The following is a 576,716-nucleotide window of genomic DNA, read 5'->3' on the forward strand; positions in this document are numbered from 1 at the left end:
AGGGTTGTGATTGGTTCAAGATTAATGGAATGGAATTCTCTTGTCAAAAGGTGGTTGAGGCAGAGCCCTTGAATACCTTTAAGGCAGAGTTAGATAGATCCTTGATAAGCAAGTGGGTGAAAGGCTATCGGGGCTAGGCAGGGATATGAGGTTAAAATCAGATCAACCACGATCTTATTGAATGGCAGAGCAGGTTTGAGGGGCTGAGTGGCCTATTCTTGCTCCTAATTCGTACGTATGTTCGTACATACGTATGTTAGTCTTCCCATTGTTTAATCAAACTTTGGTGTTGAGGAAATGCATGTATAACAGATGGTCAATCTGTTACCACTAGCTTTTCATTTCCACAAAGAATTAAAGTTAGCTTTCTTGTCTTTTTCTGCAGGCAGCACTGCTAACCGTGCTAACCAAGATATTTTGGTAAAGACAGAGCACAGATGGTGATGGGGTATAAACCTCTGCTTTTGGAGACTTGGATCTAAATTCAACCAGGGGATGGGTGGCAAAAGGTCACATTTTCTGACAGCTGTTGAGATTCACAGGTGAGTTGAGTTTCAGCGAGCTCTGTCCCAGTGGACATAATACCACAGCTAAAATCTGCCCACAAAAATCAATGACTTACTAAATGAACAAGCCAGACAACCCCGCAGAGAAATCATGCAACTTCCTGCATAAACTTAACAGCTGCTACTATCAACTGACTGCCACAGGGACAAAAGAGATTTGAATAAAAGCAGCCTACTTTGTATCTGTGTTAGTGATGATAATCTTGTTTGTCCTTCGAGGTGAAGGTGACCATGTTCATCATCTGGGTTGTTTGATAGGGTTCTGATGGATACATAGGTGAGTATGAAGGCCGATCTGTGCATGGAAGGTTCTTTTGCAAATATTGTAGGACAGGATACCAGGGATGATTGAATTTTGGGTGAATTGCTGGGATTTCCTCTCCTTGTGTTTTCTCTCTGCCTCTGGTATCTGCTTGCTTTCGAAGGAGGCTGTACTGTTTTTTTATCTGATTGCACCAGGTACAGCGATCCTGAGCGAGCTTCTCCCAGGACTTAAAGTTGCTAACAAAACTCCCAAGTGAAGACTTCACAGTGTCCTTTTGGAGCTTCCTTTGACTGCCATGAGAGCGCACCCAGACTCAAGCTCCCCATTGAAGTTTCTTTTTGATAAGTGAGCATCAGGCATTCTGGCTACATGACCAGCCCATTTCAGTTGTGGCTGCCTCACATAGTTTGCATGCTTGGCATGCCAGCTTGGGTGAGCACCTCAGTGTCTGGTATTTTGTCCTGATGTTCTGGAGCTTTGCAAGGCAGCTCAAGTGAAAGTGGTTGAGTTTCTTGTCATGACGCTGGTACACTGCCTAAGTCTTCAATGTGTATAGCAGAGTGGGCAGGACTATTGCTCTATCGACTTGAAGTTTGCTAGGCAGACTTGATCCTTTTCATTCCCAGGCTGATATTTGAACTCTGCCAAAGGCCACACTTGTTTGGCAATTTTTATATGTGTCTCGGCATCAATATAGACAGCTCAAGAGAGTGCGCTGCCAAGATTGTAGAGTAAAGAGTTGATATCAGGGGCACCTGATACTGATGTAACTATGATGTAATATGACATGATTAAGAGACTGTGATCTGGTAGAAAGCAGAAGTGCAACCTCATGTAGAGTACTGAGATATATATAGATTTGTAAATAAACAAGCATGGTCTTTACAAATAACAGACTGTGGTAGCATTCTTAGGGTAAGAGGCAAACCCTAAAGAAACCCCATCTAGACCCTGAATGCAAGGCAAAACATGGTGGCAGCTGATGGTTTCTGTTGACTGTTCATGTGCATCATTCGAAACATGGTAGCAGCGGACAGTTGTAACGACCCAGAGAAACTGCAAGAGAAGGCTACAGACCTGAAAGAACTACAAATCCTTGGAAAAGGGCAAGAATAAAAAAGGTTGATGACTCACCTGAGAATGGAGCATTGTGGATGCTGCAGATACAAGCAGACACACAGAACCGGAGTCCAGACAGCAGTGAGTACAGATCACAATCTATAAGCCAAACTACTGAAGCAGCAACAGGCCCAGAGCTTAGAGTAAGCATGGAGTCTACATTGCCATTCCTAGAACTGTTCCAAAGCACGGAAGGCTCACAAAAGTCTCAACACTGTGACAATTGGAGGAAGCAATTGCCCCAATACAGAACAGCTGTAGGTTTGCATAAGAAAGGCCAGAGTGTTCAGGTGATCTACACAGTAGGGGGCATAGCACACAATGTCACTGCAACACAAGGGCACCGATGAAGCTTTGAGTTCATATGAGGAAGTTCTCCAGGCATTTGATTTGTGATAATTCAGTGAGCAAAATTTAATAAGAGGAGGCAAAAAACAGGCGAGTCCATGGGCTCATTTATAAATAACCTGTACAGGCTCACATTTAATTACAACTACAGGATCCTCAGCGATTAATTAATATGTGATTGTATAATGGTTGGGATCTTAGTTAAAACCCTATCAGCTCTTTTGCAAATGAGGGAAGAATTAACTCTCACGGAGGCAATACAAATAGCATGACAGACTAAGCTTAGGAAGCTAAACAGAGCAGTCATGTGGGAAGTCATGTTCCTTGGAAAAAAAAATGAGTGAAGCCATTCAATGTCAGACAAAAAAGAGAAAGCGCAGTGAAACCCACAAAATCAGGAAAAGGCATACCAACCGTCATCTTGAAATGACTCGAAACGTCACCTGTACTCTTCTCCGCCGATGCTGCCAGACCTGCTGAGTTTTTCCAGGTATTTTTTATTTTTTATCTTGAAATGCTCTCAGTGTGGTGGGAAAGCCTGACACAAGCAGGAAGAATACCCAGCAGGTGGAGCTGAGTGCCACAACTGTGGGAAGTTAGGACTTTTTTAAATAGTCTGCAGATCCAAAGTTCCTATAACTTACAGGAAGAAAGAGATAACAATGAAACCAAACAAAATCTAAGTGGAAGAGCCACAGGAAAAAACAGCAAATACCTTGCTTAGGAGAAGTTAACAAACAAAAATACATTACTGGAGCATTAAATTAGAAGTTGATGGTCATCCCATGGAATTCAAGCTAGATACTGGTGCAGGTGTTTCAGTATTATCTGATGAAGTGAAATGGCTTAAAAACAATCACATTACAGTCATCCTCCATCCAGTTGCAAGGTCCAGGAGGGATGTCACTAAAAGTAATAGGCAAACATTTGGCAAGATTAAGATACAAAGATAAAGAAATTGTGGAACCCCTGTATGTGATTAAGAACAGGAGTCATCACTATTGAACAGAAAAGCATGTTTAGAGCTGAGGTTAATTTACAAGGTTGAGAAAATTGCTAATGAGCAGTCTAGTGAGATACTCAGGAATTAATTTCCATCCCAGTTTAGGAAAGCTGAAAACAGAATATCATGTAATCCTAAGGGCGGATGCTAAGCCTATGTGTCTTCACGGCAAGGAAGGTCCCCCACCCACTCTTAGACAAAGTCAAGAGTGAGATTGAACACATGATACAACAAGGATCATCTCTGCAGTAAGCATACCAATGAAGTCATGTTCTGGAATAGTCACGGTACCAAAATCTAATGGTTCAATCAAAATCTTTGTGGACTTGACTCAATTAAACAAGTCAGTAGAGCATGAGATAGACCCATTGGCATCACTGGATGAAAGTCTTGCCAAATTAGCAAAAAGCACCCTCTTCACAAAACAGGAGGCAAACAGTGGGTTTTGGCAGTTGGCTCTGGACAAAGAATCCAGATTGTTAACGACCTTTATCATCCCATTTGGTCTTAATTGTTTTCACAGGTTACCATTCAGAATTGCTTTGACATCTGAGTTATTCCAAAGAATGATGACTCAGACCGGGAAGGCATGGAATATACCATAAAGGCGACATTCTCATTCATCTAGGGAAGAACATGACTGCCGAGTGAGAGCAGTCCTCAAAGTCCTACAAGAAGCAGGTTTGATATTAAACAACAAATGTGAATTTGCAAAGTCTATGATAAAATTCTTAGGGCACATTCTGCAAGCTTCGGGAATAACTGTGACCTGCAGAAAGCCAAGGTCATTAGAGAGTGCCCACAGCCTAAAAACAGCACAGAATTACAAAGATCCCTTGGGATGGTCATCAAATAGATAAGTTCCTACCAAGCTTGGTGGAAATCAATGAGCCCTTCCGACAGCTGTTGAGACAAGGTCAACTGTGGTGCTGGAACATGGACGAGCAAAATGCTTTTGACACGATCAAAAATCTCTTAATTTCACCAGAAATTTTAACACACTGAGATCCACATATGCTGCTAGACCTGCTGAGTTTTTCCAGCATTTTCTGTTTTTGTGTAGGAAATTGTGAAGTATTTTCTCAGGGACCTTGGTCTTTGCCTGGAGTTCTCTCAGATCGAGCATCTTCCCATCGATGTGATATCTGATTTCAGTGCCAGAATCACCATCATGGAAGCCATCGGAGAGCATGATGGAGAAAAACATGCTGAAGTGGATTGGTGCTAGCTTGCAGCCCTGTTTCACTGCATTAGAGACATAACGCCAGCCATCATTTAGGACACATGTGAGCATGCTGTGATAGAACTATCAAATCTTTATAATTACATAGGATATACAGCGCAGAATCAGGCCAGACAGCCCAACCAGTCTATGCTAGCATTTACGCTCCACTCAAGCCTCCTCCTGTCTTTACTTATCTAATTTTATCAGTATGACCCTCTACCTCCCTTCTTCCTCCTTACCTATACCTAGCATCACTCAGGAATTTATCAGGGCAGCTGAGTTTCTCCATTACTTTCCAGAGGACCTCATGGCTGACTGTGCCAAAGGCCTTGATCAGATCAACATTCTGCTGGAGCTGTCTAACTGCAGACAATATATCAGTGGTTACTTGACCTTTTCTGAAACTGCACCAGCTCTCTGGCAGTAGCTCCTGGTCGAGGTGTTACACTACATGATTAAGAAAGATCCTGCCAAAGGGTTTGCTAATAATGGAGAGGAGTGAGATTCCTCTATGATTGTTGCAAGATTGGTGAGTTCCTTTCTGTTTGTACAGGTGGACAATGGAGGCATCTTTGTATTGTTGTGGGATGGTTTCTTGCTCCCACACAGACTAAAAGATTCCAGTGTGCTCCTTGACTAGGCATTGACCTCCAGCTTGTAGACCTCAGCTGGGATAGCATTAGCTCCTGGAGTTTTGCCCCAAGACAGGAGTTTGATTGAGTTTTCTGTTTCTAACAGTATGAGAGGGTCCTCAAGAAAGCAGCTGATGGCAACCTGTGGCAGCCTCTTGATGGTTTTTTCATTGATGGATGAAGGCCAATTAAAGATGTGAGTAAAGCACTCTGCACATCTTTTTAGAATATGGGCTTTCTCTGTGAGCAGTGTTGACCCATCAGCACCGAGGATTAGTGATGAACCAGCACACTGAGGCCTGTAGACAGACTTCAAATCATCGTAGAACATCTTCCAGTCTTTGTGGTCAGCATATGGATGAACTCCATCTGCTTTCTGATTTAGTCAAGTGTATTGTATCTATCTGTATTTGCATTGCACAGCCCTGTGGATGTTTTGGTAGGCAACATGCTTGGATAGTGATGACTTTGTCATTGAGGTAAACCTGTAGAGACCAAATTTCTCCTCCAATGGTTATTGGATCACCTCATTGTATTCATCGAACAAATCTTGATGCTTATGAGAGGCAGGGCTAAGGTCCTTCAGAGCAGTGAAGTACACTATATCCCTGAAAGTCTCCTAGTCATCCTCAATGCAATAAGTGCCCATTTTTATTATTCGTCCATGGGATTTGGGCTTCGTTGACTTGGCCAGCATTTATTGCCCATCCCAAACTGCCCTTGTGAAGGTTGTGCAAGCTGCCTTCTTGAACTGCTGTAGTCCAGGTGATGTAGGAACACCCACATGTAGGAACAGTGCTGTTAGGGAGGGAGGTCCAGGTTTTTGACCCAGTGACAGTGAAGGAATGGCGATATAATTCCGAGTCAAAAAGGTGTGTGACTTGGAGGGGAACTTGAAAGTGGTGGTGTTGCCATACATCTGCTGCCCTTGTCCTTCTAGGTGGAAGAGGTGGTGGTTTTGGAAGGTGCTGTCTAAGGAGCCTTGGTGAATTCCTGCAGTGCATCTTGTACATGGAACACTGCTGCTACTGTGCGTCGTTGTTGGGGGAGAGAATGTTGAAGGTGGTGAATGGGGAGCCAACCAAGCAGCTGCTTTGCGCTGGATGGTATCGAGCTTCTTGAGTACTGTGGGAGCTGCACTCATTCAGGCAAGTGGGGAGTATTCCATCACACTCCTGACTTGTGCCTTGTAGAAGGTGGACAGCCTTTGAGGAGTCAGTAGGTGAGTTACTCACTGCAGAATTCGAACATACCAACATACATATGAATTAGAAGCAGGAGTAGGCCAATTGGCCCCTCGAGCCTGCTCCACTATTTAATAAGATCATGGCTGACCTGATTGCAATCCAAACCTCATATTCCTGCCTACTCCCGATAACCTTTCACCCCCTGGTTAATCAAGAATCCATCTAGCTCTGCCTTAAAAATATTCAAAGACTGCTTCCACCGCCTTTGAGGAAGACAGTTCCAAAGACTCACTACCTCTGAGAGAAAAAAAATTCTCCTCATCTCTGCCTTAAATGAGCGACCCCTTTTTTAAACAGTGACCCTTAGTCCCAGCCTCTGACCTGCTCTTGTAGCCACAGAATTTATATGGCTAGTCCAGTTCAGTTTCTGATCAATGTTAATAACCCTGAGGATGTTGATAATGGGGAATTTAGCAACGGTAATGCCATTGAATGTCAAGGAGAGATGATTGGACTCTCTCTTGTTAGAGGTGGTCATTGCCTGGCACTTGTATGGCACAAATGTTACTTGCCATTTTTCAACCCAAGTCTGAATATTGTCCAGGTCTTACTGCACATGGAGACAACTGCTTCAGTGTCTGAGGAGTCGCGAATGCTGCTGAACATTGTGCAACGATCAGTGAACATCCCCACTTCTGACATCCTGATGGAGGGAAGGTTATTGGTGAAACAGGTGAAGATGGTTTAGGCCTAGGATACTACCCAGAGGAACTCCTGCTGCAATGCCCAAGGACTGAGATGATTGACCTCCAGAACCACAACTATCTTCATTTGTGCTAGGTATGACTCCAACCAGTGGAGAGTTTTCCCCTGATTCCTTTTGCTAGGGCTCCTTGAGTCAAATGCTGAGTGTCTTGACATTAGTCAAATGCTACCTTGATGTCAAGGACAGTCACTCTCACCTCATCTCTTGAGTTCAGCTCTTTTGTCCATGTTTGAACCAAGGCTGTAATGAGGTCAGGAGCTGAGTGGACCTGGCAGAACCCAAACTGAGAGTCAGTGAGCAGGTTATTTCTGAGTAAGTGATGCTTGATAGCACTGTCTACGACACTTTCTATCACATTGCTGATTTTCACTGTATACAGCCAACTCTCGAGTTTCTCAGAGAGATTCCTTCGTGTCTGCCTGTTTGAGCCTTGAGACATTGACGTGCTTCTGAACCTTCAAACTCTGGGGGCATCTTGTGGGATAGATCTTGACATTTAACTTTGAATGATAAGATGGTGGTCAGTCCAGCAGTTAGCCCACATATGGCTTTCATTACACACACCATCCTGCCTATCCCTCTGCCTGGTGATGATATAGTTGATTAGATGGCAATGCATAGAATGGGGGTGTATCCAAGACGCCTTATTGTGATTAGGGAGGTGAAAAACTGTGTTAGTGATTAAGAGCTCAGCACACATCTTCAACAAGAGGGGACCATTGCAGTTACAACTGTCAACTCTATTCTTTTTTGATGACTCCTCTTCCCACTCCTGATGATCTGTACCAACTCTTTCACTGAAGTCACCAAGGATGATTAGCTTGTCTGACTTTGGCACAGTAGCAGTCAAGGAATGGGGGTCATCATAGAATTTATCCTTGACTTCATCAGGGTTAGTCATGGAGGGTGGCAGCGGAGGTAGCTAGATAAACACTGATGAGAGTTGCTTGCTCATTGCCAGGCAGAGGGAGTTTAAGCACCATCGGATCATCATTAACATCCTTGGGAAGGCAAGTCAACTTACTGGTGAGGAGGTCCATGACAACAAAGCCTAAACCAGTTTTGCATCATTCTTCTTTTTCACAGCCATTCCAAAAGAATGTGTAACCTGCACTGATTTCCTTGAGCTGACCTTCCTCAGGTAGGTGAGACTGGTGTCATTTTTACTTTTCTTTAAGAAGTTGACTTATGACCACATCGATGGCATCCCTGTCAGCTACAGCTTGCCAGCCAGGGAGGTGAAGCAAGCAATGTTTTTTGCACCTTTTCTAGCCTCTTCCTCATACCAGGGAGGTGAACAGTGTGGTCCTGAAAAGGGCTGCTCAGTCACTCGGGGCTGCCGAGTTCCACTTCTGCTTCCTTGCAGTGAAAAATGACTCGCTGGCCTGAGCAGCCTGTTTGCAGATTTGCGGCTACAGCTCCCAGTGAATCCACACCCGCTGCCACGACGCTTGCCCATCACCTCAGGACTTGCGACAGATAGATGCTGGATGGCAGTTGATAGATGATGAACATGACTTGCATGTGAATAGGGAGGGAGATCATCAGCCTCACTCTCTCATTCTGAACTACCTTGGTCCAATGGCAAGATGAGTCCAGACAACTCGAGATAAATCCAGATGTAGTGGACGACCAGGACATCGTCTGTGTCTTTGCGCTCTCCACATGATGCTGAACCGTCTTCAAGAGCGTTGGACCTTAGATTGGTCTCAACCACCCAGTCCACCAGCATCAGTCTTCGCATGCAGGGTAGACAAATCCCTAAGTAACCCAGGGTAGGAGCCCCGACAGCCACCCTCGCCTGGTTTAGCCCACCCGTTGAAGTGATTTACCAGGGTGTGGCTGCTAACGCACGCTAACAACTATATGGTGCCACACGTGAGAGCTGGGTGAAGGTGAGGGCCAATACAGGATGAGCGACTGAAAAGAATGCAGCGAGCCTACCTGTGAGAGGTGCTACACCTCCCTTACACCCCTTACGTGCCAAAACATAGGCCAGGATTTTCTGGCCCCGTCGTGGTGGGACCCGCCACAGGAGAGTCGGTGGCCCAGCCAAAAGTCCATTGACCCTCGGCGGGACTGGATAATCCCAGCGGAGGGCAGGGCCAGAAAATCCCACCCATAGGCTGGTGCATGAGCCTTAATGAATGGACCACTACTAGCACTATATTACCAGAGATTGGCCATGTGCTCACCACAACAGGAGAAAAAAACCTAGATGCATCTCTCCCAAACACAAGCTATCACTGTTCATACAATCAGTGAAAATTAATATGTTATCAATAGAAAAAAGCAGGGGTTAGGTTGAATATTTTAACTATTGCGTCACCACCCATGACATTATTGATGATGAGTCTTATGGGTTCTCACTTTTAAAAAATAAAAATAATAACAATTCTTGTAGCTCTGGTACTAACAACAGATACGTTTAAAATGAGTATGATTGCCTTGTTATATACAATTGGATTTTTGTTAAGGAAGGATTTATATTCCTCACAAACTGGATGAGATTTTCCTCTTTGGCAACTCTGCCACCGCAAGTGTGGTGAGACAGAGATTATTCCACTTGGCAGACTCAACAAACCAATTCCCAGTACCCAAGTGGTGCTGGAAAATTGGAATAACATGAATTATAAACTCCTAAACCCAGCTGATCCTTTTCAGAGCCTAATATTGCAGAGAGTGAGCGAAGCAGTGATTTCCCTTCAGTAACTGCCTGACAACAGGGGCCCCAGATGGGTGCTCAGGCTACACAGTCCTAGGGAGGAAGTATCTGAAAAGGCCAACTGCAAGGACACACTGGTGTTCCATTTTGTTCCATTGGATCTCTGCCAAATTTGCACTGCACATATATTTTTGTCTTTTAAAAAATAATAAAATGGGAGTTGCAGCTGGGCACAGAAGTTCATATAAGGGTATTGTAAGAGTTTAGTATTTATTTTAAGGACAATAATGCATCAGTTTTCAGTTACTTTTTAGTTTTTTCAGGAACCTTTGATAATTTTTCAGCAGCCTTTCCATGCCCCCACCCCTGTCCATCCCAAACTTCTACAGTGGGATTTCCCTGGATAACTGAGACATCTTGGAGAAATCAAAGGAGGATCCATGGAGAGATATTAAGTCGGTGTTGCTGCACCAATGTTGTTCTAATCTCTTCGGCTGGTCCCCTGACACCCGTATCTGTGGACAACTGGCCATACTTTACTCTGGCATGTGTTTAATGTGTGCAGAGACTCCAATTCCCAAAAGATGCCAATGACGCCACAATGAATGCCTGGCTAGCTATAATGATAGATGGTTCTTCAATAGCATCCCATTCACAATACATCATGTGTGAAAGGAGGCATGCCAGGGCGAGAACAGTCAGCACAGGCTGACTGGCTTCATTGGCCGACGTGCCATCAGTTATATTTGCTTGTCCTGGCACACCTACCTAGGAGGAGTTCTCTTCACAGAGAATCATGGACATGGGATAGGCAGGAAAGTAGAGTTATGATCAAAGATCAGCAATGATCTTACTGAATGGAGAAGCAAGCCCAGTAGCCATATGACCTGCTCGCACTCCAATTGCTTATGCTCTTATGATTCAGCAGAGCTCAATCCTGAATTGTGCCATCTGTTGCAAGAATACATGCAGCTAATGTGCACTTAGGTTTGGCATGGCCAATAACAGCAATATTTAGCATCACCTTGGATTTCTTTCTTCCATGTACTTATCTAGTTTCCCATGAACTGAATCTATGCCAGCCACCTCAATCACTCCATGCAGTAACAAGTTCCACATTCTACTAACTCTCCTGAAGGCGCTTCTCCTGAATTCCTTATTGCATTTACTAGTGCTTATCCTGTACTTATAGCCCCCAGCTTTGGACTCCCCAACAAGTGGAAACATTTTCTCCATATTTATTCTGTTAAACTCCTTTCATAATTTTAGGACCTCCATCAGATTACCTCTTAGCTTTTCACTTGCTGTTTCCTAGAGAAAAGAGCCCCAGCCTGTTCAATCTTTCCTGATAAATGTAACCTATAAGTTTTGAACTCCTCCAGTTTCTTTTACAATGAAGCACCCAGAAGATATTCTACCAAATAAAATAGTGATTGTTTTTTCCACAGCTCTTTAAATTTCATGCATAAGCAAGTTTCCAGTTGGACAAATAGGCTACACATTTCCAAACTTACAACAGGACTTGTGTGATATTAGCAAATTACCATTCTGGCAGTTCTTAACTATTCAGGACTGAATTGCACTAGTAAGTAGATACTGGTGTCAATTCCTTCTAATCTCTTAGCCCAAGCTTCATAAAGAAATGCATAAAGGCATGTGACAGGAACACTAACTATACTTTCATTCGCTGGGTTCATCAGTTCATCTAATGCATATTTCCAAGCTGTCCAAATCATAAAATCTAGGAATGATAGAATGGTTATAGTGCACATGGAGGCTATAAAGTCTTGCCTGTGCTGGCCCTTTGAATGAGCAATTCACCTGGTGCTACTCCCCTGAATTTTCCCCACCTCCCTACTAAGGTTTCCTTCTTGGATAACAATCCAATTCCCTTATAAAAGCCTCAATTGACCCTGCCTTCACCATATTCTGAGACAGTGCATTCCAGATCCTAATCACTCACTGTGTGAAAAGGTTTTTCCTCATGTCACCTTTGCTTCTTTTGCCAATTACCTTAAATCTGAAGGTACACCCACATTAAGGAGGTCCAGGATTTTGACTCAGTGACAATGAAGAAACGGTGATATAATTTCAAGTCAGGATGGTGAGTGGCTTGAAGGAGAACTTGCAGGTGATGTGTTCCCATGTGTCTGCTACCCTTGCTCTTCAAAGTGGTAGAAGTTGCAGATTTGGAAGGTGTTGTCGAAGTAACCATGGTGAGTTGCTGCAGTGCGCCTTGTAGATAGTATGCACTGCTGCCACTATGTGTTGGAGGTGGAGAGAGTGAATGTTTAAGGTGGCGGATGGGGTGCTAATCAAGCGGGCTGCTTTGTCCTGGATGGTGTCAAGCTTCTTGAGTGTTGTTGGAGCTGCACTCATCCAGGCAAGTGGAGAATATTCCATCACACTCCTAGATTGTGCCCTGTAGATGGTGGACATGCTTTGAGGAGTCAGGAGGTGAGTTACTCATCACAGGATTCCTAGCACCTGACCTGCTGTCATAGGCACAGTATTTTTATGGCTAGTCCAGTTCACCTTATGGTCAACGGTAACCCCCAGAAAGTTGATAGGGAGGGATTCAGTGATGGTAATGCCATTGAATGTCAAGGGGAGATGGGTAGATTTTCTCTTATTGGAGATGGTCATTATCTGGTACCTGTGTAGTTTGAATGTTACTTGCCACTTGTCAGCCCAAGCCTGAATGTTGTCCAGGCCTTGCTGCATTTGGACATGGACTGTTTCAGTATCTGAGGCGTCATGAATGGTGCTGAACATTGTGCAATCATCAGTGAACATCCCCACTTCTGACCTTATGATGGAAGGAAGGTCAGTGATGAAGCAGCTGAGATGGTTTGGGCCTAGGAGAGAACCTGAAGGAACTCCTGCAGTGATGTCCCGGGACTGAGATGATTGACCTCCAACAACCACAACCATCTTCCTTTGAACTCGGTATGACTCCAGCCAGTGGAGAGTTTTCCCCTGATTCTCACTGACTCTTTTTTTCCATGGTTGCACCAAGGCTGTAATGTAATCAGGAGCTAAGAGGCCCTGACAGAACCCAAACTGAGTGTCAGTAAGCAAATTATTGCTGAGTAAGTACCACTTGATAGCTCTGCGATGACCCCTTCCATCACTTTGCTGATAATTGAGAGTAGACTGATGGGGCGGTAATTGGCCAGGTTGGATTTATCCTGCTTTTTGTGGACAGGACATACCTGGGCAATTTTCCACATGCCAGATAGATGCCAGTGTTGTAGCTGTACTGGAACAGCTTGGCTAAGGACACAACTAGATCTGGGGTACAAGTATTCAGTACTATTGCAGAATTTTGTCAGGGCTCATAGCCTTTTCAGTGTCTTCAGCTGTTTCTTGATATCACCTTCTGGGAGCAGAAACAGCCGGACCTGCGAGGAACACCTCTACTTGGGCAGTGGATAAATAGAGGGCGAGGCTCAGGGCCTTCACTCACCTTCCGGGAACGGAGACAGCTGGACCTGCGAGGAACAACTCTACTCGGGCAATGGGCTGAGTTTGAAAAAAAAACCCAGGAATGACATCACAGGAAAACTGTAAGTTCATTGGTTGATGAGAAGCTGCTGTTTAAATAGCTTAAAACTAGGAAAATGTATCATTTATAAAGAAGTAGCTACTTGGATTTCAGTAAGGAACACTAGCAATAAGGAAGTAAAGTTAAATCAAAATGAACCAAAGTAAGATAAAGTTAGCGTAAGTATAGTAAAGTTAAGTCACTAGTAATTTATTCTACTCATTCTACATACTCTAAGTATAATAAATAGTTTTTAGAGTTACGGGATGGCAGGTCAGCTCGGCCAAGTGGAGCGTACTTCCTGCGGTATGTGTGAAGTCGTGGACACACCATGTGTCCCTAACAAACACATCTGTAGGAAGTGCCACCAGCTGCACAAGCCTGAGCCCCGGGTTTTGGAACTTGAGCGGCGGCTAGAGTCACTGTTTTGCATCCGCGAGGCAGAGAGCTATATGGATAGCACATTTAGAGAGATGGTCACACTGCAGGTCAGAAGCATGCAGCCAGAAGGGATGACTGCCAGGCAGTCTAAGAGAACCAGGCAGGTAGTGCAGGAGTCCCCTGAGTCTATCCTGCTTGCTAATCAGTTTTCCATTTTGGACGCTGATGAGGGCGATGGTTTCTCAGGGGAGTGCAGCCAGAGCCAAACCTGTGGCACCATGGGTGGCTCAGATGTGCAGGGCAGGAGGAAGAAAAATGGAAAGGCAATAGTGATAGGGGATTCCATAATCAGGGAATCAGACAGGCGTTTCTGTGGCAGTCAACGTGACTCTAGGATGGTGTGTTGCCTCCCTGGTGCCAGGGTCAAGGATGTCACAGAGAGGTTGCAGGACATCCTTCAGGGGAAGAGGATCAGCCAGAAGCCATGATCCACATTGGTACCAATGACAAAGGTAGGAAGAGAGATGAGGTCCTGAAAACATATATTTCAGGAGGTTAGGAAGGAAATTAAAAAAGCAGGACCTCAAGAGCCATAATCTCAGGATTACTTCCACTGCCACGTGCTAGTGAGCATAGGAATAGGAGGATAGATCAATTAAATACTTTGTCTAGGAGGGAGGGCATCAAGTTTCTGAGGCATTGGGACCGGTTCTGGGGCAGATGGGACCTGTACAAGCTGGACAGGTTACATCTTAACAGGACTGGGATTGATATGCTCGCAGGTAGATTTGCTAGTGCTGTTGCGGTGGGTTTAAACTAGCTTGTCAGGGGGATGGGAACCTGAGGAATGGCCCAAATTGGAAGAAAGTAAAGTTGGTAACAGCAAGTGGTAGTGAGCCTAGAAGGCAGGAGAAACAAAGCAGAGCACTGAGTATGCTTCGAATGCAGAATAATGTCAAAAAGACAAAGTTAAGGGCATCAACTGCACTACCCTAATCTACACACCTGGTCACCTCCTCAAAAAATTCAATCAAATTTGTTAGGCATGACCTCCCTCTGACAAAGCCACGCTGACTACTCCTGATCAAACCTTGCCTCTCCAAGTGGAGATAGATTCTTTCCTTCAGAATTTTCTCCAATAGTTTCCCTACCACTGACGTGAGACTCACTGGCTTGTGGTTCCCTGGCTTATCTCTACAACCCTTCTTAAATAGCGGAACCACATTAGCTGTCCTCTGGCACCTCTCCCGTGGCCAGAGAGGAATTAAAAATTTGGGTCAGAGCCCCTGCTTGACAAAGGAGAGTCAATGGACATAGTATACTTGGATTTTCAGAAGGCTTTTGATAAAGTCCCCCACAGGAAGTTGATTAGCTAAATAAAAGCACATGAGATAGGAGATAATACACATGCATGGATTAAGGATTGGCTAACAGGCAGAAAACAGAGATTAGGAATAAACGGGTCATTCTTGTGTTGGAGGCTGCGACTAATGGGGTACCGCAAGGATCACTTGGGCCCCAGCTGTTCACAATATACATCAATGATTTGGATGTGGGGACCAAATGTAATCCAAGTTCATGGATGATACAAAGCTAGGCAGGAATGTGTGTTGTGAGGAAGATGTAAAGCAGCTAAAGGACGATTTGCACAGACTTAGTGAGTGTGCAAGAACATGGCAGATGGAATATAAATTGGAAAAATGTGAGGTTATCCACTTTGGTAGAAGGAACAGTTGTGCAGAGTATTTCCTAAATGATAAGAGATTAGAAAGTGCAGATGTAAGAAGGGACCAGGGTGTCCTTGTCCATAAGTCACTGAAGGCTAACATGCAGGTGCAGCAGGCAATTAGGAAGGCTGATGGAATGTTAGCCTTTATCGCAAGAGGGTTTGAGTACAGGAATACTGATGTCTTGCTTCAATTGTATAGAAGCTTGGTTAGACCACACCTGGAGTACTGTGTGCAGTTTTGGTCCCCTGACCTCAGAAAGGATATCATTGCCATAGAGGGAGTGCAACAAAGGTTCACCAGACTTATTTCGGGGATGGCGGGACTGTCTTATGAAGAGAGACTGGGGAAACTGGGCCTGTATTCTCTAGAGTTTCAAAGAATGAGAGGTGATCTAATTGAAACCTACAAAATACTTAAAGGAATAGACAGGGTAGATGCAGGTAGGATGTTTCCCCTGGCTGGGGAGTCCAGGACCAGGGGTCACAATTTCAAAATAAGGGGGAAGCTACTTAGGACTGAGATGAGGAGAAATTTCTTCACTCAGAGGGTTGTGAATCTTTGGAATTCTCTACCCCAGAGGGCCGTGGAAGCTCAGTCATTGAGTATGTTTAAGGTAGAGATTGATAGATTTCTGATTAACAATAAAGTAAAGGGTTATGGGAATAGAGTGAGTAACAGGCATTGATGTATTCGATCAGCCATGATCGTATTGAATGACGGAGCAGGCTTGACAGGCTGAATGGCCTTCTCCTGTTCCTATGTTCCTATGATATTATATGGAGTGAATTGAATTGGCTGAAGACTGACATCTGTGATGCTGTGAACCTCAGAGGGAGGCCAAAATGGATCATCTACTTGGCGTTTCTGGCTGAAGATGGTTGCAAATGCTTCAGACTTGTCTTTGCACTGATGTGTTGGGTTCCACCATCATTGAGGATGGGGATATTTGTGGCATCTCCTCCTCTAGTTAGTTGTTTAATTGTCCACCATGACTCACGACTGGATGTGGCAGGACTGCAGAGCTTTGATCTGATTTGTTGGCCAAGGGGTTGCTTAGCTTCATCACAAGTTGCTTCCATTGTTTGGCAAGCAAGTAGTCCTGTGTTGTAGCTTCGCCAGGTTGACACCTCATTTTTAGATATGCCTGGTGTTGTTCCTGGCATGCCGTCCTGCACTCTTCACCTGACCTTCTACAGGGCTTCTTCAGGTTTCTCTCCAGTGTCACTGACAGAGCTTGTAAACATACTATTAAACTGACTCAGCTACACAATGCAGTCTCATCTGAGGATGTACAGGTAACTGCAGAGAGTAAGTCACACAAAGTTGAGTGTGATGGTTCCATAGATGCCTTCCACAGTTTACAGGTTCATGAGTGTTGCCAAATTACAGTCCACAAGTTGGTTCATAGCATCTGCTTTAAGAGTTGACAGAGCTTGTGGGTAAAAGCTTAGAAAAATGGGTAAATCACACCCCTTTCCAAAAATAAACAGAAGCTATAAAAATATAGCAAATAATTCTAACATGGTTGTTTTTTGTCTTGAGTGTGTCTGTTGCAAAACATTGTCACAGGGAACATAAAACTAGACTCAGTGAAGTAATGGGGAAATGGTGATCTAGTGGTAATGTCACTGGATTAGTAATCTGGAGACCCAGGCAAATACCCTGGGGTCATGGGTTCAAATCCCACCATGACAGCTACTAAAGTCATAAAATTATGGAATTGAAAGCTACTCTTAGTAATGGTGCTAATCATGAAACTATTGTTGATTGTCATAAAAACTTATCTGGTTCACTCATGTCCTTTAGGGAAGGAAATCTGCTATCCTTACCTGGTCTGGCCTGAATCTGACTCCAGACCCACAGCAATGTGGTTGACTCTTAACTGCCCTCTGAACTACCAAGCCACTCAGTGCAAGGGCAATTAGGGATGGGCCACATCCCATGAAAGAATAAAGAAAAAAATTTAGGGTTACAGACCCAAGCTGTGTTTAAACCTTTTGTTTTCCTTGACAAGAACGCTTTCAGAGCACATGCCTTTGATGCAGATATAACCTTCATAATATTTGAAGATAAAATCAAAATGAATTTGCATAGCATGTCATGTTCCATCCTATCATGCAGTGGCCTCATGCAATGACTATATGTGTATCTCTCTGTTGCAGATAGGAATCAACTGTTACTGCATCTGCATTGAAAGCAGCTTTCGTAGATTAAATTGGATGAAAGTCGGTTTTATTACCATCAAGGATTTGTGCTGATAAAGTAAGAGGAAATTACTTGTGTGATGTTTAAAACAACACAATCCTAATTAAGACATTATTGACTTTAGAGGACTAAGATCCTTACTGCTCAGATGTAAAAGAAATTGGGTAGCTGGAACCCAGTGGCTATTTACAAAACATCTATTAAAGATGTTAGGGTCCAATCAGGTTTTTATAATAAGTTTAAAAAAAAAGGTTTGAGTTACATTTTTAAAAGCAGAATATGTAGGTCAACAGAAAAGCTCATAAGAATGAAGTTACCAATGCCATAGAAAATAATGGAAATCAATACAAATCACATTTTTATTAATAGTTTAGAAACTTGTCTGTCTTCAACATCATGATGTAAATTAGGACTATTTCAAAGTTTCATGTAAATAAAATGAAGTAAAAAATTCAGATTGGCTAATGTTGGCAACATAACATCTAGGCTAGAATTGTTACCGCAATATGTTCTACCAGTAAAAATCTGTCACATGAGAAGATACTTTCAAAATCAATTATAAGCAGTGCTGTCCTCCTGCCTTTCTACTAGGAATGCAGTATGAGCCAACTTCTAGTACTATGGCTGCTGGTTACTGTGCATTAGCAGCCTGACCTTAATTCCCTGGCAGCATGTGGCACAGTGACAGAGCTGACAGATCTTTCAAGCCTGCCACTTGAGCTGACCCAGATACTGGGTGTTTGGTGCTGAGCTTGGCTGGAATAGGAGATTGATGCCTTGACACACAAATAGAAAGCAAGAGGAATACTTTCAACAACAAAAATAATGGTCTCAGGATGAATGAGGGAGCAATCACTGCAAGTAAAACAAAAGAAGCGGACAACTTGTTTAATGATGGCTACCAATGTTATTTAATATGAGTGCAGAATTTAACATAATATAAAATGATGACATAATTGCAATCTTTATCAAATAGTAAGGCTCTACAGTGCCGAAGGAAAATCTGTTGAAAAAGGTAAGAAAAATAAAGGTCTTAAAATGCCTTGAAATTCTTTAGTAACAGTTCTTATCTAAAGGTGGAGTGATGGTGGCAATCACGCTTCAAGAAGGTTTCCCTGAGTTGTCGTCATAATTTTCAACGACGACACACCTGCAAAAACAACAGAGCTGAAAAGCAATGTCACATTTTACTAAAACCACTGCATCCTCCACAATCCTGTGAATGTCCTCAGGGTAAAGCATCAGAAGCACACTAACACTGGTTTGAAGATGACACGCATTTGTTCTGGATGTGTGGATATAGATTATTTTTTTGCACCTTTGTAGTGGTTTATTTGCCTGTCAGCATTATTTTCAGCCATGCAATCATGTCACGTATGCCCTAGTACAAGTAGCCTTGTGTGCTGCATCCTTAGAGTAATGGAACAAACTGCATCCCTGATGCGATGCCTGCTGTTTGCTTCTGCGCCAAACTCCACCCACTCAAGTCGAATCCTGCAGAATATTTTCTGGAATAAAGCTATCACTTTCTGTCAGGCAGTGGCAGCCTTTGGGACTGGTTATTTATTGCACAATAGTACAAAACAGTAATGCTGTTAAAATAAAATTTTAAAAAAACACAAGTGCTGGAGCAAAGCTGAAATTAATTTGTACTTTCAGGAAATGAATGTGTCCAGTTTCACTAATGGATTTTAAAAATACTATAATTGTGTTAATGCTGCGGCTAGGGTTTCCCTACATAACAACAATCAACATCATAGTGACTGTGCTGCAGTCATGCATCTGTGAAGTGCTTTGAACTGTTTCTGAGACCTTTTATTTCTTTCTTCCCTTTTTTTTTGTGCTTCTTGACAGACTTCAACAGCTGTACGGTGGGTGCAGTCATTGTGTTGAGCCTATGTGCTCCTCTTACTTGTGGCTAAAACCTGCTAAATAATGTTTAAGTAAATCCATTTACTTTACTCAATCTCATTGCTCTCCTTAAAAAAAGGCAAACAAGTAACAAATCATTCATCCTGACCTTTATGGGAATCAAATTCTTTGTTTTTGGTACCTTCTACCTTCTAATAGCAAAAACTTCCAGCACATGGCTACAGACCTATACTGCAAAATCTCATGTTAAAAGCTTGTCTATCTCCAAGCATTGAATTTTTCTTTCCTCTTCTTAACTCTGACTCCAGAAAACAAGAGTAGTGTTGTCCACATGAACTGAAGCGTCTACAATGGGTGGGAATATTTGTTGCCCATCTCAAACAAAATAATAAATTGAGTAACATCACTGATTGTCATGGATGATCTGCTTTGAATGAAATGAAGTCATTGTATTAGTTTGAAGTAGATTATAAATGGTGACATTCCACAAACTAGCTCATCAGGCTTTAATGCACGCCTTTGTTATCTGCAGCCTGTAGCCTTTCCAAAAAAAAAGTCTTGTGAATTCACTCCACTAAGTAAAATACACACTTAAACTCAATCCCAAAATTACACAGAATCTATTTTGTGACTCCACATTGTGGATCCAAGTACTGTTCCAGCAATCTGAGCACAAAAATGGTAGGCTGACACACTCCGCTGCATTATTGAAGGAATGCTGCACGATTCGAGGTACTGTCATTCAGACGAGGTGCCCTCTCAGGAGGACGTGAAAGATCCCATGGCACTATTTCAGAGAAGCACAGAGGGATTATCCTCAGTGTCCGGACCAATACTTTCCTTCAATCAACATCACAAAAAGAAATTCTTGTGTCATAATTATATTACTGTTTGTGGAATCTTGCTATGCACAAATTTGCTATTGCATTTCATCTGTGACCATGCTTCAAAAAAAGCAATTTGGGGAGCTTTGAGTTCATGAAAGACTCTATATAAATGTAAGTCTTTCTTTTTGGTCCAGTAGTTTATTCAATGGTGGACATTTATCTGGGGGATGGTGATCAGCCAGAGATCGTGGTCCACATTGGTGCCAATGACTTAGGTAGGGAGGGGGATGTGGTCCTGCGATCAGAATTTAGGGAGCTAGGTCAAACATTAGTAAGCAAGACCTCAAATGTAGTAACCACCGGATTACTCCCAGTGCCATGTGCCAGTGAGTACAGAAATAGGAAGATAAGGCAGATGAATGCGTGGCAGGAGAGATGGTGCAGGAGTGTGGGCTTTAGATTCCCGGGACACTGGGAGTGGCTCTTGGGAAGATGGCACCTCTACAAGCCAGATGGGTTACACCTGAACAGAGCCTGGACTGAGTTCCTAGCGGGGCATTTTGCTAGTGCTGTTGTAGGGGGCTTTAAACTAACCTGGCAGGGGTGTGGGAACCAGGAGAGAGCGTGATAGAGGAATACCAGGGTGCACAAAATACTGGGAGAGACAGATAGCACTAGTATAGAGAATAGTAAGTTAATAGGTCGAGTCGGAGTAAGGGAGAAAGTTATGAAGTCTAAACCAGGGTTACTATACATTTATATGAATGCATGCAGTATAGTAAATAAGATTGGGTGCAGATTACCATGCGGAAATATGATGTTCTGGCAATAACAGACTTTGTTCAAGGAAGGGCAGGACTGGGTGTTAAATATTCCTACAAGTTGTACAAAGTAAAATAGGAAAGGAGAGGTGGTGGTATTGGTTAACGAGAGCATTGCAGTGCTGAAGAAAGAGGATGTCCCAGATGGTTCAAGAAACAATTTTACTAGAGCTAAGGGACAAAAAGGTTGCAATTACATTGCTTAGTGTAGTCTATAGACCACCAGCTAGTAGGAAAGATGTAGAGGAACAAATCAGCAGGAAAATTACAGAGATGCAGGCATTAGAGTAGCTATAATTGGGGACTTCAATTACCCGAATGTTGACTGGGGCGGTGGTAGTGTAAAGGGCAGAGAGGGGCAAGAGTTCCTAGGTTGTGTTCAGGAGAATTTTCTACAGCAGTATGTATCCAATCCAACAAGAAAGCATGCATTATTGGACCTGGTTCTTGGAAATGAGGTGGGCCAAATAGACCAAGTGTCAGTGGGTGAAAATTTAGCAGACAGTGATCATTGTACTTAAGGTTTAGGATGATGGTAGAAAAGGATAATCCCGAGTAAGAATAATTAACTGGGGGAGAGCCGACTTCAATGGGGCAAGAGTGGAGCTGGGCCGGATAGACTGGAACCAAAGATTGGCAGGAAAAACTGTAGCAGAACAATCAGCTACCTTCAAAGAAGAAATGATTCAGGTGCAGTCAAGGTATATTCCCTCAAAAGGGAAAGGTAGGGCAAACAAATCCAGAGTCCCCTGGATGAAAAGGAAGATACAAATTAAGAAATAGAAGAAAAAGTGCGCTTATGACAGGTGTTAGGTAGAAAATACAATTGAGAACTAAGCGGAATACAGAAGGTTCAGAGGGGAGGTGAAAAAGCAAATAAGAGAAGGAAAGAGGTATTATGAGAGAAGTCTAGCAGCCAACAAAAAGGAGAATCCCAAAGTTGTCTTTGGCACGTAAGTAGTAAGAGGGTAGTAAAAGGAGGAGTGGGGCCAATTAGGGACCAAAAAGGGCATTTACACATGGAGGCAGGGGGCATGGTGGAGGTGTTAAATAAATACTTTGCATCTGTCTTTAGCAAGGAGGCAGATGCCACCGAGGCAATGATGACAGAGGAGGAAATTCTGTCACTAGAAGGGTTCAAAATTGATAAGGAGGAAGTGTTGGATAAACCGTCGGTAATTAAAGTTGACAAGGCACCGGGACCAGATGAGATGCTTCCAAGGATATTGAAGGGAGGGTGGAAATTGCAGGGGCACTGGCCATAATTTTTCAGTTTTCCCTAGTCTCAGTGGAGGTGCCAGAGGACTGGAGAATTGCAAACATTACGCCCTTGTTCAAAAAAGGTTGTAAGGATAAGTCCAGCAATTACAGACCAGTCAGTTTAACTTCAGTGGTGGGGAAACTTCTGATTGAAAATTGTTCAGGATAGAATTAGTAGTCACATGGAAAAATGTGGGTTATTTAAAAGGAGCCAGTATGGATTTATAAAGGGGGAATCAGATTTAACTAACTTGCTGGAGTTTTTTGAAGAGGTAACAGAGGGTTGGTGAGGGTAATGCTGTTGATGGTGATGGACATTCAAAAGGCATTCGGTACAGTTCCACGAAACAGAGTTGTGCGAAAAGTTAAAGCTCATGGAATAAAAGGGACAGTAGCAACATGGATACAAAATTGGCTGAAAAATAGGAAGCAGAGAGTAATGGTCAGTGGGTGTTTTTCAGGCTGGAGGAAGAGTTGTAGTGGAGTTCCCATGGGGTTGGTATTGGGACCCTTAGTTTTCCTGGTATATATTAATGATCAAGATCTTGGTGTGCAGGGGACAATTTCAAAGTTTGCAAATGATATGAAGCTTGGAAGTAAACTGCGAGGAGGACAGTGTAGAACTTCAAAAGGACATAGACAAGTTGGTGGAGTGGGCAGATAGGTGGCAGATGAAGTTCAATGCTGAGAAGTGTGAGGTGATTCATTTTGGTAGGAAGAACATGGAGAGGCAATATAAAATAAGGCGTACAATTCTTAAGGGTGTGCAGGAACAGAGAGACCTGGATGTATATGTGCATAGATCATTGAAGGTGTCAGGGCAGGTGGAGAGAGCAATTAATAAAGCATTCAGTATCCTGGGCTTTTTTAATAGGGGCATTGAGTGCAAGAGCAGGGAGGTTATGCTGAGCTTATATAAGACATTAGTTAGACCTCAGCTGGAGTATTGTGTACAGTTCTGGGTGCCACACTATAGGAAGGATGTGAACACATTGGAAAGAGTGCAGAAGGGGTTTAGAAGATTGGTTCCAGGGATGAGAAACTTGGGTTATGAAGATAGATTGGAGTGGTTGGGACTGTTCTCCCTTGAGAGGAGAAGACTAAGGGAAGATTTGAAAGAGATGTTCAAAATCATGGGGAAGAATTTTCTCCTGGTCGGGCGGGCTGGGTGGGAGCGGGTGTGGGCAGGCATGTAGCCGATCGCCGCCCACGATCGGCTGTGCGTCGCCATTTTGTGTGGGTGGACCAATTAAGGCCTGCCCAATGTGACACGTATCCAGAAGCGCTCAGCGCTACCTGTGCGAGTGGGGGGAGGAGGGAGCATTGGGGCCTGCGCTCTTTGGCGCATGCACGTGAAAGAGTGCAGAAATCTCCCTGAGGCACGGAGCTGCCTCAAGCAGATTAATTTGTTTGTGAAAAATTGAAAAAATGAATAGAAGTCATTCAGATATGTTCCCTCATGTGACAGGACAGTGTAGAACTTCAAAAGGACATAAACTAGTTGGTGGAGTGGGCAGATAGGTGGCAGATGAAGTTCAATGCGTAGAAGTGTGAGGTGATTCATTTTGGTAAGAAGAACATGGAGAGGCAATATAAAATAAGGGGTACAATTCTTAAGGGTGTGCAGGAGCAGAGAGACCTGGGTGTACAGTGTCACATGAGCTGGGACATGTCTATGAATTTTAATAAAAATTTTTATTAAAGTTATAAACCCTTCATGAAAGCTCATCCCGCCCGTGGATGAAGTTCCATTAAAAATGCAAAGGCCGTCTGGGCTCTTGGCCTGCCCACCAACCTTAAGGTTGGACAGGCAGCCCTGACAAGTACTTCAACTAGTTGATAAATGGCCTTAATAGGCCTTTGACAGTTCGGCGGGCACGCAGCCGACTCTGAAGGTCGGAATGATGAACGTTGTTGTCAGGACGCACGGCCAATGTCACCGCGTATCATTTTACGCGTCAGCATGCGGGACCTGCCCCCGCACGCCGACCCGAAGATTCTGCCCATGAAAGGGCTAGATAGAGTAGATAGGCAGAAATTGTTTTTGCTCGTCAAAGGATCGAGAACAAGATGGCACAGATTTAAAGTGATTTGCAAAAGAAGCAAATGTGATGTAAGAAAACCTTTTTTACACAGCGAGTGGTCCAAGTCTGGAATGCACTGCCTGGAAGTGTGGTAGAGGCAGGTTCAATCGAGGCATTTAAAAGGGCATTAGATGGTTATTTGAATAGAAGCAATGTGCAAGGGTACGGGGAAAATGCAGGAGAATGAACCTAAGTCATGATGCTCATTTGGAGAGCCGGTGCAGACACGATGGGCCGAATGGCCTCCTTCTGCGCCGTAACAATTCTGTGATTCTGTGATATCATAACCTGGGCTATAGAAAGTCAGGCTGAGCTCAATGAAAAGTGCATAAGATCAACCAAAATTAAACCACTGGATATCATGGAAGCACTTTTCAAAAAATATATTTACAGTCTTTTACAAAGAATTGAAAAATAAGACCATCAAAATAACCACGAAAAATCTAATGAAATATTTATACAGATTCCGAGTTAACAGAATACAACAAATTCTGGTGAGAAAAAAGGTGTTTTGAAATTATACTGCTCCCTGATGTTCTGTGGAAGTTCAGCCAGTCTTTCCCCGTAACTCCAGCAGGATAATGATGCAACCTCCAAGGCAAACAGCAGAAATGGTCGTCCATCTACACCATTTCTCTGGGGTTCCTGCAAGACACTGGATGACCCCCCTGTAGAACTTCAGGGCCACTGTTTCTGAATCAAACAAAAATAAATAATAGAATGCATAAACCCCACCCCCCCAAAAGAGAAAAACACAATTATAAAAACACTGTACATGATCTGAAAAAGTCAGAAAAATGGCATCTCTTCAGAATTTTTCTTTTTAGACAACGTTTGCTAATCTACAACCTTCTTTGGTCCTAAATGTGATTTTTTTAATTATTATGTACAACTGAAAATAAATGAGTTGTCTGTGATTCTCTGTCAGTGAAATAGAAAAATATAGTGCATTTTCAATGTGTACTGAGTTCACTACAGACAGACCTGTGTAAAAAAATGACAGTATAAATAAATTACAACTTTTACATAGAAGCGTTCACATCCCACAACACAAGAAGATGAGAGTAGAACTCTGATCTGAGCCGTGGGGTCTCTCATAAGACAATCAAAATCTAATTAAACAGCTCCACTCTTTGGAATCCTCTGACAGTCAGTGCTGACCAAGTTGCCATCATTTCTGCTATAGAAATGCAGATGAAAAAAATCCAATGAATAGAGGATTGGTCAGGTTGTACCAATTACAGAAATCTGGGTATGAACTTTGCCCCACGTTCCTCTGAGAAAAGAGATTTTGATCAGAGTTCAATAAACTTGTTTGCTTCAACCATCTTTAGATCATTCTGTGGATTTGCAGACTGAAGTCGCCCTGTCTAGGGACCTTTGGATAGGACCATATTTATTCCATGCTCTGCATCACCATAGCTCATTCGAAACATAATTACCTCATATCAAACACCATGGTTCCTCAGTTTCCTTTGTTGAAATGTTATGTTTTACATTCCATATTTCTGTCTAGTCTAAGGCTGGACAAATCAGGTTAGTATAGAAGAGATGCCTGCCTTTACCATTCAGTTGATAGTTAACTGCAGTCTCTCACTGTGTTTGCTTTGTTCCTAATTTTATTGTTAAAAATGTTTTCATCATCAATATATTCACTAAGGTGGCATGCTATAGTATGAGGCCTGAACTAATTATATTGTACTGAAAGAAAAATCTGTTTCAAAGGGTATTAACTCCTACTTTTTCCATAATCCAGCCTCTAAATGTTTAGGTTGTTGTTGAATAATATCTTAAAGGGCAATGAAAGCCTTAGGAACTGGCAAATTTCTTCTTGAAGTATATGGGAATGACTGACCCTAAGAGTAATAAATGGAAGTTCTTGAGGATACTAAAATGTACCAAAAAGGAAAAGCATATTAAATTTAAACTAAAATGGCCATTGCCTATATGTTGTACAATTGGCATAACTGTTTTAAAATCATCAAATAGATAAAATAAATTGGGTAGATAGAGATGGGTCAATGATTAATTAAGAACCCAGGGCAGAGCTAACCTTCTTTGGCTTCTACCCAATATTGCAGGTCAGTAATGAGAAGATGGCTGAATGAACACCATTCAGCAAGCGCAAATCTCGAAAACAATTTAACTGATTAACGAGAACCTGGTGGGTCCGTTTGACAAATATAGTCTACGTAAATTGATATGTACACTTTTAAAAAGCCTAGTAGACAAAAAGGAGGTTAGAACGCTCAATGTTTTTTTTTTGTTTTGCTTTTGTGTAAAGTTCTAAATGTTTCAGGTAGTAGTTTCTTCATAATGTGCATGTTCCAGCCACTCTCATTGTGTACTGTTATACATCCTTTTTGTTCTTTAGGTGACTTAGAGGAACATTGTTACACATCTTCCCTTGAATCTCTGATCCACAACAGGAAGGGACTAAGAAGAATGTTGGTACTGACAGTACTTAGCAGCAGATGGTGTCTTTTTCTCCAAATTTTAGGAATGTCTTTTCCCTTTGCACGAAGGGAGAAATGATCTATTACACTTGGATCCCGGTGCCATGCAAGTGCAGCATCTGGGCTCTCATAGTCTGAATGCTGCTCATGATTTTCTTCTGGTGGCCGACTAATGTAATTCCCAAACTCAGCACATCCCTGTATAACAGAAAGGCATAGTGATTAAAAATGCAAGGTTAACTCAATACAGTTAAGTTAAAACTACATTTGCGAAACAGCTGTAATATTCAAGGCCACAAGAAAGTAGGAATGAGACGCGTTCATTCATTGCATCAGGCTTGTCCAGCCAACCGGGTCCTCTCAGGTCCTTACTGACCACAGTGCTCACACTCGTGCCAATTTAAAATTTCCCCAGTGCCTACTGATTCAGCTATCTCCTTCAGAAAATTTGCCACACTAGGTGGCAGATCTATGAAGAAGTTACTCCTTCAGTTACATTTAACTCATGGCTTAATTTTGCCTGATTGTGATGCACCACAGACTCTGCATTTTCATTCTTCCAAAGACCTTCAAAAATTTTATTGATTCCTTTTATTATTTTACACTCTTGCCATAATCTATTCTTTTTCAATAAGAGCACGTTTATTATTTCGATTTATCTGTACAGCACTTTGCCTTTACAGCTGCTACTTTGAATTGCCACAGCACTGCCCAAGTGCTTTATCAGCTGTTAACTCCATCAGTTTGTACTCATATTTGCAATTTTTACCCCTAATGTGCATTGCCTTACATTTCTCAACATTGAATACTTCTTGCCACTTAGTTTTCAGTCGTTACGTGCCTGTAGGTCACTTTGAATTTCACCTCTTTACTCTACTCATCCTGCTTTTCCAGACAAACTGGTAATATCTCTAAATATAAGATTTTAATTACAATGCTCTCACTGAGGTCACTTATACGTATTATGAACAGCAGTTCATTATGAACAGTCAATCCCTGCAGCGTTCCAAAGGTCACAGCTGCCCAATCAGAAATGTCGCTATTAATAACTGCTCCCATTTTCCATTATGCATACAATTCATTATCAAATTTACAACATCCTTGCTTTTATTTGAGCCATAAGATCTTCAGTAGACTTCATCAAATGCCTGTTGAAAGTCAAGATGTGGAAGGGTAAATTTTCCATTTGTCGTTCCTTGCATATCTGTGCGCACATCAGGAGATTGCACAGCCACCGCCCATGTTTCACCCACAACCCCTGATTTAATGAATGGAAAATGATGAGCTGTGGGAGCATAACTTCTCTCTATGTTCTCCCAATGAGCACAATTTTGCATTGTGAGTCCTGAAGCAGACAATTTATCCTACAATGTCTTCCTCATAACTATTATCAATGTGTTCGTCATGACCTGCCTACATTAACTTGGAGTTACTATCTTTACTCTTTCTAAATAAACTATAGCTGCTTCCTTTAGAATAGGCTATCATACTTTTCCTTCAGGTTTTGATTTTGCACGATCTTGTTTCTGACCTTTTTAAGTCAAGAGTACAACTGGTTGTTTCCTCATTCATTCATCACTGCCTCCCTCCCGATTCCATATCCAATAAACAATTAATATTTTCTACCATAGCTCCCTCTACTTTTACCCTCGTTTCTATTAGTAGTTTTACATTCATTCCATTTGGTCCAGGTATCTTATGAAAATTTAAGTACTCAATTTGCAAATGACCACTCATGTCTGGTGACTATTTTCATTGTGAACACAGATGAATTTCATGCCAGCTCCTTGACTACAAGAGCTTTTGGAGTTATAACTGTTACAGAATGTATTGAACATTTTCTTCCATACTGCTCATATCCTCTTCTATGTCCTTGTCTAAACTGCAACAATATAGATCTGTCCGTGATAGATCAGTGGGAAAATGTACCTTGCAGTTGGCACTGAGCAGAATAAATAGGCCTAGGGGATGCCAGGCTCACTCCTTTATCTGTGTTTAGTTTGCAGACAAGTGCAGTGCTACCAAATGGCTTCGGTGTCACAAAGTTGGGGAAGAGATCATTTGATTAATATTTCCACTAGAGATTATTAGCTAGCAATCTCTTCTGGAAGGATTCAGATTGGCTTTAGTGGCCAAACAGCTTTTTGACACTCATAAGCTGTGTACTTGAATTTGGGCAAGATATAAAAGAACTCCTGATGCTTGTGGAGGAATTGGGAAACAACTAGACGGAAAGGAAAATTGGAAGAAGAAGAAAGGCACAAAGAAATGGAGGAGATTACGATGAATCATAACATCAATCCAATGGATGTGAACTGGGCAAACGTATTATAAAGTTTCTGTGTGAGAAAACAGCAAAGGACACTGATTTAAATTTCTTTTGAAATACAAACCATTGATGTATGTTAAAGAGTTTAACACATGGGAGAGGGATACACCTGGCACCTACAAAATAGTCAGCCTAACATCAGTGGTGGAAGTATTTTCTTTTTAATTCATTCATGGAACGTGGACGTCACTGGCACTTGACCAGCCATAATTGCCCTTTGAGAAGCTGATGGCGAGCAGCCTTCTTGCCAGCTCAGTGGCTATTGAGCCATTTCAGAGGGAAATAATAGTCAACCATATTGCTATGGTCGGTATGGAGTCACATATAAGCCAGATAAAGTAAGGATAGCAGATTTCCTTCCCTAAAGGACATTAGTGAACCAAATGGGTTTCTATGACAATTTAGTAGTTAGATGGTGACCATTAGAGATCCTACCCTTTTAATCCAGGTTTTCTTAATAAAATTCCCCAGTTGTTCTAGTGGTATTTGAACCCTATCTCTGGATTATTAATCCAAGCATCTAGATTACTATTCCATTATGTAACCACAATTCTATCATTCATTTTAAACACAATAATCAGGGACAAAATGCATTTGGAAAGGCATGAATAAATGAAACTAGGCACAGATTTGTTAAAGGCAAATCGTGTTTGACTAATCAAGCTCTTTAATGAAGTAACAGAGAGGGTTGATTAGGGCAGTATGATTGATATTGCATATAATGCCACATCATAAACTTGTTGGTAATGTTGAAGCTCATGGGATTAAAGGGATACTGACACCTTGGATACAAAATAAGAAACATAAAGCAGAGAGTGCAGAAAGTGTGATTTTCAGGCTGGAGGCTGCAGTGGTGTTCCCCAGGGGTTGAGATTGGGACCACAGCTCTTTTTGATATACATTAAAGATCTGGACTTGGATATACAGGGCGTAATTTCAAAGTTTACAATGGTATGAAACTTGGAAATGTGGAAAACCATGAAGAGGAGTTAGTAACAGAACCTGACAAGGACATAGAAGAGGATGTGAGCTGTACAGAAGAAAATGTTCAATACATTCTGTAACAGAGGTTAGTGAACAGACTTCAGGAGAACAGATTACAAAAATGGGTAGATATGTGACAGAGAATGGTGATGTGATACATTTTGATAGGAAGACTGAAGAGAGATAATATGAACTAAATGATACAATTTTATACTAGATGCAGGAACGGAGAGACTTGAGGGTGTCTATACACAAATCTTTGAAGATTTTCAAAACAGGATTGGTTTTGATAGAGTAAATAAGGAGAAACTGGCAAAAGTGTTAGTAACTCGAGGATGCAAATTTAAGGTGATTGGCAAAAGAACCAGAGGCGACATGAGAAACTTATTTTTTTTACACAGTGAGTTGTTGTGATCTGGAATACATTGCCTGAAAGGGTGGAGGAAGTTCAATGGTAACATTCAAAAATTCAATAAATACTTCAAGAGGAAAGATTTGCAGGCCTATGGAGAAGGGGAGGGGAATTAACTGGATAGCTCTACAAAAGATTCAGCAAAGATATGATGGGCCTCATTCCATGCTGTGTCATTCTATGAACATACTTTAATGGAACCTTACAGAATTTCTATTAGTGAAGAGCAAAGAGAAAAGTTAGGGAAAGGTGAACCTGATCGCTATATGACAAGTATATGTTTTATCTCTAAAATCATATTCAATGTAAAGTATTAGTTCTTTAATAGGTATTAAGGGCCAGATTTTCACTCCAGAAATGGACAGCGTGAGCTAGGAAATTTCCTGGCTTGCCGCACCCTCCTCAGGAAATAGTGCCCCGCCAGACTAAATTTTTGTTTTGGAGTGGTGGGTGTGGGTGCAAGGAGTTGGGCTCACTACTCCTGGACACAGATCGGAGACGGCTACAGGGGCAGCTGACTGCTGAGGCAAGCTGCTTAAAAGGCCTGCCTTGGTTCTCTGGGATGTTGTCCTAGTTGTTTGGTTAAATATTAGGCCCACTAGCCCTCACTGCTCACACCCCATCAGGCTTCCCCACTCATAACCCATGCCAACTTAATGCTAACCCATGTCTCTCCCATCCACCATCCTTTGCCCTTATCCCCTCCATGCCAACTCAACAAGTATCCACCATGCACAGACCTCAGGAACCATGCTGATACGAAATAAAGTAAAGGTCTAAATATCTATTATAGCATTACCTTTATTATTCACTCCCACTCATGAAAGCTCATTCAAAACTTTGACAGCTCCTCAAGTACTTAATCCTTTCTAAAACAAACCATTTTTAAAATTCATTCACGGAATGTAGGCTTCACTGGCTGGGCCAGCATTTATTGCCCATCCCTGGTTGCCCTTGAGAAGGTGGTGGTGAGCTTCCTTCTTGAACTGCTGCAGTCCATGTGGTGTAGGTACACCTACAGAGGTGTTAGGGAGAGAGTTCCAGGATTTTGACCCAGCGACAGTGAAGGAATGGCAATATATTTCTAAGTCAGGATGGTGAGTGACTTGGAGGGGAACTTACAGGTGGTGGTGTTCCCATCTATCTGCTGCACTTATCCTTCTAGGTGATAGTGGTCTTGGGTTTGGAAGGTGGTGCCTAAGGAGCCTGGGTGGATGAATTCCTGCAGTGCATCTTGTAGGTGGTACACACTGCTGCTAATGTGCATTGGTGACGGAGGGAGTGAATATTTGTGGATGTGGTGCCAATCAAGTGGGCTGCTTTTTCCTAGATGGTGTCAAGCTTCTTGAGTGTTGTGGGAGCTACACTCATCCAGGCAAATGGGGAGTGTTCCAGCACACTCCTGACTTGTGCCTTGTAGATGGTGGACAGGCTTTGAGGAGTCAAGAGGTGAGTTACTCGCCACAGGATTCCTGGCCGCTGCCACAGTATTTATATGGCTAGTCCAGTTCAGTTTCTGGTCAATGGTAACCCGCAGGGCGTTGACAGTAGGGGATGCAGTGATGGTAATGCCATAGAACGTCAAGGGGCAATGGTTAGATTCTCTCTTGTTGGAGATGGTCATTGCCTGATACTTATGTGGTGTGAATGTTACTTGCCACTTGTCAGCCAAGCTTGGATATTGTCCAGATCTTGCTGCATTTGGACATGAGCTGCTTCTGTGTCTGAGGAGTTGCGAATGGTGCTGAACATTGCGCAATCATCAGCAAACATTCCCACTTCTGACCTTATGATGGAAGGAAGGTCATTGATGAAGCAGCTGAAGATGGTTGGGCTGAGGACACTACCCTGAGGAGCTGAGATGACTGACCTCCAGTTACCACAACCATCTTCCTTTGCGCTAGGTATGACTCCAACCAGTGGAGTGTTCTCCTCTTGATTCCCATTGACTCCTGTTTTGCTAGGGCTCCTTGATTCTACACTCGGTCAAATGCAGCTATATGTCAAGGGCAGTCACTTTTACCTCACCTCGGGAGTTCAGCTCTTTTGTCCATGTTTGAAACAAGCTGTAATGAGGTCAAGAGCTGAGTGGCTCTGGTGGAACCCAAACTGGGTGTCAGTGAGCAGGTTATTACTAAGCAAGTGCCATTTGATAGCACTGTTGATGACCCCTTCCATTACTTTACTGATGATCAAAAGTAGACTGATGGGGTGGTAATTGGCTGGGTTGGATTTGTCCTGATTTTTGTGTGCAGGGCATACCAGAGCAATTCTCCACATTGCCAAGTAGATGCCAGTGTTGTAGCTGTACTGGAACAGCTTGGTTAGTTCTGGAGCACAAGTCTTCAGTCCTATTGCCAGAATATTGTCAGGGCCCATAGCCTTTGCAGTATCCAGTGCCTTCAGCAGTTTCTTGATATCAAGTGGAGTGAATCGAATTGGCTGAAGACTGGCATCTATGATGCTGGGGACATCTGGAGGAGGCTGAGATTGATCATTCACTCAGCACTCCTGGATGAAATTTTATCAAATTTGGCTTCATTTTTGTTCCTTTATAGTACAAAGAGCAATAGTGCATCATAAACATCTGTCTGTTTCAGTTTAATTTTTATTTCAAAGTGTTAAACTCACTCAATGGTCATCCTAGCGACAGATTCCAGTGTGCTATACCCTGCAGCTGTGAAGTTATCCTTGTATCGCTCCATCTTGATGGCCTCTAGCCAGTCACCTACACAGCGGAAGGATGTGAAGTCAGGAGTGTTCTGATCTAGAAGAGGATTGATTGGTCTGTATGGGGTGAGAGAAAATAATAACCATAAACACAGCTAAAATTTAACCATTTATCAAGTAGTTCACACTTAACATGTCAGCACATTACAAATAGACTAATTTATGTAATTATGAATATTAAAATGTGGGTCAAACATTAAAACCCTCCAAAATACAGCCCCCTGATGGATCTATCAAGATAGATCTATGGCTAGGTATGCGAGTGACCTATAGTGACTGGGATGGTCTCAATTTCAATCCTTGATCTATGTGAAGGAAGCTGATGTCAGTAGGAAGGCTACAATCAGCCACTGCCAGGGTTCTTGCTCCTGAGCACTACCCAGTAATCTGCGCTGCAGAATGGCTGGCTGTTGTGAGGACAAGATTGGACTCAACTTTGGAGCCCTCCAGCTTCATTCCCTGCTGGATACGCATTAGCGACCATAAGAAGAGTGACTGCTTGAGAGGTGCTGGAATCACACACACAATATGAAAAGGAGGGAAAAACAGAGGATACAAAATCCTTCAGAATACATATAATCCCACATTGACAGGGCTAACAATTTTCATCTCAATAAATGAATCAATGCTGCTTTTTAAAAAAGTGCCACACCATGTTATGACTTTGTAAAACAAAACTAGATGCATTCTTGAAAAATCTGTTTATGAAACCAACCAACATTAGTCAGCATAAATTTGCATACTAATTGTTTTTACTGACACCACAGTTAAAATTATGATCATTAGATATGTTAGCAGTGGTCTTCTCAACATGTAAATCCCAATTTTAACCTAATTCCTCTCCCTCCTCATCACCCCCACAGGTCAGACACCAACAGACTGTAAAATCAAATGAGGTGTTAAAAGGCCATCCATAGAACCATAGAAAAGCTACAGCACAGAAGGACGCCATTCAGCCTATCTTATCCATGCTAGCCTGAGGACACCCAGGTGCCCTTTCTAATCCCACCTTCCTGCACCCGGCCCATAGCCCTGCAGCTTACAGCACTTGAGGTGCAGATCCAGGTACTTAAGAGTTTAGAGTTTCTGCCTCTATCACCAACTTGGGCAGCGAATTCCAGACACCCACTACCCTCTGCGTAAAAAGTTCTTCCTCATGTCCCCCCTCCACCGTCTGCCACTTATCCTGAATCTATGTCCACAAAACCTGGCCCTATATTTTTATCCAATTTAGTATACTCCATGATTAACTTTGGCTTCTGTGTTTCTTTATAGTAAGCTTTTGTATACTATTACTAGTTTGCACTCTACACTCCGACCTGAACCTTTCCCATTCCCACTGATCAGATTACGGAAAAAAAAAATCAAGGTTGTAAACTTGCAGTGCTTCTGAAGGATGAGTCTTCTAGGCTCATGGGAAGTCCCACTGTAACAGAGCTTCTAGCACCCTGGAAATGTTTTATTACTCAACAATACTGAGGCAGCGTTGTCACTTTATAAATGTGGCAGGCTCCTCATTCGAGTACGCAAAGGGCTTAATGTCTTTTTGAAGCCCCAGATACGTTAACAATGGTTCCAGTCAATGGGCGGAATTTGCCGTGCCCACTGGCGTCGGACATGATCGGTGGCATGAGCAGACAATATGATCGGTTTTACGGTGCCGTGAAACGAGTTTGCGATTGCCTGCTCAGCCCGCCAACAGCAGGCCATGTTTCCCATCATCGCACGTTGGGAACGTCATTGTAATACACCAGCATATCATTATCAGGCCAGCCTGCTGTAATCAACCCCTCACACTGGATCGTCCATTCACCTCGGCAAGAAAGCATGTCAACATGTTTCACAACAGCACATAAAAGGTGTACACTTGGTGGCCTGCACTTTGAGGGGAACTTGGAGGTGAGTACACAGTAATGTTGTGCAGCTCTCGCCAGGGTCACCTGTTGGACTTCCAGATTCAGGGGTGTTGGGGGGCCAGGGTTAAGGGCAGCCCTACCGTTGAATATAGCACACAGGCATTCGGGATGGGGGTAGGGTGGGCGAGGGAAGTGGCCATGCTTTAGGGAAACCTGTAGACAGTGACCTCTGCAACTGAGACAGTTCAAGCGCAGCCACATTCATGGGGAGAATTTTCCCCAACTCGGGCGGGTCGAGCGGGAGCAGGCGTGGGCGGGCACGGACCCGATCGTGGGCCATTTTACGCGGGCGGACCAATTAAGGCTCGCCCAGTGTATTTCTCGACTCCCGAGGATAGTGGGAGTGAGCGGGCAGTGGCGGGCGTGCACAGACCTCCTGGAGGAGGTGGCAGCATGGCGGGAGGTCCTGCTTCTGAGAGACGGGAGGTGGTGGTCTCCCCGCCTGACCAAACGCATGTGGGAGGAGGCGGCCGAGAGTTTGAGCTCCCATGATGTGGTGCAACGCACATGGGTCCAGTGCCAAAAAAGGTGGCAGCATGGCGGGAAGTCCTGCTTCTGAGAGACGGGAGGCGGTGGTCTCCCCGCCTGACCAAATGCATGTGGGAGGAGGCGGCCGAGAGTTTGAGCTCCCATGATGTGGTGCGACGCACATGGGTCCAGTGCCAAAAAAGGTTCAGCATTCTACATTCATAAAACAAGTGCAACAGGATCTCATTTCTAGGCTACTAAGTTACTGAGGAAAAAAATCACTTGAACATGCCACCTGACAATGAAAAGTTAATAGTATTTTTAACATTTTCAATAGTACTCCATCAGCTTCCGCTTCTTCTTTTGTTGCTATCATCTACACACAAGTGTATTATTAGGTCTAAGCTTTAGTTTGGGGTTTGGCAATGGCCATAAGCTTGCATGCCACTTCCTGAGGTATTCTGTGATAGCTAAGCTAATATCTTGGTAATTATTAGGCATAACAGTTTCTCTGCTCCGCTAGGTACTTGGATTCCAGTAGAATAAATTAATGTTCAAGTTTTCCTCACCTACTGCAGGTACCCAGGGGAACCTTCAAGCTGTTTGGATTACGGATCATTTTGTCTAGGATCCCAACTATTTGATCGAACTTGGGTCTCTCATTGCGTTCCTGTTGCCAGCAGTCGAGCATCAGCTGGTGAAGGCCAGGTGGACAATCCATGGGAGCAGGGAGACGATAACCCTCCTCAATAGCCTTTATAACCTAAACGGAGAAGAAATGTAAAGGAGCGAATTGATATATTGGTAAATCAAACCCTTCCCACATTCTAATAGAATTTACCCATAGTGTAATGATAAATCACACTGCATTTACATGTTGCTGTACATAACATATGTGAATCCTGACAGGTTGAGCATAAGAACTTTCTGCTTCTTTTTGGAAAGAATTCTTGTGCCATCCTTACTTTGTTGGCTGATAGCAGCAGATAGTGATTTAAAATAGCAGGCTGAGTGATCGGACTGAGATCACTATTATTCCATCAATGAGATCACATTGCCTCTTGGATATCTTCTTTTTAAGTACTGCATTCATTCTGAGAATGGTTATGGACGCAGTCATACTAAAATCAACCTGGTGAGTAAAACTGGCCCTGTGTCAATAGGAAGGTGGCCTGCCCAACTGACCTTGAAGTTACCTAACGTTTTTGTCAGGCCAATCTAGCAATAGAGTTTGTAAGGGAGGTGTCAGAGAATGAAGCTTCCCACTTCATCAGCTCTGACTAGGGAATGGAAATGTATTTTCTGCTGCTGCTTTGCTAAGCATCTGTCTTCACCTTTCTGACAGTCTGAGTTACCTTTAACACCAAGAGCTATCACACCAGGTGATGTTATGTTTAAATTAGGATCCCTATGGAGCAACACTCAAACAGCAAACCATGCCCATCTTCCTTAATTGTTTTAGTTCCTCAGCCACTTCAAATTAAGGTCCACTGGAGAGCACTTTTTAAAAAAGTTTATGCGGCTGCAGAATTATTATGGCACAAGGTGTCCAAAAAAATATTATACAGCTGAATATGTTGAGGGAGGTTTTGTTGCAGGTGCAGTGAGTACATACTAGAATGCAATTCCTGAAGCGATACTCACGTTATATGCAGGAGGCTGATTAAACTCTAACATAACCACTGCACCATTCCATATTTGAGAGAAATCTCTGTAGCCCCCACCAAACATCAGCTCCTTCAAATCTTGGCCCCATCAAACTGGGTTTCTCTGTGCTCTGTGCTGCTTTACCACATACTATTAGAACTCTAATTCAACCAGATTATGAGTTTCAGGTGTCTGGAATCCTGAATGAAACACATTTAGACACTTTGACATATAATTAGGACAGGCTTGGAGCTGCCTAGAATCAACAACCAGGGGCCACATTTTCAAGTGAATGGCTCAGAAATAGGCTGGATATATTCAGCCCTTTAGAAAATAAAATTTTGCTATGCCCAGTAAGGCCAGTGATGGAAAAGGTTGGGGCTCCTAAGTCAGGCATTTCTGCTTTTCTGTCTATGTCTGGAAACTGGGATGTTAAGTGAGATGAGGATTCCTTGCTTCCAGAAGACTGCAAAAAAAACACTTCCTCAGAGAGTAGTAGAGGCAGGGTCATTGAATATTTTTAAGGCAGAGGTAGATACATTCTTGACGAACAAAGGAATCAAAGAATATTCGGGTTAGGCAGGATAGTGCCCTTGAGGCCACCATCAGATCAGCCATGATCTTATTGAATAGTGGAGCAGGTACAAGGGGCTAAATGGCCTACTCCAGCTCCTAATTCATATGTTTGTATGTAAGTGGGCTCTCGCTGGAGGGAGGATAGGCCAGGGAAGTTTTAGTATTGCTTTACTTTGAAAGAGGGCTCTGAATGGGTTCTGTGCAGGAAGCCTGGGCAACCTCTTTAGATAGGTGAGAGTGACTGCCTTTAACATCAAGGCAGCTTTTGACTGAGTGTGACATCAAGGAGCCCTAGCAAAATTGAAGTCAATGGGATTTGTGGGGGAAACTCTCCACTGGTTGGAGTCATACCTGGCGCAAAGGAAGATGGTTGTGGTCGTTGGAGGCCAATCATCTCAGTCCCAGGACATCGCTGCAGGAGTTCCTCATGATAATGTCCTAAGCCCAACCACCTTCAGCTGATTCATCAATGACCTTTCCTCCATCATAAGGTCAGAAGTGGGGATGTTCACTGATGATTGCACCATGTTCAGCATAATTTGCAACTCCTCAGGTACTGAAGCTATCTGTGCCCAGGGGAAGGCCCATAGGTGGCCTCACCATTGCCTGATTGGCACGTGCTTCAGTGTGACTTCCAGAAAATAGGCAGCACGTGTCTCTCGTCGGCTCTCCAGCTAGCAGTTGAGATCCCCGACACCTCCACAAAATTTTGCCCTGTATCACTGTCCCTTCGCTCTCTCTGGATCAAAATTCTGGAACTCCCTTTCTAACAGCACTACAACACATGCACGACAGTGGTTCAAGAAGGTGGCTTACCACCACCTTTTCAAAGGCAATTAGGGATGGACAACAAATGCTGGCCTTGCTAGCAATGCCCACATCCCATGGGGCAGGTGGATGCCTAAGGTGTTCTATTATGGGCCACCAGGAGCCCATGCAAGTTAGATGCTCTATCCATTTACTCTGCATACTTTGGCAGGGTTAGGACTGGAGAGCACTAATCAACATATTTCTGGTGTATCTGCAGAGTTTGTATTCCGTGTATTTTCAGGTCCCGGGAGTTTGGGAGGATAATACACAAAATACCTAATGTGATGGCAGCTCTCAAGATCCACATAAATCTGGATCTGTAGAGTCTTCTGGCTTTTGGAGGTCAGCAGTGTTACAGCCATGAGCGGTGATAGCGAGAGAATTCTGTGCCTGCTGTTAATGACACTCTCTTAAGGTAGAGCTGCTTACTATGCTACATAAAGGCTTCTCCACTTGATTTTTGTCAATATTTCAGAACATGTCTTTGATGTCTGTTATTTCAATCAACAAAGCTAACAAATCATGAAACGACTTGCATTTACAATGAGAAATAATTCAATTATTTTGAGAGTGTGAGCTGCATAGAATTAATTGCTATTTTTTTCTTTAGCAAAGACTAATTGGGGGCCTGACATATGGTTGGAATCTATTTACACAAGTGAATACATTGATTAAAAATCATCTTGATAGAAGTACATCTCTCCTCCCCAGATGATTCTTTCTTAAGCTTCTAGCATTCAGTTTCTATAACAATTATCCTGCGTTGGAATTGCAGATTGTCAACCGGTGGTTCAATAAGAACCCGATTTCAGTGCACACATACCAGCGCAGTGCTAATTGATTCATCATTTATGAAGAGTAACTTACATCCTGATTGGACATATCCCAGTAAGGTCGCTCTCCATAGGACATTACTTCCCACATTACTATGCCATAGCTCCACACGTCGCTAGCTGATGTAAACTTGCGGTACTGTATGGCTTCAGGTGCAGTCCACCGTACTGGAATTTTACCACCCTGTGAGAATAAAGAACATGCCATGAAAGTTCAATTTTATAACTGCTTTGAATTAGTGACCTTACAATGCCACCATTAGCTGGATTATTGCATTTAGGTACAATTGGGTATTCATAGATGGAAATGCATAACTGAGCTCAAATCCAGAATTCAAATTGTGTTTTTGGCATTACTTCCAAGGGATTCAATGAGGCAAGGTACACACAAAGTAATTTGCTTTATTTCACCACACTTTAGCCCCTACATTCCAGGGATGTTTTGAGTTGAAACATATCTTGAGAACTTCCACCAGCCCAGTGGTGAAAACAAGAAATCAACCCCCGTTCCAGGGACTTGGGTAATTAAGTGATAAGTGTTGGTGCCTATGCTTTTTCTGACACCTGCCTCACTGAGGCAGGCAGTATTTATATTGTGACACATTGCAGCAGTCCACGTCCAGCAGGCTCTGGGAAGGATGGGAAAAAATAATTAAAAAGCTGCTTCTGACTTCTGCGGTTTACAACAATAATGAAATAGTACTGGATCTGATCAACAATTTTAACAGTTCCTACGATCTTATGGCCCTAGTGACATGGGATATCAGGGATTCACAAGTTTTCTTTGTATCCTTGCTCAAGGTGAAGAAAATGTGCCATGAGATGTATTTCCTCATTGACGAGACATTGGGCGGAATCGTTCCAGATTTGCACCAAGTGCGGTAGAGTGTGGAAAAATAGTTGTTTTACCTGCCAGCCGCAATGGCAGTTTTTCACACCGTATTGTCCCATTTCTGGCTCATTACTTATGCAGCCACAGGAAATGCACCAGCTCGCTGGCGGGCAGCCTCTGGTTTGCTTGCCACGCTGTTACCTCACTGCTTCCTCATGCAGGGCACCATATTTAAACTGCAGTCACATGCACACTTCTCAATGCTTGCAGCCCAGGACTGCTCCAGTGAAGACATGGCCCCAAAAGCCAAGAAGAGTGCAGCACCACCCCCCCGATTCAGTGACACATCTCTGGGAAGCCTTCGAGACACTGTGGAGGCCTGCTGTCATGTCCTCTACCCCAGCTCTGGTCACAGGAGGACCATCAGTCTCACCAGTCTGGCTTGGGAGGCAGTGGCAGTGGTGATTAGTGCCAATGCTGCACACAAAAGTTTGGTCATTCAGTGCAGAAAGCTGATGGATGATCTCATCCATGCCTCCAGGGTAAGGCAACCATCTTATCACTCTAAACTCACACACTCACAAGGCCATTCACTGGCATCTCACTCACTGCCAGCTCAAGGGACATCATCACTCATCCTCTCACTCATATCTCCAACTGGCCCCATCTCCTCTGCAGACTGCCTCCTCAGCCCTCACCATCTTGAGGCACAGGTCAACACGTGATCCCACACACACCTCGGGATACCCCGCTTCCCCAGTACAGCCCTTGCCCTGCAGCCTCTTCACTTGCCCGAGGTCACTGCTTCCCCTTCCCCAAGCAAGCACTAGCCCTGCAGTCATTGAAAAGCTACCCCCACCTTACAGCTGACCTGGTAGGTAGAGACCTGCCCGTGAGTCCCCCTAAAAGTGATGTGGTGCTGTCTGCGAAGCCTGGCGCTGATGACTGCGAGTGCTGCCCGAAGCAAGAAAGGCAAACAAACCTCGAAGTCCCGAGCGAAGTGCAGCTCATCAGGCACGCGTTGCTTATGTAGGGTTGTGAAATGCCGACGTGCCCGGATGATCCAATATTGGAGGTATGATTCTGGCAAGCGGGGCTTCTAATGAGAAGCTGAAGTATTGTAATTAGGTTCTCGGCGTGCGTCCAGCATTGACAGGTAGAGGTGACAGTCGAAAACTGGTTTCATGATGGCATGAAACTGATTTTTGGCCTTATCACCATATTTCTCCCTGGCCACCATGACGCCTGATGCTAACAGGGCCGGAAAATTCCGGCCATTATCACAAACCTGCAGATTAACGGGTAGGTGTAATATGATCCTGTAACCGAGAATACCAGATTTGTAACATGGTTAAAAAGGAACGGGACCCTGGCGAGTCCAGGTTTTGCCTCAAATTCCAGCTCTCTCCCATGGGCAGTCAGCTGCTTCATTGCCCTGCCCAACCTGAGGAATTTTTTTGGGAATAGTGAGCATGCACTGTTGGTGGAGAATTTCACATGCAAGAGATTGAGGAATGGATGCTCACAGACAACATGCCTGCAATTTCTCCACACCTATGAGCAGTGAGTATGGTTTTCAGTACCAGCCTGTACTTGGTAGATCAGCCTTTTAGATTTGGATGTTCCCCTTTACTGATCTTAACATGTTATAGATCCCCACTCCAGTATGACTGGAGCAGGAGACTGAAAACTATCCATTATTTTCATTTCTGAAAAACTACTTCGCTTTTCATAAGCTTCATAATCGTTCTATCCAGCCTATCTCTTCTTATTTAGTTTTCAACACTGTCTACTTACATCCTTTAGGTGTCTGTATGGCTCAGATGGTAGCATTCTCACTTCTGATCATCAAGTTGTGGGTTCAAGACCCACTCTATTTTCTCCTTTAGTAAGGATTTCATTATTTTTCCTATCACCAATGTTAACTGACTGGCCTATAGTTACCTGGCCATGTTTCTTTCCCTTTTTAAATATGGTATAATAATAGCTATCTGCTAGTTCTGTGGCACTAAACCTTCTTCTAATGCTTTATTAAATATGCATGATAGTGCCTCCCAATTTTTCCTAGATTCCTTTAAAAAGTGTGGATGTAATCTATCCAGACCAGAAGTTTTATCCTCCAAGTTAGATTGGTTTATTTAATATCCTTTCTAATCTCATCTTCTGATATCATGTCCATCTGATCTATTGCCCTGATAAATACTGAAACAAAATAATTCTAATATTTCTGCCATTTCTTTACCACTGCCTGTGGTTTAATCCTTTATCACCCTATTCCCATCCCGACTTTCAATTTCTTATTTATGTGCCTGTGGAATATATGTTTGATGCTCCTCGATAATTTAATTTTGTTAGTTCCTTTTTGCCTTCCCAATTATTTTTTTGACTTCTCTCCAAATCTCTCCATATTCTCCCTTGTCATGCTCTCGCCTGCCATCCATGTACTTAGTGTATGCCTCAAGCTTTCCCCTATGTATTTATTCAGAAGACTCTATGATCATTACTGGGGTATAAATAGGAAGTTATGATTGCCTGGGCACGTAAAAAATCTTGCTAAAGGAAGTTTAAGCCCATCATAATTTATTGAGAAGGTGGATTATGTAACATATGGCACATGTTCTGAACTGAAATACAATGAGTGAACGCAATTACATTGTATGTGTATACACGTAAAGAGCAACAGATAACTAGAGGTAAGTTATAAGCCAGTGATACATCAAGTGATTCTGATAACAGGACAAGCAGGGCAATTTGGGAATGTCATTTTTAAAAATTCATTCATGGGATGTGGGCTTTGCTGGCTGGGCCAGCATTTATTGCCCATCCCTAATTGCCCTTGAGAAGGTGGTAGTGAGCTGCCTCCTTGAACCACTGCGGTCCATGTGGTGTAGGTACACCCACAGTGCTGTTAGGAAGGGAGTTCCAGGATTTTGACCCAGCAATACTGGAGGAATGGTGATATATTTCCAAGTCAGGATGGTGAGTGACTTGGAGGGGAACTTCCAGGTGGTGGTGTTCCCATCTATCTGCAGCCCTTGTCCTTCTAGATGATCGTGGTCGTGGGTTTGGAAGGTGCCGCCTAAGGAGCCTTGGTGAATTCCTGCAGTGCATCTTGTAGATACTTGCTGCTCCTGTGTGTCGAAGGTGGTGGGAGTGAATGTTTGTGCATGTGGTGCCAATCAAGCTTTGTCCTGGGTGGTGTCAAGCTTCTTGAGTATTGTGGGAGCTGCATTCGTCCAGGCAAGTGGAGAGTATTCCATCACACTCCTGATGTGTGCCTTGTAGATGGTGGACAGGCTTTGGGGAGTCAGGAGGTGAGTTCCACTTCACAGGATTCCTAGCTTCTGACCTGCTCTTGTGGCCACAGTAATATTTATGGCTAGTCCAGTTCAGTTTCTGCTCAATGGTAACCCCCAGGATGTTGATAGTAGGGGATTCACTGATGGCAATGCCATTGAATGTCAAGGGGCAATGGTTAGATACTCTCTTCTTGGTGATGGTCATTGCCTGGCACTTGTGTGGCACACGTGTTTCTTGCCACTTGTCAGCCATCATGGATATTGTCTAGGTTTTGCTGCATTTGGACATTGACTGCTTCGCTATCTGAGGAGTTGCAAATGGTGCTGAACATTTCATCGCACATTTACAGTCACAAGCAGAGGCCTAACTTGTGCACAGTATTTAGTTCCTGTCTACAATTAGAAAGATGCAATTTAAAGAAAAACCCCACTGGCAACAAAAGGTGCAACCTCTTTTTTTTATTCATTCACAGGATGTGGGCTTCGCTGGCTGGGCCAACATTTACTGCCCATCCCTAATTGCCCTTGAGAAGGTGGTGGTGAGCTGCCTTCTTGAACCACTACGGTCCATGTGGTGTAGGTACACACACAGTGCTGTTAGGAACGGAGTTCCAGAACTTTGACCCAGTGGCAGTGGAGGGATGGTAATATATTTCCAAGTCAGGATGGTGAGAGACTTGGAAGGGAACTTCCAGGTGGTGGTGTTCCCATCTATCTGCTGCCCTTGTCCTTCTAGATGGTAGTGGTCGTGGGTTTGGAAGGTGCTGTCGAAGGAGCCTTGGTGAATTCTTGCAGCGCATCTTGTAGATGGTACACATTGTTGTTACTGTGCACCAGTGGTGGAGGGAGTGAATGTTTGTGGATGTGGTGCCAATCAAGTGGGCTGCTTTGTCCTGGGTGGGGCCAAGCTTCTTGAGTGTTGTGGGAGCTGCACTCTTCCAGGCAAGTGGAGGGCATTCCATTACACTCCTGACTTGTGCCTTGTAGGCAGTGGACAGGCTTTGGGGAGTCCGGTGTTGAGTTACTCATCACATGACTCCTAGCCTCTGACCTGCTCTTGTAGCCACAGTATTTATATGGCTAGTCCAGTTCAGTTTCTGGTCAATGGTAACCCCCAGGATGTTGGTACTGCGGGATTCGGTAATAGTAATGTCATTGAACATCAAGGGGCGATGGTTGGATTCTCTCTTGTTGGAGATAGTCATTGGCTGACACTTGTGTGGCACGAATGTTACTTGCCACTTGTCAGCCCAAGCCTGGATATTGTCCAGGTCTTGCTGCATTTGGACATGGACTGCTTCAGTATCTGAGGAGTCATGAATGGTGCTGAACATTGTGCAATCATCAGCGAACATCCCCACTTCTGACCTTATGATGGAAGGAAGGTCATTAATGAAGCAGCTGAAGATGGTTGGGCCTAGGACACAACCCTGAGGAACTCCTGCAGTGATGTCCTGGAGCTGAGATGACTGACCTCCAACAACCACAATCATCTTCCTTTGTGCTAGGTATGGCTGGGTATGACTTTGGTTTTCTGCCACTATAAACTAAGAGCAGCAAAAGTAAATTCAACACCTGCCAAAGAGTACCCACCTCATGAAGCTTTCCTGTTCCTGTTCCACACTACAATAGAAGCAATTTCTAAAATAATTACATTATCATTGCTTCACTAATTGTCCAAGGCTAGCTTTTAAAAAAAGGTCTTAAGTGTGGCATGAAGTGAGAGAAACAAACTGCTTTGAAACAGACTCCTACATATTTCATCCTTTTCAGTGCATAGCTGGTTAAGACCTACAAAATCAATTTGCTTTTAGATGCTACCTTTAATACAGAAATCATTGCAAGGCAACTTACAGAGTGTAGCTGTGGAAGGGTTTGGAGAGATAACCAAAAGCCTGGTCTAAAACTAGGTTCTGAGGAGCATTTCAAAGATGGGAGAGACATAGTAAGCAGAGTGATTTAGGGGTGAAAATCCCAGAAGTAGTGGTATTACAAGATGGCTGATGACTCTGCAATCAAAGGAAGAATGAAGTGTGTGGACATGCGTGAGTGAGAGGGACTAAAGGGCATGGACTTGGATGTAAGACAGGAGCTAATGAAAGCTAACGAAAATTGAAGTGATGGTTCAATGGGACTGAATATGAGATAGGAATTTTCAATGAGTTGGTGTTGTGAAGAGTGGAATTCTAGACATCGAAGAAGTTGAGTTTACAGATAACAAAGGTATGGTTCAGAATTTCTGCTGCACTGGAGGTGAAATTATGATGGTGGTAGCAGGTGATATTGACAGAAGAAAGTAAATGGTCTTGGTGACCGATGTCAGTATGATTTTGAACATAGTGTCCATGGTGCTGTGGGCTGGTTTACACTCCACTTGTTTTAATATCCATTGTCTTAAGGGTTAAAAAATGGTCCTTATATCAGTCCTTGGCAGCTTCCCCACAGCTCAGCAACTAATTGGTATTTTTGATTAATCATAAACTGTGTGAGCTGCAATAGAGCAAAGTTTTGCCAAGTGTGAGTCAGAGAATAAACTTTAAGAGATGGGAGTATGGTGAAGGTAATAATGCTTTCTCAACCATAATGAATGATGGGTTGGAATTCACTCACTGTCGTGGTGTAGACAGCCTCTGGGTCATCTTCCACAATTCTTGAGAGACCAAAATCAGAAACTTTGCAGACGAGATTGCTATTGACCAGAATGTTACGAGCTGCCAGGTCCCTGTGCACATAACCCATATCGGCGAGGTACCTCATCCCAGCTGCAATCCCACGTAGCATTCCCACTAGCTGAATCACCGTGAACTGTCCATCATGTTTCTAATGAGATAAAAGCAAAGACCATCTGTAACCTCTGAAGGACAAATTTTGTGCAACACATTATTAATGCATCAAGCCTTGACCTCGTTCCTGTCTGATTAGCAATTAATGAATACAGTCATGCATTTAAATGAAAAAAAAGCTATCCAAATTGGTAAATCTTTGCAGTACTTGCAATCTCAGGTTTATCAGCTTAATAGCACTCGATGCAACTTTGAGTCCCAAAACCTTTACTTCAAGCCCCATTCCAGAATTTGAGCACAAGTCAGGCTGGCACTTCATAGTACTGAGATATTGCTCTTTGGATAAGGCATTAAAGTAAAGTCAGCTTTTGTTAGCCTCTCTCCTGTTGTTCAGGCTGAGCACCATTACACTGAGTGATTTTTAAAATTCTATTTTTCTCTATATACTGTACCCAGACAATCCTTTATGCTCAAGAACAGTCAGGGGGGAGTCTGTACAAGTAATTTACTGTGATTATTGATGTTCAAACTCTGCCCAGCCCATGACCAACACTGCAGCCAAGACTACAGAGTGCATGCTGAGTAAAAAGTGACAGGGTGGAATCTTCCAGTCCTGCCAGCAGTGGGAATCGTGGTGGCTGGGGGCACGTAATTTGGCAGGAGACAAAAGAAATGTTTCCCGGTGCTGGGATAAGCTTTGAATTTTGTTCTCCCGACGCTCAGGGTGGGTTAAAGGCAGGTCAAGCTTCCCAACGAACAACACCGGGAACTGTATTTGCATGCATTAGCATCTCACGATGATCATTACAGGTCACCTCACTGGAATTAAGTTTGCGCTCCAAGTTAAGTTCCCCGCACGTGAGAGTTTAGAACATTCCGTTTTATGGCTGTATAGAATTGGTGTGCATCTGGAGAGCTTCACCGCTTCCATGCCTGTGAGGCCATTAGATGCTGCTTTCTCCTTCTTGCAGACCACGCATAACTTCACTCATATTGAGTGCCGGTAGAAAATGCTGCACCAAAACTGGACACGGGAGGCAGGCTAAGCGAGGAAGGTTGCAGGGGGGAAGTGGGGGGGGGGGCATGGGGAAGGGAAAGTGTCTGGGGAAGGCGCGGGGGGAGAATGTCTTAGAGATTGGTGTCAACGGTGGGGGTCCTGGTGGGTGAACTGAGGGTACTAGTGATAGGATGGAACAGCCACAGTCAGAGTGGGGGAGTGGGATGCATTAGGGTTGTAGTTCAGGGTGAGGGTTTGGTAGATCAAGCTCTCATGGGTGGTATAATGGAGGGGGAACTTGACAGGTGGCTCAGATAATGGGAGGGCACAGGGTCAAGGTGGGCATGGGGATGGTGACAGGTGTCGGCTCTGAGGGCAGGGAAGGCATGTGGAAGTGGATGGTAATAAGGTCTAGGGTAACAGCAGGAGGGTCAAGGGTGACAAAGGGGAGAGGAATGGTGATATTGAGTGGGTCAAAGGTGATGTGGGGGAAGTTGGGTGACAGGAGAAGGGTAGAAGATGGTGGACTGAGTCTGGAAGATGACATGCACCATTTTTCAAATCTGACTTTGACAATGCAGTTAGTCGATAAGTGAGATCCCCAAAAGTGGGAGGAGGATCTTTTTGAGTGGGTGGAGTTCAAGGTCAGAACAAGTGGCTGACTAAAGGGACACCTTAATAATTATGAGGCAACTGGATATCAACCATGCTTGGCTGTGTTCTCCTCTCTATGTTGATGCCCACACGGCAGCAGGGTTGTTCCCAACTCAGGGGTCTCATAACATCCAGATCCCAGCAAGGTGTGGAGCCGCCACTCATTCTGTACCATTTGCCATCAGCTGCAGTTAGAGACCGGGATGGAGTGGGGGAGGGAGGTGGATGCCTCCAAGGGGCGCGGTTGGTGGAGGGCAGCCAACTCATGACTCCAAACCTTCATCCTCCAGGGTGAATGGAAATGGCTGACAAGGGCTCATGTGTTTGGTCTTTCTAAACTGCCAAGGCAATGGTCTCTCTATAGAGTCTCGAGGGTACAGGAGGCAAGTGCAATAGTGTCAGAGGGAGGCTTCTTGCACACGGCTCTCATCACCATGGTCAAAGGACAATGTCTCCATGCATAGTCATGTATGAATGGGAGGAACACCCACCTCTGGTCCTCCGGGATTCGCTTCGCCTGGAAGGGGTGGGGTGGGGATGCCATGTTTATATAGAGGCCAGGTGAAGGGCTTCGCACTGGCCTGTGGGCTTTGAGATGGAGGGAAACCTGGAAAGGAAATGCTCACTAAATCTATCAGTTCAATTCGTTCACAGATCCGCTGAGGTGTCGATGATGCAGGCTGCACACAACCCTGCCTGGGTAATGGCTCTCATTCAGATGAGGAGAAGGAGCACCCATTGCAGGTCGGCCTAGGGCCAGGAGGAGCAAGAGCCTGAGCAACAGGAGGCAGTGGGGCTGCAAGGAGGTCAAGATGCAAGCGACCAGGGTCCACTGCAATGATGAATATTGGCTGAACCATGGGGGTATCACAGGCCATGCTCTCATCTGGAAATGAGCAAAAGGCAATGCGGGAGGTGCCCTTGTGTCTCCTGCGATGTGGTTGCTCACATCTGCCAGCTTCTCCATTACGAGTTGCGGCCGCAATGTCTCTGGAGGAGTAATGCGCAGCTCCTGGCCTGGAGCAAGTGAATGGCTGTCCGGGTGCTCTTTAAATATGGTGCCAGGACCTTGGACCCCATGAGGTAACAGTGGGGCTGGTGAATTCCTATCTGCCCCATCATGAGATTTGCCGAGTTCCTCGTGGGTGCATAATTAATGAGCTGAACAGCAGAAGATCACGTGTGTTCAACCATCCCACCACCCAGCAGGAATCATTCCCACTCACCACGGACTGAGGCTCGAGAACGGAAGATTCTGTGTATTATTTATTGAAGCATGGTACTGTATGACTGATGTGCCTTAATGTCAGCTCTGATATTTACTAATGGTCCATACATTTAGGTTATATCTATGCTTGTCACAGCAGAAGAGCCTGTACCTGAGCAGGAGGTTGAGCTAAGTTACTGATGAGAGGAACTGCGACTTGAGTGCATTGATGTTGGAGCTTGGAAATGAGAGAGACTGGCTGAGTTACTAAAGGAGACACTGGTATTTGAGGGATAGAACAAGACAGGACAGACTGAGTGCATGAAGAAGAAGCTACTATATTTAAACATGAAACATATTGTCATTGATACAGGAGCTGTTAGTTTCGGCTATGACAAGCCGCCACCGATGGAAAAGTTGCTCTTTAAGTGAAGGATAGGGTACGTCATTGCTGGTGTGATAATTATGGTTTTATTTAGTGTGTAATATACCTTTAAGAATAATGCTTGTTAAGGAAGATCACATGATCTTTAGTACCCAACAGGAGAGTAGTGCGGGCTACCTCTGTAGTTAGTAGTATAGAGGCAGAGTTTGAAGTGAAAGCACATATGAAGTTGCTGCTGAATACCTTTGTAAATAAACTTAGAGTTTCCACCTAAGAAGTGTCTGCTGATCAACTCTATCAATAGTACCAAATCATTCACCTCTCACAACAAACTGGCGACGAGGATCCACAGGGTCCAACAAACTGGCGATGAGGATAAAGCAAGGTTAAACAGAAGAAATCAAGTTGTAATGAAATCGGCACTGTACCTCGCCCAGTAATTGAAAGTAGAAGTTCTGTTCGAATTGAAGAAGTGATTCCCACTCAGAATGCTGCAATTCTGAAGAATTGACCCTTTTGATCCAGCCACGAACAATTGGTCTCATTACATTCTTTTCCCAAGTGAACGAGATTACGGGAGAAGGGAAGAGGCGAGCGAGCCTCTTAAGTATATGTGGGAATAAAGCCTACGGCTTGATTCGTAGTTTGAAGGCACCCAATGCCCCAGATTCAAAGAATTTTGATGAATTGGTGGATCTCGTGAAGGGTCATTATCAAGCAAAGCCCTCAGTAACGATGCAAAGGTTCAAGTTTAACTCGAGAAATAGAGCCCCGGGGGAGACAATTTCTTGGTATGTGGCAAGTTTGAAGCAGTTAATGGAACAATGTGAGTTTGGGACATCTCTAAACGACATGCTCAGAGATCGTTTAGTGTGCGGTGTGAATGAGGACATGATTCAGAAGAGATTATTATCCAAAGCAAATTTGGATTTTAAGAAGGTGTTAGAGATAGCACTGGCCATGAAGAGCGCAGTAAGAGATTCAAAAGCCGTACAGGGCGTTGGGCAGGAAACCACAGCCGAAAAGAGCATGAAACTGCAAGACCCAGCTGAGAAGCGGAAAACACCAGCGTGAGCTGGGAAATTGGAAAAAATGGGCTGGATTTTCCCTTTGGCGTCCGTGCGTAAAATGACGCGTGGTGATGTCGGGCAAGCGTCTCAACATCACTGCGCGCCATCGCGATATTTCGCTGGGCGGGCGCACGATGATATTTGACACGCACCTGCCATTAATTAACGGGCCAGTTAAGGACGCCGATTTTTTGGCGCCCGTGCAATCTTCAGCTCGGCGCAAGGGCACAGCGGGCAGGCACGTAGGACACATTTGTATTAACCTCATTCACGGGTGGGATAAGAGAGCTCACTGAGGTCGTGAGCATCCACAGTCAAGTATTTATTTCTGAAAGTTTTTGAAACTTGCCTGTGTAATCCACAGTACTTCAAAGCGCAAACCAGCTGCTTTTTCTGGACTCTCAACCTTCAGGTCAGCACTCTGCAGTGAGGAATCTTTTCTGGGCCTGCAGGTCTCAGGAAGCCTTCCCTTAGCCTGGGAATGGGAGCTGAACTGTCCACTGGAGGCAGCTCCTCTGAGGAGGAAGGGAGGGCTAGAAGGGGGAGGAGGCCAGGAGTACACATTCAGCCTCCAGGGGAGCCACCTTTGGGAGGACAGGCGCAGGCACAAGGGGCGCAGGGCCAAGAGGTAGTCCAAGGCGGAAGGGGCCGCAGAAGACGCCACTATCCTGCTGCCAGGGTTTACAGGCGGCGAAGCAGCTACCTTAATATGTCTGAGGTGCAGTGCCGAAGGAGGCCCGCTCTCTCAAGGGAGACAGTCAACTATATCTGTCAGATGATAGGGCCTGAGATCCCCCCTAACTGTGTGGGTGGACACCCCATGTCAGTGGCTCTGAAGGTCACAGCTGCCCTCAACTTCTATGTCTCTGGCTCTTTCCAGGGCTCGGTGGGTGATCTTTGCGGTGTCTCCCAATCAGCTGTCCACACTTGTGTCAAGCAGGTTACAGACGTTCTGTTCAGATGTGCATTGACCTTCATCCACTGCCGTTGGGACCAGGCAAGCCAGACACAGCGAGCCAGAGGCTTCTCAGCCATTGCTGGCTTCCCCCGCGTCCAGGGTGCAATAGACGGCACACGTGTGGCCATCGAGGCGCCAGCTGGTGAGCCCGGTACCTTCATCAACAGGAAGGTCTTCCACTCCATGAACGTGCAGATAGTGTGTGATCACAGGATGCTGATTCTACAAGTCTGTGCAGGGTACTCAGGCAGCTCCCACAACTCCTACATCCTCAGACGCTCGCAGATGCCGGGGCTCTTCAGTGCTCCAGCCCGGCTGGATGGATGGCTGCTGGGTGACAAGGGCTATCCCCTCAGAAGACGGCTCATGACGCCTCTCTGCCATCCAAGAAGAGAAGCTGAGCAGCGGTACAACAGGAGCCACATCTCCACAAGGGCTGTGGTGGAGTGAACCATCGGTCTTCTCAAGATGCGCTTCCGATGCCTGGACCGCTCAGGGGGCGCACTCCAGTACCCCCCAGATCGAGTGTCCCTGATAGTGGTTGCAGGCTGTGCTCCCCACAATCTTGTGCTGGAAAGGGGAGCGGCAGTGGACGATGAAGATGTCGACGCAGTGGCTGCGGCTAAACACGATGAGTCCAGCAGTGAGTCCAAGGATGAGCACATACAGGGAAATGCTGAGGGGGTAGACGCATACTCCAGGGAGGCAGGGACATCTGGGTGGCTTTAATTCAAGGAACTTTCAGCTAACACACCACAGATGGATCACCAGAACAAGCGTGGGCTGTAGGCTCGATACTCGACACCTAAGTGCAAAATCTGCCAGGTTAGGAACAGTCACTAAGGGCCTTGTTAATAAAGCTGAATGTTCAACAAAGCAATCATTACAGTTTTGGAAACCATACACATGCAGAAGAAAAGAGGCACCCTCAACCATGGTGACATATCTGAATTTATTCTGTCGAGCAAACCAATTTATTCCAGAAAAAAGAGAATAGTGTTACCAACAAAGCAAATCATAAGGACCTCATCTCGGGCCAACACAAAAACACCAGTAAAAAGCCCATGGTGTGCCCTCGCTGGGACTGGTATCTGAGACAGCCTGCTGACTCTGCTGTCCTGTTGGCCTCGATGGCCTTGGCAGTCGTCCTCTGGCCCATGGAGCCTGTGCTGGCCCCGCCTGGGAGGGAGCTGCCAGTTCCGCAGCTGGCATCTCCCCAGTCGTCGCAGCCTCACCGGATGATACGGTCACTGGGAGAGGGGCAGGGGAGCTATTGCCCTCATCCAGAGCGCCCTGAGAGGGGCCCACAGAGACGACAGGCAGCTGCTGCGGTTGCTTTGGACTTCCCTGCTCACCATGGATGGATGGGCACCGAGCTGGGAAAGTTGATGCCCAAACCATCTCCCACACCAGCACTGCCCAGTTGAGGTCAGTGCCGATGTGAGGGCTTGCTGGTCAGAGCGCATCTCCATGAAGCCCTGACGAGTCTCCTGGAGGAGCCTCTCCACGAGAGTCGCCACTCTCTCCATGGAGGACGCATGACGCTCGGACATGTGGCTCCTTACTTCGGCAATCGTCTGCGTAGACTCCTCCGCTACGGAGACGAAGTCAAGCATAGCCTCATGTATCTCCCCCAGATGCTCCCATACACCTGACTACATTTCCTGCACCAACTCAGCTTGGGCAGTATCTGCTTGCCCACCCAGCAAAGGCCAAATGCCGTCAAATGCAGTCCCTACACTCAGACTTGCGGGGTGGTGGAGGGGGAGGGGGAGGGGGGCAGGTGGCAGCAGAGGGTAAGCCGACCTGCTGGGTTGATAAGGTGCCGCACAAAAGATTAACACACGGCATAAGATCACACGGAGTTAGGGATAATATATTAGTTGGGATAGAGGATTGGCTAACCAATAGAAAGCAGAGAGTTGGGATAAATGGGTCTTTTTCTGGATGGCAAGGTGTAACTAGTGGGGTGCCACGGGGTTCGGTCCTTGGGCCCCAACTATTTACAATCTATATTAATTACTTGAATTCAGGGATAGAAGGTACGATAGTTAAATTTGCAGGTGATACCAAAATAGGTGGGAAAGTAAATTGCAAGGAAGAAATACAAAATTTAGAAATGGATAAGGGCAGGTTAGGTGAATGGGCCAAAATTTGGCAGTTGGAGTTTAACGTGGATAAGTGTGGTTATCCATTTTGGTCGGAAGAATAAAAAGGCGACATTATTTAAATGGAGAGAAACTTCAGAATGCTTCAGTGCAGAGGGATCTGGGTGTCTTTGTGCATGAATTGCTGAAAGCTACTATGCAGGTACAGCAGGTAAGGAAGGCAAATGGAATTTTGGCATTTATTGCAAAAGGAATAGAGTATAAAAATAGGGAAGTGTTGTTGCAACAAGGCATTGGTGAGACCGCACCTGGAGTACTGTGCACAGTTTTGGTCCGTTTACTTGAGGAAGGATTTAGTTGCATTGGAGGCGGTTCAGAGGAGGTTCACGAGATTGATTCCAGAGATGCGGGGCTTGTCTTATGAGGAGAGATTGAGCAGTTTAGGCCTATACTTGCTAGACAGATTTGTCATTGCCCACTCAAAATGGATGGACATATATGAGGTGAAGTCACCAATGTCTTCTGCTACAATTGAGAAGCTACGTCAAAGTTTTGCCATCAACAGACTACCAGAAGTAGTCGTTTCTGATAACGGCACGGCATTTACGAGTGCTGAGTTTCAACGATTTATCAGTCTCAATGGTATCACTCATGTAAAAACTTCGCCATAGCACCCTTCCTCAAATGGACTGGCTGAAATGGTGGTTCGAACATTCAAGGCAGGCATAAAGAAGCTAACTGGAGATTCCTTAGCAACCAACCTAGCATGCTTTCTTTTCCATTATAGAACCACCTCTCACACAACAACAGGTGTAACACCTGTGGAGTTATTGATGAAATGCCGTCTCAGGTCGAGACTGAGCTGAATGATGCCGAATTTAGATGGGAAAGCAGAAAGGAATCAGGGAAGCCAGAAAACTAGACATGACTGGCATAGTCATGAGAGGAAATTTACCGTGAGAGAGACAGTATACGTGAAGAACTTTGGAGAAACCAAAGTGGTTACCGAGTGAAATAAGTGCAATGACTGGACCTCTGTCTTACAACGTGGAGGTGGAGGGCCGAGTCATGCGGAAACACGTGGATCACCTAAGGAAAACAGAAACAAATCACAAGAATTGATTCCACCAGCATTCATGACTGGGTCAGCGTTTCCTGTTGAGATTACTCAATCCAGGACAGACATGCCTGATGTTCCTGTAAGAGTTTAGGATACAGATCTGCAGGTGCCCACCAAAGCACCTGATTTTCAGGCAACTACGGAAATGGAGATTCCTGACAAATTATTTGAAGTTGTAGAGCTGAGACGTTCTACACGCATAAGGAAACCTCCAGAAAGACTGAACTTGTAAATTACTTACCAGTGTAAATATTTTGCTGTCTTCAGAAAATTGTACTGGTAAATATAAAATGTATATCCGAGTAAAGGGGGAGGGGTGTGTGGTAATTATGGTTTCATTTAGCGTGCAATATATCTTTAAGAATAATACTTGTTAAAGAAGATCACATGATCTTTAGTACCCAATAGAAGAGTAGCTACCTCTGTAACTAGTAATTAGTTGTGTAGAGATAGAGTTTGAAGTAAAGGCACAGGCGTAGTTGCTGCTGAATGCCTTTGTAAATAAGCATAAAGTTTCCACATAAGAAGTGCCTGCTGATCAACTCTATCAATAATAACAACTCATCCACCTCTCACAACAAACTGGCGACAAAGATCCACAGGATCCAACAGCTGCAAAAGATTAAATTTAGGATTGAGAGAGGATATTCTATTCCTGCTTCTTTGAGCACTGAGCAGTATGAGTCCTGCACCATACACTGGTCTGAAGCAGGATATCTCAGGAGATTGGTGTTGGCTTGATATCTTCAAAAGGATGGTTAATTTAAAATGGGGCACCTGGGGTGCAAAGCACTGAAAAAACATATGAAGCATGATGGTGATAAAAGATACATTTGCATGGTTGGCTTTAGCATCAATTTGTTTGTGTAACTTATTTTCTGGACACATGTCCACGAATGTTAATGAATGATATACAAATAATACAACATTGCAACAGTGATGTAATCATCATTTCCTCTAACACTAGGTAGAAAAAGAGCAAATGGTTTATAACTTGCTCATGGCTCTTTTTGCCACGGTGATTTTTCTTTCACTTTTCAAAGAGGTGACTCAGCCAAGAAATTTGGGGAGTCAAATGGAAGAGCAGTGAGGATCTTTGAATTTAACACAAGAAAAAACTCTGAGCATTTGCTTTGATAAGGACCTACCATGAGGAAGTTTCTTGTCAATTGTAGGCTCAAGTTTTTGAGTGATTTAAAAGTAAAGTATCATTTTTGTTTGCTCTGTTTAAGAACATTTTTACTGTCCTAGCTGAGTAGTTGAAGAGGATTATGTACATCAAAATGGATTTTGGAAAAACTTTGGAAATCAGCTACTTCTAGATGTGTTGCTACTGTGGCCTGAAACCAGTTAATACCTCCCTTCTCCTGACTTTCTCTTCATCAATTCACATAAATATCAGGGAAAGGCTTGTATCTTTTAAACAGGTCTAAAAACAACATTCAAATTCACATTCTAATATAACTAGCTAAAATTTGTAGAAAATTGTACCAATTTAGTTGGAGCATTGTTTTTGCATTCTAACAAAAAATTATGAAAATTTTAAAAATTAATTTACCTTAGCCCATTCTAATCACGAACTATTATATTCTTCCAGAAGATGCAAAATCCTTGATCATTTTCCATCACATGTCTTTGCAACAATATGTAGAATTCTGATTGTTTTGTCACTTACCCGGAGGAATGCATCCAGTGCGCCATTCTCCATGTATTCGATTACAATCATAATTGGTTTACCTGCACAAATAAAGTGAGCTTACTGTAAATGACAAGTTCCTCCGGGTGGCTGCTGTAGCTTTCTCATTTGATAAATTTGATAGTTTTCAAGATGCTTGGTGCAGCTTGCAGCTGCTGCTTGGAACCAACTATAGTTCCAGGATGTTAATTAAGTAGCACTTAAAGATGCAAGTAATTGGTGGATGCAATCACACAAGAAACCTGAAGGGTTTATGATAATGATTGATACTGGATGTCCTGTATTTCTGCTATTCAGGTTGAGCAAACCCTCATCCCCATCTCAATAGCAGAAAAAATACCATCACTGATGCAGACTTGAAAAATCAGACTGACATAATCTTGCATGCATTTCGTTGTACCGGATTGGGTAAAAGCGCCGATGGCCCAGACTCTGTTTGGGGTTGGAATGTGGAGGTAGTAGTGACCCTTTAAAAAGTGCCAGATCACATCAGATTTTTGTTTTGTATTGATACCAATTTACAAATTCACAAGTATGTAACCATTTGGTTGGTGAAATTCAAGCAGGCACTATGGGAAAGGAAGAGCAGTTCTTCATTGCTGGTAAGATTGTGAAAAAGGGTGGAAGCAGTGGGTTAATTTAATATTGCATTGTTTATTTTTAAGCTGACCAATGTTGAACACATGGTGAAAGTGTCATACTAAGCAGCAGTACAAGGAGGGATCTTATTTTAGAAAATAAGTTAAGTGGGGATTAAGAACAATATTTGTTGGGATTAATGTTGCTGCCCTTACAGAAGTGAAAGATCTGTGATAGACTTTTCTTTTTATCAGCACCTGGCCCTCATACTATTGTTAATTCTGGCATGTTCCATTCCAGGTTGTTGGTTGTGATAATGTATTCCCAACCCTGGTTGTTGGTTCAATCAGTGTGTACTCACCCGAGACTACAGGTTCTATTAGTATGTCCCCATCCCAGGCTGTTGGTTTTATTGCTGTACCTCCACTGCTACTAGTTTCTCAGTTTCCAATGGTCATATATCATTCTCATCAGAACTGGGAGGAAGTGGAAACCGGAAGCCGATATATGTAATAATATCAAATCTAGCCGCCATTATCAAAAGGAAGAATGTGCTTCACCATCCCAAGGACACATCAGAAAATTACCTGGATCAACCTAAGCTGCTTTTGTAGCTACATTTACCAATAAATAGTAGGTTTAGTTAATCTACCTGATTTGCCATGATTTCTGCACTTTACGTTTACAAAAATGTGTCTTGATTTGTAAAGCTTCAGATTGAGTAATTACTCAAAAAGAAGTGTATGGTATATTGACCATCAGTTTTCTCTTTTACACTTGCTTTTGATCCAAGTTACAAAGAGGTGGGTAGTTTTGTTATGTTTGGGAACACAATGGGGGATGGGGATCAGCTCACCTGCAGATTTTCTCATTGTGAGAAAGCACCGACTACTCAAGTATTTTAAGCCAATTTTGCCCAAGAATGTAATTTTTGTACTGTAAAATTTACATTGGGCTTTTTTATTAGTTACTGCATACTGCGTTTCATTTAAAGTGACATTTTTAAAAACGTGTGAGGAACATTTTTGATTTTGAAAATAGCTGCACTTTATATTGATTGAGCAAAAGTAACATAAATTTTATAAATGCCTTATGCATCTTGTTGTAATTCTGTCAATGCCACCTCTTTGATAGGAAGTTAACAGTCTAATTTTCAAACCTTAATTCTAAACAACACTAAATTCCTGAATTTTGTGGAAGAAGTTCTGTGTGGAGCAGCGGAATGGCGCACTGACCCCAGGCTGAATGATATGAGTCTCCTTTCTCTGCTGCCTATAAGGAGTCCGTGTGAAATGAGTTTGTGTCGTCTTAATTCAGTTTCCACTGAACATAAGCTCACCAGAGGAAACTGAACTTGGCAATCACCTAAAGAAGAAAACACTAGGGGCCGTATTTTCCCATTTGGGGCAGGAATTGGGAGACAGGACCAATCCTGGCTCACATTCCTGCTTCCATTGCCAGCCTGCTGCGGGACGGGATTTTCACGGGGCCACGAAAGGCCTTAATGACCGTAGACTAAGGTCTGTCTTCCAGTGGCCCGGCTGGTGGTGGGGGGTGGGTGGAGGTTGCCAGGAATGAAGGTGGGACACCATTGGCAGCCATTGCAAGTGGCTGCTTTCTGTACATGATCTTAAATAAAAAAATGAGAGGATCTTCATCTTCAAAGTGGCCAGGCCAAATGGAGAGCTGGGACCTGGGAAAGCTTGGTTTGTAAAATTTTATTACTGCTGAGTAGTTTTTTTGTCAAAACATGCACCTTTTTTTCCATCAAATAAAACTATTACAGCACTGCCGCCCTTGTTCTCACCAGGTTGGAGCTGGTCAACTTCACAAACCTCCTAACGGCCACCTCCGTCCCACCATTGTGCACCCCCCCCACCACCACCCCTCCCCGGCTCCCCCACACACCCCCAGCATGAAAACCTCAGGAAGTCAGAAGGCAAGCACTTAACAAGCTCCCTAATGACCGCAACACACCCAATTATCAAAGCGTTTGCTTTCCTGCCTGCTCCCCATGCTTCCCCCATCCCTGGGAAAGTCAGCAGAGCCTGGAGCCGAGGTGGCAGGCTGCCGCTGCCGTCATTTTTGCTGCCCAGCCTCCATTCTGACCCAATTCAGGGCGGGAAATTTGGGCCAAGATGACTGATGATTGAAATAAAAAATGTCATACTGCTGCAGTAAAGGTTGCTCTTCTGAATTCGAGGGAGGTGGACTGGGTCTAACCATGGTTCACCTGACCTGGGACTGAGGCTGGCTGAAAGAGGACGATGTGAAAAGGGTACAAAAACGACCCTAAAAATTCAACTTTACGTGAATGAATCCAGGGATGAGGGGTTACAGTTACCTGGATAGACTGGAGTAGCTGGAGTGTCCTGCTGAGACATGGCAAGGCTCAGGGGAGATTTGATAGGGGTGCTTAAAATCATCAAGCATTTAGATAAAATAAAAATAAACTGTTTCCAGTAGCTGGAGGGTCAAGAACAAGAGGGCACAGATTTAAGTTGACTGGCAAAAGAACCAGAGGTGACATGCAGAAAAACGTTTTTATGCAATATGTAATTAGAATTTGGAATGCATTGCCTGATAGCGTGGTGGAAACAATTTCAATAGTAGCTTTCAAGAGGGAATTGATTAAATACTTAAAGGAGAAAAAAAAAATAGGAATATGGGAAAACAGTTGCAGAGGGGGTTTAACTGGATTGCTCTTTAAGAGATCTGGTGCAGTCGAGGGGCCTAGAGGACTCATTCTATGCTGTGATTGTCTATGATTCATACCCCTGGTAACGACTCCTTCCAAATGAACCACATTGGGGTGGTCAAACTGTCCCATGATGCTTGCTTCGCAGAGAAAGTCCCTTCGCTGTTTTTCAGTGAAACCCACTTTCAATGTTTTAATTGCGACTGGCACGTCCCTTTTGCCAGGCAACTTCAGACGGCCACTGCACACCTCTCCAAACTCGCCTGTGGAAAAGAGAGGGACATTTCAATCAGAGTGGAGATATGTGAGAATAGATGCGTTTCCTTTCATGAAGTGATTGCTTTCCAGGTCATCTGGATGCTCCCTTTAGTAACTGAAGAATTTATGTTTAAACTTATGTCCTCTCAAAAGTTAATTTACAGTAAATGGTGCTGAACTTTTTTTATTGGGGTAAAATCAGAGATAAAAATGAAGTAATGGTGAAGTAACATATACAGGAATATGACCAATGATCTCAATTCCGCTTATTCTTGAAGATTTAAAATGTTTTTTTTCACATCAACAATATATATACTTTGAGAAAAACATGACTTAACTATGACCATTCGATGAAACTAAAACATGTTCAAAAGAAGGTTACATAGATTTAATTGATTATGGGCGGACACAAAATTATACTTCTTCAACTGTGCAGAGAGCATTTTTATTTGTTCAAAAGATGTGAGTATCATTGGCAGGGCCAACATTTATTGCCCATCTTTAACTGCCCTTGAGAAGGTGGGGCTGAGCCACCTTCTTGAAATGCTGCAGTCTATGTGGTGCAGAGATACCTAGCGGGTTGTTAGGGAGGGAGTTCCAGTGAAGGAACAGTGATATATTTCCAAGTCAGGATGGTGTGTGGCTTAGAGGGGAACTTGCAGGTGGTTGTGTTCCCATGTATCTGATGCTCTTGTCCTTCTAGGTGGTAGAGTTTGCATGTTTGGAAGGTGCTGTCGAAGGAACCTTGGTGAGTTGCTGCCATGCATCTTGTAGATGGTGCACGCTGCTGCTACTGTGTGTCGGTGGTGGAGGGAATGATTGTTGTAAGATGTGTGTTGTTCAGTGGGTCTCATGAAGTGGTTCTGAGTCTTGTACAGTTTAACAGTAAGTGTTTATTAACTACTAGAAAATATATACATATATACGTATAAGGACTAAGCTCGGAGTGGTCTCCATGCTTGCCTCTACACACAAATTTGTCCAGTACAAGACTGCCCTCTAGGCTCGGGTTACGTGTTCCTTTACATCACAGTGTGGGCGGTACTGTACTCAGTCCCATGTTAACCCTTTCTATGCCAGACCCTTATACTACACCAATCAAGCAGACCGCTTTGTTTAGGATGGTGTCAAGCTTCTTGAGTGTTATTGAATCTACATTCATCCAGGCAAGTGGGGAGTATTCCATCACACTCCTAACTTGTGCCTTGTAGATGGTGGGCAGGCTTTGCTGAAAAATTCCCAGCCACTGACATGCTTTTGTAGTCACACTGGGCAGAATTTTGCCCTTGGCGTGCAGGATCGGCGAGGGCGGTCGGGAAGCGCACCGCCATTTCACGCTGGTGGGCCAATTAAGGCCTGCCCAGTGTGATACGCGAGCGGCTGTGCTGAGTGCTGCCTGTGTGGGCGGGGGGAGGAGGGCGAGCAGGCCTAGCATGAACTTTGCGCATGTGCACATAAGGGCGTTAAATAATCTCCCCGAGGTATGGAGCTGCCTCAGGCAGATGAGAATATATTGAAAAGATTATTAAACAGCAGAAAAATTTAATGAAACAGTCACATGGGCAGGGACATGTTTTAATTAAAAATTAAACTTTTTATTTCATTTGTATTTGATTTTGGAAACCTCTTCCCCCCACGGATGAGGTTTCCAAATTTTCACCTGCCCGTCAACCATTAGGTTTGACGGGCAGTGAAAAATTAAGCACAATTGATTATTTAATGGCCTAGATAGGCCTTTAAATTGTCGGCAGGCGCGCTGCCAGCTCTGGCATGCGGCTGCCGACCGAACCATCGTGCGACTGCACGTTGACGTCTGCACGCTTGACCGATGTCAACGCGCGTCATTTCACGCTCGGTCGGGTTGGCTGAGCTAAAAATTCTACCCACTGTTCCAGTTCAGTTTCTGGTCAATGGCAAACCCCAGGGTGTTGATGGTGGGGATTCAGTGATGATAATGCCATTGAATGTCAAGGGGAGATGGTTAGATTCTCCATTATAGAAGATGGTCATGGCCTGCCACCTGTATGGCATAAATGTCAATCGTTACTTTTCAGCACAGTAAATAAGAAAATCTGAGCATTCACTTTGTTTCTATTCTTTTACAAGCTTAATGTTAAGGGTTATAAGTGTGATAATGAGTTATGTTATTCTGAAAACAAAAATAAATTGTAACCTCATAGAGCCCAACTTATAAAACTGACTCAGGTTTTAAATGTCGAACTACTTCTGCAGGGGTATATTGTTTACAATTTGTGAATATATGCATTCAAAGCCTGATCATATAGGGCTGGATTTTACAGGGCAATCCCCCTTCCCCTGGCTAAAAAGTCACCCACGATCTCAACGGCTGCCCCACAGTAACACTAGGAGCAGCATTAATTGCCTTAAGGTGAGACTTCCACCCCTATCTTCGGAGAAAGTCCCACCTCAGTGTGCTGCCGGTCAATCGGATGGCCAAGTGCTAAGTAGTCTCAACAGTACCAGCTGGGAATGGTGGTCACTGCTGGACCTGCTGGCAGTCCCAGAAGCCAAGGTGCCTAGGTAAAGCTGGGGTCAGAGGTCTGAGCGAATGGTGGGGGGGGGGGAGGGGGGAGGTTGCTGGGTTCCAGAGGCTGGAGGAGAGGGTTAAAAGGGTGGATGACCTTGAGGGGCTTGGGGCTTGTCTCAGATGGATCGAGGGAGCCCGCAAAGGAGCTTGCCCCGCACCCCCCAATCCCCAGGTGAGTAGGAGGCAGGAAGGCCACCACTGAATTTTACGTCCCCGCCCCTACTTGCCTTCAAACATGTTGGTGGGGGGGGGGGGGAGTGTAAAATGCAGTCCATGGGAAAATGGGGGCACCGTTTAACTTTTGAAACAGGTCTGAAGCTGGTGCTGAGAGGTGCATTTTCAGGCTCAGGCCTCAATTATATACTGCTGGGCAGCTGCGGGTTCCAACTGGGTGCTGCTCACTAGTTAGGGAAAGGAGGGACTTCACCTCCATGCTCAGCCAGTCAACAGCCTTGGAGGGAGGAGGAGATTACAGGGGGTGGGTGGGGGGGGTGGAGCATTGCGCGGGTAGGCAATGGGTGGTTGTTTATTTTTAATGGGCCCAGAAGCAGCATTTCTGCTGTTTCTGGTCCCATAAAAATAAAAAAATTCTTAGGCTGTTGATTGACCAACCTTCAGCAATCAATTTAAAAATCATTATTTAGGCTGCTCAAAGTCTGAGACAAACGAACAGAATGCACTGCTTGTTCATCTGCGGGACCAGGTGAAAACTGTATCAGGCAGATCTTGGAGAAGCTGAAGTGCCTGACTCTATCCCGATTGTCAACTGTTGCTCGATTGTTTGCTCATGTGAGAAACGGGTAGCCGACAGCTAAAAAACTGGGCCCTGAGCTTATTTTGGGTCACACCTCATTGGAAGATAAATAATTTTTAATTATTTACATATTTAAATTTGCTCACAATGGAAATCAGACATGTTACACCTGAATTCACAATCCATGCCAAAGTTATAACAAATGGCCACATCCGTCCTTCCGCAGGGAATCTGTCCTTGACATTTAAAACCAAAAAGTTGTCATTGCCCTTCAAATGGAGACCTGAATAGAATCCTAACCCAGCCGTAACAAAATTCTGTTTTTGGGAGATTTTGGCAAGATTCTCCCCTGGGTTTCAGGGCCCCAGTGTTAGGACCAAATGGGAGTTCTGGGTCATACTTGCCAGCAGCAAGACCAATGCACAATCCTCCTGGAGGCAGCCGCCTACTTGGCTGCCTCCACACTCAGTGTCAGGCAGGCTCTTGATGCTGTCAGCCCAGGCAGAGGAACTGAGGAGAAAGCCCTCTGGGAGAATCGTTGAGCCCACAGGGGTGGACCTCCCTTTCTGTGGCCCTGTCAAAGCGGCATAGAGCCTCTAGCTCCGATGGACCTCTAACCTGCCACAGGGAGGCCACCTTCATTGAGCTGATGGCCTTCAATCGTGGTGGAGGGGAGGGGGATGGAGTAAGCGTTCCGCTGCCAGCAAAATTCTGGAGCACTCGAAAAATCACCCCTAACTGGGGTCTTAAGTATTTAAATTGTCTGCCTGTTTCGTGGAGCGGGCACCCCGTCCATGTCCTTGCCACAGAAAACTTCCCCAGTCCCGAGGTGGCTCCTCACTATTTTCCCAGCCCCCACTGCCTCCAACCCTGTCTGCACGGGGCTGGAAAAAAAATCTGTCCCTTTTTCCCTTTACTACCAAGTTTAAATATTTCAGATATTCTTGAAGTTTACCATGACATACTTTAATGTGGGGAATCTCAACCAATAGTAATTATTACCATCCAGTCTCCACTTCACAAGGAAATTAGGATAAAGAAAGGAAAGTTATGTGCAATGCAGTGTTTTCACTCTATTGGTTATTCGAAGTGAGGAATAAAAGTTACTTGGGAAGACCATTGAGTTGCACAGTACAAATTAGATGCGTTTTAGCAAAAGATAAAGGTATTGTAGCATAAGTAGATACAGTTAAGATCTGACAAAAAGGGATAGGCTTGTTAAGTTTCATGGTCCTTTTCCTGTTCCTAATTTTTCTTTAATAATGCACATTAGAATTCTTATAAGGCGCACACTAGAAGACCAGACCTTCATCACATTTCTTGATGTCTATTGAATCATAATTCAAATGTCAACGGATTGGAAGATATTTTACTGGGCTCTCACACTCTGGGACAAACTGCTGTCACCCAAGATGCACGGCTTTCAATATTACTTAAGTGGAATAGTTCAATCACCCGCCAGTAACAGACTCACCTGCTCCAATCACTCTTTCAATCTTAATGCAGGAAGCGTCTAATTCCTTGGCAAATTGATGGACAGCCCGGTTAGGGTCCTCGTAGGTTTCTGGATCGATGTACGTTCTTGAACCTGGTAATTTAACTGTAGTAAAGTGAGGGAAGATTGATTGTGATGAATTACTATGTGCATGCATGGGAACATCACTACACATATCTCTCGATCTGTGCTGATTCAGTCCATTCTGTGGCGAAGAATGACTGAAAAGTGATCCTGTAAACAATGCACTAAAATCAGATTTACTGACTGGCCACATTATCAGTAACCTGAGAATGTGTGCCAGTTAGAGATGCTTCCTGGCCATTTTCTTCTATCCAAGCTGAGTTTTTAAAAATAGTTATGATTTTGAAACTGCCATCTAATTCAAGTTGTTGTGTGCATTTTTTTTAATAGCTGGGGGCGATTGCTGTTTCAAACTGTTGTAACATGGGACAAAATCAAAACTCAGGTTAGACCAGGGAAAATGGCTGAATGGCAGCATTAGGTTTTACACTAATGATGCTATAGCTTAGGTAGTCCGTCAGTAAAACTAGGGCTAATCCATCCTGGACACTGTAAATCTTTCCACAGAAATTTCTGGAAATGTGCAGCAGGTCCATCAACTGTTGGAAACATTCCAAGTTAGCATTTTGCTCGGTATAACCTTTCAACAGAACTGAAAACAGGAAACCTGACCAGGATGGCCATTGCAAATCATCCAGCAGTCTTCTATTTAGCAATAGTAACTGATATGTCTCTGTGCTTGACCCTCAATTCTTGCTTTACAGAGGAATTCACTTATCTTCCTTTTTGGTTTTGATAAGGATCTCAAACTGAAACTTGCTTTTCAGATTTCCAGCATTCACATTTTTGTCTATCGCTTCTCTCAGTTTCTTTGGCAGCACTTATATAAATCAATATTTCTTCATATTCACATTAAAGGCCAAAGGACTTTTAGCAGTCATGTTCACCTTTTTCCTCCAGCATGTTTTCAAAACATGCTTTTTGTCTAGAGAGAATAAATGAACAGTTGGCAGCTGGAGTTAACACACTATTTCAGTCCTGAAGAGCACGGAGAGTGATTGAATACCTCAAAATGAACGCCATTTAATTCTAACTTAAAAGCCCTGAAAATAGTAAATAAAATCAGTATTTATTCATGGTAGAGAATGAAGGAAACTACATCAGTAGCTCAGTAAATTTATACGTGAATGGCTGCAACATGGGCACCAGGAAAGTCCCACATTCATCCCTCTGGTTCAGTGCTAATCCTGGCTATTGCATCAGTAGGGGTACTATGATTCTCCTCAGTGTCTCTGGGGTAAGGAGGGGAAAATTGGCTATGCTTTCTGGTCATAATGACTACCCAGTGACTTCTGCTCAATGTGTGGATCCACTATCACATGAGGACTGGATCAAGCTCAGCTGTGACTTCCTGTCACCACCCCCAGCAACCTTGCAAACAGTGGAACAGTCTGCTGACAGTTAGCATAAAGCCTGCAATAGGATGAGGGGATTAAAAAGGTGCATTTATTAAAGATGTGCCCATAAGGGAAAAGCTATTGCTTCACTATACAGAGGCAGACACAGAAACTGGTCGGAATTTATAAATATATCCAGAACTTAATTATATTCAGCTTTACGTACTTGTGGACTGAATTTGAATTCATTACCTTTTAAAGAAAAACATCTGATATGATGATAATTGCAGAAATTGGCACTAGGGTTGGTGTGTTTCTAGAATTAATAGAAACCAGGAATATGAAAAGCCTCGGATGAGACCTACTGCGAATTTTAACTACTTCAGTACCAGAAGCACTGTGGTAGTTAGATTTGTAAATTTGTATTGTTACAATTGAATTAACTCCAAACACATTGCTTCATGTTATGGCCCAACTACACGAGATTTATGACACAAATAAAAATCCATTTTTGATGTAGGTGCCAGTTTACAGAATTACAGTGGTTTGAAGCCAACTGATTCTTCCTGTTCACATTTATTTTTTTCTATTCAAGTTGTCCCAGAATCGAATATGAATGTCTTATCACAAGTGTTCTGGCAATATAAATGATAAACTGGGTCTTAAAGTGAAACTTATTAATGGGATCCATCTGCCGTCAATTTGCTGAGCATTCTTCATGTAAACAGATACCAATTAACTATTGGTGAGAAAGCCAATCTCTTCTAAACGCAGTCTGATTAATATGACACCCATACATTTTATTTGTCTGTGCTAGTCATTCGTGTATATCTATGTTTTGAAGAGCTTATTTCTTACTCCCACCATCATCACCCACCTCAAAGCTGCCCAGCCTTGTACACGACAGCCCCTCTTGCTTAATTAATGATTTGCTTAAGGTGGTTAGCATTGTGGGCCATGGAGACATCATTAGGCTGCAGTTACTGCAGGTAAATATCAAGGGAAATACAGCCAAAATTTCTAAACTGATGGCTGATGTACTGTGGGGTCTGAGTCATAGCTGTCAGTACACGAGTAGCTCTCGTGAGGTTTCGCTACTGGTGACTGATGCACTCTAAAATTAACAATATGGATCAGATTTCAATTGTGATTGACACCATATACACACATACAGACACTCATACAAACACACAAGCACATATACACACGTACATACTGGCCTATGTGTGCCTATAAAGGCGCAGGGACACACACAGTTATTTATATACATACACATTCATGCAAAGTGAGGGTGCAATTTTTATAATTCATATCTAGGCCAATGGTATAAAATCATCTTGAAATTGGATTTTCTAAGCGTAAAATTATTAAATGGTTCTATTATTAGAACATAAATGAGTGGTATAATTAAAATGCCTGTTTTGGAAATACTTACTAAGATATAAGTGTGCAAATTATCATTGGAAGTATTGGTGTAAATTGGAGATATTTGACATACAGGGCTGCACTTTCATCCTCGAGGCGGCTAGCAGGAGTCGGAAAATTTCCTTGCTTCATACACCTGCTTGGGAAAATGTGGCTCCGGACACGCAATCTTTATGGCTGGGAGCAGGGTGTGGGCTGAAGTTGGGTCTGCTGATCCTGGAAACACTTCAGAGGCAGAGCCAATCACGATATAGGAGGCTGGCTTTTCACAACTCAGGGTGGAATCGTCCCAGATTTGCACTAAGTGCGGTAGCGGGCGGGAAAAACTTTGTTTTACCCACCGGCTACAATGGTGGCTTTTCACGCCGTATCATCCCTAACCTGCTGCATTAATTATGCATTCCTGGGAAACATGTTGTCTCCATGGCAGGCAGCCTCCGATTCACCTGCCAAGCCATCACCTCTTGATTCATCACACCAGGTAACACATTTAAAGTACAAACGTGCTCAGTGCTTCCAGCCCAGGACTGCAGCAAAGAAGACATGGCCCCAGAAGACAAGAAGACTGCAGCCCTTTTGGATGCCATGGAGGCTCGCTGTGATGTCCTCTACCCATGCTCTGGCCGCAGGAGAGGCAGCAACGTTACCTCTCTGGCTTGGCAGTGGTGATCAGTGCCAATGCTGCAAAGAAACGGTTGGCCAGCCAATGCAGATGGAGGATGAATGATCTCATCCATGTGGCCAGGGTAAGGCAACCACACTCAAGCCCATCACACATTCACTGGCATCTCACTCACTGCCAGCTCAAGGGACATCACCACCCATTCTCACGTACACACCCTCACACGTCCATCTGGCCTTATCTCCTCTGGAGACTGCCTCCTCAGCCCTCACCATCTTGAGGCTACTTGCACAGATCAACATGTGGGATACCCTGGGATACCCTCCTTCCTCAGTACAGCTGTCAGCATGCAGCCTCTTCCCTTGCCTGAGGCCACTTCTCCATTGCCCCCAAGCAAGTCCTAGCCCAGCAGCCATTGAAAAGCCACCCACATATGGCTAATCTGATAGGTAGAGACCTACCCATGGGGTCCCCTAAAAGTGGTGGTGCTGTCTGTGAAGCCTGGCGCTGATCACTGTGAGTGCTGACTGAAGCAAGGTAGGCAAACAAACCTTGAAGACCCGAGAAAAGTGCAGGCTGCCAAGTGCACACCTTATATGTGATGTTGTGAAATACGCTGGCGTGTTTTCCCGCCGACAATCCAGCGAGAGTTGGGTTGAGTTGGGTTTGAGGTTGGATGAGTCCAGCTGGCTGGCCTTATAATGATATGCTGACGTACTACAATGAGGTTCCCGACGTTCGGTGGTCGGGAATGTGGCCCGCCATCGACGGGCTGAGTGAATGATCACAAACTAGCTTCACGACATTGTGAAAATGATTTTTGGCCTTCTCTCCATATTGTCCGCTCACGCCATTGAACACGCAAGCGGGCACAGAAAATCCCGGCCTCAGGCTCTATATAAAGGGCCGCGCTGGAAGTCACTCAGTGACAGGAAGTTGTGAAGGAATCACAGTGCATCTTATGGTCAGTCCCTTAAGATGACTGGATGCTGACTTATGAAGGTGAAGAATTTAACCATTGTGATGCAAGAAAGTCTCGAAGACACCTTTAGATCTCTCTCTTGTGGTGGATGGGCCATCTCCTGGAAGAAGTGAGGCAGCAATGGTACCAAAGGCACTCATCCAGTGACAGCTAGACAGCCATTTGTTTCTAAGGGTGCATCTATATCCTCAAATGTTGCTTAGGAGGAGCGCTGTTGTTTTAGGTTCTCCCTGTTGACTATGGCATCATGTACTGAACCAGCTCTAGGTACCCGGGCATGCCTCTCATTTCCCCCATTGTGTCCCTCATCCCCATGCTTGTTCTCCTCAGTTACCTCTTCATCTAAGGCAGATGGCTTCACCTCCTCCTTCACCTCTTCCTCCGATGGGAGTCCTCTTCACTGGGCTCTGGATTTTGCATATGTACACCCCTTTGCTGCATCATGCTATGCAGCATGCCCCAGGCCACCACTATCCTAAACACCCTTGTAGCGTTCCTCCTGAGCGGTCAAAGAATCGGAAATGCATTTTTAAAAGGCCAATGGCCAACTTGATGGGTGCCCTGGTTTGAAGGTGACTGCTGTTATAAAGCTGTTCTGGCACTGTCTCTACTTGATGCAATGGAGTAAGCGGCTCTTATCGCCCAGTAGCAGCCATGGACCTGGGGTATAGGCTCGAAAAGGTTTGGCTCCCTCAGGATGAAAGGGTCATGGCAGCTTCCAGGGAGTCAGACCCAGACATGGAGGAAAACCTTATTGTGGTTGCACACAAGCTGCCGTTGATAGAGTGAAAAGATTTTCTATTCATATATCTGTGTGCCTCCTGTGATGGTGCTTTGATGGTGATGTGTGTGCAATCTATCACACCTTGCACTTGTGGAAAGCCAGCTCTATTGTCGTGAACTCTATAGCTCTTTGGCTCCAAGACTCCACATCTGTTGGAAAAATAGTGTCCTCCCCAGCCAGTGAAGAGGGCATTGGTCACTGATATTATGCGCTTGTGGATGGCTCATTGCAAGATGCCACAGAAGTCTGCACCAGGGTCCTGGAAGGAGCTGGCTACATAAACATTTAGGGCTACGGTAACTTTCACCACAATTGACAGGGCCTGGGCACCTGTTGTTCGAGGTGTAAAGTCTCCAACATGGCGCAGTATCTCTGACTATTTCTTGAGCCATTCTGAGCCTTTGTCTACACTGTTCTTGGGTCTTTTTGAGGAAGCTATACCTGTTCCAGTAGACCCTTCGCTCAGGGTAATATCTCAGGCTCCTCCTCCTTGCTAATTTGACTGGGAGCTCTGCCATCCCAGGCCCAGGTACAATGGTGCTAGCTGCATGCTGCTACCTCTGCCTTTCCTGTACATGACATATGTGAGTGCCCTGCGCCCATTTTTACGAACATACAAATTAGGAGCATGAGTAGGCTATTCAGCTCTTTGAGCCCACTGCACCATTCAATGAGAACGTAGCTGATCTGATTGTAACCTCAAATCCACATTCCCACCTAACCCCGAAAACCTTTTACCCTTTGCTTATCAAGAATCTATCTAACTTTTTTTTTTATTCATCCACGGGATGTGGGCTTCGCTGGCTGGGTCAGAATTTATTGCCCATCCCTAGTTGCCCTTGAGAAGGTGGTGGTGAGTTGCCTTCTTGAACCGTAGCAGTCCATGTGGTGTAGGTACATTCACAGTGCTATTCGGAAGGGAGTTCCGGGATTTTGACCCAGCGACAGTGAAGGAACGGCGATATATTTCCAAGTCAGGATGGTAAGTGACTTGGAGGGGAACTTCCAGCTGGCGGAGTTCCCATCTATCTGCTGCTCTTGTCATTCTAGATGGTAGTGGTCGTGGATTTGGAAGGTGCTGTCTAAGGAGCCTTGGTGAATTTCTGCAGTGCATCTTGTAGATGGTACACACTACTGCTACTGAGCGTCAGTGGTGGAGGGATTGAACGTTTGTGGATGTTGTGCCAATCAAGTGGGATGCTTTGTCCTGGACGGTGTCCAGCTTCTTCAGTGTTGTAGGAGCTGCACTCATCCAGGCAAGTGGAGAGTATTCCATCATACTCCTGACTTGTGCCTTGTAGATGGTGGACAGGCTTTGGGGAGTCAAGAGGTGAGTTATTCGTCACACTATTGCTAGACTCTGATCTGCTCTTGTAGCCACAGTATTTATATGGCTAGTCCAGTTCAGTTTGGGGTCAATGGTAACCCCCAGGATGTTGATAGTGGGGGATTCAGCCATTGAACATCAAGGGGTTATGAATGGATTCTCTCTTGTTGGAGATGGTCATTTCCTGACAGTTGTGTGGCATGAATGTTACTTGCTACTTGTCAGCCCAAGCCTGGATATTGTCCAGGTCCAGCTGCATTTGGAAATAGACTGCTTTAGTGTCTGAGGAGTTGTGAATGGTGCTGAACATTGGGCAATCATCAGTGAACATCCCCACTTCTGACCTTATGATGAAAGGAAGGTCATTGATGAAGATGGTTGGGCCTAGGACACTACCCTGAGGAACTCCTGCACTGATGTTCTGGAGTTGAGATGACTGACCTCCAACAACTACAACCATCTTCCTTTGTGCTGGGTATGACTCCAACCAGCAGAGAGTTTTCCCCCGATTCCCAATGACTCCAGTTTTGCTAGGGCTCCTTGATGTCACACTCGGTCAAGTGCAGCTTTGATGTTAAGAGCAGTCACTCTCACCTCACCTCGTGATTTCAGCTCTTTTGTCCATGTTTGAACCAAGGCTGTAATGAGGACAGGAACTGAGTGGCCCTGGCAAAACCCAAACTGGGTAGCAGTGAGCAGGTTATTGCTAAGCAAGTGCCGCTTGATAGCACTGTTGATGACCCTTTCCATTACTTTACTGATGATGGAGAGTAGACTGATGGGGCAGTAATTGGCCAGGTTGGATTTGTCCTGCCTGGGCAATTTTCCACATAGCCTGGTAGATGCCAGTGTTGTAGCTGTACTGGAACAGCTTGGCTAGGGGTGCGGCAAGTTCTGGAGCACAAGTCTTCAGTACTATTGCTGGAATGTTGTGAGGGCCTATAGCCTTTGCAGTATCCAGTGCCTTCAGCTATTTCTTGATATCACGTGGGGTGAATCAAATTGGCTGAAGACTGGCATCTGTGATGCTGGGGACCTCTGGAGGAGGCCGAGATGGATCATCTGCTCGGCACTTCTGGCTGAAGATTGTTGCGAACGCTTCAGCCTTATCTTTTGCACTGCTGTGCTGGGCTCCTCCATCATTGAGGATGGGGATATTTGTGGAGCCTCCTCCTCCAGTGAGTTGTTTAATTGTTCAACACCATTCATGACTGGATATGGCAGGACTGCAGAGCTTGGATCTGATCCGTTGGTTGTGGGATCACTTAGCTCTGTCTCTCACTTGCCGCTAATGCTGTTTGGCATGCAAGTAGCCCTGTTTTATAGCTTCACCAGGTTGACACCTCATTTTTAGGTATGCCTGGTGCTGCTCCTGGCATGCCCTCCTGCACTCTTCATTGAACCAGCGTTGATCCCTTGGCTTGATGGTAATCGTAGAGTGGGGGATATGCTGGGCCATGAGCTTACAGATTGTGTTCAAATACAATTCTGCTGCCCACAGGGCCTCATGGATGCCCAGTTGCTAGATCTGTTCAAAGTCCTTCGTGTTTAGCACTGTGGTAGTGCCACAAAACACGCTGGAGGATATCCTCAATGTGAAGACGAGACTTTATCTCCACAATGACTGTGCGGTGGTCACTCCTAATGATACTGTCATGGACAGATGCATCTGCAGCAGGCAGGTTGGTGAGGATGAGGTCAAGTATGTTTCCCTCTCTTATTGGTTCCTTCACAGACCCAGTCTAGAAGCTATGTCATTTAGGACTCAGCCAGCTCAGTCAGTAGTGGTGCTACTGAGCCACTCTTGGTGATGGACATTGAAGTCCCCCACCCAGGGAACATTTTGTGCCGATCGCGGGCGGTGGGCAGTTTCCCAGCCGCTCCCGGGCCTGCCCACCGCGCTTGCCCGACAACCTGAAAACCTTGCCCCTGATCTTAGTCTCCAACCTGTTTTACCTCTTACTATTGTTTAACATCTTCACTCGTGTGAAGTACCATGGGATGTTGTAGTTCTAAAGTACAAACAGCTGCAGAAGTTCCTTTTATACTCCTCCCATGATTTGTCTTAATTCTAATCCTGAAAAAGCACAAGCTTCATTACACCAGTGTGACATGTTCATTTCTAACGACAGCTATTCTTATACAAGTCTGCTATCTCATCAGTCTAGGTTATATTCTATCTTAGACATAAAGGTGAGAGAGAGACACCTTTTGTATGCTTACAGAATTCTGACTGCCATTCAACATCAAGTGAATCAGATTAATTGACCTGTTCAGTTGCTGCTGTAAAAAGTCCACATTTCTGTAATGGTAAGCATAAACCCTTTGAAAACTAATGTGTAACACAGATTGGTAAGTGTGACTCAAACTGATAAACAGTACAATGCAATTTACAAAGCTGGGGATGTAAATTCTGTGGCAAATCTTCCGATCATCCACAGTAGCTTCAGTCGGAGATTGGCAAAAACCCTGGAGAAATGGTATAAATGGTCAGTTATGTTATAGCTCTAGTTTCCACTGATCTTCTCCTGAAGTTATGGTGAGCAATAAAGAGAACACACAAAGTAATTCCAAGCATTAATGTTTATAGAAGGATTGTTTTGAAGAATGAATGCAGTAGAGAAATGAAAAATCTGACTTGTGCCCAAAACAGGCATAAGATTGGCAGAGTGGTGGCTTTAGGCACCTGACCGTGGTAACCTGAGGTCTGAGCCAAAGTTGGCTTTCAGCCTCATTTAAAAGTTTCTACCACCAAATGGGCATCCTACTGCAGTTAGCTGGCCTGGGACAGTAGGAAATCAGCGGGCTCCCATGCTGAGCTATTGGGAGGATGGCTTTGAGGGAGGGCGGAACTAGGAATGGGGGTGTGGGAGTAGTGGTGTACAGGGGCCCAATACTTTTAAAATGGGATGAAATATCTTGTGGGATGAGGAAGGACATTCTTACTTCTCCAGGATTCACAAAAGCAAATTCTGAAATTTCCCAGGGCTCTTTTTTGTTTAGCCTTTAAAAGGTCCCTTTAAGTAGTAATGCTTAGACCCCTCCATGCCTGATACAACTAGGTGGAACATTAAGGGAGCAAGCTCTGCCCATTTGCATTGAATTGCTTTGGGGACCCTCCAACCAACCCAGGGCTTCGATTTGCATCTTGAAGTAGCATAACAGCTATTTTAGGCAGGTGCTCCAGATGACTAAAATTCACCTGAACCATTATGGCATCCAATGCTATTTCAGCATAGCTTGGCCACAGCAGAATGTAACACAATATTCGGAGGTAACAGCAGCAGAAAACCTGCAGCCATGAATTGAAATTCTCCTCCACTGATTTTAAACAAAATAAATGAAAAGAACAATTGTAAATGCTGGGAGACTGAAATAAAAACACTAATGCTGAAAGCAGCAGGTCCTTCAGCATCTGTTTAAGAGAACAGGCAGGTTAAAGGTCTCGGTGTAGACACTTCACCAGTTCCAATGGAAGATCTGTACTTAGAATGTTATGTTGTCTGTTTTTCTTCAAAGTGCTTTTGGATCTCCTTCCATTTCTAGCATATTTGGTCTGTACAGATTTCTGGAACTATACAACTTTAAATATTTGGCAGCTGTGCTGCTTACATATTGAAACTAATCAGCTACTCAGCACAAAGTGTCAAAAACAGGTACATAAAATAAAGCCATTCATTATTGCATTCTTTATGGTTGCATGTCTTCACTTTGTGTACCTTTTAAACTGACTGCAGCAATTTCAATTTAATGGTTTCTTAGACTTGGGCTTTGGTGGAATGATGCAGGATAATCAATAAAAACAAAGCGAGAAGCATAGCACATAACTCATTAGAAACCTTGTTTCTGCATTAAATTATTGCCATGTTTAGTATTGCAAAGTTTAAAGTGGGAGAAAGGAAGGACAAAATATAATTCAACAAGACAGAGCTGCAGCGAATGAAAAAATATTTGGGGAAAGAAAGGCCCAAGTGCTTCTAAGAGCTGAAGGGTTAGTTAGTATACTTACAATGGAAATAGAGCTCTTCATCCCCCTCTTGCTCAGCTTTGCTGTAGCCACAGTGTCTGAATAAGAAAATGAGACAATTCATTAATGTTAATACATCTTTGATATACACCAGCTTCAGTTGCTGAGTACAGATGCCAGCACCTGCTACGGGACCAACAGATCAAACTTACTGTTCAGCATAAGATTCTCAGATCCAGCGTCCAGTGTGCACTTGTTATTCAATCACTCTTGGACATGGCATCTCTGACTTTAATAATCTTTATTAATGCACAAGTGTATATTACACTATTTTTGTTGTTCATGTTCATGCATATCTTGTACACTAGAATAAATATTTTGTGCCTGTATTGTACTCTATTGTAAAGTATGGATATTTTGCCCATGTGCTAAATCTACTGGATGGATATTCTGGGGTGAAATTCAACTCTGGCAGCGACACAAAATGGTTGGTAACAGATCAGCTGCGCATTGTATACTTTGTCCAATTTGTCCCTACATTGAAATCAATGAGAGAAATTCAGGCACATTGTAAAATGAGGGACTGATTTGCTACCATCCATTTTATGCTCTCATATAAGTTTAATTTCACCCATGAGCATTATTGTACAGTCTGATATGTTGTGTACTATTGTGTATTGCAAACTATTATATGATATTGTACAATCTGATGCTTGATGCTTGTACCTTGATTTGAGCTATTGTAGAGTAAGGATATCTTTTGCCTGCATTGTATGCTGTTATGTAGCATGAGTGTTCTATACTGTGCACTAATGTACAAGTTGGAAACTTATTATGCGGGGTGATAGTGTTTATGCTTATACAGGATATGGCAAGATTTAAACTTTCTGATTCGCAAAAGTCAGTTTGTGTTGCTTTATTATATGTTATTACATAGAATTATACTATACAGTAGAGTGAAGCGTGGAAAAGAACAGACCTGGGAGAGCTGGGTTCAAGTTACAAAATCAGAGAAAAATAATCTAAACTTGCCAAAATACAAATCTTGGAAGTTTGCAGGCAGTAGATTAAATATATCATTTTATGAACAGGTAATGACACTGTACAATATCATTATATATATATATAAAGTATGAATAGTTGATGAGTTCGTATCTAAATCCTCACTGTTTATCTTAATGGAGCCAATAATGCAAAGGTTGGAAATGTTGAGAGTTCTCACAGTAATGCATAATTTCCAAGCAAATAAAATGCTATATCTACCCAGTGCACCTGTGGGATACACAGTGGCATATTAGAAAAAGCAGATGATATTTTTCTAAGGCAGTATTTCTGACACACATCATCCTTACTCTGCCTGTGCCTTTATGTCACCCAGTCATTTGCCTGCGTTATTAACCTGCAAAGCATCAGATACAGTGCAAGACAATTACCATAAGCAAGAAAAGTACAATAACAACTTACATTTCTATCGCTCTCCTCGCGTAAGGAAAACATCTCAGAATGCTTCACACGGTGGAAGAAAGATGAACATCAAGCAGGAGAGAAAGGGAAACAGTAGTTTAGGGGTGAGGGCTAAAAGCATGGTGGAACAGAAAGGTTTTTAGGAGGCATTTTAAAGAAAGGGAAAGAGTGCCAAGACAGAAGGTTTTAGAGATGATGGAACAGAGGGCAGTGGCAGGTGGTGCTGTGGGAGCTGAGGAGAGTGGGCTCTGCTGTATCAAATTTAAGCTGAAGGAAACTTCAACTCCTGCAGATGTTATTACTAGCTGATTGTGTTGATGCTGGAAGCAAAGAGGTAAAAAAGAAAAGAAAGACTTGCATTTATTTAGTGCCTTTCATGACCTCAGGACATCCCAAAGCATTTTACAGCCAATGAAGTACTTCTGAAGTAGAGCTGAACGCTTGTGGAGATTGACGCTATATCTGTAGATAATATCACCAAAGAATAACATATCAATGGCATAAATAACAAAGAGGTGGGAGTCAAGAATGGGGTCCTGAGGTATACTTGTGGTAATTGTACAGACATGAAAGAAGAAATTATTGGAAGAAATGAAACTTCTGTCTTATAATAGCTTGAGTTGTACCATGGGAGAGAGCCATGCCAAGGAAATGAATTGCAGAGAAAAGACATTGGAGGATATTACATATATCATATGCAACAAAAAACCATGGAACGAATTAAGTATGTGTATTGGGTTAGTTGATGGTTTAATTCTTACATTTATAACCATATGAAGACTATGAACATCTCTATTTGCACTGGCTATGCATTATTCTAGTTAGCTGATTTGACTTCCTGCTATTGCAGCATGATTGGTAAAAGTTTAAGGCCTTCAGAGCGGGCTGTCATCATCTACCCAGCAATCAGACATATTGCAATCATCTCCTCTCCCACAATAGGATTTACTTTAATTGTACACAGCACGATCACGTACCCCTCGATCGTGTGCCCCACGTCTGCATGTTCCTTAGTTCCATACCTTCGTCCAATAATGAAGCCAAACACCATGAAGACCAGGATGATGGTCCCTGCTACGGCAACCACAGCAATGATAATGACTGGGTTCTGTTCAGTGGAAGCAGCTGTAGCTAGGAACAGAATGGGAAACATTTCAAATCAGGATGGCTGAGATCACAGCAGGATAATATTTCACAAAATACTGGGAGTAAAAGAAATCTCCAGGTGCACAAAAGAAGTTAACATAACTCAGTGTAATCAATGTAGCTTTTCTTGGAAAAGAGATCAGCTTCTGTATTGTCTGACAGTCTAGTTTTAGAATCTATTATTCTGTTCATGAGGACGCAACAGGTGTGCATCTGATTTTCCACAATTTACATGCATCCTGAATAGATGCTTAAACCTGTGATATTATTGAAATGTTTGGTCAAGAAAGTAAGAACTTCCTGTTTGCAAATAATTTTATAATCTATTGACAAATCTGAAGAATCCCCCACCTCCTGCTTGAAATTCTCTCGTATAATCCTGTATTTCAACTGATCAGTTTAGCAGCTATTGAAAGGACTGAAGTGGACTTGCAGCCTTAAGGGTGTAACACAGACAGAGTTTTGCTGTTAATGTAATCAGAAATTTCTTAGTTGCAAATTAAAATGAGCCTGGCCAAATATGTCTTTAAGAGGAGTGTACAGAGGCAGAAAACTGATACTATTAGTGAATAATGAGGTGTCAAATTGACCCATTTAAATCATAAATATTTTAGCATCCACAGGCAAAGGATGGAGCAAAACTCCTTCTATTAGATTACTCACATTTATCTTTAATTAATTACTGTCAATGTGATTTGTTATGTTTCTCATTCCATAGTCAAAACACTCAATGTAGGCTGCCAGAAGTACAAACTAAGGGTAAATATTGTAAATGAAGATTGAAGCGATATAAATTGATGTTGCACAGAGTTCAATTTATACAAGATCTATGGATTTGATTATGCCTTCTATCTTTAGTGTATAGAGAGAAAAAGGTTATCAAAACACCAGCGTATCAAAGAGCGAGTGGTGACTACTTTGGCCAAATGATCAAGAACAGCTAATAAACATTCGCGAAGGAACCTTCATCCACTGGTCTGAATGGACCAAAATTGCATGGATGAAATAAGAATTACCTTTATTAGATACAGAACAATACCACAGTAAAAGAAAACGAGGGATGTGTGGATTCTGACTTAATGAAATTCTAGATCCAAATAGACCATGGTGAAATACTGCTATTCTGGGAGAGTGGTTAACACGTGGAAAAATTTTGCTGTGCTGACAACCTTGGAGATCTGTGCAGCTTTGACAGCTAAACAGCAGGCATTTGTTTATTTGAACCCAAATGAATCATCATTTGAGGCCTGAATATTTGCGGGCATGGAGAGAGTCTTTGCCTTAGCCAAAATGGCACCAATACCTCGATTTTGGAAGTCCTGCTACCGAACCCGTCACATATCAATTTCATTGGGGGTGTGTGAGTGGGGGCAAGGGGGGCGGGGGGGCACGGTGAATGGCGGCGAGTTGTAATTTTCACAATTGTGGTTCACAGAGGTAGCTGCACATAAGAAAGTGCAGCTGCCATCAAACAAATCCGATTTTCATTAGTGGGATGCCCAAAATACGACTTGTGGGCTTTACACTTTTCAGAAAGAGGTCTAAACTTACCAGAGTTCTTTGGAGAGGTAGGGTACTATTTTGGAGAGGTAAGGTGCCTTCTGGGGTTGTTAAAATCAGACATGAATATGCACAACAAGTAGGTAAACTCATTGGAACTGTCAACCTGTCAAGGCATTTAAATCTGGTCTTTAAATGTTAAAATAAAAAAAACATCCTGTAGTTAATAAAAGTCAGTGCTTATTATTTCACCTGCTCTGTTAACCTAATTATAAGATTTGTGCTGCATGACTGATTTCACAACCTATCATTATCACAGCGGGGTGCCTGTCAGTTCACAGTTTGGGTGAAATTTTCTGCGCCTGCTGGCGGTGGGCATGATTGGTGACAAGGCAGACAATATGGCGCGATCGGTTTCACGATGACCGGAATGCAGGTCGCGAGTATCCACTCAGCTGCTGACGGTGGGCTGCATTCAGTCATTGGGAACCTCATTGTAATACATCAGCACATCATTATGAGGCCATCCTGTCAGACTCTTGCACGCCCGCTGGATCGTCCATCCAAGGGATAGCACGCCGACGTGTTTCACAACAGCACAGAGGCAACGTGCATTTGGCAGCCTGCATTTTGGGTGAACTGGAGGTGAGTGCACAGCAACGATATGCAGAGCTTGTCAGTATTGCCTATTGCTTTGCAGACTTCAGGGGCATCGTAAAGTCGGGTTAAGTTCTGCCTTGCCTATGGGATGACCTTTGAGGGTGAGGGGGAGTGGAGGGACAAATGCAGCTTTGCCGTTGAGGCGACTTATGAAGGGGGGGGGTGGGGCAGGTGCAGCCCTGCCTCTGAGGCAACTGGTGATGGAGTGGGGGGTCAAGGGCAGCCCTGCCATTGAATATGGCGCGCAAGCATTCAGGGTGGGGGACGGGAGTGGGTGAGGGAAGTGGCCACGCATTCGAGAAACCTGTAGAAAGTGACCATTCCTTTGCAAATGAGACAGCTCAGGCGTAGCCACATTGGTATGATTGGAGTTGGGCTCCTACCTTATCTGCCCACTCAAGCAATGCAGAGGCATCAAAGTGCCACCAAGTTCTCCAGAGCTCCCCCCTCCACCCCCCAATCACAGACTGCAAATTCTTGAGCACTTAAGTGGACTGCAGAGCAGTTGGACTGCGCACATTGTACAATCTCCTCGCTAAAGCAGTCACTGCTGGAGGTGCTCACAGCCCCTTGCAACGTCAGCATCCTGGTTTGGACCAGTCTCTCTCATGGCTCAAGCTAACAGGGCAGCCATGCAGTGCACTAATCTCTGGCCAGCACTCTCCAGGAAGTGTTAAGTGGTCATCACACTTAACCAGGATAAGTTCTTAGTACAGCCATGCTAACCACGTGTCTCTCTCTTTCATCCTGCAGGAAAAGTATATCAGGATCATGGAGCCTGTGAACGAGCTGTATCCCTGAGGCCTACAGAGCGCGAAGAAGATGGAGGAGAAAGCAACTGAGGCTCGTGGCTGTCCAGAGGCAGGAGCAGCAGCCTCAGGAAGAAGGGGCAGCTGGGGCTCCCGCACATGCCACCCAAGAGTCACAGTGAACCATCGCAGGCCGGCGCCTAGCAATATCCAGTTTCTATAAACGCCGCCTTTCATTCCTGACCGAGAACCAGTGTCGCCGAAGACTGCAAGTGTCTAGGGAACTGGTTGCTCACATCTGCTCGTTACTGCAGGATTTGGCACCGCAGGAACATGGAGGGCATCCACTGCCAGTGGCTGTGAAAGTGACCGTGGCGCTCAATTTTTATGCCAGTGGCTCCTTTCAGGGCTCCACAGGTGACCTCTGTGGGATCTCTCAAGCCTCCACCAAAAAATACATCCATGAGGTCACAGAGGCCATCTTTGAGAGGGCACACAACTTTGTGCAATTCGCCTGGGACCAGGACAGCCAGGATGCAAGAACGATTGGATTCACCCAGATCTCGGGTTCCCCACATGTGCAGGGTGCGATTGACTGCACTCACGTGGCGTTTAGATCTCCTTCGCAACACAGGGTGAACTACATCAACCGTAAGGGGTTCCATTCGCTGAATGTGCAGCTGGTATGTGACCACCAGAAACGCATTCTGCAGGTCTGCGCAGTTTCCAGGGACTGTGCACGACGCCTGCATCCTCAGTTGGTCACAGATCCTTGAAGTCTTCCAGGATCCACAGAGGCTGCAGGGTTGGCTCCTTGGGGACAAAGGCTACCTGCAGAGGCCGTGGCTGATGACACCCATGCGGAGGCCTCAGACTGCAGCAGAGCGATGGTATAATGAGGCTCATGCAGCAGCTCGCACCTTGGCGGAGCAGACCATCGGGATGCTGAAGATGAAGTTCCAGTGCCTGGACTGGTCTGGTGGAGCCACGCAAGAGGGTGTCACGAATCTTCGTTGCCTGCTGTGCCCTGCATAACCTGGCGTTCCAACAGGGAGACGAGCTGACTGAGGAGGAGATGGAGGATCTGCGTATCTCCTCTGATGAAGACGACGCTGATGGGGATGAGGCTGAGGAGGTCCTCAGAGGTGACGATGATAGGGATGAGGCCCTTGCACTGGCTAGATGAGGCAGGCGTGGTCAGGAGGCCCTCAGAGGTGCTAGATTTGTAGAGGATGATGACGACATGCGGTGAGGTGACCCCATAGATCCTCACATTGCACCTGTGAATGTTTGATTCCAGTCTGGCTTATGGCAAACCACATGACCTCTGTGAGAATGCTCTGTCATGGAGAGGCGGCAGAGGCCCTAATAGTCATTCCACTGCAGGGGGATGATGACGATATACATTGACGATACTCCATAAATCTTCACACAGCTTCTGAGAATGTCTGACTCCTGTGTGGCCAAGGGCAGCTCGCTTGCGCTCTGTGATCAGGGTCATATCATAGAGATGCAGCCATGAAACTTTAGAAGCATCTGATGCTTTGTCTGCCTTCAGCACCTTAGCCCTTCAGGAGTTGGAGCACAGCTTCACCAGTCACAGATGCTGAAGAGATGGAGGCCAGCCCCTCCTTATAGGTGCTGAGAGCACACAGAGAGAATGAGAGAACTCTGTGGTGCCTGCCCCCTACATTCTGGCAGCAATGACAAGCACCATCAAGGTGCGCAGGCATCAGTAATGTCTCCAGGGAGTGTGAGGCCGGACCATCACTTTAGTCTGAAGGCTGCACAGAGCACAGGGAAGATGCCCTGGACTGAGCCTGACATTAACACCCGTGCCCAGGCTGTGCAACTAATTCTCCTTAACTGTCCTAACCCTGCTGCTACGTCTTGGTGCTCCCCAGACATCCACAGTGGAGGTGGAGGCAGCCTGCTGACTGTGACGCCCTGTCTGTGATAACTTTGGCAGGCGTCTCCTGGAGGGCTAAGGCTTAGAGGGCCCCAGCCTGCTTTCAGGGTCCTGCTATCTGGCAGTGGTACTCTCCTCAGCCTGTGGAGCTAGAGCTGCTGAGGTCACAGGAAGAGGGTAGTCGGATGGGTCGGACACTCTCGGAGTCACCTGGATGGATGGTCCTGAAGTGTGCACCTGTGGATCCTCCTCTCAAGGGTGCCCGGGAGCCCCAGGCTGAATCCTTGAGAAGCAGGGGTAGCTGGAGTGAGACCAAGCTGCCCAGCACCCCTCTTGCATACAAATTGTTGGAGGCCAACTAAGGCATCAGCGCTGGAGTTGAGCCTGTGCAGCTGTGCAGGACCAAGGTCTCCATGGTGGCCACTATCCTACCAGTGTTGACATCGGTGCATTGACATGCCAGTGCTATAGCCTCAGACTGAAGGCAGACCGACTCCTTCATCGTGCCTTGAAATCTGAGGAATGCAGCGGACATCCCTTCCTGATGTTCCCAAACTTGCCTTTGCAGCTCCAGCAACTGTGACGTGACCGAGTCCAGAGGCTCGTCATCTGACTTCGACTCAGCATATTTCTGGTCTCCAGCAGTCCTCCAAGTGTCGGGCACCTGGGAAGTCCCTACCGCCGCCTGCAGTGGATCAGACAGTGTGATGTGCTCACCAGATTGTGATCCCAGGGTTACTCTAAAGCTAGGTCCCATCGAGGTGTGTGTGTCTCTGCTCTAGTGGAGGGTGTGGGTGAGCACTGTGACGGGACTTTAGGGAGGGTGCCTTCAGATTCCTCTTCAGAGGTTGATTGGAGGCTTGATTGGAGACTCTGGGTCATGGGCTCCGTCAGCTGTTTGGCAGATGTGCCTGTGAAAGCAAGGAGAGATAATTAGTGCACGGCAGTGGCCTGTGAAAGAGGACACATCACTCAATGCATGATTGTCTGATGGATATTGCACTGCTGGGTCCTCACTTTGTAGAGCAGCGCCGACCTCACCGTCAGCACAGGACCAGTCCAGATCCTCGCCGGCCAGCTGGATGGCTCTGTTTTCAAAGTCCGTGAGGAGCTTGACTTCAAGCATTCCTCCACCGGTCTGCAACCTCCCTCTCTTGTTGTGTGCCAGCTTGTCCTGCATGGACAGAGATGGAGAAAGTGTAAGCAGGATGCCTACTGGGCCAGATGATAAATGTGCCTGGCCTGTGTGGGTGGTGAGTGGTCCCATGGACAGGATGAGGACAATGATGGTGAGTATGAGAGAGTGAATGGTGATGTCCCATGAACTGGCAGTGAGTGAGGTCATTGTGGATGTGTGCTGGGTTTGTGAGTATGTGAGTTGAGAGTGATGAAAAGAGTGGCTTACCCTGGCAGAACAGAGATCATCATTCATCTTCTTGTGGCACTGGGTGGCTGTCCTCTTCTCAAGGGAGTTGGTGCTGACCACCGCTGCCACCGCCTCCCAAGCCGAATTGGTCACGTTGCTGCCCATCCTGCGGTCAGAGCAGGGGTACAGGAGATCCTGGTGGGCCTCCATGGCATCCAGCAGTTGCTCGAGAGTCCCACCATTAAACCAGTCTTTTTGTCTTTGAGGGCCGTGTCTCCCGGGCAACGGTGGTGAGCTGGAAGCAATGATTGCTGTGCTTGCGGCAGGCCTTTAAACGTGGTGCCAGTCGTGATGCAACCGTGGGGTGATGGCGGGTGGGTGAATGAGGAGCCTGCCTGCCATGGAAACAGCGCGAGTCCCAGGAGTGCATAAATAATGAGGTGGGCTCGGGACAATAGGGCGTGAAAACCTGCCATCTCTGTCGGCGGGCAGCATGCCCGCTACTGCACTTAGTGCAAATTTGGAAACATTCCGCCTTTTGAGAGCTTGTGAGGGCTGAGAGCTAGAGGGCTGTTTATTATTTGATCCTTTTTCTCCTGGGTCCCTGGGGCACAGAGGCCACACAGCCCGACTCCGCACCCAGCACCCTCTGTGGCTGCCTCCGCAACGCTTCTGGGATCAGCCTGCGCAACTGCTGTTAACAATTGCCCTGGAACGAAAATAAGAACATTCGGGAAACTTTCTCCTGAGCTGGAAGCGCAGAGTCTTCCGGCTCAGGAGCAAAAATCCAGGCCTAAATCTTTTAGTGGCAAATTCACTTAACTGAAGTCAATTTAGATAACAGGACAACAGTTCCATTTCTACGGTGCTTCCAGAAGTCTTTCTTCACACCCACACAGCGATAATAAAGATATATTCAAAAAATGTATGCATATTTTATTAATGCGCTTATAATTGTGGGCAGAAGCAAGATTATTTGGTCTTTTGCTGATTTTCTCCACTGAAACTAGGTCAAACTGCAATTCGCAAATAATTCCTGCAGTAGCTAAACTTGGGTGTTTCTACAAGTCAGTCCATCTGGTGCCAGCTAACCACTTAATTGTGGAAATCTAGCTAGAGGACCTAAAGATTCAGTCACAGACAATATGATTACTTACTGCCTTTAACTGCTCGCCATCGATACTGAATGCTTAAATTCCCAGTCCTCGCTTAGTTTGATTGCAAGGCGAAGAATGAGTGCCAGGGAGTAATGAAGTACTGCACTTATCATAAGCAGAGCAATTACAACAATGTTATCTAATTAAGAAAATCTAAGCTGATTGGAAAGCTAATAATATGCCCATGTGTAAGTGCAATGAAATACTAGAAAAGAGGACATCAATGAATTCTTAAAGGCTTCCTGGAAAGTGTCAGTCCCAAATGGGCTGACCCCAACACTACAGGTGAAGGTTGAGCTTGAGGCAAGATTAGAAAATTACTGAGTTAATCTACTTATGTTGGTGGCAGATGAAGGGTGCCCATAGGAAATAAATAACGTTAAGGGAAATGATAGCTTAGTTAGGTAGGAGTCAATTACATTAGTTTGGAAACCTTAATTAAACAATGTTTAACCATTCCTTTTCTTGCTCTCATTGTACAGTTGTGACGTTGTTGTGAATATCAAATCAATCACCAAAAGAGTCCTGCCATTTAAAAATGGGCGTTAAAAAATCCATAGGAAGATGAGGAAACCAGTCAAGGAGATTACATAAAATGATAAATGTGATGGCGTAATTCTGAGGCACACAATAGATGTTCTACTTTTAAACTGCTCTGAAACCATTCCTGCCCATTGAAAAATGTAACTGCATTTGTGAAATAAATGCAAGTTAATAAGTACCAAGAGAATAATCACATTGGCTCAATTGTTGAAAAGTGTTTTAAAATCCCAATGAGACAATAGCCTTAAAATCACTCCCTCGTATCTGATGGTATTTTGTTTACATTAACTATTGTGAAAGCTTAAAGGCATTATTGTTTGATTGACAGTCATTATGTGTAGTTATCAGAAAAACATTGAAGTATTACTGGAGGAACAGCATCTCATCTTCCGACTAGGCACTTTACAGCCTTCCGGACTGAATATTGAATTCAACAACTTTAGATCTTGAACTCCCTCCTCCATCCTCACCCCGTTTCTTCCCCCTCCCTTTTGTTTTTTCCAATAATGTATATAGATTTTTCTTTTCCCACCTATTTCCATTATTTTTAAATCTATACCTTTTATGCCATGTTAGTCTTTCCACTCCACCCCACCCCCACTAGAGCTGTACCTTGAATGTCCTGCCATCCATTCTTAATTAGCACATTCGTTTAGATAATATCACCACCTTCAACACCTCTTTGTTCCTTTGTCTGTGACATCTTTTGATTATCTGCTCCTATCACTGCTTGCTTGTCCCTACAACCACACCACCCCACAAACTTCTCTCCCCCCCCCCCCAACCTTAAACCAGCTTATATTTCATCCCTCTCCTAACTTTACTCAGTTCTGTTGAAGGGTCATGAGGACTCGAAACGTCAACTCTTTTCTTCTCCGCTGATGCTGCCAGACCTGCTGAGTTTTTTCCAGGTAATTCTGTTTTTGTTTTGGATTTCCAGCATCCGCAGTTTTTTGTTCTATTATTGAAGTATTAGTGATTGTGATGTGACCAAGACAAATTTCTCAAGTGATAATTCACCAATTACAGAAAAGTAGGTCAGCATGTGTCATACAATACAAGCAGGGCACCATAAGATCTAATGTATGTCATAAAACACAGCCAACATAAGTGATATCAGTCTATATCACACAATACAATCAAAGATGAGTCACATTGGGCTCAAAATGTTAACTCTGTTTCTCTCTCAAACCTGCGTTTTTCCAGTAATTTCTGTTTTTTACTTCAGGGGCTGAATCTTTGGCTCGCCGAGCGGGGGCGGAGTCCACTCGCTGAGGCATAAAATGACGTGGGGTGATGTCGGGCGTGCGTCCCGACATCACCACGCGTCATTTAGATTTTCAGTTCGACAGGCGCGCAGCCGAAAGTCCTGTTAAGGCCATTAATTAAATTATTAAGCCTATTGAGAAAGCTGCCCATCCAACCTTAAGGTTGGCGGGCAGGTGAAGAGCCCAGGCAGCCTTCTCATTTTTCATGGAACCTCATCGACGGGCGGGATGAGGTTTCATGAAGGGTTTATAAATTAAATACATTTTTCATTAAAGTTCATTGACATGTCCCAGCTCATGTGACACTGCCACATTAGGGAACATGTCTTAAATTTTTTTTCTTCTTTGTTAAATTTTTTGGAACTTAAACTAATCTCCCTGAGGCACCTCTGTCACTCAGGGAGATTTCTGTGCTCTTTCGCGCGCATGTGGGAAAGAGTGCAAGCCCCAACTCAGGCATCCCTCCCCCTGCCCGCACAAGGACCGCTCAGCACTTCCGGGCATGCGTCACGCTGGGCGGGCCTTAATTGGCCCACCCATGTAAAATGGCGGTGCGGACCTGGTCGGTGGTGCCGATCGAGTCCGCGCCCACCCTTGCCCGCAAAACCCCCCGACAGAGGGAAAATTCTACCCCAGATTTCCAGCATGTGCAGTATTTTGCTTTTATAAAAATATTATGTGCTGTACGTTATGTTTATTACTCATGAAAATGAAATCATCTTTTAACTAGCCAATGGGAGATGACTACTGGTGCAGTCCCATGCCCAATTTAAAACTATACAAAATCCATTGTTAAACTGACAAAAGAATTTAGACTTATCAAAAAGTAACTCTTTCATAGCAATGCAAATTCAGGGCAGAGACAAGGTAATTGGAGCTGATTAAAATGACCTTATGTAATGAGATTTTGCTTACTATCTTTCAGCACAAGCAGCACAGAAAAAAACAGCCTATTTGGAAAAAATAAACCTACCACTCATGCCTTTCTTTGATGTTGTGAATTCTTTACCTGGTTGTGGTTTCATGGACCTCAGTTACCATCTGGCACCTCAGCTATTGTTAAAAACTGAGGTCTAAACAATGCATTGGTTGATCAATTTGTGATACTTGACAGTAGCGACTGGTCCCGGGATGAGATCCCCCAATATGCCAAGATCCTGGGTGAGAAACCCCAAATTGTTAACTTCCTGAATGGGACACCAATTTGTTATGCTCCCGGGTGAGAAGGAATGAGCTGGCTCTCCTTCTTTATTCAACACCTTCAGTTGGTTGCGACAAGGTTAATTTAAAAGGGATCGCTTCTCTTGTGGATACCTTTCCCAGTCCAAATATATTTATGTTTTAGAAGGAGCCATTCAAGACTTTCTTGAATCAAAGAAAGAGTAAGTTTGTTAGTTGCTAAACCCGATAAAAATAATAAAAATGCAACATACATACATGCAGATCATAAATGAGAAGTTGAGTCCAAAAATAAAAGTGAAAAAAGATATACAAATCAGTCTTTGGCTTGTCCATGAGGAATAGATGGCGAAATGTTGCGATCGTTATTTGGGTGATTCCGGTAGAGCTGAATTTGGCAGTTGAGCAGTTGGTTTGGAGACGCTTGGTTCTGCAGGTTAGATGAAGCAGTTGTCCTGTTTCCTTTTTGACTGTGTGTCAAGAAACTATCATATTTTTCATTATATTATTGTGGTTTACTGTAAAGTAGGTTTATGAGTGTGAGTGTGTATGGCTCTGTCTGTGTGATTTAATTGAATTGGAGTCAGATAGACTGCAAGATTGAAATTATCAAAAGAAATTGGGTGTAAAAGGCATTTGAAATGCTAATGAGTAAACATGGATGAGGGCAGCATGTAGGATGTGAAGGAAATTAGCATTTTTAGATAAATGAAGGGGTTGTTTAGGTTTCAAAGGGATGATAGGATGTTTACAACTAACAAGATGAGCAAGGCCAAGCAGTATGCTTATGTTTTTTCCAAAGGTACTGATCATATTGGCAACATGAAGGATTTTTATATTATGGGAAAAGCAAATTTCCAAAGACATATAGGACAATGGAATTTAAAGATTAAAGAGAGAGAAACATGTATAAAGAAGGATGGAAGGCTATGCTGGGTGCGGGGGCAGGGGGGGGCATAAAAGACCTAAAAGGATTGTGTAATATAGCCTTGGGGACAAAACCTCCAGTCACTTTTGCAGAAGTCTGCTGTGTTCCGTAACCAAGGTTGGAGAAATGCCTTGAGAATTCCACTGTTGAGTGGGTGCTGTGGTAAACTTGCTGGATTGCCTATCTAAGTTTAAAATCTATTTTGGACTGTTGCCTTAAAGAGGGTGTGTAGTTGGCAGTCAGGTTAATTAGGAAATTTTGGGATTGGTTATAGTATTAAGTAACTGTAATCTTATGTGTGTGCTTGAAATCTTTTCTTTTATTAATAAATGTTTTAATTTAATTTTTAAAATCTCTAAAGGTGTTAGTGGGCTCATTACTTCTGAATTCAGTGCACAAATCTTCTCATAATAAATACAAATTGCAAAAACATTGTGATAGCATGGCCAGATTTCCCTTGTGGATTTGGTCCACCTGGCACACATCACCTGCCATATCATAACACTGTGGCTTTGCTGACTTGCCTCCAAGCTGCAGGGATGTCTAGTTCATGTTATTCTGCTGTGACCTTCACAGCATACACTAGCACACCAGAGCTAGAAGATACAAATTAGGTTTTTAACCTAAAAAGCAGCTAGCTTTTTAAACCCTTTTTCATGTGTATTCCTGGAAGGGAAAAACAAACATGTCTTTTGCTCAGAATCTGCTTTCTTTTAACTCAGACCATTTTCACATTCTGAGTTACAGCCCAAGAGGGGATGATTTCTGCTGAGATGTGGTAATCAGTCTCTATTGTCTCTGCAACCACAGGAGATTAAAGTTCAGTCTTTTGCATTGCATCTCCTCCTTTCAAGTGTCTCTGTCTGAAGTAGGCCTTGACACCCTTTTAGTTGCGATATTCCATGTTCTTTCTGGATTAGTCAGTCAAGTATAATCCACATAGTAATTTTCCAGCAAGTGATTACTTTATATTCTCAGCAAGCTTTTGCTTGTATGCCTTTTTTTACTAAAGCACACATCTCCCTTAAAAAGTTCAATATGCCCATAAGTAATTTGGGGCTGTGATTCACTGTCATGGCACAAGCAATGACTCAAGCCTGGGCAGCCGATAATGGCAATAGGAGTCCAATTGTAGTTCCTCAGAAGACTTCTGGCAGAGATCAGAATATATTAGCAGTCTCCCACTTTATAAACTTACCGATTCTTTGTGGGAGCCCAGGAAACTTCACCTACCATGAAAGGAAGTTTGTTATTAAAATCTAAAGATTCAACAATTGGTTTATCAACAATATGGGAAGGGTAAAACCTTGCACAGAAGAAATTGCAGTCAGTGCATTAACCTTTCTCAATGAAAATATCTTCCCTTCCCCTCCCCTTGGTTTCTTGCAGCTGTATAAAATCATTATTAACCAGAGGAGAACCTACTCCTGCCTTGGCTGAAGATGAAACACAGCCTGGAATAACTCACCTTGGCCTTTCCTCTTACAGATTTTTGAATCAGGTTGAATCTGCTTTGAGCATTTTTTCTTGCCTGAAAGTACAGAAGGGGAGTTTTCACAGCTCTTACCTGTACTCTCCTCAAGGGTTAAGACCTCCAGCCTGGGACTGTAGTTCCCATAGCCAGCAGTGGTAAATGCTCGAATCTGGAATATGTAGGCTGTGCCTGGTTTCAGGTTATTAATGGTAGTTGATGTTGAGGTAGCTTTGACTGTGGAGTAAGTGCGTTCTTTTAGATTCTGGAAAACAAATGACTTGCATTAAAGGTTGCAGCAAGATTTAAAAAATGAGAGAGAAAATGTTTATGATTTTGGAGTTATTGTATTAAAATTCATGTTTCTTGATTTTTAAAAAAAATGTATATATTGTACATTACATACATGATGTAATATCCATGAGTTACAGGGTATATATTTAATTGAAAGATTCAAATAACATTCACAAACCACTAGAGCTTCGAAGTTGCAGCTTGTGACTTCACCTAAACTTTGTGGTTACGTTTTAGGCTTTGAAAACTACCCTGGGAATCTATCATATTCTATCTAGTTGTATCCTATCTTGTTAAAATAGGCTTTTAAAGCTTATTCTAGTCTATAATTTTGATACTTTCATCTTAGCTGAGCTTAATCTCTAAAATGGAAGAACTCAGCCTCCAAATACTCTGTTTAATACACAGAATTCAGCTCCAGTATCTAATTCCAACACTAATTCATTTTTATCATTTCAATTGCACAACAAAAACAAGCTTCAAAGCGAATATATTCCACTTAGTAGAGAGAAGTCATTTACTGCTGGTGGAGGGAGTATGAGCAGCATTTTGCCACCAGGTGGAATTACTCCTTGGGGATTTGTTATTAGTATATCAGGCAGTATCTGCCATTTTAATCTGATTAGTTAACGTCTGAAAGGTTAGATACCAACTTGCTGTTGCATCTAGGTGATATGACTGCACTAATACTGCCTTTACCAATCACAGTGTTATGACTATGGTTGTTTATGCACACTAATGACCATCAGGCCACACTCTTTGTTCAGAGCTGGAGGTCGTCTGTGGTTTGGTTGATTATTGACAATGCATATCTTAAAAGTGAAGGCAAAAAGTACACTGACAGTCCTCTGGAGCTCCAACATATGGTTTAACACACCATAAGTTCACACTTATGATTCTCCAGATAGTGCTAGATGCAGCAGTGACATTGGGGGGAGGGGAGGAGGCAGTGTGCAGAGACAATAATCACCTTGTGCTGCTTTGACAAATCCAAGATTAGCCACTCACCTGCCTATTCTCTGTGTAGTACCTGGGGTGGAGTGGGGTGGGGTGGGGGGGCTGTGTGGGAAACAGAAGTGGAAATGGAAGTGAAATAATAAAAACTGATATAAAACCCCAGAACACAAGACAATGGCATAAAACTTAGGCTGTTAGACAGTAGGAGGGGAATTGAGAGGTATGGGAGCATATCCCAATGGCTGTCACTTGTGGCAGAATGCAACAGGGCTAACCTAGGACTATGCATTTGTTAGATACCACTACATTTTCCAAGAGTTTATTTGGTGCTCAGTTTGTAAAACCATTTTCTTGCTTCTGTTGACCTGCTAAAAAGCTCCCTTTGTTTCATATTCTCCTATGATTCTATCATGTTCAGCCAACCCAGTTGTTCCTCTGGAATAATTGCCACATCTCTGTCCTCAGGTCTGAGACCCTCAAATATAAGCACATTTGGTGCACAACGGCCCTGATCTGGCTAGACCACATTCAGAATCATCTAATTTATCTCTCTGCACCAAATTTTAGATTTATCCTGGAGGATAAGGACAATCCCAAGTTGACGACAAACCAGCTCCTCCAAATCCTCTTCCCATTTCTCCTATCCTCATGACTAGCAAGCACCAAATGTGGGAAATTTTTAGATTCCATTCCCACCTATCACACTTCTTCACCTCCTCCTTTAACTTTGATGCTCTTCACCAATCTAGCCACAAATTCATAGCTACGATGCAACTCCTTCCCTCAGAACACAGCACGCTCAGCTCTTCCAGCAAGTCTGACCACTCTGACCCAATCTGTGGCACACAATTATCTTTCCTCAGCCCAATCTCGCTAACACGATGAATGGCTCCTTTTCCATAAAGTGTTTTTTGCCCTTCAAAACTGTTGTCATCACTCTTGCCCAAAATATCTCACTTACTCAAGTTTTCCTATCTAATGTTTCAAACAGAACATTACGCCATTCAGCACTGCACTCAACTCATCCATCATCCCTTGTTTGCATCTGTTTTATTTAGTTTCCAGCCTGCCAACATACTCAGAGTGCAATGGTCAAAGTCATTAACAACACACTTTGTGACTGTCTAGTACTTCCTCCCTCCTAGGCCTTCCCATAGCATTCACCATATTGATCACTCCATGTTCTTCCACTATGTCTCTTCCATAGTTCACCCCTATGACACTTGTGTTTCACTCCTACCTGTCTCAGCACAGCAAGCACATTGTGTACAATGGATTTTCTCCCTACCCATGTATTGCCACCTCAGAACTCCATCACCCTCTCCCACCTATTCCTTATGTACATACTATCTACCTACACCAACATTAGGCATTGATTCAGCTTCCATATGCATGCAAGTAACATCCCGCATCAATCGCCATCATTAATGTCAAGGCTATCACTGTGCTGTTTTTAAGGGGATGGAATTGTCATCATGGTAAAGCCTCTCTCCAGACTGTGGTACAGCATTCACATACAGAAGAAAGCTTAATGATGTGCTGAAGCCAGCTCATTTGCATAATAAAAACAGAAAGCTGGTAAAACTCAGCAGGTCTGGCAGCATCTGTGGAGGGAAAGACAGAGTTAATATTTCAAGTCCATATGACTCTTCTTCAGAAGAAGTCATATGGACTCAAAACATTAAATCTGTGTCTGCTGAGTTTTTCCAGCATTTTCTGTTTTTATTTCAGATTTCCAGCATCCACAGAATTTTGATTTTATCACTTGCATAATATTTGTTTTTCATTTTATTTTAATAAAGTATGTAATATTGTAAGTATCACTCAGTGAGTTTACCCTTCATAACCTGAACCTTTTCCTTCAGTTCCCAACGCAGGTTTGTTTCTTGCCAATTTTTTTCTCTCTTACCCTAATTACTGGGTGTGCAACCCTACCCTTTTTAATAGAAATTACAAGTTTTTAGTTATAAAATGTTACGGCAAGCGATTATTGAACAACTTCTCCCTACAAGGAAGTTAAAGTGACAGAGTCTGCTGTCTGGAGACACATGAGAAAGTAAAATTCAATAATATGTGGACCCTGGGGAGCTGTAAATAAACCAAATACTATTAGAATAGTAATCTAGGACCCAATGTCCACACATTTGGGGCAAGATTTTCATCTCCCAATGGAGGCAGGAATCGGGTTGTGAAATGCAGAATTTATTTTTGCTGGAGAAATGACTTTTCTCTCTCTCCCTGACCTCACAGCGTTTTCATGTGGTCTTTTTGTGGGTCAGGAAGACCTTGGAAGCATCTCTTGAGATTCGGTTTGCCATTGTGAGGACCATAGGAAATTTGGATTTCTTCCAGCAATATTTTCATGTGCTGGTATGGGTTTTGGAAGCCCAAAAATGCACCTCCTTGGAGAGCTTGCGAACACTCTTGGAAGCCTGTTGAGGAGTTGGTTACATTCTGACAGGTAAGTATTAAATGATTTGACACATTTAAACATCATGTTAGATACTGTACTGTAGTGCATATGTGTTTTAATGCAGTGATTGATCAGAGGGCTCTGCCCTGCAAAGGTAACTTGACCATCACATGAACTAGTATTGTGTAAATGTTGATATACATACAGTACTTTTCCCGATGGAGAAAATGTCAAAGTACATCCAAAGCTGTAGAGAAATGCTGCAACACCCTCATGTTGCATTTTGGTTTGTGATTTAATTGTCCTGCTTTACTTTGCCCGGCCGTAGAATGGTAAAAAAGAAACTAAGTACCTGCTCCAGTCCATTGATTAACAGGAATTCTGCTTGGAAATGGAAAAGGCACCATCCCTTCTTTCAATTTCAGAGGGTTCTGGAGTTGAAGGCCAATGATTTGACAGGTGTGGCCATTATGAATGCTTGGCTGAGTTCCAGAAGCTAATGTCATTCTCAGCTGTTGACACAGCTGCTCAGGAAAGTGTTTGACAGTTTTAAGAAGTTATAGTAACCAGCTTTGGTGTGGTTCCTGAATACATGATTGTTTACACATCATAGCCACTTAAGGATTTTTATTTTCAACGGGGCTGCATTTTTTTTTGCAGAATAATTTTTTTTTTTTCCAATGAGACTTTTGTTAGATTGTTAAAAGGTTTAATTTCTTTTCACCTGCAAGCATTGGCTATTGCATGGCTGATGACGGTACATAGTGGATAATGGGCAAGTAGCTATGGAGGATACATGGGGGTACGGGGTGGAAATGGGCTATGAGGGGAAAGGGGAGAATGAGGGAGCAAGTAGGGGAGGGGTGTAATTTAGAGGTCATAAGAATGATGTTGGGAGCTGGGCTGCTGTCCCTAAGAACTGAGTTAGGCCTTCTAACCAGCCTATCCCAGCTGGTTCTTCTGCTGTGCATTGCTGCTTACAAATTGTAATGAAAATCCCCAGTCAAAGTTAGTCTTGAATCAGGTGTGCAAAAGGGCCCAACTCACAGTTCATGAGCTGAAGTGGAAAATCTGGGGCATGGACTTTCAGCAGAGATGATAGAGGACCGGGTTGGGGGACTTGGCTGATTTTCTCCTTCACAAAGCAGGATGAAGTTATTTATTACTATGATTGAGATCAACTATCTTGCAGAGACCGAGGTTCAAACTTTGGACCTCCCCAACTGAATGGCTCCACTGCTCACTAGAATAACTCCTCACGCCACCAGAAGAACCTTGGTACACAGGTTTCTGGTCTGAGAAGATTCAATAATACAATGGTAGTCTGAACAAAAATCTAATGTTATTAGTTGGAAACTGTCTTACATGTTTTGGTTTGAGGTTTTTGAAGAGTCATTAAAAAGTGAGTGCAGGTATTCATTTGCAGTGTAACCCTCACCTTTTCATAGTACTTGATTTCATATGCTGTGATGACTCCATTGGGATGCTCTGGCTCCTTCCAGGAGAGATTGACAGTCCTCTGCTGCACTCTATCCTTCACTACACCGCTTACCTGTGATGGAGCTGTTTGGAAAAGTAATGTCAATAAGCACCAGGCAAACTCACTCCAAGATTGAAATCAAAAAAGATCAAAACCAATCAGCCCCATATCCCTGCAGTTTCATTAAAACACTTCCTATTGTCTTCATTTGAGAATTTTATGAATATTCAAATAAGAGCTCATTAATGTTTATAGGCATAATGGAAATTTAAATTAAAGTACAAATATGGGAAGATGGTTTTGATCAACGCAGTGCAAAATAACAATGACTTGGTCTTGAGAGACAATTATGTAAATTTATTTAAATTCAGGCAACCAAAATACCTGAAGATTATTGATGTAGTTAAGAAGAGAGGGCAGCATCGTTTCTCTGAAATATGTTTTTCTTTCTGCACAATTAAATTTCCATCTCAAAACTGCCCAAAAGCCATCTTATTTTTGCTCATTTCAATAGTAATTTCTGACTTGTTAAAATAATTATAGACATAAGAGCAACACATCTGTGGCAGGTATGGAGTGTATACCACGACTATTCATCTTGTGAATCTGCGTCGAACTTTGTGTGGTTTTTAAACCGGAATTTCTTATGACATTTGTTGGCTGGAAATAATGAAGTCTTTTTTTTTAAATCAGCCTGAGAAAGTGCTGTTTGGAACTTCTTTACAGTGGGGGTGGATGGGCTGCAGAGGAGACATTGGGCCTGAACATCCCTGGACCTGCGATCAGAGAGTGGGATTGCCACTCCGCTCCTAGTTTTTTACCTTAAATTTTTTTTGATTCTATCGTGCCCGACATTCCGACTCAGGCAGGGCGAGATCTGGATAGTGCAGGGCCTTGTGTTGAGTGCAGCTCAATTGGATATAAGGAGGCCACGCCAGTTTTTTTACTGTAAACCAGCTGTAAGCCAGCCAAGCTTAAAGGTCCTTGACAGGCCAGGGAGAAGCTAAGTGTCTGAGGTAAGTGGGTATTTTTTTATGGGGGGTCTGGGTGCTCGGGGTGTTGGGTGGGCCTCGGTGGGCGTGCTGGAGGGAGTGATCGGGCCTCGGGAATTGGGGGTGGGGGGGTGGGGGTCAGGCAGGGCTTCGTTTTGGGGATGGATTGGTCCTCGGGTGGGGGGGGGACGTTGGGTTGGGTCCAAGGGGAGGGTGATTGTCAGGTCATGTCAGGCCTGGGGGGGTGAGATGACGAGCTGAGTCAGGCCTTGGGGTGGGGGGGAGAGATTCTGGTGAGAGTTGGGCCTGGCCGGGGGGGTGGGGGCAGTGGTGGGTGTAGGGGGCGGTGACAGTCGGGCCAGGAGGGGGTTGGGGGTGGGGGGAGGTGTGACAGTTGGACTGGGTGGGGGGGTGGGTAGGGGGAATCCCGTAGTTTGGGGAGTTCCCATCATGGCGTGTAGTCCCTAGGGGGTGGGTGGTGTCCCTTGGGGGGGAGTAGTGAGGGGGGGTGGGGGAGACCCCGGGGGTTTGGGTGCGGCAGGGGGGGGTTAGAGGAGTCCCATGGGGGAGGTGGGGAGTAGTCAGGGGGGTGATGGAGTCCCCTAGGGGTTCAGGGATGTGGGGGAGTCATGTGGGGGTCTGTGTAATAGCTACGCAGAAGTTAGAGAAGAGGTTTTAATTCTTCTCACATTTTCTGGGTAATTAATGACGCAACCCAGTCGGAACCATCCGAAGATAGCGATTTAAATTGCATTTTCGGATGGTTCCCAATGCAGGGCAATTGCCCAGGGGAAGCTTGCACTTCCGGGTAATTGCCATGTAAACCTTATCTGTGAACTTCCGGGGTTGGGGAAGTGGGGTGGTGGCGGGGGTTCTCCAGCGCATCTTTGAGGCAACCCCCACAATACGACGCCCAGGTGCTCGGAAGTTGCAGCCTTTTAGCTTCTCTTACCCTAAATCCCTAGCTGAGTGTTTGCTGCAAGGGACTTACATTGTGTTCTCTAGGTGAAAGGCCTGAAAATTTTGTGAATGTTCCCCTGGTGGGTACTTAACAGAACTGCCGGAAAAGAGGGGTAAAGGACATCTCCCATAGCAGTTGCAGCAGGAGGTTAGAAGAAGCTGTGTGGAAATTCAGAGCCGCTGTGATTTTTCAGTCACAACACCTTTAAAATTAGGAAATAAGAGGTAGAACTGAGGCGATGTTTTTAACACAGAGCTTTTTAAACATGAAATTTAGCCTTTATTACCCCTATCAATTTTTCTTGTTGCGCTGGTCAGTAAGATAGCGCATTGGCCTTCTTCTGAGTAAAAATGCCATTACTTCAATAAATAAAACTATACCATGCTTTAATTACAGTGCTAATTGTTTGTTGTGCTTTCCAAGATATCTCATAATATTGAATGAACTGTACCATAAACCTACATGATGAAAGTAGGTGAGGTATATTGTTCTAACATGTAGCAATGCTATTTAGAAAATGATTTCTAATATAATATATCCAGGGGGGGAATTGAAAAAGAAATGAGAGGAAAGGGTAGAAAGAAAAGTGTAAAAGTTTAATCAAATGTAAAAAGGCAAGCTTTCCCCAAAAAAACCTAAAATATGAAACCTCTCTCCCCTCTCAGAAGAACGTTCGCTGGATAATTTTTATTTATTGAGGGATATGTGCAACAGGGTGTTACACCCATGATTTAATATCTTGGTCCTGGTGTAATATTTTGCCATAGTTTATTCCCTCCTTTTGCCCAAACTGCCATGTCTGAAGAATAGCATACAACACATATAGGATTCATTAATCAATCCTGGTAGACATGTGTCCAGTGACAATATAAAACCCCATGACAGTATCAGTCAATCCTCTGGGATCGAGCTCCATGCAGAATGGGAAAAAACTTGATTCAAGAACCATATCACGACAGCAAAAACCAAGAGATTTTGCAAAGTGGAAATACAGTAAACCTCTTTATAACATTTTTAAAGTTACCCCTTTCCAATACAAGTCAATTTAATGACTTTGTTAAGTATAGAAAATCCATATTAAAAAAAAGTCTTTATAATCTACCATAATATTTCATTACAATGGCTCTCAAAATTGTTCTTTGGGAGGAGAGCACGGATTGTAATTCTCTCAAAAGGCTCACTGTTCTTCATCAATTATTTGAAGTTAATTTTTAAAATTCTTTTCTCTCTTTTACTCTCCACGGAGGTAAACAACAGCCATCTGTTTCAGTTGTTAAAATGATATCCCATGGGTATTAGAGTTTCAAAATTACTCCCAGATTGACACACACCCTCCACTCTACTTCCCCCTCGCCACCATCTCCTGAGACTGTGGTATCCTCATGGGTTGCTCATTTAATCTCCATTGTTAAAACTGCTCTCATCCATTCTTGGTGACAGCTGTCAATTTTCTCCCAAAGATTTATGACCTGGTGACCCATCATGCTTTTCAAATTCATTTTCTTGGCCACAGCCAAAGTGACAATGACAAAGACTCCTTGCTCTAATTGAAACACGTTGTCAACTACTTATTCACGTGTTCACATCCATTATCGGGCTGTTAACAGAGGCAGCCGCAAGGAAGGTGCAAAAACAAAGAATTTCCAACGGTGACTCTAATGTTTAATAGCAATTAATCCAAATGTTTCCCTCATCAAAAAATCCAAAGGGTTCCATTAATAACCCTTTGGACTTCATGGGTATGGAAAAAAATCCTCGGCAATGATGCCATAGGATATTTTTATTATATCGGCAGACTGGAACACCAAGTAGAGATTGGCACAACTGCCATCTCACATGAGAAAATGGTTTTCCTGACTGTCCACTAATTGACGTCAGTAAGTTGCTGTCCTCAGTGAGGGATGTCAATGGCTAGGCGACTAGAAACTGTTGCCCACTGACATTGAAAAGTACTGGTCTGTGAAGGCTAGATGAAAAGCTTTCTTGTTACTAAAATGAGAGTCTCAAGCCTACAATAAAGTAACTTCTAACTGATTTCCAAAGTACGAAGGCACGAAGACCCTTTAGATTACTAATGGGAATATAAAAGCTCAATACTATCCTCAACATTTAGATCTGGATAATAGCTGCTTTGAGAGGGGAGAAACACTTATATGTCCAGATTTTAACATAAAAGAATTTGTTCAGAATCATTTTGATCACACTGCACATAAAGGAGGTAATCTCAATGGCTGAAAAAATGGGCATACATCTGCCAGGCAATCGACTCCATCAGGTTATTGTCCAGGCAACAAGATTGAAAATGATCCTAAGTTTTTTTGCTTTGTAACTTGATTTTTATTTTTTCCGACAGACAACAATGGCACTTCTCTCTGCCCTTCAGTTCTTAGGATGATGCTTATGCTAGCAACCCATGAATGAAATTTCCCCCACAAATAAGAATCGCGTAAAAGGAAAATGTTGCAAGTCGAATGTTAGTCTTTAAATATTTTTTCATATATATATATGCAAATAGTTTGAATTTTTGTCCGCAGGATATCAGGTGCGCATGATCTTACTCAGGCAGCTCTCAAAATTAGGTGATAACGTAGGACCCTGCTCCAATCAGTAGCGACGTAGCACACAAATAATCACTATTTTTTTAAAAAAAGGTTAAAAGTTTGAATCCAAGATCGTTGGAGATGGTTTTACTCTCAAGGTCCCTGTGGGATGCACACTTAAATTTTTCTAAAAAATAGTTTCTGTGAATACCGTGTTGCTCACTATCCTTGAATTGAAGTGAAGCAAGCGAGACATTGGGCGGAATCGTCCCAGATTTGCACTAAGTACGGCAGTGGGCAGGAAAAACGTGGCTTTATCCATCGGCCGCAATGAGGCTTCTCATGCCATATCATCCCAAACCTGCCGCATTAATTACGCGTTCCTGGGAAACACGCCGTTTCCATGGCGGGCAGGCTCCGATTCACCCGCCACGCCGTCACCTCGCCGCTTCATCACGCTGGGTGCCACATTTAAAGTACAGCCGTGTGCACACCTCTCTGTGTTTCTAGCCCAGGACTGCTGCAAGTAAGACATGGCTCCAAAAGGCAAGAAAACTGCAGCCCCAGGTTTAGTGACACATCCCTTGAGTGCCTTTTGGACGCCATGGAGGTCCGCCATGATGTCCTCTACCCCTGCTCTGGCCGCAGGAGGGGCAGCAACATTACCACGCTGGCTTGGTAGATGATGGCAGTGGTGACCAGTGCCAATGCTGCACGGAAGAGGTTGGCTATCCAATGCAGATAGGGGACGAATGATCTCATCCATGCTGCCAGGGTAAGGCAACCATCTCATCACTGTAAACTCACACACTCAAGCCCATCACACATTCACTGGCATCTCACTCACTGCCAGCTCAAGGGGCATCATCACTCACTTTCACACACACCCTCACATCTCCATCTGGCCTCATCTGCTCTGGAGTCTGCCTCCTCAGCCCTCACCATCTTGAGGCCACTTGCACAGATCAACTTGTGCCCCCAGACACACCCTGGGATACCCCCCTTCCCCAGTACAGCCCTCATCCTGCAGCCTCTTTCCTTGCCTGAAGCCACTTCTTCCCCTTCCCCAAGCAACCCTAGCCCTGCAGCAGTACAAAGCCACCCCCACCTTATGGCTGGCCTGGTAGGTAGAGACCTGCCCATGAGCCCCTCTTATAAGTGAGCTAGTGCTGTCTGCGAAGCCTGGCGCTGATGACTGCGAGTGCTGTGAGTGAAGCAATGTAGGTAAACAAACCTCAAAGTCCCGAGCGAAGTGCAGCTTGTCAGGCGCACGTCGCTTATGTGTTGTTGTGAAACATGTCAGCATGCAGTCACGCCGACATGGGCAGACGATCCAGCGTGGGGGTGGGGGGATGAGTCTGGCAGGCTAGCCTTATAATGATGTGCAGATGTATTACAATGAGGTTCCCAATGTCCGATGGCAGGAAACGCAGCCCGCTATCGGTGGGCTGAACGGATGGTCCCAAACTAGTTTCATGGCATTGTAAAACCGATTTTTGGCTTTCTCGCCATATTGTCCGCTGAACACGGCCGACGTCAGTGGGCACGGAAAATTCCGTCCATCTTTTGGTAAGTCTTTATGTCCAATAGGTAAACTGCACAAAGGTGCTTTATTTCTGCTACGTGGCTTGGATGTACCTATAAATCACAATATGTAAATAGACTACGGATAATAAACCAGACGCCCAGAACCCCATCTACAAATACCAATAAATAAACCCAATAATATTGATCTCAAGCTTCCTTGACAAATAATGGAATATTTATCTTGAACCACAACAAACCCACATATCCAACAATATCCGCAGTAGTTTTTTGTTTTTACCGCATATCCAACTCTAAATCTGCAATGTTATCACAAACAAGGTCTTTTGCATGCATTTAAATCAGTACTTTAATCATCATTTTAACATCTTACCAGATTCGACAGGACTCAGTCAAGCAGAGAAACACATTGACAGGTAACTGAGCAAGTCACTGTAGCAGAAAATGGCTTAATTGTTATGCTTGTCCTAAACCATCTGTTTCCACAAAAACCTCTGCGACTGTGCTGAGACATTAAGGAATGTATTGGCGACACTGGGCTCTCTATTAAAGGTTAATATGTTTGATAAATGCTCTGCATCTGGGCTCAGGCAGGAATACATTATAAAAATGACACTTCTGGGAACGGCAATGTTGTTTTCCAGCCCACGTGCTGGCTTCGCCATGACTTCCGATGTAGCACAGACATTTCCGGTTGATCCAATTGTCGGCTAGATGGCAATTTTATGCAGCATGTTTCAGCCAATTACGTGTGTGGCACAACCTGAGCATCACAGAACCACTTGGGTTTGCAACCAGGCGTTCCCCACATGGGAAGCCCCTCGTGTTGGGAGCCCTGTTTGGAACTTGCAAGTCCAAAGTGCCTAAATGAATGGACAAAAAGCAAATATCTCTGGGCTAGTGATTTCCCAAGCAGCGTTCCTTGTTGAGTGCCACTCTATGCTGGAAGCTTCCAGTTAGACAAACAAGTCTTAAAAACAATGGTGTAATTTTCATACAATGTTTATTTCAATTGTGAAAAACACCCAGCAGTACAATATCCAAAATTGATTTATGTCTAGATTGAGTTTTTTGAGCTAGAATGAATGAAAAAAGACTTACATTTATATAACACTTATTGCCCCTCAGAAGTGTCTCAAAGAACTTCACAAAAGAGTGAATTACTTTTGAAGTGCAATCATTGTTTATGTGTAGGTTAATCAGGTATGAACTTAATGAAGTACTGGTGGTTACAGGTCAGTAACTCTTGCGGCAGTACAGAAGGAATTTTGAGGTATTGAATTTGACACATTAGCCAATATATTTTAACGTTGCACAAAGTGTGTCTTTTTCTACTGTGCATCAGTGATAACATGTTAAATGGCCCAATGATAACACTGAGGCTCAGCTTGTTTGATTTGGTGGAAAAAGACATTGCTTTTGCATAATTCCATCACAGAGCTTGATCACATTTTATGAAAGTAAACAGAGCTGGCTTATTTGAAGCAGCAGAGATTCACTAAGTTGTATTGGGTTGTCCTTCCCGAAATAAAGACAAGGTCTCCTACTGAGGATCAAAGGAAAGCCAGTACAGTTTAATAGTTTTGCACAAGGCAAGTTTCAAAGCCTTGCCTAACCTTTAGTTTCTGAAACTTGGTCAACCCACTACTGGCTGATGAGGCTCAGGACCTGGTTGCAAACACATTGCACCATACTTCTCAAAATTAGCTTCAGATCTTCCTAAGCTACAGTGGTCAACATTAAGCTTTAGCCATTAATGCTGAATTCTGAGGTTTAGTAGATGGGATCTTCAACATTTGGCCCTAATGCTACAAAAGATTATATGACATCACAGAGCCACATGCATTTGCACCAAAACGCTAACATAAGGTAATTCAATTATTTCTTTCTTAGTTCAATGAAAAATTTTAGTGGCACTTTCAGCTCATAGCACAAAGCATGTTGGGTGCATCATGTGGATCAGAGTCAAATGTTAGCCATCAGCAGCTAATGAACACTATTGGTTGTCACTGAAGTGCCACGAATGTGGTCGATGAAAATGGGTCCTGTATGCCTGGAACGCTGCTCAGGCACTCTGATTACATTATAGGTTGGCTAGCAATATGCATCATATCTGAGGCCCTGTGCACAATATGCGTGCATGCTCCCAGCACACTATACTTTGGCAAGCCATTTTTTGACACGCTGGGCATCATGCCTCTCCATTTGCTATAATGCCTCATATTCCTATTATGTCTTGATGTTGCAAATATATATGAAATAGTGCATTGTTACAATTGTTACAATGGATTTTTTTCTCTTTCAATAATTTCATAGCAGCTCATGTAAGCAGAGTTGGCACACTATAAAAACTGCACACTTTCCAAGATGTGACTTTGAGCATGAACACAACTCTCCATATCTGTTGGAAGATTATCTTGTTCTTGTTAGAGTTGATTTTCCAGGCAACTTTTCTTGGTGGAAACATTGAACTTTATTTACAAGACAGCAGCAGCAACTACATGTGTGCATCCAACTCTATAACTAAATAAGAACTCCCTCCTAGAGATTCCCCGCGCATTGCTTTACACAGATCATATGATCTTATAACGCAGGATTATTCTTAAAGCTACAGTCCTACGTTTATCAAAACTATAATTACTACATTCCTCCCCCTTTAACTTTTCTGTACATGTTGTATTTACAAGGACATTTATTTCATGACATTACAATATTTACACAGGCCATGAAATTACAAGTTCAGTCTTTCAGGTGGTTTCCTGATCCGTGTGGAACATTGTAACTCCATGACTTCCGATTCTTTGGCAGGAACCACATTCTCTGGAACTGCATTAACATAAGGTACCTCATTAGGCACAGGCTGTTCAGTGTCGTCCATTCCAACAGAGACATATCCTTGGTTGAGCAACTTCAATAGGAACCACAGGTTCAGCAATAGTTACAGACGAAAAATAATTTTGCTGGATATCTCCCTTCTTTTTAAATGATCCACATGCTTACGGGTGATCCAGCCCTCCACTTCCACATGGTATGGCAATGGTCAGGTCACAGAGCTTACTTTACTAGGTAACCACTTCAGTCCTCCACCAAAATTCCTTACATATGCTGCTTCTCTAACAATAAATTGTCGCTCAAGACAATGCATATCATGAGTTGCTTTTTCATTCCCTTGACTTTTCCCCCACCTTCCCCTCCAAATTGGGAAGTATCAGGCTTAGTCGTGTTTGAAGACGGCACCTCATCAGTAATTCTGCATCCTCTTCCTACGTGTCTTCTTCTTTCTACCACAGAATTTAGTCTCGGCTTTGTTTTTACTTCACTGTCGGCCTGACTTCTCTCAGGTGAAATCTCAACTTGTCTTAGTTCGGTAGTTGAGTTACCCATGACTTCAATAACCACTCACATCTTGGAAAGTCCTATGACTTTTCCTTTCAAAGCCTCTTCAGCTTCATTCAGCTGATTCTTCAGCTCTTCTGTCTCCTTCTTGTATCTGTTGATTTCCTCCTGGAAACCTGCATCTTCTCTGCCAACTGGTTCTTCAATTTGTTCAGGCTGATGTTAAATTCTTCCTGTTTCTCTTCATAATTTTCCAGAGGTTAAACTTTGACCTGAGAGATCCTTGTAGGATGTGAAAGTCCTTCAACACGTTTTCCTTTTCTTTACGAAACTTACTTGCTTCATCTTTAATTCTGTCATTCAGTAGAGTCTCCTTGAGTTTCTTCTGCTGTTCTTCCATGTCATTGTTTAAGACAGCCTTCATTTATTCAGGTTACTGAATGGTTACACACTCCTTTTTCATCCTGTTGCAGTCCTTGGGCTCTCCAGGCTCTTTCTGAAGTACTTTGCCTTGTTCCTTTTCCAACTCAGGAACTCTTCCTGCTTCCTTTTGAAATCTCACTGGCCAATCAAGATTAATTGCTCTCAACCAATTTCGACAAAGAAGGCTTAGTCCTTCACCTTCTACCACCATCACTGGTAGTCATGCTGTTTTGTGTCTATAATAAACAGGTACTCTGGTAATGTCTTTTACCTGGATTTCTTCACCTGTGTACATTTTCAACTTGTCAGAGGTTTGTTCCAAATTTAATTGTTGAGCACCTTAATTTAAATATCTGAAAGTGGGTTCTCCTACTACAGTGGTTGAAGCACCAGTGACTACTTCCATTTTTAAGGGTTTACCATTCACTTGCAATGTGACAGTAATTGGCTTTGTCTTCCCAAATTTCATGTTGAATAAGGAATAAATGCCAGAATTGGTTGTTTCTGGCTCCTCCACACTATATACTTCATTGGACTTCGTTTGTTGCCTGGAAGCCTGTTTAAATCTCACTTTGCAATGTTTCAATATGTGTCCACTTTGTGAAAAAAATAACATTCCATATTTTTAAATTGCCAATCATTAGGAGTATGTTTGTTTCCGTGTCGATATAAATTCATTTTCAAATTTGCTGCTAAGCTGTTTCCTCTAAATTTTCAGTTAGCGGAAGCTGTTTCCCGCTTTGCGGCAGAGTCCCGGCTTTTTGTTCCACTTTCGGCTGCCTGTTCCCACCTAACTAGGAAAACGGCACCATTTTGCACACCTTGAATAGCTTGTGAATTCCTTACAGTGTTTTCCATCGCGAGCGCTATTTCTAATGCTTTCTTAAAATCAAGATCCATTTCGGCCAGCAATCTTCGCTGAATAGCATCCTCTTGCACGCCACAGACCAAACAATCCCTGATCATATCATTCAGGGTTTCACCAAAATCACAATATTCTGTTAGTTGTTTTAATTTCACTACATAGGTAGCAATGGTCTTCCCTGGGGCTCTATTCCGTGAATTGAACCTGAACCTCTGCATTCTGACTAAGGGCTTGGGTTGGAAATGTCCCTGAACGAGGTCTACTATTTCACTGAAGGTCTTTGAATCAGTGGCACTGGGGTCCGTCAAGCTTCAAATTAAACTGTAGGTTTTGCTCCCACAAATACTTAGGAGAATCGCTCTCCTCTTTTCCTCCCCTGTGATTTCGCTGGCTTGAAACTAGAATGCAAGGAGTTCTATATATTGAGACCAGTCGTCTGTGGCTGGTTCAAAGGGATCGATTCTGCCAAACTGTGGCATATCGGATGAGTATATCTTCCTTTCTTTTTTTAGTTATCTTAGATACTCACAATTGCTGGGCAAGGGACAGTACCAGATCTGATTTATCCTCATCGCTAGTTTGTTATAGAGGTGATTTTCCAGGCAACTTTTCTTGGTGGGAACATTGAACTTTATTTACATGGCAGCAGCAGCAACTATATGTTTGTATCCAACTCCATAGCTAAAGAAGAACCCCCTCCTAGAGGTTCCTGGTGCTGCTAACTCATGTGATCATGTGATCTTACAACACAGGATTATTCTTCAAGTTACAGTCCTAGATAATTACTACAGTTCTGCACTGCACATAATCAAATAGGTGGATATTATGCACAAGTCAGAAGTATTTCAGGTAAAACTAATAAATATATTTATTTACAATTAAAGAGAAATGTGAAAAACTAAAATATATGCCAAAAATAGAAGAGTCAGACAAACACTACTGAGTACAACACTTAAATTTATGAATTTATTGCTCTTAATTTGTAACAATTTCCCTTGAAATTCTTCTGTTTGTTACTTTGACAATTTCGTGTACCTGTTTAAAATAACAGTCGTTGTGGCCAGGATCTTTAGCCCCACCTGGGCTGGGAACAGAGGCGAAGGTGTACAGTGTTGCTAGCTAGCATACAGGTTCTCTAGCTCCTACTCCATCCTGCACACCACGCCATTTTCCTGCAGATTGTATGGGGGTGCGAGGTGCAGAGCTACATGACCAAAAGTGACAGGATAACAAATTGAACCAATTAAAAGGTCTGCTGAGGCCTGTTGTTGAGTGGGATATTCCAGTCATCCTCCAGGTACTCACAGGATACGGGGGCCAGTTTGGAGGAATGCCTGGCAGCAGAATCAGGAGGAAGGGGATGTGGGGGGTGTGGTGGTGTCAGTGCTCCAGGGGGCTTAGAGGTTCTCACTGACTGCCTAAGTGTTCTTCCCCAACTCCAAACCCCATGGGGGTAGGCGCAGCTACTGAGCCATTCTTTATTTTAATTTGAAAAAGCTGGAGAGAGGGCGTCTGCTGTGGTGTCCTGCTACTGCTTTCAAGACAGAGGGCCTAGTGATCCTCAAGTTTCAAGAGACCATCCGCCATCCTTAATTCTGATTGGCTAACTTGAGGAAAATCACAGGAGAGTGGCTGTTTCCCATTTGAGACTGATGGCGGGGTTCAGAGGCCCACAGGGAAAATCTTGCTCAGAAACTTCATCTGAATGGATTTAAAAACAGTGCACCAAATTATTCCATTAGTGAAGTTTATAATGGATTATTACCCTTTACAATGAAGTATTGTAAATAACGAAAGAATCTATTCTGTTTAAAAAGTAAAGTTCTTCCTACAGGTTATGTGATTCAATAGGCTTTGTCACTATACATTCCAGTTCCAAGAGAGACAAAAACTGAATGTTGGTAATGCAAGTAACATAAATCTCATATTACATAGTTTTCTTCACAGCTTTTGTTATCTAACCAAATCTGAGAACTCAGAATGAATTCGAAAATCTTCTCAGCTTTTAACCAGTTGTTTCTTTTGAAGTCATAATTTCCGATGACTCACGCCACCTACTTTTGGCTGTTTGTATTTAGGTTCCCAGGGAAACGGAGAGTGGTAAGATTTTAGTGGGGGTTGCCCTGATTTCCTGCTGTGGCTTCAGTGGAGAATTGGCAGAAACTCTTGAAAAATATGGTCTAAACTAACATTTCTCTGCCATTTCTTCACAGCTTCTGTTGAGATAGGCCAGGAGATCAGGAGAACTCCTGTGCAAATTCCAGACAATGGCGCTTTACAATCTGGTGCTTCAAAAATACGAAGGGGCGCTTCAAAAATACGAAGGGGCTTAAATTCTGATGGTTCCACCCTGCTGGCGAAACTACAAAAAGAGTAGGACATAAATGCCTGAAATGAAGGCTGCCGCCCTGTACCAAACATGGGGGCAGCATGACCAGCAAAATGAAGGTGGGTGCATCATACCTGTGAGGGTGCATCAGTCTCGTTTGCCTCAACTGAGACCCAGAATGTTGAAGCTGTTCCATGTCATTTAAGCATAGCGGATATGGCACTGGAAGATCCCCATAACAAACAGGATGAGCTCCCAAATGTTCTATTGGATCAATCTTGCAGGGCAATCAACCACCTCCAAGAAGTCCATAAGACAATCTGTTCTCAGCTAGTATTGATTCCATTAGGTCTACTTGGACTCGTTCCACCTCAAATTTCTTTGGGAAGCCAAGGAACCTTGATGAGGTTGGGGGGAAGCCGTCGTAGATCCAGGGGACTATGAGGCCTGGTTCACAAACACCATTCCTCTATTTCAAAGTAAAGCAGCAATAACACAACTGCTCAAGAGTTGTGTTTCACCCTAGGTGAATGGATAAATATTTCTCATTTAAATTGTACTACATTTTGCTATTTGAATTACTGAGTTAATCTTTTGGAAATGACTCAACTAATCTTTGCAACTAAGAATACAGAGGAATAATAATTAAGAATTTTTTTTGTGCAAAGCCAGCTGACAAAATCTACATGGAAATCTGTGACTCTGACTAGGGGACTGTTCCCTGATGGTTCTCTGCTGCTTAGCTTCTGCTGTGAGTTACTAATGAAGTTCTCAGCAGCAGAACCAGGGACTCTCCAGCAGCAGCTTCAGCCAGAAAGTGAAGGCCCTTCAATCAATCAGTGGCTGCATATCCAGACCAGACATTCAAAAGCACTGAAAGAATCCACTTTTTGTTCTCTCTAGTCAGCAGCGGCTCAGTGAGTTGGAAAATAAAATTTCAGATGATGATAGGGCCTTGCTTTGATATATGTCGAGAAACCCTTTCCTCATAATATGACAAGGCTTTTGCTTGAAGTTTGGCTTCAATATTTATCTGTATGACAAGGTCTGCACACCTATGAATTCCTAGGCTGAGTCACAGAAGCTACTTGCGTTGAAAGTACATAAACTAAAATGCCATTTCTTTATCTACAGGGAAAATGAAGGAGGCTCCTAGTTAGTAGAAACACATAGGGCAAAGTAAAACCTTTGTCATTATTAACCCCAGATAAGTATACTTCAATGTTATAAACTGCATTTTTATTTAACTTTCCTGAAGGATGAAAACAATTCATGTGCTTTAATTATTAGGGAGGTAACAAGTCAATTCTGTGGAACAGGCAATATCAGTATGGCCACCTGCTGGATTTGGGTGTTCAATAGACAGCTAATCCATTATGACTCATTTCACACCATTGGTGAAAGTTAAAATTAACCCTTAGATTTTAAACAGATTTTTCAAGCAAATCTTAATGAACCTAGAAATGTTTTCCTTGCAAATATTCTTCCAAGTTAACAGTTTTTATAACCTGCCATTGTATATTTCTGTACAAGACCTCATGCACTCATTCATTCAACAACTGAATCTAAGCGTGAACTCAAAGCACTTCACAAAGGTACATTTTACACAACAGTGATTAGATTCCAGAGAATATTTAGCAGTAATTTGACTATACTTACTGTGCTAGCATTAAAGAAAACACATATTTGGTAGCATTCATGTTTGTACCAAGATTCAGTAAATGCCAAGTATGGATCAGAGATGTGGAACATTAACTCGTAATGAGAAATGTTTTGGCTGATTGAAACTCTGTATATCAGAAATGATTCAAAAGTGGTTTGGTCCATTAGAGTTTTACACTTTGAGTCACCTGTATCCTGTAACATGAGAAAGTATTTTCACAAATTCACAAATAAATCCACAAGGTTTGTACGATTGTTGCCCACTGATGAATGGGATAGAGTCTTGAGTGGACACTGAATGGGGAGTGATCTTCCTAAGATGTTTGCAGCCAGAACAGAGATTTCTACATGTTAAAGCTGAGTGCCTGCATTTACAAATAAAAGGAAATATAAATTGTATCTATGTATCACTTTTCACAATCTCAGGATGCTTCTTTTGAAGTTATTCACTATTACAATTTCAATGTTGGACTCTCACCACAGTCAGAAGATTGGGGGTTCAAACCCCACTCCAGAGACGTGTACACAAAATTTAGGCTAACAATCCAGTGCTACACTGAAGGATGGTGAACTGACAGGAGTTCAGTCTCTCAGAGAATTTAAACGGAGGCCATCTGCTCTCTCAGATGGACATAAAATAATCCAATGAAGTTACTGAAAGAAGAACAGCAGAGCTCTCCTCAGTGCCTTGTCCAATATTAATCTCCTCAATTAAAAAGGGAAAATCTTAGTATCCACCTCATTGCTTTTTTTAAATATTCATTCAGGGGATGTGGGCTTCACGGGCTCGGCCAGCATTTATTGCCCATCCGTAATTGCCCTTGAGAAGGTGATGGTGAGCTGCCTTCTTGAACCACTGCAGTCCGTGTTGTGTAGGTACACCCACAGTGCTGTTAGGAAGTGAGTTCCAGGATTTTGACCCAGCGACAGTGAAGGAATATATTTCCAAATCAGGATGGTGAGTGATTTGGAGGGGAACTTCCAGGTGGTGGTGTTCCCATCTATCTGCTGCCCTTGTCCTTCTAGATGGTAGTGGTCGTGGGTTTGGAAGGTGCTGTCTAAGGAGCATTGGTGAATTCCTGCAGTGCATCTTGTAGATGGTACACGCTGCTACTACTAAGCGTCGGTGGTGGAGGGAGTGAATGTTTGTGGATGTGGTGCCAATAAAGCAGGCTGCTTTATCCTGGATGGTGTCAAGCTTCTTGAGTGTTGTGGGAGCTGCACTCATCCAGGCAAGTGGGAGTGTTCCATCACACTCCTGACTTGTGCCTTGTAGATGGACAGGTTTTGGGGAGTCAAGAGGTAAATTACTCGCCGTACAATTTCTAGCCTCTGACCTGATTTTGCAGCCATAGTATTTATGTGGCTAGTCCAGTTCAGCTTCTGGTCAATGGCAACCCCCAGGATATTGATAGTGGGGGATTCAGTGATGCTAATGCCATTGAACGTCAAGGGGCGATGGTTAGATTCTCTCCTGTTGGAGATGGTCATTGTCTGGCACTTGTGTGGCACAAATGTTACTTGTCACTTGTCAGCCCAAGCCTGGATATTGTCCAGGTCTTGCTGCAGTTGGGCATGGACCGCTTCAGTATCTGAGGAGTCACGAATGATACCGAACATCATCAGCGAACATCCCCACTTCTGACCTTACGATGGAAGGAAGGTCATTGATGAAGCAGCTGAAGATGATTGGGCCTAGGACACTACCCTGAGGAACTACTTCGACGATGTCCTGGAACTGAGATTATTGACCTCCAACTACCACAAATATCTTCTTTTGTGCTAGGTATGACTCAAACCAGTGGAGAGGTCCCCCCCAATTCCCGTTGACCCTAATTTTGCTAGGACTCCTCAAAGCCACACTCGGTCAAATGCGGCCTTGATGTCAAGGGTAGTCACTTTCACCTCACCTCAGGAGTTCAGCTCTTTTGCCCATGTTTGAACCAAGGCTGTACTGAGGTTAGGAGCTGAGTGGCTCTGGCAGAACCCAAACTGGGCGTCAGTGAGCAGGTTATTGCTAGGCAAGTGCTGCTTGATAGCACTGTTGATGACCCCTTCCATTACTTCACTGATGATCGAGAGTAGGCTGATGGGGCGGTAACTGGCTGGGCTGGATATCTAAAGGACATATTTGGGCAATTTTCCACATCGCTGGATAGATGCCAGTGTTGTAGCTGTACTGGAAAGCTTGGCTAGGGGTGCGGCAAGTTCTGGAGCACAAGACTTCAGTACTATTGCCGGAATATTGTCAGAGCCAATAGCCTTTGCAGTATCCAGTGCCTTCAGCCGTTTCTTGGTATCACATGGAATGAATCGAATTGGATGAAGACTGGCATCTGTGATGCTGGGGACGTCCGGAGGAGGCTGAGATGGATCATCCACTCAGCACTTCTGGCTGAAGATTGTAGCAACAGCTTCAGTCTTATCTTTTGCACTGTTGTGCTGGGCTCCTCCATCTTTGAGGATGGGGATATTTGTTGAGCCTCCCCCTCCAGTGAGTTGTTTAATTGTCTACCACCATTCACGACTGGATGTGGCAGGACTGCAGAGCTTAGATCTGATTCGTTGGTTGTGGGATCGCATAGCTCTGCCTGTCACTTGCTGCTTATGTTGTTTGGCATGCAAGTAGTCCTGTGTGATAGCTTCACCAGGTTGATAGCTCATTTTTAGGTATGCCTGGTGCTGTTCCTGGAATGCCATCCTGCACTCTGCATTGAATGAGGCTTGATCTCCTGGCTTGATGGTAATGGTAGATTGGGGATATGCCAGGCCATGAGGTTACAGATTGTGTTTGAGTACAATTCTGCTGCTGCTGATGGCCCACAGCACCTCATGGGTGCCCAGTCTTGAGCTACTAGATTTGTTGAAATCTATCCCATTTAGCACGATGGTAGTGCCACACAACACGATGGAGGGTATCCTCAACGTGAAGCTGGGACTTCGTCTCCACAATGACCGTGTGGTGGTCACTCCTACTGATACTGTCATGGACAGGCAGGCAGGTTGGTAAGGATGAGGTCAAGTATGCTTTTCCCTCTTGTTGGTTCTCTCACCACCTGCCGCAGACACAGTCTAGCAGCTATGTCCTTTAGGACTTGGCCAGCCCGGTCAGTAGTGGTGCTACTGAGCCACTACTGGTGATGGACACCCAGAGTACATTTTACACCCTTGCCACCCTCAGTGCTTCCTCCAAGTGGTGTTCAACATGGAGGAGCACTGATTCATCAGCTGAGGGAGGGCGGTACGTGGTAATCAGGAGGAGGTTTCCTTGTTCATGTTTGACTTGATGCCATGAGACTTCATGGGGTCCACAGTCAATGTTGAGGACTCCCAGGGCAACTCCCTCCCGACTGTTTACCGCTGTGCCTACCAGTGGGACAGGACATACCCAGGGATGGTGATGGTGGTGTCTGGGACATGATCTGTAAGATATGATTCCGTCAGATGACTATGTCAGGCTGTCACTAGTCTGTGAGACAGCTCTCCCAATTTTTACACTAGCCCTCAGGTGTTAGTAAGGAGGACTATGCAGGATTGACAGGGCTGAGTTTGCTGCTCTCGTTTCCGGTGACTTTGCAGCGATTTCGATACAATTGAGTGGCTTGCTAGGCCATTTCAGAGGGCATTTAAGAGTCAACCACATTGATATTGTTCTGGAGTCACATGCAGGCCAGACCAAATAGGGACGGCAGGTTTCCTTCCCTAAAGGACATTAGTAACAAGATGGGTTTTTTCATTAGACTTATAATGCTAGATTTTTATTGAATTCAAATTCCACTATCTTCCGGGTCCCCACAGGATTACCTTGGGACACTGGATTACTAGTCCAGTGGCAACGCCACAACACTATCGCTTCCCCTGTAAGTTTGTGGGACCTTGCTGTCCGCAAATTGGTGTAGTGTTTCCTATATTAAAGAAAGGAGGAATTGCATTTATATGATGTCATTCATGGCCTCAGGACTTTGCAAAACGTTTACAGGCAATAAAATACTTTATGAAGTCTAGCCACTGTCAAAGATGGAAATGTGCTTGCTAATTTACACAAACAGCAAATAGTCAGATAATCTGTATTCATCATTGAGGGATAAATATCAGCAAGGACACTGGGGAGAGCTTTCCCGCTCTCCTTCCAATAATGCCATTGGATTCTTTTACATTTCGCTGAGAGAGAAAACATGACCTTGGTTTGTTGTTTCATCCCAACGCAGCACCTATCATAATGCAGCATTCTGTCATTACTGCACTGAAGTGTCAGCCTACACAATGCACTCAAGTCTTTGAAATGACAGCTTGAACTCACAACCTTCAACTCAGGGAAAAGTGTGCTACTGCTGAGCCAAACTAACAATAAATTTGCAAGGTACCTACTTTGGGTATCTATTACTGCTGATACCAATGTTGTATTACCACTCGGCTGACTTGCATTTGACCACAAGAGGATCCAGATACATTCCATTAGGATCAAAGCATACATTTACCATTAGAATACCTGGAATTACTGTCTAGAAAAAATCTCTGTTCCTAGACTAGAGTTCATTTGACATTCATAACACCAGGGTGCCATCAATTAGATTCCTCACAGTGCTCTTGCATCACTGGTCTTAATGTTGAACAATCAAAAAAATAAATTGAAAGGCTCTTTATGTGTTGTTTTGATTCTTGCCACATTCAGCAATTCTGGCTACCATAAATAACAGTTCCAGGAATATGATCAAAGGTTGCACAGGACAGACAGAGATAATCACATTCTCTGTGATTCATAATGATTCCTCTTCAGACCAAGGATGACCAATATATTGTATGCAACTGCCAGAGTGATTTGTGTGGTTAGACTAATACCTTGGCTTTTGTTTGATTAGAAATCAAGAATAAAAAGGACACAAAATACTATGGATACTGAAATGTTGAAATTAAGATTTGAAAAAAGCAAAACCCCCATGAAGGTAAAGCTATGTTCCTTTCCTCCAGCCTTCACAAATGATGTTGGCTATGTTGAGTCAATAAAAGGGCAAGCTCTGTATAATTTGAGGCAGGAACAATTTTGATGGGACAAATGAACTTTTTGTACTCTCATGCTGCTATGATAATTCAATAACGCACTGCATGGGCTGCATTTTGTTGATGCCGTTGTTGCCCTGATGACATAGGAACATAGGAAATAGGAGCAGGAGTAGGTGCTTCGAACCTGCTCTGACATTCAACTAGATCCTGGCTGATCATCTACCTCAATGCCATTTTCCACACAATCCCCATATCCCTTGATGTTATGAGTATTTCAAAGCCTATTGATCTCTGACTTGAACATGCTCGATGACTGAGCTTTCATAGTTCTCTAGGGATAGAGAATTCCAAAGATTCACTACCCTCTGAGTGAAGAATTCCTCCTCATTTCAGTCCTAAATGGCTTGCCCCTCTGTTCTGAGACGGTGTCCCCTGGTTCTAGACACCCCCAGCTTGCATCTATGCTGTCACGCCCTTTAAGAATTTAGCAAGTTTCAATAAAGTCACCTCTCATTCTTCTAAACTCTAGAGAACACAGGACATAGTTTCCTCAATCTCTCCTCATAGGACAGTCCTGCCATCCCAGGAATCAGTCTGGTCCACCTCTGCTGTACTCCCCCTATGGCAAGTATATCCTTCATTAAGTATGGGAATCAAAGCTGTACACAATACTCCAGGTGCAGTCTCACCAAGGCTGTATGCAATTGAAGCAAGACATCTTTGCTCCTGCACTCAAATCCCCGTGTGATTAAGGCCAACATACCACTTGCCAGCTTAATTGCCTGTTGTACCTGTATGTTAGCTTTCTGTGAATTATGAACAAGGACACCCAGGTCCCTTTAGACGTCAGCATTTCCGAATCTCTCACCATTTAAGAAATACTCTGCACCTCCGTTCCTCCTACCGAAGTGGATAACCTCACATTTTTCCATTTTGTATTCCATCTGCAATGTTCTTGTACACTCACTAAGCCTATCCAAAACCCCTTGAAATCTCTTTGCATTCTCCTCACAACTCACATTCCCACCCGTTTTGTGTCATCCACAAACTCGGAAATATCACATTTAATCCCCTCATCCAAATCATTGACATAGATTGTGAGCAGCTGGGGCCCAAGCACTGATCCTTGCAGTACCCCACTAATCACAACCTGACAATCTGAGAATGAGCCAGGGTTCACCAGGAGGTCTCCCCATGTGGCAGAAGGCCCACATGCCTGCCGCAGCAGGAAGAGGCCTTTATTTTGCAACTTAAGTAGCACAATTGGCCTTCCTCCACCTTCCCTGCTGCTGGCAGAATGCCATGGTGGCAGGAAAGTGGCAGGCACTCCACCCCCCACTATTTTCCACCACCCACCCCTCAGCTTCCTATCTTGCTCTTGCAGGCCCCATAAAATTCAGCCTGACATGTGAAACTGATGGAGAGCTTCTGAAAACACGTTGAGGTGCGTTTTATAAAAATTACAAACAGCAATGATCCAAACTGCCACCATTCCTACTAACAAAACATGAGAGGTGCATAAACTGGCTAATATATTTTAAGGCAAGATATAACACTAGGCTTTTCTTCAGTTTCAATTAATTGCCCAGTTAATTATCTACAAATGAATGCAATTCTGTATTCAGTGCTGCTTTATTCTGCAAATCAATGATTAAGCCTCAAACTGATATTTGAAACAAATCAGTATTGATTTAATGTGTTTTTTTTGGCACAGTGTTGCCAGCACAACAGAATAATTTATACAAAAATCACACCGGACTGTTTTTTTTCCTCTCCAAATCAATACATCAAACTTGCAAAATAGATGTCAAAAAAATCTCAATCGGCACATGCATCTTGGTTAAAGTCATTTTCGTGCTACCCACACCCAAAATATGATTTTTACCTTCTGTGGATCAGTTGAGAGTGAAGCTTTCAGCAGCTAAGTCTCGTGGTCTGCCCAGGGAGACAGCGGAGGCCACCACGAGACTCACTCAGCTCAAATGGGCATTTATTCTAGCTTCACAAAGACCACTGCCATCTCCACATAGCAGCCACCGATACAGCAGGGAAATGCACTAAGAACCCACACCCAGTTCCATCACCATTTATATTTGACAAGCGGGAAAGGTCTGGGCAGCATTGAGGCCAATGGGAGGTTGAAAGGAAAACTCCGCTGGGCAGTGGGATGACTATATCTTTCACCGCCGGAATTATCCAATATTGTCTGCTGCAATTCTACAGGGATCACAGGTTAGAATTCCACCTATTTTCCAGCTCTCTTTCTATCTGCTGATATTACAACTAGTTTAATATTACTGTCCCCTTGTTTAAAAATTATACTCCCGTTGGCTTGGTCGGTGGTATAGGCACTAACCAACCTAATATTAAATCATGTGGATAAGGATGTTCTCAGGTTAAACCTTCAATCTTTGCTGAGATAGTTTCTTTCAGTTAGGGTGGCAGTTAGGGAACTACAAATGGTTGTGGCGTTTTTAGACTAGGGAGAGGAAAAAAGTCAGCCCTACTCTCTATTGGTCATTATCCAATGCGTGTGCGTACATGTGTGTGCACGCATGAACACAACATTGGGTTCAGCTGTGCTGCCCAAAGCAACAAACTGCCCATTGACACTAGTTCTGATAAATGGTCTTCAATCTCGGACGTCAACTCTGCTTCTCTCTCCATAGATACTGCCTGACCAGCTGAGTATTTCCCAGCATTTTATTTCAAATGTTTAGAACCTGCAGTATTTTGCTACTGATATACATTGTTGTGGCTCATTTGAGTGCAGGTGACACTTTGGTTGTCGTGCCGCTGTATAAATCAATACTTTCAGGAGTGAGAGTTGCGGTGGTGGTGTGTGGGGCGGAGGGGGGAGTAGCAGGACGGGGAGATAAAACCTCTTTCATGATGCAGTTAAACCAAATGGTTATAATGCAACAGTTGCCAATATTGAGATATCCAATCGTGTGATAACTATAAGCAGGGAAGTTCCCAATTCTAAAATAAAATGAATGTTTTGTGAAAGATGTAAATGATCTTGCAGTGCCTTACAACATTCTTACAGTTTTGAAAATGTTTGTAAGCAGCTGGAGCAAAGTACTTTTATGTCTTATGAGGACATCTGCAGTCCTCAATTGTGTTATACCTTTGGACACTTTTCCACTTAGCAGAGCTTTTCTACGAGATGGGAACGTTCCAGGATGAAAAGAGTTGATGAAGCTCGAGTCTCTCCCCTGCTATACGAGACTCGACAGCGACGCCCACCGCCGATTGTGTGGTCAGACAAAAAAATAAAACAAATCGCTTCAAACCGTCCAGAAATGATGGAAACTCAGAGCATGAATGCCTCTGTGGTAGAACTTTTCAAAAGTTTTATCAGGTGTTTTAGTGACACGGACTGCCAATGTGCAAAGAAAACTAAACAAGAGTAGCGGGATGTCTGGAAGGCTTTGATCACAGCTTCTCTGCCAACAGATCAATGAGAATGGAGAGCTGCTGATCTCAGAGTGACACCTAACCCAAGCACTGATGAGGAATTGATTAACACGAGTATGACAACCTGACAGGCAGGCTGGCAGGAATTCTCAAATGGTGCAGCCCATCGCATTTGCACTTTATATCTTTCCAGGTTAAGTGATTTAAGAAGCAACATCAATCAGACGATTTATAAGGAGGCGTCTTTGATCAACTAATGGTGCCTGCTTTAAGATTCTTCAATTCTTACTAACAATACGATAAATAATAATCCTGTTTGCACGGGAGTGGGGTGTTGTGGAGGCTTGGGGAGGGGCTTCTCATAATTTCAGGATTTTGCTGCAGATTCAGCCGTGACATTGCACGCTGTTACGCCCTCTCATCAGGCTATCCACCTACAACTTATTGAACAGAAAGCTACATCATAGCGATAGTAGGCCTAGGGAGTCTGATCAAAGTTGTGTCGTGTGGAAACAATATAGCCTGGATTCACCTTTTATCTAGGACTTGTAGACAACTTGAAATTAAACAAAAATAGACTTGTTTTGTGTCAAAATAAAAATTGGAATTATCCAACTGTATTACATAGAATTTACAGCACTAAAACAAACCATTCAACCCAATGGCACTCTGGCAGTGTTTATGTTCTGCAAGAGTCTTCTTTCTCCCCACTTCATCTAAACCTAGCAGCGCATCCTTCTATTCCTATTTCTCCTTCATGTATCCAGCTGCTCCTTAAATACATCTATGCTGTTCACCTCAACCACTTGTTTTAAATGGCCTGCTGATATTAGGTAACATATCGTTAAGCAATTTTAATAAAACATTACAGAAAACTTTCTTTTCTGCAGGATTTTAACGTGGCTTAATTGATACTTTAAGCAACTTTGAATTAAGAGAAGTAGACAGTGCTGATCTATCCCCAATGAAACCCATCATTAACAAGTCAGCCGCATGTAACTTACAAGAGCAGCTAAACATCAAACTTTAGTTACATGAAAGCTGCTTTTACATTCCAACATGATCATACTGTGCCAGTAAGTCAAAAGATGATTGATAAAGAGTCTTAATTTGGTAAAATTCTAGCAGTACCTTATTTAAGATATCAAAACTACTTCAAAAACAATGACAAATTGTAACATTTCCATTTATATCTGTTTTAGCTGACTTCTGTTCAAATGGTGCACGCTGATGAAATCAGCAGGGTGAACTAATGGTGCAAATGTTGAATGAGCATCAATGGATTTACTTTTGATTCAAGATTTCCTTTGTTTGATGTGTAGCAAATTCATAAATGCACTTGAAATGGATGCAGTTGTCATATCTCTACGCAGAAGGGTGGCTTAAGAGGTTGCTGTGTTCCTGGGTGTAGAGGTTTACAATGTACCTGAGCTGCTTAGCACACCCCAATATAGTAAGCAAAAAGAAGGCCAGGAACTTAGAAACAATCATTCAAAAGATGGGATCTTTGAAAATGCATCTTTCCCTCAAGGCTGCATTGTAAGGTACCTGCTAATTCTGGATGAAGGCCATTGGAATATCAATTTTAAGCCTTTTGATAGAAGTATCAGCACTGGTCTCAGGCTTGGGTTCAGTACCTGCCTCATATTAAGTAGATGTTTTGCTTTTCACTTGTGCAGTAACAAAGTAGGAACATTACAAAATGGAGAGCAAATTACTTCAGTTTATTACTCCACAAGGTGTCCTACTGCTCAGATCATTTGTGCCTAGAAAACAGACTTTTGAATGGATGCATCACTTTGTAATTAAATATCTCAAAACTTAATTATCTGATTTGTAATGAAACTGCCAATGTCGACAGAGTTTGATGTGTGCGTTGCAGTATGATTGTTAATGTGCTGAATGATCCAAACAAAATCTCTTGGGCGCTTTATGATTTGCTATAGCATAACATTAGCCATGTATTCATTCAATAAAGAGATGATAATACACGTCTGCAAACACAAAAAACACGGACCCGATTATCAGAACTCAATGTTGATTATATGACGTTCGCAGCGTTCTAAATATTTCGTGACTAATGTACTGACACGTTATTTATTGGTTAGCTCAGAGCAGATGGAATTGATAATTAGATTGAGTGAAAAAGAAAATTTAGTGGGTGAATTTCTGCAGGAAATCAGCCATAAGGTTGGTGGGCAGTCTAAGCAATGTAAACACCATTTCCTGCAGTTTACTTGGCCCGTTTGCCAAAGTTACAGTAGATTCACTGCTTTAGTGTGCAAGGCTTTCATGTTATGCACACAACAATTCTGAAACAACATCTGAAAATACAATTATAGATTTTAAGGAAAAGATAGGGTTTTGTGCTTGGAGAAAGCTTTTTAACCTTTGTGTGAAATTGGTGACAGAGGTAGGAACAATTTGAAGGTGAGAAATGCACAATATCACACAGTGAGAAGCATTAGGACACTATTAAGGTGATTACATGCAACATTATAAAGTTAACTGCTGTCTGCACACTAAATTCATCTGGTATCAAGACAAGCAATAAATTACATTTTCACAACAGTGTTTTCACACTACTTTTTTAAAACTACAGTTTACTGTATGTCAACTTATTTCCATGTATTGGTTGGATGGGTCACTACAGCTTTAACAAAAGCAAAATACTGCAGATGCTGAAAATTTAAAATAAAAACAAAAAAGTTGGAAATACTCAGCAGGTCAGGCAGCATCTGTGGGGAGAAACAGAGTCAAGGGCCCAGATTTTCTTCCTTGAGGCGGAAATCATGATTCAGGCCATTTAACGACATCACGATCTTGCCTTCTGCCCAGCAGTGCCCACCAACACTATTTTCATAATATGGCCAGAGGGGCAGGTTGGAGTCAGGGCCGCTGCCTTCTGAAGCAGTGCAAAGGCAGGAACAGAGGTGGGTGGCTGCTGAGGCAGGCAGGTTAGGAGGCTGCCTCCATTTGCTTGGAGATTGGCCCAATTCCACACAGGCATTAGGCACCCTAGCCCTGATCCCCCTAATCACCCATGCTCCTCCATACGCCCCATGTCTTCTCATATTGCCCCAGTTCCACCTTCCATACCTCCCATGCCACTATGGACAGAATGCAAGAGCCCTATAAGAATCTTGGGGAATTCCCAATGTTATTATGAAATTGTCAAAATAAGCAGTCATTCAAAAGCCTCTTCAAAAAAAACCCTCAATTCTCTTAAAAGCTCATTAAACTGTCAATCAAGTGAGAAGTCATTCAAACTCCATTTGAAGAAAAGTTCTCCTCTTAAGTGGTCATAAAACTGTCAAAATAAACAAACAGCTATTCAAAAACATAATCCAATTAACTATTCAAAACTGTCAATCAAAACATTGCTCACAGTCTCCTTGACAGCTGTATCAACAATTCCTACTGAGCTGAATCTGTTTGTGAGGTTTGGAGCTCAGGCAAACATTCATAATTGGATTCCATTGCATAGCTGTGTGAACAAAGCCTCTAATGTTGAATACATTAAAACTTTCAAAATAGAGGAATGGATGCACCTCTGTTCAACTGCTTCAAAGGCGCAATGGATGGGTGGATGGATTGTTAATCAAAGGTGTCAGCCATCTGTTCATCTATTTAAAAGGCTCAACAGATGGCTGCAATGTCTATCGAAGAAAGGGCTAAATCACAGGGGAAAACAGACGCATTAAAATCTGAATCTCAATACCATTGAATTTAGATGAGCATTTTATCCACTGGGTAAAGTACTCTGATTCATTTGAACACTTTAACAATGCTGGTCAATTTAATGGTCCTTTTCTAAAAAAAATCCCTATCGTTAATAATTGCATTAAAAACATATTTAACTTATCATACATCAGTTCATTATGACATGTGAAGTATGCAATACCTTTTAAACTTACCTGTCAAAAGTTCCCTGCTTCCAGTATAGGCTTACCCCATTGGTTCATGACTTCTCTGAGGTGCCATGCACCAAGTTGTCTACCATAATGGGGCCAACTCCTTGGAAAAAGCTGGGAGTGTGTCTAAAATGTCCAGCCCCACAATGGAATAGGCAAGGGAAGAATTGCTGCATGCAGGCTTGTTAACCACACCCTTAAAAATACCACATAATGGAATGTGGGCAAGGATTCTAGAATTGGGTTCCACCTGCAATTTTTAATCCCGCCTGCCTCAGTTCCGAAATGGGTGGAGGCATGAAAATCTAGCCCAAAATTTTAGGTCAATAACTCTTCATTAGGACAGTTATGAAAATAGGTCATTGACCTGAAACATTAACTCTGTTACTCTCTACAGATGCTGTCTCACCTGTTGAGTATTTTAAAAATTTTCTGTTTTCATGGGCAGAATCTTCTGCTCTATAATCCAAATTTGATGGCTGGCTCGGAAGTGCAAGTGATTCCCACTGGGGAGCAAGATAGCCGAACGCGCATGATCTTGCGCTGTTCAGCTCATTACTTATGCACCCATGTGGAGTGTGGCAAATCTTGTGACGGGGTGGGCAGGAAATCACCCTCCCCACTGTTACCTCATGGGCTCAAAGCTCAGAGCATCATATTTAAAGGGCACCCAGGCAGCTTCCTTCTCTCCCTCACTTAGCCTGCCTCCCAGGTCCAGCCTTCGCTCCACCTTCCACCCTAACCCTACCTTCCAGCCTTGGCACAGCTTGTGCTGCCAGCACCCGATATGACTGAAGTTATGAGTGGTCCCCAAGAAGGCAAAAGCAGTGCCTACTGACCTCAAAGTCATGGACGAAATGAAGCTTGCCAGGTGCATGCCACTAATGTACAGTTATAAAAATGAATGGTCTAATTGGCGGGGAACTTAATTTGGAGGGGAAACTTAATTCTGGTGAGGTGGCCTTTTAATGAGCGTGCATGACATGCTAATACATGCAGAAGGGCTTCCTGACATTGTTCGGCAAGCAGCTTGACCTGCCTTTAAAGTCCCCAAAACAGAACTCCGACAGTTCATCCTGATGTCGGGACACTGATTTTTGGCCTCACGTCAAATTAATTTCCCCCACCCGCCACACTTCCCTCTGCTGGCGGGACTAGAAGATTCTGCCCCATATCTCTGCAGCTTTCAGCATTTTTCACTCTGGGATATTTGTCTGTAACACAAGTGTTTAAGTACATCTGCAAAAAATATGATTGCAATTACTGCAGTGAAATTGTGGTAAGTAATAAATCTTGCTCACTGCTACTAACTAAATATTTTAGCTTGGATTACACATTTTAAACACTGATATTAAAAATTAAAACTTTTATACAAGAGGTGGAAAATTGAAAGAAAAATTAATGCTTTTGCCTTGTCCACAATAGCACTTCACACATACCAGCAATGAGGATAAATTTCAGACAAACTATTCATAGTGATGACTATTGAGGGACAAATATTGGCCAAGGCATGGGTAGACATCACCTGCCCTTCTTGGAATTTGCTATAGGATATTTCTGCTTTCACCTGAACATGGAAATGGTCAAGTGAAAGTTCTCACCCAAATATCAACCACTCTACTTTAGTTCTGATCTGGAGAGCCAGCCTAGATTATGTACTCAGGTCTCTGGCCCGGGGGCTTGCACCCATGAACATAAAGACAGGAATTGGCCATTCATCTGCTCAAGTGTGTTCTCCCATTCAATTAGATTAGGACTGATCTGCGCTTCAATTCCATTTATAGAATTTGCCTCATAACCTTTGATATCCTTATCCAATAAAAATCTGTCAATATTAGTCTTGAAAATTTCAACTGACACAAACACCTACAGCCTTTCAGGTAGTAAGTTCCACATTTCTAGTACTTTTGTGTGGAAAAGGTAATTCCTGATTTTACTTCTGATGATTTAGAAGTGAGATTGCTCCGACTGAGTCCAGCTAACAATTAGTTATTTAGTTTCTCTTCAAGTAATTTTGGGAAAGAAGAAAAAAACTATTCAGGAATTACTTGGAGTTTAAGAAAAATATTCCCTCAGTGCAGCCTCTTGAACAATAATAAAGAATCCTGGGTAATTAGGTGCAAAGCATATGCTTGGTCTCCATGATTCTAAATCAGTTCATAGTATCATAGCTTTAGGCAAAAATATCAAGGGCGGAGTCGTCACAGATTTGCACTAAGTGCGGTAGCGGGCAGGGAAAAGAATGTTTTCCCCGCCGGTGCAATGGTGGCTTTTCACACCATATCATCCCAATCCCACCTCATATATCATGAATTCCCAGGAAACACGCCGTTTCGATGACGGGCGGGCTTTCATTTGCCGGTCACACCATCACCTCGCCACTTCCTCATGTCAGGCACCATATTTAAAGTGCAGCCATGTGCGCACCTCTCAGTGCTCCCAGACCAGGATTGCTGCACTGAAGACATGGCACTGAAAGGCAAGAAAACTGCAGCTCCCTGCAGTGATTTGCAAAAAAAAGCAAACGTGCTGTGAGACAAAACTTTTTCACACAACAGGCGGTTCGGGTCTGGAATGCGCTGCCTGGAAGTGTGGTGGAGGCAGTTTCAATCGAGGCATTCAAGAGGACATTATCTGAAAAACAATGTGCAAGGGTACGGGGAAAAGGCAGGGCAATGGCACTAGGTCATAATGCTCATTTGGAGAGACAGTGCAGGCATGATGGGCCGAATGGCCTCCTTCTAAGCCATTAAAATTCTGTGATTCTGTAAAGTGCAGCCGTGTGCACACCTCTCAGTGCTTCCAACCCAGGACTGCTGAAGACATGGCCCTGAAAGGCAAGAAAACTGCAGCTCCCTGAATCAGTGATGCATCCCTGGCACACCTTCTGGTTGGCTGTGATGTCCTCTACCCCCAAGCTGGCTGCAGGAGGCCCATCAGTATCACCACACTGGCTTGAGAGGTGGTGGCAGAGGGGGTCAGTGCCAATGCTGCACATAAGAGGTTTGCCAACCAGTGCAGAAAGAGGATGAATGATCTCATCCAGGGTAAGGTAACCATCTCATCACTCTAAACTCACACATTCACAAGCCCAGCACACATTCACTAGCATCTCACTCACTGCCATCTCAAGGGGCATCACCATTCACTCTCTCTCACACATACCCTCACATCTCCATCTGGCCTCATCTCCTCTGGAGACTGCCTCCTCAGCCCTCACCCTCTTGAGGCCACTTGCACAGATCAACATGTGCCCCCACACACACCCTGGGATATGCCCTTTCCCTGGTAATGCCCTCACCCTGCAGCCTCTTCCCTAGCCTGAAGTCACTTCTCCCCCTTCCCAAAGCAAGCCATAGGCATGGAGCCATTGAAAAGCCACCCTTTACGGTTGGTCTCAGAAGTAGAGACCTGCCCTGTGAGCCCCCCTAAAACTGATGTGGAGCTGCCTGCGAATCCTGGTGCTGATGACCGTGAGCACTGCCTGAAGAAATGTAGGCAAACAAGCCTCAAAGTTCTGAACGAAGTGCAGCTCACTAGGTGCACATCGCTTATGTACGGTTGTGAAACACATTGGCGTGCAATCACGACGATGTGCTCAGATGATCCAGTGTGGGGGGGGAGGGGAGGGGGATGATTCTGGTGATCTGATCTTACGCAGATGTATTGCAATGAGGTTCCCGACGCCTGATGGTGGGAAATGCGGCCCACCATTGACGGGCAGAGCGGACGATTACAAACTGGTTTCACACGTTGTGAAACTGGTTTTTGACCTTCTCGCCATTTGTCTGCTCACGCCGCCAAACACGCATGATGCCAGCGGGTATGGGAAATTCCACCTCAAGTCTCAGTGCAGACCTTTGGGACACCTTCAAGCAATAACTTTAGTGAAGACATTTAAGGATACAAAAGACAATTCAATCCATAAACCTAATTATGTTATTCTGGGATATAAAATTATTTTAACCCTCGACACTTTAACCCTAATTTTATCCATGAGGTATTTTAGTTAATGAGAGAAAAAAATCGGACCAATATTTCTCAGATAATTAATCTTCGGAAAGCATCTTGAGTATGTATGAAATAAAGGTGTGCCATGTAGTGATCAATTGTGTAATTACAGAGCGAGGTAGTTATAGGAATATTAATGCTAAATAAAAGCTGACATGCAAGTGTAACAAAAAGATTGAAAACAGAGAAAAGTTTCATAGACTGGAAGTACATGACAGTTTTGGGGGCTCAGGTTGTAAGATAATTTCAGTGTCTCAAGGTGGCATTCCATTTCAGTGAGATTTTTTTGTTAAAACTAATAATGCCCAGTGCATTGTGAAGGCACATTGAACTCCAATGATGTCAATCATGTAAATTTAGCATTGCACTGGGGGCCACTGCCCTAATCCCTACTCAAGGGATATTCTACATTTGTTTTCCTCCTTCACCCAAAGAGTCCCAAATCCTGGCTCAAGCACTGATGTAGTTGGCACTAATGAACAGCAGAGAAAGGTCCAAGTGTCATACTGCATTGAAATCAGTGCTGACTTGATTTTGTTAATTGGGCCAAGTATATTTCCAAAACAATGTTGCAAGTAATAGGGTTATACTGTGCTCAAAGTTAATCCAGTTTTCGCATCAATAAGGCAGAATTGTTAAAAGAGATAGTTTAATCTGGATAATTATATTTTAGGCTGGGTTACAATGTGGTTCAGAACATTGGCTTTGTTTCTATTTCCTAGGTTTGAGTTGGAATCCAACTAGAGGGATCAATAATGCTCATTTTAAGGGCATTAAGAGAAAAGAGTACCTGGTAAGCATGAGTCCACAGGACAGAACTATCTCTAATGGAGCACTAATTGGCACTAAATTAGATATCACACTTTAAAGGCAAAATAATGACTTTTGTGGGAGTTGAAAATGTCTCTCCTAAACTCCAGATATCTTAGCTATATGTTCTTTCTCCTCCTTAGGTGATTTGGTGTGAAACTCACCTGACAGTTGATACTCTTAATCCATTTCTCGATGGAAGCAGAGAACCGGAATTCTTTACCTTGCCGAGCCTTCTTTCCTTCCCTCAATTAACAGCCATATAAAATCCAAGGCTATCAGTAGCCAAGTACTATTGTTTCATTCATGCTACCTTTTCAACTGTGGTGCACTATTGGACTGACACCATCGGACCTGACTTTTAAACATTAAAAGAAAATTGGATAGAGGTAACATTAAGCAACATCTACCTGATCTGGGAGAATGTTGGACATGTTTTAAAAAGTGATAATTTGGCCAATTATATTAACTGGAGCAAATGGAAATGATAATTACTTCAGTTTGAAATTGTTCTGCAAGATTTTACCAATAGAAACTTGCCAACCAGTGCCTGCCTATAATAACACTCTAGTTACACTTCTTAAGTAGCTTAACAGCCACTTCACTCATAAAATAACAACCATTGACATTTATCCAGCTTTAGAAAGCTGGAAACTCCAGGACCTTAATACAAGAAGTGAACTTGTCCAACCCAGTTCATTGGCACTGCCGTTCCTAGACTTTATAACTGATTTAAGGGAGAAGCATGATCACCATTTCCCTAATGCATGTAAAATTATGGGGGGCACACCTGTGATTTCCTGACATGCGTGTCCGGTGGGGAAAGCTCTGCAGCAGGAACATTTTTTTTTAAATCAGCCTTTACAGTCAACTTAAACTATTGTAGATTATATTGTATTCGGCATTTAAAGGTTCAAACCAATTAAAGTGTATGTAAGGAATTAAGTTCAATTAAGAAAAACTGGTACGCGACGTGGCAATTTTTGGGGTGTGAAACTGGTGTAAAGCATATGGGCCAGAATTTTTACCTTGATGGGCGGGCGGGCGGGCGGGCGGGCGGGCGGGCCCCACCGGCTCGGCAGCGGGCGGGCAGCCAAACTCCGCCACCGAAACGGGGCCCGCCGCCATTTTGAGTGGGCGGGCCAATTAAGGCCCGCCCAGCGGCCTGCCCAACAGGAAGCGCGATGGAGGGAGGGATTCCCCATCTGTCAAAGTGCGCTCTTTCGTGCATGCACGCGAAAGAGCGCACATCTCCATGAGACTAAGTGCTGTCTCAGGGAGATTATTGACAGTATAAAAATCTTTAAAAATAGAAAAATATTAAAATTATTAACATGTCCTCCTCATGTGACAATGTCACATGAAATGGGACATGTTAATAAGAAGCACATAAACTTTATTGAAGTTTTTAAAAACGGACATGAAACCTCATCCCGCCAGTGGGAGAGGTTTCATGTATTAGTAGAAGCCCGCTGGGGCTCCTGGCCTGCCCACCAACTTTAAGGTTGGACGGGCAGGGCATTTAACAAGCTTAATTATCCTGTCAATGGCCTTAATTGGCCATTGACAGGTCGGCAGGCGAACATCTGATTTCGCTGTCCACCCGCCTTCATCGATATTTAAAGGGACCAGGATGATGTCGGGGGTTCCTCCCGACATCATCCCGCGTCATTTTCCCATTGGCGAGCGGGCCCCGCCCCCAAATCACTGACAGGAAAATTCTGCCCATGATTTTAGCAGTAGGATAGCCTGCGCCCAATCTGTGCAGTGTTTATTCCATTGTTAAATTTGCATAAACCATTGTTACAGGCATTCTCCATTTGACCATGTTAGCTTGTTGAAGGACCCCTTAAAAATGTAATTAACAGTAAGTTGAGCCTGTGATGCTAAGGGTCCTCCAACAGCTTTTGCTGTCATGGACTACCAAGTTTAAAATGCTTCAAGCCAGGTGGAGCACAAATGCCCCCTTAATGCCACAGGTAGATTGACCCTCCCTGGGAGAAAATGCCTCATCCAGTATCTTGTTTAAAAATCAAGTTATTACAAAAAAATGATTTAACTTTATTGCCCTTTTGTTATTTTGTGTTTGCTCATTAGCCACTGAGACTGTTTAGGATATTTATATTAGAACCATTGCTAGTCGTTGTGCTGTAAAGGAGCTAATTGATCCAGAATGCCTCTGCAATCTTGTCATTTTAAGTGTACTTAAGTGTAATTGTTTTAGTATCTTCGTAGTGAAGGACACAATATTTTCCTTAAGGCAGTCCCCCAATAATGTCATCACCATTATGTTATAATTCTAGTTAAACAAAATAAAGTGAGCCAGATGCGTACCATTGCATAGATATTTAGCTTTCATAAACCTATATCAGTTTTACTGAGGCTTCCTATGGTATTATTGCAAGTGCTTTGAATAAAGACCTGTAAGCACATCACGTCTGATTGAGCTTGGCTTCCTGCCAAAGAAAACCAAAACTAATTAGACCTTATTGTAGGTACAGCTGACTCCCAATAAACACATGCTTACGTTTGCCAAGAAATGTGATGCTTGGATCAGAATTATGCTTGGATCAGGGTTTCTCTAAACTGCAGATAAACACTGCCAAATTCTGAAACTTTGTATTGTAGCTCATTTAATCAATCATTCAATACAGTCTAAACAAAGGCAACTGTAAACTTAACAAAAACACTGTTTTGGCACAAATGTGAATAGGCAACATATGCTACTAGATGAGAGATCATAGTCAACAATATACTATTTGGTAACTGAGGACTGGAAAATAAATCATTAATTGGGAAATGTTTTATGGCTCAATCGAAAATTCTACACAATAGGTATGAAAGGGTTTTTTTTTAAACTGAAGGATTGAATGCAGAGTCATTTGCTAATCTGAATTTCTATGTAATAAGAGTGTACGAGAATTCAGTGTTATGGACTGAAATCATGTTTAGAACAACTGAAGTCATCGCATTGAACAAGATAGCAATATATTGCCATTTTACAGTGCACAAAATCAATTATGTTTGCATTTGCTAATCAAGGGTGGAAGGGATGCCAATTTAGAGATACAAAGCCTTTTTATATAACCTAATAACTTTTCCAAAAGTAAATCAGGCAATTGCATTAACAGTCCTCTTATGATGCCTGCCCCAGACTATACAAGGGCCTATTCAACTTCCTCTCAAATCTTTGCTTTATGGTTTACATATTTTGTATAGCTTTGCTTAAGTAAGGGTATAGATATTGCTATAGGAAACAGCAAATGATAATCACAATCTTGTATATTATAGCAATCATATATAGAATCAAGCAGTGGAACTGGGATTAACAATACGTCATTTTCTATTATATTTTCTCTCCAATGGAGATAGCAGGCACCATCTGAATTGTGATAAATTCCTTCAAGGAAAGCAAAATAATATTCATAAATATATATGGCTAAGCAGGAGAATTGGAATAAACCTCATCGGTGATTGCACCTCAGTAGTTCCCTTCTTCTCCCTCCCTCTCTCATCTTTAAATGCTGGCATACATATTCAAAAGCAAAGTGGGCGAATATCACTGTGGAACCTGACTACCTTGATTTAAAGCACCATGCTGCCCAAAAATGAGGAATGGGATGGGTATAACTTAAGCAATCACAGGGAGGGAAAGACATCAGAAACAATCGTGTACTGGAGCTGTAGATACCAAATAATAATTTTTTTTTTGATATTCTTTCATGGGCTGTCGGCATCACTAGCTAGGCCAGCATTTATTGCCCATCCCTAATTACCCATGAGATATTACTGCACCAATCCTCATAAAATAAGCTTTCTGCTTTCCTTTTCATCCAAATCTCAAAATCTTGGTCCCATCGTGAAAGAAATTTGTTTACATTATTTATTTGGCTCAATCAGAAGAGTGACATCATTGGGTTAAAAAATATTGATCCTTAAGAAAATCAGGTTACTGTGGTTTACAAAACCAAGATAGTAACTTTAAAAGAAAGAACTGGCATTCATATAGTGCCTTCACAAAATCAGAACATCCCAAAGCACTTTAAAGCCAATGACACACTTCTAAAGTATAGACTACTATGGCTACTTTCCACTACTACTTTTGTAGCGTGGAAAGCATAGTAGCCAATTGTCATGACTCACTGGGGATAGTGCGCTGCAATATCAAGCCCCACTGTTCCCCGAGCCGTGACAAATGTGAATAAGTTTGATCAAAGCACCAGGTTGCCCCAATTCTACCTAACTGTTTAATTTAGGTTAACAGAACATAGCACCAGTAAATTTAATAAGTAAATAACTGTTTATTGAACAAACTGTCATTAACCAGTGGCAAAAGAAAGAAATATAAACTTCTAACTTCTAACACTATCTATTTAACTCTACCCTTCTTAAATCCCTATTCACACACACACACACAAAACATGGATTTTAAAGGTGGGATAAAACAGTTCAATAGCACCAATCCCAGAGTACAGGATTCAGTGGGTTGATTTTGATCGATGTCTTCCAAATTCCTTTCAGTTCTTGTTGATGACGCAAGGTGGTCTTCCAGCACTTCAAGTATTTAGTTCACTGGTTGAGCACTTGCCTTTCAATGTCTCTAACAGTGATTTTCCCCTTTGCTTCTTGTCAGGGGTTTTGAGAGAGACAGTGGGTTATAGAGATATGAGAAGAAAAGCCAGCTAGTTATTATTGTGGAATTACTGGAATCTTCCACACACAGGAGAAAGAGGTTTTAGGTCTTGTCCCTTTCAGGCTAGGAACTCCTTTCTGGCAACACCCTGTCTTTCATGGCACACTCTGGCCACTCTGGCAACATTGTATATATCTTTCATCCTGTTCCAGTGGACATTTCTTTCAACCTGCAGCCATTGTAATTCTAACTCACAGTCCAACAGAAAATAAAAAGATATGTTCTTTACAACAGTCCAACAGAAATAAAATGATATGTTCCTTATACAATTTATGCACAGAAAGGTCATCTCTGGAGCAGGCCTTGAACCTGCAACCTTATTCCTTAGAGGTCACTGCCCTAAGGCTGGCACACAATGACAAGTTTTGATTATAAATTTGATCTTATTTAAGAGTCAACACATTTGACATAATATACAGAAAAAAAGGACAGGGATCTGTAAAGTGGGATTTCCAACTGCTTTGCATTGCCTGGAGATTGCTATGGTTTGGCCTGAGGAGTGGAGTGAAATTCTTAGAATTGGAGCAAGTGCAGGCATGCCACCTCTGTAACTGAAGTGAGTTGGACATAATGACAAGAGTAGTGACAATGAGAATACCAAATGAGCCGTTATTCAGCCAAAGGCAAACATGATTGGAGGATTTAAAATTAAATTAGCAGAACAAAATGGAGTTGGTAAAAAAGTAAATGATCTTTCACTTTCAGATACCAGGCATTGTCTGCAGGGCTGATGGTGTTCTGGCTTTTTTTAGAAGCAGAAAAAAGGCTTTGCAGCTTTTGGTCAATATTTTCCTCCGTTGCTTTCAGATGCTGGGTTACGCCAGGAATTAAGCCTGCAAATACAGGCAGGTTCAACTTCGAGTGCACTCCACCTGACTGGCACCCAAACACCAGAGGGAAAGGAAAATAGCCCTAGGTACACACGGGGCAGGATATTCCGCTCGGCGTGCGGACATGTTCCCGACACACTCAAGCATGAAGTAGCGCACGATGACGTCGGGACGCTCACCCGCCACACCCAAAAATCCTGCCCATGGTATGAACTGAGAAATTGTACCTCCTGATGACCTTGTTCTGCAATTTTGCCAGCTGCCACAATCTAGTTGTAGCCTAGTCAAAGGAAAGGTGCCACTTAGAAATCTTTGTTCTTATTGTTATCTTTCTAAAAGAGTCATTACGTCACAAAAGGAGGCCATTTGGCCCATCAAGTCCATGCCGGCTCTCTGAAGAGCAGTCCAGTCAGTCTCATTCCCCCACCCTATCCCTGTAGCCCTGCAAGTTTATTGCCCGCAAGTGTCTATTCGATTTCCTTTTGAAATCATTAATTATTTCCACTTCCACCAGCCTCATAGGCAGAAAGTTCCAGGTCATTATCACTATGTAAAAGAGTATGGCAGATCCCCCCTGCATCAGTTCATCAAAATCTTAAATCCGTGTCCCTTAGTCCTTGTATCATCAGCTAATGGGAATAGCTTTTCTTTATTTACATTATCTAAACCTGTCATAATCTTGTACACCTCTATCAGGTCTCTCCTCAACCTCCTTTGCTCCAAAGAGAGCAACCTCAGATTCTCCAACCTAACCTTATAGCTAAAATCTCTCATCTCTGGCACCATTCTGGCAGATCTCCTCTGTACCCCTCTCAAGGATGCTCACATTTTTCCTAAAGTGTGGTCATCAGAACTGGATACATTACTCTAGTTATGGCCTGACCAGTGCTTTACAATTGTACAGCATAACTTCCCTGTTTTTGTACTCAGGGGGGAGAATTTTCTCCCCGTCGGTGGGGGCTGAGCGGGAGCGGGCAGGCATGCAGCCGACCGCTGCCCGCAATTGGCTGCGCGCCGTCATTTTGCGTGGGTGGGCCAATTAAGGCCTGCCCAACGTGACACACGCCTGGAAGAGCTCGGCGCTCCCTGTGCGGGCGGGGGGAGTAGGCTAAGTCGAGGCCTGTGCACGAGCGCGAAAAAGCACAGAAATCTCCCTGAGGCACAGAGGGGCCTCAGGGAGATTAGTTTGATTTTCAGAAATTTTAATAAAGAGAAAAAAAATTTAAGACATGTCCCCTCTTGTGGCAGTGTCACATGAGCTGGGACCTGTCAATGAACTTTAATTAAAAAATTTATTTAATTTATAAACCCTTCATGAAACCTCATCCCACCCGTGGATGAGGTTTCATGATAGATGCGAAGGCTTCCTGGGCTCTTCACCTGCCTGCCAACCTTAAGTTTGAACGGCAGCTGAGTTAATTACTGTTTAAATAGCCTTAATAGGCCTTTGATAGTTTGGCGGGTGCGCAACTGACTCCGCTGCGTGCCCACCGAACTGAAGACCTGAATGAAGCGCAGTGACGTCGGAACGCATGCCCAATGTCACTGCGCGTCTTTTATACATCGGTGAGCGGGGCCACCCCTGCATGCCGACCCGAAGATTCTAGCCTATGTTATGACACGGCAGATGATGTGTGCCTGGCAGATCAAATCCATGAGGGAAACTTGATTACGCAGTCGCAACAATTCTGCAATTTGTATTTTATTTTGAGATGCGTGCCCTGAATTCAGTAGTGATAAGTCCACCAAGGCTCTAGAGCTGTTTTACAAAACTAAATTAAACTCTTACTAACAAAGGAAAAGATTTCAAGCACATATATAGGTCTACAATTACTGCTATAATTCCTAAAACCCTGAATTAATCTGGCTTCTAGTTACACCCCTGTTAAGGCAACAGTAAAAAAAAATAGATTTAAACAGGTCCAGGCAAGTCAGCACCATACCCTGGATAGTAGGATTCAAAGTGGCGTTTCCCAGCTTTGGTTTCTGTAGACAGCAGGCTAATGCACAAACACTGGAGGATTATCACACTTCAGGTAGATCTTACAATGCCTTCCCTGATACATAGCCTCATTCCCATTTGTACATGTTTCTCCCTTCTGATGCAAATTCCATTGTTCCCATATGTCTTTGGAACTTTGCCTTTCTCATAATTTAAATCTTTTCATGGTGCTAATATTATCAGTAACCTTTGGAAAAAATAAACACACTGCTTGGCCTAGCTTCTCTGGCTAGGTATAACATCCTACCATCCCTTTGAAATTTAAACTACCCTGAATTATCTAGAAATGCAAATTTTCCTCATCTCACATTCTAAAACTTCGGCCTTGTTTACCTGTTTAACATTTCAAACCTAGCTTCTTTTGATGAGTCACAGCCTCTAGACCAGCTGTCTCCAATTCAATTAAATCACACACACATACAAACTATCCAAACCCCACTATTAACTTACTTTTATAATAAATCACAATAATATTATGAAAATTATTATACTTTTGTGACATCCTAGATCCCATGTGCTTTGCTAAGTACCCTCTCAATATGTACTACCATGTTCAAATAAACCCCCATGTCTTGCCCTGCCTCAGGATAACCAATTAACAGTAGGGGCCAATTTCCTCAAGGCTTCTCTACAACTTCATTGCTGTAACTTTTGTGGACATTTTGCAGGAAATATCTTCCCACTCGTAGATATAGCTCTGGCGGCAGAATGGGAGAAGTTGCAGGAAAATCCAGCTTATATCATAATATTATCACTATGTTTTTGAACCAAGATTGTAAACTTAGCTCCTTCAAGTGGAGACTGGGCAAAGCAAACAGTAAAAGCCAATTATTAGAATTTGTCAGCTGTGTTTAGTTTATGCATTTAGTGATGTATTCTGCCAAGGCTAAATATTTTTATTGCCTTCCAGGACGAAGAAAGTTTTACACACATTCACAAACCAGGCTAAAGTGAATTGCTAATACAGGAATTCTATCTCTAATACATTAATCAACTTAAGCATTAACACAAAGAGAAGCGCTTTGGAATTTGCCCCAATCTTAGAACCATGATAACTGGCGCTATGATTACAGTAATTTATTGTGTAGAAACACTAACATTTATAGTTTAGGCCTTGGGAGAGTGCTGTCCAAGTACCGTCTCCCCACATTTACATTACTGAAACCAACTTCCTTATTACTTTATTTTTGTAGGCCTGCAATTCTGTCATTAGGGTATTGGAACTGATTTCAGTGATGTAAACATGATAATTTTGTGCCCAGACTCTCCAAATCATAGATGCTGCAGCATAAGAAGACCAAAAGAGATGAATGGCTTCCTATTTCTGTCCCTGTATCTGATGCCAGAGACCAATATCCTCTTCAAACACAACAAATGCATGTGATTTAAAGTAAAAACATTTACAGGGAGAAATTCATTTGCAAGTGGTGTTATACAGACTTATTTTGATTCCCCGCAGGTTGCACATTGTACAGTGATATCATAGCAGCGCTATGCGAACAAATTTCTGCCTTGCGTTCTCTTGAACAATATAGTTAGTTGGAACTTTAGCATTTAATAGTATAACATATCCAGGATAATACCTTTAATTCTATTCTCCCAGAGCTCTTGCATTCAAGATTAACTTTCCTCATGACTGAATATGGTTAATAAGAATTAGAAGAAGGTAATATTCAAAACATTAATGGTGTGTGATCCTGCCTTTTCAGATCAGAATACAAGACTTTGTGTATGCTTGGGTGGGGTTAATTAACACATAGAAATTCCATAATGTATTTCACATTTGCAGATCACAGTGATAGGTATAGACAATGTTTAAATGAAGACAATCTATCTGAATAATGCCAACAGAATTCATCTCACTCCCTAAAGGCAAACTACAGTAGAGACTGCACTAATCCCAAAAAACAATGTTTAACCGGGCCTGGGCAAGTTGGTAGATATTGATGGAGGCTAATATACCTTTACCAGAATTCCATCAGTAAGAACAGTAAAGAAAGCCCATTACTTTGGGAAAGTGGCATAAAAATACAGATTACCTTACTGAAAAGACAGTACAAGAATGGCAGGTTGATGTTTACCAGACCTCAATAAGATGATTGCACTGGCAAGTGCAGAAAGGATTGTGAACAAGTCCAACACCACACAAAAATTCAGTTGCTTTTCAAATGGGCTGAAGAAGTCTACAAGTATTGTTGTTTTCAGGCTTTTGTGGAACCTATTATTTTTCTGTGGGTTTGTCCGATTGACTTCCAACATAATCTACTTTGTCTCAAAGCATTTTTAAATTATAGAGGCTCGTTTTGTGAATTTGTGCTATATGCTGGGTATGCCCTTCTATATTACAACTCCAGCCTGAGGCAGATACCTGTTTCCTCCTCTGCAAGATGCACTTTGTAACGTAAAAGAGCCAAGATTCTCTGAGTATCAGGGGAGCCATTGTTTGTGGAGTAAGCACAATGAGGCAGTCACTGCATTTGTAGCCTGAAGCCTGGATTTTCCACCTGACATCAAAATAATGGCAAAAAGAAAATCTAGGCTTAGATCTCTGTACTACACAGTGAGGCCCAAAAGTGTTATAGAACATGATGGAATATTCTTCACTTGTTTGGATGGGTGCAGATGCTACAAAACTCAAGAAGTTCAACAATATCTGGGGATGAAGCCATTTACTTTACTCCCATGCTAACCTAAACATCTCGTTCCACCACCAGCTGCAATACAGTGGCTGAATTGTGTGCTATCTACAAGATGCACTACAGTAACGTGCTACGGCTTCTTCAGAAAAACCTGTAAACTCCGCCACCTGGAAGGACAAAGACAGGAGGGGCATGGAAGCACCATCATCTTCAAGTTCCTTTCCAATTCAGACACCGTCCTGACGGGACATATACTGCCATTCCTTCATTGTCGCTGGGTCAAAATCCTACAACTTCCTAGCTAACTATCTTGTGAGTGTACCTTCATGACATGGACTGCAATGACTTAAGGAGAAGGCCCTCCATCTTCAAGGCAACTAGAAATGAGTGATAAATGGTGGTCTTGCTAGTGACATCCATATTTCAAGAATGAATAAACAAAAATCTAGCTGCCTAAAAGCAAGAAAATAGCACACATTCATTATCTTAAAGAGAATTCTCAAATAACTACAAAGGTTAAGTCAATTTTAGACTTCGAGGTCGGTGAGAAGCCTGCTGATGTCTTAGAGGCTGAATTTCCATCTATCCTGGTTCCTTTAACTGTGTAAATAAAGATCTTTAAGGTCAACAGAATAGCCACAAATGTAAAATTAATTGTTTAATTGTAAAACTTGTCATTTGCTTGAGGGTATTGGTGGTGAAAGTTTCTCATTAAATACATGCCAAAAAAATGAAATTCAAATGTAACAGCTAACCTCTTTACAAAGTTACCTAATATTCAATTTACATACTATAAATCAGAAGAAACCACACGGTAGCTAGATGATTTCTACAGTGTGCTACCTGCAAATTGTAAATGTACTTTTCAGACATGTATTTATGATTTTGCTGTAAATAGTGAACAGTATAAATCTTCCCTTAATTGTTTATCCCAGATCTGAATCACCAAATTACTGCTGGATGAAAGAGGGAGGAATTTGTTGGCAAATTAAGGGAGAATCCAGTGCCAGCACGTATTGGCAGTATATCTGCAGTCATCTGAATGACTATCCTAACAAACTCCATTGCAGATTTACAATGGGCAATGTGAACAGTCTGTAGTTACAAACAAGTTGAATTCCAGGACAACTATGACTTCTGTTTACCAGTGTAAATAAGTTAAAAAATAAAGCAGTGATCTACAGAGTAATCTATTTTTGTATGCTGATAAAATTTATGTAGTAAATATGAGAATGGAGTGCAATTTGTGCCCTACATAATGTGGAATAATGAATTTATTTTCATGGGTGAACAAAAACACATGTTGCTGAAATCCTAACTTCCTCTATTTGAAGGTTACCTCTTGATACAAGTGCAGTACTACTGCTGCAGCTGGAAGCAATCTATCCTATCTAAGGAAGTAGTTTTCAACCATACCTTAGATGGCAGCACCAGCAAAAGCGGTGGACTACTGGCTCCATTTTACTTTCATAAGGAAGCAAAGGACAATGCCAATACTGCTGGTTGAGGTAAATTTGCCCCAGCTGATAGACAATATCCAAACACTAAAAGAAATGGCAAATAGCAGAATGTACAAGCTATTGTACATATGTTTATCTAGTCCCAGTAGAAATCATCCTGCGATATGAATGAGATGGTTTCTGCAGCAACCAGACTGAGAATCCTTCTCCAAAATGATATGTTCCCGTAAAGACAAAGGGGTGGGCCAAGTCCAGAGAATCCTGGATGTCAAGGGACATGAAGGTTAGGATTAAGAAGAAAAGAGAAGCTTATGTCAGAAACCCGAGGGCTCAATATGGCAGAGTCCCTAGAGCAGTATAAAAAGTGCAGGGGGGAACTTAAAAAAGAAATTAGGAAAGCTAAGATTCTGCATGAGAAAGCATTGGTGGGTAGAATAAAGGAAAACCCAAAGGGTTTTTAAAAATATATAAAGAACAAGAGAATAACTAGGGAAAGAGTAGGACCAATTAGGGACCATTGAGGTAATCAGATTAAAAAACAGGACCTCAAAGGTAGTAATCTCTGGTTTACTTCCAGGGTCACGTGCTAGTGAGTATAGAAATAGGAGGTTAGTCTAAATGAATGCGTAGTTGAAGAGATGGTGCAGGAGGAAGGGCTTTAGATTTCTGGGACATTGGGCCGTTTCTGGGGGTGGTGGGACCTGTACAAGGTGGACAGGTTGCACCTGAACCGGAATGGGACCAACATCCTTGTGGGCAGATTTGCTCGTGCTGTTGGGGGGGTGGTTAAACTAACTTGGCAGGGGGGTGGGATCCTGAGAGGAGGTTCAGCAGGGGAACATGCACAGCCAAAATTAGAAGAGAGAGCAACTGAGTCTGGAAGGCATAGAAATTATAGGCCAGTTAAGGCACAAGGGAGTTTGGCAAGGTTGGATGGTATTTATTTTAATGCAGGGACTCTGACAAATAAGGCAGATGAGTTGAGGACACAAATTAACACATGGAAGTACGATGTCATTGCTGTCACAGTGACATGGTTGAGAGAGAGGCAGGATTGGCAGCTCAATATTCCAGGATATGGGGTCTTCAGGCGAGACAGGGAAGGATGTAAAAGAGGAGGGGGTATCGCAATATTGATCAAGGAATCAATTACAGTAGTAAGGGGAGATGACATCTTAAAAGGCCCCTCAAATGAAGCAACATGGGTAGAACTTAAAAACAAAAAAAGGAGCAATCACATTGCTGGGAGTGTACCATAGGCCCCCAAACAGTCAGAGAGAAATAGAAGAGCAGATATGTAGGCAAATTTCAGAGGAGTGTAAAAATAATAGGGTAGTAATAGTGGAGGATTTCAACTTACCCAACATTAACTGGGTTATTCATAGTGTGATCGGTTTAGAGGGAGCGGAATTCTTAAAATGTATCCAGGAAAGCTTGTTAAGCCAGTACGTAGAAGGTCCTACAAGAGAGGGGGCGGTCCTGTACTTAATTTTAGGGAATGAAGCTGGGCAAGTGGTAGAGGTATCAGTGGGGGAGCATTTTGCAGATAGTGATCATAACTCCGTTAGATACAAGGTTGTTATGGAAAAGGACAAGGATGGGCTAGAAATCAGAGTTCTAAATTGGGGGAAGGCTGATTTTAATAAGATCAGATATGATTTGGCCAGAGTGGACTGGGAGGTAAATCTGCATCAGAGCAGTGGGACTCATTCAAGGAGGAAATAGGGAGAGTACAGGGCCAACATATTCCAGTAAAGACAAAGGGTGGAACCAACAAAACCAGGGAACCCTGGATGTCGAGGCATATACAGGGTTGGATAAAGAGAAAAAGGGAGGCTTATGGTAGATACTGTGGGCTCAAAACAGTGGAAGCCCTAGAGGAGTATAGAATGTGTAGGGGAGAACTTAAAAAGGAAATTAGAAGAGCAAAAAGGGGGTGTGAAAAAATATTGGCAGGTAAAATAAAGGAAAATCCAAAGTTATTTTACAAGGACATTAAGAGTAAGAGGATAACTAGGGAAAGAGTAGGGCCCATTAAGGACCATAATGGTAATTAGTGTGTGGAGCCGGAAAACATAGGGAAGGTTCTAAATGAATACTTTGTGTCAGTGTTCACAAGTGAGAGGGATGACGTGGGTATGGAAATCAGGCAGAAGGACTGTGATATAATTAAAGAAATTAGCATAGAAAGGGAGGAGGTTCTAAGTGGTTTGGCAGGCTTAAAAGTAGATAAATCTCCAGGCCCGGATGAAATGTATCCCAGGCTATTGAAAGAGGCAAGGGAGGGGATAGCAGGGGCGCTGGCAATAACCTTCAATACCTCTCTGGCCACAGGAGAGGTGCCAGAGGACTGGAGGACAGCCAATGTGGTACCGTTATTCAAGAAGGGAGGAAGGGACAAACCAGGGAACTACAGGCCAGTCAGTCTAACCTCAGTGGTGGGGAAACTATTGGAAGTAATTCTGAGGGACAGAATTAATCTACACTTGGAGAGGCAGGGATTAATCAAGGACAGTCAGCATGGTTTTGTTAAGGGGTCATGTCTGATCAATTTGATTGAATTTTTCGAAGAGGTGACCAGGTGTGTAGATGAGGGCAATGTATTTGACATAATCTATTTGGACTTCAGCAAGGTTTTGATAAGGTCCCGCATGGGAGACTGATAACGAAGGCAAGAGCCCATGGGATCCAAGGCAATTTGGCAAATTGGATCCAGAATTGGCTGAGTGGCAGGAAGCAGAGGGTGATGGTCGAGGAATATTTTTGTGACTGAGTGCCTGTATCCAGTGGGGTTCCGCAGGGATCAGTGTTGGGTCCCTTGCTGTTTGTGGTATACATAAACGATTTAGACTTGAATGTAGGAGGGTTGATCAGTAAGTTCGCGGATGACACGAAAATTGGTGGGGTGGTAAATAGTGAGGAGGATAGCCTTAGATTACAGGAGGATATAGACTGGCTGGTCAGATGGGCTGATCAGTGGCAAATGGAATTTAATCTGGATAAGTGTGAGGTGATGCATTTGGGCAGGCAAACAAGGGAATACACGATGAATGGTAGGACCCTGGGAAGTACCGAGGATCAGAGGGACCTTGGTGTGCTGTCCACCGTTCCATTAAGGTAGTTAAGAAAGCATATGGGATACTTGCCTTTATTAGCCAAGGCATAGAATATAAGAGCAGGGAGGTTATGTTGGAACTGTATAAAATGCTATTAAGGCCACAGCTAGTGTATTGTGTGCAGTTCAGGAATCCGCATTATAGGAAGGATGTGATTGCACTAGACAGAGTGCAGAGGAGATTTACCAGGATGTTGCCTGGGCTGGTGAGTTTTAGTTATGAGGAGAGACTGGATAGACTGGGGATTATTTTCCTTGGAGCAGAAGAGATTGAGGGGGGACATGATTGAGGTGTATAAAATTATGAGGGGCACAGATAGAGTAGACAGGAAGGAATTTTTCCCCTTGGTGGAGGGATCAATAACCAGGGGGCATAGATTTAAGGTATGGGGCAGGAGGTTTAGAGGGGATGTGAGGAAGAATTTTTTCACCTAGAGGGTGGTGGGAATCTGGAACTCACTGCCTAAAAGGGTGGTAGAGGCCGTAACCCTCATAACATTTAAGAAGTATTTGGATGTGCATTTGCGTTGCCATGGCATACAAGGCTAAGGGCCTAGTGCTGGAAATGGGATTAGAATAGTTTGACTCGTTTGACTGGTGCAGACTCAATGGGCCGAAGGGCCTTTTTCTGTGCTGTTGACCTCTATGACTCAGTCTAATTTTGGTGATGGGTAAGTTACTAGAAAGAATTCTGAGGGACAGAATATATCTGCACTTGGAGAGACACAAATTAATCAGGGATAGTCAGCAGGATTTCTTAAGGGAAGGCTGTGTTTGACAAATTTGACTGAAAGTTTTGAGGATGTAACCAGGAGTGTTGACGAGGGTAATGCATTTGATGTAGTCTACTGGACTTTAGCAAGGCTTTTGATAAGGTCCCTCATGGTAGACTGGTCAAGAAAGTAAGAGCCCATGGGAACCAAGGCAAAGTGGCACGCTGGATCCAAAATTGGCTGAGAGGCAGGAAGCAGATGGTGATTGCAGAAGGATGTTTCTGTAACTGGAAGTCTGTTTCCAGTGGGGTTCTGCAGGGCTCGGTGCTAGGGCCCTTGCTGTTTGTGGTGTACATAAATGATTTGGACTTAAATGTAGGGGGTATGATCAAGAAGTTCGTGGACAACACGAAAATTGGTAGGGTGGTAAATAATGAGAAGGATAGCTGTAAACTGCAGGAGGGTATCAATGGACTGGTCAGGTGGGCAGAGCAGTGGCAAATGGAGTTCAACCCAGAAAAGTGTGACGTAATGCACATGGGGAGGGTTAACAAGGAACAGATTGCACTATGAATGGTAGGACCCTGGAAAGTACTGAAGATCAGAGGGACCTTGGTGTGCATATCCACAGATCCCTGAAGATAGCAGGACAGGTGGATAAAGTGGTTAAGAAGGCATATGGGATACTTGCCTTTATTAACCGAGGCATAGAATACAAGGACAGGGGGGTTAAGCTGGAACTGTATAAAATGCTGTTTAGGCCACAAGTGGAGTACTGCGTGCAGTTCTGGACACCACATTATAGGAAGGATGTGATTGCACTGGAGAGGGTGCAGAGGAGATTTACCAGGATGCTGCCTGGGCTGGAGGGTCTGAGCTATGAGGAAAGATTGGATAGGCTGGGGTTGTTTTCCTTGGAGCAGTGAAGGTCGAGAGGGGACCTGATAGAGGTGTATAAGGTTGTGAGGGGCATAGATAGGGTGGATAGGAAGGTACTTTTTCCATTAGTAGAGGGGTCAATAACCAGGGGGCATAGGTTTATGGTAAGAGGTAGAAGGATAAGAGGGGAGTTGAGGGGAAATGTTTTCACCCACAGGATGACGGGAGACTGGAACTCACTGCCTGAAAGGGTGGTTGTGTCAGAAACCTTCATAACAGTTAAGAAGTATTTAGATATTCACCTGCATTGCTGACCAGTGCTGACAGGATGGGCCGAATGGCCTCCTTCTGTGTTGTAAACATCTATGAGTCTATGAATGAGTGATAAAAGTGGTCAAATCCAGTTCCATGGGCTAAATAATTCTCAAAAAGGGTTATACTAAGAGCTCACAGCAATATTTTGTACTGAGGAGAACGTACATGGTATGTTAAATATAGTTACCTGTGCAGAGATACATGACAATAATGAAATATTGCAAGTGCTCCATAATTCCACTTATATGGGTGGAACTAAGCTGAGCATTTTGTAACCTTAAAATGGCAGGCTTACAGCTTTCAAATGCACACAATTTGGGTATTAATGATGTGAATTTAAGCTAAAATAAAATGAATTAGGATTGAATGAAAAGGCGCAGGTTTTCAGGTAGTCTTTACAATACATGAGTAAAGTAGATTATAATCCTGAATTTGAGCTATGTTCAGGATGGACACCTCACTGACAAAATTATCATTTGACTTGTGTAGAGGTGTATTGAGGGTGCAACTACAGTTTGCCAAGTTTTGACTGAGGAGTTCTGTATCTGAAAGGCTTCTTAGATGAGGAGAGAGTGTTAAGGGAGAGGTCAATAAACCTGCTGCCGGACTGAGATTCCCTTGTCCCCTTTCTCTAGTTAAAAACAGCAATTATTCTCTAACTTCCCAAAATTAATCTCTGGTCAGTTTTGTGTCACTTGCCAGCACAAGGCCCTTTAAACTAAAGCAGAAATCAGAATGCGAATCCCATCAGCCTGGGCAGCTCAACCTCCTTTTCACTGTGTCCCTAACCCCATGTGCTCCACTCATCAGTGCATCAGGAATCTTGCGCATTTTCTCCAAAGCAACAAAAGGCCCATCAGAGAGTTGTGCCCTTATTCATTGCCAGATAAAAAAGAGCCAGTTCCATTTTTCTTTTCCCCAACTCCTCAGCCTGTGTTTTTTATTTGTTTCCTGAAAGACCCCAAAGCCCTCAGCCAGCCGAATGCTGGCTAGGGATTAAGGGGACTAATCTGTAATAAATTCAGGATGTGAGCTGCTCTGACCTCATCAACCAAGTCAGCTGAAAGTTACTTTATAAGTCCCCTAGTTATTCTCTACAAAATAAATGCATGGCAGGACACCCTTCAATCCAGTTAGGTTGTGCTCAAAAAGCTTCATTGCTGAAATTCCTCAATATGTTTGCAGGAAAGCGGTTTTAACATTCTATTGAGGCGATTATGGATACAATGAAACATAAAAGTAAGGATGATTAAAAGCATACTGAGTCTGAGAGATTGCAGTCCAAATTTGTCTGCATGGATTGACTTCGCCTTGCCTTGCATTTGATGCCAGTGCCAATGCCACAGCTATTTAAACATCAAGAGCCTCCAACACCAGAGAGCAACTGTATCAATTGCATCTCAACACCACAGGGTTGGCAATAGAAAATCTCCAATTTTCTGACATAAAACCCTTGATTATTTCAATGTATGGAATCGTGGATTATTAAAATGCAACATCTATTTTAGTTTTACTTTTTGCACGCAAACTGCCAGTGTTTTGGAGTGGATGCAGAAGAAACACTGTCATTCGCTCTCATGCCCACAGTGCGGGTAGCCACTGCTGGAGGCCAAAAGTACCGGACACCAGTACCGGAAGTCCAGCAATGTTGTGACACAGGGGGAAAGACGTCACTGCACACAGAGATGACATTATGGGCTTCCCATTCACAAGCTGACAACCCAAAAATGTAGCAGAACCACCTGTGTTTGCTGGGACCTGCTAGAGCTGCTGGCCAATCAGATTGGCTGGCAGCTCTCAATTAGGGACTGTTCCTCCTACTGAGAGGTGGATGTCCGACCCACAACTTGTTTAGGCCATCTGTTATTGCTGTGGGGCGGCCTTTTTTACAGTTGGTCAGTTTGGAGCTGACTTTTCTTCCATTGGGAGCGGAGAGATGGGGGTGTGACCAGTACGTGCCACGCCCACCCCCCCCCCCCCCCCCCCCCCCCACCTCCATAAAACCCAGCCCCTTGGGGGCGTGCCCAATCTGAACATGCGTAATATTACGTGTCATGATGTCGGGTGAGCTGTTAATTTGCCAGCCAGGGTGAAATCCATGCTGGGCCCGATTGCGGGTGGCGGTTAGCTTCGCGACCGCTGACGGACCCGCCTGCTGCGCCTGCCCAACGAGGGCAAAATTCTGCCCCTTGATACAAGTGCTCAAAGGGGTTTGTGGGGTGTCACAGCAGTCCAGCAAACTTTCCCCCGATACATTGCTTGAATTGCAGAGGTGCTGCCCCTTGTTGGCTTCGTGGAGCATGAGCATTCTGTCCTCTCTCAGGATGATAACATTTGTCCTCCAACCGCTGCCACTCTGCCAATGCCACTGCTGTTGTCTGTCAGCCAGCCATCCTAGACTGCTACAACCCATACTGAGGTGGCACAGTCTGAAGCCAGGCCTAGGGTCAAAGCTGTCCATCCTGCAAGACCATCTGCTGGCCCCTCCACTGCAAGTCTGCAGTCTTCTGCCAGCTATGCTGCAGCCACTGGGGCAGCAATGTGTAGGAACACTAGGATAGGCAAAGATGCGCAGAAGATTAGCACTAAGGGAATGCATATGGGTTATTAGTTAACTTTTGTGTGCAAAATGGCAATATCCAACTTCTAAATTTGGTTTGGAATGTTTCTTTCATGGTGGGTATCATTTTAGCCAAGAGGTCACTGTGAAAGTCAGAGACAGAGGGAAGGGAAGGTGTGGAACTGTTAGTGAATGAGGAATCAGAATTGAGTTTGCGAGTATTGTAGTCAGATAAGGCAATCATGGGCAGTCTGACAGAAAGGTGCTGTAGTGGTTGCCTCCTCATTTTCCTCCCCTCATCTTCCTCCTCCCTCTTCTTTGTCCTCCTCTTCTTCCTCATCCTCTTCTTCCTCCTCCTAAGCTGGTTGCTGTACAGCTGGTGGCAAAAGCTGCCCTCATGATGACAAGATTGTGTTGTGCAAGCAGTGGAAGTGTTGCTTAAGCACTTCAGTAGTCTGACCACATTTCATATGGCAGCATGGCATTGTTATATGCACGCTGCCCAAGTGTGTTTGGGCTGTGCACTGGAGCTGTGAACCATATGGTCAGTAGGTAGGCCTTGCTGCCCAGTCGACACCCGCCAATTTGCTGTTGTGCTTCAAATGCCGATGGTAGAGTGGAATGCCACAGAATGAAAGCAACATGACTACTGCTGGGATGCTGGGTATTAACTTGCACATGCATGGTTGTGTAACAACCAGATGTTGAGGGAATGGAATCACTTCCAGTTGCGGTGCATCTCAGAACCGATACGCAACGCCCATATAATGACGTGTGTGCAGTCAATGGCACCATGGGGTAATCTGCAATCCCTCACGATGGCCATGTGCTTGCCTCACCTGTTTCTCCCTGTCTAGAAAGAAAAAAACATTTTCAGCTCTCTTGGAATACAGATCCTCAGTGACCTCTCTTAAGCAACAGTGAATGGAAAACTGGGGGATGTTGTAAATATCTTTAGGCCCAACCCGGAAGGAACCAGATGCATAGAAGCTCACGGCCATGGTAAGGATTATAGTCACTGGGAATGCTGTCCTTGCCTGATGAGACTACAGTCATGGCTGCAGCAAATATGGCAGATTTCAGTCGGGACTTTGTTAGTGAAATTGAGAACTCTGACATACTGTTTCTGGCTGAGGTTCAGCCAAAAGAACTGCTCCTTAAACACTCTGGTTGGATTTGGCTTGTTACTGAGAGCCCTTCTCCCTCTCCTCCTCTTCTGCCTTGGGGCAACTTGTTCTGTTCTTTGTGACCTCTGCTTATTCTCACAGTTGTGCTGTAGTGCAAGGGGGATGAAAACTATAGCATCCTTATCTGGAAATACCTGGTTTGTGCAGAATCTTTGAAGTCAGGACAATGTCCTACAGTAGGTGCTACACCACTTCCTATAGGCTTCAGTAAATTTAAAGAAATTTAGAAACCACCTAACACTCCTAGAACTTCAGCAATAACCAATAGAAATTAATCAGCAACTAGACTGAAACTGTTTGATGATCCCTTTAAACAGCAGGGGTGGGGCTTCCTTCCTGCTGCTGAATGCATGTTCAGCTATAGGCAAGATGAAGAGAGGGTTTTAGCTGGAGTTACATACTGAATGATATCCTGATCTGCCTATGCTGTACATTTCTGGCAGATACTCCTGAACACAAACATCCTCGCCAGAATGGCATCTGACATGGCTACATCCAGAAATGTGTACACACATCATGGGTGCCATTTTCAGTGCAAAATGCAACCTGCAGCACTGAGAAACAGGGTGCTACAGAGTAAAACATGCTGGTTAAGAACTGCAATGTTGCGAGAACATAACTTGCATATTGCATGCTTGATAACTTGCATGTTTCCCACAAGCCACCATCATGGTTTGTTCATATATCAGTTCATAAACTCCACTTTCCTGTCCGATCCTCAGATTCCTTGATTCCCTGAGAGAATAGTTTGTGGGTTAACACCAGAATGCTGTGAAAGTTCAATAGATTCATGCATGTAAGGCAGGGACAAGTTCCTATTATCACATCCTGTAATGGCCCACACTATGTGGTTGACCTTAATGCCCTCTAAGCAGCCGAGCCAACCACTCAGTTATTCTTTCAGTTCTCTGGCCTTTCATCAGATGAGTTCTGATGATCTGATGAAAGGTCACAGGCCTGAAATGTTAACTCTATTTCTCTTTCCATAGATGTGTCAGACCTGCTGAGTATTTCAAACATTTTCTGTTTTTATTTCAGATTTGCAGCATCACAAGTATTTTGCTTTTGCTTCACTCTATTACCCTTGTCATGAAGAGACAATAATGTCTATAATGTTATTGGAAATTATTTTTAAATTGGACTTGTAGTAGAGTCTGTGTCTATGTGTGTGTCGGTGTGTGTCTTAATTGGATTAATGCCAGCTAGTCTGGGTACTTTGACATATAGTAGTTTTGAGATGTTAATTAGATAAGCATAAGGAGGAAAAGGTAAAGTGTACATTTGCATTTGTTGAATAAAGCATTCAAGAGTGGGAGCTGACAGACGCCAAGCAATGTGTTTATATTACTAATAAAATTGGTGCAATGAAAGGATTATCGTTAGGAGAGGTAAAATTAAAAAATAACCAGTAATACAATGGAAAATTGTAAAGAAGACTAGGTGTAAACAGAAAGGAGCTTGTGTCTATAGAACAGAGACATGTAAGATCTAACCAGCCTATAAGCTGTGCAACTGTGCAAAGGAATCAACTTGAAAAGAACCTCATTTTGAATTCGTATGGTCAAATGTGCTTTGCCCGGTGTCTGTTTAAAGTCTTTGAATTATTGTTGCCTTGGTGAAGATTTACCCCGGAGTGATTAATTTTGGGATTTGTTTAAAAGTATTTTTTTGGTAGTAATTTGTAGACATGTGTACGTGTTTCATTTGTTGTTAAATTAATAAATGTATAATCTAGTTTTATATAAAAAAAACCTCGAGGCTTCGCGGTTTTATTCCTGAATTCAGAACTGCATCTCCAGCCTACCAATTGAAAATATAGGTTATGACGGTTCAAGTTTCCCTCATGGATTTAAACAACTCAACTTTTGCCAACTGCTGTGTCTTAGCAATCCTGCTTGTTTAAGAAGGGCATGCTAAACCTTTATAAATATTGGTTAGACCTCGGTTGGAGTATTGTGGCCACACTTTAGGAAGGATGCCAAGGCCTTAAAGGGGACACAGAGGAGATTTACTAGAATGGTACCTAGGGTGAAAACCTTGAGTTACATGGACAGACAAGAGAAACTGGGATTATTCTCCTTAAACCAGAAAAGGTTAAGGTGAGATTTAATAGAGGTGTTTGAAATTTTGGATAGTTTTGATAGAGTAAGTAAGGAGAAACTGTTTCCAGTAGCAGAGGGATCGATAACCAGAGGACACAAGTTTAAGATAATTGGTAAAAGAACCAGAGGCAAGATGAGAAGGAACAAATTTACGCAGCGAGATGTTATGATCTCGGATGCACTGCCCGAAAGTTGGAAGCAGATGCACAGCCTTTTAAAGAGGATTGAATAAATGCTTGAAGGGGGATCTCATTTGCAGGGCCATTGTGCCAACACAGGCATGATATGTGCTAAATGACCTCCTTTTGTGCTGCATTATTCTATGATCCTAAATTGATCCAGCAAATTCTCAGGATAACTAAGGAAGGCAATAAATCTGACCTGAAAACAAATACAAAAATAACAAAGTGAGTGAAAATCCATAGATTATAGGACAGTAACATGCTGAGAGGGCAAATAATGCTGTCTAAACTCTTGAGATTTGTTACATCCTTGAAAGATACCAACCTGTGTTTTTTTTTATATTGTAAACACAACTAGAGTTTGTGCGACGGGTTCAAATCCATTTTCTATGAGATTTTATTTCTTGTCTTGTCAGTGGCTGGTGTAACTGATCACAATGGACAACAAGCTCTTTTATCACATGCTCTGAAAGTCCTTATGAACCACATGACTTAAATTATGGATATTGACTTTCATTTCAGTGTATGTTATAAGTGAATAACAGACGTTGTAACTCCGACAGTATAACATCGCTAACTAACTCAGCTTATCCACGGCACTTCATTTGATGCCCAAATGAATATTGGCACGTCATTTGCCACTAATATGCACCTTCTCATTCATTAACGTCAGAATGGATTGCTGTTGCCGGATAACAATGTTGGCCAATTACGAAGGCTGTTTTCAATTGGCTGCAGCTTGCACTTCTGAAATTTCTACCGACAATGTTGCCTCTTTGATGATTTGAACTGTAGAAAAGACCGGCTTTTTGAATATAGCATTCAGTATACTTTATTACTCACTCCTAATGTTGCTTTTAAAATATAACTGAAAACCATTTTACAACTGATATGTTGACAGTCTAACGGAAACATGGTGGTATCCATTGTGTCTTCAACATCTGCCCCCCAATTCACAACCACCATCCCTTGTAAGTTCAATTCAGGTTTATTAGTGAGAACTTGTATAACTGATATTTTGGTAAGAAAACCTTATAAATTTGTTTTCCTCCCAAACAGTATAGTAATTTATAATGACTGTTCTGACCTTTGGCCTGTTTGCACATGCATGATTACTTCCTTTAGATCAAAGCAAGGCCGCGTGGGGAGTCCAGAAGCAAAATTAATTGAAGTGACTTAATGCCACTTTGTAGGATACATGAAGGAAAAATTAATTGCCTAGGCCCTGAGTGCATAAAAATAACCCTGTTACATACTCCCTTTCACATATTGACTTTATTTGGTGAAGAGAATGGAAAAGGTTACAGTTACAAAAACTGATTTCGGTGTCAGGATGAGGCCTGTAAAGGTACAGAATACTGATTAAATCTTGGAGCCTTGCCAACTATGCAGAGAGCTTCAAATCGGTACCTTTTTCAATTCACTATAAACAGAAAGCTGGTATTTTTTATTTCTTTTTTGAAATTGGCTTTTTGGTCACTTGAAGAAAATAACATCACTGCCAAACTTATGAGTTTTCCTTGGCCTTCACTGGCGAACAGTCTTCAGTCTCTGTGTGGAACTAATCCCCAGTCAATGCTTTGAATGAGGTTTAATTTTGTCTTTTAAAGTCTGACTTGTGCAAGTGGCATTAATCCAAATGTGCAATTATGTATTAAAAAAAACAGAACATCCCATATCCGTTCGATCTTGGTTTGTTTTGTGTGGGGTTGAATGAGCTTAATTGTCTTTAATCTGTGTCCTTGGCTTTTGAAAAAAAAAATAATGATTGACTGTGCATTTAGAAGGGATTCCATTTAGGACTTTGCAAACTTGTCTTATAAGTCACAGTCACTACTGATCTGACCTCCACTGTTGGAGGTTTAGTCAATTTTCTTTCAAATAAGGCCATGCTTTTTTGGCTGACTCACAGAATATCAGACACTCAAGTTAAATCAATCAAATCCCTAGCCGTCAAAAAGTTGACAAGCTAAGAATAGAGTAGAGGTTGAGATGGTTTTCAAAGCGAGAGAAGGAAAATCAACGTGACTTTCCCCTGAGAGAAATCAGAGGCTCATCTGTTGCAGAAAGCCTCATCCATGCCTTTGCACCTCTAGACTTATCAATTCAACACATTCTTGGCTGGCCTCCCATATTCTAGCCGCTGTAAACGTGAGGTTATCAAAACCCTGCTGTCCATGTCCTAATTCCTCCTATTTTCAAATCCCTCCATGCCATGTGCTTCCCTATCTCTGTAATCTCCTCCAGCCCGACAACCCTCTGAGATATCCACGCGCCTCCAAATCAGATCTCAGTCACTCCACTGGCATCTTCATTTGTCAAGGCCTTAAGCTCTGAAATCTCTTCCCTGTGTCGCTCTACCTTTCTTTCCTCCTTTAAAATATTCAATAAACTCTTACCTCTTTGACCAAGCTTTGGTCATCTGTCTGAATATCTGTCATGTGGCTTGGTGTGAAATTTTGTTTTGTGAAGCAGGAGGGACGTTTACTACATTAAAGGTGCTTTGTAAATACAAGTTGTTGTTGATATCTTTGATGTGATATAGAATATTTCAAGTTTGTGGAAGTGGACTTGTTTTGAAGAGTGACATACATTAGCATTTTTTAAAGCCAATCCATAATATACAGCACAAAGCGTGTACTTCTTTAAATTTAGTCTACTGTATTGGTTGCTCACAATGTGGTCCCCTCTACACTGGGGAGACCAAACGCAGATTGGGTGACCGCTTTATGGAACACTTCCATTCAGAGCATTAAGGGCATCACTTCCTTCTACTTGTATGCCACAGAGTGATTCTAAACCACTGCCAGGGACATCTATAAAATAAGCTGAATAGCTTTTGTAAAAATGCATCAAGCAAGTCAGTGATGCACTGTTGGTCAGTGTTATTTAATAAACCACAGGTACTCAACAGGAAGGCTTGCCTTTGCTATTACCTTGATAGAAGGCATTATCATCAGTCCACTCTTGCTATGCTATTCATACTTGGCACCAGCTCTGAATGACCACTAACCTGCAGGACCCAATGGTACCAATTTGGTAAGTGAAGTCCAGCAAGATGTTTTTCTGCAAATCAGACTCAATCATTTAGAGGCTGGAAAAGGCAGCCCTCTCCAATATGGCACCAATCATGGTTCAATGGCAGAAGTTTGAGCATTGATCGAACAAGCATAGGCTGTAATTCAGGCCTCTGTTGTGGGGACCTCTCTGCAGATAGCCTAGAGTCGACAGCAATGTTGTGAAGCTATTCATCACAATGCCACACGTGCTGATAGTGTAGTCCTCTCATTCTGTCATCTGTCAGCCTGAATTAAGGCTTGATGTTTTGAAAATATCCTTCTTTGAAATGCAGGATCAGTGAGTTCTGGATCCTTGATGCTTCAGCTAAGGGAGGATAAATCTTGACCTTCTGGTCAGCAACATGCTCCACCCACAGCTGCTCCTGCTCACTTGTACTTTGTGCAGTGCCTAAGGCACTGTACACTGGCTCATTCTCTGATTCCTCTGGGATAGATGTCTCTGAGCTTGAACCCTGGAGTGAGTGACATCGGTAGTTGTGTCGAGTGTCCCGATGACAGGACCGGATGTGCGCGGGACTTCTGCTTGGAGGTAGGGTGGCTTGACAAGCACAATCACACGGCTGCTAGCCAATTATATACTCAGGGTCAAGGTGCTGGGAAAATCATGCAGTGGGGGAGGGCAGAAGGTCAACGGCACTGCCGTTATCTTATGGGATCGGAAGTCCGGGCACCATATTTTACAGGCATCAAATGTCCTGCAATCCAGCAGCACAATTCTGGCTGTGTCGATGGACATTATGAAAGTTCAACTGCTGCTGAAAACTGCTGATCTGGCCCAACTACCCCCCCACCCCCACCCCCGGCCAACTCCCCCACCCCACCCCGCCTCCCCAGGAAAGCTACAACTGCTGCTGCAACCAGCTGCTGTTTTTGAGTAATGTCTCAGTGCAGAGAATGAATGGCCCCACAATTTAGGGACGCTTCTCTGCAGGTTCTCCTCCAGGCCATTCAGGAATGGCGGGGGTCCTGCTTCCCAGCGATGGCAGCAGGAGATCCTCCCGCCTGACCAAGGTGGCCTGGATGGAGGTCACAATGGAGTTTAGCAGCCTCCTGCAATCCGCAAGAGTAAGTGGCATGTTGTAGTTACTGCAAAGAGGCACTCATGATAGCATCAAACAGTGTAAATGTGCGAGTGGAAAAGTACGCCAGAAAGGAGTTTGGATTCTAAGCCCCAGCACCAGTTAGAACATATGGACTGAACATGTGGGATCCAGTTCATGCTGTGCAAGTTGTACCAGTTGCAGGAGACTGTGTGTGGAACAATTACTAAGAAGATGACATTAGCTGCCTTAGGCTTGCATGCTCTTAAAGGGGTTTGCTGACCATTGATATGATAGTCCTTCTGTCTACCTGCAGGACAAAAGAGCGCATAAAGTTGGGGAGAGCTCGGGGTCTTGCGGCGCTGTCCCTGACATCCACACATTGATCCCTGCAGAGGAGGAGGCAGTCAACCTGGCTGGGAAGCAGGGTTGATGCTCAGTTGCAGACATTGAGACCCGAGTGTGAAGACAACAAAGTGATGTCTCCAACCGGGTGTCGAGAACTAGGCATAAAGGAGATATACATGACACCGCACTGGGAATAGGGATTGTGCCTTACCTCTAGCTAATTCTTGATGTTCTTCACTACAGGTCCACACAGTCAGAAAGAAGTTGCCCAAAGTTTGCAGCAAGCAAGAACTACACCTCTGAGGATGATAACATGGAACACTCAAAAGATGCTCCATCATATCATCCCCCCGCACCCTCCACCAGTGCATTCCGTCGCTCTGGCCTTGGGCTATATACAGCGGTGGCTAGGCGAGAGGGAGACAAGGCATCTCGACTTCTCTCCAGATGTCCCTTCTCCTCCTGGAGTCAGGGAGGTGCCATCGCAGGGAGGAGGTGTGCCAGCAATCTGCCTCGGGGCTTCATCTCAGGGCCCTCCGGACCTTGGACCACCAGAGAACAGAAGGCCAGCAAGTTATCTCAGGCAATGGGGCATAGTACTCAACGGGCTGCCTCATCAGCTGCAGATGTTGGGATTACACCATTAGCTGACATTGTAAATTTGTGTGTAAGTGTGTACTTTTGAGCACTTTATTCATGTGTGTTGAATGGTCATGTAGTTGGGACTTTTGAAACCAGGTGGGGGGCCTTTAAGATTTTGGCACTTCATTGAAACTCAATGATGACTGAAGTGGGGTTATGAACACAACATATATCGTTGAACCTCAGGAATGGTGACAAATTTGAGCATCTTGACATATGGTCGTTTCTACGTTTGTCAAGCTTTGTTAGTTGGGGGACAAGCCAGCTTATGTTGTTCACACCCTTATCATCCCTCAGAAGTTGTTGCCTCAGCAGCATCTGCAGGTGAATGCCATAGAGTTCTTAGCAAGGCCTTGCCAGGTTTGCAGCGCTTGTGGCTGAGTCACGTGCGGCCTCCTTCTTAATCAGAAGTGTTTGTGACTTTAACAGGGCCAGGCATATGGGTTTGCTCATGCCAAGGGCTGGAAGCCTTTTTCCTTCTAGGTGTCAGGGGTAGCAGGCCTGTAGGTTGGTCTAGAAGGACTGTACTGGACATAGTGGCAGTTCCACAGTGACATGGCGTGAGGTGGAAATTGAGAGATCCTGCAGGGGCCTTACTCTGGTTGAAATTGGGATGCAATGAGGGTCACAGGGGCCTGGCTGATGTGTCGCTCCATTCACTAGCATCTGCAGCTGGAGCCTCATCATGCATCATGTTCTGATTCTTCCTCTTTGTTCTTGACTGAGGATGAATCCAGCTCCTCCATCTCTCCAGCTGGCAATTCCTCACCTCTTAGGTTGTGTAAGGCGCAGCAGACCATAATGGTCTGAGAGACTCCCTGTGGCACATACTGCAGTGCTCCTCTGCATTAGCAGCCCAAGCAATGAAACCTAGGGCAGAATTTTCTGCCTGTCGGGCGGGTGGGCCAGACCCAATCTCCGGCGGGTGGGGAGCCGATCCCCGCCGAAGAAGCGGGCCCCGCCGCCATTTTACGTGGGCGGGCCAATTAAGGCCCACCCAGCGTGACGTCCGGCAGGAGGCGCTATGTGGGCATGCGCACGAAAGAGCGCACATCTCCCTGAGGCTAAGTGCTGCCTCAGGGAGAGCGTTGACACTTTTAAAAAGATTAGAAATAGAAATTTTTAAAAATCCTTAGCATGTCCCCCTCATGTGACGATGTCAGATGAGATGGGACATGTTCATAAATTACAGTAAAACTTTCTTAAACTGTTTAAAACCCTGCATGAAACCTCATCCCGCCCATGGGTGAGGTTTCATGTTTTTTCTATTTACCGCCGGGGCTCCTGGCCTGCCCGATAACCTTAAGGTTGGATGGGCAGGTCCTTTAATTGTTTAAATGATCCTGTCAATGGCCTCAATTGGTCATTGACAGGTCGCCGGGCACACAGCTGATTTTGCTGTGCCCCCACTTCCTGAAAATTTAAATGGGGCGGGATGACATCGGGGGTTCCCCCCGACGTCATCCCGTGTCATTTTATGCATCGGTGAGCGGGCCCTGCCCCCTGCTCGCCGACGGCAAAATTCTGCCCCTAATTTTCAGCAGTCCAATGGTCTGTTCTATTGTTGGCCTTGTTGAGGCATGGGTGGCATTATACCTCTCTCTGCTGGGCTTTATGGGTTCTGCAAAGGTATCATGAGCCAGGTCTTCTGTGGAGATCCCCTGTCACTGGTGCAGTTGCTGACTGGGAGCAAACAGTTGTGGCACCTGAGAGTGACTGAGGATGTACGAGTCATGAGAGCTCCCTGGGAAGCAAGCACACTCCTGCAGGATTCATTTTCAGTGGTCATGATCCAGCTTCACATTGATGGAATGAAACCTCTTTCAGTTTCTGAATGCTGCTCCCAGGTAGCTCTCAACATGTGAGAACAACCTAGCACTGTATTGCAAACCCGATGGAGTGCTGGGAGTTTGGTGAGTTAAGAGAATCTTAAATCTCTTTCTAACTATCTAATATTGTTCGTATTTAGCACTTAATATTTAACTGCAAGTACTGTTTAAATTCTAAATCTCATCCAGGCGCCCAAGCAGGAAGATAGAAGTTATCCACTGGGGGGCAGCTGTAGATAGTTAATTAAGGAAACTAGCTTGAACTGGTTTTTTGTACCTGGGCTCAGCCAGTGCCTTTAGTTTCACAGCATATAAATGCAAGCTTCTGAGTGCAACAGGGCAGTGGAATATGACTTCAACTGAATACTGGGAGTTTGGTGAGTTGAGGGAGTTTGGTGAAGGGGGAGGGAGGCACTCCTTTGTTTTTTCTAACTTTGTCACCCTGTAAAAACTGGTTTTTGCTCTACTACAGGTGAAGAAGCTAACTGATGAGTATCTGGTGAGTGGTTAAGCTCTATTCTATTCCTAAGGTTTGAAATAGTACAGGATTTGTGGTAAGATTAATAGAATACATAAAATAAAATAAATTTAATAAAATAATTAAGCAGTTAATTAAAAGACATAAGGATTGGCAGGACAGGTGATGTGTCATGATTGCAGTGCGTGGGAGCTCCTGGATATCACTGTTATCCAGAGCAAACATGTCTGCATTAAGCATCTGCGGCTTGAGGAGCTTCAGCTCAGATTTATTGAGCTGGAGTGGAGGCCAAGCTGCAGACACAGCGACACATCAGGGAGGAGGAAGTTACCGAACACTTTGTACCAGAAGGCAGTCACACCCCTTAGGATCGGGTCTTCTGATTTGGTAAGTGGTCAGGGACAGGAGGATGTGGCTTTAGCAGTGGCAGGTAAGGGGAAACAGATGGCAGGACTGCAGGACTGTCTGCCCCTGCAATTGTCCAACAGGACTGAGGTTCTTTCAGCTTGTTTAGATGAAAGTGGGGGCTGCAGGATGACCATGAGTTGACTGACCATGGCACTATGGTACAGGAAGCCATGCAAGTGGAGGGAAGCAAAAAGGAATGTAGTAGGGGACAGTAGAGTGAGGGAGATTGACACTGTTCTCTGCAGCAAAAAGCGTAAATCCAGACAGCTGTGTTGCCTACTCGGTGCCAGGGTTCGGGACATTTGCTAAGTGCTGGAGAGGAACCTACAGTCTGAAGGGAAGGATGCAGTTGTCATGGTCCATGTAGATACCAATGACATAGGCAGGATGAGGAAGGAGGCTCTGCAAAGTCAGTTTGATGAGCTAGACACCAAATTAAGGGGCAAAATCTCAAAGGTAATAATCTCTGGATTATTAGCTGAGCCACGTGCAAATTGGCATAGGGCAAATAAGATTAGAGGAATAAATGTGTGGCTCAACGACTGGTGTGGGAGAAATGGGTTCCAGTTTTTGGGGAATTGCACCAATACTGGGGAAAGTGGGATCTGTACCATTGGGATGTTTCAATGAGCTGCATAACTAGAGAAATAGAGAGGGTTTTAAACTAAATAACAGGGCATGGGATCAAATTTGGGAAGATGTGGTCAGCCAAAGAGCAAAGGCAAGGTAAGAGAGAAGGGTACTAATATAGGAAATGATAAATAGACCATGACCAGAAGGGATAGAGAGTACAAATCTAAGAGTAAATCAGCAGATAAGGCTAGACACTACAAAAATAATAAAAGGTCAAAACTAAAGGGTCTATATCTAAATCCATGTAGCATTTGAAACAAAACAGATAAACTGATAGCACAAATAGAAATAAATAAGTATGGTCTGATAGCCATTACAGAGACAGGGCTACAGGATGACATAAATTAGAATTTGAGTATTGAAGGATACATGGCATCCAGGAAGGGCAGGAAGCTGGAAAAGGCAGAGGGGTGGCTCTGTTCATTAATGATGATATTAGCACATTAGAGAGGGATGACCTAAGTTCAGGAAATAAGGATGTAGAAGCGGTTTGGACTGAGATGAGAAATAATAAAGGCAAGAAGTCACTTGTGGGAGTGATGTACAGGCCACGTAATTGTAACTACATGGTAGGACAGAGTATAAAGGAAAAGATAATCGGAGCTTGTCAGAAAGGTACCGCAATAATCATGGGAGATTTTACTCTACATATAGACAGGAAAAATCAGACGGGCAAAGGTAGAATAGATGACGAATTCATAGTATGGTTTTGGTATAGTTTCTTAGAACAGCACTTCCTGGAATCAACCAGAGAGCAGGCTATGCTAGACCTGGTATTGTGCACAAGATGGGATTAAACGATAACCTCATAGTGAAGGCACCCTGACGTAGCATGAATCATTAAATTATTGAATTTTATATTCAGTTTGAGGGAGAGAAGAGTGGGTTCAAGACTAGTATTTTAAACTTAAATAGGGCAATTATCAGGGCATTCAGGCTGAGCTGGCAAAAGTGAACTGGCAAATGAGGTTAAGGGATAGGTCAATAAGAGATGCAGTAGCAGATATTTAAAGGGATATTTCAGAATACACAGAATACATACATCCGTGGTTAACTAAAAAGTTAAAGACAGTATCAAACTTAAAGAAAAAACATATTGTGCAAAAACAGGTGGCAAGTCAGAAGATTGGAAAGAATATAAAGAACAAAAGATGACAAAAAGTTTATTAAGGAGGGGAAAATTAGAGTACGAGGGAAAGCTAGCTAGAAATATAATGACGGATAGTAAGAGCTTCTATAGATATTTAAATTAAAAAAGAGTTAAAAATGGTGAGTACTGGTCCTATAGGAAGTGAATTTGGGGAATTAATAATGGAAAATAAGGAGCTGGCAGATGAATTAAAAAGATATTTTGCATCAGTCTTCACCCTAGAGGATACCAGTAAACATCCCAGAAATAGCAGTAAATCCAGAAATGGAATGGAGGGAGGAGCTCAGGAAAATTACAATCACCAGGGAAGTGGTACTGAGCAAATCTTTGGAACTGCAGGCTTACAAATTCAGTTGCACAGGGCAAAGGTGAGACCACATCTGGAGTACTGTGCACAGTATTGGTCTCCTTATTTAAGGAAGGATGTAAATGCGTTCGAAGCAATTCAGAGAAGGTTTACTAGTTTAGTACCAGGAATGCATGGGTTGTCTTACGAGGAAAGTTTAGACAGGTTAGGCTTGTATCCACTGGAGTTTAGAAGAGTAAGAGGCGGCTTCATTGAAACATATAAGATCCTGAAGGGTCTTGACAGGGTGGATTTGGGAAGGATGTTTCCTCTCATGGGAGAATCTAGGACGAGGGATCACTGTTTAAAAATAAAGGGTCACTCATTTAAGGCAGAGATGAGGAGAATTTTTTTCTCTCAGAGGGTCATGAATCTTTGGAACTCTCTTCCTCAAAAGGCAGTGTCAGCCGAGTCTTTGAATATTTTTACGGCAGAACTAGTTAGATTCTTAATAAGCAAGGGGGTGAATGGTTATTGGGGGTAGGTGGGAGGTTACAATCAGATTAGCCATGATCTTAGTGAATGGCGGAGCAGCCGCAAGGGTTCAAGTGGCTTAGTCCTGCTCCTAATTTGTATGTTCATATGTTTGTATATATGTTCAGCGCCACACGTGTGTAATGAATTGCCTCTTGTACCTGGGGAAATCAAGTATGGAACTGAATCCAACAGTTCTGGCTGCCTGGCTCTCAGGGTCTGTGGCGAATCTCACAATATCATCAGCCCTTTTGAACAGGGCATTGGTGAACTCCCATAAGCATCTATGTGGCTGACTTAGATGCCACACACATCCCTTGTGGCTAGTCCTGGAACAATCTGGTGTCATAGAAATTCAAGGTAGCTGTGACTTTTAAGACCACTGGCATAGTATTGCCTCCCATGCCACAGGGCCATAGGTCTTCCTGTGGGAGCTGACATAGGTCAGTGACTGACAGCTGTGACATCCTCAGCCGTCTTTGACATTGCGTCTCCGACATTTGCAGATAGTTGCTCCATGTGCGGTATATTCGGTTATGTGCCATTGCTTGGCATCGGACTGGCCCCTGGTTGCCAGATCCTCTGCTGTCATCCTTGATGTCATTCTGGCCATTGCTGTGCCTGGCCCTGGGCCATCCTCTGTCAGTTCCATGACAGCTCTCTTGACAGTTCCAGTGAGCTTGACAGTTCCAATGAGTTTATCAACTTTTTATGCATATTCATATTTACTTTAAACAATCTCAGAGGACAGCTTACCTCTCCCAAAGGTGTCCGTGGACCATATCCAAAAGGGTGCCCTACCTTTCCAAACAACACTGCAAACTTTAGACGTTCTCCTACCAGGTCTAAAGTGAACATGTCATATTTTGGACATCCCACTAACCAAAGTCAGACCATCCTGAAGGCAACTCCACTTTAACATGTGCACTTGCTCCTATGAATCAAAAATGTGTAAAGTGCAGCAGCCCTCCCCTGTTCCACCTCACCTCCCCACCCCCTGAGAAAATAGTGGGGACTGGGTTTTGAGGCGGGACTTTCCGGTCCGGGGCTCTGCAGCCATTTTCGTAAAGACAGAGAGCCTCTTTATCTGTTTGAAAATGCAGGCCTGTACCTTTGCGATTAAGTCGGCAGGAAGTAAGAAGAGACATGTGCCTTCAGATTCATGATTGGTTAAAGATACTGTGCTGCAGGCGCATGGTAGGTCTGGAGTGAGTTGGAGCTGTTCTCGTATGGGGAACTTTGTTAGATCAGGGGAGAGGAGGCTGAGCTGTTGCATTGAGCTTGGGTGGTGGCTGTTGAGGGAAGTTGGGGTGTGGCTGTTCAAAGGATGGAGGTCAGGCCATGGCGGTACTAACAAGTGTCATGGGGGGCAGAGGGAGGGAGCTGGGTGACAGAGGGAGGGTCAATTTCTGCCAGGCGGCTCATCAAGGATGATTGAGGGCAGGTGAGGCTCGGAGAAACCAAGGTAACCGAGGGCAGGTCAAGGGCGATGGAGGGAGGTTTGGCAGGTCCAGGGTGCCTTATGGGTGTCGGTGGGGTGGGGGGAGCTCAATGGTGACTGGGAAGTTCTAGGATTGACAGGCAGTTGAGTCAAGGGAGCTGTCAAGCTGACTAAGGATTTACCCTTTAAATATTTGAAAACTACAGACAGTGTTAAAAAATCAGCCCTTGCTATTTCACTTGGTCTGTTGATATAGGCCTGAGGGTTACCATTATAGGATTAGTGCTGCATGGTTGATTTCACAACCTATCATTATCACAGCAGGGTGCCTGTCAATTCACAGTTTGATTGACAGCTCCAAGTGGTTATAAACTCTTTGACATGTGTCTATGAACATAAATGCTTGTTCTTTATAAAGCATTAAAGGAAGTTAAATTTAGTGAATGGGTTTTTATCAATGAGAGTTTTTTTTTAAATGGTGAATTCATCAAGAAACAAATAAGAACTTTATTTAATCTCATCATTGCTTTCTTTAATCTCATGTCTGTCCATGGTGCATACAGGGTCAGTTGGCATAGGTTAGTGTAAGGGCAATGGACGGTGGGTGGGGGTCATGCATTGTCATGAGTTGGTACTAAATTGGCATAGGGGCTATAAAGGGCCATCAGGGTGCGTCGAGGGGCGTGGGTTGACATAGAGGCTATAAAGAGCCATTGGGTAGTGAGTAGGGGGCATTTGTTGGCATGGAGGGTATAAGGCAATATGGGAGTGTTTGGTGGGGTTCATAGGTTGGCATGGATGGGACTTAGGGAGTATGTGGGGATGAGAGGGTATGAGAGGTGAGGGCTATTTTTTGTTTATTCATCTTTTCGTAACTTCAACAAAATGCCATAGCACCAAAGCCGGCCTTTTGTCCAGTCCGTCTTCATTCCCTGCAGCCTCTGAACCTTACTGGGGTTGCCCTGCACAACGCTCATTCGCATCCACCACTCCCCAGACCGAAAATCCAAACTTCTGGGGCACTGTTTCCTGGGTCAGGTTTGCAGAGCCAGGAATTTCCCGACTCAGTGCTCCCGAACCTGGAGCGAAAATTCAGACCACAATTTAATCTGACGACCATGTTTTTTTTAATGAGCAGTCGTGCCATGCTATTGCATTAAAAATAAGCTCCCGCTGCTTGTTGTTGGGAACCATGATCGGCTTTTAATCCGTTGCCAACTTGTATACCATCTACAAGATGCACTGCAGCAACACACCAAGGCTCTTTCAACAGCACATTCCAAACCTGTGACATCTATCACCCAGAAGGACAAGGGCAGTAGACACATGGGAACACCACCACCTGGAAGATCCCCTCCAAGCCACTCACCATCCTGATTTGGAACTATATTGCTATTCCTTCACTGTTGCTGGGTCCTAACAACACTGTGGGTGTTCCTATACTACATGGACTGCAGCGGTTCAAGAAGGCAGCTCACCACTACCTTCTCAAGGGCGATTAAAGTTGGGCAGTAAATGTGGGCCTAGGCAGCAATGCTCACATCCCATGAATGAATACAAAAAAAAACTCGATTCCCAATTATCATTCCTCCATTAGTAAGCTGACATTTTGTCTCCTACACAATTATTTCCTTGTTTTCCTGCCTTGTTTCTTGCTCCTAAGAACTTCACTATGGGCAGAAATTATTGCTTGGTGGGCGGGCACTGCCCAACCCGCTCTAGCATGAAATGACACATGCTGACATCGGCCGAGCGTGCTGACGTCAACACGCCATCACGTGATAGTTCGGTCGGCGGGCGTACTGCCGGAGTCGGCAACATGCCCACGAGCAATTAAAAGGCCTGTTAAGGCCATCAAATAATCAATTAAGCTAAATTTTCTGCTGCCCGTCCAACCTAACGGTTGGCAGGCAGGCGAAAAGGCCAAGCGGCCTTTGCATTTTTAGGGAATGAGGTTTCCAAAAGCAAATAAAAATAAAATAAGTTTTACAATTGAATTAATAACATGTCCCTGCTCATGTGACAGTCACATGAGGGGACATGTTTTATTATATTTTTATTTTCTTTATTTCTTTTTATAACACTTCATCTCCCTGAGGCAGCTCTGTGCCTCAGGGAGATTATGAAGTGCTCACTCATGCGCATGTGCGAAGTTCGCGCTCAGCCCGTATGCCCTCCATGCCCCCATCACCCCCCCCTCCGCCGCCCAGGCAGCTGCTGCCCACGTTTCATACTGCACGGGCCTTAATTGGCCGGCCAGCACGAAATCGCAGTGCGGTGCTGATCGCGGGCAGCAGTCAGCTTCCTGACTGCCCCCGCTCGCCCGCCAAGGGCAATATTCTGCTCTCACATTCTACAAGTGTATTCTGAAGTGTTTGCAGGATTGGATGCAGTGGGATTCTGGTTTTCTTTTTCCTCCTCTGGTTCGTTTTGAAGGAGAACGATTGTTAGGCTTAGACTGCTAAAGTGCAAAGTCCATGCAGGGTGGATTAAGATAGGAGGAAGAGCAGGAAGATGTCATCACAAACTTGCAATTGACACTTGTCCTTCTACTTACCCATCTCCAATGCCCACCGTCACTAAAATCTGTAGGATTTCACTTTGTGTAGGGTGTAAACCACCATTCAATACAATGGTATAGCAGGCTTGAGCGGCCCTATGGACTACTACTCCTGTTTCTTAATGTTCTTATGAAGTGGTGGAAATGCTTCTGCATCATCTGTGAACCAGACGTTCTAGACCTTCTTGCACACATTCTTGATGCAAGAAACTTTCCATTGTACATGCAAAGCAATTCCTGCCTGCATGGCAGCTTCAGGCTGTAATAGTATCTGCAGCAGTGCACTGGTCTCTCTTTCCAAAATCCCCAGTCACAAGCTTGCAATAACTTCTGCTCATAGCATAAGGAGGTGGTCATCATATATATCTGAGTGACCTCATAACCTGTAGCAAAGCCTGCCTTTGACCCACTGGGCAGGCCTGAATTGTGCATAGACAATTTCCATCCAGAATTTTAGCCCAGCAAAAAGATTTAGCCAATTATGTCAGGATACAAGTACAGAGGTCTAAACCAAAACTCCAATACGAGAACAATCAAGACTCCACATGGCACATAAATATTCCAGCTCAGTTATGATTAGTTTACTGCATTTTCTTTACAACTTCATCTTGCACAGCATAACAGAATGATTATGGCCGGAATTTTCCAGCCCTATTGGCGTCAGGCGTCATGGCAGGTGGGGGAAACAATAAGGCGAGAAGGCCAAAAATCTGTTTCACGTCGGTGTGAAAGCACAGCAAGATCATCCACCACGGCAGAACGCCAATCTCTCTGGTGGATGACGTGAACCCGCTTTGCATCCCACTAATGGACAAGCGAGACGTGCAGAAGTCGAAACTCGCTGGGATGGGCTTGCTCAAATTGCAGACATCTGAAAAGAAGATGATGCTGGAGCCCTACAGCTACTGGACTCTGGAGGAACACATGCGTCGCATGCTGGGTACTCATGGTCGTGGCTCTGACGCGAATCAGCGCATGGGAGGTGGGAGGTCTCCGTTGATGCTTCGGGTCTGCTTCCGAACATCACAGCCTTGGCCAGGGGCTGCTACAGGTGATTGGCGAGGGGTGGGTGATGAAGGTCTAGCTGAGAGTGGGAGAGGAAGGTGTTCCCAGGGGTAGGGGGGTGGGGTGGTGGGCGTTGAAGGTTTGAAGGCCTAGGTGTGACTGGGAGAGGAAGGTGTATCAGGGTGTTGAGGTTAGTTGGGGGGGTAGGGTAAATAATGTGTCAAGGGAGGGGTGAGGTTGTGGGGGGAAACAAAGGTGTTGGGGAGGGTGAAATTGAGAGAGGGGGGATGAAGGTGTCAAGGGTGAGGTTGGGGGTGGGGAACAAAGGTGTTGGGGGGGTTGAGGTTGGGAGGATTATTTGGATGAGGACACGAGTAACAGAAGAATGCAGCAAGTGGGGAGGTATATGTAAGAGGGGAGGAAGGTGTAAGGGAGGGAGTTTGGAGGGGAAAGTGTCTGTGGGGGAGAGAGAGTTCAGAGGGAGGAATATACCTCGGAGGAGGAGGGAGTAAGTGAGGGGGTGCGGATGTCCAGGCGAACGTGCAAGGGAGAAGTCTGTGGGGTCAATGACTGCTTCCTGGAGAGAGTGCTGAGTTTGGGCGTGATTAGAGTGAATGGTGAGTGTCAGAGGGGGGCAGAGGGAGCCAGTAGGTCGAGGTACAAGGGACCATGAGGGTGGTTGGTAGGGAATTGGAAGCAGACACGGACCCTGGCGGTGGGAAGGAGGAGATCAAGAAGGTCAATGTGGATGGGGGCGGGATTCTCAGGAAGGTGGGGAATATGCACATTCACCTGAACATCCTGGAAAGAAAAGGATTCAGGTTGGTTGGTGATGGTGGGGAGGTGGAAGGTGGTGCCAGGGATAGTGATGGGGAAAGGCTATGGGTGACTGGGGGAGGGGAAAGGACAGGGGGAGCTGAAGCCAAATCTTCACTACGACCATCATTGTCTAAATCAAAAGTGAGCAGAGAGTCCTGCTGGATGGGCATAGGTGCTGCATGGGAGCACAATCGGTGGGTGGACGGAGATGCAGCTCAGTTCAGATGGGCATGTGAAAAAGAACCCCAGCAGGCAGGATTAGAAATGCTCAGGACAGTGAGATGTGTGTGATGGATGAAGGCTCCATATGTGTGGGAGAGTGCTCGCATGAGGCTCCGAAAGGCCCTGCCAAACACGCACTTCTCACTTCAGAATCACTCGTCGTCCGGTCATCTGTCACCTACAGTAGTCCTGATCTGCAGACATGAAGTTGGAAAGCATTCTGGTGCGCTTTAAATATGGCGTCTGGAGGGAAGAAGCGCTGAGGTCATGGCATTGTGGGCAAATCCGAGCCCGCCTGCCAGCAATCCAGTGTGTTCCCCATGAATGCATAATTAAGGAGGTGGGACCGGTTGGGAATGGGAAGACACGGTGCAAAAAGCTGCCATTGTGGTCAGCGGGTAAACATAGAAACACTGAAGCAGGAATAGGTCATTTGGCATTTTGAGCCTGCTCTGCCATTCAATATGATCATGGTTGATTGTCTATCTCAACGCCATACTCCCACTCTCTCCCCATACTCCTTGATGCCTCTAGAGTCTATAAATCTATCTATTTCCTTCTTAAATATATTCAGTGACTTGTCTCACCGAGGCCCTGTACAGCTGCATCAAGATTTTTTTTTTTATAACGTCCTTTTTCGTGCCCACTACCTCACTTTGTGCAAATCTGGGACATCTCTGCCCTATGTGTGTACAAAGGAAGGTAAAAATTGATTTCTGCAGGTCAAGTGCTACTGGCTGTGACATCATTTAATTTACAGATATACATTTCGAAATACCGTGATCTCCAATTCTGTTCTTTTGTGAAAAACAAAGAATACAGAAAGATGCCGACAATAAGGATGAACCTCTCCTTTGATTTTGATTTTTTGCTGATGCAATTGAATTGCATTTCAAACTGCAACTTTCTGCTATCCAACTTAGGGCAAAAGTTTGCTGCCAAAATTATCCAAGAAATCATATTCTGCAGAAAAGCTGGGTTCTTTTCATAAAAAGCTTGAACAGTCATCTCAGAATTGCAACTCTCAATTACTCCTCCACACTCCCATACCACCCTCAAAAATTCACAAGTTTGCTATTTTCAAGATGCTGACAATCACGCTAATCAAATCTGAATGGGGGATGAAAAAACCCCATACTAATACAGCTCCTATTTGGGCCAGCTTTCATGACATTGCCATTTTTCAAAACTGCAGAAAGAAAAGGAGGCTGAGTTAAAAAACAAAGTACCAAAAGTATCACATAGAACTGTAAATGTTACAATACAAAATGAATGATTATTGGAATATTCTTCCTATCATCCAATAATTCCTAGGGAAAAAATGTGTTTACCCAATTGTAAGGTCCTTGAGATACCTGATAGCAATTTTACAGGATGTCAATGTCCCCATTTCCAATGCTCTTGAAGTGCTGAAAAAAATTAGCGGAATTAGCCCATTCCTGACCCCAACCCTAAATGGCATCTTCTTTCCTTAAATCAACTATTTTGATAAATAATTCAAAGTTAATTGGAAAAGAGAAAGGTGAACCTTTAAAAAAAAAGCTCAAGTTCGTAATTGAACATATAGGATGAAAAGAAATGGATATTTGCTCAAGTGTATTCTCTCCATTGTCTCTCTATTAGCAAAATGCCCCATCATGGGGCCTGTCCAAACTAATCAACCTTCTGACAGAAACAATCAGCTAACTACAAGTAGCCTCCAACAAAATAAAGCTCTTCCTTAAATCTATATGAGCAGAGATTAGAATGGCTCTGAATGCACACCCACAACTATACTCGGTGCAAACTCAACTCCTTCTGCTGTGTGCCTGACAGTGGAAACACACATTGATCTGATTTTACAAATGATACAACTTAACTTGCTCTGGATAATCCAGAAGGGTGCACTTTATGAATTTGGATTTCTAGTGATGAACTTTTGTGCCAGGATGTGTATCAGAAATTTGAGGGCTATTCCAAGTGATTTATTAAAATTCATTCATGGGACGTGGGCATCACTAGCTAGGCCATTATTTATTGTCCATCCCTAATTGCCCTTGAGAAGGTGGTGGTGAGCTGCCTTCTTGAACTGCTGCAGTCCCTGTAGTGTACGTACACCCACAGTGCTGTTAGGGAGGTCATTCCTTTTAGGCTTTTTTTCAGCAGTTTGATACAACTGAGTAGCTTTCTGGGTCACTTCAGAGGACGTTTAAGAGTCAACCACATTGCTGTGGGTCTGGAGTCACATGTAGGATAGACCAGATATGGATGGCAGATTTCTTTCCCTAAAGGGCATTAATGAACGGGAGCGTTTTTCCGACAATCGACAATGGTCATCAGCAGACTTTTAATTCCAGATTTTTATTGGATTCAAATTCCACCATCTGCCGTGGTAGGATTCAAAGCCGGGTTCCCAGAGCATTTCCCTGTGTCTCTGGATTACTAGTCCAGTGACAATACCACTATGCCACCACCTCCCCCTGCAGGTTCTTGCAGGGGACATCTCCATGCCAGGAGCTCAAATTTATAACATTTACCTTATCTAATCCTTGACAATCTGCACCTATCATTATAACATTGAATCCCACTCCTAAACAAATATTCACCTTGCTCTGTTTTAAGATATGTTGCCCAAGAGAGTATTGACTGCTTATGCTCAGACTGTGTTTCATATAAATACACAATGGTGGAATAATCAAAATGTTCCTCATTTTCAGCCTTGCTTGTTGATTTTGTGATATAGTCCTTTAGTTCTACATTACAAATGAAATAAACAACATTCTTAAATGTACTTCTCAATACCTCAAATTACAGACCTGAAGTATGCTCCTTCTAAACTCCTTTGGGAAAAATGGAGATAAAAGTGCTTCTGGGGAAAATCTCAGATGATCTCTACAGTTGGCTGAAGAGGATGGGAACAATTGTCATAAACATTTATGGGGGAGTCAAGTAACCCTAGGAAAATGTAATGGGGGTGGTAAAGAAATGGCAATCTGAAATCTTGAAGCTAAAATTTCACAGGGTTCCACCATTTGAGTTATGATGGGAGATGGGGGGAACTTCCTAGAATTTAATCTACATGACATCACTATAAATTCCTCCCCTTTGCTGTTTTCTTAGGGATTATTGAAAAATACATAGGTAGAAAATGGGAGAGTTCCACTGCCTTCATCTTTCAATCTCAGGACAAACTAGCTGTAGTGAATTAACCTCTTTTTAAGTAAATAAGACTTAACAATGTCGATGAAAAGAAAGGATATTAGATCTTTTTCTTTGTTCTGGTTAAATAATAGAAAGCAGTTTACGTATGAAAATCAATGAAAGTCATGGCAGCATGTCTTTGAAGTAATTTATACAATTGAGTTTGTCATTTTTATTACTTGAAGGTATAGATGAACAATGCTTTTTAATCAACGATTGACATTGATGGTAAAACTATGCACAAGGATATAATTTTGTATCTGCTTCAAATGTCTGGAGTGTACTTAAAAAGCAATAGCTGCATAAAATGCTATACGGTTTCTAATTGTTTATATTAGGTGTAGTAACAAATTAAGTTATATTATAATGAGAGACTGTTATAAGATTTTGATTGACTGTTTAGGTTGTGAACTATTAATCATCCAAAGTCAGTCAATTAAATTTCAGTATTGGTTGGACAAAGTATTTTCTGAACAGCTAATTTCTTAGCTATTAACTTCCAACAAATTCAAATCTTAGCTCTGATGAATAATTAGCCTTCACTCTTTAGCTGTGACTGTTTATTATCTCTTCTTAGATTTCTAAGATTTGTTAATGTTTCTATTGTCCACTAGTGCAAAAACCTCCTTGCGTGCCTCTGTGTCAAAGGTTGAATGGTAACTGTCCTGTGAAGCACCGTGGGACATTTTACAACATTAAAGATGCAATATAAATGCAAGTTGTTGTGGATACATCTTTTGCTCTCTCTTAAAGGTGTCACTCACTGACTACATTCCTATGACCACGATGATATAGCAGGGACTAGGATGATGTTGCATTATGGGTTTGACAGCATTGCATTGCCAAGGCATGCAGCAAGGCTAAAGCAATTAAACTCAAAGGAGGAGAGTAGAAGGAAAAGTTAAAACCATCCTGCAGGATCTCAGATAATGGTTTCCTCCTCACTAGCTGACATTGACACCAGCTGCAGTACTCCACAGCCACCTCTGCAGATATTGGCTAATTTAAAATAGATATAGAATTGAACCAAATCTAGTCTGTACGGTTGAGTATCATACCTAGTCCCAATGTGGAAATTCATTTGCCCACTGAACAAATGCATATATCTACAAGCATCATTTTACCTGATATGTTACATACTGAATATATTAATTAATAATTTATTGACTGATCTTGTGTGAGTTGCTGACCCCTCTTATTTTTTCACTCGTTCATGGCACGTGGGCATCACTAGCAGGGCCAACATTTATTGCCTATCCCTAATTTCCCCTGAAAAGGTGGTGGTGAGCCACCTTCTTGACCCCCCTGCAGTCCATTTGTGTAGGTACACCCACAGTGTTGTCAGAGTGGAATTTTGACCCAGTGACAGTAAAGAAATGGTGATGTATTTCCAAGTCAGGGTTGTGAATAACTTGGAGTGGAACGTGGTGTGGTGTTCCCTTGTATCTGTCAAATGTCCTACGTTCAATCCATTATCATGTAGATTTTCATCAAGTGAATGGAAACTGGGTCATTGTGAGTGTCCGGTTTTCATGTCTGTGGTCCAATTTCAGCTAGGCAGAATTATACAAGCACTCTTTTTCTTCTGTAAAATAACTCTATTACAATTCTTCAATGTAGTTCCTGAAAGGTGCCATGAGTATACAGCAGGAAAACCAACTTCATATTCATGCTGATGTTTTCACTACCATAAAGGAACAAAGAAATTTTCACCTTGATAGAGGCTTTTTTGGAGGAGAAAGACCAGCCTGAAAAGCCGTGTTCTGATGGAAGCTACATTATCACATGTAAATATTTGACAAGCACAGAAAAACAGTTGCATTTAACCTTTCCAGAATAACAGTATCTTGGCTTTTGCATTGCCTCGGTGAGTTTATCTAGCAGATATCTCAGCATCACCGGCAGGAAGATTCCAGGTTCAAGCCCTGATCTGTGCTGATTTAATTGGCCCTTTTGTGGGGTGATTTTAGGATTTTTGCAATTGGCATTCCCATCTCTGGTTTACAGAGGGAAAAAGCTGTATAAGATTCTGATGGCAACTATTGGTGGAAGAGTGCGTGTGTGGTGGAGTGTGGTGTGGTGGTGTGTGCTGTATGCTGTGTGGTGTGGTGGTGTGTGGTGTGGTGGTGTGTGGTTGGTGGTGTGTGCTGTATGCTGTGTGGTGTTGTGGTGGTGTGTGCTGTATGCTGTGCGGTGGTGTGTGTGGTGTGGTGGTGTGTGGTTGGTGGTGTGGTGTGCGTGGCATGCATTGTGTGTGGTGTGGTGGTGTGTGGCGTGTGCATATGCGTGACTTTGAATAACAAAATAGCCTGCTGACATTCAGTGTTCACATGTAATCACTTGGGCAAAGTACTGGAAGGTAACTCTGAAAACATTGCCCAGCAATGATTCACCACTTCAGGGTGACGGACATTGTAAGGAAAAAAAGATAGTATTGATTTAAAGTATGTGCAGGAATCAAAACGTATTTCTCTTTTGGATCAATTGCTTTGTATTGCATGACACAAAAAATGACCCGATTAGAATGTTTCCACAGGTTACCAAGCTACTTTCCTAAAAAAAACTTTTCCTGGTGTTGAGAGCAGAAATTCCTTATGCATCATAGAACTCTCTTAAGTATCACTGAGTAAATAGCCTAATGTTCCAGAGGGTTCATATTACAAAACATGGGTACAACCTGCTGCATCATAACAAATCTTGAGCTACTTCTTCTCAGTTATTTGCTGTGTATCCAATCTGTTGCAGGGCCTTCCCAATGCCTCGGGCTTATTAGATGGGTTGCTGGTTGACCAGGAAAGTTTCCACTTTGATCCTTACTCAAAGATAAAAACAAAAACCTAAAAGCTACTGCGGATGCCGGAAATCCAAAACAAAACAAAAACAGAATTACCTGGAAAAACTCAGCAAGTCTGGCAGCGTCGGCGGAGAAGAAATCAGTCAACGTTTCGAGCCCTCATGGCCCTTCGGCAGAACTGCAGCATAGTTTCAACAAGGGAGAAATATAAATTGGTTTAAGGTGGGTGGGGGTGGGGGGGGGGGGGGGAAGAGACACATTGAGGGTGTGGTGTGAGCAGATAATAATCAAAAGATGTCACAGACAAAAGGGTCAAAGAGGTGTTGAAGGTGGTGGTCTTTGTCTGAGAAAAGTGCTAATTAAGAATGGAAAACAGGATATTCAAAGTACAGCTCTAGTGGGGGTGGGGTGGAAAGACTAAAGGTTTTAGTTTTAGATTTAAAAATAATGGAAATAGGTGGGGAAAGAAGAACCTATATAAATTATTTAAAAAAAAGCGGGTGGGGGGGGAAAAGAAACGGGGTGGGGATGGGGGGAGGGGGAGTTTAAGATCTAAAGTTGTTGAATTCAATATTCAGCCCAGAGGGCTGTAAAGTGCCTAGTCGGAAGATGAGGTGCTGTTCCTCCACTTTGCGTTGGGCTTCACTGGAACAATGCAGCAAGCCAAGGACAGACATGTTGGCAAGAGAACAGGGTGGAGTGTTAAAATGGCAAGCGACAGGGAGGTTTGGGTCTTTCTTGCGGACAGACCGCAGGTGTTCCGCAAAACGGTCGCCCAGTTTGCGTTTGGTCTCTCCAATGTAGAGGAGACCGCATTGGGAGCAAGTTAGGGGAAATGCAAGTGAAATGCTGCTTCACTTGAAAGGAGTGTTTGGGCCCTTGGACGGTGAGGAGAGAGGAAGTGAAGGGGCAGGTGTTGCATCTTCTGTGTGGGCATGGGGAGGTGCCATAAGTGGGGGTTGAGGAGTAGGGGGTGATGGAGGAGTGGACCAGGGTGTCCCGGAGGGAACGATCCCTACGGAATGCCGTCAAGGGGGGTGAAGGGAAGATGTGTTTGGTGGTGGCATCATGCTGGAGTTGGCGGAAATGGCGGAGGATGATCCTTTGAATGCGGAGGCTGGTGGGGTGATAAGTGAGGACAAGGGGGGCCCTATCATGTTTCTGGGAAGGAGGAGAAGGCGTGAGGGAGGATGCGCGGGATATGGGCCGGACACGGTTGAGGGCCCTGTCAACGACCGTGGATGGAAAACCTCGGTTAAGGAAGAAGGAGGACATGTCAGAGGAGCTGTTTTTGAAGGTAGCGTCATCAGAACAGATGCGACGGAGGCGAAGGAACTGAGAGAATGGGATGGAGTCTTTACAGGAAGCGGGGTGTGAGGAGCTGTAGTCGAGGTAGCTGTGATCCTTACACTACTGGATTAACTAATCACAGCTTAGGGCAGGAGTGGAAGGACCACAATTGGCCTAAAGTCCCTTGTTAAAAACCATATTTTCTTTTAAAATATGGAAGGGCACTGCATTATCTGGTCAGTTAGAAGCTGACCTGGATTTTTTTAAAAGAGTCATATGTTCACCTTTGGACTTGGAGCAAGCATGTCTTTTCCAAGAAATTGCCTGACCAACATGACAATTGTGGGGGCGAACTGTTTGCTTGTTTGCACTGCAATTATTTTAATGGAAAAGAAAACTGGTTTAAATGCAAAGGCTGGTGATTTACTGGAAATCACATAACAGGGATGAGCTTTAGGTTTTGGACTTGTTTTTTTAAAATTCAGTTGGGACTGAACTGAGAGAGTGAAAAACTGCCCAGCTTGCACTTTCTTTGCTTTGCCTGAAACCATGCAATTGTCAGTATCCAGCTAAGAATCTTCATATCAGTGGAACTTGGCTATATTTGGAAACTTGAGAGGCTGAAACAAGAGGGATTGTTCTGGATATGTTTTCCTCCATGCCGAAGCTCCATCGGTGACAAATTCCAGGCCTCTACTGGGACTAATGATCTGCCAAAACCCAATTCTGTGAGGGAAGTTTAAGTCAAGACATTGAGGACACTTTCATGAGACAAACCTTTTGTCTGGTTGAGTGTACCGCTGGTCTCCATTTCTATTCCAAAAAGGCCAGTCGTATCTAAAAACAAACAGGCTGACAATGTGGCAAACAATATGTTCAGCCTCCTGCTTTCTACATTGCAACAGTGGTTACACCTCAAAGGTCCTTTGTTGGCTGTAAAGTGCTTTGGGGCACTCTAAGGTCATTAAAGTCATTAATGAAATGCAAGTTTTTTTTTCCCTCCCTACATCCTAAGACCTGGTACTCACTCTTGTATCTGCCACATGAATAACAGCCAAATAACAGAGGCTGACCCATAGACCTGCCAAATGGTAAGTTTCAGTGAGGGTGAAATGGAAGAGCGCTGTTCACACCCAATTAACCTGGTTAGCACATTAGTATTAGATGTCAGCCTTGGCTCAGTAGCAGCAATCTTGCCCCTGAACCAGAAAGTTGTGCATCCAAGTCCACACTCGAACTTGAGCACTTAATTGAGTCTGACACTTCAGGGCAGTACTGAGAGAACCACCAAGAGGGCTTAAATATACTTACCTTTATATTGTTGTTTCCTATCCAAGACTTCCAGGGTACACATTGCCACCTAGCAATCCTAGATGCCCATTTAAAAGGGTTATTTTTTATGCTTGATAACAGCACATAAGAACAGTTGGAAAAACATCTATCGCCTCAGTTCCTAGGGACTGGCACATTTCCAACAGGAAAGGACTTCCAACCATGTGAATACTGTTCCAAAATTGAGCATTATCATGATGAAAATCCTGCCTTTGAAAGAAGATCATTCCTCTACCCTGCAGATCATGGCACTCACAGAATAGGCAAGGAACTTCACGCAATCACAAGAGTGTTAATAATCATCCTTATACATATGTGTGAAAACTTCTCCTTGACAGCTACTGTTGGCAGCCTAGATTCTGTAGCATCCAGCACACTATACCTTCTGCTGGCTATTATCATGCGCCATCAAAGAGGGTGGGTGAAGGTGGAGGATTTTGCAAAACAACCTCATTATTGTTTCTCAAGCAGTTTAAAATGTATTTATAATGATTTACGATAGCTTCCAAATAATTCACGAAAAGTTTAAACTGTATATATATAAAACATGTGCCTTTGTGTTCAGAGTATTCTGGGGCCATCAAAACACTTACATCAAAAAGTTGTTCTTGACATTTTTTGTTCTGGGGTCAGACACGAATGCTGCTGAGAGTTACTAGACTGGGAGCATGCATTTGAAAGCTAATGATTCTGGCTGCCAAGTGAGTGTGAACCGAAGAAGAAAAAGTCTTGATTATTCAGTACTTGAACAGTTAACTGGATTACTGTCTTAAATATTTATCCACTTTGCTGTGGGTTTCCTTTGTCAACATTTTTATTTCACCTCTATTTTTGATCCCACTTCCCATTTTGTTTTCTATTATTACTTTCTTTTCCCTCCCTTTGAATGGGTGTTACCTTCCTGAACGCATTTTTCAGTTTTTCTCCCCATGCAGATCTAACCATCTCCTCTAATGCCCACTCCAAACCTAAGAGTGAGCTAGAGGTTGACAATCCAAATCTCTTCTGAGATCACAGGCATGTGCATGCACACACACAGAAAAGTACTTTCTGGAGAAAATTTACCCAAAATGAATGGCAGGAAAGTTTTACCTTCATTAGCATTATTTTAACTTGAATGAGCCTTGCAGATTCCAGCAACAGGAGCCTCCTCTGAAACGAGGGTATTCCAGCAGTGTTATTCCAGCACATCTTAGATATGAATGCCTCCTTCTGTGAATGTCCATGCCCCTTCCTGATGTGTCAAGAGGAAATATGGGCAACTGACGCATACCAACAAAACATTCCTTCCTATAATGCGATACTTTCAGATTCACTCCTCCTGTAAAATTGTGCTTTAGGTGTGATCGGCTACAGCAGACAGATCCATTCCCATTGTCATAGTAACAGAAATGGATTTTCATATGGAGTTTAGTGGTATGAGTTGTTAAAAGCCTGAACTGTAAATTGTTTTTTTCAAATGGCACTTCAGAAACAGTATTGTTGCAGTGAATGTAACAGAAACAGATAGAGGGATTGTCTGGCACACCTGCTTGTGTTTAAAAGTCTTTCCATTCCATTTCCCAGTCATTAAAACCAGGGAATACAATTTACAGGATTATATCTCTGTAGGCAATGCTGAGTAAGTAACTCACCCAAAGAATCAAAACCCAACACATTTCTGAACTGGTCAGAAAAACACATGTTTTCATTTTAACACTGCTCCTTTTCTATGACCTACAAGGGGAAGATTTAGGCCTTCAGAACAGCTTTAAAAAGTTTCAATTGGGGTCAATTTCATAAATTTAAAGCAAATTGACCACTAGTGCTCTCCATGCACTCAGGGAGCACTAGAAACAAGGCTGCCATCAGAGGAGTTAATTGATTAAGTAATGCAATTGTGGACAGTGATTTCCTGTTGTAAATATTTCCTGTGGTCAGGAACATCCTGTTGCAGGAATTTCCTCCACAGCTTTCAATTGATATTTATCCCCAACACAGGACCAGATACCACAAAGGAGAAAAATGCAAAATAAAATAAATGCAAATGACAAATTTTAAGGAGATGGTCTACATATGAATTTGGAATTGATCGTAAATTATAAGACTATACAAACATCTTCATATCAAAACCCTGTTGCCTTTATTAATGGAGATGTTAACCCATTAAAATGAATAGGTTAGTAGCCTCATTATGGTGATTGAGGGAACTGTTTGATACAAATATGTTAGATGTTTACACAATAATATCACTTACAGTTAGTTCCAGGCTATAATTTCCAACATGTGTGGCATAATCACAAAGTTAACCACTATTATTAATTTGTAGTCAGATCTTTGTTGACCGGCGTGGGCACAATAGGCCAAATGGCTTCCTTCTGTGCTGTAAACGTCCATGAGTCTATGATCAACACAGTTTTAAAGCTAATTATTAAGAAAAGCTAATAAAAAAATTGCAATGCTGCACATGTGCAATAAAAGCTGAAAATGTACACAGATCAATCAGCATCTGAAAAAAGGCAAGTTAACATTGCAGGCATGTACATCTTCATCATGCTGATGGTCAGGGGTAGGTGAGTAAGTTTTTACCTGTCTTTTCTTCCTATTGACTGACCTGTAGCCTACTTAGAGCATTTCAGTTTCTTATATAGTAAAAAACAACATTGATTCTGCAAGAAATGTAATCTCTAGGACACGTACTTAATCACTGGGATTTCAGGCTGTGATTATCCACCCATTCATTTTAATATAAAGTGAAGACACCCATGCCACGCTGCATCTATTTTAAAAAAAATTAACCAATGGCAAAAGAAATTCATGTGTGTTTGCAAATTCTGCAGATGTATATTTTGCACACCTACTCCTGTGTCCTCTTAAATGTACAGCTTGGGTGATTTGTTTTTATTGTCTATTCATCCACATGAAAGATGCCAAATGTTGGAGGGTGGAATGCATTTTGGTTAAAACTTTCCAAGATCCCACATCAGCGGCAGGGTTTCACATTCAGCGGGTGGCTTATCAGAAAATTGTGTGTTTTTTTTTAATTGCTCTTGATTGTCATGATGGGAACATCTAGTATTCCAGAATCGAATGCTCAAATATTACCTTGTGCCCTAATGCTCTAATTTCAAGGCAAATGTCACTTTTTTCACTTTTTAGATTGATTTGTGCAATAATGTTGCCCAAAGCAATTTAAATATTTCAATCACTGATAACTTAGGAGCCAATCATGCAGTAGCACTAAGCAACAATGGACAGAAACCGTACCAAGGAGCTAGGAAGTGCTTCATTTATCATATTACTGAAATATTTTAAGAAGAGCAAGGTTTCTTTGATGTTCAGAACTGGTTTTCCTTTAAAATAATCAGCACGGTTTAAAGATTTAGGAACTGTAGCAAACGTCAGTGAAGTAGCAGCAACAACTTAGGAACACAGGGACTTAGGAACTTTAGGCTCACAAGTCGGCCATCCAGTCCCTCTCGTCTGCTCTGCCAAATAATTAAATCACAGCTGATCTGCACCTCAAAACCACTGACCCACCTTTGCTTCAAATTCCTTGATTTGTTTGCAAGTTTCAACTATCCTAGTTACCACAGTCTTTGGTGCAAAGAGAGTTCCAGATTTTTGCTACCTTTTGTGTGAAAAACTGCTTTCAGATTTAGCTACTAAATGGCCTAGCTCCAATTTTAAGATTATATCCTCTTCATCTTGCTTCCCCTACCAGAGAAAATAGTTTCACCGTATACCGAATTAAATTCGTTCTTAATGTTTAAGCATCTCAATCAGATCACCCCGCAATCATCTTTATTACCTGAATACTAGCCAAGTTTATGCACTTGTCCTCATAATGTAACCCTGTAAGTCCTAATGAAATTTCAAAGCTGTACTGCAACCCCTCCAATTCTTCCTGAGGTGCAATGCCCAAAACTGATTGTAATATTGCAAACGGGTTCCCACCAATGCTCTGGACAACTGAAGAATAGTTTCCCCCCATTATGTATTGCAGTTGTGTTCAATTGTGCTAGTCTGCATTTATTTTATTGCATTTTTGTGTCATGCAAACCACATTGACATCGGTAATGGATTTTAAAATTGGTTTGTGCCTGCAACAAATATACAGAATATACCACAAACTCGTCCTGTTCCGAAGTCAAATCGTTTAAGTAATTTTTTTTTAACTATCCGGTGGGCTGATATACAGGGAAATTCAGACTTCAGAAATAGGAGCCAGACAGGAGGAAATGTATGTCATTTATGACTGGTGAATATATGGTACAACTGATCATTAATCTAGGTTATGCCTAAATGAAATACTGTATAGGATCAAAACACATCAGAATTTAATTTCCATTGTCACTCTCATATACTTCTTGACAGGAAATGAAACACTTAAAATGCTGTGACTGCTTCAACCTGATCAAATGCTCCACTAAATAAGTCGCTTTTCAAACGTACAACATATGTTCTGAAGCAAAGTGGATGCACGTGCATACACACAGGCCAAAGAATTAATGGAGAATTAGTCACACCTGAAGAGTACATGTACTGAGTTATGCTCCTGCAGCCAAGATTGATTGAACACTAGTTGTTTATAGGTCAAATGATAAAGTTTTATAGTTTCCTGAAAAAAATTATTTTTTTTAAAAAGAAAGTATGTCTGCATGGGTGCAAAGGCAGCCAGTTTAGCAGTGGTGTGGCCTACCGTCCATCTGTGCAGACGTTTGACCAACTGCTACATTTGTGAGACCCATTTTCTAGGCCACTGTGTGGATGCCTAAAACAGGTGTTAGGCCCCTTAAATATGTAAATCAGAAGCCTAACACATTAAAAGCCCCGTTTTTAAAATTATTCATTGATGAGTGCGGCAAGCATCAGGCCTCTTCTGCTCAGGATTCTCCAGAGTATCATCAAAATCTGATGCTACAACATCACCAAAACTTATTAATGAGAACAATGCCACATACACATGATTCAACACCACTACAATTTGACTGAGGTGGTACAATATCACAACCATCTGAGTCCGGCAGTATAAAATCACCATCATTTGATTGCCCTAATATGTCGGTTTAATCTTAACTGAAGGAGTGCAATATTACGGCAATCTAACTGATATGATATTACTGCAATCTGATTCACATTATGTAACACCAACAGAATAAGATCCATGTGGTATATCTCCACAATCAGTTTCACACAGCACAATATCTTGACAATCAGACTAATGCGGTACAATACTACTATGATAGATTCATACGGCATATCCAATCAGAGCACTTTGAATGATTCGATGTAATTCACTACAACTCCACTCAATGTGAAAAAAAGTTGAATTTTTAGCCGCAGTAGCTAGAGATGGTGATGGAATATTGCTGCAGTTTTGGTCAGCTATATACTTGCATGTACCTGCTATCAAAAAAGATTATCTACTAACCTTATAAAACCGTGAGTACCTCAATATCATTGTGCAGAATAATACAAAAGGAATGTGGTTGAGACAGCTATCTCTGGGTTCAGATGACTTTGATAAACTATTTGAGTTTTGTTCTTTTAGAGTATAGCGACATCTGAACAGCTTGATGTGTTGCAGCTTTGTTACATACTCCCGGCTATGTGTTAACCTGTACATAATAGACCTAATCCCCATACGTAAAAAATGTAAAGCGATCCAATTTCTGTTAGCCAGACAGCTGCTGTCGAGGGTGCACTTGACTGATTTATTTGAGAAAACTAGGAGAGCCTAAGTTCTGAAGAAATTATAATATCTCATTAAGCTAATACAAGAAATTTAAGTACAAAAAATGCTGGTTTGGAATTGCATTTCTTTGTAGAATCCTTTGGCTGATAATCCAGACGCTATTAAAATGATTGGCAGCTTGGCTCTCATGTTTCACTCACCAGCATGATGCCACTGAGAGGTTCCACTCTTGCACTTCTATAAGTCAATTAACTCTTCAAGTTGTACAATATGTAGTTTGATTTGAAGTGTATGGTCAGGGATTTGAAATTACTGAAATGTCTATTAAGGGTTGGGGGTAATGGAAAAAAATTCTGGTTTTAGGAGGACTGAATCATTTTGGGTTTGAATCTTATTTGAAAACTGCCAGTAAGCTGTGGCCACAGAATGGGTGTTCCCTGCTGCCACTCCAGATAGTGCAGGCAATCTGCCAGCTGGCTTCACCTAGCACCACAAAAATCCACGGATGTTACTTGGTACAGAGGAAGGACTGTTTCAATAGGGGTTTAAAAAAAAATGGCCAAGGTTCATGGCCTTGTTCACTGTCCAGAAGTCCTGCACATATGACATATGGATAAAATGTTAGACTGGTCTTGTCCGTGATCTCACCATGGCTGAATAGGTCGTTAATATCCAGTGTCAAGTGCCCCACATAAATAATGGCTAATGCAGACTGAGCAGCACCAGTACAACTGTACAACAAATAGAAGTCAAAGTTTTCAAGAAATGGAAGGGAAGGCAAAAAAAAAGTGAGAAAAATCTTGATGATTTAGCAAAGGATGCAATTTGTCACTCAAGTTTTGCTGACCATATAATCATCATCTTCACCCTTCCTTCCTTGTTCAGTTTTTCCAATGTTACATGAGGTCATCACAATGATGGTTAATCACCTTGATATCAACCATCTTTTTTTTTGGATTTGGCAGGTGGTTTTACAGCCAGATGCCCTTCATGCCATCAGCCCTCCCCATTTATCTAGGCTGAAGGCCAGCACCAATGCATGCTGCCTGCACCAGTGACTAGGGTCTTTCTTAGCCTCCTCGAGTGGGCCTTGAACACAGAGCTTTCTGGCTCAGTGTCAGGAGAGTTACCCATTCCAGCTCCATATAATCTGCTTCACAAACACATTAAAATATCTTGCAAAATTTGTTTCCACAATAAGACTATCCATTTAACAGAGTGAGAGTGGATTTTTTGGAAAATGTATTTCAAGTATGTTTTGATTTTCCCAAATGGCACAGGTCCTAAAATGTGAAGGCCTGATGTTGCATCGAGAGTGTCCAAAGTGAGACTTGCCTTGGACAAGATTGTCTCATTTTAACATTCTCCCAAAAAGCTAAATACCACAGTTTGTAAGCTGTCCACAGAGGATATTGGAGTTGAAACCAGTCGTCAAAAATGAGCTTGTAGTGAATTAACCAATGGAATCAACCATGGAAAATTAAATTGTGTGTGATGTAAAGTGGGCTGCCAATTTGCAATGAGCCCATTTTGTGCTCCTTTGTAGACCAATGTGACCCCCAATATATCAACCAAGTATGAATTATCAGGATCTTTTCAGGAGAGCTGATGAGTCCCGCTCCCAGCTCACAGGGAAGAATGCTGCAGATGAGTAATCCAATTGCTCTAACACAAACAATATTGTATAGCTTCTCTCAATGTAGAAAGCTGTTTAAGCTAAAAGTGCAAGTCTGAAAGCAAAAATGTTCCATTTGGTGCAAGGCATTTAATTGGCTGCTGTTGATTTGTTTTGATTTGCACACAATTATCAGCATTTTCACTGTAACAAATGAAACCAAACAATTTCAACACACTTCACTTAAAGTGGCACTTAGCCAGACTGCAGATGTCTTCCTTCACCAACTCTCGACATCCACACACAAGTCGCAAAGTGATTTTGTTAAAACAGGCACGTTCATTCACAGCCAAATAAAAACAGAAAAAATGTCTCACCATGACTTTAACAATGAAAATGCATAAGCATAACTGGATTAACATTGCTGTCATTTTAGTTCAGATCAGGGAGCCTGGCATCAGTAACCACCTCCTGGTGATTTTGTTACTGAACACAGATACTCCAGTCCAGCAGTAGACCCAGAGAGGTACAATCAGTGTCTACCTCATGAGTGGCTATGTAGACCAGGCTATCTTGCAATAAACATCACATCAAACCTATTACAGTTGTTTATTCTACTAATAGCAAGTTGCAAATTGCAGCCACACAAAATCTGCAGCATAAGTGACAGCTACCAACACCAGGGAATGTTAGGATTGAAGGATTATGATCAAGGTGAAAAGGAAAATGTTCTATTTGCTGTATGACTTGTAACTGTTGTCTTATTGTTTTGCTTTTCACAGAATTATTCAACAAGAAGGAAGTAATTCGGCCCATCATGCCTGTTCTAGCTCTTTGAAAAAGCTATCTACTTAGTCCCACTGTCCAGCCCTTTCCCTATAGCACTGGGAAGTTTATTTTGCATATAATTATCAGCATTTTCACTGTAATAAATAAAACAAACATCACAAAATTATTTAAAAATAAGGAGCTCTGTTTCTTGCTTGGAATATGATTGGACACTCCACATCACTGAACTAGGCAAGTCTGATAACAAAAGTCAAACTGTGCTCTATTGACCTTCGAGTGTTGAGGATCTTGAGCAGGAATTCCCACTCCTTCAGCATCACTGGATGTAATATGACTGCAACAGGGACAAAGTAAATGCTTCAAATTGACAAATTTGATCACCTTTAAGTTCTTAATGTTAGCAAAGTAATTGACAGGGTAGTCAGTTCTTGACTAACATTAGCAATTTTATCAACATTTGGGCATTAGATAGTCGAATAGAGTGACCGTGGACAGAATTTTACCTTCCCCTGCCAGCGGGCTTGTAGCTGAGGAGTGTGTGTGAAATTTCTTGGATGGGCTTCCCGCATGCGTCGACTTCTCCATCAGTTTACTTTGGGACGGGGTCAAGGCTGAGGCCAGCCCAGCTGCCCTTGCCCCAACTGAGGCCGATTATTGGCCACTTAAGGGTCGTTTCCCACCCAGCCTCAATTTTCAGGCTGGCGGGAGGAGTTCCAGGGCAACAGGGGAAGCCTGAAAATAAACCAGGTTCATCCTCGAGTGAGAAGTGAGGGGGTTGGGTGGGAGGTATCTCCAGGGGGCACCTCCATCAGCAGCTGCCTTTTAACATCGGGCACCCTCCCATAAGGCCCAGTCACCACAGGTCCTCCCTCCCCACCGGCCTTTACACCAACACTCCAATCCCCCTCTTTCCACTGCCACCCACCAACCATGCCTCACCTACCTTCCCCGGCTTAAGCCCCCCAAAACGTACCTGGTCCTGGGTTCCTGGAACTTAGGCTCGGGAAACTGCATGTGTCCCAGTGCTGTCCACTGCAGCTTCTGGCACTGCAGGGACTACAGAGCTGCTGGCCAATCAGGTTGGCTGGCAGCTCTCTGAGGCGGGGCTTCGTCCGGTGCGGGGGGGTGGAAGTCCCGCCTCCAGCCCATTAATGCTTGTTGGAGCGTTAAATTGCTGCAGGGTAGCCAGTATTGGCAGGGATGTGCCCGCCATCCTAAAAATCCTGGCCTGTGTTTCTGACCATGACCATACTCTGCTTCCTCCCATTTTAGGGATGATATATAACTGTAAGAGGTGAGGGAGTTTGAGTCTCACCCAGGGAGCCCAGGAAGTGAAGACTAGAATATGGTCTGCAAGTATTGAGTTGACAGTTGGTGGGGTACTCGTGTCTGGACAGAGTGAGCGCTAGCTCAATCACCTGAGTCAGAAGGGTTGTATTTAGCCCCAATCCAGACAGTCCTGATGAGCGAAAATCTGAGCACTAGACCAGAACGCTGGATTGATATTCAGGGGGGGCTACTTGCATCCGATGGGTGTGAGTGCTCTTTAGCCTTGGTTGCAGCTCCTAGGAGAAGGTACCATTATGATCCCCATTTAGTTGATTCCACCCCCCTGGGGTCAACCATAAAACAAAGAACATGTGAAGAACTGAAACAAGTTAACCAATGACTTGCCTCATTACCTCCAATGCAGACGCACAGTTGGGTGAGGTGCTCCTGCAAGAATTTTCAGCTTGGCAGACTGCCACAGAAGCAGTGGGCACAGCTGAGGCACCTCTGACAGCCCTCCCAATGATGCAGATGATCTTTTGGAAGCCAAAATCCAAAGCAGTCTCAGTGCATTTGAAAGCAAAATCCTGAACGAATTAGGATAAGCAATCTGTTCTCAGGTCATCAATGACTAATCAGGAATAAGCTTCCAGTTGGGATACTCGGCCAGATATATAATCAAGTTGTTCCAGGGCAACGTCTGGTCCTTTCGTCAGGCAAAGCTCTAGAGTAATGCTTGTTAGCAAGCACCAAGAGGGTGAAAGGCAGGCAGATGTTTAGTGTCCATTAAATCAAAATGCTCCACAAAGAAATTTTAAGGGCATAAGCAAATGATTGGCAGAAGTTCTGTTACTGTTAATGTACAAGCTAGTAAATCTTAATACACGCTTGGTGGGTGTGTTAGTTCACCGTCATTGAGGACTGTGATAAGAACTAAGATCAAGCAATTCAATTAAAATCACTTGAATGCTTAGGTGTGTAACATCATGAAAGCACATTTCTACAGGTATTATTCTTTATGGAATATAATCAACTCCCTCTTGCCATTTTATAATACACAATGTGATAAATTTTTATGATTTGGGACATGGCTTCAAGTGATAGGAGCACATATCATCAATATGGTCAGTAACAAAATAAAAACAAAATTACCTGGAAAAACTCAGCAAGTCTGGCAGCATCGGCGGAGAAGAAATCAGTCAACGTTTCGAGCCCTCATGGCTCTTCGGCAGAACTGAAGCATAGTTTCAACAAGGGAGAAATATAAATTGGTTTAAGGTGGGTGGGGGGGAAGAGACACATTGAGGGTGTGGTGTGAGCAGATAATCAAAAGATGTCAGAGACAAAAGGGTCAAAGAGGTGTTGAAGGTGGTGGTCTTTGTCTGAGAAAAGTGCTAATTAAGAATGGAAAACAGGATATTCAAAGTACAGCTCTAGTGGGGGTGGGGTGGAAAGACTAAAGGTTTTAGTTTTAGATTTAAAAATAATGGAAATAGGTGGGGAAAGAAGAATCTATATAAATTATTAAAAAAAAAGGCGGGTGGGGGGGGAAAAGAAACGGGGTGGGGATGGGGGGAGGGGGAGTTTAAGATCTAAAGTTGTTGAATTCAATATTCAGCCCAGAAGGCTGTAAAGTGCCTAGTCGGAAGATGAGGTGCTGTTCCTCCACTTTGCGTTGGGCTTCACTGGAACAATGCAGCAAGCCAAGGACAGACATGTGGGCAAGAGAACAGGGTGGAGTGTTAAAATGGCAAGCGACAGGGAGGTTTGGGTCTTTCTTGCGGACAGACCGCAGGTGTTCCGCAAAACGGTCGCCCAGTTTGCGTTTGGTCTCTCCAATGTAGAGGAGACCGCATTGGGAGCAACGAATGCAGTAGACTAAGTTAGGGGAAATGCAAGTGAAATGCTGCTTCACTTGAAAGGAGTGTTTGGGCCCTTGGACGGTGAGGAGAGAGGAAGTGAAGGGGCAGGTGTTGCATCTTCTGCGTGGGCATGGGGAGGTGCCATAAGTGGGGGTTGAGGAGTAGGGGGTGATGGAGGAGTGGACCAGGGTGTCCCGGAGGGAACGATCCCTACGGAATGCCGTCAAGGGGGGTGAAGGGAAGATGTGTTTGGTGGTGGCATCATGCTGGAGTTGGCGGAAATGGCGGAGGATGATCCTTTGAATGCGGAGGCTGGTGGGGTGATAAGTGAGGACAAGGGGGACCCTATCATGTTTCTGGGAAGGAGGAGAAGGCGTGAGGGAGGATGCGCGGGATATGGGCCGGACACGGTTGAGGGCCCTGTCAACGACCGTGGATGGAAAACCTCGGTTAAGGAAGAAGGAGGACATGTCAGAGGAGCTGTTTTTGAAGGTAGCGTCATCAGAACAGATGCGACGGAAGCGAAGGAACTGAGAGAATGGGATGGAGTCTTTACAGGAAGCGGGGTGTGAGGAGCTGTAGTCGAGGTAGCTGTGGGAGTCGGTAGGCTTGTAATGGATATTGGTGGACAGTCTATCATCAGAAATTGAGACAGAGAGGTCAAGGAAGGGAAGAGAAGTGTCAGAGATGGACCATGTGAAGATGATGGAGGGGTGGAGATTGGAAGCAAAATTAATAAATTTTTCCAGGTCCCGACGAGAGCATGAAGCAGCACCGAAGTAATCATCGATGTACCGGAGAAAGAGTTGTGGGAGGGGGCCGGAGTAGGACTGGAACAAGGAATGTTCCACATACCCCATAAAGAGACAGGCATAGCTGGGGCCCATGCGGGTACCCATAGCCACACCTTTTATTTGGAGGAAGTGAGAGGAGTTAAAGGAGAAATTGTTCAGTGTGAGAACAAGTTCAGCCAGACGGAGGAGAGTAGTGGTGGATGGGGATTGTTGGGGCCTCTGTTCAAGGAAGAAGCTAAGGGCCCTCAGACCATCCTGGTGGGGGATGGAGGTGTAGAGGGATTGGACATCCATGGTGAAGAGGAAGCGGTTGGGGCCAGGGAACTGGAAATTGTTGATGTGACGTAAGGTGTCAGAGGAATCACGGATGTAGGTGGGAAGGGACTGGACAAGGGGAGAGAGAAGGGAGTCAAGATAACGAGAAATGAGTTCCGTGGGGCAGGAACAGGCTGACACGATCGGTCTGCCAGGACAGTTCTGTTTGTGGATTTTGGGTAGGAGGTAGAAGCGGGCCGTCCGAGGTTGGGCGACTATCAAGTTGGAAGCTGTGGGAGGAAGATCTCCAGAGGAGATGAGGTCAGTGACAGTCCTGGAAACAATGGCTTGATGTTCTGTGGTGGGGTCATGGTCCAGGGAGAGGTAGGAGGAAACGTCTGCGAGTTGACGCTCAGCCTCCGCGAGGTAGAGGTCAATGCGCCAGACAACAACAGTACCACCCTTGTCAGCGGGTTTGATGACAATGTTGGGGTTGGACCTTAGAGAACGGAGTGCAGTGAGTTCAGAGAGAGACAGATTAGAATGGGTGAGAGGAGCAGAGAAATTGAGACGGCTAATGTCACGCCGACAGTTCTCAATGAAAAGATCAAGAGAAGGTAAGAATCCAGAGGGAGGGGTTCAAGTGGAGGGAGAATATTGGAGGTGGGTAAAAGGATCCGTTGAACGGGGAGAGGACTCCTGCCCAAAGAAGTGAGCACGGAGACGAAGACGGCGGAAGAAGAGTTCAGCATCATGCCGAGCCCGAAATTCATTGAGATGAGGGCGTAAGGGTATGAAACTAAGTCCTTTGCTGAGCACTGAACGTTCAGCATCGGAGAGGGGAAGGTCAGGGGGTATAGTGAATACGCGGCTGGGGCTGGGATTGGAAGATGGGGTGAGGACGGAGGGACAAGCAGGGGTGGAGGGTCCCCGATGGGTGTTGGAGTCGATGAGTTGTTGGAGCTTGCGTTCCTTAGCACTTGAGAGAAAGAGAAAAAGTTTCTTGTTGAGGCGACGGATGAGGCGAAGAATAAAATGAAACTGGGGGCACGCGCAGCTTTGAAAAAGGGTGCGGCGGTGCTGCTGGAGGGAGAGGTCGAGTGTGTTCATATGGCGGCGCATGGCACTGAGTGTGGATCTCAGAATGCGACGGGAACAGCAGTCCGAGAAACGTTTTATGTCCCGGAGATACCTGTAATCCTGGGTGGGTTCGAAACAAGAGGGATGGAATTTCAGTTGAAATCCACGTGGGGTGAGTCGGAGACGGAGACAGTCACTGAGAAAGGAGATATGGCTGTGAAAGCGGGTTTTAGTAAACACCTTGTCAAACACCAGGAGAGAAATGGAAAGCAATGAAGGTGAGCAGGGCAGAAGAGACAGTCGGAAATCCTGTCGGAGGACAGAACCATACTTCTTCCAAGAAGGCATTTTGTCCTTGGCTTGCTGCATTGTTCCAGTGAAGCCCAACGCAAAGTGGAGGAACAGCACCTCATCTTCCGACTAGGCACTTTACAGCCCTCTGGGCTGAATATTGAATTCAACAACTTTAGATCTTAAACTCCCCCTCCCCCCATCCCCACCCCGTTTCTTTTCCCCCCCCACCCGCCTTTTTTTTTTTAATAATTTATATAGATTCTTCTTTCCCCACCTATTTCCATTATTTTTAAATCTAAAACTAAAACCTTTAGTCTTTCCACCCCACCCCCACTAGAGCTGTACTTTGAATATCCTGTTTTCCATTCTTAATTAGCACTTTTCTCAGACAAAGACCACCACCTTCAACACCTCTTTGACCCTTTTGTCTCTGACATCTTTTGATTATCTGCTCACACCACACCCTCAATGTGTCTCTTCCCCCCCACCCACCTTAAACCAATTTATATTTCTCCCTTGTTGAAACTATGCTTCAGTTCTGCCGAAGAGCCATGAGGGCTCGAAACGTTGACTGATTTCTTCTCCGCCGATGCTGCCAGACTTGCTGAGTTTTTCCAGGTAATTCTGTTTTTATTTTGTTTTGGATTTCCAGCATCCGCAGTAGCTTTTAGCTTTTTGTTTTTATCATATGGTCAGTAAGCCTGATTTGCAGCCTGCCAATTTCTCATCCATTATAATGAATGGACTAAACTATAACATTTTCCCCCAAAATACCCACAGTGCAAATAAGGGTATTTCAAACAGATGGCTGGCTCCAGGAATGAATAATGATTTGAATTAAAGTAGAATGTGAGTTTACTTCACCACTTGCTACAACTGTCTTGTCTATCTACCCAGTTATCTGACATCTGCCTAATCAATAATGTATAAATATATGTTTCCATCTGACCACTTTGTCTAGCTCCAGTTGATTTATTTTTCAGTCTAATTACACATACATACATAATTACTATTTCCATTTTGTTTTCTCTCCTATGACATTCAGAGGATGTAGTTAGGAAATATGAAGTGCTCACTACTGACCTGAATCAGCATTTGACTGCCGATTTTCACTCCCCTCCGCCTCTCCCCAAAGCACCCTGTGAAGTGTCAAATTATTTGCCATAACTACCTACCTGCTCAGTGTGAGCAAACTGCTGGGCCAAGAAGTCAAATCCACCTGAACCTGGCTGCTCTGAGGGAGCTGCTTCACAGTTTGAATTTCAGGGAAGCTGACAGGTTGCTCTGTGGTAAGATACCTGAGACTCAGCTGAGAAATAACCTGGGCCTGGCGGAATGTTTCACAAAAAACTCTGTCAAGCACAAGCGCCATTTGTGCTCAAGTCTCCTGCACAAAAGAGCCTTTTCCAGTATCTCTTAGCTTTGTGTGAACATTTGTGCCTCCAAAAGCCTCCGTGCCAACCTGCCTTTTGGCGAAAGGGCACCCATAGATCAGTGCAGAATTCAAGCCACTTTCTGATATCAGCAAAGCCAGTGGGTATCTGCCAGCTGCCAATGTGTCCAGCTCATTTTGATCAGTGGCCACTTGATAAAGCAAACCCTTGTTTTTATGTCACTGTTGATCCATTTTTCATATACCAGAGATGTTTCATGGGAAATATTTATCCTTCAACCAACATCACTAAAACAGATTATCCGGTCGCTATCACATTGCAGTTTGTGAGACCTTTTTGTGTTCATTTTGGCTGCTGGATTTCCTACACGACAGCAGTAACTACATTTCAAAAAGTACTTCTTGACTGTAAAGTGCTTTGCAATGTCCTGAAATTGTGAACGGCACTATATAAATGCAAGCCTTTCTTTCTTTCACACAATTGTGCCACTGCACAATTCAGTAGAGGAATGTTGAAAACACAGGATCACAAGTGGGCCACTGTGCAAGCTTAGCTATATTTGTAAAATGCCATCATTTGAACACTGAGCCCTCAATATTAAGTCAAGTTTTCTGTTGTCACAGGTATTATGTTTCTGGCCTAAGCTTTAATTAGGCGGGTAGTCATTCAAAGTAAACTGAACAAGTCAACCTGAATGGAACCAAAATCTTAAATCAGTCCAGTAGTCTCATCTCTATTGCGTATCAACAAAAAAGGTACAGCAATGGTAGAGGGCAACTATTCAAAACTGACTTATAATGCACCAGTGTAAGGAGCTGAAAATTTAGTGATACCTTGTCAAAAATATTTAAGTACTTTGTGAATCCAAATAATGACAAACTGCGGTAATTAGAGCAGTTAGAACAAAAAACTCATTGGAAATCTAGACCCGTCAGATAGGTGGGTGATCCAGCAACGTTATAAGGAAACATCAGTGATACAATTAAGCACCTTAACCCTCTGGAAAGAACCTTGAATGCTAGCAAGGATGCTCAAAAGTTGTCACACAGTGTCAGTCATGTGTGTACTTTTGGGGATGCCATAGAGTTGTCACCTCGACAAACTGGAGATACGGCGATTTGAGCCGGATTTGAATCAAAAACTTGTTTGAAAACCTCTCCGTCCAATAACTCTCAAGCACCCGCTCAAGCACACAGGATTCAGGGGGCCCGTCTGCCAGCAATAAAGGCCGAAATTGGATACTAGGGGAGATTAATTACCAAGATAGTGAATGATAATGCAAGTTAAATGGGAAAGTAATTAAAGTGCACCTTCCATGAAAATTATTCATTGCTGATGGATCAGGTGACAGATAAATCAAAAACCGTTTAAAAAAAAAGCTATGGGTTAACCCAGGCAGGTCTTTCCCTCGTGAGAGCTTGGTAGTTTCCGCAGCTGTTGAATTGAATTATGCTGGCCAGTGCTCATCAAATTACTTCACTGAAACATACTTTAAGAGTAGAGAGAAAGGACGGGGTAATGTAAAACTACTAAAATAAATGTTTGCAGAAAAACCGTCAAAGGCTTTGCTTTGGAAAGAGGTGAGTAGGAACGGAAGCGGTCAGCCATAGGGCTCTAGATTACTGGATCATTCGACACCGTTTAGTGCTATTATTGCAACAGTGTCCTTCAAAATGGGAGTGATAAATTAATACGATTTCATCTCCCCAATGAATAATGCTCAGAGATTAAAGAGACAATATCCTTTTTGCTGGAATGGCTCAGTGTTTGAGTAAGATTATCCCTTTTTGTCTTGCCTGAAGTGGTTATTTTTCTGATTGAACGGAACTCAGCTCCACAAAAAAGCATTCCTTCACATACACAGCTTCCTGCTTACACCCTAGTCACAGTGCCAGGCTCAAACTGGAGCCAGCCGGCTCCTCACGAAAGTAAACAACATAATGGGGAAAAGGCCCAAAGCTCCCTCTCAACAAGGATTTTTTGACTGGTACCAGTACAATGGAAATAGGGGTCTGGTCTTACACCAAACTAAATCTTTGGCTTCGATGCTCCCAGACATCAGGAGAAGGCCAGTTTGAGGGCTTCAAGTGGGGTCCTTGATATGAATCTATATAATTGAACATTAAGGACCGAGTTTTCACTCCTGAGTCGGGAGAACAGAGACAGTGAAATTTCTAGACTCCACAAACCTGACTGGGGAGAAAGTGCCCCAAACAGTCGGATTTTCGTTCTGGGAGCTGGGGGGGTGGGGTGCTGGTGGTGCAGGGACAGTACAAAGGCAGCCACAGGGGCTGCTGGGTGCCGAGGCAAGCTGTTTAAAAGGCCTACCTCGGTGCTCTGGAACTTTGTTTCAGTTGTAAAATAAAAACGCAGCAAAACCAAAAATAGTCCTCAAGTCCTTACCTCTTACACCTTCCTCACCCCCAACACTTTCCTCATGCCCTATGCGAATTCATGCTACCTGATGTCCCACACCCACTCCATAATCAGCATACCCTCCATGCCAACCTATGCCCATCTACCTACTCCATGGCCCCCATACCCTTTGTGCCAACTCAGTGTCAACTTATGCCAACACGTATTCCCCCACTGAACCCAAAACCCTTTATAGCCCCTATGCCAACTCATGCCAACCTATGTCCCCGCCAGCTACCTTTACTCTTACACCATCCGTGCCAACTCACCAAGTATCTACCATGGGCAGACCTTAGGAACCATGGTGAGATGAATAAAATAGTTTTAATTATCTATCACGGACGTCACTATATTAAAAAAAACACTGGCCAGAATTTTTCCGACGGCGAGTTGGGGGCGGGGTCCGCTCGCCGATGCGAAAATGATGTGGGATGACGTCGGGAGGAACCCCCGATGTCATCCCGCCCCATTTAAATATTCAGGAAGGCGGGCGGACAGCTGATTTCGCTGTCCGCCCGCCGACCTGTCAATGGCCAATTGAGGCCATTGACAGGATAATTAAGCCAACTAAAGGCCCTGCCCGTCCAGCCTTAAGGTTGGTGGGCAGGCCAGGAGCCCCAGCGGGCTTCTGAAAAAACATGAAACCTCATCCACTGGTGGGATGAGGTTTCATGTCTGTTTTAAAAAACTTTAATAAAGTTTTATGTGACATTTATTAACATGTCCCATCTCGTGTGACATTGTCACATGAGACGGACATGTTAATAATTTTTTTATTTTTATATTTTTATACTTTCAAAAACTTTCAGCGCTCTCCCTGAGAATCCCTCCCCCCCACCGCATAGCGCTTCCCGTCGGCCTTAATTGGCCCACCCACTCAAATGGCGTGGGGCCCGTTCCAGTGGCAGCGATTGGCTGCCCGCCTGCCGCCGAGCCGGTGGGGCCCGCCTGCCCATCAATGGCAAAATTCTGCCCACTCTCTGTATCACTCTTGTTGATAAAAGCCTATTCAATACCTTTAACTTCCTTCAAGTACCTAATCCCGTATAAAAATGAGCATCTAATTCAAGTACTTAATCCCTTATAAAACAAACATTTCCTTCAAGTACTTAATTCCTTATAAAAATAAACATTCGCATTCATAGCCCCATATCAAAGGCAGCTAATCCCTTAATAACCTCTCTGAGCTTTTAATCAAATTGTGAATTTATAGCTCTCCACTGTGACAATGATAGATTGTGGAAGCAGTAAAGCAGCACTAATCCTATAATGATAACCCTCAGGCTTATATCAACAGACATCTACTGGAATTTCAAACACCAATTGTTTTTCAACTGCAGGCTTGCTATTTTTTCTCAAAAATTTAAGGAGCAGGAGATTTAAATGACTTGACATCTTAATAGTTCCACAGAGCTTATCCACTTTGTACACATATTCATGTCTACTCTTAACAATATCAAAGGGATACCTGACCTCTCCCAAAGAACTCTGGCAGGTTTAGACTCTTTTCTCAGATGTCTAAAGCCCACGAGTCACGTTTCAGAAACCTAGGTGACCAAAAATGCTTCTGTTTTACGGCAGCTGCACTTTTAAATGTGCAGCTGCCTCAGTGAACTGTAGGTACATGAAATACATCCAACCCCCATTCCCTTCCCCAGTCCCCACAGCGCAAATGGTAGGTGCTGGGTTTGGGGGTGAGATCTCCGGGTTCTGGGCTCCAACACCATTTTGGCTAAGGCGCAGAGTCCTTCTGGCTTTACAAAATTTGGGCCCAAGGGCCCATGTGAAAAATCATGGACATCTTAAACTCGTATCTGAGGTGTAAGGGCAAAGAATAACTCCAGGTACTAATACAGATAATGTTATTAGATGCTTGGATTTCAAAAGTCTGAGGTAAAATAAAATATAGTTTGGCTAGGTTGAAGCGATTCCAGGGACCAACAGAAATATATTAGTTTCTTGCACAAGTCAATGTCCATATTTCAAACATAATTATGTGAATGAATTATAGATCTCTCTTAGCATTGTTCACATCTACTCCGTGGTCTGAAAAAGAGTTGTGACATCTAGCTACTAGCATAGCCTGTCTCTTTAGGTACTCCCAGTGTGAAGTGATCTGAATTGCAAAATGTAAAGACATAATGTTAATTTTAGTAGTGTGTTACAATCAGAACGTGTTTGTGTCTTCTTATAAATTTCTGGCTCCAGGTCATATTTGACTTATTCCTGTGTTTTCAAAGATTGTTTTGCATATGTAAAAAAGTGGAACAAATAATGCATTGGAAGTTTGGGGAGATTCTTTCCAAAGAGCAGTGTATCATTCCCTACATTATGACATGAGTGTATATAGTATTTCAGTTTATTTTATCATCTGTAATATGGACTCCAAAAGTAATTTTATCAAAATATCTACTTGATTTGATTGCCACTGAATTACAAGAACTATACACTGTCGTATTATAGTGAAATTGGCAAATATTATACATTCTGTTGCAGAAGCTGCCACTTACAGAATTATAGACAGCTTCCTGAGTGAAATAGACATTCTCTGATCAATATACAGCTCTCAAGGTGGCATTGCCTTTCAATAACCAATATCAAGCTCACATTGTAGTTCAATTATTGTCGCTAACCAAGATTACATACCCCTTCCATATATGATTACAGAGATATTGTTACTCATTCCTCTATGTCAAGCTCATTCTATGATGGTGATGTGATGACATTACTAGTACCATGTGATAATATATACTATCCCTTCATAAAACACTCAGAGATTACTTTTAATAAACATCAAATTACTTTTCATTCTATATTGCAAAAAGCAAAATAACTGCTAAACTTTTGAAAGGAACAGCATTATCTTGGTTTCATGCTTTCTAACAATTTGTTTCCTCTCCTGTTCTGAGTCATAGAATCAGAGAAGGGTTACAGCACAGAAGAAGGCTTTTCAACCCATCATGTCTGTGCTGGTTCCCTGCACGACCAACTCACCTAGTCCCACTCCCCACAGAACCAGAATGGAATAACTAATGCCAACAATGATTACATTGCTACAGGTAGATTCTGGCCAGAATTTTCTGTCAGCGATTTGGGGGCGGGGCCCTCTCGCCAACGGGAAAATGACGCAGGATGATGTCAGGAAGAACCCCCGACGTCATCCTGGTCCATTTAAATATTGAGGAAGGCGGGCGGACAGCGAAATCAGTTGTCCGCCCGCCGACCTGTCAATGGCCAATTAAGGCCATTGACAGGATAATTAAGATCATTAAAGACGCTGCCCATCCAACCTTAAGGCTAGCGGGCAGGCCAGGAGCCCCGGCGGGCTTCTGATAATACATGAAACCTCCTACACTGGCGGGATGAGGTTTCATGTCAGTTTTTTAAAAAGTTTAATAAAGTTTATGTCCTTTTTATTAACATGTCCCATCTCATGTGACACTGTCACACGAGGGGGACATGTTAATAATTTTTATATTTTTATATTTTTAATGTTTTTTACACTGTCAGCGATCTCTCTGAGACACCACTTAGTCTCAGGGAGCAGTGCGCTCTTTCACGTGCATGCGCGGAAGAACACACTTTGACAGATGGGGAATCCCTCCACCCCCGGCACAGGGAGCGCACTGTGCTTCCCATCGGGCAGGCCACTGGGTGGGCCTTAATTAGCCCACCCACTCAAAATGGCAGCGGGCCCCATTTCGGCGGCGGAGTTCGGCTGCCCGCCCACCACCGAGCCGGTGGGACCCGTCCGCCCATCAAGGTAAGAATTCTGGCCTCTGTTTCCTCAAGTGGGTCTAGATTAGTGTTGGCAGGTTAGTTGACTGTGGAGACATCACAGTTGGGATCAATCATATTATTATCCAAAACCATATATGTACACATTCCTGAAAACATCATAGGGTAGTGACCAGGAGCAGAAAGTCTGACTGTTCTCCTCTTTTTAGCTGAGGTATCCTAAAGGCAGCTGTAGAGTCCATGGCTGAGATCATTTAGCACAGATTAGGCCAGTATGGTTTAATTAAATATTGTCTTATTCGACTAGCCATTGGGGAGCAACTGGTTTCATTTTTAATATTTCAGGCTGCATGAAGAAATCACACGGAACAGGATGATCCATAAAAGCTATAATAAGATATGAAATATATCTTGTGAAGTTCTCCAGGCAGGTTCTAACATTTTTATTTGAGAATTTGGATTTTCAAAGGTTCTAAAGTATTCTATTTGTTTAAAAGCTTTCAATGAAACTTGCTGAACTCTTCAGCCAGAAGCGTAACAACCATACTGTGAAATACCATTTAAAGCTGCAGATTGTTTTCTCTCAATTACTCAAACCAACAGTTAAAGTTTAACAGCACCATCAACAATAGTTTAAACATTTGCTTTTAAAATACATGCAACACTAGAGTGCCAGTTGGTGCAAGATAACATCAAAGAATAGAATCAGCTTCAGACCTCATTGCAGTCTTGGTCCAAATGCGACACAAGATCTGAATTCCAGAGGTGAGGTGAGAGTGACTGCCTTTGACATCAAGGCAGCATTTGACTGAGTGTGACACCCGAATGTGGAATCCGAGTACAATTGAAGTCAATGGGAATCGGGGGAAAATCCTCCACTGGCTGAATTCATACCTAGAACAAAGGATGATGGTTGCAGTTTTTGGAGGTCAATCACCTCAGCCCTGAGACATTGCTGTAGGGGTTCCTCAGGCTAGTTTCCTAAGCCTAACCATCTTCAGCAGCTTTCAACAATGACCTTCGCTTCATCATGAGGTCAGAAGTATGGGGTGTTCATTGATGATTGCACAATGTTCAGTACCGTTCCTAACTCCTCAGATCCTGAAGCAGTTCATGCCTGCATGCAGCAAGACCTGGAGAATGTTCAATGGCTGATAAGTGGCAAGTGAACACAAGTGCCAGGCAAAGACCGTCTTCAAAGAGACAGAATCTAATCATTTCCACTTCAACGGCATTACCATTGCTGAATTCCTCACCATCAACATCCTGAACATTGACATTGACAGAAACTTAACTGGACCAGCTATTTAAATTCTGTGGTTATAGTGGTAGGTCAGAGATTGTGAATTCTGTGGCGAGTAAATTACCTACTGACAACCTAAAGCCTGTCCACGATCTACAAGGCACACATTAGGAGTGTGAAAGAATATTCTCCACTTGCCTGGATAAGTGCAACTCCAAAAACACTCAACAAATTCAACACCATTCAGAATAAAGCAGCCCACTTGATTGGTACCCCGTCCACCACCTTAAACATTCACTTTCTCTACCACCGGCACACACAATGTGTACCATCTACAAGATGTACTGCAGCAACTAGCAATCCCAGGGCTTGGAGCCAAGATAGCTGAAGGCATGGCCACAAATGATTAAAATAAGGGCTACACAGAGGCCGGAATTGCAGGACTGCAGAGTGTTGTGCAGCTAGAGGAGATTACAGAGATAGGGAGGGGATGAGGCCGTGCAGGGATTTCTAAACACAGATAAGAATTTTAAAACTAAGGTATTGTTACAGCAGGAGCCAATGTGGATTAGCAAACACAGCGTTGATGGGTGAACGGAACTTGGTATGAGTTAAGACATGGGCAGCAGAGTTTTGGATGAGTTCAACTTTCCTTTGCCCTGTCATAACAGTATAATAAAATCAAAATACTGAGGATGATGGACATCTGAAATAATAACAGAAAGCACTGGAAATACGCAGCGGGTCTGGCAGCATCTAGGGAGAGAGAAATAGAGTTAACGTTTTGAGTCGAATGTGACTCTTCTTCTAAAGAAGAATCATATCTGACTCAAAATGTTAACTCTGTTTCTCACTCAAAACAGTATCTCTTGTTGCTCTGGTCTGAAATTTCCATCTGTAATAGAAACTATCCTGACTCAGGGAGATTGTTATTTTCTGGATTTAATTCCCTTTGCACGTGTTTTACTGCACCCAGTGACATTTGCTTCAATTCGTGCCCATGCTATTTTAAAGCAGGCACATTAATGGGTGTGCTAAAGATAGCACACATGAAATTAACACCATTTTAGTCAACTTGTGCCAAATTCAGGTCAGTTTTTGTGCTGCGTGGAACTGTGCCAACTAAAATTAGATTGACATTATCAAACCTCATTATATGATGGATGCTTAAAACAATCGAGGCAGAATACCTTCCTCCTGAATGTCAGGTCTAGATCTGAACCCAGATCATTGATTTACAAAGATAGCTTGCAAACCCAACAGAACACCTAAAACCCCCAACATGGCAATTTACTATGTACTATATATAGTATATAATAGATAGCATATATACTATATCCAATATACATGGGAATTCCTATGTACAGTATTTGGAAAATTACATTCACATCAATTTATTGCTTCGTCTGATCTGTGACAAAAATATCTGTCATTACCAAATGCACTGCAATGTTGCAAAAATGCAAAAACATCAAGGAAAAAAACCTGAATTAATTGTGAAACATGACCTTTGTCTTTATATATTTTCACAATACCAATAACTAATAGGAGGCTGGGGGAATATGGCAGGGTTAAGGTCCGCGCATTCTTTTGGCTTTTGAGGCCTAATAGATAGATAATTCTGGAAATTAGTTTGCTTTGTTACAGAAAATTTGTTGCCCTCATTGTTTTAATCACTGTTAAAATAATACATGATCATTTGAAGTACCTATTAAGATTAATTTGTGGACTTCAGAAAGATTAAGGCAATGATATATGCATTATGTGAACTTAGTTTGAAGCACCTACGTTAAAAAAATCCTTGTAACATTAAATAAATATGTAAATGAGCAATGTAAACTGTAGAATTGTTAACTACCAATGTTATACATGAACATGAAGTGGCTTAGAAAGAATGAAAAAATTCATCTTATGTAACTATTATTAACTTCAATATTTATTAATGAAATGTCACCTTAATCACTGGCTGCATGGGGTTCTTGTATAATTAAAAAGTCTTTAATAATTATTTAAACAATGGCACGTTGTTAGTCCTACTTGCATTTAAATCAAGAATAACAAGCCAGACTACAATGAGTTTTATAAAGCCCGGTTCTCCTCTCTCTTCCTTTTAAAGGTATTCCGATCAATTTTCAATTGAAATCACAATCAAAAATTCTGAATTCTAAGAATAGAGAATAAGATCAAAGAATATCATTTAAGGTGACAAAAATTGTTTCATTAAGGTTTTTTTATTATTCATTCATGAGATGTGAACCTTGCTGCCAAGGCCAGCATTTATTGCTAATCCCTAATTGCCCTTGTGTAAAAGAAAGTTGAGGAATAAATATAACAGGGATAATAGAGAGCACCTGTAAAATGAATAGTTGTGAAACATTGCAGACGATGAAATAATTACCAATCGAGTGTCTCATCATCATGTCACTGTTAGAATTCTTTCTTAAATAATACAATTTTATTTTCAAGTGTGCAGACTTTCAGAGATAATACATTCTTATTTGTTCTGTGCCAGATATGTGGAAGCTCTTTTAAAACCTTTATGCATAACCACCAGACTCCATTTCATGAATATACTCCATAAATCATTCCTCTGTCTCTCTCCTCTCAATACACGCTACTTTTCTCTTGAAACAATGGACTTGCAACATGCAACTTTTTACTAGGGTTGTGACATTTCCTCTTACTGCTGTGATTGTGACTCGATACTTGCTAAAAACTTTTCTTTTTCTGTGTATCACCAATGGATGCTCATACAGATAATTGCTACTGAGTACAGAATGATTACATATTGGTTGGACCCAAATTTTGAGCCATTCCCTCAGGACAACCCCAGAAATTGCAGATAGTCCACATCCTCCAATTCAAACTGTTTTTTCACTTTGAAAGGTGCAGCCTACACACATATCACAGTGCCCTATGATAAATATCTGGGATTTTTATTTCCAACAAATGTCCAGATTTGGATTAATTAAAGATGATAACTAAGTGTGAATGCAATTTTTAAATATTATTTCTTCTGAAGACCTTTAATCATTGTATCTTTACACTCACACTTTCAAATTACCACAACTTTGAATCACTTTAGAATCACCTTTACTGTAACAACTGCAAGGAACTCATCTTCTGTTATTATCTTGGAATGAACTCTGGTGGAGATATTGGGTGAATTTTATGAGGCACCGTGGCCCTCACCCCCACCCAAGAAGTTGGGAGGAAGCCCGTCCATGATTTCGACGGCTGCCTCGTACCAATTTAACACTGGGAACAGCATTCATTACTTGAAGGAGAGACTTTGCTAGGACAACCTGCCTTAGAGAGCTGCTGGCCAATTGAATGGCAAGCAGTTCTGTAGTCCCCTGCAATGGTCATTGCTCGATGGAGGCCAGAGTTTACGACGCCAGGGGGAAGGGTTTTAAAAGGAGGGATGGCCTCGCAGGGGAGCTGTCCACAATGTGCCCAGGGAGCTCACAAAGGAGGATCCTCCCTCCTCTCTTGCCTTAGGGGTACACAATGAGCAAGAAGTAATAGCTTTCCTGCTATTAAGGAAAAGTGCTGGTGCCCTAAGAGACACAAGTGGGTTATGCAGGCTAAATCATTGCTTCATGTGTATAGCATAGGTGTAACCTTGCATGTGACAACAATTGAGGAGAAATATTCACACAGGCGGTGGTAGAGTCTGGAACTCACTGCCTGTGAGGCAGGCATGCTTATCACATTTTAAAGGGTTTGGATTTAATACACTGATACTAGTGACTTTAGTGAAAACGTGTAATCCTGACATTTCTTTTCAGCTTTTCAGTAGCACTGTTCTAATTGCGCCAACACTCTATTACATTTCCATATATTCCTCGTTTGGTTTTATGGTCATTTTATTGGCTCATTTTCTTTCCTCTATGGGATGTCCCATGTGGCACATAATACCCAGTCTGAATGAGCAGAAATGTGGCCTGTTCCAGGTCCTAGTGAATGCCAACTTGTAAATGACTGTATGGCAGTTAGCAAGAATAGCTTGAGTTAAATCTCCCCAAGTACACTTCAAGGGGTAGAGGTTTTGCTTACCAATTGCAAAACTATTCAGGACTTAGGTGATGCGTGTCCAGAGCTGGTTAGCCAGTGTCCAAGAGCTTCCTAACAGCACTGTTGGAGCAATGCCAGTGACAGAAAGGCAGGTGAGTGAAAAAATCCAACTGTACTTTGTTTCTGGTTAGTCTGGGGATGATTTTCATCCTCACCTTTCGACAGGACCCAGAGCAGGGAGGATGGCAATGCAATGAAAATGGCTGCACAGGACTTACCCTCCTGTTTCCACTGACAAACTGGCTCTCTGCCATTCAGTTAGGGTTCTTGAAATGAATAGCCCAGCTGCCTGCTGGGAACATGCACACTCAACCCATTGGTAGTAGGTGCTGAACAGACTAAGCAGCATGCAAAAGGTTCAACAACTTGCTGCGCACTGCAAGGGTGAGTACCGTGTTGGCATGGATCAATGTGGAGAAGAGTTAAGGGCTGGCCGTCCCCCTGTGGAGCTCAGAGGTATTCGAGTCTGACTGCCAACTGTTGATAGGCCTTTTGTGTTAGGAGCATATATAAGTATCCAACTTAGTTCCACTTAGCATTTGAGTGTGACTTACAACAGAGTGCTGGAGTTGAGCACTTCAGGGAGTTAAGCGGAGGAAGGGAAAAAGGTGTTTGGTTGCTTTTGCCTAAACTTTTTCAGCCTCCAGGAATTGATTCTTGCTCTGCTACAGGAGAAGAAGCTGGTCAATTGGTAAATATCTGGTAAGTCATTAAGGTTTATTCTATTCCTAAGGCTCAAAATAGTATACTTTGAGCCAGAGGTGAGCGTGAAAGGATAAACGGCGTGGGTCGAGAGGCCTACCTGCAGTGAGACCAGCGGTGGAGTGACGTCATGAACCACAGCATGACGCGAATGCAGGGAAATCAGCTGATTGGTGAGTATGATTGGCGAGCATTTCTAGTCTTTAAAGTAAAAGTAAGGTCTTTAGTTTGTATTTAGGTCTCCAAGTCTTTTTAACTCTCTCTTTTTCTTAAAAATAGCTTGTTAAGTGTAAGATCGATACTGGTGTAAAAAAAAGTAATTACAATAAAGTGTAAAGAGCAGGGATACTAGAATAATTAATTAATAAATGAAATAAAATATGATAGTGATGGCAGGACGGGTGATGTGTTGCTGCTTCAGCATGTGGGCGCTGCTGGACACCAGAGCGAACACATCAGTAGTAAGTGTTTGCAGTTTGAGGAACTTTGGATCCGAGTAGAGGAGCTGGAGTCCGAGCTGTGGACATTGTGTCACATCAGGGAAGGGGAGAGTTACCTGGGAACTTTGCTCCAGGAGGTGGCCACATCCCTCAGATTAGTTAATTCAAATTTGGCCTCTGATCAGAGACAGGAGGTTGTGACTGCAGGTGAGGCAGGCATGGGGACCCAGGGGACAGCATTCAAGGAGCCTTGGTCCCTGCAATTGTCCAACAGTTACGAGGTTCTTGCAAGCTGTGTGGATGACAGCAGGGACCTTAGGGAGAATGGGTGAACTGGCTGCGGCACCATAGCAGAGCAAGCCATTCTTGCTCTTTACTTAAATGCATATAGTACTCATAACAAAATAAATGTATTAACAGCACAAATAGAAGTTAATGGGTATGATCTTATAGCCATTGCGGAGACGTGGTTACAAGGATATCAAAGCTGGGAACTAAGTATTCAGGGGTATGTGACTTTTTGAAAGGACAGACAGGAACGGGAGGGTGGTGGGGTGGTTTTGTTAGTACGAGATGGAATAAGTATGATAGCAAGACATGATCTTGGATCGGAAGGTGTAGAATCCATATGGGTCTAGATAAGAAATAAAAAGAGGAAGAAGACACTGGTGGGAGTAGTCTATAAGCCCCCTAACAGTAGCTATACTGTAGGAGACAGAATAAATCAGGAGATAATGAGGGCATGTAAAAAAGGCAGTACATTAATCATGGGTGACTTTAATCTTCATGTAGATTGGTGAAATCAAATTGGCAGATGTAGCCACGAGCAAGAATTCATAGAATGTACTCGGGACAGTTTACGAGAACAATATGCTGTGGATCCAACCAGGGTTCAGGCTGTTTTGGATCTGATAAGGTGTAATGAGGCAGGTTTAATAAATTATCTCAGAGTAAAAGATCCCCTATAGGAAACAGTGACCATAACTTGGTGGAATTTAGCATTCAGTTTGAGGGTAAGAAACTTGGGTCGGAAACAACTGTGCAAAACTTAAATAAGGGTAATTACAAAGGAATGAGGGCAGAGTTGGCTGGAGTGGACTGGGAAAGGAGTTTATCAGAAAAGACGGTCGATGAACAGTGGTAGATGTTTTAAAAAATAATTCAAGACTCACAACAAAGATATACCCCAGTAACGAAGAAGGGTTCTAGAAAATGGATAAACCAACCATGGTTAACCAAGGAAGTTAAGGAGAGTATCAAATTGAAAGAAAATACATACAATGTGGCAAAGATTAGTGGTAAACCAGAGGATTGGGAAAGTTTTTTTTTTAAAAATGACCAAAAAAAATAAAGACGGAAAAAATAAACTTTGAGGGTAAACTAGCAAGTAATATAAAAACGGACAGTAAGAACTTCTTTAGATATATAAAAAGGAAGAGAGAGGCCAAAGTGAACATAGGCCCCTTAGGGAACGAGGCTGGGGAAATAATAATGGGCAACCAGGAAATGGCAGAGGAGTTGAATAAATACTTTGCATTAATCTTCACGGTAGAAAACATTAATAGCATTCCAAAATTACTGAATAATCAAGGGGGAAAAGTGGGGGGAGGAAATAAATACAATAACTATCACTAGAGAAAAAGTACTAGAGAAACTAATGGAGCTAATGATAAGTCCCCTGGACCTGATGGGTTGCATCTTAGGATATTAAAGTAAATAGCTGCAGAGAAAGTGGATGCACTGGTAGTAATCTTCCAAGAATCCTTAGCCTCTGTAAGAGTCCCAGAGGATTGGAAAACTGTCAATGTAACACCCTTATTTAAAAAGGGAGAGAGACAAAAAACAGGTAACTATAGGCCAGTTAGCTTAACATCTGTCATTGGGAAAATGTTAGAGTCTATTTTAAAAGATGTAATAGCAAAGCATCTAGGAATACATAATACAATCAAGCAGAGTCAGCATGGTTTCATGAAGGGGAAATAATGCCTGACAAATTTATTAGAATACTTTGAAGAGGTAACAAGCTGGATAGATAAAGGGGAATCAGTAGATGTAATATATTTGGATTTCCAAAAGGCATTTGATAAGTTACCGCATATAAGGCTACTTAATAAGATAAGAGCCCATGGTGTTGGGGTTAGTATATTAGCATGGATAGACGATTGGCTATCTAATAGAAGACAGAGTTGGGATAAGGGGGGCATTTTCAAGATGGCAACCTGTAACTAGTGAGTGCCACAGAGTGCAACAGGGATCAGGACTGGGGCCACAATTATTTACAATATATATTAATGACTTGGATGGGGGAAGTGATTGTACTATTGCCACGTTTGCAGATGACACAAAAATACTTGGGAAGGCAAGTGGTGAGGATGACACAAACAGTCTACAGAGGGATATAGGCAGGTTAAGTAAGTGGGCAAAAACTTGATGGAATATAGGTGCGAAAATGTGAGGTTATGCACTTTGGCAGGAAGAATAGAGGATAAATGTTATTACCCGCCTGAACAGAGCTTCTGTCACCAGCTTGAAGCAACTGTGGACAGCTGATTGGGAGACTCTACAAAGGTCCCCTACTGACCCCTGGAAAGAGCCCGAGGCAAAGAAGTTGAGGGCCACTGTGACCTTCAGAACCACTGGCATGGGGTGTTTATCCATGCCGTTGGAGGTGATCTCAGGCCCAATCATCTGACAAATGGAGGTCACTGTCTCCCTTGAGTGGCGGAGCCTCCTTTGATATTGCACCTCGGACATATTGAGGTACTGCATCACTGCCTGTAAACCCTGCCAGCAGGATAGTGGTTTCTTCTGTGGCCCCTTCTGCCTTGGACTACCTGCTGGCCCTACGCCCTTTGTGCCTGTGTCTCTCCTCCCACAGGTCACTCCCCTGGAAGCTTCATAGGGACACCTGGCCTCCTCTCCCTTCTGCCCCTCTCTTCCTCCTCAGAGGAAGTGCCTCCAGCGGAGAACAGAATCCCCATTACCAGGCTTACAGGAGGCTGTCTGATACCTGGAAGGGTGCACACGGTCAAAATCCTCCGAGGGCCTTGGAGACACCAATGAGTCCTGAAATGAAGCCTGGGAATAATAAGGATTAGGCTCAGAACAGAGATGAAGCTTTCAAGTTCCAATAAGCAACCAGCAGTAAGCTATCTCCTAAACTCCTTACTACTCACACTGGCAATGCTGCTAACCCTTTTTATTCCACCCTTTGGTGGGGTTATGCAAAAACTGGGCTGCCCGCCTGCCTGTTTTGCCCATGCGATGAGTGCGGGCAACATAAAATCTGGATCAATTGAGTTTTTAATGGCCTTCAGTGGGCGTGGCCCCAACTCCCGCACCTGAAGATTACACAGGCCCAACGTCATCTCGCGCGATTTTGCGCATGATCGGGTTGGGTGCGTGCCCACCTACAAAGCGCAAAATTCTGCCTATAAGTTCTCATTCGCACACATGCACACACACACAAAACACACATTTTACGCAGCACTTTTCTAATGCAAGTTCCTCGGTCTTCCTAGTACAAGCCACTTGGGAGGTTTCAGGACACAGTGATAAATCTGTCTGGCCCCAATTCATTCAACTGGTTTCGATTATATTTTTAGGTTTTTTTTTCCTTGGATGTAATTATGTCAGACTAATTATTCTTGTCAAGTGCCAAATTTGAAACCAAAGTAGAGGAAAAATGCAGTATTCAAATTTCTGGGAGCCAGTGTGTTTTTTAACCTTTCAAATTTGAAGCCACAAATAATGATGTAGCAAATAACTGATGCATGTTAATGTCACAGAGTAATATTTCAAGTTAAATGCTATTTCAAGGAGTAAATTGGAATTGCTCCTGCAATATTAAAGCAGCAGCCTAGCTTCGTTGTTCAGCCTTACTATATTGCCATCCAAATGAAGGCTACAGTGCTATACTGAGAAGGTTGTGGTTTGAGACTCATTTCAAGAAACCTGAGCACACAATCTTGGCTGAAACTGCAGTGCAGTACTGAAGGTTCCTGCACTGTCCTTCTGATGAGACATGAAATCAAGGCCCTGGCTGCCATCTCAAATGGATAGAAAACATCCCATGGCATTATTCAAAGGACATTATTCTGGCTAACATTTCTCTCAGAGGACATAAAACAGGTGACCTGGTCACTTATTCTATTTGCATGCCCTTGCTGTGCGCAAATCAGTTGCTGCATTTCCTGCATTACAACAATGGCCACATTTCAAAAGCACTTCATTGACGGCAAAGCACTTTAGGAGATCGTGAGTATGAGAAAGGCACTTTAGAAATGCAAGTCTTCCTTTCATTAAAATGGCAATGTAACCTTGTAATTGTGCTGTGTGTTTGACAGTTACTTTCCAGTGATTTTACAAGACCTCCATAAGGTAGCTTATTATATTGGACAACTGCTACCAACAGGGTCTTACAGTTAAATATGGAGATTTTCCTTTGAGGGCATGTGCTCTGACTCATCCAACATTTCTTATGCCCAGGTGCACTGAATCAACAGAGTACAGACTCAGGAAAATATCCCCTATGATGTAGGAAAAATAAGCATAAGCAGTAAAAGCAAGATTGAATTTGAACACAGCGTCTTTTGGCAACCCAGCCTCCATCCTCTACATACATAAATAAATGCACAAACAAATTACACCTCTAGTCAGGAAATAAGACACAGCTCAGTCAGTAAGGCACACCAATTAAAAGTCAGTCAAGCATTTCCTCCCCAGCCTTGAGAAAATGAGGCTTGAGTGGGACTTGGACATTTGCTCTGAGGGATAAATTAATATCTCACCCATCTTACACCTGACATTACACTGAACCCGTGACCTTCATTATCCTTTTAAATCATTCTTTCCTTGTTTTTTGCTTTCTGCTTCACCTTTTTGTTCTACACGGTATAATTAAAGGGGAGTAGTCATTGGGTAAGTAAGTAGTGACTAGTGATAAACAAAATGATCGAAACCAAGATTGGTACACATAAAATAAAAAGAGTAACAAACAGGAGTTCTGTTGCCTGAAATCAAATTTATGGCAAATCACCACATTGTTCCTTTGAGGATAAAGCACTTTATGCACTTCAATTCACTCCCTGTATACAAAGATATCCATTATAACTAATTTTGTTGCATTGTTTAACAGCTATTTTACATGAAGTCACAAAATGTTGCCTGCCATCCTGGGTACATCAAGTAATTAAGGGACCAATCCTCCCTTCTAACTATACAGCAAATTACAGGGGATGAAATTTCTCCATCAATAATTTCCTCCATCAGTAAAATTTGTAGTAATTTCCTGGTTTGCACTCACTTTTCACTAACCTTTTGAGAGGAAGAATTTTATCTTCATTAGTATTTTGGTTCAGAGGTAGTTTTGGTGATTAGAGGTGCCCTTAATGGTGTATCAGGGCCCTATTCTGTAACTTTAGTAGATTTTTCCAAATCTTCAAAGGTAATAAGGGGCTTGAACGCACAGATTTAATTTCACATTGTCCATTTATTTTGATACTTCACTAACCTTACGCAGCCTTAAAAACAAGGAAACACAGCAAATGAATCCTTTGTTTTGCCCACTGAGCTGAATGAAGCACAATGTGATATTGAAATGGGGGTGTGGCCACAGATCTTCCGTAACTCTCTGAAGTCAGCTTTCCCCCTCTGCTAGCCCAAATCATAGTTAGGCATTCCTGCATTAAGAAGCATGTTTGCTGATGTTATTAGTACTAATGATCCACATCTCTTCACAGTGCAGATCAAGTTCAATACAATAAAGGAATTCTCAATCTGCCATCTAATACTATTAAACCATTGTTTTGTTTCTGCCTGCTATTCAAGTAGAGATTTCAAAATAGGCTCTTCCTAGCAAATATTTTCACTGCTGCATTATAATTGATGGCCAAATATTTTTTAAAAATTGAAAACACTAATTGTCTGTTGCTGACACGTCATGGCTAATTAAGGATTGCTTGCTCGGAAGAAGCGCTAATTGTTTTTCACAGGTCTTCTTCCCTTGTCCTTGTGTCCTTGCCGAGTCGAGTAGTCATAGGCCCAAGCGTAAATCTCTGTCACGTATCTTGTCATTGAACATACATCATCACTTTCTGCTCATCCCCGATTCATTCTGCTTGCTCGCAGCAATTATCTCTCTCTTAGTGCTTGACCTCTCAGCAAATGGAGTGCAGAAAGGTTGCTAATTTTTTTCCCATGGACTTAGTAGTTAATTGATCTCCATTCGGCTGCCCAGAAACATTTTCACTGAGCTAGTTTAATGATGAATCAGCTCGTGCCAGTTAAAAATCCTCTACTTTCTTAGCAGTGAACATTGTAACATGCCTATATTGACCCAGTCTTGGTTTTGACATTCAGCAACATAAATCAAATCAACACTGCAAAAATGTTGACCTGTATTTGTGGTTTGTTTATAACTCCTGGAACAAGTCTTTGTTTATCCTAGTAAAGGTTTATATTAGTCTCCTCGGTTGTACTTAAACTGGACCATTTTCTTTCTAGGGGTCAATACAAGGCCTGAATTATCCAATCAACAAACATTATTTGACAATGCAACACAGGTCCTGTGCCCTGCCTGGTAGAGTGTCATGGCTTTTGTCAACATTGACGGTGAGAAGGGAGGTGTAATTGGAGAGATATGCATGTGTGATGGTGTTGACTTAAGCAATCTGCATCCCTCAAAAAGATTTTGTACATATTGGGGAGGTCTATGACACGCTTCTACATTACTATAACAAATGGTGACAGTAAAAGGTTAAGCATCTGCAGCCTAAAGTGGCAAGTAGCAAGACCAAATAATGAGCCCACAACCCATACAGTAACAGCAGAGTTATATCTGTGTTTAACAATAGTAGCAAAACATGTCCTGTTACAAAAAAAAATAAGATTTGAGAGAAAAAGATTTTTTAAAAATTTATATTTATAAAAATATTTTTGTGCATCATAGATTTTAAAGCACTGCTGTCTTTATACAAAAAAAGAGTTGGATAACTCTTCTTTTGTTTGGGGAGGCAAGAGAGGCTTGCATCATTTTTTTGTCACAGTAACAACATACTCAGTGATGCAATGGTGTATTTCAATGCGGTTTACCTTATTGCAGTGTGTGTGTTAAAAAACAAATAGAAAAAAAAAAAGCGTGCAGGAACAAGAGCTGGAAAGCGGAGTTAGGCAAATTCCAGGCAATAACTGTCTCCACCAAGAGGGAATCTAATCATTTCACCTTGACATTCAATGGCATTACCATCAATGAATCCCCAGCATCAACATCCTGGAGGTTACCATTAACCAGAAACTGAACTGGACCAGCCATATAAATACTGGGGCTAGAAAAAGGGTTAGAGGCTGGGAATTCTGCAGCAAGTACTGATCTCCTGACTCCTCAAAGCCTGTCCATCATTTACAAGGGCACAAGTCAGGAGTGTGATGGAATACTCTCAACTTGCCTAGATGAGTGCAGCTCCAACAACACTCAAGAAGTTCAACACCATCCGGGGCAAAGCAACCTGCTTGACTGACAACCCAGCCATTGCTTTAGGTGTTCATTCCCTTCACTACCAGTGGACAGTGACAGCAGTGTGTACTACAAGATGCACTCCAGCAACTTACCAAGGCTCCTTCAACTGCACTTTCCAAACCTGCAAACCTCTACCACCTAGAAAAACAAAGGCAGCAGACGCATGGGAACACCGTCACCTACAAGTTTCCCGAGTCACACACCATCCTCACTTAGAAATCTTTCCTTCACTGTCACCGGGTCAAAAATCCCGGAACTCTCTCCCTAACAGCACTGTGGGTGTACCTACACCACATGGGCTGCAGCAGTTCCAGAAGACAACTCACCACCACCCGCCCAGGGGCAATTAGAGATAGACAACAAATGCTTGCTTTGCCAGTATGCCCAGGACCCAAGAATGATTTAAAAAAAGCTACATTGCTCTTTTTCATCTGGCACGGACATAATGGGCTGAATGGTTTTCTTCTGGGCCATACATTTTCAATATATTAAGTTGAATTGTAGATAGCTAACATACTTGCACAATGCATATGCATCGCTTTGAAAGTCTAGCAGTTTACTCATATTGTAGGAGCAATGCAACTGCAAAGTAAGTTGTCCAGAAATTGCTGTTGGTGATATTTGCTAATAGGCTCTTAAAGTGCCGCTGTGGTGCTACTCTATCTGCTAGTTCAAGACAGACATTAACTCTTTCATTTAAATGGCTAAACTTAAACAAAGCAGCTGGCAGAGGATTTTAAGTGCCTATCTTAATAATTTCTAAGCTTTTATTATTACAGAGTTGTTATTGTCGTATACACACTAAAGACAAAGAGACAGAGATTTTCAAGAGATGAAAGGACTGTAGAAAATCGCACCAAGGGAATATTCTACCAAAACCAAGGTAAGAAGCTGAACTCATGCACTGAGAGTTTTTTTTTCTTTATTCTTTCATGGAGCATGGGCATCCCAGCATTTGTTGCCCTTGAACTGAGTGACTTGCTAAGCCATTTCATAGGACAGTTAAGAATCAACCACTTTACTGTGGGCCTGGAGTCACATAGAGGCCAGAGTGGGTAAGGATTGCAGAGTTCCTTCCATAAAGGACATTAGTGAACCAAATGGGTTTTTATATTAATTGATAGTTTCATATCATTATTACTGAGACTAGCTTTTTCATAATCCAGATTTTTTATTAACTGAATTTAAATTCCACCACCTGCTACAGAGGTGGTGGGATTTGAACCCACGTCCCCAGAGCATTAGGCTGGGCCACTACATTACAAGTCGATGACATTACAACTACACCACCATTTCCTCTACCATCTCCCCTGACTTTTACACTACAACTGCAGTGTCAGTACTTCACATTGATGTGATAGTCATAGTGTGACTCCATCCTAAATCCAGAGCCAAGCCCAAATTTAACAACTCAGTGAAACAGAGTGAGTCTCCCTCTACTTTGCTGTGGAGTGCATTTGGGTCTTATTGCTTAATTTACACAACATGAGTTTAGTTTTGGTGCAAAGTTGTTTCAATTTCATACCAACACTAAGCCTGTAGGGTAAATGTATCTTGAAGAAATAAATTAATTAGCATTATAACCAAATATAACGACAGCAGTAGCCACAGAACAAAGCAAGGACAAGTAAAGTAATTCTGCAATCAAATCCACTTCTTTCACAGCCCACAAAATAATGGTACCTGGCTCTCATGAATTTCATTTAATTTTGCAGTTAAAAAACTGCTAACTAAAAATATCAGCACTAATACACTAAATGTGGACTCAGTCAAACATTCACAAGAGCAATTATAGATTTTTCACTCTAAAGAGAGTACAGGGAGACAAGCTGAAGCCCAGGCAGGAATGAAATGAGAATGGTCTGATTGGGGCTTAAAATGACAGGGAGGAAGGGTTCATTTATCTGCTTTTGTGACAAAGTTGTGAAATCACCAGTACTTTAGCAAGGCCTTAAGGTTGTGGAAAGGTCCATACGAGATTTGCAAGGGTGACACTGAGGAGAAAGGCCTCTTGTTATGAGAAGCCACTAGAGGAACTAAGGCCTCTCTTCATGAGTAGGTTAAGATGAGATCAGGGGTTGATATAGTAACATCATGTTTTTTACTTTCTTGTTAGTTCAAAGATGATTTCATATTCCAAACTTGACTGATTCAATTTCAGGAATCAAAAAATATCAAGTCAAAGGCAAAGAAGAAGAAAGAAAATGTTCCAAAAATTTGCCTTAGAGTAACTAAAACTGGAGATAGAGTGAGTAAATCAATTCAATTTCTTGGGCTTAGGACCAGATGACTAAAGCAAAGGAGAAATTAAGGAGAGGACAGCAAGTACAACAGAGACAGTTAAAACATGAAGATATTTCTGGAGATTAAGCTGGAGACAAAAAAACAAAATAGGCATTACATAACGACATCAAGGCTGTGCATGAAGCCGTCTCGACTCTTGTTGGCTCTACGTCTTACCTGCTTGACTTGTGGTAATGCTGACGGCCGCAAATAATCTCTGGGTCCGGCTCAGGTCTGAGACGCCATTCACTGCTTCAACCTCGAATGTATAGTTAGCATGGGCCAGTAGATCCAGAACCGTCACATATGTATCTGCCAATCCCGACTGCTGGGGCATGAAGCTGATGCTGCTGCCACAAGGCACACACTCACCCTGCTCCCAGCTGCATTGTTTGCACATGATCCTGTAGGTCACATCATCACGACCCCCGGTATCTGCTGGTGGACCCCACTCAAGACTCACTGTTGTCTGATTGATATTATAAATGAGATTTTGGGGTGCAGAAGGAGGTCCTTAGGAATCAGAAAAACAAATATCAGTCAGATAAAGGCACACTGCCAGACACAGATGTGTAGATTAGGCAGACATGTCAAAAACTGACAATACTTTTAGCTCCAAATGAGATGATTAAGGCTCTTTGCGAGAATTTTCAGACTTTTCTTTCTGCCTTTCTCGATCAAATGTACTTTTAGAATGTTAAACATATTAATTAATATAATGGTACTCCAGACCATGGACCAGATATCCTACTCAAATCAATGCAATTAACTATTATTCACACGAGACCTGATGGGACAAGGAGTGGCACCCCCTCAGAAAAGAATCACAGAATTGCTACGGTGCAGGAGGTCATTTGGCCCATTGTGTCTGCACCAGCCCTCTGAGCATTTTAACTTGGTGCCAACCTCCTGCCTTTTCCCCATGACCCTGCACATTATTTAAATAGAAACAATCATCCAATGGCCTCTTGAATGCCTCAATCGAACCTGCCTTCAACACACTTACAGGCAGTGAATTCCAAATCCTAACTACTCACTCTGTGAAAAAGATTTTTCTCACTTCACACTTGCTTCTTTTGCAAAACACTTGAAAACTATGCCCTCTGGTTCTCGATTCATTTACGAGCAGGAACAGTTTATTCCTATCTACTCTGTCCAGGCCCTTCATGATTTTGAAAACTTCTATCAAGTTTCCTCTTAGCCGTCTCCTCTCCAAGGAAAACAGTCCCAACTTCTTCAATCTTTCCTCATAACTGGTGTCTGATCCCAGAATAGTCACTGTTTTGAAGAGGGAATGTTTTCTGCCTCTAGTTTTCTTCCTCGCTACTAAAAGTGATGGGTCCTAAATTAGATAGCACCCAATGCTGGGTTCAATATAGGGTATGGGGCAATGGTGATGGTGGCATAGTGGTAATGTCACTGGATGAGTAATCCAGAAACACAGACTATCTGAGAACATGGATTCAAATCCCACCAAGGCAGCTGGTGGAATTCAGTTAATAAATCTGGATTATAAAAGTAGTCTCAGGGATGCCAACCATGAAACAATCATCAATTGCTGTAAAATCTAATCCCCTTTAGGGGAGGAAATCTCCCACCCTTACCTGGTCTAGCCAGGTACAGACCCCACAGCAAGCAATGTCGTTGACTCTTAACTGCCCTCTGAAAGGGCAATTAAATTTTGGGCGACAGTGATACCATATCCCATGAAAGAATAACACTGGGTATGAGTGTCTACAGAAGGAGAGGCCCAAAGACCATCTAAATTTGTCCTCAGGCACACTGAAATAAATCTGGCAAGTTACGGGTGCCAACCTTCCTGACCCAGCTCACCTGCTCAGTGGATGCAGCAATGTTGATAATCCCCTGGTCACTCTTAAAAGCCTGCATAAAACTGGGGAAGAACATTACAAATTTCTGTTCCCAGTCAACAGTAAATTAGAACTGAAGAAGTAGGTAACTAGATAGCTCACTAACTGGAGTACACGTCCCAAATTAGGTCCATTAGCCGCACAGGTGAGTAAAAACCACTCCGTATGCCCGAAAACCTGAAAAGTTCTGCTGTCGTAAGGCAAAACAAGTGAACTTACTGGTACAAGATACAGAGGGAGGGTCAGTGAGAGCTCTGTAGTAGCCATCCTCACATTCACACCATGAGGAGCCTTCCCGAGCTGTGTGACTGTGAGCTGGACAGCGAGCACACCGATGGTCCTGCGATGATGACTTATAGAATCCTGGTCCACAAGCTGCCAAAGGAAATATATAATTTTAATGTCAGTGACTTCGATGGCAGCACATGGTCATAGTTCAGTGCAGCTTTCATTAAGAACATTGTGAAGAATAAGTGAGAAACAATAAAGACGATCACATAATCAGAACTTAACTTAGGCAAGGTGCTAGAAGTCAAGACAAGATGCATTCATCACCTACAATGATCATCCCTTCAACTCACTAATGGTCATTTTGGTCCCTCAGTGTACACCAGTAATGTAGAGAACATAAATCATTTTATGCCAGGATTTAAGTCAGTACTGAACTCTCATCTAATTGTAGTTTGCCTGTCAACTTTATATCAATTGAATCTCTTTTTTCCCGAAAGCAAATTAATATAAGTACCTCACTGTGCCTTTGCTAGAAAACCAATAGAAATCTGAAATTATTTTAAGTCTTATAGGATTTGCAGTTGACCCTTTGCAAGTTCTGAATTGGCAATCACTTTGGATTCATGTTGGCCACTTTGTTAAATTACAACATTCCATCTGGCCACAAACAGAATACATCAGAAGATGCAGCAGGTGAATATTCATCTGGCATAAATATGTTTTGGTCTAAACTCTGGAGAAAAACAGCATCGCCCTCTACCAATCTTGCTTTTGGAACAAATGCTGGAGCCACTGGAAGAAGTGGACCAGGAACAGAGGATGGTCAGGATAGTGCTCTTTTCTCATCCTTGTGATAACATTATTCAGAATTTTTGAATAAAAAAAGTATCAATGCTGAGAACAGGGGCCAAATGTGTGTCTGGGTGAGGAGGTGCATTTCAGTGCACGAATGGCCACCTCATTTTTCTTGGAGGAAATCCAATTTTCCTCTGCATTCCCGACCCTGAACCATTTTCCTCTGGTCTTTTTGCAGATCGGGAATGCCTCGTGCGTAAATGCACTCCTGCCCACGCTGAAGTTGAGCTCCCCATTTTAAATGGGGTCGATAATCGGATTTCCTCCTGCACACCATTTTCTGCTGGTGGTGCAGGGTTTTGGAAGCCCATTAAGAGCATGTCAGGTTTGAGAGTTCATGAAGAAAATGGAAAACCTGCTGAGTCTGGAACATTCTGAAAGGTAGGCGTAAAGTGTTTCCACATCTTCACATGTCACTATTAAGTGTTTTATTAGAATGTAGATGTGTTTTAAATACAGTGATTCATCATAGGGATCTGTCCTTTAAAGGTAAGCTGACCCTTACAGTGACCAGCCTGTGTATTTGTTCATACATTATGGTGCTTTTTCAATGGAGAAAGCGTCATAACGCAGTGAAAAAATGTCATAAAATATCCTGTCAGCCTCTGCTGTTATCCTTTCTACTATGATTTAAATGGCTTTAGCTGATTGTCATGGACACTTTAAAGGGCGTTTCCCCTAAGTCGCCCGTGAACAACGTATTTGTATGTGTGCTTGTATTTTCTTACCCGTGAAGTGAAAAATTCAATTTAAAATAACCCAGCAGCAAAGCCTTTTTACTTAAAAAGGAAAAAAGGTTAGTTTATTTCACACTATTTCTCCGGAAGTTACCTCAGAAAAGACAGTCACTGACACATACACACGCACAAAGATTAGTTACGGAGGAAGATAAAAACGATACTTATAAAAAATTGGATCAGTTCAGTCTCTCTATCTTTCAGTGCAGGCCTGATATGTTTGAAGTTGAGGCGTTGTGTTGACTGAAGTAAAGGTCTTGAGGTTGCAGCATTGCCCCTGCAGCTACATGGCCTCCACTATCAAATTGCCGGAGGTTGCTTTAAGAAGTGAATTTTGTAGATGCAATCAGATTTTCAGGGAGGAGAGAAGGTTCCTTGCACCTAGGTCAGCAGGCATGGCATTTTGAGCTGCCCAGTTCCTTACAGTAGGCTATGAGCTATTTCTGGATATCGCTCCCTCTCTCCCTGGGTTGAAGTTCTTGCCTGCTTCCCTAAAGATGTTTTTCCAAGATAATTCTCTGTGAATCTGCCTTTTGTAGGCCACTGTCTCAACAATACCGAATCATGTTCCAAATAAGGAAATTGGTTAGTACAGTCCAGGGGCCCATAGCCTTCGTCTATTTGAGAATACATTGAATTCCAAATGTCTTTTGTGAATCCCCTTGAGGTAAACATTGTCTGGTTCACATCTGGGTGGTAAGGGTCAAATCCACAAGAGAAGTCATGTAACCATCACAATCCATTGTGTTTCTTTTTTAAAAATCAGTTCAAGGCTTTTAAAGGTTACCTTAGTACAGCTTTTTTTTTCAAAATTCATAATGCCGCCATGAAAACATTGTGGTAACACAGTTAAAAAAACCTGGGGCGGAATCGTTCCAGATTTGCACTACATGCAGTAGCGGGCGGGTAAAACTATGTTTACCCACTGGCTGCAATGGCGGCTTTTCACGATGTATCGTCCCAAACCTGCCGCATTAATTCAGCATTCCCGGGATACATGCCGTTTCCATGGAGGGTAGGGTCTCATTCATCCACCATTATATTACCTCGCCGCTTCATCACGCCATGTGCACGCATCTCAGCGCTTCCAGCCCTGGACTACTGCAGGAAAGATGTCCATGAAAGGCAAAAAGACTGTAGCCACTGGAACGCCTTTTGGATGCTGTGGAGGCCGACCGCGATGTCCTCTACCTCCGCTCTGGTGGCAGGATGGACAGTGGCATGACCAACCAGGGTTGGAAGGCAGTGGCAGCGGTGGTCAGCACCAACACCCTTCAAAAGAGGAGAGCCACCCAGTGTCGCAAGAAGATGAATGATCTCCTCTGTTCTGCCAGGGTAAGTCACTCTTCTCATCACTCTCAACGCACATACTCACAAACCTATCACACATCTACAGGGCCCTTACTGCCAGTTCAAGGGGCATCACCATTCACTCACTCACTCACATACCTTCATTGTCCTGAACCCATCCATGAGACCACTCACCACCAAAACATGCCAGACATACTTATCATCTGGCCTGACTGGTAATCTGCTACCAATCTCTTCACCTCTATTCATGCAGGAGAAGCTGGCACACAAGGAGAAGTTGCAGACTGGTGGGGGAATGCCTGAAATCAAGGTCCTCACGGACTTGGGAAACAAAGCCATCCAGCTGGCCGGCGAGGATCTGGACCATTCCTGTGCTGACGATGAGGTCAGCGGTGCTCTGCTAAGTGAGGATTCAGCAGTGCAACATCCACCAGACAATGATGTTGTGACTGATGTGTCCTGTTTCACAGGCCACTGCCATGCACTAATTATCTCCCCTTGCTTTCGCAGGCGCATCTGCTAAACAGCCGACAGCTTCCATGACCCAGGGCCTCAAATCAAGCTCCAAAAAACATCTGAAGAGGAGCCTGGAGGGACCCTCCCTGAAGTCCCATCACAGTGCTCGCCCACACCCTCCACCAGCGCAGAGACATACACCTCGGTGGGACCTAGTTTTAGATTTCAGAGTGCAAGCGAGCTGCCCTCGGCCAGACAGAAATCAGACATTCTCAGGATCACAATCTGGTGTGCATATCGCACTGACTGATTCGTAGCAGGCGGTGGCAGGGATTTCCCAGATGTCTTGTATTCAGAGGACTGCTGGAGGCCAGAAATTTGCTGAGTCCGAGTCAGATGACGAGCCTCTGGACTCGGTCATGTCGCAGTTGCCAGAGTTGCAAAGGCAAGCTCGGGAACATCAGGAAGGGATGTCTGCTGCACTCCTCAGATTGCAAGGCATGATGGAGGAGTCTGTCTGCCTTCAGGCTGAGGCGATAGCGCTGGCATGTCAATGCACCGAGGTCAAAACTGGTAGAATGGCGGCCGTCATGGACACCTTGGTCAAGGGCATCACTCCTGCTTTGTGCACAGGCTCAACTCCATCGCTGATGCCATGATTGGCCTCCAACAGTGTGTACACAAGAGGGGTGCAGGGCAGCTCAATCTCACTCCAGCTACCCCTTCTCCATAAGGAGTCAGCCATGGGCGTTGGGCACCTATAGGGAAGAAGATCAGCAGGTGTACCCTCCACGGCCATCCACCCAGGTGACGCCGGGAGTCTCTGGCCCATCCAAATCCCTTCTTCATGTGACCTCAGCAGCTCCAGCTCCACAGGCCAAGGAGGGTGCCACTACCACAAAGCAGGAATCCGAAAACAGGCTGGGGCACTCCAAGTCTTGGCCCGCCAGAGGACGCCCGCCAAAATTATCAGAGACAGGGCGTCAGTCAGCAGGCTGCCTCCACCTCCGCTGTGGGCGTCTGGGGAGCACCAAAAATATAGCAGCAAGGTTAGGAAAGTTAAGAAGATGTAACTCTTTTGAGTCAAAACAATTAAATTAAATTAACAAAATCAGGGACAAAGTGAAGCAGCCCCTTAAAGGGAAACTGCAAAAACAAAAGACAAAATGGAAAGGAAACTTACCAACATCAAATCAAAATGTGATTAAATGGGTCTATAAAGCAGTTGCACAGCCTGGGCATGGGTATTAGCCACTTATACATACTGTTCACTATTGTCGATAAACTCCCTGCCTATGGCTCCTTGTTCTAATGAGCAGTGGTCGTGTCACTCAGATGTGGAACCTTTCTGCACAAGATAAAGGCAGGTGTCTCAGTCCAGGGCCTCTTCCCTGTGCTTTATGCAGCCTTCAGACCAAATTGATGGTCCGGCCTCACACTCGTTGGACAAATTACTGATGCCTGCACCTCGACGTTGCTGGTCATTGCTGCCAGAATGTCATGCGCAGGCGCCACAGAGTTCTCTCATACCCTCTGTATGCCCTCAGCACCTTTAACGTGGGGCTGGCCCCCATCTCTTCAGCATTTTTGACCTGTGACGCTGTGCTCCTGAAGGCGTCAAGTGCTGAAGGCAGACAAAGGATCAAATACTTTTAAAGTTTCATGGCTGTGTTTCTATGATGTGACCTTGATTACAGAGCACAAGCAAGCTGCCCTAAGCCAGACAGGAGTCAGACATTCTCAGAAGATATGTGAAGATCTATGGAGTGTCCTCACTGAATGTCATCATCATCCTCCTGCAAATGAGCGACTATTAGGGCCTCTGCTGCGCCTCCATGACAGGGGCATTATCACAGAGGGTATGTGCATTGCCATAAGTCAGACTGGAGTCAAACATTCACAAATGCAATGTGAGCATCTATGAGGTCTCCTCACTGCATGTCGTCATCATCCTCTACAAATCTAGCAGCTATGAGGGCCTCCCGAGCATGCCTGCCTCGTCTGGCCATTGTGAGGGCCTTATCATCGCCTTCGAGGACCTCCTCACCCTCATCTCCGTCGACGTCCTCCTCATTGGAGGATATCTCCAACTCCTCCATCTCCTCTTCGGCCAACTCCTCTCCCCGTTGCAGCACCAGGTTGTAAAGGGTGCAGCAGGGGACGATGATGCATGCCACCCTCTGTGGACCATATTGCACCAGGCTGGTCCAGGCCCCTGGTCCAGGCCCCGGAACCTCATTTTCAGCATCGTGATGGTCTGCTTCACCAAGTTACGAGTTGCAGCATGAGCCTTGGTTATACCTTCGCTCTGCTGCAGTCTGAGGCCGCCGCAAGGGTGTCATCAGCCACGTCCCCTGTGGGTAGCCCTTGTGCCAGAGGAGCCATCCCTCCGGCTTCTGGAAGACTTCAGGGTTCTGTGACTGACTGAGAATGTAGGAGTTGTGCACACTCCCTGGAAACTGTGCACAGATCTGCAGGATGCGTTTGTGGTGGTCACACACCAGCTGCACATTCAGCGAATGGAATCCCTTGCAGTTGATATAGTTGACCACATGTTGCAACGGAGATCTAAGTGCCACATGAGTGCAGTTGATGGCACCCAGCACCTGTGGGAAACCGTGGATCTGGGCAAATCCAATCGCTCTTGCATCCTGGCTGTCCTGGTCCTAGGTGAAATGCACAAAGCTGTGTGCCCTCACGAAGATGGCATCCATGACTTCATGGATGCATTTGTGGATGGAGGCTTGTCATATCCCACAGAGGTCACCTGAGGAGCCCTGAAAGGAGTCACTGGCATAGAAATTGAGCACTGCTGTCCCTTTTACAGCCACTGGCAGTGGATGCCCTCCACATCCACATGGCACCAAATCCTGCAGTAGCTGGCAGATGTGACCGACCAGTTCCCTGGACATGTACAGTCTTCAGCGACACTGGTTTTCAGTCATCTGCAGGAATGAAAGGCGGCGTCTATACACCCTGGGTCTAGCTAGGCGCCAAGCAGCAATGGCTCACTATGGTGCTTGGAGGCATGTGCAGAAGCCCCAGCCGCCCCTTCCTCCAGAAGGTGCTGCTCCTCCCTCTGCACAGCCAGGTGTCTCAGTCGCTCTCTTCTCCATCGTTTTCTTTCTCTGTAAGCCTTGAGGCATATAGCTAATTCACTAGGCTTCAGTGTCCTGATATACTTCTCCTGCAGGATGAAAGAGACAGACACGTGATTGGCATGGGTGTACTAAGAGCCTGTCTTGGTTAAGTTTGAAGGCCCTTTAACGCATCCCGGAGAGTGCTGGCCACCACTTGGATGGCCAAAGGTTAGTGCGTTGCATGGCTGCCCAAGATCCCAGCCATCTCCGCCCCGCTCCACCTAGCCGATTGGCGGCAGCTTTGCCCATTGGACTGCACGCTGTGCTCTCAGCTCAGGCACAGGTATTCTCCTAGCTCATGTTACAAAGCTGCACTGTTACCCGCACAGGTCCAAACCTGGATGATGACATTGAAAGGGGCTGTGAGCGTCTCCACCAGTGACTGCTCCGTGGCCAGCTTTAGCGAGGAGATTGTACAATGTGCCCAGTCATCCAACTGTTCTGCAATCCACTAAAATGCTCATTACTTTGCAGTCTGTGCCCGAGGGATGAAAAGCTCTGGAGCACTTGGTGGCACTTTGATGCCTTTGCGTTGCTTGAGTGGGCAGAGAAGCTAGTTGCCTGACTCCAGTCATATCAATGTGGCTGCATCTGCTGAGGAATGGTCACTTAATACAGGTTTCCCTAATGCGTGGCTGCTTCCCTTGCCCACTGCGTCTCCTATGTGCTTATGTGCCACATTCAACTGCATGGCAGCCCTTGACCACCACCACCCCCCCCGACCAAGTCGCCGCAATTGCAGAGCAGCCCTTGCCACCCACTCCCCACTTCCCCACCCCCGCAACATGACTCACCCTTGAAGTCCAACAGGCGACCCGGGCTAGTGCTCCACAATGCTATTGTGTAATCACCTCTGAGGTCCCCTCAAAGTGCAGCCCGCCAAGTGCACGCCTTTTATAAGCTGTTGTGAAGCACGTCGGCGTGAGTGAGCGGACGATCCAGCGGGAGGGGTCAATTCCAGCAGCCTGGCTTTGTAATGATATGCAGATGGATTACAATAAGGTTCTCAATGTCCAATGGCAGGAAATGCGGTCCGCCATTGGCAAGTGGAGCGGATGATTGCAAACTGGTTTTACGACATCATGAAATCAATTTTTTGCCTTCTCACCATATTGTCTGCTCACATCACCAAACATGCCAGACGCCAGTGGGCACGGAAAATCCGGGCCCTGGGGATGAATTTTACAGGGGTGGGTATTGCTTGCCCCCTCCCTCCTTCTGCTATGAAAGTTGATTCCAAACCAGCCAATTTTAAGTAAGGCCGCCCCACAGAGATAACATGCTGGTGGCAGCCTAAACGAGCAGAAAGTGTGACTTGTGCCCCTCAGTGGGAGGAAGTCCCACCCTCAAGAGCTGCCGGCCAATCTGATTGGCCGGCAGCTCTAGCAATCTCAGTAGAGCCAAAACTCAGTATTGGCTGATGCTGGGACTGCAAAAAAGCCCAGGAAGAAGAGAACAATGAATCCTGGGGAGAAGTAAGTCAGACCTTTTAGGACAGGGAGGGATCGGACACCCCAGGGAGGGGGTAGCAAGGGGTTTGGGGGGTGGGTTTTTGGGGCCATGCAGGGGGGGGATATCATCTTGGGAGTTGCCCCCAATGGGGTCAGGGCACCCCCCCACCCTCCAAAAGACGTACACCTCCAGCCTTTCCTTTCCACCTTTACATCAGTTGGGTTAAAAAAAATGCCTTCTCAGTCCCACCTGTCTGCCCACACCAACCATATTATGGTACTGCAAGAGTAACATTTGGGCCAATTGGCTTGTTAACAAGCTCAATTGCCCATTAATGTTTTCTTTAAAGTGGCAAATGGCAGGCAGGCTACTTATTTTGATGGACCAGGTCAGGGTGGGCGCTAAGGTGGTGGGCTAGTCACCCTTCATATCTTACATGCCTCCCCCTCCTCCCATTGCCAAAAACACACTTGGTGTGGGGCCATAAAATCCAGCCCCTGGTTTTGACACTGATCCTTACATTGATTGACAAGCACTTGCTTTGAAATTGAAATGAGCACCTTCTGTTCTTTCCTTCCCAGAGAGCAGTCTATTGTTTGGACAGCTGAGGCCAGGCCAATGCTTGGCTGAGTTTCAAGTGCTAATGGATTTTAGCACAGTAGGTGTTCCATTAACCGAGAATGAACGACAGTTTCAAAAAGTTGCAATAACAGATTGTCCCTCAGATGTAGTTTCTGGTTTGTTGACACAAGCTATTGGCTTGCAAGTATTACAAGTTTTTTTTATGTGGCAGGGTGCATTTTTTCTCAGGATTAATAAGATGGAGACTTTTATTATGTGGTGAGAGGTTTATTTTTTCCCCAAGGAATGTGAAATATTTTCCATTGATATTGCATGGAATCTGAAGACTGTACACAATGCATACTGATTGGGTGTGTGGCTATGGAGGGTACATGGGGCCATAGAGGTGGCATGGGAAATCTGAAGGGGCATGGGCTGGCATGAGGGGTGGGAAGGGGTGAGGAGGTGATGGGCGGGGTCTAGAGGGTCTTTAAACACTGTTGGGAGCTGGGATACTGCGTTGGATAACTGAGGCGGGCCTTCTAACTGGCCAGCCTCCTCACCCACTCCAGCATGACTTGCAAACTGCACTGAGAGCCCAATCATGGTGCGAAAAGACAAAATGGCATGTGAAGTCGCACATGGGTCGGGTATGCAGTTTGTGAGCCATGAAAGTGCACAGGTTGGGTTTTCCCATGCTCAGAGGAAGATTCAGCCCCATATCTTATTTGAAAAGAATAAGACAGGTAATGTAACAAAGCACCGTGCAACCCTTATGTACGCAGAATTAGAAATATCCAGTTAACTTTGGAACAAAAGGACAACCCTTGCTCCTCCAAAGCTTTTCAAACATCTTTGCACTAAGGGAAGCTCTAGCACCAACTTGAGGCACTATAGGTTCATCATTTCTTTCTAAAAGCTGATCCAAGTGGTTTTATTTTTCCTTTTTTTTTTCATGGGATGTGGAGACCACTGAAAAGCCAACATTCATTACCCATCCCGAATTGCCCTTGAACTGAACATTTCAGAGGACAGTTAAGAGTCAACCACATTGCTCTTAGTCTGGAGTCACATGTAGGTCAGACCAGATAAGGACAGCAGATTCGCCTCCCTGAGGGACGTTGGTGAACCAAATGGGTCTTTGTAACATTCGACGATTGTTTCATGGTCACCATTACTGAAGCTAGCTTTCAATTCCAGGATTTTTAATTGAACTTAAATTCTACCAGCTGCCATGGCAGGATTTCAACCCATGTCCCCAGAACATTAGTCTTGTCCTCTGGATTACTAGTCCAGTGACACTACCGCTATACACCATCTCCCCCATTGTATGATAGAGAAAAGAATAATGGGCAGTCATCAAATGAAGATAGACTATTAGTTAGCAACAATTGTAGTACTCTTGGCTCTGAATGGGTTTATGGTCATGGGTTTAATTGTCACCCCAGAGGCTTGAAGCCATGGCTTAGGTTGACGCTTGCATGTAGTGTGGGGGGAGTGCTGCGCTTTTGAAAGTGCCATCTCGTGGATAAGATTTTAATCCTGAGGTTTTCCCCCTCAGGTGGACACAAAAGATTCTATAGCACTATTTGAAATTGAGCAGGGGATTTCTAGCCAATACTACACCCCAAACATCACAAAGATGTTTATTTCACTACTGTTTGTGAGTGAACTGCCTATCACGTTTCTTACATTATAACAGTAACAACACTTCAAAAGTTCTTCATTTGCTGTAAGCACGTTAACATGTCCTGAGGTCATGAACATCATTATATAAATACAAGTCTTTCTTTCTCCTTGTACGATACCCAAAAAATACAAGGGAAAATTGTAAATTCAGAACTATGATTGGAACTCTGAGTTTAGTTTGCAGGCTTTGTCAGTGCTTCGCTATTTGTCATCTTCAATGTTCAATTTTGTACGTCTTGTTTTAACTTTTTATTTTTTATAGTTTTCAAAAGATAACTGTGAAGTTGAAACATACATACACACAGAACAGCAACAATTTTTAAATTGATATAGCTGGACTCTGGACACATAGGGTGAGCAAAGATTAAAGATCAGCGTCATGGCCTGGTGAGTGTCTTGTTTGTAATGTTGTGTCTTTACTACAGCATCCTGCATGGAGCTCGTCAAATCTATGTGGATTCACAGATGTAACGTTCTGGAATTAACCTTTATCTCAGAAATCCCTTGCAATGTCATTATGCTTGAGCTGCTAGTATGTGGAGCTTTTTCTGTGTGTGGCTGGCTGAGTTCCAGTATGTACCTTGTCCTTGAGGTGTGATGACACTGACACAAGAGGATTGATGACTGTGACATTATCACTCAAAGTATACTGATGAATAATCTGTGCATCTGTGAAATTCCAATGCCTGGTATATATTAGAAATGTTTAAAGTATTGTTCTATTAATGCTCACAACTTTTTACAATCTACATGTTTACGTATAACTGAGGCACAATAGCTGGGAATGCAAGAGCATCATTTCAGCTGATGCTAAAAATGTATTAATATGTTAGTTTTAGTAAGAATTGCTTAGTTGGTTACCCTACTAACCAGTGCAGAACAGAGTCATAAAGACTATGAAAATGCAATGCAGAATATTAAAAGGAAAGTTCTTCAGTCAATGATAAGATAAACAAGAAATTGGGATTATTTGTACTCTTTTTTTAGCACTCAGTGCTCTTGGTGCTCCAAAATAGCATCCACAATGCACAAACACATTTGTTGAGTAAAAGGCATCAGAGCCATATTCACACATGCCAATGGCATCGGTAAGTCTGGGGAGCATCTTGTCAATTTTTCAATGCTGAATCAACTCTATCAATGCCATTTTGGAGCTCATACTCCAGCTAATGCAGTCTTAACCCTGTACAGCTGAATACATGTTCAGCAGCAGGAAGGGCCCTCACCCATGCCGTTTGCTAGCTGATCTCTTCTGGGCATTGCTTTGATCCTACAAGCATTTGGTACTTTTTATAATTGCTTCAAATTGCAAAAGGGAATGGCGTGGCATGAGCTGAAGGAGTTTTTTTTTGCAGGCTTCAAAGCTTCTGCATAAACCAATTACTCCCAGGCATGGGTGCAGAATTGAACATTTCTCTTGGAATACAGCATGACCTGGTGAATGAACAGAGGCCGTGCAGAACAAGACAAGCTGCTGGAAGAGGGAGGAGGAGAGGGGGAAGGGTTCTCAGCTGGAGGCCTAATCCTCCCAGGATGTGCAGGGTGAGATATTCTTCTACCAGTGAGGAAGGGTGTATAAAATGTCTATGCTTCAGTAAGGAGATCCTCACATGTGCCATGTTCTGAAATCACAAATGCAACCTCAGAGCAGGCAAGGTCGCATTGCTACTGGCTGTGAAGGTGACTGTGGTGATGAACTTTCATGCAGCTGACTTCTTCCAAGTTTGAGCTGAAGATATTTAGAACATCTCGCAGTTTGCCCCTAAGAAAGGTCACTCAGGTTCTCTACTCAATGAGAGTTGACTATATTTTAATCTCCCTTGCCAGAGTTAAGCAGGCAGAGGAGGTACACAGCTTCACAAGGATTGCAGGCTTTTCTGTTGTGGGAGCCTTCTTATGGGTGGTGGAGGCCTGAGGAGGATAGCTTAGGGCTGGGGTGGGGGTGGGGGCCACGGCAAGTGGGAAGGGTGTCATGATTGGGGGAGCCGGAGGGAAGCAGTGCTTTGAAGGCACTTCTCCCTGAAGCTGGCCTCACTTCCCTCTCTTCAGCTGCCAGGTTTCCCGAGCCCTGGGTAACCCAATTGGTGACTGATTTAACCTACTTTTCAGTTTTACAGAGGGTGCCAGCCTCATTAAAATATTTAAATTGTCAAGCACCTCTGGGAGCAAATTGCTTTCCAGCCCTTTGCTTGTCTTTGTGTAACCCATAATATGGGCTTGGAGGTAAGTTGGGGTTGTAATTGAGATTGAAAAAATTTTAACATCTAACTGACCTCAACCCACCTGTTTTGTTTACTAAAGATCCCCCTAATGTCTCTGAAGAGTTAGTTCCATTCTGTAATCTTTCCCTTAGGCAGTCCCTCAGGATGGAGGGTGGCTTGCTTCCACTCCAGTTCGATGGGTTCTGAGATGGTTGTTATGTCCAATGTGCAATCTGCAGGCTCAGTCACATGCGGGGCACATAGTGCTTGAAGGGTTGGGTTATTTTTGAGGCTTGTGCACTCCCTCTAGCACCTTAAGAGGCAATAATGGCACGTCAGCGCCATTATTGCGAGGGTAACCATTGCTCCTGGGGGCCCCTCCGTTGTCCATGGAGTTCCCATAAAGGTGAGCTGGCTCAGTACCTACTGGGAGGCTGCCAGGTTTCACATGTTGGTCTTCCCACGTGGCGCCAGGCCCTCCTGACACAAACAAAATGCCCGCAGAGATGGGAAATGGCCCTTAAATGGCCATTTAAGTGGCTCAATCAGCTTCCTAGTGGGGACCCAATCTGCCAACTTTCCAACCACTGGCAAAATGGCATGGTGGCAGAAAGAGGTAGGGCTCCCTCTCCCTGATGTCTTTCTGTCATATTTTGCCAGCCTCATCACCTCGCAGTCCATCTCCAAAGCACCCATAAATTTCTGGCCATTCTTTTTGTATCCCCTCTATCAAAACTTTTCATAAATTTTAAAGACCTTCATTAGGTCACCCTCAACCTTCTTTTTTCAAGAAAAAAGATCCTTTGCTTATATGTATACTTATGCTTTTCTAGTATCATACTGGTAAATTTTCTCTGTACTCTCTCCTGTGCCTCTATATCCTTTTTATAACATGGTGATCAGAACTGAATGCTGTATTGTTAAGTACGGTCTAAGGTCCAATACAGGTTGAACTTCCTTACTTTTCAATTCTATTCCTTCAGAAATAAAGTCTAATACTTGGGGCAGGATTTTTAGCTCGGTGGCTGGGCGCACGCCCGACCTGACTGAGCGTGAAATGACGAGCGATGACGTTGGCCGAGTGTGCTGACGTCAATGCGCAGTCGTGCGATAGCTCGGTCGGCGGGTGTACGCTGGAGCCAGCAGCATACCTGCCGACAATTAAAAGGCCTATTAAGGCCATTAAGTTATCAATTGATGTTAATTTTTCACTGCCCGTTCAACCTAAAGGTTGGCAGGCAGGCGAAAAGGCCAAGCGGCCTTTGCATTTTTTTTTGGAAACCTCATCCACAAATAAAATAAAAACTTTATTTTTAAATTAAAAACATGTCCCTGCTCATGTGACAGAGTCCCATGAAGGGACATGTTTCATTACATTTTTCTGCTGTTTATTAATTTTTCAAAATACCTCTTCATCTCCCTGAGGCAGCTCCGTGACTCAGGGAGATTATTCAGCACTCTCTTGCGCGCATGCACAAAGTTCGTGCTAGGCCTGCTCACCCTCTTCCCCCTGACCGCAGAGGCAACACTCAGCACGGTTGCTCGCGTATCACACTGGGCGGGCCTTAATTGGCCTGCCAGCGTGAAATCGCAGTGCGCTGTCAATTGCGGGCGGCAGTTGGCTTCCTGACTGCCCCCGCCAATCCCGCACGCCAAGGGAAAAATTCTGCCCTTGGTTTCCTTTTTTATGACCTTGCTCACCCCTAGACATGACTTTTAGTGATCGGTGTAATTGTGCTCCGAGATCCCTTTCTCCCTCTCCCCACCTAGATTCACACCTTCCAAGTAATAACTGCGGTGTGCAAAGTCAGAAAGATCTTTTCCAGAGGTTAAAGACAGATCCTCAAAGCCAATGTGACAACATAAGTTTGGAAACAGAGCAGCACATGCTATTCTTTACTAAGCATAATTGTGTGCATGTGTATGTGTGCACGTGTGCATGCATAAAAATGCATATATCTTACTGCCAAAGATTATGTGTTTCGCTTAAAGAGTAAAAAAGGTCTTACCAGGGAGATGCCATAGAGCTTGAACGGATCATGACCTTGCCTTACATTCAGAGCAAAAGGTCATTAGAGCTTTGCTCGCTGACATAGCAACCAGGGTAAACAGATAGTGAAGGGAAGCAAGAGGAACTAATGATAGGAGACAAGTCAATAGAACTAAGCCTTCTGGAAATCAAACTAATCCACACAATGGCTTCACCACAGAAACTTCACCAATTACCATAATGTAATTATGAGAACAATCTTTATTGAAAACAGAACTGATTCATTGTTGAAGTTCTCATCACAAAAAAATCTGCATTTGGTTCTGTTGAGATGGACTAGCCTACTTAATTCTGTCTGTCCTTTAATCCATGTTATTTAAACCCTACAAGTAGGTTGACCCATATGATTTATCAAAGCAATTTCCACTTATTTTTTATGCTGAGCTCATTTCTGATTCAAATTTAGAAATGAGTACCTTACATTCCACCATACAGTCTGTTTCCCCAAACACTGCCATCAGTCTGCAAAAAGACTCCCATTACAGAGATGCAAAGCCTGTTCCAGCACCAGAGGAGAGCACTCACTCTGGAAACAGTGCTTAATATTCCATTTCATATCACACCAATCAGACCATCCATTGCCCCATTCCTGAAATGCCACATCTACTATCATTTCATATCAAATAACAGGAGCTCTTCCAGACTTGAAGGGTGAATTTCCTCTAGGACTGCATTGTCTTCTTCATATGTATTCTTATTTTAGCACATTTCCATGTTAACTTTATATAATTAGGCTAAAATAGCACATACAATAATTGTATGCAAACAATTCATTAATGAGTTATCAAAATGAATTGTATCGCCGAGTCACGATATAACAGCTTGACCCTTTTGACTGGATTTTATATCAGTTCTATCCTTGGGGTCAACTGCCAAGTAGTTTAGTAGTTACACGCCAATGGTAGAGATGCTTTTTTTTCATTTTGCATATTTAATCATATGATTGTTAATATTTTTCTGTTTTCACGTTAAAACAAGTACAGTCAATGGAAAATGAGAGCTGGGATGTTACACTGAATAAATCACTGTAAAAATGTTTTTTTAAAAATTACTCTCTCCCCAAATGTTGGGTCAGCTATGGGCACGGCTTCAGTACAATTCCAACTAAAAATTATAGATTTGTCAAGCATGTGTTTTATGATATTATAGATTTTGTAAAAAAGCTAATCTTTTTCTTAAATGCATAGTTTGGAGCTTTAAAAATGGCTGCCAAAAGTCACCTGACCAATTACAACTTCAACATTTGTCAAGCTTCTAGAAGGCTCCAAGTTGATCGCAAGGAGACATATTCAGACGTGTGAAAACGTTTGAAATTCAATGCACATTTCCACAAGGATAAACAGAAACTAATTGACAATGACTGTCCTGAAGGTGTGAATAGCTCTTTCCTATCTCACCAAAACTGGAAGCATGGCAGCCATTCAAGTTAATGTCTGAGATATTTAAAAGGTTAATTACCTCGGCTAAAAGACAATGGGTGGAGCCATGCAGCCAGACATGGGCTAACCCAAAACCTCACACGGAAGCAATATTCGACAGTTTAGGATAGCAGCCATTTTTGCGTTTTTGAACTGTATAAAGGAGGCTGCAAAAAGCCACTTTGTCTGGCAGTGTGACAGGCAATACTAGCACACAGCTCTCAGCTGAACCAGCCATAAGCAACATGTGAAAGCTAGTGAAAGCTCCCTGCCATGGGAGTTACAGATTAAGGCATCCAGAAAATCATCTCTGGTCTGTTGAGAAGAAACCAGGCAATCTTCAAGTGTGGGTACCTGCAGTTTCCTATAAGGAAAGGAGAACTTTATTCTTTCCCAGCATCTGCTCTACCTATCGAGCCCCCCTAAAAAGGAGAACTCCAACTATGTGACTTCACAACCCATCGCAGCTGCCAAGCTGAATCTCAAGTTTTAGCCCCTTCACTCTGGAAAGAAAGAATTCAAACAATAGGCCCTCAATGATATCTCGCAGACGCTGATTTGAAATCTCTTCTTCAAGTACCTTTTTTCCTTTATTTGCATTGTAATCTTTAGCTGTATTTTAGTGAATAATTTTATCACTTTTATTTAAGTAACTTTCAGAAGTAGTTCTGTAATAAATTAATCCTTGTCTTGTTTAAGAATAAAGCTTGGCTGCTGGGTTATTTTTAAAATGGACGACCCACAAATTAAAATGGGGTTACATACACACACACAAATTTTTAGCTCAGGGACCACTTTACAGAAATGCCTTATACATGGTCATGACAAATTAATAAACTGAATGTATTAGGATAGGTTTCTACAAAAATACACTAACAACCAAGTATGAGAACATTCTCCTCAATCACCTTATTATGCTCTACCTGACAGTGAACCTATTACTGTGGCAATAGAATGCCACCTTTCTAACATCCGGGGCAGAATTGTCCCCTTGGCGGGCGAGCGCAGTGGGTGGGTCCAGAAGCGGCCACTACCCGCGATCGGGCCCTGACTGCAATTTCATGCTGGCTGGCTAATTAACGGCCAGCCACCGTGAATCGCATGCTGAAACACTCAGCGCTGCCTAGGTGGAGGGTGGAGGGCATGTGCTGAAGTCAGCATATGCGCGCGGGCGCACTCAGTGAAAGCTGAAAGTGAAAGTGAGAGCTGAAGCTTTTTAACATGGAAAATAAAGGATGGAACAATAAGGGAAACATGACTCTGTCAGATGAGCAGGGACATGTTAAAAATGATTTTTAAAAGATTTCTTAAATCACCGGTCGAAACCTCATCCAACCCGTGGATGATTTTTTGCAAAAAATGCAAAGACTGCTTGGCCTATTCACCCGCCTGGTAACCCAACGGTTGGACAGGCAGCAAAAAATTCCATTTAATTAATTGATTAAGGGCCTTAATATCTCGACAGTGCGCGATGATGTCGGGACCCTCGCTCGCTGTCATCGTGCACTATTTTACTCCCGTTCAGGTCGGGCCGGCGCCCACCCAATGAGGGAAAAGTTCTGCCCCAGTTGAACTGATTTTATCCTGAAAGTTACTGGTTTAGCGCTGGGGGATGAAATGCTTTGAACAGAATGCTTATATTCTACATAATTAATGACCTTGTAATGAAATTGCAGGAATGCTGATATTTGAAATAGGCTATTTCTGCAAATTAGATTTTATAATGAATTGCTAATTAACATGAAAAACATGAAGAGAATCAACCAACCTTCTGCTTTTTTTTTATTTAAAAGGGAAATTTCTCCTTAATTTATCAAACAAACAAGCCTTTGCTAATAATGCTGGAAATGACAGACAAAAACTAGCCAAGAGTCAACCAGCCACACAAGGAAAACTTCTCTTAAATGTGACAACTCTCAGTTCTTTCAAAAGATATTTTCTACCTGCCCAATTTGATGTCATTTTAAGCAACTCAGTAGCTAACTAGTTATTTTTCCCAGCTTTCAAAATAGAACAGTATAAACTGTTCAATTAAATATTTTCTTTTTCTTCAGCTTTACACACAAAAATAAGATACACTAAATGAAACTGAGAAACACTGAACCCAAATCTCCACACAAGACAAATTCAAGAATACCTAGTGGGGCATTCTGCAAATATCTAGAGCCAGGCTTATCCACTCATTCCTTTGGTTTGTTCCTGACCGAAGGAGGCTCAAAATCCCTGAGTGTTTGACTGCAGATCCTGCTCCTTCCGTGTCACGTTTTGTAACAAAAGCACAATGTTCTCAGTATATTTTAACAAAGATGATGTGGTTTGTAATGCAATGCTTTGCATTTCTAATTGTTTCACATCTGCAGATAACGATTGGTCCAGGACTGAGCTAAAAACATTGCAAGGCGGTTAATTCTCCCGGTGGCTGAGCTGCAGGAAAACATCTGATGGGATTAATTTAAAAGCAGGACGATCTCTGCAAGAATCATCAGGACATAGAACAGAGGCTCAAGAATTCTGAAATCTGAAAATGCCTGGCAAGCAATAGATCTGTCACAACGTTATCTCCAGCTCTCAGGATGTGGTATTTACTATTGATGACAGCTAAACTCTGGGCTAGAGACTGACAGGTTGGACAATGGGAAATGTCATTCAGAATCAGAGTAGCTTTGCATGTGCTCCTGAAACCTGAATGCTAGTTTGGGAACAGTATTGTCCAGCTGCACCCACATCAGTCTTGGATCATTAGCAAAGAGATGGAAAGACGGAGATTAATACTGGGAGAAATGAACAATGCATTGCACAGCTAAGTTCCACCCTGCAAAATTTTTTAACAGATGAAAGTCATTAGCGAAATAAAAATCACCATGCTAAAGTGGTCAGAAACAACCATAAGAATGATGCTTACAAGAGGTAAAAGGGTAAGACTTACAGCATTGTTGGGGATACAAAAACAATTCCAAAATAGAGCAGATTGGAAGCAAAAACCAAATTCAAGGACTGTACTGACCAAAGCAATTGCATTTGTACCCCTGAATATGAAATCCCAACATATATCTCCTGCAACTGGAACTGCGCGTGATGCATTTTTTTGTTAATGATGGTTGAAATGTTCAGTGGAATTTGACCAATTAGTTTCAAAAGCAATTCAGATTTTTAATCCAATATTTTATCTTATAGTCATTTTGCAGTACATAATTTGAGTATTGCTGAAAAAAGAGACATTCTGTCAAAGCTTTTTATCTTGCACTCATCAGAACAGACCAACAGCCTATATATCCTGGTGGGTATCGCTCCCCCTGATATAAGAAGAACGGTAGCCAGCAAGAAAAAGTGACTCCGTCAAACATCAGATGAGAGGCACCCTCTACATGGTCATACACCTAAACCCAGCTGCCTAAAGTCAAGAAAGAGCTTCATGAACAGTATTGTTCCGTTACAATCAACCCCATCTGAAGCCCGCATCGCCTTGTGGAAAGACCAGCTCGCCAGTCTCGAACAACCCCCAGCGATGGAAATTCTACCGGATGAAAGCCTTCCCCCAGGAGCTAATTGCAACTGGGCAACCTGGAAGTGCCTTAACAGACTTAGGACTGGTGTAGGTCGTTCAAAGGTGTCACTAAGCAAATGGGGATATACAACCAGCCCAACAACTTGTGAATGTGGAACCGAGCCACAGACTACACAACATCTCCCGCAATGCCTATCGCTAGAGGGACCCTGCACTGTTGCAGATCTTGCCGAATTCAACAACAAGGTGCAAAAATGCGTCCAGTTCTGGCTGGGCCATGTATAGACTGTCTGTGGACACGATAAGAAGAAGAAGGACAGATTCACAAGAATCCCAAATATAAAGGGAACAACAATTTATATTGGTTGGTAAATGGGCTCTGATTGGTAGAGGCGTTGCTATGAAGAGTGCATCAGGGAACAGTTAACTGTTAATCATGCAAGCTTGGTGCTGAAATAGGACGCTTCAAAACCATAATTACGATTTGATAGTCATTACGGAGACATGGCTGCAGGAGGACATAGATTGGGACCTGGATATTGAAAGATACATTATATTTAGGAAGGACAGGAAGCAAGGAAAAGATGGAGGGGTGTCTCTGTTAGTTAATGATGGTATTAGCGCAATAGAGAGGGATGGCCTAAATTCAGGAAGCCAGGATCTGGAAACGGTTTGGGTAGAGATGAGAAATGGTAAAGGCAAGAAGTCACTTATAGGAGTTGTGTACAGGCCTCCTAACAGTAACCACACAGTAAGGCTGAACATAAAGGAAGAAATAATTGGTGCTCGTCAGAAAGGCATGGCGATAATCATGGGAGATTTTAATTTACATATAGACTGGAAAAGTCAGATGGGTAAAGATGAGGAGTACAATGAATGTTTTCAAGATAGTTTCTTGGAACAGCATCTTCTGGATCCAACCAGAGAGCAGGCTATACTAGACCGAGTATTGTGCAATGAGATCGGAGTAATTAAAGGTCTCATTGTGAAGGCACCAGCAGGTAGCAGCAACAATAATAAGATTTAATTTTACATTCAGTTTGAGGGAAAGAGGAGTGGATCTGAGACTAAGTTTTTAAACTTAAATAACGGCAATTATGGGGGCATGAAAGCTGAGCTGGCAAAAATGAATTGGCAAATTAGGTTAAGGGATAGGTCAATAGAGATGCAGTGGCTAATATTTAAAGGGATATTTCAGAATGCACAGAGTAGATACATTCCAACGAGTAAGAAAAAGTCCAAGGAAAGGACAAACCATCCACAGTTAACTAAAAAGATTAAAGAGAGTACCAAACTTAAAGAAAAAGCATATAATTGTGCAAAGATAGATGCAAAGCCAGAAGTTTGGACAGAATATAAGGAACAGCAAAGAATGACTAAAAGACTAATAAGGAGGGAAAAATTAGAGTATGAGAGAAAGCTAGCCAGAGAAATATGAATTTCAGTGCTGATGTGATGCCAAGTATGTAGGCCATACACCCCAATGACTGACAGTTGTATCAAAAAGGACATCCCTTCAGCTATTAGCAATAAGCAAAGTACTGGTTGTACCTAACCAGCTCAGGCTTGCAAAACTCAAAACAGAATATCCAACATTCGATGTGGTTCTGCAATTGGTCAGCACTTGCTAAACAATCCTGATTGTGCTAAGAATTACACTGGCAACCAATTTAAGATTATCAGCTGGGCTCACAATATGACTCACTTACACATGCTAGAAGCTACATACACTCAGGCACAGGACTCTGTCCTTTGCAGACAGAAGGAGCATATCCATGCATTGTACCTTATTCAGCTAAACAAAAGCTTGGGGGAAGCCATTCTCTTGTTCATTCCCCATGGCAATGCCTTGACCAATCAGAGTCCACTTGCCAACCAATCAACTGTCTCTTCCCAAGCAGTATAAATTATTGTTCCCTTTACAATTTTTTACTAAATGGTAAACCTCTGTCATGTAATGGCAAAAAAAAATCAATTGACTCCTTTCAGGATTTTGCAGTCACCATTGTCTGTTATAATAATTGTCTGAAGCAATCAGTGTCATGATAATTGGTGGTGGCAATTATCCTTGGCTTCTGAAATCACTTCCAGGCCACTGCCCCAGAATCCCATCAGTTGTTTAGCCCAGAGCTGCGCTTCCATCCCCATGTCCAATCCACTGTCTCTATCCCTCTTAGAATCCTACACCTCATCATATCCCTCTTCAGTGGTTTTGTGTAACTCAACAAATAAAGTATAACAACTCCATCTTTCTCCAACGTTGCCTCACCCTAGCTCTGCAATCTTCTCGAAACTTCAAACCCCTGAATACAACCTGCACTCCTCAGCCACTGATCACTGTGGATGTGGGACTTTCCGCACATCAATATGGGACCAAAATTTCTCCTGGACCAGCTAACCACTGTACTTGAATTCCCAATGAATATTGCTGGTGTGAAAGGTACAAATGCATAAAATTCACCTTGATGTAGACTGAGTAAAACCAAACACAACAGGAAACAGAAGTGAAAATGAAAATTTACAGTAAATATCAGAAAAATAATGCTGATACAGGTCAAAATAGAAATACCTGCATTTTACCAGCCCATGTCCAAATGCAGCAAGACCTTGACAATGTCCAGGTTTGGGCTGGCAAGTGGCGAATGACATTCACGCCACACAAGTGCCAGACAATGACCATCTCCAACAAGAGAGAATCTAACCTTTGCCCCTAGACATTCAGTGGCATTACCATCGCTGGAATCCCCAATACCAACATCCTAGGGATTGCCATTGAGCTGAAACTGAACTGGACTAGTGTCAGGAAGATATATTAATTCTCAATGTTTTTGAAATTTATTGATAAGTAGAGTAATAGTGGGGCCTTTACCGATGTCTCTGTGTGTGTGTGTGTTTGTGTGTGTGTGTGTGTGCGCTTGTGTTGATCTGAAGGCTTTGATAGATTAGAAGATAAGTTAGGTTTGAAATGTTAAGTAGGTAAATGTAGGTGTAAAGGGAATATTTGCAATTTTGAATAAACCAGACGAGATTGATTTCAAAGGAAGGATGAAACGTGTCACTTAGCCAATCAGGTCCACATCGCTATTATACGTGGGCGGGCCAATTAAGGCCTGCCCGACATACTTCACGACTCCTGTGCATAGCGGGAGTGGGCGGACGGCAGCAGGCTGATGGTGAACCAGTGGCCTGTATAAAAGAAGCCTGGCAGCCTTGGAAAGGCTGCTCGCAATGGCTGGGCAAAGGGCTCTGCAGAGGTTGGTGGCGCAAGTCTGGAGGGTAGGCCATCGGGGCAGGCCAGGCAGGCCAGGCCGGAGGGTAGGCCAGTAGGGCAGTGTACCCCTCGTTTTTCAGGTGAGTGCCTAGCTGCCCTCCTGGAAGAGGTGGCAGCGCGGTGGGAGGTCCTTCTTCCGAGGGACGGGAGGCAGAGGACCCCCCACCTGACCAAATGTGTGCAGGAGGAGGTGGCTGAGAGTGTTAGCTCCCATGATGTGGTGCAACGCACATGGCTCCAGTGCTGCAAAAGGTTCAATAATCTCCTGTGCTCGGGAAGGGTGAGTACCATGTTGCCTCAAGTCACTTAATGCAGCCGTCACCCTTTCCCCCACAACACCAACCCCTCCCCCACAGCCCCCTCCCCCCACCCACCCCACCCCTACACCCCCGCCAACTGAGTAGGCGGGGGTGTAATTGAATCCCTCACGGCATGGATCCCTCGCTGGATGTGCCAGCAGAGATTGCCCATGTCCAGTTCACCCTGAGAGGGTTGAGCTAGGATGTGTTCTGCATCTGCAGCATGTGTGACACTGACACCCAGAGTATAGAATGGGTTTGAAAGTCAAGGATCTGCAACCAGGCAGAGTGCTGGAACTGCAAAGCATGTCAAAGTCAGGGTGCTAACATGCTGGGAGGGGAACTTCCAGTTGGCGAGGCACCAATCCATCTTCTGGTGTTAGCGCTCCAGGTGCTTTTGTCTTCTAGCTTAGCAAAGTGGCACTTTGTGGTGCCACATGTGAAGGAGGCAGCATTTGGACAATGGAGGGGGGTGGTCAACTCTGGCTTGTTTGGGTGGGTGTGCGGCAGCTGTGAGATGATGAAGAGCTGGAGTCCTGCAATGTCCCACTCTGGCTGGGTTGGCAGGGATGCAATGGGAATTCAGGTGCAGGCTGGACTAATCAATGCTCCTCTCTCCTTTTCAGGAAAAGACTGTGCACAATGCATCGGAACGAATGCGGACTGGCAGAGGCCAGGCCTAGTTGGTCATTCTTACGCCTTTCGAGCTGCAGGCCATGGACCTTGAGAGGCACCATGCTCCCAGATTCACCGGTGGCGGTGAGGCTGGGGTGCCATGGGGAGGTATGTTTGGCGAGCAGTCAGGCCACCATGTGTGTCACAGAAGCTATGGCACTGCTGAATGCTCTGTGATTGAACTTAGCAACATGGGTTTACCTTTGATTATGGAAGGATGAGTGCATAATGATCTAGGGGAGTGGGCATGCAAGTTGACATTGTCTGCACTGTAACTAATCAAATGTCCTTTTTCCTCCTTTCAGCGGAGCAGGGCCAGGAGGAGGAGACAGAGGGCCCACCTCTCACCCCTGAAGCCCCCAAGCAAATGCACTCTCCAGTGCCACACCATCTCAGCCAGGCAGGCACCAGCGCATGTACTAACACCTTGGTGGGAATTAGATCTTCGGCTTGTGTCCTGGAGCATCCACTGTGTCACTCCTTTCCAGCGCCAGTTTGTGGAGAGCACGGCATTCAACCACTATCAGTGACACACGATCTGGGGGGTATTGGAGTGCGCCCCCGGTATGGTCCAGGCATCGGAAGAGCATCTTGAGAAAACCAATGGTTCTCTCCACCACAGCCCTTGTGGAGGCGTGGCTCCTGTTGTACCACTGCTCAGCTTCTGTTCTTGGATGGCGGAGAGGCGTCATGAGCCATCTTTTTAGGGGATAGCTCTTGTCACCCAGCAGTCATCCATCCAGCCGGGCTGGAGCACTGAAGAGACCCAGCACCTGGGAGTTTCTGAGTATATAAACATGGGAGCTGCCTGGGTACCTTGCACAGACTTGTAGAATCTGCATCCTGTGATCACACACTATCTGCACGTTCATGGAGTGGAAGCCCTTCCTGTTGACGAAGGCACCGGGCGCCAGCCTTGATGGCCACATGTGTACAGCCTATTGCACCCTGGACACGGGGGAAGACAGCAATGGCCGCAAAGCCTCTGGCTCGCTCTGTCTGACTGGCATCGTCCCAGCGGTGGTGGATGAAAATCAATGCACGCCTGAACAGAGTGTCTGTCACCTGCTTGACGCAAGTGTGCACAGCTGATTAGGAGAATCCGCGGAAATCGCCCACTGACCCCTGGAAAGAGCCGGAGGCGTAGAAGTTGAGGGCAGCTGTGATCTTTAGAGCCACTGGCATGGGGTGCCCACCCACACAGTTTGCGGAGATCTCAGGGCCTATCATCTGACAGATGGAGGTGACTGTCTCCCTTGAGAGATGGAGCTTCCTTCAACATATCGAGGTAGCTGCTTTGTTGCCTGTATACCCTGGCAGCAGGATATTGGCGTCTTCTGCAGCCCCTTCCGCCTTGCACTTCCTGTTGGCCCTGCACCCCTTGTGCTTGCGCCTCTTCTCCCAAAGGTGGCTCCCCTGGAGGCAGAATGTGGACTCCTGGCCTCCTCCCCCTTCTGGCTCTCCCTTCCTCCTCAGAGAAGGTACCTCCAGTGGAGCACGCAACTCCCATTCCCAGGCTAAGGGAAGGCTTCCTGAAAGCTACAGGCCCCAGAAATGATTTCTATTCTAGAGTCCTGACCAAGGCTTTTACTCCTGTCCTAGCAGCTGGTGTGAGTATTGAAGTCTTCCTGCTCACTCAGGCAAGTGAAAGTTACTTTCACACTTACATACCTCAAACATCACATTTGCGACCCCAATTACCCCTCTTATCCCACCCATGAGGTTTATACAAGTATCTCCTTTCCGCCATGCGACGTCCTGAAGATAGCACGGGCTGCGAAAAATCGAGATCGATTGCTGCCTCAAGAGCTGTAACTGGCCTGTTAATTGATGATGGGTGCACATCCGAACTTATAGCGCACGCCTTCCCAAATATCGCGATGGCGCGCGGTGACATCGGGACGCTCACCCACGTCACCGCGCATCATTTTATGCGCGGGTGCTCGGGGCCCGCCCCCGCACTCCAACAGGAAAATTCTGGCCAGTGTGTTTATTTTCCCCAAAGGTTACTGGTAAAATTGATACTATGAGAGATTTTTATTATCAGGGATGGAAAGACATAGTGAAACAATGGGAATTTGCTTTCAAAGGGGAAAATATGTGTAAAGGAGCAAAGGTTATGTGTAAGGGGAGAGATTCTAAGATCTAACAACTGTGAAAAAGCCTACAACATCTGAGCCTCAAGCTGCTGTCTATAAAGAACTGAAGTTAAGAAAACTCATTTTGAATCGTTCAAGGTATCGTGTTTCTTTGCCTGGGTGTTTTAAAATCTATGGGGAGAATTTTATCCCCGTCAGGCAGGCCGGCCAGGAGTGGGTGCGTGCACGGGCGGGTGCAGAGCCGATCGCCACCCGCGATCAGCTGCGTGCCGCCATTTTACATGGGCGAGCCAATTAAGGCCCACCCAGCGTGACGCGTGCCCGGTGGCACTCAGTGCTACCTGTGCGAGCGATGGGAGGAGGGAGAGTCGGGGCCTGCGCTCTTCCGCGCACATGCACACAAAAGAGCACAGAAATTTCCCTGAGGCAGCTCCGTGCCTCAAGGAGATTAAGTTCAATTTCAAACTTCAAAATAAAAAAAGTTAAAAATCATTTACACATGTCCCCTCAGCTGGGACATGTCTATCAAATATTTTAAAAATATTTATTAATTTAATAAACCCTTCATGAAACCTCATCCTGCCCGTGGATGAAGTTACATATTTTTTCTGAATGCCGCCTGGGCTCTTCGCCTGCCCGCCAACCTTGAGGTTGGACGGTCAGCCCTGTCAAATTGGTTAATTAGTTTAGTAATGGCCTTAACAGGCCTTTAACAATTCGGTGGGCACATAGCCAACTCTGGTGTGCACCCGCCGAACGAAAGATCGGAATAACGCGAGGTGACATCAGGACGCACCGCACATCATTTTACGTGTCGGCCTGTGGGGCCCGCCCCGTGTGCCGAACAGAAAATTCTGCCCTAAGTGTCTCACTGTTGCCTTAACGAAAGTATAACTGGGAGTTAGATTAATCAGAGGATTTAGAAGTTATCATAGTAAGAATTTGTAGATCTATGTGTGTACTCGAAATCATTTCTTCTATTAATAGCGGTTTAATTTAGTTTTGTAAGAAACCTATAAGTGGTCTTATTATCACTGAATTCAAGGCATGCATCAAAATTTATAAAAATTGAAAAACAGTTGTTTCAAGTTTCCCTTTGGGATTTGAGCATTTACCATTAGCTGTACCATAACAACTAGCCATATAAATACTGTGGCTACAAGAGCAGATCAAAGGCTCGGAATCCAGCGGCGAGTAACTCATCCCCCGACTCTCCAAAGCCTGTCCACCAACTACAAGGCACAAGTGTATGAGGTGTACAAGATTATGAGGGGCATGAACAGGGTGGATAGGGAGCAGCTGTTGAAGGGTCAGTCACAAGGGGACATAAGTTCAAGGTGAGGGGCAGGAGGTTTAGTGGGGGGATGTGAGGAAAAACATTTTTACCCAGAGAATGGTGACGGTCTGGAATGCACTGCCTGGGAGGGTGGTGGAGGCGGGTTGCCTCACTTCCTTTAAAAAGTACCTGGATGAACACTTGGCACGTCATAACATTCAAGGCTATGGGCCAAGTGCTGGTAAATGGGGTTAGGTAGGTAGGTCAGGTATTTCTCACGTGTCGGTGCAGACTCGATGGGCCGAAGGGCCTCTTCTGCACTGTGTGATTCTGTGATTCTGTGAAGTCAGGATCGTGATGGAATACTCTCTACTTGCCTGAATGAGTGCAGCTCCAACAACACTCAAGAGGCTTGATTGGCACCCCATCCACAAACATTCACTCTGTCCACACTGATGAACAGTGGCAGCATTGTGTAACATCTACAACATTTACACTACAGGAACTCACCAAGCTTCTTTAGACAACACCTTCCAAACCAATGACCACTACTGTCTAGAAGGACAAGGGCAACAGGCACCTGGGAGCACCACCACTTGGAAGTTCCCCTCCAAGCCATTCACCATCCTGACTTGGAAACATATCACTGTTCCTTCACTGTCGCTGGGTCAAAATCCTCGAACTACCTCCCGAACAGTACTGTAGGTGTATCTACAATACATGGGCTGCATTGGTTCAGGAAGGCAGCTCACCACCACTTTCTCAAGAGCAATTAGGGATGGGCAATAAATGCTGGCCTAGCCAGCAATGCCTACACCCCATGAATGAATAAAGAACACCTCAGTTTCATTGCAAAGCTTCGTTCACAATCATAACTACTAAAGAATTCCTCCGTGTTACAAACACACATGCAGTATCTGTGTCGCACATGGTATCCTCATCATACATGGTATCTATATCACACGGCATGTATATCACACAAAAGGGGCTGAATTTAATGGGGCCCCATGGGACCAAGTTGGAAAGAGGGTGGATCATAGAATTGGGAGGGAAGGCAGGGGGCGGAGAACCTGAGCCTTCCTGACACCTTGGAATTCTCTGTGGCAATTTGAAGAGGGGAATGTGAAAACTTTCTTCAGAGCCTTGAAGCAACTGGCAGCTCAATTACAATGGCCAGCCAAGTTTTGGACACTTCTGATACCAGGTCAGCTGGTAGGAAAGGCCCATGAGGCTTATTTCATACTGCCGGCTGAAAGCTATGCCAGTTACAATCAGACAAGGGCTGCCACACTCAATGCCTATGAACTTGTACTGGAGGCATACTAACAACAATCCTGGAAAACAACCCACACAGACCACCCAGGAACTCGAGTGAATTAAACAGCTAGCATTTGACCGGTGGGTCAAAATTGTCCATACCTACGAAGCCTTGAAAGTAGTGAGCCAAGACTCAAATGGGAAAGGTGTAATCAAAATACTTATCAAGGTTTCTTGCAAAAAGGGAAATGACTCATTTTGCACCACAAGCTTCTAGCAAAGAAGTAACCATTTTCAGTGATACAGGGTGTTTTCAAGCACTTCTTGTAGCGGAGATTGCTGACTTGCTGCCCGAAAGGAGGACAGAGATCACAGTGCTAGTAAAAGAACTTACTGGCACATGTTTAAAGGTTTCCGTAGTAAACATTCACCTACAGAGTAAGTGGGTCACTGGATAATGATGGTTGGAGTTGTGCTGAACTCACCTATAGGGCGCATGGGCATGTTGTTAGGAAATGACTTAATGGGGTGCCAGGTTCCATACCTAGTAGGTCCAATACAGTCCACAGAGTCTAGGAAAACAGAAGAGAACCAGAAAATTGCTTTTCAGCTGTAGTGAGCTGAAGAAGACCCTAACATCCTACAGGAAGCAATAGATCCAATAAGGATTAGGGAAACTGAAGGAATGCTGAGGACTTTGAGGGCCGACTTAGGTAAAAAGGGTTAGAATGGAACCCAGAAAAGTAAAGGAGTTCAAAACCAGGCTGGTAGAGTTTAAAGAGACCAAGGCAGGACCTATGGAATTTAAAAAGAATGAAGGGGCTGAACCTGAGGTCTGGTTAGCAAACACCTTCTTTCAGAATTTAAATAGGGACAGAGAACGTTCCCAAACCAGCAGACAGACAGTGAGAAGATTCCTCACCCAGTGAAAAAGCCACAGGGCACTGCAGCAGAAATTGGCCAGCTTTCTGTGGGCAGTAGTGTCCCAAAGGCCATAAGATAATTTGGGGACAGACCCATTCCCAAAGTAACAGAAAAAGGGGAAATCAATATCTCTAAAGGCAAACCGCACTTATGAAAGTCACAAGTACACATGTAGCTAAAACAGAATTAACCATAGAACCTGTCACAGGATCAGGTTCAAAACTTAAATCCTCTTGATCCCAACAATTCAATTTCCAAGGCCCCTGGCAATAGGATGCAGGAGGAGTACCCAGACACCTCATATGGGACTAAAGACAATGCATCCCATACTCTCACCCTAGAGATACGAATATCAGTGGACCAGAATCTAAATGACCAGGCTCCTGGGTTCTGGAAGCAGCCATGAAAGGGTTAGGATCTTTGCAGACACCACAACAAAGCAGTCAGAATAATTTCCACATTACAAGCTTCCAAACAAAATCCAGCCTGGTGAAACATGACCCTTCCCTCGGAGCCAGCATGGAGTACGAACTTTCCTCAATTGCTTACTGCATTGAAAATCATAGACCTAGTAGAATTACCATTCCCAAAACCTTGTGTACCTATATTAATAAATATTCACCAGATAATACATAAGTGGGGATTTGCAAAAGGGAATGTGACAGAGAAACTGTAGCAACGCCAGATTGTGGTGTGTGAAAATCCATGTGCATAATAATGAAGTGAATGTTTACGTTTTCTTATGCTTCACAGAAAAACCATGTAAAAATGTCACAGGATTACATTTTTCCTGTGGGAGGGAGGCATGTCATGCCCAGTACAGGCATGAAGATATTACAAGTTTTAAAGCTATATTTTAAACAGTGAACACAAAAGCTGTTAAGATGGCTACAACATACCATGTGACATTTGGCATTTGAACTGTGGACAGTGGAGTATGCAGGCAATATCTGATTAAATATGGACCTGACTGAAGGAATCTCACAGGCTCTTGTGAGATTCACACACCTCATTATTTAAGGATGGACCAAAACCTACAGGCAATGGGGTTTCCAGACAACTCATTTCCGTGTTTCTCCAGGGACAAAAGAAAATTGAAACTCAATGGGTGTTAGACGAATGTGAAACAAATCCCATCAACCTTTCAATGTATTTTGATGGCCCCTCATCTAAACAAAATGACCTTGGCTGTCTCAAACTCTTGAGTGTGAAAAGCCACAACACAGGATGTTCATTGGCCTAAAACATCGCCTTATTTGGATAAGGACATTGGACTTGTAACAGGACAGATGGGTAAGACAGTCACATTTGTGAACTGCTTTTAAACTAACTGGCAGAAGCTGCTCTGAGACAGAGAGACCAGCAAAAAGCCACTGAACTGCTGCAGTCAACTAAGTAGCCAAGGTAATAAACAGCAATTCCTTGAAAATGGGAGAAAGACTCACTCCAATCTGTTCCAACTTCAAGTTCATCTGAGAACCAGCCTCCTGGCAAGCCAACAGCAAGAAGTCTCACGGTCTCCTGAGAATCCACTGCTTTTCAAGACCTTCTCTCCAGCTAAAGCATCAACTCATCCAATAAACTACAAGCCCACTACAAAAGAGAGTGAAATAAGCCCAAATTGTAATTGCATTGTTGTTTTCTTCATCTGTATCTAACTTTTGTGTGAGTGATAGTGTGTGTGAGTTGAGTGAGTGAGACATCACGTTTTTAAACCTCCAGAGCATGTGTAGGATAATAAATAAACTTCTTTGCTGCTGGGATTATTTAAATGGGGATAACCAATCTGAGGGTAAAAATACACAAACCTCACATACAAAACATTTTTATTGCGGACAATAAGAAAACACTGAAATTCTGTCCATGACACAACACATTGTACCATCTGGCTCATCACACTCCAGCTCGATCCTCTTCCTTACTTTCACAGCCACACACATGCAGCAGTCAGTGAATAATAATCAGAACATGGATACTGACTGAATTTTCTCCTTGGTCCCACTGCCCTTGCGGAAGATGCTGAAATTATTATTTGTAGAGTCAACACTATTACTCCTACTGAAAGCAACAAATTCAGGATAGCACATGGGTCAAACCTGGGAACACGGTGAAGTCAGATGTGAAGTCAATGGTAAATGGGAACCACACTGAATCCAATGAGCCAGAAGACAACACAAAAGTGGAACTCTTCTGTGATCTGGATGCGAGTTGAGCGCTGGGGGCATGGAGCAAAGTGTACCAGTTCCACAGGAGGTAAAAGCAGCCAACAGAGGGCCAGAACCAGGCCAATGGTAAGCCAGAGAGTTGGGCAAGGAGAGCAGAGATCGGCGAAGGGGGAGTGGGGTGGTGGCAGTAAGGAGAGAAGCTTGGAGATGGTTGGGTAATGGTGACCAAAGCAGCCCACAGTTTTAATGTGTTCCCAGAAAGAGCACTCCTTCTCCTTCAGGGTCTGCATTCTGGTGAGTAAAACAATCCCTTTTGTTGGCAGCCTCCACTGGTCCCTTTAAGGGTGCATGTTGTGCTGAACGGCCAACAATTTCATAAATGAGCCTGAAACTGGCAATAGGCATGCACCCTGGAACACTACAGGGCACCTAATCAGTATGGCACATACTGGGCATGGAATGAGAGCTTGCACACTGCATTCCACCATGAACCTATTCGCCAGACCCCTGTAGGAAAACTCCCAAAGGATCAAGCCAGCAAACATTGGAAATGAACCTTGTGGACAATATCAGGAGAGCAGTATTTGGATGAGAGAGTGGTGAAATTTTTTTACTCTCAGGGATGACATAACACATGACAGAATATCCTAAATTCACTTTCAATGATGGGTTCACAAACAGTCAGACATCTTTTGGCTTAAGAACTTCCCCTCATCCACCAAATGCAAATACATTAAATGGCAATTCTGCAATACTCAGTTGCCCAAAGCAGCATCATACTACCTCTATTTCAATCTTGAACTGCACTGCATTGGCTGCAAATTAAAATGCTTATTTACAAAACACCCAGCTGTGACCTCCCATTGAAAACCACAAGAGCAACAAAGCTGCTGCCCATCCTATGCTTATTGCACTAATTACTTTCAGTAGGAACCAAAATAAATTGGCAGTATGGTCTCCATGTGTGAGTTACTCTGACAGAGAAAGTAGGCTGCATTTTAAACTACTTATAATATACATCAAAAAATACATAAAGGTCATTTAATTAAATTGAGACAGCAATAAGATGTGTTTATAGATTTGTACTGCACAGAAGATTATTTGGCCCATCGTACTTGAGCCAGCTCTTTAAAAGACCAATTCAATTAGTCCCATTCCCAAGGCCCTGCATTCTTGCCCTTTCAAGTACATATCCAATTCCCTTTTGAAACTGACTGTTGTATCTTCTTCTGCCACCCTTTCAGAAAATACATTCCAGATCACAACAATTCAGCGAGTATAGTAATTTCTCCTCATCTCCTCTGTGGTTCTTTAGTCAGTATCTTAAAACTGTGTCCTCTGATTACTGACCCTCCTGTGGAAACATTTTTTTACTATGTACTCTATCAAAACCCTTCATAATTCCTATTATGCCTATTACAAACAGCCAGAGGAGCAGGTTATTTCATTCGATCAGCCAATCGTTAGGATTACGTACCTGGCATCACATCAACAATGCAACTTATACATGACGTTGCTCCTCAGAGTACAGACCATATTCAATCAGCTTGCCCTAGCAAAACCCAAAACAAAACGTCGACTGTTCGATTGATTCTGCGACTGGGCAGCACTTGCTGAACAATCCCAAGTGCAATAATAGCTACACTAACAGCCAATTTAAGATAACCTGTCAAGCTCGGAGCGTGACCCCTTTATGCTTACTAGCAGTGACAATACATCCATGTGCAGTGACCCGTTCTTTGCAAACAGAAGGAATATGTCCAAGCTTTGAGCCTTTTTTGAATTACCAAGAAGCACAGGGAGCCTCTAATTCCCCATTGTTTTCTCCATGCCAACACTTTGGCCAATCAAAGTCAACTTGCTAACCGATCATTTCACCTTGTAGTATAAATTGTTGTGATCGTTTGAAATTTGGCATTCTTGTGTAAGTCCTGATGAGTGCAAGACAAAAAGCTTCGGCAACATGTCTCCCTTTTCAGCAATGAAAAAAGTATTCTTTTGGCATAGTCTCATTTGAGGTTTTGGACCCCTATAAACTCTGATCTCCCCTTTGGTTTCCTCTTGTCAGTACAGTACAGCATGGTCCACTAGAAGTAGTTGGCCTGAATTTTTAGGTCGTCGGGAGTGGCCAGGAGACAGACCCCCGACTGCAATCAGCCCCCGACCATGATTTCACACTGGCTAGCCAATTAACAGCCAGCCAGTGTGCAAGGTTCAGCATTGCTGGGGCAGGGGTGGGAAGAGGGCAGGCGAAGATGTCACCGCGGGTGCTGGTGAGCACAGGGAGAGAACTCCCTGAAGGCAGACCTCAGGGAGCTGCAGACCTGAAAATAATGAAAAATAGGTGCAAAAAGCTGCAAAAAAATGTCCATGTATCACAATCAAGCACCTGAAAGCATAGCTTAAAAATGCTGTCACAGATATTTATTTTTATTTTATTTCCTAATGGAAATTGCATCCCACCCTCGGATGAGGTTTGACGAAAAATGTAAAGGCTGCATGGCCGATCCGCCGATCCACCAACCACAAGGTAGGACAGGTCACGAAAAATCGCAGACAATTGCACTGTTAGTGGGCTTAATTGCCCACTTAATTGTCAACGGGCTTGCTTCTGACTTTTGTGCGTGCCCGCCGAGCGAAATATCATGCAGGATGATGTCGGGACCCTCGCCTGATATCATCTCGTACAATTTTATGCCTAATCAGGTCAGGCAAGCACCCTCCCACAGGACATAAAATTCTGCCTGTTATGTATTATGAAGAATATCTTAGTATATAACCAATAAGACAATAATGATCAGCGTAACTTAGTAGTGTTCTTCTACATTTTATGACCCCCATTGGCATACCCGTGCATAGGGGCAAAAAGGTGCCTAGCCTGGTGAAAACAGGGGTGAGGGAGATCCAGGGCAGAAGCTTCAATGTCTCATTTACCCTCCCTCCTCCTCTCCACCCACACATCCTTTACTCTCTGCCCTCCTTTGCTTTCCCTCTCCTTTTCTACACATCAGACCCCCATCCCCAACCCCCTTCCCCTACTGCCCTCTCCTTTTCTGCCCTTCATCTCCTTTCTCCCCCTCCTGTCTCCTAGTCTCCCTTTGAGATTGATGAGTTTACTATAATAGATCTATAGGTGGAATTAAGCAAAGTGTTTTAAACTGAATCACATAACTGCCTAAACTAAATGTCGTCTGCTGTCTAGATTGTAATGCTATGAACATTAGATTGACGGGTTAGTATTTTTACACCTTTCTATAACAAATGCTGGCACAAAGCCTTCCACACCCCAGCTCCCAGCAATGCTGCAGTGTAGACAAACTGACAGTGAATTAAGAGACTGTTTGTTTAAGGTTTTGTTCCACATTATCTTAATCAAATCGATGACTTATGGAAAAATGACATGATAATAGTCTTCTCTGTTGGAAAACTTTACAGATTAAATTCTGATATCCAACCCCTTCCTCTCCCAGTCACAGTATTTTCTGCAAAGGAGGTAGAATGGCAGGAATTTCAGGGATGAAAATTGTTCATTTACTGGGTAAGCACCTTAAAATTACTTGACAATCCTTTTCTCATGGGTTCAGAAAACAAAACTGAAAGATATCCTCAAAGTAGAAGTAAATTGTGGCTCTCTCCCCACCAACCACAATCCTCAAAAAAAAAACAAACAGGGATTAAGGTAATACTGCTGTAACAAGCTATGCACCTAAAACCTACATTTCCACGAGAGCTAAATCTGGGGGCAACATGTTCCCTTCTTTAGGCAGCCATCAGTTCACAGCAGCTTCCTCTTGCTTGAAGAATGCTAGCTCTTTGCAAGGATGCCCTATAAATATGGCACTCAGTTTACTGAAGGCCTGAGGTGATGCGCACCAGATGAATCAGAGGATGCCCATCCAGCGACCCGACGTGTTTCCCGGGAATGCATGATTTATGAGGTGGGAATGGGGCGATACGGCGTGAAAACCCGCCATTGCGGCCAGCCGGTAAAATGTCCTTTTTCCCATCCCTACCGCACTTAGTGCAAATATGGGATGATCCCGCCCATGGTCTCGTTTGAGGTCTTGGACCCCTGTAAGAGCCAAATAACATTGCCCTGAAAAAATGGGTCCTCAATAGCTTACCAGGTTGATGATGAACGGTTGGGGAGTACAACCATTATCTTACAAGTGGGATGGCCTAGTCATTCAATAATTCCAAAGCTATGTGCAATTTACTGTCATGTGGAAAATTTACGAAAATAGAAACACAGGGCAGAATTTTACAGACCCATCGTGGCAGGGGAGGAACTGGAAAATGTGGCGAGCTATTCAAAAGCCCATTGACTTCAGCGGGACAGGAAAATCCTGCCGGCGGGTGGGACCAGAAAATTCCACCCACAGGAACACAAGAAATTGGAGCAGGAGTAGATGATATGATCCGTCAAGCCTGCTCAGCCACTCAAAGCGATCATGGCTGACTTTGTGCTTCAACTCCACTTTTCCACCCATTCCCCATATCCCTTGATTCCCTGAGAGACCAAAAATCTGTCTATTCCAGTCTTAAATGTATTTAACAATACAGTATCCACGATCCTCTGGGCAGAGAATTCCAAAGGTTCACAACCGTTTGAGTGAAGTAATTTCTCCTCATCTCAGTCCTTAATGATCAGCCCCATATCCTGCGACTGTGCCCCCGTGTTTTAGATTCCTTGACCAGCGCAAACAATCTCTCAGTGCCTACCCGCCCAAGCCCCTCGATAACTTTGTAAGTTTAAATGAGATCGCCTCTCATTCTTCTAAATGGCAGAGAGTATAAACCCAATCAACTCAGTCTCTCATCATAGAACAATCCCCTCATCCCAGTGAGCCTCTGCTGTACCACCTCCAATGCAACTGTATACTTTCTTAAGTTATAAAGGCAAAGGGCAGAATAATCCGGGGAAGGGGGCGGGGGAGGGAGGTGGATGGCTGCCCCCCCACCAACCCCCTGCTCCACGCCAACCCGCCCCCAGCCATAACATGCTTCACTGGGGAGGAAGTCCCACCCTTAGGATTTGCCAGCCAATTGAATTGGCTGGAATCTCCAGCGCCATGAGCACAAGGACTACAAGCAGGTCCAAGGAGAAGACCCATGGATCCCAAAGCAAGTTAAGTCTGGGGTGTTGGGCGGGGTGGGCTTGGGAAGTTTTGAGAGGGGTCGGGGGGGGTGGGAGTGATGAGTTTTAAGGAGCAGGTGGGTAAGAAGAAAGAGGGGTACTATCTTCAGGGTTACGTGCCCAATGTGCAAAATGCACCCCCCCCACCCCCAAAGATAGTACCCACCCTTTTAATTTAAAAAAAGAACGGCCTATCCACTCCCACCCGGCTGCTCACACCAACTGTATTATGGTGTGGGCAGCGTATTATCAGGGTCAAGTGACTTGTTAACAAGCTCAATTGACCCTTGATTAGTTATTTAAATATGCCGAGCGGGCTGCAGATTTTGGCACACCCCCCCCACCTCCCGTTTCATGGGGGTGAGCTTGAGGGTGGGTGGGAAGGTGGTGGGGTAGGCACCTACCCTATTTTATGTGCCCCCTCCACCATAGAAAATATGCCTGACAGAGTCCTGTAAAATCCAGCCCCAAAACTGCACACGGTATTCCAGTTGTGGTTTCACTAAAACCCTGTACAATTGTAGCAACACTTCTTTATTCCCGTACTCCAATCCCCTTGCCAGTAAAGGCTAACATGCCATTTGCCTTCCTAATTGTTTGCTGCACCTGCATGCTAACTTTCTATCTTCCTTGTATAAGCACACCCAAATCTCTTTGAATATCAATACTTACACGTTTCATACCTTTTAAAAAAAATCCTGCTTTTCTACTCTTACGACTACAGTGAATAGCTTCACACTTTCCTATATTATACTCCATCTGACATCTTGTTGCCCACTCACTTAACCTGTCTATATCTCTTTGCAGTTCTCTGTCCTCCCAACAGCTTACCTTTCCACCCAGTTTGGTATCATCTGCAAATTTAAATACATTATTCTCAGTAATACCTGAGGCCCTAGCACAGATGCTTGCGACATTCCACTATTCACTGCTTGCCAACTTGAAAAAGCCCCATTTATGCCCACTCTCCCCATCCGTTAGCCAATCCTCTATCCATGCTAATATATTACCCCCAACTCTATAAGCCCTTATTTTGCCTACTAATCTTTTGTGTGGCACCTTATCGAATGCCTTTTGAAAATCCAGGTATACTACATCTACTGGTTCCTCTTTATCAACTAGACATCCTCAAAAAAACTCTAATAAATTTGTCAAACTGGATTTCCCTTTCGTAAAGCTATGTTGACTTGTTCTAATCATACAATGTTTTTTTAAGTGCATTGTTAAGACTTCCTTAATAACATATTCCAGGATTTCCCCAATAATTAATGTTAGGCTAACTGGCCCATAGTTCACTGTTTTCTCTCTCCCTCCTTTCTTGAAAAGTGGTCTAACATTTGCCAACTTCCAATCTGATGGGACCGTTCCCAAAACTAAGGAATTTTGGGAAATCATAGCTAGCGTATTTACTATCTCTGCAGCTATTTCTTTTAGAACCCTAGAGTGTAGGCCATCAGGTCCTGGAGATTTGTTGGACTTTAGTCCCTTAAGCCTCTCCAATACTCTCTCTCTGCTGATATTAATTTCCTTAATTTTGTCACACTTTTTAGCCCCTAGATTACCGTCTGTTTCTGGTATGAAACCTCTGCCTTCTACTGTGAAGACAGACACAAAATATTTGTTCAATGCCTTTTCCACTTCCTCGTTCCCCATGATAATTTCTCTGGTCTCTGCTTCTAAGGGAAGAATGTTTACTTTAGCTGCTCTCTTCCTCTTTATATACTTACAAAAGCTCTTACAATTTGTTTTAATATTTCTGGCCAGTTTACTCTCATTCTATTTTTACCCTTTTCATCATTTTTTTGATTGCCCTTTGCTGGTTCTAAAACATTCCCAATCCTCAGACTTGTTACTGATGTTTGTAACATTGTAAGCCTCTTCTTTCAATCCAATACTATCATTAAATTCCTGAATGAGTCAGGGATGGGTCCTTCTTGATGAGATTTTGTTTTTCAATGGAACACATTTTTGTTGAACCTTTTGAATTGACTCTTTAAACATTTCCCACTGTCCATTTACCTCCATATCTTTTAGCCTATTTACCCAATTAACCTTAACCAGTTCTCCCCTCGAGCTATGTATCAGTTTCTTGCCTGAATTGTGAACATTAAAATTGTGTATGTATATCTAGTTCTAGCACAAACTAAAGCCAAGAATCCATCAAACGAATGTTAGGATTCTAAGTGTTAATAGGCCCCTCAGCTGCATACCTATGTGATTACATAATGTTGCTTTTTATTTCCGATCTGTGACACATGTGATCGCTGCCCTAATAATGATGTTAAACCAACTTTGAGACAGCACCCTGTACTCCACAAAAGTAGCACCTCTATTTCCCAAATTCATTTTTTAACAGCTGATGTAGTGTCAATTGGCCCTGAAATGTGAACAGTTTGCACTGTGAACTTGCTTCCATCAAAACCTGATTGAGATTATCCAAGTGCATTTCAGATAGAATTACTTGACAGCAGAAACTTTCATTCCATAGACTCAGGTGGATCCCAATCCAAGGGGTCGGCCTGGGCTCTGTGTCTTGTCTGGTCTTGTCTGAATCAGAGGTTGTGGATTCAAGGCTCGCTCCAGACACTTCACCGCATTGCTGAGCACTGCACTGTTGGAGGTACTGTAGCCCCATCTTCCCTCTCAAGTAAACATAGGGGAGTTTATTTTTTGAAGAAGAGACCTTCCAGTGTCCTGGTCAATATTTATCAGAGAAACAACATTATCAACAATTCTGCTGCAGCGGTTAATTATGAAAGTACCTCATTGGCTGTAAATCATTTTGGGATGACCGGAGGTCAGCAAAAGTGCTATATAAATGACGTTTTTTTTCTCTTTTTTGCAACACAGAAGTGAAAGGAAATTCTAACCCCTCTTGCCACTTAATTCCCCTCACTTTTCGGGAGATATTACTAAGAAAAATATTCGGTGTAGCCATTGTGCTTTTCATTAATTTTCTGTGCAACAGTTTTTGATTGGCTTTCTGTAAATCATAAATACACATTTGCAGCAAGTGGAATTATCTCTTCAAGTATTAATTGAACAGGAATAGCGATCACAAAGACATTTGTTTAGCTCTGTACTTGTGTTTTCCAAGCAGCACTGTCAGTACCGCACAATGATGTGAAATAAATTCATTTGGTTTTATATTTTTGCATACACAGCTAATACTCAGTGCATCAGTTGTCATCCGTGAAATACAATTTACATTGAAACTCTTCAGTGGAATCCTGGGATGTTTATTGGTGTTTTGGGAATTGCAATCCGGGATTCCTTTAATTTTTGGTATGAAAATGGAAGCCTTGGTCATAACAGAACATGCTCAGTTTTTAAACACCAACATCCATTTTCGTTTCAACCAGTGCTGCACTGAGCAACAGATGTTCCTCAGGCAACAATACTGCCACTGACCTAAGCTCACCACGGGTGAACACCCATGGTACTCCTTTGCTCACTTGCTGCACTGCAAAAGCTACAGACACCCCACAGAAACACAGCAGCGTTTTTTAGCAGTGATTCTGTAGGTCATCTGCTGAAATTGCAGAAGATAAGCAGGAGTACCCCTACAGGGGTTCACCCCAACTAATTATGAACATATGAAATAGGAGCAGAAGGCCATTCAGCCCCTCAAGCCTGCTCCGCTATTCAATAAGGTATGCAAAAGTTCTCTCGATGATCTCGTAAACAAATGCATCAGATTAAGAAGGAGTCATGGTTCAATCTGCCAGCGTGGGCTGTTAGTTCATAGTTTGAAGGCAGTGAAAGTTCTGCAAGTGGCCTCAAAAAGATCCTTGGCTTTAAATTGTGTTTGATAATACTCTTTTGAAGTGTTGTGGAGCATTTTACTATGTTTAAGCTGCCATATAAATGCAAGTTGTTGTAGTTAGGTCAGGAATACTTAACTGGAGAGTGAATATATGTGAATGAAAACAAGATGTGGCTTGGCTGTGATAGTCTGCCAACAATCTCACTAAAAAGACCACCATGAGGTACTAGAGGGTGGTGGAACTGCACCCAAACACTACAGAGTGTCTTCTAGAAAGTAGGAGAGAAAAGGAAAAAAACTTAAAACACTAAAAAATAGTCCTCATAATCATTGTTATGTTAGGGGTGATTCTGTGATCCGTCTCTCTCAGTGGGAGCAGAGGAACACATCTTGCAAAATTAGGGGCATCTCGCCCACAATTTGCCATCCATTATGGATGGCCCATCATGGATTTGGTGCTTGCAGTATCCAATGGCCCTTCCCGCATCACCACACCCTCCCCCCTCCCCCCTCCACCCCCACTCCACCCACCACCAGGGGCCAGGTCTCAATGAGATAATCATGACTTATCTTACTGGGTACTATGCCTGCCTTGCTCGGCTTACATTCTCATCTGTTAAAGTGTAAAAAAAAATTTATATATAAAAACATGAATGCACATAACATGATTGAGATCTATCGAATATAAATGTATCTAACATTTAAAGGCAACATAATATTATTCTTTCAGCTTCAGTGCATGTACATTATTCTGTCATATTCTCTGTTATATCCAATATACATCCAATGGGTCCTGAACCTGTATCCCCTGCTTATAATATGCAAAGTCTATTATATTGCTTCAGAGCTGCAGAATTATCCTCTTGCTCTTGTAACTGTTTGTTTATAATGCGACAATATCATTCTGCAGTGCTAACATCACATTAACTGCTCACAGCCTTCAATCAAAAACCAACAGCTTACCTTTAACATTCACAAATATGTTTATTTCATATATGTCAACTCTTGGCTCTTAGCACAACTTATATTAGCCCTCTGCCTTAGCAACATCTTCCATCTACATATTGCTGGTTCTATCCCTCCTTCTCTTCTGGTTCTCTCAACCCCATTCTGTTCTTTTCTGCTTCCGTCTCTGTAACTTCTTTGTTCCTTTCCCTGTTCTCCTCCCTACCCATTCTTCTGCTGTCAATTCTCATTTTTAATCTTCTTTTCTTCCTCTTCTCTTGTCAGTGGGAGAGAGGAGCTAATCACTGGAAGATAAGGATGGTGATTTGGGTGGGTTCTGACTAGGGCTGCAGCAGTTTTAGGAGGGTTTGCCTTCAGATGCCAAGGCACTACATTCTGGAATGCCCTCTCTAAATCTCTCCACCTCTCTAGCTTGCTCTTCTCCTTTAAGAAGCTCCTTAAAACTTACTGTCTCACCAAGCTTTAGGTCACCTGTCTTAACATCTTAAGTTGTTCATATCAATATTTGTCTGATAATGCTCCTATGACGCGCCTTGGGATGTTTTACTCCATTAACAATGCTCTATAAATGCAAGTTATTGTTGTTTGGGTAAAGCAATCTAATCAAGGCCACAGGCAAGCTGTGGAATAAAAGATGTTGGGAGGTGTGCATAGGTTTGTACGGTTAACGCAGAAAGCAACATAAAGTGTAGTGTTCACCTTTGACAATACTTCCTCACCCTCCAGCATTCCTGCTCTCTTTCTCCACACCAACAATCCCATCTATCCATTTTCCACACTCTGTACCATCCTGTATCATTCCCCATTTTATTCACAGTGCAGTGAGATCTTCAAAAACTAAACTTGCAGTCCTCCTGGAAGATGATGAAGAGGAGACAGCTGGGTCAAAGAGTTGCAGGAGGCATAAAACACAATGGGCATGAGACAGCAGTGAGGATGGGCAAGAGAAACATGAGACTAGGCAGGCAAGGGGCAACAATAGTGTAGATAGCTGTGCTGGGTGCAGGAGGGAATTGGGCCAGGTTTGTGAGCAGGTGGCAGGGGGTGCAGTAGCATCTAGTTTCAGAGGAGTTGAAAGGTAAGTGCAGTGGTAAATATACTTACCTTAAAATAGGGACGGTATAACTGCAGTATGACAGGGTAACAGGCAGTTCCCATTATAAAGATAGGAATTTACAAGAAAATCTCTGTTGTCTGACATGCTCTGGAAATGGGAGGTGCCAGTCAATCAAATATGCTGGTTAACTGAGATGTAAGGTGAGTTCCGCGTTTCTAACGATCAGAAAGTTCCAGGATGATCTTGCGGGTATTGAGATCTCACAAGTGGTGTGGGAGCACACAAATCGAGTGAACGATGCTGAGGGGGAATGGTGCGGCAGAACAGTGGGAGGCCAAGACCAGAGCAAGGGCAGGCTGCCAATAACTATTAGTTCAATATCTCCAGTCAAAAAACAGGCCCAGCGGATCTGATTGCAGAATTCGAGTAAATGGAGAATTCTGGTTGGTAGACGGCCAGATAACAGAACTTTTACTGCATAATGGAAAATGTTGACAGGAAGCAGACACAGATGCGAGATTTTATAGAAAGGAAGATCTTGCATTTATATATTGCCTTTCGTAACCACAGAGTGTCCTAAAGTATTTAAAAGATATGTATGATACATTATAAAAGATGGTTAAAAAGTAAACGGTTGTAATTTAACCTCAAGTCCAGATGATCTTCATCAAACCATATCCCCTTGCAGTTACAGCATTATCTGACTTTTAAGATTTAAGATAGCCCCTCTCCGAACTTCCTTGAATATTCCCAATTGAGCTCCCCAATTCCCATAATGTGGACAATAAATTTTTAACTGTCACTGTTAGGATTTTGAGGTTTGTTTTCACAATTTCAACATCACAGCATGCTGATGACATTCACTTTTCGGTAAGGGCCGCCACCCTGGATAGCAACTTGTTTATGGGCCCTCCCCTCAACAGACCTCCCAAAAATCAAATGCATCTGCTAATTGTCTTTCAAGTTTAAAAATGAGTCTTTCAGGTTTTTCTTCTTCTGCCTTGAATCCTAGTTTGGCAAGTGTCTCAGAGCTGCAAGGGCTGCAAATTGAAGCCAAGAGAGTCATGGAGCAACACATTGACCAAGAACCACAGGTAAGGAGGAAATGAGCAACACATGGCCCTTAGGCCATATTGTAAGTACATTAATACTTTGCTGCAGACCATGATTTAGAGCCTCCTGTCAAACCCCTGCTGCACTGCCGTCCGTGACTGCTGACTGTGTTACGTTCTAGCCTGCAGGAGTGCCTTGATTTCACTCAATTTCTCAAAAATACATCTCAGTTTTCATAAACATTTAGAAAATGGCTGGTGCCGACTAGTCGTGTGCCTGTAACTGAGTAAGTCTAAGCATCTGTTTATCACAGATTACCGCAGGAAGCCCTGGCAGTGCAGCCGCGTGCTGGGTGACTTGAGTAGCTGCATTGTTACATGCAATAGGCACTTTCAAGTCGAGCTACTAAATGGTTTGAAATACCCTCCTTATTACTGTAAATCACAGATCTTTGCACTTCATGCAAAGGGTCCATATAGCCTTTATAATCCTTTATAATCCCTGTATTATTGCATTTGTCCTTGTCGTGGCACTTTATGGCTACTCAATCAGCAATGCACTGTTTTGTAACAACTTCCTTACCTGAAAACATTTTGCACTGAGGTGATTTTTAAAATGTAAAGCCTTCTCAAGAAAATATTTGGTAAGCATTTTTTTTAAACTTTAATGACTGGAGTAAAGTGACAGTGTGTTCTTTTCAGTATACCAAACGCAAGGGATATAACAACAAAATCTTGTATTATATAGTGCCTTTAATACAGGAAAACAGCTCAGGGGACTTTACAGGAGATATCTGAAACAAAATTTGATACCAGACCACACAGAGACATGTAAGGATTGGCAACCCAAAGCTTGGGCAAAGGAATAGGTTTTAAGTAGTGTCTTGGAGGAAAGGGGCAGGGAGGCTGAGAGTTAGGGAGGGGATTCCTGGTTCTTAGTTGCTTTATCTTGTGCTCAGTACAAAGGGCAGTTTTCTGGGGTAAATCAGCACTCTATGAACTGACATGTAGCTTTATGCGCAAGTAGTTATTTGTCATCAATAAGCACGCCGATAATGCAGCCTTGAAATTCCTGGCATCCTGCTGTGCACCCAAAGTGCAACAAGGCGGGGGCTCCATCCACAAGTCTACTCCAATGTTGATCCCATCTCAAATCCTGGGATTGGAGTTATTAGCATAAAAAGGGACAAGCGCCTGTGCTGCATGCTGCGCTCCAGAAAATCTGCCTTCCCGTGACCATGAGGAATGCCCAAGTACCACCTCACTGCTTCATAAGGGGGAAGAATATCCCAACTTGAAGATCCAACTTATTTGTATAGAAGATGAGCAAATTGACATTTGGCTTTCAAAAACCGAGTGACCGGGGCTTCATTTCTATCCGCATGTAATGCTGGTAAGCCAGATACTACTGCATCATTAAGAAGGTCAACTTAACATCAGGGGAAATGCATATAAAATTGGTGGGAATTATGACCTCATCCCATTTCTTGCTTCCTCTTCCCACGTAAGCCCCATAAAAACTTCAAAATAGACAAAGAAGCAATAGAACCCCTGCCAGAAGCCAAATTTCTCCTACAGTCACCAAGATAATAACACTGATCACCCCATGCCAGAAATCTCCAGTCCAGTAACTCTAATCCACCCCAGATGACAGACAAATAACACGCTGGCAGGTTGTGAGGGTGGGCTTTAGTTCCAGGGTCCTGAGCTTAGTACCGGAGTGAATTTGGGTCAGGAACCCGAAAATAGCTGTGGCAGCACCCTGGAGGAAATTTTCGAGCGGGCAGCCAATGAAGAGGCTGTCTCTGAGGGCCCCGTTCAATTAAGGAATGTCCAAGGCTTTGGCCGGCCGGCAGCCCCGCTACGCGATGTGGCGTTGCCGCTCTAGGTGAGAGACCTCCCCCATCTTGAGGCACCTTCAGAAGGCTTGTATATTGTACAAAATATACTGTGTATGGAACCCTTCCACACAATGGCTTGCAGCCACAGCTATGGCCATTACAGTCCAGCCAGTCTATGCTGGACTGCTTTGTAGGATCCACCTCCTGGTCCCCTGGCCTGCTGGCGGGAGGCTGCCTTCATTCCATCAATGGGCTCCAGCCATATCAGGGGGAGCCTGCACCCATTTGAAAAATGCAGGTTGCCTATGAGGGGTGCCCTCAATTGGCACTTTAATTGACCAGTGGTTATCCACCACTGACTGGCAGGTAGCCATCACCCGCCCCCAAGAAACAGCCCCTCTGAAAATAGGCCCAAGGCAGGGACAAGCTAGCTCACCAGCATGCTGACAGGTAGCAAGAAATTGCCGGCATGCCTACTTCCAAACCTGCCTCCACCTCGGGATGAAAATTCAACCCTGTATCTCAGGCTACTACTCGTGTGTTACCGCACTTGTCAAACCTTAAGTTATGCAAACGACTAGTCATAGGAAATTCATTGCAAGCAATACAGATCAGGCGGAATGTTTCGAGGAGGCTGAAGTCTTGCCACCAGGCTCGAGATCAGGAGTTGACCCCACTTTGGCGGGCAGCATTCTCCAATCCTCTGATTGAGGACAGCCGCCCAGCCCCTAGAGCTACCAGCCCAATCGAGGATGGCAACCTAATCAGGGGGCCGGCATATCAGCAGCCTCAGCAATCCTAATTCTAGCAGTGGCCACTGCTCAGCCTGCAGTCCAAGGGAGGGGGTGCCTCAATAGGTCCTCGAAGAGCAGGTGAGATTTTTGGAGAAGCAGGGGCCAGGCAGGCAGGGTCCGTTGGTTGGGTGGGGTGGGCTCATGGTATCCTAATAGCATTATTGCCAAGCCAGTGGGGGAGGGGGTGGGTCCCGCCATTGGCCTGAAATGCCAATGGAAGGGTTGAATTTCATCAGTCCATTGGGGTTGGGCTGGCTGGCAATATGGCGGGGAACTGACTGGTTGGTGGTCGATCAAACCACTGAGCAGCCCACCACTGGCAATTTACCATGGCAGCAGGAAAACGTTGAGTAACCCTCCCAACACCTTCCCCCATGGAATGCCCATAAAGGAGCCTTCCCCAACCCCCCTAAACCGTAGCCCCCCCTCTGGGAACCCGGGAACACTTTGGCAGGCGTCAGAAGGATGATTTTACAAATTGACCCTAGAACAAGGCTCCAACATTGTAAATGCATAATTGTGAATTCAGGAATGCGCCTCGTGTAATTAGCCTTGTATTGGTAAAAACACAAAATATAATACAGGTTGACCAAAATCTCTCTTCTTTATTTTGTATTTCTTTGCTGATGTTAAACTTTCCTTTCCCCTGCTCTGCTTTGTTTTAAGATTTTTGACTTCCCCAGTTAACCCCACAGTGTCAAGTAACATTGCTTGGCTCAGAACATGAACAGACAACTTGTACCCAAGTCTCTCCTGTAACGCTAGCTGCAGACATCCACTTCTTATTCCAGTTTTCAAAAATTTCAACAGATCAAACACAGATGGCCTTCGAAAATCATAGGCAAGGTCTGTTTCTCTCTTTTTATTTAACGGCACAAAGGGTGTTCAGTTAAAGGTTCAGAAATTTTTTTTTACGTAATTGTACTGCTATCTCCGTACAATGTAATAATGTTTTTGTCAGTGATCATCTGAAGCCAGAGAGAGTGACAATCTCCATTTTTCACATTCCATTCTGATTAAAATAGCATGATCAAACAGTGCAGGCGAGCAGTCCAAAAGTGAACACCGAACATAACATACTCAGCATTACAGCATACTAATGGAAATTATTGCAGTCAAATCTAAGGGACGATACCATTCTAGCATCCAGTTTGCAGTCAGCAATGACAAGCACCCAAGCAAATATTACCATAGTACAAATATTACTGCAGCATAAATACTGCTTTGAATAAATATTGCTGCATCATAAATAACATTTCAGCATAAATATTACTGCAGCATAAATATTACTGTGGCACAAGTATTCCTGTATTACAAATATTAGTGCAGTATAAATATTACAGTCGTACAACATTAATGTGGCATACATGTTAGTGTGGGATAAAAATTGCTGCATTCAAATATTACTCTGGGATAAATATCACTGCAATATAAATATAAAGGCAGGATGAATATTATGGCAATATAAATATTACTCTGGGTTAAATATTATGGCAACACAAATGCTATGCCAGTATGAATATTAAGGCAGTATATTGCTGTGGGATATGTATTACTTTGGGATAAATATTATGGCAGTATAAAATTATAAATATTACGACAGCATGAATATTACTGTAGTATAAATACTAACGCAGTGTAAATATTACTGTGGGATAAATATTACAGCAATGTAAATACAATACCAGTATGAATATTACAGTAGTATAAATAGTATCGCAACATGAACATTATTATAGTATAACTATTACAGCAGTATATAGTGTCAGCCATGGCTCAATTGGTAGCACTCTGAATGCTAAGTCAGAAGGCTCTGGGCTCAAGGACTTGAGCACTCCAGGAATTGAGTACAAAAATGAAGGCTGGCCTTCTAGCGCAGTACTGAGGAATTACAGAGGTGCTATATTTTGGATGAGGCATTAAATGAGGCCTTGTCTGTCCTCTCAGGTGAACATAAAAGATCCCATGACAGCATTCTGAAAAAGAGTAGGGAAGTTGTCCCTGATGTCCTACCTATATTTGTCCCTTAATCAACATCAAAGAAGATTACCTGGTCATTATCATGTTGCTTTTGTGGGATCTTGCTGTGTACAAATTGGCTGCCACATTTCCTGTATTGCAACAGTGGGCCGAATTTTCATCTTTAGGTCATGAAATACAAGTTGGACCAAACTGCACCCACAAATGCTGTCCGGCATCACCCATCATTTTCATCAATTTTATAGGAGGCGAGTTCTGGGAGCAAGATTGTGAGCCGCGTTCAGGATCTGAACATGCCGGAGGAAGAGGCACTTTCCTCCTATCCTCTGCCCAAGGGGACATGCCCAAAGGGCACCAAACTCAGTCGGATATAGTCCTGACACGCTGCTGGAGGTGACCTGTGATCCTTGGAGTGCAGATACTATGAATTTGTTTGCTAATTGACACATTGTTGCCCTGCGAGAGCTGCCCACTGACTATATTCCCTTAATTATTAATGTGTTCATTGTTTTATGCCAATGTTGACAGTCTGCCCTTTCTTATCATTTCCCTGTCGCATCTGTCTTGTGATGCTTACTCCCATTAGTCTGGCTTTTGAATAAACATGAACGGAAATGGTTGGACGGCCATTAACAGTAATGTTTCACGCCAAGTTAGTAAGTTGCGAAGGCAGGAGGCATCGACTGGTGACAGTGCATTCTCAGGAGTGCCCGGGGAAGAAGGTCAATGGGCAGGCAAACTCAGCTCATGACTTTCTTATGTTTTTCTCACAAGTCCAACAGCTCCAGTCCCACCGCCCCAGAGAGGAGTCCGAGCTTGGACAGGAGGAAGCATTACAGTTGCCCAAGGGTGCACTATCAACACCTTATGAGGCAGCACTCACTAACCCAGATACACATACTCCACTGGGTTTTAGCATGGAAATAGATTGGGTAGCACTTACTGAAGAGAACAGCACCAGTTGCTGGAGGAGGAGTTTGAGTTAGGGGTGTCTGTGCAGCTCACCCTGAAGAGGGGAGGACAGTGGCAGGTTTGCTCTGCGGGCAAGTGAGATAGAGCCTCCAGAGTCCCCGTTTGGGACTGAGCATTTGGACCCACAGCGACAGATAAGTACTCATCTAGCTGAGTTTCCTGAGGTATTTTGAGATCGTGCAGTCTGAATGGAGGGGTATCGTTGCCATGAACTTGACTATGTCCCAGGTTGGGGAGTATTTGATGAGCACCACAAGAGAGCGCCCAACCTCCTGTTCAGCCCCATGCACTAGCATGTGCAATACATGCAAGAAGTGCAGGAAGTATGAGTCCTCGTGCAAGAGGTGCGAAACCTCTTGTGCAGTGGCAATAACTCCATTGCAGTAGTGGGGGAAGAGCTATGTTCACGGACTGACTATCTCGAGGGTGACAGAATGGTAGCTAGTGGGGATGGCAGCTAAGCAGGTCTGAGGCTTGGAATTCCGCAGCAAGTAACTCACCTCCTGACTCCCCAGAGCCTGTCCACCATCTACCAGACACAAGTCAGGAGTGTGATGGAATACTCTCCACTTGCCTGGATGAGTGCAGCTCCAACAACACTCAAGCAGCTGAACACTGCCCAAGACAAAACAGTCTGCTTGATTGGCACCCTATCCATCACTATAAATATTCACTCCCTGATGCACAGTGGTAACAGTGAGTACTACCTACAAGATGCACTGCAGCAATGCCCCAAGGTTCCTTCAACAACATCTTCCAAACCCACGATTGAAACTATCTAGAAGAGCAAGGGCAAACAGATGCATGGAAACACCACTATCTGCAAGTTCCCCTCCAAGCCACACACCATCCTGTTGCTGGGTCAAAACCCTGGAACTCCCTTCCTAACAGCACTGTGGGTGTACCCACACCAAGAAGGCAGCTCACCACCACTTTTCTCAAGGGTAATTAGGGATGGGCAATAAATTCTGTCTTTGTCAGTGACAGTCACATCCCAAGAAGGAGTAAAACAAAATAAAATGGACTGCCAACTCACTGTCACCTATTTTACACTATCACTCAAAATCAAAGAGCTACCAACTGGTGTATTTACTTGAGAATTTCTCATTTGTTGACAAACATTTCTCACATTCAGACATTGGTACTGACAGAGCTGTCAGCTTAGTAACATATGTACTGCTGGCAGTCAAATCGAGACTGACTGCTTTTTACGACAAACATCACTTTAACAATGTTGACTGAAGGATCTTCATCATATCCTCTTTATGTGAAGATCCCACAAGTGACAAGGTGTCCCAGTGTCTTGTCGCATGCGATACTAGAGAACAACAAGATGCCACTTTCTGATTACAATTTCCTACCAAACAGGTTTTGAATCAAGCGGTGAAGGGGTGAGACAGGAGGGGGAAGGGGATAACAGGAGGGGGCAGGGGAAGACAGGAGGGGGCAGGGGAAGAACCTGTAGAGAAAGCAGAAGGAAAAGGAGGAGTGGAGAGACAGGAGAAGAAGGGGGAGGGGATGAAAGAAAGAGAGTAAAAAGGAAGTGATGAAGGGGCAATGGGAAAGAAAAGGGGAAAATAAAGGCGGGGGGATGGAGAGCAGTGAGGGCAAATGTAGTGAAGGAGGGCTAGGGAGAAAGCGGGTGAAGGAGGGGTTAGGGCTAGCAAAGGTAGGGAAGTATCATCAGTGGCAAACTATATAAATGAAGATTCCCTTTTCTTCCACCAGGCCTGGATTTTCATCTTGGTTGGCAGACGGGATAGCTGGTTTTCCCGTTACCATGGCTGGAGTTCTCTGTGGTGGTAGGGGCAATCCCGTTATTTATGCAGGCCCAAGCCTCTCGTGGAATGTGGGGATGGGGGAGGACGAAGGGTCGGCTTCTTGCTCAATGCTTGTCCCGTGGACTGGTTTGGCTGTTTAGTGAAAGGGGAGTAGGACAGTGCAAGGGGTGTTTTTTGGGGGCAAAGGTTACAGGGAATTTTGTAGCTCAGTGTTCACCTTGCCCCAAATGAAACAATTGCTTAAAAATAATATTTAAATATTCTAGGTGTCCAGAGGCAGGCAGAGACCTAGAAGGGAAAAATCTTTTTTATTAAACAAACGTTTTGACAGGTTTTTAAAAAGAATAAAAATGTTAAATAAGAGAGTAAAATAAATAATTAAAATTTCATCCCCAATTGTGCACGGAAAGAGGTTGGGTGAATCTGCAACAGGCAAGGTGTGATTGAACTCGAACTACAAGGCCATTCACATGCATCACCAGTACTGCAGATGGTATAATGGATTTGCCCATATGGACAGGGTTTCCAGAAAACATTTCCATGAAACTCTCGACCCACACACCAAAATCCTGAAACTCCTATTAATTAATTAATAATACCTAAATTATCAGCCTGATTGGCCGAGGTGAGGCCCCTGTCATGGAGCAGGAGAACACAGTGAACTTAATTCATTGAGTTCCGAGCTTTCTTGCGATTTGGAGCATGGATTTGAAAATCAAATGTGGAGGCCAGCACCTGGAGTGCGACTTCACAAAACCAGCCATTTTATGAGAGCATATTTCCACTGCTAACGATGGTGCTGTTATGTGCATTTTATGTGCTGAGTAGCAGAGGTGAAAGACCAAACAGTCCCAAAAATAGTCAACTCTTGCTGCATATACTCTCATTTTCTCCTTCCCCTACATCTTCAAAACATAAAACCAAACAACTGGGCCATGAAACAATGGTTTTAGGGTGTTTTCTGACAATTGTTTCATAACTTTAACATCGTACATCTCTATTTTCAGGGACCTAGTCCTCCTCCAGCACTGCTGCCTCAAACACCGCGTCATCAGGCATGCTTGAACATATGCATGAAGCATTCTCAATGAAGAGGATCATGGACTGGTTTCCCTCACCAGCTCAGGGACACTGACGCTAATGATACCGCATGTACCACCACCCCAGCCGAAATCAGTTAGATTGTGACAAAGCAAGGATCAAACTTGGAACCATCCTGCTCAGTTACCCACTGCCCTTTCCACCTGAGCTATCAAAGATCCTTATTCCTAGTACTAAATGGCACATAGGCCACGAGTGTTCCATTTCCTTCCACTACTGCGTCAAATAATTCTGCTCTAAAGCAGAATCAATGGGAGGGTTGGATGTAACATGCAGAGTGCAGCACAGCTATTGAATAAAAAGAGGCGCAACAAAACAGAAACCTTTAGTGCATTCAATATAAAACAGTAAGAAGGAGGCACTTAAACAAAAAGATACTTGGGACTGGTATGTTCCAGTCTTCCGCTGTTAAATTGATTTAGTTCTGTTTAAATTCCTTGGGTTGTATCTAGTCATGGCACTAGATAGATATTGATTGTTGCTACCTATTGTACTTTACTTTTCTGTTGGTAGTTTGCTTTTAATGACAATGCAATTAACTGTAGCATCAGAAATGAGGGGGGCTAGTTTTGTCAGCCCCTGAAAACGGGTGTGGGGATCATGACAAGTGTTCAACTTCATTGCTTCTGACGCAGGCAGGATGCCAATTTTGTGCTGCTTGCCAATTTATATGATTGTAATATCCAATCAGCGCTAAACATGCTGTTGTGGCTGCATGCTGCAACACGCAGCCCCAAATCACTACAAGCCAGCACCAGTTAAAACTAGCTCACATTTCTTAAAGCCAGCCCGCACTTCTTAAAGGGAGAGCATGCGCTGGATGTCTTTCTACAACTGATTCTGACCTGGGAAAGACAGAGAATGACAAACATGGGAGAGTGTTGGCTCCAGGGTTTTCCAATGATGCACGGGGACCTTAGTGCAGGAGGTGCAGAGGAGGAGGGATACCCTGTATCTACAGAGGACCAGGAGGTCCTCCAAACAAACTCTCAGATGGAAGTGGAACCATATAGTTGTGGCAGTCAATGGCAGAAGTCATGCCCTGAGAATCTTGATGCGGTGTCATAAGAATTTCAATGACCTCACATGAGTGATCAAGGTCAGTGAGAGCATCTTCAAATGCCATAACCCACCAACAGCACCACTAGCTTCATACGTTGCTCAATGCACTACTTGCTGAGTGCTCACCTACCAAATTTTATCAATCAGGACTCATGCTTCACATTCCTAGGGCTAAAGGTTAGTTTGCATAACACCATTTCTAAACAGCACTATGCAAACTCCATCAATTCCCCTGGGTCAGACAGCGTCATCAGCGATATCTGTGCAACTCGGTCTATTTTATACTATACAGTCCTCTTTGCACAGCTATTTTCCAAAAGTGGAAGAGCCCAGACTGCAGCAGATTAAAGAATTAAAAAGAGAAGTGTTTGAGATACCAGCTTTGGTGTGAAAAAACTGAACAGGACAGTGTAGAATGATTTGAGAAAATCAGGTACACCTTGAAAAAGAATGAGAGGGAGACAAATCCCATGACTCAGAGTGAATACTCAAACAATCCAGCCAGGAGGTGATTTTGTTTCCGGTTCATCTTACCCTCTTTAAGAATGGCACAGGTTGTTGATGGCCTTTAGGGGCCAGCTTTGTTTCACTTGCCTTTGAAGGAATCACTTAATGCTGAAGTTGATTTCCTCCCACCTCCCCAACACTTTCTCAAATTTGATGGTTAATATATGTTTGAAATATAGAAATGTTGGAAGCACACCCCATATAAATATGCAGCACTGCTGAATCTTTTCAGTTACGCCCATGTAACGTTCAACTGTAGATTTTAGAAATGAATACAAAATTTAATAAAACTTAAATTAGAAAATATGAAGCAGCTTGTGTCCAACTTACTTCTTGCTTAATTACTATGGTCTTTCAGTACAAAGTTCTCAAACACACCATGCCCTCTCAAGAACTGCATGGAAAGAGAAGGGGGTTATACACAAAAACTATGGGCTAGATTTTTCAGTGGGCTTCAAGACCAAACGGAGATCTCAAAGCCACACTTGCCAGCAGCAAGACCGCAGTAATATCTTCCGGGAGGCTACCTCCTAACTGGCTGCCTCGGAGCTCGCCATCCAATCACACCCTTGGCAGCTCTAGAGCTTCAGCAGCCCCACAAAGAGGTAGGCACTGCTGAGACAGTTGGAGAACACAGTGACACTTCAAAATGGAGGCGCTTTTGTAGGGGTGACAATTATTAAATATTTAGTAGGAGCCAAGCAGGCAGGCCCATCTGATCGGGAGGGAAACCTCTCCAGCAGAATGCTTGGGCCCTGGGGTTAGGCTTGATGCTGGCAGCCCCCTTTTTGGAACATGGAGCCTCCAGCTCTAATGGCCCCCTGGAGAGCTGCAGGGGGACCAAGTGGAATGCTGGTGAGCAATCTGAATGCCCCCTAGCTGGGATCTTAAATGTGGAGATTGGCTACTCACTGCCATCACAAAGTGGCTCTCCGCTGCTTTCCTGGCAGCCCTCCCCACCCCCTCAGCCCCCACCTCTTCCCAACTCCTGCCATGCCAGTTTGGGAAAATCCTGCCCTACAAGTCTGAAGTGACATCAATTATATAACCCATTACTTTTCCAAACATGTCTCAATAATAAAGGAACACAAATTCTCACTAAAGGGATAAGCTACATTTGAGAACTTGCACGGTTTTCAATGGGCATGAGATTATAACAAAAGGAATAACTGTATTAACTGGAGACCTCTTTTAAATTACATTTGATTCACTAGCTCTTTTACACATCTTGAGTTTCCCTTCCCACAACCCCAATCTCCGATCATCTCTGCATGTCCGTTCTGGAGATAACAATTGCTTCATATTGTAAAGCCATGAAACAAAACTGTCAGACAGCACATGCCAAGCAGCTACTATGTAAAAACTCATTTAATGATGGTTTGTCTCCATTGTGAATGATACATATAAACAAGGTTACTTCTCAGAGCACAAGCAACAAGCCGATGGACACTGAGGAAATCGCTCAGAGCCACTTACAGCTTCATGACTTGGCAGGCCCACTTCCACTGGGCTTTTCATATTTCTTCCTGCTTTTTGTTTCAGGCACCACTATCAGAAAGTCCTGTGGGTAATATTCCTCGTGCTTACACTACAGCAGCCCTCCTACATCTTCCTCACTAACAGAATCTCCTCAGGCATAATTACCAAAGGCTATGCAGGAGGGAATAAAGCCACAAGGATCCAATAAGTAGTCAATGGGATATGCATCAAAGTAGCATTGAACCAACCCCATATTTCATACTGTTATATTTTTAAATGCAGCAGCTCATGTATGCCAGGTGGACAGCTAAGGACACAGGTTGGGATTTGCAAAATATGGGACGCAATGTAAAAAGAATTTTAAAAAGTTTGTTCCCACCGGATTGATCGCGTTGTGTCCTTTATCAGCAACAAGTTGATTCACAAAGAATTCACAGCAAATTAGTAGAGAGGGAGGTAAATAGCCTCAAATTTTCTTGTGTATGTGATCTTAGTGGCGATTATTCAAATTTTTTAATGCAGAATAAATTCAGTTAGCTAAAAATAATTTCAATCAATGAAACACAACAGCATCGTTGTCATAACAACCCCAGCATTTTTCTGGATATTAAGCAAGAAACATTACTACAGCTAGCTAATGCTAGGAATTATCACTGAGCTTTTAATGACACTTATTGTTTACTATTTTTTAATTTTAGAAAAGTAAATGTGGTAGGAATGGGGTTCAAACTTCTGCCCTGGTAGAAAAGGAATTCTAGATGAACAATGCAGTTGCTCTGTCATTAATAGCCACTACTTGCAATACTATAAAACTTTCAATTTTAATTGAATTTTCCTAATCTGTGAAAAATATCAAAGAAATGTGTTTTATTGGGTATGAGTGAGAGAGGAAAAGGAAGGTAAAGCTTGCATTTATATAGTACCTTACCTCATCCTCAGAATGTATGCGAGTACTTTTACCCTTGAAATGCACATGTCCAGGGACTGAACACAGCAAAGGCTCACAAACGGCAAATAAAATACAAGAGTCAATTCATTAGTGCTTTTAGGTGGTGTTGGCTGAGGGAGGAACATCCCTCAGTAGACTGGGTAAACTTCCTGCTCTTCTTTAAAAAGTGCCAGGGGATTGATTACATCCTCATGAGCAGACACATCTAAGAGACGGGGAGAGTAAAGTACTCTAAAAAGCCTTTGATAAAGTTTCTCAGCAAAAGCTGTTTTGAAATCTGTAGCAATTCAATGTAAAACCAAGGTGCAAATAAGGAAAGGAAAGAGGAAATAATGAAGGAAAGAGAACAGTTACATGTTATTAAGCGATATTAGGGTCGGGGAGAGCTACTCAGTGACATCCTGTAGGATGGGGACAGGGTCCCTACTATTCTCAAACTACCATGAACGAATGCAGGAACCCATTGCAAACCAGTCAAATTCATGTGCCCAGGTAACAGAGAGCCCTCAGCAGTTTACTTCAGCTCTGATTTTTATCACTTGACCTTGTGATCTTTCTTGTCTTTGGAAAGTGGCAGAATAACATCACACTAGACATTGACTGAGGGGTGAGCTGTCAAACAGATTTACTGATTTTTGGCACTGGATTTTGAAAACAGGTCAGGGTTGGGGTCGATTTTGCATGGCCGGCCACTACCGGTTTGGCGCCATGGTTCCAACCCCGAACCATTTTTGGGGAGGGAAATTAGGGCTAATTACAGGATCTATTAAGGCCCTGTACCCGTGCAGGCAAGAACATCAGCTTGGACCACAGCCACTCTTGGAATTTAGGGTGCCCAGTAGTCAATTCACCCATTAACTCGTCATATCCAAGTTCCAAAATGATTTGAAGTGATGATTCTTACTGGTGACAGAGGTTATATTTTACTCAGTATAAGTAAAACTTGATACATACTCATGTTTGAACATTAAATATTGAAGCACAGCAGTACTACCATTACACTCTGGGCAGACGCCTGGTGTCCATGTGTTGCTCCCTTGTTGCGCCAGTCAACCCATTTAATTTAGTGTCCATTAATTAGCAAGAAAACACAAAATAGGAGTCCCCCAGGATTCCTCCATCGGCCAACCGTGGCGGGATCACATCAGAAAAGGACAAGGGCCACACTTTACCCCACAAGGGATCGTCTCCACACCTGCACTAGTCACGGTTGTAGGGCCACAGGTGTAGTTTCTAGCTGTCTTGTGGAGATTTTGCCCCTCTACGGTCACAGCCATGGAGCTGTGGCCATTTTAATTTTTTTAAAAGAATCTGTCCTCTTTTTCAGAGGGTGCCTCCATGTTAAATTACCCTCTTGCTCGCCAACATGAATCAGCAGCTCCCCCCTCAGCTGGTGAGACTGCCAGTGGGTCAGTGCTGGAGGGCCTCCCTTTCGCCTTCCAGTGTCGGGAGCCACCCACCATCTCTGATTGAATAGTGGGCCCACTCCCTGGTCATTAAGTGGCCTGGCCCTTTAAAAATCTGGGTGGGTGTATCTGGAACACCCTGGGCAGCATTTTTAAGTCAGCGTATGGGTGCAATTGGCAGGTAGGGAGTTGCCTCGGGGAGCTGAAGACTTCAAAACAATTAAACCAAGATTCTAAATTTGGAAAAAAATGTCCATGCATCAGGATCAGTCACCTGAACAATTACATGATGAAAATTCTGTCCGTACCTTTTTATTTTTTCTCTATTTAATAAGGGAAACCTCATCCCCACACTTGGATGAGGTATCAGCAAAAATGCAAAGTCTGCCTGGCAGATTTGTCCCTCCACCAACTACAAGGTTGGACGGACCATGAAAAATTGTGGACAATTGGAACTTTAACAACTTTAATTAATTGTCTTCCTAATTGTCGGCGGGCGCGCTTCCAACACTCGCGCGCACCCGTTGACCGAAATATCGCGCGAGCACGGGATGAAGTTGGGACACTCACCCGACATCATCTCACACGATTTTATGTCCTATTGGGTCGGGCGTGCACGCTGACCTAAAAATTCTGCCCTTTGTGTGGGTTCGGGACCTGGAGAGCAAATGCAGCCCCGGTCTCTGTCAGAATTCACCAGCCACTGGGATGTAGATGATGGATTCTTAATTTTGAGTACAGCCCTGAATTAAATAATATTAACGCCTTCACTTTGTCTATGCATCGAATATCAAAATGTTTCCAGGTTAGTTACATGCTTTTGTATAAAGTAATTTATGGCAAACGAGAATTGTTGTCATTAGATTGGGCTAAGTCTCTGAAGGGGTCAGGAGCAGACAAATTCCAGCTTTCTTAACTTAGTCCACGGCAGGTGACAAGTCAGGATAAAAACAGAATTACCTGGAAAAACTCAGCAGGTCTGGCAGCATCGGTGGAGAAGAAATCAGTTGACGTTTCGAGTCCTCTCGACCCTTCGGCAGAACTGAGTATAGTTAAGAGAGAGGTGAAATATAAGCTGGTCTAAGCTGGGGGGCGGGAGGAGAGAGAAGTTGAGGGTGGGGTGGTTGTGGGGATAAGCAAGCAGTGATAGGAGAAGATAATCAAAAGATGTCACAGACAAAAGGATCAAAGAGGTGTTGAAGGTGTTGAGGTGTTGAACACCTCTTTGATCCTTTTGTCTGTGACATCTTTTGATTATCTTCTCCTATCACTGCTTGCTTATCCCCACCCTCAACTTCTCTCTCCCCCCGCCCCCCCACCTTAGACCAGCTTATATTTCACCTCTCTCCTATCTATACTTCAGTTCTGCCGAAGGGTCGTGAGGACTCGAAACGTCAACTGATTTCTTCTCCACCAATGCTGCCAGACCTGCTGAGTTTTTCCAGGTAATTCTGTTTTTGTTTTGGATTTCCAGCATCCGCAGTAGCTTTTAGCTTTTTGTTTTTATGACAAGTCAGGATAATTCAATACGAGCAGCCCCAATAAAACAACAACAGGAGTTAACATCAGAAGGAAATTACTTTCCTTCAAGAAATAGTTGTGATCAATGCTGTTCAGTTAAAAAAAACAATTTAGTTGTTTACCAAGCCACCCAGGTAGCTACCTAAATTCATTTGCATTTGGCAGAAGTTCCAGGTAAAAGGTTGTTAACTAACCTTCAAGCTAACCTTATGACTTGGTAACAAATTGGCAGAAGGATAGCAGGAGTTAAGATAAGTTATTTAAAGCTGAAGGGAAGAACTGAATGAGCTGCTCAAAGGGTTTGGTACTGGGATCATTACTGTTTCTAACTGACCACCTGGATTCAGGAAATCAATGCAAATTGTTCAATTTTGTATGCAATAGGAATAGAGGAGGAGCAATAGAACTAGAGAAGGCAGCTTAGAAATTAGTGAATGAGTTGGATTAAACATGTATGTAGGCAGAACAATGGCAGATGAAATTTAATGCAATCGAGTGTACAGTATCACAGATGGGGGTGGGAGTGGGATGGTTGACACTCATGCTCCATGAATCCTGGAAGGGAGCTAAAATAGCAAAGGGTGAAGCTGAAAGACTCCTTAGGGTCTTAGTAGACTAAGCACTCAAAAGGCTGAATATTACGGATCCCTTGCTGGGAGCAGGCTGGCAGGAGGGGCGGGCCACAAAACAAAGTGGCACTGTCCCTGCCACTTTTTTGCCTCCACTGGTATTTTTCAGGTGGCAGAGGGGGCATCAGGTGGCCTGCCCGTCCTTAGGCTAACTGATTCCTGCTGCCACTGGTGATTTAACAGCTGTAGAAGATGGCAAATTTTGCAGGCTAAGAAGGGTTTACTCATATTGGGGCAACATCTGCCCAACGAAGGCCATTCCCCACCCTCTACTGGTAATCCTACTCCCCTGCACCATGTTCCTCCTCCTGCCCTCCCAAACCCAGTCCCCCACCCCCTCACCGGGATCTGCCTCACTGGCCCCTATAAAACCCCCGACTCACCTGGCTCTCCGGATCCATGGCTCCTCATTGGGGGTTGTTGTAGTCCCAGCAGTGGTTACCGCTCCTGGTGATCCTGGAGGCGGGAGTTCCTCCCATGTGGGGGTGGAAGTCTCACTCTGAGCCAATTAACAGCCAGACAGCCATTAAATCGCTGTGGGGTTTCCCAGCCAAGTGGAGGTGGACTCGGCCCTGACAATTCAACTGTGGTGGGATGGTGGGGTGCTGGGGTGGTGGGGGTGGTTGTGGTGGGTGGGGGGGGGCACGGTGGAGGGGACAAGGTCACTGGCTGCACATAAAATTTCAGTCAACATGTCCAACCAAAGAAGAATAGCAATTAATAACGTTGATAGAATGTTGAACTATATAACGCCAAAACAATACAAGTCAGAATAAGCCATCACCAGTGTTTTAGTCAAACCATGTTATAAATGTTATGTTTATTTATGGTCATCAAGAATCAGAGGCACATATTGAAGGACAGGAGGTAATGCAGACAAGAACCACAAGGTACATGTATTATGAGGAAAGAGAGGAGAGACTTGGGCTGTAACAGAGGCAGGTGGCCTGAAGAAAAGAGTGCAGGAGGGCATGCCAGGAGCAGCACCTGGCATACCTAAAAATGAGGTGTCACCCTGGTAAAGCTACAACACAGGACTACTTGTATGCCAAACAATGGGAGCAGCATGCGATAGACAGAGTTAAGGGATTCCACAACCAACGGATCAGGTCTAAGCTCTGCAGTCCTACTACATCCAGTCATGAATGGTGGTGGTGGACAATTAAGTAACTCACTGGAGCAGGAGGTTCCACAAATACCCCATCCTCAAAGATGGGGGAGCTCAGCACATCAGTGCAAAAGACAAGGCTGAAGCATTTGCAACAATCTTTAACCAGAATTGCCGTGTGGATGATCCATCTCAGCCTCCCCGAGGTCCAAGCCATTACAGATGCCAATTTCAGCAATTCGATTCACTCCACATGACATCAAGAAGTGGCTGAAAACACTGGATGCTGCAAAGGTTTTGGGCGCTGGCAACATTCCAACAACAGTACTGATGCCTTGTGCTCCAGAACTAGCCATACCCCTAGCCAAGCTGTTCCAGTACAGCTACAACACTGGTATCTATCTGGCAATGTGGAAAATTGCCCAGATATTTCCTGTCCACAAAAAAACAGGACAACTTCAATCTGGTCAATTACTGCTCCATCAGTCTACTCTCAATCATCGGCAAAGTGATAGAAGGTGTCATCAACAGTGTTATCAAGCGACACTTACTCAGCAATAACCTGCTCACTGATACTCAGTTTGAGTTTCGCCAGAGCCACTTGGCTCCTGACCTCATTCCAGCCTTGCTTCAAACATGAACAAAAGAGCTGAACTCAAGAGATGAGTTAAGAGTGACTGCTCTTAACACCAAGGCAGCATTTGATTGAGTGTGGCATCAAAGAGCCCAAGCAAAACTGGAGTTAGTGGGAATCAGACGGAAAACTCTGCTGGTCGGAGTTATACCTAGCACAAAGGAAGATGGCTGTGGTTATTGGAAGTCAATCATTTCAGCTCCAGGACATCACTGCAGGAGTTCTTCAGGGTTGTGTCCTCGGCCCAACCATCTTCAGCTGCTTCATCGATGTCCTTCCTTCCATCATAAGGTCAGAATTGTGGATGTTCGCTGATGATTGAACAATGTTCAGCACAATTCACAACTCCTCAGATACTGAAGTAGTCCATGCCCATATGCAGCAAGACCTGGTCAACATTCAGGCTTGGGCTGATAAGTGGCAAGTTACATTCGTGCCACACAAGTGCCAAGCAATGACCATCTTCAATAAGAGGGAATCCAACCATCGCCCCTTGACATTCAATAGCGTTACCTAAATCCTCCACTATCAATATCCTGGGGGTTACCATTGACCAGAAACTGAACTGGACTAGCCATATAAATACTGTGGCTACAAGAGCAGGTCAGAAGCTGGGAATTCTGAGGAGAGTAACTCATCTCCTGACTCCCCAAAGACTGTCCACAATCCACAAGGCACAAGTCAGGGGTGTGATGGAATACTCCCCACTTGCCTGGATGAGTGCAGCTCCCACAACACTCAAGAAGCTTGACACCATCCAGGATAAAGCAGCCCACTTGATTGGTGCCCCATTCACCACCTTCAAAATCCACTCCCTCCACCACCCATGCACAGAAGCAGCAGTGTGTACCATCTACAAGGTGCACTGCAGCAACTCACCAAGGCTCCTTCGAAAGCACCTTCCAAACCCATGACCTCTGCCACCTAGAAGGACAAGGGCAGCAGACACATGGGAACACCACCACTTGCAAGCTTCCCTCTAAGCCACACACCATCCTGACTTAGAAATATACTACCGTTCCTTCACTGCCGCTGGGTCAAAATCCTGGAATTCCCTCCCTAACACCTGCACCACATGGACTGCAGCGGTTCAAGAAGGCAGCTCACCATCACCTTCCCAAAGGCCAATTAGTGATGGGAAATAAATGCTGGCCTGGCCAGCAACGCCCACATCCCATGAAGGAATTTTTTTTAAATTAAGTATAACTGGATACTGCACTTGAGTAACTGCAAGGCCTGACTGTGTTAGTTAAGATGAGCTGAATGGCCTTCCTCACCTATACTTGTCGTCAACCGTGCATTTAGTTGCCAAGCCACCTGTGGAATGACCCATGTTCATTTAGGAAAAGCAGCAGCATTGATTTAATTTGTAATTTTGGTGATACAGTGTGTAGGCAGCGTGCTTCAAGTCTGTTACATTTAGGTTCTTTTATTTTATAGAACAAGCTGTGACCTGAAAAAACAAACCGTTTTCATAGCGGCAAGATGTCTGGTTGCATTTACATTCAGAAGAGGTAAGGAGAGATGATAATGCTGCAAACAATGAGCTAAAAAAAAATTATCTTTAGAAAACTCATTGGCACTCATTATTATAACTTCCAGTTCTGTGCTACAAGGTATACACATTGTTCTGCTTAAGATCTTGGCCTGCTTGCTTTTCGCACTACAATGTAAAGCTACGTCTTCTGTTTCTTTCTTTTTCTATTCTTCTAAAGTTTCATCTGAAAGTCCGTAGGGAGATGTCCTGTGAGTAGTTCAGAGCTCAGCCATTCTGCAGTAGCCTGCGTCAACATCTGAAGTGGTATCATTTTCAGAGAGAAAAAATCACCAAAAAAAATTGTGATTTGCCCGAGTATTCATTTTCAGGCTTGAGGCGCTTCAGTTCAAAGTGGCCTGATGCAAAATCAATTGCATCCTCAAATCCCAATTTTCTTTTCTTTCTTGAAGTACCTCACGCCATAATTCTCCAGCATTTCCAGGGTGTCACGGAACTCCATTTGGTTTGTGTGACTGTACATCAATGAAGTTATATAAATAGTCTGCTCATTGGTTTTCAAAAATATCTTGTTAATGTCATCCCTGGTTAGTGGGATTATGTGTTAACTATTTAGTAGGATCACTAGTTAGTGATTTAATTCAGTTAACAAATCTTCAGTTTGGTGCCATTGTTGGGATTTGAAGAATCATCACTTAGTAAATAGTTTAATGGTATGATTATTTTTAAGAGAACAATTTTGTACCTTTTATATAATGATATAATTCTGTTAACAAGAGCAATTCAAATAACTTTGAATATGAAAACTTTTAATGAAGATTTGCCTCCTATGTCATGCAGTGAAGGAAAGAGTGACCTTCTAAATAAGCAGATTTAGAAACTTGTATTTTCCATTGAACTGACTGGAAATGTGGATTTAAGAGCACTCTTAAAGGGAAACATTATGATTTGGAAGAGAGTGATGGAAAGTCTCAGTTCAATACCCAGGTGTCGTCTGATCTGAAAATTTATTTTCACATTAGTTGCAGGTTGAAGAACCTTGGTATTGATTTTAACTTGACAAAATTGGAATTAATAAGGAGGGAACAGCATCAGAATGGGGTCATTAGATTTGCTGCCCCATTAATGCCGATGCTCTACCCTCTGTCACCTCTACAATGGGCCTGCCACTGGATAGTCAGTGCTTCTGACCCTTTTAATATACAAATCAGGGTACTATGACAAGCCCAAGACCTTGATTCCCATTTTAGGGGAGAACTGGTTGGGTGTCCCAAAGATGCCTTGAGTAGGTAAGTTTTAACTTATTTTCACTTGGCCAAGAGAAGCAGGATTATTACGCTGGGCATCACAAAAATAATGTGAGCCTTTCTCAGCCTAGGGGGAATTGCCCAGCACTATGCTCACGATACCCTGACCAGGACTTCAATCCAGGAAAATGTCAAAAGGTGCTTTACAGTGGAATAAGGGGAAAAAGCAACTTTTCAAAATTTGTCCAGTTGCCTAAATGTTTATTGACATGGTCTGTGAAAAAGACAAGGTATGTAAAGCATGGTTGACTACTGTTTTATTCTTTCGCAGGATGTGGGCATCGTTGGCTAGGCCAACATATATTGCCCATCCCTAACTTTAAGAAGATGATGGTGAGCCACCTTCTTGAACTTAACTTTCATTTTCGTGACCTGAGAAGCCATTCCATTGCATCAAACCACTGCACCACAACAGTTCAATTAGAAGGCCCACCACCAACATTCTCATGAAGCTGCACGATCATGCAACAGTCCAGAACCTAGCTTGCAGGGGTCAAACAGGCCATGCACAAGAAGCAGTCCTTTACTATTCATGTATGTGCAGCCATGCAGCAAATTACCACATAGTGCAACAAACAATTGCACTCAGCAAAGGGAAATTAGAGGGAACATTGCCCACAGCTACTTTCTCAAAAAACCTAGGGATTGACGGTGCAGAAAATGAATTTTAAAAATATCAAATAATTCATTCTAAACAATACCAAACAAATTGTCTACATGTTATACCCCGCAGTGGCACTGGGATTTGACAGAAGTGGCTGAAAATGCATCAGCCTTTAGTTTTGCTCCCCTTTCTTCTCTCTCTCTCTCTCTGTCAGTATGATGAGCCAGTCCTTCACTGCCTCTCTCTTACAGCAGAAGCTTGCCACGTAGTGCTCATAAATACTTCCACCCGGTGCTGACTATATTACTGGGTCTACTGACATCTGTAGAAATACCCCAGCAAGAGTCAATCCTTTAGGCGAGGAGAACCAGTAAAGGGAGAACAGTTTGGGTGAAATTATTTTCTTAAAAAGTGAACTAAATACACAAGCTTTTATTTGAATTGGTTGCCTTCCACTTTGGGGCAAGATTTCTCCTGATTTCTCTTTATACTTCCTTCCTTTACTGACCCTTTGCATAGAGAGAAAATTCACTTTGCTTGGAGCATTAATGCTCTATTTCATGACCACACTGCATGCAGTGCACATCACTTGATGGTAGATTATCTATATGCCATCCATACTTCTTTTAGATGAGTTTTCTTATCAGTGAAGGAGACTTCAATGACACATGTTATTGTAGAATCAGCTTGTTAAATCAGACAAGGTGAGAGGAGTTACTGTGCTTGTGAAATGTGTTCAATTTTGAATATATCAAACATAAGTCCAGTTGGGCCTAGTAAGATAGAACTCCGCTTCTCTGTGAGATGCTGGATTAACAATTGCTTTGTTGACAGGACGTTCCTTTTCACACTTTGCAGACAGTGCTTTATATTACAATACTTTAATTCTACAGAAAGTTGGATGTACTACATTGTGTTCAATAAAAGAATCTATTATGCATATTTGAAAGGATGAGGAAGAGGACCCTTCAAGGTGCCTATTTTCTCCACCCTCCCTATTTTAATCCCCCCATGCCAAGTATCAACCTTTCCTAAGATGCTGATGACATGCTTCCTGACCTCCCTAAGTGGCAACTAACTTGATGGTGAACAGTAGCCTGCAGTGAATCTCACTTTAACATTCTGCCGCATCTTGAGTGACAGTGTCTGTCCTTCACATTGTACCTCTCCTCATGGCAGAGATTGGTGACTCAAGGTTTTGCTGGCTTGCAGCTACTACTCAGAATTGTATTGACATGATCCTTAAATATGAATGAAAATCAGAACAGTAAAGAATACAAACTACTCGCTACATTGCTGGACAATGCTACCTCCAAATTATCCTAGAAGTTTAATGTGGTAAAATGAACAATGAGTCTCTGTATCTGATCAGAGGTAGAGTGATGATGAGACGAGGACAGCTAAAATAAATGATACCTACATGACAAAACAAATAGCAATGATGGCAGTAGCAGAGGACAGGGTTCTGGCACCCCATTCACCACCTTTAACATTCACACCCTCCAACACTGGCACACAGAAGTAGTAGTATGTACCATTTACAACATGCATTGCAGCAACTCATCAAGCTTCCTTCCACAGTACTTTCCAAACCCGTAACCCCTGCTATCTAGACAAACAAGGCCAGGAGGTGCAAGAGAACACTACCACCTGCAAGTTCCCCTTCAAGGCACACACCATCCTGACTGGGAACTGTATTGCTGGTCCTTCACTGTCACTGGGGCAAAATCCTGGAGCTCCCTTTGTAAAAGCACTGAGGGTGTACCTATGCAGTGATGCAAGGAAACAGCTCACCATCCCCTTCTCAAGGGTAATAAGGGATGGGCAATAAATGGTACTTCCCAGAGATGCCCGCATCCCCTGAACAAATGTAAGAAAGGAAGGAAACCTATCCCTCCAAAACCAAATCTACACACCAATTAAATTAGCTGTGCATTTGCTCAGATCACAATCTGTTTCAGACAAATACTTCATTCACTGAACTGCCTCATTTTACAATGATTAGCAACTATCACAGAATGCCACTGAAAGGTCCCACATTTTAGTCAGCAGTACTCTGCACTGCTTTTTACATTTTTTGGCAAACAACTGAGCTCTATGTTGCCATAGTTAATCATCTTTACTAAGTAAATATGCTTACAGTAGACTGCAGACAGGGACTTGCTGAATAATGAAATGAATGGTGCTAATAAGCAAATCTAACACTCCATTTATAGAGCTTCTGTGCTTTGAATTGGCTGCTAATATTCTCACTTTACCCCATTTGCAGTGCAGGGTAAAATGTAGAGCCTCAGTGGAGGTTGAGAAACAACTGGATTTCTATATGTTTTTCAAAAGTAAACCACTTGCAGTGTCAGATGAAAGTGCATATCAGCCAACAATGTGAAAAGTGTACTGATAACCTATGCATGCTGACAGGGAGCTCAGTTAACTGTGGCCAGAAACAAAATGGTGGATTATAGCATCCACTGCAGCCATTTATATTCCAGTCATTGTTACCCCCAATTACCGTTGCCTTTTGGAGAACCTTAGAAAACCACAACCAGAGTGATTCTTTGCCATTCTGACAACAGCAATTCTGCTTCAGTCACATTGCAATGCAGATGCTGTAGCCAGGGAGCTTTCAGCAACGTGTTTTAGCAAAACTGAATGGAGTATATTATAGGTCTGTCTGCTCTCTGTATTACTCAGCTCAATTACACCAATGACTGGAAGAATGGAAATAAAATAATCACTTCAATTTCTATCTGACTCTGAGAGCTAACATCAATGATTAACATATTCTAACATCACTGTGGGAAAATAACACTAAAATAAAAAATAAATTGCTATAAATATAACATCAAAGTAACAAAGAAGCTGCATTTGAATTTTTGGGGATTTGAATACATTCATTCAAATGACTTTCTTTCCAGTGTAAGTTGACAATGTGTATATCGTGTGTCTGGCCATAACACAAACCTTAATTTGACAAATGGCATGTGTGAGTATGACAAAGGTACCTCCTTGTCCTTCTCAACCTGTCTGCAGCCTTTGATACGGTTGACCACATCATCCTCCTCCAACAGCTCTCCACCGTCATCCAGCTGGATGGGACACACACCACGCCCAGTTTCATTCTTGACTATTTAGTCATAGTAACTACAATGGCTTCTCTTCCCACTCCCACACTGTTACCTTTGGTGTTCCCCCAAGGATCCCCTCCTATCCTTGGTCCCCTCCTATTTCCCATCTACATGCTCCCCACAATGACATTACCTGCAAACAAGTGTCAGTTTGTAAAAGTATGCCAACGACACACAGCTATACTTCACCACCAGCTCTCTCAACTCCCCACTGTCTCTAAATTGGCTGACTGCTTGGCTGCCAATACTGGATGAGGAGAAGGTTCAATCCAATGTTTTTGGCCCTCACTACAAACTCCATTCCCTAGCCATAGTCTCCATCCCTCTCCATGGCAACTATCTGAGGCTAAACCAGAGGCCTTGCAAGCTTGCTGTTATATCTGACCTCAAGATGAGTTTCTGGTGACACATTCCACCACTCAACTCCACTACTGCCTCTGCTCATCTGCTGCTGAAAACTTTATCCAAAATAAAGTCGTTACCTCTAGATTTGACTATTCCAACACACTCCTGGCTGATCTTCTGTCTTCCATGCTCCATAAGCTTCAGGTCATTTAAAACTCTGCATATCCTCACTTGCAACATGTCTAATTCTCACTATCCCTGTGCTCACTGAGCTACATTGCCTTGATTTTAAAATCCTCATCTTGTTTTCAATTCCCTCTGTGGGTTTTCCCCTCAATATTCCTACAACGCTGTCCTGTCACACCCCACTCTGAGACATCTACGCTCCTCCAATTCTGTCTTCTTGCACGTTCCTGATTTTAACACTCTATCACTGATGGCCATCCCTTCCGATATCTAGGCCCTAAGCTCTGGAATTCCTTCCCTAAACTTCTCCACATCCCTACATCTCCTTCCTTCTTTAAGACGCTCTTTAAAATCTGCATCTTTGAGGTACCTCATGCTTTTGGTCATCTGACCGAATATATTCTTATGTGGCTGAGTGGCAAATTTTATTTGATAACTTTCCTGTAAAGCATCTTGAGAGGTTTTACTACATAAAAGGCAATATATAACTGCTAGTAACTGTTGTTGCTCCTCACCAGAGTTATCTAGTCAAGCTCACTGGTGAAAATGTTTACCATATTATAGTCAAAAACAAAAACAAAAACAAAATTACCTGGAAAAACTCAGCAGGTCTGGCAGCATCGGTGGAGAAGAAAAGAGTTGACGTTTCGAGTCCAATGACCCTTCAACAAGACCTGCTGAGTTTTTCCAGGTAATTCTGTTTTTGTTTTTGTTTTGGATTTCCAGCATCCGCAGTAGTTTTTTGTTTTTACCATATTATAGTCCCTAGATGACTTATCATATATTTACAACATGGGTTGCACTGTTCAACCATGTAGATTATAAACGCATCTGGAGTGAAGTGAAATTCCTCCTATTAATAACTTTGCTAAACAAATCGGTGTGGTACAAAATAGGCCAGATAGAGAGATAGAGGCAGACAGAGAGCTAGCTAGGGGTAGTTTTCTGACTTGACACTCATAGGGACCTTTAACACAGACAATTCATTTTGAAAATTTGGGCGTCACCGTGCATTATCCACTAACCATTCAATAGTTGGAAAATCTTCTGGAACACATTTTTATGTCCAAATTTATGATGTGGATTGAGGGAAGGGATGGCTCAGTGTCAGAAGCGTGAAAATGGAAAATTAGCATCCTTAAATCTCCTTCGTTTCAGAGACATTCAAGTAATAAAGACAGAGTAAAGGGGCTTTCTATGGGTCCGAGAGTCTGCATTACTTTACATGTTACTCTCACTGTTCAAAAAAAGGTGTATCATGGGAGCTTCTCACATCAGAGAACAGGAAGTCATTAATTATGCTTCTAATTCAATGAATTGCCCCTTTCATCGCTACACCTCAATCAGGCCGGGCCAGGCTGCGGCAAGGGGATGCTGATGATGCAGGAACCCGGGCGGCAAGGCCGCTGATAGAGAGAGAGAGAGAGAGAGAGAGTGTGAGAGAGAGAGAGAGGAGTTTCCCAAATGCCCTGGGCTGCTCAGGCCATATCGGGAGCCGACAGTAAACACACATACACAGAGAAAAGCAGAAAATGAGGAAGCATGGCCTCACTGAAGGTGGCCTTGAACCTGACAGAAGAGGAAAAGAAAAACCTACCTGCAAGCACATGTACAGCAAAATATTTTCACACCATTTTTGATTAACTTCTGCACATATATTTTTAAAATTCCAAGATGATGGAAGTATTGCTTACCACAAACTTTGTTTTATTTTTTTCTTTCTTTGAAGGCCTGTCTGTGTAATGTAATTTTCTTCCTTAATTCCTATCCTGCAGACTTTTCTATTCATAAGATTTTTTCTTTAAAATAATCAAGAATTAGGTTGACAATGTGATGAGGGGTGAACTGCTGTCCATGAAAGTTATTTCCATTAAGATCCGAGGATGGGGAAAGAGTAAGTTAGCATTTCTTCTAAAAGAAAGAGACTGAGTTACAGGTTGTTGAATCCTCCTTGCACTGCTTCTGAGACTAATCAGCAAGCGACGGAGTCCATGTCCTGCTGAGGCTATTATCTGTTCATTTACCACACATGCTTCCTTCTCTTCATGCTGACAGAAACAGCCGGGCTAGGTGATAGTGTCAGACCAGCTGTTGATACTGTCAGCCTCCTTTGAAGCGATTCTAATTTCTTTTTGACACCCAAGGGTAAATTTGAGATTTTTGCTAAATCCCACAGGCACATAGCACAGCTGAAGATTTTAAACCCCCTGCCTCTGAATTTAGAGTTAGCTGTGGCTCAGTTGGTAGCACTGGGGGAAGCGGTGGCGTAAAGGTATTGTCACTGGACTAGTAATCCAGAGACCCAGGGTAATGCTCTGGGGACCTGGGTTCGAACTGCACCACGGCAGGTAAAAATCTGGAAGTAAAAGTCTAATGATGACCATGAAAGCACTGTCGATTGTCGTAAAAACCCATTTGGTTCACTAATGCCCTTTAGGGAAGGCACCAGCTGTCCTCACTTGGTCTGGCCCACAGCAATGTGGTTGACTCTGAAATGGCCTAGCAAGCAAGCCACCCAGTTGCATCAATCCACTAAAAAGTCTAAAAGCAACAAACCAGATGGACCACACGGCATCAGCCTAGGCACCAGAAATGACACCAGCAAACTCAGCCCTGTCAACCCTGCAAAGTCCTCCTTACTAATATCTGGGGGCTAAAATTGGGAGAGCTGTCTCACAGTCTAGTCAAGCAACAGCCTGACATAGTCATAATTACAGAAACATACCTTACAGACAATGTCCCAGACACCATCGTCACCATTCCTGGGTCTGTCCAGTCCCACCAGCAGGACAGAACGGCCAGAGGTGACAGCACAGTGGTAAACAGTCAGGAGGGAATCGACTCGGAGTCTATGAAGTCTCATTGCATCAGGCCAAACATGAGCAAAGAAACCTCCTGCTGATTACCACGTACTGCCCCCCTCAGCTGATGAATTCTCCATGTTGAACACCACTTGGAGTGCAGGAGGGCATGCCAGGAGCAGCACCAGGTATACCTAAACAAAAAATGAGGTGTCAACCTGGTGAAGCTACAACACAGGACTACTTGCATGTCAAGCAGCAAGTGATAGACAGAGCTAAGCGATTCCACAACCAACGGATCAGGTCTAAGCTCTGCAGTCCTGCCACATCCAGTCGTGAATGGTGATGGACAATTAAACAACTCACTGGAAGAGGAGGAGGATCCACAAATATCCCCATCCTCAATGATGGGGGAGCCCAACACGTCTGAGCAAAAGATAAGTCTGAAGCATTTGCAACAATCTTCAACCAGAAGTGCTGATGGAAGATCCATCCCGGCCTCCTCCGGAGGTCCCCAGCATCGCAGGTGCCAGTCTTCAGCCAATTCAGTTCACTCCACGTGATATCAAGAAATGGCTGAAGGCACTGGATAGTGCAAAGGTTATGTGCCCTGACAATATTCCAGCAATAGTATTAAGACTTGAGCTCCAGAACTTGCCGTGCCCCTAGCTAAGCTGTTCCAGTACACCTGCAACAATAGCATCTACCCAACAATGTGGAAAATTGCCTGGTATATTCTGTACACAAAAAGCAGGACAAATCCAACCTGGCCAATTACCTCTGCATCATTAGTAAAATGATGGAAGGGGTCACCAACAGTGCTATCAAGAGGCACTTACTGAGCAATAATCTGCTCACTGATGCTCAGTTTGGGTTCCGCCAGGGCCACTCAGTTCCTGGCCTCATTACAAACATGCACAAAAGAGCTGAACTCCAGAAGTGAGGTGAGAGTGACTGCCCTTGATATCAAGGCAGCATTTGACCGAGTGTGGCATCAAGGAGCCCTAGCAAAATGGGAATCGGGGGAAGACTCTACGCTGGTCGGAGTCATATCTAGCACAAAGGAAGATGGTTGTGGTTGTTGGAGATCAATCATCTCAGTTTCAGGACATCACTGCAGGAGTTCCTCAGGGTAGTGTCCTAGGCCCAACCATCTTCAGCTGCTTCATCAAAAACCTTCCTTCCATCATAAAGTCAAAAGTGGGGGTGTTCACTGATGATTGCACAATGTTCAGCACCATTCGCGACTCCTCAGATACTGAAGCAGTCCATGTCCGAATGCAGCAAGACCTGGACAATATGCAGGCTTGGGCGGACAAGTGGCAAGTAACATTCGTGCCACACAAATGCCAGACAATCACCAGCTCCAGATGAGAGATTCTGTCCACAAGAGAGAATCTAGCCATCACCCATTGACATTCAATGGTGTTACCATCACTGAATCCCCCATCAATAACATCCTGGGGGTTACCATTGACCAGAAACTAAACTGGACTAGCCATATAAATACTGTGGCTACAAGAGCAGGTCAGAGGCTAGGAATCGTGCGGTGAGTAACTCACCTCCTGACTCCCCAAAGCCTCTCCTTGTCTACAAGGTACAAGCCAGCAGTGTGATGGAATACTCCCCACTTGCCTGGATGAGTGCAGCTCCAGCAACAATCAAGAAGCTTGACATGATCCATGACAAAGCAGTCCGCTTGATTGGCACCCCATCCACAAACATTCACTCCCTCAACCAATGGCACACAGTGGCAGCAGTGTGTACCACCTACAAGGTGCACTGCAGGAGCTCACCAAGCCGCCTTTGACAGCACCTTCTAAGCTGACGACCACTGCCATCTAGAAGGGCAAGGGCAGTAGACACATGGGAACATCACCACCTGGAAGTTCCCCTCCAAGCCACTCACAATCTTGTCTTGGAAATATATCACCTTTCCTTCACTGTTGCTGGGTCAAAATCCTGGAACTCCCTCTGTAACAGCACTGTGCGTGTACCTGCACCACATGGATTGCAGCCGTTCATGAAGGCAGCTCACCACTGCCTTCTCAAAGACAATTAGGGATGGGCAATAAATGCTGGCCTAGCCAACGATGCCCACATCCCATGAATGAATAAATAAAAACTCTTGTCTCTGTGTCACAAGTTTCCCACTTCAAGTTCCACTTCAGAGCTTGAACGTAAAAATCAAGGCTGTCACTCAAGTGCAATCGTAAGGGATGCTACACTGTCAGAGGTCTTTTGGACGAGAGGTTAATCCGAAGCCCCATCTGCCCGCTCAGGTGGATATAAAAGATCCCATGCCACTATACCGAAGAAGAGCAGAGGAATTATCTATCCCTGGTGTCCCCAATATTTTTTCCTTAATCAAAATCACAAAAATAGAATAACTGGTCCATGTTACATTGTTGTTTGTGGAAGTTTACTGTATGCAAATTGGCTTATGTGTTTCCTACATTACAAGAATGACTGCACTTCAAAAGCACTTTATTGGCTGTAAAGCACTTTGAGATGTCCAGTAGTTGTGAAGAGCAGTATAAAAATGCAAGTCTTTCTATTCTGACAAGTTACTGAAGGTGTTAGCTGTTAATGTTGCATCTGGGACCTGAGTGAACAGGGCAAACAACTGGGTATCTCCTTGATTGAATCAGATTGAAGGAATATGAAATAACCTTCACAATTACTGAGAAGGAAGTGTAAATTAGGGTGGGTGAATTCAATGTCAAATCAGGTCAGAAAGAAAAATAAAGAGAGGGGAAGAAAGACTGGACTAAGAGAAAAAACGGAAAGGAAAATTTAAAAAATAAATTTGATCTTTTAAGTATCTTCAACAACAATTTAAACTGAAAGGAATGAAACTTTGCACATGTTATAATAGTTAACTTTCAGTGTCAGGTATTGGTGGTAAATAAGACTTATTATGTTGCTGAAGGGTACTTAGACTGCGTGGACAAAACTTACCTTTCTGTGACAAGTTTAGTTTCTACTCGCCACACAAATCCACTTCAGAACATCAATGATGAGGCAGACAGCGAGATGCCATTTTTGCAAGCTAATGGTGACATCTGAGTTTAATGACACATCTGCTTCTTGCCTGCAGTTGCTGTACCATTTGTGTATAAATTACAGAGAGAGCCATTAGCCTCATCTTTAAAGGAAAATCTGCGTCATTATCCTTTATTTAGTAAAATAAACATCAAGGTACAGCATTCCAGCTTGGTGCATCAACTCCCTGCCACTAATTTTAAAGTAAACCTTGACTCTGTCTGAGAGTATAAAACCGACGATAGGGAGTTGGCGGCCCATTGTTCATCTCTCCTGATTTTTACTTTCATTGACTCAGAATTACTCATTTTACACTAATGCACAAACTTAAAATTACCCCCACTCATTTTTGTTAACTTTTCAGTGTCTTTTCTCCTATTTTTACTTTTCTGCTCACTTTCACTGTCCCTTCCTCCACAATTATGATTTTCAGTTCCAATCGTCCTCTATTAATATTTTATTAATTGTTTCTTTCTACTCCCTGGGCCATGACCTGTGCCATCCTCCTCCTTGTCTCATAGACTGATAACATTCTTCATCATAAGTGTAAGCCGTGGCTTAGTGAGAGCACTCTCACCTCTAAGTCAAAAGGTTGTGGGTTCAAGCTCCCATGCCAGAAACTTGAGCACAAATTTGCAATACAAATCTGTGCAGTACTGAGGGAATACTATGCTGTCCTTAGAATGAGTCATCAAACCGAGGACCTGTTTGCCTTCCCAAGTGGCTGTAAAAGATTCCATGGCACTATTTCAAAGACGGTTTCGATAGACTGAATAAATAGAGAAAATGGAAGAGGGGGAAAGAGCATAACTGGGGACCCTCAATATAAAGCTAGTCAAGACATCCAATAGGAAATCCAGAAGAAAACCCCTCACCCAAGGGGCAGAATATTACGCTCGGCGTGCGGGCACACGCCCGACACGTCCGAGCGTAAAATGATGCTTGATGACGTCGGGCAAGCGTCCCGACTTCATTGCGCAGTCTTAATATATTTTGTACGACGGGCATGCGCCAGAGTCAGCTGCGCACCCGTCGATAATTAAAAGGCCTATTAAGGCCATTAAGAAGCTAGTTAAATTCAAATTTACGCTGCCCGTCCAACCTAATGGTTGGCGGGCAGACAAAAAGGCCAAGCAGCCTCTACATTTGTTAGGAACCTCATCCATGCGTGGGACGAGGCTTCCTAAAGCAAATAAACATCAAATAAAAACTTTATTTTTGAATTAAAAACATGCCCCAGCTCATGTGACAGAGTCACATGAGGGGACATGTTTTATGACAATTTTATTTCCTTTTTTTTTAGTGTCTCAGGGAGACTGAAGCTCTCTTTCGCGTGCATTGGCGAAGATCGCGCTAGGTTTGCTCGCCCTCCTCCCCCCACCCGCACAGGTAGCGCTGAGCGCTGCTGCTTATCTTCCACGCTGGGCAAGACTTAATTGGCCCGCCAGCGTGAAATCGCGGTGCGGAGCTGAACTCAGGTGGCAGCCGGCTTCCCGCCCACCCCCACCAAGCACCCCCGCCAAGGGCAAAATTCTGCCCAAAGAGTGGTGAGTATGTGGAACTCACCACCACAGTTACTGCAAATAACATAGATGCATTTAAGAAGAAGCTAGACGACCATATGAAGGAGAAGGGAACAGGGGGGTAACAATGATAGATTTAGATGACGAAAGATGGGAGGCAGCTTGATTGGAGCATACACATTGCATGGACTAGTTGGGCATGATGGCTGTATATCCTATGTAATAACAGAAGGAAATTTCAGCCGATTGTCCTAACCGGTATTTATCCTTCACCCAATATCACTGATGAAAATGATTATCTGGTCTTTACAGCATCACTGTTTGTGGGATCTTGCTGTGTGTAAGTTGATCAGTACGTATTCTACATTACAACATTGTCTGCACTTCAAAAATAATTAATTAGTTCTAAAGGGCTTTGGGGAATCCTGAGGTCATAAAAGGCACTATCTAAATGTTAATACAAGGAGTAGTTGAGGAGAATAGTAAAGATGCACTTAAACAGAAGCTAGACAAGCACATGAAAGAGAAAGCAATAGAAGAATGTGCTGATCGGCATAGATGAAGAGGGTTGAGAAGAGGCTTTTCTGGAGCATAAGCAGTGGCACAGGCCAGCTGGACTGAATGGCCTGTGTCTGTGCTCTGGATTCCATGGCTCATGGATATATATATATATATATATACACACACACACAGGGCCATAGGGGAATACGGTGGGAGTCAGGGGACAGATCATGAGGATTGCAGGGAGATTGAAGGAGAAATTGTGGTTGCTGGAAACAGTTCATGGAGGCAGGGAGAGTTGGAGATCAGGGTCAGAGGAGAGTGGGAGATTGGCAGGAGGCGGGTTGGCGGGTTGGTTGATCATAGGATCTGTAAAGAGGTTCGCCTGTTGGGTTTGGGAGAAACACTCCCATTCCTATTGACCCATAAACCATGCTGCAAAGGCACTTACCTGATAGATCTAGTCCTTCTCGCTTCCACTTACCTGCATGGTTTCTCAAGATCCAAGACACCATGCCTCCATGGGTTAAAAATACAAACCATGCTAAAATAGGTGTGCACAGCTTCCTTAAAAGCTTTTACAAACTAAGCTGGTTCTTGGTAGCAGATTAATCACCTGCAGCACCTGCCAACCTGTTTCCATTAAAATTGGAAGTAGACAGGTTGACTGGGATCAGTTTTGCAATTTGGAAAATCTTTACTTCTCATCCACCCCCTGCTTTGTTCTTCTGTAATCAATGTTAATGTACCAATCATACCCAAGAATTGGTGAGACAATAATGTAGGTTCTTTATTTGAAGAAAAGACTAAATACAGATAAGGATTATTGGGAGGCTAAGTATAGTCAATTGATTTACCTTCTGCTTGCAGACCCACTGCAAATCATGGGACAAATACAACACATCCTGTCATGGTATGTAATGATTGACAGCAGCTTAGGATATGCCCCCCTTAAAGGTGCACGTCATCATATCACAACATCCCCCTTTTTTCTAAACTAAAAGCTTACCTTTAAAGAATCAAACTGTTTACATGACAGCAAACAAAATAATATTGCATTTGAATATACTTTAGCACAGAGAAATAAATTCACAAGTGTCTGAAACATATCGGCAGTTTGCTTATCTGTCCAGTTTTAGTTATGGTGATCTTTGCTGGAGGTTGCTGTACATTTTCAGAATGCTAGTCAGGGGTGCTTTGGTTGTGTTGCATCTTAAACAGTATTCCAATCAGAATAAGGTTATTCAGTGTTTCTAACTGTGGTATTTTTCTGATTTGGCATCTGTTTCATTTTACTGTTATGCCATTTAATGTTCGTACTTGATATGATCTTGGTTCTGGTCATATGTTGATGATTTTTGCTGGATTCCAAGTGCCATCAGTTGGGTGTTGTACTCAAACTTTCTGTCTGATGTTCAGGTTGGGTAATTCATTACTCAAAAGCTAGTCAGGGGCACCTTTCATCTGCCCTTGTTTTTCGATGAATACATCATGTACTTCTGAGAGTATCGACGGGCGATGACTGAGGAGGTTTGTCCACACCTGTCTGCCAAATAGCAACCGTGTTGGTTTCGCAGAATGAAGTTTGCAAGTCCTTGCATGCTGGTAGGCCTGCGATCACTGGACAGATGGGGCAAAATTTTGCCCTTGATGGGTGGGCGGGCTGGGCGGGCCCCACCAGCTCGGAGGCAGGCAGACAGCCGACCCCCGCCACCGAAACGGGGCCCGCCACCATTTTGAGTGGGCGGGCCAATTAAGGTCTGCCCAGCAGCCTTCCCAGCAATGCGCTTCCTGTGCGGGGGGGGCGGGGAGGGAACCCGAATCCCCAGGTGTCAAAGTGTGCTCTTTTGCACAAGCATGCGAAAGAGCGCACTGCTCCCTTAGACTAAGTGCTGTCTCAGGGAGATTAGTGACTGCACAAAAGTTAAAAAATAGAAAAATAAAAATATTATTAACATATCCCCCTCATGTGACAATGTCACACGAGATGGGACATGTTAATAAAAATGACATAAACTTTATTAAACTTTTTAAAAATGGACATGAAACCTCATCCCTCCAGTGGATGAGGTTTCATGTATTATCAGGAGCCTGCTGGGGCTCCTGGCCTGCCCACCAGCCTTAAGGCTGTATCTGTGGGCATATAATCTGGACAGCGGCAAAGGCTTCTGCTGGTGTAACTCTGCCAATACATTATTTGATATGAACTGTGCTGGATGTCTGCTCACTTTGTGTATCGATTTGCTGGTCATCCTCATCATTTGACCGTACAGCTTGGCTAGACATTTTGTGGATCTTTGTCTTGATGGTGTTTCACACACATTCTTGGTCGGTTGGAATGCTGTGGCTGTGTGCCTTTTGGTTCTTGCTGCATATGACATCAAACCACTTGTCCCAGCCTTTGCTTTTTGTACTGGTGCTTCCAGTGTCCTCTGGTCCACTTGCCCTGCATACAGCATTAAAAGCTGGACAATTGCTTGGCGCATGGATGAGGCTGCACCGCCACATTGCTTACTAGGCTTGGCTGTATTGGCTATTGTGCCGATGGTGCATGAATTATGCATAGCCTGTAGGCTCTGTCTACCCATGAGCATGGCTTGCATCCACTTGGTAGTAGTACTTCCAGTGTAACCTTTGGGTTGGTCTAAAATATCTTTTTAGAATGCTTTTATCAGGGGAGATGCTATCAAAAGTTCAATTATTCTGTCGGCTAGCTCTGCTGTCGTGAAATCACAATCACGCCCCTTGTCTCTGCATCTAACTATGAATTCATCAGTGGTTTCTGTCAGTTGTTGCCTAAGGGACTTGAATTCCAGATGATATATTTTGAAGTTGAGCTTCACTCATAATTGATCTTCTTTTCATATGGTTGACAGGCAGGCCGGATGTGTTTAGTTTTGGAGGTCTTCAACGTTAATGGCAATTTAAATTTTAATGGCTTGTTTATCTGGTTCGCAACTATTGTGGTCCAGTAAACACAGCTCAATGCATCGTGAGAACAAGGTAAACTCAGATAGGAGATCCGTTGCCAACTGAGTACTGAAAGTTTTGTAGTCATCTTTAGCTTTTTGCAGGTTTTTTAATACTGCCTGGAACTTTTGAGAGCTATGCAAGTTTCTTCCAACTCCTTTAGAGTTAATTTGGTAATGTTGCAGTACCTTTATTGGCCACTGCCTTAGCTGGTCATAAGTTACTGCTTAGTTGCAATGGTGGCACTGTTGAGCTCTTTCAGATTTTTTTTCTGCCCACGATGCAGTGATGTGGGTGGCTGCAGGACCCCAAAAAACAAAGGCAAGCAGCAAAAAAAAGACTTTTTGCTGGTTTCTTCAAGCTTCTGATGCTGTTACTGGATGGACTCTTCTTCTCAGCTCAGTTTGCAGTATTTAGCTTCAACAGTAATGAATTTTCCTGCATGTGGAGTTCTACCCCACAACTACAACTACACCCCACAACTCACCTGTCCTTAGGAGTTAAAATTTCTCTTTCCCTACCACCCAATACAACATTACGTAACTCTATGTAAGTTTATCTTTCATTAGGAAACATTATGGAACTCAAATAACATGCTAATTTGAATTATTTCAACAGAAGGGTCCTTCCAAGTGAATATTGAACTGAAAAAAACATCATTTCCTCAATTTGTACAAATAAACATGTTCAATGAGGTGAAAAAAAATCAATGTGTGTTTTCTAAGAAGTGCTTTTGAAGTTGTTTACAAGGGAATGCAATATAATTCTGAAATGAGTTAACTGATGTTGTTGACGTTTAGAAGCAAAATGAGCCAATTTTTGTAAAAGAGCTCATTTTAAATGTGGCAGTGTCTGTAAAAAATATGGAATGTCATAGCAGACAGATACAAGGACACATGGAATATGCTCCTGGAAAAAGTGAACCTCAAGCTCCAGCTACTAAAATTAAATCTTTAGTTAAAATAAAAAATTATAATATTTTATTTTTGCTTTTGCTAAAAATTCATCTATCTCCTAGCCCATCCTCATCCTGCCTCTGTTCTCTGAAGCTGAAAGCAGATGCAGGCTCCAACAGGTATGGCAGTTGGTAGATAAACACAAAGTTGACTCATGGGCTAGTAGACTGACTCTCCCAACAATATCATGAGCCATTGCTATGTCATAAAAGACAATTCCACATCCTACCACCCTGGTATGGAAGCTTCAATTCACTACACAAAGAATGCTGTGTTCATACTAAACTCTGGAGCAAATAAATTTAGTATTTTGTTTAGCTCTGGAAGACTTGCGACAAGTAAGATATCAAACTTCAATTGCTGCTGCTGTTTAATATTGTGACATGAGGGATTGGGTAGTGCAGCAAGTTAGCATGCTGCCCTTTCACCTAAGGGGCCAAAGTTCAAATCCAGACCAGACTAGAAGTATGAAAGGTCTCCTGTCTCTGCCGGCTCGGCTGCCCTATGTTAAATGAATTTGAACAGCGCTAACCTAAGTCTTAGAGGGTATAGGTTCACGGCACAAAATGGTTTGCAATTTAACTCTGTTCAGCAGTCTGTCTCTCACTCTCAAGTGAGGTTATAAGGCATGGAAAATGATATAAAAAATAAATCACACTGCCTTTCTAAGGTTGTGTATCAAACATGCACAGAGAAGGAAAAATATGTTGACTATGGAGCTGCTCACCAATAGCTGCTTTTTAAACTGAATTTCCCCAGAGCTGCTCCATTGTAACTTCACCAGAAGTTTGACAGAAATTGCATTTCAACTTGCAAATGCACTTCTGGTGAAGTTGCAGTGTTGAAGCAGGTGTGTGCTGAGGAGATTACCAACCACTTGTGTTTTGATGCTTTTAGTTGAGTCAAATAACTTATTTTTATGCAAAGAATATTCCACTATCTCTACCTTCACAGGCGCATTAAATCCATTATGAACAGTTCTCAAATCTTCATTTTGTTTTATCTCTTTTTTCTCATACGTTTCCCGATCCATATAAAATCCCTCAACATAGTTGCCTTAAGGTGTCGTTGAGTGATGAGAGCTTCGATTAACCCCTCCTCCCAAGCCACAACACCCCCTACCCCCTACCTCCAGCCTCTTTGGGTTGGGACTTGGCCTTTGGCCAAAGCTTCCCCTTGAAAGCACAGCTGAGATTGAGAATGTGTTGTGTGAGGAATCAAAGGTGGACAGATGTGTTGCTTCCCATTCTATCATGTAACTCACACCAAACAGTTTTAATAAAACCATTACCAGGCGCCATAGCCTTTTTAGTTCCCTTCACTGTTTGACGAACACTACTAATATCGTTACAATTTATTATATAATTATTTCAAGAAAACACTAAAAATGTAAACAACTCAGATTGAATTCCTTTCTATAAATTGTCATGATCCTGATATGTAAACATTTATAACAAATCATTATCAGGTAGAGAATGTGTTGCTTCAGTACAGTTAATTTCACAATCCCTAAAGGAAACACTTTATACAATATAAAGTCTTGAAATGAATTTAAAAATAAACACAACTGATCCTTGGTAAAACTAAAGTTAATCAAACAACTTATATTTGCTTTTGAAAGTGTTGAATTCCATTATTTCCAAGGCTACACTGGGGGCTCTCATTGGCTATGCCTTAGGTCAGTGAATATTAACTTCATTTACACTTGGCTGGGAATTGGCTGGTGTCAACAATAGCAGCCCTGCTGTCTCTGCTGAGCGGTGGGGGGGAGGGGGGAGTTAGCCAGGACCTGACAGAAAGCTGCCACTGAAGAAGATGGATGATGAAGCTGGCTGACCTTGGCCCTGTGTACACCATCATCGCAGCTACTCTCTTCCCAACAAAAGAACTCTCCAACTTTCTCAGTTGCCTTCATCATTATCGGTGCTAACTGGTCCAGACATCTTCATCGATTGAGCTCTATACCTTTTAAATCTGTGAGCTTCAAATACCTAAATCCCAACAGAGATGTCTCCTTTTTTTAAGTCACTTACTGCAATCTCCCACAAATGTTGCAGCAAGGAAGCTCAATGTTGTACCGCTGAGCACAGTGCCTTACCATTTCTCGGGACTTTATGCTCTGAAAGGGTGTACTTAATGATGAATGACAATTAGTGCTTGAACCCTTTTCACTAGAGAATTTCATACACTGTGAAGCCTTTCAAAATATCAGCTGCAACAAGATTATTTCAGAGGTTCAAGGATGTCTAAACACAACTTGATGCTTTCTACTGATCACCAAAATAGTTAGTGCTCATATGGTACTTCTGTTTTGAGTATCCACTAGTATATTGACAATACCAGTCCCAAATAAGACGCAAAGACTGAATATAGATGAGAAGACACACGTCATCAATATAGGCCCAATAATGATATTTCTGATATTAGCACCAACAGAGATATCTGTCAACAAACTGAGAACTAAGGAGAGAAGAGGGTTAATCAAACAAGAAACACATCAGCATTTGGTTGATGTGACTAGCTATAGAAACGAGAGTAGATTTAAATTGCAAATAAAATACAGGTCTGAAGGACTGTCTTCATATGTGCAGTTTTTCCCTGAAAGGTTAAGATGGAATTTCTGTTTTTTTTGTGAAGAAAGGGATGGCTATTGTTCACTGACAGTTACAGCATGTTAACCCTTTACAGTCCTTTAATATTTCACACCATGTTAATTTTACACAAATATAAACTAGTAAATATTTTCCACTGACAACTTTACGACTCAGGAGGCCTATAAAGTTCTAAATTCAGGTGACCCTTGGGATATGTTCTATGCATTTGGTGTTCTTCTTTGGGTTTTACCTAGGGAAGTATAATGGTTGACTACAGTAATTAGATAACATTGATAGGTTGAGTATCCCGAGCCTGTGTTGAATGGCCTCTTCACAAACATGTCATTTTTTTTCTTGGATAGCTATTTTCACCTTCTTTTTGACCATCTTGCATGTCCCTTGAACAGGATGGTGGCCTTCAAGGTACATTTCTCATGCAAAATTCTACTCAGTGCAATGTTCTTTCTGATTTTACCATTTTCCCTTTGAAAACAGCCTCTCCTTCACTTAGCATGGATCGTGCAACAAATTCCAGGTCATCAAGTTCAAGTTTAATGCTGTATAAAAGCAACAACTCCCACTATCATGCAGCAAGATCTGTTCAAGAGTGCAAATCATAATGGTTCACAAATTGAGAGCTTTAAAATGTCTCTTACTTACTAAGACTAGGTAACTATGTACTCCCCCACCAACCCCCCTCCACTACCACTCTATCTCTCTCTCTCTCTCTCTCTCACACACACACATGCACAAAAACACACATACCAAACACACACATACACATCCCCTGGTAACTATAATCATACCAGGGCTAAAAAGGTTAAATTATGAGACAGACTGCATAAGTAGACTTGTATTTCTTTGAGCATTGAAGATTAAGAGGTGATCTAATTGAGATCTTTGAGATGATTAAAGGATTGTATTGGGTAGATAGAGAGAAACTATTTTCTCTGATGTGAGAGTCCAGAGCAAGGGAGCATAACCTTAAAATGAGATCTTGGCCTTTCAGGTTTGATATCAGAGAAAAAAAACTTGTTCAAACAAAGGACAGTTGAAATCTGGAATTCTCTCCCCCAAAAAAGCTGTTGAATTAAAATTTAAAAACAGGGATTAATAGATTTTTGTTCGGTAATGATATTAAGGTTCATGGAACCAAGGCAGGTAGAAGAAGTTAAGATGCAGATCAACCATGATCGAACTGAAGGGTGGAACAGGTCTAATCCTGTTCCTAGGTTCCTTTTATGTTCTTAACTGTATTTATAAGAAAGAGGAGAAATGTGTAAAGTGATGGAATGTAAAACCAGTGAAGCATTCCCCCTCCTTTGGAAAGGTAACTGTCTGAATAGAAAAGGATATGGGGATGGTGTGGGGGAAAAGGCAGTGAAGTGGATGATCAGCCAATGTCATATTGAATGGCGGAGCAGGCTCGATGGGCTGAATGGGCCACTCCTGCTCCTATGTTCCTATGTACCTTTATAATTGAGTAACCTCATGGACAATCTTGACCATGTTCAGAGGCAGTGACAATGGCCTACTGTTGAAGTGCAGATCAGCAGATAAGCGTTGGATTTGATCACTGAATTGTTACACCTCCAGTTGGGCTGTGTTGGAAAGGAGTTTATAATGCTAGCAGGGCCAGGAAATTGGTTACATCCCACCTCCTTAACACTCCTCATATCTAATTGTGGTGATGGTGCAGCTTTCTGATATTCTAACATACCATGGGTTTGTGCCCACAATCATCCCAGGAGCACATGCATGGGATTCAGGGCAAAGTACCTGTGCATTTTCTCTGGTAAGGATGGGTGCGTGGCTCAAGGAGAAGAAAGAAGAAGACTTGCATTGTTATAGCATTCTTCATAACCCAAGGCATCCCAAAGCTCTTTACAGCCAATGAAATACTTTTGAATTGTCATCACTGCTGTAAGTAGGAAATGAAGCAATAAGCTTGCACAAACAGCAAGGTAATAATGACCATATGATCCATAGTAATAATGTTGGTTGAGGGATAAATATTGGCGAGGACACCGAGGATAACTCCCCTGATCTTCAAAATCATGCCATGGAAGGGCAAACGAGACCTCAATTTAATATCTCTTCATCTCGTTTATCCAACAGCGCATCATTCCCCCAGCACTTGACTGGAATTCCAGCCTAGATTTTCGTGCCCATCTTCTGGATTTGAACTGCCAAACTTCTGATTGTAAGAGTGCTACCAAATGAGCCACAGCTGGCACAAGGAAGGAGAGAGAAGGGGAAAGTATGTTTTTAAGAAGATGTTCACATTTGCTTATTTTCACAAGCTGTTGAGTGTAATTATCAAACTGAAACACTCGCGATGTATATAACTGGTAATTGAAAAATAATTTTTTTGCAGCAACTGCAGTAAAGGGATTCCATGTAGCACTTCAGTAAACGGTAGATTTCAGCCCACTTGTGAACATCAAATGCAATAGAAGTTCACTCATTTTGTAATGTCCAGCTTGGCAGTGGAACTTCACCCATTGATAATACTTCATGTGTCAGCGGATCTCCACCCATTTGGGAATATCGAAATGAGTGGAGTTCTGCCCTCTCAGCAATGTCCAATAAAGTAGAATTCCACTGAGTTCACAATTTCTAACAAAAGCAATGAACTACAAATCTTCAAGGATCTTATCAAAAATGTCAAAAATTTTTAAAAAGAAAATCTGACCAGCAGTCACAGCTTTTAGACTCTTTCAAGCACTATATTATTTATTTCACAGCAGCCACCATGTTGAATAAGTGCCACTGCTGTTGGTTATAAGTTAGGTTAGTGTAAATTGTACCACATCCCCATTCCCTCACATGCCTGAATGTTCCTTTCATTTTGCAGAAAAAGGGAAAGAAGTCATACTTTGGAAAGTTTTTTTTTAAGCACAAAGCGTAATTCTATGTGAAAGAAGTTGACAGAAGATGGGAAGCAGTGAAAGATGAGCTGGCCCCTTTCCATGGACTGTGATGAATGAGCTGATCACAACACGTTTTGGTGAAAGCTGAAGCTGAGCTCAGAGGAGGCTGCTCGAGTGACATGACCGGCAGGCCATCTCATTTACTCACAACTCATTTCCGTTTAATATTTTATGCAGCATGTTTAAAGTTGTATTAATTCCATCCTCAACTCCATTTGCTCTTAAGGCATTTGCTTCAAACAGAAAACAGTTCTGTGACCAAAATGCTGATCACAACGGATTGGAATTCTCTAAACCTCTTATAGCTACTTCCATAGAGAAAAATAGTATTTTTTCTACAACATAATATTCGACCACACACAGATGTTTACAATCAGCTATAATTATCAACAAATATTTATTTACCCTTTTTAAATTTAAACCAATGAAGGACACTGGATCTGACTTTTTAATTATATCTTGAATCAGGCACTCATATTATAGGCCTGACAGTCTGCCAGTTTAAAATGTTAACTGCCTTTACACTGATTTCATAAAAGATGCTATACTCTTGCATGCACTACTATACAAATTACATGAAGATCTTGACTATACTTTTCTTTTCTTCATCACCATTACTGATTTGCTACAGGACGTCTGGATGTATGCCATTGTTCTGCCAGGTTATACTGAAGCCAACCAAGTTGCACTCATTTGTCTCAAATACAAACAGATAAAGGGGTGCACCCATTGATGTTTCTTTTCGTTTAAGTGCACCTCTTATTTTTCTTTCCTTATCATCTCACTGCACTACCTCAGGCAGACTATTAGCTTCCATATTTCTGTCAGCGGCCATTATAAGATGAACAAGAGTACCACTGGGTTGGCTCCCTCCAATTGTCCTTTCTTGCCTTGGAGGAAGAATCCTGCATTCACTCTCATCCTTTTTCCAAGCAGCACATGATTCAGTTCCCCAAACTATCAAGATTCAAAACGCATTGTGAGAGAGCGACGAGCCCTGCCAATCCATCACAGGGCATGTTTTCAGCCTGCACCACTCCACTGTTGCTGTTCCCCTTTCAATAAATTCAGAAGTGAAAATTCTGGCTGTGCCCTCTTCCTTCCTGTGACCTGATTACTTTGGGAAGATGGTCAATGAATACAGCTCATCATCTTTCACTCAATGGTTTAAATAGGATCCAGACTTAAGAGTGTGCTGCTTATTCCAGGAAGGAAAGTTGCATTATTGATCTGTGTAAGACGTTAAAGGGATCGATCCCAGTTTTTGTAACACTGATTCACTCTGCACCATTGGTCCATTGGGAAGATTTTGCTCAAACAGACATTACAGTAAAATATTTTTCTTTATAATATTGCATTTTAGACTGTTCAACAAAGATACTCAAAAAATAAACATTTGCTTGCTTATTATAAATTATCACTTTGAAACTGATTTGCAGATTTTTTTTTAAATTTTGCTGTGGAATTTTTGTTTCTTCAAAAATGGCAAACAACATAGGCCAGAATTTTCCAGTCCACCCCCCTCCCGCTGGGGAGACATTGAAATCTCCGTTCACATCAGCGGGACCAGAAGAAGTGTGAGGGACTGGAAAATTCCGGGTATAGTTTAAAAATTGCCATCAATTGCTTTTTAACTGAAGTAGATAAATGATTAACATTGTTAGCACTGGGTCCCAATTCTTCACTGCCAAGTTTTCAACATCGCCTGGGCAGAGTGCAAAGAGGAACATTAACCAGGGAGAAATCAACAGCTGTAACAGAACCCACCAGATTTTGCTTCCATTAATTTAAATGGAAAGGGAACAGGCAGCTGGGTTATGGGTACACAATGCTCCCTGCCTGATTTTCCCCTCTGTGCAGGCAGTAAAGGTGAAAATCTACCCCATCTTTTCTTTCAGATTGTTACTTCATGGGCCTTTTATTCACGTGTTATTAATACATCTTCAGTGTAAGTTACATTCAAGAAAGCGTAAGGTTCTAATTGGGTTAAATGTTCAACCTGGTTTAGTTCAGTCGGACTCATGGGATCTGTAATGTGTAACGTGTCTTGGGATCTTTTAAGATATTTCTTTATTTACATTTGGTATGGTACATAAATAGTCCAATGCATTACATAGCAACCTGCACATATGGAACAATCTGCAAAAAGTGTCTTATACATCCAAAGTATCAGATTAATCTGTAACCGTTATGTCACACTGCACAGGAATACAAACAATGGATTTGATATTGGTTAGTAATAGGATCTAGATGTTTGCTGAGATTGAGTTCACTGGTGAACTCTGCCATTGACCCCACCAATATTTTTTATATATTCTTTCATGGGCTGTGGGCATCAGTTGCTTGGTCAGCATTTTCGTTGCCCATCCCTAGTTGCCCTTGAGAAGGCGGTGGTGAGCCACCTTCTTGAACCACTGCAGTCCATGTGGTGTAGGTACACTCACAGTGCTGTGAGGGAGGGAGTTCCAGGATTTTGACCCAATGACAGTGAAGGAACAGCGATATATTTCCAAGTCAGGATGTGTGGCTTGGAGGGGTACTTGCAGGTGGCGGTGTTCCTATCTACCTGCTGCCTTTGTCCTTTTAGCTGGTAGAGGTCTCGGATTTGGAAGGTGCTGTCAGAGGAACCTTGGTGAGTCGCTGCAGTGCATCTTGCAGATGGTGCACACTGCTGCCGCTGTGCATCGGTAGTGGAGGGTGTGAACATATGTGGGTAAGTGGTAGGTCATCCCATTAGGTCCAGTTGGTATCCACTGCATGAGGGGCACAACTCAGGCACTTGCCTGTCACAGGTGGCCAGACTGATGTGGAAAACACTAACCTGTTTGTAGTAATTATGGTTTTATTTAGTGTGTAATGTACCTTTAAGAATAATACTTGTTAGACATGTTCACATAATCTGTAGTGACCAATAGGAGAGTAGCGCGGGTTATCCAAGGGGTCAGTGTAGAAATAGAGTTAGAGTTGAAAGCACACATGTAGTTGCTGCTGAGTATATTGTAAATAAACTTAATGTTTCAACCCAAGTAGTGTCTGCAGATCAACTCGGCCACCCTACAACACTGTTCCCCCAATACCACCTATGCCAAGTGGACTTTTCTACACTGTGTCTTTACTTCCTTATCGGGGTTCCAGGCTATAACTCCTGCCCAACCTCAAACTTGGCAGAGTTAATTTCCATCCACTAGAAATCCAGTATTCCCTTTCTCTCTCAGCATATCAGCACCTGAACTTACACTGGATCCCTGCAAGACTGTAGATACCAAACCTAACTGTAGAAGGAGTTCTTACCCTGAGCCATATTTTCTCCATATCAGTGTTCTTCTTTGGTGTGATCAGTAGCTCTGCTCTTAAAAAATGCCACTGGAAACTTCTGTACAAGTCTGGAATTTGTTGTATCTGGGTGCAAGTCAAGTTTACATTCATTCCACCAGACTTCCGCAAGGTAACACTGAGAGTCTGCCAACAGCTGAGCAATTTTGGGGTCAATATATTTAAAGCTTTTGCATCAATAATATGCAGGGAACAACAATTTTCTGAAGAAAAAAATGTTGCCCTGACCAATATTTATCCTTTAACTATTGCCACCAAAGGGGGCTTACTGATCATTTACTTGTTCTGCGCAAATGGGTTGCCATATTTGCTTAGAAAACTAACAAGAATGACTATTCTTCAAAGTAGCTCATCGGCAGTGGAGCACCTTAGGCATGAAAGTTCTACATAAATGCAGGTTCCTCCTTTTTTCAAAGTGACAGATTTAAAGAATGATTTGATGTTCGGCCTTAATATTAAATCCAACATAACTGCCCAATTTTAGTCCTTAACTCCGATAATCTTTGGAACGGGATAATCTTTCACTTTCCATTTTGTGAGATTATCTTTACCTGGATTAAATCAAGGCTGTATTGTATTAATACACTTGCAATCCAAACTATGGCATAACATGTTTTAACATAACAAAAATTAACCTTTTGCTATTGTCAAACTTCCAAACAACGAGATGGCAACTAATGTAATGCTGCACACAAAGGCTGCTGAAACAGCACTTTTGCTTTAAAGAAAGCACACCTCCTGTGATTGCAGTGTCTAAATGGTAAACAATATCTCAATGAGAAAACATCAAAGAAAGACAAATTGACTCCTGTACTGCTCGATGGCTAAAAGCTACAGTCTGTGTGACAGTGAGACACGCAAGCTGAGAAGGTTTCATGCTTGATCTTTGGTCTTTGCTGAGTGATGGCAACATTACAATTCTCTTCAGTGCCCCTGGGCTAGAGAGAAGGAAAAGAGTTTCTACAGAGTCTCTAGCTCCTGACTGCAGTCCTTATCCCTGATCAGATCATTATTAGTGTAGATGAGAACAGGATGAGGCTCAGTTCTAATGTCCACTTGGCTGGACATCCTTCCAATATTGTCAATGTAGAAAATGAAAGGTCAAATAAGTGTGGCACAAGGGAGCTGCTGTGTATCTGCAGCCCAGTATGAGTTATTGTTTTCAAGAAGCGAAATGTGAGCTTTCAGGGGGTGAAATGTGTCTTGGGAGCAAACATAAAAAGAGTGAAAATGAACCAGCCACCTGTTTTGCTCCCCATCTGACATATTTTTCCCACTGAAGTCAGTGGAAAAGAAACTTGGACAAGTGATAAAATGATTGCTGATTCAACTTTTCTGCCAAAGAAAATTTCACCCCTTTATTGTCAGGTATCCAATGCATTTGCTGAAGAACTCTTTGTTTAAATAAAGAAAGTTCCTGCTTTTGCACTGACAAACAAGACCATTTCATTTCCCACATGATAGAAGAGTTATGCTGGGCCAGTGCAAAAGATTGTTAGAAAAGTATGAAATGAGGATCAATAATTATTTGTTGGCACAGGTAGAGTAGGTAAGGCTATGTGGGGACTGCTATGAGGTAATCAACACAGCACAAAAGAGTTTTATTGTGATCTCCTTTATATATTTATCCTGAGCTTTGATTCTACCTCAGCTTGATCTCCCTTCAAGCAGCCAAAGTTGATGGGCGGAATCGTCCCAGTTTTCCACTAAGTGTTTTACCCGCCGGCCATGATGGCGAGTTTTCACCAAGTATCGTCCCAAACCCACTTCATTAATTATGCATTCCTGGGAAACATGCCGTTTCCATGGCGGGCGGGGTCCTATTCGCCTGCCACACTGTCACCTCTCCACTTCAGCAGGCCAGGCACCACATTTAAAGTACAGCCACAGTCAATGCTTCCACCTTAGGGCTGCAGCAAAAAAGACATGGCCCCGAAAGACAAGAAGACTGCAGCCTTTGAGTGCCCTTTAGATGCCGTGGAGGCCCGCTGTGATGTTCTCTACCCCAACTCTGGCCACAGAAGGGGCAGCTACATTACAACTCCAGCCTGGTCGGCGATGGCAATGGTGGTCAGTGCCAATGCTGCACAGAAGAGGTTGGCCATCCAATGCAGATAGAGGATGAATGATCCCATCCGTGCAGCCAAGGTATGACAACCATCTCATCACTGTAAACTCACACACTCAAGCCCATCTCACATTCACTGGCATCTCACTCACTGCCAACTCAAGGGACATCACCACCCATTCCCACACACATGTCCACCTAACCTAATCTCCACTGGAGACTGCCTCCTTAGCCACTTGCACAGATCAACATGTGTCCCCATACACATCCTTCCTTGTCCTGCAGCCTCTTGCCTTGCCTGAGGCCACTTTTCCACCTTTGCCAAGTAAGCCCTAGCCCTGCAGTCATTGAAAAGCCACTCATAAATGGCTGATCTGGTGGGTACAGATCTGCCATGAGCCCCCTAAAAGTGATGTGGTGTTGTCTGGGATGCCTGGTGCTGATGACTGTGAGTGCTGACCGAAGCAAGGCAGGCAAACAAACCTTGAAGCCCTGAGTGAAGTGCAGCCCACCAAGCGCTGTTGTGAAACACATCAGCGGGGTGGACGATCCAGCAGGGAAGGGACGATTCCAGCGGGCTGGCCTAATAATGATATGCTGATGTATTACAATGAGGTTCCCAGCGTCCAATGCCGGAGAGCGCATTGGCGGGCTGAGCGGACAATCACGAACTGGTTTCACGCCGTCGTGAAACCGATCACGCCATATTGTCTGCTCACGCCATCAAACCTGCCCGATGGCAGACATGGAAAATCCCGGCTGACGATAAAGCTATTTTGCTTGAATTTTTCTAATATGCATATATATTGCCTTCATCAAGAGGGGGCATGTCAATATTAGAACATAGGGCTGGGTTTAGAGCTCCCTGCTGACAGTTTGAAGGCCGGGGCACATACTCAATTCAGTGGATAATTAATGCCCGCTTAAGGACCTCATCATGCCACTGCTGGCGTTTGACTGGCAGCAAGAAGCCCAAGCCAAGCACCTGCCCAGCATGTTTCCATGCATGTGCTGGTGGTGGGGGGAGGGGTCTCTCCTTAACTGGCTCCCTGCCCCATTGGAGAGTCCCCCAAGATGTAAACCATCCCCCAGCCTCTCAACCACTCCCCGTCCCGCTCGCCGATCCTCAAACAGTTCCAATCCATCACAGTTCGCCTCCTCATTGCCCGAGCACAGTACCGGCATTGGCCACCACTCCTGCAAACGCTACTGGCACATCAAAGACTACCGGCCTCTGATTAGCTCTCCATATAATTCACCCCATAATTTCCACTTTTAGATCCCAGGGGAAAATTTCCAACGTATGTTATTCACAAGAAAATCATAAATACATTATTTATACAATGTTTATGATTTTACTATAATTAATGAACAGCAAAGGTCCTCCCCCTATTTATATAGAATCTACAGCACAAAAACAGGTCATTCAATCTGTGTCATGTTTACACTTTACACATAAGACCATAATAGGAGCAGGTGTAGGCCTTTTGACCCTTTCAGCCTGCTCTACTAATCAGTGAAATCATGACTGATTTTCTACATCAATTTCGCTTTCCTTGCACTATCTTCATATCCTTTGGTTCCCTTAAAATCCAAAATCTATCGATCTCTGTCTTCAACATACTCAATAACTAAGCATCTACAATCCTTTGAGGTAGAGAACTACAAAGATTCACAACCCTTTGAGTGAAGAAATTTCTCCTCATCTCAGTCCTAAATGGCCAATACCTTCTTATCTCCAACACTGAAGATGGCCAGAGATAATATTTTTGCCCCGGTTTGTTAGTTTGTTAGTTTGTTCATTAAAGAAAATCTAAAAAAAAACTAATGGACAGGTTTCAACAAAACTTGGTACACAGATAAGGTATGGCCCAAGGAAAAATTAATTCATTTTTGGCTCAGATCCGGATAGGGATCTTGGTTTTTTAAAAAATTCATTACCATTGGGAGATTGGGCGAATTGACTTTTTTTAATAGAATTATGTGGGTTGTTTTAATTAGAATGCTGTTGATTGTTTTAGAATATTGTGGATTGTCCCAGCTGCTGTGGTGGAATTTGTCACAGCTATCAAAATGTGAGCAGAGTTTTAAGTGCAGGTTGTTGGATGTGGATTGGCCTGAAGCCTCCACAGTGAGATAGAAACTCTTAGTAAAAAGATGTATTTTATCAGCTTTGTGGGTACAGGGCATCAACCAGGCAGGGAAAAGCCTTAAGGAAGAGTTGTGTAATTGGGTTAACACATCGTGATAGAGGGATGTACTCTACTGAGTGTCCTCTTCACTTGTCCTAAAACTAACAGTCATTTGGTAGTGCAGAACTTTTTTCAGCAAGGCTCATGTTCTAAGACTGTGACCTCCTAGTTCTACATTCTCCAGCCAGGAAAAACACCCTCCCAACATCCACCCTCTCAAGCTCCTTAAGGATTTGATGTGTCCCAATGAGGTCAACCCTCTTCTTCTAAACTCTACGGAACACAGGCAAGGTCAACTCAATCTCTCCTCCTAGGATATGCCCCTCATCCCTAGAACCAGTCTAGTGAATCTTTGTTGTACTCTCCATAACACATGTATATCCTTCTTAAGTGAGCCCCTAAACTGTTCACATAAGCCTTCCCCCATTCTAGTTACCTTTAACAACCTCTGCCCTATATATTATTTTAATCCCTTTTTTCTCTGACATGCATCAAGTTGCCTTTTAATTACATCGATGTCGTCTGCTTCAATTATGTCATTCTCGCCTCTGTGAGAAAAAATTCCAAGCTTATTTATTTGATCTGTTAATGGCTATCTTACATTGGTACCCACTTGCTCCTTGTTTTGCATTCTGGGCTCACCTGTGAATGAAAACACAGGTGGTAATTGGTCCTTGTGCTCTTCCCAGATAGAAATGCATAAAGTACCAATTCCATGACTCTACCGCACTCTTGAGGGCCACTGCCAACCCCCCAAGCGCCACCCCATTCCACTGTCATCCACCCCATCCTGGGATTTACCTGTGGCCAGTCTGTAGGCAAGCCTCACAGATGGAAATTAAACCCTTGGAAATCAACAAGCTGCTTTTGGAGGGGAGACAGGAGCCTACAACTTGGCTGAGATATTGAAATAAGGCAGGCCTAAGTTCAGGTGAACATTGTGCCTCCCAGTTTTGGCTGCATGCTGTTAGTTATACTCTCCAAAATTGAGCCAGAACCAATTTCTACCTAAGTATTTCCAATTCAAATGCCTTTGTAAATTTACAGCATCTGTGAGCTTCATACAGTCCCGTGCCAGATACTTTATGCCTTTCTTCAACAATCTCTTATTAATGACACACTTTAATCCAATTGCAAAACAGCATCCCCAACAGCATAAGTGTGACAATTTCCATTTTCTGAATTAGCCAATCTTCTTGCTTGACCAGGTAAGGGTACAAAACTCAAACGGTAATTCACTGTGCTCTCAGACACTTTGTCATGGGAAATAGCTAATGCAAATGCAAGTTTTGTAGTATTATTAAACTGTGGTCTGTTTTGTGCTGTGCAGCCAGTGTCAATGGAGAAGTGCTTTGAGGCTACCCAAACTCATTTCGCACAGAAGTGCACAAAGAGAAGTTCTCAATTCCATGAGTTTCAGCTGTATCTGAACCCATGTCCCCAAATTAAAAGCTGGAGCTTTCTGTTTCTAGCCTCACCCGTCCATTAAACTGAAAGGTTGGGAGATGTTGTGCTAGCAAGCAGAGAAAGCAGGAAACCACAGCCAAGGAGACAGTGCTTATTGTGCTTACTGTATCACCCAATCCCTCCTGAAGGAACTATTGCCAAAAGTAACCATGCCCTTAAAGATTTTGCCACTGAATGGACAATGCATCCAGTTCAACATAATGAAGAGAGCCATGAAATATCTGAACTTGCCATTCATCAAAAAGCAAAATACAGAAGATGCTGGAAATATTAAATAGAGATAAAACGCTGGATAACTCAGTAGATCACACAGCAGAATGAGCTCAATGTATAACCTTCTCCACTCCCACAAGGTGCTACCTTCTTGTTCCCACACAACAGCCAGACAGTCATATTTCCAACTTTAGACTGTTTTTCTTAAGAACTTGAGAAGTTTCAAATGAGAAACAGCTGATAGCAGACTTATAATTCAAGTTGAAGCAAGCTCAAGCAGAGGTCAGATAGGAAGGCAATTATAACACAATACTTAAACAAAACAATTGCAGAACATGATTATAAGCATGAAGGGAACTATAAAATGTGCTTTAATTAGGTATATCAATATTAAAGAAAGGACAGGAGTAAATTTTATGATCATATATAGATTGCAAAAGCCATTTAAGGAATGGAGCTGTGTACATTTAATAATAGTATATCTATATATCATATCAAACTAAACTGAGTGAGATTTGACAAGCCTGAATTTAATCCAAGATCCCCCCATCTTCTTATAGTGATATATTCATGAAAAGGGGCCCTGCAGTTTTTCAATTAGGAGAACCTTGCCATTTTTATTGAGTTTTTTCTTTCACTATTTATAATGTTTTTCCTGAGTTAAAATATTTTCTTGAAGTACAACTTTCAAAAGCGCTTTACTTCACAACAGTGTACTCCTTACCCCTGCTGCTGAGGAAGAATGATTCAGAATTTACTTGATTCTATAAAACCTTCAATATGCCAGCTTGTCAATGTTTCATACTTCAGGGAAAAAAATCAAAGGACAACATTGAAGTCGCACTAATAGTAATCTACAAAGGCTTAAGCACAGTGTACAAGAAAAACATTGGGCTATCAGGCAAATGAAAAAAGAATTGGCAACTTAAAACTCCTGCCGTTTTCAACAAGACTCAGGACAGATCTATGATCCTCCCGCTGAGATAAAATGGAAACTTTTGCAGTTTATTTATGGCAAAGTAACTAAGCTAGTATTCGGTTTCTTTTAAACTTGTCCTTTTAATAAAAAGTCTCTCCATTCATCTCCCACTTTTTATAAAGGTAGAGAATACATGCCAAGCCCCAGCCAACAGTCCAAGACACGGAGACTCTTTGCACTACAGTATCGACCAGTGCTTCCCAACATTGAATGCATCTTGAAGTATTGCCTAAAATTAATGCAATGCCACATTTAACAGTGCATTATCAACATATGTATTATATTCAGATGAGCACTTGAAACACCATAGCATACAGGGCTACGGGCCAAGTGCTGGAAAATGGGATTAGAATAGATAGGCACTTGATGGCCGGCATGGACACGATGGGCTGAAGGTCCTGTTTCTGTGCTGTATAACTCTATGACTTTATATTGGACGAGCTCATGTCAGGCACAAGTTCTGGAATAGTCAGAAAAGGATCAGCTCGAAATACTCAGCTAAACTGTCTCCCCAGTAGGCTCATATTGCAGAATAGTTACATTTGCTTTCCTGCAGTATTTTTTTAAAGGATAATAGCTCATTGTTAATCTAGGCCAATTGGAATAAGATCACATGGCTCTGATCATGCCATCGTACACTCCTGCAGCTACCAAGAATTTGAAAGGTCTTGAAGAACTTTGCATCCCTTGAACAGGGGACATTAAATTGATCACAGCGACTTCCGGATTTATTCAGTAATATAACCAGCTCACTGTAATAAGCCACATTACAGTTTGTCTGCCCCATCATCTTATGAGCACTCGTTCATACTACCTCCACGCAGATCCCAAAAAGGTTTGACATTCTCCAGTCAGTGCTTTTATGCATTTCCAAATGTTAACAGGATTACTGAAAGAAAGAATTGCTTAAAACAAGATGTTGGCTTGCTTCCAGAATTGTATATTCAACAAATGATTGTCTTGGATTAATGCCAAGGATGGAGAGTGCACTTGCACATACACACTGCTATGCTCAAGTGCAAAGACAACATTCCTCTGTGATAATACTAATGTCTACAAAACTGTGGTTTTAAATTAACAGCACTGGATTATTAAAATCATTTATACAAAAATCTAATTAGAGCGCACAGCTTCTTTATTTTTATTTGATTACTCCCCTCCACTCCTAAGGTGTTGACTCAAGCTTCATTACCATTCAGTACCATTGTACAGGCACCAGCAGCCCTTCACCACCTTATACCCCTTGGCAATCTTCATATGTAAACCTGGACATTGAGGCCGAACAGACAAATCTAATCATGTCCTGGTGTGGTGTCCATACGTGTGCATGTTCTAGTGAACATAAGTTGAATGAATTAATAATTCCTAGCCCAGGATTCTTTCGTGCCCTCGCTGCAGCACTACTGAGATCAGTGAATATGCCACAGCTCAACCTTCGGGCCTTCCCAATCTATGCAACTCAGTAATACTTAACAAAAGAGCGATCAAAGCAATTCATCCAAAAAGAGATTGTCTTTGCTCTTTTTTACAAACAATGGAGAAAAAAAAGAGGGGAGGCAGGATGTGATGCAACTATATTCACCATCAGTAAATCTGAAAGAACAAATGAGCCTCTGAATTAGCAAGTCAAAATTGCAACAAATAAATTATGTTAAAAGAGGCCAGGTCAAAAAAGGAAAAAAAAACGATTAAACTAAGACTACTTAGTTGCTTGAAAACTAAGCAAGTGTCATATTGTTTAGTCTCAATATCTCAATATCTTGGTTAATCACATTATTGCAAATGGCTGAAGTACACATAATAATGTGATAAACCAAGCAGGTTCTTACATTGAGACTTACCCATGAAGGAACAGTACATGAGAGATGTTGGACCACAGTTCGCAGATGCACTGCAATGAAGACTTTGGCCATTGTGCAGCTGGAACAGTGGTTCCAGGTATACAACATTGTGTGTGCAATATTGTAGTGGCACATTTTATGGTGGCTGCTGTTGTCATTATTGTCTGAGGGGATATTATTCCAAGCACAGTTCAAAAAATATTAACCCGACAGGAATTGCACCGCAGTAGCAATACCTGTGCACTCAGCGAAACAGAGCAGCCGAAGCATTTTATGTTTATCTTCAAGCCAGGTTCGCATAATTAATTATGTGTTTATTTTAAACAATATCACGTACTTGAAATAAATTAGCCACCCCCCCCCCACACTCTGTACTATACTGCAGACACATCTGACTAAACTCAATGAGGCATGCTATTTGCTAACTCCTCATGTGCCTCTTGCTGCATTCCATGTGAAAACTATAGAAACTATCTGGCTTATTCACAGGTGAAACAGATTAATGGCCCGAAATTTCTTGGGAAGTTGCAGCATAACTATGGTATAAAGGTATTCTTTTTTCAAGAAATAAGCACGTAATTGATGTATGCAGGTTACATGGCAAATCATGGCTACACGTGAATTTTCTTGGCCATTAGAGCAATTTGAGTTAGGCCCACCAAAACGCCACCTGGTTTACTGACAACAGCTGTAAAACTAGCTGCTGTTTTGCTTTCATCCACTTTACATTAAAATTACCTTGACTATGTCTGATGTTTTAAAGCACTTTTTAAAAATTTCTCCTTAATGAGACATACGCTACATTTTTCATATCTTTGAATGCTATTTTATTTGTATTAACTATGTTACATTAAAAAGGGAAAAATGTTTCTTCAGACTATGTAATATTTTTTAAACATGTACAAATGATGATTTGATCACTTCTTGATTTAACTTGCATAACATTATTAAGATAAAGGGGGACTTAAAGAAGGAATATAGTGTATGGTCCACACTTCCCTCAGGCTCCATTGCTTATGGTGGTATTACACGTATCTTTCAGCATATAGTGATGGGCATAAGTTTCCAATGGCAGGATCTGCATAGAAACTGGCATAGTGGCACGATTTCTACATAAATGCCATCCAGAAAATACTACAGTATCTTGTTTTCTCTTAAATAAATATTCCCCTCATCCCTTCCTCCTTCATCCTAGGTCACAATCTGTGCTAACAGAGCACAAAGTAGCGGATCAGCTCCCAGGTGGCCACCAGTAACAATGCTGCAAAGTATTCAGGAGCAGCCTGCCTACGATTTTGCTTCACAACTCACAAGGAAGTCCTACACTCACCAGCACTCTCCTCAGTGACATAGCTGAGGCTAGGATTGCAACAGGGATGGGAAAATCAAGCATTGGTGTCACAACTCTGCTGCAATTCACATCAATCCCACATTGTACCAGCTCACATTTAATTCCTTGTTACTGTCGAAGTCTTACCAAGTAGTTCCAAAAGCAGTTTTAACAGATTTTCTGAGAACCAAGGTGAAGAATACTAACACTGGTGGATACAATAATATCCATTTTTGGAACTCAGTGCCAGCATCAGGTACTTGTAAGGCAGATGCAGTATTATTAGACAGGAAGTTAGCTTCCTACCTCTAATCAATGGTCGTAAATTTCCCCAGTTTCTCCCCTTCCACTGCTATAAATTTGACAGAAAATCTTGGGCCTGATTTTAGCTCTATACAAGTGAAGAGTTTTGAACAAGTTAAATTTCACCTCTAATTTCCATATGTAAGCGGGATTTCCACTGCACTTTCAGCAAGCCTATAGAAGCAGAGCAGGAATAGCTCAAAACAACTTGCCAGTCCCAATCACAGGCTGGCAGACTCTACTGCACCTATGTGGCATTTCTCCATCACCAGACCAGCCATCCTTTGGCTCCTCTTGACCAAGATTGCCAATTTAGGGCTAATTTGCTGGCAGTTTTGTACAGTGGACCCAGTGCAAGTAAGAACTGCACTAAATCAGCCCAACCTTATGTCAGACACTTACTAACAGTAGTCTTTCAACCCAGCTGTCTGGGTTAGATTTAAAAGAGATGCATTGTCCAATCCCCACCCAAGAAAATGGTCAGTGTTATTTTTAAAAAAGAGAAACAAAGAGAGTCACTTATTCATAAAGCACCTTGTCACATCTCTCAGAATGATCCCAAAGCACTTCATACGTAATTAGTTTTACATGCTGTGACCACTGCTATGCAAGCAAATGCCGCAGCCATTTTACACACCAATCATGTAGACATCAAATGAGCTGAATCGCCTGTTAATCTGATTTTAGTGATGCTGACTGAGAGAAGAACATTTTCCTGGAATCACAGCGAATCCCATGTTCATCCTCAAAATAGTGCTAGGGATCTTCAACAACTATCTTGGTCATTATTTATTATTTAAACTAATATCACTGACGCAGATTATCTTTTCATTATTTCGTTGATGTTTGCTGTGCAAAATTAGCTGCCCTTTAAAGGGCCACTTGAGTCTGTTCAGAAAAGAGTAAGACTGATTTAAAAAATAGGATTATTTATAGGACCAGAATTAGCCTGAATCTTCTGGTCCATTACCAGCCTGCTCTCACCAATCTCTTCACCAGCCCAGGCCTGTGTGCCCACCCCCACCTCCCAACCCTGACAACCACCATCCTCAACAAGCCAAACCTTCAGCCTGATCTTTGAAAGAAACAATGGATTTTAAACTTCTGAAATGAGCAAGCAACAGCAATCTATTTAGCATGCTCTGTTCACTGATTGAATTCAAAAAGAAAGCAAGGCTTGCATTGATTATCGTGCCTTCCATGACCTCAGAGTTTTCCAAAGTACTTTATAGCCAATGAATTACTTTATGAAGTGTAATCACTGTTGTCAAGTGGGAAGCACAGCAGCAAAAATGCACACAGCAAGCTCCCACAAATATCAATGTGGTCATCGGTTTTTATATTGATTGAAGGATAAACACTGGCAGGACACCAAAGATAACTCTGCTCTTTTTCAAAGTAGTGCCACAGGATAATTTACGTTCACTTAAGTAGGCAGCAGGTGACTCAGTTTAACACCTCATTCAAGAGACAGCATGCCGACAATGCAGGGCTTCCTCAATGCTGCTTTGGAGTGTCAGCCTACATTTTGTGCTTAAGGCCTGGAGTATCATCCTCAAGGAGTTGGTCATGGGAGTTGGGAAAATTCCCAGCTTGGCCTGCCTCGGGAGAAAGTGCCCGTAAAGATGTGATATTCATTGTGGAGGGGTGAGGTTTGGTGGTGGTTGGTGGGGGGTGGTGGGGGGGAGCAGGGTGGAGTCGGGAGTCAGGCCAGCCAGCCTGGGAAACGGTTTGGAGGCAACTACAAGGTACAGCCAACTGCTGAGGCAGGCTCTTTAAAAAGACAGCCTCGGTGGAGTGGGACTTGGTCCCAGTTAAAATAAAAAGGCTCTCTAGCCCTCACCCTTTCACACACTCCCCATGCCCTATCCATGCTGCCTCATGCCCCCAACACTCGACCTATGCCAGGCTATATGCCTCCATCCACCCCTCCCATGGCCCCTCATGCCCCTATGCCAGGCTATGCTCCTCCACCCACCCCTCCATGACCCCTCATGCCCCTATGACAAGCTATGACCCTCTATTCACCCTCACCATGGCCGCTCATGCCCCTATTCAAGGCTATGTCCTGCACCCACCCCTAATGGCTCCTCATGCCCCTATTCAAAGCTATGTCCCTGCACCCACCCCTAATGGCCCCTCATGCTCCCTATGAAAGCAGCAGCACTTCCATGCCCGCTGACACTTTCATGTCTCTGCTCTCAGCCAAGAATACATAATGAAGGGCCCAGAAATCTATTAGTCTATTGAAACACCTGAGCCCCAGAGAAAACATTGCTTGATTGACAGTTCTGGCTCTCTAATCTCTGCTATCAATTGTGCAATGTTTATTTATACAAGGTGAAGAGGTTTCAAATGCTTGCTGTTTCAGCTATGGAAACTTTAAAGGATCTGGGTGATTGACACTTTTATTGCCCTATAGCAAAATAACTTTCTTTTAACACAGTGAACAGTTATGATTGAATGACTGTTTTTAATAACATTTTTATACATCCTATTGTCACTATGGGGTTCATTGGTTCCACATAGTGTATAGTGGGTCAATAGGCATGAAAGTGCCACAGCTTGGCATGGGGGGGCCACTGGGAGTGGGCAGAGGGTCATATATTGGCATGGGGGCATGAGGGCCATATGGTTGTATGAGGGCATGCCTTGGCATGGGGGTATATGAGGGGCCACAGGAGTGGTTTGGTGGCAGGGGCGGGGCATGAGGGACAGTTTGGGAGTCAAAGCTTGGCATGGAGGACATGAAGGGCCATACCTTGGCATGGGAATCATGAGGAGGACCTTTTGAACTTACGCTTTAAAGGGTTCCCTCATGCAGCCTATGGTTCACAACACCTCAGAAATACCATGAACCACGACTCATTGAAAACCTGGCCCACTTCCATGAAAATTGCGGAGGATTAGGAGATGCCTATCCCTGCAATGGAGCCGGCCAGGTCGGGAGTGCAGGATATGGGCTTTTGACCCGAACCAGCCTGGAGTCTTAAAAGTCAATCTCGAAAATCAGACAGCCTGGGAATGGGGTCAGGAATCCTGAAATCAGGACTTGGCTTCTATTTTTAAAGAGCTTCTGAGCCATCCTGGCTTGATGAAAACCCAGCCGTAAGTCTCTGGACTGCATCTTGAACCCACAGCCCTGACTCCTAGGCAAAAGAGCCATGTCTGGCAATATGAAATAAACTGAGATTCAAATGTGACAATGGATCAGGCATCCTGACCATGGCTTTGGCTGGAAATAACAGATGCCCCATCCACTCAATGCTCACTTTTGACACAAGTTGCAAACCTTTGGCCCCGCCCCTCACCCCTGCACCACTTGTACCAATAACTCAAAAGAGTTCAATATGAATAAAAGCTCACTGTCAGCAACTGGAGGACAAATAGGAAATTGGTTGGAAGGTATTCCTGTTGGACGCCAGTAACATGTCTGCATCCATAAGATTCAACACTGTATTTCTTTTTGTAGAATTACAGTGAATACTTTTCTAAGAATTTTACACATTGAATACATAAGGTTTGAAGCTTTTCTTTTAGTAAAGTCCATAGAGAGCCAGAAATGTGTTTTTTCTGAGTGCGTACAGACCACAAATTTGAACAAAAACCCAATGAAAATGCATCAACCCACCAAGTAGAGTGGTACCAATATACTGAATAGTTCTCACATGGAAACACTGCTATAGCACACAATTTTTAAAATAAGGCATAATGGTTTAAGAAATGCTTTCTCCTCTGTCCTGCTTACACAAAATTCCTTACTGTGAGAGCTAACAGACTTTTCTCAAGGAGCACGTGTTTAATGCGCAGATGCAACGCTTTGCAGTAAATACAGATGGTGGTTATTTTCATTTCATCAGCACTGATATTATTTGCATTGTGTTAAAATCCTTGGAAACGTCTTGTTCTTTCTAAGTAACATTAAATCTGCAGTGCCTCAAATTGGTGTTTATGTTACGAGTTAAAGAAGCTTATCTTTGAAAATGGTTGGTGTTCCATTCAACCTTGATCTGTATTGAAGATTATTTTGTAGTTTTCAGCGCGGAGCTGACATTAGAAAGCCGACGCTTTTATGTGGACACATAGCAGTGCCCTGTACTCTTCTCCCTTAGTTCCTGCTGTATGGTTAGCAGGAATCAGGGGTCAGCATGTGCAAGCAATCCTGTCATTCCTGCCTGTAAACATTTAATTGACAGAATCATAGAATGGTTACAGCACAGAGGAGGCCATTCAGCATGTAGTGCCTGTGCTGGCTCTCCAAAGGAACGAGTTACCTAGTGCCACTCCCCACCTTCTCCCTGTAACCCTGCACATTCTTCTTTTTCAGATACGAATCCAATTCCCTCTTGAATGCCTTGATTGTACTTGCCCCCACCACACTCTCAGGCAGCGCATTCCACATCCTAGCCGCCCGCTGTTCGAGAAAGTTTCTCTTCATGTCACCATTGCTTCTTTTGCCAATTACCTTAAATCTGAGCCCTCTGGTTCTCGATCCTTCCACCAATGGGAATAGTTTCTCCCTATCTCCACTGTCCAGACCTTACATGATTTTGAATACTTCCATCAAACCAATCAATTACTTAATTAATTATCTTTAATACCAGTCAAGTTTGCAGGATAATTTTACCACGGCCTTTAGTTCTGTACTAGATATTGGAAAATGACCTGATTGGCTGTTAGAACTGGGAAAATTTAGTGAGGAATTTGGGACCAGGAGCATAATTATTTAGGGGGGTTTTAACAAGTTAAAAAGTTAAACCTGAAATGCTATTTTCTTGATTTTTAAAATGTACATTTACCTCTTATATTGCTTCTTTCCACTTTCTATCTGCACATTGATATATTGTCCTTCCACTTAGAATTTAGGGGGTTTGGCATGGTCATGCAATTCTCTATAAACTGGCAAGCAGGGAATTAGGCAGCACAATCCAAGAAAGGTTGGTGTGAATTGGATGCTTTCAGAATTCACACTGGGCATCACACTGCCCTCCTCTTCCTGATCCAACACCATGGGTTGCTCCATTTAGCATCATAGCCAGAAATTAATACAAGTCATTTCACTAATGCAGATGGGTTTGCGTGACATCCAGACCTAGAACTAGCATCCACAAGGAAATGTTTGTTGTGAATCAAGCACTTCAACGACTTGAGTATTGGTTTAGGAATTATGTCCAACAATCTAAAAGTTTAAGATTGATTCTTATAAAATTCTCTTGTTTCATCTTATTTTTTTGTAACATTTAATTTCTTGAGATGAGGCTTCAGGACTTATTTATAAATTATAGGTGTACCATTTCCATGTAAAATGAAACACTTACCCTCACATTCATCCCCTTTCTGCTGAAATCCTGCTTTGCAGATGCACTTGCCAATGGGCACCAACCACTCACCCTCTGCACTGCAGTGCATCTTAGGAGGGTTTTCTGTTTCCTCTTCTGCACCGCTGACACACGTTCCACGCACCTCCACCAGGGATGAAAATTCAGACCCTGTCACTGTGTCCGGGAAAACCGCCAAATTTTCCACAATAGACCAACACTTTTTATAGTAAACACGAACAGACACCAGGGCAATGCAGGCTCCCACATCCTGGAAAGCCAAGTAGAATCCCTTTTTCGACAAAGGCCCGATTTCTCGTACCTCTGTGTTAAGCTTCATTACACGCTCCCCAAGGTCCCCTTGTGTAAAACTTTCATCAGCTGCAATAGTATCTATTTTGAGGTACTGACTCTCCTTAATGTTCCAGCCAGCCTCTGAGTCACTTTCAAAGTAATATAGGTTAAATGTCTCCTTGCATGTCCCCAAGACTCCTGGAATGCTATTACAATCCCTCAGGGTAAACTTCACCTCCACAAATATCCTCTGAGCATTGCCTCTTGCAATCCAGCTAGTCCGCAGCCAGTTGTTCTGATTAGGTTCCATTACTCTGCACACCTGGTACGTGCGAATAGGAATGTAGTTCTCATCTACTCCGCTGATCTCTTCCCACTGAAAGACAACAGTACAAGATGTAACCTTGCCATGGCATAACAATAAACAGAGACCAAAAAGTCCAAAAAATACATTATTTGTTTCTTTGTCAAATCTGCATTTTGAAACATTAAAAAGAAACAAAATTCACACGAGAGCTCTTGAAAAGGATCAAAATCAAGAGTGTCTACTGCAATGTGGAATACTATAAATTCTTTTCTGTCCTTGACAAACCAGTCATGTTTTAGATTGGGCAGGTTTGGAGTATTGGAGATGTAAAGTTTACCATCAATGTGTTGTGAATGGCTTCTAAAATGGGATCATCACAGAAAAACTTCCAGATGAAAGCCACACACACCAAACTACCCAACAACATCTATAGCTTCCAACAAGAAATGCAACACAATGCACCACCACCTTCTCAAGGGCAATTAAAGATGGGCATTAAATGCTGGAGCAATGCACACATCCCATGAATGAATAAAAAAATTAATTTAATCAAAGCAATGTCACCTAATGCTCTACTAGGTAATACCATCATCAAGCTCTTTTTACACTCTCCCTATGGGATAGTGCTGTGCATTTAAAGAAGCATCTATATTAAATCTATATTATGGTAATTCACCGAACAGTCTGACAACAAAAGCAAAATACTGTGGATGCTGCAAATCTGAAGAAAATGCTGGAAATATTCAGCAGGTCAGGCAGCATCTGTGCAGAGAAATAGCATTTACATTTCAAGTGGAGGTGACCTTGACTGGGGCCTGTGACTAATTGGCCCGCTAAGAGCATAGATTAGGAATTTGGCTCTGGAACTCAGCCTGCCCCAGGAGATTTTCCTTATACTGATTTCAACTGGTGGAAGATCCTGCAAAGCCCACTGGCCTTTGTGCCAAATTCCCAATCTGATTTCTACACCAGGACTGCAAAATTTTAAATGGCCCTAAAATCTCTATATCCTCAATATTCATCCATTTTTTTGGGCAAAGTAGCAAGACATCAAGTGGCTCTGACTCCCCTTAAGCAAGTGCATTCTATTCCCTCCACATCAAACAAGGGCAGTTAACTGCTCAACACTGCAGAAACCTATTACTGGACCTAGATTATCAGGTCTGTCCATATACTGCACTTCTTAGTTTATTTTGGAATGCAAATTATTTGAAAGTTGACTGCTGTGCAATTTATAAAAATGTATGGATGAAAGGCTAGGTGAATTTATCCAAACAGCAGCTGCTCCATGCAGACCAAAGGGGATATAAGTTGGATCTCCAGTCTATGCTCAGTTAGCTGATCATCAGTTTGACAATGCCTACATTGACAATGTGCTACAGTTGACCTCAATACCTCAAGGTCAAGGTGAGATTAATCATACTGGGTTTCCACCTAAAGTTCTATTCTAAAAATGCATATGTGGAGGTCAAACAACAACAGGGTTGAGTTTGACTGTCATGTGCCATGCATTTGGAGCACCTACAACACTCACTATCAAGCCTCGTGTATAAATGATGGCCACTTAAGCAAAATACTAAAACCAGTGCAGATGGAACTTTACTCTAACAGGACATTGACAAACCCATTGGTCACCAGTGCATGTGTGCTAGGTGCCTAAGAGGGTACATAAGGGTGCACTACATCTGGCAGAGGATTGAGGCATGCAATTTTCCTGTATGGCCATTTGCCTGATAAGATTACACTGTTGATTAGGCCTTGCACTACAAAATTAAGGAAAGAATTGAAGCACAGCTGCAAGTTTGAGAGACTGGGGATGGGGGAGCTCAAAACCTTTTGGCATGTGTTTAGATTCTTTGATTGTCAGCCTTCCTCTGAGGCAACATAGAATCTCCAGACCACAGGGATCTCAGAGCAGGCCCCAGAACCACCTTTCTTCAACAGAGTTCTCCAGGCAGCGTGATGCAGAAAGTGAGGTGGGATATCAGCAATGCCCCTTTCACCTTGGTAAAATGACATTTGCAGCTGCACCTGGCCCATTGATATTTATGCCCAATGCGCTTCTGGAACAGGACAGTGGGGACAGAAACCTGACATTACAGGGCTAAGCCCTTTTTCTTCCCTCATTTCATTGCAGAGCACCTACTTCCTGCTGCAAACAGGAAATTCTACCCTGATATTTTCAGCAGGAAGATAAAAGGCTGGCAAAAAAAACATTGGATTAAAAAAAGGCAGGAAATGAAATGGGATATTTGAAAGATATTCCGTGGTCTTTAAAACAAAATTCTCATCTTTTTACCGCAGAAAGTAGAATGCAGGATAATTTTTTTAAACTTATATTTTTATAGTATATTAATGTGTTCTGAACCTTGGCTAGATAAACCTATCAAGTATAACAGATTCAACGTTCATTCATTTCTCTCTAACTGCAGCCTGAAAAAGCTTCATAATTATTTTTTCCAGGCATAAGTAGGAAACAAAGAGGTTCACCTGCACTTTATTTTTTAATCATGTCCTGAACAGTCATTTCTTTCAGATATTTTCTGACTGAGATCAATATTGATGAGCATATGGTTTTCACATTTAGAGCTCTTCATTAGCTTCCACCAGTCACACAAATAGAATGGGGCAAGTGCACAAAACCACACACACTTTCAAACACTGAGCCCTGCTGGAATAAGTGTGTCTTACAAAATGAGACTATATGGAACATTTGTTCTCAAAGTTCAGCTTCTGTAGCTCGTAGCTGTAACGGGAGAGAAATTAATTTATGAATCACTGCGGATTTAATTTCTCCTGTTCCTATCCTAAATTTCCATTAACTTTCCATGTCCTGCAATTCGGAGATTACCTAATTTTATTTGCACAGGGCCTGATTTTACATCCATTTATGTCTATCCGAATGCTTGGACCTTATGCCTCCATTTGTTTTTAGAGTTAGTGTGCTATACAAGTGGCCAACTAAAACAGATTATTACTTTATAATGTAAAGACAATCTGTAGAATCCCCTTCACAATGAGTTAATTGTCAATTTCCAGTTTAATGAATCCAGAACGGACCAGCCGATGATCTGTGTTTTTATGAAAGTGTCTGACAGCTGGTACAGCTGTTAAATTAAAATATATCCTACATCATTAACCAGGAAAAATACTTGTAAAAAATAATTATGGCAACTTAAATAGACAACAAAGTGATTCCCAAAAAATATATATATTTTAATCACAGCCTATTAATAGTCCAGGGAATTGGGAGCTGCAGATTTTAAGGTTAATTTTCATTAATATAATGCAAAACCAAGATAGTTAATGCACAAGAGACCTTCCTGGGCAATGTTTTGTTTTTGCATTGGTGGAGTCACAACATATTATTGCCCATCGAGTTTTATTTGTATTTTTACATTTGATATCATAGATGAAACACTTCTACAAATTAATGTTCTCAAATTGTCATAAATATTACATTCTGTAGTCTATTAGTCATGCAGGCTTAATCCACATTTTATCTTTACTGGGCTCCTGCAGGATACCTACTTGATGACTTCCTTTCTCCGTAAACTACAGAAATTAAGGCCTTATTTGCTATTGCTTTTACTATTATATAGTGAGTATTTGAATGAGAAGTAGGCTCAAATTAAAGGAAAGCAGGCAAGCCGAGAAGAATGACAGTACCAAGTATTACCTGTTGGTACTAAGTGAAGTAACTGCATTAAAGGCTGTCATGTGAACCAGAGCAAGCAGAGAGGAATGTTCTGACTAAAACACAGTCTAAAGAGACAAGCTCAGACAACAAAGCCACTCAATACAACCACCTTTTGCCAAAGTAGGGTCCCTTTTATCTGATTGCCTCGAAGATAAACTGAAACCTTTCTGAAGAGCTAAGTAACAATCCCTTCTAAATCCCATTTATGAAAAGCCCCCTGAAATGGTGCAGACAACTTCTGGAATGTCCGAAGTATTGACATTAATTTACCTCAGACAAACACTCTGTTACTGAAGTCCTTCTGCAGATTCCATATCACAAGATTTGTAAGGCTCTCAAAAGAGCCCCTGCTGGATACCTGACTGCAGGGTACACAAGCCAAGTGAAAGTTCAGCCTTCATTATTATGTTGTCATGCCAAGTGAATTAACTGCTTATATGTTGTGTACAGTTGCTCTGTCTTCTCATACATAGTCAAGGATTTTATATCCCATTCACATAGAAAGCATCAGAAGATTGAAATATGATTGTTGTGAGGGACAAGTTCTGAAAATGAAAATGCTGAAAGGGCTTGCGAATTGCAGGAAGCCTTTATTTATGCATGGTGTAGTCAGTTGGTAGATTGCCTTTTCATCTCTGTAACTCGGATTTAAATATAACACAGTCTGATGGGACAAAAATGCCCTCTTTTTGTGCTATAAGCATTTTATATAGCACGAGCTTGGGTGAATTTGAACACAGTGCCTAAGAGGTGTGGGCACGTGGCATAAAAAATGCCCTCTTCAGGAAATTGCCTTATAAAGGTGGGAAGTGAGAAAATTCAAGCTGGTGAATATGTTGAGGCATATTGCTTGGCAGAGTTATTCTATCTATAATTTACCTGGGTTTTGAGTAGATGCTGCTGACATTGGACCAAGAAATGAATAAAATATTCCACTATTGGTATTAAAATGTCTCATCTTAATTAGGACAAAATTCAAATTTATCAAAGGCAATTGAAATATAATTATGCAGGCTAGGTCTCACTGGTTATCATGAAACAGCTCTACTCATTGTCCTATGTACTTTTTTTGTTGTTGAGACATTAAACAAATTGTGCTGCATTACAAAACAGCCAATTGCTGTCTAATTCACAGCATCTCCGTGTGTTCAATCCTATGATCTTCCATCTTTGTCAGCTTGATTAATTAGCAGTGGGGCATCATATGTTTATCTGGATTAATTAAACATTTTGACTTTCTCAGACAGTGTGCACAATTTTCAAACACAAAGTAATTCCACACATCGAAAGGTAGCACTCACTAACTCCAGAAATTCTTCAATACTAGTGATTTATAGATCTTGATTTAATCAAAACTAATTATTTTAGTTTGTTTGAGACTTTACCTCAGGAATTTATGTTCTGTGACTTACATGACCTTGCTGCAAACATGCCCAATCTCTGGCAAGATGTGATATGCAATGTTGCATTGTGCAAAGAAACTTTCAATGAGGTGCTAAGTAAAAAAAATGTGAAGGGAAATAAAACATATGACTAACAGCAAATGTTCTCAATTTCTTTACCATATCCAGATCGATGCATTAAAGAACAATGTCACACGGGATTTTGTATATACAGGAATGCAATGCAATTGTTAAATTACTTTGCATCAAGAGAATCAACACATAATTGAAGCAAAGAGTATTACTCAGATTGGCAAGAGGTGTTCTCTGCAAAAGCCATACTTTCATTAACTAATGCATCATTTGTATGGTAATTTACAAAGTACAACACTTTCCATTTCGGGTGCAATCCAATTCCAAAATTACCCTGTAAACACCACTGATTTTGAGAGAGTAGAGCAGGTTCTAGCCAAACTGTGATCCAGAACTGGCTATGGGGTTGATTTGGGGTGAAAATGAAATTCTCCCAGATCCACCCACAGGCAGCAGTATCGACAGGGCATAATTCAATCAGAAAAAAAATTAGGACAAAGTCTAAACAACCTGCAATCATATTCCAGTTACATACTACACACCACTGGTAACTGAAATTCCTATTTGTCTTATTATCTAAAATATATTCTAAAGATTTCAACTTATTTAAGCGCACCTACACATTTTCCTTTGTTATACATTTAGCCAGCTGGTTAACAAATATATTTGACATTTTTTATTCCTTTTTAAATACTTAATACATTTTATATGAAATACATTTTAATTAGTTGGCCCAAAAAGTACAGTCCTAGCGAAGTTAGTTACAGAAAAATTTCCCAGAAGCAAACCAAAATTGCGCATTCATTTCTGTCATGATGAGTAGTTCAAAGGAGAGATCAACAGATCACACTGGGGGAATCAGAACCATGTAAGTGTTCGTGTATGTATGGGAAATCAATTGACTGCTATTTATTACATTTCCATTTGTCCCAGATACTGGCGCTGCAACAATCTACGCTTTGGATCGTGTGATTTACGACTGACCGCTCCACGTTACATACAGCACCATCCTCCTTTAGATTAGTTCTAAGGACTTTGAACAGTCGATCTCCTCGCTAATTGAGGCGGGGCTATGGACACAAAAGGCACTCTAATGAACTGCACCGAAGTCCTCTTGAAATTCCGAGCCAACGGCAAGGATACACATGTTCAGGTTAGCGTTGTGTGCCATTGGTAAATGCATGTCATTTGAAAAGGGTTTTATTTAGACACATGAGGCTTACCCCATCGGGAGGAAACGAGATCCACTCCAGTTCTGTCTGTTGTGCTTTGGAATCCAGCAAAATAACTGCCAGGGAGAGAGAGAGAGAAATCACACGAAAAGAGTGAAACTGCAGTCACACAAAACAGGTTTATATTGGATCAACTTGTGTTGTCTGATATGCACCCTTTAAACAACAATATTAACCCAAACAATGCACGGCCGCCAATACAAGTTATTTCGGTGTCAACAAGGGCAATTAAAGCTTTTATTTTAAAAGGTAGCGTTTAATTTCAAATTAAGTCTACAAAATCTGCATTCTATGCGTATGTTTGAAACGGGGTTTTCTTTGCATATTAGAACCACATCTTTTTTTTTGCCGTTCAGTCTGTTATTAATAACATTTAAACAAACAACCACTCAAGTGAAATAAAAACGTAAATTCGTGCGATATGTTCCTTAAACAGCAAAGTCTCCTATATTGCGGTGCTTCGCTGTCTCGATCCCGAGAGAGGACAGAAATTCATCCTCACCGCTACACGGTGTGTGTTCGGCCATCCGACTTTATTTACTGGGAGAAAGGGAGAGGGTGGGGGGGGTGGAGGAGATGCTAAAGCCATTGGTTTGAACCGAGACCGCTCGCCCGCTGAACTTTTCTCTCATTGACGAGAAATCGCTGCCTGTTCTTCTTCTGGGAACATTGCTCTGAGGGATCATTAGACGCGGTCATTCCTTTCAGATCGAAAGGGAATCCGATTCTGGCGTCAGGCAGCAGTTGTCCGAGCGGCGTCAATCACGGGCATTCTCCATTGTGATAGATTTTACACAGAGAGCGGCACAAGACATCTTAAATACTCTCAGAACGAACTTTTAAAAAAAAAACCCGACTTATTTCAACGTCACTTTAAATTGTCATCAAAGTCGGGAAACGAAATTTGTGATGCAGTGAAAGTGGCGGAAAAGCGTCGAGGGTAGGTTAGTACTGAGGTGATTTTCCTCACAGCTCAGCTCGGCTTTATTCGGACATTTTTTTTTACAGATCCGCACTAAATATAAATTAGTATGGATTCTGAGGCACTCGTGTCCCCTTTCTAGTAATTTGGCCTCGGTGTTTTGAAGAAAGTTAATATTTACTTAGATTTACATGCTGCCTCTTTCTGTCTGCTCAGTGTAAGGGCTGGATGAACCCGACATGAAATTAAAAATAAATTAACGAGTTTATTGTTGCCACCAGGACAGGATTGGGAGAGAGAGAGAGAGAGAGAAAGGGTTTGTTTTAGACGGGCGCTTGGAGAAGCTCTTTGCCGATTGCTGTCTCGTCAGTCCAAGTGGGCAGGCCGAGTGCTGAGTGTCTGGGTTCAGGTGTAAGACAGTGCGAGGGGAAGCTGCAGCCCGCCTCCAAGCGACAGGTAACTGGCACAGTCTCGCAAAGCCCAGCCACACAGCAAGGGCAAAAGCGCCGCGTTAACATACCCTCGCCGGCAAACTACACATTCATATTAACAATCGGAAATCACACTTCTTCTACACCACATTGCATTTTTTTTAAAAAAATCTCGATTTTACTTTGCTCATCAATGCGTGGTCGCGGCACATCTTCCCAGCCCGGAAAGATTTAAGATTGATAATAACTTTGGTAGAAAACCCTTCCAAAGACCAACAATGTAATGCATGCGAGGTGAGCCGGGCGGGCTACCTAGGACAGGGCTTCCGGGTGGTAATGTATCTTTCGACAAGTATACATTTCATTCAAACTTGTTGCGATTTCAGGTTTTCATATATTTTCTACCTGTGCCTCACCCACAGTTCGGGTGGGTAGACTCAGTGCCACTTCGCGGTGCTGCTCTGCTCCGAGCTGCCCAGCAACAACTTTACACAAGTTTATCGTGTATTTAGATCTATTCTCCTGGGCATTCCGTTACTGTAAGACTGCGACACTTCTCGGCGCTGGTGACGAGAGATGTGTGAAAGGATCTGGAAGGAGAGGTGTTGGAATGGACCATGTGTGACCGAGCTTTATCGGCAAGGCAGTAATGGGTGTAATCGATATTTGTAAACTACATTTTCTCCCTCGGCAGCCCACTTAACTCAACAGCGTCAAAACTAACTTAGTCTCCCATTCCAAAGAGCAGCACATTTGGATATTTCTTGGGATGAAGCGGTTGTATTATGAAAGGACCCGCCGTTCCTCACATCTGCAGCGCTGGAGATGGGCTGCAGGACATTCAGAAAAAAAGTTTTTTTTTTAAAAAAAAGTACAGCTCACAGCATTTACAGCTCGGTGCCTCTCAGTGAAGAGATGGAAACTCAGCTTCACCCAAACTCCTCTCAGGTCTGATTTCCCCCCAGTTAAGTGCCGGCATTAACATGAAAACATTGCACATTGGCTGTATCCAGTTGTCTTTGCACGGTTTGCCGTGCTTTCTGCGGTTCAGGGATGCGATTGAGAAGCTCCACAAACTCGCACTTGTGACCCTGTACCCGCAGCCTGGGAGTCATCCCGATTATCATTGGGATTACAGTTTTATATATTGCCCACTGCCCTCAATCCAATCGGCAGCGAACACACTCCCAGATTAAACGTGAATGAATAACAATCATGGGCCGTGTGTCCAAACATGGTGATCCCATTCAGTCACTTTGCCTGGTAAAACGGATTTTTGGTGTTTCCTCTGTAATTTGCCAAAATCAAGTGACACAGAATCTGTCGTGGGATCTAAAAATGTAGAATTTTTTAAACGTATCCAATTCAACATGACCAACGACATTCTCCCCATTAAACTCGATAGCTCGGTGGATCCCCCGGCTCTGCCTTCAGTGCTAAAGGGACAGAGCCCGGAGATTGAAGGGAACCCGGCGGCGGGAGCTTCCCACTTGTGCTGTCCCGTCCCAAAGTAGCGAATCGGTCACGCAGGCAACATCTTCAGGAAAGGGGGAGGAGAAAGACTTCATTCTCTCTCTCCCCCCCCCCCCCCCCACCCCCAGTTTCTTACCTTCTCTTGCAGCCTGCGTCAGATGGGTGAGGATGGTGCTGAGTAAAGAAATGCACCCGCAGATAATCCAGAGAGCGCGGCTGAGCTTGGAGCTCATGGTGACACCCGGTTCCTTGGATGTTGAGGAGCTGTTGGTGGTGTTGTTGTTGTTGCAGCGAAGTCGCCGTACCTCCAGGCTTTAGGTCCCAAGCTCTGCCAACAAGCTTCACTTCCACACACTCAAATAGCGGCCGGTGCTGAGTGGGGGGCGGAGACGCGGAGAGCCGCCACGTCAATCAGCCGGCCCTGGCACTGAGTGACCGCAGGAGCAGCCACACAGGGACCGCAGCCTGTGACAGGACCGCCCCCTGAGGCGGGGCTATACCACCAATCCCAGTGTGACAAGGGAGGAGTCTGCTCCCTCCAATAGGGCGAACCCTATATAAAGTAACATGCGTGGTGGAGGGAAAAAAAAAGAGGGTATTTTTTTGTTGTAGCAGTAATACGGGACAGAAAATTCACGCAGAGCAGTTATAGTTAGAAAGTCCACATCAGGAACTGGACCCTCTCCCCGGGAGCCACCTGTGAAAGGGTCACTCCAACAAAGAACCGGGGCAACGAGATACAGAGTTCACTCGGGTTAAAAAGTCACCTCAAGAGAGTTGGGGTGGGGAAACTGAAGCGGGGAAAGATATAAAACAGATACACCAGGGAGTCAGTCCAGGGAGTCTGTCGAAAGAACTAGGAAGGAGAGATATTAAACAGTTGCACTAGTGAAAGAGCCAGCGCACGGAGTGAGAACCAGGACAGGGAGAGCTGAATTGAAGAAGTGAAGTTGCAGTGTGTGAGGATAAATGGATTGACAAGGATTAATTGTCTTCTTTTTAAATTCTCTCCTTTACTGAAAATAAGGAGGCAGGTAGAGCTACAGCTCCTCAGGCAATTCTCCTCCCCGTCCCGCATGGTGATCCTGGACAGTAGGTATCAGTGTCCAATCCTCCCCCGCTGTCCTCTGTAGGTGCATTTTGGTGGAGGAGCAATCAGGACTCACACATTCTAATACCACCCCTGGCCCCACCTATAAATCAGGGATTCTGAGATTAACTCCGACATCCCTGGCTGAGATCACACACTAGGAACTGAACCTTGGGCTATTCTGATTTGTGTGGCTCGGTATCACAGCAGGCAATGTACTCACCCACCGCCCATCGGGGAAATGCAACAGTTACACTTCTGAGGTGGAATCAATCCAGTTGTCAATTCTTCAGTACTCCTTTAACTGTTTCAGTCAAAATTCAGCTTTTTGACTGACTTTATGTTCAATGACATGCAGTAGAATAGAGTCTTTGCGATTGTATCCCTTTCTCGTCTAAAGCATTAGACAATTCCCATTTAAAGTGACAGCTTTCTGAAAACTTTGAATGGAGAAAGTGATCATTTTATAAAGTATACCCTCTTCATCTGATTCCAATTCAAATATTTGACAGGCTGCCTCCCCATAAAACAGAAGTTAACACTGAGGGATTCTGTCACACAGGTGACCAGGGTAGAGGGCAGTGTAGCCCCTGCAGCGGGATTTCTATAAAAACCCAGCAGAGACAATATAGAAACAGTCGTGGGGATTTTTAGATCACAATAAGCACATTTTCTGTTTTACCTTTCATGAAATAATTAGCACTTTTTGTAAAGGGTACAATACATTATTTTGCAAGGAACAGTTTTATTATACCTAATTTCCAAACTAGACTTTAAAACCAATGCAAATTTGCAAGATTCTTGCTGTGGTTTCCTTATCTTTTAGCTACCTCCGAATTACACACAGGAATTCCAGTCCCTCCATGAAAGGGCACATGCTGGGGTCTAATTCTGCATGTGCCAGTAACCCTTACCAATTGGTCATTCCTCATGTATGAGCTTAAACAGGAATTGTTGATGGAGTTCGACCATCGCAACACCAAAAACAGATCCTGATCCAGTTTTTGGCCGAAGGCCACAAGTGCAAACCTTTCACCATAAGTTTCCAGGCAATTGGGAGCAGGTAAATTTCCCCATTTTCCAATTTCTTAGCTTGAATATGCTAACATCAGTTGTAGTGCCTGATCTTAGGCCTGGTTGGGATCAATAAGGCTGAAAAGGAGTCCCAGATGGATTGGTATCAAATATTGGCAGGTAAAAGAGTAATTGAACATTGGGAGGCCTTCAAAGAGGAAATAGTTCAGGTACTGACAAGAACATTCCCATGAGGTAGGAAGAAAGGACATCCAAAGTTAGAGATGCTTGGACAACTAAACATATAGAGATTAAACAAAATAGAAAAAGGAGGCTTATGATAAAGGCTCATTATACAATGGACAACCACATTGTTCAAGTACTGGAAAAGGAAATAAGAGGGGCAAGAGAATGTATGAGAAAAACATTACTGGGTAGCATAAAAAGAAACCCAAAAGTATTTTATAAATATATAAATCATGAAAGACCAGTCAATGGGAGGGTGGGGCTGACTAGGGACTAAAATGGAGATCTTCTTGTAGAGGCAGAGGTCTTGGCTGAGGTACTGAATGAGCACTTTGCATCTGTCGTCACCAGAAAAGAGGGTCCCTGCCAATGTCACAGTAAAGGATGATGTACTAAAGAAATTGGATAGAATAAAAATAAAGAAGGTACTTAAAAGCTTAGTAGCACTCAAAATAGAAAAGTCACCTATTCTGGATGAGATGAGTTGATAGGGAAGTAACAGAAGAGATTAAATCATCCAGTTCCCCTTAAATATAGGAGTAGCGCCAGAGGACTAGAGATTTGCAAATGTTACATCCCTGTTCAAATAGTAACTACAGGCCAGTCAGCCTAATGTCAGCGGTGGGGAAACTTATAGACACAATAATCCGAGGCAAAGTTATTGTTAATTGGAAAAATACGGGTTAATAAATGTCAGACAGCATGGATTTGTTGACGGCAAATCATCTTTAACAAAATCACAGAGAGGGTCGATGGTGGAGTACTTCAATTAATTCTTTGTACATGGACTCTCCAGAAGCATTTTATAAAGCATCACATCATAAACATGTTTGAAAATGCGAAGCCCATGGGTTTAAATGGTCAGTGGCAGCATGAATCTATCTCTAAATGAAGCAGGAACACTGTCGTTTTTCCCAATTCTAGGTACTGAAACCAATTGTTTAAGAGATATAAAGTGGTGAATGGCTGTTTTTCAGATAAAGCAAAATATAGTGTGGTTTCCCATAGATTCCAGTATTCAGACCACTGCTCTTTTGATAGATTTTTTTAAATTCATTCATAGGATTTAGGTGTTACTGGCAGCATTTATTGCCCATCCCTAATTACCCTTGTTCAGAGGGCATTTAAGAGTCAACCACGTTGCTGTGGGTCTGGAGTCACATGTAGGCCAAACCAGGTAAAGACAGCAGATTTCCTTCCCTAAAGGACCTTAGTGAACCAGATGGGTTTTACAACAATTGACAATGGTTTCATGGTCATCATTAGACTTTTAATTCCAGATTTTTAAATTGAATTTAAATTCGAACCCAGGTCCCCAAAGCATTACCCTGGGTCTCTGGATTATTAGTCCATTGACAATATCACTATACCACCGCCTCCCTTACATGGCATAATTTCAAAGTTTGCAGATGACACTACACTCAGAAATGTCGTAAACAGTGAGGAGGATAGTAACGGACTTCAAGAGGCCATATCAGACTGGTGAAATGGGCAGTCACATGATGCAATTCAGGGAGTGTGAAGTGAAGTATTTTGGTAGGAAGAAAGATGAGAGGCAACATATCCTAAATGATACATTTAAAGTGAGTGCAAGATTATAGAATACTGAGGGTGTATGTACACAATTCTTTGAATGTTGCAGGACATATTGAGATGGCTATTAGAAAGGCATATTGGTTCTTTGATTTTATAAGCCTAGGCATAGAGTACAAAAGCAAGGAAGTTATGCTCACCTTTCTAAATCACTGCTTAGGTCGCAATGGAGTATTGTGTCCAATTTGGGCACCGCAATTTAGGAAGGATGTCAATGCCTTAGAGACGATGCAGAAGAGATTCACAAGAATGGCACCAAGAATGCTGAACTTCAGTTACTTGGAGAAACTGGAGAAGCTGGGGTTGTTCTCTTTAAAGTAGAGAAGATTAACAGGAGCTATAATACAGGTATTCAAAGTCATGAAGGGAGAAACTGTTTCCTTTGGCAGAAGAGTTAGTAAACAGAAGCACTGACTTAAAGTAATTGGCAAAAGAACCAGAGGCGAGATGAGGGCACGTTTTTTACACCATGAATTGTTGTGACCTGGAATGCACTACGTGAAAGGATGGTGGAAGCAGATTTGATAATAATTTACAGGAGGGAATTGGGTAAAAACTTGAACGGGAAAACTTTGCATGATTAGAGGGAAAGGTCAGGGGAGTGCTACTAATTTTGATAGTTCTTTCAAAGAGTCTGCATAGGCACAATGGGCCCATTGGCCTCCTGCTGTGCTGTATAATTCCATGATTCTAGACCAGAACTCAATTCTGGAACATTATTCCTCCATGTGCCTCAATAACTCATTACATGTTGTGTTTGCTTACTGTGCATAGTTTCTTTAAGGCTCTCAAATGCAAGTTCTTAATTGGAAGCCTCTAGGAAGATCGCATCTGTCGCCCGCCATGGCCGCTTCTGGGTTAGAACTCAAAATCCATCCTGACATGGGATCCCTATCCACCTGGGGAAATACAGCCCAATCTGTCTTGTGACATTCCTGATATACCCAGGAACTAAACACTGTCTGAGCCACAAATTTTAGATTCTCCAATTATTTTCTGTCTCAAGCTGGTGTACATAATGTATTAACAAGCAAGAAGAATTAAACTGCAGAAAAGTTAAACTAATGTATCTGTAAATAGAATATATAAACTGAGATTAAGTGATATCTTAGTAATGTTCATCTCTAGGGGCTCCATTTTATATATGCATCTGTCAAACTTGATCACATGACTTGGATGAAGGGATGGATGGGATGTTTGCTAAATTTGCTGATGACACAAAGATAGGTAGGCAAGTAAGTTGTGAAGAGAACATAATGAGGCTACAAAAAGATATAGATAGGTAAGGTGAGTGGGCAAAAAATCTGGCCAATGGAGTATAATGTGTGAAAATGTGAAATTGTCCATTTTGGCAGGAAGAATAAAAGAGAAGCACATTATCTAAATGGTGAGAGATTGCAGAGCTCTGAGATGCAGAGGGATCTGGGTGCCTTAATGTATGAATTACAAAAGGCTAGTATGCAGGTGCAGCAAGTACTTAAGAAAGCTGATAGAATGTTATCATTTATTGCGAGGGGAATTGAATACAAAAGTAGGGAGGTTATGCTTCAGTCGTACAGGGCATTGTTGAGACCACATGTGGAGTACAGTATTAATCACCTTATTTAATGAAGGATGTAAATGCATGCAGTTCAGAGAAGGTTTACCAGACTAATACCTGGAATGGGTGGGTTGTTTTATGAGGAAAGGTTGGACAGACTAGGCTTGTATCCGCTGGAGTTTAGAAGAGTAAGAGGCAACTTGTTTGAAACATATAAGATCCTGAGGGGTCTTGACTGGTTGGATGCGGAGAGGATGTTTCTTCCTGTGGGAGAATCTAGAACTAGGGCTCACTGTTTAAAAATAAGGGGTCGCCCATTTAAAACAGAGATGAGGCAAATTTTTTTCACTCAGAGATTTGTGAATCTTTGGAACTCTCTTCCTGAAAAGGTGGTGGAAGCAGAGACTTTGAATATTTTTAAGGCCAAGGTAGATAGATTCTTGGTAAGCAAGGGGGTGATAGGTTATTGGAGTTATTGGGATGCAGATTTTGGTTACTATCAGATAAGCCATGATCTTAAATGGTGGAGCAGGCTCAAGGGCTGATTGGCCTACTCCTGCTCCTTGTTCATGTGTTCGTATACATCAATACATGGATCAACAATTTAAGTTTTCCAGTATTGATCAATAGGCTTTAGAGAGGGGTAATATAAACAAAAGGTGAGCATAAAAATGGAGCCATCACCAAAGGTACAAACTATCCAATGGCTAGCACTTTAGAGGACTGCATGACATTGGAGGAAGAACCAGCCAATAGAATAATGGAGTGAGAATTAGGATAGGATATTTTTTCTAGTTATCAGTTGGATTGAAAAGCAGTTGGAAATGCTTTATTTGGAAAAGGTTAATTTGATGTCCACATATCCTTAAGGACAATTCTCATTCAGGAAGGGTGAAGGTTATTATGGGTTTCATATTTTCAGAGAACTTGGCATTCACACAAAAATGACATACCATTTCTGCCTATCGAAGCACATCTTCTACGATATCTGGATAAAGACATGTCTTCATCCACAGTCAATTGAACCCTACTCAAATACTTTAATGTTGCTTTTGTTCTTACATTTTTTGACTTTTCTTCTCCTGATTTTCAGACTTCCCCTTTTACATCCATTCCATGGGCAGAATTTTACACCAGCAGGATTTCATGGTCCCGCCAAAGTCAATGGACTTTTGAATGGTTCAACACATTTTATGGCCCCAAGCCCTTATGATGGGGCCATAAAATTCTGCCCCATCTTTTAATATATTTAAACGGACCTTTTCCTACTTAAATTACATGACTTGCATTTCAATTTAATTTTAATTTGTGTGCCACCTAAACAACTTTTAATACTTACCTATGTGAAACATGAGATATTAAAGACAATTAAAAAGGTAATAGCTGATTCTTGTCAAACCAGACAGTAGTGTGACCCCATTAAATCCCACCTCAAAACTCAACAGCCCTTTCTGCCTTTTAACTATGTACTACATGATAATAGACTTTTAAAAGCTATAACATGTACTTATAGAATGATTTTTCATTGACGTCTACTTGGTAACATTTTTTGTTTCCACAAGTGATGCAATATTATGAATCAGTTACATTGAACTTCTATAGTCAAAATAAAAATCATGTCACTCAGATCACAATGATGCCATCCATTTTAACATGTGTGGTTTTTATGGTGAAAGCATCTTTTAGATGAAACATGAAACCGAGATTCCATGTGCCCTCTCAGGGCCACCATTCAAAGAAGAGCAGGTGAGTTCTCCTGGTGCTCAGGCCGACATTTACCTCTGAACAGCAATCACTGAAACCGATTATTTGGTCATTTAATTAATTGTAGTTTGCAGAGCCTTGCTGTGCACAAATTGACTGTCACATCTGCCTACACTACAACAGTGACTACACTTCAAAAGTTGGCTGTGAAGTACTTTGGGATGTCCAAAATTGAGAAATGTGCTCATATAATGTGGCTATTTCTTTCTTTGGCAAAAAATGATTCCATTTTGATTGGTTTTTAAGTAATTATTGTCTGATGAGCATAAAAATCAGATTAAAACAAAAAACTACTGCGGAAGCTGGAAATCCAAAACAAAAACAGAATTACCTGGAAAAACTCAGCAGGTCTGGCAGCATCGGTGGAGAGGAAAAGAGTTGACGTTTTGAGTCCTCATGACCCTTCCACAGAACTGAGTGACATTAGGAGAGGGATGAAATATAAGCTGGTTTAAGGTGGGGGGGTGGGGAGCCAGCTTACATTTCAACCCTCTCCTAATATCACTCAGTTCTGTTGAAGGGTCATGAGGACTCGAAACGTCAACTCTTTTCCTCTCTGTCGATGCTGCCAGACCTGCTGAATTTTTCCAGGTAATTCTGTTTTTGTTATAAAAATCAGATTGTTTAGACAGTTCTGGAATCTACTGAGTATCATGAAAAAGGCTAATGCAAAAGCAAAGTACCATGGAAGCTGGAAATCTGAAGCAAAATCAGAAAATGCTGAAAATGCTTAGCAAGTCTGACAGCATCTGTGGAAAGATGTGGACTGAGTTAATGGCCTGAATTTTGCTGGCCCTGAAGAGACGGGTTAGGAGGTGGAACTGGGAGCAAAGTTGTAAAATAGCACCTTGAGTCGGCTACCTGGTGCATTCTTGCCTCCAAGCGACTTTGTGGGGTCATGAGGCAGAGGCTCACACCAGGCAGCCCATTTGTCTCATTAATGGGCCAGTTGGGGGAAAGGTGATTGTGCTGCCAGGTCTCCCTGATGGCAAACTGACCCCCCACTGAGGCTGGAGCCTGGCATTTAAGTGAAGGTAACCATCCAATGGCATGCCAGGGGGCCACCGACAACCCCTCTCACTCACCCCAGCATGGACTTGCCAGGATGTGATGGCCACAGCTGCAGTCAAAAGCCATTCTATGGAAGGGTTCCCACTCCACAATGATGACCTGACAGCTATGAGCAGTCGTGTTTTTCAATTTTTCCCAATGGTGCAGAGAGTGCCTTCATTCTGAGGTGTCCTCAGGACCTTCTGGTGGGGCTTCCTCCCGGGTAGGGCTGCTGGCCAGACAACACTGCAGGTCTTCCTATTGGGCATACCTCTTTCCTGGCCTGCCCGCAACCCTTAATTGGAAGGGGCTTCCAGAGGCGGCTTCTTACTTCACTTTCTCTGGGAAGATTGCGGCTGTCGTCCCACCACAGCCACTTTTGGTTTCTCAGCCTGGAATTGAGGCCAACTTCGGGATTGCATCCCAATTGGGAAAATGTAGCCCAACAGGTTCTGATGAAAGGTCATTGACCTGAAGCATTAACCCTGTTCATCGCTCCACAGATGCTGCCAGACCCGTTGAGTATTTCCTGCATTTTCTGTTTTTATTATGAAAATATTATTATTTTCAGCCAGTACCCCAATGTACATTCTTGTCGCTTGCAAACATTTATATTAGCTTTCTCCTTAAGAATAGAGGCACATTTATATTATTTCGTGAAACGTACAAATGGTTTACACAGAAAACTATTTCTCTTCGGCATAATAATCTTGCAAGATGAGCCTCACCCTTTTTTCTACATACTGCACTCATCAGCGAAAACCATTAAAGAAATGCCAATGCAGTTTTGTCTCAGTGACTGAGGTTGGGTAAAGAGCTTCAGTTCTGACTACAGTTCTGTCAGACAAAGTGAAACACACTATACCTATGGAAGTAAGGCCTGAATATTAGCATATCTGCCAACTTTTGATATCCTCCAGGGAGCTTCAACCAGAAGCGGAATTGGAGGGGGTCTGCTGAATTTCTCAGCATTCCACATCAAAGGAGAAGCCTCATCCCCATCAGAAATAATTGATAATGGGAAACTTTGCAGTATAACACATGCAAAATAGGTTCATAAATGAGAGTTCTCTTTTAAAAGCTAAGGGATATCTTTGGACTACCATTGTATATCAAAGGATAAGTGTATATCATGTATATTCGTGGTAACTATCCTACTCAACCACATTTGATTCCCCCATTACTATCTCCTGAAAGAGAAATTAGAATATGCAATGATCCTTCTATAATGATGCAGCATTGTCCTTTTAATCAAATTATTCTCTGTCATAGTCAGCTCATTACTATGGTGTTCCCAAGTACCAATTTCCAATTCACTTTTACAGAGCACAATCTGTTTGATGTTTTAATGGTCTGTTTAATGCTGTGCATTGTTTATCGAAGCTAAATCCTGTCAAGTTGCCACAGCTAACTTGAATTTAAATGAAATCTCCAATGATTCTGAGAAGGTATCAGACTGAATACTATTCAGTAATCAACATTGTAATGAATCTGAAATTTAAAAATGTTGGAAAAAGAGATAACTGCATGCAATAGTGAAAAAGTATGCCTGCAGCCAAGGAGGTTGATATTATGAATTTGTTTATTTTAGTACATACTTGGGAAATGGAACTAGAGAGGTGCAATAATGGCTTTAAGAAACAATAGAGACAAGAGGAGAGGCTTTTAATTAATAAAGCCAAATATTAATTAATCACATTGCAATATATAAAATCATTTAGAAGGTTCCTTGCAAGGAAAAGATGGATTTTGCATTTATAACGTTGATAACTTTTACTGCTCAGAATGCCAGATAATCTACATAGCTTGTTTTCCCAATGTTTTCTTTCAACCTGCAATATGCCTCCATAATGTCATATTTTGTATAGATTCATTACCTATGACAAACCCATGAACAAGTTGTTAGCGCTGTGAACTTTGAAGTCAATGACCAATATATATGTGAAAAAGTAAAAATAAGAAAAAGAAAATTTTTTAAAATGTAAAAAAATATTAACTGGAGGAAAGCCAACTTTAATGGGGTAAGAACAGATCTGGGCTGAATAAACTGGAGTCAAAGGTGGGCAGGAAAAATGGTAGCTGAACCGTGGGCTACCTTCAAAAAAGAGATAGTTCAGGTGCAGTCAAGGTATATTCCCTCAAAAGGGAAAGGTAGGGCAAACAAATCCAGAGCTCCCTGGATGACAAAAAAGATAGAAATTAAGAGAAGGAAGAAGAATTATGCTTGTGACAAGTGTCAGGTAGAAAATGCAATTGAGAAACAGGCTGAATACAGAAGGTTCAGAGGGATGGTGAAAAAGCCAAAAAGACAAGCAAAAAGGAAGTATGAAAAGAGTCTGGCAGATAACATAAAAAGGAATTCCAAAATCTTCTACAGACATATAAATAGTAAAAGAGTAGTGAAAGGAGGAATAATCCGGATTAGGGACAAAAAGGGGATTTACGCATGAACATGGAGGGCATAGCTGTGGCATTAAATGAACACTTTGCATCTGTCTTTACCAAGAAAGAAGATGCTACCCAGGCCATGGTGAAAGAGGAGGTAAATCAGACACTAGAAGGATTTAAAATGGATAAGCAGGAGGTATTGGATAGGCTATCTATGCTTAAAGTTATAAGGCACCAGAATCGGAAGGGATGCATCTGAGGGTACTGAGGAAAGTGAGATTGGAAAGTACGGAGTCACTGACCTTCATTTTTCAGTCTTCCTTAGACTCGGGGTGAAATGGAGACTTCACTTTTGCTCAAAAAAGGGTGTAAAGATAAGCCCAACAAATATAGGCATTTTGGTAGTGAGGGAACTTCTAGAAACAATAATTCTGGACAAAAGTAGTAGTCACATGGACAAATGCAGGTTAATTAAGGAAAGCCAGCATGGATTTCTTACTTGCAAGAGTTTTTTTGAAGAGAGGGTTTATGAGAGTGATGTTGTTGATGTGCTCTACATGGACATCCAAAAGACATTTGATACAGTACAGACTTGTGAGCAAAGTTATAGAACATAAGAAATTGGCACAGGAGTAGACAATTTGGCCCCTCGAGCCTGCTCCGCCATTCAATAAGATCATGGCTGATCTTCTTGTGTTTTGGTTTCCACATTCCCATCTAACCCCACTAATCTTTGATTCCCTTGCCTGACAGGAATCTATCTATCTCTGCCTTAAAAATATTGAATGACCCCGCCTCCACCACCTTCTGAAGCAGAGAGTTCCAAAATCGCTCAACCCTTTGAGAGAAAAAATTTCTCATCATCTCTGTCCTAAAAGGGCAACCCCAAATTTTAAAAAGTGCCCCCTAGTTCAGAACTCACCCACAAAAGGAAACATCCTTTCGACCTCTACCTTGTCAAGGCCGTTCAGGGTCTTGTATACTTCAATCAAATCACCCCTCACTCTTCTAAACTCCAGTGGAAACAAGCCCAATCTGTCCAATCTTTCCTCATAAGACAACCCACTCATTCCAGGTATCAATCTAGTAAACCTCCTTTGAACCGCCTTCAATGCATTTACATCCTTAAGGAGACCAAAACCGTACAGAGTATTCGAGGTGCAGTCTCATCAATGCCTGTAAAACTGGAGCATAACATCCTTACTTTTATGTTCAATCTCTCTCATAATAAAGGATAGCATTCCATCAGCCTTCTAATTTACTTGCTGTGCCTGCATACTAACGTTTTGTGATTCATGTACTAGAACACCTAGATCCCTCTGCACCTCAGTATTATGCAGCCGTTCCCCGTTAAAGTAATCCTCGGCTTTTTTGTTTTTCCTGCCAAAGTGAACAACTTCACATTTTCCCACATTAAACTCCATTTGCCAGATATTTGCCCACTCACTCAACCTATCTGTATCCATCTTCAACCTCCTCATGTCCTCCTTACAACATACTTTCCGACCTATCTTTGTGTCATCTGCAAATTTAGCTACCATGTCTTCACTCCCCTCATCCAAGTAATTGATGTAAATCGTAAGAAGTTGAAGCCCCTGTGGGACTCCACTCGTCACTTCCTGCCAATCAGAAAAAGACCAATTTCTGCATACTCTCTGCTTTCTGCCAGCCAGCTAATCTTCTATCCAGGCTAATATGTTACCTCCTACACTATACGCTTTTATTTTCTGTAATAATCTTTGATGTGGCACCTTATCAAATGCCTTCTGGAAATCCAAGCACAGTACATCTACAGGCTCCCATTTATCCACTGTGCATGTTACTCTTTCAAAAAACTCCAATAAATTGGTTAAACATGATTTTCCTTTCACAAAACCATGCTGACCCTTCCCAATTGCCTTGAGCTCTTCTAAGTGCCCAGCTATAACCTCCTTAATGATCGATTCTAATAACTTCCCCACGACAGACCCGCCAATAGTTTACTGTTTTCTGCCTCCCCTCCTTCTTGAATATAGGAGTTATATTTGCTACTTTCCAACCTGATAGAACCTTTCCACAATCTAGCAAATTTTGGAAAATTAACACCAATGCATTGACTATCTCATTTGCCACCTCTTTTAAGACCCTAAGGTGTGACCTATCAAGAACCAGAGACTTGCCAGCCCGCAACTCCATCAATTTGCTCAGTATCATCTCCCCAGTGATTTCAATTTCACCAAGCTCCTTTCTCCTGTTCACCTCCTGATTTGCAGCTAGTACTGGAATTTTTTTGTATCCTTCATAGTGAACAGAAGCAACATAATTGTTAATTTCTTCAGCCATTTCCATATTATCTACTATTAACTCCCCACTGTCACTCTCTAGAAGACCAACACTCACTTTACTTACTCTTTTCCTTTTTAAGTATCTGCCGTTCTTTATATTCTGTCCAATCATCTGTCCCGCCACTCATCTTTGCGGAGTTGTCTGCTTTTTCCTTAAGTTTGATGCTTTCCTTAATATCTCTACTTAACCACAGATGGTGGGTCCTCCCCTTTGAATTTTTCTTTATAGTAGGAATGCACTTATTCTGAATATTCTGAAGTATCCCCTTAAATGTCTGCCACTGCTTCTCTATTGTTCTATCCCCTAGCTTAGTTTCCCAGTTCACCAGCTAGCTCAGCTTTCATCCCCACATAGTTGCCCTTATTTAAGCTTAAGATACTAATCTTAGACCCACTCTTCTCCCTTTCAAACTGGGTATAAAATTCAATCATATTGTGGTCACTGCTACCTAGTGTTGCCTTTACTCTGAGGCACCAGAATAATTAATCCTGTCGTGTCACACAAAACCATGTCTAATATAACCTGCTTTCATGAAGAGTCATACGGACTCGAAAGGTTAATTCTGTCTTCCTCTCCACAGATGCTGTCAGACCTGCTGAGTTTTTCCAGCAATTTTTGTTTTCGTTTCAGATTTCCAGCATCTGCAGTATTTTGCTTTTATAACCTGCTCTCTGGTTGGTTCCAGAGCATGCTGCTCTAAGAAACTATCTCAAAAGCATTCTAAAAATTCCTCATCAAGGCTACTACTGCCAATCTGATTTTTCCAGTTTATGTGTAGATTAAAATTACCCATGATTATTGCTGTCCTTTTATCACAAACACACAATATTTTCTCATGAATACTTTGTCCCACAGTGTGGCTAATGTTAGGGGGCCTGTAGACCTCTCCCACTAATGACTTTTCTTCCCTACTATTCCTCACCTCCACGCAAACTGATTCTACATCCTGATCTCCTGAACCAAGGTCATCTCTACCTATTGCACCAATGCCCTCTTTAATTAACAGTGCTGCCCCTCCACCTTTACATAGCTTCCTATTCTTCTTGAATGTCAAGTACCCCTCTACATTAAAGACCCAATCTTTGTCGTCCTGCAGCCACGTCTCCATAATTGCTATCAGAACATATTTATTAACTTCAATGTGGCCATCAATTCAATTACTCAGCTATGAATGCTACGTGCATTCAGATAGAGAGCCTTCAGTTGTGTCTTTTTGACTCTACACCTTGAATTACTACCTCTACCCAAGCTTGATCCCTCATCCCTCTTGTTTAGTTTAAAGCCCTCTCTACTTCTCTAGTTATGTGATTTGCGAAGACACTTGTCCCAGCACGGTTCAGGTGTAAACTGTCCCAACGGTACAGCCCCCACTTTCCCCAGTACTGATGCCAGTTCCCCACAAACCGGAGCCCACTTCTCTAACACCAGTCTTTGAGCCACGCATTCATCTCTCTAATCTTATTTGCCCTATGCCAATTTACATGTGGCTCAGGTAATAATCCAGAGATTATTACCTTTGAGGTTCTGCTTCTTAATTTGTTACCTAGCTCCTCATACTGACTTTGCAGAACCTTTTTCCTAGTTCTACCTATGTCATTGGTACCTACATGGACCACGACAACTGGATCCTCCCCCTCCCACTCCAGCCCTGAGCAGACGTCCCAAACTCTGGCACCAGGCAGGCAACATAGCCATCTAGACTCTCGCTTTTTGCTGCAGAGAACAGTGTCAATCCCCTTCACTTTACTATCCCCTACTACCACTACATTCCTTTTTGTTCCCCCAGCTTGAACAGCTTCCTGTATCACAGTGACATGACCAGCCAGGTCATCCGCCTTGCAGGCTTCGCTCTCATCCACACAGGTTGTGAGTACCTCAAATCTGCTTGACAATTGCAAAGTCTGAGGCTCCTCCACTACTGTCTGCTCGGTCCCATGACCTGTCTCACTGACAGTCACATCCTCCTGTCCCTCACTGCTGACCAAAACAGATGACCTTCCTTTAAGAGGTGTGACTGTCTTCTGGAAAAAAGAAAAAAGGAGGTGTTTCTCCCTCTCCCTTATGTTGCGCAGTGTCTGCATTTTGGCTTCCATATCAATAATCCTGATCCGGAATTCCTTGAGCTGCTTATACTGCCTGCAGACGTATTTGTCATGGATTGCCTTGGCGTCCAAAAGCTCCCAGATCCCACAGCTGCAACATAACACCTGTCTGCCATTCTAACTTCTGTTATTTAGTTAATTTACTTTAATTACTTTCTTTCTATGTATGCACAATTTACTGTGTTTGTGGAATGCTAGTACCACTGACAACTAAAGGTTACTTGCTCCTTAACTACAAGGTATGTGTTTTAGATGTTTGTTTAAATTACTTTATTTTATTGCTTTTTTAGCTTTATTGTTTTATTTTAATTTTAAAGTTTTCAAATTTTGGTTTATTATTTTAAAGTTTTAGTTCTTTTTATTTATAGATCTATCTTAACTCGCCTGTCCTAAGCTGCTTTCTCACACACTGTCCCTTATACTGAGCACTTACCGGCCAATCAACTTACTATCTTCCTGTGATGTCATAGTTTCTTTTTTCTCCTTTTTCCCGGACTGCAGCTTCCCAGCAGCGGAAACAGTGAAACAGCTGCTCCTCAGCTCCCAACTGTCTCCCGCAGGTCCGCTCCACTCTGACTCCCAGCAAGGTAGCTCATAGAATGAAAGGGAAAGTAGCGACATAGGTGCGAAATTTACTGCATGACAGGAAATATATAGCAGTGGTTTTTGGATGTTTTTGGGCTGGGGGAAAGTTTGTAGTAGAGTTCCCCAGGGGTAAGTGTTGGAACCCTTGCTCCTTCCTGATATATATTAATGACCTAGACCTCTGTGTACAGGGCACAATTTCAAAATGTACAGATGATATGAAATGTGGAAACATTGTGAACTCTGAGGTGGATAGTGTAGAATTTCAAAAGGGCATAGACAGGTGGGTGGAATGGGTGGACAGGTGGCAGATGAATTTCAATGCGGATAAATGTGAAGTGCTTCATTTTGGTAGAAAGAACATGAAGAGACAATATAAAGTAAAGGGTACAACTCTAAATGGGGTGCAGGAGCAACGGGCCCTGGATGTATATGTGCATCAATCATCGATGGTGGCAGAACAAGTTGAGAGCACAGTTAATAAAGCATACCCTATCCTAGGCTTTATTAATAGGGGCAGAGAACACAAGAGCCAGGAGGTGATGTTGAAGTTGTATAAGACACTAATTCAGCCTCAGATGGAGTATTGCATTCAGTTCTGGGCGCTACGCTTCTGGAAAGATGTGAAGGCATTGGAGAGAGTGCAGAAAAGATTCATGAGAATGTTTCCAGGGATGAGGAACTTCAGTTATGAAGAGAGATTGGAGAAGTTGGGACTGTTTTCCTTGGCTGAGAGGAGATTTGACAGAGGTATTCAGAATCATGAGGAGTCTGGACAGAGCAGGTAGGGAGAAATAGTTCCCATTCATGAAAAGATCGAGAATGAGAGGGCACAAATTTAACATAACCTGCAGAAGAAGCAAAAGTGGTATGAGAAGAAACTTTTTCATGCAGACAGTCATTAAGGTCTGGAATGAATTGTGTGAGAATGTGGTGGAGGCGGGTTCAATTGAGACATTGAAAAGGTAGTTTGACTGTTATTTGAAGAGGAACAATGTGAAGGGTTATGGGGTGGGGAGGCAGGAGAATGGCATTAAGTAAATTGCTTATTCAGAGAGCTGGTGCAGACACAAAGGGCTGAATGGCATCCTTCGATGCTGTAAAAATTCTGTAATTCTGTGATATTTTAGAATATTTTGTCATTATTTCTATAATTATCGTTTTCTCGCTTTCTTTAAAATTTTATTGTCTTAAGCACATGTATTTTAGTATTTGCCTTTACCAAATTTCCTGTTTGTCCACAATGACTAATTTCTCACAAGGTCACAGCATGATTTCAATAACACTTGAAGATGATGAATTCTCTACAGAGATAGTGTTAGAAGTACAGTTAATCTAATAACGTCTCATAAAGGCTATTAGTAAAAATATGAATAATATGGATAACTCCCTATTGTATTAATTAATCTTAGCGGTCTAAAATATTATTAACTACCAATTTTTAAAAAATATATATTTGTCATCAATTTTCTTTTCTCACCAAACTAAGAATCCCACTGGTGAAGAATAAAATGTTTTACACCTGCACACCTCACCCAATCGCAACACATATGGGAAAATTACGGGTTTGCTACCCATTATGGATGGAAAACCAGCAACTGCATGCTTTCAATTTTCCAACATGTGCTGCCATCGGAGTCAGAAGCTCAGAAAATCATCCCCCTATGTCAGTACCCAGCATTCCCAGGTCAGATTTAACAGAGGGTGGATGCAGTATAATGCTACCTCAACAGTGCCCTGTAAATGTACCCTAATCACTAGTGTACCAGTTTGGCATTTAAATTTTCCATGCCTCAGCATTACTTATAGCCTCTCTGAGTAAGACTGCCACAAGTGCCACATTAGACGTACTTCCAGTGATGTGGACCTAAATGTACTAGGAACTGGGTTGAAATTGCTCAAACTTTAAATGCCAGCAGGGTGAAGAGAATTTCATCCTGTCAGTATAGTCTAGATTCGAACCAGGATCTGAAATATGTAAGAACAGCATATACCTGAACACTTCCACTAGCATATTTTAATATCTTTGACAATCATTATGTATTTTGGACAGTTTGGAATAAATAGATGGATGATTATCATTCAGTGACTAAAATGGGAATAATTAATTGCTCTTTAGCTCTTTATAAAAAAAATAAAAACAATGAGAATAATACTGATTAAATTATCAATAGTGTTTCAAATTTAGTGTGTTTATGTGCTGACCAAAGAAGAGAATCAAAACATTCATTCTATTTTGGGCCTAACATATTGTTTATCTTTCCATTTCCCACATAAAATGTTGTTTGGCACACATTGTCAACAATTTACGTGTCAAAAATAATTGTGAAAGTTTCCTTCTTAATTGTCCCTCATATTTATTTTGTTTAATTTATTATGACAGATATATCTTAATGGCTTGTTCTGTGCTGTAACCATTCTATGATTCTATGATTCGAACGATACATCTGAAATGTCATTGTTCTCAGCTCATGGCCTGAATTAGTTTTCCATGATTTGCATTTTCCACATGGGCAATGAGGTTCAAAAGCACCAATAACTGTGTTGAAGCAATAAAATGTTTTTCTGCATTTAGCTAAATAGTGAAGAAGCACAATAATTACACCTGGTTGAGACTGCTGCGTCTCATTAATCAGCAGCTTCAAATTTCGCAATGGTCCCCCTCATACATTGGAAATTTAATTGCGCAATGAGAGGACACAAGCAGAAACTTAACTAACTTCACATGGGATTGAAGATAGATTAATTTTTAGACATCTGGTATAGATACCTATCAAATATAATTAGTATTACATGGGTCAAGAAAGAAAATAAATGAATGTCTGGTCAAAAACGAGACTGTCAACCCCAAAGAGACGAATAAACTTTTCTCAGTCTTGTACATTATGCTTGTCTCAAAATCAACAGACTACACAAAAAGCTTATAAAGGAGCATGAGACCAAGATCACCAAAAATAGAAAAAGAATGAAGGATACCTTGGAAAAAACTGTCAAAGTAACCACTTCCAGTAAAATGCATGAAGACAAACTGAAACTCAAAAACTACGTGCACCACAGTTAATATGTAGGTTTCATCCATGCCTGTCAGATCAATGTCAGCAAGGACGTGGTCAGACTAGCTTACTCCTGGACATTATTCTGGTGTCCCTGACAAATCCATCCACTGTGGGCAGTGATATGGTGTACCACATATATCTTGTTCAGCACTGAGATCCCTTAAATTATCTGATGGCATGTCTCCAGGGTTGCATGGGCAGTGTGAGACATTCAGACGAGCACAAGTGAGAAGGTTCTTTCCATGCTAAGGAAAACCCCTACCTGTTTGGATGAGTGAAAGTTTACAGATGGTGGAGGATGAAAGGCTGGACAGGACACCGTTGGAATAGAGACCATTTGAATTAGAGGTGACAAAAGGCAAGGTTTTCAGAAACAAATGTGCAGATGCCAGGCTGGAGGTGGGTGATGTTGCAAAGGTGGAAATAGGCGGTCTTTTTAATGCAGAGGATACAGGATCAGAAGCTCACTTTGGGTCAAATAGACTGTTCACATTGTCACACTCTTATCATGGCCAGGCAATTATGGCTCATTCAGGACTAGATCTCAGGCAAGCTGCCTGTGAGCACCAAAGTAACAGTGCTTTGAAAGAAGTGACGGAGAGGTAAAGCTGGATGCCATCAACATTCATGTAGGAGTTAATCCCAAGAATACAGATTATGTTGCCAAGGGGCAGCATGAAGATTAAAAAACAGGTCTAGGGAGAGTGTGCTCAAGTTTCCTTAATTTTTTCATGGCTGTTTGCTTTACACCCCAATTCCAGGTGTGCCTGGGTTCAAATGCACATGAAATTCTATAGGAATCAGCCATGTTATGTGGACTAGTTATGTATAAGCTAGGCCAGCTAAAGGAGATAAGACCCTTCGCCATTAGTGAACCAGTTAAGATTTACGATAATCTGGCAGATGTCATATCACTTTTTCTTGTATCAGTCACAGATTGCTAGATTTATTGAATTCAATTTCACAACTGGCTAAGGTGGGTTTTAAACTGGTGACCTTGGGTTGCTAATCCTGTACTATAATCATGACAATACTGTTCCTATTTCATTCTTTTATACAACAAAAAAAAGTTCAGAATTTGTGAAGCAGGCAACCTCTCCTTGATTCTATATACTTCAGTAGGATATGGAAGAGAAATCACCAATGTTAGCCTAGTGGAATGTTTCCGTGCGTATTTAAAGCCTTGATTGCCAAAAAAGTCCTTATTTAGATGGAAGAAACTAGATAGTATTTAAAAAGATATTCAAAAATGCCTTAAGCAATTTTATTGGATCACTTTCTCTTGCTTGCTATTGGCGGATGTTTGCTGAATGCCGATTTTTGATTAGAACTTTTTAAGTTCACTGATTGTAGCTTTAATTCCTTTCTGCTACATACTGATTAATATGTTCTGTATCTGTTCTCTGGCTGTTTTATGAGCAAAATAAATTCAGTCAATCAAATGCATGCCACCAAAATCTGTATGTGCCACACAGTGTGATGCCCAAGTAGCTGAAGGGTGAAGCCATCCTCTGTAAATGAAGCCTCCCTGCCTGGCTATGCCTTCCACTGTTTATTGATCCCTCTGCCCAAACATATCCCAGATCATAAAACTGGCCCTGCCCCAAGCTACAGAGCCTTATATGTGTGAATCCTGCATTTGTACTTGCGCAGAGGCTCTCTTGAAACAATTGTCAGATTGTCAAACAGAGCAGGAATCAAAATCATTTTTCTGATTTTGTTTTCTCTGTTCCTTTAAATGTATTCTTATGCCATCAGTATATGTCACGTTAAAAACTGAAAATCTTTCCAGATTGTAGGTTCTTAAATCTGCTGTGCCTAATGTGCGTAAGTGACAGTTGAATGAGTTGAAACTTTAATTTTCATATTTAAGAAGAAAAATATTTTGCAAGTTCAGCATTTCCTCAGGGCCTCAGTTTATACTGTGGTATGTTCATTTTTACCTTTAGGCGTGAGATTATGAAATATGATATATGAAAGGACACCATCAAATACAGAAGTACACCAGCACGGAGGGATCCCCAGCATGTTTGCCCTTATGAGTTAGCAGCTACTCCCTTGGCTGGGTCATGTGAGCAGAATTGATGATGACTGCATTCCCAAAGGCATGCTCTATGATGAGCTTGCTATCGGCACAAGACCAACAGGTCGCCCACGTCTGCGATACAATAATATGAAGCGAGACTTCAGTTTGACCAGAATTGAAGTCGATGCATGGGAAGGCCTTGCTACAGGCTCAAGTGACTGGAGACAAGCAATTAGGAAGGGTGAGGAAAAAGCAGGGGACAAAAGAAATGACCAGATGGCAGAAAAGAGAGCACAGCAAAAGGAAAATAAAACATCAGTGGGCCTTGGGACAACGCCATTCGTCCGTACCAGCTGCGGAAGGCACAGACACTAATGAATCAGCCTCTACAGCCACACAGATGATGTTCGATACAGAAGTGACGTAAACCCTGGGCACAGTCCATTGCTTCCTGAGATGCCTACTAATGCTAATGAGATTGTCAGGAAATTTGAGCGTATCTTGACATCGCCAGAACAGAGGCTGGAATGGGTGCAATTACCGGATTACATGCATAGTGGAGTTTCCAGGCCAGGAATTGGAATACATAAAAGCACACAACATTTATAACATGTAATTTTTTATCCATTATCGTGAATGGTACTACAGTGAGCTTGCTGAATTTATTTTATGCAATAAAATATTGTGATTAGGCCCGATGGGAGCAATGGTGGATTATCTGTGAAATGGAAATGGTCAAGGTTGAATAGTATTTAATGATAATGTTAGACATATCTCCTGGGGCTTGAAATTTCTCAGTATTATTTTTGACCCAGATCAAATTCCTAACTGGATAACAAGTTTGTTAAAACATGGCACACAGGAATTTGATCTAAATGTGTTAACCAAAGTACTAAAAATAGTACAAAGAAAAATTTCAACCCCCTGATGCCATCTTTCAATTATATCTTAAGGTCAGAGAATTATAATATCCTGAATGTTATCACTGTCAAAGTTTTACCTGTTGTTTTCTAATGTCTTCAGCAGATTAATTAAATTGGTGGTTTAAGCTGCAAAGGGACCGTTGGAAGAAGCAGAAAAATGGGTTGAACAACCTTTTCTCATTCTTTGCTTTCTTATACAGTAACTTGCTCAGTTCCAATCCCGTGAATGATGTACTCTCATACCTGTTCGATTTTACAAAATCTCAATTGTTGTGATTCTAAAACAATAAGATGGCGGCCAGCCTGCCCTTGGCCAATTGAAGCCCTTAAGTGGCCAATTAATGGCTACCTAAGGGCTTCCTCCTGCTGCCGAATTTACCAGTGGCAGGCTGTCCCCACACTACATGGCAAGGCCGCCAGGTAATTCTGGCAGGGGAGGAGGTGTCTGTCCCATTTTATTCACCCCCACTGATCCTGTGATTACAGCCCACCGACCCCCACCCCCACCCCCAACCCCTCCCTCACTGGGACCAGTCAGGCAAGCCCCGGCAAAGCCGCCCTGACACATCCTTGAATCCAGCCTCCTCCATGGCTTCTCCTGGGGGACTGCTGCAGCCCCAGCACTGGCTACTCTTTCTGAATGCATTGCTGAGGCAGGGGAAGTGCCGGCGATTTGATTGGCCGGCAGCTCTTTGCAACGGGATACCCTCCCAACTTGGGGGCGGAAGGCGCAACCATAGACACAACCACCTTGTGGCCATAATAATCCAATCATAGCTTCCTGATGCTGCGGAGATGGGAGGTGGTGGGGTGGAGGGGGAGGTGGTGGTGGTGGGGGGGTGTTGTGGGGGAATGGGGGTGTTGTGGTGTGTTGGCCCATTGCCTCATCAAAAATTTCTGACCAATATGTTTTTTTCAATGGTGTTGACTCAGGGATAAATCTTGGTCAGGATAACAGGGAGTATTCCCAGCTCTTCTTCAGAATACTGCTATGGGATCCTGTACAAGCCTACATCCATTTGAGGAGGCTACAGTTTAATATCTTGCCTGAGGGTTGGCGCCTTAAACAGTGCAGCATTCGCTCAGTGTTGCATTGTCAGCCTAAATTATGTGCTCAGGTTTCTGGAGTGAGATTTGAACACAGCGTTTTGACTGAGAAATGAGAGTGCTACCAGTGAGCCACTGCTGACACAGATGATATGTCATACTTGAAATGTTATCGTCTATTTTTCTTCCAGGTGCATTAATTAGAATTTTCTGCTTTTATTTTTGTTTCCATTATTATTTCTCTATAATCTAACATGCAATAAGACCAATCCTTAAGTCCAGAGTTGTAAACCTAGAGAGAGCTATTAGAAAACGATGCTGTGTCAACAATGGGAGATCTATGTCTCACTAGCTCACTGCTGGTCACAATATTGTTGCAGGGCCTTTCAGTAGCTGATGTACTTTTGTGCACAGCTTGTGCAACAAGGTTATCTGACATGTAAATTTGGTCATTATTGGCCCTTAAGGGGGGAAGCCAGCAATGTTTTTGACTTTGTGCATTGCAGTAATCCTATGCATATGCAATAGGCATGACAGCTCAGCCTGCTTTGTGTTTATCAGAAATTAATTTTTGTAGACCTTAACTGCCTCAGCATTTCTTTTGCTACGCTGACATACCTGTTTATGCGGTGGAAGCCCCAATCTGTGTGTGAACAAGGTGTCCGCTGAAGTCATGGTGATGCGATGTTCCCACAAAACTGTGCAGCTGCACAGAAACCTGAAACATGTTGTGCAGTGCAACTAATAAACCACACACAACACATTTGAGAAAATACTGGTGCAGCAGCAGAAAGTCAGAGGAACATTACAGCCCACTTTTGCTGACAAACAGCTCAATGTTTTAAGAATTGCTTTTAGTGGTTGTTGTCATCAATTTAATGGAGAGGGATGAACAAGAGAAAAGATGGTTTGCCAGGAATGTCAGATGACACCATAAGCATTCTGTCCATATCTACCATCCACCATATCTCCAGACACAGGTATGCTTTCCTGGGAGAACACTGAACCAGCCTTTCATTTCTTGCCATGCTTGTTATGCCAGCTACTGCTAAGGTTCGAGCTTTTCTGTCCCATACAGAATTGGTTTCTCCTCTCTGATGCATCTTCAGTGTCTGCAGCTCCAAAAAACATCAAGGCGAGAGATTCATGGACAAAAAGGTTCTGGTTTGCTGGAATTTCACAGCATTAACCATCATCTTGCTCTCCCCTATGAAAGCCCAATAGTTCAAATACGTGTTGAAGAAATTTAAATACTGCTCAGCTGCTTCTTAAGTGTGACCTCTCCATTGGCCAATGTGTTTACTAACTCCCTCATTAGAAAGGCTATGGTAATCTCCAGGCAATACTTGCAAATGCTTCAGCCTTCCAATAACTTAAACAATTATCATTTTGAAGACTTCTCTTTTTTAAAACTTCAACTTCAAATACAACTTCACCAGCTAACCACAAACATATTGAACTGTTTAATGAAGATCTGTTTTTTTTTAAATACGAGTAAAGACACTGATCAAAAATGGCTGCCACAAGTCACCTGATGCCTGATATTGTCAGTTGACCATTTCTCTTGAAAGCTTCTATATGAATTGCATTACAGACCTGTTGCATGGAATTTCAAACCGGGGCGGGTGGTGTTAAGGTCCACTTCAAACAGATGCTTTCTTGAAAGGAAGGCATTAAAAATGCAAAATGCTGTACTTTGATCAGTTCTATCAAGACAATGGGAACTGGCAACCAGCCAGATACTTATCAGACATTCATAACCCCTTGTGGAGTATGAAATAACTCCATCTCCCAATGATTTCAATCTTGAAATGAGTCAAAGGTTTCAGAGAAGAAAATATCAAAAAAAGGGTTTACTTTGTCTGCAACCAAGACTGCAAAACATGCTAATTGAATTCCTTTATGGGAAATAGAGACAGGAGTTTTAAAAACTGGTTCTGCCAAGTAGAATCAGAAGGAGGAGGAGAAAGAAACATCACAGTTATCTGAAAGCACCGCTGGAAGAGAGCATAAACATTTCTCTTTCTCTCTCTCTCTGAAGCTAAAAGAATGTCTTCAACAAGGTGCAGACCTAAACCAAGTCAACTCCAAAATTTTACAGGAAATCAACTAACTTCAAATGGCCACAATATTCAACAATCTATGCCTCAAAGACAAGCAAAGGACTTAATCGTGTATTCCTTTAACTTTTTATTGGACTCTAACTTTCTTACTTCTGATATCTTTGTGTGTGTGTGTTCTAGCATATTTATTATTTTTTCTTGCGTTTAGTAACTAATAAACTTACTCTATCTTTCACACAAGAAAACCTGGTTTGATTGACTCCTTATTAACAAGTAAATACATTTGGATTACAAAAGGCATTTATGGGGAAAATAAAGTTTTAAACCTTTGTTGCGACCAACCGAGGGGACTGAATACAACAATATGCTGGGGACTGGGAGGTCCGCCAATATGCGGGAAACCTGGAAATAAGCGCAGTGTATTTAACCCAGCCACTGCATTGACATATTATTTCCAGGTTTCCCAACCAATTACATTAAGTGGGCATGAACACGGCTCACATGGGGTGAACTCAATTTCAGTATTTAAAGAGATATTGCAAAAATGAAATTTGATGGATTCTGGTGCTGGATTTTATGGGGTGCTATGGCCCACCCCCTCCCCACCCCACTGAAAAGGCAGGGGAGAGCCCACCCATGATCCCAATGATTGTCCCACAGCAATTTAATGTTGGGAACTATATTAATTGCTTTAAGGCAAGACTTCTGCTAAAGACCCTTTGAGAAAAGAAACTCCTCTACATCTCTGTCTAAAATGGAGAACCTTTATTTTTAAATTGGTTTCAAAGTTTTATAGTTTTCACTAGTTTTTTAAACTAGTTCCAGATTCCTCCATGAGAAGAAAGGTCCTCCCAGTATCTACCCTGTCAAGCCCGCTCAGAATCTAATATATTTCAATATCACCTCACATTCTTCTAAACTCCAATGAGTATAGACCTGCTCAAACTTTCCTCATAAGACAATCCCTTTGTCTCAGGAATCACCCGAGTGAACATTTCCTGGGCTGCTTTCAATGCAAGTATATTGCACCTTAAGCAAAGAGACCAAAACTGCCCCATGAATTGAAACCCAATTCTCCCACACCAATCTTTTACACCAGATCGGGGCATAAAATCCTGCCCATGAAAAGGCCTTGTAGAAACACTTTAGCGGTGACTCCAAGGTTAATCTGTTATAGATGTGGGGGTGACCATGAACTGGACACCTCCAGATTCATGGAGGCAGAATGCCATTACTGCAATTAGAAAGGTAATGTAGCAAGGTAATGCAGGGCGAAGTCAAAACAGCCCGTAAAGAAGCAAACCAACATGTCTGAATTGAAAAATACAACAGAACCTGAAGCTGTCGAAACCTACATCTATTCCTTGTAAAATGTCACCTCTGTAAAAACCGAACCTATCACTGTCACAATCCAAGTTAATGAGAAGCCACTAATAATGGAGATAGATATGGGAGCCTCAACCACAGTGGTGGGAGAGCACACATTTAACTACCTAAATGAAGGTAATCAGCCACTGAATCTGGAACGGATTATCGCTCAATTGAAGACATACACTGGAGAATCTATACAGGTAAAGGGCATCGCCACAGTACCTGTGTCTTATAGGCAATAAACAGCTCAGCTTCAAGTGATAATAGTGACAGGAGAAGGATCTAGTCTTCTGGGTCGAGACTGGTTACAAAAAATCAAACTTGACTGGTGTAAAACATTTCACCTGAGAGCAGGTGGAGTTCCTGAACTGCTAAGGAAATGCAACAAGTATTTTGGGATGAATTAGGGAAGTTAAAAGGCTTGTAAGCAAAATATATATGTGGATCCCCAGGTAACACCCCATTTCTTTAAGGCCAGACATGTGCCTTATGCGTTGAAGGAGAAGGTGGATGCAGAATTGTGCTGGTTAGAAAAGCTGGGCATTAAGCAAACTGTCCAATTCTCAGAATGGGCAGCACCCATAGTTCCAGTAGTTAAGCTTGACCAAACTATACACATTTTTGGGGATTATAAATTGGCCGTAAAAAAGGCAGTCAAACTAGGTAAGTACCCCATTCCAAGTATAGATGACTTATACGCAAAGCTAGCTGGAGGTAAATCCTTTACAAAATTGGACATGAGCCATGCTTACCAACAATTAGAGCTGCATAGCATGTCTAGAGGATACATGACTATCAACACGCCCAAGGATCTTTTTCAATATATTCGCCTACTATCGCCTGTCATCTGCATGTGCAATCTTCAAAATTACAATGGAGAATGTTTTGCAAGGACTTCCCTGAATGGTAGTATATTGATCACAGGGTCAACGGAAACCAAACACTTGGCTAATCTACAGGAGGTGCTAAGAAGATTCATGGCAGCCGTACGATTAAAGAAAGAGAAACGCACATTCCAAGCACCAGAAGTTACTTATCTGGGTCACAGTGTCGATGCCATATGTTTGCATCCGGTAGAAGAGAAAGTTAGGGCAATCAATGATGCACCCTCTCCGTCCAGTGTAACTGAACTTATGTTTATACCGAACTATAGCCACATCTTGCCAAATTTATCAACAGTGTTAGCACCATTGCACTTGTAGTTAAAAAAGAATCACTGTTGGTTGTAGGATTCACTGAAGGAAGAAGTTTTTGTATAAGTAAAGAAACTATTACATTCATTGTATTTATTGGTACACTATGACCCATTGAAAGGATTGGTATTAACATGCGATGCTTCTCCTTATGGTGTAGGAGCTATGTTATCACATAGAATGGAAGATGGATCAGAAAGTCTCCTTGGCTACATCTCAAGAACCCTCTCCACAGCCGAGAAGTGGTATTCCCAGCTAGAAAATGAAGGTTTATCGGTGGTGTTCAGAGTGAAGAAATTCCACCTGCATGGATGACATTTCACCATTGTGTCAGACCATAAACCATTAATGAGTTTATTCAGTGAGGATAAGGCCATTCCGCCAATAGCATCAGCAAGAATACAACGTTGGGCTTTTATATTATCTGTGTATGAGTATACTTATACGTACCGTCCTGGCTTACATATTGTAAATGTGGACACACTCTGTCATCTCCCATTACCAGATAGCATTTTACATGCTCCAGTGCCACAAGATATTGTGCTTGTACTGAATTTCTTGGATTCTTCACCTGTGTGTGTGAAGCAAATTAGAAATTGGACAAACAGAGATCCAATTTTGTCGAAAGTCAGAGACCTTGGGCAGAATTTTCTGCCTGCTGGGCGGGCGGGCCCGACCCAATCTTCGGTGGGCGGGGAGCTGATCCCCGCCGGAGAAGCGGGCCCTGCTGCCATTTTATGTGGGCGGGCCAATTAAGGCCCGCCCAGCGTGACATCCGGCGGGAAGCGCTATGCGCTTCCTCTGCGGGCGGGGAGGGTTCCCCAAAAGCGAGAGTGCACTCTTTTTCCCGCATGTACACGAAAGAGTGCACATCTCCCTGAGGCTAAGTGCTGCCTCAGGGAGATCGGTGACAGTTTTAAAAACGCTAAAAATAGAAAAAAAAATTCCTTAACATGTCCCCTTCATGTGACAATGTCACATGAGATGGGACATGTTCATAAATTACACTAAAACTTTATTAAACTTTTAAAATCCCAACATGAAACCTCATCTCACCAGGGGATGAGGTTTCATGTTTTTTCTAATTCCCGCCAGGGCTCCTGGCCTGCCCACCAACCTTAAGGTTGGACGGAAAGGTACTTTAATTGTTTTAATGATCTTGTCAATGGCCTCCATTGGCCATTGACAGGTCGGTGAGCCCGCAGCTGATTTTGCTGCGGGCCTGCCTTCCTGAAAATTTAAATAGGGCGGGATGACGTCGGGGGTTCCGCCCAATGTCATCCTGCGTCATTTTATGCGTCCGCGAGCGGGCCCTGCCCCCCGCTCGCCGATGGCAAAATTCAGCCCCTTGTATTACAATGGTGGTCAAATTCACCTGTATCTGAAAAGATGAGACCGTTCCATGCCCAAAAAACAGAGTTCAGTTGTCAAGATGGAATTTCATTGTGGGAATCAAGAGTCATCGTCCCTGCAAGGAAGAGAACCACTCTTGGCAGAGCTTCACACTTGCCATCCAGGCATATCAAAAATGAAGATGCTTGCACAAAGCTATGTCTGGTGGCCAGGCATTGACAGTGACATTGAAAGCATGGTCAAGCACTGTTTCCAGCATCAGCAACAACAGTAGTTGTCTGTTTCAGCTCCACTGCATCTGTGGGAGTGCCCTGGTCGACTCCGGGCTAGACCCCATATCGATTATGTAGGATCATTCTTAGGTACCATGTTTTTGTTGATCGTAGATGCACATTCTAAATGGATGGTTGTGTATGAAATCAGATCACCAACATCAAATGCAACTATTGAGAAGCTGCATCATTGTTTTAGTGTACATGGCCTACCCGAAATCATTGTTTCTGATAACAGTACAGTCTTTACCAGTACAGAATTTAAGAGATTCGTGAATTTGAATGGAAGCAGGCATATTAAAACAGGCCCATTCCATCCCTCATCAAATGGTTTAGCTGAGAGACCTGTGCAAACTTTCAAATCTGGAATGAAGAGGTTATCAGAAGGTACTCTAGAAACTCGACTTTCATCATTTCTTCTCAGTTATAGTACAACACCTCTTTCGGCTATAGGTTCAACACTGTTTGAAATATTGATAAAACACTGCCTACATACAAGGTTAAGCCTGGTGTTTCCAAACTTAGAGGTGAAGGTAGAGAAGAATCAGACTAATCAAAAACTGAATCACAATATTCATAGCAAAGTTTGCAGATTCACTGTAGGAGACCCAGTTTTTGTGTGGAATTTTGGAAGTGGATCTTGTTGGGTTCCTGGAAGCATTGTCTCAGAAACTGGTCCCTTATCCATCCAGTTGGAAGTGGAAGACCAAATTGCTTGAAAACATGTGGACTATCTTCGGGATAGAGAGACATTCCAGCAACCAACTATTCCGCCTATGATTAACGTCGAACCATTAGTCGCTGAGGTGACGGATTGATCCAGAATAGACATGCCCGATGTCTCTGTACAGCTGCTAAATCCAGAACTGCCACTTTCTAATGATGTGCCTTGTGCTGCAGTTCCTGACCATGTCAACCCTGTGGAGGAATCCCAAGTGGTAGAGCTATGCTCTAACCAAATAAGGAAAGCAACTCAGAGGCTTAATCTTTAATCACCTGAGTTGTATATATATATATGTTATTGTATATTCAAATGTTCCCTGTAAATAGAAACTGTAAAGAACTAAAGGGGGAGGAAATGTAGTAACTGAAGGTATAGCTTCTCCTGCTTTCTATCGGGATCACATGATGTTCCTGCGAACTCTGACCAATGAGCCCTAAGCGCGGGTAATCTCTGCGGGGGTGGGGAGGGGCGTCGCTTCCAGGCGAGAGTCCACATCAAACATGTAGCATCTGAAAAGCTCCCTGTAATAAAGTTTACCTGTTTCTTGTTGAAACCCGTCTGTCCGTCAAGTCATTCCGAGATGCCAATAACTATTGAAACCTCACAGCAGCTTTCTTCTGCTTGAGTGAAGGGCTTTATTCACAGTATGTGTGCTGAGACATTACTTTCACAACTATGGTGGGTTGTACTTCTGACCTCCACTTTACACCTGTGACCTATCAGATCATAATCAATGCTGCTTATGCTGTTTTACTTTGGACCTCAGATAAGGACTAAGATGCCCTACAGCATCAACAGGAGCAGGAAGACCTCAGCAGGAGTACCAGCAGCAGGAACATCATTAACAGCACCAGGGGGAGCAGCAACAACAACCTGCTTCTCCTACTCCTGTGACTCCACAGGTACGAGGGATAGAGCAGAGAAGTGCAGCTCATAGGGGCCATTCCCACAATACAGTGTATAGAGGGAGAGAATCAGCTTCCTAGCTATGATAGAACACAAGTACCTTAGGAGATTCAAGGGACAGAATTATCCTAGATTTGCACTAAGTGCGATAGCGGGCGGAGAAAACAATGTTTTATCCGTCGGTTGTAATGATGGCTTCTCATGCCATATCATCCCAAACCCGCCGCATTAATTATGCATTCCCAGAAAACACAGTCCATAACCTTGTAAGTTACAGTGCTTTAGGTGCAAATCCAAGCATTTTTTAAATGCCTCCACCACCCTTTCAGGCAGTGAGTGCCAGATTCCCACCACCCTCTGGGTGAAAACATTTTGTTATGCATTGAATGTCTTTTGAATGTCTTACTGAGCTTGCTGTACTTGGCAGCTAGGCATTGTGGGATCACAGAGTCCATGTTTGTTTTGGTTAGTTCAGTTACTGCAGTCAATAAACGAAGCATCTTAGTCAACCACCTCTGTGCCTATGTGAGTATTTATCAATCTCGAAAAGGTTATTGGCAGTACCAATAGTTAAACATCACACATTTCCCCTCTAATGCTCCAACCTCTTCCCATAAATCTATTTCCCCCATTTTATGGGCCCCTCAACTAAGTGGACTGGGGCCTTTATCCGCTCTACCTAGACCCCTCATCATTTTAATTAGGTTTCTCCTCAGCCTCCTCTGTTCCAAAGATAATTACCCTAGTCGATCCAATCTCGCCTCATAACTAAAATTCTTCAGTCCAGGCAACATCCTTGTAAATCTCCTCTGTACCCTCTCTAGTTCAGTGGACAGCACTGCATGCAGTATTCCAGCAGTACTCCAATCTTTTATATAGTTCCAGCATAACCTCTCTTGTATTTTATGGCTCAACTGACAAAAGCTAGTATCCCATGTCTTCTTGAACACCTTATCTATTGGCCAGCTACCTACAGGGCTTTGTGGATATACACTCCCAGGGTCCCTCTGTCCCTCTACGCTTCTCAGTATCCTGCTATTTATTGTGTACTCCCCTGCTTTGTTAGCTTCCACAAATGTATTTCCTCATACTTCACTGGATTGAACACTATTTGCCAATGTTCTGCCCATCTGACTAGTCCATTGATATCTTCCTGCAATCTGCAGATTTCTTCTTCATTATCAACCACAGGGCCAACCTTTTCTATCGTCTGCAAACTTCTTAAGTATAACCCCTACATTCAAGTCTAAAACATTGATATATACCACAGAAGCAAGGGACCCAGTACTGAGCCCTGCTGAAACCCCTTGGAAACAGCCTTCCAGTCACAAAAAACATCCATTGTTCATTATCCTTTGCTTCCTGCCTCTGAGCCAATTTTGGATCCAATTTGTCACTTCATTGTGCATCCCATCGAAGGCCTCATTTGAGGTCTCTGCAGCAGAACTCATGTGACCTGACCCTGACCTGGGATGCAGTCCAATTGTTCCCCTTGACTCACCACTTGCAGCCCCCACCTCTATGCTATCCTCTAAACTACCCGCAGTGTCAGTATCTGACATGAGTGTGTTATTAAGTGACAGTGTTGCATCATCATTAGTCTCTTCTTCCACTTGCAATTTACATTTCTGCACCACTGGGCTGATGGGGATCTGGAACTCACTGCCTTGAAAGGGTGGTTGAGACAGAAACCTTCACCACATTTAGAAAAACACTTGGATATGCACTTGAGGTGCTGTAACCTATAAGGCTACTGACCAAGAACTGGAAGGTTGGATTAGTTTGGGTAGTTCTATTGAAGCTGGCATTGACACAATAGGCAGAATGGTCTCCTTTTGTGCTGCCAATCATTCCATGTTTTTACCTCTGGGTCAGGTGGCAGTTCTTTGGTATCTGTAAGGACAAAGACACAAGAGTAAGGTTGTGGTGAGAGAAGAGGGGGAAAGTAAGGGATGCATGCTTACACCATCAGCAGCTTGAGAATGTAAAACAATTGTGGAGATCAGGAGGAATTGGGATGTGAAAAGGAGAATTAGAACTTAGGAATATATTGTCATATCCAATTCCTTCAGCTCCATGCTGGCTACAGCCTCAGTCCTGGTTGCTCTAATGATGGTGCACACCATCTCCTCCATCTGGGTGAGGACATGTGGCTGTGTCTGTCCTCTACCAGTTAGCTCTGCTACCTGTGGTTATATGCCACTTTGTCTTGCAAGAGAGAGAGAAGTATGTCACTGAGCGGGATGCAATGCGTCTGGGTGACATGGTTGTTGTGGCTGTATAAATAGTAGTGTATACAAGCTGTGAGATATGGGAGTGAGGCTTGTAGTACTCCTTAGTATATGAAGGCGAGGTGAAGGTATAAATGTGAGGCGTACGTCACAGTTAATAGAGATTGTTGGTAGGTGAAGGATGGAGCTGCGATATATCCAGCAATGTGTGGTCCTAGTGGTGCAGTTGATGGAATGTGGCTTTTCAAGATGCATTCACTAATGTTTACCACTTGTATGAGGTCCTTGAACATTTTTGTGCACTGCATCCAGGTCATCATGGTGATTCTCCTGGCATTGAATTGCATGGCTTCTCAGAGTTTGTTTGCAGGGCCTCCTGATCCTCAATTCAATTGAAAACCTCTCTCCGCCTGTCAACCTCCTGCACCACGACCTTTAGAACCTTGGCATCAGCTCTCTGCCATGTTGTGTCTTTCCTGTGTCTGTTCCAGGCCCAAATCACTTCCACAATGAATTCCATCACCTGCTTAAGCCAAGATGCATTTCCCTTTTAAGAGGTAGAGACATGCTTCCAGTAGAGCAGGCTAACTTAAATTCATGCTAACCGCTTTGGATTTTGTACCTTCTACTCACGTGTGCAGCCACTCAACTGCATGCTTAGCTTAGTATTGACTGCATGGTGCAATCATGTAAATGAGCTGATAGCACAAAGTTTGTGTACTGCCTGCATCGTAACAAACTGGCCTGGTTAATGGCTCATTATGACCCCTGTGACTCTTTTCAGGAGTTATCCAGTTTTTCCCCCAAAGTCACCATTTGATCTGGATTTAACCTCCTATAGCACGTGGGCTTAAATGCAAATTAGTACGTTCCAAGACATAGCACTCCCCAAAAAATATGGAGTAATTTTATGCATTTTGCTCCCAAAAAGTGAATTTTTATGTCAGGAGCACAAATTTGTAAAATTATCCCATATTTTTTGTGGAGTGCTAGGTCTTGGAATGCACTAATGTACAATCTGTCTGTCCACAAAAGGTAATTTATTTTTGTTGATCTGATTTTTTTTGATACATTTCGACCGATTTTCTCCAACAGTTGTCAGTTGTGGGGAAATGTTGCAGTGCAGTCTTTGTTTCTGTCCGGGTAGTTCACATCTGACTTTGATAAATCTTTCAGGATACAACGTAATGATATGTCTTCTTCAAACTTCTGACCTGCCAGTCACCAGTTGCAGTCATGGATTTGAAGGTGAAATTTTCAGTGCAGCGCGGTCGCTGCTATTTATCCTGTAAAGAGCAGGTCAACTCTTGCAGGCAAAACCGTGGGAAGAAAATTTTGTTTATTTCTTTTTTAATGCACAGTTTTATAATATGGCATTGGAACTATGACTGTAAGAAGTATGGGAAGTGAGACTTGCCCTCTTTGGTACTTTGGGCACCCTCCCCATGGTCACAGAGAGCCTGGTATGGATTGACTCAGGGTCAGTGCTGCCTGCCTCACCCAGAGGAGCTGGCCGACCAATAAGAAAAATATTATTGACTTGAAGAAATCTATCCCATAAGGGTACCAAGCATACCAAAAAGATAAGAAAGTGTGTTGTCACTAATTGTTTTCCTAACTCTTAGTGTAGCCCCTTACAAAGCTCTCAAATGCTTTCCAAACATGCTAAAAAAGCAGCAATGTAACAATTCTGACTGCAACTTATCACTAAACCTCTTGGCACACCCTGAACTGAAAAGAGTTTTATTCAACAAATATTTCTAATAAAATATCAGCTGTATGACATGTTCATATGCTCACACACATGGTGAGCTGTAGCATGACCACCTACATGTCACTTTACATGCCCTTGACACTTGCAGCATCTCAACTTTCAGGACAAAGTGGCAGGTAATAGGCGGGAGAAAATTAAAACTAGAGTAATGCCCTGAAATTATTTTCTCTTAAACGGAGGTAACTTTCCAAATTTTTGAGCTATAGTCTAGAGGACGTGGGAGAGAGCGTAGCTTGAGCTTTCCCCAGTCTGAGGGATAACTACTTTTATCACCGTCATTCAAGCAGACACTCAAGTGGAACACCATGACAGAGGGAGCAGGTAAAGTAGCATAGTGGTTGTGGTAATGGATAAACCAACTCTGAAGTTTTGAGTTCAAATCTCATCATAACCAGTTGTGAAATTGAATTTATTAAGGGTTAGTGCCAGAAAATTACCATGAAATCTATCAGATGGTTGTAAAACTCCAACTGGTTCACTGATATTCTTCAGGGCAGGGAAAAGACCCTTGTATCCCGACTGGTCCACATGTGGTTTCAGACTTGCCTCATAATATCCTCTGGCATGGTCTAGTAAGCCACTTAGCTGTGAAAAAAAAGTCAAGATAACCAGGGCAACAATGTGACCTTTGAAGTGTTGCTAAAATGTGAGAACAAAAACAAAAGCACAGGATATTGCTATGCATGTAATATTTGAAGGGGTAACATTTGAACACCTGTTCTTCTTTGCTTTCAATAGGCCTGTCCAAGAACCAACTGCAGCTCCCAATGCTGTCCAAGAAACCTGCACCTGACCGAACCTTGCATCCTTCCCAGCAATGTTTGCAGGCACCAGCACAGCTACAGTTTGGTGAGTGCTGTGAGTGAACATGAGGGAATATCATCATGTGAGTCATAGTGCATAGGTGAGGAGGATACAAGAGGTCATGAGCAGAAGGAATATTCAGGCCAAATGGCTACTATCAATATAGTCCCTGTACTTTGTACAACAATATGGTGACATTGAGCAGTCGTGTTACTGCTTTCTTTTGGGAAAGAAGCCCAAGTGCCATTACGCATGTCAGTCATTGGTTTTATTCAAGTGCCACCACAAAATTGGCTGAAGCCATAGATTATCTCAAAGTTAGCCAGTAAGAGGGATAAGGCAGAAAAGTTGAAAACAGAGAGCTGGCACAGATGTGGCGGGTTGAATGGCCTCTCTCTGTGCCGTTACCATTCTATGATTCAATAGTGACTTTTACTGCCAGTCATAATTCATCCCTTTGTTGCAAGTTGGCTGTAAGTTACCCTGTAGAAGATGTGAAACTGAATTTGTCCTATCGGGACTATGCAGGGGCAGATGACTTCAGCCGTTGCGAAGTAAAAATAATTGGTGGCATAATAGTAGGTGTGGGCAGTTTGATTTTAGTGCCTGCTGATCTCTGCCATGCCTTCCTTCACTTTGCTATATCGAGGATGACCGGGGGACTTAGCCGCAGTGTCCTGGCCAATATTTCTCTCTCAATCAACATCACACACAAAAAAATAGATTATCTGATCATAATCACATTGCTGTTTGTGGGACATTGCTGTGCGCAAATTAGTTGCTGTGTAACAAGACTATGCAGTGACTACACTTCAAAAACACATATTGGCTTTAAAGTGCTTTGAAATGTCCAGTGATCATGAAAATCACCATATAAACACAAGCCTTTTTTTTGTACCAATTTAACTATAAAATACTACAAATGGGGTGTTTTGATAGCAGCCACCAAATTGTCTTGCTAACCAGCATTGAGGTCTGTAGCATGCATTAGATTTCTTGCTGTTCCCTGACATTAAAAAATTGGGGCATTGAAAAAACCCTTTTTCCTGTCTGCTCTTGTACCATTTTCCTGTTCTGTTGAACATTGCTTCAATTGCAGTTGGCTCACAATGATTTTTCAAACAATGCTTGGCTTTTTCTGTTTCTAGATAAACATCCCTAACATGTTCTGCTACAAACAAAACTTGAACAATAAAACAAACAAAAAAAATGAACCAGTCCTTCAAGGATGTGTGTACTTATGCCCCCAGGTCTCTTTTTTCCTGCACCCCCTTTAGAATTGTACCCTTTATTTTATACTGTGCACCCCCCCCCCACTCTCAAATGTCATTAAAAAGAAAAATAAAGCAGAAAAAAGACAAAGTTCCTCCAAATTAATGATGTTATAGAGCACAATTTCAAAATTTACAATGGCCACAAAATCTGGACGTACTGTGGACTGGGGGGAGGATAGTGATAGACTTCAAGAGGACTAGACATGATGGTGGAATGAGCAAATGAAATTTGATGCAGAGAAAGGTGAAATGCTATATTTTGGTAGGTAGAAGAAGGAGAGGCAGTATAAAACAAAGGGAACAATTCTAAAGGGGGTGCAAGAACAGAAAGACCTGGGGAGCCTATCTGCACAAATCCTTGAAGGTGGTAGCTTATGAAAGTGGTTATAAAGGCTTGTGGAACCCTAGGCTTTATAAATAGAGGCTTAGAGTACAACAGCAATGAAGTTATAGTGAATCTTTATAAAACACTGGTTTAGCCTCAATGAGGCATTGTGTCCAATTCTGGATACCACACTGAGAACGATATGAAGGCTTCAGAAAGAGTGCAGAAAAGATTTACGGGAATGGTTCCACTGATGAGGGACTTCAGTTATGTGGATAGATTGAAGAAGCTGGTGTTATTTACCTTAGAGAAGAGAAGGTTGAGAGGAAATTTGAAAGAAATGTTCAAAATCTTGAGGGATCTAGAGTAGAAAGAAGCTGTTCCAATGGCAGAAAGGTTGAGAACCAGAGGACACAGATTTAAGGTGATAGGCAAAAAATCAGTGGCAACATGAGGGGAAACCTTTTTTACACAGTGAGTACTGCCTGAGAGTATGGTGGAGGCAGGTTCAATAGGTGCTTTTAAAAGGCAATTGGATAAGCAAATGAACAGAAAAGATTTGCTGGGGCACGGAGAAAGGTTAGGGGAATAAGAGTAGCTGAGTTGCTCTTGCAGGGAACTAGTGCAGATATGACAGGCTGAATGTCCTTCTTCAATTTTGTAACCATTCTATGATAAGCTTTCTTTCCATCCACTTCAGATGGGTGTTCTTAGTGCATGGCATGAACCCATCATATCACTAGAGATCATGTTCATTCTGATTTGCATACGTTATCCATTGATTTGAATATTACATTGAAGCTCTTCCATAAAATATGCTAGAGCAAGCTGTGTGTACACCGAGCCCAGATGGAAAACTGGGCATCAGGAATTCATCGAGGAATCAGCTTTTTTTCACAAAACTCAATTTCCTGGTGACAGCTCGTTTGAATCATGCCAACAGCAACAGTCCCAGCAACTGGAAATTATATCCCTTTATTTACTGCATGGAGAATAATAGATCATTCTGAGTGAGATAATATTTGTGATATTTTCCAATATTTATATAGCACCTTTCATGCAGTTAATCATCCCAAAGTGACAGGGACATCAAACAAAATTTGACACCGAACCACTTAGGGACAGTGACTAAAAACTTCATTTAAGTGATAGGCTTTAAGGACATCTTACATAGAGAAGAGAGAGGTAGAGAACCTTAGTAAGGGTTTTCCAGAGCTTAGTGCCCAGGCAGCCGAAGTCAGGGCTGCCAATGTGGGAATAATTAAAATTTACATACATTAGAGCCATGGTACTCCATCTGAGCTAGCAAAGCAGATCTTTGTAACATTTCTAATAGAGTTATGTGATATTATAGAAAACATGCCCTAATCACAAGATACAGCATCACAGGTGACCTTACATAATTGAGACACAACTGATTTCCAATAGCAGTCTTGCTGGGAAGAAAATGAAAATGGAAAAGTGTAAGTCTGAGCCCAGAAGGACAGAAATGACTGTGTTGATATAATATACAGGTTGTGTGGGTGTGTTCTGAGCCAGTAATACATCACAAAGCAGAAATGACATTGGTAAACCATTCATGGTTTGTGGCATCATCACAACCACTCAATAAGTTACTGCTCTCGGTTTGGCTTATTCAAAATGTATTGCAGAAAAGTACTGTCGTTTACAAGAATTTTGTTGCATAGCTGTTTACTATATTGCACTGATGCATAAATAATTTATACTGTGCTATACATATAATTTATGTTACATTAATGGACCTAAGGTTTCACGGTGGGGTTGGGGGAACTGGGGGCGAGCAGGGGAGATAGGATCAAGGGTCAGTGCATTGTACGCCTAATATCAGAACTTGGAGCAGAACCAGGACATGCAAGAAGTTGTGGTCAAAGGAAGAGGAGGTAAGTCTTGGGCCTGCTGCTCGTATGTCAACAGGGCACGTATTGGTGACTTCACGAGTTACCCTAGAAAGACTAGACATTATGCCTAGAGCATAAGAGTCTCACGACCCTCTGAGAGAAAAATGTTGCCTCATCTCGGTTTTAACTGGGTGACCCCTTATTTTTAATCAGTGACCCCTAGCTCTAGATCCTCCCACAGGGGGAAACATCCTTTCCACATCCGCCCTTTCAAGACCTTTCAGGATCTTATCTGTTTCAATCAAATTGCCTCTTACTCTTTTAAATTCCAGTGGGTACAAGCCTAGCCTGTCCAACCTTTCCTCATAAGATAACCTGCCCATTCCTGGTATTAGTCTGGTAAACCTTCTCTGAACCGTTTATAATGCATCTACATCCTTCCTTAAATAAGGTGACCAATATTGTACAGAGTACTCCAGATGTGGTCTCACTAGTACTCTGTATAACTGAAGCATAGCCTCCCTACCTTTGTATTCAATTCCCCTCGCAATAAATGATAATGTTCTATTAGCTTTCCTAATTATTTGTTGTACCTGCATATTAGCCTTTTGTGATTCATGCACTAAGACATCCGGATCCCTCTGCATCTTAGAACTCTGCAATCTCTCACCATTTACATAATATGCATCTTTTTTATTCTTCCCGCCAAAATGGACAAGTTCACATTTTCCCTTGTTATACTCCATTTGCCAGACCTTTGCCCACTCACTTAACCTATCTATATCCCTTTGTAGCCTCCTTATATCCTCTTCACAACTTATTTTCCTACCCACCTTTGAGTCTTCAAATTTGACAACTGTCCCATCCTTCCATTCATCCAAGTCATTTATTTAAATTGTAAATAGTTGAGGTCGTAGCACTGATATCTGTAGCACATCACTTGTTACATCTTGCCAACCTGAAAAAGACCCATTTATGTCTAGTCTCTACTTCCTTTTAGCCAGCCAACCTTCTATCCATGCCAATATGTTATCCCCATACCATGAGCTTTTACTTTCCACAATTACCTTTGATCTGGCAGTTTATCAAATGCTTTCTGGAAATCTAAAGGACAGTACATCCTTAGAACTTAAATTCCCCTTTATCCACCACACATGTTACTTCCTCAAAGAACTCAAATAAATTGGTTAAACATGATTTCCCCTTCACAAACCAAATTGACTCTTCCTGATTACTTTGAGCTTCTCCAAGTGCCTTCTATAACTTCTTTAAAAATAGCTTCTGACATTTTCCCTTTGATGGATGTTAAGTTAACTGACCTGTAGTTTCCTGCTTTCTGTCTCCCTCCTTTTTTGAATAATGCAGTTATATTTGCTATCTTCCAATCTAATGGGACCTTCCCCAAATCTAGGGAGTTTCAGAAAATTAAAACTAATACATCAACTATCTCATTAGTCACTTTAAGGCTCGAGGATGAAGTCCATCAAGATCCAGGCACTTTTCAGCCCGCAGTTCCAACAATTGACTCAGTACTGCTTCTCTGGTGACTGTAATTTTCCTGAGTTCCTCCCTCCCTTCCTTTTCCTGATTTATAACTGCTTTTGGGATGGATGAACAAGATACAGCTACAAAACTGTGTGCATGTGTGTGCAACAAGGAAAGGGTCCAATTAAAGTAAATGCATGCAGCTTTATGAAGAACTTCAGTCATTTTAATTTTTAGTATACCAAAGAAACTGTAGTTCCATAATGTGCAGGAGATAGAATCAGAAGTCATCCGAAATTTATCGAATTATAGAATAGTACAGCCATCTGGTCTATTTTGGCTCTTTCAAAGAGCAAACCAGTTTTTCCCACTCCTTTGCCTTTTCTCCACATCCCTGGAATTGTTTCTCCTTCAAATATTTATGCAATTCATTTTTAACAGCTTTGATTAAATCTATCAAGCAATGCATTGCAAATGCTAAAGATTTGTTGAGGAAACAAATTTTTCCTCATGTCACTTCTGGTTCTGTATTCTTAAAATTTGTGTCCTCTGGTTATCGACGCTTCTGCCATGGGAAACAGTTTATCTTTATTTATGTTATAAACCATCATGATTTTAAGCACTTGGGCACACTTGTGGATAACGTGCTACATGAATTTAATTGTACGTAAGACAGAGGTCTCCAAACTATGTCCTGCGAGACACATGCGAGTCCTAAGCCCTAACTTTTGATGCTGTAAAGTCCATTCACTTGGCTCCAGGAAAGACAGTACTGGAGGCAGTGTATTTCTAACTTGGCTCAGAAAAAAGCAAGTGTTTTCATGTACCTTTAAATACACAAAGTAATTCTTTTACGTGGCCTCTGAGGTTTCATGGTATGTAAGTAAGCAGCCCACAGAGATAAAAAGTTGGACACCCATATGGGGTGTAAATAAAGTGTTTAGCAATATCACGGAGGTCCAATAGTTGCCAGATGTCTCCTGTCTGGTTGATTCACACACTTGAGATTCTCTTCTTCATGATAGTGGAATGTCACTATTCAGACCTTTGTACATTTGGTTAAAGACTGGTTTGACAGGAACACTGGACTTCTTCCAGTGATATGGGATCCTTGGAGGGGATCTCTGTTGGGGATTCTTTCCAAAGCTTCTCCTGTGACATGTGGAAGCTGGAGATAGCCAAAATTCTGATAACATTTTTGCTATGTTAAATATTTATCTTGTCATTCTCATCTTACAGTTACATATTTTTGTGTTTTTTTTTTAATTTGAAGTTTTTTTTGTCCTGTGTCTTCGATACTAGGCCTAGTCAGTTTCCACTTCATATTTCACTCAAATTTTGCACGATCCCTAATTTGACTATGCAACCTGAGTTTCTGAAATTATCTGTTCTGTGTGACTATCCTTTGGCCTGCTTGAATTGGCTCCAAGTGTGTCGTTGGGATGGTATCAGCTCACATATATATATCAATTATTTGTCATAACCAAACATTTCCACAGGCATATCTTATAACTATTTATTTTCCACATGATGCAGTGGATTTTTTGATGTAATAGTATTAACATTTTACATTACTTAGGAGAATGTAGCATGGTGGTAATGTTACCAAAAAAGTAATTCAGAAGCCTGGACTAATGATTCAGAAACATGAGTACAAATCCCACAACAGCAACTGGGGAAATTTAAACTCAAGTAATTAATAAATCTGGATTAAATGCTAGTCTCAGTAGTAATGATCATGAAACTACCAGATTGTTGTAAAACTCCATCTGGTTCACTAACGTCCTTCAGGAGAGGAAACTTGCCGTCCTTACCCGATCTGGCCTACATATGACTCCAGACCCACAGCAATGTGGTTGACTCTAGCAAGCTAGACAGCTGTGTAAAACTGCTACAGAAAAAAAGTGTGGATGCAGGTGGACTGCAGCAATTCAGTCGGCTCACCACCACATTCTCAAGGGCAATTAGGCATGGCCAATAAATGCTGACCTTGCCAGCCATGTTCACGTCTCAAGAATGAATAAAAAACATGTATACAAGGACTGCTTTACTTCTACAGGTGACAAAGTAACTTTTCTAATAGCATAATGAATTATATTAAAACATATAACATTATATTTGTCAGAAACAAATAGCTTTCTATTTAATTTGTAGAGTTTTAAAAACATTGCTGTGAGCAGCTCGAAATTCCATGCATAGTTGAAGGCTTTAGTCAAGTTGAACAATCTGGCCGTTTCCTATTCCATTTGAATCTAACTGATCGTTGACCTAAATTGTTGAGACGATGAGACTGGGCAGGTTTCTTTTTCTGACACAGCTGAACATGTTGAGAATTGGACCTAAATTTATGTTTACTTCTCATGTGCTGTCTGGAGATTTACTGGCATGTGCAAGATTTTTTTCCAAATTTCCAGACAGCAAGTAGCATGCGAAGCTATATGGCCAAACCAGTGGAGTATTAGTTAGAGGAAGTCAAGACCAAAACATGTAGTGTTCTAGTCAGAATGCAATGAATTCTGTCTCTAGTTCGGGGAGTATGTAAGGATGTTGCTTGTATGGCTTTCTAAAGGCATTTGATAAGGTTCCATGTAAGAGAAACAAAGGGCGGAAACATCTCAGATTTTTACTAAGTGTAGTAGCAGGAAGGAAAAAGAAAGTTTTACCTGTCAGTCGCAATGTGGCTTTTCACTCCGTAGCGTCCCAATCCTGCCTCATTAATTATGCATTCCCGGGAAACATGCCGTTTTGATGGTGGGTGGGCTTTCATTTGCCCACCATGCCATCACCTCGCCACTTCATTGTGCTAGGTGCCATATTTAGAGTGCAGACACGAGCACACCTCTCAGTGCTTCCAGCCCAGAACTACTGCAAAGAAGACATGGCCCTGAAAGGCAAGAAGACTGCAGCCCCTCGATTCAGTGACCCACCCCTCAAGCACCTTTTGGATGCAGTGGAGGCCCGCCGTGATGTCTCTACCCCTGCTGGCTGCAGGATGGGCAGCAACATCACCAATCCATCGTGGGAGATGGTGGCAATGCTGGTCAGCGCCAATGCCTGCAAAAGAGAATGACCACCCAATGCCACAACAGGATGAATGACCTCATCCATTCTCCCAGGCTAAGTCACTTTTCTCATCACTCTCAACTCACACACTCACAAACCTTCACACATCCACAGGGATCTCACATGTCAAGGGACAAGACCACTAACTTTTGCACACATCCTCACATCTCCATCAGGCTCATGCCCTCTGGAGCTCGCTTCCTCATCTCTCCATGACTCAGCTCACCACACAAACATTCCACACAGTGCCATGCGTCCTGATCACACTCCCTCCATCCGCTTCCATGCAGGAGAAACCTGTTCACATCAGCAGGAAGATGTCCCAGACTGGAGTTGGCGTGGCCCACATTAGACCCCTCACTCACTTTGAGGAGTGTGCCAACACGCTGAATGGTGCGGATGTGGATATTGCCTGTGGCGACAGTGAGGTCGGCAGTGAACAACCTCGCGAGGATCCTGTACCACATCATCCCTCTCTCAATGCAACTGTGAGTGCTCTCTCTCCTGCTTTTGACTGTGCTGCCATATAATAATTATCTCTACTTTGGTTCACAGGGAGCTCTGCCAAGGGACCGACACCCTCAGCCAGCCAGTCCCTCAGCTTCATCCACGTCCTCACCTCCAGCCAAGAGGACACCTCCTCCATTGAAGAACTAGAAATAAGCAGCCTGGAAGGCCGGTCACAGTGCTTACCCACACCCTCCACCAGCGCAGAGGCACACACCTCGGTGGGACCTAGATGTTGAGCAGGCTCAGGTTCACAAACTAGTGGTCACCACATGAACACGTGTCCGCAGCAGCAGGAGGCAGGTTCAGCCGAGTTCCCTGGAACTCGGAGGACTGCTGAGGCAGAGACATCTGTGAGGTTAGAGTCAGATGATGAACTGGATTTGGCCTTCCAACTCATCCTGGAGATTCAGCAGAAGGCAGGGGAGCATCACGCAGAGCTGTTGGAAGCCCTCAACAGTGTCATATAAGTTGGAGGAGTGCGTCTGCCTGCTCTGTGGTGAAGTGCTGCCTACATCTCCTTTGGAGACCCTGGTCCAGCGGATCGCGGAGATGTGTGCAGACCTGCAATCCATTGCGGGAGCCATTGGTAAGTTCCTGCAGTGGCAACATGAGAGGGAAATGGGGTGACTCAACATCCCTCAAGGAGTCAGGCCAGGGCCCTCAGGCAGCCGAAGGGAGGGGGACCGGCAGCTGGACATCCCCAGGTCATTCACTCATGAATCTCAGAGGCTGTCCTCTCCCTCTGAGTCCCCTTTGCCTGTGACCCCCTCAACCTCGTCCTCTGTCACCGCAGAGGGAGCAGTTGGCCCACAGGAGGACAGCCAAAACAAGCCAGGCCCCCCAAGGCCTTGGCTCTCCAGAGGACCCACGCCGAAGTCACAAGAGGCAACAGGGCCAACCATTGCACAGGCTGTTTCCAACCTTGGGGTAGATGCCAGGACAGCACCTAGAAGTCTAAGGCATTCAAAAGTTAAGAAATTCTGATCACAGTTGGTTGCATGCGTGAACATATTTTGTCACTTAACAATCTGGAAATATATTCACTTTCATTGAATAATGTGTAATGGTGTCTTTCAGCTTCATTGACAGGCTTCATGAGTATTCCCACTTCATCCCCTCCCAATTGCAGTTCAGCTACATGCAGCCAGCCCACAAGTGTTTCTGGAGGGAGGACTGGGCGTGTGTTTCAGAACCTCATGCAAGCACTCTCCCACGCCTGTGAATCCTTCCTGTATCACACTCATCTCAATGTTCTGAACATTCTCAATGCTGCCTGCTGGGGTTCTCTTTCAGTTGTCCATCTGAGCTGACCTGCATCTCTGCCCTCGCACTGATCGCATTCCCATGTTCTCATCAACCATGACTCTCGTTTTACTTTTGATTTAGCCAGCATGGTAGTGCTACAGTTTTTCTTGCACTCCGCCACCCTTTCCCTCTCCCCTCGTCACCCAAATCCTTTCCCCCATCACTGTTGATCCCCTTGGCATCATCTTCCACCTCCCCGCCGTGACCTACCAGCCTTTTCTTTTGGGGATGTCCAGGTGAACATGCACATTCCCTGCCTTCCCAAAAATCCCGCCCCCATCCACATTAACAGCCCTGGCAACCTCCTTCCCAACCCCTGGGTCCGTGTCTGACTCCAAGTGCTCACCAATGATCCTCGCTGTCCCTTATAGCGAAACCATCCCACCCTTACCCTCCCGCCCTACTGCCACACTTTGCCCTTGGTCATTCTCACCATTGTCTCCTACCACACCCACCCTCAGTTCACTCCCCAGAAGGTAGTCATTGACTCAACAGAGCCTCCTTTGCACTTTCACCTGGACATCCTCCCCTCTGCACTCCTTCCCCTCTCGGAACTCCTTCCCCCACCCCATGGGCTCCCCACCTTAGACTTTACCCCTTTCTGATTCATTCCTCCACCCTTGCTTCTTCCTCCAGCTTCCCCCTTCGCGACTCCTTCCTCCACACTTACTTCTTCTTCTACCCTTACTCCTTCCCCACTCTGGACTCTTTCCTCCCTTTCCAGACTCCTTCCTCCCCCGGACTCCTTCCTCTCACTGGACTCCTTCCCCCTCTGAACTCCTTCCCTCATACCTTCCTTGCCAGCTGCCGTCTTCTCCCCGGTTAGCTCCTCCTCCTACTGTGCTCCCTCCCTCCTCCCCTCTCCCAACCTCACCCCCTTACACCTTCATTCCCCCTCAACCTAATCCCTGGCACCTTCGTTGCCCCCTCCCAACATTGCCTCACCCAACCGACACAATTTCCTTTGCGGGTTGATCCTAGATGTTCCTCTCCCCCTCACCGATACGTCTTCCTCTCCCAAACACAGCTGGACCTTCCTCTCCACCCTCTCGATCATCATCCCTTGTGAGCAGATCCTCAACGGTGACTTTCCACCTTCTGTGAACTGCTTCACAGCGAAGCCATGTCCATGAGAATCCACCCAGCGTGCCATGGACGTTCCTCTAGGGTCTCCGTTGCTGGCAGGCTGCAGCATTTCCTGCTCCTTGAATGTCCACTATGTAAGCAAGGCCCTGACGGTAATTCCTGAGTTCTGCATGTCACACTTGTCAAGATGTTTTCTGCGCTGGCGTGTTTTCCTGCCTACGTGGGCGGGTGGTGCAGCGTGGGGGGATAGTTCTGGCGGGCTGGGCTTATAATGATATTCAGATGAATTACAATGAGTTCCCGATGTCTGATAGTGGGAAACGTGACCTACCATTGATGGGCAGAGCGGATGATTGCAAACTGGTTTCACAATGTTGTGAAACCAATTTTTGTCTCTTGCCATATTGTCCGCTCATGCTGCCAAACTGGCCCGATGCCAGTGGGCACGGAAAATTCTGCCCTAAGTCTTAGACCATGTGAAATTAATGGCAGCCTATTGACACGGATGGAGAACTGATTAGGAGGTAGATGAAAGATTGTGGATAATGGGTATGTACTCTGTGTGGGAAGATGTGACTAGCAGTGTCTCCCAGGGATCTGTAGTGGAGTCTCAGATTTATAAGTGATTTAGAAGAAAGACGTTTGGTGATTGTACCATGGTAGCAGAAGGTTGCAAAGGGACATCGATAGAAACAATGAGTGAGCAAAACAGTGGCAGATGAATTTGAATGTGTGGGAAATATGAAGCCCACTTTCAAGCTAATACAGATCAGAGTATTTTTTTAAATGGCACGAAGTTTGGAACTTTGGAAGAGCAGAGGCATTTAGGGGTCCACATATAGAAATTACTAATAACTAATGAACGGGTATAGAAAAGAATTAGAAAATCCAATAGTGTCTCAAGAAGACTGGAATACAAAAGGGATGGGAGCTGTGTTAACAGTTGCACCGAACTGTTGGTCAACCCCATCTGGAGGACTGCAGTCTGTTCATGGCACCACATTTCAGGAAGGACATACTGACCATTCAGATTCCACAGAATTATACCAGGACTAGAACTGGCCATTCATGGTGATGTCAGGAAATACTTCTTCATAAAATAGGCAGTGGAAATCAGAAACTTTTATCGTTAACCTCTAACTCCCCAAAAATGTTCTTGAGGCTGGGTTAATTAGAAATTTCAAAACTGAGATTGATAGATTTTTATTAAGTCAGCGTGTTAAGGGTTACAGAACTAAGGCAGGCAGAAGCAGTTAAGGTACATATCTAATTGAATGGCAGAACAGGTTTGAGAGGCTAAAAATGTTACTCCTGTTCCTATGTTTCTAATTTTTGTCACTGAGCCACAGGGAAACATTCAAATGCCTGGGGCAGTTCAGAATAATATCAGGCTGATATCTAGGCGATCAAAGGTGTGAAATACAAAAGAATTTTGTATTGGATTTTTCTGCCTTGAAAGGAAGTAACTGAAATGTAACAAAGTGCACTGTTACGGGGTGGAATTGCTGTGAGTTTGGTGAGAAGGGAGTTTGGAGAGGAGGGGAGGGATGTGCTCTTTTCTTTTCCTTTCCCTATATTTCTCAGCCTGCAGGAGATCAGGAATTGAAAAGCTGCATGAATGGGCTGAGCTTTGAAAACATCCGAGAGTGACAGGAGGAACACAAGTTCATCGGTTGGCGAGATACCACTGTTAGGGAGGGTCTTAAAGTAGCTGAAAATTAGCAAAACACATTTTTCTTAAAAGAAGGAGCTATATAGATTTCAATAAGAAACTCAAGCAATAGGGAAGTAAAGTTAAGTCAAGGCCAGGTAAAATAAAATTGCATAACTAAACCAAATTAAAATAAAGTTAAAATAAGGGAAGTAAATTGAAGCAATGGCAGGACAGCCATTACGTGTCCTGTAATATGTGGGAAGTTGCGGACGCTACCATTGTCCTTGTTGATCACATGTGCAGTAAGCGCTGACAGCTGCAGAAATTTGAGTTCTGGGTTTCAGAGCTCAGGCAGTGGCTGGAGCCACTGTGGCACATCCATGAGGCTGAGAGCTACGTGGATAGCATGTTCAGAGAGGTGGTCACACCACAGCTTAGGAGCATGGAGGCAGAAAGGGAATGGGTGACCACCAGGCAATCCAAGAGAACTAGGCAGGTAGTGCAGGAGTCCCCTGAGGCCCGGTTCACCAATTGGTTTTCTGTTTTGGATACTGGTGGTGGCATTGGTTCCTTGGAGGAGTGCAGTCAGAGCAAGGTTTGTGGCAACACAGGCAGCTCTGCTGTACAGGAGGGGAGGAAGAAAAGGGGAAGAGCAGTCGTGATAGGGGATTCATCAGTTTGGGGAACAGGCAGGCATTTCTGTGACCATAGACATGATGATAAGATGCCTCCCTGGTGCCAGGGTCAAGAATGTCACAGAGTGGCTACGGGACATTCTTCTGGGGGAGGGTAAACAGCCAGAGGTTATGGTCCACGTTGGTGCCAATGACTTAGCTGGAAAGGGGATGAGTTCCTGATAGCAGATTTTAGGGAGCTAAGAAGGAGATTGAAAAGTAGGACCTCTAAAGCCGTTATCTCAGGATTATTCCCAGTCCCACATGCAAGTGAGTATAGAAATAGGAGAATAGAGTGATTGAACACATGGCTGGAAGCTGGTGAAGGAGGGAGGGCATCAGATTTCTGAGGCATTGGGACTGGTTCTGGGGAAAGTGGGACCTGTTCAAGCTGGATGGTTTACACCTGAACAGGACTGGGGCAAATATCCCCGCAAGGAGGTTTGATAGTGCTGTTGGACAGGTTTTAAACTAGATTGGTAGGGGAATGGGAACCTGAAGGTAAGTTCAGAGCAGGAAATGGAAGATGGAGAATTAGTGAATGACTTTGAAAGACAGAAGAAGCACAGGTTAAAAAGTATACTGTACAGGAATTTTGCAGTGTTAAAAGGTATATGTAAACATAAGGAGGATAGCAAATAAAACCGATGAGCTGAGGGCACAGATAGACACATGGCAGCATGATATCATCACTATAACGGAAACTTGACTTCAAGAGGGGCAAAAATGGCAGCCCAACATCCCTGGATATAGAGTTTTCAGGCAGGATAGAGAGGGGGATAAAAAAGACTGGGGTGTATTATTATTGGTTAAAAAAATAATTACAGCTGTGAGAAGGGATGATATGCTAAATGAAGTGCCAAGTGAGGCCATATGGATTGAGCTCAGAAATAAAAATAGGGCAGCCACATTGCTAGGAGTGTATAGACCACCAAATAGTGGAAGGGAGTTAGAAGAGCAAATATGCAGGCAAATTTCAGAGTGCAAAAACCATAGGTCTTCAATAGTTGAAGACTTCAAATACCCTAATAGCAATTGGGATATGAGCAGTGTGAAGGGCGCAGAACTGCATTAAAGAGAACTTTTTTAGCCAGCATGTAACAAGCCCAACAAGAGGGCTGCAATTCTAGATTTAGTCCTAGGAAATGAAGCTTGGCAAGTGGATGAAGTAGCAGTGGAGGACAATTTTGAAGATCGTGACCATAATATAGTTAGATTTAGCATCATTATGGAAAAGGACAAAGATAGAACAGGAGTAAAAATTCTAAATGGAGGAAGGTAAATTTTACAAAGCTGAAAGGTGAAGTAGTGAAAGTGGTCGAGGAGGGAAAACAGTGTCAAATAAGAGCGAGGTATTAAAGATTTAGATTCTACAGTGTAGACAGGTCCCCACAAAGAAAAATCTAGAGCCCCCTGGTTACCCAGAAGCATTGTATACAGGGTATGGTAAAGCAGAAAAAGAGAACTTATGACAGTCACAAAAAGCTTAATACTGTAGAAAGCCTTGAGGAGTATAGAAAGTACAGGGGTGAAGTAAAAAAGGAAACTAGGAAAGCAAAGAAAGGAAATGAAAAAATATTAGCAGATAAAATCAAAGAAAACCCAAAGATGTTTTACCAGTACCTTAAGAGCAAGAGGATAACTGAGGAAAGGGTAAGGCCTATCAGAGATGTACATGATAACTTGTGGGTTGATGCAGAAGATGTGGGCAGAGTTCTCAATGAGTACTTTGTCTCTATCTTTACTAAGGAGAGGGATGATGCAGGCATTCTAGTTAAAGAGGATGAGTGTGAAATATTAGTTACAATGAGCATAATGAGAGAGGAAGTACTGGAGGAACTGACATCCTTGAAGGTGGATTATTCACCAGGGCCAGATGGATTGTATCCAAGGCTGTTAAAGGAAGCCAGAGAGGAAATCACGATTGCTCTGAGGATCATTTTCCAGTCCTCACCAGATGCAGGTGTGGTATCAGAGGATTGGAGGTCTGCAAAAGTTGTGCCAATATTTAAAAAGGGTGCGAGGGGTAGGCCAGAAAATTATAGGCCGGTCAGTCTGACTTCGGTGGTGGGCAACTTATTGGAATCAATTCAGAGAGACAGGAAAAACTGTCACTTAGAAAGGCATGGATTGATCAGGGATAGTCAGCATGGTTTTGTTAGGGGAAGATCATATCTTACTAACTTTATAGAATTTTTTAAGGAAGTAAGAAGGAGGATTGGTGAGGGTAGTGCAGTGGATGTTGCCTACATGGATTTTAGTAAGGCATTTGACAAGGTCCCACATGGCAGACTGGTCAGAAATGTGATATCCCATGGGATACAGGAGAAGGTGGCGAGTTGGATCCAAAATTGGCGCAGTGACAGGAAACAAAGGATAATGGTCGATGGGTGTTTTTGCGAGCGGAAAGCACTTTCCAGTGGCATTTCACAGGGATTAATGTTGTTTGTCATGTAGAGTAATGATTTGGACTTAAATGTGGGAGGTATGATTGGGAAATTTGCAAATGACACAAAAATTGGCTGTGTAGTTGATAGCGAAGAGGATATCTGTTGTCTCCAAAATGATATCAGTGATTTGGCTGAGTGGGTGGAAAAGTGGCAAATGAAATTCAATCCAGAGAAATGTGAGGTAATGCATTTGGGAAGGGCAAACAAAGCAAGGGAATACTCAATAAATGGGAGAATATTGAGAAATTGAGGAAGTGAGGGACCTTGGAGTGCATGTCCAGAGGTCCCTGAAGGTGACAGGACAGGTGGATGAGGTGGTAAAGAAAGCAGATGGAATGCTTTCCTTTATTGAATGAGGTATTGAATACAAAATCAGGGATGTAATGCTGGAACTGTATAAAACGCTGGTTAGGCCACAGCTGGAATTTTGTGTACAGTCCTGGTCACCACCTTTTAGGAAGGACATAATTGTTCCGGAGAGAGTGCAGAGAGATTCACAACAATGTTGCCAGGGCTTGAAAATTGCAGCTATGAATAAAGATTAGATAGGCTCGTGTTGTTTTCCTTTGAACAGAGGAGGCTGAGGGGTGACATAATTGAGGTGTGTAAAATTATGAGGGACCTAGATAGGGTAGACAGGAAAGATTTGTTTGCCCTAGCTGAGGAGTCAATTACCAGATGGCATAGATTTAAGGTGATTGGTAGAAGGATTAGAGGAGACATGAGGAAAAATGTTTTCACCCAGAGGGCGGTGGGCATCTGGGATTCACTGCCTAAATTGGTGGTTGAGACTGAAACGCTCAACTCATTTTGGTACCTGGATCTGCACCTGAGATGCTGTAACCTGCAAGGCTATGGACCAGGTGCTGGAAAGTGGGATTAAAATTGAGCGGCTAGCTTCTTTTTTCTCTTTTTATAGCTATCGCAGACATGATGGGCTGAATGACCTCTTTCTGTTCTGTATGATCCTATGGTAACTTTATGAAGATGTAGAAGATCGGAAACATCTTGGAAAACGTAAATCTGGAAAATTACTTCAATATGAATGTTGAAAGTAGGTCCAAATCAGTGAAAGGCAAATTTCAGACTGATAAAGTAAATTAACTTCACAGAAGGTGATACAAACATGAAACGGATTTTGGGATAATGTAGTGGACAAAAAAACCCTGGAGGCATTCAAGAAACAAATGGGATTGGACGTTACAATGGTGGGGGGCGGGGTGCTTAAGATCCTTCTAGGTGCTTAAACTGAAATTTACCAAATGGTGTTCTTCATCCATAATTATCTTTTATTATTTGTGACAGATCATAAGTATACAAACAAAAATAGAAAAACTCAAGCTCTTCCATAATTTTGCCTGAAATATATAGAACCTTATCTTTAAAGGGTTTTTAATGCCATTCTAGTCAAGAGTCTCTGTTGACAGAAATATTCATTCGAAGCACCCACTGTGCTTCCTTTGAACTGTGCAGCAGACTGTGCCCAATTACAAGTGCTGCGTTGAAATAGCAGATGTCATTTGCAGTGAGCAACGTTCTTCAGAAAATACTCCTAAAATGTAAAATTAAATGCAAGAGAAGGTCAGCTTCTATTCTATACTCCAATTATGCAAAATAAGTTTTTTTCAGGTAACATTAATATATTTCATGCAGCAACATAAGAATGCAGACAGTTCATTTCTGGTTAGTCAAATGGAGCATTTTGTAATTTCTCAGGTGATTTGTGTATACATTAGCATTTATTCTATGAGTGGTGTTCTTTCAAATATTCATGGTCATGATTACCACGCAAAGTATCAATTTCAGGGGGAAATGTATGGGTAGAATTTCGACTCCCAAAAACTGGCGGGTTGGGGTTACATCAGAGGTTAAGTGGCCTCCAACCTGTCCATTTCTGGTTTTAACAGAGAAGGGAGATGGGAGGAGGGGTGGGTAACCAACCAGTTCGCACGAAGCCTGAGCTCCCTGTTGCTTGTCATTTCAACTCCCCACCTTGATCGCACTCTGTCCTTTCTATCCTTGGCCTGCTACAGTTTTCCAATGAAGTTAAATGCAAGATTGAGGAACAGCACCTCACCTTTTGAATTGACACTAAAGCATTCTGGACACAAGATTGATTTCAACAATCTTAGATCATAACTCTGCCTCCATTTTGTAGTATTTTTTTTGCTGGTTTAGTTGTATTGCATTTTTTTTTCTTTATTCCGTTGTGTTGCATTCAGGTGGCTGCTGTGCAGCCATTCAAACCTCATCCGGCACATCTTTTGTTTCTTTACTATACCTGTTATCATTCCTTTTGGCTTTCACACCATAAAACCATTTATCATTTAATCTTTTCTGCCCTCCACCCTATCACAGACCTTCTCTTTTGTTCTTCCTGCCCCTCCCCCTCCTACTTGCTCAAAACCCATTGCATCTTTCCTCAGTCTTGATGAATGACCTGAAATTTTAACATTATCTCTCTCCACAGATGCTGCCTGGCCTTCTCAGTATTTCCAGCATTTTCTGTTTTTGTTTCAGATTAAGAGCATCTGCAGCATTTTGCTTATGTATGGGCGTTTTTTCCTGTTCACCACATTCATTTGAGGAGCATGTGATTGTTCATAGAAAGAAACTCCCACTCGTGTAGGCAATTCCTTAAGGATTCAATGGCCCATTTAATTGCCACCCACTCTTTCTCTGCTATAGTGTATAATTGCTCCCTAGGTAACAGCTTCTGGCTCAGGTGGAGCACATATCAGTACAGACAGATTCACATTTAAGTAAAAGTGAACAAAATCCATACATTAAATTTATAAATAAAAAGGCTGTACTAGGCAGACTAGGGGCAGAATTTTTAGGTCAGCGTAAGGGCGCGCGCCCAACCTGATTAGAAGTGAAATTGCGCAAGGTGACGTTGGGCGAGCGTCCTGACATCATCCCGCGCTCACGCGATATTTCGGTTGGCAGGTGCGTGCAAATTTCGGAAGTGTGCCCGCTGACACGTAAGAAGAGAATTAAAGTTGTTAAACCTCCAATTGACCCCGATTTTTCCTGGTCCGCCCAACTTTACGGTTCGTTGTTGGGCGAGTCTGTCAGGTGGACTTGGCATTTTTGATGAAACCTCATCCAAGGGCAGGATGAGGTTTCCGTTATTAAATTAAAAAATAAAAATGTATGATCATGTATATGTTCAGGTGACTGATTCTGATGCGTGGACATTTTTTTCTGGATTTTAAAATCTTTATTTATTGGTTTTGAATTCTTCAGCTCCCTGAGGCATCCCTCTGCCTTTAGGGAGCTTTCATTCCGCGCTCCCCCGCACTCATGCTTACATCAGTGCCTGCCCTCCTCCCGCCCCCACCCCAACAGCGCTGAGCATTCCAGCGCACACTTCACACTGGCTGGCTGTTAATTGGCCAGCCAGTGTGAGATTGCGGTCGGGGGCTGATCACGGGCGGCAGTCTGTTCCCCTGCCACTCCCGGGCCCGCCGATTGCGCCCGCACGCCGACCTAATAATCCTGCCCAGGAATATTTGGGTCTATGACAAGAGGAGGGCCATGTTATTTGTCAGGTACCAAAGACCTGGGGTAAGCTGTAGGGGGTGTGGTGGCAGAGCCTCAGGCAAAGAAAGTGGAAGTTATGTAAGCCTGCCCTGACCTGGGAGTAAGGGATGCTGCTCTCCCTCATCTATCCGAAGGAACTATAGTCAAGACCCACATCTGAATCATTAGTTTACAAAACCAATTTTTGGTTGAAGCCTGTGACCTTGAGCACAGTATTGTTACACGGTTCTTATGCTTGAAAGCAGCCTCCACCTCAGGTTTCCACGGTAGCAGGTTTGACACCATTACTCGAGTCAGGTCAGTAAAGGTGGGGTGCTCAGGTAAAAAAGTCCAGAATAAATTATTGGTAGTAACTAGTGATGCCTGAAAAGGCATGCCTACTGGCTTCTTACTCCCCAATCAGGAGTAATAACCTAGGGCGGAATCGTCCTAGATTTTCACTAAGTACAGTAGCGGGCCACGTCATCACCTCACTGCTTCATCACGCCGAGCGCCATATTTAAAGTGCAACTGCGCACACACCCCTCAGTGCTTCCAGCTCAAGACTGCTGCATGGAAGGCATGGCCCCGAAAGGCAAAAAGACTGCAGCCCCCAGGTTTAATGATGCAGCCTTGAACGCTTTTTGGATGCTGTGGAAGCCCGCTGTGATGTCCTCTACCCCCGCTCTGGCCACAGGATGGGCAGCAACATCACCAACCTGGCTTGGGAAGTGGTGGCAGCAGTGGTCAGTGCCAATGCCCTGCAAAAGAGGACAGTCACCCAGTGCCGCAAGAGGATGAATGATCTCCTCTGTTCCGCCAGTGTAAGTCACTCTTCTCATCAATCTCAACTCACACACTCACAAACCCATCACACACCACTGGGATCTCACTCACAGCCATTTCAAGGGACATCACCATTCCTTCTTTCACACAAACCTTCATTGTCCTCTTCCCGTCCATGGGACCACTCACCTCCCACACATGCCAGGCATACTTATCATCTGGCCTGGCAGGCATCCTGCTTACACTTTCTCCATCTCTATTCATGCAGGACATGCTGGCACACAATAAGAAGGAGAGGTCACAGGCCGGTGGAGGAATGCCCGAAATCAAGGTTCTCATGGACTTCGAAAACAGCCATCCAGCTGGTGAGGTCGGTGGTGCTCTACCAAGTGGGGATCCAGCAGTGCAACATCCATCAGACAACCATGCTGTGAGTGATGTGTCCTGTTTCACAGGCCACTGCCATGCATTAATTATCTCACCTTGCTTTCGCAGGCAGATCTGCCAAACAGCCGACGGAGTGCACAAACCAGGGCCTCCAATCAAGCCCTGATGAAACCCCTGGAGAGGAATCTGAAGGCATCCTCCTTGAAGTCCTGTCACAGCACTCACCCAATACAAAGACAGGCACCTTGGTTGGACCTAGCTTTAAAGTAGCCTCAGGATCACAATCTGGTGAGCACATTGCATTGTCTGATCCACAGCAAGCGGTGGTAGGGACATCCCAGGTCCCCAGCACTCAAAAGACCACTGAAGGCCAGAAATTTGCTGAATCTGAGTCAGATGACGAGCCTTTGGACTCAGTCATGCCTCAGTCGCTGGAGCTGCAAAGGCAAGCTCGGGAACATCAAGAAGGGATGTCTGTTGTGCTCCTCATGTTGCAAGGCATGATAGAGGAGTCCGTCCACCTTCAGGCTGAGGTGATAGCGGCGGCATGCCAATGCACTGAGGTCAACACTGGTAGGGTGGTGGCCACCATTGAGACCTTGGTCCAGGATGTCACTCTTGCACTGCTGGGCAGGCTCAACCCCATCGCTGACGCCATAGTTGGCCTCCAACTGTGTGTACATGAGAGGGGTGCTGGGCAGCTTGATCTCACTCCAGCTACCCCTTCTCCTCAAGGAGTCAGACTGGGGCCTTTCACCACACGTAGGGAGGAGGGTCAACAAGTGCACACTCCGGAGCCATCCATCCAGGTGACTCTGGGAGTGTCCAGCCCATTCGAATCCCCTCTTCCTGTGACCTCAGCAGCTCCAGCTCCACAGGCCAAGGAGGGTACCACACAGCAGGACCCTGAAAGCAGGCCAGAGCCCTCCAGGTCTTAGGCCTCTAGAGAACGCCCATCAAAGTCATCACAGATGGGGCATTGCAGTCAGCAGGCTGCCTCCACCTCCGCTGTGGATGCCTGGGGAGCACCATGACAGGGTTAGGAAAGTTGAGAAGATGTAGTTGCACAGCCTGGGCACAGGTGTTAACCACTTGTACATAATGTTCACTATTGTTAATAAACTCATAATAATGTCTCCCTGTCTATGGCTCCTTGTTCTGATGAGCAGTGTTCGTGTCACTCAGATGTGAAACCTTTCTGCACAAGATAAAGGAAGGTGTCTCAGTCCAGGGCCTCTTCCCTGTGTTCTCTGCAGCCTTCTGACCAAAGTGGTGGTCCGGCCTCACACTCCCTGCAAGCATTACTGATGCCTGCACCTCGACAGTGCTTGTCATTGCTACCAGAATGTCGTGGGCAGGCATCACCCAGTTCCATCATTCTCTCTGTGTGCTCTCAGCACCATTAAGGTGGGGCTGGCCTCCATCTCTTCAGCACCTGTGACCAGTGACACTGTGTTCCTGAAGGACTCAGGTGCTGAAGGCGGACAAAGGATCAGGCACTCCTAAAATTTCATGGCTGTGTCTCTATGATATGACCCTGATCACAGAGCGCAAGCGAGCTGCCCTCGACCAGACAGGAGTCAGAGATTCTCAGAGGCTATGTGAAGGCCTATGGAGTGTCCTCGCTGCAAGTCGTCATCATCCTCCTGCAATCGAGTGACTATTAGGGCCTCCGCTGCGCCTCCCTGACAGTAGCATTATCACAGAGGGTATGCGCGCTGCCATAAGCCAGACTGCAGTCAAACATTCATAGATGCATTGTGAGGATCCGTGGTGTCTCCTCACTGCATGTCGTCATCATCCTCCACAAATATAGCAGCTAAGAGGGCCTCATCTGGCCAGTGTGAGAGCCTCATCGCCGTCATCATCACCTACGAGGACCTCTTCACCCTCATCATGATTGACACTCTCCTGCATCTCCTCCTCAGCCAGCTCCTCTCCCCATTGCAGCGCCAGGTTGTAAAGGGCGTAGCAGGTGAGGATAATGCATGACATCTTCTGCGGACTGTATTGCGGGGCTCCACCAGGTCGGTCTGGGCACTGGACCCTCATTTTCAGCATCCTGATGGTTTGCTCTCCAAGTTGCGAGTTGCAGCATGAGCCTTGTTATACCTTCGCCCTGTTGCAGCCTGAGGCCGCTGCACAGGTGTCATCGGCCACATCCTCTGTGGGTAGCCCTTGTCCCCAAGGCACCGTCCCTGCAGCCTCCGTGGAACCTGAAAGATGTCGGGAATCTGTGACCAACACAGAATGTAGGAGTCATGGACACTCCCTGGAAACCATGTGCAGACCTGCAGAATGCATTTGTGGTTGTTGCACACCAGCTGCATATTCAGTGAATGGAAGCCTTGTAGTTGACATAGTTCACCCCTTGTTGCAATGGAGATCTGAGCACCATGTGAGTGCAGTCAATCACACCCTGACCTGTGGGAAACCCGAGATCTGTGCAAATCCAATTGCTCTTGCATCCTGGCTGTCCTGGTCCCAGGCAAAATGCACAAAGTTGTGTGCTCTTGCGAAGATGGTATCCATGACCTCATGGATGCATTTGTAGGTGGAGGCTTGTGAGATCCCACAGAGGTCACCTGTGGAGCCCTGAAAGGAGCCAGTGGCGTAAAAATTGAGTGCCACGGTCACTTTCAAGGCCATTGGCAGTGGATGCCCTCCATGTCCCCAAATTCTGCAGTACCTGACAGCTGTGACCGACCAGTTCTCTAGACATGCGCAGTCTTCGGTGATGCTGGTTCTCGGTCATCTGCAGGAATGAAAGGCGGCGTCTATAGACCCTGGGTCTAGCTGGGCATCGACCATTGATGGCTCGCTGTGGCTCTTCAGCATCTTGTGCAGAAGGTCTGGCCACCCCTTCTTCCAGAGTGTGGTGCCCCTCCCTCTGTTCAGCCAGGTGCCTCAGTCGCTCTCTTCTCCTTCGTCTTCACTGTATGTACGCCACAAGGCATACAGCTCGTTCACCAGGCTCTATCCTCCTGATGTATTCCTCCTGCAGGATGAAAGAGAGAGACTTGAGGTAGCTTGGGTGTGCTAAGAACTGCTCTTGGTTAAGTCTGAAGGCACCATAACACTGGCCACCACTTGGGTGGCCAAAGATTAGTGCGCTGCATGGCTGCCTGAAACCCCACTCACCTCCGCCCCTCTCCACCTGACTGATTGGTGGCAGCTTTGCCCATTGGACTACATGCTGTGCTCTCAGCTCAAGCGCAGGCATTCTCCTAACCCATGCTGCAAGGCTGCACTGTTAGCTTGAACCATGGGAGGAGACTGGTCCAAAGTGGATGACAACATTGCAAGGGGCTGTGAGCACCTTCACCAGTGACTGCTCCATGGCCAGCTTCAGCAAGAAGATTGTATAACATGTGCAGTCATCCAACTATTCTGCAGTCTACTAAAATGCTCATTAGTTTGCAGTCTGTGTCCACGGGGTGAAAAGCTCTGGAGCACTCGATGGCACTTTAATGCCTCTGCGTTGCTTGAGTGGGCAGAGAAGCTAGAGACCCGACTCCACGCATTTTAATATAATATAAAAGCAAAATATTGCAGATGCTGGAAATCTGAAACAAAAACGGAAAATGCTGGAAAAACTCAGCAGGTCTAAATGCATCTGTGGAGAGAAAGACAGGGTTAACGATTCGAGTTCGGATGCCTCTTCTTTAGAAGAGTCACATGTTAATGTGGCTGCGTCTGAACTGTCTCAGCTGCACAGGATTGGTCACTTCATATGGGGTTTCCCTAATGCATGGCCACTTCCCTCCCCGCTGCCCCGCACGTGCTTGTGCACTACATTCAACCGCAGGGCAGCCCTTGCCCCCACCCCCCCCCTCCCCCACCGCCAACACGCCTCAACTTTAAAATCCAACAGGCGATTCTCATGAGCACTGCGCAACGTTACTGTGCACTCACATCTGAGTTCCCCTCAAAGTGCAGCCCGCCAAGTGCACGCCTTATATATGCTGTTGTGAAATGTGTTGGCGGGGGTGGACAACCCAGCAGGGGGGAGATGATTCCGGCTGGCTGGCTTTACAGTGATATGCAGATGTATTACAATGAGGTTCCCGAATTCCAATGGCAGGAACCGTGGCCCACCATCGATGGGCTAAGCGGACAATCGCAAGTGCTTTCACAATACCGTGAAAACGATTTCTGGCCTTCTCCCCATATTGTCGGCTCACGCTGCTGAGCATGCCCGATGCCAGCGGGCATGGAAAATTTCACCCCTAATGTGGCAATTCCATGAGTTTCCCACAGATCCAAATATCCTTGGGCTCTCTAATGCTTTCCATAAATGCAAATCTTAGTTTGTAAAACACATAACAATATTAGCCAACTATGCCACCATAAACCAGGTATGAAGCCTCAGTACTGGGTCCATCGATCTTTGGAAGGTGACTGGAGCCCTATACAATCCAAATGGCATAGTGGTACACTAGCAGAGCCACACAGTAGGTGCAAAAGCCATTTTCTCTTTCACAGACTCTTAAAGAAAACCTCTTGGCATGCTTTGGTCAGATCTAAGGTGACAAGGTAATTAGCCATCATCTATTAACTCTTCTATCCAGGGCATTAAGAAAACATCAAATTTAGGTACTTCAGTTTCCAATAAAAGTCATCACAGAAGCATCAGTTCCCATCAGTTTTTGGAACTAAAGCAAAGGGGCTATTCAATTCACTGTGTGATTCTTCAGTTTCATTTAATTGCAATATTCTTTTAATTTCCTGGCAAGCCTCTTTCCATTTGGCTTCTGGGATTCTGTAAGTTCAAATTGTATCACTAGGCTATGGCACATCACCCTCAACTTCCAAGTCAAGATGCAAATGCATCATGGTTCTGATCTACCATGTCTCAAACCAGTCTATACTTACTCACAGTCTAAAAGCAAAGTACTGCGGATGCTGGAAATCTGAAACAAAAACGGAAAACACTGGAAAAACTCAGCAGGTCTGACAGCATCTGTGGAGAGAAAAACAGAAAAGCAGGACAAGGGTAAGCACTGGGGATAAAACAATGACTAAAAATGAAATTAAATAAAAATAAAAATATGCGGATAAAAAATAAAAATTATAAAATAAAAAATAAAAATTAATATTGAAAAAAGGGGATAAAAAAAGGGGTGAGGATGGAGGAGAGAGTTCATAGTCTGAAGTTGTTGAACTCAATGTTAAGTCCGGAAGGCTGTAAAGTGCCTAATTAGAAGATGAGGTGCTGTTCCTTCAGTTTGCGTTGGGCTTCACTGGAACATTGCAGCAGGCCAAGGACGGACTCATGCTCTCATGTCCGTCCTTGGCCTGCTGCAATATTCCAGTGAAGCCCAACGCAAACTTATTTTCATTTTTATTCATTGCTTTATCCCCACATTTTATCCTAATTTCGATCTTTTTTCCCTACCACCATCTCCTCACCCCAACCCCGTAAGTGCTATCTGTCACTTGTTCATGTTGTTCTTTCCAGAGTGCTTACCCTTTCTCTGATATTATCACATTTTGCTTTCTTACCTTAATGCCACGATCAGCACCTCCTTTAGCCAGTACCACTACCATTAACACCACTTTGTCCTTTTGTTCATGACATCTTTGTCAATCTCTCCTTTGCCCCCACCTATCACTGACCTTCTATCCAGCTTCACCTGCTCCACCCCCCTTATACAGTATAAATTTCATCACATTTTTACTTCTCTTTAGCTTGGAAGAAGAGTCATACAGACTCGAAATGTTAACTCTGTTTTTCTCTCCACAGATGCTGTTAGAACTGCTGAGTTTTTCCAGCGTTTTCTGTTTTCGTTACTGTCAGCCTGTTCACTAGAGAAGGGAACCCTTCCTTGTACCTCGGGGTCAATGCCCCCAGTGTTTCCTCCATCATCCCAAATCAATCTCTCCTTCCCCATGCATCAGAAGCTCGATCTGCTATTTCTACTCAGGTGTCCTTCTCAGTTTGCCTGAACTTATAGCTCACCAGGCCCACAGCCACTATAACCTCACAAGAGCTTACTTTTAGGAGTAGAGACAAGGGCCATTGTTTAGTTGCCTGATCAGGATCCCCCTGACTACAGCCTCTTTACAAAAGTAGCTTCCCTTCTTTAAATGAGCCCTCCATTGATGTTTACCTCTCTATCAGAGACATGGGGAAGAATTTTACCCCCGTCGAGCGGGTTGTGCGGGGGCGGGCAGGGGCGGGTGTGGAGCCGATCGGCAACCTCGATCGGGTCCGCACCGCCATTTTACGTGAGTGGGCCCATTAAGGCCCTCCCAGCGTGATGTGCACCCGGAAGCGCTGAGCGCTCCCTGCGTGGGTGGAGGGGGGGGGGAGGGGTTCTCTGAGTCGCGGCCTGTGCTCTTTCACGCATGTGTGCGAAAGAGCTCAAATAATAAGTAAAGAAAAAAATTTAAGACATGTCCCCTCATGTGACAGTGTCACATGAGCTGGGACATGTCAATGAATTTTAATTAAAATTTTTATTCAATTTATAAACACTTCATGAAACCTCATCCGCCCTTGGATGAAGTTCCATGAAAAATGTAAAGGCCACCTAGGCTCTTCGCCTGCCCGCTAACCTTAAGGTTGGGACGGGTAGCTCAGTTTATTGGTTTAATTAGTTTTTAAATGGCCTTAATAGGCTTTGACAACTGAAAATCTAAATGACGCGCGGTGATGTCGGGACGTCATTTTACGCCTCGGCGAGCGGGCCCCACCCCCGCTCGCTGAGCTGAAAATTCTGGCCACGGATTTCCACCATTAAGAAAAATGTCCAAGTTATCATCTAACCGTTTGAGCTTTTTCACCTATAAGCAACAACTCTAGAAAACTTTCCTCTGCCTTGTTCTCCTCAATCTTGCCCTTTTATGCTCAGGTAGCTGAGGGAAGACTCAAAATCATTAATTTTTAAAGGTGGGGTTTTAAAAAGCAAGCAAGACCTGGACAATATCCAGGCTTGGGCTGCCAAGTGGTAAGTAACATTTGCACCACACAAGTGCCAGGCAATGACCATTTCCAACAAGAGAGAATCCAACCATCGCCTCTTGACATTCAATGGCATTACTATCACTGAATCCCCCACTATCAACATCCTGTGGGTTACCATTGACCAGAAACTGAACTGGACTCGCCATATAAATACTGTGGCTTCAAGAGCAGGTCAGAGGCTAGGATTCGTGCGTCAAGTAACTCACCTCCTGACTCCCTAAAGCCTGTCCACCATCTATAAGACACAAGTCAGGAGTGTGATGGAATACTCCCCACTTGCCTGGATGAGTGCGGTTCCCACAATACTGAAGAAGCTTGACACCATCCAGGAAAAAAACCCACTTGATTGGCACCACATCCAAAAACATTCAGTCCCTCCACCACCGATGCACAGTAGCAGCAGTGTGTACCATCTACAATGTGCACTGCAGGAATTCACCAAGGCTCCTTAGGCAGCACCTTCCAAACCCACCACCACTACCATCTAGGAGGACAAGGGCAACAGGCAGATGGGAACACTACCACCTGGAAGTTCCCCTCCAAGTCACTCACCATTCTGACTTGGAAATATATTGCCGTTCCTTCACTGTCGCTGGGTCAAAATCCTGGAACTCCCTTCCTAACAGCACTGTGGGTGTACATACACCACATAGACTGCAGCAGTTCAAGAAGGCAGCTCACCACCACCTTCTCAAGGGCAACTAGGAATGGGCAATAAATGCTGGCCCAGCCAACGAAGCCCACACCCCATGAATGAATAAAAAAAGTCTCCTCTAAATCTTCTCGTTCCTTAAAGACCCGCTCAAACATTAATCACTGAGTCCTTTAATTTTCTATTTTTACTTCCCCTAGTTCTTCTATACTGTTTTTAGAGTAGGGAGATTAGAACTGTGTCCAGTACTCAAAGTGCAGCCTGACCAGGGTCCTATACAACAAGTTCAATGTAACTTCAATTCATTTGGATTCCACCCTACCCAAAAAAATCAACATCATGTTGTGTTCACATGCACTCAAAAGCACTCAAAAATGATCAGTAATCATTTGAAATCAGAAGGTGTAACTTGGAACAAGTTTTTCATCAGTCATCAATGCTCATTGCCATCTTTTGACATCAGCTGTGGTCAAAAACAATCATTGACATCAAAAGCAATCATTAAGCATAAAAATTGATCATTAAGCATCAAAACTGATAATTTCACCCATGCCTTCCCTCTCACCTCACTCAGCTCCCACTCACTCACTCAAAAACTCCCTCCCTATAGGATACTTTTATGACCACATCTTTGTTCATGGTCTGATAAATGGCTGGGGTTCTCTTTCAGTTGTCCATCTGAGCTGACCTGCATCTCCGCCCCCACTGATCACACTCACATACAGCACCTGTACTGCCTAATAGGAGGCTCCACTCACTTTTGATTTCGACCTCCCCACCATCAGCTGCACATTCCCTATATTCCTGAGAATCCCACCGTTGACCTCCCCGACCTCCTCCTTCCTAACCCCAGGGCCCTCAAGTCCCCACTAACTGCCCTCGCCATCTCTTCTCCCATTACCAATACACCCTCACCCTCCCATCCTACCAGCTCCCTCTGCCCTCTCTCACACTCACAATTTCATCCTACCATGCCTACCCTCCATTTGCTCCCCAGGAGGACTTCCTTCTCCCCCCAGACACTTTCCCTCCTTTGAACTCCCTCTTTCCCTGACAACTTCCCCCCTCCAAACTCCTTCCCCCCTCTCCCCCCGGACACCTTCCCCTCTCCGAATTCCCTCCCTTACACTTTCCTCCCCCACTTACACCTACCTCCCCCACATGCAGTATTCTCTCCGTTACACCCTGGTCCCCCGTACTCCATCCTCTCCCTCCCAATGTCACCCTGCTGACACCCTCTCCTCTCCCAACCTCGACCCCCCCACACCTTTGTTGCCTCCTCCCAACCTCACCCCCCTGCCACCTTCGAACCCCCTCACAATCTTAGCTCTGAAACCTTCGTTCCCCCTCCCCAACCTCATCACCCCGCTGCCAGTACACCTTCCTCTCCCACTCACACCTAGACCTCCCTCTCCCACTGCCCTGCCCCATTCATCCCGGTACACCTTCCTCTCCCAGTCACAGCTAGACCTTCCATGCAGCCCATGCCAAGACCATGTTGTTCCGAGGCAGACCCAAAGTATCAACAGAGAACCCCCACCTTCTGAGAGCTGCTTCACAGTAGAGCCATATCCATGAGGATCCACTCAGCATGAGATGCACATGTTCCTCCAGGGTCTGGTAGCTGTAGAGCTCCAGCATCTTCTCCTCCTCGGAAGTCCGCAATCTGAGCAAGGCCCTGAAGGTGAGTTCCGACTTATGTACATCTTGCTTGTCTAGACATGTTCTGGGCTGGCATGTTTCCCCCCCCAGCATAATGGTAAATCGGGTTTGGGGAGACAATTCTGGTCAGGTCTTACTTTGCACCCCATTACCGGGATGCAAATTCGGTTCATGCCAGCCTCCAGCGGAGTTCACATTGCATCATGGTGGACACCATTAGATGATCCTGCTGTGATTTCATGCCAGCATGAAACCGATTTCTGCCCTTCACAGTGCCAGCTATGACATCTGCCACCAATGGGACTGAATGATTCTACCATTAGTCATATTTTGTCAAATGCTGTGTGATTTCACTTGATGTCAATTGATGGCTAAATGATGTCAGTTGATTGATACTTGAGATGTCAAATGATTGCTAAATAATTCCTTTGAGCACAGATGTTGTCAAATAATGGTTAAGTGATCACCTTTGACTGCATATGATTTGAATTGATGGCTAAATGGCCACCTTTGAGTGCAGATGATCACTAATGAGTGCAAATGATGCCTGTTGAAGACTCTCAAATGCAAATAACGTCAACTTTTTCTGGCACCGCTTTAAATAAATCCTAGTGCTTTATTCACAATTTAATTACTTTGCTGACCTGCAATGCTGCTTTTTGTTCACCTGCGTCCTTAGATCCCTTTACTCTTCTATGCTGTTTAGCTTCTTATTTCCTATGGCAGATGATGTTAGTGTTTTTCCTACCTGTATCATCTGGACCTGTCTATTCCAACTAACTCACAGCCAGCCTCCTGTCATCTACGTTCCATAAAATTGAGCTCATCCAAAACTCGGCTGAGCATATCTTAACTCAAACCAAGTCCTGGTCACCCTGTGTTTGCTCATTTACATTGGTTCCAAGTTGAGTAATGTTTCAATTTTAAAATTCTCATCCTTGTTTTCAAATCCCTCCATGGGGCTTTGCCTCTCCCTCGCTCTGTAACCCCTTCCAGTCTTACAATATATCTGCACTCCTCCAATGCTGGTCTCTTGTGCTGATTTTGATTACCTCACCATTGGTGGCTGTATTCTCAGATGTCACGGCCTTAACTTTTACAATTCTCTTTCTTAACCTCTCCACCTTTCTATCTCACTTTTCTCTTTAAAGTCTACCTCTTTGGCCCCGGTTTTGGTTATCTATTCTAATATCTCTTTATGTGACTCAGCGTAAAATATTGCTTTATAATGCTCCTGTGAAGCACCTTGGGGCAGTTTACAATGTTAAAGGTGCTTTTAAATGTAAGTTGTTGATGTCACTGCACATTTACCAATATTAAAGTTCACTTGCCACTTAACTGCCCAGTCTGTAAGTTTTTTTTCATTCATTCACGGGATGTGGGCTTCGCTGGCTGGGCCAGCATTTATTGCCCATCCCTAGTTGCCCTTGAGAAGGTGGTGGTGAGCTGCCTTCTTGAACAAATGCAGTCCATGTGGTGTAGCTACACCCACAGTGCTGTTAGGAAAGGAGTTCCAGGATTTTGATCCAGCGACAGTGAAGGAACAGCGATATATTTCCTAAACAGGATGGTGAGTGACTTGGAGGGGAACTTCCAGGAGGTGATGTTCCCATCTATCTGCTGCCCTTATCCTTCTAGGCGGTAGTGGTCGTGGGTTTGGAAGGTGCTGTCGAAGGAGCCTTGGTGAATTACTGCAGTGCAACTTGTAGATGGTGGACAGGCTTTGGGGAGTCAGGAGGCGAATTACTCGTCGCAGGATTCCTAGCCTCTGACGTGCTCTTGTAGCCACAGTATTTATTTGGCTAGCCCAGTTCTGTTTCTGGTCAATGGTAACCCCCAGGATGTTGATAGTGGGGGATTCAGTGATGGTAATGCCATTGAACAACAAGGGGCGATGAATAGATTCTGTATTGCTGGAAATGGTCATTGCCTGACACTTGTGTGGCGTGAATGTTACTTGCCAGTTGTCAGCCCAAGCCTGCATATTGTCCAGGTCTTGCTGCATTTGGACATGGATTGCTTCAGTATCAGAGGAGTTGCGAATGGTGCTGAACATTGTGCAATCATCAGCAAACATCCCCACTTCTAACCTTACGTTGGAAGGAAGGTCATTGATGAAGCAGCTGAAGATGGTCGGGCTGAGGACACTACCCTGAGGAACTCCTGCAGTGATGTCCTGGAGCTGAGATGACTGACCTCCAACAACCACAAGAATCTTCCTTTGTGCTAGGTATGACCCCAACCAATGGAGAGTTTTCCCCTGATTCCCATTAACTCCAGTTTTGCTAGGGCTCCTTGATGCCACACTAGGTCAAATACTGCCTTGATATCAAGGGCAGTTACTCTCACCTCGGGAGTTCAGCTCTTTTGTCCATGTCTGAACCAAGGCTGTAAAGAGGTCAGGAGCTGTGTGGCCCTTGCGGAACCCAAATTGGGCATCAGCGAGCAGGTTGTTGCTAAGCAAGTGCCACTTGATAGCACTGTTGATGACCCCTCCCATTCCTTTACTGATGATCGAGAGTAGACTGATGGGGCGGTAATTGGCCGGGTTGGATTTGTCCTGCTTTTTGTGCACAAGACATACCTGGGCAATTTTCCACATAGCCGGGTAGATGCCAGTGTTGTAGCTGTACTGGAACAGCTTGGCTAGGGGTACGGCAAGTTCTGGAGCACAAGCCTTCAGTAATATTGCCAGAATATTGTCAGGGCCCATAGCCTTTTCAGTATCCAGTGCCTTCAGCCGTTTCTTGATATCACATGGAATGAATCAAATTGGCTGAAGACTCACATTTATGATGCTGGGGACTTCCAGAGGAGGCCGAGATGGATCATTCACTCGGCACTTCTGGCTGAAGGTTGCTGCGAACTCTTCGGCCGTATCTTTTGCACTGTTGTGCTGGGCTCCTCCATCATTGAGGATGGGATATTTGTGGAGCCACCTCCTCCAGTGAGTTGTTTAATTGTCCACCACCACTCACGACTGGATGAGGCAGGACTGCAGAGCTTAGATCTGATCCGTTGGTTGTGGGATTGCTTAGCTCTGTCTATCGCTTGCTGCTTATGCTGTTTGGCATGCAAATAGTCCTGTTTTATAGCTTCACCAGGTTGACACCTCATTTTTTAAGTATGCCTGGTGCTGCTCCTGGCATGCCCACCTGCACTCTTCATTGAATCAGGGTTGATCTCCTGGCTTGATGGTAATGGTAGTGTGGGGGATATGCCAGGCCCTGAGGTTACAGATTGTGGATGAGTACAATTCTGCTGCTGCTGATGGCCCACAGTGCCTTATAGATCTTGAGTCTTGAGTTGCTAGATCTGTTTGAGATCTATCCCATTTAGCACGGTGTTAGTGCCATACAACATGATGGTGGGTATCCTCAATGTGAAGGCGGGACTTCGTCTCCACAATGACTGTGCGGTGGTCATTCCTACTGATACTGTCATGGACAGATGCATCTGCGGTAGGCAGGTTGGCGAGGATGAGGTCAAGTATGTTTTTCCCCTCACCACCTGCCACAGTCCCAGTCTAGCAGCTATGTCATTTAGGACTCGGCCAGTAGTGGTGCTACTGAGCCACTCCTGTTGATGAACTTTGAAGTCCCCCACCCAGAGAACATTCTGCGCCCTTGCCACGCTCAATGCTTCCTCCAAGCAATGTTCAACATGGAGGAGCACTGATTCATCAGCTGATGGAGGGCGGTACACGATAATCAGCAGGAGGTTTCATTGCCCATGTTTGACCTGATGTCATGAGACTTCATGGGGTCTGGAGTCGATGTTGAAGACTCCCAGGGCAACTCCCTCCTGACCGTTTACCACTGTGATGGCACCTCTGCTGGGTCTGTTCTGCCGGTTGGACAGGACTTGCCCAGTGATGATGATGATGGTGGCATCTGGGACATTATGTGTAAGGTATGATTCCATGAGGATGACTATGTCACGCTGTTGCTTGACTAGTCTGTGAGACAGCTCTCTCAATTTTGAAACTAGCCCCCAAATGTTAATAAGGAAGGCTTTGCAGGGTCAACAGGGCTGCGATTGCCATTGTCGTTTCCAGTGCCTAGGTCGATGCCGGGTGGTACGTCCGGTTTCATTCCTTTTTTGCGTCATTGTAGCAGTTTGTTACAGGTGAGTAGCTTGCTAGACCCTTTCAGAGAGCATTTAAGATTCAACCACATTGCTGTGGGTCTGGAGTCACATGGAGGCCAGGCCAGGTAAGGACGACAGATTTCCTTCCCTAAAGGGAACTAGTGAACCAGATGGGTTTTTACAACAATTGACGATGGTTTCATGGTCATGATTGGACTTTTATTTCCAGACTTTTTTTGAATTCAAATTCCATGGCAGGATTCAAACCTGGGTCCCCAAAGCATTACCCTGGGTCTCTGGATTACTAGTCCAGCGACAATACCACTACACCATTGCCTCCCCTCACCACTACGCCATCACCTCCGCTTTCTCATGCCTTCTTAGTGTGTTGCATTTTTTCTCAGTGTTAGTCATATCCCCAGTTCGGTATCATCTGCAAATTTTCATACTGAGTTACTTATTCTTAAATCTAAACCATTAATGGGAATAAATAAGCTCTGATCCTTGTAGAGCACCTCATTCTATATTCTTCTAATCCCAGGAACTACCCTTTACCCCTGCACTCTGCTTTCTACTTTTTAGCCAATCTGCGATCCATTCAGCGATTTATTCCCTCACTCCATATGCCCTAACTTTTGTCATAAATCTACCATGTGTTACTTTATCAAAGATCTTTTGTAAACTCAAGTACATGACATTCTAAGAATGTATATAAAATTATTTTTAAAGTACATTTGATCTTGGATGTGATTGCAATACTGCCAATTAGCTGAACTTAAATAAACTTACCTAGATGTGGTGGTTCCAGTTCATAGTCCAGGGCACCATTACTACAACAAATTAATTGATCTCAATCATATTGCTTTAATAGTGAACTATTGGCATCAAAATAACAGAATATTCTATCCTATTTGCTGTGATTTATACTTGGCATTCAAACAGTTAACCTTGAATAATGCAGCAGCTAAGGATGGATAGATATTCATGTATCTACCTTTGGGGAAAGACAAGAAAGTTTACCAGGAGATTTAAGCATTATGTACAATCCTTAATAGATTATGTAGTGAACATTTCTATGCAGTTCAATTATGTGTGAATGTCATCTAAATCCTGACCTCTCGGCTATCTCGATTTTTATGATATATTTTATAATCTCCATAAAATGAAATGAAAAATACTAATGACAGTTCCAAGTAGAGCTGAAAATACATTAGTTGAAAATGGTTGTCATTCGTCATTGCTGAATATTGTCAGACAATTGACAAAGCAGTGACAGAACTAAAAAAGCCTGGTATATATTGTATAGGTGCTCTTATGTAATTGAGACCTAGTTCGATTATGAATTTTCTAATTGTGAGGTCTCCTCCTCTAATGTTAAAAAGATTGATTAAGTTTGACCTCTTTCTACAGCACGCTGTATCAATGGAAATCTAGACATAACTCACATTACAGATAAAGCTAGAACTGTCTGCAATGGTATTTAGTATGGATGGCAGGGAATAATAAGGTTGCAATTTGTTCTTGGAGTTTATGTAGTGTTGTACACCACAAGATCATAGGATAGTCGAGAAAGATATATTTTTAACATATCCATTTCATTTTGTAATTTTGGCTGTTGAGGTAACGGAGTGTTAACATTGGAGAAAAATATGTTGTTCCTATTTGATATTCGTGGTCATATTTAATTTCAGATCTAGTACAGCAATTTTTGGATGGTGTTTGAAGTTCATTTTAGATGTAGCTTTTCTAGTTCATGGCATAATGTTCTAATTTGAAGATTAAAGAGCATTTCATGCCCACATCAAGCCAGATAGTTACATTTCACAACCAGTCATTAATCCTCATTCTTCTGTGACTGTGATCACCCTGAATGTTAAAGTTTGGGCAATTTAGTGTTGTTGATTTACACCTACTGGGAACTGGATTGAGACAGGCAAAAACTCATTTAACCTAAGACCCTCAGCAGTCATCAAACACAAGTGAAAAAAATCATTTTACCTCTCTAAGATGGATTTGAACTCAGGTCCAAGAGATAAAAGTGTAGTGTTCTAACCCAGTGCACTATCTAGTACCCCATGAGAATGGCAGTGGCAAGGCTATAGAAAATTCAGTGAGTCTCAGTATTTGTTAAAAACATTTCATTACAGCTTGATAGAGTGTTTCAGACAAATTGCAATTGAGCAGAATCACAAAGGTTTAGAATCTAGGGGAGAATTTCCTCCCTTTTGGACGGGTGCAGAGCTGATCGCTGCCTGCGATCGGCTGCGTGCCGCCATTTTGCATGGGCGGGCCAATTAAGGCCCACCCAGTGTGACGCGTGTCCGATAGCAGTCAGCGGTACCAGTATGGATGGGGGGAGGAGGGAGAGTCAGGGCCTGTGCACTTTCGTGCATGTGTGGGAAAAAGCGCAGAAATCTCCCTGAGGCAGCTCCGTGCCTCAGGGAGATTAAGTTCAGTTATAAAGATGGCAAAAAAAATAAAACTATTCAAACATGTCCCCTCATGTGACAGTGCCACATGAGCTGGGACATGTTTATGAATTTTCAAGAAAAATTTTATTTAATTAATAAACACTTCATGAAACCGCATCCCTTCCGTGGATGAGGTTTCATGAAAAATGTGAAGGCTGCCTGGGCTCTTCGCCTGCCCGCCAACCTTAAGGTTGGACGGGCAACATTCTTAACAGCTTTAATTACTTTGTTAATTGTCTTAATAGGCCTTTGACAGTTCAGCAGGTGCACAGCCAACTCTGGTACGCGCCAGCTGAACTAAAGATCAGAATGACGTGTGGTGATGTCGGGACCGACATCACCGCGCATCATTTGATGCGTCGGCATATGGGGCCCACCCTTGCAAGTCGAACAGAAGATTCTGCCCCTAAAATATTTTGGATAAAATATGCTGAGATGACAAGGTTATGTTCTTTTTACAAAGCTCATCTTAGAAGATGAAATTTCACTAATCTGGGTTTATAAAGTCTATTTTGAGCTAATTATAATGTATTCGCATGCAGCATCCTTAATGTCCAACTGTTGCTAATCATGGCTCAATAGTACCATGATATCCCAAAGGGGAAATTAGAAGAGGTGCCCCACAAAATAACTCAGACAGCGGCTTGTACCCACACTGTTGGAATTATTTAAGTACCATGCTCTAGCCAACTGAGCTAACCAGCCACAAGATAATGCATTCAGCATTTGTGAAACATTTGGATGCCACAGATTAACCTTGATGATCCCTGGCCTTCTTGAATTTACAGACTGCTTAATGAATTCTTACTTTTTATTGACACAAGAAAACATCATTACGCAAAGATCACTGAAATCCAACACTTTCTGTAATCTTTCTTTATCAGACCAAATCTATAAACATGCTGAGAAAAACACAAGAACCTTTGAATGAAGATCCTTGTTGAAGCCTGCTCGCTGTGTAGGAATAACATGCAGGTGAATTTGTGCTTTCTTGACTGTTTCTTAGGCCCTGTTGCATCTACAGCTTTTTCAGATGAACTGCACTTGTTGCAAAATGCCGGGTAATGTAGCACTAATGATTCTCACCTGTTATTCACAAAGTAATTCAATTCAGATTGATCTTGAATTTCATTATATTGTAGGATCGTTTCTTTGGCACGCACTGAAAGCTTGTTTTATTCTGTCGCTTCTTTTACAATTTGAAGTCAAATCCTTTGGTTTTGATTGCTTACACCTTCTTCCAAAAGAAGATAGATATAAATTTATTTAGACTCATGCATCCCAAACCCAAGTGAGTGAGAGCAGCATTTCTGTGTGATATGGATATCCATAGCTATACTAGTGAAATTATGTGGCTGATCCTTTCATCAATTATAACTTGGAGAATATAAATATCTGGGAATGATTATAGGCAGTTATTTCATCTAGAGTTTCAGATGATATCATAAACCACAAGAGCTATGTTTGAGTGATTTACAACCACCATTTGAGTCCTGAGATGAGATTAGTAGTTTGAAAACACTTCTATACAACCATTGCAATTTATAATATTAGTTTGATGGGCTTCAGGTTGATTTCAATTCTGAGGAGTGTGTACTTTCACTGGTAAAGATGTGCCATGCAGTTGATACTTGCAAACACCCTCAATGAAGAAATAGCGGTTGCCACCATGAAAAATACCACAATTAGCATGTAACGGGCTGTGGATTCCTCTGTCACTCTATCTGGCAATGGCATAAGCTTATTCAAGAAGATTTCCCCTGTTTGATATTTCTAACCAAATTCTGAAGGTAACTTTTGTGATTTCACAAGAAATTCCAAACAAGGAACTCTTCACAAATTCATTCATGGGTTAAGATTTTTGCCTTTTGTGGCTATGTGCAGTTCGGAAGGGTGGGATAACTCTTCACCTGACAGGATGGTTTTCAGCAAAGTTCCTGTTGTCAGGCTAGTTAAGGAGTTTTTGTGGGCATGTGGCTGGAATTAATGGGAGGTGGAGGGTACGGAAGATGGGGTTGAGTGGAATGAAAATCCCCTACTGTTGGTGCAGGGGAAAAAGTGTCTGGTCCCAACAACATCCCGTGCAATTGCATTTGCACTTCCTCAGGTGGAATTTATAAATTTGAAACATCCTTCACCAAACCTAGGAACTCTTTGTCCCCTGTTGTGTGCAGGAATTCATTATATTCAATGTAGACAAGGCAGTAATGTCAGAAAATATGATTACTGTTGTAACTTCCTCATTACTATCTTATTTGTGGTATGTCCACCCGATCTTGGACAGATGCTTGAAACTTTCAGCAGAAGTAAAACAAAAGGATTGTTTCAGGGATTCAAACAGGAGGTTAGCTGGTGGGACCAGGCACAGCTCAATTTTCCAACCCTCTCTCCAGAAATGCAGCATAACTCTTCAGGAAAATCCCAATTATGATGCGGTTGCACATGTCAACACATGTTTTTTTTAACCACAATGTAAATAAGCCATTTTTTGCTAGTAACTACTAATTATTTCCAACCTACTTGTAATGATTATGTCTCAATCGCTAATTCTTTATCATCCACAGATGGTGCAGAATGCATTGATCAGCACTGGTGGTGCCCACTATTGTTAGAAAAAAAGGCACAGAACTGAATAAAATTGCTCCATTATTTATAAAAAAAAACTCGGATACCCAAGAGTGATTGCAAGGCAGTAATTTTATCCTGGAGTTTAAATAGCAGTTATAAAATGCTTGAGCATCTCTCTGTTGATTTATGATAATGTCTGGAACTTAATCAGAATACTGCCTTGTAATGCCTTTCAGGTAACCATTCTTCTTTTAACCAGTTCTATTGAAATACATTTTTACAGTTGAACGCATCCTCCATTTGAATTATCAGGAGCTAAGTTTTTTTTGCCTCTGTAGTCAGTGGTGCTTGTTTTTGGTCCATAAACTCAAGTGTTTGTGAATTTTCACTAATGGTGAGTTGGGAACTGAAATTATTGACTGTTTCACTAGACTCATGCTGGAACTCAAATGGGAGTCTGGCAGGACAGCCATAAACCCCACAGACACCTGCTCACACAGACTTGTTATAGTTTCTTGTGGCCTGATTTGGAGGTCAGAACTTTATACCGCCACAAACAAATCTATAGATGATAAGTGAAACTGGGGACGGGGATACACGCCATTGAGGATTTGTCTTTGCTTTGCCTCAAAAGCACCCCTTATAAATTTGCATGTCATTACACTGAGTTTGTTGAGGCAGAAGAAGGCTCCTGCCTTTGGGGAGGAGAGGCCAGAAATAGAGCCCGGACCCTGGAATGAATAGGAGGGGTTGATGAGGGAATTTTTTTTCAAAAGCGTTTCAAGTGGTTGAGGCTATGATTCACATTTCTTGGAAGAGAAGGCCTGGCAACCAGAAGCCCTTCCTTACCCAGGCGATGTTGTCAGGATATTTTGTGGGGATGTCACTGATGTGCCCACACATTGCTAAAGCCTGATTCTGGAGACCCCTATCCCTTACCTTATGAACCTGAATATAAGAGTTACAAACATGCCCCCATGCCGGAACCTTGGTCAAAATAGCAATTTTTATTGGAGTAAATTATGTGCGCAATTATGTGCTTTTCAGTTAAAGGAATGTTTTTTCCCTTTGTCATTTTGACTTTCTTTATTGCTATTATTCATTTGATAGAGCCAATTTATCATGTTTTGGGAGACTTGAGATGATCAGGATTATTAAAGGGCTGAACATCAGATAGATATTGCTCTTCTAAACTGGGCAAATTTCAGCCAAAAATATGATGGCGCATGAACAGATCGTAAATGTGGAAGTATACATTTGAACAAACAGTGGAAAACAGTGCTATTTAGTATTTTGTTGGCATTCTTAAATACTTCCCACATTTTATTTTAACAGAAATAAGGTAAATTAGAAAAAATCCTGATTTTAACAACAAGACAAAAAAAAATCAACTGTTTGTGTGATCTCTCTAAGAGTTACTGCTGCATTCCCAGAAAATGTCAATGGTGAATGGCACCCTCATCAAAATCTCTTTTCAACACAGAATAAGAGCACAACTCTCTTCATTTTCATACATTAAAATACAACTTATGATGTTTCCTTTTTATGTTTCCCTTCATCCCAAACTCGCCAATGTTTATCAGTTAAAATCAATGAAACCTCAATGAAAACAATGTAATTTATTGTGATTTTTTTTGCAACAAAAGGGACACACAAGGGTTTGGATTTGCTGGAGCTCATTTTCAGTAATGTTCTAGAATATAGTACCGGAATCTGCCCTGTTTCCACCAGCTAGGAGGATCACTTTACTGTTGCTACAGCTGTGTGGCATTAACTGCTGACTGCTTCCAGTTCTGTGATCAGTGAAGTCTGTCGAGCCACACACCCAACCAAGTGCAAGCTCCAGCACACAGAAAAGAACCTGTCTTTCCTTTTGGCTTGATTGAATCTGATGAATTTATGTGCTAACTCCAATTATCTAGCTATCACCCGGAGGTGCACAGACTCATTAACCTCTTCTCAGCCTCTTTGTGCCTACTTTGTGTCCATCACTGGCTTAGGCTATGCCAACAATATTATTGCCTTTTGCAAAAATGCAAGAATTCTTTCTTTGTCTCATAGTTATTGCATTGATTCACTAAATGAGCAGGGGCATTCTTTTTCATTCCTTTTTGTAAATCTCTTATTTCAGAGATATCAAATATTTCAATCTTAACCATATTCTGACCTCATATTCTTGTTGATATTCTGTTCTCTGATCCAAACTATTTGTGTGGTCCAAAGTCAGAAAAATCAGTGCAATGTAAAAAGCCAGCTGTGCAGATGATTATTTAGGATTCTTAATCATTCAACTTTGGAAAAATGAACTGTGGTTCTTTACCAGTTCTAAAATCCTGGTGGTAGTGCTGTGAGACCATGAAGGAATCTGTTGGATTGAGAATCACAGAAATTTAGGTACTAAAGACAAACACCTGTACTGGTGTCACTGCGGAGTTTCCCACCAGAGTAATCATGGACACTTTTCCTCTCCCGTGCTTCAAATAGTGTCCAAAAAATGGTAGTAATGCAGACAAAATTTGGCTCTAATTATCTGTTCCCATTCAGCACCTGAACAGTATTGCACCTGAGCTTTCTATCTGCACCTAGTTATGTAGAGGCCACAATATAAGTGACATGTAAATAAACATTAGAGAGCTTTACATGAGGATTTTCTCCATAGTTCTGGGTGCAGATGAGGGTCAAATTGCAGAATTTAAAAAAATAGTTGTTTGATAGTACAGAACTTGAGTATTGCTGAAGAAAGATACATGCTGTTGAAGCTTTTAGTCTTGCACTCATTTGGACAGATTCACATGAATACCAATTGTAAAGGGAACAACAATTTATACTGCATGCAAAGAAAGTGCTGATTAGTTGGCAAGTGGATGGCAAGTGGACTCTACCAATCAGAAGACCGATGCAAAATACCTGTTCAATTCATCTGCCATTTCCTTATTTTCTATGATTAACTCCCTAGACTCACTTTCCATAGGACCAATGCTCACTTTGTTAACTCTTCTTATTAAAATATCTACAGAAACTCTTACTATCTGTCTTTTCATTTCTGGCTATCTTTCTCTCATACTCTAATTTTTCCCTTCTTAACAACCTTTTAGTCATTCTTTGCTGTTTTTTATATTCTGCCCAATCTTCTGAACTGCCATCCATCTTTGCACAATTACATGCTTGTTCTTTAAGTTTGATACTATCGTTAACTTTTTTAGTTAACCATGGAAGGTAGGTCCTCCCCTTAGAATTTTTCTTTCTCGTTGGAATGTATTTATTCTGTGTATCCTGAAATATCCTCTTAAATGTCCACCACTGCACCTTTATTGACTTATCCCTAATTTGCCAGTTCACTTTTGCTAGCTCTGCTTTCGTGTCCTCATAATTGCCCTATTTAAGTTTAAAAGACTAGTCTTAAACTCTTCTCTCCCTCAAACTGAATGTAAATTCAAAATTCAATCGTATTATGATCATTGCTACATAGGGGTGCCTTCATTGTGAGGGCATTAATTAATCCTATCCCATTGCAAAAAAACAGGACTAGTATAGCCTGCTCCCTGGTTGGCTCCAGAACATGCCAATCTAAGAAATTATCCCGAAAACATTCTGTGAATTCATTATCAGCTCTACCTTTGCCCATCTGATTATTCCAGTCTAGATGTAGATTAAAATCCCCCATGATAATCACTGTACCTTTCTGATAAGCTTCCATTATTTCTTCATTGATATCCTGTCCTATCATGTGATTACTGTTAGAGGAGCTTGTACACCACTCCTACAAGTGACTTCTTGCCTTTATCATTCCCCGTCTCCACCCAAACTGCTTCTATATCTTGGTTTCCTGAACTTAGGTCATCACTCTCAATTGTGCTAATGTCGTCTTTAATTAACAGAACCACCCTTCACCTTTTCCTAACTTCCTACCCTTCCTAAAAGTCACATACCCTTCAATATTCAGGTCCTAATCTATGCTATCCTGCAGCCTTGTCTCTGTAATGGCTATTAGATCGTACTTATTAATCTCTATTTGCACCATCAGTTCATCTGTTTTGTTTCGAACATTTTAAAGTGTCATGCCATTGAGGCTGGGCTGAGGATATAGAGAGGTCAGGAGTGGGAGTGGAGAGCAGAATTACAATGACAGGAGACCAGAAGCTCAGGGTCATGCTTGCGGAGAGAACAAAGGTGTTCTGCAAAGCAATCACCCAATCAGCCAATCTGTGTTATCACCACCAACAGTTGCCATCCAAAAAAAGGTCAGGGATTATGATTTGAAATCTTTGAGCTCAATATTGATTCCAGAAGGATGAAAAGTGTTTACTCGAATGATGAGGTGCTATTCCTCAGATTGACTGCTGGTCACCTCACTTTAATTATTTGCTGCACTCCTACTCACCTTTCTGTCCTCAGCCTCCTACACTATTCCAATGAAGTTCAACAAAATCTCGAGGAACAGCACTTCATCTTTTTATTATTCACCTCACAGCCTTCTGATCTCAAAGTTGACTTCAACAATTTCAGGTCATGACTTCTGCCCCTTTTTCTTTGCATGGTGATTTTGTTTCCCATTTATATCTCCTCTACACACATCTTTGTTTCTTTCCTGGCTCCATCGCTATCTTTTTTGTCTTTCACTGTCATCCCTTTTGACATTTAATCTTTCCTGCCTTCCACCCTATCACAGACTTCCCCTTCCGTTCTTTATCCCCTTGCCATCCTTTCCTACTTGGCTTCAAAACTGTTGTTTTTTTAATCACTCCCAGATCTGGCAAAGAGTTACTGATCTGAAAGTTAACTGTTTCTTTCTCCACAGGCGCTGCCGGGCACGCTGAGTATTGCCAGCATTTCAGGTTTTATTTCAGATTTGGAGCATCTGCAATATTTTGCTCTTGTATTAAGTGTAGGTTGGCCTTATCTGCACTTGGACAGTTCCAGATGTGGCAGAGAGAGTGACACAGTTCTCAACATTTATGAGACAATCCAACAATTCTTGGGGTGGTGGAGGTTGCAACGAGTGCTTCTGCCATCTCCCTGAAGACCATCTGCAAATTCTCTTATGGGCTTTCTGCCTCAGTGATCAACTCCTGTAGCTCACTCTGCCAATAAACATTCATGGATGCATCAGAAATAGGGGTGGGGTGGGGGGAGGTGGTGTGGGGAAACCCTTCCAGGTGCTGACATCCTAGAGACCACTGCTCCTTCTACAATCTTGCAGAAAACTGATGTCCTTCTACTGGCTGCAACCTTTAAATTGTAGTTCCTTTCATTTCAGCAATAATGGGCAGAATTTTATGCTCCCCTGCTGGCAGGATTGTAGGCGGGGGTGGGTGTGCACGGCGTACCTGGTGGTAGGGTAAGGGACACCTTGAACCAGCTTGAAAGGATATTGGAGAAGTATAGGTGGGATCCAGCATTGTGATCCAGTTTGGGACCAGCAACATAGGAAAATCTGGTCAAGAGATCCTGTATGGAGAGCACCAGAAGCTGGATACTAAATTCAAGAACAGAACCTCAAAGGGGTGCAATCTCTGGATTATTATCCAAGCCACATGCAAATTGAAATATGGATAAGCAGGTTAGGGAGGTAAACATGTGGCAGAAGGAGTGGCGTGGGCAAGAAAGGGCCCGGACACTTGGATCAATACAGGGACAGGAAAGAGTTGTACTATTGGGCTGGGCTGCACTTAGACTAGGCTGGGATTAGGGGCCTAGCAGAAAGGATACATAGGGTAGTCACAAGGACTTTAGACTTACAAATCGGGGGGAAGGCTGAGGTGGAAAGGAGGTATAAATAATTATTCTATAGCAAAATAAAGGGATTGGAGTAGATTAACAGTCAGAAATTGTGCTTTAGGCGATGCATGTAAAGGAAAATCAAAAACTTCTAAAAATATCTAAACCAGAGAGAGAAATAAGAAACATGTGAGTAGGACATTAGGGCAGAAGGACATCTTAAGCGCTCTTTATAAAAACAGACACAGAGGGTGGAATTTTCCATGCTCACTGGCGTCGGGTGTGTTCGGTGGCTTGAGTGGACAATATGGCGAGAAGGCCAGAAATCGGTTTGACGACGTCATGAAACCAGTTTGCGATCATCCGCTCAGCCTGTTGATGGTGGGCCATGTTCCACGGCATCAGACATCAGAAACCTCATTGGGAGGCGGGGAGGGAGTACAGGGGGAGGAAGGGGTAAAGGGAGAGAACATGTCAACCGGGGAGGTAGGTGTAAGGAGGGGTTGAAGGTGTAAGGGGAGGAGTTCAGGAGGGGATGGAGTGCTGAGAGGGGAGGGAGTCCAGGGGGAGGAAGGTGTGCGGAGACTGGAGGGAGGCTAGGGAGGGGAAAGGAGTGAAGAGAGTGGAGGGAGTCCGGGGGGAGGAATGAGTGCATAGTGGAGGGGGAGTAAGGATGGAGGAAGAAGTAAGGGTGGAAGAAGGAGTTGGAAAGGGGGAAGGAGTAAAGCTGGAGGAAGAAGGGAAGGTCTGAGGGAGTCAGGAAGAGGGAGGGACTAAGCGGGGCAGAGTCCGGGGGTGGTGGGAGGACTAATGGCGGGGAGGGGTTTCAGGAGGAGAAGGGTTTCCTGTGGGGAAGGGGTATCGGGGGGGAAGAGGTTCCAGGGAGGAAGGGGTCCGGAGGGAGGTATGTCCTGATAAACATGCAAAGGAGGGGTCTGATGGGTTCATGACTGCCTCCTGGGGAACGAACTGAGTTTGGGCATGGTATGAAGGAATGGTGAGAATGACCGAGGGCAAAATGAGGCGATAGGGTGGGATGGTGAGGGTTAGACGGTAGCAGTAAAAGAGACAGTGAGGGTGGTTGATGGGGACTCGGAGGCAGACCCGGACCCTGGGGGTGGGAAGGGGGAGGTTGGAAGGTCAGTGTGGATGGGATTGGGATTTTTGGGAAGGAAGGGAACGTGCGTGCGTGCACATTCACCTGGATGTCCCCGAAGGAAAAGGACTTGGGCTGGTAGGTCACGGAGGGGAGGTGGAAGTTGATGCCAGGGTGGGGTCAACACTGATGGGGAAAAGGAAATGGGTAACTGGGGAAGGGGAAAACACAGTGGACCTTACGAGAAAGCAAACCCAGACCATGTCGTCTAAATCGAAAGTGAAACGACAGTTGCGGTGGGCGAGATCAAGTGCTGTATGGGAGTGTGCTCATTGGGTGGGCAGAGATGCAGGTCAGCTCAGATGGAAAGTGAACACCAGCAGGCAGCATTGAAAATGCTCAGGACAGCGAAATGAGTGTGATACATGCAGGATCCGTGTCCGTGGGAGAGTGCTTGCTCGAGGCTCCGAAAGGCCCACCACACACGCATACACACACGCACATGCACACATACACACTTCTCCCTCCAGAATCACTCATTGGACAGCTGCTCCCTCTGCAGTGAAAGAGGACGAGGTTGAGGAGCTGACAGGCAAGGAGGACTCAGAAGGAGAGAACAGCCTCTGAGATTTCTGAGTGGGTGATCCCTTGAGAGGAAGGAGCACCTGGAGGGACATCAAGGTGCCTTGATTCCCTCTCGTGTTGCCACTGCAGGAACTCACCCATGGCTCCCACGATGGAGTGCATATCTACGCATATCTCCGCATTCTGCTGGACCAGGGTCTTCATGGTATCCACCAACATCCTCATTGGGACCTCCGTACACGCACATGTGGGCACCACTTCATCAGAGAGTAGGTGCACGCACTCCTCAGGCTCACTTGCCACTCTGCTGAGTATTTCCAACAGCTCTGTATGATGTTCTGCTGACTCTCTAGGATGAGTTGGAAGGCCAAATCCAGAGGCTTATCATCTGACTCGGACCTCACAGATGCCTGATCCCCAGCAGTCCTCTTAGTGCTGGGGAGCTCACACAAACCTGCCCCCCTGCTGAAGCAGACATGTGTCTGTGCGGTGACCGAGTCTGCTCTAGATCTAGGTCCCACTGAGGTGTGTGTCTCTGAGCTGGTGGAGGGTGTGGGTAGGCACTGTGATGGGTCCTTCAGGCTGCTTCTTTCCAGCTCTTTAATGGAGGAGGTGTCCTCTTGGCTGGAGGTGAGGAAGTGGATGGAGTCGAGGGACTGGCTAGCTGAGGGTGATGGTCGCTTGGCAGAGCTCCCTGTGAACTAAAGTAGAGATAATTAATGCATGACAGCAGAGTCTAAAGCAGGAGAGCAAGCACTCACATTTGCATTGAGAGAAGGATGATGTGGTGTAGGTTCCTCACGAGGGTGTTTGCTGTCGACCTCACCGTCGCCGTAGGCAGGGTCCACGTCCTCTCTAGTCATCACGATGCCACACTCCTCAAAGTGAATGAGGGGCCTAATGTGGGCCACTCCACCCCTGCCGGTCTGGGACCTCTCCCTGCTGGTGTAAGTAGGTTTTATCTGCATGGAAATAGATGGAGAGAGGTGAGCAGGACACATGGCATTGCATGGAATGTTTGTGTGGCGAGCGGAGCCATGGACAGAATGAGGACGCGAGCTCCAGAGGTTCTGAGCCTGATGGAGATGTGAGGGTGTGTGTGAGAGTTAGTGGTGTTGTCCCTTGAGGTGTGAGATGCCTGTGGATGTCTGATGTATTTGTGAGTGTATGAATTGAGAGTGAGGAGAAAAGTGAGTTACCTTGGCGGAACAGATGAGACCATTCATCCTGTAGTGGCACTGGGTGGCTGTCCTCTTTTGCAGGGCACTGGCACTGACCACCACTGCACCACCTCCCATGCTGGATTGGTAATGCCGCTGCCCCCCCTGCCCCCCTGCGGCCAGAGCGGAGGTGGAGGACATCACAGCGGGCCTCCACTGCATCCAAAAGGTGCTTGACGGATGCATCACTAAACCTGGGGGCTGCTGTCTTTTTGCCTTTCGGGGCCGTCCTGTCTTCTGTGTAGCAGTCATCGCTGGAAGCACTGAGAGGTGTGCACGTGGTTGGACTTTAAATATGAGATGTATACCTCTCACTTCTGACCTTAGGATGGAAGGAAGGTCATTGATGAAGCAGCTGAAGGTGGTTGTGCCGAGGACACTACCCTGAGGAAATCCTGCGGTGATGTCCTGGAGCTGAGGTGACTGACCTCCAACAACCAAAGCCATCGTCCATTGTGCTAGGTATGATTCCAACCAGTGGAGAGTTTTGCCCTTGTTCCCACTGACACCAGTTTTGCTAGGGCACCTTGATGCCACCCTCGATCAAATGCTGCCTTGATGTCAAGGGCAGTCACTCTCATCTCACCTCGGGAATTGAACTCTTTTGTCCATGTTTGAACCAAGGTTGTAATGAGGTCAGGAGCTGAGTGGCCTTAGTGGAACCCAAACTGTGTGTCAGTGAGCAGGCTATTGCTAAGCAAGTGCCGCTTGATAGCATTGTTGATAACCCCTTCCATTACTTTACTGATGATCAAGAATAGACTGATGGGGCAGTAATTGGCTAGTTTGGATACTTTGTGTACATGACACGCCTGGGCATTTTCCACATAGCCGGGTAGATGCCAGTGTTGTAGCCGTACTGGAACAGCTTGGCTAGGGGCGCAGCACGTTCTGGAGTACAAGTCTTCAGTACTATTGCCGGAATATTGTCAGGGCCCATAGCCCTTGCAGTATCCAGTGCCTTCAGCCATTTCTTGATATCACGTGTGAATTGCATTGGCTGAAGACTGGCATCTGTGATGCTGGGGACTACTGGAGGAGGCCAAGATGTATCATCCGCTCAGCGCTTCTGGCTGAAGATTGTAGAAAATGCTTCAACATTATCTTTTGCACTGATGTGCTGGGCTCCTCCATCATTGAGGATGGGGATATTTGTGGAGCCTCCTCCTCTAGTGAGTTGTTTAAGTGTCCAAGACCATTCATGACTGGATGTAGCAGGACTGCAGAGCTTAGATATGATCCGTTGGTTGTGGGATAGCTCTGTCTATCACTTGCTGCTTTTGTTGTTTGGCATGCAAGTAGTCCTGTGTTATAGCTTCACCAGGTTGACACCTCATTTTTAGGTATGCCTGTTGCTACTCCTGGCATGCCCTCCTGCAGTCTTCATTGAACCAGGGTTGATCCCCTGGCTTGATGGTAATGGTGGAGTGAGGGATATGCCGGGCCATGAGGCTACAGATTGCGTCTGAGTACAATTCTGCTGCTGCTGATGGCCCACAGTGCCTCATGGATGCCCATTCTTGAGTTGCTAGATCCGTTCGAAATCTATCCCATTTAGCATGGTGGTAATGCTACACAACACAATGTAGGGTATCCTCAGTGTGAAGGCAGGACTTCGCCTCCACAACAACTGTGAGGTACACCTTCATGGACAGATGCATCTGCGGCAGGCAGGTTGGTGAGGATGAGGTCAAGTATGTTTTTCCCTCTTGTTGGTTTCCTCACTACCTGCCGCAGACCCAGTCTAGCAGCTATGTCATTTAGGACTCGGCGTGCTTGGTCAGTAGTGGTGCTACCGAGCCACTCTTGATGATGGACGTTGAAGTCCCCCACCCAGAGTATATTCTGTGCCCTTGCCACTCTGAGTGCTTCCTCCAAGTGGTGTTCAACATGGTGGAGCACTGATTCATCAGCTGAGGGAGGGTGATGTGTGGTAATCAGCAGGAGGTTTCCTTGTCCATGTTTGACCTCATGCCATGAGACTTAATGGGGTCCAGAGTTGATGTTGAGGACTCCCATTGCAATTCCCTCCTGACTGTATACCACTGTGCAGCCAGCTCTGGATAGTGACGGTGGTGTCTGGGACATTATCTGTAAGATATGATTCCTTGAGGATGACTATGTCAGGTCGTTGCTTGTCTAGTCTGTGAGTCAGCTCTCCCAACTTTGGCACTAGCCCCCAGATGTTAGTAAGGAGGACTTGGCAAGGTTGTCAGGGCTGAGATTGCCATAGTCGTTTCTGGTGCTTAGGTCAATGCCGGGTGGTCCATCTGGTTTCATTCCTTTTTTGTGACTTTGTAGCAGTTTGTTACAACTGAGTGGCTTGATCACAATATGATGAAGTTCAACATAGCATTTGAAATAGAGAAGTGTGAAACAGGGGAGATGGTGGTGCGGTGGTAACACCACTGCATTAGGAATCCAGAGGCCCCGGCCAATGTCCTTTCCCACCATAGCAGCTAGTGGAATTTGAATTCAGTTAATAAATCTAGAATTGTAAAGCTAGTCTCAGTGATGGTGGTAACTATCATAGATTGCAACGAAGACCCACCTGGTTCACGAGTATGCTTTAGGGAATAAAACCTGCCAATCTTGCCTGGTCTGGCCTACATGCGATTCCAGACCCAAAGCAATGTGCTTGACTCCTAACTGCCATAAGTTGTCGCAATTAGGAATGAGCAACAAATGCTGGCCTTGCTCATGATGCCCACATTCTGTGAAAAGAAGGGAAAAAAAGCTCTTTTGTTCCAGCAGCACGACTGTGGCCAGGACATTGACACTGGCCAGTGGTGGGATTGCATGAGGTCACAAAGAGGAGATGCCACTGACCTGGATTTTCAGGTGCAGCAGGCCCCAGCGAGGGGGGGAGGCGGGGGCTGTGATCGAAATGGCATGGTGGGAGGGGAAATGCAGGAGGTGGGGTAATATATAGTGTGGGTAATATAACCATGGGGCAGGCAGATGATGGGCACAGAACCATTACCTTGGTGCTTAATTTTACACCCACACCAAAAATCATTTTCTGTGATGCCCTTTCTCTGTAGACTGTCAGTCACACCAATCCTGTTCTCTTCCTACACCTCTACCAGGTCTGGAACAAGCTGTCCAAACATGCAGCTTTTCACTTATGTGTTGGAGTGTCTCCAACTCACACTCCAGCTAAATGCGCCTCAGCCAGAAAAATTGGAATTGGGAGCTTTTACTGCAGACATATTCAATAAGGATAGACTCCCTGTCTAGACACATAACCTGCTCATAATATCTTAGTCTAGGTTATTTATATTCACTTTTTGGTCTCTTTTATTTCTTGCTGAACACTAAAAATACTGCCTCAAACTTAAACAAACCACTATAAGCATTGGAGTCAAAAAGCAGTAACTCCTCCACACTCCCCCCTCACTGAATTCCTACTCTCACCAAATGCCCAACATTTTGCAATGTACTGCATTAATGACAAATCCCATGCAACCACTCTTTGTACCAGTAGCTAACTGTTTACTTTTATGCACCTTGTCTGGCCATATTCAAGTTTGGCAGGGGGTGGTCATGGAGCTGTCTGGGGGTGGGAGGTACACCTGTTTCCACATCTACCCTTGGCTCCCGCTCACTGGGATCCTGCCAATGCAGCCCATTGTGTTTAATTCCAGGTACCATGCTTTCCAAAGGTGTGAAGGCATTGGAGATAACACAGAAGAGATTTCCTAGGATAGTTCCAGGCCTGAGAGATTGCAGTTATGTGGATAGACTGCAGAAGCTGGGGTTGTTCTCTTTAGAGCAGAAAAAGTGAAGATGAGATTTGATAAAGGTGTTTGAAACCAAATGCGGTCTAAATAAAGAGAAATTATTTCCAATGGCTGAGGGGTTGATAACCAAAAGGCACAGATTTATGTGATTGATGAAAGAAACAGAGTAACATGAAGAAAAATTCCATTATGCAACAAGTGGTTAGGCTGATAGGGTGATGGATACATATTCAATATTAGGTTCAAAAATGAATTTGATAAATATTTGAAAGAGAACTGAATTATAGGGATATTGGGAAAGAACAGGGGACTACGATTAACTGGATTGTTCTTCAAAAGAGCTGGTGCATATTTGATGGGCCAAACTGCCTCCTTCTGTGCTGTACTACTCTTTGATTATATAATTCTATGAATTGGGGCTTTCAAGACTGAGATTAATGGATAGTTGTTAGGTGGGTAGGAGCTGGGAAAGGTGCCCATGGCATTTTTCGGTCCCTCATGCCTGCAAACCTGCCCTCAGGGAAGCATAACATTCTGCCCAATATTCCAGCTGGGGCTGAACTAATGTTTTATATTGGTTTAAGATAACTTCCGGCATTTCCTTAGGGTAGTGTCCTAGGCCCAACCATCTTCAGCTGCTTCATCAATGACCTTCCTTCCATCATAAGGTCAGAAGTGGGGATGTTCGCTGATGATTGTACAATGTTCAGCACCATTCATGACTCCTCAGATACTGAAGCAGTCCATGTCCAAATGCAACAAGACCTGGACAATATCTAGACTTGGGCAGACAAGTGGCAAGAAGCATTCATGCCATGCAAGTAACAGGCAATGGCCATCTTCACCATGAGAGAATCTAACCATCGCCCCTTGACAGTCAATGGCACTACCATCACTGAATCCCCCACTATCAACATCCTGAGAGTTACCATTGACCAGAAACTAAACTGGACTAGCCATATAAATACTGTGGCTACAAGACCAGGTCAGAGGCTAGGAATCCTGCAGTGAGTAACTCACCTCCTGACTCCCCAAAGCCTGTCCACTATCTACAAGGCACAGGTCAGGAATGTGATGGCATAATCTCCACTTGCCTGGATGAATACAGCTCCAAAAACACTCAAGAAGCTGGCACTCATAGATGTTTGCAGCACAGAAGGAGGCCATTTGGCCTATCGTGGCTCTGCTGGTAAACAAAGATCTGACTACAATGATCCCATTTTCCAGCGCTTGGCCCATAGCCCTGGAGGCTATAGCAATGCAAATGAATATCTAAATACTTCTTAAATGTTACAAGAGTTTCTGACTCAACCATCCTTTCAGGCAATGTGTTCCAGACTCCCACCACCCTCTGGGTGAAAAAATTTCTCCTCAACTCCCCTCTTAGTCTTCTACCTCTTACCTTAAATCTATGCTCCCTAGTTATTGACCCTACTACTAATGGAAAAAGTGCCTTACCATCCCCCCTATCAATGTCCCTCATAATCTTATAAACCCTCTATCAGGTCCCCTCTCAACCTTCGCTGCTCCAAGGAAAACAATCCCAGCCTATCCAATCTTTCCTCATAGCTCAGACCCTCCAGTCCAGGCAGCATCCTGGTAAATCTCCTCTGCACCCTCTCCAGTGCAATCACCTTTCAGGACAATGCAGCCTACTTGACTGGCACCCCATCCACAAACATTCACTCCCTCCACCACTAATGTGCAGTGGCAGCAGTGTGTACCATCTACAAGATGCACTGCAGGAACTCACCAGGGCTTCTTAGACAACACCGTCCAAGCTCACGACTGCTATCATCTAGAAGGACAAGGGCAGCAGACAGATGGGAACACCACCACCTGGAATTTCCCCACCAAGCCACTCACCATCCTGGCTTGGAAATATATCACCATTCCTTCACTGTCGCTGGGTCAAAATCCTGGAACTCCCTCCCTAACAGCACTGTGGCTGTACCAATACCACAGGAACTGCAGCAGTTCAAGAAGACAGCTCACCACCACCTTCTCAAGGGCAAATAGGAATGGGCAATAAATGCTGGCCTAGCCAGTGATGCCCATATTCCATGAATGAATAAAGAAAAACTCTCTATGCTGCCAGTTATAAAGTCCAATATCCCATATTCTGTATTAACTGTGTAATGATCCTTGTGGAGACCAACAAAATAAAAATACCAAATTTATTGAATGAACCAAATGCAAAACCCAATGGACAAGATTTCACTTTTTGAAACTTTTACTGTTACAATTAAACCCAAAGTCAACATAAATTAAGCATGAATTAACAAGGAAATTGCAATCAGTTATAAACTATAAATTACACCTGAAATGACAGATACAACTAAGACAATCTCACAAATTGGCTCAGCAGCCCATGCAGAAGATATTTAATTAATCTCAGCCCCAAAGTCCTTCAAAACTCTCTTCCACAAGAAGAATTATAGCTCTTCTTCTTCCAGGAATTAGCCTGACCTGCAGACGAGAGCAGCACACAACCACCCTGAGTTTCATGGGCATGGTCTTCACCAAAAATGGCACACTCTTGAAAACCTCCTCAACTCTGCTAACCACAGTCTTGATGGCATAGGTCCACTAGTGTTATATTCACGTAACAGAAACAACTTCAGCAACTGTGCATTCTCCTATTCCCAGCTCCTAGATCCAGCCTCCGTCTTCTGCAGCCTGTCTGTTTTGCACTACTAGGATCATCACATGAGCTCAGATGGTTCTATGTCCTTTGATCTGGTTTCAACAAGTTTCACTTTCCCCAAAAGTTTTGGTTTCCAATCTCAGTTTCAATCTTAGTTTCCCATGAAACCAGAAGGTTCAGTTTCCTTTTTCAGTTTATTTAATCAGTTAAGGCCTGTCTGAAAAAATACTATCATTGTAACCATGGATTGCATCACACTTCCCACCTTTGGGAAAACCAAGATTTTCTTTACAGCTATTTTGAAATACAGCAAGATCTTAACATCATAGAGGTAACCTCATATTTCACAATTACACATATCATATTTATAAAATTAAAAGGCCTTCTCAAAAGATCTCCCTTTCCTTTAAAGTCTTTCCACGTCATTTTCTAAGGACTGTATTTTAAGTTTGTGTTCCTTATGTTGCTTTTCAAAATCTGTAGAGGATGGTGTAAAGTTTGGAGCCTGGGCTAGCATTCACTATTTGTTTGGTCTGGTTAATCTTGTCAAGGACAACATTGCTTATTGCCAGCAATCCATCTGGTTTGTAGGTATTGCCTGCTATGTACTGGAATCCAAAGAGAAATTTCCTGTCATATCAGTTTTTACTCTTTAGGTTCAACAATTTCCACTGCTCTTTTTTAAAGCCGGACACCAAATTGACATCAAGACTTCCACCTTTACCAACAGACTCTGAACCATTCTGTTTAGGTTCTGACTCCAGATCTTCATTTTCTTCACTATCAGCGTGTTTTTTTTAATGCGCAAGTCTTTGAAAAAGTTTCCACCAAAGAAACATCTGAATTGTCCTTCACAACACTGTACTGTAGCAGCAGTGTGTACCACCTACACAATCCACTGCAGGAATTCATGAAACCTCCTTAGACAGCATCTTTCAAACCCAGAACCACTACTATCTAGAAGGACAAGGACAGCAGACGCATGGAAAACCATCTCCAAGGAATTTCCCCTCCAAGCCATTCACCATCCTCACTTGGAAATATATTGTCATTCCTTCACTGTTGCTGGGTCAAAATCCTGGAACTCCCTCCCTAACAGCACTATGGATGTACTTACACCACAGGGACTGCAGCTTCACCAAGTTGGCAACTCATTTTTAGGTATGCCTGGTGCTGCTTCTGGTATGCCCTTCTGCACTCTTCATTGAACCAGGGTTGATCACCTGACTTGATGGTAATGGTAGAGTGAGGGATATGCCAGGCCTTGAGGTTACAGATTGTGGTTGAGTACAATTCTGCTGCTGCTAATGGCCCACAGCGCCCAGTTTTGAACTGCTAGATCTGTTCTGAATCTATCCCATTTAGCATGGTGGTACCGCCACGTAACATGATGAATGGTACCCACATTGTGAAGAAAGTAATTTGTTTTTACAAAGACTGTGCAGTGGCCATTCCTACCAATACTCTCATGGACAGATGCATCTGTAACAAGTGGATTAGTGAGGGTGAAGTCAAGGTTTCTTGTTGGTGCTTTTAGCACCTATCCCAAGCCCAATCTTATAGATTTTTCCATCAGGATTGGGCCAGCTCGGTCAGTAGTGGAACTGCTGAGCCACTCTTTGTGATGGACGTTGAACTCCTCCAACCAGAGTACATTCTGTGCCCTTGCTACCTTCAGTGCTTCTTCCAAGTGATGTTCAATATGGAGGAACACTGATGCATCAGCTGAGGGAGGGCAATAGGTGGCATGACCTGATGATATGACATGATGACATGGGGCTTCATGGCATCCAGAATCAATGGCTGGGATTCCCTGGTCCTGCCTGCGGGTGAGACAGAAAATTTGACAGATCAGCCAAAGGTCCATTGACTTTGGGTGGGAATTTCTGGTCCCGCCAATGTTGAGGAACCCCTGAGTCACTCCTTCCCAACTGTATATCACTGTGTAGCTGCTGCCTCTGCGGGGTCTGTCCAGCCAGGTGGGACAAAACATACCAAGGGATGGCGATGGTTGTGTCTGGGACATCGGCTGTAAAATATGATTCAGTTACAATGATAATGTCAGCCTGTTGCTTGTCTAGTCTGTGAGACAGCTCTTCCAATTTTGGCACAAGTGCCCAGATGTTAGAGAGGCGAACTTTGGAGGGTCAAATAGGTAGGTTGTACCTTTGTCGATACTGGGTGGTCTGTCTGGTTTTATGCTTATTCAGCTTTTCTGTAACCATTTAATACACTCATTGGCTTACTAGAGCATTTCAGAGGGCAGTTAAAAGTCAAACACATTGCAATGGGTCAGGGTCATATACAGGCCAGATGGCAGATTTCCTTCCCGAAGGATATTAGTGAATCTGATGGGTTTTTAACAATAATCTGGTAATTTCATGACCCGCAATACTGAGATGAGGTTATTATTTAATTAATTAATTGAATTTAAATTCCACCAGCTGCCATGGTGGGATTTGAACTCGTGAACATTAGCCTGGGCCTCTGGGTTACTAATCCAGTAACTTTACCACCAAGTTAGCATTGCCAATTAGGAGGCAATGAATCAGGAAGTGCACCTGCCTCTTTAAGATCTGCCTGGAGAGTGAAAACTTGCCTCTAATTGTATGCATTCCTATACTGTGAACTAATCACTTACGAGGCACTGTAACAAAAGCCTTGCTGAATCCTAAATACATCATATCTGCAGGGTTTCTATTGTCAGCATTGTCTAGCAGTTCTATAAAGAACTCAAGCAAATTTGTTGCCTTTAGATAAATCTCCTTTGGTTCACTCTCGTCCAAGTATTTAATTATTTCCTCTTTTTCAGGATGCCTCGTTAAACTTTACCAACAGCAGATGTTCAATTCACTGGTCTGTAGTCACATGTTTGCTTCTTTTTAAAGATTGACGTTATGTTATCTCAGTCACTACCCATATATCCAATGATTCTGTAAAGTGAGTAGCAAGGACATGATTGATTTCATTAGCCTCTTTTTAAGTACCCTTGTATGAAATCCATTCATCCATGCTTGGTGTATCCTTTCTTTAACTTCCTCAGTCTATCATTCGTCCCATTATCCGAACTGTACAGGTTGTTGCTAAGTCCAAACACATATGGCTTCCCAATACTATGGTGTTAGCCTTGGCTCTATGGTAGCACTCTTGACCCTCAGCTATAAAGTTCATGTCCCATGCCAGAAACTTCAGCATGTAATCTCAGCTGAGACTTCAATGCAATATTAAGGAGTATTATGCTGTCAGAGGTTCCATCTTCAGGGTGAGATGTTAAGTTGAGGATCTGCCTGTTCTCTTAGGAGAGCTGGGAAGTTAACCTGGTGTTCTGACCAACATGCTATCATCAAAATGAGATTGATCCCAATCTTATTGCTGCTTTATGAGATCTTGCTGTGCACCAACTGGCATTCCCTACATCGCAACATGACATTACTTCAATATACTTCACTGGTGGGCTACTATTTCTCTGTATCTGTGCAGTGGCTACCTTCTAGAATATCTTCCAGAAAACTTTCCCTACCATGTGCCTTACAGAACTTAACATTGTCATACTTATTAGGTTATATCCATCAACCAAGATTCCAGACTCCTAAGTTATCATGCAAGACTATATCCAGTCCCAGCAATAGGATAGAACATTGAGAGTTGGGGCAACAGTGGTATAGAGCTGAGGAGTCTTCAATGTTGACATCAATATCGTATGAAGATCGCATGAAATCTGTGCCTTCAGGTCAAACATGACCAAGGAAACTGCCTGCTCATTACCACTTAGCACTCACCCACCTCATCTGATGGGTCAGTACTTCTCCAGGTTGAATCCCACTTGGAGGAGGCAGTGAAGGAAACAAGTGCACAATATATTTTGTGAGGGTGGGTGATTCTGAGATAGGCCTGACGTCATTGAGCACTCGTGTGATATTTTGGTCGGCGCGCGCGGGCGGGAGTTGGCAGTGCGCCCGTCAACGATTAACAGGCCTATTAAGGCCATTAAAGTACCAACTGATTTAAATTTTTCGCTGCCCATCCAACCTTACGGTGGGCGGGCAGCTGAGAAGGTCAGGCGGCCTTTAGATCTTTTGAGAAACCTCATCCACGGGCAGGATGTGGTTTCTTTCAGTGATTAAAAAAAAACATTTTCAAACTAATTTCTAAGATGTCCCTGCTCATGTTATAAACATTCTTGAATTCTTTATTTTCGTTGCTCAAAATCTTCGTCTCCCTGTGGCAGCTGTCAGGGAGTTTTTCCTGCACGCACATGCACACATGCGTGAACCTCCGCACTCGCCCTCCTCCCCACCCCACACAGGCAGCGCTGAGCATTGCAGTGCGCGTTTCATGCATGAAGTCGCGGTCTGGCCCCGATTGCGGGCGGCGGTCGGCTCCTCGGCCACTCCCGCTCGCCACCGCTGAGCCTGCCTGATGAGGACAAAATTCTGCTCTTTGAGTGAAGAAAGTTCCCCTCATCCCAGTCCTAAATTATCCTGAACCTGTGCTCCTGTGTCCTAGATTCCCCAGCCAGGGGAAACAGCATCTAAATGTATACTCTATCAAGCTTCATCATAATCCTGAACGTTTCAATGAGATCACCTAATTTTTCGAAACTCCAGATCCAGTTTAGCTAGCCTTTCATCATAGGATAAACCTCTCAGCCCAGGGGTCAATCTCGTGAATATTCACTGTATTGCCTCCAATACAAGTATATCCTTCTTTAAATATGGAGACCAAAATTGCACACAATATTCTAGGGATAGAATTTTCTGTTCATTGGGCGGGCGCACTACTCGACATCATCGTGTACTCGCGCAATATTTCTGTTGGCGGGCGCGTGTGAGCGTTGGCAGCGCGCCCGCTGACAATTAAGAGGCCCATTAAGGCCATTAACAATCTAATTGAAATAAATTTATTGCTGCCCAACCAACCTTACGGTTGATGAGCAGGCGAAAAAGCCAAGTGGCCTTTGCATTTTTTGCGAAACCTCATCCATGGACGGGATGAGATTTCGATCCGTCATTAAAAAAATATGTAAAATTTTCATCCTAATTTCTAACATGTCCCTGCTCATGTGACAGAGTCATGTTTTTTAACATCTTAAAATGCTCTATTTTAATTTTTTTATATCTTCATCTCCATGTGGCAGCTCTGTGTCCCAAGTAGCTTTTCCTGCGCACACCCTGCGCGCATGTGCAAAGTTCCCCACTCACCCTCCTCCCCCACACACCCGCCCCCCACCCCCCACCGACACACACTGAGCGCTGCAGCATGTGTTTCACGTTAGGCGAGGCCCACCAGCGTGAAATTGTGGTCCGGCCCCGAAAACGGGCGGCGGTCAGCTTCCCGACCGTTCCCGCCCACCACCGCTGAGCCTGCCCATAAGGGCAAAATTCTGGCCTAGACGTGGTCTCGCCAAAGGCCTTTTCAATTGTAGCAAGGTTCTTTACTCTTGTACTCTAAACCCCTTGTAATAAAGGCCAATGTACCATTTGCTTTTGTAATTGCTTGCTGTACCTGCATGCTAACTTCTTGTGTTCCTTTTACGATTACACCCAAGCCTCTATGAACATTAAAATTTATACGTTCCATGCTTTTTAAAAATATTCTGTTTTTCTATTCGTCCGGCCGAAATGAATAATCTCACACTTTCTCACATTAGGCTCCATCTGCCATCTTGTTGCCCACTCCATTAACCTGTCTATGGCCAGAATTTTGCCCTTGATGGGCGGGTGGGCCCCACCGGCTCGGCGGCGGGCGGGCAGCCGATCGCCGCTGCTGAAACGGGCCCCGCCACCATTTTGAGTGGGCGGGCCAATTAAGTCCCGCCCAGCGGGCCACCCGATGGGAAGTGCTATGCGCTTCCTGTGCGGGGTGGGGAGGAAGGATTCCCCAACTGTCAAAGTGCACTTTTTTGCGCGTGCGCACGAAAGAGCGCACTGCTCCCGGAGACTAAGTGCTGTCTCAGGGAGAGCGCTGAAAGTTTTATAAACTTAAAAAGTAGAAAAATAAAAAAATGATTAACATGTCCCCCTCATGTGACAATGTCACACAAGATGGGACATGTTAATAAATATCACATAAAGTTTATTAAAGTTTTTTAAAACAGAAATGAAACCTCATCCTGCCAGTGGATGAGGTTTCATGTTTTTTCAGAAGCCCGTTGGGGCTCCTGGCCTGCCCTCCAACCTTAAGGTTGGACAGGCAGGGCCTTTAATTGGCTTAATTATCCTGTCAATGGCCTCAATTGGCCATTGACAGGTTGGCGGGTGGACACCTGTCCGCCCACCTTCCTCAATATTTAAATGGGGCGGGATGACGTCGGGGGTTCCCCCCAATGTCACCCGCGTCATTTTTGTGTCGGCGAGTGGGCCCCGCCCCCAGCTCACCGATGGAAAAATTCTGGCCTATATCTCTTTGCAGCTTCTTTGTGTCCTCCTGACAGCATGATTTCCCACCTTGCTTTTTATTGCCAGTAAACATAGATATGTTTACTCTCTGTGTCTTCATCTAAGTCATTGATACAGATTGTAAATAGCTGAGGCCCCAGCACAGATCCTTGTGACACACCACTAGGCATAGCCTGTCAATTTGAAAATTCTCCATTTATCCCCACTCTCTGCCTCCTTCCCATGAACCAATCCTCTATCCATGCTAATATATCACTCCACTTCCATGAGCCTTTATCTTGTGCATTAATGTTTTGTCAGATTCATTTTGGAAATACAAGCGTTCCACATTTACTGGTTTTCCTTTATTTATATTAATAGTTACATCCTCAAAAAACTGTAATAAATTTGTCAAGCTGGATTTGCCCTACGTAATACCATGTTGACTTGTTCAAATCATACTATGTTTTTCTAAGTGCATTGTTAAAACTTCTTTAATAATAATTTTCAGTATTTTATCAATGACTGATGTCATGTTTTCTCTTTCCTTCCTCTCTTGGATAGCGATGTTACATTTGCTAACCTCTAATCTACTGGGATTGTTCCAGAATCTAGGGAATTTTGGAAAGTCATAGCCAGCTCATCCACTATCTCTGCAGCTATCTCGTTTAGAACCCTAGAATGTAAGCCATTAGATCCTAGGAATTTGTCGGATTTTAGTCCCTTAAGTTTATTCAGTACTTTTTCTCTGCTGATCATTGCATTAATTTCCTCAATCTTATTAGCCCCTAGATTACCTTCTATTTCTGGTATGTAATTTGTGTCTTCTACTATGAAGACAGACACCAAATATTTATTCAATGTATCTGCTATTTCCTGATTTCCCATGATAATTTTTCCTGTCTTTGTTTCTAAGGAACCAACATTTACTTTAGCTACTCCTTTCCTTTTTATACTTGTTAAATCTCTTCCCATCTGTTTTTAGATTCCTGGCTAGTTTACCCTCATATTCAATTTTTTCCTTTTTTATCAACTTTTTGGTGGTCATTTTCTGGTTTCTAAAACACTCCCAATCCTCAGACTGCTATTCTTTGCAACATTATAGGCCTCCTACTTTAATCTAATACTGTCCTTAACCCCTTAGTATGCCACAGATAGATCTTTCTCACTGAGTTTTTGTATTTCAATGTTATATATTTATGTTGAACAGTTTGGATTATTTCTTTAAATGTTTCCCATTGTTAATTTACTGCAATACCTTTTAGACTACTTACCCAATTAACCTTAGCCAGCTCTCGCCTCAAGCCTGTGTAATTGGCTTTGTTTAAGTTTAAGATTCTCGTTTGTGATTAGAGTACGTCATTTTCAAACTGAATGTAGAATTCAACTGTATTATGATCACTGTTTCCTGGTGGATCTTTACTATGACATTACTAATTAACCCTGCCTCAATGCATATTACTAGATCTAAAATCACTTTATCCCTAGTTTGTTCCATCACACAACATAATATATTGCTCCAGGAAACTGTCACAAAAACAATCTACAAACTTATCTTCCAGACCACTGTTGCCATTTTGATTGTTCCAATCATATGAAGATTAATGTCCCTTGCAACTATTGTGTTGTCTTCGTTACAAGCTCCATCAATTCCTTGTTTAATGCTCTATCCAACTGCATAACTAATGTTAGGGGGTCTATAAACTACTCCCACCAATGTTTTCTGACCCTTGCTATTCCTAATCTCCACCCATACTGATTCTACTCCCTGATTTTCTGGACAGAGATCCTTTCTCATTTATGCCTTTATGTCAGCCTTTATTATCAGGGATACCCCTCCTCCTTTTCCATTCCTCCTGTTGTGTACCCTTGAATATTTATTTCCCAACCTTAGTCTCTTTGTAACTATGTCTCTGCAAAGATGATTAGATCTAAGCCATTTATCTCTATTTGTGTCACTAGTTCATCTATCTTATTGCAGATTCTCCATGTATTCAGATAAAATGACTTCAGTTTATTTTTTTTTTACTGCTATTCCCTGCATGGACCATACTTTCAGATGCATTATTACCATTAAACTCTCTGTCCCACTCAGCTTGTCTTTGCCCACATTGATGTACCTTTCTATTATCTTTGGATTTCTAAATCTCCCTTCACCTGAACCCTCCTCCCCCTCTGATAGTAGTTTGAAGTGATTTTTCCCTACTTTGACCACAAGTGCTGCTGCACTCTTCTGTTTGTACTCTCTATCCCTTCCTGTCACACTGGTTACTATTACCCTGCACTATTGCCTTGTCCTTTTCTTTAACCTTCCAAATCTCCCCTCATGTGAACCCTCCCCATCCCCACTATTTAGTTTAAAGCCCTCTCTACAGCCCTAGCTATATGCTTCGCCAGGACATTAGTCCCAGCATGGTTCAGGTGAAGACCATCCCTCTTTCCCTCTTTCCCCAGTGCCCAATGAATCAAAACCCATTTCTCCAACACCAACCTTTGAGAGCCACTCATTCAGCTGTCTGATTTTATTTGCCCTCTACCATCCTGACTTGGAACTGTATCACTGTTCCTTTACTGTCAAAAACCTGAAACTCCCTTCCCGTCAGCACTTTGGATGTACCTACACTGGTGGTTCAAGAAGGCAGTTCACCATCTTCTCTCGGGCAATTAGGGATAGGTAACAAATGCTGGCCTTGCCTTTGATGCTCACATCCCATGAACAAATATAAAAAAAAGATACCTGTTGACAGTAATGTTTATATAAGCAGCTCATCAACTTTATTACAATCAGAGCTGATCTTCAATCTGGATACCACCATTGGGTCGGAATCACATGCACCCCTCCCATCACCTGCCCAATTAATGACAAAAAATTGACTGCAAGCAATGGAATTCTCTGCCATAAGGCTTTCATTGTCCACAAATTCTTTTACAAGAAAATTAGATAGTTGTCTGAAGGAGATGAATATTGAGAGCATGGTAAGCAAACACAATTAGACTAGATAGCTTAGATGGAGATAAACCATAAACTAAGAAAAGCCAGTACATAAGGAAATGCTGAAGTTGCAGCTCATAACAATACCCTTTGAAAGTGCATTGAAATAATATTTTTCTACCAGTTTCACTTAACACAAGTATTCAAAGATGTTGGTTCTATTTAGGCACAGATAAATTCTATTTGCAAATCGAATCATAGAGTGTCACAGCACAGACTTGATGGGATGAATGATTTATTTCTGTGCTTTGATATTCTATGATTCTATTTCCAAATAGACTTTGTCTGTGCCTAATCAGAAATGACCTCTTTTTATACTCATTTTAAGTGAAACTGGTAGAAATGTATTACTTGCATGCATTGTTAAAGGATATTGTTATGTACTGTATCTTCAGAATTACCTTATGCCCTGACTTTGCTCAGTGATTTAATATCAATGAAGTGGTATATATGTTTTATAAATGCAGAAAATGTATTTTGATTTCCATTATTAGTCATAATTATGAGTGTGCACAATTATATGACATGCTACAATACAATTAGATAGGAAGGGATGGAAAAATATTTTGCTGTAGTAGGCTGCTTTTATTACCCTTGTTAATTTGACAAATGAAAACGATTTCATGCACCATATGTGCCATTTTCTGTGTAAATTTGATTCCTTTAGTTACAGTTCTTCATTAAAAAAGTAACTAGATATCTTGAATCATCATAGCCATTGAAACCGAAGTGAGTGGGCCAAACTTGCCTAAGATAGTTTTGTTTATACCTGCCAGCCCTTCATAAACTGACTTTGAAATAGGCTGTTACAAATCTTCTCTTCACGAGCAGATTAATGGCTAGTAACCCAAATGCATTGTAAAAGAAGTGTGAGCTTATTCATGTGCAAGTCTGGTTAGGAGATTTAAATCAACCTGGCTCAGATTGCTGACCTGGATTTACTCTGAACCCTAGTCTGAAATACAAGCTCTGTAGCACAACAGAAATAGTATGCATCACTTTGAACATAATTTGGAGAATGTAACTGAGACATTCAACACTTCTGTTTGAAGGGAGGAGTCGTCATACTGTAAATGATTGCAGTGTTAAGAGATGTAAAAAAAATTCCCTTGGCTCAAAATGCTTGCCTTAATTTACAGGCGGTTCAATTGTCCTCTGAGAGCTCATAAAACTACGATAACAATTGGTGCTTTTTGTAGGGATCTAATATGCCTAGAATAACATCACCAAACTTCATCAACACCAGCTTCCAAACCAGTGACCTCTACCGCTGAGAAGAAAACCCATGGAAACACCTGCAACTACCCCTCCAAATCATGCATCACCTTAACTTGGTGATGTTGGGGTAATGTCACTTGACTAGTAATCCAGAGGTCTAGGCTAATTCCCAGGGAACATGGGTACAAATCCCAGCATGGCAGCTGTTGGATTTTAAATGTAACTAATTAGTCATTTAAAAAATCTGGAATTGAATGCTAGTTTCAGTAATGGTACCATGAAGCTATTATTGATTGTTGTAAAAACCCACCTGGTTCACTAATGTCCTTTGTGGTCGGAAATCTGCCATTGTTACCTGGTCTGTCCTTTCTCTTATATTCATTCATGGGATGTGGGCTTCGCTGGCTGGGCTAGCATTTATTGCCCATCCCTAGTTTTTTTTTATTTGTTCATGGGATGTGGTCATCGCTGGCTAGGCCAGCATTTATTGCCCATCCCTAATTACCCTGCTCTGAGGGCATTTAAGAGTCAATCACATTGCTGTGGATCTGGAGTCACATGTATGCCAGACCAGGTAAGGTGAGCAGGTCTCCTTTCCCATAGGACGTTAGTGAACCAGATGCGTTTAATGTTGCCCTTGAGAAGGTGGTGGTGAGCTGCCTTCTTGAACCGCTGCAGTCCATGTGGTGTAGATACATCCACAGTGCTGTTAGGGAGGGAGTTCCAGGATTTTGATCCAGCGACAGTGAAGGAACCGCAATATATTTCCAAGTTAGGATAGTGAGTGACTTGGAGGGGAACTTCCAGGTGGTGGTTTTTCCATCTATCTGCTGCCCTTGTCCTTCTAAATGTGGTTGTGGGTTAGGAAAGTGCTATTGAAGGGCCATTGGTGAATTCCTGCAGCACATCTTGTAGATGGTACAAAATGCTGCTCCTGTCAGTTGGTGGTGGAGGGAGTGAATGTTTGTGGATGTGGTGCCAACCAAGTGGGCTTCTTTGCCCTGCATAGTGTTAAGCTTCTTGAGTGTTGTGGGAGCTGCACTCTTCCAGCCAAGAGGGGACTTTTCCATCACACTACTGACTTGTGCCTTGTAGATGGTGGACAGGTTTTGGGGAGTTAGGAGGTGAGTTACTCGTCACAGGCTTCCGAGCCTCTGACCTGCTCTTGTAGCCGCAGTATTTATATGGCTAGTCCAATTCAGTTTCTGGGCAATGGTAACCCCCAGGGTGTTGATAGTGGGGGATTTATCAAGGGGCGATGGTTGGATTCTCTCTTGTTGGAGATGGTCATTGCCTGACACTTGTGTGGCATGAATGTTACTTTCCAGTTGTCAGCCAAAGCCTGGATATTGTCCAGGTATTGCTGCATTTGGATATGGACTGCTTCAGCATCTGTGGAGTTGCGAATGGTACTGAACATTGTGCGATCATCAGCGAACATCTCTACCTCTGACCTTACGATGGAAGGGAGGTCATTGATGAAGCAGCTGAAGATGGTTGGGCTGAGGACACTACCCTGAGGAACTCCTACTGTGATATCCTGGAGCTGAGATGACTGACCTCCAATAACCATAACCATCTTCCTTTGTGCAACCAGCAGAGAGTTTTCCCCCTGATTCCCATTGACTGTAGTTTTGCTAAGGCTCCTTGATGCCACACTCAGTCAAATGTTGCCTTGATGTCAAGGGCAGTCACTCTCGCCTCACCTCGGGAGTTCAGCTCTTTTGTCCATGTTTGAACCAAGGCTGTAATGAGGTCAGGAGCTGAGTGGCCCTGGCGGAACCCAAACTGGGCATCAGTGAGCAGGTTATTGCTAAGCAAGCGCTGCTTGATAGCACTGTTGATGACCCCTTCCATTACATTACATGTCACTCCAGATCCACATAAATGTGGTTAACTCTTAACTACTTCTGAAATGGCCTAGTCACTCAATTCAAGGACAATAAATTCTCCCCTGGCCAGTGACACACCCACATCCCATGAATATAAATGCAACAGAAATATGTTCAGGAAATATCTCATTAACCAAGGTTATATGCACTCCCCTCCCTCTCACACATAATATAGATGATAGATAACCAAATTTTTTTTTTGTCTACCAAAATAATATAAGGTAATGAAAATAATTTGCATTGACTGTATTATATCAACTGTGTAAATGCCATCATACCTCTTACTATTCTACCTTTTATCACTTCAACATCAATAAAGTACCTAGTTAGAGAGCAATACAAGTTATTTTATAATTTTACTCCTCACTTTATTACATCACCTCAAATTATAAAATGAGCCTTTCTATTTTGGAGTTAGACATGACTGGTGATATTGTTCAATTTGAATCAAGCCATTAAAAAAATCAAGCAGGGAAATACAGGAAGATGCATTAGGGTGTAGCAAATAAGTCACTCATTAGTATCCCAGGATTATTTCTCTCACTTTTCCTGTGCTATAAGCATCATAAAGCATCTTGTCCTAACAAACAAAAAACTACTGCGGATGCTGGAAATCCAAAACAAAAACAGAATTACCTGGAAAAACTCAGCAGGTCTGGCAGCATCGGTGGAGAAGAAAAGAGTCGACGTTTCGAGTGCTCACGACCCTTCAACAGAACTGAGTATAGTTAGGAGAGGGGTGAAATATAATCTGGTTTAAGGTTGGGTGGGGGGGGGAGAGGGAATCACTGCTTGCTTGTCCCTACAACTACCCCCCCACCCTCAACTTCTCTCTCCCCCCCCACCTTAAACCAGCTTATATTTCACCCCTCTCCTAACTATACTCAGTTCTGTTGAAGGGTCGTGAGGACTCGAAACGTCGACTCTTCTTCTCCACCGATGTTGCCAGACCTGCTGAGTTTTTCCAGGTAATTCTGTTTTTATCTTGTCCTAACAGTTGTTTCCAGCTGCCAGCTGAAAATATATTACTAGTCTGTCTTGACATTGCTCATGCTGAGTCTGAGATACCTTGTTTTATAATAAAATTCAATTTTCCTCATGGCGTGTGTTTCTTTTGAGTCTTTTTGTTTTGTTTTCACAAGTTGCAACACTGTTGAAATAAAGCAAGGAGCTCATCAATGAGATACAGACACCTTGAAATGCATTTCAAGGCTGTTATTTATTATAATGAAGAGTGAAATGCTCTCTTTTATGCACTGCCAACTATCCAACCATGACAGATGCATCACCTGAATTCATTGCAACACACTCATTATCTTTCCTCTCTCTTGCAGGACAAGGTGATGCACAACCACAGGCAGCAGCACACAACTGGCGGGGACTGGCACGGTTGCATGTCCTCACCATGATAGAGAAGATTATACTCGCTATCATTGGAGTGGCCATGACTGAAGACCTTGCGAGGAACGGGGCTGAAAGCATCGAAGGTGATGAAATTCTCATACCTATTCCTGCTTCCCACTTCCCACTTCTCCATCATCCCATCATTTCCTCTGCCTTACAGCTTAAGATTGTCTAACTATGCACCTCTTGCTTTCCTCCTCTCCTCTCACTGCAATCCTACCCTTGTGCTTTTCTTCTTTCAAATACCCAAGAACTGTCCCTGATCAGACAGTTTTGAAGCAGCAAGATGTGGAAGATAATGAAGAGACTGATAATGAAGAAACACTACCACGCACTCAGACATTTGCAGCCACTATCTCAGATCCTGACATTGTGCATCCTTTAAAGGGTAACATAGGGTTGGAATCTGCACGTGGTGAGTCATTGGGCACAGGTGGCCTCCAGGTAGAGCATGGGGAAAGAATAGTACAGGTACCAGCTGCCCAGGGGGCAAGATCACACACTAGTTCTGCTGCAGAGGACTCAGATGAGGACGCTGATGGGGTGATGTACAGAAGAAGGCTGATGAGAATGCACACAGAAATGCTTGGTGAAGCAATATGATCGTTCAACCTGCTTCTTTCTGAAAAGAGAGAATGTAATATATTCCCCTCTCTTTGCATACAAAGTGTCAGCGAGCTTTTCTGTACAATAGTAAACAGTGAACAGCAAAATGTTGGAAATGTCACCTATTCTGGTCTGAAAGGAGCCCGACTTGAAGAAGTTGAAGACCATTTCCATTTTAACAGCCACTCCCAATGCCATCCTTACCCTTCTTTGAGGCTGCAAGACTGTCTGCAACAAACGGGAGGCTTCAATCAACAGCTCCTTAGGGAAGAAGAGACACTGCATATGCTGTTGCTTTCTGAGGTTGCCCCCTGAAGACCATGGATAAATATGGTCTCCTGCTGAAAGCAATTCTCCCCTCCTCCTCTCCCTTCTTTGAACAGTTGCGCTCCTCTGTGTTGCCTCTCCTCATTCTCTTTGTCATGCTGCAGCCAAGAGGGATAGAAACTACAGCATCCATAACTGAGAGCAAAGATTGTGAGCGGAATCCTTGAAGTCAGCACCAAGGCCTTTACCACATACCACACTACTGTAGATTTCACCAACTTTAAGTAGCAACACAAACCAGCAAACACTTGTACAAACACAGCAGAAATAAACCAGCAATGAACCTGAAAGGATCGATGATACTTTTAAATCACGCTGGTGGGAGTAGCCTTTGAGCTGCTGAATGCTTGTTCAGCTGTGTGAGGTTAAGGGAGGGCATTACTTGTAATATTCAAGTTTAAAATGGCATTGCTAGATTCAAATCAGTATGTCTGATGCCACAGCCTGCCTATACTGCATTATTCCAGTGCATGCTCCTAGGCCGTGCACTAACAAACTGTTCAAAACAGCATCTGGAGTGGCAGCACCTGATGTGTATACCCATTGGACAGCCACCACTTTGGAACCAACATGGAAATAGTGGATGTGTTGGTTGCCATCTTCCTAAATTTTGTAGATTCTGGAACTGTCCCGGCAGATTGGAGGGTGGAAAATGTAACCCCACTATTTTAAAAAGGAGGGAGGGAAAAACTGGGAATTACAGATCGGTTAGCCTAACATCAGTGGTAGAGAAAATGCTAGAGTCTATTATAAAGGATGTGATAACAGGACACTTAGAAATTATCAACGGGATTAGACAAAGTCAACATGGATTTACGAAAGGGAAATCATGTTTGACAAACCTACTGGAGTTTTTTGAGTAAGTAAATAGCAGAATAGATGAAGGAAAACCAATGGATGTGGTGTATTTGGATTTTCAGAAAGCTTTTGATAAAGTCCCACCTAAGAGGTTAATGTGCAAAATTAAAGCACATGGGATTGGGGGTAATATATTGGCATGGATTGAGTATTGGTTAGCAGACAGTAAACAGAGAGTAGGAATAATGGCTCTTTTTCAAGGTGGTTTAGACAAGGTAAGTGAGCGGGCAAATATGTGGCAGATGCAGTATAACGTGGATAAGTGTGAAGTTATCCACTTTGGTAGGAAAAACAGAATGGCAGAGTATTATTTAAATGCTGATAGCTTGGGTAATATTGGTGTAGAAAGGGACCTGGGTGTTTTTGTACACCAATCACTGAAAGCAAGCATGCAGGTGCAGCAAGCAGTTAAGAAGGCAAATGGTATGTTGGCCTTCATTGCGAGAGGACTTGAGTACAGGAGCAAGTATGTCTTACTGCAGCTATACAGGGCCTTGGAGTATTGTGTGCAGTTTTGGTCTCCTTACCTAAGAAAATATATACTTGCCATAGTGGTAATGCAGTGAAGGTTTACCAGATTGATTCCTGGGATGGTGGAATTGTTGTATGGGGAGAGATTGGGCTGACTAGGCCTGCATTCGCTGGAGTTTAGAAGAATGAGAGGGGATCTCATCGAAATATATAAAATTCTGACAGGGCTGGACAGTCTGGATGTAGGGATGATGTTTCCTCTGGTTGGGGATTCTAGAACAAGGGGTCACAATCTCAGACCATTTAGGACTGAGATGAGGATGAACTTATTCACTCAGAGGGTGGTGAACCTGTGGAATTCTCTACCACAGAAGGCTGTGGAAGCCAAGTCACTGAATACATTGAAGAAGGAAAAAGATAGATTTTTAGACTCTAAAGGGTATGGGGAGAGAGCGGGAGTATGGCGTTGAGATAGAGGATCAGCCATGTTCATATTGAATGGTGGAGCAGGAACAAAGGGCCAAATGGCCTACTCCTGTTTTTATTTTCTATTTTTCTATGGTACCCATAGTGCCAACACTCTGCAATCAAATTTTGTGGCTGTAGCCTTTTAAATCACAATATATATATGCATTGTTTTCAATTTGGAACTCTTTGATCAGCCTGAAAATATGGGAATTCAGTTAGCAAACTGAGGACCTTGAAGTATAAAGGATGGTGGGTGATGTCAGAGCTCAGGATGCTGACCTTGAATGGGTTAATTCTGCCGTTAAAATAAAGGATTGCAGGATTGTACAACAAACACATATTCATCCAGGCAGCATAGAACAAAGACCGTGCAGTAATTATGGCCAGAACTTTTCGCTTGGCGTGCGGGCATGCGCCCGACACGCTCGAGCTAAAATGACGCGCGATGGCGTCGGGCGAGTGTTGCAACGTCATCACGCACTCACGCGATATGTCGGTCAGCAGGTACGTTGCCGACTCCCTATTAAGGTCCTTAGTCAATTATTGAGTACAATTTTTTTCTGCCCGTCCAAACGCTTGGTTGGTGGGCCGGCGAAAAGGTCAAGCAGCCTTTGCATTTTTGGCAAAACATCATCCACAGGCAGGCTGAGGTTTCGACCAGTGATTAAAAAAAAAACTTTTTGCACTCCTGTTTAACATGTCCCTGCTCATGTGACAGAGTCACATGAGGGGACATGTTTTCATTATTTTTCATTTCTTTATTTTGAGTGCTGAAAATCTTCAGCTCCCTGGGGCAGCCCTGTGCCTAAGTTACCCCCTTAGCGCACCCCCCGCGCATGCTTGAACTTCAGCGCTCGTGCTCCTCCCACCCCCACTCCGGCACCGCTGAGCGCTGCAGGGCGCATTTCAAGCTGGCTTGCCATTAATTGTCCAGCTAGCGTGAAATCGAGGTCGGGGCTCGATCGCGGGCGGCGGTCAGCTTCCTGACTACTCCCAGGCCCACCTGCCGTGCCCGCCCGATGAGGACAAAATTCTGCCCTATATCACTTGTAGCAACCAAGAACCTTTCCCGAAAATAAATAATCAGTATTAATAATGACCAACATGGCATTTTGACACTGAAGAAGTGTCAAGAAACAAGGGTTCATAGATAATTTAGTGACAATTAGAGAAAACGGCCCTGATTTGCACAGAGCTGTGGAGATCCTGCACCTGAGCCAAAATGGCGCTGGGACCCCGAATCTGAAAGTCCCTTCCCCATTTCCTAAAGATCCTATTTTTGCTAGGGGGTGGGGGTGGGAGGTAGAGAGTGGGCTGTGATTCACAAACATGGGAAACCTGAACCCAGCAGGACCTTTTGAACTCAGTGCAGAGCTCGAACTGACACTATTTTTATTGCAGCTTGGTCATTTTCCACCGTGTATGACTTATAATTTATAGGAGTAGACATAAATATGTGTAAAAGGTGGATAAGGTCTCTAGAACTGTCAAGTTATTTAAATTCCCTGTTCTTTAAATTTTGGGGAAAAAACAGCCTGTTGTGTAACAGCCAGTTGTAAAAATTTGTTGCTTGTAATTTCAATCCATGTTTGTTGACATGAGTCTGGGAATCATCATTACAGTATTATGTGGGGCTATGAATAAAAGGGACTAAGTACTTGAAAGAATTTTAATGTATTGAATGGGCTTTTATCATTGAAAATGTTGATACATAGTGAAGTCTATAATAGATACTTAGAACTTTATTTCATCTCAGCATGGGCCCTAAGGTCTGCTCATGGTAGAATTAGAATGGACTGTGCACGGGAAAAGGGTGGTGGGAGGCAGGGAATGAGTTAGCATGATTTGGCACTACGTTGACTTAGGGGCTAGGAGGGGCTATGAGGATGAGTGGAGGGCATGGGTTGGCATGTATTGGCACTAAGTTGACATAAGGGCTGTAAGGGGCCATCGAGATGAGTGGGAGGGTTGTGGGTCAGCATGAATCATAGAATCATAGAAATTTACAGCATGGACGGAGGCCATTCAGCCCATCATGTCCACACCAGCTGACAAGTAGCCATCTAGCCTAATTCCACTTTCCAGCCTTTGGTCCATAGTCTTGTCGATTACAGCATTTCAAGTACATATTCAAGTACTTCTCAAATGTTCTGAGGGTTTCTGCCTCTGCCATCCTTTCAGGCGGAGAAGTCCACATCTCCAACATGCTCTAGGTTAAAACATTCCCCTTTGAATCCCCTCTGAACCTCCTATCTCTTACCATAAATCAATGACACTCTGGTAATGGACCCTAACCAAGGGGAGAAAGACCTCCCTGTCCATTCTACCGAGATCCTCTCATAATTGTTTACACTTCAGTTATGTCTTTGCTCAGCTTTTATATTCTATGCCTCAGCTAAGAAAGGCAAGTATCCCACATGCCTTCTTAATCACCTGCCCAGCTACTTTCAGGGATCTGTGGACATGCACTTCCCTCTGTTCCCCTACACTTCTACTTCTGTTTCTTCACTTCTGCTTTAGTTGTGCCGGTATCACAGATGAATATCTGTAATTGGCCAACATTTATAGGGGTAGTGCTAGCTACAACAGGCATGACCTACTGGGATGGTAGTCCTCATAATGAAAATCTTTAAACAGAAATAATTTAAAGGTGGGTCTTGAAGATTTCAAGTGATGTGGCTGTGACTGTTTCCTTTGATGACTTGTTCCAATATGGGATTGTTCTTGGGAAGGAAGACTCAGACACTCGTTTCTGTCAATTCCCACTTCTCAGCATCCTTATTATTGAGCTGGCACTAAGTTGGCATTGGGTCTATAAGTGGTTATGAGGGTAGGGAGAGGGGCATAGATTGGCATGGAGGGTATGAGCACTTTTGGGGTTGGATTGGGGTATGAATTAGCATGAATAGGGCATGGGAAATTGGGGTTTGGGGGGTGGTGAGGCAGTGTGAGGAGTAAGGGGCCAGAAGGCTGTTTCTTTGTTTTACCATTTTTATTACAAATGGGACTAAGTCTCAAAGATGGAGGCAGGCCTTTTAATCAGCTCGCCTTGCACTCATCAGCTCCTATGGCTGCCTCTGTACTGTTCCTGGGGGTGGTGGGCCTGACTCCAGCACACACCTCCCCAGAACAAAGATCCCTTATTCAGCGCTATTTCTCAAGAGCCTGATGTGCCGAGTTGGGAATTTTTTCAACTCTGTGCATCCGCCTTGAGAGCGAAAACCCAGACCAAGATTAGGAGATATGATTAATTTATTCCTTTGTGGTATGTGGACTTCACACAGATATGAACTTGTCCAAAATACATCATAACCATACTTCCAGTGAATCTCATGTATTTGTATCTGCCTGAGTAGCAACATGTGTTACAAGCAACATGCCTTCAACATTATCTCATGTGTCCTCATTTAACCTATCAAAGGATTTCATTTAAGTCTCTTCAAGGAAGAATGGTTCAAGCACCATGATGGATTTTGATATGACTTATACTCTACAAAAGAGAACTTCACTGAGGAAAATATGCACAACCCATTGTTTGATACCGCAGGTGATACAAATGGTGAAACTAAAGAAAAACTGGTCCTTGAAATGCAGCATAGGAATCAATCATATTTTAGATGGAATTAGCAACACAATAAATAATCTGTAGTATCTATAGTCGTCTTTTGTGCACACACACACATCAACAATTAGCAAAGCCAATTTTCATTAATGCAGGTTGTGAATTCAAATCCAGAGTACATTAGGTTGTTCATCTAAAATGTTGTACCCCTGAATCTTGCAGAAACCATGTACTTAAGATTTAATTTTAGAATTGGCCAGAGAGCTTGCCCTGGCCAATGCCATGGAACAAATGGGAAGACTAAGCAACAACAACATCAACAACTGCATTTATATAGCACCTTTAACATAATAAAATGTCCCAAGGCACTTCATAGTAGCATCATAAATAAAGATTTGACACTGATTTACATAAGGAGACGCCAAGAGAAAACTACATCATTCCAAAGCAAAATCAAAGCCAAGCCAAGTCAGATCCAGTTGCATGTGTTATTACTGTGATAGAACTGATGACCGTATTAGTAACAGTCTTGCAAAGGCAAGGAATGTCATGCATATATGTCATGCAGTGTTTCTCACGTGTCAGTGCAGACTCGATGGGCCGAAGGGCCTCTTCTGCACTGTGTGATTCTTTGATTTTGTGATATAGGAAACTAAATTATTCTGTACTGTCAATCATCCAACTGTTGATCTCTAAAAAGACATATGGTGAAGCCTACATGAGGTAAATATCCACAAATAGCAAGCCAGTCCAAGTATCACAATGTGCAGCAAATTACTAAAAAAGAGCCCACTACATACTTCAGAATAATATATTTCAGTAAAAAAGAGCAGCATTGGCAAATCGCAAATAATAAGCCGATTACACTATGGTATATTCAGTGGGATCAATTTAAGTCATTGTTAACTTGAATTGGTCTCCTTGAAATTCTATCAGTCATCCAGGCCCTAAGCTATGGATTTCCTTCCTTAAAATTCGTTACCTCTAAACCTCTCTGTCTCCTGCTTAAAAGTTTGACCAAGCTTTGAGTCACATCTCCAAAAGCTCTTTCTTTGACTTGGTGTGAATTTTTGTCTGATTACACTTTTGTGAAATGCCTTGGATCATTTTTCTATCTTAAGGGTTTTATATAAATGCAAGTTGTTTTTGTTTCACTTGGTGCTGTGGAGTTGATGTAGTGAACACCTTTCATTGTCTTAGAAAAATGAGGCAGGGATTAGTAATACTTTTTCTATTAATATGCCTGGCATTTACCTGTAGATATTGTGGGTGCAGGTGTAGTTCTGTACTTTCCTCTCAAAGAAGCACTGGAAATCCTAGGCAATGTAAAAGAGGCAGATAATTCATCCCTGAAAATTTGCGCTGGTGGACAGAAGTAATGGAAGTCTACCCTATTATCTATGCTAGTTATTTACTAAGTTCCCCAGAGCAAAATAACAGCTACTTTCAATGTGAAATATTATCCTTGTACGCATAAAGCAGAGAATGGGACCATACGAATATACTATATATATATTATTTGTGTATATAATGTATGGTCCACAATTTACATTATTTACCAATCACATGCCTTTGCTTCCCAGGTTTTACAAACCACAGTCTAAATCTTATTCTACCATCCAGTACTGAAAGTCCAGCATTATGATACGGTCATTAACTATTGCTCTGTACCTATTAATCATGTTAACTATGTTTCACGAATGTTGCCATAAATCATTATATGGAGAGCAGGGAGAAATTCATTAACTTTGTAGCTCAACATTGTACACCCAAGGCAATTGTTCTAGTTGATATCAAGTAAGTTACGCAGATGATTTTGCACCATAAGCAACCATACAGCCTTTACTCAAAAATCAATGGCACAAGTTGATGACTGCACACCAGCTGCTGATGGCTGATTTACCATCAATTATTAGTCACAAAGGATGATATTGGTCCAGTCATCCCAAAAGAGACAGTATTAAGTTATATGTCTCTCTCGAGAGGCATTAAGGGACTGTTAAAATCAAGCCCTCTTCAAAATCAAACTATGGAGGGAATTGTCCCAGATTTTCACTAAGGGTGATAGCGAGCAGGAATAGGGATGTTTTACCCGCTGGCTGCAATGGCGGCTTTTCATGTCGTATCATCCCAATTCTCACCTCATCAATCATGCGTTCTCGAAAAACATGTTGTTTTGATGATAGGTGGGCTCCTATTCGCCCACCAGTCTGTCACCTTATCGCTTCATCAGGGTGGGCGCAAGATTTAATGTGCAATTGTGCGCACACCTCTCAGTACTTCCAATCCATGACTGCTGCAAAGAAGACATGGCTCTAAAATGCAAGAAGGTTGCAAACCCCCGGTTTAGAGACACATCCCTCGGGTGCGTTTTGGACTCCGTGGCCCGCCATGATATCCTCTACCCCCGCACTGTCCGCAGGAAGGGCAGAAACATTACCACCACTCCTGTTTGGTAGATGATGGCAGTGGTGATCAGTGCCAATGCTGCACAGAAGAGGTTGGTCATCCAATGCAGATAGAAGATGATGATCTCATCCGTGCTGCCAGGGTAAGGCAACCATCTCATCAATGTAAACTCACACACTCAAGCCCATCACACATTCACTGGCATCTCATTCACTGCCAGCTCAAGGGACATCACCCTCACTCTCCCACACGCACCCTCACATTTCCATCTGGACTCATCTCCTCTGGAGACTTCCTCCTTAGCCTTCAGCATCTTGAGGCCACTTCTACAGATCAACTTGTGCCCCCCGCACACGCCCTGGGATACCGCCCCCCTTCTCCAGCACAGCACTCACCCTGCAGCCTCTTTCCTTGTCTGAGGTCGCTTCTCCCTCTTCCCCAAGCAAGCCCTAGACTTACAGCTGTTGAAACCCATCCCTGCCTTATGGCTGGTCTGGTGGGTAGAGACCTGCCCGTGAGCCCCCCTAAAAGTGACGTGGTGCTGTCTGCGAAGCCTGGCACTGATGACTGTGAGTGCTGCCTGAGGCAAGATAGACAAACAAACCTCGAAGTCCCCAGCTCACCAGGTGCATGTCGTTTATGTACAGCTGTGAAGCCCATCGGTGTGCAATCCTGCCGAAGTGCTCGGATGAGCCAGCATGCGGAGGGTTGGGGGAGGGGGGGGGATGATTCTGGCAAGCTGGCTTTATAATGATATGCAGAACCAATGAGGTTCCCGACGTCTGACGGTGGGAAACGTGGCCCGCCATTGACGGGCAGAGCAGACGATTGGAAACTGGTTTCATGACATCGTGAAACAAATTTTTGGCCTTCTTGCCATATTGTCCCTTCACACCGCTAAATACACCCAATGCCAACCACCATGGAAAATTCTGCCCAATGCTACTCAACCATTGAAAATAAGAGCCTGAATTTTTCAGGCGGCAGGCGGGCTGAGCGGGATCGGGCGGAGGTGGTCGCTGAGCTGATTGCTGCCCGCGATCGGCTCCGTGCCACCATTTTATGCAGGCAGGCCACTTAAGGCTCTCCCAGCGTAATACACGAAGCATAGCGCTCAGCGCTACCTGTGTGGGTGGGGGGAGGAGGGAGAGTCAGGGTCAGCGCTCTTTTGTGCTTGCGCACGAAAGAGCGCTTCAATCTCCCTGAGGTTCAGAGCTGCCTCAGGGAGATTGAATCGATGTTAAAATAATTAAATAAATGGTTTAAAAATTTATTTGAACATCTCCCCTCATGTGGCTGTGTCACATGAGATAGGACATGGTTTTATCTTTAGTTAAAATGTTTTATTTATTTAATAAAAGCTTTAGGAAACCTCATCCCGCTCGTGGATGAGGTTTCCTAAAAAAAAAGCGAAGGCCGCTTGGCCTTTTTGCCTGCCCGCCAACCTTAAGGTTGGACAGGCAGCATTAACAATTACATTAATTACTTTCTTGATGGCAAATGGCCTTAATAGGCCGTTCACATATCAGCGGGCATGCAGCCGACTTTGGCGCGTGCCTGCTGAATGAAATATTGGGATGCACGAGCGATGTCATCATGCGTCATTCAGCATGTCGGGCCTGCCCTGCACGCTGACTGAAAAATCCTGCCCAAGGTGAATAAAGTTTAGCTATTAGGTGGCCAATATTTCAACACAGCCACATGAGGGGAGATGTTCAAATAAATTTTTAAACCATTTATTTAATTATTTTAACATTGATTCAATCTCCCTGAGGCAGCTCTGCACCTCAGGGAGTTTGAAGCATCAGTTGCCAACTACCTGCTTGTCCAAGGCAGAGAGTTAGTGGTTCTTGTGACCCCTTTCCATCATCCTCAGGGAAGTGATGCAGTTGAAGTGAGTGCAACTCCAAAGAATTTCCTGCCCTATATTTTAGCATCAGTCAATGATTTTTTCTGATATCTGAAACAGTCAGATTTACAGCAGCAAGAGTTACTATTCCATGCCTTTGCAATAATTTTGCATTACAGGGAAACTCAGAGGTGTTTAAACAATAAGGGTGTGCAGAACTAGAGGAGGAGATTGATCTGTGCCTGTGCTGCCTCTATTAGAATAATCAAGAACTAATCCTGCTTTCTCCACACAGCTTTATATTTTCCTCTGCTTCAAATATTATCCAGTTTTCCATTGAAAGTTACAATGATCTGTGCTTCAACGCTTCCTGTGGGAAATCCAACAGCCCTCTGTAAAAAAAACATAAAGTTCTCCTAACCTCTTTCCTCATTCTCCCAGTGATCATTTCAAACTGATTATCTGCCATAATATAAAAGTAAAATACTGTGGATGTTGGAAATCTGAAACAAAAACAGAAAATGCTGGAAAAACTCAGTAGGTCTAACGGCATCTGTGGAGAGAAGAAAAAACAGAGTTAACATTTCGAGCCGTATGACTCTTCTTCAGAGCTAAAGAGAAGGAAAAATGTAATGAAATTTATACTGTTTAAGGGGGTGGAGCAGGTGAAGCTGGAAAGAAGGCCAGTGATAGGTGGAGGCAAAGGAGAGATTGCTAGAGATGTCATGGACAAAAGGACAAAGGGGTGTTAATGATAGTGGTACTGGCTAAAAGAGGTGCTGATGGTGGCATTAAGATCAGAAAACAGAATGTGATAATGGCAGGACAAGGGTAAGCACTCTGGAAAGAACAACATGAACAAGTAACAGATGGTCCTTGTGAGGGTGGGATGTGGGGAGGTGACGGTGGTGGGAAAAAAGATTTAAAATAGGATAAAACGTGGGGATAAAACAATGAATAAAAATGAAAATAAGTTTAAAAAATAAAAATAAGTGGATAAAAAATAAAAATAAGAAATGAGAATGAATATTGAAAAAAGGAGATAAAAAGGGGGTGAGGATGGAGAAGAGAGTTCATGATCTGAAGTTGTCAAACTCAATGTTAAGTCCGGAAGACTATAAAGTACCTAATCGGAAGATGAGGTGCTGTTCCTCCAGTTTGTGCTGGGCTTCACTGGAACATTGCAGCAGGTCAAGGATGGACATGTGGGCATGAGAGCAGGGTGGGATGTTGAAATGGCAAGTGACTGGAAGGTCTGGGTCAAGCTTGCGTACAGACTGAAGATGTTCCACAACGCGATCACCCAGTCTGCATTTGGTCTCTGCCATCATTGACACCCCAATTTGAAATGCTTCATAATCTTAAAAGCCTTTATTAAATCACCTTTTACCTTTCTATGTTCCAGTGGAAATAGCCCCTGTCTCTCAACTCTAGTTTCACTCTAGTGAATTTATGTGATTATTGCCTTTTTGATAATGGAGATGCCAAACTTGCACATAAAAGTCAAATTGTTCTCCAACTATTCCCTTGCGAAAATGGTAGGCAACTCGTTTCCATTCCAGATTTTAGAATGCCAGCAGTTTACAGATACTGACATGGATTGTACCTGAAATGAAAACAACACCAAAGTTACACAAACATTCTTACTTTGCATATAACTCTCTCACTTCTGCTTGTATACCACAGTTTATTGAATATCTTCCTACCACAATCTACTTTTAGCAGCTCCTGCTTTGATGATTTTCACAATAGTGTGTAGACAAGATTTATATGTATCTGATGCCACCAAAGCACTTCATATTTCACTGTAATATTCAGTTTCTGTCTTCACCATTGAAAGTTAAGCTAGAAGATGAAGTGTTTTTACCCATAATACATTAGAATCATTATATAACTGTATACTGGGTTCCAGGTGGTACATCATCTTCAACACAGTGGAATTGGATATGTAGAATGTTCTTCTTACTTAGCTACACCTATCTCTTCTGATATTATTATAATGGTGACATTAGAACATATATCAGGCTGAAGTAAATCCTCCATTAATGGTAGGTGACAGCTGGGCCACAGAAACACATATCTACCTGTTGGTTGAGAAGGAAAATGTACAATGCAATGTAATTTCAAATAATTCAGTTGAGTGTTCAGCAATAATCTTATCACATCACATTGAAAGTTTCAGCTGGAAAGAAAAAGTCCCAAAACTGGCATTTTGTTTATTTTTAAAAATTCAGCAAGATACATAATCATACTACACAAAAACAGAATTACCTGGAAAAACTCAGCAAGTCTGGCAGCATCGGCGGAGAAGAAAACAGTTGACGTTTCGAGTCCTCATGACCCTTCAGCAGAACAGGATTTTTACATAATCATACTGCCTGTTAGTCAGTGTATTAGCATCCCTGCTGGATTGTGAGGAGTGTACTTACCCAGTATTAGCAGCCATCAATCCAGAACAGTTTCATTGGGATTAGTAATTAGCTCCAGCGGATATTGATCTGACCATTCATTTGTGGCGCAGTGTAACAAAACTCTGCCATTAAGAATTGTCCGCAAATGAATTGCAGACATTACCTCTCTCTAAACGTGTGTAAGACTATTTGAAGCATAATCTATCTATCAATATGACAAGGAGGTACAATTAGACTGGAAATGACAATTTTAATCCAAATTCCTTATTGCTGTGATCATTTGTAATAAATGATATTCAGTGCATTTTTAATTTCTTAGGTTTAGGTCTCCTCATACCACATGCTACACTTCAGTGGAGGCGTTGGTGAGACAGTTATTCACAGGCACCTAAAATTGATGTCCTGCAACTAAGTATGCTCACACGACTAGGATTAAAGTATCGTGTGAATTCCAGCTGAAATCTACTATATAGTTGCCCTTAATCAAAATTGCTATACAGCACACCTTAATCATGATCTACTATACACTACCCCTTAATCAATGATCTGTGATTTTGCATCCCTTAATATAATGATTATTTGTAGAATACCCTTTAATCAAATGAACTGTTACATAGTTCCCCTTAATCAAATGACAAGTTATATAGTGCCTCATAATCAAATGATCTGTTATTTAGTGCCTTTTAATCAAATTATGTGGGCAGGACTTCCCCCTGTCGAGGGCAAAGTTAAAGGGCGGGCGTGCACAGGCGTGCTTGGCACCATTTTACGTGGGCGGGCCAATTAAGGCCCACCCCGAGTGCTGTGCGGGCAGGGGGTGGTGGGGGGGGGGGCACCCCAAAATTGAGAGTGTGCTCTTTCGCGCATGCGCACGAAAAAGCGCACTCATCTCCCTGAGGCTAAGTGCTGCCTCAGGGAGATCGGCTTTAAATGTAAAAAAGCTAAAAATAGAATAATAAAACTTCCCTAACATGAGTTGGGACATGTCCATAATTTTTACAAAAACTTTATTAAAATTTTTCAAAACCTACATGAAACTTCATCCCGCCCATGGATGAGGTTTCATGCTTTTTCTAATTCCTGCCGGGGCTCCTGGCCTGCCCGCCAACCTTAAGGTTGGATGGACAGGTCCACTAATTAGTTTAATTACTCTGTCAATGGCCTCAATTGGCCATTGGTAGGTCGGCAGGCACACAGCTGATTTTGCTGAGCCCCTGCCTACCGGAAAATTTAAATGGGGTGCGTCGGGAATTCCGCCCCTCGCTCGCTGACGGGAAAATCCTGCCCTGTGTTATGCCAACATTCATTTGATCAGTTATTTAGTACCCCTTAGTTGTGCAGAACACCTTAAACAATTATAGAACCCCATACTCAAAGCATCGATTATGAAGCAGTCCTTAAACAATTGACCAGTTATTTGGTACCCCTTAAGCAAATGACCTATAAAATAACATCACTTAAACAAAGAATTACAATTATATAGTGCCTTTAACAATCTCAGGCTGTTCCAAAGGACTTTGCAGCCAATGATGTACTTTTGAACCAGAGTCGCAATTACAATTTTGGAAACACAACAGGTATTCTTGGCACAGCAAGCTCCCACAACAGCAATATGATAAAGACTAGTTAATATGGCTTTTTTATGATGTTGATTGAGGGATAGCTATTGGCCAAGACGCGAGGGATAACTCCCCTGCTGTTCTTAGAAACAGTGCCAATAGAATCTTTTACATCCACATGACGGGGGGACCATGGCCTCTGCTTAACATTACCTGCAAGACAGCACCTCCAACTGTCCCCCAGTACTGCACTGGAGCGTCAGCTGTGATTCCTGTGCTCAACTTTCTGGTGTAGGACTTAAACCATCTGACTCAGAGGCAAGAGTGCTATAACTGGCTCACAGCTATAATTAAATGATCTGTTATATTGTACCCCTTAATGAAGTGAAGCTACACAAAAACCTTTAGGCCAGAATTTTTTGCTCGTCATGCAGGTGCACGCCCGAAATGCTTGAGTGCAAAATAGCGTGCGATGCTGTCGGGTGAGCGTCACGACGTCATCGTGCATTTGCACGACATTTTGGTCAGCGAGCTTGCGCGAGAGTCCGCAGCACACCTGTTAACAAATAAGAGGGCTATTAAGCCCATTAACTGCGCAATTAACTGGGATTGTTTGCCTCCCGTCAAATGTTACGGTTGGCAGGTGGACGAATTGGCTAGACGGCCTTTGCATTTTTCAGGAAGCCTCACCCAAGGGCAGGATGGGGTTTCTGAGATTAATTTTAAAAAAGATAAAAATGTTTGGGGGCAGGTTTCAGCATCTATGGGCAGGATTTTCAGGTAGGCGGGCAGCCACGAACGGCGGGCCTGGGAGTGACCAGGGAACGGATCGACACCCGCGATTAGCCCTCCCACCGCGATTTCACGCTGGCTGGCTAAATAACGGCCAGCCAGTGGGAAAGGCGCGCTGAAAGGCTCAGTGCTGCCGGGGTGGGGGCGAGAGGAGTGTGAATGCTCCCTGAAGGCAGAGAGCTGTGTCAGGGGGCTGAAGAATTCAAATGCAATAAAGACAGATTTTAAAATCCAGCAAAATGCCCATGCATCAAAATGAGTCAGCTAAACATTTGGGGCAGAATTTTAGGCTGACGGGATTCTATGGTCCCGCCGAAGTCAATGGAGTTTTGAACGGCTCGGCGCATTTTACGGCTGCGCCTCCACCGTGACAGGACTGTAAAATTCCACCCTACGCCTCTATTTATAAACACATCAAAGGCTCAGGTTTCAGTATGTTACACTTTATAACCACGGTTTTGTCAGACAATTACAAACAACTTTATTTTATGCAACCAGCTCCGCTTCTTTGAACCTGGCCCTTTGCAATATCTAGGCAGCAGCATCCAAAAGATCTGAGCTTCACAAGCACCCCAAAGAACCATCATATGTATAAATCAGAATGCCTTGAACTAACAGCGACACATTCTATTGGGGAATGGCTCCTGGGGCAGAGTTTTACGTCCCGTGGGTGGGAGTGCGCCCGACCTAATCGGGCGTAAAAAAACGCACGATGACGTGGGGCGAGCGCCCTGCAGCACGATATTTCAGCCGGTGGGCGTGCTGCCAACTCTCGTGTGCCTGCCAACAATTAAGGTGCCTATTAAGGCCATTAAAGTAGCAATTAAGACAGATTTTTTTGCTGCCCATCCAACCATAAGGCGGGTGAATCTGCCAGGCGGCCTTTGCATTTTTGAGGAAACCTCATCCACGGGTGGGATGAGGTTTCCGACATTAATTTTTAGAAAAAGTCTTGACATTATTTTTATTATGTGAGTGAGCTCCATGTGGGGACATTTTTTTTCAGATTTTCCGCATCTTTCTTTTTGACTTTAAAATTCTTCAGCTCCCTGAGGCAGTTCTCCACCTTCAGGGAGCTTTCATTGCGCGCTTCCTCATGCCTGCGCAGACTTCAGCACTCGCCCTCTTTCCACCCCCACCCCGACAGCGCTGAGCCGTTCAGTGCGCGTTTCATGCTGGCTGGCCGTCGATTGGCCAGCCAGCGTGACGTCGCGGTCAGGGGGCCAATCACGGGCAGCGGGCCATTTCCCGGCTGCTCCCAGGCCCACCTTCCGGGCCCGCCCGACAACCCGAAAATCCTGCCCCTGGTTTCACTTCTAAGTTTGAGAACGGGGAAACCACCCAGTAAATTAGCATCAAGCAATTCATCTGCAATAATGTGCTATTCCTATCCATACAAGTGGGCTTTGTTAACAGAAAAATTACACTTTGCATTGAGTGATAAATATTTTCTCATTTTAAATTGAACTTAACCACACTTGCAAATGCCCAGCATGGAGCGTATAGTAGGGGAGCAAAGTACTGTAGGTGCTGGAAAGCTGAAAAATAAGCAGAAAATGCTGGAAACACTCAACAGGCCAGGCAGCATCTGTGGAGAGAAAAATAGGGCAGAATCTTGCCCTCGGATGGCGTGTGGGCCCCACCGGCTCGGCGGCGGGCGGCCAGCCGACCCCCGGCACTGAAACGGGGCCCACCGGGATTTTAAGTGGGCGGGCCAATTACAGCCCGCCCAGCGGGCTGCCTGATGGGAAGCGCTATGTGCTTCCTGTTCCGGTGGGGGGAGGGATTCTCCAACTGTCAAAGTGCGCTCTTTGGCGCATGCATGCGAAAGAGCGCACTTCTCCCTGAGGCAAAGTGCTGCCTCAGGGAGATTCGTGACAGATAAGTTAAGTGTAAAAATAGAAACATTAAAAAATTATTAACATGTCCCCCTCATGTGACAATGTCACACGAGATGGGATATGTTAATAAAAAACACATAAATTTTATTACTTTTTTTTACAAAATGGACATGAAACTTCATCCCGCCAGTGGGTGAGGTTTCATGAATAATCTGGAGCCCGCTGGGGCTCCTGGCCTGCCCGCCAGCCAGCCTTAAGGTTGGCCGGGCAGGTCTTTAATTACTTTAATTAGCCTGTCAATGGCCTCAATTGGCCATTGACAGGTTGGCGGGCAGACAACTTATTTCGCTGTCCGCCCGCCTTCCTAAAAATTTAAAGGGACCTCCCGACATCATCCCATGTCATTTTCCCCTCGACGAGCTGGCCCCACCCCAAAATCGCTGAGGGGAAAATCCTGGCCATAGAGTTAATGCTTCAGGTTTATGATCTGCAACAGTTCAGACAAAGGATTACAGACCTCAGTTTCTCTCTGTGCAATGCTGCCTGATGTGGTGAGCATTTCCGATACTTCTCACTTCTATTGGAGCAAAATGTTACCCCTTTTGGCAGCCTTCCAAAGAGTAAAGAGATTTCTTGTGAGCCTCTCATTCCCCTTTAGCAAGAAACCCAGTAGCAGTTGCCTGAGATCTGGTTTGGCGCAAAATTAAACATGAATTTCAAAAAACAAGCTAACATGTGAAGAAAACATAAACAACTTGATGAACAAACCAAAAAAAAATGTCAAAGTAATAAATTGATAATTTTAAAAATGAGTAATTAATAAAAAATGACTATTAAAAAGTGCCAAGCAGCAGAACTAACTTAAAAACATTTTTACTTTATTACTTAGGAAGCAGAGCTAGAGAGAGACAGGTCACTAGGGAAGGGGGAGGGGACAAGGACTCATCTAAGGAGTTTGGTTTAACTAACACCAACCTTGCATTTTCTTCTGGTGGCACACACTCCAAGCTGCCTCAGTGGAATTAATGTGAAAGTGGTGGTTGGAAGTGAGTTGCCTTTCAGCCTGGGTTTCCCTCCTCTCCCCGCCTGGTGTGTGGGTAGGTTTTGGGGAGTGAGAGGGGGTCCCCATACTGAGCAGCGTGTGTTTGTGTGTGTGTCTGGTTCACTCCCTGTCTCAGGGTTCTCGTACACTCTTGCTCACGTACACTATCTGTCACCCTCTCACACTCGGCCATTCGATTACTCTCACACTTACTCACAATTGCGCCCATGTGCACTTGTGTACTTGCAGTCAACATCGAGGAAGGACTGAGGTCGGGAGAGAACACAGAACCCTTACCATGACACATTCAGAACCAGAACCAGAGCCACCTGTGGAGGAAGAAAAGCCTGAGGCCTGTGTTGGAGGTGAAAGGTGCTGGGGACCTTGTGGTAAAATCTTCATCCTCTCCACTGGCTGATCCAGTACCTGTTGTGGTTGGGGATTCTAGGGGGGGGGATTTTTCCCTCGTTAGGCGGGCTCGGCGGGGGCGGGCGGAAGCGGTCGGCTTCCTGACTGCTCCCGGCAATTGGTGCTGGGCCGCGATTTCACACTGGCAGGCCAATTAAGGCCCGCCAAACATGAAACACGAGCGGCAGTGCTCAGTGCTGCCTGTGTGGGGGGGTGGGGGGGGCGAGCACGAACTTTGAGCGTGCGCGCGGGTGTGCATTTGAAAATCTCCCTGAGGCACAGAGCTGCCTCAGGGGGATGAACAATTTAAAATATCAAAAATAAAGATTTTAAAAATGCTATAAAACATGTCCTCTCATGTGACTCTGTCACATGAACAGGGACATGTTATAAATGAAATTTAAAAAAAATTATTTTATTTTTATTTGCTGTTGGAAGCCTCATCCCGCCTGTGGGTTTTAAACAAAAAGGCCGCTTGGCCTTTTAGCCTGCCCACCAACCATAAGGTTGGACAGGCAGCGAAAAGTTCCATTCAGTTATGACTTTAATGGCCTCAATGGGCCTTATAATTGTCAGCGGATTCTGACCCGACCCCAGTGTGTGCCTGCTGACCAAAATATTGTGCAAGTGCGTGATGACGTCGGGATACTCGCCTGATGTCATTGCACGTTACTTTCCACTCGGTCAGGTCGGGCATGTACCTGCCCGCCGAGCTAAAAATTCTCCCCTAGGACATTCTCATGGGTTTCAGTGGCAAGTAAGAATCTACCTGTTAGTGGTATTGTCCCTACCATTGGAATTCCACCTGGAGTTGTCAAAGCCACAACACCACAGCCCGAACCAGAGAGAAAAGAAGAAATACAGGTCAGTGAATTAGTGAATGGCAGGGTGTACCAACACAGGGCCCCAGGCCAGGTCGCAGTGAAAATGAACTGGGGGTACAAAAACATGGCGCACAATCCAATACTGAGTCATCAACTATTTGCCGGGAACCTGCCTCATGATATTGAAGAGACATAACTGAAAGATGTTTTCACATGATATGGTGTGGTTGAAGGAACTCTATATTAGCACCAAGAGTAGTGGCTGGAGGGGTTTGGCAGGGGCCAGAGAGGTGAGGCATTAGGAACTTTACTTCCAGCAGTCTCCAGCTAGGTCTGAAGAAAGAGGAGTGAAGATTAAGGAAGCAGTACTCGACAATGACAAGGCCCAAAAAGTCTAACAGGCAGACAAGGAGGGACTGAGGAATCTGGTGTGTCTTACTACTCAATCAATGATAGCTGCTATCTGGAACAGCAATCATTAGCTGATTAGCCTGTCAATCGGGATCTCCATGCGCCAAATTGGTTGCTTTGGACACTGACCATCCAGATTGACAGGCTATTTGGCCAATGAGCCCAGGACCTCCTAGAGGAATGGGCCCTGGTGATTAGCACTGTATGCAATCCCCTCTCCCAGGCCCTGGGTGTTCCCACACATCTGCTGTCCTTGTTCTTCTAGATGGTAGGTTTGGAAGTTGCTGTTGAAGGAGGGTTGGTGAGTTGCTGCAGTGCGTATTGTAGATGGTACACACTGCTGTCACTGTGTGCTGGTGGTGGAGTGAATGAATATTTAAGTTGATAGATAGGGTTTTGATTAAATGGGCTACTTTTTGTCTTTGATGGTGTTGAGCTGAAGTGTGTTGGAGTTGCACTCATCCAGGAAAGTAGAGAGTATTCCACCACACTCTTGGCTTGTGCCTTGCAAATGGTGGACAGACTTTGGGAAGTTAGGAGATGAGTTACTTACTGCAGAATTCCCAGCCTCTGATACGCTCTTGTCTGGCTCCGGCTCTTGTCTGACATGAATGTTACTTGTTACTTGTCACTTATCAGTCCAAGCCTGAATGCTGTCCAGGCATTGCTTCATGTGTGGATGGACTGCTTCAGCACCTGAGGAGTTGTGAATGGAACTGAATATTGTGCAATCATCAGCAAACATCCCCACATGTGACCTTATGATGGAGGGAAGTTCATTGATGAAGCAGCTGAACATGGTTGGGCCTAGAACACCACCCTGAGGAACTTCGACATCCATGTCCTGGGACTGAAATGATCTATATGTTATATAGCACTGAATTAAATGAGCTCTTTTTAGCATCCCTTAATCAAAGGACCTGTTGCACTTAATCAAATAATCTGTTATATAACACTTCTTAATCAAATGGTCTGTTTTTATACCCTTAATTAATCGATCTGTCAGTGATTGAGTGGCACTGTGTTTGAATGATGAGTCTACCATGGATTAATAGTTGGTGTTCTGTATAGGCAGTGAGATGAGGAAGTGAGGCTGGCATTATTGGAAGGTATGTGAGGGTGAGGTGGATTATCTGAATGAGTGTCCTAAGTGTGAGGGGCTGCTGATGGGCAAGTGATGGTCTGGTGCATTGAGCAGTGCGAGATTTTGAAGGCTTGGTGGGTAGTCGATGCCCTTTGGAGATGTATTCATTGACCTTGACCACCTACATGAAGTCATTAAATATTTTTCCAGAATGCTGTCGGGTCCTCAGTGCCAGACTCCTTGCTTTGACTCCCCTTTCCATTTGCTCCCATTCCCTTTCGAGAACGATCCTCGGTGGTCTCCTGGCCGCCTGTGAATGGCCTTTCTCCTTCTGTTTACCTCCATGACTATGGCCTCCAGTGTCCAGTGGACACCCTTTCCTTGCTCTGGTGCTCCTTTTTTAGTTTCCAATTGAAGTATTAGCATTCAACAATTTCCTTTCTGTCACTGCAACTCTCTTTAAAGGGATAGAGTGTCTTTAAGAGCTGTCACCCAACTGGAGTACATGCCAGCCTTGAATGTTGTTAGGCCCCCTGTTGAGAATGCATCCTGCTATCAGCACGGGTTGCACTTGGCTGATCAGCACAATCAGACAAATGAGGAGGAAACAGGAAGATTGCTTGCTGCTTACCTCAACAGGGTTGGGCAGATCGCAAATCAGGATCTCCCCATGCCCCTAACAGGGTACAGACCAATTAATATCTTAAGTGTGAATTTAAATATTTTAGTGAGTCAGTCTGTCCAGCCAGAGAGCCAACTTTATTTCTGGAAGCACATGCTCACTGAGATAAGACACCAAACCAAATGTTGTCACCATAAATGGAACATATCATAATATGTAGCCGAAGCCCACAGGTTAATAATGCAACCTGACAAAGTTTTGACACTTTTTAGTCCAAATGCATTTCATAGTGTATCAAGGTTAATTTTTTTTAACCGCGTGTAATTAGATTGAAGTTTGTCAATAATGTAGTGCTTTATAAACGTGCGCGTGTGTCAGCTCTTGACCTGTAGCAATCTAGTCCAGTCTGTAGTTCAATCAAGAAATTTAGTGAGCAAGCAATTTGCCCATTGACCAGAATGGGATAACTCTAAAATGGGTGTGCTATGAAAATCTCAGATAACACAGTACATTGTGAATTACCCTTAGCATAACAACCTCAGGTAACGTTTCTTTTGCTAAAAAGGAATCCTGAAATCCGAACTACACAGAAACCAAAAGTTCTAACTGAAGGATTTAGTGTCACACAGAGGCATCTTAATTGCTGAAAGAGCCTCACTGAGTTCACATTCAGAGATAAGATCTTGTCTCGGTTTTCACATTTTATGTTATTGATCTCTTCTTGGATGTCCAAAGCGCAGCTTTACCCATCACATCAACAGGAGTTGTTTTGAATGATTGTCTGTATAAACTGCAAAGATGGTTTTGAAATGACACTGTATATCCCTGTGCTATCATCAAGGATTAGAATTTTAAATAGAGGCTCCTGTCCTCTTACTTTTCTTATAGTTACCAGTTTGTTGTAAGAGGAACAAAAAGATATGTTTTTGTTATTCTTAGTTCAATTCGTATTTATACATTAGGCCGAATCATAGCTATAGGATATAGATCACCCTACAGCACTTTCCCACAGAAATTAATTGAATTGCAGGGGAGTCAACAAATCAGTGCAAAATACATTAACCTTACATCTCCCTCTGATACTGCTAGGTTTGAAAGTAATCAATAATATTACACAGGGTCTAATCTGGACTGAGCAGTTTATGTGCTGACAAGAAAAAAATGTCTTCACAACAGCTTGAAGTATTCATTTATCATGCAGTTAATTTGTAATTATCTCTCTACGTTCAGATTGTAGGACCTGGAATAATGGATATGTAGGAGGGATGTTACAAGGCAATTTTGTCATTAATGTGGTAAAATGACATCATAAACCTTAAATTAAACTGAGTTGTGTTACGGTCTTTGACGTTCTCTTAAATACTGTGATCTATTTTCTTCTTCATAGAAGTCAGCCCTTCGACCAACATTCTCACATTCAGCACTATCTGGTTCACAGATTTTGTTTATCATGTTGCCAGAAAAAACTAAAAAGTTATTTGTATCACTCTGTCACTAGAGGGGTTCAAAATTGATAACGAGGAAGTGTCGAATAAACTGTCAGTACTTAAAGTTGACAAGGCACCGGGACTGGACGAGATGCTTCCAAGGATATTGAAGGAATTGAGAGTAGAAATTGCTGGGGCACTGGCCACAATCTTTCAGTCTTCCCCAGACTCAGGGGTGGTGCCAGAGGACTGGAGAATTTCAAACATTACGCCCTTGTTCAAAAGAGGTTGTAAGGATAAGCCCAGCAATTGCAGGCCAGTCAGTTTAACTTCAGTGGTGGGCAAGATTCTAGAAATATTTATTCAGGCTAGCATTAGTAGTCACATGGAAAAATATGTATTGATAAGGAAGAGCCAGCATGGATTTTTAAAGGGGAAATTGGGTTTAATTGACTTGCTGGAGTTTTTTGAAGAGGTAACAGAAAAGGTCGAAAAGGGTAATGTTGTTGATGTGGTCTTTCAAAAGGCATTTGACACAGTGCCACACAACAGACTTGTGAGAAAAGCTATTGCTCATGGAATAAAAGGGACAGTAGCAACTTGGATACAAAATTGGCTGAAAAATAGGAAATAGAGAGTAATGGTCAATGGATATTTTTCAGCCTGGAGGAAGGTTTGTAGTGGAGTTCCCCAGGGGTCCATATTGGGACTCTTGCTTTTCCTGATATATATTAATGATCTACATCTTTGTGTGCAGGGGACAATTTCAAAGTGTGCAGATGATATGCTTGGGTGTACAGTAAACTGTGAGGAGGACAGTGTAGAACTTCAAAAGGACATAGACAAGTTGGTGGAGTGGGCAGATAAGGTTCAATGCGGAGAAGTGTGAGGTGATGCATTTTGATAGGAAGAACATGGAGATACAGTATAAAATGAGTGGTTAAATTTTGAAGGGGGTGAAGGAGCAGAAAGACATCGGTGTATATGTGCATAGATCATTGAAGGTGACAGGACAGGTGGAGAGAGCAGTTAATAAAGCATAAAGCATCCTGGGCTTTATTAATAGGAGCGTAGAGTACAAGGGCAAGGAGGTTATGCTGAATTTATATAAGACCCTCGTTAGACCTCAGCTGGAGTATTGTGCACAGTTCTGGGCACCACATTATAAGAAAGATGTGAACACGTTGGAGAGAGTGCAGAAGAAGTTTACAAGAATGTTTCCAGGGATGAGAAACTTCAGTTGCAAAGATAGATTGGAGAGGCTGGGTCTGTTGGCCTTGGAGAGAAGATGCCAAGAGGAGATTTGATAGAGATGTTCAATTATGACAGAGCTGGACAGGGTAGATAGGGGGAAGCTCGTAAAAGGATTGAGAATGAGAGGGCACAGATTTAAAGTGATTTGCAAAAGAAGCAAATGTGATGCGAGAAAATGTTTTTTCACACAACGAGTGGTTCGGGTCGAGAATGCACTGCCTGGAAGTGTGGTGGAGGCAGGTTCAATTGAGGCATTCAAGAGGACATTGGATGATTATTTGAATAGAAACAACGTGCAGGGTTACGGGGAAAAGATAGGATAATGGCGCTAGGTCATAATGCTCATTTGGAGAGCCGGTGCAGACACAATGGGCTGAATGGCCTCCTTCTGTGCCGTTAACATTCTCTCATTCTGTGATTCTCTGGTTCTGTGATCAATGCATTCTTGAAAAGCAAAATCCTCTTTCGGCATTTTTTTTTTCTTGTGCTGAATAAGGTAAAGGGCATCACAATGAGTTGCAGAGTCAAGTTGCCTCCACTTTTCCTCACAAAGCCCTGAAAACTCCATGATGCTCTTTCGCTCCATCATTGTGTCTTCAGTGGAAGACCAGTGGAGCCAGCAGAGAAAATAATACCTATTTGGTTTCTCTGGTGAGTTTGCCAGTCTCCTGTCAAATTTACAGCAGGAAACTGGGAGAATTCATGGAAGTGTTACGTCTATGGCCATAGATTCAGCCATGCGCTGCCCATTTTTCAGTTGCTAATGGGCACAAAGTGCAATTTGTTCTGGAAGCGTGCTGCCTGCCATGTTGGGAAAGGAAAAACAGTTAGCCATGCATCAAACAGGGACTGTGCCCATTGTGTATTTGAAGGCCCACTACAAGATTGATTTGCCCTGATCCACTTACTAAAAACCTGACCTTGGAATTGCCTGTTACCCAAAAGGTAAATTTTTGAAATTTACTTACCTCACCTGCAGCCATGGGCCACCATATGAAAGTACAAAATTACATTGTTTTATGGGACATGTCAATGAACTTTAATGAAAACATTTATTTAATTTATAAACCCTTCATGAAACCTCATCCCGCCCGTGGATGAGGTTCCATGAAAAATGCGAAGGCCGCCTGGGCTGTTCGCCTGCCCGTCAGCCTTAAGGTTGGACAGGCAGCTTTCTCAATAGGGTTACTTAGTTAATTAATGGCCTTAACAGGCCTTTGACAGTTCGGCAGGTGCGCAGCCGATGCAGCTGCGCGCCCGCCAAACTGAAAATCTAAATGACGTGTGGTGACGTCGGGATGCACGCCTGCCCACACCCACTCCTGCACTTTCCCCCCCGATGGGCAGAAAATTCTTCCCATAATTGCAAACATAAAGATGCAGTCACTCGTTTTTGGATCTGCAGATTTCTGTCATCCCTTTAAAGATAGAGCGGTTGAAATTGGTCTTAATTGATATGGCAGAACATGTATGTAGCGAGTTGGCAGCCATTTTGCACCAAGCAGTAAATTGCCGTGATATTCACAAGAAGGTCGGTGAAGGCAGAGTGAGGCCAATTTGCAAAGAACATGGTTCATTTGCCAGCAAATATCAATTACACCCCCAGAAAAGCTTGATATCAGATTATATTTACAAATCTTGAATCTCATTATCAACCATTCTCTTCCATGGGGCAGAATCCATTTTCTGAATTGGTAGATAAAAAAAGCTTAATTTCATAGTAACCTAGTAAACAACAATCCATGACTTATGCACCATCCACTTGCTCTGATACACACACCTTGGTGGAACTGCCAAGGAAGGTAGTTTGGTTGTCACATGGTGAAGCATCGATTACAAGTGAGCAGGAGCAGATAGTGGGGATAGGGGCAGCAGTGAAAAGCCCCCTTTGGACCTCTAAACTCTGCTCAGCTGGATACAAATGCTGAACCTCAGGGGTGGTACTCAAAGGGGCCTATTCCGGAGCAATAGCAGATATTTGTGTGATATTCAGTCAGCCTTTTGAGCTGCACTGTGCTAACTTAGGAAGAGATTGGAGGGGTCTATCTCTATCAGGACTGCCTTGATGTCTCAGGCCTTTGTGCTGATGCCTATGGCCATGGAAAGAGTGGCCCATGTCTGGTGTATCAGATGCAACAGGTAACCGAGCTAATGCTGGCCCTCATCAATGACGTGCACACTCTGAATGCCATCTCATTGAGGATTGAGGAAAACCTTGTTTTATCCAATCAGTGCCTTACCAAAATGCAGCAAAGTTATTTCCAGCTCTTGGATATGGGCCATGAGAGCAAAAATGGAGAAAGGGAACATGGAAATGGGGATTTTGCTCAAAGTGCTCCTGCCCCTCATTCACCTCCCAACCTCTGCATTTCAGAGCCCAGATGGTGGCACAGTAGTAATCCAGATGCCCAGGCTAATGCTCTGTGAACATGGGTTCAAATGGTGGAATTTAAATTCAACTAATAAATCTCAAATCTAAAGCTAGTTTCAGCATTGGTGGCCATGATAGCCATCATTGATTGCTTATAAAAACCTACCTGGTTCATTCATGTTCATTGGGCAAGGAAATCTATCATCCTTAACTGGTCTGGACTGCATGTGACTCCAGACCCACAGCAATGTGGTTGACTCTTAACTGAAATGACTTTGCAAATCCCTCAGTTCAAGGGGAACCAATGAAAATAAATTAGTCTTCTCCGCCGATGCTGCCAGACCTGCTGAGTTTTTCCAGGTAATTCTGTTTTTGTTTTGGATTTCCAGCATCCGCAGTAGCTTTTAGCTTTTTGTTTTTAAAATAAATTAGGGATGGGCAACAATTTTTAAAATTAATTTACAAGATGTGGGCGTCACTGGCTAGGCCAGCATTTATTGCCCATCCCTAATTGCCCTTGAGAAGGTGATGGTGAGCTGCCTTCTCACACTGCTGCAGTCCATGTGGTACAGGTACCCAGCGACAGTGAAAGAACAGTGATATACCTCCAAATCAGGATGGTGAGCAGCTTGGAAGGGGAAATGGTGTTCCCATGTACCTGCTGCCCTTGTCATTTGAGATGGTAGCGGTTGCGGGTTTGGAAAGTGCTTTGGTGAGTTCCATCTTGTAGATGGTACACACTGCTGCCACTGTGCGTCAGGGTGGAGTGAGTGAATGTTTGTGGAAGGGGTGCCAATCACTTGGGCTGCTTTGTCCTGGATGGTGTCAAGTTTCTTGAGTGTTGTTGAAGCTGCACTCGTCCAGACATGTGGAGAGTATTTCATCACACTCCTGACTTGTGCCTTGTAGATGGTGGACAGGCTTTGTGGAGTCAGGAGGTGAGTTACTCGTCGCACGATTCTTAGCCTCTGACCTGCTCGTGTGGCCACTGTATTTATACGGCTAATCCAGTTCAGTTTCTGGTCAATGGCAATCCCCGGGATGTTGATGGTGGGGAATTCAGCAATGGTAATGCCATTGACTGTCAAGGGGTGATGGTTAGATTCTTTCTTGTTGGAGATGATCAAGCCTGGCACTTGTGAGGTGTGAATGTTACTTGCCACTTGTCAGCCTAAGCCTGGATATTGTCCAGGTCTTGCTGCGTTTGCAGTGACTCCCACATCCCATAAATAAAGAGAAAAAAATCGCTCTCTCCTATCCTGATGGCTGAGCCTTGCACAGGTGCTAGTGGGCAGTCTTTGTGGCGGCCCTCATGGCCTCCAAAACTCAGAGGATGTTGGCCAAGAGCATCTAAGCAGTCAGAGCAGGGATACAAGCAGCCTGTCTCTAGCCTGTCTCAAACTACCATGGCAGCACCATATAGGAGTCGTAAGTAAAAGAAGAGTAAGGGTTTATAGTGGCTCAATGGTTTTTGTTTGGATGTTTAATACTGTAATAAATTATCACATTGCTGTTTAACGCAATGAACCATAGCATTTATTTCAAAGCTCCACTGTCCCAACTTACCTATTTTTGCCTGTTACCTGCCAAGTGGCCTTCCGCCTTGAGAAGTAAGGCATGGCAATTGTTAAAGACAAGCAATGGATATCTGTGAAAGGGACATATTATTGCTTGTGGCACTGCTTTGTGCTGGGTGATGAGTGGGACAGTGGGTTCAGAATTGGTGTGTTAAATGGCTACACTGCCTCAAGTTAATTAAAGTGTGCTTGAATCACTGCATCATGGGCATTGCTGGCAGCTAAGTGTGTGGCTGCATGTCCTTGTCACTTTAGGCTCCTCCTCCTCCTCCTAATGTTCCTCCTCTTTTCCTCTTCACCAAAAATGCAGATCGCTTATCAGCTTCCTCCTCCTGGACCTCCAGTCCTCACTACTGTGCATTGTTGTGCAAGGCATAGCACACCACTACCGTTCTGGAAACTCTGGCTGCTGCATGCTGAAGGGAGCCTTAATTGCTTACTCAGTTACAACTCTTGTGCTCATGAGGCTTCAGCTGTACCTTATCTGCGTGTCATTGTTAGGGCTGTCACTGGTGTCATCAACCATGTCCTGAGAGGGTAGCCCTTGTGTCCAAGCAACCTCTGCTGATTCTGCTTGAAGGTGTGAATATCTCGAGGAGATGTGCCAAGTGCAGGATGAAGGCATCATGTCAGTTCCTTGAACAAACATGGATGATGACCTCTCAGTGGTCACATAGCAACTGAACATTGCTGAAGTGGAATCCCTTTTGATTGAAGACTCCTGGGTGATCTGGGATCACCAATATTGCCACATATGTGCAGTCTAAGACTCCGAAGGATCTGTGGGAATCCAGTGAGAGCAGCAAAAATGAGGGCCTTCTCACTCTGACTGGCCTCATCAGCAGCAAAGTACACATAATTGTAAGCCATGGAACACATTGCATCTGTCAGCTGGGAGATGCACTTGTGGGCAGCATATTGTAAGATTCCCCAAATATCTCATGCTCCCTGGATGGAGTCGGAAGTGTAGAAATTCAGAGGCGTGGTAACCTTGACCCAACAGGTAACACATGGCCGTTTGGTCCACTTGGCAGGAAGTCTTGTCCCAGGAGGCTGACAATGTCAGTAGCCAGCTAACAGACAGTCTGAGCAGCCTGAGACACTGGTGCTCAGTCATGTTTGGAAAGCAAATTCTTGGCCTGTAAACCATGTCTTGGGGGTTTCGCCACCCAGAAGCTGGAACTCAGTATTCATCCCCTCGCTCCCATGGAGTGGCAGGTGGCTGAGGGGAAGGCTGCTACTGCTGCTAATTTTGTTGCTTGTGCTTCTCTTCTTGCTCCTTGTAAGAAGTTCAAGATGGAACTGGATAAGTTGCTCCCGATATGTTGAGCAGATTGACAGTTGGGAATTTCAGATTAAAGGCACCAAACTCCAAGGTAGCAGAAACTACCTCCGAAGAATTGGAAATCACATCCAAAGCAATGAAAGCACACTCTCAGAGCTAGTGCTGTGAGCAAAAGCCTTTCACTTAGCAGCTGTCATGTCAATTGCTTAGTACCATTAATCTCTAATATCCTCTTATCCTGTTTTACCCAGCAAGTTCCAAGAAACTCAGGAAACCAGTGTACTCAGAATTAAAGGCAGGATCCTGGTTTAAAAGTGCACAGTTGCCATTTAACACATTTAAACCTCAGACCCGCCTATTCCATGGGTGTTTTCCATGCCTTTAGCAAATGCACTCGGGTTAAATGTAGAAGACAGTGGATTCTCACTGGCTTCCCAGCACACCTATAGGGCAGAATCTTCTGCCTGTCGGGCGGGTCAGTCGGGAGTGGGCGGGCAGCCAATCGCTGCCCACAATCGGCTGTGCGCCGCCATTTTATGTGGGCGGACCAATTAAGGCCTGCCCAGTGTGACGTGCGCCCGGTAGCGCTCAGCGTTACCTATGCGGGCGGGGAGAGGAGAGCGAGTTGGGGTCTGCGCTATTTTGCTCATGCGTGTGAAAGAGCACAGGAATCTCCCTGAGGCACAGAGCTGCCTTAGGGAGATTAACTTCAGTTTTAAAGTTTGAAAAAAAGAAAGAATAAAATTATTCAGACATGTCCCCTCATGTGACAGTGTCACATGAGCTGGGACATGTTTATGAATTGCCAAAATTTTAAAATTTATTTAATAAAAACCTTCATGAAACCTCATCCTGCCCGTGGATGAGGTTTCATGCAAAACGTGAAGGCCGCTTGGGCTCTTCGCCTGCCGCCAACCTTAAAGTTGGATGGGCAGCATCGTCAGTTGCCCAAATTGGTTCATTAATTAACAGGCCTTTGACAGTTCGGCGGGTGCACAGCCGACTCCGGCACGGGCCTGCCAATCGAAGATCGAAATGATGCGCGGTGATGTCGGGACGCATGCCTGACATCACCGCGCATCATTTTACGCGTCAGCGTGTGGGGCCCACCCCCGCACACTGAAGAGAAGATTCTGCCCATAGTTTCTCATCTTTTAACCTGTCACCCACATAGAAACCTGTCCACCCTGCATCCTTGCAGCCTGTAGTTCTGTAAATTATTTTTAAAGTGTATCGTTTGACAGTTGCAGCTAGTATTTGATGTGTCAATCAGATTTGATGATGTGGAGGTGCATCTGCAGTGCTTGCTCACCAAAGGGATGGAAAACATTGGCAGAAGCTTGCTGGTCTGAAGTAAAACATAAATTTAATCACGTTATTGTGAAACGTGTATTTTTTTAATATTTGAGGAATGAAATTAATCTTGGGTAGTAGCCCAAAATGGGTGATAGAACATTGGCAAACCATTGTACATTCCATTCAAATTTCTTCGTCAGTGGAGAGCAGAGTTTAAGATGGGCGATTGATACGCTATTACTAATTTTGGGTTACCACCCAAGATGAATTTCATCCGTTGTATTTTGTTTGAATCACTCTTTTGAGCACTAGTGAGAGAGAGACCAAGTTGCATAAAATCGGTCTCATGGATTAGATGAGTTTAGGCTGATGCACTGCTGGCAGTGTTGGATTATACTAATGGCCACACATTGCTTTCTGGTCATTCTGTGCATGCATACTTCAACACGCGTGCACATTGTTACAACCACAGCTGAGGTTATTCACTGAGCAAGCCAAATCCCAGGGGGAAACTTGCCTTACTGATCATAGCTTTTTTTATGTATTCTGAAAATGAAGGGAAAACTACTAATCCCAAAAGCATAAAATCTCAGTAACACTTCTAGGATTTTAAAATTAAAAGATTTATTAACAAAAAGAAAAAAATGCTTCAGCACACAAGATTAAAATTACACGGTTAAACAGTCTTATAAAACATTCCCCCCCCCCAAAAAACCCACTTGGTCAACATACACAAATGAACTACTTGGCAACAGCTCCCTTATAGTTTTTTAGCATAAAAATCTAATAATATTACCCAAGGCAAAAACTGCTGTCACTTTAGTAAAGAATACCACATGACTTCTCACTCTCTTCCACTCTGCTATGGAAAAAATACAAAGAAAGCTCAGGAGCAGACTGCTTTCTGAAAACAAAGACTTTTCTGGCTTAAATCTGGATGGCTGGTTCAAATTCACAACTTTTCTCAGTGCAGAGATGGTCTCAGGACGTCTCCCCTACATAGCCAACATAACTTAACTAAATGTCTTTCCTTAAATATCCTTTCCCCCTTTGACCGTAGACTCCATTGTTCTAAGCATCTCTTTGAACTCAGTTTTTTTCAAAATAAAAAAATCTTTCATGTTTCCCTATTGCCTCCACTTTCAGGTCAAATAAAATTGAATAACCTTCCATTGTTGACCTATGAAATCTTTGTAAGTTGTAAAAGTCCCTTGTCACTTCCAAACTCCTTTTGAAAATTAACAGCTGAAAAGTCAAGTTCCTACTTATCTTATAATGCAAATTTCAACCCAACCCATTTACTCATACATTCAACTTCACCACAGCCTCTCATTACAAATGCATGCATACAAATGCATGTCTCCAGTTCTGATGAAGAGTCATACGGACTCGAAACGTTAACTCTCTTCCTCTCCACAGATGCAGTCAGACCTGCTGAGTTCTTCCAGCTATTTTTGTTTTTGTTTAGGATATAAAAGTATTAGATAAGGGGCATTATAGGTTCATCAGGATATTATGAAGGATGAGAAGGCAGAGTTTGGAAGAGAAACTTTAGAAGTTTGGGCTTTTTCACTAAAGCTATAAAGAGGGAGTGTGTGTGTGTGAGAGAGTGAGTGAATGAGAGAGTGAATGAGTGAGTGAGTGCGGGAGTGAGTGTGACAGTGTGAGTGGGTGTGACAGTGAGTGAGTGAGTGTGTGTGAGAGTGTGTATGAGACAGTGTGAGCGAGAGTGAATGAGTGAGTGTGGGAGTGAATGAGTTAGTGCATGTGAGAGTGAATGACAGCCTGTGAGCAAGTGTGAGAGTGAGTGAGTGTGAGAGTGAGTGAGCATGTGAGAGAATGAGTAAGTGTGAGGCTGAGTGTAGGAGCGAGTGAATGTAAGATTGCGTGAGTGAGTGCAATAGTGAGTGACATTGTGAAAGTGAGTGAGAGGCAGAGAACCCTGAAGCTGGGAATGGGCTGGACACACATACAAACACACTCATCCTCCCTCCCCAAAAATGTATCCATACATTGGATTGGGAGAGGAAAAAAGCCAAGGCTGAAAGACAACTTGCTTCCAATCTCCACTTTTGTATGAATTCCGCTGAGGCCAGCTCAGAATCTGCACCAACAGAGGTGATCACAATGTTGGTGTTAGTTAAATCCAACTCCTGGGCCCCGGTCCCCTCCTCCTCCCCCTCCCCTGGTGACCAGGACTTGGAATCTAGTCTGTCTCTCTCTAGCTCTGCTTCTTAAAGGAAAAGACAAGCAAGGTTTTATTAGTTAGCTTTTCTGCTTGGCAGTTTTTAATGGTCATTTTTTATTAATTACTTATTTTTAAAAAATTATTAATTTATTGCTTTGACACTAATGCTGCTTATGTTTTCTTCATAACTTCTTTTGAAATTCATGTTTAATGTTGTGCAAAACCAGATCTCAGGCAGCTGGGTTTCTTGCTGAAGGGGAGTAAGAGGCTCACAGGAAATCTGATTGCTTTGGAGGGTGGGCAAAAGGGGTTATTTTTGCACCAATAGGAACAGAAAGTGCTGGAAATGCTCAGCACATCTGGTGGCATCTGTGCAGAGAGAAACTGAGGTCAGTAACCTTTTGTCCGAACTGCTGTAGATCATGGACCTGAAGCATTAACTCTATTTTTCTCTCTACAGGTGCTGCCTGGCCTGTTGAATATTTCCACCATTTTCTGTTTATATTTCAGATTTCCAGCATCTGCAGCACATTGCACTCCTATTATATGCTCCATGCTGGGCATTTGTAAGTGTGGTTAGTTTCAATTTAAAAGGAGACAATATTTATCACTCAATGCAAAGTGCATTTTTTCTGGATTGAAATAGCACATTATTGCAGGTGAATTGGTTGGTGCTAATTTACTGGAAGGTTTTGCCGTTTTTAAGTTTGGAAGTGAAACCAGGAGTCATGCTGTTTGTTCAAGATATTCTAATTTGTACATAGGCTGATTGTTTTTTTTTTTGATTTGTTCATGGGATGTAGGCATCGCTGGCCATTTCCTAGACATTAGTGAGCCAGATGGGTTTTTAACAACAATCAGCAATGGTTTCATCACCAGGCTTTTGATTCCAGATTTTTATTGAATTAAAGTTTCACCATCTGCCATGGTAGGATTTCAATCCAGGTTCCTAGAGACGTTCGCAGACGTTTCCTCCTACCTCTCCCTGGACCATGACCCCACCACAGAACATCAAGCCATTGTTTCCAGGACTGTCACTGACCTCATCTCCTCTGGAGATCTTCCTCCCACAGCTTCCAACTTGATAGTCGCCCAACCTCGGACGGCCCGCTTCTACCTCCTACCCAAAATCCACAAACAGAACTGTCCTGGCAGACCGATCGTGTCAGCCTGTTCCTGCCCCACGGAACTCATTTCTCGTTATCTTGACTCCCTTCTCTCTCCCCTTGTCCAGTCCCTTCCCACCTACATCCGTGATTCCTCTGACACCTTACGTCACATCAACAATTTCCAGTTCCCTGGCCCCAACCGCTTCCTCTTCACCATGGATGTCCAATCCCTCTACACCTCCATCCCCCACCAGGATGGTCTGAGGGCCCTTAGCTTCTTCCTTGAACAGAGGCCCCAACAATCCCCATCCACCACTACTCTCCTCCGTCTGGCTGAACTTGTTCTCACACTGAACAATTTCTCCTTTAACTCCTCTCACTTCCTCCAAATAAAAGGTGTGGCTATGGGTACCCGCATGGGCCCCAGCTATGCCTGTCTCTTTATGGGGTATGTGGAACATTCCTTGTTCCAGTCCTACTCCGGCCCCCTCCCACAACTCTTTCTCCGGTACATCGATGATTACTTCGGTGCTGCTTCATGCTCTCGTCGGGACCTGGAAAAATTTATTAATTTTGCTTCCAATCTCCACCCCTCCATCATCTTCACATGGTCCATCTCTGACACTTCTCTTCCCTTCCTTGACCTCTCTGTCTCAATTTCTGATGATAGACTGTCCACCAATATCCATTACAAGCCTACCGACTCCCACAGCTACCTCGACTACAGCTCCTCACACCCCGCTTCCTGTAAAGACTCCATCCCATTCTCTCAGTTCCTTCGCCTCCGTCGCATCTGTTCTGATGACGCTACCTTCAAAAACAGCTCCTCTGACATGTCCTCCTTCTTCCTTAACCGAGGTTTTCCATCCACGGTCGTTGACAGGGCCCTCAACCGTGTCCGGCCCATATCCCGCGCATCCTCCCTCACGCCTTCTCCTCCTTCCCAGAAACATGATAGGGTCCCCCTTGTCCTCACTTATCACCCCACCAGCCTCCGCATTCAAAGGATCATCCTCCGCCATTTCCGCCAACTCCAGCATGATGCCACCACCAAACACATCTTCCCTTCACCCCCCTTGACGGCATTCCGTAGGGATCGTTCCCTCCGGGACACCCTGGTCCACTCCTCCATCACCCCCTACTCCTCAACCCCCACTTATGGCACCTCCCCATGCCCACGCAGAAGATGCAACACCTGCCCCTTCACTTCCTCTCTCCTCACCGTCCAAGGGCCCAAACACTCCTTTCAAGTGAAGCAGCATTTCACTTGCATTTCCCCTAACTTAGTCTACTGCATTCGTTGCTCCCAATGCGGTCTCCTCTACATTGGAGAGACCAAACGCAAACTGGGCGACCGTTTTGCAGAACACCTGCGGTCTGTCCGCAAGAAAGACCCAAACCTCCCTGTCGCTTGCCATTTTAACACTCCACCCTGTTCTCTTGCCCACATGTCTGTCCTTGGCTTGCTGCATTGTTCCAGTGAAGCCCAACGCAAACTGGAGGAACAGCACCTCATCTTCCGACTAGGCACTTTACAGCCTTCTGGGCTGAATATTGAATTCAACAACTTTAGATCTTAAACTCCCCCTCCCCCCATCCCCACCCCGTTTCTTTTCCCCCCCCACCCACCTTTTTTTTCAATAATTTATATAGATTCTTCTTTCCCCATCTATTTCCATTATTTTTAAATCTAAAACTAAAACCTTTAGTCTTTCCACCCCACCCCCACTAGAGCTGTACTTTGAATATCCTGTCTTCCATTCTTAATTAGCACTTTTCTCAGACAAAGACCACCACCTTCAACACCTCTTTGACCCTTTTGTCTCTGACATCTTTTGATTATCTGCTCACACCACACCCTCAATGTGTCTCTTCCCCCCCACCCACCTTAAACCAATTTATATTTCTCCCTTGTTGAAACTATGCTTCAGTTCTGCCGAAGGGCCATGAGGGCTCGAAACGTTGACTGATTTCTTCTCCGCCGATGCTGCCAGACTTGCTGAGTTTTTCCAGGTAATTCTGTTTTTATTTTGTTTCCTAGAGAGTTACTCTGGATCTCTGGAATATTAGCCCAGTGACAATACCACTATGCCACCGTCTGCCACAACGCTTGAGGGTCACGTCTTTTGGATGTTATTGTCCGGATATTACATAGAGCCGGGTTCAAAGAAGTGCAGCTGTTTGTGTTAATTATCTGACAAAGCCATGATTATAAAGCGTATCATACTGAAACCTGAGCTTTCAATGGGTTTATAGATAGAGGCATGGAGTACAAAAACCAAGAAAGTTTGCTAAACCTATACAAAACAGTTCAACCCCACTGTGACTACAGTTCCTAGTTCTGCACACCTGAAGGGTGTGAGAAGCAAGGGGTAGATGGGGAGGGGTGGCAGTGGAGGGGTGGTGGGGGTGGTGGAGGGGTGGTGATGGGGTGATGGGGGTGTTGGGGGGATGGTTGGTGGAGTGGTTTGTGGGGGTGGTGGGTGGGGTGGTTGGTGGTGGTGGTGGGGGGGTGGGGGGGTGGGGGGGATTGGTGGGGATGGTGGTGGTGGGGAGGTGGTGATGGTGGGGGGTTGGTGGTGGGGTTGGAGGGGGTGGTGGCCATGGGGGGGCAGGGGTGGTGGTGGTGTTGGTGGTGGTGGTGGTGGGGGTGGTGGGGGGTTTGATAGTGGTGGTGGGGATTGGTGGTGGTGAGGGATTGATGGTGATGGTTGGGGTGGTTGGTGGGGATGGTGGTGGTTGTGCAGGTGGATGGTGGGGGTCGGGGTGGTGGTGGAGGTGAGGGTGGTGGTGGGGTGTGGTGGTGGTGGTGGTGGGGGGGTTGGTGGTGGGGGGAGTTGATGGTGGTGGTGGTGGAGGTGGGGGGGTTGGTGGTAGGGTGAGGGTGGTGGTGAGGGATGGTGGTGGTGGTGGAGGTGGGGGTGTTGGTGGTGGGGGGTTGATGGTGGTGGTGGTGGGGTTGGGGGGTTTGATGGTAGGGGCGGTCATGCTAGGGGTTGGTGGTAGGGGTGGGGGTGGTGGGGGTGGGGGTAGGGGGGTGGGGTGTGCTGGTGGTGGTGGGGTTTGTTGGGGGTGGTGGTCGGTGTGGTGGTGGTGGCTGTGGGGGGAGGGTGCGGATGGTGGCGGGGTGGTGGTGGGGTTGGTGGGTGTGGTGACCATTGTGGGGGGGGTGGTGGTAGTGTTGGTAGGGGTGAGGTGGGGGGGTGTTGTTGGTGGTGGTGGTGTTTTTCCTGGCTTGGGAATCTAGAACACAGGGTCACAGGCTCAGAATAAGGAGTCAGCCATTTAACATTGAGACAAAGAGAAATTTGTTCACTTCAGACGGTTTTGGAAGCACAGTCATTGAGTACATTAGGACTGAGGTCGATAGATTTTTGGCTACTGAGGGAATTAAGAGATGGGATATTGCAGGATTGTGGAATGGAAGTAGAAGATTAGCCATGATCTTGTTAAGTGGTGGAGCAGGCCCAACTATCTTCAGTTGGTTCATCAATGACCTTCCTTCCATCATAAGGTCAGAAGTGGGGATGTTTGCTGATGATTGCACAATGTTCAGCATCATTCACAACTCCTCAGATACTGAAGCAGTCCATGTCCAAATGCAACAATACCTGGACAAGTGGGCTGATAAGTGGCAGGTAACATTTGCGCTACATAAGTGCTAGGCAATGGCTATCTTCAACAAGAGAGAATCAAACTGTCACCCCTTGACATTCAATTATATTACAATCGCTCAATCCCCCCCTATCAACGTCCTTGGGGGTTACCATTGACCAGAAACTGAACTGGACTAACCATATAAATACTATGGCTACAAAAGCAGGTCAGAGGCTAGGAACCCTATGGCAAGTAATTCACCTCTTGACTCCCCAAAGCCTGTCCACCATCTACAAGGCACAAGTCAGGAATATGATGAAATACTCTCCACTTGCCTAGATGAGTGCAGCTCCAACAACACTCAAGAAGCTTGACACCATCCAACACAAAGCAGCCTGCTTGATTGGCAGCCCTTCCACAAGCATTCACTCCCTATACCACTGACAGTGGCAGCAGTATGTGCCATCTACAAGGTGCACTGCAGGTACTCACCAAGGCTCCTTAGACAGCACCTTCCTACTACACTACCATCTTGAAGGCCAAGGGCAGCAGACACATGGGTACACCACCTGGAAGTTCCCCTCCAAGCCTCTCACCAACTGACTTGGAAATATATTTCCAAGTTCCTTCACTGTCGCTGGGTCAAAATCCTGAAATTCCCATCCTAATAGCACTGTGGGTGTACCTACACACATGGACTGCAGCAGTTCAAGAATTCCGCTCACCACCAGCTTTTCAAGGGCAACTAGGGACGGGCCATAAATGCTGGCCCAGCCAGCAATGCCCACATTCCATGAATGAATAAAAACAAACGCTCTAGGGGCAAATGGCCTACTCCTGCCCTTATTTCTTATTATACCCATGTTTAGTTGTGATATATTTCAGAAATGCAATGAGGATAGCGTTGAATATCCAAAGGCTACCAGGAAGCTTTTTTTTATGGACCAACTATTGTTGGGTTAGTGAACTCCCTAACAATGAAGGCATAAAACAGCTGCCTGGAAAATAAGCATTGATTTGCAGAATGTGAAAATGATGATTGCAAATGAGCAATCAGAGAGTGATATGGAGTGAGTGGAATGTTTCCTATTCATGTAAGTTATGATGTTGAGCAAAGGAGCATTCAGGGCCATGTGGCTGCAATATGGACCTCCGGGAAGTCAACCACACTGTAAAATTGCCCAGCTTTTTCATGTTGATGTTTTTTTCTCCTTTGGAAAGGATATGAACTTTGTGGCTCAAGCAAAAATGCAGCTGTTGATTGCTTTGCATTTACATGCACAGCAGATTGGTTTATATTCCCAATGTCCCCAGGAGCAGCTTGAAACAAGATGCAGTGCAGCAACTCACCAAGCCTCCTGACTGGGAGCTATATTGCCGTTCCTTCACTGTCGTTGGGCCAAAAACCTGTAACTCCCTTCCAAACAGCACTATAGGTGTATCTATACCACATTGACTGCAGTGGTTCAAAAAGGCAGCTCACCACCACCTTCCCAAGGGCAAATAGGGATGGGCAATAAATGCTGGTCTTGCCAGCAAAGTTCATATCCATGAAAGAATAGAAAAAAATATTCCTGTTGCATAGAAGTTGTGAGGTTGTAGCCCCTACTGCCACTGGAGGTATTGCACCTGAGGTGGGGTTTATTTGCATATCTGTTTGGGCACCTGAATTGCTCTACGATGGACTGCCCAGTAGGTCAAAACCTCAGCAGCCATGCACCCCTCAGATAAGTGGTGGTCTCTTTGGGCGGGGTCATCCCAGATTTGCACTAAGTGCAGTAGTGAGTGGGAAAAATTATATTTTACCCGTTGGCCACAATGGTGGGTTCTCAAACCGTATCGCCGCAATCCTGCCTCATTAATTATGCATTCCCAGGAAACATGCTTTTTTGATGGCGGGCGGGTTCTCATTCGCCCACCATGCCACCAACTCGCTGCTTCAGCACACCGGGCACCATATTTAAAGTGCAGCCACATGCACACCTCTCAGTGCTTCCAGCCCCCAACTACTGCATGGACGACATAACCCCAAAATACAAAAAGATTGCAGCTCCAGGCATAATGACGCATCCCTCAAGCGCCTTTTGGACACAGTGGAGGCCCGCCGTGATGTCTTCTATCCCCGCGTTGGCCGCAGGATGGGCCGCAACATCACCAATCCGGCATGGAGGAGGTGGCAGCAGTGGTCAGTGCCAATGCCCTGCAAAAGAGGACCGCCACCCAGTGTCACAAGAGGATGAATGATCTCCTTTGTTCCGCCAGGGTGTCACTCTTCTCATCACTCTCAACTCACATTCACAAACCCATCAGACATCCACAGGGATCTCACGCCTCAAGGGACAACACCACTAACTCTCACATACACCCTCACATCTTCCTCAGACATACCTTCTGGAGCTCACGTCCTCATCCTGTCCATGCCTCCACTCACTACACAGACATTCTACACAATGCCATGTGTCCTGCTCACATTCTCTCCATCTGTTTTCATGCAGGAGACTTTGGTTTACAACAGCAGGGAAATGTTCCAGACCGGGGGTGGAGTGGCCCACATTAAGCCCCTCCCTCACTTTGAGAAGTGTGCCATCATGCTGACTGGTGAAGACGTGGACTGTGCCTGCGGTGACAGTGAGATTGGCGGCAAACACCCTCATGAGTACACTTCACCACATCATCCCTCTCTCAACGCAACTGTGAGTGCTCTCTCTCCTGATTTTGACTCTGCTGCCATGCACTAATTATCTCTACTTTGGTTCACAGGGAGCTCTGCCAAGCAACCAACACCCTCAGGCAGCCAGTCCCTTAGCCCCATTCGCGTTCTCACCTCCAGCCAAGAGGACGCCTTCTCCATTGAAGAGGTGGAAATAAGCAGCCTAGAAGACCAGTTACAGTGCTTACCCAAACCCTCCACCAGCGCAGAGACATGCACCTTGGTGGGACCTAGATCCAGAGCAGGCTCGGGTTCACAATCTGGTGGTCACCGCACGGACACGTGTCTGCAGCAGGTGGAGGGAGGTTCAGCCAGCTCCCCGGCACTTGGAGGTCTACTGGGGAATAGGTATCTGTGAGGTCCGAGTCAGATGATGAAGCTCTGGATTTTGCTTTCCCACTCATCCTGGAGAGTCAGCAGAAGGTATGGGAATATCACGCAGAGCTGTTGGAAGCCCTCAGCAGAGTGGCATGTGAATCGGAGGAGTGCATCCACCTGCTCTCTGATGAAGTGGTGCCCACATGAACATGTATTGAGGTCTCCAAGGGGGGAATGGCCCAACTGAATGCAGAAATGTGTGCAGTCCTGCACTCCATCGTGGGCATCATGGGTAAGTTCCTATAATGCGAGAAGGAAACAGGGCACCTCAATGTCACCCCAGGTGCTCCTTCCCCTCAAGGAGTCAGGCCAAGGCCTCCGAAGGGAGGAGGAGAGGGTCATCCACTCAGGAATCTCAGATGCTGTCATCTCCCTCCAAGTCCCCTTTGCCTGTGACCCCCTTAACCTCATCCTCTGTCACCGCAGATGGAGCATCTGGCCTAGAGAAGAATAGCCAGAGCAAGGCAGGCCCCCCAAGGCCTTGGTTCTCTTGAGGACCCATGCCAAAAGCATCAGAGGCAACTGGGCCAACCATTGCACAGGCTGTCTCCATCCCTGCTGTGGATGTCTGGGCAGCAACTAGCAGTCTAAGGTTTTCATAAATTATGAAATTCTGATCATATTGTGTGTGTGTGTGTGTGTGTGTGTGTGAGTTTGTGTGTGTGTAGCAGTGTCTTTCGGAGCCTCATGCAAGCATTCTCCCATGCACGCGGGTTCCTGAATCACACTCACCTCAATGTCCTGAGCATTCTCAATGCTGCCTGCTGGGGTTCTCTTTCAGTTGTCTATCTGAGCTGACCTGCATCCCCACCCACCCACTGATCACATTCCCATGCAGCACCTGATCTCGCCCACTATGACTCTCCTTTCACTTTTGATTTAGCCAGCATGGTGTTAATACAGTTTTCCTTTTGCTCCCCCATCCTTTCCCCTCCCCAGTCACCCATTTCCTTTCCCCATCACTGTTGACCCCCCTGGCATGATCTTCCACCTCCCCTCCATGACCTACCAGCCGCAGCCCTTTCTTTCGGGGACATCCAGGTAAATGTACACGTTCCCTTCCTTCCCAAAAATCCCACCTCCATCCACATTAACCTCCCCGACCTTCTCCTTCCCACCCCCAGGGTCTGTGGCTGCCTCCAAGTCCCCACTAACCACCCATGCCGTCCCTTCTGCTGGTACCGTCGAACCCCCACCATCCCACCCTAGCACCTCACTCTGGCCTCGGTCATTCTCACCATTCCCTCATACCATGCCCACCCTCAGTTATCTCCCCCAGAGGCAGTCATGGGATCATCAGAGCCCTCTCTTGCACATTCACCTGGACATCCCCCCCCGGACCCCTTCTTCCATTCAAACCCCTTCCCCCCTTGGATCCTCTTCCCTCCCTGGAACCCCTTCCCCCTCGGGACTCCCCCCCCCAACTTATTCCTTCCCCCACCCTGGAGTCACCCCCCCACCTTCTCTTTGTCCTTCCCCGTTCCTGACTCCTTCAGGCACCCTTACTTCTTTTGCCATCCTCTGTCCTTCCCACCTCCCGATTCTTTCCTCCACCCTTACTTCTTCCTCCATTCTTACTCCCTGTCCTCTCCACACCCCTTCTTCTCCACTGACTCCTTCCCCTCTCCACACTTCTTCCTACCCCCGATTCCCCCTCCGCTTTTTGAACTCCTTCCCCCCTCCGAACTCCTTCCCTTCCACCCTTCCACCCACCTTACACCTACCTTTCCGGTTGCCATCTTCTCCCCCATTACCACCTCCTCCCCGTACTCCCTGACACCATTGTTCCCCCCTACCAACCTCAACCCTCCGACACCTTTGTTCCCTGCTTCCCAATCTCACCCCCCAACACCTTTGTTCTCCCCCCCGACACCTCTTCTTCTCCCAGGCAATCATAGACCTTCCTCTCCCATCCCCTGGTACATCTTCCTCTCCCAAACACAGCTGGACCTTCCTTTTCACCCCCTCGACCATCATCCATTATGAGCAGACCCTCAACTGTGACTATCCATCTTCGGTCAGCTGCTTTGCAGCAGAGCCGTGTCCATGAGAATCCGCCCAGCCTGCCTTGGACGTTCCTCCAGTGTGCCATTGCTGTCGGACTTCAGCATCTTCTGCTCCTCGGATGTCCGCGATGTGAGCAAGGCCCTAGTGGTTCTGCACGTCACAGTTGTTAAGACCTGTTCTGCTGGCATGTTTTCCTGCCAACGTGGATGGACGATCCAGCGGGGGCCAGGGAGTGGGGGGCGAGTCTGGCGGGTTGGCCTTATCATGATAGGCTGATGTATTATAATGAGGTTCCCGACATCCAACAGCTGGAAATGTGGCCCGCCATCAACTGGCTGAGCGGACAATCGCAAACTGGTTTCACAACGCCATAAAGCCGATTTCTGACCTTCTCGCCATATTGTCCGCTCACGCTGCCGTGCATGCCCGACGCCAACGGGCATGGAAAATTCCGCTCCTAGTGTCAGATCTCTGAGATATGAAGAAAGACTGAAGAGATTCATGTTTTACGACCTAAAATGAATGATTATATAATGCTTTATAAGGCAGCAAATAGGTTAAGAAAGTTAATCGGGAATACTGTTTTAAATTAAACAGTGGAAATAGGGCAGGGTTAACCAGGTTTAAAACTAGCAAAAGGCAAATTTAAAGACTAATGTCAAGAAAGAAAGAAATTGTACTTATCTCTCACATCTTCAGGATGTCCCAACATGCTCCATAACCAACAAATTATTTCTGAAGTGTAGTTATATCACAATATGGGAAGAGGTGACAACCAATGTGATCAAAAGTAGCAGCCAAGATAAACAAGCAGATATTCTGTTTTAGTGCTGTAGGTTGAGAAACGAATGATGGCCAGGACACCAGGAGTACGCTCATCTTCAGAAGGTTCATCTTCACATAAAGGGTGATCAAAACTTGGAATGGACTTTGAGGCAGGCCGCTGGAGGTTAAAACTCTGACGTTGTTTCAGAAACAACAGGATGTGGCAATGGGGGATATGGAGTTATTCTGGGTGCATAAATTAAGATGGATCAAATGGATTTTCTCATCTATAAGTATCTTGTGATATTGTGAAACAGACATATAAAAAACACTCGGACCCTGCTCAAATCTACATAAAAACAATAGGAGCTCTGCTGATTACTTATCTTGCCCTTAAAGTGAATTTAGAGTTATTGGGAAAAAAAATCAAAATTGGATTTAACATGAAATAAAGATATAACAACTAACATTTGGATTAAAATAAAACCAACAGTGAGAAATTTGAAAGTACTTTTAATCAATTATTATTTTGAAACATACATCTGGTGAATTCATGTGCAAACTAATCATGTCTCACTTCTTTTGAATTAGGGATGCAACTATAAATGCATTCTTAAAAAATGCAAATTCAAATTAAGTTATAGAATCAAAGAAATTTACAGCATGGAAGTAGGACAATCAGCCCATCATGTCTATGCTAGCTCTTTGGAAAAGCTGGCTAATATAATATAAAAGCAAAATACTGCGGATGCTGGAAATCTGAAACAAAAACAAAAATAGCTGGAAAATCTCAGCAGGTCTGACAGCATCTGCGGAGAGGAACGCAGTTGACGTTTCGAGTCCGTATGACTCTTCATCAGAACTGATGAAGAGTCATACGGACTCGAAACGTCAACTGTGTTCCTCTCCTCAGATGCTGTCAGACCTGCTGAGTTTTTCTGGCTATTTTTGTTTTTGATTCTGTCTAATATAATGCTATGTCCCAACTTTTTCTCCATAACCTTAGGGGCAAATTACTTCTCTTCAAGTATTGGTCCAAATGCATTTTGAAAGTTCCTATGCAATCTGCTTCTATCACTCTTTCAGTTAGAATATTTCAGATCTTAACAAACTTCTGTGTGAAAAAGTCCCTCAACTCCTTTTCAGTTCTTTTGCTAATTATTTTAAATCTCTGGTTACCAATCCACTAGCCAGGAGAAACAATCTCCCTATTTGCTCTAGCAAGCACTATCTTAATTTCGAATATGCTATTAGGTATGCCCTTCATCTTTTCTGTTCTAAGGAGAATAATCCCAGTTTTCCAGTCTAGCCACATAACTGAAGTCCCTCATTTCTGGGCTGGGTTTTATGGGCCATTTGCGGTGGGGACGCTGGCTGGAGTTGGATGCAAGATAATTGGACTGGTGGGGAATATCGCCAGAGCTAGGCGGGTGGTGGGGTGGGGGGTGGGGGGGGAGCGGGGGGGGGGGGGGAGGTGTAGGGTATCGGGCCTGAGGTGGGCAGAGCGGAGAAGTGGGGAAGTGAAACATGGGGGTGTCTTGAGCTTGGGGATGTTCTGCAAGTGAAATAGGGGGCCTGTAAAGGAGGCACACTCCCTTTGCTGCCTGAAACCCAAGCAGTGTTACCTGCCCGCTTTCTGACCCGTGGCTTGCTTTAGCCCGCTGCCCATGAAATAGCAGCAGAGGCTGGATGTGGCAGAGGAGTGGTTAGGGGTGGGAGGATAGATGCCAGGTGAGGCACCCATGGCATTTTATTAATTTATAAAATTAATTTATAAAATTTGATGCAATTGACTTTGCTGTGCACAATAAATTAGCATCAACATTGGAAAAAATCAATTGTACCTTTACAGTAGCTCATATTACACCACAACAGTTGAATCACTTAGTTCAAATGCCATAAGTTCAATTGAGGATAAAAAGGCGTAACATTTATTTTTTTAAGTCTGAGTGCAGAACTAAAACTAAATGTATTTTCTTGTACTGGTGTTAGGTCTTATTGAAGATGAGAATATGCCAGTGTTACTGTGACTGGCTGGACTAACAGTGGGACTAAATTGTGTACCTAAATATTTCCAGTTGACCAGCAGTGGTCAGCCCTAATATGTTAAACCTATGTTGAAAAACATGTAATGGGGTTAGCAATGCAAAATGTACTTGTAACCCTCAGCTGCCATCTTATGCTTGGTAATTAAGTGGACCATAAAATTGCTGACATTTCGAATTTATGCTTTACTTTTGAACTGCACTGTGTTGCGCAATTTCCTTTTAATTTTTCAAAAAATGTGGACATTTCTGGCAAGGCTAGCACTTATTACCCATCCCTCATTGCCCTTGAAAAGGAAGTGGTGAGCCGCCTTCTTGAACTGCTGCAGTCCATGTGGTGAAGGTACACCAACAGTACTACATATTTAGAGAGGTCTAAGATTTTTGCCTGAAGATGTTGAAAGAGTGGTGATATATTTCCAAGTCAGGATGGTGATTTGTTGCAGTATGCCTTGTAGGCGGTACATAATGCTGCTGTGCACTAGTGTTGGAGGGCGCGAATGTATAATATAGTAGGTGAGCTGCCAGTCAAGCGGTCTGCTTTGTCCTGGATGGGGTTGAGTTTTTCTGAGTATTGTGAGAGCTGTACTCATCCAGGCAAGTGCAGAGTATTCAATCACACTCCTGACTTCTGTCTTGCAGATAGTGAAGAGTCAGGTGGTGAGTTACATGTCACAAAATTCCCAGCTTCTGACCTGTTCTTGTAGCCACAATATTTATTTGGGGGTTCCAGTTAGGTTTCTGGTCAACTGTGATTCCTCCAAAATGTTAATGGTGAGAGATTTGATTACCATAATGCTATTGAATGTCAAAGGGGAGTGTTTAGATTCGCTCTTTTCTAGATGTTAAGCATCTGGAAATTGCAGGGCATGAATGTTACTTATTACTTTAGAGCCGAAAACTTGATGTTGCCCAGGTTTTGCTGCATATGAACATGGACTGTTTCATTGACTGAGAAGTTGTGAATGGGACTAAACATTGCGCAATCATCAGTGAACATTCCCACTTCTGACCTTATGATGGAGGGAAAGTCATTGATGAAGGAGCTGAAGATGGTAGGGCCAAGGACACGAGTGTGAGGAACTCCTGCAGTGATGTCCTGGAGCTGAGATGATTGACGTCCGACAACCACAACCATCTTCTTTTGTGCTAGGTATGACTCCAAACAATGGAGGGTTTCCCTCTGATTCCTGTTATAATATGTGTTTAAGGGATAGCAGCATGAGATCGCTAGAAGGGAAATGTATCATGTGATCCTGTCTTATTTTCAACAGCTCCTAATGTCTCCAAGCTATATAAATATATAAAACTGTTCTCATGTGCCTAGTCTTAAGAAATGAAGCCACAATGTGTTTACTCAATTCCTTATAAGTGATTGGCATCTTGTTTCTTATACAACAAATAAGCTCAAGGATGTGCATCATTATAAGAACACAACATGGTGATCAGCAGGGGTGAGACAGGTGGCAGAAAGATTAAGTACAGCTATGACATGGTGAACAGCTTAGAGCATGCTAAGTGGCATGAGAAGATCCGCAATATTTTAGTTCGACCACAACTAAGTCGCAGCATTGGACAGTGTTGAAAACATGGCGTGGTGACTGCAAAGAAAAGCTTTGAAGACACAGTACCGAGCTGGTGCCCAAGTAAAGAGCTGGTAAGCAGATGGATCCCTCGAAGTGAGCTGGCAGCACATAGCTTCTCAGTTCGGCCAATGGGACAGCGCATCGAGAGGACCAGCACCAGGTTAGCTCAGTCGGGAAAGTTGAGTGACCAGGGTGTGGGCCTGTTCAATAGAGAACAAGGGAGAGTCAAACAAACAAAAAACAAAAAAAAAGTCATAAAAAGTCAGGCCAGAGAAGGTTGTGATTATAATGAGTAGCTTCGGGAGTTGATGAAGAATAAATTGAATAAAAAACAAAGACCCCAGTACTCCGTGGTGCATTCCAGCCAGCAATCTTTATTGCTCGGGTATTGGAATTTTTTGTTTTTATCCATGCAGTAATTATGGTTTTCTTTAATGTGCAATGTATCGTTAAGAGTAATACTTGTTAAGGAAGATCACATGATCTGTAGTAACCAATAGTAGAGTAGCTCGGGCTACCTCAGCAGTCAGTGTAGAGAGAGAGTTGGCATTGAAAGCACACGTGTAGTTGCTGCTGAATATATTGTAAATAAATATAATGTTTCCACCCAAGAAATGTTTGCAGATCAACTCTATCATTAATAGCACAACTCGGCCACCCTACAACAATTGATTAAGGGGTTGCGGGCATTGCTGGCTAGGTCAGTGTTTATTACCCATTCCTAATTGCTCTTAAGAAGGTGGTGGTCAGCTGCCTTCTTGAACCGCTGCAGTCCCTGTGGTGTAGGGACACGCAGAGTGCTGTTAGGGAGGGAACTCCAGGATTTTGACCCAGTGACAGTGAAGGAACGGCGATATATTTCTATGTCAGGATGGTAAATTGCTTGGAGGGGAACTGGTGGTGTTCCCATGTATTTGCTCCACTTGTCCTTCTAGATGGTAATGGTTGTGGGTTTGGAAGGTGCTGCCGAAGGAGCCTTGGTGGATTTCTGCAGTGCATCTTGTAGACTGTACATACTGCTGCCACTGTTCGTTGGTGGTGGAGGGAGTGAATGTTTGTGGAAGGGGTGCCAATAAAGGGGGTTGCTTTGTCCCAGATGATGTCAAGCTTCTTGAATGTTGTTGGAGCTGCACACCTCCAGACAAGCAGAGAGTATTCCATCACACTCCTGACTTGTGCCTTGTAGATGGTGGGCAGGCTTTGGGAGTCAAGAGTGAATTACTCACCATAGGATTCCTAGCCTCTGATCTGCTCTTGTAGGCACAGTATTTATATGGCTAGTCCAGTTCAGTTTCTGGTCGATAGCAACCCCCAGGATGTTGTTAGTCAGGGATTCACCGATGGTAATGCCATTGAATATCAAGGGGCGATAGTCAGATTCTCTCTTGTTGGAGTTGGTCATTACCTGACACTTGTGTGGCGCGAATGTTACTTGCCGCTTGTCAGCCCAAGCCTAGATATTTTCCAGGTCTTGCTGTATTTGGAGGTGGACTGCTTCAGTATCTGAGGAGACGCGAATGGTGCTGAACATTGTGTAATCATCAGCGAACATCCCCACTTCTGACCTTACGATGGAAGGAAAGTCATTGATGAAGCAGCTGAAGACGGTTGGGCCGAGGACACTACTGAGGAACTCCTGCAGTGATGTCCTGGAACTGAGATCATTGATCTCCAACAACCACAACCATCTTCCTTTGCGCTAGGTATGACTCTAGCCAGTGGAGAGTTTTCCCCCTGATTCCCATTGACTACAATTTTGCTAGGGCTCCTTGATGCCACGTTTGGTCAAATGCTGTCTTGTTGTCAAGGGCAGCCATTCTCACTTCACCTCTGGAGTTCAGCTTTTTTGTCCATGTTTGAACCAAGGCTGTAATGAGGTCAGGAGCTGTGTGGCCCTGGCGGAACCCAAACTGGGCATCAGCGCGCAGGTCCTTGCTAAGCAAGTGCTACTTGCTAGCACTGTTGATGACCCCTTTCATCACTTTACTGATGACTGAGAGTAGACTGATGGGGCGGCAATTGGCCGGGTTGGATTTGTCCTGTTGTTTGTGTACAGGACACACCTGGGCAATTTTCCACATAGCCGGGTAGATGCCTGTGTTGTAGCTGTACTGAAACATTTTGGCTAGGGGTGTGGCAAGTTCTGGAGCACAAGTCTTCAGTACTATTGCTGGAATATTGTCAGGGCCCATAACCTTTTCAGTATCCAGTGCCTTCAGCCGTTTCTTGATATCACATGGAGTGAATTGAATTGGCTGAAGACTGGCATGTGCAATGCTGGGGACCGTCGGAGGAGCCCGAGATGGATCATCCTCTTGGCACTTCTGGCTGAAAAAGAGCTGTAAAAAATGGAAAAGTGTGTAAAAGTGGCAACAGCTACACCCATTCCAGAAGAAGTAAGGTCAAAGGAATTTTTTTAAGAATATCCACAAAATTCCCTCCTGTGATTTGGGAAGCAACTGGCCAACTATCTGAATTCAAAATGTTTAAGCAGCAAACAAAACTATGGTTTCTTGATTCAGGTGTATCTGGCACAGACAAACAAGCTATAAAATTCACCAAGCACTTGGGAATGAAGGTCTAATGAAGGTTAAACACATCAGAGTTAACAGAAGAAGAAACCAAAGGATTCCTAAAAGATAAAGACTACATTGAAAGACCGGTTCAGAATCAGGTTATACTTCTATATTCATCGACCAGAATTCATGTCATTTTGACAACAGCCTACAGAATCCGTATGGCGATTTTTCAAATGCAGAGCTAGCAGACAGAATTGTTGAGTGGAAGCATTCCTGAAAGATCTGCTAGACGAGCCCAAAACGTAGAAGAGCTAGTCAAGGATGGATGTAATTATGAAGTGACCCTTGCAGATTGCACTTCCTAAGTGCAACCACAATTTTTGATGAAATTACTAGAACATCTAAACCTAGTAAGACATGTGGAAGGTGTAGCCTTCTTCATGCACCAAGGAAATGCCCAGCTTTCCAGAAATTCTGCAAAGCATGTGGCAGAATGGGCCATTGATAGTGGCTGTGCACTGGAGCAAGTGCTAATGCAACTACAAGGAGTCATGCAAAGATCCATCAGACTGTACTCAATGGATACCTTCAAGCCATAAGAAAAAAACCATCTGGTATCCTGTCAGAAATATATACACGAGGTGATTGACAAACCGGAAACTGCCAATGATGTGCATGATGAGACAAAGAGTGGTGAACAACATGTTTCACATAATCAATCTCGTGGAAAACATAGATGCCATCACATCATCCGAAGTGTTTGCCAAGATTCAAATTATCTACCCCAAGAAAGTTGGTAACTATTCGTTATTGGCCAAGATTGACACAGGGGCAAGTGCCAGCGTACTACCTCGGCGAATTCTAAAAGACGTGTATCCACAGATGTAGAAAGCCGTAGTGAAACCTACTACCGTTAATTTTTCAGCGTACAATGGTTCACTGATTCCATGTTCAAGATCCATATCCCTGGAGTACAAGTGCAATCAATCCTCCTGGGTGTTAATGGTGTTCTACATTGTGGAAATGAAAGGTCCACTGGTTGCAGCTCTACCGGCATGTTGTGACCTCATACTAGTAATAATCCATGGAATTAATCAGACATCGCAAGGAAGATCAGCTCAGAAACTACTCCTATCACCTCAGTTCATGACCTATCATCGAAATATCCAGAATATTTTGAAAAAATTGGCGGTTTCAAGGGAGCTGCAACATTACACTTGAAGGAGAATGCAAGTCTGTCAATTGATCCACCATGTAAGTGCAGCACCCACATACAAAATAACTTGAAGGTCAAACTCGACAAAATGGAGAAAGATGGAATCATTAGACGAGCACAAGAACACACAGATTGATACAGCTCAATCACATGTGTTTTAAATAAGGATGGATCATTGAGAGTTTACCTTAATCCACTATGTTTAAATGCAGCTTTGAAATACCATGTTAGAAGAGTTAAATCTAAGATTTGCAGGTTCAAAATTCTTCTTGAATCTTGATGCCAAGCATGGTCACTGGTCAGTACGTCTCGCAGAGAGGTCCCAAGCGCTTACTACATTTCGTAACCCATTCAGATGGTACTGTTTTCAATGAAACAAAAACAGAAAATGCTGGAAAAATCAGCAGGTCTAACAGCATCTGTGGAGAGAGAAACAGAGTTAATGTTTTGAGTCCTTCTTGAAGAAGGTTCACACAGACTGGAAACATTAACTCTGTTTCTCTCTCCACAGATGCTGTTAGATCTGCTGAGCTTTTCCAGCATTTTCTGTTTTTGTTTCAGATTTCCAGCATCCACAGTATTTTGCTGTCACCTTACTGCTTTCAATGACTTCCTATCGGGCTATTTGTTGGACAGGATCTTTTAAGCTCACATGGAGCGCTTTATATGCACTGTACCAGGATGCATCTGTATTGTAGATAACATAGATGTTGTGCGAAGAATAAAGCAAGAACATGACCATAATCTGCATTTATTGATGCGAGCAGCATGTAACGAAGGATTAATGTTCAACAGTCTAAAATGCGACATCAACGTGCAGCAGCTCAATTTCTTTGGTTCTATTTATTCCAGTGCTGGCATATATCCCAATCCAAGTAAAATAGGGGATATAAAAGCCATGCCAACACCTTAAGATAAGGATCATCTTTGAAGATATCTTGATCTCTTTAATTTCTTGTCTCCATACATTCCGAATTTTGCTCAAAAAATCTTCATAGTTAAAGGAATTGTTGAGAAAGGATGTGGCTTCCCTGTGGTATGAAGACCACCAATACCTCTTTGAAGCACTGAAACAGTCATAATCTGAAACATCAACATTGCAAATTAATGATCCTAGGGAGACAACTATCCTTGAGATAGATGCCTCACAGAAAAGTCTGGGAGCGTGCATACTACAAAAAGACAAACCAATTGTATTTGCTTCAATGCACCCCATTATTCAACAATTGCACAATATGTCAAGCACAACTGTCATACACAGTCAGAGTGCTATTTTCAGTTTATTTGGTGTGCTTGGGGAGATTGTTATGGATAATGGTCCACAATTTATTGGTAAGCTATTTCAGGATATGTGTGAGAAGTTGAATGTCAATTGCACTATTTCTTCTCCTCACTACCCTAGATCTACTGGCCTAGCTGAACAAATGATTTGCATGATGAAATCCCTAATTCTTAAATGTAGACAGACCAAGCAAGATCTACACGGTGCAATGTAACATATGAGAGTAGCACCTTTAAGTTTAACTACTCCATTACTGGCAGAGCTCATGTTTGGCAGATCAGTGCACACCAATCTACCTACTCTTACCCATTCTTATAAAAGCAAAAAACTGCAGATGCTGGAAATCCAAAACAAAAACAGAAACAGATATACTTGGAAAAACTCAGCTGTTGAACAATTCTGTTGAAGGGTCATGAGGACTCGAAACGTCAACTGTGCTCTCCTCCGCCGATGCTGCCAGACCTGCTGAGGTTTTCCAGGTATTTCTGTTTCTGTTTTTGTTTTGTACTCTTACCCATTCTACTGTCTCTGAAACTAGACAGCAAATTTCAAAAATGGAAGAGAAGGTGATCAATGTGCGCAATAAAAATGCAGGTACAGAATTTACAGTTGGGACAAGTTCATATCCAGGATCCCATAAAAGGTACATGGCAACCAGCCAAAGTGATGAGGATTTGTTCAGAACCAAGGTCCTATGAAGTCATTGCACACAAAGGCACAACAGCAAGGCATAACCACAGACAAATCAGATCCATTCCAGCTCCTCAACCATCATACAGTCCTATTACATTGAGGACAAGATCCAAAATGCAACCAGGAACAACATTCAAGAATGACAATCACACAGATCACTGTGAGTAATCAAATAAACCTCCAGGCAAGGTTGCCATTATAAGATCTGGGTGTACCATCAGATTATCTTTATACTTTAAAGACTGATATATTCATCTGTTCTATGCACTTAAGTAATGGTAACTAAACATGAACATGTATTATAAATAGTTATACTTCTTTGGAAGGGGGAAAGTATCTTTAAAAAGAAAGGGGGATGTTGTAATGTGCCTTTAGGGGATAGCAGCAAGGCATCAGGTGTCATTTGATCCAGTCTTAGTTTCACTTTGGCTTTAAGCAGCAGAGCAGACACAGCTCCTAATGTCTCCAAGTTATACTAGTATATAAGACTGTGCCTAGTCTTAATAAATGAACCTACAGTGTGTTTCCCGAATCCCTTATGAGTGATTGTCTTATGAGTGTGTCTTATACAACAAATAAGCTCAAAGACTTACATCATTATAAGAACATACCAATTCCAATTAGCTTTAATTTTACTCGGGGGAGGACTTTTCCTTTGGCGATCGGGGCCGGACCGTGATTTCACGCTGGCGGAACGATTACGGCACGCCCAGCATGGAATGTGCACGGCAGCACTCAGCGTTGCCTGCCTGGGTTGGGGGAGGAGGGCGAAAGCGCAAGTTTGCACATGTGCTCTAGTGCGCGCTGGGAAAACTCCCTGAGGCACAGAGCTGCCTTAGAGAGATGAAAAGTTTAGAATATTAAAAACAAAGATTTTTATAACGTTATAAAATATGCGCCCTCTGTCACATGAGCAGGGTCATGTCCTTAATGAAATGTTAACAATTTTCTTTCACTTTTAATTGCTGTTGGGAATGTCATCCCACCTGTGGATGAGGTTTCCTAAAAAGTGCAAAGGTCGCTTGGCCTTTTCGCCTGCCCGCAAACTGTACGGTTGGACGGGCAGTGAAAAATAACATTTAATTAAATCTTTAATGACCTTAATAGGCCTTTTAATTGCCGGTGGGCATGCAGCCGACTCCCGCCCGCCCCCGCAGACTGAAATATCGCACGAGTGCACAATGACGTCAGGACACTTGCCGACGTCATCACGCGTCATTTTGCGCTCGGTTGGGTCGGGTGCATGCCCGCCCGATCGTGTTACATTCTGGCCTAGGATTCCTTGATGCCACACTCAGTCAAATGCCGCCTTGATGTCAACGGCAGTCATTCTCACCGTACCTCTGAAATTCAACTCTTTTGTCCATGTTTGGACCAAGGCTGTAATGAGCTCAGGAGCTGAGTAGCCCTGGCAGAACCCAAACTGAGTGCCAGTAAGCTGAGGCAGTGCCGCTTGATAGCGCTTTTGACAATACCTTACATCACTTTGCTGATGATTGAGAGTAGGCTAATGGGGGTTAATTGATTGGATTAGATTTGTCCTACTTTTTGTGGACAGGACATACCTGAGCAATCTTCCACATTGTTGGGTAGATGCCAGTGTTGTCGCTTTAGCACACTTAGTCTGGTGCACAAATCTTCAGTCGTAGCTATGTTATTTCGTGGGCCCGCAGCCTTTGCAATATCCAATGCTCTCAATTGTTTTTTGATATCATATGGATTGAATCAAATTGAATGAAGACTGGTGTCTGTGATGGTTCAGACCAAAGACAAAGGCCGAGATCAATCACACTCTGCACTTCTGGTTGAAGATTTTTGCAAACACTTCAGCCTTATCTGACATGCTGCCGCTCCACCATCGAAAGAATTGAATGTTCATGGAGCCTCCTCCTCTTCTGTTGGACATCCAAGGAGGGAATTTTCTTAGCCCCTTAGAAGGTAGTTTTGGAGGTGAGGAGGCCAGGAAAACTTGAAAAACAAAACCATTGGCCTGGTTCCCCAAAGCTTTCCTGCCTCCTAGTGCTATTCCTAGGGATGGGCTGAGCCTGATGCTGGCAACCCATATGTCTGTGACGAAAAGACAGTTAAGGTACTTAAGGGATATCATTTGGGAGAAAATTTCCCAGCACAAGACTATTTTTCCGGACTCACGTGGGCCCTCTACTGTGTCAGAAGGGGAGGCTGCACAGTAGGAGGTCAGAGTTGCAAATAATTTGAAGGTTTTTAACTGTGCAACTGTAAAAAAAAAAATAGCAGAGCTGATGTCTTCTTGGTCATAAGCTTGTCAATGCATTCGGGTCTCCTGGAGACTGATGACTCTGATAGTGCTGAACGGATACAGTGGCAGCTGCTTCCCAATTAAGATGCCACCTCCATTGCGTTCCTGCCACTCCTGCTGCTTGGGCCTCTTTCACTAGTGAGATAGCCGCCTTATCCATACTGTGTTAACCTCCTGCACCCGCCGCTCTCTCAAATTGGATGGCAAACATGGGGTGAGGCCTGCTAATAAGCTGTAAGATTTTGCCAGAGGGCACACTACTGGAATGAGCGAGGTCAGGATCCACTGAAGGTCCCGGCAGCTGAAAATCTTTTTAAGTCCAGAAGATTCCGACCCCAGTGTCGGCTTGGATTTGTGAGTGCTTGATCCTGAATCTGGGTACGAAAGCCTGGAAAAGTGATTCATCTCCTGTCACTAACATCTCTGATCATCATGCTGACTACAGCAATTTTATTCCTTAACATCCTTTTTCGATATTGAATTGCAAATATCAGGGCTGCACTAACTTTTTAAATCTAATAATACGAAACTTGAAATAATGACTGATTTTATTGTGCTGGCATTTCCCTCCTTAACTGAGTTAAGACATTACTGGGGCTGTGATTAATGGTACTACATGAGAAGTGAAATCCACCTGGAGATTATACAGTAATGTGCCCTCTAACTTTCTTCCAGTGACTGGACAAACAAGCAGTTTATCTTGCACCTGCTTGATGACATCACAGCACTGTCTCAGATTAACAGCTTTTTATTTTCTTTACAGGCTTTGGTGGCAGGGCAGGCGGCTGAGGTCATAACAACAACATTTTTTACGATTACATATGGTAGTCCAATCTTTAAAATAAATAGCTCTTTTTTTTTAAACTCTGCAATGCTCGGAACAAATTTTCCAATTTGCCAGTAAAGTCATAAGGAGCAGCCTGAGGCACAGCGCACACAGTGTAAATGAGGCATTAAAGAAAACAAATCACTCTTAAAGGAAATCTGCTAACCTGGTAGAGCTGTTTAATAGTCTGCGATTCTACAACAATAGATTCTTTATGATATCAAGGTGACAGCACTCACAAGGCCAATATTCCAACCTCAGCCTGTTTTGCAGGTGCTGAACAGCACATCCTTGTGTTTTGTCACATCAGTGAGCTAACCGATTGTTTTTTTTAATGAACAAGGAAAACATGGGCCAGGATTTTATGGCCTCCGCCGTGGTGTGTCTCCCCTCAGCAGATGCGGCGAGCCATTTAAATCTCCATTGGCGGGACCGTAATACCCCACCAGGTGAGAGGGGCCATAAAATCCTGGCCATGATCTTCATATGTCAGGTTTTAGCACTTTTTGATTAAGAAAAAAATTGAATGAGTCCTCCAAGGGTAAGGGGTGCAGATATGCAACACTTTCCTATTTCGGACACCCAGGTGGTAGTTTTAACCTAAGAGAATGAGTGGCTTTGGGAACAGGTGAAGGGTTAAAAGCGCTAAAATTGACAGCGTGTTGGGAAGCTGGTTCGAAACTGCCAACTTCCAGGTTTAACTGCAACATGTTCAGCTGCTTGTGAGAAACCCCCCTCCCCCTTGCTCCTTCTTACAGGCCCAAGGTGTCAGCAACTGCACTCATGGCGCAATCAAGGTGCCCGCAGATCACTCTAGATGTTTCAGCAATTCATCAATGTGCAAGCACAGAAAGATCATCCTGCAGGCAGTTGCAAGATTCCTAGGGATTGCCATGATGCTTTAGTCCAGCCCAAGGTCATCCTCACTGAGCTCTGTGGACTTCAAAGCAGAATGAGCAGCTGGCTTCTTGGAGACCAGAACTACTCTCTGAAGACTTAGATGATGACATCCGTTAGGATTCTAAACAATGAGCCCCAGGAGGGATAGAACTGAAGCCACATGACAATGACAGCTGTCATCGAGCAAGAAATGAGAATACTGAAGATGCGCTTTAGGCGCCTGGTCAGATCTGGAGGCACCCTTCAGTCTGCACCGGCCAAGTATTGAGAATGATAATACTGTGCTGCGCTCTGCACAATGTAATGCTGCAGTGAGGATTAGATCTGCAGCAGGGAGGAGGTGCTGAGCACAATGCCTCTTCAGAGGAGGAGGAGGAGGAACATGATGCAGAGCAGCACACTGATGCCTGGGATAGTCAGAATCCAGCACAATTTAATTACTTTGTACCATTTCACCCATCTGGTGACCACATTCCGAACCCACTTGGCTTTGCCCCATAACCCCAGCATGAAGCAGTCCTACAATCAACAAAATACCCTTATCACTGACACCTCAACTTTAAGACTTGTCTTACCATTCATCAGAAGTTAGAAGGCTGTTTGCTAGGCAGCAGGCAAAAATGGGCAATACAGGGAAATATTTTTTTAATTTTAACATCAATGAAAAGCCGAACAGAAGCTAAATTGTGTTAAACACCCATGTGCATACACTTGTGCGGCTACACAGGCTGAATTTTATGGGGGATGTGGATGGCGTGCTCCCCCCACTTTAGAAAGCACATCAGCATGGAGCTGACACACTCCACGCTGACCAGCCCTGCAGCAATAAAGTGCTACTGGGCTCGTTAACAAGGGCCAAGTGGAACTTTCGCCCTTCAGTGAGGCGGATGAAGGCGTCAGTGGCAGTTGCTGGGACTGATGATGAGGAGTGGAGCCCAAGGCCTAGGATCCCTGGAGCAGGTAAGTCTGGTGTCTTGGGCCAGGAAGGTTTGGGATTATTAGGAAGAGGGGCAGTGGCGGGGAAGGGTGACTTTAAGAGACAGAGTGATGTAGTAATTATAGTTTTGAGAAACGAAGGACTGTAGCTTTAAGAGTAATCCGGTGTTGTAAGATCACATGATCTGTGTAAACCAATGGATTAGCAGCACGGGGAACCTCTAGGAGGGGTTCTTCTTTAGTTATAGAGTTTGATGCACACGTGTAGTTGCGGCTGCTGTCTTGTAAATAAATTTAAATGTGTCCACCAAGAAAAGTTGCTTAAAAAATCAACTCTATGACAAGCGGGTAGACAGGAAGGTGGGTTAAGTCTAAGGGGGGTGGGGGTGGGGGGGTGGCCCACGAATGGCAAAGGGCAGCCCCCAAAGAACGGTGCCCCCTTCCTTCCCGCTCTTTAACCATTTCAGGTTAAAAATCAGGATTACCGCTCCCACCCTTCTGCCCACCCCAAACATATTATGGCATGGGCAGTGTATTATTAGGGTCATTAGGCTTGATAACGTACTAATTAATCCTTAATTGGTCATTGTAATATGGTGGGTGGGCTGTCGATTTCTAGGGATGGGCTCTGGGATGGGTGGGAAGGTGGTGCGATGAGCACCCACCCCATTTTACGTCTTGCCCCCCATGGGAAGCACGCCCACCAGGGCATGTAATATTCAGCTCCACGCCTTTTGTTCTTCCTTTTTCTGCTACTCCAATGGGCAGATGGGTGGATGCACACTCGTCCTGACCAGGCCTAAAATTGCACGAGATGACGCCGGGTGAGCGTCCCAATGTGATTGCATACTCGTGCGATATTTCGCTCGGCGGTCGCGCGCAAAAGCTGGAAGTGCGCCCACCGACAATTAAGAGAGCAATTAAGCCCATTAATGTTACAATTGTCTCCGATTATTCATGACCCGTCCAAACTTAAGGGTGAAGGCCAGATGGACTTTGCATTTTTCATCGAAACTCATCCAAGGCAGAATGAAACCTCTGTTATGAGATAAAATTAAAATAAATATCTGTGGGCAGCATCTTTATTTGGTATATTTTCAGGTGCTTGATTGTGATGCATGGGCATTTTTTGGCAGATTTTTAAATCTTTATTTAATTGTTTGAAGGTCTGTGGCTCGCCTTCATGGAGCTCTCTCACAGCGCTCACCAGCCCGCGGTGACATTGTCGCTCGCCCTCTTCCTGTCCCCACCCCGGCAACGCTGAGTATTTCAGCAGGCGTTTCACGCTGGCTGGCCGTTTATTGGCCAGCCAACACAAAATCGCAGTTGGGGGCCGATCGCGGTCGGCGGTCTGTTCCCTGACCGGTCCCAGGCCTGCCAATCGCACATGCCTGCCAAGGGTAAAATTCAGGCCAATGTGCGCTAACCCAGTTGCCTCAGTAGAGCTGGCGACAGGCTGCTTGTATCCATGCTCTGACTGTTGCGGTGGTTGCAGTGAACATTCTCTGGTTTCTTTAGCCCATGAGAGCCACACCAAAAACTGGCCCACTTTTACCTGTGCAGGTGCAGACACAGCCATTGGGGCAGGAGGCAGCATGTGGTGCACTGACTGAGGGGGTGTAACAAGTGAGAAATGAAAACATTTTGAGCAAAGTCTCTACTTCCATGTCCCCTTACTCCATCTTCCCTCTCACACTTCCCTCCTACCAATTATGAAAAGAACGCTTTGCTGCACTTCGGTGGGGTGCTGAAGGCCCAAGGCCAGGTTTTTAATAATCCTATTTAAGGTGGCATTCAGAGTGTGCAAACCACTGGTAAGGGATTGCATACACTCATTTGCTGTGTTCAATGCTCCATGCAGGTTGTCACTCTTTTCATTGGACGAGGGCATCACCACAAAGGCAGGAAACCTCATCTCACTAATATTTGAGAAGGGTTGCAGCAAATTTTCTCCAAGTATGCACCATGCAGCTGGAAATGCAGCCATCAGCTCACACAATTTTTGCTGCCGCTTTGGAATTATCCTCTTTATTGGTGGCCCCAGTGGCTCAGCATCCAACTGAGCAGAGCTTGGAGTATCCTGTCCTCTCTGACAGGAACTCTACACTGTTGTCCCTGTCTCCACTACCTGCTCTTGTTCACCTCTGATGTATGAGACACCATGTGAAAATCCAATTACCTGTCATACCAGTCCCATGGAGAAGTGTGTGTCTCATCCAGCAGAATGCTTGATGGGTCTTTGGGAGATGAAAATCATAAATCATAACTGTCAAGTAAGGTGTTAAGCCAACATTGTGTACATCATCGTAGTTCACTGGCTGGTGACATCAAGTCAACATGAGTGAGTGTTGTATGCCATGTGGTTGTGTAAAATTTAATTCTGGCACCACGGAGATCCCGACCTCTGCATTTCCAATGAGCAAGCATGCCTAGACTTGAATACTGTCTAGCACTTGCTCTTCTGCAGCTGTCAGTTGTGAGATAGCTGGAGGGTCACATTCAGGCCCATGCCTCCCTCTGATGTTCCATGTTCTCTTCTGCCACAAGGAGGAAAAGAAGAGACATGTGAGTGAGAATAATGGAGTGTGCTGAATGTATGGATGAACAGCATTTGTTGAGGGCTACTATGAGGGATTGGTGTGACATTGTATTGAAATTAGTGCAGATGTTAGTGGTGGATGGTCAGATGGAGAGGTGAGAATGTTCCTAGACAGACAGGGATGGCTACACCTGCAAGATAAGTTAGAGAGAGGAGTGATGTACAGGAGTAGGTTCTTTTCTTATAAAAGAACAAAGATCAAAAATGAATCATAAAATATTTTGGAATATCCTGTACTTTTCATACACAGATGTGCAGTTTATAAAAGTTCATTAGCAGGGGGTGGGTATTGATGACAAGACCAGCATTATTGTCCATCACTATTTGCCCTGAGAAGGTGATCCTGGGCCACCTTCTTGAAAATATACAATCCATGTCAAGCAGTTAGATAAACTGAGTGGCTTGCTAGATCACTTCCGAGAGCAGTTAAGAGTCAACCATAATGATGTGATACTGGAGTCACATCTAGGCCAGGGAGAGTAAGGAAGGCAAAGCTTTGTGATCACCTTGGACAGATACCAGCTTTTATTTGAGTCTTAAAGAAAAATGTAAACACTCAAACTGCCACAGTTGGATTTGAACTCAGGTACTCTGGATTATTATGTCAGTAACATAGCCATGACACCACTTCACATAACATACAGAGCAGAGGTTACAGTTACCTTTCAAAATTATGCTGTATCAAAGATATTAATAATCAGGCCCACTCTCCAACCCTGTTGTGTTGCTGTTTTGCCAATATATACCATAAGGACTATTTACTCTTTCTTAGATTCCATTCCATCTGTCGAATAAGTTCATTCTTAATGATTTAATTCTCTTTCATGAAAGGATCAGAAAACAACATTTTTCAGAGCAGCTGTTGTGTGAAGAAATGATTAATTTGCACATTGATAAGAACAAGCAGAGAGTTTTACTGAAAATGACAGTGTACCAACCAATAAGACAGCATAACCTTTTCAGTTTGTATTTAGAATGATGTTCAATCATTATACAGCACTGCAAAATACTATAATATTTAAAATTCAACACATGCAGGCATAATGCGGTAAAAAATAGTTCAAATGTTTACGTAGGCTCCAGTTACTTTCCATATGCTGCTTAAAATGTGTCATTCCTGCATAGTACCATATGTGCTCTGGCAGTTGGTACAAGTGTTATAGAGCACAGCTCAGGAACTGATGAATTCATTATTTTTAACATAATAGACAAAGAGAATGATATTCCTAATGACTGGCAAATTTAAAGTGTTCACTTCTGAAAACAAGGTTTTTTTTAAAAAAAATGTTTTGCCAAACTGCCAACATTTTACAAAATCACTTTGTGCATCAAGCTATAAACCTTCTGTTGCTAAATGACACTGGTGGCAAGAGTACAAATCCTATTAACTTCTAATTGCAGGCAATCTTTGTTAATTGTAACCAGTCTAAAGTCAAGACTGCTACATATGGAATAACAAAAAACATAAATAGGAGAAAATAAATTGGCAATTCAATTGTGTATATATATATATATACATATATACAAATATATAACTATAGAGAGATGAGGGTGCTGTCTTCTAATTGAAGCTCTCAGTTTCAAAATTTCTCACAGGGGTGGAATTATCCCAGATTTGCACTAAGTGCAGTAGCGGGCGGGAAAAATAACATTTTACCTGCTGGCCGCAGTGGCCAATCCCTCATTAATCATGCATTCCCAGGAAACACGCCTTTTCAATGGAAGGCCAGCTCCCATTTGCCCACCACGCCATCACCTCACCACTTCCTCATGCCCAGCGCCATATTTAAAGTGCAGCCGGGAGCACATCTCTCAGTGCTTCCAGCCCAGGACTACTACATAGAAGTCATGGCCATGAAAGGCAAGAAGACTGCAGCCCCCGATTCAGTGACACATCCCTGGAATGTCTTTTGGACGCCGTGGAGGCCCGCCATGATGTCCTATACCCTCACTCTGGCCGCAGAAGGTCCAGCAATCTCAGCACTCCAGCTTGGTAGGCGATGGCAGTGGTGATCAGTGCCAATGCTGCACAGAAGAGGTTGGCCATCCAATGCAGAAAGAGGATGAATGATCTCATCCGTGCTGCCAGGGTATGGCAACTATCTTATCACTCTAAACTCACACACTCAAGCCCACCACACATTCACTGGCCTCTCATCGCTGCCAGCTCAAGGGATATTACCACTCACTCTCATACACACCTTCACATGTCCATCTGGCCTCATCTCTGGAGACTGCCTCCTCAGCCCTCACCACCTTGAGGCCACTTGCACAGATCAACATGTGCTCCCACACACACCCTGGGATACCTCCCCCCTTCCCCAGTACATCCTTCGGCCACTTCTCCTCCTTCCCCAAGCAACCCTTGCCCTGAAGCCATTGAAAAGCCAAATCCTCCTTACAGCTGGGGTGGTAGATAGAGACCTGCCCATGAGCCCCCACTAAAAGTGATGTGGTGCTGCCTGTGAAGCCTGGCGCTGATGACTGCGAGTGCTGCATGTAGCAAGGTAGACAAACAAACCTCAAAGTCCCGAGCGAAGTACAGGTCACCAGTTGCATGTCACTTATGTTCAGTTGTCGGCGAGCAATCACACCAACATGTTCAGATGATCCAGCGTGGGGAGATGATTCCGGCAAGCAGGGCTTATAATGAGATGCAGATGCATTACAGTGAAGTTGTCAATGTCCAATGGCGGGAAATGACGGCCCGCCATTGACACGCCATTGACGTCGTGAAACTGATTTTTTGCCTTCTCGCCGTATTGTCCGTTCATGCCGCCAAACATGCCCAATGCCAGCAGGCGCGGAAAATTCCACCCATAGTTTTTAATGTTTTTTTCAGCAATTTAGAAATAATTTTATTCTTGTCACCCTCTTTTGGCCTCCACAACCCAAACACCTTTCAAGTAACTAAGGTTGGGTTGGGGTTGGGGCTTGAGGCAATCTGCTGACCAATCTATCTAAAAGCACATTAATGTGGTAACTGGGCTAACTCACTCTAATCATTTTCTATGTGTGGAATTTTCCAGTCCCAATAAGCTCAGGAAGAGTTTATTGAGAAGGTGCAATTAAAGTTATTGACACTTGGAGCATTTTAACATGAGACTGCAGGAGTCATTGGGTTCACAATGGCTGGTTTCATGACGGGCGGGAGCAAAAAATTTAGAGAAAGGCCAAAAGTCAGATTCCCGCCAGCAACAGAATTGCTCCGGTTCCTCAGCAATGCCAGTGGTAGCCCAACCTGGCTGCCTCGGGTGCTGAGCTGGGCTGCTCACTGGGGTTGCCACGCTAGTCCGGCAGGACAGCATTGTGTGCTGCAAGACTCAGGCAGAGCTGCGCTCTAAAACTGAGACCAGTATGGCGACTGGGGAGTGGCGGGGTTGGGGGGGCTGGTGTGGGAGATTTTTTTTTATTCATTCACAGGATGTGGTCTTCGCTGGCTGGGCCAGCATTTATTGCCCATTCCTAGTTGCCCTTGAGAAGGTGGTGGCGAGCTGCCTTCTTGAACCGCTGCAGTCCATGTGGTGCAGGTACACCCACAGTGCTGTTAGGAAGGGAGTTCCAAGATTTCGACCCAGCGACAGTGAAGGAACGGCGATATATTTCTAAGTCAGAATGGTGAGTGACTTGGAGGGGAACTTCCAGGTGGTGGTGTTCACATCTACCTGCTGCCCTTGTCCTCCTAGATGGTAGTGGTCGTGGGTTTGGAATGTGCTGTCTAAGGAGCCTTGGTGAATTCCTGCAGTGCATCTTGTAGATGGTACACACTGTTGTTACTGTCCATTGATGGTGGAGGGAATGAATGTTTGTGGGTGTGGTGTTAATCAAGCGGACTGCTTTGTTCTGGACATGTCCATCTTCTTCAGTGTTGTAGGAGCTGCACTCATCCAGGCAAGTGGGGAATATTCCATTACATTCCTGACTTGTGCTTTGTAGATGGTGGACAGGCTTTGATGAGTCAGGAGGTGAGTTACTCGTCGCACGATTCCTAGCCTCTGACCTGCTCTTGTAGCCATAGTATTTATATGGCTAGCCAGTTCAGTTTCTGGTCAATGATAACCCCCCAGGATGTTGATAGTGGCAGATTCAGTGATAGTAATGCCATTGAACATCAAGGGGCGATGAATGGATTCTGTCTTGTTAGAGATGGTCATTGCCTGACACTTGTGCGGCGCGAATGTTACTTACCACTTGTCGGCCTAAGCCTGGATATTGTCCAGGTCTTGCTGCATTTGGACATGGACTGCTTCAGTATCTGAGGAGTTGGGAATGGTGCTGAACATTGCGCAATCATCAGCGAATATCTCCACTTCTGACCAAATGATGGAAGGAAGGTCATTGATGAAGCAGCTGAAGATGGTTGGGCTGAGGACACTATCCTGAGGAACGCCTGCAGTGATGTCCTGGAGCCGAGATGACTGACCTCCAATAACCACAATCATCTTCCTTTGTGCTAGGTATGACTCCAACCAGCAGAGAGTTTTCCCCCGATCCCTGTTAACTCCAGTTTTGCTAAGGCTCCTTGATGCCACACTCGGTCATATGCTGCCTTGATGTCAAGGACAGCCACTCTCACCTCAGCTCAGGAGTTCAGCTCTTTTGTCCATGTTTGGACCAAGGCTGTGATGAGGTCAGGAGCTGAGTGGCCCTGGCAGAACCGAAACTGGGCATCAGTGAGCAGGTTATTGCTAAGCAAGTGCTGCTTGATAGCACTGTTGATGACCCCCTTCCATTACTTTACTGATGTTGTAGAGTAGACTGACAGAGCAGTAATTGGACGGGTTGGATTTGTCCTGCTTTTTTTGTACAGGACATACCTGGGCAATTTTCCACATATCCGGGTAGATGCCAGTGTTGCAGCTGTACTGGAACAGCTTGGCTAGGGGCGCGGCAAGTTCTGGAGCCCAAGTATTCAGTACTATTACCGGAATATTGTCAGGGCCCATAGCCTTTGCAGTATCCAGTGCCTACAGCCGTTTCTTGATATCACATGGAGTGAATCAAATTGGCTGAAGACTGGCATCTGTGAAGCTGGGGACCTCCAGAGGAGGCCGAAATGGATCATCCACTCGGCACTTCTGGCTGAAGATTGTTGCGAATGCTTCAGCCTTACCTTTTGCACTGCTGTGCTGGGCTCCTCCATCATTGAGGATGGGGATATTTGTGGAGCCTCCTCCTCCAGTGAGTTGTTTATTTGTCCACCACCATTCATGACTGGGTGTGGCAGGACTGTAAAGCTTAGATCTGATCCATTGGTTATGGGATCGCTTAGCCATGTCAATCACTTGCTGCTTATGTTGTTTGGCACGCAAGTAGTCCAGTTTTTTATAGCTTCACCAGGTTGACACCTTTTTAGGTATGCGTGGTGCTGCTCCTGGCATGCCTTCCTGCACTCTTCATTGAGCCTGGGTTGATCTCCTGGCTTGATGGTAATGGTAGAGTGGGAGATATGCCGGGCCATGAAGTTACAGATTGTGTTCGAGTACAATTCTGCTGCTGCTGATGGCCCACAGCGCCTCATAGATGCCCAGTCTCGAGTTGCTAGATCTGTTCAAAATCTATCCCATTTAGCACGGTGGTAGTGCCACATGATGGAGGGTATCCTCAATGTGAAGGCGTGACTTCGTCTCCCAATGACTGTGTGGTTGTAACTCCTACCGCTACTGTCATGGACAGATGCATCTGCGGCAGGCAGGTTGGTGAGGGTGAGGTCAAGTATGTTTTCCCCTCTTGTTGGTTCCCTCACAACTTGCTGCAGACCCAGTCTAGCAGCTATGTCATTTAGGACTCAGCCAGCTCGGTCAGTAGTGGTGCTACTGAGCCACTCTTTGTGAGGCACATTGAAGTCCCCCACCCAGAGTACATTATGCACCCTTGCCACCCTCAGTGCTTCCTCCAAGTCGTGTTCAACATGGAGGAACACTGATTCATCAGCTGAGGGAGGGCGGTAGGTGGTAATCAGCAGGAAGTTTCCTTGCCCATGTTTGACCTGATGTCATGAGACTTCAAGGGGTCCAAAACCAATGTTGAGGACTCCCAGGACAACTCCCTCCCGACTGTTTACCACTGTGCTGCCACCTCTGCTGGGCCTGTCCAGCTGGTGGGACATTGTCTGTAAGGTATGATTCCGTAAGGATGACTGTGTGAGGCTGTTGCTTGACTAGTCTGTGAGGCAACTCTCTCAATTTTGGCACAAGCCCCCAGATGTTAGTGAGGAGGACTTTGCAGGGTCAACAGGGCTGCGATTACTGTTGTTGTTTCTGGTGCCTAGGTCATGCCGAGTGGTGGCTTGTTAGGCCATTTCAGAGGGCATTTAAGAGTCAACCACATTGGAATAGGTTTGGAGTCACGTGTAGGCTAGACCAGGTAAGGACAACAGATTTCCTTCCCTAAAGGGCATTAGTGAACCAGATGGATTTTTACAATAATCGACAATGGTTTCATGATCATCATTGGACTTCTAATTCCAGATTTTTTATTGAATTCAAATTCCACATCTGCTGTGTTGGGATTCAAACCCAGGTCCCCAGACCATTACCCTGGGTCTCTGGATTACTAGTCCAGCGACAAAACCAGTACGCCATCACCTCCATTACCTACCCGAACAGAGGGGTAGAGACATAAGGGTGAACGGGGCTTAGTTGAGCTGGGGGGGATTAATGGGAAAGATATGAGGGTGAAGGAAGCTTGGTAAAATTGTGAGGGAACAATGGGAGAGAAATGAGGATGAAGGGGGCTTGGTAGAGTTGTGGGGGAACAATGGGAGAGACATGAGGGGTCTTGGGAGGCATGGAGGAGGAGGGAACAATAGCAGGCAGAGGGAAGATTGTGGGTGGGGAAGCTGGAGTCTGGCATGGAGCAGTAGAATGCAGACACAGAAGTGGGGGTGGATGGGATTCAATTTGTATGAAAGGGAGGGGATGCACGCAGTCTCTAGAATACGAAAGGGGTGGGGGGTAGTTGTGTGGCACAAGAGGGAAGGGTAGCGCAGAGATTCATGGAGAAGGGGTGGGGGGGGGAAGGGAAATGGTCTTGTCATTCATTGGGGAGCCAGAGAGCTGAATGAAAGATAGTCATAGTCCTTGGGGTGATGCCAAGAAGTTGGACTGAGAAATTAAAATTTGGGCTCTGTGGGCTGTGCTACAGGGCTATGCATGACACGCATGTTATGTTCCTGCTCCAGGGAGGTGCAAGGGACTGTGTGCTCAATGGGAATCAGGCACAGCTTGGTGTGCAGGGTTCATGTGTTCATTGTCTCACGCTCAGTGGTGATGGGGGTGTCTGGCTTGGTACTGGGCTGCAGATGGGATTGTCATGGTCAGGGAAGATATCTGCAGCATGTAAATGAGGAAAAGGTAATAAAAGGGGATACTTGAAACCCTCCTGGTGGGGCAGCGGGGGAATCACCTCTTTATGCGACTGTGCATACAGCCTCAAGATGGGGAGGGGTGAGGTCCACATGGGCCATAGGGATATCAATAGTGATGGGTTCAAAAGGAAGGGCAGGAAGGTCCACAACAATGAAAATTGGATCCAGGTTTACTGGGGGAGGTTGGAGAATCATTGGAGGGAGTTCTACCTGCACATCATGAGGCTCCAGGAAGATCGGGGGGATCCGCAATCTGACAGGGGCTGGATCAAAGCTGGTCTCAAAGTAAAAGTGCAGCACCACCATCTTGAGACCCTGAAGTTATGACACAGTTTAAAACTGAAACTGGAAAACAATCTGCAAGGGAAGGGTTGGGGCAGTGTGGGAGGAGCCCCTGGCTTAAATCAAGGGCCCCAACAGGGACACTCTCACACTGCTTAGAGTAACAACATGAAACTGCTGCCTGAGCTGATAGAATTCAGGAAGAGTTTATTGAGAAAGTGCAATTGGAGCCACTGACATTTGGAGCATTTTAACTTGAGACTGTGGGAGTCATTGGGTTCACGATGAAGTTGATCAATTTGAGCATTAGCAGAGAGGAATGTGAGAATGGAAGATCAATTTTTTCAGGCCGTTACAGGGATCCACAGGGGACCTATATGATATCTCTCAGTCCTCAACAGTTAAATGTATAAAGGTGGTGATGGATGCCCTCTACAATAAGGCTCCTCATTATGTAAAGTTCATACTGAATGAAGCTAGCCAGGCTGCTAGATTCCTGGGTTTTGCGACAATCTCTGGCTTCCCTAGAGTACAGGGTGTGACCGTTTGCACACATGTTGCTTTGAGAGCTCCATAGCAGCAGCCCCTGATGTTCATTAACAAGAAAAGGTTCAACTGGTGTGCAATCATCAGAAGCACATCATGCATGTTTGTGCCAGGTACCCTGAGGGTTCCCATGTCTCATATATCCTGAGGCACTCCCAGGTGCTTCAGATATTCAAAGGGCTGCTTGATGATAAGTAGGACCCGCTGAAATGATGGCTCACGACACCTGTGCATCATCTTCCAAGTGCCTTGGAGGAAAGATACAATGTGGTGCATAATTTGACAAAATCCATCATGTAGCAGACCATTGGCATCCTGAAGGTGCGCTTCCACTCAGCCGGGGCTCTACATTAAACTCCAGAGAGGGTGTCATGCATCATCATGGTCTGTTGTGCCCTGCACAACCTGGCACTTCAAAGGAGAGGTCGCTTGCCAGAGGGAGCCATGGAGGAGAGTGAGAACTCCTCACCCGATGAAGAACTGGAAGGGAAGAAACCTGAAGAAGGCGATGGTGGGGAAATTCCAACTGAGGATGCGATCAAAACTGCTAGACGAGGAAGACATGCCCGTGACACATTCACAGCCACAAGGTTCCAGGAGTAAAGTGCAGGCAAGGGTACCCAAATGCTTTTCTCCTCTTCCTTAGTGGCATATCAGTGATCTGAAAGCCTTTACACCCACTAACAACAAGAGCAAAGTCAGCATTGGACCTTGGATTCCAGCCCTCATGTTTCATCAGGCCCTAACCTTTGGAAGGTCAGCAGCAAAAGCTGTATGTAGCTGCTCTGGGAAGTGAAAGGCTGCACGCCAGAGCAAAGCCTGCCTCAGATCGACTTGATGCAGTCATGGCCTCCCAAAAAGACATTTCTTGCTGCCACAGAGATGTGCGCATAGCTGGAGAGACAATCATGGCTGCAGGTCTTGAGCTTTAGCACTAACAATGAAGACAGGTGTTTGATGATGGGACAATGAGTGGTAACCTTCCAATGTAATTGAACACGCATAACTCCATGGTGGCTTTTAATGAATATCACTTTTAATGCAATTTACAGTCACTTTCAATAAAGCAGTTGACACATCTCCCTGACATTAGACAAGGGGTGAGTAACTAACATGAGTCAGCTAGACATTACATGAATGTGAGGCTTACAAAGGGAGGTGATCACAGAGTAGGAGCTTGGGTCAACCTCGCAATCAGAGGCGACAAAGATGCATATGCATGATACATTCAAATGACAGGACCATTGTCGTGAACAGCAAATGTATTTGGGGGCGAGGGCACCTTGACCATCCTCCAGGTGGCCCTTCTCCTCAAGGGGTCAGGCAGGGGCACTCGGGCACACTCAGGGAGGAGAACCTGCAGTTGGATACGGCATCTGAAGAAAACTAGTCACGGCATTCTTCTGCTTCCTCCACCAGCGCAGAGACACACACTCCAGACTTTCTGGAGAACACCTCACAGATACGTCTCCACAGCAGTTGGAGGCTGTGACAGCCCAGGTCCCCAGCACTCAGAGGGCTGCTGGAGAACAGCCAGCCACTGAGTCCGAGTCAGGTGATGAGTCATCTATCCAGGTGACTCCGAGGTTCTCCAGCCGATCCTAATTCCCTCTGCCTGTGACCCGATCACCTCCAGCTGCATAGGCTGAGGGTGCACCTGCCCCATTGCAAGAGACTGAAAGAAGGCCAGGGCCCTCAAGGCCTCAGTCCTCCAGAGGACGCCCACCATAGTTGTCAAAGGCAACAGGGTGTAGCAGTGAGCAGACTACATCCAACTCTGCTGCGGATATCAGGGATCCACCAAGATGTAGGGTAGGGTTGGAAAGATTAAGAAACCTTGTTATCAATTTTGGCTCACGGGTGTTTGCTCACTGTATATATATCACGCCATCTGAAGAAAACCAGTTACAGCATTCAATTGCTTCCTCCACCAGCGCAGAGACACACACCCCGGTAGGTCATGGATCTAGATTAGGCTCAGGAAAACTTCCTGGAGAACACCTTACAGGAGAAGGGGCACCTGGAGGATGGTCAATGTGCCCTTGCCCCCCTCTCGCCTCGTCACTGATCGATCCCACCAATGCTTATAGTGATGGAGTGCAGGTCCGAGCATAAATCTGGCAGGATCTGCCGGATCAAGGTCTTCAAGGCAGCCACCATGGAGACCCTGTGGCGCTCAGATGCCAGAGTCATGACATCAGACAGAAACTGGATGGACTCCTTCATCCTTCGCTCTAGTCTGTTGACTGCCTCTTGCAACTATGCCTGATGTTTCATAGAGCACATGGGTGAACTGCAACAATTGTTTATTCCTGTCTGGCGCAAAAGTAAAACAGGAAAGGTGGCCAAACCATGGCATACAAGGGAAATTAGAGATAGTATTAGATGCAAGGAAGAGGCATACAAATTGGCCAGAAAAAACAACAGACCTGAGGATTGGGAGCAGTTTAGAATTCAGCAAAGGAGGACCAAGGGATTGATTAAGAAGGGGAAAATAGAGTACAAGAGTGAGCTTGCAGGGAACATAAAAGCTGACTGTAAAAGTATGTGAAGAGAAAAAGATTGGTGAAGACAAATGTAGGTACCTTACAGTCAGAAACAGGGGAATTTATAATGGGGAACAAAGAAATGGCTGACCAACTAAATATATACTTTGGTTCTGTCTTCACAAAGGCGGACACTAATAACATACCAGAAATGTTGGGGAACACAGGGTATAGTGAGAGGGAGGAACTGAAAGAAATCAGTATTAGTAGGGAAATGGTGTTGGGGAAATTGATGGGATTGAAAGCTGATAAATCCCCAGGGCCTGATAATCTATATCCCAGAGTACTTAAGGAAGTGGCCCTAGAAATAGTGGATACATTGGTGGTCATCTTCTGAGATTCTATAGACACTGGAACAGTTCCTACAGATTGGAGGGTAGCTAATGTAGCCCCACTATTTAAAAATGGAAGCAGAGAGAAAACAGGGAATTATAGATTAGTCAGCCTGACGTCGGTAGTGGGGAAAATTCTAGAGTCCATTATAAAAGATTTAGTAGCTGAGCACTTGGAAAACAGTGGCAGAATCAGACAGAGTCAGCATGGATTTATGAAAGGGAAATCATGCTTGACAAATCTACTGGAATTTTTCAAGGATGTAACTGATGGAGTTGATGAGGGGGAGCCAATGGGTGTGGTTTATTTGGACTTTCAGAAGGCTTTTGACAAAGTCCCACTTAAGAGAATGGCGTGTAAAATTAAAGCTCATGGGATTGGGGGTAGTGTATTGAGATGGATAGAAAACTGGTTGGCAGACAGGAAACAAAGAGTCAGAATAAACGGGTCTTTTTCCGAATGGCAGGCAGTGACTAGTGGGGTACCACAGGGATCGGTGCTGGGACCCCAGTTATTCACAATATATATTAATGATTTAGATGAGTGAATTAAATGTAATATCTCCAAATTTGCAGATGACACAAAGCTGGATTGGAGGGTGAGCTGTGAGGAGGATGCAGAGATGCTTCAGTGTGATTTGGACAAGCTGAGTGAGTGGGCAAATGCATGGCAGATGCAGTATAATGTGGATAAATGTGAGGTTATCCATTTTGGTAGCAAAAACAGGAAGGCAGATTATTATCTGATTGGCTATAAGTTGAGAGAGGGGAATGTGCAATGAGACCTGGGTGTCCTTGTACACCAGTCGCTGAAGGTAAGCATGCAGGTGCAGCAGGCGGTAAAGAAGGCAAATGGTATGTTGGCCTTCATAGCCAGAGGATTCAAGTCTAGCAACAGGGATGTCTTGCTGTAATTGTACAGGGCCTTGGTGAGACCACACCTGGAATATTGTGTGCAGTTTTGGTCTCCATATCTGAGGAAGGATGTACTTGCTGTAGAAGGACTGCAGTGAAGGTTTACCCAACTGATTCCTGGGATGGCGGGACTGACATATGAGGAGGGATTGGGTCGATTAGGATGATATCTGTTGGATTTCAGAAGAATGAGATTGGGGATCTCATAGAAACCTATAAAATTCTAACAGGACTAGACAGGGTAGATGCAGGAAGGATGTCCCCGATGGTGGGGGAGTCCAGAACCAGGGGTCACAGTCTGAAGATATGGAGTAGACCATTTAGGACTGAGATGAGGAGAAATTTCTTCACGCAGAGAGTGGTGAGCCTGTGGAATTCGTTACCATAGAAAGTAGTTGAGACCAAAACATTGTATGCTTTCAAGAAGGAGTTAGATATAGCTCTTGGGGCGAAAGGGATCAAAGGGTATGTGGAGAAAGCAGGAGCAGGCTATTGAGTTGGATGATCAGCCATGATCATAATGAATAGTGGAGCAGGCTAGAAGGGCTGAATGGCCTTCTCCTGCTCCTAGTTTCTATGTTTCGCCGCCTGTTTTTGTATCTCCAGCATGTTTGCGACCGTCGTCCAATGACTCATCATCTGCATCGGACTCAGTGGCTGGCTGTTCTCCAGCTGTCCTCTGAGTTCCAGAGACCTGCACTGGCACTGCCTCCAAATGCTGTGGAGATGTGCCTTTGAGGTGTTCTCCGGAAAGTGTCGCTGAGCCTAATCTAGATCCGAGACCCACCGGGTCTCTGCGCTGGTGGAGGAGGCAGATGAATGCTGTGACTGGTTTTCTTCAGATGGCTCCTCAGCATCCTCCTCTGATGTAGCCTAAGGGCTGGGGGGTTATGTTGCCTGTGCTGGTCTGTCTGGACCTGCTGCTGTCTGTAAGAGAGAGAAGATAGATTTAGTTCATGAACAGGCGGAATGCAACCTTATATGTCACTCACTGAGAATGTCAGGATGTGATCAATGCCTGGAGGGCTCTTCGATACTGGCTAGCTGGGAGAAGCTGAGCTCGTCTTCACCACAGGAGCCAACCCAGCGGCATCTTCCTCAAATTTGGAGAGCTCCTGGATGTTGGCCGTCCCTCCTCCAGTCTGGGATCTCTTCCACTTGTTTGGGCAAGCTTGGCTTGCATGAAGATAAATGGATTGGAAGTGATGAGAAGGGGTGGAGCAGGGGTTGGGAAGCATGCATGCCTACTGTGTGTGCTGAGCACCCACCATCCCAGAAAGGAGCTGACGATGCTGTTTGTGCAGGATGATAGTTTAGATGCTAATGAATAGGCTTTCAATGCTGATATCTCCCCTGCTAACATTGTGTGAGGCTCCTGAGCTGTGTGACGCTTTGAGTACATAATGCCATTATGAGAATGAGTTTGGAGTGAGCTGAAGGCTGACTTACCCTGGCAGTGCAGATGAGATCATTCATCTTCTTCCTGCACTTGATGGCATTTCTCTGGCAGCTGCCCACAGAGCTGATCTCCTTCGTGACCACCTGCCAGGCCAGTGAGGTGAGGTTGGTGGGCATCCTGTATACATCCCTGGGAAAAAGAAGCTCCTGGTGCTGGTGGACCCCTCTAATTAAAGCCTCCGGCGTCCCGCGACTAAACCTTGGCGCACTCTTCTTGTTCCTTGGGGCCACCTCCGGAACTTCCGACCACACAGCTGGGCTGCAGATAGTAATGTGTGTGTTCAGGTGGTGTTTAAATATGGCACCAGGAACTTCGACCCCATGAGGTGATGGCGGGCGGACGAATCAGTGCCCAACCTGCCACGTGATTCAGCGAGCAGCTCGCCTATGCATAATTAATGAGGTTTCAAACAGAAGATCGGACGTGAGAACCTGACCCGCTGATCAGCAGGAAACTCACCGCTAATCCCATCCCCCACCACGTTTTGTCTCCAGAGTGGAAAATTCTGCCCTATATTTTTTGTTTCTGATTTGAAGTGCTTGGCCTAGTGTTAATGTTGCAACTTGAACTGAGCATATAGGAAACTGGCAATGCAAAGCCATAACCCATCTCCCTATAGCACAATGCATACCTTTAACACCGCATTGCACCATTAAGTCTTTATTAGTGGGGATGTCATTAAAATGTAAGCTACATCAGAAGCTGTGATATTACATAGCTTCAGATATGAGGTCTTCAGTACATATACAGTTGAATGGTATCATTATTACTGGTGTAAAGCAGGAATTGAATTGAATAGTTCAAATTCTAACATTAACAACAAGATATACGTTTTTTCTCTGTGAATAGATGGTGAATTGTGGGCAGAATAAATGTTCAATTTGAAATGATCTGAATTGGAGCAAATGTAAGTCCTCCTACCTCAACCTTAGGTTCCCGCTACTCACAACTAGAGATTATTGCTGAAAGAATATGCTGGAACAAGTTATTTATTAACTGTAGAGGTTAGAGGAGTAACCAATTAGCCGAATCGTTCTAAGGTTTGATAAATGACTACTTTATTTATTTTTTTAGCGAAAGCTTGTTCTGGAATATGCTAATTAGGCAGGTATTATATCGAGTTGATAATGTATGAAGACCTGTATGATATGATGTTACTCTCCACAAAGTGAACTGGCCAAATCACTCATTATGAAGAAAAATGCTTTAACAAGGTCCCAATGGAATTTTCTAATTAGAACACTCCAGTTTACTCCTCAACATTATTATTGAACCATATTAATGTTAATGAAAATTTTAATTAATTTTAATGAGGGCTATTATTAGTGCAAAGGGTACTTCAGTACCGCCCATCAATGACTTTTATCTAGTTCTCTTATCTTTCCTTTTCTTCCCTCCAGTGATAAATGGCCACTGCCTTACAACTACCAAAAGTGATGATATTGTATTAAATGGGTGCTGCCTTAATTTTTTAAAAAAAGTAGTTAGGAAAATTTACTTTCTGTTGCAGAGAATAAGGAGCCAGAAGAATTGTGAATGATGGTGTCAGCTGCAAATAGCCTGATGACAGGTTTTGCTATGATTTATGATGTAACATTGTGGTGTTTCATTTCCTTTGGGAGTGCATCACTTAATCGTAACTGGGAAAATGTCTATGTACTCTGTTTTAATGTGGTAATCTACTCACTTAAACTATATGGGTTAATGACTGCATCAGAATGGTGGAAAATGGAAACTGCAGTGCTCTTCCCAGGAAATCAAAGCACAATACATTTAGAATAAGTGAGAAATGTTTTGCCCAGACATCGTTTCCAGATGATTGTCCCATTAAATTCACAGGGCAGGTACAGCCCTGGAAACTATGTTTTTGGTGGATGCATTAAGGCCCTAAAATGATAAAAAAGAGAGAAATACATCTCAAAGATCATCAAAAACAATAATGTATGTGCTGTGACTTGAGGAAAACTTTTGAAAGAGAATAAAAGCTAAACCTTGTTTGGCCTAGGGACAACTCTCACATTTCACTCAACTGATGAAATAATTATTTGGCAAAAGACAAAGAATTATTGTTCTGTCTCAATGCACTCTTCATTTTTGCCTCCTTAACAATAATATTAATTTGATTAATTGTGTATATGATTGACAAAATAACATGGCAGAGAAAGGATGTGTTTACTTCCTTTAAAGCTGTTTGGTTATTTTAACAAGCAACATAGATTGGAATTTGCCTTCTTTGCTCCATACCATTTACACTGATCATAAGTAGCTTCTGATTTAGTAATGATCCAAGGGACCAGCAAGATCCTTTCATTTGTGGCTCAATATTACCCCCACCCCCCACAAAAAAAATTCAAATAGACTTAGATTTACCCTCAATACCTCCATGGAAGTAAATATCTTATCACATTGGCTCTGCACAGGAGGTTGTTATGATTTAGCGCTAGCAATGATATCCAAAGTACAGAATTGCATAATACATATTTACCATAAATAATTCATAGAAATATATTTGACACATGGGAGGCCAAGCAAGTGTTTTAAATTGAGGCCTGTCTGATGTTGAGGGGAAACTTTAACACTTAAGATATTGTTCTGAATGTTTTTACTACCAAGCCATTTCTTCTAACTTTGTGTTAAGTTTTATTTGTCTGCTGCAATTTCTTAGTATGATAAGGTTGCTAATCCACAAGTGTATTTATGGGCCCCTCCTCTGCCACAAAGAACCCATAAGCACTTAACAGTAGATTAGCTTAATCAGGCATTCACTCTAAACATTTCCCTGACAATAATATGAACATCAGGGAGAAATCTGTGCCAGCAGTAGTGATTCTCTTTAGAGTTACAGATCGTTTTGTCATGGATTCTTCATAGGCGAGAATGAATTATTGGTGATATTAGTGGACAGATGCTCAGTGTGGTAACACCTTTATTAAAATAATGGGAGAATGTCATATGAATATGTTGAGTGCTCATCAGTCAATATCACTGATAGTCATTTTTAACCCTACATGGGCTAAAGCAAAAGAGAGTAAAGAAAGAGCATCATACTGTGGGTGCTTTTTGTGTTGCTTAAAAATGGACAGTAGCACAAAATCAAGACCCACCCAAAACAGGTGGAAATGCCATAAGAATACACAAATCAGGGTCCGATTACATCAGTAGGGCCCTGATGCAATTTTAACAAGAACTTGAGCTCTCCTGTTAGGCAGGAGCAGCTACGACGCTGGCCTGGTGGCAGAAGAGGTCATTCTGGTAGGTCTAAAGCTTTTGTATAAGAGACCTGGAGCAGGGGAGCTCTTCTGGACCCCACAAGAATAACTGCAGCCTCCCCTGCCTGGGATTCCTCTTCCCTCCAGTGAGACTCATGTGAAATCCCCGTGCCACCACTGACCTGGAGCCTATCAGCAGCCACTCTGCGATAAGTTTGCCAGCTTGTCCTGCAAAAAGAGCGGAAGTGGGTTTGTCTGTGCCCCTTTTAAGGGTTTTCAACATGTGTGAGTCAGTTTTTCACAGTGCTTGATGAAAGAAAGAAGCAGCCGTTGAGGTTAAAAGAAGCCTTTGCGAGGGCAGCGGCAAGTTTTGAGTGTGTGAGTGCAAACAGAAAGGAGAAGCAATGAAATGTGTCCGACTGACTTCAGGAGAGCCATGGGAAGTAGAGCATGGAATAAATGGTAGTGCTGAGCCTGAAATAAGATCATGCTGCACTGTTTTATGAGGGGTGATGGGAAGTCTTATCTTAACGTGCCGAGTCAGATCATGTCCGTACCATCAGGCCCTGGAGACAAGCTGATGGTGCTAACGTTTTATGCCATTTCTTTCTCTGCCTGTTCAATAATTTGTCTTGGGGGCTGTCTTCCATCCTTGGGAAGAGGCCATTTCACCTGATGTTGATTTGCTGCATCAATATCTCCACTGATGCTCTGGAAAAGTTGAGGTGCTTTTAGAACTCATGCTGCCTATGCGCTGCACAGTTTTGTTAGACTCCAGACCCCACAATAAAAAAAACACTTCCCCTTTAAAGTGCTGCTATGGGGGCCTTTAGGAAATAGTCGACTTCCTGATTTCTCATTTCCTCATCAGCTAGCTGTCTATTGGGAGTGCATTTTGAGCTGGTAACTCGCTAACTGTGTCTTAATCAGGGGTGATCATTGAAGTTGCATGGGTCTGTTGCTGATTACTCCAGGCCATTACATTCTGTCCACTGACTTTGTGTGACAAAAATCAGCCTTAAATCATGAAAATATATTTTTTAAATGGTAGGATACTTATTCTGTCTGTTTTAATGAAATGGAAAATGAAATAGAAGAGCAAAAAAAGTTAGACCTATCAGAAACAACAATATATTGGATGAAATAATGCACAATTTGATAACAACCGATGTGCAGTCACATTGCTCTATGTGCCCTCTTCATGTTCATCTCCTCAACAACAATATTTGATTGATTAATGGTGTTTATGGTTAACAAGGACAATGGCAGCCATAGGGAGTTTCTTCGTTGTTGGTTTCAAGCCTACTTCTAATTAACTACCTATTGAGAGAGAGGATGTGCAATCTCACTAAAATGTCAAGTTTCTTCCTCTGCATGCATTCTGAAAGCAGATTGATTTTGACACAATGTCTTTCCTGAGCAGACATGTGTGATAGAAACCCATGAATAAAAACCAGAACCCGTTTGCTGATAAGCACAATAAGGTAAGGTAATTAGCCGTAGTCCACAAGGGACCATAGGCATCTCTCTCTCTGTTAGAGAGGGACAAGCGGTTATAAAGCTGGAGGGGAACCATTCCACGTCAAGCATGGTGTGAGATAAGGACCCAGGCCTCCATGAACTATCATAGTCTATATGGGGGTTGAACCCATGCCATTAGCATCAGTCAACACCACATTTTAGCCAACTGAGCTAAGCAACAATAAAGTGTGATATTGAAAAAGAGGAGGACAACTTCAACTTATGTAAGCTTATTGACTTAGCCAAATGATGATTAGTACTTTCCCATTGCTCAATCTTTCTATCATACTTTATGGGCATTCAGTTCCTCAAGTAACCCTTCCTACACCCACATATTCTTTATTGCTGAATAAGGGATACTGTAAATCCAAGTCCTGTGCCTTATTGCCAAAAATAACATTTTTTATTTCAATATTGTTTTTCTCAAAAGCCAAGAATAATATTCTAAGGAATTAAAATCAGTGGTAAGAAAGTTGACTGGAATTTCTTCACTCTGTCCAATTTTAATTTTCTTAAAACATGTTACATATATTATTTCAGAAAGAAAAATCAAGGTTCATGCAAGACAAGAAACTACAATCTGTTTTTATGTTATTGATTTAAAGATTTGGGGAATGGCATTTTGGGATTTCTAATTTTTAAATAATCTTGAGATAAAGTTTATTTAATGTAGAAAGCAATTTTGATGATGCTGTCTTCACATTCTACACCTCAATCTTTATCTAATGAGATAGCTACCCAATGCAACCACAGGGCTCTGTGCAACCGTATTTGGTGTAATTACTGATTGGTCAAAACAAGGTGGGTTTTCCTGCTTGCATCCACAGGGATCATTTAAGCAATGGCCAGGGACAAGCAAGATTAACAGTTACGTACCACAACTGTGCTCCTGACTACCTATGTGTAACTGCACCACAGGAGAACTGTTCTTTCATATATTTATATATATGTAAAAGAAAAACTTGCAGATTTGTCATGTAGGCAAACCTGAAGTTAATTTATTCCCAGATGATCTGTATTGTACTTGCATGTTGTGTAATTGAACACTAAATGACCCCTTGAATAGGAGCAAACAGACTGCAGCAATTAGACTCCAGGGATTCCACTCTACACTGAATGTTATATCCAAAGAGAATATTCCAAGGATTTTGAAATAAAAGCAGCCATTACCACACCAACTGAATGGTTATTGGAAAAAACACCAAAGATGAAGGGCCTGCATTTCCTCTGTGTGTAAAGATCAGAACATTAGTAAAAGCTCATTATAAATCAATAATAGCTCAGTTAAGTAATTTATCCTGAAATATCTGCTCCTTTTTCAGGGCAGAAGGCAGGTTTTCTGGTAGTGGCCAGGGCTGACGACACTCATTTCCTCCAGTCCAAGCCTTTTTCTGGGTCCCACTAGTCTCTGGGGTACATGTCTGGCAGATTCTTGGGTTCCACTGAAAATCCTGCCAGTTACATTTTTAAAAATTCATTCACGGGATGCGGGCATCGCTGGCTAGGCCAGCATTTATTTCCCATCCCTAATTACCCTTGAGAAGGTGGTGGTGAGTTGCCTTCTTGAACTGCTGCAGTCCCTGTTGTGTAGATATACCCACAGTGCTGTTAGGAAGGGAGTTCCAGGATTTTGATCCAGCGACAGTGAAGGAACGGCGACATATTTCCAAGTCTGCTTTCCTCTAGGCCAGTGCCATATATAGGCCACTGACTGCTGCGTTAAAGCCATTGGTAAGGAAAAGCTGATGGGGTGCTTAACACACTCAGATCCACCTGAAAACTTTCCACCACTGCTGAAAGTTCATATCAGCCCTAATTGCTTTGACATGTAATGTGATACACTAGGTGGAATCAAAGTGTGGGAAAAAGGACATCTTACCCGCTGGCCGCAATGGCGGATTTTCGCGCTGTATCATTCTATTCCTGGCGTGTCCCACCTCATAAATAGTGCATTCCCAGGAAACACACCAGATCGCTGGCGGGTCGGCCTCTGATTCGGCTGCCCCGCCATCACCTCAGGCCCTCAGTAATCCAGGAGCCATATTTAAAGGACACAGCTGCACAGAGCTAGCAGGCTCTAAGGGATCAGAAGCCGCTGCAAAGCCATGGCTGCCAAAGGGAGGAAACATGCTGCTTCCAAATTTAGAGGCGCCTCCCTCAGGCGCGTACTAGATGCAATGGAAGTCCTCTACCCCCACTCTTGCCGAAGACCAGCAAGCAAGACCACCAATCCAGCATGGGAGGCGGTGGCAGCGGTGGTCAGCGCCAACACCTGCAAAAGAGAACAGCCACCCAGTGCCGCAAGAGGGTGAATGATCTCCTTACTCCGCCAGAGTAAGGCTTCTCATCACTCTCAACTCACACACTCACAAACCCATCACACATCCACAGGGATCTCACTCACTGCCAGTTCAAGGAACATCACCATTCACTCTCTCACACACAACTTCGCCTGCCCTGCGGATCGAGTCCTCAACTCGTCCATGGCACCACTCACCACCCACACATGCAAGGTATCCTTCTCATCTGGCCTGGCAGGTGCCCTGCTTACATTCTCTCCATCTGCCTTCATGCAGGACAAGCTGGCACATAACAAAAGGCAGAGGTTGCAGATATGTGGAGGAATGCCCGACATCAAGGTCCTCACAGACTTTGAAAATAGAGTCATGCAGCGGGCTGGTGAAGATCTGGACCTGTACTGACAGTGAGGTCGGCAGTGCTCAACCAAGTGAGGATCCAGCAGTGAAATATCCATCAGACAGCCATGCTGTGAGTCCCCCTGTTCCGCAGTCCACTGCTATGAGCTAATTATCTCTCCATGCTTTCACAGGCATACCTGGGAAGGAGCCAAGGAGGGTCCATGAGCAAGGTCCTCAACTCAAGCCCTGAAGACACCTTGGAAGAAAAATCTGATGACACCCTCTTTGAAGACCCATCACAGTATTCACGACAACCTCCACCAGTACGGAGGCACACACTTGGGTGGGACCTAGCTTTAGAGCACCCTCGGGATCACAATCTGGTGAGCTCACTGCACTGTCTGATCCACTGCAGGCGGCAACAGGGACTTCCCAGGTGTCCAGCACTCAGAAGACTGCTGGAGGCCAGAACGTTGCTGAGTCCGAGTCAGATGATGAGCCTCTGGACTCAGTCATACCTCAGTTGCTGGAGCTGCAAAGGAAAGCTCGGGAACAACTGGAAGGGATTTCCACTTATTGTAAGGGTGACCAAGTTGCGCTATTAGTAATAGAGATGGCCTGAAGACCCTTTTTGGGTGGAAACATTAAGTTAATTTACAACATACTCAGCAGCAACTATACGTGTGCTTTCAACTCCAGCTCCATCTCCACACTATCTGCTGAGGTAGCCCACGCTACTCTCCTGTTGGTTACTACAGGCGTTCGGTGAGGAGGGAACAAGATGATCCTTTGAGTACTGTGAGTAAGGTCGGGTAAGTATTTACTATTTTTATCACTTATAGTTTTTAAGATCTTATTTTGTGGTTCATTGTTTGTAAGGGCTATATTTTGTAACAGCGAGGAGCAGGGAAGAAGGGCCCTAGAGTAATTGATGTTATTTGATATTAAGTATCTTCCAAAAGGTTTAATTTAATTTAAAGGGGTAAGTCATGGCAGGAGAGCTCAAAGCCATGGTGTGCACCTCCTGCTCTATGTGGGAAGTCGGGAACATTTCCAGTGCCCGGGGCCAGCATGTGTGCAGGAAGTGTCTCCAGCTGCAGCTCCTGGAAGCCTGGGTTTCGGAGCTGGAGCGGCGGCTGGGGACACTGTGGAGCATCCACGAGGCAGAGAGTATCATAGATAGAGAGGTGGTTACACCACAGGCTAAGAGTCCACAGGCAGGAAGGGAATGGGTGACCAGTAGGCAGACCGAGAGGACTAGGCAGACAGTATAGGAATATCATGTGGCTATTCCCCTGCAAAACAGATATACCGCTTTGGATACTGTTGGGGGGAATGGCCTCTCAGGGGAAAGCAGCAACTGCCAAATCCATTGCACCACGGTTGGCTCTGCTGCTCAGGGGAGGAGTAAAAAGTGTGGGAATGCAATAGTTATAGGGGATTCAATTGTAAGGGGAATAGATAGGCCTTTCTGTGGCCGCAAATGAGACTCCAGGATGGTATGTTACCTCCCTAGTGCTAGGGTCAAGGATGTCTCAGAGCGGCTAGGGGACATTCTGAAGGGGGTGGGTGAACAGCCAGTGGTCATGGTACACATTGGTACAAACGACATAGGTTAAAAAAAGGGATGAGGTCCTAAAAGCAGAATATAGGGAGTTAGGAAGTAAGTTGAAAAGTAGGACCTAAAAGGTAGTGATCTCAGGATTACTACCAGTGTCACGTGCTAGTCAGAATAGAAATAGCAGGATATATCGGATGAATACGTGGCTGAAGAGATGGTGTGAGGGTGAGGGTTTCAGATTCCTGGGACAATAGGACCGGTTCTGGGGGAGGTGGGACCAGTACAAACTGGATGAGTTACACCTGGGCAGGACCGGGACTGATGTCCCAGGGGGAATATTTGCTAGAGTGTTTGGGGAGGGTTTAAACTGAAATGGCAGGGGGATGGGAACCTATGCAACGAGTCAGAGGAGGGGGAATCAAGGACAAGAACAAAAGACAGAAAGGGGAAAAAGAAAAGTGATAGGCAGAGAAATCAAGGGCAAGAATCAAACGGGCCCTCAATGAAAAATATTGGGAACGAGAAAAGTAATCTTAAAAAGATAAGCCTTAAGGCTTTGTGCCTTAACACGAGGGGCATTCGCAGTAAAGTGGATAAATTAAGCGCGCAAATAGACAAAAACAGGTATGATATAGTCATGATTACGGAGACAAGGCTGCAGGGTGACCAGGGATGGGAACTGAACATCCAGGGGTATTCAGTATTTAGGAAGGACAGACAAAAAGGAAAAGGCGATGGAGTTACATTGCTGGTTAAAGAGGAAATTAACACAATAGCAAGGAAAGATATTAACTCTGACGATATAGATTCTGTATGGGTAAAGCTGAGAAACACTAAGGGGCAAAAAACTTTAGTGGGGGATGTATATAGACCCCCAAACTGTAGTGGTGATGTTGGGAATGGCATTAAACAGGACATTAGAGACGCGTGTAAAAAAGAAACATCTGTAATTATGGGTGACTTTAATATGCACATAGATTGGGCAAATCAAATTAGTAACAATACCATAGAGGAATTATTCCTGGAGTGTATATGGGATGGTTTTCTGGACCAATACGTTGAGGAACCAACAAGAGAACAGGCCATCCTAGACTGGATATTGTGTAATGAGAAAGGAATAATTGGCAATCTAGTTGTGCGAGGCCCCTTGGGGATGAGCAACCATAATAAGATATAATTCTTCATCAAGATGGAGAGTGATGCAGTTGATTCTGAATCTTAATAAAGGAAACTACGATAGTATGAAGCGCGAGTTGGCTATGATGGATTGGGAAACTTTACTTAAAGGGATGACGGTGGATAGGCAATGGCAAACATTCAAGGGTGAACTGCAACAATTGTTAATTCCTGTCTGGCGCAAAAGTAAAACAGGAAAGGTGGCCAAACAATGGCTTAAGAGGGAAATTAGAGATAGTATTAGATACAAGGAAGAGGCATACAAATTGGCCAGAAAAAACAACTGAGGATTGGGAGCAGTTTAGAATTCAGCAAAGGGAGACCAAGGGATTGATTAAGAAGGGGAAAGTAGAGTACGAGAGTAAGCTTGCAGGGAACATAAAAGCTGACTGTAAAAGTTTCTATAGGTATGTGAAGAGAAAAAGCTTGGTAAAGACAAATGTAGGTCCTTTACAGTCAGAAACAGGGGAATTTATATTGGGGAACAAAGAAATGGCCGACCAACTAAATACACACTTTGGTTCTGTCTTCACAAAGGAGGACACTAATAACATACCAGAAATGTTGGAGAACACAGGGTATAGTGAGAGGGAGGGACTGAAAGAAATCAGTATTAGTAGGGAAATGGTGTTGGGGAAATTGATGGGATTGAAGGCTGATAAATCCCCGGGGCCTGATAATCTACATCCCAGAGTACTTAAGGAAGTGGCCCTAGAAATAGTGGATGCATTGATGGTCATCTTCTGAGATTCTATAGACTCTGGGACAGTTCCTACAGATTGGAGGGTAGCTAATGTAACCCCACTATTTAAAAATGGAGGAGGAGAGAAACCAGACAATTATAGACCAGTCAGCCTGACGTCGGTAGTGGGGAAAATTCTAGAGTCCATTATAAAAGATTTAGTAGCTGAGCACGTGGAAAACAGTGGCAGAATCAGACAGAGTCAGCATGGATTTATGAAAGGGAAATCATGCTTGACAAACCTACTGGAATTTTTCAAGGATGTAACTGGTGGAGTTGATGAGGGGGAGCCAATGGGTGTGGTTTATTTGGACTTTCAGAAGGCTTTCGACAAAGTCCCACTTAAGAGATTGGTGTGTAAAATTAAAGCGCATGGGATTGGGGGCAGTGTATTGAGATGGATTGAAAACTAGCTGGCAGACAGGAAACCAAGAATCGGAATAAACGGGTCTTTTTCCGAATGGTAGGCAGTGACTAGTGGGGTACTGCAAGGATCGGTGCTGGGACCCCAGTTATTTACAATATATATTAATGATTTAGATGAGTGAATTAAATGTAATATCTCCAAATTTGCAGATGACACAAAGCTGGATTGGAGGGTGAGCTGTGAGGAGGATGCAGAGATGCTTCAGTGTGATTTGGACAAGCTGAGTGAGTGGGCAAATGCATGGCAGATGCAGTATAATGTGGATAAATGTGAGGTTATCCATTTTGGTAGCAAAAACAGGAAGGCAGATTATTATCTGAATGGCTATAAATTGAGAGAGGGGAATGTGCAATGAGACCTGGGTGTCCTTGTACACCAGTTGCTGAAGGTAAGCATGCAGGTGCAGCAGGCGGTAAAGAAGGCAAATGGTATGTTGGCCTTCATAGCGAGAGGATTCGAGTCCAGCAACAGGGATGTCTTGCTGCAATTGTACAGGGCCTTGGTGAGACCACATCTGGAATATTGTGTGGAGTTTTGGTCTCCTTATCTGAGGAAGGATGTTCTTGCTATAGAGGGAAGGTTTATCCCACTGATTCCTGGGATGGCGGGACTGACATATGAGGAGAGATTGAGTCGATTAGGATTATATTCGCTGGAGTTCAGAAGAATGATTGGGGATCTCATAGATGATATAGATGGGTTGGTGGAGTGGGCGGTAAAGTGGCAGATGTATTTTAACATACAGAAGTGTGAGGTCATACATTTAGGGAGGTCAAACAGTTTCTGGGATTACACAATAAATGGGAATATACTACGAGGGGTAGATGAAGTGAGAGATCTTGACGTACAAGTAAACAGGTCCCTGAAGGCAGCAGTTCAAGTAGACAAGGTTGTAAAGAAGGCATATGGAATGCTCTCCTTCACTGGCAGAGGTATAGGATATAAAAGTAAGGATATAATGTTGGAATTGTATAAAATACTGTTGAGGCCACAACTGGAGTATTGTGTGCAGTTTGGTCACCACATTACAGGAAGGAGGTAATAGCTCTGGAGAGAGTGCAGAGGAGGTTTACAAGAATGTTGTCAGGGTAAGAAAAGTGTAGCTACGAGCAGAGATTGGATTGTTTGGGGTTATTTTCCTTAGAACAAAGAAGGCTGAGAGGTGACTTGATTGAGGTTTACAAAATTATGAGGGGTATAGATGGAGTGGACAGGATAAAATTGTTTCCCTTGGTGGAGAATTCTAGAACCAGGGGACATAGATTCAAGATAAGTGGCAGAAGGTGTAGGGGGGACATGAGGAAGACCTTTTTTATGCAGAGGGTAGTGGTTGTCTGGAATTCGCTGCCCAAATTGGTGGTAGAGGCAGAAACTCTAAACTCTTTTAAAAAGTACCTGGATCTGCACCTTAAGTGCTGTAAGCTGCAGGGCTATGGGCCAGGTGCAGGAAGGCAGGATTAGAAAGGGCACCTGGGTGTCCTTGGGCTGGCATGGACAAGATGGGCTGAATGGCCTCCTTCTGTGCTGTAACTCTTCTAAGGTTCTATGGTTCAAACCTATAAAATTCTAACAGGACTAGACAGGGTAAATGCAGGAAGGATGGTCCCGATGGTGGGGGAGTCCAGAACCAGGGGTCACAGTCTGAGTATATGGGGTAGACCATTTAGGACTGAAATGTCTTCACCCAGAGAGTAGTGAGCCTGTGGCATTCATTACCACAGAAAATAATTGAGACCAAAACATTGTATGCTTTCAAGAAGGAGTTAGATATAGCTCTTGGGGTGAAAGGGATCAAAGGGTATGGGGAGAAAGCGGGAGCAGGCTATTGAGTTGGATGATCAGCCATGATCATAATGAATGGCGGAGCAGGCTGGAAGGGCTGAATGGCCTACTCCTGCTCTTAGTTTCTATGTTTCAGTAACACTGGTTCTCAGTCATTTGCAGGAATGACAAGCACCATCTATAGACCCCAGGTCTAGCGAAGTGCCTATGAGTGATGGCTCACTGTGGTCCTTCAGCTGTGTGTGCAGGAGGCCCTTAATCTGGAGGGAGATGCTTCTCCCTTTCTCGAGCTAGGTGCCTCTGCCACTCTCTTCATCTTCTTCTCTGGTCTCTGTAAGCCATGAGGCATACTGCTAAATCACCAGGCCCCATGATCCTGATGCTCTCCTCCCGCAGGATCAAAGAGAGAGACGCGTGGGTTAGCATATGTGTCCTAAGAGCGTCTCTTGGTTAAATCTGAAGGCCCCATTATGCATGCAGGAGACTGCAGGCCACCACTTGGATGGCCAGTATGCAGTGCGCTCACTGGCTGTCCTAAACCCCTACCCACTGCTGCTCCACTCCACCTGACTGATTGCTGGCAGCTTCGGCCATTGGACTGCAGGCTGTGCTCTCAGCAGGCATTCTCCTAACCCACACTGCAAGGCTGCGTTGTTAGCTTGAACCATGATGGATACTGGTCCAAACCTTAATAAAGACATTGCAAGGGGCTGTGAGCATCTCCACCAGTGACTGCGCCATTCGCAAGGGGATTGTACAACTTGTCCAGTCGACCAATTGTTCTTCTGCCCCCTAAAACGCACATTAATTTTCAGTCTGCACCCAAGGGGTGCAAAGTTCTACAGCATATGGTGGTACCAAATGCATTGCTTTTGCATTGCTTGAGTGGGCAGAAAAGCTTCAGAGGCCCAACTCCAAGCATGTCAATGGAGCTGCAGCTGAACGGTCTCGGCTGCAGAAGGATGTTCATTTTTGACAAGCTTTTCCAAGTCCTTCCCTCACTACCCCCATCTCCACCGACACCCTCCCCCTGCCTGCCCAGCATGTGCTTGAGTACTTCCTTCAGTCAGGCTGTCTTGTCCCCCAGCATGTGCTTGATTATTTCCTTCAGTCTGTACTACCTTGCCCGCCACTGCAAGCCCCCACAGCCTGAGCCACACTGAAGCCCTTGCCCCGGCACCACACTGAAAGACAGCTGGGAAAAATTGACTTGCCTGTGCTCCCTGTGAATGTGTGGTGCCTCTTTCTTGATGTCCTATGGGCAATGCTCACCAGCGCTGCGCAAGTTTGTGTGCATCCACCTCCAAGTTCCCCTTAATGTACAGGCCACCTTTTAAAGGCAGTCGTGAAGCACGCCATTCTGAAGTCACATCAATGTGAGCAGTAAATTCGATGTGGGGGGATGATTCTGGTGAGCAGAGCTTATAATTTGATGCAAATGCATTAACATGATGTCCCCGACATGCGGTGGTGGGAAACACAGCCCGCCATTGACTGGTTTCAAAACAGCGTAAAACCGATTTTTGGTCTTTTCACCATATTGTTCCCCTCCCTGCCCACCATGACGCTGACCACCAACGGGACCGGAAAATTCTGGCTAATGTATTTGCTCGTCACATCTCAGTAACCCACTCCCCTTACACTTATGTATTCCACGGTCAGGGTCAGGATTCAGTTGCCATGTTGTGAACAATGACAGTCATGATATGAAGAAAGTTTTTAATCAAAAGACACACCAATTCATTGAGGACAGCATAGATCTAGAGTTGCAGGAACAAAAATAGATCCAGCTCTATCAGCTGACTAATTTCCCCATAGTGCGCACCATTATCATCTGTATGTACCCATGTTGCATTTGCGTGTCCCTTCATAACCCATGACCATATTTGAATAGGGAAGGCTTACAGTCCCTCAACACGTAGATGGTTTGTAGGCAACAACTGAAAACCATACGAATTAATGCTACCCAAGCAGGGCATAGAGAGGAGAATTTTCCAAGTATGTACCAACAGCGCAGAATCTTATTCATTTCAGAAAATCATGGCTGTGCTTCCATGAGTATCTGACATGCCTTACTGATGGATTTCTTGCTGCTGGCGAGTATTCAGCAAATTGTCAGAAAATTCCTTCATTTTCAGGCAGTCAAAAATGAGGCTATTGTCTGAAAAGAAAGGTTATATGAGAGTTTAATTGTTAGGGTACAGGTGATAATGCTGAGCAGGACAGGCGGTGGTGTAACGGTAATGTCAATAGACTACTAATCCACAGACCCTGGTTAATGCTCTGGGGACACATTAACAAATCACATCACTGTAGCTGGTGGAATGTAAATTCAATTAATAAATCTGGAATTAAAAACCCATCTGATGGTGATGATGAAGCCATTGTCGATTGTTGTAAAAGCCCATCTGATTCATTAATGCCTCATTAGGGAAGGAAATCCGCTATGCTTTCATCTGACTCTAGACCCAGGGCAATGTGATTGATTCTTAAACGTCCTCTGAAAAGGCCTAGCAAGCCACTCAGTTGTATCAAACTGCTACAAAGTCTAAAAGCGATAAAACTGGATAGACCACCCAGCATCGACCAAGGCACTGGAAATGACAGCAGCACACACAGTCTGTTGGCCCTGCAAGTCCTCTTTACTAGTATTGAGGGGGCTTGTGCCAAAATTGGGAGAGCTGTCTCACAGACTAATCAAGCAACAGCCTGACATAGTCATACTCTCGGAATCATTCCTTACAGACAATGTCCCAGGCACCACCATCACCATCCCTGGGTATGTCCTGTCCCACCAGCAGGGCTGACCAACCAAAGGTGGTAGCATTGTGGTATACAGTCAGGAGGGAGCTGCCCTGGAGTCCTCAACATTGACTCAGGATCCCATGAAGTCTCATGGCATCAGGTCAAATATGGGCAAGGAAACCGCTTGCTGGTTACCACCTACCATCCTCCCTCACCTGGTGAATCAGTGCTCCTCCATGTTGAACACCACTTGGAGGAAGCACTGAGGATGGCAAGGGTGCAGAATGTACTCTGGGTGGGGGACTTCAATGTCCATCACCAGAGTGACTCAGTAACACCACTACTGATCAAGCCGGCCGAGTCCTAAAGGGCATAGCTGCTAGACTGGGTCTGTGGCAGGTGGTGAGGGAGCCAACAAGAGGGAAAACCTACTTGATCTCATCCTCACCAATTTACCTGTCGCAGATGCATCTGCCCACGACAGTATTGGTGGTGACCACTGCACAATCCTTGTGGAGATGAAGTCCTGTCTTCACAATGAGCATATCCACCATCATGTTGTGTGGCACTACCACCATTCTAAATGAGATAGGTTTTGAACAAATCTAGCAACTCAAAACTGGGCAACCATGAGGCACTGTGGGCCATCAGCAGCAGCAGAATTGTATACAATCACAATCTGTAACCTCATGGCCTGGCATATCCCCCACTCTACCATTACCATCAAGCTGGGGGATCAACCCTGGTTCAATGAGGAGTGCAGGAGGGCATGCCAGGAACAGCACCCAGGTATATCTAAAAATTAGGTGTTAACCTGGTGAAGCTACAACACAGGGCTACTTGCATACCAAACAGCGGAAGCAACATGCAATAGACAAAGCTAAGCTATCCCATAATCATAGGATTAGATCTAAGCTCTGCAGTCCTGCCACATTCAACAACTAACTGGTAAAGATGCTCCACAAATATCCCCATCCTCAATGTTGGGCTTGCCCAGCGCATCAGTGCAAAAGACAAGGCTGAAGCATTTACAACCATCTTCAGACAAAAGTGGCGATTGGGTGATTCATCTAGGCCCTCTCCTGAGGTCCCCAACATCACAGATGCCAGTCTTCAGCCAATTCAATTCATCCCATGTGATACCAAGAAACGGCTGAAGGTGCAAAGGCTATGGGGCCTGACAATATTCCGGCAATAGTACTGAAGACTTGTGCTTCAGTACTAACCATGTCCGTAGCCAAGCTGTTCCAGTACAACTGTAATATTGGCATCTACTTGGCAAATTGCCCAGGTATGTCCTGTAAACAAAAAGCAGGGCAAATCCAACAGGGCTAATTACTGCCACATCAGTTTACTCTCGATCATCAGTCAAGTGATGGAAAGTATTGTAGGCAGTGCTATAAAGCGGTGCTTACTCAGCAATAACCTGCTCACTGATGCCCAGTTGGGTTCTGCCAGGGCCTCTCAGCTCCTGACCTCCTTACAGCCTTGGTTCAAACATGAACAAAAGAGCTGAACTCCTGAGGTGACGTAAGAATGACTACCCTTTACATCAAGGCCACATTTGACCAAGTATGGCATCAAGGAGCCCTAGCAAAACTGGAGTCAATGGGAATCAGGGGGAAAACTCTCCGCTGGCTGGAGTCATACTTCGCACAAAGGAAGATGGTAGTGGTTGCTGAAGGTCAGTCATCTCAGTTCCAGGATATCACTGCAGGAGTTCCTCAGGATAGTGTCTAGGGTCAACCATCTTCAGCTGCTTCATCAATGACCTTCCCTCCATCTTAAAGTCAGAGGTGAGGATGTTCGCTGATGATTGCACAACATTCAGCACCATTTGCGACTTCTCCGATACTGGCACCAGTATGGTACTGATACGTAATGAGGCATACTGGTATAAGCCCCTTGGGGAAGAGCGACCATAAAATGATAGAATTGTTCATTAGGGTGGAGAGTGAAGAAGTTGAATCCGAAACTAGGGTCCTGAATCTAAATAAAGGGAACTACGAGGGTATGAGGCCTGAGTTGGCAATGATGGATTGGGGAACCTTACTAAAAGGGTTGACAGTAGATAGGAAATAGCTAATATTTAAGGAACGTATGCAGGAAATTCAACAATTATTCATTCCTGTCTGGCGCAAAAGTAAAACAGGAAAGGTGGCTCAACCATGGCTTAGAAAAGAAATTAGGGATAGTATTAGTTCCAAAGAGGAGACACATGAAATTGCCAGAAAAAACAGCAAGCCTAAGGATTGGGAGCAGTTTATAATTCAGCAAAGTGGGCTAAAAGATTGATCAAAAAGGGGAAAATGGAATATGAGAATTGGTTGCAAGGAACTACTGTAAAAGCTTCTATAAATATGTGAAGAGAAAAAAATTAGTGAAGACAAATATAGGTCCCTTACAGTCAGGAACTGGGGAAATTATAATGGGGAACAAAGAAACGGTATAAGAATTGAACACATATTTTGGTTCTGTCTTCACAAAAGAGGACACAAATAATTTCCCAGAAATGTTAAGGAACCAAGGGTCTAGTGAGAGGGAGGAATTGAAGAAAATCAGTATTCGTAAAAAAATAGTGCTTGAGAAATTAATGGGGTTAAAGGCTGGAAAATCCCCAGGGCCTGATAATCTACATCCCAGATTACTAAAGGAAGTGGCCCTGGAAATATTGGATGCATTGGTGGTCATCTTCCAAAATTCTATCGACCCTGGGGCAGTTCCTACAGGTTGGAGGGTGGCAAATGTAACCCCACTATTTAAAAAAGAACGGAGAGAAAAAACAGAGAATTACAGACCAGTTATCTTAACATCAATAGTGGGGAGAATTCTAGAGCCTATTATAAAAGACGTGGTAACAGAACACTTGGAAAGCATTAACGGGATTAGACAAAGTCAGCATGAGTTTGTGAAAGGGAAATCATGCCTAACTAATCGACTGGAGTTTTTTGAGGATATAACTAGTAGAATAGATAAGGGAGAACCAGTGGACGTGTTGTATTTGGATTCCATGAAGGTTTTTGATAAAGTCCCACATAAGAGGCTAGTGGGCAAAATTAAAGCACATGGGATTGGGGGTAATATACTGGCATGGATTGAGAATTGGTTGACAGACCAGAAACAGAGAGTGGGAATAAATGGGTCTTTTTCTGGTTGGCAGGCGGTGACTAGTGGTGTACTGCAGCGATCAGTGCTTGGGCCCCAGCTATTCACAATATATATAAATGACTTGGATGAGGAAACCAAATGCAATATTTCCAAGTTTGCTGACAACAGAAAACTGGGTAGGGTTTTGAGTTGTGGGGAGGATGCAAGAATGGTTCAGGGCGATTTAGACAAGTTGTGTGTGTGGGCAAACACATGGCAGATGCAGTATAACGTGGGTAAATGTGAAGGTGTACGCTTCGGTGTGAAAAACAGAAAGGCAGATTATTATTTAAATAGTGATATATGCGAAATGTGGATGTACAAAGGGATCTGCGTGTCCTTGTACACCAGTCAATGAAAGTAAATAGGCAAGTGCAGCAAGCAATTTGGAAGGCATATGGTATGTTGGCCTTCATTGCAAGAGGATTTGAGTTCAGAAGTAGGGATGTCTTACTGCAGTTATACAGGGCCTTGGTGAGACCACACCTGGAGTATTGCGTGCAGTTTTGGTCTCCCTACCTAAGAAAGGATGTACTTTCCATAGAGGGATGCAGCACAGGTTCACTAGGCTGATACCAGGGACGGCAGGACTGTCGTATGAGGAAGGAATCGTTCGACTGGGCCTCTATTCACTAGAGTTTAAAAGAATGAGAGGGGATCTGATTGAAACATATAAAATTCTAACAGGGCTAGACAGACTGGATGCAAGGAGGATGTTTCCCCTGGTTGGGCAGTCTAGAACCATAGGTCACAGTCTCAGGATACGGGGCAGGCCATTTAGGACTGAGATGAGGAAAAATTTCTTCACTCAGAGAGTGGTCAACTTGTGGAATTCTCTGCCACGGAAGGCTGTGGAGGCTGGGTCACTGAGTAAATTCAAGAAAAAATTTGATAAATTTTTGGATATTAGGGGCATCAAGGGGTATGGAGTGAAAGCGGGAATATGGCATTGAGATAGAGGGTCATATTGAATGGTGGAGCAGGCTCGAAGGGCTGAATGGCTTGCTTCTGCTCCTAGTTTCTATGCTTCTATGTTTCTATGAAATAGTCCATGTCCATATGCAGCAAGACCTGGACAATATCCAGTCTTGGGCTAATAAGTGGCAAGTTACATTTGCACCACACAAGTGCCAGGCAATGACCATCTCCCACAAAATAGAATATAAATCTCTCCTCTTGACATTGAATTACATTATCATCACTGAATTCCCCACTATCAACATGCTGGACTGTTGACCTGAAACTGAACAAGCCCAGCGATATAAATGCTGTGGCTACAAAAGCAGGTCAAAGTCTGGGAATTCTATATCAAGTAACTGACCTCCTGACTCCCCTAAGCTTGTCCACCATCTATAAGGCACAAATCAGAAGTGTGATGGAATACTTTCCACTTGCCTGGATAAATGCAGCCCTAACAATACTCAAGACAGCGCAGCCCACTTGATTGGCACCCCATCCACCACTTTAAACATTCACTCCCTCCACCACTGATGCACAGTGGCAGTAATGTGTACCATGTACAAGATGCACTGTAGCAACTCACCAAGGCTCCTTCAACAGCACCTTCCAAACCCCCAACCGCTACCATCTGGAAGGAAAAAGGCTGCAGAATCATGGGAACACCACTACCTGCAAGTTCCCCTCCAAGAGATACACCATCCTGAGTTGGAAATATATTGTCATTCCCACTGTTGCTGGGTCAAAATCCTGGAACTCCCTTCCTCACAGTGCGCTACATGTTCCTGCAACACATGGGGCAGAATTTTCTGCCTGTCGGGCGGGCGGGCCCGACCCAATCTCTGTTGGGTGGGTAGCTGATCCCCGCTGGAGAACCGGGCCCCTCTGCCATTTTAAGTGGGCAAGCCAATTAAGGCCCGCCCAGCATGACGCCCGGCAGCGCTTCCCGTGCGGGCGGGGGGGTATTCCCCAAATACGAGAGTGCGCTCTTTCACGCATGCGCACAAAAGAGCACACATCTCCCTGACGCTAAGCGCTGCCTCAGGGAGATCGCTGACAGCTTTATAAACTTTAAAAATAGAAAAATAAAAAAATCCTTAACATGTCCCCCTCATGTGACAATGTCACACGAGATGGGACATGTTAATAAATTTCACTGAAACTTTAATAAACTTTTTTAAACCCTACATGAAACCTCATCCCACCGGTGGATGAGGTTTCATATTTTTCAGAAGCCCGCTGGGGCTCCTGGCCTGCCCACCAACCTTAAGTTTGGATGGGCAGGTTCTTTCATTGTTTTAATTATCCTATCAATGGCCTCAATTGGCCATTGACAGGTTGGTGTGCGGACAGCTGATCTCGCTGAGCCCCACCTTCCTGAAGATTTAAATGGGGCGGGATGACGTCGGGGGTTCCCCCAATGTCATCCCATGTCATGTTCACGTCAGCAAGCGGGCCCCACCCCCAACTCACCGACGAAAAAATTCAGCCCATGGACTTCAGCAGTTTAAGAAGGCAACTCACCGCTGCCTTCTCAAGGGCAATTAGGGATGGGCAATAAAGGCTGACCTAGCCTGGGACACCCATATCACATGAATGAATAAAAAAAAGGCTGACAACCTTTCTAGTCTAAAGAGTTATAATGACACTGAACGGTTGATTGAATCCAAGTGGTTGATAATATCAAACAACAACATCATACAGCATCGTTAATGTAGTAAAGGCACTTCACAAGCCACAAGCAACAATAGGAGAACATTTAAGAGAGGTGTCTGAATGCATGGTCCAAGAGATGGGTTTCTGGAGGCTTTTGAAGATGAGGAGAGAAAGAGCAAAGCAGTGGTCTTTAAGAAGCAAGGTAGATCCAGGATGTGGAATGAAGTGGACTGATGTCTCTGCTATGGAAGGTGGACCATTATCTATAGTTTTCTCTGGCTGTACTGATAAGAGATTCAATCTTAAGGGAATTCGACATAATTTAATCATTTGCCTTAGTTAAGGCAGACATCGAAAATCTTGCATTTATAGAGTGCTTTTCATGACTGTAGGACATCCCAAAGCATTTGACAGCCAAGAAGCACTTTTGAAGTGCAAGCATTGTCGATATGCAGAGAACATGATCGACAATTCACACACAACAAGCTCCTGTAAACAGCAATGTGCTAATGACCAGTCAACCTGTTTTTGTGATGCTGATTGAGGGATAAATATTGGCCAGGACACCGGGGCAATTCCTTACTCTACTTCGAAATAGTGCCATGGGATCTTTAACATCAACCTGAGAGGGCAGATAGGCCCTCAGCTATCATCTCATCCAGAAGATGACACTTCCAATAGTACAGCACTCCCTCAGTACCACATTGGAGTATCAGCTTTGATATTTTTGCTCAAGTTCTGGAGTGGGATTTGAACCCACAAACTCCTGACTCAGAGGTGAGAGTGTTACCAGCTGGTGGCTAGAAACCCTTGATGATTGAAACAGGGGGAGAAATTTGAAAAATGCTAAGGCCTCAGAAGGCACTGGGAAAACTAAGCAGAGCATGTTCTGCTCAGTTTTTGGCTAATTTAGGAATGGGATCCTTAAATAGGGGTTAAGCTTCTCATTAGCATATGTAAGAGCCTAATGTCTTGTTTAAGGTGACCAACAGGGATACAAACAGGAATATCGCCTGAACCAATAATGTATTTGATGTATTTCAGGTGCCCATGAGAACATAGCCCCAGAGGTTAGAAATTTTTGCCACCTTTTGCACCTGAGAATTGATTGACATCAGCCTCACTTGTTTAATTTGAGGCTGTTTATGTTGTTAAAGTTGTGAATAGCATCTACAAAATAAATGATAAAAATAAATCTGTCACTTTGTTTTTTCTCAATAAGCTGAATACAGCAACTGAGAATGTCCATTACTCAAGCAATGCTCCGCAAGTGATCAAGTTCATGATGGTGAAATATTTGAAATTCCGAAATATATAACCCAGGTTATGCCACAATTGATCTGTTCAAAGAGTTGCTGTAGATCGAGTCAAATCATTGGCCATGTTGCTTCAGGGGTCCCAATTTACAATTATGCTCGCAGCGGCATATTCCAATGACTTTCAAGGAAATTTTGGAATAAGTTCACGGTGGTAAAATCGAGGCACAAAATAATGTTATTTATGGTGTCAGTCACAGATTTCACTGTTCCAGGAAATTCTTGTCCAATAACCATTGCCTTCCCTATTTATTGTTCACTATCTGTAAATATTATGGTATTTGATTGTTTCTTTACATTCTTTGCATTAAGAAATCAACTCATGCAAGAAGCTTAAAAATAAAATTTGTAATTTGTATTGGGAAACTCATTGGACGGAATCGTCCCAGATTTGCAGTAAGTGTGGTAGCAGGCTGGTAAAATGACTTTTGACCCATTGGCCGCAATGGCGGGTTTTCACTCCAGTGGGCTTCACTGGCTGAGCCAGCATTTATTGCCCATCCCTAGTTGCCCTTGGGACGGTGGTGGTGAGCTGCCTTCTTTAACTGCTGCAGTCCATGTGGTGTAGGTACACCCACATTGCTGTTAGGGAGGGAGTTCCAGGATTTTGACCCAGCGACAGTGAAGGAATGGTGATGTATTTCCTAGTCAGGATGGTGAGTGACTTGGAGGGGAACTTCCAGGTGGTGGTATTCCCATCTATCTGCTGCCCTTGTCCTTCTAGATGGTAGTGATCGTGGGTTTGGAAGGTGCTGATGAAAGAGCCTTAGTGAATTCCTGCAATGCATCTTGTAGATGGTACGCACTGCTGCTACTGTGCATCGGTGGTGGAGGGAGTGAATGTTTGTGGATGTGGTGCCAATCAAGTGGGCTGCTTTGTCCTGGATGGTGTCAAGCTGCTTGAGTGTTGTGGGAGCTGTACTCATCGAGTCAAGAGGGGAGCATTCCATCACACTCCTGACTTGTGCTTTGTAGGTGCTGGACAGGCTTTGGGGAGTCAGGAGGTAGGTTTTTTGTCGCATGATTCTGAGCCTCTGACCTGCTCTTGTAGCCACAGTATTTATATGGCTAATCCAATTCAGTTTCTGGTCATAGGTAATCCCCCAGGATGTTGATAGTGGGGGATTTATCAAGGGGCAATGGTTGGATTCCCTCTTGTTGCAGATGGTCATTGCCTGGCATTTGTGTGGCATGAATGTTACTTGCCACTTGTCAGCCCAAGCCTGGATATTGTCCAGGTCTCGTTGCATTTGGACATGAACTGCTTCAGCATCTGAGGATTCCCGAATGGTGCTGAACATTGTGCAATCATCAGCGAACATCCCCTCTTCTGACCTTATGACGGAAGGAAAGTCATTGATGAAGCAGATGAAGATAGCTAAGTCAAGGGCACTACCCCAAGGGACTCCTGCAGTGATGTCCTGGAGCTGAGATGACTCCAAACCCACTGTATTATCTTGAACCTGCTGCATTAATTATGCATTCCCGAGAAACACATTTCAATGGCGGGTGGGCTCTCTTTCACCTGCCATACCATCACCTCGCCGCTTCATCACACTGTGTGTGCACATCTCACTGCCTCTAGCCCACGACTACTGCAGGGAAGATGTCCACAAAAGGCAAAAAGACTGCAGCCCCCAGGTTTAGTGACGTGTCAGTGGAACACCTTTTGGTTGCTATGCAGGCCCGCTGTGATGTCCTTTACCCCTGCTCTGGCCACAGGATGGGCAGCTGCATGACCAACCAGGCTTGGAAGGCGGTGGCAGTGGTGATCAGTTGCAATGCTGCACAGAAGAGGTTGGCCATCCAATGCAGATAGAGGATGAATGATCTCATCCGTGCTGCCAGGGTAAGGCAAACATCTCATCACCCTAAACTCACACACTCACAAGCCCATCACACATTCACTGGCATCTCACTCACTGCCAACTCAAGGGAGATCACTACCCATTCTCACACACATACTCCCACTTGACCATCTCCCTCATCTCCTCTGGAGACTGCCTCCTCTGCCCTCACCATCTTGAAGCCACTTGCACAGATCAACATGTGCCCCCACACGCACCCTCTTCCCCCAGTACAGCCCTCGTCCTGCAGCCTCTTCCCTCGCCTGAGGCCAATTCTTCCCCTTCACCAAGCAAGTCCTAGCCCTGCAGCCATTGAAAAGCCACCCACATATGGCTGATCTGATAGGTAGAGACCTGCCGTGAGCCCCCCTAAAAGTGACGTGGTGCTGTTTGTGAAGCCTGGCGCTGATGAGTGCGAGTGCTGCCTGAAGCAAGGTAGGCAAACAAACCTCGAAGTCCTGGGCGAAGTGCAGCTTGCCTGGTGCATGTCACTTATGTGCTGTTGTGAAACACGTTGGCATGCTTTCCCGCTGATGTAGGCGGGTGATCAAGCACAGTTGGGGGGTGGTGGGGGCACAATTCCAGCGGGCAGGCCTAATAATGATATGCTGATGTATTACAATGAGGTTGCTGATGTTTGATGGCGGAGTACGTGGCCCGCCATCAGTGGGCTGAGTGGACGATCGCAAACTGGTTTCACGCTGTCCCGAAACCAATCGCGCCATATTATCCACTCACACTACCGAACATGCCTGACGCCAGCGGTCACAGAAGATCCCGGCCATTATCTTTAGTTTGGCAATTTTCTAATTCCATTATAATCATTTCCACAATATTTAAATAATTTATTCAAAAAAAACGTCTATTTGCAAAGTAGTCACAGATTTTTTTAAAAACAAACAAGTTCTTGCCACCATAAAATTAACCTAAAAAGCAGTTGCTAATGAACCATGACTTCAGGTGTTGGATAAATGGAAGCTCCTGAGAGCTTTTATTGTTCAGCAGTTGGAGACTTGAGGTGAATCAGATTCCAGAGTTTGTGAACAACACTGACAATCAGAGCATTGTGGTGAATATAGTTTGGTGAGTTCCCTGATGACCGTTCATTATCATTTAAATACAGTTCATCTTCGCATTTTCAGGGAGTTGTCGGGCTGGTTCAGTTCCAAGAACACCCAGAACCATTCTACTGTGAAAACTCTATTTTACACCCATTGTATTCACTGCCAAGAAAGCTTGTGTTACAGCACATCTGATATCTGCTCTGAGGTGAACTTTTGTGAGGAAGGGAGCTCAACTATTGTTGGTAAATTCACTATAAACAGATGCTGGGAATCTGAAGTAAAAATAGAAAATTCTGGTCAGTGAGGATCTGTGCATGAGACAGTTAAGTTAATGTTTCAGATGTTGGTCCTTTATGCCAACCTGGTGAAGCAACAACACAGGACTACTTGCATGCCAAACAGCATAAGAAGCAAGTGATAGACAGAGCTAAGCGATCCCACAACCAACGGATCAGATCTAAGCTCTGCAGTCCTGCCACATCCAGTCGTGAATGGTGGTGGACAATTAAACAACTCACTGGAGGAGGAGGTTCCACAAATATCCCCATCCTCAATGATGGAGGAGGCCAGCACATCACTGAAAAAGATAAGGCTGAAGCATTTGCTACAATCTTCAGCCAGAAGTGCCGAGTGGATGATCCATCTCGGTCTCCTCTGGAGGTCCCCAGCATCACAGATGCCCGTCTTCAGCCAATTCAATTCACTTCACGTGATATCAAGAAACAGCTGAAGGCATTGAATATTGCAAAGGCTATGGGCCCTGACAATATTACGGCAGTTGTATTGAACACTTGTGCTCCAGAACGTGCTCTGCCCCTAACCAAGCTGTTCCAGTACAACTACAACACTGGTATCTACCTGGCTATGTGGAAAATTGCCCTGGTATGTCCTGTACACAAAAAGCAGGACAAATCCAACCCGGCCAATTACCGCTCCATCAGTCTACTGTTGATCATCACTAAAGTAATAGAAGAGGTCATCAACAGAGCTATCAAGCGGCACATGCTTAGTAATAACTTGTTCACTGATGCCCAGTTTGGGTTCCGCCAGAGTCACTCAGCTCCTAACCTCATTACAGCTTTGGTTCAAACATGGACAAAAGATCTGAACTCCTGAGGTGAGGCGAGAGTGACTGCCCTTGACATCAAGGCCGCATTTGACTGAATGTGGCATCAAGGAGCCCCAACAAAACTGGAGCCAATGAGAACCGGGGAAAAACTCTCCGCTGGTTGGAGTCATACCTAGCACAAAGGAAGATAGTTGAGGTTGTTGAAGCTCAGTCATCTCAGCTCCATGACATCACTGCAGGAGTTCCTCAGGGTAGTGTCCTCTGCCCAACCATCTTCAGCTGCTTCATCAATGACCTTCCTTCCATCATAAGGTCAGAAGTGGGGATGTTCACTGATGATTGCACAATGTTCAGCACCATTCGCAACTCCTCAGGCACTGAAGCAGTCCATGTCCAAATGCAGCAAGACCTGGACAATATGTAGGCTTGGGCTGACAAGTGACAAGTAACATTCGTGCCACACAAGTGTCAGACAATGACCATCTCCAACAAGAGAGAATCCAACCATTGCCCCTTGATATTCAATGGCATTACCATCTCTGTATCCCCCACTATCAACATCCTGGGGCTTACCATTGACCAGAAACTGAACTGGACTAGCCATATAAATACTGTGGCTACAACAGCAGGTCAGAGGCTAGGAGTCGTGTGACAAGTAACTCACCTCCTGACTCCCTAAAGCCTGTCCACAATCTACAAGATACAAGTCAGGGGTGTGATGGAATGCTCCCCATTTGCCTGGATGAGTACAGCTCCAACAACACTGAAGAAGCTTGACACCGTCCAGGGCAAAGCAGCCCACTTGATTGGCACCACATCCACAAACATTCACTCCCTCCACCACCGATGCACAGTAGCAGCAGTGTGTTCCATCTACAAGATGCACTGCAGGAATTCACCAAGACTCCTTCGACAGTACCTCCCAAACCCATGACCACTACCATCTAGAAGGACGAGGGCAGCAGATAGATGGGAACACCACCACCTGGAAGTTCCCCTTCCAAGTAACTCACCATCCTGACTTGGAATTATATCACTGTTCCTTCACTGTCACTGGGTCAAAATCCTGAAACTCCCTTTCTAACAGCACTGTGGGTGTACCTACACCACATGGACCGCAGCAGTTCAAGAAGGCAGCTCACTACCACCTCCTCAAGGGCAACTAGGCATGGGCAATAAATGCTGGCCCAGCCAATGAGGCCCACATCTTGTGAATGAATAAAAAAAAATGACCTGGACAAATTAGAGTTGCACAACATTTAAAATGGAACAGAACAAAAGGAAGGGGAAAGGAAATGGTGATGCTCACACAGAGACACATACACACACACTCACACTCACACCGAACATGCACACAATATGCACAACACACATGCATAATACACATGCAGGTACAACATATATGCACACAGACAAACACAATACAAACACACACATATTACAGAGATATCAATGTCTGCACAGTGCTTAAATGGAAAACAACGTAGTTTAATTGCTGGTATGATATTAACATGTCATAATAGGAGGCTTAATGAGATAAATTAATGACATTTATGAGACACAGGGTATATATGAATAACCTAAACAGTGGGATTGAGGCAGGTAAAAATTAAGCAGGAAGCTGACGAAGCAGAACAGCTTCTTGCAGACCAAGAGCATGCGAGAAGGAAAAAACAGAATGAACCCTGTATGGTAAAGATGCAACCCTCTGTCCTTAATATTGTGACAGACTTCCTTGTTTTTCAGATTTTCCTATCAAGGTAATGATAAGCACTTGCTGCATGTTATTTATGTGTAAATGGCACAGCAACTTCAGGTGAGCAGCAGTTGCCTGGTTAAATAGCAATCTCCAAAAGTTGCTGTCTGAATTGTGTTGCTCCGCCTTTAGCTTTCTTAAAACAGCGTCTTGTAATCTACATCACCATTGACATATACTGTGTGGAGTTGCTGTATTTCTATGCAAAATATGAATTAAACCTGCTGCAGATATTTAGGGTTGGTAATTAAAAGCATAAAAATCTTTATAATGATCTATGTACTAATGATTGTCAATCAACTCGCAAGTATCAAAAATTAACCACTTATGTACGGAGTCCCATTCCTTCAGATTGTCATTTGTTTTAGGGGATTCTATAATGTCAAATTTTAAATCCAATTTTTTTCATGCTTACCTTTCTGTGTTTTTCCTCTCCCTTAATCCAATCTTTCTTATCCTCCTTTTACTTCTTTTCTGTACCTGAATTGTCATTTAATTCAATCCCCTTCCTTCCTCATTCTGTCCTCTGTTTCCCTTGCTGTGCTGTTAACACATCACGCTGTCACCATTTTTGTCAGCAAAATAGTTTGTACTGAAAGGTGCAGGGGCAAATTTAACTAATTGCAAATGCCATTAGATGCCCTGCTACAGCAAAATATTGACTTTAACAACTTCAGACTGTAGCTGTAACTAACTGTAGCTCCTTTTTCTCTTTGGTGGATAATGTTGGCAATGTGGAATTGGCATGTGAGTGTTTCAAGGAGGCAAGGTGTTGGATCCTAGTCACCTGTTTGTTGGATCCTGTTCACACGCTTATTGTAAAGGGTGGCTGATTTGGTATTACTGATAGGGTTGAATAGCAGACACTTCATAGGTAGAAATGCTGTGTTCATTTACAAAGTGAGCGTGAGTCCCAAAGGCTGTGTTGCTTGTCCGGTGCCAGAGTTAAGGACATCTACGCAGGGCTGGAGAGGAACTTGGAGTGGGAGGGGAGGGATCCAATTGTTGTCATCGACATTGGTATCAACGATGTTGATAGGACTAGGAAGGAGGCTCTGCTGAAACAATTTGAACAGTTAGGAGCTTAATTAAAAAGCAGAACCTCCAAGGTAATAATTTTGGGATTACTACCTGAACCACGGGCAAACTGGCATTGAGTAAATAAAGTTAAGGAGTTAAATGTGTGGCTCAAAGATTGATGTGGGAGGAATGGATTTCAGTTCATGGGGCACTGGCATCAGTACTGGGGTAGAAGGGAGCAGTTCCGGTGGAATGGGTTTCACTTGAACCTTGCTGGGTCCAGTGTCCTGGCGAATCAAATACTAGGGCTGTAGAGAAGGCTTTAAACGAAATAGATGGAGGGAGGGTTCTGGAGAGGGGATAAGTAGGCTTACAAAGCAAAAGGATGTGGTGACATTGCAGGGCAGCTACTTAGGTAATGATACCCAGAGTGTGACAGGGAGGGACAGAGTGTAAAAACATAAAAGAAAACAGCAGCAAATAGGGTCAAAGGGGGAAAAAATGGTAAAAAGGCAAAATTAATGGCTCTTTACTTAAATGCACATAGTATTTGGAACAAAATAAATGAATTAATGGCATAAATGGAGGTTAATGGGTGTGATCTTATAGCCATTGCGGAGACATGGTTACAAGGAGATCAAATATGGGAACTAAATATTCAGGGGTGACTTTTCGAAAGGACAGACAGGAAGGAAAGGGTGGTGGGATAGCTTTGTTAGCATGAGATGGAATAAGTGCGATAGCCAGAAATAATCTTGGATCAGAAGATGTAGAATCCATATGGGTGGAAGTAAGAAATAACAAGGGGAAAAAACATGGTGGGAGTAGTCTATAGGCCCCCTAACAGTATCTATGCTGTAGGACAGAGAATAAATCAGGAGATAATGAGGGTGTGTAAAAAAAAAGCAGTATATTAATCATGGGTGACTTTATTTTTCATGTAGTTTGGGGAAATCAAATTGTCAGAGGTAGCCATGAGCAAGAATTCATAGAGGGTATTCGTGGCTATTTCCTAGAACAATATGCTGTGGATCCAACCAGAGATCAGGCTATTTTGGATCTGGTACTGTGTAATGAGGCAGGTTTAATAAATGATCTCAGAGTAAAAGATCCCTTAGAAAACAGTAACCATAACATGGTGGAATTGAGCATTCAATTTGAGAGTGAGAAACTTAGTTTGGAAACAACTGTGCTAAACTTAAATAAGGGTAATAACAAAGGAATGAAGGCAGAGTTGGCTGGAGTGGACTGGGAAAGGAGTTAAGCAGAAAAGATGGTTGATGAACAATGGCAGACATTTAAGAAAATAGTTCATGACTCACAACAAAGATATATCCCAGTGAGAAAGAAGGATTTTAGGAAAGGGATAAACCAACCATGGTTAACCATGGAAGTTAAGGATAGTATCAAAGTGAAAGAATAAACATACAATGTGGCAAAGATTAGTGGTAAGCCAGAGGATTGGGAAAGTTTTAAAAACCAACAGGAGATGACCAAAAAAAATAAAGAAGGAGAAAATAAACTTTGAGGGTAAACTAGCAAATAATATAAAAATGGACAGTAAGAGCTTCTTTAAATATATAGGAGAGAGAGGCCAAAGCATAGGCCCCTTAGAGAATGAGGCTGAGGAAATAATAATGGGGAACCAGGAAATGGCAGAGGAGTTGAATAAATACATTGCATCAGTGTTCATGGTAGAAGACACTAATAACATAGCAAAAAACATTAAATAATCATGGGGCAAAAATTGGGGGGGAAGTAAATACAATAACTATTACTAGAGAAAAATTACTAGGGAAACTAATGGGGCTAAAGGCTGATAAGCCACCTGGAACTGATGGGTCGCATCCTAGGGTATTAAGGGAAATAGCTGCAGAGATAGTGGATGCACTGGTAGTAATCTTCCAAGAATCCTTAGATTCTGGAAAAGTCCCAGTAGATTGGAAAACTGTCAATGTAACACCCTTATTCAAAAAGGGAGGGGGACAAAAAAACAGGTAACTACTGGCCAGCTAGCTTAGCATCTGTCATTGGGAAAATGGTAGAGTCTATTAAAACTGATGTAATAGCAGAGCATTTAGAAATGCATAATATAATCAAGCAGAGTCAGCATGGCTTCATGAAGGGAAAATCATGCCTGACAAATTTATTAGAATTCTTTGAGGAGGTAAAAAGCAGGATAGATAAAGGGGAACGAGTAGATGCAATGTATTTGGATTTCCAAAAGTTGCTCGATAAGGTACCACACATAAGGCTACTTAATAAGATAAGAGCTCATGGTGTTAGGGGTAATATATTAGCATGTGTAGAGGACTGGCTAATTAATAGAAGACAAAGAGTTAGGATAAGGGGGGCATTTTCATGATGGCAACCTGTAACTAGTGGAGTGCCACAGGGGTCAGTGCTGGGTCCACAATTATTTACAATATATATTAATGACTTGGATGAGGGAAATGAATGTACTATCACCAAGTTTGCAGATGACACAAAAATAGGTGAGAAGGCAAGTGGTCAGGATGATACAAAGAGTCTACAGAGGGCTATAGACAGATTAAGTGAGTGGGCAATAATGTGGCAGATGGAATATAATGTAGGAAAATGTGAAGTTATGCACTTTGGCAGGAAGGATAGAGGAAGAAATTCCTCCTCATCTCTGTTTTAAATGGAAGCCCCCTTACTCTGAGATTATGCACTCTGGTCCTAGACTCTCCCACAAGGGGAACCAACTTCTCAGCATCTACCCTGTCAAGCCCTGTAAGTATCATATATATTTCAATAAGGTCGCCTCTCATTCTTCTAAACTCTAATGAGTACAGGCCTGACCTACTCAACCTCTCCTCATAAGAAAATACCTCCATCCCGGGATCAACCTGGTGAGCTTTCTCTGGGCTGCCTTCAATGCCAGTATATCTTTCCTTAGATAAGGGGACCAAAACTGTTCACAGTATTCTAGGTGTGGTCTAACTAATGCCTTGTATAGTTTTATCAAAACTTCCCTATTTTTATACTCCATTCCCTTTGAAATAAAGGCCACCATTCCATTTGCCTTCCCTATTACCTGCTGAACTTGTATGCTAGCTTTTTGGGATTCATGCACGATGACCCCCAAATCACTTTGTGCTGCAGCTTTCTTCAGTCTTTCTCTATTTAAGTAATATTCAGCTCATTTTCCTGTTTCCCGCCTCTCAGTAGAGTCAAGTATTTTCGCTCCCTTTTTGGCTGGGGCTTCCTGCTCGATGTGGAGGATGGCACCATTTTGTGCGCCCTGTATGGTTTTCAAATCTCTAACTGCACTTTGCATTGCCAGTGCAATCTCAAGTGCCTTCTTAAAATCCAAATTTGTTTCGGACAGAAATCTCTTTTGAACCGTGTCCTCGTTCACACCACACACTAAACAATCTCTAAGTGTATCGTTTAAGGATATACCAAACTCACAATGCTCCATTAATTGCTTCAAGCTTGCCACATAGCTTGCAACTGTCTCCCCCGGGGCTCTAATTCTTGAATTAAACTTGAACCTTTGCATCGTTATTGAGGGCTTTGGTTGGTAATGGCCCTTCACCAGGTCCACTAATTCATCTAAATTTCTCAAGTCAGGGGCACTGGGTGCCATCAAACTTCGAATCAAGTCTTAAGCCTTATTCCCACATGTACTTAAGAGGATCACCTGCCTCTCCTCTTCCCCCAAAATCTCATTTGCTTGGAAGAAGAACAAGAGACGTTCAATGTAGTGGGACCAATCATCCGTTGCTGGATCGAAAGGATCAATTCTTTCGAATTGCGGCTTGCTGTGAGGGAGTTACTTCGACAATTTGAACAGAACTTCTACTTACAATTGCTGTACAAGGTACAGTGCCGATTGTGTTTCTCTTGCTTGCTTCTGTTTAGCTTGTTTAATCCTCATGGCCAGTTTGTTGGATCCTAGCCACCAGTTTGTTGGATCCTGTTTGCACTCTTGTTGTAAAGGGTGGCCAATTTTATACTAATGACAGAGTTGAGGAGCAGACAGTTCATAGAAACTCTGTGCTTACTTACAAAGGTAACAATTAAACATGTGTTAACACTTCAAACTCTATCTCTATACCGGTCTAACGACTAACTACTGACTACAGACTACTAACAACAGAGGTAGCCCGCACTACTCTGCTATTGGATACTAAGATCATGTGATCTTCCATTATAACATTCTTCTTAAAGGTATATCACACGTCAGGTTACCATGGAAGGATAGTTTGGTCTTTGCGGTTGTGGCCCTTCATTGGGACCTGAGTTTACAGAGGAGTCTGAATCCATGATGGTGACTGACTTGCTTTCTTCTCCCAGGTTTCTGAATCACTGGAGTCTGCTTGACTTTGCCATTTTTTTCCTGCTTTGATTTAAACTTGCCTTATCTCAATCCCCAGATTTCTGTGTTTTATAAATGACCTTAACGTGTCTCAATATGCCTCCGATCATCTCATGTTAATGGCATTTATGTCCTTCCACATTGTTCTTTTTAAAAATTATTTCATGGGATGTGGGTGTCGCTGGCTGGGCCAGCATTTATTGTCCATCCCTAATTACCCTTGAGAAGGTGGCGGTGAGCTGCCTTCTTGAACCGCTGCAGTCCATGTGGTGTGGGTACACCCACAGTGCTGTTAGGAAAGGAGGTCCAGGATTTTAACCCAGCAACAGTGAAGGAACGGCGATAAATTTCCAAGTCAGGATGGTGTGTGACTAGGAGGGGATCTTGCAGGTAGTGGTGTTCCCATGTATCTGCTGTCTTTGTCCTTCTAGGTGGTAGAGGTCACGTGTTTGGAAGGTGCTGTTGAAGGAGCCTTGGTGAGTTACTGTTGTGCTTTCCATTTAAATACTCTGCAGATAATTTGACTATTCTCTCAGTGTATGTTTTACCCTCCTCTTCCTTTTGTTCTGTACCTTTTTCAATGCTGATCCTCCCATTCTGCTGAAGGGGCTATACCTGAAATATTAATTTATTTAAATAAAAGCAAAATACTGCGGATGCTGGAAATCTGAAATAAAGAAGCGTTTCAAGGTTCTGTAGCAGGGTCATACAGACTCGAAACATTAACTCTGTTTCTCTCTCCACAGATGCTGTCAGACCTGCTGAGTTTTTGCAACATTTTCTGTTTTTATTTTATATTAATTTATTTGTTCCCGTCACAGATTCAGATAGATCTGCTGAACATTTCCAGCATTTTCTATTATTTTATTCTAATAACTTCATTATTTGTTTTTTTCTGGTGTGCAGTAAATTTAGATTTTTCCAAAGAATATGGGTTTTGGACAAATTTCCACCAATCCAGATTTGCACTCCATGATAAACTGGGTGCATTTCTTTGGTGCAGCCATCAATTTATCATCTGGTAATTTGCTTTATCTACGGCCTTTAGCCAAGGGGCTTGTAGAGACACAGCAGTTTCAAAAACTACAAGGAGAATTTGTACTTGAGCTCCTGTCTCTGCAGGAGGTATCGCAGCTTAGAATAGCTGCACTTCTTATAGTTCAAGTAAAGAAGTGTGCTTTGCAGCTCATCTGTAAACAGAGGAGGAACAGTGGGAGATGGACTTTATTTCGAAGTTGTATCAATTTTATTGAGTAATCAGGACTATGTTGTCAGCTTCAGATTTAACAAAACAAGCCACCATCAAAGCCAGGATTTGACGCCCCCTCCCTGCCCCCCCCCACCGCTGGCAGTTTTCAGGCAGGGAGGGAGCGTGAAATTGGATTCCCTCCAGGTCCCCGCCAGCCCTGACCATGCACTTATGCTGATATTATGCTGGGCCGGGCAAGGCCTAGGACAGGAAGCCCATCCTTGCCCCAGTTGAGGCCCTTAAGTGGCTAATTATCATAGTGGGGGATCATGGGTTTGCATGAGTTGGCACTAAGTTGGCTTATGGGCTATAAAGGGCCATGGGGGGTGGATAGAGGGAAATAAGTTGACATGGAGGACATGAGGAGCCATGGGGGTGGTGCTTGAGGTGACATGGATGGGGCATGGGGTATGTGTGGGGGTGTGGGGGAATGAGGAGTGAGGGCTAGAGGGCTCCTTTTTGTTTTAGTTTTTCCTCACAGCTGGGATGAGGTTCCAAATTGCTGAGGTCAACCTTTATCACAGCCCTCCTCCATACCCAGCAGCCCCTGTGGCTGCCTCCACATTGTCTCTGGGGACAGTGAGCCCAACTCCTGATAGCATCCTGGCTTGATAGATCCTAACTTCTTTTTTTAGAAACCATGGAGCAAGGTTACTGAATAAATTCACAGGAGCCTGCTGATGAACTTTTAATACAAAGAATAAAACATTTATTAAACAAGAAAAAATGAATTATATTATACCAGGCAAAAAGGTTGGAATGGTGTCAATGCCAACACAAGAAAATGATTCAAACCACACTATCACTTTATCCCAGCAATATCTTTACATACACACACAGATTCAGGTTAAGTTTGAGGTACATGTAAATTAACAGGCAAACTGTGGTCAGACACACTACACTCCAAAGTAATTGACAAATGCGACCAAAGCAAATTCCATGGATTTCTCAACAACCCACCAAGGCATTTGTCACATTGTGAGCGGATCAGTCTCACAGAAACTTTGGGCAGAATTTTCCATACCCGCCAGTGGCGGGCGTGATAGGTGGGGGACAATATGGTGCGATTGGTTTTACGGTGGCAAGATGGCATGTCATGATTGTCCGCTTAGCCCGCCAACGGCGGACTGCATTTCCTGCCATCGGTCATCGGGAACCTCACTGTAATACATTAGCATATCATTATCAGGCCTTCCCACTAAGCTCTTGTACCCCAACTGGATCGTCCGTCACGTCGGCAGGAGAGCACGCCGATGTGCTTCACAACAGCACAGAGGCGACCTGCACTTGGCGGCCTTCACTTTGGATGAACTGGAGTTGAGTGCACAGCAACATTCTACAGAGATCACCAGGGTCACATGTTCCTTTGCAGGCTTCAGGGGCGCTGGGGGCTGAGGGTTAAGTGCCTTGGGGATGACATTTGAGGGTGAGGGGGAGCAGGGGGGGGCGGGGGGGGGGTCAAGTGCAGCCCTGCCTCGGAGGTGACTTTTGAGGGTGACGGGGAGTGTGGGGCAACTGCGGCTTTGCCATTGAGGCAACTTGTGAGGGGGGGCAAGTGCAGCCTTGCCATTGAGGTGACTGGTGGTGGGGGGGAGCGGTGGGGGGTGGGGGGAGCGGGGGTGGTGGGTGGTGCGGGGGGGTGTCGAGGGCAGCCCTGCCATTGAATATAGTGCATAAGCATTTGGGGTGGGGGTGTTGGGGTGGGCGAGGGAAGAGGCCACACATTCGGGAAACCTGTAGAAAGTGACCATTCCTCTGCAGTTCAGGTGCAGCCACGTTGATATGATTGGAGTCGGGCTTCTAGCCTATCTGCCCACACAAGCAACGCAGAGGCATTAAAGTGCCACCAAGTTCTCCAGGGCTCCCCCCCACCTCCCAGCACAGACTGAACATTCGTGAGCACTTTAGTGGACTGCAGAGCAGTTGGACTGTACACATTGTACAGCCTCCTTGCTAAAGCTGAACATGGAGCAGTCCCTGCTGGAGGCGCTTACAGCCCCTTTCAATGTCAGCATCCTGGTTTGGACCAGTCTCCCTCATGGTTCAAGCTAACAGGGCAGCCATGCAGCGCACTAACCTCTGGATATCCAAGTGGTGGCCAGCACTCTCCGGGATGTGTTAAGGGGCTTTCACACTTAAACAGGACAGGTTCATGCTAACCAGGTGTCTATCTTTTTCATTCTGCAGGAGGAGTACATCAGGATCATGGAGCCTGGTGAACTAGCTGTATGTCTGATGGCATAGAGAGGGAAGACGATGGAGGAGAGAGCGACTGAGGCTCCTGGCTGCGCAGAGGCAGGATCAGCAACCTTAGGAAGAAGGGGCAGCTGGGGGTCCCACACATGCCACCCCAAGAGCCACAGCGAGCCATCGCAGCCCGGCGCCTAGCAACACCCAGGGTCTATAGACACCGCCTTTCATTCCTGCGTATGACCGAGAGCCAGTGTCGCTGAAGGCTGCACATGCCTAGGGAACTGCTTACTCACACCTGCCAGCTACTTCAGGACTTGGCAGCAAGGGGACATGGAGGACATCCACTTCCAGTGGCTGTGAAAGTGACAGCAGTGCTCAATTTCTATGGCAGTGGCTCCTTTCAAGGGTCCACAGTTGACCCCTGTGGGATCTCACAGTCCACCTCCCACAAATGCATCCATGAGATCACAGATGCCAACTTCACAAGGGCACACAACTGTGTGCGTTTTGCCCGGGACCAGGATAGCCAGGATGCAAGAGCCATTGGATTTGCCCAGATCTCAGGTTTCCCACAGGTGCAGGGTGTGATTGACTGCACACAGTGAGTGGCGCAACACGCGATGGACTACATCAACCGCAAGGGCTTTTATTCACTGAATGTGCAGCTGGTGTGCAACACAGAAACACATCCTGCAGGTGTGCGCACAGTTTCCAGGGAGTGTGCATGACTCCTACATCCTTAGTCAGTCACAGATCCCTGGAGTCTTCCAGAGTCCGCAAAAACTGCAGGGTTGGTCCTTGAGGACAATGGCTACCCGCAGAGGCCGTGGCTGATGACACCCGTGTGCAGCGGCCTCAGGCTGCAGCAGAGTGACAGTATAATGAGGTTCATGCTCCAACTCGCAACTTGGTGGAGCAAACCATCGGGATGCTGAAAATAAGGTTCCGGTGCCTGGACCAATCTGGTGGAGCTCTGCAATACAGTCCGCAGAGGGTGTCACGCATCGTCATTATCTGCTGCACCCTTTACAACCTGGCACTGCAACAGGGAGAGGAGCTGGCTGAGGAGATGGAGGAGCTGCATATCTCCTCCAATCAGGAGCAAGCTGACAGGGATGAGACTGAGGAGATCCTCGGAGGCAACGATGACAGGGATGAGGCCCTCGCACTGGCTAGGCGAGGCAGGCATGCTCGGGAGGCGCCCAGAGCTGCTAGATTTGTGGAGAATGATGATGACATGCAGTGAGGTGTCACCACAGATCCTCACATCGCATTTGTGAACGTTTGAATCAAGTCTGGCTTATGGCAGCATGAATACCCTCCGTGAGAATGCACCTGTCACGAAGAGGTGGTGGAGGCCCTAATAAATCACTAGATTGCAGGAGGATGATGACAACATACATTGAGGACACGCCACAAATTTTCACACAGCCTCTGAGAATGTCTGACTCCTGTTCTGGCCAAGGGCAGCTCACTTGCGCTCCGTGATCAGGGTCATATCATAGAGATGCAACCATGAAACTTTGGAAGCATCTGATGCTCTGTCCGCACTTCAGTAGCTAAGGCCTTCAGGATCTGGAGCACAGCGTTACTGGTCACAGATGCTGACGAGATGGGGGCCACACCTTAAAGGTGCTGAGAGCACACAGAGAGGATGAGAGAACTCTGTGGCACCTGCCCACTACATTCTGGCAGCAATGACCAGCACCGCCGAGGTACCAGCATCAGTAATGTTTCCAGGGAGTGTGAGGCTGGACCATCACTGTGGTCTGAAGGCTGCACAGAGCACAGGGAAGAGGTCCTGGACTGAGACACCTGCCTTTATCTTGTCACTCAGATGTGAAACCTTTCTGCACAAGAACACTGCTCATCAGAACAAGGAGTCATAGGCAGGGAGACATTCATGGGAGTTTATTGACAATAGTGAACAGCATGTACAAGAGATTAACACACGTGGCCAGGCTGTGCAACTAATTCTCCTTAAGCACCCAGTGCGGAGGGGGGCCGTGAGGGAGGAGGACCGCCTCGTGAACCTGCTCCTGGGCCTGGCCAAGTTAGCCATTAACAGGTCCAGGCAGCGGGCGATCGAGGGGGTCATCTGACCCGACTGTCTGCCCCTCTTCCGCAGCTACGTTCACGGCCGGGTGTCCCTGGAGAAGGAGCACGCGGTGTCTGCTGGCACCATTGAGGCCTTCCATGCTCGGTGGGCACCACTGAGACTGGGGTGTTTTATTGACCCCCTTAATCACATTTTGGCTTAATGTGTGTAAGTTTCCTTTAAATTTTGCCTTTGGTTTTTTCAGTCTCCCTAGTTTAGGGGCTGTGTTTATTTTGTCCCTCATTTTGTTAATTTAGTTTAATTGGTTGACTCCGAATGAGTTAATTCTCCTTAACTGTCCTAACCCTGCCACTACGTCTTGGTGCTCCCAGGACATCCACAGCAGAGGTGGAGGCAGCCTGCTGACTGTGATGCCCTGTCTGTGATGACTTTGGCAGGCGTCTTCTGGAGCGCTGAGGCTTGGAGGGCCCAGGCCTGCTTTCAGGGCCCTGCTGTGTGGCAGTGGCACCCTCCTCAGCCTGTGGAGCTGGAGCTGCTGAGATCACAGGAATATGGGAGCTGGATGGGCTGGACACTCTGAGTCACCTGGATGGATAGATAGGCCCAGAGTGTGCACCTGTGGATCCTCCTCGCTATGGGTGTCCGGGGCCCCCAGGCTGACTCCTTGAGGAGAAGGGATAGCTGGGGTGAGATCGAGCTGTCCTTCACCCCTCCCGCGTACACACTCTTGGAAGCCAACTATGGCGTTAGCGATGGAGTTGAGCCCGTGCAGCAGTTCAGGAGCGAAGTCCTGGACCAAGGTCTCCATGGCGACTGCCACCCTACCAGTGTTGACCTCTGTGTGTTAACATGCTCGGGCTATCACCTCAGATTGAAGGCGGATGGACTCCATCATGCCTTGCAAATCTGAGGAGTGCAGCGGACATCCCTTCCTGATGTTCCCGAGCTTGCCTTTGCAGCTCCAGCAACTGTGACACAGTCAAGTCCAGAGGCTCGTCATCTGACTCAGACTCAGCATATTTCAGGCCTCCAGCAGTCCTCCAAGTGGCGGACACCTGGGAAGTCCCTGCCGCTGCCTGCTGTGGATCAGGAAGTGTGATGTGCTCACCAGATTGTGATTCCGGAGCTACTCTAAAGCTAAGTTCTACCGAGTTGTGTATCTCTGCACTGGAGGAGGGTGTGGGTGAGTGCTGTGACGGGACTTGTGGAGGGTGCCTACAAATTCCTCTTCTGAGATTTCTTCGGGGCTTGATTGGAGGCCCTGGGTCATGGGCTCTGTAGGCTGTTTAGCAGATGTGCCTGTGAAAGCAAGGAGAGATAAATAGTGCATGGCAGTGGCCTGTGAAAGAGGACACATCACTCATGGCATGGTTGCCTGAAGGATGTTGCACTGCTGGATCCTCACTGCCGACAGCACAGGACTGGTCCAGATTCTTGCCGGCCAGCTGAATGGCTCCGTTTTCAAAGTCTGTGAGGACATTGATTTTGGGCATTCCACCACCAGTCTGTGACCTCTCTCTTTGTTGTGTGCCAGCTTGTCCTGCATGGATAGAGATAGGGAAAGTGTAAGCACGACCTCTGACTGCTGATTTAGAAATACGGTAAGTATTCCTGCTTCATCACAACAGATGGTTTACAAACGAGATTTGGCATATCTGTCAGTCTCAGGCAGGAACTTGTCCAGCTTGCTTCTGAATGCATAAGTTTTGATCGATATAAATTTACATTCACTACACAAACTGATAAAGTGATCCAGAAGTCGATGGCCATCCGTGATTTGTTTGTCCTAAGAGGAGAGATTGAATCAAATACATTCTGGAGTTTAGAAGAATGAAAGGTGATGTCATTGAAACATGTAAAATTCTGAGAGGGTTTGACAAGGTAGCTGCTGAGAAGCTGTTTCTACTAGAAGGTTCCAGAACTAGGGACTGAAGCTCTCCACTGCAGCCACTGTGAATAGACTGTCGGTACTTAAAGTTGACAAGGCACCGGGACCGGATGAGATGCATCCAAGGATATTGAAAGAGAGCAGAAATTGCAGGGGCACTGGCCATAAACTTTCAGTCTTCCCTGCACTCAGGGGTGGTGGCAGAGGACTGGAGAATTGTAAACATTATGCCCTTATTCAAAAAAGGTTGAAAGGATAAGCCCAGCAATTACAGACCAGTCAGTTTAGCTTCAGTGGTGAGCAAGATTTTAGAAACAATTATTCGGGATAGAATTAGTAGTCACATGGAAAAACATGGGTTGATAAGGAAGAACCAGAATCGACTTCCAAAAGGGGAAATCGTGTTTAACTACATTTTTGGTGTTCTTTGAAGAGGTAACATAAAAGGTTAATGAGGGTAATGTTGTTGATGTGGTGTACATGGACTTTGAAAAGGCATTTGACGCACTGCCACACAAACAACTTATGAGCCAAACACAGCACTCCAGTTGGAACTTAGTGACCGAGGGAGTTTAAAGCTTAAATTATATCTAAAGTCTAGCCTTTCTTTAATTTAGCAATTAACAAAAGCTGCTGTTAGGGTTAGAAGAAGGTGAGTTTTAGTCCAGCCTTAAAACTGGGCTCATACAGGCTTCATTAATAGGGGCATAGAGCACAAGAGCAGGGAGGTTATGCTGAATTTATATAAGACCCTTGTTAGACCTTAGCTGGAGTATTGTGCACAGTTCTGGGCACCATATTATAGGAAGGATGTGAACACATTGGAGAGAGTACAGAAGAGGTTTACATGAATGGTCCCAAGGATGAGAAACTCCTGCTATGAGGATAAATTGGAAAAGTTGGGACTGTTTTCCTTGGAGAGGAGAAGGCTGAGAGGAGACTTGATAGAAGTTTTCAAGATCATGAAGGGGCTGGACAGAGTCGATAGAAAGAAGCTGTTCCCACTCATAAAAAGATGCAAAACAAAAGGGCACAGATTTAAAGTGATTTGCAAAAGAAGCAAATGTGAAATGAAAAAAAACTTTTTCACACAATGAATGGTTTGCGTCTGGAGCGCACTGCCTGGAAGTCTGGTGGAGGCAGGTTCAATCGAGACATTCAAGAGGGCATTTATTTTTAACTCATTCACGGGATGTGGGCTTCGCTGGCTGGGCCAGCATTTATTGCCCATCCCTAGTTGCCCTTGAGAAGGTGATGGTGAGCTGCCTTCTTGAACTGCTGCAGTCCATATGGTGTAGGTACACCCACAGTGCTGTTAGGAAGGGAGTTCCAGGATTTTGATTATGATTATTTTAATAAAAACAAGGTGCGGGGGTACAGGGAAAAGGCAGGGCAATGGAAATAGATCATCATGCTCATTTGGGGAGCTGGTGCGGACAGGCTGGGCCGAATGGCCTCCTTCTATGCCATCAAGATTCTGTGATTCTGTGAAGGGCAATTAGGGATGAGAAACAAATGCTGGCCTTCCCAGAAATGTTCACACCCCATGAACAAATTAAAAAAGGGAGAAAATTAAACTTACCTTTTCAGCCTCTTGTGTTCCTAATTAACTCTGCTGGGTTGGCCCGGCCTGAAACTCATAGCCATTTGTTCCCTGGCAGGAAAGGTTCAAATCTCCCCTCTAATTTAATTCTACACTTACGTAATTAGCCTATGTCTCTGATTCTCCCTAATTCAAATAAGTTATCCCCTATCTAGCCCCTTTATTATTTTTAATACCTCAAACAAATCTCCTTGAATCTTCTAGAGTAAAGTTTGTTATTTACACTTTCTTTATCTCAAACATTGCTTCTGTTCTCAACTAATGGCATTTCTGTCCTAAACCCCCACACAACAGGATGAGGAGGACATTTGAATTTTCTAATTGCTGAGTGAAAGCAATTTTCCTCTTGTGAAAATGAAATCTAAGAAGAATGTCCAGGTCATGATTATTAATGCTTTGTAGTTGTGAAATAATTCTGAACTGTGACAATCATTGGACATTATCTCTAGTATCAAACATATCTGGAGTAGTACAAGCTGTTTGATGTTTGTCCTGTTATGTGGAAAACAACTTTTCACTATTATAGTGGAAGCATATTTCTACAGTTTGAATAAGATATTTGAAAATTTCTAAAAACCTACTTTATACCTCCATTTGGTTAGATGAGGTATTAAACTGAAGTGCCATCTGTCCTAAATTAAAAGCAAAATACTGCGGATGCTGGAAATCTGAAATAAAAGCAGAAAATGCTGGAAAAACTCAGCAACTCTGGCAGCATCTGTGGAGCGAGGAACAGAGTTAACATTTTGAGTCTAATATAATTCTTCTTCAGAACAGTTTTTCCAGCATTTTCTGTTTTTATGCCATCTGTCCTCTCAGTTTAGCGTAAGAGATCCCATGGCAGTATTTGACGAAGATCAGGGGGGTTCTTCCAGTGACCTGCCCATCATTTTTTTTTTAGATAACATAATTAAAGTAGATTATCAGCTTATTTATGGCATTGCAGTTTTCAAACTCTGCTGTGCATAAATTTGCTGCCGTATTTCCTAATTTACAATATGGTAGTAACTATAGCTTTAAAAATGCTTCATTGGCTGCAAAGTATTTTCTGACATCCTGAGGTTGTGGTATATAAGGAAAGTTCTCTCTAGCTTTGTTTCTTTATTTTTTTCTCTCCATCAAGTTAACAGGATCCCATCCGGTAAATGGCACAAGTTTTATTACTTTCTCATGAGACTGTTCTCCTCATTAAAGATATCATTAAAAAGAAATTTGAATGAAGGCATGTCTAACTCACACTCTGCTGCAAGGGTGCCCCTCTGTTATGTGATCACAGTTGAGCCAGGAATTCTCAAGAATACGGAAGCCTACAAATCACCACTCAGTGGAAAGCCTACCTATCATATACAGCATAATTTAGATGCAGGGTAAAGGTCCTTCTCCTCAAACCCCAAAATGTGGCTTTTTTCTATTTCCCAGGCAAACATTCCTTAATTCACTTAGTAAGATTATGAATCAGTGCCAAATTAAGGATGGTTTTTCTAATGGAGTTCATAGCAAGTAGTAACTGGATTGAGACTGTCAACTGATGTCGCACAGGAACTCGAAAGATGACAGAAAAGGAAGTTGTTATTCTGGCTGGGACCCACTGTGTCACCAGTTCTGCTGTGAATTAGTAGAGTACTTACATAAAAAGACAGAATATTCCTCCAAAATGTCAATCACCCTAGATTGTATAACAAACCATGACAAACAAGGACACAGTTGGAGATGATGAACCTAATTGTCTTCAGCTAATCAAATAGAAAGCAAAGGTCCTCAATGGCCATTAGACTCATATTGGGGTAATTTCTGGCTGTAAAATTAGTTTGGAAGTCAATTTACTCAAGACAATGGCTTTATACATGCACTCGTTGCACATCTCCTGTGGCACTGGTTGGACAAAATAACATGTTTTCATGTTGTAACTTTTATGTGTGGCCCATTATTAGTGAGACCTATCAGTTTTAACAGGGCAGACATATCACGGCATAAAAAAATCACAATAATCTGCAAGTAAAATATAGTTTAAGTGTTTTTAATGCTACAAATTCTTCCTGTTGTTAAGTAAATTCTGAATGAGTTAAGAAAAAGAAAGATGCTGCAGTAGCTGTGACTTCTGCCCTTTCCATTCTTGGAGAATTTCTTTGCCTCAAATCATGGAACCTCAGAAGGATGTGACACAAAAGGAAGCCATTCAGAGCAAGTTGCTTTGGTAGTTCTGTACGAGTAGTCCCACTCCCTGCTCTTCACCATAGCTCTGTAAATGTTTTCCCTTCAAGTATTTATCCAATTCTCCTCTGAATGTGACTACTGGATCTGCTTTCACCACCCTTTCAGGCTATACATTCCAGATCACAGCAACTTGCTGTGTAAAAACAGAGGCCCGAACAATCCCCATCCACCACTGCTCTCCTCCGTCTGGCTTAACTTGTTCTCACACTGAACAATTTCTCCTTTAACTCCTCTCACTTCCTCCAAATAAAAGGTGTGGCTATGGGTACCCACATGGGCCCCAGTTATGCCTGTCTCTTTATGGGGTATGTGGAACATTCCTTGTTCCAGTCCTACTCCGGCCCCCTCCCACAACTCTTTCTCCGGTACATCGATGATTACTTCGGTGCTGCTTCATGCTCTCGTCGGGACCTGGAAAAATTTATTAATTTTGCTTCCAATCTCCACCCCTCCATCATTTTCACATGGTCCATCTCTGACACTTCTCTTCCCTTCCTTGACCTCTCTGTCTCAATTTCTGATGATAGACTGTCCACCAATATCCATTACAAGCCTACCGACTCCCACAGCTACCTCGACTACAGCTCCTCACACCCCGCTTCCTGTAAGGACTCCATCCCATTCTCTCAGTTCCTTCATCTCCGTCGCATCTGTTCTGATGACGCTACCTTCAAAAACAGTTCCTCTGACATGTCCTCCTTCTTCTTTAACCGAGGTTTTCCACCCACGGTCGTTGACAGAGCCCTCAACCGTGTCCGGCCCATATCCCGCGCATCCGCCCTCACGCCTTCTCCTCCCTCCCAGAAACATGATAGGGTCCCCCTTGTCCTCACTTATCACCCCACCAGCCTCCGCATTCAAAGGATCATCCTCCGCCATTTCCGCCAACTCCAGCATGATGCCACCACCAAACACATCTTCCCTTCACCCCCCCGGCGGCATTCCGTAGGGATCGTTCCCTCCGGGACACCCTGGTCCACTCCTCCATCACCCCCTACTCCTCAACCCCCACCTATGGCACCTCCCCATGCCCACGCAGAAGATGCAACACCTGCCCCTTCACTTCCTCTCTCCTCACCGTCCAAGGGCCCAAACACTCCTTTCAAGTGAAGCAGCATTTCACTTGCATTTCCCCTAACTTAGTCTACTGCATTCGTTGCTCCCAATGCGGTCTCCTCTACATTGGAGAGACCAAACGCAAACTGGGCGACCGCTTTGCAGAACACCTGCGGTCTGTCCGCAAGAAAGACCCAAACCTCCCTGTCGCTTGCCATTTTAACACTCCACCCTGTTCTCTTGCCCACATGTCTGTCCTTGGCTTGCTGCATTTTTCAAGTGAAGCCCAACGCAAACTGGAGGAACAGCACCTCATCTTCCGACTAGGCACTTTACAGCCTTCCGGGCTGAATATTGAATTCAACAACTTTAGATCTTAAACTCCCTCCCCCCATCCCCACCCCGTTTCTTCCCCCTCCCTTTTGTTTTTTTCAATAATTTATATAGATTTTTCTTGTCCCACCTATTTCCATTATTTTTAAATCTACAACTAATACCTTGTCAATCTTTCCACCCCACCCCACTAGAGCTGTACCTTGAGTGTCCTGCCATCCATTCTTAATTAGCACATTCTCTTAGATAATATCACCACCTTCAACACCTCTTTGATCCTTTTGTCTGTGACATCTTTTGATTCTCTGCTCCTATCACTGCTTGCTTGTCCCTACAACCACCCCACCCTCAACTTCTCTCCCCCCACCCCACCCCCACCTTAAACCAGCTTATATTTCACCCCTCTCCTAACTACATTCAGTTCTGTTGAAGGGTCATTGGACTCGAAACGTCAACTCTTTTCTTCTCCACCGATGCTGCCAGACCTGCTGAGTTTTTCCAGGTAATTCTGTTTTTATTTTTGTTGTGTAAAAACAATGTTGCCTCCTTTGCTAATCACCTTAAAACTGTGTCCTCTGGTTACTGACCGTGCTACCATTGGAAACAGTTTCTCCTTGCTTACTCTATTATGAATAACTCTATCAAATCTCTGGTCTAAGATCAACAACCCCAGTTTCTCCAGAATCTCTTCATTCCTGGTACTAATCTACTAAAACTTTTCTGCACTTTTTCCAAGGCTTTGTCATCTATCTAAAGTGTAGTGTCCAGAATTGAACACAAGGCTCTATCTGAGGTCTACATAGTAATTTAAAGAGGGTTAGATTAACTTCCTTTCTTTGTATTCTTTCCCTCTACCAATAAGCTTGGCATCACATATGCTTTTCTAACCATCTTCTCAACTTGTCCTGCCACTTCCAGTGATTTGTTTACATACGTTTATGTCTGTTCCTGCACCCTCTTCAAAATAGTTGATAATGGTTCAGACCTTTCGAGAAGCAGTCAGATTGCCTCGCTGTTCGAACTTTCCCCCACCTCAATGCTGCTTCTTGCCGGGTGTTCCGAGCGCAGCTTTACCAGAAATGCAGAGTGCAGCATCCCTGTCAGAGCTCCGTCACTACTGTAGAGTTGGGTGAAGATAGGGCATGCCCCCTTTTTATGCACTCGCTGCCATTTGGTAAAGTTAAAGGTCCAGTGTGAATGTTAGTCAATGGGTGAATGAATGAATGCTAGTGAATGGGTAGGTGGCAGGGTGGGTAGGTGAGTGAGGTAAGTGGGTAGGTGTGTAGGTGAGTATGGCGGGTGGGGTGGCAGATGGGTGGGGTGGCGGGCAGGTGAGATGGTCAGCGGAAAACGTGGCAGGTGGCTCAGGTCCGGTCGGGGCGGTAGTCAGGAGGTCGGGGGTTAGTGTTGGGTGGTCGGGGGTTGGGGAGAGGTAGTCGGCGGGCAGTCGGGTGTAGTTGGGGGTAGTCGGGGGTTAAGGGAGTAGTCGGGTGGTTGGAGAGTAGTGGTGTTGGGCCGAAGGGGTGTTTGAGTGGTCAGGAAGGGTGATTGGGGGGTAGTCGGGGATGGGGTGTGCTCAGGAGAGTAGTCGGGGATCAGTAGGGTAGTTGGGGTGGTGCTAGTATGAGTGATTTGGGGGTCAGTTGTGTAGTTACCCAGGAGTTAGGCTAGGTTTTAATCTGTCTAATGCAGGCTTGTCCAACCTTTTTTCTCAGGTTGGCGGGGGGCCACATTTGCATTTTTTTCTCACTCAAGGGGCTGATGAGAAAATTTCAGAAAGATAAGATTTGGTATAAAAATAAAACAAATTTTAAAAAAAAGCTGAGGTATTAAGGAAATAAACTATTCTGGAGCAAAAGTAAAACAATGTGATAACAACAAATTAAGTTAAAAAAGAGTAATTAATAAAAATGACCAGAGATTGAGACAGTGTGTGTGTGTCCGGCTGACTCCCAGTCTCGAGGTGCTCACTCACTCACCCTCATGCACTGTGAGTGGGTGTGTATGTATTTTTTGGCGTGTGGTGGTGAGACTGAGTGAGAAATCTGAGACTGGGAGTAAGACAGACACACCCGCTCTCACTCCCCGCACTCACACACTCATTCCCACACACTCACGCACTCATGCACTCACGCACTCCCTCACTCCCTCACTCTCCCTCACTCTCCCTCACTCTCTCTCTCACTCTTACTCTCTCACACTCATTTTCTAACTCCCACATACTTACCACAGCACCGTATCCTCCTTGGGCCCTCTGCAACATTCGCCTTCCCTGGGCTCCATCCCCACCATTTCTTGGCTCCCCGGGCTCCTGTCTTACCAGCTTCTGAACTGTGACTCAGTGGGCCACATCTGCCAGTTGGACAAGCCTGGTCTAACATTTCCTGGGTAACTCTCCAGGTAAGTGCATTGCAACTGTGTGAAGTCTTTGACTCTAACTCAGAGTCGGAGATATTCACGGAGTGTCCCAGGGAGCAGACAAATTGCCCATTGGAATTTGAAACTTCCTGGATAATTCCCACGGAGGTCATGCATCAGGGCTTCTTCCGGAGGCCAGAAGATTTGGACCATTGTCTCTTCCTGTTATTTCTATCAAATATATCACCGCGCATTTCTTTGCATTAAATTACATCCGCCATACACCAGTCTATGCCCTCCTGAAGTCTACTACTATCGTCCTCATTGTTTACTACATTTCTGAGTTTCGTATCATCTGAAAACTTTGAACTTAAATCCAATGTACCCAGATTCAGCTCATAAGTACAGAGATCAAAAGGAACAGTTACCTTTGTCACCCTGGGTGACAAAAACCTTTGCATACTTAACACCACTCAGCCCACCCCCTGCTCTGCCCAAGTCTGAAAAAGAACTATTCATCATTACTCTCTGCTTTTAGTTTCTTAGCTAATTTTGTATCCATTCTGCCCACTGTCCCTTTAGTTCCATGGGTTTTAATTTTGCTAACAAGTCTATTATCTGGGTCAATGGGAATCAGGTGGAAAACTCTCCACTGGTTGGAGTCATACCTAGCTCAAAGGAAGGTGGTTGTGGTTGTTGGAGGTCAGTCATCTCAGCTCCAGGATATCACCGCAGGAGTTCCTCAGGTAGTGTCCTTGGCCCAACCATCTTCAGCTGCTTCATCAATGACCTTCCTTCCATCATAAGGTCAGAAGTGGGGATGTTCACTGATGATTGCACAATGTTCAGCACCATTCATGACTCCTCAGATACTGAAGCAGTCCATGTCCACATGCAGGAAGACCTGGACAATATCCAGGCTTGGGCTGACAAGTGGCAAGTAACATTTGTGCCACACAGATGCCAAGCAATGACCATCTCCAACAAGAGAGAACCCAACCATCGCCTCTTGACATTCAATGGCATGACCATCCGTGAATCCCCCACTATCAACATTCTGGGAGTTACCATTGACCAGAAACTGAACTGGACTACCCATATAAATACTATGGCTACAAGAATAGGTCAGAAGCTAGCAATCTTGTGACGAGTAACTCATCTCCTGACTCCCCAAATCCTGTCCACCATCTACACGGTCAGGAGTACGATGGAATAACCTCCATTTACCTGGATGAATGCAACTTCCACAACACTCAAAAAGCTCAACACCATCCAGGACAAAGCAGCCTGCTTGATTGGCACCCCATCCATAAACATTCACTTCCTCCACCACCGACGCACAGTGACAGCAGTGTGTACCATCTACAAGATGCACTGCAGAAACTCGCCAATGTTCCTTAGACAACACCTTCCAAACCCACGACCGCTACAATCTAGAGGGACAAGGGCAGCAGATAGATGGGAACACAACCACCACATGGAAGTTCCCCTCAAAGCCACTCACCATCCTGAGTTGGAAACGTATTGCCGTTCCTTCACTGTCGCTGGGTAAAAATCCAGGAACTCCTTCTCCAACAGCACTGAAGGCATGCCTACCCCACAAGGGCTGCAGCGATTCAAAAAGGCAGCACACCATTACCTTAGGGATGGGCAATAAATGCTGGCCTAGCCAGCGATGGTCACATCCTGTGAATGAATAAAAAAACATGTGGTATTTTTTCAATATACACAACATTAACATTAGCTCCACCACCCTCATCAAGCTTCTCTGTTACTCTACCAAAGATGTTGATCAAGTTAGAAAAGCAATTTAAAAACCTATGTTATCATTTATTTGCCCAGCCTTTTACAAATGCCAATTAATTTTGTCCTGAATTATTAATTCTAAAAGCTTCCACATCATTGCCATTAGGCCAACTGACCTGTAGTGGCCTCTCTATTTCCTTAAACAAAAATGTCACATTTACAGCCCTTCAGTCCTCTGGTACCAAGAAAAATTGGAAGGTAGTGGTCAGATTCTCTATAATTTCAACACTCACTTACCTCAGTAACCCCTGATGCATTCTATCTGGGACAAGTAAGTTTGCTACTTTGTGGGGCGCCAATCTTTTAATTATCTAATTTTTATCTAATTTTTTTTTCAATATTACTACTGCCTCATCCTTTATTGTTATCTTTCAGATGAGACATAAACTGGGATCCCACCTACCCTCTCAGGTGGACGTAAAAGACCCAATGGCACTATTTCAAAGAAGAATAACAGAGTTATCATGATGTCGTAGCCAACATTTATCCCTCCATCCAATATCGCAAAAACAGATTATCAGGTCATCCTCACATAGCTGTTTTCTGGATACTTGCTGCATGCAAATGCTGACATTAAACAGTGACTACACTTCAAAAGAACTTCATTGGGTGAAACAGTCCATGTCCATATACAGCAAGGCCTGGACAATATCAAGGCTTGGGCTGATAAGTAGCAAGTAACATTCACGCCACATAAGTCCTGGGCAGTGACCATCTCCAACAAGAGAGAATCCAACCATCTCCCCTTGACATTCAATGACATTACTATTGCTGAATCCCCCACTGTCAACACCCTGGGGGTTACCATTGACTAGAAACGGAACTGGACCAGCCATATAAATACTGTGGCCACAAGAGTAGTTCAGGGCCTGGGAATTCCACATCGAGTAACTCATCTCTTGACTCCCCAAAACCTGTCCACCATTTACAAGGCACAAGTCAGGAGCACGATGGAATACTCTCGACTTACCTGAACAAATGCAGCTCCAATAGCACTGAAGAAGCTCGACATCATCCAGGACAAAGCAACCCACATGATTGGTCCCCATCCACCACCTTCAACATTCACTCACTCCATCACTGACACATAGTAGCAGCAGTGTATACTATCTACAAGATGCACTGCAGCAATTGTCCTAGGCTCCTTCGACAGCAGTTTCCAAACCTGTGATCTCTACCATCTAGAAGGACAAGGGCAGCAGGTGCATGGAAACACTACCACCTGCAAGTTTCCCTCCAAGCCACAAACCATCTTGACTTGGAACAATGTCACCGTTCCTTCAGTGACACTGGGTCAAAATCCTGGAATTCCCACCCTAACAGCACTTTGGGTGTACCGGCACCACATGAACTGCAGCAGTTCAAGAAGGCAGCTCACCACTACCTTCTCAAGGGCAATTAGGGATGGGTAATAAATCCTGGATTTAGGGATTATCCTGGAATTAGGGTTGGGCAATAACTAAACCAGTGACGCCCACGTCGCTGAAAGAAAAAATTATCTACTTACCTAACTCAAGATGTAAGTTAAAATGAGACAGAAAAGGGAGACTTCGGCCAAATGCAAGTTTTATTATATGTAGAAACCCAATTTTAATATAGACAATGCTGAGGAGATCCAAAAATGGAAGTAAGAGAGGTAAAGCGAGCATATGCAAATAGATTAGCATCTGACATAAAATGGAATCCATAAATAGTATATAAACACATAAATAAAGCGTAGTCAAAAGAAAGTTTGGCTCCAGATAGGGACTAAAAAGGAGGTCTTCTTGTGAATGCAGAGGAGATGGTTGAGGTACTAAGTGAATACTTTTCTTTTGCCTTCACTTGAGAAGAGGATGCTGTACTTGGCCCCGATCTGATCATTTCTATTTCTGAACTATTCTTTACTCTGTTATTTGCTTCTCTCAGTCCTCAGTGCACCTTGTTCCTCCTCTCTTTCATCTTGATATCCACCCCACTGCCAAATTAGTCTGAACCCGCCCCTACAGTTCCTTGAAACCTTGGTTCCAGCTCTGTTGAGGTGAAAACTGTTTACATTAACCCAGACCCAGTTCCTTCTTTACACCATTTTTGAAATCTTGCACAGGAATTTAACTGTGACACATGGGAATATAGGATCATTTATTTAGTCATTTGATTATCCCTGCTATTCAATGACTCTATAGCTGACCTGCTTCCTAATTTTATTTACTTGACATTTTCCCAAGAACTATGATTAGATATACTGTTAAATATAGATGCCTATAAACTATGGTATCTATGGTAATTTTGTTATGGAATAGGTATACTATATTAAAGAGAGTGTTTTATATAGATTTCTTATGTAATGAGGGAGATACACCAGAGTCTCAAAACTGGCAACATTAGGACAGCGTCCATACCAGACTTTGAATCTTGCCGGTTTTCAGGTCGGCCTTTTGGGTCAGGCCATTTGGGTCAGATCGGATCAGGTGGATTGGGCCGAGTCGGGTTGGGTGGGATCAAGAATCACTTGGACCATGGGAAACTATAGGCACGCAAAGCCACTAACTAGTCACAGTGTCACTGCTCCAAGGCAGCAACTAGTTGAACAAGCCAATAGTTAATTTGCTCATCTAATATTAATTTATATTCATGCATGACAGCTTAAAATAAAATGTCCAGTTTTTGTACATCACTGCTTTTCAGATAACCAGATTTGAGACACTGTATCTGTACCTCAGATAAGCATAAAACCCTTCATCATCTCTTGACGCTGCATATGTTAATTATGTTTGTTTTCAAGTAGGTTCTTGACAACATTGTTATGTTCTTGCAAAGTTTCCTATGTATTAATATGGGAAAATAGATTATTAAATTTAATTCAGTATATTAGAGAAATAGATGAAGCCTATGTTAGAGATTCTAATTATAACTCTCCTATTTTCCCAGCAGCACAAATCCTCGCAGGATCCCTTCTTAGAATCATACAACTAATGTTTCTCTTTCCTTGAAGACTTCATGTTATGGGTTACTTCTTCTTTGGTTTCTTGCTGCAGGCTGCCCACTACCAACAACTTTCATCCAGCACTGTCGGCTGATTTTAAATGACACATCACGCTACTTCTGCCCAATACTTTCATCTACTTTGAAATTTCAAAATTTCTGCTGCTAGTGATTAAAATTAAAAACTTTCAATAAATATCTCAAGCTTTAAATAGAAGCTTTGCAGAGCTAAGTGCAACAGGCCCCATCCAACGAAAGCTCCGGACTTGCCATGGCCCTTGATAAATTGTCACTATCCTTGATGCTCTTGGCTTCCCGTCACCAATGTCCCAGGTTTCCTCTTACAAATATTTCAGGCTTCCAGTTACAGGTTTTGTTGACTCACATCTAACAGAAACTGCCTTTCTTAGCTACATTCTTTGCTTGTGTCACCTTTTTAATGTTCAAAACCTTTTGTGTGGAACAAGTGACAAATACATAATGGAATTTGTTTACAACTAACTCAGTGTGAAAGGTGAATTGTGCCAGCACTGACAAAATCAATAAACAGAGAAAATGAATTGTTAGCAATAGTGCAAGTGTCACATTTCCTAGATAGCATAAACAGTGGAAATAGGTAATCTGTCATCCACATAATTCATTTGGATATTAGATTGTAGAATCTGGAGGGAAATAGTCAGATCAGGTAAGGAGAGGGAAGTTATATCATTCAAGAACAATAATCCTATCATTTCTAGAGGACCTACAAAAACCAAAGAAAAAGCTGTAGGGAGGGATACCACCACTACATCATTGTTCATTTACTGCTCAAAGTTCAACTGTACCAGATAAAGGACAACTGTCAGCTGCAAGTCTGTCAATAATGCTCAAGAAAGTGGGTCCATGGTGTCAAGAATCTCCGCTCATTAATATAGAGTTAGCATGTAATCTGCTTATAGAAACAGGAGTTGGTCATTCAGTCTCTCCAACCTGCATTGTCATTTTGTTCCCATGACACAGAGTTCACTTCAATTCCAATTGGTCACTTTTTGTCCATGTCTCTCAATGCCAATTATTTTTCAAATGAACATCTCTGTTCCTATCAAGCATCTAATAACTTTCATGCAAGATCCTCTGGAATGGGGTATTTCACATTATTATAATCTTTTGTGTAAAGGTTTCTTCTGTATGTTGGCTTCTAACCAGTTTAAATGAATTTTAAGGTAATGCCCCCTTGTTCTGGATTATTCTACTTGAGTAGAGGGTTGCTCCTGAGTTGCTGTTAATTCTTTTAGCATTCTCATCTCCTGAATGTATCAGGTAAACTTTGCACTGGAATGTGATGAACAAAAAGCAAATACAGAAATCTGGAACATACAGGAAACGCTGGAAACATGCAGCAGGTCAGGCAGTCTCTATGGAGAAGTTAATATTTCCAGTGTGCACCAGTTTTAATTCCGGTTCTGACAAAGGCTCCACACTTGAAAGGTCTATTCTGTCCACAGAAGCTCCATGACTCACTGCGTGATTCCAGCATTTTCTGTGTTACCACAATGTACTGCACATACAAACATATGAACAAGGAGCAGGAGTAAGCCATTTGACCCCTTGAGCTTGGCCCGTTATTCAATAACATTGCGGTTCATCTAAAAGTGACCACAAATCTGTATCCTGCCTACTCTCAATAACCTATCACCCTCTTGCTTACCAAGAATCTATCCACCTCTGCCTTAAAAATATTCAAAGACTCTGCTCCCACCACCTTTTCAGAAAGAGAACTCCAAAGGCTCACGGACCTCTGAGAGAAAAACATTTGCCTCATCTCTATTTTAAATGGGTAACCCCTTATTTTTAAACAGTGACCCCTAGTTGTAGATTCTCTCCATATCCACCCTGTCAAGGCCTCTCAGGATCCTGTATGTTCCAATCAAGTCGCCTCTTACTAAGCTCTAGCGGATACAAGCCTAGCCTGTCCAACCTTTCCTCATAAGACAACCTGCCCATTACATGTATTAGTCTTGTAAATCTTCTCTGAACTGCTTCCAATGCATTTATATCCTTCCTTAAATAAGGTGACCAATATTGTACACAATACTCACAATGTGGTCTCACTAGTGGTCTGTATAACTGAAGCATATGTATGGAACTGTCATGGAGAATCAGAGATTCCTCAAGGTAGACCTTATTCCTACTCTTTGCTGCGAATGCACTAACCTGTGTTTATGATTGGGTGACTCTGTTATAGAATGCCTGGATGGTTGCACTTCCTAAGATCATGCGAGGTCTACAGAATGATACAGGTAAGGGAGGGGTTTTCTTTGATTCTGCACTGTTTGCCCCAGTGAAATAATTTTATCACTGTGAAAAAAATCGGTACAGTCTGGACCTCACTTCTTGGCTTTTGAGAATTATGGCCTGAATTCTTCAGGCGGCGGGCAGGTTAGACGGCGACGGGCAGGGGTGATTGCGGAACCAATCACCGTCTGCGATTGGCTCCGTGCCGCCATTTTACGTGAGCAGGCCAATTAAGGCCCACCCAGCGTAAGACGCGAGTGCTAGCTCTGTGCGGGCGGGGGGAGGAGGGGCCAGCGCTCTTTCACGTGTATGCGCGCGAAAGAGCGCTTCAATCTCCCTGAGGCACGGAGCTGCGTCAGGGAGATTGAATCGATGTTCAAAAAATTAAATAAAAGGTTTAAAAATGTATTTAAACATGTCTCCTCATGTGACTGTGTCACATGAGATGGGATATGTTTTTATATTTATGAAATTTTTAAAACTTATTTAATAAAAATTTGAGGAAACCTCATCCCGCTCATGGATGAGGTTTCCTAAAAAACGCGAAGGCCGCTTGGGTTTTTCACCTGCCCGCCAACCTTAAGGTTGGAAGGGCAGCACTAACAATCACAATAGTTACTTTATTAATGGCCTTAATAGGCTGCTTACATTTCGGTGGGCGCGCAGCTGACTCCGGCACGCGCCCGCCAAACAAAATATCGCAGGACTGCGCAATGACAACGGGACGCACGCCCGACATCATCACGCATCATTTTACGCATCGGCATGTCAGGCGTGCCCCTGCACGCCAACTGAAAAATCCTGCGCTATGTCTTCGAAAAATGTGTTAGCTTGTGTTGCACGTGGCAGACAAATTGTACTGGTTTTTGTCTTTTTGTAGGTTGGTTTTGCTGCATTTAGTTATCTGAAATAATTTGCTTTTCAATTTATCACATTTTCAAAATCATTTTCTTCTGTCCTTTTTCCCTAGTTACTGTGGAGTAAAGGGTTAACATCAGAAACATACATGATGCCGATGGGCAGATGCTGTCAGACCACATGACTGAGAAGTCAGCGAGATCTGGAAGGAGGAGAAGCTTCAACCTCGTGTAGAGATCCAACTATTTAAATATTTGTTGTAAATAAAGAGTAATGGTTTTGAGAAACTACAGACTCAAGCAGCATACGTTAAGAGAATAGACAATGCCCAAATTCCCCATCTAGGTCCCACCAACGCAACAAAACAGTTACCATTGTAACTCTCCATTAAAACACACCAAGGTTGATAAAATGGCTGTCGTTCCAGATTTAATTGAGCGTGTCTAAATGTTTGCCTCCACTCTTTGTGCTTCACCAGGGAGACAGTTTTTCAACTTTTCCATGTCCTGCTAATTTTCTGCAAACTCTTTTCACAATTTGGATAGCCCTCCCTGTGGCTGTAAAGATATTTTGCACTTGGGTGCAATTGGCTTCTTTCAAGCTGCCTCAGGTCACATCTGCCAGATCAGCCATTTGCATTGTACTGCAACATTGGTCTCTGATACCTTATATTCCAGAGTAAGAGACTTCAATAGTTTTGCAACAGAAAGTCACTATCAGGAAGAGAGGCCTTTACACTTTTTCAGACAAGTTGGTCTCCCAGGGGTACAGAATCTTATTGATGGAATTCATATGCATCCATGAGGTCCACAGTGTTTGTGTGTGTGCATTTACCAGCGTTTCCACCATCACTTTGTTTTTAAGGTGAATTTGCTCAATGTCTTATCACCACTAAGCTCCTTTATCCTTGATGTCACTTTTGCAAAAATGGAACATAATAGTACTGATAGGATTGCATTGTATCGTGTACACCAAACACAAATGAATTGACAACGTAAGCTTGTTTTAATAACTTCATGACTTCAGTGGAAATAAAAACCATGAGAGAGAATCAGGAGATTATGCTAAAACCATATAAAACACTAGCTCTGCCACTGCTGGAATATTGGACAGAATCTTAACTGCTAAGGGGAGGCAGGTTTGGATGTGGGTGGGGCGTTAAATCTCCAAAAGGAGTTGTTGAGTTCGGATTCCAACATTATTTGACCCACTTCTGGATTTCACCATGGTGGGTTTGTAGGTGAGCAGGGAAGCCCCCCATGGAGCTGTTGGGTATGTAACCATAATATGCAAATAGGTCATTAACTGCAGTTTTAACCAACCATTCTGGATTTATCAGCCAGTGCACGTGTTTCCCAAGCTGTCTACAACTCACCAGGCTCAACCAGGTGAGAGCACAGTGTGGTGTGCTTTTTTAGTGTAACTGACAGGCTGGGAAATGTTTCAACAGTGAAACCAAGAACTTTGGCTATGCCTAGGAGCTAGGCTGGTCCTCACAGCATGTCTTGTAACAGAGTGCTTACACTGCTTGACAGGAGATTTCCAACTTGTTGAAAGACAGTTTGCCCGTCTTGCACTTCACTCACCTTGATCTACACTTCCCTGCTGTCAGCCTTCACTGCAACATAGGAGCAATGTTTGCAGCTCCACTTTGAGCTTCTGATGAAGGACAAGACAAGCAGCAACACCAACATAAACAGCAGCCACAGCAGCAGGAGCAGCCGGCTGCCTTCTCCTCAACCACATACCATAGTGCAGAGGGGATGAACACAGAGAACTAGCTTGAAGGAGGCGAGACCCCCAACGCAGTGGCTACAGGCAGAGGATCAGCTCTCTCAATATCTGTGGGTATCAGTGCCTCACGAGGATCGGGCCTTCTTGCTGGCATTTGCAGCTTCCTAGAACAAGATCTCCTTCCCAGTGGAGCAGGTGAGTGCACATTGCCAGTGGCTGTCAAGGTGGCTATCACTGGAAGGTAACGCTCCCCTCCCCCACACCATCCAACCTCAGCTCTCCTTTTCTCCCTGGTGTTCTGTGCTCTTCTGCAAAAAGAGATGGATTATTTTTCGTGGGGCATGGGCATCACTGACAAGGTCAGCATTTACTGCTCACTCTAACTGCCCTTGAACTGAGTGGCTTTGCTAGGCCACTTCAGAGGCCATTAAGTGTCAACCATATTGCTGTGGGTCCGGAGTCACTTATAGGTCAGAGCAGTTAAGGATGGCAGATTCCCTCCCTCAAGGGCATCAGTGAAACAGATGGGTTTTTCCAACAACCAATAATAGTTTCATTACTGCAACTAGATTTTTATTCAAGATATATTCATTAATCTTAAACTCCACAACCTTTTGAACTCATGCCCCCAGAACATTAGCCTGAGCCTCTGGATTACTAGGCTAGTGACATTGCCACTATACCATCATCTCCTCTGTGAGAACAAAAGGGAGGAAAATAATTTTTGAGGTTAATTGTAAAGCATGGATGTGAAAGGGCACGGAAACGAGTGTAAGTGCTGGCTGTTCAGACCTGAGGAGGTGCCTGCAGAGAGAGGAATGAGTGGAGATGCAAGGTATGTTGATCTGAGGAGTGCTGTGCAGGAGAATGCTGGTCAAGGTCAGAATGCAGGTTTGACAACTTCCTGCTTTCCTGACGTCCTTGAATCTCTTGATGCACTGTCTCCAGGTTGAAGGGATCGCTTTCCTGCTGCTGACTTCCTTGGCCACTTCCACCCACACCTGCTTGGTGGAGAGGTTGTCCTTTCTCTCCTGTCCTTGGGAAAGATCACCTCAATGCAGCCCCTCAGATCCCTCAGCAGGGCTACCAGGTAAGAAAGAGAGACTCAGGGAGCAGCCTTCCAAAGTCTCCTCTCCATTCTGCTAGAACTGCAGCCTCAATCCATGTACATTTATTCATTCTAACCCATGCCAGGGTCCCTTTGGCAAATCCAGTATGTCATCCCGCCCTCCCTCCCTGATTGATTGGGAAACTCAGAAGGTTAATGCTGCGGCTCAGTTAAAGGGGCACCCTCAGAGATAAGGTAAGTTTCTTTCAGCAAGCCAGTGCCAGGCAGGCAGGCAAGCCCTGGTGATTGAGGAAGGGGGTCATACTCCAGCCTTAGCTGCGGGAGCAGCCATTTCGATCAGGGGTCATCCATAGGTCGTACAGCAGCCTTTAACAAGTGCCATCCCCCTCCAAGGAACCCACTGGGAATCCCCAAGGGCTTACCTGGCAGCTTTCCCATGTGGCAGCAGGATCCCCGATTCAGGAAAACTGCTGGCGAGGGCAAGAAGTGGCCCTTAATTAGGCACTTAAGTGGCTCAATTAGCCACCTGATGGGCAGCCATGCCACTGAGGTTCCCACTGTTGGCGCTATGCCATGGTGGTGGGAAGACGTTGGGCTCCTCTCCCGATGCCTGCCCCCCCACCATATTAACAGCTGTTTCTGCCTCCCAACCTGTTACCGTAGGGTTGGTAAAATGCAATCACGGATGGGCTGGGGAAGCTAGGATTGTTCTCCATAGAGCAAAGGAAGATATGAAACCATTTGTTCGTGTTGTTTAAAGTCATGGTGGGCTTAGACAGAGGAAATAAAGGGAAGCTCTGAATTTTTAGCTTGTCGGGTGGGCATGATACGCGATATTTTGGTTGGTGGGTGCCTACCGACAATTAAAAGGCCTATTAAGGCCATTAAGAAGGTAATTAAAAGAAAGTTTTCACTGCCCGTCCAACCTTATGGTTGGCAGGCAGGTGAAAAGGCCAAGCGGCCTTTGCATTTGTTTGGAAGCCTCATCCACAGGCGGGATGAGGTTTCCAATAGCAAATAAAAATAAAAGAAAAATGTTAAAATTTAATTAATAACATCCTGCTCGTGTGACAGAGTCACATGAGGGGGCATGTTTTATAACATTTTCAACATCTTTATTTTTCTATTTTGAAAACAGCTCATCTCCCTGAGCAGCTTTGTGCCGCCAGCCAGGCAGCACTCAGCACTGTTGCTCGTGTTTCGCGCTGGGCAGGCCTTACTTGACCAGCCAGCGTGAAATTATGGTCTAGCCCTGGTTGCGGGCAGTGGGTGGCTTCCCAACTGCCCCGCCCAAAAAGGGCAAAATTCTGCCCACTGTTTCCAAGGGCTTATGAGTCGATAATGGGACAGCGCAGGTTTAAGATGATTGGCAAAAATACTGAAGGTGGCACGAGGGAAACTACTTTTATACAATGAGTAATTTGTACCTGAATGCACTGATAGGATAGTGGATATAGATTCTATACAGGACTTCAAAAGAGAATTGAATAAATATTTGAAAGAGAAAAAATGGATCAGTGATATAGGGATAAAGCAGGGGAATAGGACTAACTGGGTTGCTTTTTTGAAAGAGCCAGTGCAGATTTGATTGTTGAAATGGATTATGATTTTTTGTGAAATGGCAATTCACTATCACCAGTTCTGCTGTATCGTATAAAATCAAGATACAGTCTTGTAGGTAGTTGAGGCTAAAAGCAAGGAGGGGTGGGAGTAGCACCATTATCATCTGTGTATGCTGTTAAGGAGGTGCTAGGTTTTCCCTCTTTAGATTTGTGGCTTAGGGCAGCATCGTCCCAGATTTGCACTAAATGCGGCAGTGGCAATGGTGGCTTTTCACGCCATATCACCCCAAACCCGCCGCATTAACTATGCATTCCTGGGAAACACAACGTTTCCATGGCGGGTGGACTCTCATTCACCCACCACGCCATCACCTCGCCGCTTCAGCACACCGGGCGCCATATTTGAAGTCCAGCTGCACGCACACATCTCAGCGCTTTCAACCCACAATTGCTACAAAGAAGACATGTTCCTGAAAGGCAAAAAAGACTGCAGCCCTCAGGTCCAATGGCGTATCCCTCACGCACCTTTTGGATGCAGTGGAGGCGCGCCATGATGTCCTCTATCCACGCTCTAGCCGCAGGGTGGGCAGCAAATTCACTAATCTGGCTTGGGAGGCGGTGGCAGTGGTGGTCAACGCCAACACCTTTCAAAAGTGGACAGCCACCCAGTGCGGCAAGAGGATGAATGATTTCCTCCGTTCCGCCAGGGTAAGTTGCTCTTCTCATCACTCTCAACTCACACACTCACAAACCCATCACACATCCACAGGGCCCTCACTCACTGCCAGTTCAAGGGACATCACCATTCACTCTCTCACACTCACTGTCATTGTCCTGATCCCATTCATGGGACCACTCACCAACCACACAGGCCAGGCATACTTATCATCTGGCCTGGCAGGCGTCCTGCTTACGCTTTCTCCATCTCTATCCATGCAGGACAAGCTGACACACAACAAGAGGGAGAGGTCGCAGACCGGTTGAGGAATGCCTGAAATCAAGGTCCTCATGGACCTGGAAAACAGAGCCATCCAGCTGGCCGGTGAGGATCTGGACTGGTCCAGTGCTGACGGTGAAGTCGGCGCTGCTCTACCAAGTGAGGATCCAGCAGTGCAACATCCATCAGACAACCATGCTGTGAGTGATGTGTCCTCTTCCACAGGCCACTGCCATGCACTAATTATCTTCCTTTGCTTCCGCAGGCACTTCTGGGAAATAGCCGACAGAGTCCACGGCCCAGGACCTCCAATCAAGCCCCAAAGAAACCTCTGACCTCAGGTGGAGTCCGTAATGGGTCATCCACTTGGCACATCTGTCTGAAGATTGTTGCAAATGTTCAGCCTTGTCCTTTGCATTGATGCGCTAGCCCCCCCCATAATTGAGGATGGGGATATTGCTGGAGCCTGCTCCTCCTGTTTATTGTTCGGTTGTCCACAACCAATCACAGCTGGATGTGGCAGGGCTGTAGAACTTTGATCTGACCCATTGGTTCTGCGATCGTTTAGCTCTATCCATTGCATGCTGCTTCTGCCGTTTGGCATGCATGGTCCTTTATTGTAGCTTCATCAGTTTGACATTGCATTATTCGGTGTGCATGATGCTGCTCCTGGTATGCATTCCTGCACTATTCATTGAATCAGGGTTTGTCCCATGGCTTGATGGTAATGGTAGATTGAGGTACATGCCAGGCCATGTGGTTGCAGGCTGACCCTGTCTGAGGTTCAGTGATATTTAGGAAAACCTGTAACCTGATCCTACAATGGCCTTCTATGGACACATCCCTATGGCAACGTGAATCAAATAGGCCTTGTATTCAGGTAGAAATGCTAATTAGCTATCCTTTAGAACCCCAACTAAAAAATACCTTGTTTAAATAATTTAAAGTATAACCTTTTACAAAGCCTGACATTCCTAACACCCCCCTGGGATTTGAAGACTAAGGGCTGAATTTTCAGTGCCAAGTCAAGAGCATAAAGTTGGGAAAATACACAACTTAGCAAATCCGAGTGTCCCGAATGGTCTGATTTTCATATTGGGGTGCTGGGCATGGCGGGTGCAGGGTGGAGGGAATGCAGGTGCTACTGGTGTTGGGCCCACCACCCCAGAAAAGAGCTAAGGGGCAGCCACAAGGACTGCCGGGTGCTGAGGCAGGCTGGTTTAAAGGCCTGCCTCAGTGACCCAGGTCATCCTCCCAATTGTAAAAATATCAATGAAACCAAAAACAGCCCTTAAGCCCTCACTCATCATATCCCCTCAGCCCCCAAACACTCCCCAGGCCCCATCCATGCCAATCTTATCCCCAAATGTTTAAAATCCATAAGTCATATTTTGGACATCCCACTAGTGAAAATTGGATTTGTTTGAAGACAGCTGCACCTTTACATGTGCAGCTACCTCCGTGAACCACGGATGTGCAAACTACAAACCTCCCCCATTTCCACCCTGCCCCCATCCGCCCCCCCTCCCCCCAGTGAAAATGGTGGGTGCCAGGAATCAGGGTTCCTCTGCCATTTTGGCTAAGGTACAGAGACCTTCCAGCTTTGCAGAAATTCAGGCCTAATAGTCTATCCACAGTTGGCACCACTGCTCTAGTCATTGTTTACAGATTTGAATAGCTTGCACCTCCTCCCCTGTAAAACAATATGTTCCTCTCCCCTTTAAACTTTAACAACCAAGCCACCAAGGTTTGTTGTTGGGCAGCATTCAGAACAGGTCACATGATCCCCATTTGTTCCTCCATTTCACCCTAAATTAAAGAGACAATCCCAAAGCATAACAATCTAACAAACTTCACTATAACGCCACACATCATCCTTCTCAAGAGAGTACAAAATATCATATGCTATTGTGTGTCACCTGTGGCTTAGTCGGCAAGACACTTGTCTCTGACTCATGCAGTTTTGGGTCATACTCCAGGGTTTGAGCACAAATATCAAGGCTGGCACTCCTGTGCAGTACTGAGGTAGCATTGCGCTGCTGGAGGTGCTGTCTTTTTGATGAGATGTTAAACCATCCGCTTGTTTGCTGTGCATGTTAGCCCCTCAATGTCCTGACCAATATTTATCCCTCAATCATCATCACAAGAAGGCAGATTATCTGGTCATTATCAAATTGCAGTTTATGGGTGTATGCTGAGCACAAATTAGCTGCTGCGTTTCCTATTTTACAACAGTGACTACACTTCAAAACAAACTTTGCTGGCTGTAAAGCGCTTTGAAACATCCGGGGTCATGAAAAGCCCAAATAACTGCAAGTTTTTCTTTTACATAAATACATGTAATTATAGTCTACCCTATTATTTTTGTTAAAAAATACTTTGCACAGGGATGTAATTCATAATTGATTCAGGCATGCATATTATAGAGATACAACAGAATGAATCCTGGGATGTGCTGAATTATAAAGCACGTCAACCATCAGTTGATGCTTCTCATAAGTATCTGGTGTATAGTTCAGAAATGAATCATCATTTATTTACTTATGAAGAAAAATACTTGCATTTATATAACACTTTCCATAACTTCAAGATTTCACAAAGCACTTTAAAATCAATCTTCAAAAATGTAGTCAACATTGTAACTTGAGAAACACGGCAGCTAATTCATGTACAGCAAGATCCCACAAACTGTGGTGTGATGGGGACTAGATAAGCTGTATCAGTGATGTTTGTTGATGGGTATAGATCAGGAGAACATCGCTGCCTTTCTTTGAAACAGTGCCCACCTGAGAGAGCAGTTCAACTTCTCACCTGAAAGGCAGCATCTTAAGAGTGTAGCTTGTACAGGAGTGCAGCCCAGTGGTAGATTTACAATTCGTGGGGCCCTGTGCTCAGCTTCAATTTCAGTTAAATGTCTCAAATTTCAACATTAATGCTGCAAACACTCAGCAGATGAAGCAGCTTCTGTGGAGAGAGAAACAAAGCCAGTGATCCTTCTGATATTGCTGATCCTGCACTGTGTGTTTCATCTTGGATTGATTCTTTAGCTCGTTTCATGTTGTTCAATTTGTTGCAGTGATGATTACTATAATCTAAACTATCCAATGTTTATCGGTAATATAAGATGTTATGAATGGGTTAAACATTCAGGATAGAGATTAAAGTCTGTGGTTAAGCTCAATCTTATAAAACAGTTAATTTATACCCGAACTCATGACACAGCTTATTTATTCCCCTTAAAATACATCAATATATGGAATAGGCAATAGAATTCTTGAAGTACATTAGGTGTGGGTGGGAGGGGCGTCAACATGTTGTTTCCTGACTCGTGGTCTTCAGGTTCATTTAACCTGTGACTTTCTTCGACCTCTCTCCCCGTCTTTACGCTGGAGCTTCTAAAAGAAAGACTGAAATGTCATAGCTGCTCTGAGACATCCAGTGGTCGTGAACAATGACAATGCAGCCGATAAAGTGCTGTTGAGTTGCAGTCACTGTTGCACACAGGAAGCTCCCACAAACAACAAAATCTTACCATATAACCTACTTTTGTGCCACTGGTTGATGGATGGTAGGATGGCAGGGAAAATTCCCCTGCTCTTCCAGAAAACAGTGCCAGGAAATTTTTTTGTATACAGTCGAGCAGACGGATTAACGTCTCAGCTGAAAGACGTCACTTCCAACAGTTCAGCAACTCACACATCACCTTGGGCCCCCCCTGTTGTTCGGGGGCCCCATGCCATGGCCCGGTGTGCTTCATTTTAAATCTGCCCCTGATACAGCCAGAATTATGTACTCATATCAGTGGATTGGGACTTGAATCACATGAATTCACAAGCTTCTGACTCAGGGACAAGGCTTATTGCCATGAGGAAATAAAATCCAACAGAAGGCAAGTAATCTTATGTATTAAGTCAGGCATTAAAGGACATTGCTTCAGGAAATTCTCAGTAAAATGGCTGCCTGTAATAATTACATTGCAAGGTACAGTAATAAGTAACAAGAAAAACTGGAATGCAGTCAACATCACATGTGCATGAGGCTAATACCTAGAAAATGTACTTAATATAATAGCACAGTTAACTGGTAGATCTTACAATTTCAAGCACTGGGCATTCATTGTGCTTCACACAGTGAGCGACAGCAAGGATTCGGGGACAGAGGTCAGAGGGTCAGTACTGGATCCTGTTGCAGACTGCTGAAGGTTTTCACTGTTGGGCAGTGAAGTCATTGCCAGTGAGTAAATTTAGAAAGAGAAGATTGAGAGAAAGTGAAGAGCATAGCAAATTGTTGGAGAACACTAAAGCAGTTCCAGCCTTAACATTTGAGTTGTGGTGACAGTGCTGAAGAGGTGAGAGGTCACCTTTGCGTTGGAAAGCTTTGAAGATTCTTGAAAGCACCTACAGCTGCCTTAAAATCCACAGATTCCTTTAGAGCAGAGCCTAACAATTATTATTTTCACATCGGTTTCATTGACATTTCAGCAAAAGTCGCCCCATATAATAGAGGGAGATGTGCTTAAAGTACTCAAACAGAAAAGCAGATGTCATTTGAAACGAGAAAAAGTATTTCCAAAGTTGTCATCTTTTGCCCATTCAGTTAAGGTGCAGAGTTCAGAGAATTTTCTTCATGATTGGGCTGTCTGCATTCAGCCGTTTTGTCTTCCTGATAGTCTGTTAAATAGCTCTGAGGTGGCATTGCCTTTTGAATGATGGATACTTACTTCCATTTCATTACTTGTTACATATTTCCTTGACAGATTTGTGAAAGAGAAATCAATCAGCCACAACAGTTTGATTGAAGCCACTGTTTACCTAGGCAACTGCAATAGATTTCTTGAAGTGGAGCATGGCAGCACCCACATGGGTCACTGAGGGCTGGACGGGGCTCACATCTTCAGTCTAGAGGTTGTGTCTTTCCAAGGCCCTGTGAAAACAAGCTGAAAGGCTAGCTTTTCAAAGGTGCCAAATTCCTAAGATAAACAAGGTGTGGGGAAGGAGCAGAGGTCAGGAATATTTTCCAAGTTACATCTTACCCCAAAGGACAAATGCTGACAGTTTCTGCCAGAATGTTGACTTGGACACTGGGAAGGTGTGAAAGTATTTGCCACTTTGGAGGCTGTGACATCCGATTAATGAGAGTATGAGCCCCTCCCTCCCCATTGCAGCAGAGGTACAGGAATCACACTGTTTCTGTATGATTGTTTAACTAGCCAAAAGCCATTTTACTTGTCAGCGCTAAATCCATACCTACAGATTTATGACTGTTCTAATCCTTGTTATTATAATGTGTAGTGGATTTCAATATTTTCAGTAGGTTCCCCAGACTCCTCCTGGAAGCCCACCAGGAATAGGGAGACCAGACACAGCAGAATGTGACAAGAGGCCTCTAAGCTGGCAGTGAAACCACTGAAGAAAAATGTAGATTTTTAAATTTTAAAAAGGCTTGCGCAATTGATTGCACTGTGATTACTGCCGTGTCTGGCAGCCAGCTTTTTCTATTAATTCTACTCTACTCAAAGCATTAATGAAGGCATGGCCCAGAAAAGTTACATTACAAGAATTACAACTCTATAAACAAGTAAGAGCTTACAGGAGAGTAAGCAGGCAACTTTTCAATGTGTACGTGAAATGGAATTCATTGTAAAGGCATTGAATAAAGTGATAAAAAGGAAGTGTTCAGTATCATAACACCCCTTAAGATATTTTTATAATATGGGTATGAGTTGCAGCATTCTTACCTGCGAGTCAGAGGCTTGTGGGTTCAAGTCCCACCCTCGAGGCTTGAGCACAAAATTTAGGCTGGCATGCCAGACCAGCACTGAGAGAATGCTGCACTGTCAGATATGCCATCTTTCTGGTGAGATATTAAACCAGGGTTCAGTCCGCCGTCTCAAGTGCACGCAAGAGAACAAGGGGTTTCTCCCAGCTGTTTTGGCCATAATCTATCTCTCAGCCAGCATTATTTAAACAGATTATCTGGCCTTTATCATGTTGTTGTTTGTGGGAGCTTGCGAGATACAAATTGATTGCCTCATTTCCCTACATCATAACAGTGACTACTGTTCACAGGGATATGTCACAACAGCTACAGCTTTGCAGCCTCATAAAAATTCCCATTGAAGGGTAAATTTTCCACTCAGTCCTTGGGCTGTGAGATCAGTGTGTTCTAAATTTGTACAGGCATAAACTAGGAACAGCTAATTGGGCCAGATTTTCTGGTGTTGGTTTAATTATATATTTAATGCAAGCTCGCAGCTCTTATTGGGCCTGGTGTCAATAACTCACTCTCAAGGGGCATAATGATAGGAAATCCAGCACCCTTGTGGTGTTGTGTTACAGATCCCTCAGTGCTATGGCAACATGCACTTTTACATGCATGTTATAGTCTGGAGCTATGGATGGTGATATTAGAGGCGCTGACCTTCTTCTATCACATGGCTGATCAGGAATCTCTCCCACTCTTACCACCTGCCATTGGCATATGTTGGAAGGATTTTCAGGTTGATACTTCCTGTTTGGCCATGTCCCGAATGCACCTTGCTCAGCCATCAAATTTAGGGGTGGGACTTGAATCCAGAGCTTCTGGCTCAGCGGCAGGGACACTACCCACTGTGCCACCAACTAGGTAGCACCCTTAAAATAAAACAAATATTATTTAAAGGGATTGGAAGTAGGAATTGTGAAGACCCAAAACCTTGCTGGCAAATAATAGTGATGGCAAAAAGAATGAACTGTTATGACTCTCTGGCTGACAGTGGTAGTAAAATAAGCCAAAGGAAAAGTGACAAAAATGCAAGAATCTCTCTCTTATCCCCGATTTGATTGATGGAGAAGCACCTACCAGAGCACAGCATGAACTCAGTGCAATGAAAGCTCATTCTTCCTACCCAGTGCTGTTGGAGATACTGGGAGGCCAAATTCTTGTGGTAGGAAAGATACAACTTTAGTGTATCACCAACAGGGGAAAAGGAGTTTGCATTAGAACTCATATCTACCAGATCTCCATCCCATTTACTACTTCGAAATTTCCAATGGGATGTGGTGGGGTGGGGGTGGGGGGCGGTGGAGGGGGGGAATGCGGGGCGGGTGGGGGGGGTGGTGGTGGTAGTGGTGAGAATCTTGTATCTGCACATGACTGAGAGGAGGTTTTCCCCCTATGACACTCCAGGGAATCATTCTCAGAGGAGAGCAGGGTACCATTCCATGGTAGGATGTAACAACTAAGATCAACATCGTGCATCCTGTCCACTAGAACAGAGAACAGAAGTAGATGAGGATGGAAAACCTTTAAAAAAAAAATTGTCAACAGTGACAAATACAAGTTCAATAACCCAAATATGCTTGTCAGTCTTTTGCACATATACTCCTGCCCCAGCCATGCCTCCAGGCAACTCTTTCATTGTTTATTATGCACTCCGATGCTACGACAGGGCATGCACATTCAAGCTGTAATTTATATTGGGAGCCTTTAGCACAGAAACATTTTTTAAAAAGTCTTTGCAGCAAATTGTTGTAACACAATCTGCATGATCTGTGGTCAATTAGAGACATCCCATCGCTCTTTTTATCCACTTCCACCAGATTCAAATTCTCAATTAAGCAAGAGAGACATCTATAGGAATCAAAATCTTGTAAATATAAAACCCAGCAAAAAATAAATAAATAAACTATTGGAAACTCATCCAAAGTTGGCTCCAGGTATTTAGTGAGTACTTCAATGACTCTCCTCCAGTGAAAATTTTGATGCAGTAGAAATGCGCTGGAAAGCTGGCAGACTTGAGTTCCATCCTAAATTCTTGTTTCTCGGCAGACCCTGCACTTAAATTGCATCTTCCCCACCACTGGAATTTGAACAATGTTGGGCGGGGAGAATATAGTTCATTGCGCTGAAGACAACTCAGGGTTTTGGCAGGAGTGAAAGATAGTTCTGGGTTTTGCAGAACGTGAGGTTGGGATTCTGAAGCTTGGCAATTCTATGTTGAGGATGGCAAAATATTGCATTAGGAGATGGGGTCCTTTGGTGTGTCCGCAGGGGAAACCTGAAAATGGGCA

General features: G+C 43.7%; 1 protein-coding gene across 4 annotated transcripts; it reads right to left on the reverse strand.

The window, feature by feature from the left end:
* Positions 1–24,871: 24,871 nt before the first annotated feature.
* Positions 24,872–329,914, reverse strand: epha7 (eph receptor A7). Of its 4 annotated transcripts, XM_078542274.1 has the most exons (18): positions 329,702–329,914; positions 326,731–326,795; positions 319,732–320,401; positions 215,208–215,363; positions 213,295–213,630; positions 96,076–96,200; positions 91,070–91,238; positions 78,120–78,228; positions 77,098–77,139; positions 75,676–75,731; positions 65,085–65,210; positions 60,128–60,313; positions 56,753–56,814; positions 46,406–46,615; positions 39,699–39,848; positions 36,368–36,561; positions 33,316–33,471; positions 24,872–27,157 (listed from the first exon to the last, which is right to left on the reverse strand). In XM_078542274.1, the coding sequence occupies exons 1-18, from the start codon at positions 329,796–329,798 to the stop codon at positions 27,043–27,045; spliced, it is 3,024 nt and encodes a 1,007-aa protein (XP_078398400.1). In that variant the 5' UTR covers positions 329,799–329,914; the 3' UTR covers positions 24,872–27,042. The 4 variants fall into 4 exon arrangements, with proteins under 4 accessions (XP_078398400.1, XP_078398401.1, XP_078398399.1 ...); XM_078542275.1 differs by lacking the exon at positions 77,098–77,139; XM_078542273.1 differs by lacking the exon at positions 77,098–77,139 and having other exon boundaries at positions 78,075–78,228.
* Positions 329,915–576,716: the final 246,802 nt, after the last annotated feature.

This window comes from Cetorhinus maximus, chromosome 5 (genome assembly GCF_964194155.1).
Source record: "Cetorhinus maximus chromosome 5, sCetMax3.hap1.1, whole genome shotgun sequence".
NCBI classification, from domain to species: Eukaryota; Metazoa; Chordata; class Chondrichthyes; order Lamniformes; family Cetorhinidae; genus Cetorhinus; species Cetorhinus maximus.

Coding starts and splice junctions, on each gene's coding strand:
- epha7 (XM_078542273.1), bottom strand. CDS start 329,798: ATGAGCTCCAAGCTCAGCCGCGCTCTCTGGATTATCTGCGGGTGCATT. Junction 75,732..78,074: donor GTGGGGCACACGATCGAGGG/GTACGTGATCGT, acceptor TTTCTTATTCAG/ACACTGTGGCTACAGCAAAG. Junction 46,616..56,752: donor CACTGGATGCATTCCTCCGG/GTAAGTGACAAA, acceptor TTATCTCATTAG/AAACATGATGGACAGTTCAC.